This window comes from Lygodium microphyllum, chromosome 26, assembly GCF_053477565.2.
Source record: "Lygodium microphyllum isolate KBCC chromosome 26, Lygodium_microphyllum_v1.1.10, whole genome shotgun sequence".
Classification (NCBI taxonomy): Eukaryota; Viridiplantae; Streptophyta; class Polypodiopsida; order Schizaeales; family Lygodiaceae; genus Lygodium; species Lygodium microphyllum.
This window is the reverse complement of record NC_141160.1, coordinates 121,708,461-122,285,176: the sequence shown is the minus strand read 5'-3', so window position 1 is coordinate 122,285,176 and position 576,716 is coordinate 121,708,461. Positions and strand designations below refer to the sequence as shown.

The window sequence follows — 576,716 nt, the reverse complement described above, 5'->3', positions numbered from 1 at the left end:
TGGAATATTTGTCAAGTGGAAATTAAAACCACTAAATTGCAAAAAAAATTAATTCTGAATATTCATTCAAAATTACCTAAAATGGATAAAATTCATTTACAATTAGTAAAAATATAGAAGTAAATTCAAAAAAATATCAAAAAATTCCACACACCCCTCTGCCCTTTTTCTACTAATTTTTTACTTAAAAAATATTTCCATAAAAGGCAAAAATATTTTTTTGAAGCACTAAAACCATCATAAAAACTCATTTTAAATCCTACAAACCATCTGAAAATCCTGGTTGAATTAACAAAAATTGTGGATATTTCCTAACTGGCTGTTTTTTTTCCCCTTCATCACATATCCATGTGCTATATATCTTGATTTCATTATTATTATTTTAAATACAAAAAAAAAACAAAAACAAACCACAAATAATTTTTTTTAAAAAAATAAAAAATAAATAAAACTAATAAACCAAACCACACTATAAAAACAAAACAAACACACTTAAAATATAACACAAACATAATACAAAATTAAAAATTAAAAATACATTAAAACTCAACAAACACACTAAGGTATTTTCTTTTTTGTTCAGTCAGTAGCTGTAAGCCTATTTCAGTTCCTTTGGAGCAGAATGTGAAGCTGAGCGCAAATGCAGGTGAGCTTCTGAAAGACCCTACTATGTACAGACGCATAGTAGGAAGCTTGATTTATATGACTATTACCAGGCCAGATTTGAGCTATGCTGTTGGATTGGTAAGTCAGTTTATGTAGGCTCCAAGGAAACCACATTTGGATGTGGCTAGACGCATACTCAGATATGTGAAGTCCACATTGCAGTATAGACTATTTTATGAGACTGGGGTTCAGATACAGTTGCATGGATACACTGATGCTGATTGGGCTGGTAGTATTTCTGATAGACGATCTACCAGTGGATATGTGTTCTCTTTTGGAAGTGCTGCAGTCACTTGGAGCAGCAAGAAACAGCCTACAGTTGCCTTGTCGAGCACAGAGGCTGAGTACAAGGGTGCAGCAATGGCTGCATGTGAGGTAGCTTGGTTGCATAAGCTACTTTATGATATGCATCAGCCTACAGATGGGCCAGTTATCATTTATTGTGACAACATGAGTAGTAAACACTTGGCAAATAACCCAGTCTATCATGCTAGAACAAAGCACATTGAGGTGCATTATTACTATGTGCAGGAGAGGGTTTTACTAGGTCTTATTGATCTAGTTTATGTCAGCACAGAGGATCAGGTAGCTGACATATTCACGAAGGCATTGGGCGCAGAGAAGCTGCACAAGTTTAGAGACCTGCTTGGTGTGCAGGAATTGGGATTGAGCTCGAGGGGGAGTGTTGAGATATCGAGTTCCGCTCGTGATATGCCAGGGTGACCATTGTGCATTTATGTCACCGACTTGTCAGTTGTGCAGATGTGGTTGATACACCGCCCATGAATAATAGCTAGATGACAGCTATCCTTATCTACTCTAGTTCTTGGCTCAGTTAGTATGCCACCTTAGTTAGTTGAGTTTGGTTTGAGACCCATATATAGGGTTCTTCTATTTCTATGTACTAGAGTTCTTTTGGCTAACACAACTAAGAAGAGGAAAACTGTTTTTAGCCTCCACCTTTGTGTGTATTCCCCATTGTGCAAGCAAGAAAGCTACAAGTGAGACTCCTTCCTTCTCTCCCACAATCTTGACAATATCATTCCCTTCACTAAACAGTTTAGTGTTGGGAGATGCCATTCCATTCCTCTGTAAAGACATTCAAAGTTTAATTGAGCTTTCAGTGAGACAGCCTGTGTTCAACAAACAATGCTTCCTTTTATGAAGAACGGATGCAGTCCAAAGGCCAGTTGCATAAGGCAACATCAGAATTAGCCTCTGCTAAAGACACACTAGAAGATCTGTTTAAGTAGATGGAGCAACAAATCCAAATGATTGAGACCCAAAGAGAAGAGATATCTTCTTTGAAGATTCAGTTAACCGAAGCTCAATCAAAGGTCACTAAAATATCAGAGGAGAAGGAGAGGATATCCAAAGAAGCTCAAGAGTTTCAGACTCTTTTAGATGTAAAACTCTCAACCTTACAGACTGCTCATGACATAGTGGAATCACAAGCTTCCCAAATCAAGCAGTCAAGACCAACTGGCACAGTCACGTCTGTTCATCCAAGCCCTAATGTTCCACTGATTCCTTCTCTCTCAAAGCAGGACTTGGCAGTTCTCTAGAGACAGGCTACCTTGTGTCCTTTATTCCAAGATAAAGTGGAAAGATTGCAGTCCAGGATGGATCTGCTATGGTCTACATTTGAGCATTTCCAAGAATATGTTCCTCTGGACCATTCTTTCTTCGTCCACTATCAATTGCAGAAGTTGGCCTTTTACATGAAACTTTCAACTATGGATCTTCCTCTTCCAGAGGATAGTTGGAGTGGGGCTTGGTCTCCTGAGTTACTGATACAAGTGGTTTGTATGGTGTTTGAAGATTCTGTGACAAAGGAAACCATGTTGCTGTCCTATATATATATCTTTTTCTCGAATTCCAATATTTACTTATTGCTCTTTTATCAAAGATAGAGTATTTTCCCCTTCTCCACCATGCCCTTCTCCATCTATCCATGTATCTTCTACCTTTCCTATTTATCAATTGACACCCTTCCTAATTGATTCCCTAAAATTTTCATCCACTCCTTCTTTAACTCATTCCTCCTTTTATGATTTTCCTTACCCCTCTCTTCATCTACTTTTACTAATTCCACTTCCATCTCCTACCACTTCTATCTCTCAACCCCCTCAGTTGGTTAGTGAATATGAAGGGTTTGATCAGCAGATTCCTAGAAGAAGAGGATGGAGCTTGTCTGATTCTCTTACATGACCTCAAATTAACTGGCCAATAATTCCAGGGGATTGGACAACTGCCAATCAAGCATACCAAAACTACCTAGCATACATGCATAGACATTCCCATAATGATCAAAAGGCCATTCCAAAACTTTGTATGAATTTCAATGTGAACATTGACTCCCACCAGTTGGATGTCCTGTATTTTCATGCCCTATGTCTCCCTAGCAGATATCTTGTTTTTCTAGAAAGGATGTGGTGCCTGCAGTTCTTTCAAAATCCTCCAAAGACATTTGTAGATGAATCCTTCTCCATGGATCGTTTTCGAAACCACCAAGCCTTCAAAAGGGATCATCTTCATTGATGCCTTTGCAATGTATCTTGGATGATTCTTAATGATATATATCTCTCTTTTTTGAGATGTCATTCAGATGGTTGTGTTAGTTTTTGTGTGTGTGTGTGTTGTAATAATTGTATGTGATACGTTCGTGCTGATTGAGAATAACTTATTCGAGAGCTCTTTTCAACCAATTACTGGTGGATGGAAAGCCTATGGTGGAAAGTTGAAGAGAACCTCTCATATCCTTTACAAATTTGTTAGTTTTTTCTAAAAGATACAAGTAATAAGTTGGGGTCGTGTTTTGGAAAGATTATTGAAGATTCGACGGAAGATAAAATTGAGCTCTTTAGAGTGGATTTTTGTTGTTTTTGAGGTCTGAATGACTGATTTTTTATGGATTTAGAGTGATGAATGGTTGTTAATGAAAGTATTTGAGAATGTTTTGGATGATATTGGTTATGTTTTGGAAGTTCATGATGAATCTCAGTGGAGATATGAAGCTCTATGATGTTCTGTTGAGGTTCTGATTGGTTTTGTATACCTTTTGTATAGCTTTTGTTTTGTTCTGATTGTCTTTTGTATGAAGCATGGATTAATGATTGATGAAGATTGAGATCTTTTGGCAGCCTATTGAATAGTTTTTGATAGTTTAGAATGGTTTGAGTATGAGTTATGAGGTTCTGATGACCTTCTATAGACCCTCTGTAGACCCTTTGTAGAGCCTCTGTCTCTGCTCTGTCTCTGTACTGTAACTGTACTGTAGCTGTTCTGGTACTGTATTGTAACTGTTCTGTAGACCTTCTGTAAGTGTTCTTTAGAATGTATGTGTGACTTTGGAAAAGTTTTCTAACCTTTGGAAATGATGATTCTAAGTTCAAAAGAGCTAAAACAAGTGGAAGAAGCAGTTGTTGAAGACTGAAGAGAAGACTAAGTGACAGTGGCAGTAGTGAGCTGTGAAAAGACAATGTAGTGGCTCTGGTGACTCTTCATATCAAACATACCTCTTGAGGGGTGCATCCACGACCTAAGAAGGATTATTGAGAGTTATTATGAGAGTATTGTAGTAAGGATATGATGTACTATTGAGAGAGAGAGAGAGAGAGAGAGAGAGAGTCAAAGATAGTCAAATCTATCAAAATAGTGTAACTGTATATGAGAGATTGAGAGAGAGAACTATGAAGACATTGAAGAAGGATAATATGTGATTGATTTCCATTCAAATATGGTGTATCCCTTTTTTTTCTTTGTTATATTGAATAATTATATAAAGATGTTGAAGATTATGGTTGATTTTATCAAATCTGTGGGAGATATCTACTATGATGCTGAGTGAAGAATTGTTGTTTTCTTTGTTTTGATGATCAAAAGAATAAAATAAAATCTTATTGATGTTACAAGATAGATTTTCTTGCAAGAGAATTCCCTTTTCCTTGGTGTTCCTCTTGGGGCTCCATAGTTCTTTACAAATCGTGCTGCATCTTGAAAAAGACGAGGCCACCACAGTTGAGACTACAGCACATTGCAGGCCGTCATGTCTCCACTGAAGTGCCCTCATGCAATTCCGTCATGTGCCTCTACAAGTGCATCATGCATCTCATGTTCGCACACACATCTATGTAGCAATACATCTTGCCCTAACATATAGAGTTGTCTAGCTATCAACTCGGTGATGCCCTGTCTAGTGACTTCTCCTATGGATATATGAGACATATGGTCGGTCATGTAGTGTTGCTTCCCTTGTATGCAACCACAAAGAATTCAAACTTTAGAAGCAAAAGTAACCATTGAGTAATGCATCCCATAGCACAGGGTTTGTTAATAAGATAAAGCAAGGCTTGATGGTCAACGCAGAATATAAAAGGCATAGCCAAAAGGTAATGCAAAATTTTCCTTACAGCAAATACCATTGCTAACCCTTCCCTCTCCATGGTGGAGTAGTTTATTTAAGTTTTCATGAGTTGTGTACTAGCAAAGCTCATTAGATAGTCTAAATTGTGTTCACCAAGCCGGCACAATACTTCGAGGCATCAATGTGAACGTGGAAGGTCATGGTCTAGTCTAGGGCTCTTAGGATTGGTTTTGTGGTTAGAGCCTTCTTCAACTCTTCATATGCACATTGGCATTCCTCAATCTATTCAAATATCACCAACAATTTGTATCGGGGTCTAGCAATTAATGCGTAGTTCAACACAGATCGTCGATAGTACTCGGTATAGCCTAGGAAGCACTAAACTCCTTTGTAATCAGTTTGGTGGTGGAAGATCAATGATAACCCTAACTTTTGAGAAGTTGATGGCAATGCCATTCTTCAACATCACGTGCCCTAGGATGCATCCATGTTTTACCTAGAACTGGCACTTCAATGGGTTCAATAAGAGATGATATAGTCGACATCTTTTAGATATTGCTCAGAGCTTGTCTAGGTGTTCCTTCCAATTAGAGTGAACACATAAATCCTCAAAAAACACCTCTAACTCCTTCCTAAGAATGTCTTTGAAAATGGCACACATGAGCCTCTCCAATGTGGCTAGTGTATTTGTCAACCCAAAGGGCATGAGTATGTAGGCAAAGATGCCCCACTCAGTAGCAAATGCAATCTTGTGCCTACCATCCAAATGCACTTGCACCTGATTAATGTTGCCCTCTTGAGCATATGCTCAGTGTACAATAGTGGATAATTGTCTCTCTTTGTTACAGTGTGTACCTTCTTATAATTGACCCAAACTCTGATCTTCCCATTCTTCTTTAGTACAATCATGATGGAAAAAAACTACTTTGTGTACTCAATGTCATAAATGAATCATACTCTTAATAGCTTTTTGATTTTCTCTTTAACAGTGTGAGCATGTCTAGGATTCATCAAATATGGTTGTTGCTTAACCAGCGTTGCATTGGGTGTCATCGGGATGTTATGAGTCACTACACTTGGATCTACCCCTTTTAGCTCATCAAGGGACTAGGTGAATACATTTATGTATCCTCGCAAGAGAGCAATAAGAGTTTCTTCCTCTTCCTCAATCAAGTCGTCAGCCATAAAAATAGGTCGGGGCGTCTCCCCTTTCTTAGCTAGATTGACTTCCTTGACTTTGGCGGGTCCCTATATAAGCTCACTTGCATGTCCTTGCCTTTTGGCTCCTAGAAAGACCACTACCCTTTTGCCTTTCTTAAATCTCATCAACTTGCAGATCCCTAGGCTATTTCCTCTTTCAACCTTCGGTGCCTTATGTGGACTAGTAGGTCTCCTTTGGTGTGTTTGGTCTTAGGTGGTCAGGTTATCTTAAGATCACTCTCTAAGCTCACTTCCAACTAGGAATCAAACTCTCCATCCTCGCTAGAAGAGGGAGTCTTTCCTAGAGTTCGTAGCTCCGATGGTGATTCCACTCTGAGTACTAGTGCGGCACTTGTTTGGGCAATACCCACTTGTCCATAATCAATTTCTCCTATGTGCTCCAACCAAGTGGGATCGCAATCCATTTGCATGACTCATTTCTCGATTCTGCAGATGCTCTTCATCAGCGGTTTGGAGTTTGCTCGTATTTGTTCAATCACATGCCCCTCAGTGTTGTACTCTATTGTGTCAATCTCTTCTTTGCTCTTATGACTTGAAAAATAGCAGTCTTGATACTCATAATCTAAATCGTCCTCATCTGATTTCTCATCATCTCCTAAATCTTGATATTGTGTTTCCTTGTCATCAGTGACTAAGTCCCAATTGTATATCAAGTTTAGATCATGCACTTTGGTCCATCATCACTTGAGTTCATCCTAGAGATCCTTCAGTGGTTTAACATTTGCTATTAGGTTAATAGCTAATTTATTTGTCAAGTGCTCTAAGATCTTTTGGAGGTCTTGTTTGTTGTTTGGGATGTGGAATGTGACATAGGTGGGTCGCCCATGCAAGCTTCTAGCCATCATGTAGGTTGGTTATAGAGGGTGTGTCTCTAGGCTCACCAATTGCCTTAGCAACTTGCTTGTATTTCTCATTATTTGAGAATGGTAGATCGATTATGGCTAGCACATGCATCCAATCTCGCTCATCCTCAAAGCAAGGGATATGCTTCATCAATAGCCGTAAGATTTTCTAACTCACGCATCACCCTTCAATATAACTGAGATGGTGTCTAGGTTTAGTGTAGTCTACCAAGTATCCATCTCCACTCTTACCGCTTCTGTCCAATTGCCTAAGAAGATAAAACCATTCCCGTAGTCTTCTATGACCCATGCGTTACACATCTAGGGTGAGCCTAACAAGATATCATAGTCCAGTTCTTTCATGATATGAAGTCCACAAAGAACTGGACTCCTGCGATCTTCAATGGTGAATTTTTTAGCACTCCGTATGGCTTCACTTTGGTTTTGATAGCTAATGTGACTTGAGCCTAGCATCCTTGACGGGTAGGTTACCCCAAGCCTAGAGTGCTACATGGCTAAACACAATGACGCTTGCCCCCATGTCTACAATCCCTTTCCTCATTGTATCACCTGGAGCTAGGATCGGTAACACCACGTGCATTTCTGTGTCTTCTCACAAAGCATTAACATGCAACGACTTGGGCACTCACTACAGAGTTAGGCTCAGTATTTGTGTTACTATGTCGTGGTCTTGTGAGGCAATGGAAGCTCACTCTATTGATCCTTCCATCCATTTCTTTAGTTCCTACCATAGCGTTAGATGTTGCCAAAGTAGGTCTCCTAAGCTCACAGTTATAGGGGTGGTCACTAGTGTTGTGAGAAGATTGCTAGCCGCTTGCTTCTCTCCTAGTTTTGCACACCTTGTCCAATGACTTTGGCTAGTTTGCTAGCCCGTGGCATTCAAGTTCTATCTAGGTGGCACAATTTGAGGTGTGGATGCATCTCTTAGTTGTGTGGGAGAGATTGATGTGCTCATTCTAGAGAGACCATCAATCTCATCCTCCAAGATGAGCTCAACATCCTTTAGGTATTCCTGGACTTCTCTCACCCACTCCTTGAGCTTTTCTATGGCTTCGAGTCAACACTTCGGATTGGGATACTCCCCTACCTTAACAGTCTCTTTCACAGTAATCTTTGGAGTGGATGTCTCTGCCTAAGCATCCATGACTTTCTTTCCAACAGGTAGTGTCATTACACATTTGGTTTTTAGAGTGACCTTTGCTTCACTTTTCTTCTTTCTTTTCCTACAAATTTTCTTTTCGATTGAGGTTGCATCCAAGTTACTAGGCCTTGGTAATGATATGCCAACTTGCTTCATTTGTACGTAGGTCATAACATGCAACAGGATGGATGTGGCCTCCCCATCAAGTGTCTTGACACCGAACAATCCTAATGGAATTGATGGTACAATTTCCAAACTAGAGGATGGTATCCACCTAGGGCAATCGAAAAAAAGGCGGGTGATTCCACACTCAGTGCACCTGATATCAGTCTTATCTCAATTGGCTTGCCCCCTCTCGGGCAGCGCGATGAAATGTGTCATGGGTGACCACAAGTCCAACAAGAAATTGACTCTTGGGTCTACCCTTCTAAGCCTCTACCTCTCTCTCTTCCTAAGACCATCACTAGTACTAGTTGATAGTCCATGAGAACTAGATTGCTCTCTTCATCATACGAGACGTAAGGGTTCACATAAGGCTCCTCATTGTTTGGCTCCTCCATATAGTGGACTAGAGCGTTGATGGGTGGATGGGTTACGTAAGGTCCAAGTGGCCTAGGTATGCCTATGGGATTGATTTCCATCCTAGGGATGACTGGCTTTGCATCATTAGGTGCTACAAGGGCCAATGGGGCTCCTCTCCTAAAGACATTCGAAGACCTAGGGTCATGACACTCAATTGAAAGGTGGTTTCCACCACAATACTTGCATTGAACATGTGAACGTGTAAGTCTTCTCATCATCTCTTATAGTCTTGCTAGCTCCATTTTCATTTCTGCTAGCTCCTAGATTGGGTCAGGGCTTGGGTCAGAGTGCCCTTCCCTTTGTCTTGGTTTCTTGGGCCTAACCATTTGCTAAATGTTGTTTCCTTTTTTGAGGTTCTAGAGTTGGCTTCTGTTGAGAAATAGACAAATGATGTATGCTCCAAGAGGAGTTGTCCTGAATCCCATATGCACAGTGAGGAGAGTGGAACAACTCAAAGCCTATAAAGCATTGTACTTGACTATGAAATGAACACAATATCATGATGCTTTGTACTTTCAGTTAAGTGTCTGTCATTGTCAATTCTACACAAGATTGTGTTTATGAGTCCAAGCTAATCTATCTTGGAACTAATTCACTTGTGTAATAGTTTATCTCTACTTGTCCATGTCATTATGAACTTGGTCTTCATCTTTGATCCACCATAGCTTGTGTCATGTCCTAGATCCGCATCATTTAACAGCTTCATCTTAATTCAAGCTCTTGGAACTTCTCTCCTTGACCTGGTCATCCACTCATATGGCCTCTTCAAATACCCTAACTAGTGCACCTCTCTGCAAACTTGAGTTTCCTGCCAAGGGCCTTGTAGAGTTCCTCACTGCATATTCCATTGATGAACACGATGGGCACTGCTCTCTGAGTGGGTCATTCGTTAGTGGGAATTCTTTTATGGAAACTTCACCTGTGGGTAACATAGTCCCTGATGTCCTTTTTGTCCCCCTACTTGACATTCATCAGCCGTACTATAAGATTATTCGAGTACCTGGCCTATGAGAATCTCTTAATGAAGAGACTCTTGAGGTCCTTGAAATTTTTGCACTCCCTAGCATCTAAGCTTGCGTACCACACCCTACCCTTCAAAAGCTTGTGAGCGCTGAGTGAGATGATCCGTGAGGCCATTAGCCTCACAAACCTGCTCGAATTGCTCTATGAAGTTGTACGTGTTGGCTGATACTTGTCTAGCTTTTTCACAACTACAAGTTTTCTCGATTGGCTCTTGGAGCCCTAGTAGATAACTCCTAATCCTACAAGAAATGACATTGTTAATGCTATTGCGCTTTGTTCTACCAATGTGTTGTCTATTAGTCATTCATGAGAAGCTTGCTCAGCATTAAATCTACCTCTAGTACTCTTTCCCTCTATATGTTTGTCTTGTTTGATTTTTATTTGCTAGGGCTAGCGCGCACGGACTTTTTGCATTTCTATGTCCTACCACAATTTCCTAGTCTACTACTATTGGTTGTATACTGCTATGCTTTGCAAAGATTTCTGCACCAGCTTTCTTTCCTCCTCAAGGTCCACTATGATGTCTTCCGATGGTCTGCTATGGTGGTCCACCCAACCTGGTTTGTGCGTCGTATTCATTCACCATCTACTAGACTTTGACTAGGAAATCCCCCAGGTCGAGCTCTTCATTTCTGCGGTTTGTACTCGGTTCTACCATATGTGTGGTCTCTTGCTCCACCAAGTTCTCAATGAGGTTGATCAAGTCAGGTAGTGTCATACTCCCAATGGTGTTCATCTTTCTATTGTTTGGCTTTCCAGGTTGCGTCTCTCACTGGGTCCTACCAATAGGGCTCTTGATCATCCATCTAGGTTTGAGGATCATCTCCTATTTGTGGGTTCATTTTGTCTATTAAGTTTGAGTGTGTTCCTTCTTATTTACACGCAATACTCAATTTATGTCCACTCAGTGTGTGCGTGGTGCTCTTCTTTGTGCATTGTATGAAATCAAACTTTTAATTTTTTCGAGTGCACTTCAAGTGTTGAAAGCAATATGGATGCAAACATGAGATAATGAATGCAAATTCCACACTCTGGTCTAAGTTATCTGTCGAATAGGGCTTTAGGCTCAATCTCTAGGGTAGCCGCTCTCACTGGTCTCTAGGGTCTCTGCTACATTATTTAGCTCAATGGGATCTGCAATTCAATTTGGGCTCTCAAAGGGGCTAAAACCTAATGTGACTATCAGCGATTGATTCTAGCCCGTCAAGCACCAACTTCTAAGATCAATTGCCCCTATAAGGCTTTTAGAGCCTTCCCCAGTTGTGGGAGGTATTTTACTTGCCCGAGATACACTAAATTTGTCACTTTCTTCTACTAATTTTTTTGTCCAATTTTGTATTGTTTGATTCCCAAAATCGAACATCTAATTTTCAACTATCTGATTTCAATGCATCTGATTGTGATGCGTCCAATTTTGACTGGTCTGATTATTGTTGTCCAAGTGGCTGATGGTTGAGCATTTGAGTCCAATTTTGGGGGTGTCCCCATCCAATCATCCAAATCAGACAAGATGAATGTCTAATCAGACAGGAAAGGGGTGGCCCGATTATTGGGATTAGGATTGGACGAACGATTGGATGAATGTGGATGTCCAAGTGTCCGATTCTAGGAATTAGACCCTATGGACCCTATCCAATTCTAGCAGCTTGAAAACAACAAGAAGACAAAAAATTGACTCGACGTAACGATTTTGGTCACACCAACATGCAATGTGCTCCAAAACACAAGAATGGACACAGAGGAAGGTCTTTATATACTTGTATGTGCAAAAAAATCCCGTGGATGTTGATCGATTTACCCAAAGCTTAAGATCTCTCTCTCTCTCAAGCTCTCTCTCTCACTATTGAAGGTAACGATGAGCCTCCCCCTTTCTCTCTGGGGTCTTAAACCCTTGTTCCGCTCAACCTTAACCTCTCTAATTTCTCCCCTTGTGGTATTAACACATTTAAACGCTCTTTTTTCCCATTTTTCCCTTATTTGTGCCCTGTTTGGGCTTGTTTTATAGCAACAACCCTAAAGTGATTCACTTCAATCTCTTGATCCTATCCTACTCTAAATGCAATAAAAATCAAAACCCAAATACTAAAATGATTTATCCTACTTTCATACTCATCAAAAACTCAAAATACTTACTTGTTTTGTGTTGAGATGACAAGCTCAACACATGCGGACATTGATGATGGACCGCCTGGTTAGATGGGTTCACACATCTACACTTAGCACGTCGGTGGTCATTATGACTCTCATGTGGCCACTGACTCATTACTTATTATATTCAAGTTGTTACACCTATTTACAGCTGGCATAGTTATAGCGCCAGTGGACTAGTGTAGTCGGTTATGCATTGTTTGACTTAGTAGGCCACTTTCCTTTTATGTTGTATCTTATCTATACTTTGTGTACATTGTAAAGAGTGTGGAAGAAGAAGAAGAAACCAGCAAGAAAACGTTTAGGCCTCCATCTCTCTTCTTGTCTCTTGAGTGAGCTTCTCCTTGTGCATTCTGTGTGTGTTCGGCGCAGCATCTTGAGCAACTCCCCCCATCACGCGGTTCTTGACATTTTGAACATTAAAACCCCAAAATCTCCTAACTATATGAAGCAGCCATTCGGTGATGAAACCCTACTTTGACACTTGATTTGAGATGTGCAAGTGCTCAAGCTTGAATCCATGGTCCCGACAATGGAAGAAAAATGTAGTGGGATCTCATGCTCATCTACCAAGACCCACAAACACCTATTGCTTCAAGCATTTTAAGTGAGCACAAATGGCTATCTCTCACCTAGCCAACGCACCTTCGACCCTAAGGGGGGGAGGAGAATGAGCTTACCTTGATGCCCAAATGAGTAGTCTCCTCCCTCAAGAAAACCGGTAGCTCCACAATTCGAGATGCGAGCTCAAGCAACCTCAAGCCTCTGCCTCCAAGCTCCATCCTCCATAGTCATGTGCAATACAAGAGAAGGGAAGTGAAGAGAAGAAGAAGAAGAAGAACTCAGGTAGTTCACTATATGTATACCCTCTATATCATGTGCATTCAAGGTCTATTTATGAATATCCTTATCTACGAATCACTTCTTATTAAAATACAACCCTATTCTATTAAATCTATATATAATCTATTTATATGTGACCCTCTTGTATATTAAAAAAAGTGTAAAATTTATCTTTCAAAAATCCCTTATGTTGAGCCCATGTGATACATGCATATATTTATGATTGACGCCCCCAAGAAGAAGAAGAGAGGAGATGATGGAGAGCTTCTTCCCCAAGATCCCTCGCCCTCACACACTCACTAACTCACACCCACACACTCCCTCTCTCAAGCACACACAAGCAAGCAAGAAGGAGAGAAGAAGAGAAGAAGAAGAGACCACTTTTTCCACACACCAAAGAATGAGCTTCTCATTCACTTTTTTGGGTTTATATACAAGCCCTAAATCCCTTGGGCATCCATCCCCTTTTTTTACATGATTGGGCATCTTTCCAAGGTCCACATTCCCCATTCCCTTCTAGTTGTCTTATCCCTTTACCTATGTCCATTTACACGTTACAATTTGCACAGGAGGGAGCTTGGCACTCTTATAAAATTAATTACATTTCACCCTACGCTTTCCTTGCTCATTGGACGTTAAAAGCACCTTGCTATAATCTTCAATGCTCTCCCACCATTTTTCTGAGCTTGTCTTCTCCTCCATTTTTCTTGCTTGGGCAGAATAAGCTTCTCTATTCACTTTTTGACTTGAGCCTCCTTGGTCTTCCTCTACTTCTTTTTGGGATGCATCTTCAATGAACATCATGACGGATGTGATGATGAAATATCTAGGATTACAAAGCATGTCATCTACTCAGTGGCTCATCACACGAGTTGATTAGACTAGAAGCAAGTCTTTAGGTATTCTTCCTTACATCAAGACCACAATTTCCAGAAGAGATTATTGGATGGCATACCTAGTAGTAAAGTTAAACTCTTATGGAACATCTTACCCTCTATTATTTGAAAGACCATGGTTGTTTAAAGCAAAAGCAAATATGGATTGGTTTAAAGGAATCCTAACCTTAGTTAGGGGCCCCAACAAAGTGGTACTGAAGCTCTATGATTTATAGAAAGGCCACGGATCCACCTCCATAGAAGTCTCATCTGACTCTTTCAATGAAGAAATGGATGGAGCATCAGTCATTACATGTCTCTAACAAAGGCCAATGATCCCAAGTTCAAATGGGTACCTAAGCACCAGGACCGCCACTAGAAATAAGTAGGCATGACCTCGCACTACTAGAAAGTCACACTCGAGACCTAGGACACATAGGCAATGAAGATATTATAGGCATAGATGAATGGTCAACTTGGATATGAGTACCTAAATCTAAGAGTGTCAAGGGCACTAGTCAATTGCAACCCTCAAACTCCTTTGCACAAGCACGCACAACAGTTAAGGAACCAAAACCACATGAAGCTCAAGTTGCTAAGCCTCTAGAGCCCAAAATTGCTAGGCCTTCAAGCAGAGCCTCAACACGCCTACCAACAGAGACCACAACTTGCTACTTGCAAACCGCCTCAACCTAGCACTGCTCGTGTCCCAATGGCATCACAAGCATCTAACAGCACAACATCAGTATTGCAAACCATGTCTATCACACAAGAGGCTAAACCGCGCCCTCACGATCAACCGAAGTTGCAAACACCAGTCGTTGATGAGCTTTCTAGCCCAATCAAACCCCAAACTCCTACAAGTCTTAGACCCTCTTATGAGTGGTGATCCATCCTTGCCTTGGCCTTTAACCTTGCTGAAAATATGGGGGATGACTTGGTCACTTGCATTCAGTGTTTGGATGCTACATTTACCATACTTGCTAAAAGCTATGAGCAATTAGACTTAAGTCTTTTAGAAGAAACTTTGGCAATAGAAGTGCGTACACTGCCTTGCAACTGGGAGGAATTAGAATTCGTGTTTGTTAAGGGTCCCACATAGCTGAAGCGTTAATGGCCAATGAAATTTCTCACAAGCAAGAGTGCTAACAACAGTGAATCATCACATCTTATGGTGACAAGAGCACAGTCTCTGCCACAAACTAAGAAATTGAAGAGTTGAAAATCCCAAGTGACATTGAATCCTCTTTCTTGCAAAAATGGTATGCTCTTCAGCTTCAATGGGAACAAGAGGGCTGCCAAATTATGACCAATCCTAAGCAAAGATGCACAGTCAAAACCTCTGAGTATGACCCAACCTATGTAGCTCCTACCTCCTATAGGGTAATGACCATTACTCACAATCAATCTCTAGAAGAGCATGTCATGACCCACCCCTTATTTAGATCACATCCTTACTAAAGAAGAGCTACACATTGACATCAGAATTGACTCTGGTAACCCTAACGAACGTCCTCACCTACATCACTCAAGTAGGCATCCGACCTTTCGACATGGACCACTATGCTAACTTAGAGTACAACCCGCAATTCTATGCTTGGCTCATGTAGAAGTAAAGCACCCTGAGCATGCACAGAATGCCCTCAACCCTTCAACTATAATCCTCAGAAGGATTCATATCATTCCCCAGGGGAGGGGATAAGATGGAAATCAATTGAAAATCAAAACACTGAAAAAGAAAAAAAACAAGTACGAAAAGGAAACGAAACAATAAGAGAACCTTAAAATTGAAGAGTAATTTTATACTTGAAAAAGAATAAGGAAGAAATGCTTTCTTGGAATAAATGAATTTCTTGAAGTGAAAATTGTGTTGCAATCCCTTTGTCTTCTTATAGAGAAAACAATCTTGCAAATGAACTAATGGAAGCTTGTTGTGTTGCAACAGGAGCTAGAAATGATACGACAACAAGACCACGCTCGTCGACTTTCATTCACTGAAGAGGAGAGAAGAGGATATGGAATCCCTCTCAAGAACCAAGTCTATAATCTAACTGAAGTTCAGGACCATTCATAACATCAACAAGGTAGTGGCCAAGGAGGAAGGTGCTAGAAGGATTGTAGAACAATGCAACCTCACAAAGTACATTGAGAAGTTTGGGCAGGAGGGCGACTACAATCATGGTGCATGGAGCTCTTGAGAACCTACAACTTTGATAAAGCACACAGCACCATGACTGTGGGTAGAGGCAAAGAGGCCAAATAGGTTCATGTAGAGCTGATCAAGGCCTTGGTGGAGGAGGCATTGGGGCTACACACAAGGTGGAGAGGGACCCAAAAACAAGGATCAAGTCTTAACAAATGATGGCATCTACATCCAAGATTTCCTTGATCGTAAAGTGAAACTCTAGGTCAAGGTCATCCATACTCTATTTTCAAGCCACAGGTACAACTCACTCATGCACATGATTGGAGTGCCTTTGTTGGAGATCTTGTTAGCCCATTCACCCAATGATATCGATTGTAATAGCTATGTATGGAAGACAATTGACCAATCTGCCAGAGCACTAGCCTTAGGGAGTAGACTAGCCAGCGAAGAATCCCCAGGATCAAAAGTTGTAATAAAAAGAAAGAAACCTGCCTCAAAATCCTCATTCATAGGGTTTGGTGGAGCACTCTAACATCCCTCATCTAAGAGGCAATGGGAGAGGTTTTAGTCGAAGAAGAGGTAGGAGAGACACCCAAGAGGACACTGCTAGGAGAGCAGGAATAGTCCAATGAGAGAATAGTAAGTGAGAAGGAAGAACAAGAGACACAATCCAGCCAAGGAGGGCTTAAAAGGCCAAAGAAGAAGACTCCATAGAAGTGACAACAAAAGAAGCCGAGGAAAGAATGAAAAAAAAGGAGAAGGCTGACTTGTAAAAGGCACAAAAAGTGTTAAAGAAGGCTGACAAAGAGAGATGGAGGGAAAAAGAAGCCGAACTATGAAGGGTCCGAGAGGAATCTGAGAGAGCCAAAGAGGAAAGAAACAGGAAGATAGACAAAGAGGCAAAGGAGCTTCAAAGAAAGGAGGAGGAAGACATGGCTCTAGCAATACCCATGTCCATAGAGTAGCCCTCCTCCATGTAGGAGTTGGCTGCCATGAACCCACGAAGAGAAGAAGGCCCGAGCACAAGTGCCCAAGTGCGAGAAACCGCAACACTGCCAGTAACAAAAGCAAGGGCAAGAGCCTATTGTATTTAATCCCTGTTATTCTCGTGCCTACTACCCTAGTGGTCACATCCACTCAAGGTAACTCAACCATAGTGGATGGGAGAAATCTCATGGCATGGGTTCAATTTTGTCAAGAATCGTGTGGTGGGGGGACTTGCTTGAGCTGCTATCCAAACACACACTGTATACACAAGAGGAAGGTCACTCAAGAACACAAGAAGAGATATGGAGGTCAAAACGTTTTCTTGTTTATTTCTTTTTCTTCTTCCACACACTATACAATGTACAAAAAGTATAGATAAGTTACAACATAAAGGAAAGTGGTCTACTAAGTCAAACAGTGCATAACACACTACACTAATCAACTGGTGCTATGTCTTTGCCAATTGTAGGTAGGTGTAACAAACTAAATATAATAAGTGATAAGTCAGTGGCCATGTGAGTATCATAATGACTAGCAATATGCTAAGTGTAGATGTGCGGACCCATCTAGCCAAGCGGTCCATCATCAATGTCCACATGTGTTGAGCTTGCCATCTCAACAAATTCCTGGTAAATAAGGTGTAAGAGAAAGCCCCAAATCCAAGTGGAGGAGCCCCAACAACTGAAACAAAAAAGACTAACAGCTGCAAATGCAGAGCCAAGACAAGACGCAAAGAAGCTAAAAGGTAGAGGCATCTACGATGTCCATTCCTATAGCAATGCTGCCATCACTAGGCTATGATGAGCATGTTAAAGAGCTTCTCTCTCAACTAGAGAGGGCTAAGGAAGAAAAGAAAATAGAAATAGCTGACTTGGAAGCAGAAAGAGAGACATTGGCAAGCTTTCAACTAGAGAGGACTCACCAAGTGGCCGAATATCAATAAATAGATAAGAGAGCTTAAGGCAGTCAAAGCAAGAGATGAAGACAGGTGGAAAAAATGACTTGCAAAGGAAGCACAAGAGCTATTCAAATTACAAAGACAATGCAAGCTACTAATTGTGCAATACAAGGACCTGGCAGGGAAAATAAGAAGAGTTCAAGAAGCCATGGATCAACTCGCTGCAAGAGAAGCAGAAAGAGCCCAGGTAGGAGAAGATAATCAAAAAGAGGTGGAGGAAATGAGGTGCAAATTACTAATGGAGATAGAGGAGCAAGAAAGACTGGAAAGAAAGATCGAGCACTTGGAGGAGGAGAAGGGTGACGCAAAAATGGAGAGACCAAGAGCCAATGATAATTGACTTATCTCAAAGGCAGAGTGAGATCTTAGAGGAGATGAAACAGAAGGCCAAAGTGTGGTGACCCAAATCAAAGTGTGGTGACCAAAAGCCCAAGAAGAAGTACAACCTGAGGATGCAATGGCTGAAAGAAAATAGGAGGCCAGGAAATGAAGGAAAATGATGCTAGAGCAATCATGATGAAGACTAAGGGCATGACCCCTAGCAACCCTAGAAGCCCCCATTCCATAGAGAGAATAATGCTTTCTAGTCAACTGGAACCTAGAACTCGTAGTGGTGTGGGAGCAATGGGAGAACAATAGCAAGACCTTTAAGTTCACCTTCCATTACCCACCCACACTAAGCATGGTGTTATCCCCTCTAAAGTGGTGAAGGAAGTGATCAGCATGGGCTAAAGGCTTGGGGAGAGGTGGAGCACAGAAAGAGAAACACATCCAACACTATGGAGGGGCAGAGGCACATGACTACTAGGAAGATGTAATGGAGATGCCCAAGACTGTCAAAAGTTACGAATCACAATTGAAAAATGGAGGAGGAGAATCTGGGATGGGAACGTGGGTGCATGGATGTCATTTTGCAATACCCTATCCCACGAAAGAAACAACCCAGTGTACATGCCATATCCAAGAAGGGTAGGGGTGGACTTCAATCCCAACATCCATGGTCACTACGACTTCTCTAAAATCTACAATGTAAACGCTACTATGCACCGCAGGCAATTCTTGTATTCTCTAAAGCTGACTTAGAATCCTCAATCGCCCACTTCCTTAGTGAATTTTCATCCAACCCTAATCCTTCATTTATCATAACTTGTAATTACCTTAGGCTACTTAAGGTTTTGCTCAAGCAACCACCTACTTCTCACAAATATCGCCTTCCACCCTTATTTTTTTATCTAAATGCCATCATAGATAGCTATGCCATCGCTAGATTAATGATGCAAGCCACCCTCTTTCCATCCTTTTGCATGGCTTTATTAGAGGACATGAATGACAGCCAATTCACTATGTGTAGTCATTCATTTTTATCCACAACTCCTTTGAATGTACAAATGAACCTAAAAGACTATATGTAAAGTAGGAGCTTCCTTAGTAAATTTCTTAAGCCCCCGGCTTGCTCCTCTCATGACCCCAAATCCAAGGATTAGCTCCTCATGCACATTTCAAAAAATAAAAAAATAAAGACAAGAGCAAGAAGGAAAAATAAGATCTCACTTGATGAGTGCCACAATCACTACACCTAGGGGTCCTCAAGTTAGGCAAGTCGAGTGGCCTTGGTTGGCCAACCCCTTAGACCATTTTGTTCCCCACTTCATGCTTAGGGCACATAGGGGGATGGGGCACACCTAGGGAGGTCACACTCATCACCTTGGTTAGACCTATCTCCTTAATCTACGCTCGCCGCACTTTTCCCATACATGAACTATGTCCTCAAGTGTGGGATAACACCCCAAGCTTATCCAGCTCCCAGTTCCACCTAGCATGAAGACAATGCACCACACGATAGGGTAGACACACCCCCTAGGTGGTGCACTTTTCTTTTCCTTTTCAAGTAAATGCAGATGCGACCAACTATCGACAACAAAGGCCCCCATCACCCACTCAAAGTACCCTCGATCTCTACAACCTCAACCATTCGACATGCTTCTCTCCCATGTCCAATCCCCACAAAATCCCCATTACCAACCCACAAGATAAACCTTTAGTCACCCAAGCTCTTACCCACAAGTGCCATGGGACTGGCACTCGACTAGGAGAGGCGTAATGTTACAGACCATACAGCCCAAAACAAAGCAAAGGAAGACCAAGGAAGCCCAAGTCAAGAATGGAAGACGGCCCATGCAAGAAAAGAGAAAAAGAAGGCAAGCTCAGAAAAAAATATAGGAGTGCACCAAATATGCTAGCAACGAAAGTGTGTGGCATAATGTAATTCATTTTATAAAAGAGCACTAGGCTCCCTCTTGTGCAAATTGTAAACATAGAAATGCAAGAACAAAAGAACCATGAAAAGAGGAAAGATGAGGAAAGAAGACCTTGGCTAAAATAGTCGGTCATGTAAAAAAGGGGATGGGTGGCCAAAGGAATGAGTGCATGTATAAAAGTCAAAAAATGTGAATAGAGAAGCTCATTCTTGGTGTGTGGCTAAAGTGGCTCTCTTCTTCTTGCTTGTGCTTGTGCTCGTGCTTGTGTATGAGGGAGGGAGTGTGAGAGTGTGAGGGAGTGAGTGAGGGTGAGGGACTGTGGTAGAGAAGCACTCCATCTTCTCCTCTCTTTTCTCTTATTTTCTATTCTCATGTGCACGTGGCTATGGAGGATGGAGCTTGAAGGTAGAGGGTTGAGCTTGCTTGAGCTCACATCTCAAATTGTGGAGCTACTAGAGTGCTTGAGGGAGGAGGCTATTCTATCAGGCATCAAGGTAAGCTCACTACATTCGTAGGATCAAGAGCATGCACGGCTAGGTGAGAGATAGCCATTAGTTGCTCGCTTGAAATGCTTGACACAATAAGTAGTCTGTGGGTCTTGGCAATCGAGCGTGAGCTCCCACTTCAAATTTGATTCACTTCTCCTATCAATCACTATTTTTTGTAGATGATATGTTGTGATCACATCATGATAGTTTTTCATTGTCGCTTGGTAGGTTATGGCATGCTTCTGCTTCATCATTGCACCAGCTAGTGTAACCAGGCTATCAATTTTCACCCTCACACACATACTTTACCAAGTTTCTGATTCCCGAGAAAACATGAGATTTATTGATTAGGGGACCACTTGGGTAGATGCTAATGGAGGTAAACTGAAAAGGCATAGATAGAAACAAAGGTTGACCACACAAGGATGCTAATGAAAATAGAGCAATGTTTATGGATGTAGACTGAAGAGCACATGTAAACACATAGTGATAAACATCCAAAGATGTTAATGAAAATATGGATTTAATATATGTGGAGGTAGACTGAAAAAGCACAAGCAAATACACAAAGATGTTAATGGTATTAGGATGCTTGGTCATATGGATGTAGATTAAAAAGGCACAAACAGACATATAGAGAGGTAATAGAAATAGAGGTTTTGATATCTATGGGGGTGGACTAGAGTCGAAGTAGAAACATACACAAATAGATATCAAAGGAAAGTAGGTAGCTTAATGGTTGAAGAGAGAGCGCACAGATACAAATGAGTAGGAGAGGTCAAGGTAGATTGGATAGATAAAGAGAAAAGCTCACATTAGAGGTGTAAGAGAGTAATGAAATGGAGAAGAAAAGCTTAGAGTGAAGGGATGCCCTAAGGTTTTCACATTTTTAAAAAACTCATTTTACTATCCAATATATTTTTAAAAAATAAAAAAATTGACCATAATAGGTTTGTTTATTGACCAAAAGTGAGAATATAAAAAATTTTCAAAATATCTTTTAAAAAATATTGAAATTTCTTTTTTCTTATTTTTTCTCAAAAAGTGAATTACTCTATATCTACTAATCTTTTAACATTAAAAACCAAGCACCACAATCATGTAATTGACTTCTTTTTTAATATAAAATTTGGTTTAAAAAAGGTTATTAAATGAGAAGATAGAAGGAATCTTAGCAAATCCTTTGTGGATAATATAAAAAGAGCAAAATGAGATCACAAAAGTGATAGAGAAGGGGATTATTCAACTATTCTTCCCTCGAGTCTACTTTTCCTTCTTATAAGGAGGAGAGAGGGAGGGGGCTAAAATGCCCATTTGTGAGTTCAATTTTTTCCTAACGATTGGAATTACTAATGAATTTCCCTTGCAAGGTTTAGATAGACTAATATGGACTAAAAGATGAATTTGGCAATGAAGAATAATAACTAATTTGAATGCAAATCTTAAAGCTAAAGTAATATTTGGATGCCTTTCAATGTATTACTCTTCTCTTTCCAAAAATATCATAAATGTGACCTAGAATAGAGAAAGATTCTAGCACAATGAGAAGGTGTAGGGTGATGGATATTACAAAATAATGAATATTTAAGGCAATTACTACATAGTAATGTAAAAATTGATTCTAAAGTCATAAAACAAATAACATATAATTCTAAATTTTAGTCACATTTGAAATCATTAATTTACTATTTTTCCATGAAATCTATAGCTTCTCTTGTCAGTTTAAGTAGTATAAGGTTGCTGAGCTTTAGTAGTCATGTCTTGAACTTAAGCTACAATACATGAAAGATAAATTTAAAATATATAAAACAAATAACACCTATCCATTTTAAATATATTAACTTTTATTATGTTTACGTACATATATACATGTGTATGTGTGTGTGTGTGTGTGTGTGTGTGTGTGTGTGTGTGTAAGCATATCTCACATAATAAATAATGCATGTAAATAGAAGTACATATAAGATAATAACTCAAAATTACTAACCTATTGCTCAAACAATGTAATAATCTTATAGATTAAGAAATGCAATACATAACATATATTCAATCCCATCAACTATGAAAGAGATGCCACGCAATATATATATTAGGCTCTAGTGAATTATTAGTATTGATTCATTTCCTAATATTCAATTCATAAGTTGAAATCTAACTAGTCATATACTATTTACACACTAAAAAACAAGAAACACAATAAGTTGGCTAAAATTGAAACAAGGTAAAGATCTACTTTGAACATATATACTTGTTGTACGGGGCAGAACTAGTCACAAGAATCATAGACTAAATAGTTGTACTTATGACAAACTCTACAAAACATCTAAAGCATGGTTGATTCTATGCGTAAGTACTTCAACTTAGAGTACGAAGAAGTCTAAAATCTAATATTTTAGCTATTGCAGTAAAATTTGAGTTACGAGCATCTTGGGATTGAAATATCTCTAAAATTACTAATAGTTGGAATAATTTATATCACATAGAACTTCAATATTTCACAATGATCTATAAAATATATTGATTAAGTCTGCTCCAAAAAATAAGGAAATTTTGAATAAATCAATATTTATAAAATAATGAAAGGGTATAATTTTAGACCAAATTACGAAATTGAAGAAAGAGGCTAACTTTGGTTATGATAAACTTAAAAAACATGTTAGTTTAAATCATCTCTAATACAAGTTGTAGATATCTAAACAAGTTAAATTTTACGTTTTTAGAGTATATCTAAATTCCAATTGCAGTGGAAGTTACATTGCGAGAAATCAAATGTCTACATTGGTTTAAACTTGGAAATGCTATAAACAAGTCTATTACTTAGATGGCCTATTGAGAAATAACATTTGAGGTGTATAGAATAAGTTCAAAATGATAGCAAGAGAGTTGTAAATAACAAAATTTTCTATAAAACATATAGCTATGGTGGGTTGCTAAATTTGAAGGGGAGATCATCAAAACAAGGGCCAAATTTAGATTGAATATAGTTTTCTATATTCTATAATGAAAAATAACTTTATGGTCAATTTAGGACTAAAATATTTGACTCTATATTTTGAATTTGTAAGATTCATGTCTAATAAGAGTTGCTAATGTACAACTTTTTGACATTATGAACCAAGAGAATATTAAAGCACCTAGAAACTGGCCATATAAGAGAACTATGGATACAAATTTAGGCATCAAAATGGAGACTTGAGAGTTGTGGACTCTTGTTGATTTTGAGTATCTCTACATATGAACAAGCAATTAGAATGTTTTAAAATAGCTATTAATCAAAGGATTTCATGAAAGCCTTGGAAGTTGGGAAAGCCTAAATAAGAAGCCTTGGTCTTCAAAATGGGTGTAGCCTTAAGAAAGTAGCTTATGATAAGCTTTCATAGGCTTAAATAATAAGCTTAGTCTTTTAATTATAAACTATCTCCCCCTTTTGAATAAATAGCCTCCTAATAGTCTAAATATTTAAGATAATGTTTTTGAAAAAGAAGAAGATGACAAAATGTATAGTAGACTATCAAAGTACCATCCATTTATACGAACTTGAGGCGATGGCTTCTCAGTCATTTCTCCAACCATTTCATATGCTCTCATGGAAGTTTTTTTGAAGTCGCTTTGACAACAGGTTCAGATCTATGTCTTCTAATAAAATCATCTCTTCTAATTGTGAAAAATTAATATTCCTCTTCAATATCACTAAAGATAATGTTTTTTCCTATGGGATTGATTTGAACCTTTAGACATGTCCCTTTCTCACACAATTTGATGAACAAAACATAAGAAATCGTGATACCAAGTCTTTGAATCCATTGTCCAAAGCATGCATCCAGTTGTTAAAAGTTTAAAGCTTGATAATGAAGATGATGTCGCTTCCAAGGATAGATATATGCCTCCTGTATGTTGACATTTTGACCAATCACCTTGCTTTGATACCACTATTACGGTCCTTCACCTTATAGTAATGAAATATTAATAAAATTTTAAAGAGACTAGCAATTAAAGAAGAGGGAAATAAAGAAAAAGAATGCATGATACAAATATTAGGTACAATCTCCCTCATGCATGGGTGAGCATGTTTCCCATGCATGTATTTAAGGATTTGGGTTATATTTTTGTGCCTAAAGTACATTGAAAAGGCATCCCCTTTTTTAGCTTCTTACTGTTTACATGAATCCAATGCTTTTGTCTAATAAAATGTAACTCCTATCTATCCTAAGGTTTACAAAAATAAGGCCTTGCACATGTGTGCACACAAAATCTCCATGCTAGAGAGCACCCAAAAATTTAATAGTTATGTGCTAATGAAGTTCTTATAAAGAATTAATTTTTGCGTAGTAATTTTTTATCCACTCTAAGTAATTAATCTCCATAACTCTGTCTAATAATTTGCTTACCACAACACTAGATGCATTTTTCCCTTGCCATGTATCTACAAGCATAATGTGACTAGACTTGTCACAAGCATGCCCACATGCAACAAGTCACAAATCATGCAACAAATAGGTAAAGAAAATAAAGAAAATAAATCAATTAAAATAATATTATATTGATAGCAATTATCATAACATCTCTTCCTCAATTAAATTGTGTATCTTTGTTTGAAATGAGAGAATAAACATCATAGACTTTAAAGCTAATTATTTAATAAACTTTTTGAGCAATCCCTTATTACTAATTGTGCATAGCTTGCTCAGATATGCTCACTCTCCTTCAATGTGATACATGTTGCTTTTGCTATCTTAGTCATGGTCTCGTGAGTCATTTCTATGTTCTTGAGCTAAAAGCTTTGCATGAGCAGGTTCATTGTGCTATCAATGCCTCTAAAGTACTCAACCATTGGTTATCATATCTACTTTGTTTGATTTTCAACCGCTCTAAGTTTGACATGTAACAAATAAATACCATCCAATGGCTGATATTCTTTCAAGAGTGAGATATGAGGATGAAGAAGATATGGTTGCAAATGATGAAGAAGATGAAAGTTTAAGAGTAGAACATGGCCATGCATGTTACATCACTTTACAAGGATGTAGTCACATTGTAATACGCTACTCCAGGGAATTGTTAGGCCCACAGCTTCAAGGCATATTGGAAACAAGCCTTAGCTTAACACCTTTCATAAATGTAACATGTTTAACCTCCAATTGACTTCATTTTCTATCACTTACAGGTAACTGAGGTGCTTTCTTAAATCCCATCTAAGATACTCTAAGACCCATTTGCACAATCTCACCTCTTGATATGTAGTAGGAACTTGCAACATGTACTTGCCTCACTTGCTTAATGCAACATATGTTACCTACAAATGTCTCATAAAATAACAATTTTTGTATAGAGAGGAAGAGAGATCTTATGGTTCGCACTTTGAATGCTTCTCCTACTTATCAACATTACCATGTCTCCAAGATTATGTGGCATCATAATCCCCAATAAAGAGGGTGGAAAAGGCAATGCTTCTAAAAATACAAACACCACTATTAGTTAATGGAATTTTGAGAGCATAGACTATGAGACTAGAGAGATAGACATGCATATAGTTTCAAGTAGCAAAAAGTAATACATCATTATGAGCAAAGTGCACAATTTGCTATAGAATATTTTTTCTTTTATTTTTCATGAGAAAAGGAATTTCGTTATCCCTTTGTTTACAAAATATATGAGGTGAGTGAGGTGAGCCTTGCAATGATGCCAATTGTGCAAGTGTGGTTAGCAGTCCTCCTTGGTTAGGCTAGCTAGTATGTTTCATGAAGGTTCCTCACATATAAAAAGGTGGAGTTGGTGGTGTTGCACATTGAGGTTGAGCTTGATGGGGGTAAGGCGTAATTTGGCTCAATACACTCGAAAGAAACACACTTCAAACAACAAGATCATATCAATAGCTTGTGAAATGAGATCTAGTATTCCCAAGTAACCAATGAGATGAAGTTATTGCATAGTTGACATCACATGGCAACCAAGTTGGTTGCATAAACTAGAGGAGGTCTTTGATACTTAACAGAAGCACAATGAATGCTCCAATTTTTAATCATCTGTCATTTTTTAGAGAGCATATTACAGGCATGATGCCCAATAAAATGTTGTCGTCAATGGTTGAGTAATGATTTGTAGCCTATTGGATGAGTATAAAGGGATTGGTAGTAGGGTTATGAATCACACCATGTGCAAAAAAATTTGCTTACATGGTGGACCAATGGATTAGAGATATAGTGCACATATATGTCAAAACTTGCAATGGACCAATGGCACGATCCAACTCAATGAGAGAGAGAGAGAGAGAGAGAGAGAGAGAGAGAGAGAGAGAGAGAGAGAGAGAGAGAGAGAGAGAGAGAGAGAGAGAGAGAGAGAGAGAGAGAGAGAGAGAGAGAGAGAGAGAGAGAGAGAGAGAGAGAGAGAGAGAGAGAGAGAGAGAACACCTCATCCTAGTGTTTCAATCATTAAAAGAGAAAAACCAAGGTTGCCAGTCCAATGGGAGTTGAACATAGTTGTAAACAAAGTGAATCAAGTTACTTCCTTTTGGACTATCAACCAATGGGAGTCAAACAATATGTTTTGTAAACTTTGGAAAGTGATTCAAGTTACTCCCTTTTGGAGGATACTTTGTGGACTTTTGAAAAGGTCCTACTTAACACAGTCTGAGAGGAAGTCATTGATCTACACAACATTTATGTTGACTTGGTAGATGCACAATAATTAATTCGACTTCCATGTGTCATGGCTCTCATCCCTCAAAGCTAAGGCTTGCCCAACTTTTAATTTGAAAGGCCTTAGAGGAGATTGGCTTTTCTTTCTAAAGCTATTGAAAGGGCATGTAACTAGAATTATAACAAGTTTGTAACCCTTTCTTGGAAGAGTGAAACCCCTTTTGGAAGATGTTGCAACCTTCAAATTTTAGGGCATGGCCCGGTAGCGTTGTGCAGCCTTGCAGGAAGTAGTAAGGGCCAATGCCTATGTGATCTTGCACGAAGTAGTAAGGGCCAATGACTGTGTGTAACAGTCATTGGCCCTTACAGCTCCTTCATGCACAACGCTACCGGGCTACTGACTGGTTTGCCAGGGGGGGACGGCAGGGATGTCGTCTGTTAAAAGGCGTGCACCCACGACCGTTGATCCCAGTAGCCAGCCAGCCAGGACCCAGTAAATGCGATTGCTGGGTAGCGTTAAGCTACGACTAGTAGCGATGACAGCGATGGCGATGACATATATCCCTCTTCCTTTTTCCGTGATGGCGCTGCGCTCTCTCTCTTTTCCTCCTGCGTGCTTCACGCCTCGTCTCTGCCCCACCAGGCGCGCTCCATGTGTGGCTGATATCACACGGGTCCTCCTCGGCCATGCACACGTGAATCTTCTCTTGGGTGCATTTCTGAGAGGCCAACCAGCCCGCCGTATCAAGCCAGCTGCTGAATGTCCTCATTCCATCACTTTCAGTATTTCGTCACATCACGTCCCTGTAAAAGCTCTGCGTGACGCTTTATCGGGCTGGTGACGAGCATCGATGCGCACTTGGCAGACATGACGTGTTCGCGAAAAAACGAGGTTTCATGTTATAAGGTGAATTGGTAAAGTTCCAAAAGAATACCTTGAGGCTTCAAATATTTGAAGAGAAACATTCAAATCTCTTCAAAATACAATTACTTTACTTACAATATTATGAAAATTTCTTGCAAAACTTACAAAGCATGCTTTGCAAATTGTAAAGGTTGAAGGCTTTTACATTGACTCCAAGACATAGTTTTTCCGAACATCGATTGCCTCAAAAAGTTAAAGGAAGACAATGGAACTCTAAAGACCTCAAGGAAGTGTGTAGTTCCACATGTAATAGTTAGTAATCACATGTGAAAGTAGTGGATATTCATGTTCATAGCGAAATTCTTTGGTAGAAAAGTTGGTAGTAGACCAACAATATTGGAATGTCCAATCAAGTTGCCTTATTATAGATGAGGACATCACTAAATTTGTGATGCAAACTAGCATATCAAGAGCCTTTCACTATTTAGCTTGCTTATAGACCATTATATTGCATATATATCGTGTTTATTAAATTTAGATGGAAAACAAATCATAAATAAAAATGACAAAGACTTAAACATTACTATACTTGCCTTTTTTTTGCACACTCCTTATAATTTCACTATGATTTCCACAAATTCACTCTATTGTTGTTTCAATTTCATGTGTATACGTTGAGAGAGAGAGAGAGAGAGAGAGAGAGAGAGAGAGAGAGAGAGAGAGAGAGAGAGAGAGAGAGAGAGAGAGAGAGAGAGAGAGAGAGAGAGAGAGAGAGAGAGAGCACATATGTGCATGTATATGCTAATACACACACATATGTATGTGCATTTGAGTAAAGTATCCCCTCATCAATATAATGGAACCATCAATAATAATTAAAAATAAATAATTGACAATATAGATTAAACTCAAACATTTGGATTGCCTAAATCATTAAGTAATGTTTATTTTAAACATATGTATTGTTCATGAGGACATACAAATGTATGAGCTAGATTCAATTGACAAAAAGGTTTCAATGGTAAAAAAAGAAAGCATCGTCTGGTCTAAAGAATTCCTAGGAAAGTAGCTTTTCTAGACCTTAGAAAATGAAGGGTCCAACTATTACTTGCATTTATATAAAAAGCATGGCTAGAACCATCCATGTTGATGCATATTGCATGTATCAATATTAGACCTAGTTGTTTGCATGTCCTACCGACTAGGAATCTAGAAAAACCTAAACCAAAGAATAATTATCAAATCAATTGTATTATCTAAATGTAATAAAACACCACTTCGTACATTCAATAGCTAAAGAGTCTAATTCAGCATCACACTCTTAGAACAAAATATACTTTTAGTTGAATCTCCTTAAGTAAAAAACTAATGTTAGGAGCAATTGTTCTCAACATTATATCCACACATCTATGGCCACTTAGCCTTATCTTGCTCATAGAATTCTACATAGATAAATGATTGCCTCACAACATGCCATTGTCGTACTAAAGGAGTACATAATTTGCTATTGTCTCTACAAGTGTTTCACCTCTACCAATTGCAAGGCCATTCCATGAAGTTTTCCCTCTCAAATTTTCTTGCCCTAGCATCTTTTCTTTTTTGGTTCTAGTTCAAGAATTCTATCTCTTTCTACCATTGGGTGTGTTGCTAATGTATTGCTTTAATGGCAATGTTCAGTCCATACTATTGTTGATGTTTCCAACCACACACTGCATTAGCTTTAATGGTGATGTTTAGTGTGTATTGCTACTCATGTTTCCAACCACACGCGCTAAAAATTGCTGCCACATGCTACTAAAATTTGTGCCACTTGTTGATAATGTTGTCATCTAATTAAGGTAAGTGCACCCCTTCAATTAACCTCATTAAGGTTAAGTTGAATAGTCATCATCCAAGCATACTATTGTCCTGCCATATCTCTATTGTGATTCATTCTCACTTTTCAACATTTACTTAAATCTTCTATAACAAGGTCCCCTCTCAAAACTACTTTCATACTTGTATTGATCAAATTGGTTTTCTCTGAGTCTTATTCACATTGCAACTCTTACCCAATCCAAAATTGAGCCTAAACATTCTCAAAACCAATAGGCCTCTCATTTACTCACTTGTTTGTAAAGAGTTAGACATTGTTGGGCATTAATCTATAATCCCAATAAGACCTCTTTGTTAAGTATCGTCAACTCAAGATGCCATTAATTAATTCACAAGATTTGGATTCCACACATGGCAATCCAAGATGATGTGTCTACTCATGTTAAAAATGCTATGGGACATGAGAGACACAACAACAAGCTTTGGAGAAGAGGATGAAGATATATAGCTATACAATTGGGAGATGAATGCATACATGACATTGATAGTATTCTAAGTGCAAAGATAATGATGTGTCTACTCATGTTAAAAAGGCTATGGGACATGAGAGACACAACAACAAGCTTTGGAGAAGAGGATGAAGATATACAACTATACAATTGGGAGATGAATGCATACATGACATTGATAGTATTCTAGGTGCAAAGATAGCATGGGAGGAACTCAACAAAGTGTTTGGGACTTAATCCAAGAACTCTAAGGTGAAATTACTAATGCAACTCAATAATCTAAATTCAACCCAAAAGAAAATATTACAAGTCACTTGAACAAATATAAGAGTATTAGACCACGATCGGTTATTCTAAAAAGTATATTTAATGAAGATGAGGCTAAAGTTATTCTCTTAGCAAGTTATGATGTAGAAGGTTATGAGACTTAAGTCAACTAGGGTAAAAATTATGATGATTTTTTGTTTGTAGCTAGGTGGCTGAATGTTTGGCTAATCAATGGTGAAGAGATTAGAAAATTGGGTGAATACTACGAGAAAACCCTATATTTAAGCTATTTTTGGGCACAGCTTGGGCCAAATATATATAATTTTTGTATATAAGGGCTATTTTTTGAGTTTTCAAGCCTTAAAATTTAGCTCGATGAGCACGAAAACCTCCAAAAAATAGCCTTGTGGGCTAAAATTCACCCCTATTTTTTACCCTAGTCAAAACATTTCTATTATGGATGACTTAAAGCTATACAACATTGAGGCATCCTTACAAGAGAGAGAGAATAATATTAAACCCATTAAGAGCACTTCAACACCACTACTCACAACAATGTCTTCATATCTATAAGAAAAGGTGATTCAATCATTAAATACAATCATTGTGGATTAAGTAATCATGAAGGAAAGAACTATAGAAACAAATCAAACATCAAAGTACAATCTGTAGATTCTTTGGTCATTCAAAAAAAGATTGCTATTCCAATCAATAAAATTATGCAAGAAAGCCACTCTAAAATCATGATTCAACCGAATCCCATCACGTATCTAAGTCCAATTGACATTTATTCTAAATCATAGTTGTAATGTCCACCATTGGCACCAATGATGTATCTAAGGGGACAACTTTCCAAATCAATCCAAAGTCATTTGCTTACATCTTGATTATGTCACATCACATACTTATGAGTATGATAGGGGACTTAGGGGAGGCAAAGTAACTTTGTAAGCACACCACATCTTTGATGATAGTGGCAATTGGTTATTGAGCATGCATCAAGGTGGGTGTTAACAAATTTGATGATTGAATAATCATTTTAAATGCAATTCTATAAGACATTCCACTTTAGACGCTATTATCTTTGTAAAACAAGAAAATCAAGAGCCTAAGAATACTTCAATATGGTATTTGGAACCAAACTAGTAAAATGCTCCATTAGCTAATGAGCTGGTGATATATTAAGACTTCATGACCAAAATCGCTTGAAAAAATAGCTTGAGTAAGCAATATTTAATATCAATTATATTAATCTCCCTAGCCAACATTATTTTTTAGAACCATGAGTATGGTAGGTCACTAGTTCTCCATAAGTTAAAAGGATAAGATTTGTGACATCCTTGATTTCATAAAAATTTCCATTTCAATGTCTTTCTTTGTTGTCATATATTCTTAGAGGAACTATCATCAAGGGATCATTATGGGCGGGGGGCATGGATCTAAATAAAACAGATTTTTCAAATACAATTTTTACACACTTTTTACATACATAAGGATGCCATATAAAGGAATTATTTGCATATTGAATAAAAAATGATTGTTTGTATTCATGAATAATTCACAAATAAGGAAATTTTATAAATAGGCCTTGAAATGCATATGATATAGAGGGTATACATATAGTGATCCCTCCAAGTTAATCTCAATACTATACTAATAACCCATCCACAAAGTGTGTTGGAATGAATTCCTTCATCATGAGAAGAGATATGAAATGTTGGATGCTTATCACCCAGCCTATGACAAATGCTTATCAAATTTTTCATACTCATAAATCATAAGAATAGTAATATTCCCATATGTAGAAACTTCCATGTAATTATATATTGATTCAAAGCATGATATACATGCATCTATATGGCATTTCGAAAACCCTCTTATAAGTATATAAAATGAGGAACTAAGCTAGTTAACAACCCATTTTAAGGTATGCATATATGAAAAATCAATAAATAGGTCAATCTAATATTCACATAATCATAATGTTCATGATCATAGAAAGTGAGTCATGATAATATATTACCATTGGTAAACTCATGTTCCTTTTTAAAAAGAAAGAGTAGAAAGATTTATAAACATATAAAGCCATCACGTTGTTAGCTACTTATGTATTATCAATGGATAATGCAAACTCATGGCTAGATATGATGTAAGAGAGAGGCTTGATAAGAGAAAGAAAATACAAAGAAGAGAGAGAAAGATGGTGTAGAGGAGAGAGGAAGACTAGAGCATGAAAAGAAATATAGAAAAGAGAAAGAGAAAGCAGTGGATACCATTTAAGGTATGAAGATGAAGGTTGAAGATGAAAGAGGCATATTTATTACTCAATATGATGAGGAAAATAAGCCTCTTATATCTTATATACTTACACTAGTGTAACCAAAGAATTTTCTAATTATTTTTGAAAATAAAAATGTCATTTTTACTTATTTATAAACCATCCCTACCTAATGATTTCTGCCCTCACAAACAAAAAAAGGGGCCTAATACAAATGGCTCCAAGAATGGAAACAATAAAGTACTAATCTTAGGGTATTCATCATATGTAAACCCTCTATATCAGGTGTATTCAAGCAAGGCCTATTCAAAAAATACCCTTGTTTCTAAATTTTTTAGAAATAAAACATGCCCCTTTTATATTCAACCTATAGATGACCCCTTTATATAACATCCTTTTGTATGTAAAACATCTATAAATTTTGTTTTTTTAAAAACCCTTTTTTAAAACCACACGATCTGTTACATTTTTGTGAGTGATCCCCCCCCCCCCCCCCCCCCCCTCTCTCCCCCTCTCTCAGTCTCAATAAGGTCACTCATGAATATATATGTGTATCACATGGGTTTAAATAAGGTATTTTTAAAATACCATTTTTTTATTTTTTTTCATATAGAATGGTGTAATATAAAGGGATTTTTTATAGATTGAATAGAAAATTGTTTTGTTTTATTTAGGAAAAAATCACAAATATGGATATTTATAAATAGGCCTTGAATGCATGTCATGTAGAGGATATATATATATATATATATATATATATATAGTGAACCCCTCGAGCTCTCAGTACTACTATGTTACAATCATTATAAGGATGTGTGGACCTTGAAAGGTCTTCATGAAATGGATTAGATTCAAAGTAAAGGACCAATATCATATATACATCCAATATAGCTCATAAAGTAGAGAATGCACATGATGTAGTGAATATATATATAGTGAACCCCCAGAACGTACATGATGCAGAGGATATATATATGGTGACTCCTCTCCCCCCCCCCCCCCCCAAACGAGCTCTCAGTACTACTATGTTAGAATCATTATAAGGATGCGTGGATCTTGCAAAGTCTTCATGAAATGGATTAGATTCAAAGTAAAGGACCAATTTCATATATATATATACAATATAGATCATAAAGTAACGAGCTTGGCCATAAAAGCTTCATGAAAAGACTCTTGCAAATAGTAGATATGTTGTCTACTACAAACCCTCATATTATATTAAAATCAAGATAACTTTTTATGGGCTAGTCGAAATCAAGCATGCCATATGTCAAAAGAAATCTTATTTCATGTACTTTCATCGCATATAAGTATTGAAATGTAGAGAGAGAATATATGTAAATATGCACGAGAGAGAGAGAGAGAGAGGAAACACACCATGTATACTCCCAAAGACTATTTCATATTTATCACAATCTACATATATGTGTGTGTGTGTGTGTGTGTGTGTGAAACCTAGTCTAGATAGGGTGAGCTATATATAGCTCCAACACCCCAACACATATAAAGATCTCTAGCTCTACAAATGAAAAGACCCTTGGGGAGCACAATGAAAAAACCAAAACTCCTATATACAAATATGATCAAGAAGGATTATTGTGTGCATGTGAAGTGAAACTGAATATGTATGTACAAAGATGACCAAGAGTTCTAAGGTGTATGTGCATGTGTAGTGTATGGTGCCTACAAGGAGTATGCACAATGGCACTACAATATTATAGTAGATCAATTCTCAAAGATTGAAGCTAAGACAACTCCAAGTTTCAAGCACAGCAAAGTGAAGCATGTTTCATTGAGTCTTTTGGTGAATATATCTACAATCATTTGATTACTTGGACAATGTTCAATCATGATCATGCCTTTCTTTACTTCATATCAAACATAATGATAATGCATTGTAATATGTTTAGACTTGTTATGTTGAACATAGTCTTTAGCAAGACTATTAGCACTTTGGTTATCACATCGAAGTGGTGTGCTAGAGAGAGGAGTGTGGCTAATACCTGATAGAACTTGTCGAAGCCATACTAACTCTCGAGCTACTAAAGATGCAACTACATATTCTGGTGTGCAGATTGGATGTTGGATGTGTATGTAGCACACGTCGGAAGGTCCCCAAGAACAAAATAACTCTACTTTTGCACAAAAAACAAGAAGGTAGACTTGCACGACATGAGGCAAAAAGACCAATTGATTGTATAACATCTTCAAGTTGCAGTCCATCTTGATCGATAATAGATCGTTGAAGAGTGACCAATTGAGCTGGCAAAGTTTGACGTGCTCTTTGTTCCTCTTAAAGTTGCATCATAATTAAGTCCAAGTTTTGCTCCATCGTTGGTTCCGGTGTCGTGCTGCTGCACATCCGAGCCGTATACAACTCCATTTCTTTTGTTGTGCATTTGTGTTATTTTTTCGCATGAGATTCATTGTGTGTGATTGAAGCATTACGATAATCTGTCTTTTCAGTATCCGCATCCAATGTATATATTCCGCTAGTGTGTGTGTGTGTTTCTGTTTGGATGCATGATGTGTGTGTGTTAGAAAAATATGAAAAAACTGATGCCAAAGGACATTATCAAGCTGATAATTTCAATGATGATCTCTAAGAAAAGTGCAGGGAATTGTGGAATCAAAAGAACCTTTGTGGAAGCCGATCATCTAATGAAATAGAGTTGAAGGAAGTCTCTCAAAAGCTGCTTAAGTGAGTAAAGGAATCCTTCAACGGGGCTATTGACAGCACTAGTGAAGCACCAAGGGAGCATTTTGCCACCCAATCCTCAAGGATGAAGTCGAAGTTTGTGCGCAGATCATCGTAAAGCTGACTGTTAATGGGGCAATTCATGACTCCAAAGATACCCTACGTTAGTCCTTAAGGTCAAAATTAAAGTTGGTGCAAAGATCTCCTATGGGGTGTAAAGAAACTAGAGTTATTTTTGTCAAAGAGGAGTTTTTTGGTCGCTCAGCTAAAAGAGGAGAAGGGAAAACTAATTGAGACTGGTACGTCTGAAATGGAAAAAGCAGATTGTGAAGGTTTGAGGAACCAGGTCGCTCACCCTTCTTGCTTTCAAAAATAGTCACGGCGATCTCCACCTATCACTCTTGTATTAGATTTGGATGAAACGCTAGTGCACTCAACATTGGAGCGCTGTGACAATGTTGATTTCACCTTCCCTGTGAGCTTCAATTCTCAAGAGTATACTGTATATGTGAGGCGCAGACCTCATCTTCAAATATTCATGGAGAAAGTTTCTCAAATGTTTGAGATTATAGTATTTACTGCGAGTCAGAGTGTATATGCAGAGAAATTATTGAATATACTAGATCCGAAGAAAAAAAACTGATACAGCATCGTATGTTTCAGGATTCATGTGTTTATCTTAATGGAAACTATATGAAGGATCTGTCTGTGCTGGGCCGTGACCTAGCTAAGGTGGCTATAATTGACAATTCTCCTCAGGCATTTGGGTTCCAGGTTGACAATGGCATTCCAATCGAGAGCTGGTTCGATGATGAGTCAGATTCTGCTCTGGCAGGACTTCTCCCGTTCTTGGAGATTTTGGTTGGTGTAGATGATGTACGGCCTATGATTGCCAAAAAATTCAATCTCAGGCAAAAGCTTGCAACTGTGGCAAGTGCACTATCCCTATGGAATGAAGGAGATCCTCTCGAATGGTGCTCTTGAAGAGAAGTTTTGCTCCTGCAAACATAATAGAGGATGGCAACAAAGGTGCTACCAGCTTGATGAAACCTGAAGAAATAAAGCCAGAAACTGTGTTGGCATCTAAAAGGCATCCAACATCCATTCCCAAAAGTCCTAGTACAAGGCATGGTTCAGCACGAAATGCAAATGACATCCAAGAAAGTGAAAGGTCTACTGCTGGAGATGCTAAAATACCCAATGAGTCAAGTGCAACAATGGAAAAACTGAACTTGAACATCTGAAAGTAAAGCTGAATATGTACAGCTTTTTCAGGGATTACTATCCAGCAGATTTTAACAAGTCTATGTGCTAAAGCCAATACTGATCTCAAACACCTAGATGCAAAGCTGATTAAGAGATACTTCAGATTTTTCTAAACATGGACTTCATGTATTTTACTTGACAAACAATATAGAGTACTTTGGCATCAAAAATTCGATTTCTTCTTGTTAATCTCTTCCATTGTTGTATCTTGAACCCCGTGTTCTGTAGCCCTTGCGTGAACTCTACGACATTTCTGGTGAACCCGGTGTGAAAGTGTTGCGTCACTTTTCAACAAGATGGGAGACTCGCAAGAAGAGATGACAGATGACAATGTCATGAAGAACCTGTTTCAGTCATTTACAACCTATATGCAGCAACAAGCTCACGCGAAACGTGGTAGTGATGCCATGGATGCCTTGAAAGCTGTCCAACAGGAGATGAAGCAGTTTAATGGTCAACAAGTGTCAACTTACCTGCATTTGTATGAAGAAAAGATGAAGTTTTTTGGGGTTTCTCAAGATGTTTGGAGCCGCTACTTCTTGCGGATCGTGGTGCGCGCTCTTGAAGTCCGAATTTCAGAAATTCAAAAAACACATGCTAGTTGGGCAGAGTTTAAGAAGGCATTAAAAGATGAATATTTCCTGGAGGATACAGGTCTTATGAACCGCAGGAATTTCTTAGCATGGGTTTCTATGCCTAATAAGGGACTTTCAGTTACCGCCCTTCTGCGAGAGTTTGAGAGCCGTTATGATCAGTTGGATGGAACTGAGCAGCAAGCTTTGGAGATGCAAAAAGTGGAATTATTTTTACAAGCCATTGATGCTGATTTACAGGAAAAGTTGGATGATCTTTTGGAAGATCAAGCTACTGATTCAGGTTTAAAGACCGAGTGGAGACATGTCATTGATGCTGTGAATGCTCTTGTTAAGAAACAGCGCAGGAGAGTACGATTGCATCGTAATACAGGATCTGTTTCTGAAAAATCCTTGGAGACTTCTTCTTCTACCCCTGCTGCAAGTTCTATGCCTAAGCCTACTTCTCCTATTGTAAATCCACCAGTTCCTGCTGCTCTAGTGCCCTTATCTGTAGATGATGTTATTAAAGGCTTGGCAGATTTGACGATTGAAGCAGTCAAAACTGAAGTTGGTAAGTTAAAGGAGCAACTTATGTCAGTATCTACTGTAGCACCTGCTCCAGTGACTACTTTTCCAGCTGGTCAAAGAAAAGGGAGACGATGTATTTGGTGCGATAGTACAGAGCACCAACACTGCAGAGATTGTGATGCTTTTCAGGAAGCGCGTAAGAAGAATGTAGTGTTCTGGGGACAAGATGGGAAGATATGGCTGACAGAAATTGGTGCTCCTCTTGACACGAACTTTGGTAAGGGAGGCATGAAGAAGCTCGTTGATGATATGGTTGCGCGATCAGCTTATGTGAGTGTTAGAGGAGATGCTTCAGCTTATGGAGTCCAACTTGAGCAGAAATCAGATGGAGACTCTGCTTTATGGTCCTCTGCCTTGGAGATAGTGAGAAGAGGGAAAGTTCGGGCATCTACTATGACTTGTCTGGGCTCCAGCATTCGAGGATAAACGGATGGGATTTGCCTGTTGACAGGTATTCTATTTTTGCTTATATGGCGAAAACACAGGATTTAGATGCCATGTTTGAGGAAAAGAGAAGAAGAGATGAGGAGGGTCCCAACACCTCCAAAAAGACTAGAGGGGGTGACTTTGTTTCACCACCTGTTACAGCTCCACCTATGTCAAGTTCTCCAGCTCAATCAAGTCCTGAACAACCTATGGGAGACAAGCAGATGAAAGAGAAGAGGCAACCAAGAAAGGAGCCAGGATTCAAGCTCTTGTCAGATCTTGATATGCAGACGAATATGAGTAAGATTTTTCATGAAAGAATTTTGAATAGTGAAGTCACTTTTACTGTTGGAGAAGCTCTTGGGATTGCTAGAAGAGAAATACAGGATCAGATGCATGATCTTTTGCGGAGGAAACGACATGCGATGGAAGGACCTACTTTACAAGGATTATGGCATGGAGCTCTTGGGGAAGAGCATGATGATACAGTGATGGTTGAGAATGCTTCTGTCAATCCGCAATTGGAGAAAATAGTTCAGCCTATGCAGTATGAAGATGATGATACCCCTATTCTCATTCTTCGCAGCCATTTTTCACGAAGTCATTGGGCTAGAGCAACCACTGAGACGGTGGTAAGGATTGGAGAGAAACAGATTCCTTTGGTCACTTTAGTCGATCATGGTTCTGAGATTAATCTTATTGCTCGAGGAGTTTATGAAAGTGGCAAGTGGCCTATGGATGCAGATCATGGCTGGCGCATGAGAGCCGCCAATAATACTTCTGGTGATATGTATGCTGCTTGTCCGAGTATCAGAATTTCTATTGGTAATGTTGAAGAGGATTATCATTGCTTTGTTCAGGATTCTTGCTCTTATCCGATTATTCTTGGACAGCCTTTCATTACAGAAGCAAGAATGGAGACAAAAGTGATGGATGACGGCTCAGCTTATGCACGGATACGCAGTAAGGATGGTATGCGAGCTGTTCAGTTTATGACTGTTGGGGTAAATCATCCGAGAAACAGGGACTCCTTGCGTGAGGCACCACTACCTGCGAAGGAGTTGGATTTTCATTAGGTACCGCTGTCTTGCGAGACGCCAGTGGTACGAAGCGAAGAAAAGAGGAGATCTCGCCTCCTGGCAGCCAGTCTTTCTCCACTAATTTTGTTGGTTTTTCTTCAGATAGTTCAGTGAGTTATCAGAGAATTTCAGATTTGCCTAGAGCTGCCAGGCAGTACATTGGTCATAAGGAGAAAGAGTTGAAGATTGCAGGTATTTTGCAAGCAGAAGAGCATGTAGATGAACTGTATGAAGGGATGTCTTATGTAGATACATTGTTTGAGATGGGAACAATGCTGAAAACTGATGTATATAAGGGTTCAAAGATCATACCTGTGCAAACCTTGGATATGTTTCAGGAAATTTCTGATTTTATGCTGAAAACAGAGTTAGAGGCTGAGAAAACTCAGCAAACTGAATTTATGGCTGATCTTGATCAGCTTACAGAGTTGCAGAGGGTTGAAACCTTTCAGCCAACAGAGTTAAATGCTGGGAAAATTCAGCATATGGAGTATGAGGCTGCACCCATGCAATCCATAGAGCCGAGGGCTGAATTCATTCAGCCAACAGAGTTTAATGCTGAAAAATTTCAGCATACAGAGTTTCAGGCCGCACCCATTCAGTCCATAGAGCAAAGGGCTGAAATCTTTCAGCAAACCAACAGAGTTGAGAGTTGCTAAAAATTTGTAGAAATTACAGCAAAGAAAAGAGTGACTGACTGATGCCAAGGTTGACACGAAGTATAAAACAGTTGATAAGAAGGTTAAGCTGGTTTGCAGGGCCGCTTCCTCCTGATAGTGATGAGCAGATAGAAAAAGCTATGAAGCAGCCTATGTTGAGAGATCCTGCAAATATTGGACATAAATTTACAGCTGAAACTCTTGCAGAATTGAAGATTGGAAATGATGATTTCTTGCTTCCAGTGGAAAAAGAATGTTTTAGAGAGATGCTTGGACGTCATGGTAAGGCATTTGCTTTCTTTCCTCATGAAATTGGCTGCATTAATCCCGAATTGGTTGCACCTATGGCCATCTTCACTGTCCCTCATGTACCGTGGAATATACGTCCTATACCTGTGCCTAAAGCACACTTGCCAAAGCTGATAGAGTTGCTGAATGAGAAGATTAAGATGGGGATTTTGGAACCCTCTTCTGCGCCCTATTCTAATAGGTGGTTTACTGTACCAAAGAAGAATGGTACTTTGAGATTTATTCAGGATATGCAACCCATGAACAAAGTGACAATCAGGAATGTGGGAACAGGTCCAGTTGTGGATGAATTTGCTGAGGCTTTTGCAGGACAAGCCATCTATTCTCTAGGTGACTTGTATTCAGGTTATGATCAGTTTCCTTTTCAAGTAAATGCAGATGCGACCAACTATTGAATAGAAAATTGTTTTGTTTTATTTAGGAAAAAATCACAAATATGGATATTTATAAATAGGCCTTGAATGCATGTCATGTAGAGGATATATATATATATATATATAGTGAACCCCTCGAGCTCTCAGTACTACTATGTTACAATCATTATAAGGATGTGTGGACCTTGAAAGGTCTTCATGAAATGGATTAGATTCAAAGTAAAGGACCAATATCATATATACATCCAATATAGCTCATAAAGTAGAGAATGCACATGATGTAGTGAATATATATATAGTGAACCCCCAGAACGTACATGATGTAGAGGATATATATATGGTGACTCCTCTCCCCCCCACCCCCCCCAAACGAGCTCTCAGTACTACTATGTTAGAATCATTATAAGGATGCGTGGATCTTGCAAAGTCTTCATGAAATGGATTAGATTCAAAGTAAAGGACCAATTTCATATATATATATACAATATAGATCATAAAGTAATGAGCTTGGCCATAAAAGCTTCATGAAAAGACTCTTGCAAATAGTAGATATGTTGTCTACTACAAACCCTCATATTATATTAAAATCAAGATAACTTTTTATGGGCTAGTCGAAATCAAGCATGCCATATGTCAAAAGAAATCTTATTTCATGTACTTTCATCGCATATAAGTATTGAAATGTAGAGAGAGAATATATGTAAATATGCACGAGAGAGAGAGAGAGAGAGAGGAAACACACCATGTATACTCCCAAAGACTATTTCATATTTATCACAATCTACATATATGTGTGTGTGTGTGTGTGTGTGTGTGTGAAACCTAGTCTAGATAGGGTGAGCTATATATAGCTCCAACACCCCAACACATATAAAGATCTCTAGCTCTACAAATGAAAAGACCCTTGGGGAGCACAATGAAAAAACCAAAACTCCTATATACAAATATGATCAAGAAGGATTATTGTGTGCATGTGAAGTGAAACTGAATATGTATGTACAAAGATGACCAAGAGTTCTAAGGTGTATGTGCATGTGTAGTGTATGGTGCCTACAAGGAGTATGCACAATGGCACTACAATATTATAGTAGATCAATTCTCAAAGATTGAAGCTAAGACAACTCCAAGTTTCAAGCACAGCAAAGTGAAGCATGTTTCATTGAGTCTTTTGGTGAATATATCTACAGTCATTTGATTACTTGGACAATGTTCAATCATGATCATGCCTTTCTTTACTTCATATCAAACATAATGATAATGCATTGTAATATGTTTAGACTTGTTATGTTGAACATAGTCTTTAGCAAGACTATTAGCACTTTGGTTATCACATCGAAGTGGTGTGCTAGAGAGAGGAGTGTGGCCAATACCTGATAGAACTTGTCGAAGCCATACTAACTCTCGAGCTACTAAAGATGAAACTACATATTCTGGTGTGCAGATTGGATGTTGGATGTGTATGTAGCACACGTCGGAAGGTCCCCAAGGACAAAATAACTCTACTTTTGCACAAAAAACAAGAAGGTAGACTTGCACGACATGAGGCAAAAAGACCAATTGATCGTATAACATCTTCAAGTTGGAGTCCATCTTGATCGACAATAGATCGTTGAAGAGTGACCAGTTGAGCTGGCAAAGTTTGACGTGCTCTTTGTTCCTCTTAAAGTTGCATCATAATTAAGTCCAAGTTTTGCTCCATCGTTGGTTCCGGTGTCGTGCTGCTGCACATCCGAGCCGTATACAACTCCATTTCTTTTGTTGTGCATTTGTGTTATTTTTTCGCATGAGATTCATTGTGTGTGATTGAAGCATTACGATAATCCGTCTTTTCAGTATCCGCATCCAATGTATATATTCCGCTAGTGTGTGTGTGTGTGTTTCTGTTTGGATGCATGATGTGTGTGTGTTAGAAGGATTGCAGTATCCATAAGCAGGATTGCAGAGTATTGCTTGACTACTTCAGAGGTGCGGAGATTTGTGGGAGCTTGTGTATTTTACATGATTTGGTATCCATAAGCAGGATTGCAGAGTATTGCTTGACTACTTCAGAAGTGCGGAGATTTGTGGGAGCTTGTGTATTTTACATGATTTGGATTCCTCATTTTGCTCACATAGCAGATGTTCTCTATCAGCTGCTTCGAAAGGGGCAGAAATTTCATTGGGATGAGAAGCATTCGAAAGCCATGCGTAAACTCAAGAAGCTGTTGCAGTCAGCTCCTACTCTTCGCAAGGTGGATTATCAGTGTGGACGGCCAATCATGTTGACAGTTGATACTAGCCCTATTGGCATAGGTTGGGCAGTGGGACAGGATGATGCTGATGGAAACAGATATGCAATCCGCTTTGGAGCTAAAGTTCTTAATGAGCGACAGAGGAGATATCCGCAGATCAAAAGAGAGCTGTAGGGAGTAGTCACTGCACTAAAGTGTGATAAAGGGTATTTTATTGGAGCTTCAGTTGTTGTGAAAATAGATTGTTTGCCTTTGCTTGGCATGATTACTAGTTGTTCGACTCCAGATATAGCAATGCTTCAGTGGATTGCCTATATCATATCATTGAATCTTGAATTTTGACACATAGTAGGGAAAGATAATCTAGTTGCTGATATGCTATCTAGAGCGAGATATGAGGATGAGGAGTCAATGCTTGCAGAAGATGATGAGACAGAGTTTGCAACTTCTGTTCTTGTTCATGATTGTCATGTATCTATTGTTGAAGCCTTTATTGAAGAACTTTATGTTGATGAGTGGCTGCAAATTGGACAGTATCTAAGTTCATTGACTCGAAGAGCTGATTGGACAGATGATGAATTCAAGAAAATCAGAAGGAAGGCTTATGGGTATTTCTTGAAAGATGGTTTTCTTTGGAAGCATCCAAAGAAGAGAGGCGGCTTGCCCTTGAGAGTAGTTTGTGATGTAGCGATGCAGATACAGATTATGTGAGAGTTTCATGAGAGCTCATGGGCTGGTCATAGAGGTGTGTGGGCTACCTATGAGAAAATCAAAGAAAGATATTGGTGGAAAGGGATGTATAAAGATGTTTCCCACTTTGTGGAGACTTGCAGGGACTGCCAGCTTTACTCTTTAGTGCGGCATCGTGTTGAGTTGCATCCGACCTATCCACTATGTATGCATTATAAGTGGGTGGTAGACTTGGTTACTTTGCCAGTGGGACTTTGGCAGATGAGATATCTTGTCTTGGCTAGGGAGGATCTTACAAACTATGTTGAAAGCACATCTTTGCGGACGAAGACCACCACTACAGTATGTAAATTCTTGTTGGAAGAAATATTTTGCAGGTATGGATGTATAGGCAAGATTACAGCTGATCGTGGAGAGCTAGATGCAGATGAAGCTAGAGAATTTTTCTCATGGCTTGGGATTAAATTGGCTCTTACTACTGCCTGTAATCCAGAGGGAAATGGGAAGAGCGAAAGAGGACATCCGCCAATAGTTAAAGCATTGGCAAAAGCTTGTAGAGGTCGGATTGGAGATTGGCCGAGATTATTACCTTTTGCATTGTGGGCAGATCGCTCTACACATAGCGTGACTACTGGATATATGCCTGCAGAGTTGATGTATGGGCAAAACCCTATCATGCCTACAGAAATTTGTGCTCTCACGTGGAGTGTTCTTCCGTGGCATGAGAATTTATCAAGGGAGGAGCTTCTAGCTCTTCGAATTCGTCAACTAGAGAGAAGGACAGAAGATGTGCAGTTAGCAGTTGATCGTTTGAAGGCAGCCCGACTCAGAAACAAGGACAGGTTTGATTTGAGGCATCGCTTGAGGCCTAGAGCCATAAAAGAAGGAGATTGGGTTCTAGTCTACGACAGTTGTCTAGAGAATCAGCATAGTAACATGAGAAAAACGGTTCAAAGATAGTTTGGACCGTATGAGGTGAAACAGGTTTTTGACAATGGTACCTATGAGTTGGCTGAATTAGATGGAACAGTATTGAGGGTGCCCATTGCTGGAAAACGGGTCAAGATTTTCAAGAGAAGAGAAGATGAAGAATATTCACTTGAAGCATTAGCAGAAGAAAAGCAGGTAGAAGAAAGTCAAGCAGAAGAAGTAGAGAATATGGATGATGAAGCTGATGGAGAAACAGGTCCATTAGAAACTGATGAAGGACTCAACCTGTTTGTGGACTTGAATGATCCTGGATAGTTGGCTAATCTGGAGGATGCGCAGGTTTAGAGGGGGTGGATGTTGTGCTGCTGCGCATCCGAGCCGTATACACCTCCATTTCTTTTGTTGTGCATTTGTGTTATTTTTTCGCATGAGATTCATTGTGTGTGATTGAAGCATTACGATAATCCGTCTTTTCAGTACCCGCATCCAATGTATATATTCTGCTTGTGTGTGTGTGTGTTTCTGTTTGGATGCATGATGTGTGTGTGTTAGAAAAATATGAAAAAACTGATGCCAAAGGACATTATCAAGCTGATAATTTCAATGATGATCTCTAAGAAAAGTGCAGGGAATTGTGGAATCAAAGGAAGCTTTGTGGAAGCCGATCATCTAATGAAATAGAGTTGAAGGAAGTCTCTCAAAAACTGCTTAAGCGAGTAAAGTAATCCTTCAACGCGGCTATTGACAGCACTAGTGAAGCACCGAGGGAGCATTTTGCCACCCAATCCTCAAGGCTGAAGTCGAAGTTTGTGCACAGATCATCGTAAAGCTGACTGTTAATGGGGCAATTCATGACTCCAAAGATACCCTACATTAGTCCTTAAGGTCAAAATTAAAGTTGGTGCAAAGATCTCCTATGGGGTGTAAAGAAACTAGAGTTATTTTTGTCAAAGAGGAGTTTTTTGGTCGCTCAGCTAAAAGAGGAGAAGGGAAAACTAATTGAGACTGGTACTTCTGAAATGGAAAAAGCAGATCGTGAAGGTTTGAGGAACCAGGTCGCTCACCCTTCTTGCTTTCAAAAACAGTCACGGCGATCTCCACCTATCACTCTTGTATTAGATTTGGATGAAACGCTAGTGCACTCAACATTGGAGCACTGTGACAATGCTGATTTCACCTTCCTTGTGAGCTTCAATTCTCAAGAGTATACTGTATATGTGAGGCGTAGACCTCATCTTCAAATATTCATGGAGAAAGTTTCTCAAATGTTTGAGATTATAGTATTTACTGTGAGTCAAAGTGTATATGCAGAGCAATTATTGAATATACTAGATCCAAATAAAAAAAACTGATACGGCATTGTATGTTTTGGGATTCATGTGTTTATCTTAATGGACACTATATGAAGGATCTGTCTGTGCTGGGCCGTGACCTAGCTAAGGTGGCTATAATTGAAAATTCTCCTCATGCATTTGGGTTCTAGGTTGACAATGGCATTCCAATCGAGAGCTGGTTCGATGATGAGTCAGATTCTGCTCTGGCAGGACTTCTCCCGTTCTTGGAGAGTTTGGTTGGTGTAGACGATGTACGGCCTATAATTGAATTCAATCTCAGGCAAAAGCTTGCAACTGTGACAAGTGCACTATCCCTAGGGAATGAAGGAGATCCTCTCGAACGGTGCTCTTGAAGAGAAGTTTTGCTCCTGCAAACATAACAGAGGATGGCAACAAAGGTGCTGCTAGCTTGATGAAACCTGAAGAAATAAAGCCAGAAACTATGTTGGCACCTAAAAGGCATCCAACATCCATTCCCAAAAGTCCTAGTGCAGGGCATGGTTCAGCACGAAATGCAAATGACATCCAAGAAAGTGAAAGGTCTACTGCTGGAGATGCTAAAATACCCAATGAGTCAAGTGCAACAATGGAAAAACTGAACTTGAACATCTGAAAGTAAAGCTGAATATGTACAGCTTTTTTAGGGATTACTATCCAGCAGATTTTAACAAGTCTATGTGCTAAAGCCAATACTGATCTCAAACACCTAGATGCAAAGCTGATTAAGAGATACTTCAGATTTTTCTGAACATGGACTTCATGTATTTTACTTGACAAACAATATAGAGTACTTTGGCATCGAAAATTTGATTTCTTCTTGTTAATCTCTTCCATTGCTGTATCTTGAAACCCGTGTTCTGCAGCCCTTGCGTGAACTCTACGACACCGGTAAATCACCTTCCGCCATAAAACATTTCATATTTTGATCGGACATCTTACAAAAGTTCAAACAACCTCACACACTCAAAATCTTGTTAGCGAGATGAGCGTAGCTCAATGTCGAGTTTACAAGGCTTGCTCCTTTTTTTTAAAATGGATTTTTGCGATCTTTCTTCTTTATGGATACGAAAGTTGATGTCATGGTCTTCTTCCAAGCCTATACTTCGTCCGTGTAGACTGCGTAGTAATCTGTTTACTGGAATTTGGCTCTATCAGAGTGCAGGCACGAACAGGGGTTTGCAGAGAGGTTGAAATGAGTTTAGGATTGATTCGGAGAAGAGCTCGGTGTGAACTTTCTCTATGCAGGAGAAAAAGGATTAAATATTTAAGCTTTATAGCTTTAAGCTTTAGAGTAAAAAGCTTGAATTAATCCTTTTTGTTTAACGCAGAACGGCGGCATGCTAACGTCGTGATCATTGCCAATGAGGACATCCTCTCGCTGTGATTCGATAAATTATAAAAGCTTAAGCAAAGCTAAGCTTTTTATAAGCTTCAAGCTAATCTTAATGAAGATTCTTACAGTTATCTTTGAGAAGAAAAACGTCTTCATGAAGCTTCCTGAGTGGTCCTCCACATCCAAAGAGTGGTCCTTCGCGATCCAACTGCGTAGCAAGGGGTTCTTCACCGCCAGGAACGCACTAGTATTGATGGATTGTCGCGAGACTGACTGTAGAGCCCGTTTGTTCCAGGAGCTTTGCCTTCGCGCAAGATGGTAAGTGATTAGAAGCCCTTGATCTCAGCTTCGCTCTGATACCACTGGTGCACAAATCGGATGCTGGACATGTACATAGCGAGCATCGAAAGGTCCCTAAGAACAAAATAACTCTAGTTTTACACAAAAAACAAGAAGGTAGACTTGTATAACATGAGGTAAAAAGACCAATTGGGTACAATCTTCTCACATGCCTTTGATGAGCTCTCCACAAAGCATGTATTTAATATTTTATTCATCTCCAAGCTCAAAAATAGCCCAATTTTACAATTAGCATGCTTTAGCTTTTGTGTTTGCTTTTGTCCAAATAAAGAATAAAAGTGATTGGGCAGCCCAAGAGTCGAGCAGTGCCCAAATACAATGTCCAATAATGAATATTTAAACCATGCACCCATGCAAATACAAAATAATAAATATATATCAAACGCTTCAATAAATAAGCGCATCAGAATAAATATTGGCGTCACGCTTGAGACGTGCGCCCATCAAAAATGATAATTTCTTCTTAAAAAACTGGATACATGCAACTGCGCGGTGCTTCCCAACGCCACCACTGCCTGCTCTACACATCAACTAAAGCATTCACAATTTTTAGCAAATAATAAAATTAAACTGACAAAAGTGAATACCTAGCAGTCTTCAGCTACAAAATAAATAAATAGGTTGGAACTCTATCCTAACCTTAATTTAATAAGAGTGCCTCTAAACTCATAAACATCCGTTAATGTAAATATGTATTTTGTGGGATCACCCGCTATGGAATCACCCACATGCACATTAAATTAGCATGATGCCCAAAAAGGACAGGCATCCCCGTCAACTTCTCACACAAGGAATCCACCTTGTGTACGAGCCCCAGCAAATAAATATAGTTTTACAAAATCCACTGCAAAACCTCACGGGATCCACCGTGGAATATGCCTCCTGGCATCATATGACGCTAGAAGGTCCCCAAGAACAAAATAACTCTACTTTTGCACAAAAAATAAGAAGGTAGACTTGCACGACATGAGGCAAAAAGACCAATTGGGTACAATCTCCCCCCATGCCTTGTGTGAGCGCTCCACAAAGCATGTATTTAATATTTAATTCATCTCCAAGCTCAAAAATAGCCCAATTTTATAATTAGCATGCTTTAGCTTTTGTGTTTGCTTTTGTCCAAATAAAGAATAAAGTGGTTGGGCGGCCCAAGAGTCAAGCAGTGTCCAAATACAATTTTCAATAATGAATATTTAAACCATGCACCCATGCGCATATAAAATAATAAATATATGTCAAGTACTTCAATAAATAAGCGCATCAAAATAAATATTGGTGTCACACCTGAGGTGCGCGCCCATCAAAAATGATAATTTCTTCTAAAAAATATGGATACACGCAACCGCCCAATGCTTCCCAATGCCACCACTACCTGCTCTACACATCAATTGAAGCATTCACAATTGTTAGAAAATAATAAAATTAAATTGGCAAAAGTGAATACTTGGTAGTCTTTAGCTACAAAATAAATAAATAGGTTGGAACTCTATCCTAACCTTAATTTAATAAGAGTGCACTCTAAACTCATAAACGCCCATTAATTTAAATATGTATTTTGTGGAATCAGCCACGTGCACATTAAATGAACATGACTCCCGAAAAGGACAGGTGTCGCTGTCAACGTCTTGCACAAGGAATCCACCTTGTGTACAAGCCCTGACAAATAAATATAGTTTTACAGAATCCACTGCAAAACCTCACAGAATCCACCATGGTCTCACAAAATCCACTGTGGAATATGCCTCCTGGCATCATATTTGGCCTCTATGGTGGAAATAACAACACAGCATTGTTTCTTGCTAGTCCAAGAAATAAGACAACCATTGATAAAGAAACAATTTTCACTTGTACAACGCATAGATAAGTGAGAGCTTTCCCAATTTGCATTTATATAATCCAAAAGGTGAACTGAATGCAAAGAATCAAAGTTTTGTTGGCATCGATAAACCAGCTCAAAATCTTTAGTGCGTCAAATGCTTCAAAACTCGTTTAGCTGCAGACCAGCTACAATCCAATGTTCAAGGCATGGAGAACTAAGATGTTGTCCAAGAAAATTTGCAACAAAAATAATGTTTGGGTGAGAATTTAAGCCAATAAATTAATGACATCCAACAAGATTAGCATAAAACACAATATTAGTAAGTTTGGAAATCTCCCAATTCCCATTTTTTGAATGCTAAAAAGGTGGCACCCGAATAACATGTCCATAAGTTTCTCAAAACCATATGATGTGACCTATCATTGGAAAGCGCTTGATTAATGGAATCTATTGAGCTATAGAGAGCTCGATTTGGAGTTATAGTGTTCAAGTTATGACAAATCCAAATATTTGACCACATGTCCCAAACTTATGGGAAATTCTCATATTCCCCAATATGGTGTTATAAGGTTGATGTAATGCTAATGGTCCATCATTCTGTAGAAAGTAAGAGTTTTTGGTAGAGCTCACAAGACAAGGAGTACAAGTAGGATGTGAAGAACCCAAACCGAACTTTTGAATAATATCTTCAATGAACTTTGTTTGACATAGAAATAAAACACCCTTTCTCTCGATAACATTGAATCTGAATACCAAGACATGAATGTATGTCTCCAAGATCCAGCGTGTCAAATACCGAAGATAAAACCTTTTTTACTTGTTGAAGAAAATTGAGATTGTTAGAAACAAGTATGGTATCATCCACATACAGTGCAAGAATAACAAAATTATCATTGTAGTGCTTGACATATAAGTTATGATCTGAAGAACGAGATATAAAACCTTGTTTTGTAAGGAAGAGATCAATCTTTTGATACCAAGCTTGTGAAGATTGTTTGAGACCATAGAGTGCCCCATGAAGTCTGCAAGCAATATTTTCCTTATGTTTCACTACAAATCCCTCTAGTCTCTCCATTTATATCTCTTCCTTTAAATTTCCATTAAGAACAAAAGTTCTCCCATCCATTTGGTGAACCTGTAAATCAAACTCAACAACAAAAACTAACAAGACCCGAATATTGGTAATACAAACAACACGTGAGAAAGCTTCTTGATAATCAACTCTTGCAATTTGTGAGAAACCTTTGGTAACTATCATTTCTTTTAATTTATCAAATTTTCCATCTACTTTTGTTTTAGTTTAATGAATCCCCTTTCATTTAATAGCAGTACGTCCATGTGGTAACTTAGTTAGAACCCATGTACCTTTAGAAAGAAGAGATTCATACTCAGTGGCCTCCTACAATTGTTTCTTTTGTGGGGATGATATGGCATCACTATAAGAGATAGGGTCTTCACAAATATTAAGAGCATTCTCAAGAATATCAGCATCATAAACATGACAAGTACCATGCTCATTATCAATTGAAAGATCAACGCCAAGGTCATCATCAGCAATAATAGGTGCAAGTTGTGAATCTTGATTTGAAGAGTCAATATTAACCCATGAAGGAGTTCATCGTTATATAAAAAAGGAAAAGAAGTGAGTAATGTATTTGTATCGTCAACGTTCTCCAGTAACTATGTCATCCTAGCATCCTCTTGAGACCATGTGTTGCCCATAAGTTGCTCATTGAAAATAGCATCAGGACTTATGATTACCTTCTGGGAGGATGGATCATAAAACTTGTATCCCTTAGAAAAATTTTAATATCCAATGAAAATAACTTTCAAACTAGGAGGATCAAGTTTTTTGCAAGTCTCTTTGGGTACATGAATATAAGCAATACATCCAAAAGTTTGAAAATATGAAACGGAAGGAGTTTCACCTATCCAAGCAGCAGTAATCGATATTTTACGAGAGAGAGAAGTCGTAGGAAGATGATTTTGCACAAATATTGTTGTTAAGTGTACTTCAGCCCAAAAACATCGAGATAAGCTAGAATGAATGAGCATACATCCCATGGCATTAAGGATAGACATGTTTTTACATTCAGCAATACCATTCTGTTGAGGAGAGTAGGGAATTGTATATTCATGATGAATACCATGATCATTATAATAATCATCAAAATCATTTGAAATGTATTCTCCACCATTATCATTGAAAACTTTCTTGAGGTGATGACTAGTATGAAGTTCTCCAGCTTTTTGATATTGCTTAAAAGATAATAAAGCTTCTTATTTGTATTGCAAGAGAAAAACTATGGTGTATCTTGAGAAGTGATCAATAAAAGTCATGAAATACTAATATTGAGATTTTGATGGATGAAAAGGTCTACAAATGTCGATGTGAATAAGATCAAGTAAATCTCTAGAATGAGTTGTGGTGGAAATGAAAAAGAGTTTGTGAAAATGCTTTCCAAGTGCACAGTACTCACAAATACCCATGTGAGGATGAGGTTTCAATTCCATACCTTGAGCAAAGTCACGTTGGATAAAGATCGAAAAGCTTAGAAAAATCATAGTGAGCAAAGCGATGATGCCATATTTTGATGTTAAGATCACCAAGAGGAGCTGTAACAACATTTGCAACATCATCATTTAAAGATAACTCAAAAAGGTTACCATTTCAAGGAGCGACAGCTATGGTTTGGCCGTCTTTCTCAGTGTGACACTTAGTATGGTCAAAACTGACAAAGAGACGAAGATCCACAAGTCTTGCAATTGAAATCATATTCCTTTGTAGATCAGACATAGTATTTTCCACAACAAAGCTTGTTGCACTAAATCGGCAATAACTTATGGTTGGATGGTCCAAATCGGACATACACTGTGCTATGGATCCAAACAAACCTCTCTTCAAGCACTTTTAGCCTATGTAACTTGTACACATTTGTCTTTAAATCATTATTAAATCTATCCCAAAACAAAGATCTATCCTATAGTGAAATAGAGCTCACTACCTACTAGCATGGTTTTGTCACAAAAGTGCTTGAAGTTAGGGACATAATTCCTATAGTGATAGTCTATGTAGAGGATCAAGGCTAGGTTCTTTGAGAGAAAGAAGAGAGAGAAGACTATGAGAGAGAGAGAGAGAGAGAGTTCAGAGGAGGGAGAAAGGTTGCATGAGGAGAGAGAAAGGAAGATGTGAAGATAAAAGAGAGATGGCTAGCAAACATGAAAGGACATATGAGAAGCTTGAGAAGGTGAAATGAAAAATTTTATTACTCAAAATTGGTATCTATACAATTATTATTCAAATATACTCCTAATTCAGTTACTTACATTAGTCTCCTGGATCAAAATGAGAAGTGATGTCAATGCCATGCATTGAGTAATCTTTTAAAAGGCCATGATCAAGTGGGATTGAAAGCATGATTGTTACATACATTCATTGTTCAATTATTAGTATGGTAGTATGCACATAGTATGGGAATATCATTTGCTAGCTCTTCCATAAACTCATAAGGGACCACCATGCTATGTAGGACTAGAACATATGAGGCTAAAATCACCACTGCATTTATTGCATCAATCCCTAGATATTGCATGTATATGACCCACATACTCTTGACCATTACCTCACCATCAATGCATTTAAGCCCATGGCTTTCTTTCGACTTTTCATTTAGAATGAAGGTTTTTTGCTTAAGAAGGTTCTGTTGAAGTATATAAGCTATTACTTAGAGTGATCTTGGAGTAGAAATCAATGAAAATTTGGTTGGTACATTGGTTACAACGTGTTAGCCTCATTTATAGTCATGAAACTAGTATCTTGACATGTTGCATTGAGAGAAATGCATTTAGAAACTCTTGGGTTGTTTGTTACCAAACTCAATTCTTTTGAAGTTTCCCAAAAAAAATTCTGATCTACAATGATATCTTGTTGGATACTTTGCTATCCCAATCCATGAATAGCGGAATGAATTCTAGGCTCTATGGTAAGCTCATAGTCTTCATGTTGAGAATATTCTTTCTTTCTTCTCATATTGCTTATTAGCTTGGAATAATTGAATTGGTTGCATTCCCCAATGACTATATGAAACCTTTGCACCCATACTAATTGATTAGCTGAAGTGGTGGATTCAATAGGTTTAAATTGAAATACTTCAACTTTATTGCAATACTTCTACTCATGCCAATACTCATCACATCTATACCAATGGTTAGAATATTACTCATACCATTGCTCATATTATTGCTCATACCATTGGTCATGCTCATTACAATCCATACATGCTTCAACCATTGCTCTATTCTCTTGAAGCATTGCCTTGTTTTCATTCTCAACCTTAAGAAGTGCTACCCACTAGTCAATTTGGGAGGTCAATTTATCAATGGATTCCTTTGTTTGGGAAGTCAATTTATCAATGGAATCCTTTTTTTGTGACCCACTTAAGACCATTTTATGGACAACTTTATCTATCTTTGACAATAATTCATTATACCCTTTTGTAATATTTTTTCTTATCTACAAAAAGTAGCATCAATATTGAGGAAAGGAGCTTGAACTATGAGCCATAACTCCTTTCATCTTGCAAGTCATATGGCAATGCATAGATTTGCCCTTACTTTGCACTAGTTCTCCTACTTGACTTGACCAAATCTTAAATCAAGTACAAAACATTGTTACATGATGAAATTATGGTTATTCTTAGCATTTAACATGTTGGAAATACACATGCTACTGGTCCAATTGCACTCTTTTGTCCTACTAAGGTTTCTTAACATTGAACTTGTCTCTCTTTCATTCCTAGAACGTAATGCATCCATGCTAAATCCTCAATCAATGCAACTTAAATTGGACAAGGTTGTGACTTCAATGCATAAGGAATAGAAAGGCCTTCATAAAATGAGTTGTGGTTTGTGGAAGATTTGTGTCTACCTAGTGGATGCATCATTTTATGCTTTGACAAATGATAGGTAGGTGGAGTTAGGATTGATTCTAACACTATAAGTGGTCTTGTCCTCCTTGGCCAACTTTCTCTGATGATACAACATCCTAATTATTTCATTTTACAATATAAGAATTTATTTCATCAAGAAGGTCCTAATGATAACTTTAGATTAGCCTTTGTAAAGGAGATTGGGCTCAAAATACTGTAATGATATTGCATTGAGTAACCATGATTATCATCCTCCTTCACTTGAGAATTGTGATCATTCCTTTATTCAATAATTATAAAGAGTGACTTGGAAAGTAGATGCCAAAGCATTTGCAAGGTTGCTACAAGAACAATCTCATAGTTTGAGCAATACTACTCCACTTAGCTCTTGTGAAATATCCAACCTATGATACTACTAATCCACTCAACTCTTCAATATCCAACTTGCTTCCAATATCTATGATAAATGATTTGCAAGTCATTACTTCCTTTTTCCTTTGATATCCTTTTGCCTCCAATATCAAACAATGATTTCAGCAACAACTACTACCACTACTACTGACAACATTGCTCTTGTTACTACAAATTAGATTCTCAAGAATGGACCATGTTCCCATTTCACTATTGGGGCTAAAACTCCCACCCATGGATCAATTCTGACACTCAATGAATAGACATCATGATTTTTCATATAGCTAGTAGGAGTGGATCTATTCAACAATGCAAGCCTTTAAGCTACCACCCACTGAATATGGGTGCCTTGTTGTTCAATAATACAGTAAGTATACTAAAGTGTCTCTTGTTGGCATGACTTTAGTTATCATGGGATTTCATAAGATTGGATCTAAAAAAACTCATAAACCTCTTCAATGGTTGTGAAGTTGAAGCTAGTGTTACATATACAATTTTATACTTTAGTAGCCAATCTCCTTAGCCAATTCAAATATACTCAGCTTGTCATGAAGTTGTTGTAGGGATACTCTTAGAATGATTTTTAAATTGAAATAAGATCTTTTATTCTACAACAAAGAATAATCTCCCAAAAGAGGGTTTCACTCAGTTATCTATAAGGTAGGTGGTACCCTTATGGGTGCTACTCTGAGAAAGACCACCCCCACAGGTACACCATATGTACAAAGGTCTCATGTTTATGCCCAAAAATGTGGTCATATGTGGGAGAGGCTGCACCTTAGACATACCCTAGTAGGGTACAGATATCTCGTAAATGAGAAAATAGGTGTTGTGATCAAGAATGATGAGGGGAGGAGAGTGATTTCTTGCATGAGAGTTGTGCCAACGAGTATTTAGGCACAATGTTCTGGACCATTGAAAGAATATACCGAAGGGGAGTAAGGACTATATAGTGGCATCTTTGTATGAGAAGTTTTCAGCACCTAGGACAGTAGAGAGGTTTTTCAATGTGTGGATAATGGAGTGTATATGTGCATACATGTCATGTAAATGATCAAATGCATGCAAGGCAATCAAGGAGTGGTGTCTCAAAGCATGAGTGGTTGGACACAAAGGATTGGTGGAGACTTAGGGAGGAGGCCACAAACTCTTTAAGATGATTTTGACAGCCACCACTGGGAGAGGCAGCAAGGGCATGATTGGAGGTAGGGGTTGTGCATCATCTAGGAAGTGGCAGCCATAAGACTTATTTGGAGAACTTTATAAGTTTTATTTTAGTTCCTCTCGCTTTCTTATTTGGAATATCACTTGTACTAACAACCTTATTTCTAACAATGCTATTCTTTTTTTTTGCAACACTCCATCACAAACTATGATCCTATAGGTTTGGAGACTTGACATGCAGAGAGACAAAGTCTCACTACACTTATCGATAATTATATGTGTGCAACATCCCAATAAGTCAATCCTCTCTCTTGTTTGTATTCATCGATTTGTTTGTGATGCATTATGTATGGTGGACTAATGTCTGGTTGTTTATTTTGCAGATTCCGTTCAATGCTCCATTGTGTTGATGCGAGCTTTTAGATGGCGAGGAGCTATAGCATGTGCTTGGATTCATAGAGCACACATCATTTTCTTTTTTGGTCCTATGATCCATGCAAGCCTCTTCCATATAGAATTCCTTAGATACATTTATCATCCTTTGTATAAAATTGCATTTTTCGATATTTATAGATACATTTTCATGTTTGTTTTAGACTCTACTCTCCATGGTGCCATGTAGTTTTACTAAGTTGTCACCATCAATCTTGTACTTATTTTATGAGTTATCAATCTTGTAGCTTTATGTAGTTTTTGCACCTGTCTTGATGACAATTGTGTATTCAATATGTAATTGCCCTACAAAATATTATTTGGCACACGATGCTAAGGGCTATCACTAAAAAATAATTCTCTATAACCATCACTATTTGTATCTCTAATTTATTGCACACATCATTATCTGATAAGGTATATGCATCACAAAGTATCGTTATTTGCATCACTATTAGCATCACAAAAACAACGCAAATAGTGGCGTAGATAGCAACGGATCTGAAGAGATGTATATACTGATGCTTTTAGCGACAACGTGGGCACATGGGCAAATTTTTAATGAATATTTGCATCACTTTAAATGTTGGTATGTGGGCCTATATCTTGTAGTGATAATTGAATACAAAGGCCAGGAGGTTCATTTGTCCTCTAATGGTGCTTGTCTTCTTAAAGGTGTTTTGAGGATGAGAGTGTATCTCTAAGATGATTCAACCTTGGGTGGGTGAAGACAAGGTTGTATACTTAAACATCAAATATTATGTAAGCTTTATCAAGCATGAGTAAGCCATGTGATACTTAGCATGTTAGAGTTGCCACCACAAGGTTATGGAAGTAGAAATTGGTGTAAGTCCTACATGAAGAAACATAAAGGCTACAACCTCATGTGCTAAATGTTAGTCAATATAGTAAATTTCACATGGGAGAATTGAATTTCATATATTCTTAGAGTGAGTATTGCTCAATCCAAGTAATGAATGAGAAGCATCAATGCATCATCACAATCTAGGGCTTGTCACCTCTAGACTCGCAAGAGAAAGAAAGCCCTTTTGGATGAGATATAATACATCAACAAGTGGAACATGGATTAAAAAATGGTGGAAAAGAGCCTCAATTTCTACAAAGTCTATTCTTGCTTGGTTGATCAGTCTAATCTCAAAAATGCTACCCAACCAACTTGGATTCTCTACTACTACAATCTTCACAACAATCCTATTGATGGAATTTCTTGAATGTTTTTGATCTAGTACGATTCACATGTGTGGATGATTTGTAACTATTCATGTTGTTTGTCTTTTGTGTCCCATTTTCCACCTCTTTGCTTTTGTTTATGGACTACTTGATTTGAGCTTCCTACTATTGAAAAAGCCTCTTTCTTGCAACTTAATATAGTAGTTGACCCTCTCCATCATCTCTTACAAATTTTTCTTCACCAACTCTCCTTCCTCTTTATATGATACTCTATTGCTTATGTTGCTTGCACAAAAGTAATCTACAAGTCTCCTATTGTAAACTTTGTGAGATCCTTGTACCATACAAAGCAAGTTTTGATTATCCCCTACAAACTCAAAGGTTGAGCTCAATAAATTAGGCTTTTTTTGAGATGACTAATTCTACTAAAGATATAGTACCTTGACTAGCTCTGATGGAGTACCATTCATGATAATTACTTTACAAAGGCTCAAGCATGATGGTGTGATTCATCATCCAAGAGCTTTGTGATCAAGTAACATCTTGCTACATGGATGATGCTTAAGAAAGAATCACACTTGTTAGATCAACACATATGATGATATTTATCAAGGAAATAGAGCTATCCAAGAAGCACATTTAGCCTAATTGACTTGGAAGAATTCTCACATAAAGCTCTTAACAATGGTGCTTATCTTGAAGGTTTTGAAACTAGGAAGATTTTCATATATCCATTATATGCTTGAAAAGAAGAGGTCAAAGAGGGGAGTAGAGACTTCTTAAGCAAAGCTCCATGGAAACTTCAAAGAACACTTGTAAAGAGGAAAGAGAAGGGTCTTCTACAAAAGTAACTTTGTTTAAGTTTTGTTGTAACTCTTTAACCCTACTTTTGACCAAATACCTCCAAAAATTGCATGTAATTTGATAAAGAGCTACTATTTTGGCCATGCACCACCATATCTATTTCTTAGATCTTCAAATGTCTCTAAACCTATCTTTTTCCAACTATAGGAGTCCTCTATCTACATAGATGTGCCATCAATGGTTTGTAGTACCTGTACCTAAATTGTCTTAGATTTTTGGTATAAGTGGAAAGGAGATAGGATGAGAGAGATAAAGGGAAACTAGATCAAAATCTATGCTTTAAGACCACTTGTAAAGTAGAGAAATGAGAGAAGAGAGAAATACAAGTGAGAAGACTGAAAAACCATAAACACAATGATCACAGTGCTCAAAATCAGCATAATGAAGACAAGGCAAGTAACCCGAATGAGAAAGTACATTCGTTCATGTTTGACTCATATGTTCCAATGGGCCATGCCACAAGGAAACACTTGGCTGCTCGATCATGGCAACAACATGGTCACACACACTAGATACATGGAGAGCATACATAGTATCACTCTTTGAGCCTCTCACAGTAACCCTAGATCCTCTGCAGATCTTCCATTTCTCATCGCGAAAGGTGGTATGAAATCCATCGTCATCTAGCTGTCCAATACTAATCAAGCTCTTCTTGAGCTAAGGTACATGCCTTAAATTTTGAAGACTGAAGACAGATCCATGCTGAAACTACAATTGCACACTACCAATGTATGTAATGTCACATGCATAATTGTCCTCGATATGGACAACACCATGTTGACATCTTGTATAGTCTGTAAACCACTCATGGTGAGGGGTGACATGAAAAGAGGCACCTGAATCCAAAACCCAAGTGTGCATGTCATCATCCATATCGGCTATCAAAGCATGTGCACTAAAACATGAAGAGACAAAGAGTAAGTTCCCACTGTCGCTCTCATGGCTAACTACATTGACCTCTTCGATCTTTACACTATTCTTCTTAGCAGGTTGACTCTCTTTCTTCTCTTCCTTGCTACCATCCATCTTCTTGCCCTTCCCTTTCTCTTTCTTCCATTTATAACAGTCACATTTGAAGTGACCCTTCTTGCCACAGTGATGGCATTCAACATCCTTGATATGTGACTTACTACATCCCTTGCTATCAGATTTGCCTTTCTATTGTGATCTGCCTCTAGTATGCAAAGCACTGGAAGACTTATTAGATGCATTGTTCTGCCGATTCATTTCTTCCATGAGTAGAGCACTCTCTACATCAGCATACAAAATCATAGCATTAGAATTGCTCATAGTAATCCTGAAGGTATCCCAACTCTCTGGCAGAGTCCAAAGCAAGAATGTAGCTTTGAACTCATCATCAATATTGAACTTCAAATCAGCAAGCTAGCTAAAACTGGAGTTGAACTCACTAAAGTGATGATTAGACATTGCAATACCCACTTTCCTGTGCAAATCCATGAGTTTCTTTAGCCAGTAGACTTTTCTTGCAGCACTCTTCTAGGTATACAATTCTTCCAGTCACTTCCAAATGTCATAAGTAGAATCCAACCCTTCAATGTTAAACAGCAAGGCATCAAAAATCGATAGCTCAATGGTCAAGCGTGAAAGCTCATTCAGCTCATCCCAGTCATCCTTCTCTACATCAACTGGTTTTGTTCCCTTTACTTTAATCAGCTTTGCTTGCTTTTTCTGCAACAAGATATTATAGCACTGCTTTTGCCAAACTACAAAGTTGTGTGCTCCTTCAAGCTTCTTGATATGCATAAGATGATTGCCACTACTGCTAGTCATGATTCACAGCCAAATAACTGTATGACAATAAATGACAGCTAATGCAAAGCAATAGAAGCTCCAAAATCCACTCAGTAGTATGCTAGGAATATCCCCAAGTATGTAGCAACAAGAACATACATCAGTTCATTGCCCAAAATGCCTCAAAAGCATTCAATGACAATAAACATACCAATTTCCTGACAAAAACAAAGTGCAGTCTTGAAATTCCTAACAATATAGATGGTTGTCGTGCGATTCAAGAAAGTAGTCCTAAAATTCCTAACAATACAGGTGGTTGTCCTACAATTCAGGAGTGCAGTTGTGAAATTCCTGACAATACATGTGGTTATCCTGCAATTCAGAAAACTATCATGAATGTACAACATTAGACCTATAGGTAAAGCTGATCCAAAAATGAGCTTTAATCACTACTCAAATGCATTCCGGAATCAAAATCCAAGCATGTAACATCAACCAAAGCATCATGGTTTAAAATGCCCGAGACCAAGTCTAGAAGCAAGACATAATGCATACATAGTCAAAATTTCATTCAACTCTGTTATTCTAGCAGCCAAATCTCTGTCAAAAACAAGCAAAATGATGACTTTAATCACCCCAAAATGATCTCTAATCATGGACATAACATCTCCAAGTCATGTAGCACCAAATGGGCATCACATAGTCATCACATAAGTGAATCATAAGCATTATTCACTCAAGAGATAGTTGATGCCTTGTTTCTAGCCACAAATATGTCTGCAAAATGAGTCAAATCCTTGCCAAGATTAGCTCAAAATGGCCTCAAGATAATGCCACATGGTTCCCAAAGCATCCAGCATCAAGATACATCCAAATAGCTATCATATGAACATCAATCTCAAGAGAGCAGGTGCTACCCTGTTTATTACAGATTTGAATGCTATGTATTTCAAACTTAGAGTTGAATGTATATCAGCCCCAAGTGTAATACTACACTTACAATGCTCAATGCTAAACGTTAGATGCAAAGTCCAAAGCACAACCATGATGCCAAATGAAGAGGAGTAGTTGTTGTAGCTCCTGAGCATGCTGAAAACCATATTTGCATATCCACGTTGATGACGCCTTCAGCCCTGAAGAGATTGGAATGCTGGTCCAAGTGTTGGAGATGATGGGGAGGATCCCCAAGTGGCCAACATTGGCTGCCAACAAGCTCAAATGAAGAGAGAATCTTCAAGCTTCAAGCTTCAAGAAGAAGCTTCAAACCTTGTTGCCCTGCCTGCAGACTCTTCACAGTGAACTCTTCCTCAACTTCAAGCTCCTACACCTCAAGAAATGCCAAGCTCCTAATTGCCAAAACCATGCTTTGATACTAGTTTTTTGAGTTAGCCACAATCGATCTTCTATGTAGAGATTCAGGTTGAGAGAGAGAAGAGACAAAGACACACAATTTGTGGTACTAAAGAGTGTACCATAACAATAATTTTAGATAGGTATATGTACTATGTACAACCTAGCCCTTACAGGTGGACATGGGCACTGCCCTTTATCCCGTCTCTCTCTTCTTCTAGTATTTCTCTCTCCTCATCACTCTCTTTTTCTCTCTTTTGCACTCCTTCTCTCTCCTAGGTCCTGTTAGGTTCCCTTCATTACAAAAGATCCCAGTCTTAAGAATACCTAGTCTAAATTTTTGCATCCTTTTGATAAGCTAGTATGTATAATGTTAAAACCATCAACCAATCGTTCCAGTTAAGTTGAATTTCATGCAATGGCTCTACAATGGTCAATGATTTTACAAAGCTAATTGTCAATGCATGGGAAGAAACCAACATCACCCACTACATGGTACACCTTCAACTCTACCACTTGCATGTTCTTTAATATTTGGAGACTTTGACATTCCAAATCTAATGTCAATGCTCTATACCTTTGCATCATATATTAAATGCTCATGGATCATATTTTTTGAAGAAATATGAGTCTTTAGAGATGTGGAGCATCCAAGGTACAAAAAAAGTCTCATTACCAAGCTCGTGGTGTATATTTCAAGAACACTTGTCATGGATGTGGTCACATTAAGAAAAGCTACCTTGTAGAAATGTTCGATTGGTTTTATAGATGCAACTTCAGTTGCTCCATCATGTTGGAGAGTGCTAAGGCTACTACATTGGCTAAATCTCTCACATAGCAAATCAGAGCATGTAATAAGAAAAAGTGGCAAAACACATCTGCTATTATTAATATGCAACATGGCACACAAATGACAAGGTAAAGGGAAGGGTCAAAATGGGCATGTGTGTAAAACTACATGTGAACCCCCCTTAAACTCTAATACTAGGTTTCATATCAATAGAGCCATTTTAGTTCATTTTCTATTTTATACTTCTATTGTTATCTTATCTTCTAATCCACCTCATGGCCCACATCAAGCAAAATACATTAGAACATCTACTACAAAGCCAAGGACAATGATAAGTTTTCTCTTCTCCAATGTGGCAAGGCAAGAGATCCCAAATTTCAACCGATGGGATAGCTCCAATAGTAGTATAACCTTGTTGTCTCCATGTCCTTTCCTCCCCCACCCACACCCCCCTCCCCACACGAGTCCATCCGAAGGCTCAAAAACCCTCCGTAAATTGGCCATGGAGACTTTGAAAAGAGCTCGCGAGCAAGAAGACTATTTTGAAGAGGAAGAAGCAAGAGAGAATGTGGAAGCTGACAACAACAAGTCAGAGAAAAATGAGGGTAGTGCTTCTACAGATGAGGAAGGTAGAAACAATGATGACAAGGGTAACAATGACAACAATATAAATAGGCTCCAGGATAGGATAGGATAGCCGGAGGCTAGTGGAGATGCAACCAAGGGCTACTCAATAGGTGGTAAGAGCCCCATGTAATGCCCTAAGCTAAAAATGAAGTGAGCCAGAAAACTTCCTCTTTTTCCTCTAGTGGCCCTCCTCTCTACTGTAGAACCAACTTCTATTGAGCAATCCACATCCAAGTCCCACCCCAAGCCCAACAAGCACAAGGATGGCAACCATGGCAATGTCTAGTTGAACAAATCCCACGGCAAAGGATAAAGTATAGAAAGAACTATCACCTAGCAACTCTTAGAAAGATTCACAAGTACTAGAAGAGTATGGACTTGCTAATCAGGAAAGTACCCTTGATACACTTAATGAAGGAAATCCTTCACTCTTACAAATACCAATTCTACATGCAAGGGATTACAATGGAGGCTATCTAGAAAGCCATAGAAATGTACCTTGTCATTCTTTTTTAGGACACACACCTATGCACAATTCATGCCAAGTAGGTGACATCATTTAAAGAGACATGCAATTAGCTAGACAGATAAGAGGGAGAGAGATATTGGAGCTGCCAAAAACCTAGAGTTTTTGTAACACACTACAATGCAATGTACTTGTGAACTTTGACATGTAATGAAAAACCTTTGCTTTGTATCGTGCCTTGGATGTCTCATTCTGTATTTGTGCATGACGATGTAATGATGAAGTTTGCAACGTCAATTGAAAACTTGATGATTAAGTAGAATGAGCAGTCGATTATCAAGGCAACTATCTAGTTAACCTTTCTACTTTACCAAATGACAAGTTACCATGCATCATACAAGTGATAAAGTATAGGGAAATTTTTAAAATTTTGTTGTTTGACATGCCTTAAGTGCTTAGTTTTGCCTCAAAAACCCCGAAAATGCTTTAAAAAAGGTGATATGAGCTATACAAGATGCCCTAGATGCCATGATGGGTGAATGGGCATGAGGACCATGCATGTGGATAGTGGTGTTTTTCCCATTCATGCATAGTCACATAATCTAGGCTATCCTGCACGGCTTAGATCACCATGGTCATCCTGCCCATTCACGTGCCATGGCATCTAAGGCATCCTGCACATCTTAGATCACCTTTTTTTGGGCTTTTTGAGGAAAAATTAAGCACTTTAGCCTATCAAACCATGAATTTTTCACCAAAAAATATTTTATTGTATCTTTTGTATGTGGCATACTCTGAAATTATTAACATTAGTATCATGTTATGTCGATTCCTAAAATATTTCAATCTTATCGTTGTTGAATATTAAAAAGTAGAAATTATGCTCAAGAACTATATTCAAAGAAAAGTATATTTGTATTATAGTATAAAGTACAAAGGGATTTTTATTTACATCACTATGCTTAGAATCCTAAGGCTCAATACAAGTTTATAGGCCATTTTTCAGGTGCTCAATTTTCTCATGGGCCTACTTATGTCTCATCTTGGCCTCTAACAACAACCCAACCTTGACACTCTCTTACATTATGGCCTAGCTGGCTCCTATGGATTTGTCGATTCCCACAACCTATAGTACCCTACCGCATATGCATGTATTAAAAATGTGATTCATAAACTCCTTTTTAACAAGAATGATCTTGTGTGCATTATTCGAGGTAATGGTGGATGCACACATCACTTTTGACAAGACCTTCAAGATAGAGAGCTAAGCCCATCTGTTTGGGGTGAATGTGATATGGATGATGGCTATGTCACTAATGGGGACTCGGCCAATGTATTACCCTATTAAGGTATCATTTCCAAATGCTCCTTGGCCATTTTTTGGTGACTTGCAAAATCATAATGTTGATCATAGTCTGTGTTGACATGAAGTTGGCTTAGACTAGTATACATTAGAAAGCAAAGTATTTAGATAGACTATTGATACACTTACTTCCTACTCGACATCAACAGCAACCTTCAAAGATTTGGTCAAGTCCACACTTGACTTAGACTCATTGATTGCGGGGGGGCAGGGGGGGGGGGGGGGGGGGGGTGCGCTTGCGACTCTTCCAAAGGACACATGTCTTGCTATCAAGCTAGCCTACGCTACCTCAAATTCTTGGGTGCCAACCATGGTGTGCTTTGCTAAGCCCATGGCATCTCCAAGAGCAATGAGTATACCATCTATGTCTTCTAGCTTTGGATTTCTATATTCTATAGGTATATCATCAGAAATGAGGAGAAAGTCATTGGTGATTTCCAGCATCACAACACCTCATCCTCTCTCTAGCATTATCCACTAGTGAAGGCTTTGGATGAGGGACATCCTTTAACAAGTCTCCCACGTGCTCTTCAGCATCCACTGTGACTATGGGGGGGTCCTCACCTTCATTGAGTAACAAAATGAAAGTGGCAGTCCATAAAGGTAGCTGATCAAAGCCCATATTCCCTGGTCTGTCGAGGAGTGAGGTGCTAGAAGTAGGCAGAGTGAGATTTGCACATAAACGACCTAGTCATTTGTGAAATGCCTTTATGTCATTGATGTATTTCAAGAGATTGCAAGGCACCCATTCCTCATTGAAATCCTGAACCTAATGGTATACTCTCATAAGTATGTATTCATGTACTCGATAGGGTATTGCAAACTTGGACCATACCAAATACCATATCATAGTTGGGAAAAAAGAACTTATAAAGATTTGATCTCTCGGTAAATTCAATGGCCTAAAGGAATTGCATAAAGCTATTAAGAGTGTGATATATCATGGAAGAAGAGGTATACGAGGCAAGTGCAAGGGTATTTGGGAGAGGAGAAGTGGTTGCGTAGTTGAAAAATGAAAAAGAGGCCAAGTGAATGGTTTTTATAGGTTGTGGACTAAAAGTTTTAGTTTTTAAAATCCATTTAATTTTTTAATAGAGTTTTGAAAAGTAAACAAAATAAAATCACAAAAAATAAATAATATGAAATGTTAGAGAATCTAAAATATGTATAAAAATTAAAAAATAAAATCCCTTTATCTATTCATTGTAAATTTTTTTTATATCATTTTATACACAAATTTTGACTTTTACAAAGCACTCGATAACATATAATTATTCTCCATTCTTTTGCCTATATGAAAGAAAAAATACCAAGTTTCAAAATATTGTGCCCTAACCAAAACAAAAAAAAAATTAATATTAAAAAAGCTCACATTTCTACCACCAATACAAAAGTTGAAGCTCTCCATAGTACAAACGCTTCCCATCAAGACAAGATACTCCCACAAATTTAGGAGACTCCAACAATCACTCATTGTGATTGACTCGATCATTCCACCTAACATATGAATTCGAATATCAAATGCTTGTCCCATGCCTTCAGTGGACTCTAAGGGAATCCATTGGCCTCCTTTCTTCACTTAATATTATTAAAAGAAGAGAGAAGCTAGGTGATAATGTGGCTATGGCTTTGAGAAGTTGAGAGTTGTATAGCTATGGTTGAGAGAAGCTGGGAGCATAGAAAGACAAGAAGATTTGTGGAATGGAGGTAAGAGAATGACCAAACTGGAAGCTGTCTTGCAAAAAGACACCAAAAAATGTCTTTTTTGATTATACATGTCATAAAAAGAGGTCTTTTGGGGGAGGGAGGGGAGGGACGAGAAGCCATTTTTGAAATGGGAAAATTTTCAAATTTTGGGTCATGTTTTTGGATTCCTAGTGGGACCCACCTGACATGCATGGCTAAAGTGGGGGGAGGGGGGATAAAAGGGGACATAGGGAAACAAGCCTATAAGTGATATTTAAGTTCATCCCAAATATTGTTAAATGTTTGTATTCAAAGAAAGCTTTTATTTTTTGCTTTTAGTAGAGTATAGACCCTTCAATATAAATATACTCCCCAAAAACATGTGAAATCCTACAATTCATGAATGTCCTAGTAATTAAATCTATAAGGGGTTGAGATAAACCAAATGCACTTATCCTATGACATCTAAGGTTTTTTCATCACAATTTAGAGAGAACACAATAACCTCCATGGTTAATACCTATAATGTCACATGTTTCTTACTACTTCATTTGGTTTTATAGTCTCTCTTAAGTCTTTCATTAACTCTTTGAGAGTCTTGCCTCTCAAATCTACACTTTTGGTGATCGATGGATCCTAAAAATATTTTCTTTATTCATAATTTTAAAAGGTTGATTCTATCCTCATTCTGTCGGATATGAATGCTTGATTCTATCCTCATTCTCTCAGATATGAATTTTTTTTATTCATAAAGCTTGATTCTATCCTCGTTCTCTTGGATATGAATGCTTGATATAGTAGAGACATATCTTTGTGCAAGATTTAACTCCTTTTTTAACTCATTTACAAAAGTTAATTATATTTTCTAGTGGTATTTTTCTTTCTCTTAATCCTATCAAAGTTTCATTTTAGCATAATAATTTTTCTTGCAAGGGCTTATTAGTATTTTCTAAAATGTCAATCTTGTTTATTAACTCAAAAATAGTTTTTTGTGCAGTTGTAAATGCTTCCCTCATTTCAAGCATCTTTCTTAGGCATACAAAAGACACAAAACATAACCTCATATAGTACCCAAGCACTAGTCAATCACAACTATCTACAACATACATTATGAAGTCATGAATATTTGAAAAAAGGAGGCTTACTTGTAGAAGGGTCTTTTGGATAAATACTTTTATCCACCCACAAACCTATATGCATCTTTCCTTCTAATAATAATGTATTAGTCGCATCCTTGTCCAATAATACTTGATGATGTATACTAATATCCAAGATGAATAAATTGGATCTATTTGAATAGTAAGTTTATATTTGTGTGCACTTGCACTTGTGTTACTTGAAGAGGTATTATTAAACATTTTAGCATAGTAGAATCAACAAGGGGATAATATCATAGAGAAGAAAAAAAAGTATAGAAAAAAGAATGACATAGAAAATGAAGGTAGAAGAATGAATGAACATATTTTGATGTGAAAATCTCAGCAATGTAAAATTTTGTGAGTTCTAAGAGAAAAATGACCAAAAAGGTGACCCTTATCATGGATTAAAAATGCATGCATTTAATAGCCGATATCTTCAATGGACCTTATATTCTCTCATTATCACATATGAACAATCAATTTAGACGATTTAGTATTCTAAGATCTCTTCTAATTAGCAACTTAATTACTTTTTAATTATTATCTTTTTTAAACAATTTTTGTTTTAATGGAATGGGAGTTCTCTTAGGTATATAGTCCAAAGGTAAACGTGTGATTTCGTAGTCATTGTGTCCAATAAGTCTAAGTGATAAGTAACCCTAATGCTTCAATGCACAGTACGAAGTCTATAGTGGGGCATAAATACATAGGCAATATTTGTAAGTAGAGTGCATCAATAAGTTACACTTGGTAATGGAATGTGGTGTCATGGCAAAGTTTGAGCAAGAAAGTCAATATGAGCAATAGATTCAAATATTGTAGTGGATGTGATGGATTACTTTGGCAACTTGCAAAGTCTGATTTCACTAGATTATCGTAGTTTTTTCATTATTGCATTTGATGTGCAATGGTTTAAAGTAGTGTTGGAAGGAGCAAGGGACACCATTCAATGAGGACCATCTGCTTTCCTAAAGGTAAATCCAAGAAAAAATGGAATGATTTACGAGACATGTTTATCTTGTCAAGTCACTGTGATCAAGTGAAAATATTCTTTTTTGAATAATTTGGCAAATTGAAGGCCACAAATATATTTTATCAACGATCAATTCTAGACTATTTCATATAGGTGATCTTTTATCCTAACCCATAACAACCACATTCATTGTTTATTGTCCCTATAACACCTCAGATGACTCAAGTATATGATGAAAGTAATGTCCCTAGTATGAAAGAGAATAGCATATAAGTAGAGAAGAAAGATTTGCCGAATGACAAGGGCTTGCAATAGCAAGTGGAGGAGACAAACTCGAAAAATCTAGCACAACCAATGGAGGAGATTGATGTACAAGAATTTTTTGATAGTGAATTAGAATCTTCTTTTTATAGAGACTTTTGTAAATACCTTCTAATGTATATAGACATATACTAAGATAAATTTAGGAGTTGTACAACCAATTGTATTTACGATAGCTTATTGTTAGAGTCACTAACCCCTCAGTTATGTTGGTACTTTATTACATCTATTTTTTATGCAAGTCCACATATACATTGTTATTTTACTTCACTTTCGCCTCTACATTGAATTAATTGACATTTCTTTTTAGCTATATAGGTCACCATACTTGTTCTAGAGAGCATTATGAGCTGACAATTCATAGATGAGGAGTTGAAGTAGATTTTTACTATATATCTCCAAATAAAATGGCATGCTTTAGAGACATAGAATATATTGAGTTGTCATGTTTGACACTCTCACATTCTGTCTCAATACGCTCTGACTTGTCAATCTCTAGTAGGAGTAGTAAAACCTCTAGGTTGGTTGTAGAGGGAAGTAGCTCAGGTATACCTCACTCAATGGTGGCTTTGTTGGATGCCATGGAGACTAATTGAATTTTTCTCCTCATCATAATAGGACTAGTTCCTAACGATGTTGCAAAGATATAAATGCTACAATCCCTGTTGGAAAAGAGGGAGAGAGACAAAGTGGAGCTGAATATGAGCCTCAGCTCATTGTTTTTCTTATTCCATTATTCTTCCATCATACAAACTGAAATAGACTTACACACATAGGTATAACTAACCAAGACTAACTGTGGTTAAGTCACTTACTACACCGACTTATTGAATGTCACACACGTGTACATCTGTATCTAGCTAATGTCGATCACACACATAAAGATAGACTGACTAAAGAGTAATGGGAGCTTAATATTTTAACACTCCCCCTCAAGCTCAAACCATCTGATAAACTCCAAGTAGCTGTCTGAAATATATGAACTTTTCTTTACCAAGAGACTTGGTAAATATATATGCTACCTAGTCTTCAATCTTCGCATGAATCAAGTCAATATGCCCTGTAAGAACCATTTCTCTGATGAAATGGTAGTGAACCTCAATATGTTTGGACCTAGCATGGTAGATAAGATTGCTAGCCAACATAACACTGCTGAGGTTATCACTATGCGATCTCACTGTGCTCTCCAATTGTATTCCCAAGTCTTTCAGACTTGGTAAATATATATGCTACCTAGTCTTCAGTCTTCGCATGAATCAAGTCAATATGCCCTGTAAGAACCATTTCTCTGATGAAATGGTAGTGAACCTCAATATGTTTGGACCTAGCATGGTAGATAAGATTGCTAGCCAACATAACATTGCTGAGGTTATCACTATGCGATCTCACTGTGCTCTCCAATTGTATTCCCAAGTCTTTCAACAATTTCATTAACCAAACTGCTTCACAAGCCGCTAAGACAGCTCCTCTGTACTCAGCTTTTGTAGTGGAAAATGCAATAGTAGGTTGTTTCTTACTCTTCCAACTAATCATATTGCTGCCCAATCCAAATGCATAATCACTAGTTGACCTCATGTCACATGCAAAACCAGCCCAATCAGCATCAGTCAACCCTGTCAAGTCAAGAGATTATCCATATGCATAAAATAAACCCATAATCTGTAGTACCCTTTACATATCTCATGATCCTTCTGACTGCATCTAAATGTGGTTTGCAAGGCTTCTACATGAACTGACTAATCAGCCCCACTGCATAACATAAGTCAGGACTAGTAATAGTCAAGTATATCAAGCTACCCACCATCTATTGATACATTGTCACATTCTCTATGTCATTCCCAACATCAATCTGTAGCTTGACATTCTGATCAAGAGGCGTCTCCATAGGCTTGCATTTAGCCATACCATACTTCTGTAACATGTCATGAGCATACTACTTCTGTAGCAGCCATATACCTTGAGGCGTAGAGACTACCTCAATCCCAAGAAAATACTTAAGTTCACCAAGGCCTTTGACTCTGAATTCAGCCTATAAACATGATTTAATTTTAGCAGTGCCCTCTTCATCATCTCCAATGATGATAAGATCATCTACATAAACCACTAGAAATGCATATCCATGATCTATCTTCTTTGTGAACAGATTGTGATCTGCATCACCCAATCTAAATCCATGTTGATGTAAATAATTACTGATCTGAGCATTCCATGCTCTAGGTGCCTGTTTCAGTCTATATAAAGCCTTTTTTAGCTTACATATATGTGTAGGAAAGTCCAGGTGAACATAGCCTTCAAGCTTCTCCATATATACTTCATCAACCAAATCACCATTCAAGAAAGCATTCTTGACGTCCATTTGCCATAATTTCCAACCTTTGCATGCTGCCAAAGCAATGACAGTTCTGACTGTTACCATTTTAGCCACCAGACTGAAAGTCTCCTCATAGTCAAGGCCATATTGCTATGCATACTCTTTTGCAACCAGCCTGGCCTTATAGCATTCTAATGAACCATCGGACTTGCACTTAACCTTGTATACCCATTTGTAGCCAATGGGGACTTTTCCTTCAGGCAACTCAACTGATTCCCATATCTCATTTTTATACAGGGCTCTATCCATGGCAGCACATTAGTTATCATCTGTAACTGCATCTTCAAACTTTGTAGGTTCTTTGTAACCTGTCACACTAGCCATATATGCATAATGGCAGGCTGAATAACCAGTGTATGTAAACCTATCAACTAGTTTTCTGACTCTATCAGATCTCCGTAACTGGGGCTCACTCTGAGCTTGCCTCTCATGAGGTGATACATAATGACTTTGCCTTGTCCAAGTGTCATAATAGATGGAATGCCCAACTCACTATCCAAACTGTCACTCCTAGATGACTCATAACCTGCTGTAAGTGGACTTGTCACATCCTCAAGCATCTTTTCTTTTCCCTTATCCAATCTCCCCCTCACTAACATATCCATGTCAGTGGACATAGGAGTACAACTCCGCAAGCGTCCTAACCAAGGACTTATCGTAGGTGACCCATCACCTGTAGGACCACTCATAGATGTACTTACTGTAGGTGTATTTTTAACATTACTAGTGCTGACTAATCCATCAGTAGCCACTGCAACTGAATTACCATACCACGATACTAGCTCATCAAAAACAACATCTTTGCTAATCAATGTCTCATTTGTAGACAGTACATAACACTTGTAAGCTTTCCAGTCTTGTGCATAACCAAGGAACACACTCTTGACAGTTTTAGGATCCAATTTCTTCCTCTTTTCATCAGGAACATGCACATTTGCAATGCTGCCAAATACCTTCAAGTGTGAAATGTCAAGCTTATGACCATACAACCTCTCGTATGGAGTTACATCATGAATCCCTACTGTAGGGGTTCTATTCAGCATATAGACAGCAGTCACTACTGCTTCAACCCAATAACCATTTGGCAAACTCTTCTCATTCAGCATAGCTCTTGCCGATTCCATCAGTATCCTTTTTTTCCTTTCTGCTATACCATTTTGCTGCAGTGTATAGCTGCAAGTTCACTGTCTTCTGATCCCATGTTTAGCAAGGTAGCTGTCAAAGTACTTAGAGACATATTCTCCACCTCCATCTGATCTAAGACATGAAATTTTATAGCTCAACTCATTTTCAGCATGCTTCTTGAAGTTCTTGAATGCATCAAACACATCATCCTTATGTTTCAATATGTAAAGCCAAGTATACCTGCTGCTAAAATCATCAATGAAGGATACATAGTAACAAGCACCACCAAATGAAGCATTACCCCATACATCTGACTATACCAACTGCAAGGGTCATGAGCTATTCCATACATGTCTCATAAATGGAAACCGTGTCTACTTTCCAAACTGACATACATCACATACATGTCCAAAGTCATGATACTTGAACCTAGGTAGTCCAAGCACAATCTCCTTCTGCTGCATAGATTTCATCTTTTGTACATTCACATGGCCAATCCACTTATGCCATATCTCAACATCCCGTATAGCACCATCATCATGTGCAAACATGGTTGCTTTCAATTCTGGAATTGATGCACCAAGAGTAAATATTCAGCCATCTCTTCGGCCTCTAGCAATCAATTTGCAGCCATTATCATATTCTTCAACAAAGCATCCATCTCTATTTATTTCTCACCTGTAGATTCTATTCTGCCACATCTGTCCAACTGACAAAAGATTCTTGGTTATTGTAGGTACATGTAGTACATCATGCAAGCTCTTTTTCTTGCCATTAGGCATCAACAACGAAACAATTCATGTGTGTTGAATGTCGTGTTGGGTGTCATCCCCAGTACACACATAACCATGTGAACCTGCAACCATCTCATCAAACCATTCTCCATGGGATGTCATATGATTTGAAGCCCCTCAATCAATGTACCATCTCTCATCTCTGTTCTACCTAGATGCATTCTTAGACACATGCTGCATGGCAAACAATTTGTCAACCTACTCATCATGAGCACCGCTAGAAGATGCATAGGGCCCATGTTGTTTTCCCTTTGTCTTCATATCTCCCTGCTTCTTGTAATAACCCTTTGCAATGTGTCCATATCTGTCGCAGTAATGACAGTCCTTATCTCTGTTTGACTGATCATTTGACTGCCATGAACCAGATCCACCACCTTTACCATGGGGTGACCTCCCCCTACCTCTAAAGCCGCCAGATCCATGCTCACCTTGTGTATTTGTGCCATGCCAGGCATTCTACTAATGTTGTCCATAAGCATTTCGAGTGTCTCCTCGACCTCAAAAAGAGCCATGGCCTCTGCCGCCTCTACCACACTAGCTAGAGTAAAGAACAGTGTCTCTCCTTTGAGACATACTAGAACCTGTATTCATCCCAATCTTAACTTCCTCGTGTAGCAGCAAAGCAATCAGCTCATCCCAATCAAGGGATTCAGCTCTCACAGAAATAGACATATCAAATTCTTTATACTCTTTGCCAAGTCCATTCAATGTCACTGCAATCATATCATCCTCAGACACACTGAAGATCCAATGGTGGCAAGCTGATCCTCTATGTTCTTGATCTCTGTTTTTCCTTTCATGAATTTCAAGTTCAGCCTCATCACCTGTACATAAGTCCCAATAACCTCTGCCAACCAAAAAAATCTTCATACGCAACTTCCATAAAGCAAAATTTTTGTTGTCCAGCTTTTCTCCCACAATTTGAGTGATATTGTCAATGCCTTGAGCATTTTTCATAGTTGCAGCTTAGCTATTCAGTGATGTATACAACCTATAAGTATCTGACTCCTTTTCCTACAGTTTAGGACCAATTTCATGCTATTCAGGACAGTTTCTTGCAATTCATGACAGGTTTCCTAACAACCTGCTTGCTATAAACTGTATTCCAACAATGAAAAAACACAATCAACTGAGCATAAACCAAGCTCAAATCAGTTCAAAACATTCTATGGTAGTGGCAAAACATCCCAGCAACAAACTGTGTCCATACAAGTATCAATGTTTGTACTGTATGCAAGTAGCAGTACCAAATACAGCCAGCCCATTGTTATAACCAATAGTATTTTCTCTATTAAAACAAGAGTATTTAGACCTCAAAACAGTCCCAAAACATCTCATTCAATTGCCACTCTATGTAGGAGTTGATACATGTCCAACCGGTTAGAATATGTTGCATGTATGTCAAATGAAGATGATAGGTATCCTTCCTGTAGACAATAACCCGTCAATACCATGTATGTCAAGTGAAGATGATAGGTATCCTTCCTAGAGACAATAACCGGTCAATACCCTGGTATAACCAGCAACAACTCAGTTCAAATTTTGGACTTTCAGCACTCACAATATCCCAAAAAGTATCTGCCACTCAAGTGATGTGATCCAAGCATTTGTCAGTAGCAAATAAGCATCACAGATACTTCAACCCTGTAGGTATATTGTTTCCAAATTCAAGATAGCAACCAATTCACTGTTTCTAGCCTGCAAATAAGCTCCAAAACTAAGCATTTAACACTCCAATATCATGCTCAAATGCATGATAGTAAGGGCATATACATTGATTGGAAGAAAGCCACCAGTACCCTAGAATCACCTGTTGTTTACTACAGTAAACAACCAGTTTGCACAGGTATGTGCTAAATATCTCAAAATCTATGAGGAATTTGAAAAAATTTATTCTGCAAACTTGTAGACCACATCGAAACCGTCAAGATTATGGAGCCATTTCTCCAAAAACCATTTATGTAGCAAGATGTAGCTTCTACAAAAAAATGGGCTACAGGCACAGTCTCCTTTGATGACATTTTCTTCAGATCTGATGTCTTGATGTCAAATGGCCACTGCCAAGCCTTCAGGCTTCAAGTGTTCAATCTCTAATACCATGTTGGAAGAGAGGGAGAGAGACAGAGTGGAGCGGAAGATGAGCCTCAGCTCATTGTTGTTCTTCTTCCATTATTGTTCCATCATACAAACTGAAAGAGACTTATACACATAAGTATGACTAACCAAGACTAATTGTGGTTAAGTCACTGACTACGACGATTTATTGAATGTCACACATGTATACAGCTGTATCTAGCTAATGCCGGTCACACACATAAAGATAGACTGATTGAAGAGTGACATGAGCTTGATATTCTAACAATCCCATGATCACTTGGTAATCCTTCCCCTCATCCAAATTCTGGGGACGGTGGCTTTGGTGTTTGCTATGGAGAGGCAAAGATAGTGTTCCCTTTCCATTGATTGAATGGATACCCATTGCTTGTATTGGCTATACCTATACCCACTACCACTCATGTGACACATGGATTTTCTCAACCTTCTATGGGTGGCACCCCGATAGGTGCCACTCCTGCATGTGTACTTGATGTAAAGGGATCTCTTGGTTATGCTTAGTAGCAAGCTCTCAAATGGGAAAGCATGCATATTAGACCTACCCCACCAAGTAATGGGTACTTAGCACAAATGTCCAATGATGTTTGTGTACATGAATAATGAGGGGAAGAGACTCATAGTATACATGTGCAAGTTGTATCGATAGGTCTTTTGACATAATGTATTGGATAGATGTAAGAATGTATCACAGAGTAGCAAGGACTATGTGATAGCATATTTTCATGAGGAGTTTTTGGAATCGTATGTGGCTAATCATTTCTCTATAAGATGAATGATGGGGTAGATACACACCTACATGTCCCATAAGTGATCAAACATGTGAAAGGTAGTAAAGAACAATATAGAAAAGCTTGGATGTCTAGACTAGGAGGATTTGAGGAAGCTCAAACAGGAGGCCACTTCCTCTTCTTAGTGACAGTGGCAATAGCACTAGGAGACGGCAAGAGGATGGCTAGAGGTGAGAGTCGTGCATCGTGTTGGAAGTGGTGGCCACGTCACCTATCTAGAGGATTTTGTAAGTTCTCTATATTTTATAATGGCTTTCTTATTTTTTGTTTTTGTCATAATACTTCAAATTTTAACAATGTTAATTTATCTTCTTTGTTATAGCGCTCCATCACAAATCGCAATCCTACTGGCCTCAAAACGAGATTTGTAGGAAGACATGTTCTGAATATACTCATCGACAAGCTCTATTCACATGTGGTCTAGTATGTCATATCTCTTTTGACAATGTAGAAAATTTTTAGCTCTTATTATGCATTGTGTATTTTGGATTGGTATTTGGTTATGCTATAGAGTCCTTTTGATGATTCATTGCATCGAGATGAGCTTTTGGATTGCAAATACCTATAAGAGTTTGGATACTTGGAGTACCCTTCTCTTTTTTAGCCTTGTGCTCTATCTTGGCTATTGTATGTAACTTACTTCTATAGACTTTTTTCCCTTCACTAAATGTGGCTCACATTGATTATGTGTATAGACAATGCGATAGGACATTATTCTTAGCCATATGCCTAGAAAGGTGGCAAGGCTATCTACAAGCAACACTTCTATCCCAAAAAAAAAAAAAACATGTAACCATTGCTTTTAGTATCACCAATTTTACTATAAATGTCCCTATTAGCATCACTATTTAGGAACACAAATAGTGATGGTAATGTTGATAAAAATAGCGATGTTAATAGCAACATTTCTATGTGATGCATTTGCCGAAGTTTTCAGCAAATGATCGAGTTTATCCATAGACTAATAACACTGCTAGAAACATCAGTATAGGCCCTATATGTTATAATGAAGATTGAGAGCTCACAATATAAAGTATATTAAGAGGTACTTATCCAAACTATTTATGAGATTGAGTTTACCCTAAAGTGAATGGGCATATAAACAAGGTAGGGGGAAAACCTCCTAGTGGAGGAGGTGGGGAGGAGTGCCTAGTCCTATGTATGTCCATGTATATCACTATCAAAATATCATAATAATTTTTGTTATTATATTGTCTAGTGAAAGATGAACAAAAAGGTCTCGAGCACTAAAGTTTGTTATTGATCTAATATGAAAAATATCCATGGTATTTTGAGTAAACATATTTATCAAACACTAGTTTGTCACTAGGTTCAATATCAAATAACTTCATATGAGCCTTAGAAGCCATTAATAATTGGCCTTGGATTCAAAAGAATCACAATCTAATGTAAACATAAGATAGATTTCTTGACCATAATCCATGAGCAATTTGAGAATAAGATCTCACAAGCCCAAAAACCAACTAGGTTAGAAAATTGATCAAAATGTTTTTGTGTATGGTATAACAAGTGGTATTATAGGTTATGTACATGTTGATTATTCATCTAAGGAAAAAAAGGCAATGCACAAACATGACCCAAATTATGCTGAAAACTAATGTGTTTTCATGAAGTTTTATCACAATTACACAAATTAGAGAATCATTCGTGTATTTGTACAAGAAGGCAATGTGTTAAATCAAGAACTAGCATAGATTCTTACATAGAGCTAAGATATAAGTCTTTTTTTAATAAAGTATTGCATTTGAATTGGTTTGAAAATTATGTCAAAACAGCTATTAAGTTATCTGCATGAGATGACCCAAAGTAGTAAAATGTTTTTGATAGTTTTGAGGTGGCCAATGAAGATTGAAAGCCGCTAACTGATCATTGAATGTAGTTTACTACCATAAGTTTGTACCTTATGGTTGAAAGGGCCCTTCTACAGTTGAAATTTTAAAGTTATTTAGAATCCAAAGTGGCATGTGGTACTATGCACCAGGATCACCAAATTTGGAAAGCACTTGAACAATCCAATACCACTTTTGAATTTACTGGATATAGGCCCATTTACAACTACAAAGGTACTTATAATTATCAAAATATCTCTATGAAAGGCACACTTAGGGGCCATAAATATAATAATACTCCACTAGGTTGTATATAATACCTTTTTACACTCTAATATTTGACGAGTCTCTTGGTATTACTACATGCAAAGTAAGACTCCAAGTGGCTACCACAAAAGCTTTGGATAAGGGGCCAATAAGGTGATCCCCGCGCGCCTCCCTTCCCCCCCCCCCCCCCCCCCAAACAAAAAAGAACACATACACACACACCACATCAATTTAGTGACAATTTTGAACCAAAGATGCAATTATTTTAGCCAACCAAATTTATGATGTGCACTCTTATATATTACATATAAGTTTGATGTGAGTCAATAATTGAGCTGTGTAGATCTTTCTACATTTTGGATTCAGTAGCACTCAAAGACAATGCATGCGTGAGAGTATCACTCTATTGGCTCCTCATTCTCCCTCTCTTGTGAACCCCCAACAATCCATTCATAATTAAATCAAGTAATCTACATGGTTCAAATATGTGAGTCACTAAGGCTTTAAAAATCTAATGTGGGACAGTTAGTAGCCCCTTCACCTACATATCGACGGCGTTTTGTGGTCATGACTCCTGAGGTATTATGAGCTTTCTTATGTTATGATTGAACCGTGCTTTGATGGAGTGGTTTTTGGCATGTCATCTCGAACAGAAAAAGGTTGATGGAGCTGGGTGGTGGTACAAAGGGGGGACCTCTAAAATCAGCTTTTGGGCAGCGATGATTGCGCGCGGGCAAGGCAGTGAGGCACGGCATTAAGGGGTTTATCACTAAGCTAGGCTGTCAAGGCATAATTCACTGAGAAAACTCTTCGGCTCTTCGGCTGGAGCTCTTCATAAGAGGGAGAAGAGAGACAGCTCGCTTGCGACTACCACCACCCCCCCCTCTACACCTGCACAATATGGGGCACCTTGCAACGCCTTCTTCTCTTCACCTTCTTCTTCTTGTGCTTGGTTTCCTAATTCTATCGGCGACGAGCCCCGTCCCTCGATATGTGCAGGCTGAGCTCAGCCTCGCCCCGAACGAGATGGCCTGCAGCGCCCACTCTCCAGCAGACGAGGGCTACATTTCCTTCTGCCACAAGGTCATCACATGCCCCAACTCCTGCCCCAAATGCCAGCTCTCCTGCAAATACTGCGCCATGGTGTCATGCCGTAAGCACTAATCATCCTACTGCTCCTCCTCCTATATCTAGGTTTAGTACGCCAGGGCAGCCTGCTTTGTATGAAGTGGAAGTGAGCATAGCTGGCCATGTAAGATGTATAAATGCAAGATGAAGCAAGCAAATGTTTGTTGTTGTTACTTAATTTAAGCAGCCTTTGAGATGGTTTGCTAATTATTAAGCCTAGAGTGTTTTCAAGACGTAATATCGGTATCCTTCCTTAGCTGTGTCCTTAAATTATGCCATGGAAGAAGTTTTAGTCACTTTCTCTATCTTATGCCCATGTAAGAGTGCCAACATCATGAGCTCTTACAAGGGCCAAAGTCATGGCTCATAGAAGGAAGCTACAACATATATCTAGCTTGTTGAAATTAGGTAAGATATTCTAGATGTGGTTGCTCTTGAAGAGCAAGCCATGGAATTATGAGAAACTCAAGGCTACTCCCATGTAATGATGTTGACATTGCATTACATTACATGGTCTCCTGTAAAGAAGCCACCCCATGCCTACAACTAGCTTGTCACGCTTGATATTGAGGGTTGTGAGCACCTCTTGATGTGGATGCATACAATGATCTCTAGTAAGGAAGCCATCCTTCACAACTATAGTTAGCTTGCCACACTAAGGGTTGAGGGTTGTAAGCACCTCTTGATGTGCTTGTGTTCCATGTCCCTCACTCTAACAAGCTCAGCTCTATGTGATGATGTGCATTTGGTAGTATCAACAGCTTGTCACCCACTCTAGATGTAGGAGCATGCTTGGTAGGGGGAGGAGGGTAGGGGTGGCCAATCCCGTGATGTAGTGGCAAGGGTTGTGATAACTTGTGATGGTAATTTGATGTGGTTATGCATTGCTAATAAGGCAGCAAAGTTGATTGGATGATTGCATCGGCGAGCACGTATTCTTAGCAAGTTGAAAGTGAATGGATGAAAGAAGGATTATGGGTGAGAGAAGTGGGTACATGTGCGGATATGAGTGAGTTTGTTAGGGGTGAAAGAATGGGAGAATTAAAGGATGGGTGGGTGGTTTGAGGTGAATGAGTGAGTAAATGAGATGTGGGTAAAGGATCACTTCAAGAGAGCTTGAAGCACATAAGAAGATACAAGAGAGTGGATAAATATAAGTAGATTACCAAAATGTATTTTGGGGATGTTTAGTGTGAGAGATTAATATGGATGGGTGGCGCAGCTCGATGCCAGGGGGAGGGGTCGATATGCGAGGACCCCAAGTTCATAGGCGGCGACGGCGTGATGTTCTACTTCCACGGGCAGAGGGACAAGGACTTCTGCATCGTCTCCGACTCCCACCTCCACGTCAACGCCCACTTCATCGGCAAGTCCGCCCCCGGACGCCCCCGCGACTTCACGTGGGTGCAGGCCCTCGCCTTCATGTGGGGCCCCTCGCGCCTCTACGTGGGCGCCCGCCGGGCCGCCACCTGGAACCAGCGCCTCGACCACCTCCTCGTCTACTTCAACGGCCGCCTCGTGGAGCTCCCGCCCTACGTGGACGGCTCCACCCTCGGCGGCGGCGCCACCGCCACGTGGAGGTCGGAGAGTGGTGGCGTGGCGCTGACTCGGACGGCGGCCGCCAACGCCCTGAGGCTGGAGATCGAGGGCGTTCTTGCGGTGGGGCTGGCGGTCGTCCCAGTCACCCGTAGCGACTCACGCGTGCACGGGTATATACGACCACTTACCTCTGCTCTGTCGATTCCTTGATTGAAAATTAATTAAATTCCCTGGATTAAGGTTAATGGGAAAAAATGAATAGCAAACTCTTGAAAATTAAAAAGACTTTCAAAACTTAGGGAGAAAAAGGTTTAAAACTCTGCACTTTAGAATTTTTTAGTTATTAACAAGAAAAAACAAATACATGTAATTTGACTAAACAATCCCTTCCAAGATGTTGAGTTTTTTGTTTTCATAGCTTCTACCAAAATTATTTTCATGAACATTGGTTTAGATTTATAGTTACAATTCTTTTTTTATCTCCTACATGAATTTACCTTGTGTTTTAGTTGGAAAAGATCATAAAGTATACTCACTTTTTGGAAACGTATTAAAAAGGATTGAATTGCATATGCCACCTTCTTTAACCCTCCTACTTGTTATAAAAAGCGATGCTTTTGCTTGCAACACATCATAAGAAACTATTTGTGCTTATCAGTAGGGAGAATCATTAACCTTAGTTTTTAATTCGCCCTTATTCTTTTGAATAAAGATACAAGATTAAAAATAGTTGATAGCACCATGTTTTTTAATTTTTCTTTCTTGTTTTGAATACAGGTATGAGATAGGAGAGGACGATTGCTTTGCTCATTTGGAGATCTCCTTTGACAAGCTCTTGCTAAGCGAAAAAGCATCAGGTATCCTAGGGCAAACATACGTGCCCGGTTTTGTGAACCCAGTCAAACGAGGCGTGCCCATGCCTGTCATGGGTGGGCACCATCTCTATGTCACCTCCTCCATTTTCAAACCTGATTGCCTTGTCTCGCAGTTCAACCTCGACCACCATTCCCATCCCATGTTAGTTAGCAATGAGGATACTCCATCCCATCAACTCCCCCTACAATCCCAACCCCATACCCTCCTCAATGATCCCTCCAAAAATGCCAATGTTCATTGTGGATCTAATCGTGCCAATGGTTTTGGCCTTGTTTGTCGTAAATAAAACTACCCCAAAAAGTGGCAATTGATGTGGTATGCACACAAGGTGGATTGTGTGTGTGGTTCAAAGCTCAAGTCATGGCTCGGTAACTTCTTGAGGTAGTAAGGCTATGAGTATGCTAGATGATCAAGAGAAGAAATTGGGATGATGCTCCTCGGAAAAAAAAAAAAGACCTCTTGATGTGTATGATATTTCTCTTGGTTTCACTTCCCTAGAGTTGTATTACATTGTTTCTAATGTTTGCTCTATTCTAATATATTGCATGTCAATATCCACATTATACCTAAATCTTTATCGGATGCATATCTTGTATCTACATTCATGTTAATTAGGTCACACTTTATCATTAACACCTCAGACCTACATCAACTGACATATTATATATATGAATATGTGGTTAGTTATGTGCATTTGTTTTCTTGAACAAATTATTTTCCTATTAATAGTTTGAAAGTTGAAATAGTACTTGCTATTACTAATGGAGAAATCACAAACTCGCTATTACGAGTGGTTAATTATTTCAATGATACAATTTGAGGAATATTGAAATATTGGGACTCTTTTTAGAGCAATGGTGAAGATTTTCTTTGTTATCACTTTTCAAGATTATGTAAGAATATTCTCTCTCTTGAAAAGAGTACCAAAGGTCACATGTCTTGCTTTACCAAGTTTTTGCATGAAAAGATGTTATCTTAGTCCCTGACAATGTGACATATGGGACAATGTTTGAAATGGTGGGTACTAAAACTTTTCTCGTGCTCATGCAACCATAGTGAACCAAAAAGTACAAAAGTTTAAAAGTGGCCATAAAGTTAACTTCATGAGTAGAAGGCTAGATGATGGGCATACATACAACTTTTAAAGTCCATGTATGTTAAACTTTTGTAACTAGTTGGCAATTACCTTTTATTTTCTCATTTCATAAAACATTGGTGGCACACAAGCCATCATTTTTTCCATTCAATAATAAGATAATAATATCCTTGAGCTCCATTGTTAGGCCGTACAATGTCACAAGGACTAATGTTATAAATTGCTTGCCAATAGTAGCATTGTAAATCTCTTTTTTTCAACAAAGGTCCATTACATTAATACTCATGACTTTTTAAGACCAAGTAATGCCAAACAAGGCATGCTTGCAAATACTTGTTGTATTGCAATTTAAAGTTAAATTTCATGTGATTGTTGGAACTTTCTCTCATCTAAACCTTCTCCTAACTAAGGATGTCAAAATAGGTGTAAAGACATAGTCAAATGTTAAGTATGCTTTATCTATATGATAATTCTAGATTTTAGACCCTCATGTTGATTGCTTGTAAGTGTAAGCTTCAAACATATAGTAACCCTTATTTGAATATAAATTATGTTAACTAGTATTGTTGACTTGGAGATAAGACGCAACTACCACAAACTATTCGTGGAAAAAATTCTACTTATTCAATATTTTCTTTAGGTAGTCAACCCTTACTGAGCGCCAATTGATGTCAAATAGGCTTAACTTTTGCCAAATTGGATTCTATTTGACTAGTTATTCACCAACTAATGCTTTATATTATCGCATTATAGATAAAACTCTAAATCCCCCTTTTTAAGTTTTATCTATATTATCGCAATAGAAAGCTCTAATTTGCTTCTAAACAATACTCAATGTGTGGTGCATGTACATGTGTGCACATATGTACTTGATGCTTGATGGAGTGTCCCATCCTCAATCTAATCATACACATAGTGATATTGAATGTCTATATATTTATTGCACATATGAAATAGTAGATTTTTAGCAATGGCAATGCAAACGTGGTTATCACATCTCAACATAGTTGGATCTTCGTCTTGCACTCCCATATACCATAAGATCCCTCTTAACTATATTGCTTCACATACAAGAAAACAAGCTATCTTCTTATACTCTATGTCGATAGACAATAATGCCACTGTTGGTTGCTTCTTACTATTCTAAGAGAAGAGTCCTAAATCCAAAGAGAAACAATAGCAAAAAACAGACTTCCTAGGATCATATATTCTCCCTAGTCTCAATCATAGTTACCCACAAGAGTAGTTCTATAACTATATGTAATATTATAATCAATAATTCCCTTTAATTTTTTGAGCACCCATATTCTGGCATTCCAATAGCTTTGACGGTGTTAGTTTGAGAACTTGCTCAAAGTGCCAATAGTAAAACTAATATTTGGATTGGTGTTACACACATAAATGAGACTACTAACCATCTTGTACTTTTCAATGTCTACAACTATTGATGTGTCCTCAACCAATAACTACACATTGACATCCATAGGTGTAGCTATCTCCTTACACTTGGTCATACTAAATACTTTCAGGATCTCCCATGTATACTTCTTTTGAGAGGATGAATAATTTTTTGAGCTCTTGCCAGACTTCAATACCCAAGTAATAGTGCAATAAGTCCAAGTCTATTACTCCAAACTTACAACTCAAAGCCTTTTTAGTTTTTTCACATGCCTCCCTACCAATTCCCTGGCATCACGTTTTAGTGGTCCATAGGGGAACTGTCCTAGATAGCTTCGCCCGATACTCGTGAGAATGCACGAGGTCTATCATTTAGGTTTCCCAGAGCCCACCCCGTAACGACAGTTACTGGCTGTCCCCATGAGCATTAACCTGCAAGCTTGGGGTCCTAATTTGACAACTGAGGTCTCGATACATCAGCTAGCTCCATCGGAGATGTCCCATAAGTGCTTCTCGTCTGACTAGAGTGGTTGTAGTTACCATTGCTTCATGGAGTACAACACTTTTTTCTAGTAACTAATTAGGATTCAAGGAACCTTAACGGAGTTCTGGCACAACTGCTGCACCTTTCCCTTAAGATAATTTTTTATCAAGGTTTTAAGACCTAACCCTGGGTAAGTCAACGCTCGACTCTACCTAGTCTTTTCTAATTAACATATCATTCAATCTCTTGAGAGAAGCTCCCACCTTACCAGGACCACCCATCCATAGGACGGATCCGTCAGGGATCTCGCTCACCCACTTCCCACAAATGGTTTTCTTTAGCTTTCTAATTACCTATCACATTAAGTTACGGCATATAAAAGCAACTTCATTAATTAACCCATTATCACATGTTCATTTGCGTAATTTTACGAAGACAAAGAAAATAGTCTTTTGGCAGAGCTTATTTATCATTTCGCAAAGTTATTTACAATGATTTTCCCCTTCTACCTATGCAAAAAATAACCTTCGTTCACCAAAAAATCCCTTCTGTCTCCGAAGAAGAAAGGAAACCCTCCAAGATTTTCGTCCCTTCACTAGGACTGGGGACACCAAGATCCCATCCTGATTCATGTGAGGGTCAGGCAGTTCCTAGTAGCGATCGAGAGATTTATGGCCAGAGCCCCCTTGGCACTCCCACCTCCTCCTGCCTAACGGATTCCTCACTGAGTGACCTCTTGCCATCGAGGCCAGTCCAAAGCTCCTCGCAACGGTACAAAACAATCCCCCTTGGAGAAAGGTTCCGCGTCTAGCCGTGGGGGAGGCATAGCGCGATCTTTTCTCTTATTATCCTGATTATATATTTACAATCAGGTCTAACTACTGCAAGCATAATCAATCTTTGTTGTGCAACCATCAACGCATGCACAAATAAAAAAGAAACAACAACAAGTGTCTTTAGCATAGGAAACTGTCCCACCCAAATCTAGAGTTTCTCTTTTAAGGTCCCACCTTATTCTTAGGGTTTCCCTTCCTACTTGCAACTCTTTTTTGAGATCCACAAGTTATATCAGAAATCTGAAGTATATTTTATCCTTATGAAATATTTGGTATTTCTGCCCTAAAAGATCATATAGGCATTTATACCTACGGCAGGAAATTCATGCGCTACCCTGCCCTAACCCGCACTTAGTAGGATTTCAAAATGCTTTTCCAAGTCTGCTTAGACTTTAGAATTCGTATTGACAAATTCTTATCAATGTCCAACAAGTCCTACAACCTTTCCATATTTATTTAAATTCTTGATACTAATAGTTATAAGGTTGTCGAGTATTTCATAGTTGTTTTTGCTTCAACATTCTCAATATTTTAGGTTAGGTTTTCTCACTTATTCATACATGGGTCAACTCATGATATTGATGCTCTCACTAATATAATCATTAAAATTAACATTGAGTATATTTTCAGTAAGAAAATAATTTTTATTTTATTTTGCTCATATTCTATGGTTTAATCGATGATGTTCGACCATTTGTCGAACTTTCAACGTGATCTAGAAAGATCGATTTTCATTTAGCTATATCCTAAGTGCAATGCCAATTGTTTTTTTTTTTACTTTATTCTAGACAATGCAAAAATCATAAATGTAATTTTTCTTTCATCTTTTAGAGATCGAATTATATTACTACGCACCTAATTTATACACTTCTAGTATATATTTTTGTATATAATTTTATGTTGATTTAATGAATTGATTATTTTATGATATTATTTGAATGAGTTTTTATAAATTATTATAAAATTTATATGTGTATGTTTATCATTAGCAAAATAAATTAGAGATAGTCACTTTCACAAGAAAATTATAAATAGTCCCTTCCCTAACAACATCTATCATTTTTATGTTATTTTGATCACATGTGTCATTAATGAAATAACAATAAATATCAAAAAATAAACCATATTTAAGATATTTTCTTAATGAAGGGTATATAATTCTTTTCCAAGTGAAAGAATCTTTTCACTCAATAGCTAATTATTATATTACTTAGGTTATTTTCCTAAGCGACAGTTTATATGTATTTTCTTTAGAATCTGTTTATAATCATTTAAAGAAAAATAGTGATAAGCTTATAACAAATTAATTTTTTCCAAACCGACGAGATGTTACCTCTCTCACATTTGTTGTAACGAGTGTATCGCTAATTCATACTGTGTCATTTTCTCCATCGGTTGCGTTCCTTGCTTTCCTTGCTTCAAATGAGATTTTTGAATTTCTACAACCTCGCAAAGCCATTAGATGTCAAGTGAAATTGATGTGGTTGTTTAGGGAGAGTTGGTGGTCATCCAAATAAATCACCAGCATTTCACTTAGCAATATGGTCATATGGGGCAAAGGCGTAACAAAGGGTAGAGAAAATGAAAATGAGATAGAAGTTTAGCAGGAGGAGATCAAAGTGGCATCTGCCCCTGACATTTGAGAAGGCCTATCTCTCTCCCACACTCTCTTACTCTCCAATTTCCACAATATGATGGCCTTAGAATCTCTCTCTCTCTCTCTCTCTCTCTCTCTCTCTCTCTCTCTCTCTCTCTCTCTCTCTCTCTCTCTCTCTCTCTCTCTCTCTCTCTCTCCATGACGGGGGTATTTTTCTCTTTCAAGCTTCAAAGCTTCAATAGATAAGAGAAGTAGAGAAATTTTGCCAGCAACAGGAGGTCTTCATTTTTCCTTTTTTTGTGAAGGAGAGGGGGTGTATTTATAGGCATGAGGGGGAGCATGCAACATGTTGCAAATCAAAGTTGAAAGCTTGAGAGAGTGTGCACAAGAGGGAGAGAGGGAGCTCAAGTACAAGACAAGATCTTGTTTAGTTAGTTGCTCAAAGTATAACTAGTACACTCTCCTCTAAATTGAGTGTGTACTTTAGGCTGTTTATATAGCCACTGGAGACATTCACTAATGTCGGGAGAGTTCCTATACTTACCTTTCAACACCCCCCTCAATGCCAGGTGGCATTGGATACAAATAGGATGCTTCCCCTTCATTCTCAATGAGATGCCTTTATAAATCATTCTACAAGAAAAGGTTATAGGTAGAGAGTGTTACAAGGCTCAAAAAAGTTGGTCACCTGTGGATTGGGAGGCAAAGTTAACCTCCAATTCCTTAGGTACTTCTGGAGCACTAGGACACTTAGCGATAGTGATATGCCCAATCTTTTTGCATTTATTGCACTTCATTTTGTCAAGGTATTTCTTCCAACAGTTGCTCATAATATGCCCCTTTTTGTGATAGAAGGAGCACTTAGTAGAAGTTGTATGAACTAACACTTGCTCACGGAAAGTAAATGCTAAAGACCCTTCGATATGGTTTCTCTTCTCTTCATCCATGCATGACTAGATGGTACTTGCTAAAGTTGGGTTCAGGATATTAGTTAGGGTAGTCACAAGGGTTGGAAAAACCTTCTTCACAAACTTTAGCAAGATAACAATGGCATCTTGATCATGAATGGGTGCATGAACGGAGGCAAGTTGTGCCATAAGCCCCTTCATATGTGAAATGAACTTGCTTAGGTCTTCTCCCTATTTGTATTCCAAGCTAAAAAACTCAAGCTTGAGAAATATCTTGGAGTTCTTCCTTGTAGCACCATAGAGCCTTTCGAGCTCATCCCATTTTTCTTTTGTTGTTAAGAGTTGGTCAATGTGATGAATTAAGGATTCATCTAAATGTAGCATGATGATGGCCTCAGCCCGCTCATCATCTTCTACATCAAGGGGATTAGATGGGTCAATTACTTTGGTTCCTCGTATGAAGGGCCAATATACTCTTTCCATCATTTTATATTTGATCAAAACCTACCAAGGATGGAAATCATTTCCATTAAATTTCTGAATTTGAGGATAGACATCAACATATGTTGTGGCCATTGGGAAGGTCTTACCACTTGTTAGAACAAGGGCCGTGTCTAGTCCCTTACAACATTGGCACTGAATGCGGAAGCAAATCAAACAATTGATATCAAAGTTGTAATGAGGAAAAAGGCTTAAAATCATACATATGTAATATTTCACAATATGACCTGGGTGGTCCTTTCTTATGTGCAATCTTCTTCTGAGGTTTAATGGTTTTTTTAGGCTTCAATTGTGTAAACCTAGACTAGACTTTTGGCTCCTCCTTGTGGTATGACTTAGTGGATGAACCTTGTGTTGGACAAAGATGGTCTATGATTTCAATGCTTGTTGATGATGATTCCGAGGAGAGTACAATGACACTCATCCCTCTGATTTCATTGACCAGTTTTCTTGAAAAAGGTCACACAAGATGTGCAATACAATTTTAGTGTATGATGATCTATGTGTTTATAATTGTACGCATAGCCTTACAACATGAAGTAAAGTACTCAGTTGTTTTAATTTTTTGATGAAAAACATTCAGGTTTTTGTAAACACCAGCAACAACACTAATTGAGCAATGTGCTTTAGTGCTTACAAGCAGTCATCTATAGCTCATGTTGCTGGAGATGGTAGATGTCGGTCTCTTGATGAGCTTGATGATGACTTTCCAAGTGCAATAACCTCTAAGATAAAGTTCCTAGATGAGAAAACGACTCAGAAAAAGTTGACTTAGTGATTAAAATCATTGTTAATGACCAAACATTGAAAATTTTGAAAGTTGAAGAAGCTTGAAGCTTCCTAGCTATGGCTGCCAAGAAACTGACAGTTAGGGTTTGGCTTCTAGCAGCCAGCTGAGATGAAATTTCCCCAAGCCCTCTTAGGGAGAGATGGCCCACTAGGGGGGCTATGAAATCCCTATGGTGGCCACAAAGATTGCACCGCCTGCTACCCACGCCAAGCCTGGAACCATCACGCTGCCAAATACTGTGTCAATTCTGTGTTTTAGTCAATCCCGTCCTTCTATGTGGCTTATGTGGAGGTTTATGGTGCTACGCTGCTGCGCCCTAAGCTAGGAAAGATTTCCCTTAGAAGAGGCCTTGAGCTAAAACATCCTTTTTTATTCTCCCCAAGTCCTCCATTAGAGGTAGGTCTAATTTGGCTATGGAGGTAAGAGGTAAAAGATAAAGATGATGGAAAATCATGTGCACTTAGTGAAGCTGAGGGTATAGGAAGCTGAAGGGATCAGAGAAGGCTCTGATGCCATGTTGCAAATCAGAGTTGAAGGCTTGAGAGAGTGTGCACAAGAGGGAGAGAGGGAGCTCAAGTACAAGACAAGATCTTGTTTAGTTAGTTGCTCAAAGTACAACTAGTACACTCTCCTCTAAATTGAGTTTGTACTTTAGGATGTTTATATAGCCACTGGAGGAGTTAGGGTTAGGGTTTCCCCTGTCCTCCATCCCTTTTATACCTAGCTACCCTTATCCTCTCTAATGTAGGGAGAGTTCCTATGCTTACCTTTCAACACAGTTGATTCATTCTTTTGGCTACTTGTCAAGAGCCAATTGAGCTTTATTAAAAATGCATTTTGATTGCCTACCTATTGGATGGTGGCATGAGGATGATTATTTTATGCTTTCTCTCCCTCCAAGCGTTAAAAACGTCATGAATTTTGGCATTTTTTTTAAACGTCCTATTTTTCTTCAAAATGACTTCATCTGGTGGTTTTTGGCTAAGTTACGTCATGTCTTATCTAGTTTATAAAGTCATGACATACTCTTTGATACTTAGCTTACTCAATATCATGCTCTTTCTTCTTCGTCTACCGATTAAGGCTTTTGAGATTTGTCTTACGATTATGAAATCAATGTGATCTTTGATGCATTATATGGAATCGAGAATGCTAAATCAAATAGAATGCAGGAAAAACTATGATCAAGCCATCGTAATATTATTTACGAGGTGTCTTTGCTTTTTGTTGGCTAGGAACATTGAGATGTCTTCTCATGTCAGATTACAAAATTGATTTGATGCAAGACTCGATATTAAGAAAATTGCGTGCGATCACTTATGTGATAGCTCGATGAGTAATTTTTAAAATGCCTCAAGCCAAATTCATTTCTTGATATGAAGTGTTGTGGCGAGAATATTACATTATCTCCTCCTTAGAGGAATTGAGATATTGTCATCTCAAAAATAACTGGGGAAATGTTTTTCTAGAGCTGTCTCTTCTATCCAGGTGGCATCCTCCTGAGGATAGTCTTTCCACTAGATAAGATACTCTTTAATGGTTCTCTTTCTCAGAGGTTTCTCTGTTACTTCTAGAATTTTATCAGCCTGGAGTTCAAGGGCTTCTTGACTAGGCATTGCAATTTGCTGGTCATCAAGAATATGACCTTGATTTGCCACATAAGCTTTCAGAAGACTAACGTGAAATACATTGTGGACTTTCACATCATCAGGAAGTTGCAATTTGTAGGCATTAGCTCCTAGGCATTTGAGAACCTTGTATGGTCCACAATACCTTGGACTCAACTTTTTTAACTTTCCTAATGACAGAGAGCTCTTCTTTGGGCGTACACGGATGAAAACCATGTCTCCCTCTTGGAAAATACACTCTTGCCATCCTAGATCAGCATAAGCTTTCTAGCGGTCTTTGGTAGCTCGGATATCTTGTCTGATAGTTTTGACATGATCATCCATGTCTTCTAGCATTTTCTTAGAACCCTCAACCTTTCGGGTTGGATCAGAGAAATTCAATGACATCAAACAATCTTACTCATACAATGCTTGAAATGGAATCATTTGAATACTCTGGTGATATGATGCATTGTAGGAAAATTCTACAAAGGGAAAATATTGTATCCACCTAGTCAATTCTCTGGAGTAGTAAGCTCTCAGTATAACTTCAATGACCTAATTAACCCGCTATGTTTGACCATCAGTTTGGGGATGGTAAGCTGAGCTAAAACAAAGCTGGGTTCCAATTGCTTCAAATAGGCTTCTCCAAAAATGTGACGTAAACAAAGACTTACGGTCTCTAACGATTCGCTTAGGCAATCCATGAAGCCTAAATATTTCTTTCACAAACAATCATGCAATATCTGAAGCTTTGTAGTTGGTCTTGACTAGGATAAGGTGAGTGGCCTTTGTGAGCATATCCACAATCACCATGATTGAATTATACCCTCCTTGAACAGAAGGTAAGCCAACTACGAAATCCATATTGATGAACTCCCACTTCATCTATGGAATGTTAAGTGGCTGGAGCTTGTTTGCCTGACATTTTAACACGTTCTCTTTTCTAGGTCTGAAGTTGATTTCAAAATCAAATTCTTGCAAGACTTCAATCCACCGACGCTACCTCATGTTGAGGTCTGGTTGAGTAAAGATCCATTTGAGACTTTTGTGATCAGTAACCAAAGTAAACTTGTTTCCAAGCAGATATTTTCACCACAATTTGAGAGTATGGATCACAACCAATAGCTCGAGATCATGGGTGGCGTAATTCCTCTCATGGATTTTCAGTTTCCTTGAGGAATAGGCTATCAAATGACCTTGCTGCATAAGCACACAACCTCCCTGCAAGAGAACTTGCATATGTTCTGACCTCAAACTCTTAACTTAGGTCAGGTAGCTTTAAAATGGGTGATGTTCCTAAACTTTTCTTGAGCTGCTCAAAACTGGCTTACTCAATGGGCATCCATACAATAGCAGATTGCTTTTTAATAAATTAGTGAGAGGTTCAACTATTGGGACATAATTTTTTATAAAAATCTATACCATCCAGTCAGCCCTTAAAAACCTCTCACTTCCTTAGCTATTGTTCATGGTTGCCACTCTTGAACACCTCTAACTTTGGTTGGGTCTATAGAGATTCCTTCAGTAGATACTATGAATCCAAGATATTCCATCTATCTTTTGAAAAAGGCACACTTCTTTTTCTTCGCATAGAGCTTGTGCATCCTCATTGTGTCCAACACAATGTGCAATTGCAACTCATGGTCTTCGTCTCTCTTGGAGTATGTTAGGATGTCATCAAAGAAGACTAGGCCAAACTCATCAAGATAAGGTTGAAAATTTTCCTACATTAATCTGTTAAATGTAGCAAGGGAATTAGTTAGACCAAAAGAAATTACAAGAAATTCAAAATGACCATATCTGGTATTAAAGGCATTTTTGGGGATATCTTCTTCCTTGATCCTTATTTGGTAATAACCAGATCGGAGATTAGTCTTGGAAAATATTTTCGCCCCTTGCAACCTATCAAGTAGCTCGTCTATTCTTAGGATCGAATACTTATTCTTGATTGTTACTTGGTTTAGACATTGGTAATCAATGCAAAGGCAAAGAGTTCTGTCTTTTTTTTTTTGAAACAATACTCGGGCTCCCCATGGCAAATTACTGGGTCTGATGTATCCTTGATCCAATAACTGCTTAATTTGCTATTTTAGCTCAATTGCTTCAAGGATAGATATTTTATACGAACTCTTAGCGATAATTGGAGTGGCTCTTGGTTCAAGTCTGATCTCGTGATCGACTTCTCTTTGAGGTGGTAATTCAGTCAGCTCTTCTAGGAAGATGTCATCATATTCCTTGATCCAATATGGCTCTCCCTTGTCTTGATTATTCTGCTCAACCTTATTTAATTTTATGAGATACACATGTAATCATTTTCTTAACCCTTTTATTATACGAGATGATTTGGCTAGTTGGACCTTGGGTTTTTATGCCTCACCTTGGATCATTACTTTTTTCCCCTTTACGTTTTGAAAAGTCACATGGCCTTTTTTGCACTGAATATGTGCATCATTGGGGATTAGCCATTCCATACCCAATAGACATTCATAGGCCCCTAAATTCATGATCCTAAATCCCATTTCAAAGAGATTGCTTCCCAAGCTAAATGTCACTTTGCAAGTTTGATGAGTAGACAGGATTTATTTTCCATTAGCAAGTTCCACAAGCAACCTAGATGTAGGTATTGTGTCTATACCTAATTTCTCGGCACACTTTGGTGATACGAATGAGTGTGTGCTTCCATACTCAATCAAATTTTTGAAGGACTTACCCTTATATTTTGTTGGTGTTTGAATCACCGAAAACTGGTGATTTGGGCCTTTCTTATGGAGGGTAACATGAACTGATGCCCTTTCCATATCGGCTTCCATTGTTGGGTTTCCCTCTTCTTCAAGCTCTTTAAGAATTACAAGAGACGCTTTTCCTTTTGCAATTGAATCTTGGTTCTGACCTCTGTACTATCCTTGGCAAGGAATGTAGCCAAGCTTTGGACACCGTCTTTTAAAGTGGCCTAGCTCATTATAGTGGAAACACCTAGGGTACTCTTGAATTACTTCCTGTAGGTATAAAGTTTCTGAGACCCTCTTACCTTCACCAGTTGGACGCTGACCTTGGGGTCGCTTAACATAGCCCCATGAAGTCCCTTTGTTTTAATTCTAGAGCCTATTATTCCTTGGCTTTGACTGGATCTCTCCTAAACAAGAGGTGTTGTGTGAATGCATAGATTCAAGGGGTGTGTTCAGAGGAGCATTCAATCCGTGACAAAACTTAGACACTTGCTGAGCAATAGTCATGGAAGACACATATTTAAGCAGTGAGATAAACTTTGAGTAATATGCCTCCAAGCTCATTCCCAACTGTCTTAAGTTAAAGAACTCATTCATTTTTAGTGTGCAATAAGCTGGTGGCAAATATCAACCACACACAGCTTCTTTCACATTTTCCCAAGTAACAGTTGTCTCAGCAAGTCCTTGGCCTTTACACCACTGTTTCCATCACAAGCGTGCCTCGCTGGTCAATTTCAACTTGGCGATCATAGCCTGATTAGCAAGGGTAGTTCCCGTAGCAATAAAGTAGTCCTCCATGGTCTCAATCCAAATCCCTGCCTCAACTTCAACGTCTTTGCCCTTGCCATCGAATTCCAGTGGCTGAACATGCTTAAGGAGATACTTCGTCTCCTGAATTTTAGTCAGACTAGTGATAGTTGTATTACCCTGGGTTATCATAAGTTTCACAAATTAGTTTAGCGCTTAAACTTTTCAGCTTCATTTCCACATTGACATATCTTACTAGTTTTGTAAAACAATGATGAGCCAAATAGCACAATATTTTTATAAAATCTAGCCATTGTTATCTTTTATTATCAATAGCCATACGCTACGATTTTTACAAGGGATATTTACAAATGGCACATGTTTACAAGTAGAGATACATCAACATCAATAGAATAGGGTAGATGATATGTGCAATTTCCAAAACGGGATATCATTATATCTTACTTTTTCATGAATGGATATCAGTTACATTCATGTAGAAGAAAGTAGGCCAATTGTTGTCTATGTCCAGAAATATATACTATGGAAATGGTAAATTAGGAAAACCATGGATACAGTAATCTCAATACTTGCAACATCCTTGGATTATAATCTTGTCGATTAGGATTACCTTCAATACCTTGTCACAGACATAACGGTCTAGACGTATTTGCTCGACCACTGGTAATCATAAGTGGATTCATTATGGATGCACAAAAGATAAAGGCCTCAACTACTTTTAAATTTCCCATCCATTCAAGGCCTTTCAGATTAGTCTGCATGTTGAAGAATCGATCGACATCGATGTAACAATAACGCTCATCCCAAAACCATCTTCTTTCGCGATTCACAGGGGATGGATCGTATAGGAAATCGATTATCCTCATCATTTATTTTCTCCACTTGTCATCCGTGGAGTTCAGTGCACATTTGTACATTGCTCGAAAACCAATGAACTAATTCTAGGCTTCATGATTCTGCCAAAGTTTATCCCTTAACAATTAGCGATTATTACTTAGAACAGTTGGTCTTAAAAACCATATATATTTTTAATTTAAATTATGCTCTAATACCACATGTCAGGTGTCTACCTAACAATTCCCTGGCAACATGTTTTAGTGGTCCATCAAGGAACTATCCTAGACGGCTTTGCCGAGTACTCACGAGAATGCACAAGGTCTATCGTCTAGGTTTTCCAGAGCCCACCCCATAATGGAAGGTATCGGCCATTCCCACAAGCATCAACCTACAAGCTCAAGGTCCTTATTTGATAACTAAGGTCTTGATACATCAGCTAGCTCCATCGAAGGTGTCCCACAAGGGCTTCTCATCCAATTGGAGCGATCATAATCTAGGGTTTCTCTTTTAAGGTCCAACCTTATTCTTAGGGTTTCACTTCCTACTTGCAACGAGTATTTCATAATTGTTTTTGCTTCAACATTCTTGATATTTTAGGTTAGGTTTTCTTATTGATTCATACATGGGTCAACTCATGATATTAACGCTCTCGCTAATATAATCATTAATATTAACATTTCATATATTTTTAGTAAGAAAATAACTTTATTTTATTATAATCATATTCTATGGTTTAATCGATGATGTCCGACCATTTGTTGAACTCTCAACGTGATCTAGAAAGATCAATTTTTATTTAACTATGTCCTAAGTACAATGATGATTGTTTTTCTGAAAACTTTATTCTAGGCAATGCAAAAATCATAAGTGCAATTTTTCTTTCATCTTTTAGACCTCAAATTATATTACTACGTATCTAATTTATGTGCATCTAGTATATATTTTCGTATACAATTTTCTATTGATTTAATGTATTGATTATCTCATGATATTATCTAAATGATTTTCTATAAATTATTATAAAATTCATATGTGTCTATTTATCATTAGCAAAATGAAATAGAGATAGTCACTTTTAGAAAAAAATTATAAAATACTCCCTTCCCTAACAATGTCTACTATTTTCATGTTATTTTGTTCACATATATCATTAATAAAATAACAATAAATATCACAAAATAAAATATAATTAAGATATTTTCTTAATGAAATATATATAATCATTTTCCAAGTGAAAGTGTCTTTCCATTGAATAGCTAATTATTATTTTACTTAGGTTATTTTTCTAAGCGACAATTCATATGCATTTTTCTTTAAAATGCATTTATAATCGTTTAAAGCCAAATATAGTGATAAGCTAATAAAATACTAATGTTTTTCAAACCGACAAGATGTTACCTCTCTCAAGTTTGTTTTAATAGGGGTTTTGCCAATTCCTACGGCGTTATTTTCTACATCGATTGCGTTTCTTGCTTCAAATGGGCTTTTTGAATTATTTTTACAACCTTAAGGAGCCATCGGATGTCATGCAAAATTGATGTGGTAGTTCAGGGGGAGTTGGTAGTTATCCCAAAAAAATTCATCGGCATTTCGCTTAGGAGTATGGTCGTATGGGGGGAAAAGGTGTAACAAAGGGTAGAGAAAATGAAAATGAGGTAGAAGTTTAGCAAGAGCGATCAAAATGGCATCTGCCCTTGACGTTTGAGAAGGCCTATCTCTCTCCCACACTCTCTTAGTCTCCAATTTTCACTATATATATATATATATATATATATATATATATCTACATGAAGGGGGGTATTTTTTTCTTTCAAGCTTCAAAGCTTCAATGGATAAGAGAAGTAGAGAAATTTTGCCAGCCAACAGGAGGTCTTCATTCTTCCTTTTTCTGTGAAGGAGACAGGGTGTATTTATAGACATGAGGAGGAGCATGCAGTTGACTCATTCTTTTGGATACTTGTCTAAAGCCAATTGAGCTTTATCAAAAATGCATTTTGATTGCCTACATGTTGGATGGTGACATAGGGATGATTATTTTATGCTTTCTCTTCCTCCAGGCATAAAAAAAGTCATGAATTTCGGCCTATTTTTTCAAAAACGTCTTTTTTTCTTCAAAATGACTTCATCTGGTGGTTTTTGGGCAAGTTACTTCGTGACTTATCTAGTTTATAAAGTCATGACATACTCTTTGATACTTAACTTACTCAACATCATGCTTGTTCTTGTGCGTTCTTCGTCTGCCAAATAAGGCTTGTGCAATTTGTGTTGCGGTTACGAAATCAATGCGATGTTTGATGCATTAAATGAAATCGAGAATGCTAAATCAAATATAATGCGAGAAAATTTATGATCAAGTCGCCGTAATATTATTTTACGAGACATCTTTGCTTTTTGTTGGCTGGGAACATTGAGGTGTCTTCTCGTGTCGAATTGCAAAATTGATTTAATGCAAGACTCAATATCAAGAATTTTACGTGCAGTCACTTATGTGATAGCTCGACAAGTAATTTTTAAAACACCTCAAGTCCAAATTCATTTCTTGATATAAAGTGTTGTGGTGGGAATAATACAAGTTTGATGGATCATAAGCCATGAAAACTTTGCATAATCTTTCTAATTCTAGAAGTGAGACCCAAGCTAGGGTCAAGGGGGTCCCCTACATCAATGCATGAGTGTGATGCTTAGAGATTATAATGTCTTGAAGGCATTTTGCTTCTACACGGTGATTTAGCAAAGGGTTTGGGTCCCTTGATCAAGGAAGATCCATCCAATTCCTTCAAGCCTAAAAGAGATATATCTGATGAATCCTAATCAATCCCTTTTTTGTCCATTTGTTGAGCCTATGCCAACTTCTTGAGATACATTACACGTTCATCCATCTTCTATATTTGGCCATTGTATTTGCATTAAATGAATCAAATCATTGCATCAGCCCCCATTCGATCACTTGTTGCATGCCTCAATGGTTACGAATCAACCAAATCTCCTTTCTTTAATTGAAAATTGTATCCTAATCTATAACCACTTTGGCTTGCATGTTTCCTTGAGTAAATTTGAGGAAATTTGTAAAAGGGGTAAGTTGGTAGCCAATGTGTCACTAAGCTATTGAGGTAATCCCTTCCTTGGCCCACTTTTCTTTTTTGAGAAAATCTAAGAAAATTCATAAAAGAGATAAGTTAATAGCCAATAAGTCACTGAGCTACTAACATAATCCCTTCCTTGGCCCACTTTCCTTATTAATGTTGCATCTCATTGAAACCAATAGCTCTTTTTCAATCAAACCTACACTCCATGCTATTTGATTAGATCATGAATCTCCACCATATATGCGCGTAGCCCTCAAGATGGAGTGCCTTCAATATGGCAAGGGAAAAGTGTGAAGTACATATCTAATTTGTTTTACCCATTCTTCCCACTCCATTGGAGATGCATCATCCCCCTTGAAGTTGGAAATGGTAATCTTTTCTTTGTACTCCCTTTCATTATAGGTTGGCTAGAAATTGTTTGAGTGCTGCCTAAGATATGAATGTCTTCAAGAGTCTCTACTCATTGAATCTCTTCTAAAAGATTTTGGTCTAGAATTATTACCACCATGATTTGGTTGTCCCAATCCAAAATAATGATGCTGTCCATTAGTGGACTGACCAGAGAAATGAATTGTCTTTGTTGGTGATATCATGAAATGATCTTCTTTCATCAAATCTTCCACTCTTATCATGAAAGTCCAATTCTTTTTGCTTAGTGGTAGATTGAGAGGGAAAATATTTGAAGAAGGGGTTAGATCCATGAAACTCTTCATTCTCTTCTTCTCTTAGGCCCTCTTCTTCTTCATAAGTAACCTCACGTCTTGAATTGAATTGAGGTTGGCCATGATGCTTTGATGACATTGGTGGCTGATAATGAGCACTCCTCAATGCTGATGGTTCTCCTTTCTCAAAGGTTGACATTATAGGCTGATCAATTCACTTTCCTTTCATATTGGAGGGCTGGGCTAGAGTATTTTCAATATGGGAAGTGGGTACATTTGGAGTAAAAGATGTGGTTTGAGTCTTCAAATCCTTGATAGCTACTACTACATGTTCAAATCCACTCTTCATAAACTTGACCAACTGCTGAAGTCCTTCATTCACTTTGTTGGATGTGTTATCAATCTTTCCCAAGGATTTGGATAGTTTCTCATAAGTATCATGCATCCCCGTGTTCAACATACATATTTCTCTTGAAAGCATAGAGTCTTCGAAAGGTTCGTGAGACAAGGGATTTCCATCATTACCCACTTGTGCACTATGAGCATTACCAACACTTAAAACATCATCTTGTTGATCATAATTGAGGGCTTCATTAGTTTTTTTTAATAATTGACATATTATCGTATGTCTTCTTGAATGGTCTCCATGACTTGATCTTTCCTTTTGTTTTTGGCCATTATGGATAGGTGTTGTCAAAGATGACTATAGGGAAGAAAACTGTCAATATCTTGCTTATTATTATTGCACCAATCCCAATGGTTTCTTGATCCAAAGGAAGCTTATATAGCATGGATACTCCAAATTTATAAGATCTCAGCTTGCTATAGGGTAAATAGGTGAAACGAACTCAAACAGTGAACCCTAGTGCAGTCCCACTAGATCCCTTGTCAAAAAAATGCTATAACCTTTTCTCCCAAAGTTCGATTACTAAAATTTTTTATTCAAATAAAAGTTTGGCATGCCCTCTTCTAATCAAGCTATCAAGCTACCAAATCAGATCATGACAGAAATTTTTGTAATAGAAAATGTGAACTTGTCCTGTGAATTCCTGCACCCTGTAAACACCCTGTGAAAGCCCTCTTTCACCCTGAAATAGGTCTTGTAGTACTTGTAGACCCTGAAAACAACTAATAGACCTATTATTGGCTATAGGGCACCTGTAGGTATCTAGGAAACACCTGCAACTAATTGGTACCTATTGGAAAGACCTGTATATCTGCTCAAAAATGTCACAAACTGTCCTATTTTGCCATGTTTGGTACCATAAGTCTTCAAATCTTCATCCACTCTTTCCAAAGTGGTCTTTTGTGGTCGACACCTGTGTGGTGAGGGACAAAATGTAGGACAGGCACCTAAATGGGCTCTGAAACTTCGGAAGGTGTGCAAAGTTCCTTCTAGGCCAGGTTGTGCATCCCTACGGAGTCGTAAATAGCAAAGGAGGGTCACCTCACTATTGTCTTGATATCTCATCCAGCTTCGACTCTTTTCCGTGGTCAAAATATACATGGTAGAACTAGTGTTCTAAGAATCAAAGCACGATATGCATGGTTGCATCAAAATTATGCCATTTCATGATATGCAAGAATTAGGATGAAATAGGGCCGAAAATGAAATGGGGATAGGTAAGGAATCAATCACATCAAGAAACCAAGGTTAGGATTAGGCATACAATTTTACTTGATTTTACTTTTAGCCACTTACCACTTGATTTTACTTTCAGCCAAATTGCCATCAATCATATCAAGCAACCAAGGTTAGGATTAGGCATAAAATTTTTCAACAATTGGAAGAGATTAGCAACAATTGGCTACTAATTTTTATGAGTAGGATGAAGAGATTTCAACATATCATCATTCAAACCTAAGTTGGGTCTATATGCATTCAATTGGCAATTCCAAAATGGGATTACTCTTAATTCTCCCTTTTCAACAAATGGATGACTTAAGCAATTGGATATTATAGGGATTAAGAGCAAAATTTAGAGATACCTCTTTCATTGTTGAAGTAGATGATTATGGAAGCTCCAATAACCATTTGAGACTTGAAATTCTTAATCTCCCACTTGATGTAACCAAGAATACCTTCAAATTACAATTCCCATGATGAATATGTAGCTCATAGATTCCAATTTCTCCTTCAAGAAAGCTCCAATATCCATAAACTTGATGGAAGTGATCCTTGTAGCTCCAAATGTGATTGAAAATTTGAAATGGAATCAATGATGAGCATCCAAAAGGGTAGAAGACTTCAATCTTTGATAGAGAGCTCTTTCATTGAAGCACATAAGCTTGCACAGGCTGCCCATACACTTGCAATGCCAAGAACAAGCCCTATTCTTCCAATGTTGAAGCAAGACCATCATATCTTGACAAAACCCAATGCATAGAAGCCTTAGAGGCATCAAGATCCAAAAGCCCCATGATTCCAACCTTCAAGAATAAAAAAATTTGAATAATCAAGTGGCTGCCATGTTTTGACTCAATTCAAGAGAAGAAAATGCTCCAATCTTGCAAGAAATCTTCAATGTTGGTCCAATGAGTGTAGAAGAAGCTCCATGAAGCCCGATAGAGTAAAAGCCCTTTGATCTTTTGAAGAAATTTCAAAGAAAACTCACTCCTATCATAAATCTGCCATAGCCAGGGTTTGGGAGATCAGGAGTGATCAAGAGAGTGTGAAATAGCTCTGTATGCTTGCTCAAAACCTTGAAGAATGATTGTTAAAGCTTGTTAAGCCATAGCCAAAGCTTGTATTGGCTGCTGCAGATTTTCATGGAGGGGAAGATTAGATCAGCACAAATATCGTAAACTCAACCTCATATACTTCAAGATGAAAATTGCATGGATTAAGGCATATGGCTACTCTACACAAAGCTTAAGGCCTAAAGAATCAAGCATTGGTGTCCCACTAGAGAGTAGAGATCATAGAGAGCAGATAGAAGCAGTAGAAGCTATGGATCTTGAAAGGAAGCTTAAGAAGAGGAGAGAGAAAGTATGTTTCTCAAAAAGTAACTCTTCTTTTACCTCCTTTAGTCACTGTGGTTATCGTTTTGTCCAAGAAGACTCCAAAATGGCTTCCAAATGGACCACAACCTACTAAAATGGCCTTGAGCCCGTCATTGTTCATTCTAGACATCTTCAAAATCCACCAACTTGGTCGTGACTTGCTGAAGAACACTTTCACTAGTGACGGTTTAAGCTGTGTAAACCCTATGACCAATTTTTGGCCTGCTAGTTACCCTATAACCATGTTGTGACTAGATCCACCATGAAAATGACTTACCACATGGATCAAGACTTGCTCTGATAAAATGTAAAATAGCTAGTTCTCACAGCAAAAAAAAAAGCCAGAAATTCATGAAATACACCAAACTTGCAAAGAAATACAAGAGATACACCATGTTTTCAAGGAAGCCATAGCCAAGGTAGCTAGGCATGAAATTATATTGCCATGGAAGACTGAGAATCATAGATGAATGATGCAACATGAATACTCACCTCATGTCAAGGTGGGACATAGTATGCACCCCATATCTTGGTGAGCATGCACCCTCTTAGGCGGTGTGAGGAAGGAACCTCAAAGCATGTATTGCTTGAAAATGGCAAAAAGATCCTTCACATGTTACATCTCCACCTTTTATACTTAACCCTAGCATACCCTAGACTAAGGTTACTTATGCTTTATTACAAAGACACAAAAACTTGAATCGTAAGTGCTTTAAATGCATCCCAAGTGTCAACTTGCCAATTTTACCTCTTAATATACCGCCACCATGTATAAGCAAATCCTTCCAAGTGGATCCTGGCAAAGTGGATCTTTGGCCATCATTTCTTGGCAAAATATCAAAGTAGTCTTCAAGCTTTAAAATCCATTCTTCCAATTCAGCTAAGGGAGAGGATTAGCCATTAAATTTGAAGAAGATTATCTTATCTCTCAGCTCTCGTTCATGAGCAGTGGCTTGTCCAAACTATCCCAACTAAAATTGATCATTTTGAGATTCAAAAATGGTACTATTATGAGAGTGATTCCTGCCAAAAGATTGTTGAAAACTTGTTGAAGGCATAGGGGTTGATGGAAGCTGAGAATTTCCCCGTGATGCGTTCCCCAATGGATCCTCCTGCCTCTAAGAAGGCTCGCCAAGCTCAAAGCTACTATCGAGAATGGCCATTTTTCTTAAAATGCCATGAGAATTTGCATTTACTGATGGGAAGGTGGTTCTTTCAACATGTATATATGACCAATCTTCTTGCTCTTTTCCCTTCAATTGAATCTCTAACCACTTAGAGAAATTGGCATTAAGTGTGTCCATATCGGCTTTCATTTGACGCATTTCCTTCATCATCTCAGCATGATTTTCTGTGTTTGCTACTATGCCTACAAGCATAGCCTCCTGTCTTTTCAAAATAGCCCCATGTCTTTGATTATTGCTTGTCTCATGCTTGCATAGAGTGTCATTAAGAGAACTGAGGATTCCAATGTCATGTGAGGATACTGCTCCTAATCCATTTCAAGGTTTTTCTTAGTACTTGGTTTTCATGCATCCTTGATTTGTTGCTAAATATCTTCATTGGCCTTGGTTTTTCCCCTATTCCCTGCCATGGTTAGGTGTAGTCCCGCTAGACCACTCCCGTTAGACCACCTGTCATTGTTTTACTCATAAGTTGAGCTAGGAAGCTCAGATTGAGCTACTTTTTGGTTAAAATTGAATCTAATTATGCCCTCTTCAAATTGAGCATAAGAATACGCTCCCAAGTTTTATACAAAAAATTATGTAATAAGAAAAGTACTACTGTACTATGTAGTCCAACACCCTCTCTACACCTATAGGAGGTCTGTTTTGACTTGTAAGTAGCTTGTAGAGTCTAAATAGAGCTCCCAAACTGATCAAGGCCCTTAGTAAGACCTGTGGGCACTTTGCAAGACCTGCGCCTCAATTGTTGGGAGCAGGTATACTTTTGTAAATGCAAGAAAATTGCTTATAACACCTTGTGGGGGTCAAGAAAGGGGTTGCAGGGGATCAACTTGTCAATGCATGGCTGAAGGTCATCCCACATGGCATAATACATTGCCCAATCCTCCAAATTCATTGTTTGCAACCTTATTCTAGAATGGAGCATGCCATAAGCATCTCTTAGCATAATCTCCCATGCATAAGCATCTCTCATATATTCCAAGCATTTGTATTCACTGCCATTGATTGCATATTCATTCTCATGTCTGCAAATACATCCACAATAGTATTTTTGATACATTTGTAGCCAAGAATACATCCATACATGTGTACATCAATAAGTATATCCATACATCAACAAATACATCTCATACATTAGTGCCAAGTTAATATCTTAGTTCTTCAAGAGGGTGCCTGCACATGCAAGCAAACTTCGGGCTCCTAATCATTGAAAGGTGGGCAAAGTTCCCCATGGACCGTGTTGTACACCCCTTCAATGTCTTTGATGGCAAGGGGGTCACCCCTCTTTTGTCTTACTACCTTGTCGGGCGTCGGGATTTTTCCTCACTTGAAATATACATGGTAGACATTTATTAACTAAACACCTAGCATGAGATGCATTTGGAAGTAGGAATTGAAACTTTTCATGAAATGCATGGAATGGAAAATTGGGATCAAGGGTAGGGGCTTACCAAGTAGTGACTCACTACTGACTTACCCTTATACAATGTATTTTTTAATGATTTAAGTGGCTCAGTCAAGAAACAACAACTCAATTGGTTAAGGTAAGTAGAAACAATAATCCTCAATGAGTTTCAACATGAATTTACCCATTCCAATGCAACGAGAGTGAAGCAAAATGATTGTGAAGAATCGGACAACAGATAAGCATCAAATCTATCTCCTAATGCCTACTTGAGCTCTTGCATTCTCTCAAGCAATTGGTTATGGCTTAGCAAGAGGATGAATTTGAGAGAATGAGAGTTCAAGAACCAAGTACCTTATGATGCTTGATGAAAATGGCAATCAAACAATGATTCAACCCTTCTTGAGTGCTCCAAGATGGTCCATTATTCTCCAATAAACTACATAGTTGCAATGCTTAGCCAAGAGAGGAATCTTTGAGCTTGGAAAAGAAAAGTTCTTCAATTGGAATGGAAGGATTGAGCTCTCAATAGCTCACAACTTGCATAGATGGGCATAGAAGGGAGATCTTCCATATATGTATCCCATAATGCCTTCCAAGAATCAAAGGCTCTTCCAAACTTGTAACCAAGCTCCAATGGTTGTGTAGACTCGAATCTTGAAGCCTCAAGACCAAAACTTGATTGTCAAAGAGAGGAATGGGCAGAGAGAAAAAGGAGAGAGAAGACTACATAAGAGAGAGAGAAAGAGAATAGAAGAGAGAGAAAGAGTGATGAGGAGAGAGAAATACTAGAAGAAGAGAGAGAAAGACATAAAAGGAGGGAAGGAAGCCATGAAAGATAGAGAGTGAGAGAGAAGATGGAGACTTGTTATTATAATCTGATGAGAAAAAATGTCAAGTCCCTTACATCTTATATACCCACTAGCATAACATGTATTTTCCTCCATTATTTAATTCTCATATTTCTCGTCTCTAACAGCATTGTAATCCCAATATGCATACTAAAAAGTAACATCCATGTCCACAAAGGAAAACATACAATCCAACCAGTCTAAAAGTTGACATCATGAGAAAAATGACAAAACCACGGCATGTATTATTTGTTATAGTTTATATTTTTTATTTTTCTATGTTGTTCAAAATTTATATAATTTTCATTTTTCTATTTGTTATTTTTTTATTAAAATAAAATAATTAAAAAATTAATAAATAATAAAATATTTAGAATTTTGAATGGGATTTTTGGAGATTTTTAAAAGTTTTTTATTTTTAATATTTTTGTGAATCTTAATGGAAATTTTAAATTTTTAGTGGGTTTTTTAAAAGATTTTTTTTCCAAATTTTCGAAAATATTTGCTATCCAAAATTTAAATGTGTATTTATTTTTCTCACTATTTTATAGTTTTTTAATTTATTTGAGTTTTTTTAAAGAAAATTATTTCTTGATTGTGACTTTTTAAAGTTACTTTTGTGTTTAAAGATTTTTAGCAAATTTGAATTGACAAAAAGGCGAGTATGAAGGTTCGCCATGCTGGGCATAAACATCAATGAGCCTAGTTTGAATGAAAAAATGGCAAGTGTGTTCCCATGCATGAATGAGCAGTAACAAGCCTCACATGCACGGACCATGAAAAAGTGTGTATGAACAACGTGTATTAAGGAGAAACAAAAACCAAAACGCAGGCATGTGTAGGAACAGAGGAGGAGGTGACTCCACAGGGGGGAAAGGTGTCAATTGCCCGATCATTGTTGTGATTGGGTTTTTTTTTTTTTTGGCAAGGGAAATGGGGGAAAAACTGAGGCATGGGGAAGGGGGTATTGCATGTGGGGGGAGGGTGGAAATGGTGGTTAGGGAGGGGGGATTAGAGGAAACCAAGGGGGTAGGGGGTGAGGAAAGGGGGGGTTGGTTAGGGAGGGCAAGCCAGGTTGGGATGGGAAAGGGGATTGTGGTTGGTTAGTTAGGGCTGGTTGGGGAGAGAAATCAAAAGGAAAGTAGGGTTGGGGTGGGAAAGGGGGGTTGGTCAGGGAGGGAAACGGTAAGGAAAGCAGGGCTGCAGTGAGAAATGGGGATGGGGTAGGTAATGGGAAGGGGAGGTAGAAGTAGAATAAGGGAATGAGGGAGAAGTAGAAGAAGGGGAGGAGGTAAGGCTGTGGTAGGGAACCCATGGCCCGTGCAGGGGCCACAAGTGACATGAGGGGCTGATGGGCGGGTGTACTGCCAGCTAAGAGGGAGGAGGGAGAGGATAGCAAGGCAGTGAGGGTGGGGAGAAGAGGAGAAGTGAGAGGAGGAAGAAGAAGAAGAGAAAGAAAAAGGAGGGGGAAAGGGGAGGAGAACCAAAAGGAGAAGAGGAAGGAGAGGAGAAGGAGGACACGATAGGAGAAGAAGAAGAAGAAGAAGGAACACATAAGTGGGTGGTTTTTTTTGTCTTTTTTATTTTTCTTCATTTCTCTCTTTTTGAAATTATTAACCATAGGCACCCCTCTTTCCGTGAGGAGCAAGGTCATTTGGGGAGTTTTCTGGTCTTGAAACTGCCCTATCAGTGATCCTAGAGAGAGAAAACATTTTATGGAATAAAAGTGTCTTTTAGATTTTTTAAAATTTTTAAATTTTGGTAAGTAAATATATAAAAATTTGTTAATAAGTCATTGTCATGATATTCTCATAGTCACATTAAACCTAGAAATCTAGGTCGCCATAAAGGTGACAAAGATTGTCATAATGAAGACCTTACTCATCCTCATTAGAGTAAAAACTAATATTCAATTTGAATTTTGTTCGATGTTTGATTACTTCCACCCATTCTCACTCTCTTCTTTCTTTCCTATCCTTACTAGTTTCTTCTTCCCTTTCCTTCTTGTTTCTAATTCGCCTGGTTTTTCTATCCAATCTTCTAATCACATCCTTAGCTATGGATTAGTCATCTAATGATCTCTGTAGATCTAGTAAAAGACATCTCTATCATCTTCATATTGAGTTGGATAGTGGGTATGAACCAATAAGGAAGAGAAAAAACCCATTACTATACAGAGTCTATAAAATATATACTCAGGTTTGAAGGAAAGAAGAATCTTGATCTTTGTAAGATGGCAAGCTATATCCCAAAGATCCTAGCAAAAATAACACTCCACCTTTCTATAATAGCTCTTCATTGATGAGGTCCATTGGTGATGGTTATAATCGGTGTCTAGGTTATACACTTAATTTGGTTGTTGAAAATGATATCCTCAGATTGGAGTACCATCTTTTATCAAAACATAACAATGAGTTGTTGTTGCAGAAGCTAGAGGATTGTCAATAGAGGATTCATTCATTGGAGAAACATATCAACAAGAGCAAACTATTTTAGGTCTTTGAAATCAACAAAAGGCTCTTAAAAATATTGAGTCTCAAATGAGGAGTGTTAGAAGATAGGCATAGGAACCCATCGTAAGCAAGGGTGTATGAGGGCAGATGGGTGTGAATAGCTTGAAGGACAGGGGAAACCCTAACAGGACAAGTAGAGGCTATATAAATAGCTTATGGGTCACTATCAAAGATTGAGATAGAGTGTACCCAAGTTGTACTTTGAGCAACTTAGTAAACAAGATTTTGTTCTTGTACTTTGAGCTCCTATTTCCATCTTGTGTACACTTTTCTTGCTGCAACTCTGGTTTTCCACATGGTATCTGAGCCTCCTCTAATCCTTTCAGCTTCCTCGAACCTCAACCTCACTAAGTGCACAAGAAAATCTTCATTTCTCTCATCTTGGACCTTCAAACTCCATAGCCAGCTTGACCCCCTGACCTTGGAGAACCTGGGGAAGCCAAAGGAGAGAATTTCAACTCTTGGCTTCAACTAAGAACTTCTTCCCTGACATAAGGCGACCAATCCTGGCACATCAAAGAGCAACATTGGGCAGCATAGAAGACGACATTGAGGAGATCGTCTGATTGGCACAATTTTGAATAGTCGGGTAGTTCATACGATGACACGCCCTGTAGTAGCAGGTGCAATGATGGCGGCAACCATGGGGCTTTGATAGCCCCCCAAGTGGGCTATCTCCACCCAAGAGGATTTCTTGAAAGTATTCTTCTGCTGCTCCCACAAATTCAAACCCTAACTGTGGGTTTCATGGAAGCCATAGCCATAAGCTTGGAAGCTTGACCTTCATGTTTTTTTTCATCTTCTGTGTCACTAACATTGATTTTTAGCACTGAGTTATCTTTTCCAGAGTCAATTACTAATCTGGAAACTCCATTTCGGAGGTTCTTTCACTTGGAAGGGCATCACTAAGCTCATCAAGACCGACATCTACCATCTCTAGTAGCATAAACTAGAGATGAGTGCTTGTAAGCACTAAAGCACATTGTTCTATCATTTTGCTGTTGGTATTTACTCAATCTAAGTTTTTCATCATAAAATTAAAACCCTAAAGGAGAAAAATAGTTGCAAAATGTCACAATACATGTAAACAGGCGATTCATTGCTTCTACGCACCACAAGATCCGCAATAACCCTATCTTTTCTTGCTAAAGTCAAGATGCATGATAAGAGTAACTTACATAGGGCCTACTAGGATTTTCATCAAGGAATAATGCCTACAACCTTTTGTCTAAGTATTTGAGTTTCATGCTTTGATAAACCATGCAAGCTTTCCTAAATGCAACTCTTGATGAATGAATTTTTTCGCATGAGAAATATGCAACAAGCAACCCTTTCCTAGCTACAACGTAGTTGATGAAGTTCATGCAAAGCGAATATTATAGGACTAGTGTTGACTAATTCCATTTCCAAGCATCTTTTTCATGCAACTTGCAATGTCCATTGTTTCATTTTCATGCCGTGCAACGGATGTTAACAATTCCTTCCATGCGAGTCATAAACAAGAAAGTTATTGACTAAATGCAAGATACTCTTTTCCTTCACAGCCAATGTACTTAACAATTTCCTAGGCAATATGTGTTATAGACTTCCACTTTGAAAGACAAGGCAATTTGTGATTAAGTTCATAGGGCGAGTAAGTGATAACTTTGGAGATGCAAATGATCCAATTGGATGATATGCACCAATCCCTATCCATCATTTACAAAGATACTTTCACAAATGTACTTTTATCACTCCTATGTGAATTAATGATAAGCATAAAAATGCATTTTCCCTATGGAATTAAATGTGTTTAAAGCCTTTCTTATACATGGGATTAAATTCATAAAACCTAGACTTGTGGATCCGCGGTGATGTCCATGTGTAAGTTCGAGGAAGAACCTCCCGTAGGTGAGCCTTGCGACTTCTTGGGAGCCATCGTTATGCAGCGTAGTTTTGTTGCAGCGGCTTCCCTTGAGTTATACGCGCGTCCTGAAGACTTATGGTCTGCAAATTTCCTCTCCTTTGCGGGATCGGACCCTTGGAAGCTTGGATCTTGAACCCCGGGAATGAGATGTATGCACAGGGCCTAAGGAGGCTGGGATTTTTTCCCTCGGGGTCAATCCGTGTGCACAAGGCCTTAAGCCTTGCCTTTAGAAGCTTCCAAGATGCTTGTAGGAAGTTTTTGCTTCCCGAGGAACCACGTGGGAGAAAAAAAAACCAATGATTGGGGAAGGAAATTTTTGACGACGTAGGGGGTATTGATCGATGGTGATGGTGGCGGGAGTATGTGCAACAGCCAACACAACAGGGCGGCATGTAGCTCAGTGGCGGATTTGGATGTGGCGGCGGTCACGGCACCTCTCCCTCACTTTGTTCGTCTCAGACCTCTAGTGTGGCAGCCTTCTCCTCCAATAGCACGGCCGCCTCCTCTTTTCTCCCTCTTGTGCACGGCGCGGAGCCTTTCCCACTCTATCCTCCTGTGTCCAGAGCTAAGGGGGGGTTCTTATAGCTTAAGGGGGGGAAAGGGAAGCCACCACGTGGCTGGTGCATGGCTCTCCCCCCATACACCAACTTCACCTCCTTCTCCCACTCCCTTCCCTCCAGCCATGCATCAGCTGGGGGAATTAAAAAATTTTGCTTAATTTGCATCATTATCCATTTTGCCCCCTTCAAAAAGGGTGTTTCCCCGTGGCTTTCACGGTCTTAAACCCCGTCTTCGATTTCACAACGCGGAGGCCTAATTTTTGCGTGTGCGAGGTACGGATTAAGTTGCTGGTAATTATGATGCAGGAGATAACCTTGCACAGGTTTTATGCGATGTGTGTGGAGTTAGGTTTTCTTTTTTAGTGGAAATATTAGACTATGGTTAGAACTATCGGACAGAGAGTGAATAACAAAGTGATGGAGATTTTGGGTGAGTCTTTCCATATCAAGGCTAGCTTCAAGGGCAAGAAAAAGGAAGTTGAGAGCTTGATAACTTGCTATGATAAATTACAACTATTTAATTATTTAAGCTTCCAATATAATGACCAAGGCCTTAACTTTTGCCAAGCTTCAATGTTCTTGAGCCCTTGGCTCTTCCAAGAAAGTTGTTTGTATCTTTAATTTCTATCTGCTTAATAAACCATAATAGTGTAAGATATCAATATATAAATATCTAATAATATTTGTCTATAATATATATATATATATATCAACATTCACCATGGGTTTGTTCAAAAAAGTACAACACGCTCATTCAAAAAGAGCTATATTTAAAGTGAAAAAGAAAAGGCTAAAAATTATCTTTTACATCCAAAAAGCAGTGCCATAAAAGCACCATCATGTCCAAAAATGATAGTGATAAGTAGCATAAGTTATGAGGCAACAATGGTCTACCCACCACACGTGTTAAGTTAAGTGTACATTATAGCAGCCACACATGTGAACAAATGTCCTTTTAGAACCACTTTTCAAACCACAAGCATTTTTTCAAAGACCAAGCATTTTTGAACCACCAGCATAAGGTGACTTCATCACAACTCAAAATTCTTCAGCACCCACCATACAAGGTAAGATCTAATCACCCAACATACAATGTGCTAAAGTCTCAGAAATGTTATTTTTAAAAAAATATTAGCTAGCTCAATATAGCGATGTCATTTTCAAAATTTACTACAATACGATATTAGAGAATTTGGGAATCTCCCAAGTTTCACTTTCAAATAAGGAGTAAAGATTTGACCAAGTGGGTAAATCTCAACCCAATATTTGAGAGTAGGACTTAGGGAAAATTTGACCTTCAAGTAAGAGGATAAGATTTGACCATGTGTCCAAATATTAATCACATTAAAAAATCCCAAACTTTATGAAAATTTCCAAATTCCTAAATATGTGGTTCTAGCAAATTTTTCTTCGAATTGTTCTTCAAATTTGTCCGAATTTTCTTCAAAAATTTTTGACAAATGAAACATGATAAGGCATAGCTTTTCCCCATGCAAAGTAGCTAGCTTACATTTCATATGTGGGGAGGGGCTACATTGTTAAGTCTAATACTAATAAGTGATTGAAAATGACATTGTATCAAAGATTTGGAGGTCTTTGGCCCAATCGTGCACTACTCTACAACTAATTTTTGTTCTTGAGCTGACGGGTTGAATTGGTTTGGGTAACTAAATATATTGGTTACCATGCTTTAGTGTTCAAGGAACTTAAATTTGGAAAGATCATGGCTAGTCCAATAGCAAAATCATGTTCGAATTGCTTATGAACTTATTTTCCAAATTTTCTCTGAATCTGACCAAGATTTTTACCAAAAAAAGTGACATATGAAATGGGAAAATGCATTTTCCTACCTTATCTAGAAGATCCAATTCGGGTTTCATATGTTAGGGGGCTGCATTGTTCAATGGAAATTCAAGCTGAAATGATAATACAACTTTGGTGAATTATTGAAATTTGGTTTGATCATTTGATAAAATAACTGATTGTCAAATTTTGAATATATAATTGACGTGGGATTGAGACTATCTGAATCATGTTTGTTTACTAGTAAGTGATTGCAAATGTCATTATATCAAATATTTGGAGATCTATCCTAAATTTGAGTTGTTTTTTATTGTATCTAGAGATTTTAAATGGCTAGAACTAAGGCCACTACAAGTAAGCAGAAAGTTGATCCTAGATGTCTTGCTTCAAAGATCCATCAATCCTCCAAGCCTTCCAAACTTACAAGGAAATCAAAGCCAAGGAGAAAGTTTTCACATCATGTTAGATGCCTAAAGGAAATAAGAAGTGTAATGAAGACTCTAGATAATGCAATTCCAAAACTACCTTTTCAAAGGCTTGCCAGATAAATTTGTGACAAGCATAGTCTTGATAGTTTTAAATGGACAAGGGTAGCTCTCGATTGCATTTAAGAGGCTGCAAAATATTTTTTTATTGAGTTTTTCCAATGTTCTTATATCTGTGTTTCTCATGCACATAGGCTTACACTTATGGACAAAGATATGATAGTTCTTAGGAGGTGGAGGTATAGGTTTTCAAAGTTCCTTGAGCGAGTTTTCCTTTCTAATATGAAGGGTTTCAATACTTTAAATGTGCCTCCATATAGAAAAAAGAAAGGTGATCCAAGTCCTAAGGTTGAAGATATCACCCATGAAAAGAATACAAGACTACATGAGATAGAGAAAAAGGCCACAAAAGAGCAGCTAGATAAAAGAAAGAAGGTAGAAGAAAAGGAAGCAGAGCAACTCCATCTTTTGAAGAAGAGCTATCTACCCTTCTTGAAAGGGTTGACCTTGAGGGCTTCAATGTCTGTTGCTCTTTACCTGGTGATATTAACAAAAGTTTTGATATGGTATTTTTCGACTTTGATTGTGATCAAATCCTCAAGAATAAAATGAGAGAAGTAAATAACTCTATTCTTCTTGCTGGGATGAGGTATAATATACCAAATTTTATTTTTACTCACTTTTTTCTAGCAATAGGCTTTCATGTCAATGCTCACTATCTCCATTTCTTTGCTAGGTGTATAAAGCATGAGCTCCCCTTTGATATATAACAAAAAATTGAGGTTTTGATCCATCTATCTCATACTATATGAGAATTGAGCTTGATGCAAGTGCATTTTAATCCAGTTGACTTGAAGCTTTAGAAGTTCTTCTAATTTCATATAATGAAAAGTAAGTAATTTGATATTTTATTAGATTTTATGAGATTTTGTTTTGCTCAATTAATAAAATATGATTGTTTTCAATTCTCATCAGAGCCTAATTAGAATAGACAATATGGAGAGGTAATGTTTCCTCATCAATTCAATGAAAGGAAGCCATGGAAATGCCAAGTTATAAGTTATATAATCCAAGGTCTCCTTGATATTCTAATCTCTCTTTTTTTTAAGTACTCTAAATATTTTGATCTTTTTTAAAATTACTCTAAATGTTATTTTGTTTTTGGCATAGAGCTGTAAAAGGATTAATTGAAGTGCTAGAGAAAAAGCCTCCCATGCCATCTAATTTACTTCCAACAATGCAATATAGACAAGTTGTGGTAAGGTCTTGATTTGAATGGCTAGAACATAATAAGAAAATTTATTCTATAAATTATCATAAATAAGTTTCATAATTTTACTTTATATTGTTGATTGCAATATCCTCATCAGGATGATATTCACTCTTATGGCTAGAGAGTAATTGCAAATGCAAGAAGATTGGTTAAGTTTATTTATCTCAATGATGATAAACTAACAAAGATAATATGAAAGATACTAAATTTTGATATAGAGGTTTGTTGCAAATTAGTCCATTGATGATAATAATATAGTTGATTGTAAAAAATCACAATAAACTAAAAATCTTTTCTTACAAATGTATGAGATTTTACGAGGGATTGCTATACAAGTGAGAATTTTTTGTATATAAGAGCAAAGGTCATGAAGTACATAATGGTTAGCTGTATGCAACAAGCAAGAATGACAATAGTGGGGGCTTAGACATTGAAGGACATGAGATGCATGTAGCTACAATAGGTCTAGCTATGCCTTCAACACCCAAGGCAACTAAAGCATCAAAGAAAGACAAAAGGACTCCTAGAAACGACGTCCCTTCTCTTAAGAAAAGTTCTCAAAAAAAGAAGTAGCTTTGCCTTATTGCTTGTAAGCCCTTGTGTGTATAAGTCATGGGGATAGTTGACAAAAATTTGCCACAAAATTTTTACATGTATTTTATATTGATAGTAAAGTCTAGATCTTTTTTTCAATATCCTTGCATTGTATATTCTTCTCTATCGTCATTGAACTCTACAAAAAATATGTTACAAATGTTTATTAATCAAGAAGTGAAATCAGATATACAACTAAGTGGATATAGTATGATATAAAAACTTAGTTGTTTGTTTTTAAAAGTTGGAACACAAATAACCATGGTAGTTCAATATCTTTATTTTGTAAATTCATACTCACTTGATGTAGCGTACATGATGATCTAACCTTTAGTATTGCAATATTGTCCTCCTTGAACTAAACATCAAGATCCGCTATAGGATCTTTGCTAAAATTATCAAGATTTTGGTCTAAAGTAACTAACTACTACCAACACAATGCTATCTACTATAATAAAGGCTAAGGGTGAAATTTTGAGAAGCAATAATATATTTACAAGCTATAGAGTCTTCCTCCCTTTTTATTAAATAATAATAATAATAAACAAAAAAATGTCTATCACCTCTCCCCCTGTCAATGCCATCTGGTTGATGGAGGGAGGGGGAGTTCACCTACACATTGATGAGGGAGGGGGAGCTAAAACTCCGAGTTGACGAGAGTAAGGAGGAGACGACAAAGGTAAAGAAGAGAGGGGAGGGAGCTAAACATGTAGTCAAGTAGGAGAAGAGGATGATGGAAATTGTCGAGCTGTAGTGAAGTTGACAAGGAGATAGGTGAGACGATTACAATGGGGGGATGGGCACACATGTGCCACCTCCAACTGCCCCCCCCCCCAACCACCACCAATATCCCTTCCTTCTCTCAATAGGCCTCATGGTGGCAGAAAAAGCTAGGGGTCTTGTGTAGTTAAGGACCCCTTATCATAGCGTTCCCCCCCCCCCCCCCCCCCCCAATTTTTACCCACCTCACCCTTATAAATTCCCCCCCTCCTTAAACAAAAGGAGGAAACCTTCTTCTTTTTCCCTTACTATTGTCATTTTTCCCCCTTAATTTCCCCCCTCCCTTTTCCTTTCAACAAGCAGAATCATTATTTTTCTTCTTCCCACTTCTGCCAATTTGAGAAGGAGAAAAGGAGAGGGAGATGTTGTGGAGAGGAAGAGAGAAGGAAAGAGAGGGTAGGAGAACCTAAAGAGAGAGAGAGAGAGAGAGAGAGAGAGAGAGAGAGAGAGAGAGAGAGAGAAGAGAGGCCAAGGACAACTCCTCTCATGGGCAAAGGCTCGAGTACCCTCTCTTTCCCATCGCGAGTCCTATAACCACCCCATCGATTGCCTTTAAAGGGGACAAGAGATCGCAAAAATCAAGACAAAGCATAGGGGATTCCAGTACCAAGGAGTTTGTCGAGAGAAGTGAAGGTCGCTTCTAGCTCTAAAATGGCCTCAAAGCGTAAACTCTCCCAAGTAATTGGAAAATCTGCGACTAGGGGAGAAGGATCGGGCAAAGACGCCACCATCAACATGAACGATTTATCATGTGCATGAACGCTAACTCGACACTCCAAAACCAGGTAATGCTAGCGGTTTATCAGGCATGAACGCTAACTCGACACTCCAAAACTAGCTACCACTACCGTATCTAGAAATTGAAATCAAATATTTAAGCATGGGTATCATTAGGAAAAATTCATACCTCACATCGAGTAGCTTGCATATTTTGAAAGGTAGCTGAGAAGGGTTTAATAACCATGAGTTGTTGAGAATAGATTAAGCATCTATGGGTTATTGTGAAAATTAAGTCAAGTATTAGGTTTGATCTTTTGTAAATGCCTCATAGATTGCCAGGGTACATAAATATTTCGTATCGGTCAATTGCATCCCGTAGACCATCATAGTAAATTAACTCACATTTACAGTGAATGCATGTACACTCACATTTGAATAATTAGGTCATGCCTTTTGAGTTGCATAAATGAACTAGAAGAGATTTTTATGAATGGGGATCTCGCGTCGCATCAACAACTCGGAAAGGCCTGTATTATAGATTTGCATGACATCATAAATAGCATGAATTGCACCACATAATAGGGAATGTGCCTAAAAATGTAGGTTTAAGATGCGCATGTCAAGTGCTAAACTTAACTGCAAGGGCCAGTCTAGTAAACGAAACCTTACATGACAAGTGAAGCTAAGACTTAATTTGACTCAACTAGGGTTCTAATTGCAAATAGATCAAGTTTCCCTTACATCCATATTTTTAATTAGATTCAACATGCTCTTTGGTCCCTACCCCAATAGCCAACCACGATGGACCCAAAACACTCTTGGGTATATCATTTATTTAAAAAAAAGATACATCTTGAAGTTGACACAAGAAGGTTCAAATGCCATACGTACATGAAGAATGACTATTTTCCAAGTACATTCGATGATCACAACTATTTCAAAATGGTAAATAGACTTAAATTATGTCCGACTTGCAAGAGGAGTAGCCCAGGGGGTCCACTAGGGTTTACCGTATGGTACCACGTGAGTGTAAGGGAGGGGGGTTATTTGAGGGAAGGAAGGTACATTTTATAAGGTAAGGTCCCATAATTAGGGGGTAGATAAGGGGTATTTTCATATATTTCTTACATGCAGGTGACGTCTCCTTACTACTATTACTGAGTCCCCCATGAGGAGTAGACACAAGTTCCCACTATTTTGAGGGAAGGAAACCCTAGGATGAACTTAGAACCCACCAGAAGTCTAAGATGGAAAAATGGTTACAACAGATCAATTAGATCCTGGACCGGGATCTTAGGATGAGAACCAAAGGTTAGTAACTTAGGGAAGCTGTCATCCAAAACTATAGCAAAATTTCTCACCCCTATTACATAGGAGAGAGGTTGGAAAGGGATTATTCTCTATCCCTCAAAAAATAATGGAAAATGACACCTAGGCAGGAAAGACCAAGAAGGGCGATGCAAGCATCAATTTCTATGAAATGAATGTATGACCAAAGCTCACAATAGAAATTTGAATAATGAATCAGGTTGAATTCAAGGAGGGCATGCCAAGCTACCCCCAGCTGGCTACCAACCCTAGCCAAGGGGATTCCAAATAGCCACGATGGGAATGTGAACCGAACCCGCCACAAGAGGTCTCTCTGTGGGTTAGTTTGAATGTAGGAGGACGCTTGGATGCCAAGGGGGAACTCTGATTGTAAATTCCTTGTCTACAGGTCCTATTCAAATGATCTACGTGACTCAGGATAGATTCTCAAGGCCCTGATACTAGTGCAAGGGCAGAAAATTGGAAGAAATAAGACACATCCTCACAAATTGCAGAAATCGTCCTTTTTGGACAAGACTTGTATTGTAGTTAAAAGGATAATATAAAGTTCACTTCCAAAGAATTTATGTGAACTATTTTTGTGTCAATGCTATAAGTTACACAAGCAAACCCTGTTTTCTAAAAGGCTTAATTAAGGAAGTTGTTTTTTAAATGTCATACATAAATGTGATAGGACCTAATTAGATAGCTAAATAATACCAATGAGGGAATCGGGTAGGCGGAACCCTTGACGGATCTGTTCTACGATAGGGTGGTCCCAAAGAACTGGGAGGCTTCTCACAAGGTTCTATAGATGTACGAACTTTAGGTAATATTAGATTAGAACCCGATTCATGCAATTTTAGGGGACCGGAATGGGACTACGCCTTATGGGTAGAGAGGTTGAGTGGTGCATCGCTCTCATTTTCCATTCTCTTTGAACCAAGTGCATCACAAATCTGCTTTAGGCTAGGTATCTTTGCATAAAGTAGGATGTCCAGGATCCGACGCTAGAATACTATTAGGAGACTAGAAACCCAAATTTTAGATCGATCGTAGTGGTTTTCGACCATGAATGTTCTGTTGTGAGGCGGAATCCAAAAACCCTAGACGACAAACCTCGAAACATTCCATGGGAGTACCGGGCGGTGACGCTTAGATTTGTTTCTTGATGGACTACTAAAAATGTGCCAGTGTAGTTGTTATGTGGGCATGTTATAGTTGATATCAAAGCAAACCAATGAATAAAACAATCCATGTAGGAATAAATCGAGATGAGTGAAGTGATGTTTTCACTAGGAAATAATTTCTTTTCTTTCACTCACTTGTGGATTGTTGCTGCTTCTAGACCTACGAGGCATGGAGCAGGTTCCTCGTATTTCACATCATTAACTCTTCAAGTTATCACTGACAATCTAACATGATGGGGATCCTGGATTGAATCTACAACCCCTCACCGTTGTATGTGGAAAGGCATTGGACTTGGAGCATGGGATATTGCAACATTGATGCCAATTGAATCGCCTATCTTCAAAACAATTGGAAGAGAGCCAATTGACTCACCTATCTTCAAAACAATTGGAAGAGACTAAAATGGTTGGAAGAATTGAAGATTATCAAGTTATTCATCTTCCATGAGGCCTATGTAAATTCAATCCTATACATTGGCCGCGGCAAGTAGAACAAAATCGCTATATCTATGACGAGGTTGTCAAAGTCTTGCCAGTTGAAAAAATTAAAGTAATGGGGCAAAATGAATGTCATGTGTAAGAAGTTGGGAATAGCAAATAAGTGTTAAAAATGTTGATATTATGCCATGTCACACTGACATTGGTATAAAAGGAGAGAAGATGTAATTTCTCATATCTTTTTGACACATTAATACAATTACAGACTTTCTCTCCCTTCTTGCTCACAGCTTCTATGGCTTCCTCATCTTTCTTGTCTTTCTCTCTCTAAATCTAGTCTTTCTCTCTCCTCGTTACTCTTATTCTCTCTCTTCCTGCAGTCTTTTTCTCTCCTTTGCAGTCTTCTCACTCCTCTTTCTCTCTCCCTGGTTCTCTCTCTGACAAGTGGTATCAGAGCTTGAGTCTTTGATCCATTATTTTCTTTCATTTTCAGTCCCATTTTCCTATTTCAAAACCAATTTCAGACAAAAATGGTACAAGACAGTGACTAGTGGAGTGTTGCAGGACACCTACAATTAGCAAGAGACAACATCTGGAGATATCCAAGGTCAGATATGGCGGGTAAAGGCTTAAATGGCTGGATGTAATCAAATTTCATGCAAAAATGGAGTAACTAGGGTAAAGGATGGTTAACCGGGTTTAGTTAGAGACTAAACTATAGTTACTTTTCAAAAGAGAGCTTCTCTTCTCTCTCCTTCAAGCTTTTGGCTGAAGCTTTCATGGTGGCTGTCAAGAATCTCCTCAAATATCTCTCTCTGCTGAACATTTCTCTCTGTCAAAGCATGGGGCAAAGGATCCTTACAGCATGAGCTTCAGGAGGAGTACCATGGTTGAGGTGTGATGTTGATGATCACAGGAACAGCTCGAAAAATGCGCTGAAAATTGCGCTGAATTCCTTGCTCAGCCTGCTCCACATCCTCAGTCATTGATCTCAGCTCTTAAAGGACTCATCAAGCACTTGATTGGCAACAATCTTCAGCCTCTGAAGCATCCTGATCACTCATTCTCTTGCTCAAACCCTAATACACAGCATGGCAACCATAGCCACAGACATGGAAGCTCAAATTTCTCAAAATTTTGGACCTTCCCGACCTCCAAAGCTTCTCTAAAGCTAAGTACAAGCTAGATAGACTCCAAGATTGAAGACATTGAAGAGATTTCAGCCCGTGCATGACATTGGAGCTCAAATGGAAGGATTATTTTGGGGCTTTTCATCAAGGAGCTTGAATCTTTGAGGTTCAAGTGTTCAAGCAAGGTTGGAGCATTGATTCTTCAAGGATTTCATCATATTGAAGCTTGTATGGACTGATTTCATGGAGATTTCAAGCTTTATGATGGATTATGAAGAACTTTTGCATCAACGAGGTTGAAGCTGACATCCATCATATTCTTCAAGCTTAATGGAGGTATTTCCCTTTTACTAATCTCTGAAATCTCTCAATAATCCTATTGCTAATGGCCTTTCCACTTGTTGATGAGAGGTTATTGATCAATTAATTCACTGGATTGATCAATAGATCAGAGATTAGTGTTAATTTTCCTCAATTTCAGCCTATTTCATTGAATTCCATTTTGATTCAAACCATTACTCATCATAGGTATCATTTGATCAGCTTGATGCATAACCTTGATTTTTTTTATGAATTTCTCTCACCCAAGCTGAAATAGTGTAAAAGGGTAAGTACTAGCAATCAGTGAGTCACTGAATTGCATAGGTAAGACCCTTCTCCCATCTCAATTTTTCTTATCTCAATCAATTGCATCTCATGAAAGGCTGAATGAATATTTCTGAATTGCATATCATGTTGATTGCTTAGCACACTAGCCTCTGCCATGTTGATATTCCCACCGAGGAAAAAGGTGGATGCCGGGGGAGATAGTGGGACAAAAGAGAGGGGACCCTCCCTCACTATCGAAGATCCCAAAGGGGTGCAACCAACCGACCCGAGGGGAACTTTGCCCACCTCCCGGTGATTCGAAGCCCGTGTAGGGAGCCTGTCATGCCGTTTTATCCCTCACACAGGTACAGTGAGTGGAGGATTGAAGATTGAAGACTTTCCAAAGAATCAAGTACCTACAGGACCAAAACAGGGTAAAACATGGAATTTACAGGTCACTTACAAGGTATTTACAGGTGGATACAAGTACACCCTTCACTGTTGAAGCATAGGTGCAGGTACTACAGGGTACCCACAGGTCCTATATACCCCTTTGCAAGGTTTGGTAGCCATTTGGGGTTACTATCTTGCATTACAGGGTCAAAACAGGGCACTTACAGGTCTAGACAAGGTGCAGGACTGGACAGTTCAGACTCTGAAATCCAGCTACAGAATTTTCTGTCCTAAACCTATTATAGCGTGCTATAGCTCACCTTGAAGAGGGCATTGTTAGCTTCAATTAGCACAAAAAAATTCTGAAATCGGAGCTTCCTAGCCAAAGTTATAGCCATTTTACTGACAGGGGTACTGTAGGACTGCACTAATATGGCATGACATAAAGGCAAAAATAAGATCCAGGAGTATTATGCTCAGAAAATTCGGGATTCCATGATGGATAGCACACTTCAAGAGAACCTTGAAGAGCTTCAACAACAAGGAAAAGTCAGTTTGCTCAACAATACTTTGTGTGCCCATGAACAAAGACATAGGGAACGATATGAGGCCATCTTGTCAAGAATGGAGCAGATGGTTCAATCTACTGATCAGACCAAGGCTTCTATTGATAAGTTGGTAGAATCCAACGAACAACTCATGGCACAAATTGCTAAATTTATTCAGTTGCAAATGGCATCAAAGGAAGTTAATGAGAAGGCTTGTTCAAATAGTGGCCCTTCAGTCCCACTTCAGTCATCTAACCAGAATGGTCATGGAAATGGGATTATTGGAAGAAGAGGCATTCCAAATAGTCAGTATGAAGTAGGAGAAGCTTCACAAAGGCATGATGACTATTTGGGCAGTTTGAATGGGGCCAATACTCAAGCTTTTGGCAAATTACATGGTAATTCTCAGCCACCTGTTGGAAGATTTCAATCTCAATTTGGAGGTTGTGTACTTGGAAATCCTGATCAGCCAATTTTGGGACAACAACCCTTTCATGAAAGAGAATTCAAGGACAAAATTTTTTTAGCCAAATTCAATGGCCAGTCATCTTCACCATCAGAATTAGAGGAATTGACCTCTAAGATGGAGTCCTACTTTGATATATATCCTAAAACTGATGATATGAAGATTCACTTTGCTTCCTTGCACCTAGAAGGATTTGCCCATACTTGGTGGAGGTATATCAAGAAAGAGAATGTACTTATTGAGAATTGGGAAGCTTTCAAGGCACTTATGGCTGAAGTCTTTGTTTTGCCTCTTGAAAAAGAGAAGCTAGCACGAAGATGGTATAGTTTGGAACAAAGGGGCCTAAGTGTAAGAGAATATACAAACCAATTCCTCAACTTGACCATGTATGTGGAAAGCATCAGTGATGAGGCCAAGCTACACAAGTTTATGTATGGTTTAGAACCATCTTTGTCAGCTGATGTTATGGCACAAAATCCTACTTCACTTTTCAAGGCTATTGAGCTTGCGGAGCGCTATGGAAGAAAGTATAGGAAAGAGTCTTCGTTTCAGCCAAGTTATGGACAGCCAAGGACTGTTTTAAAGCAAGGACAAGTTGGTAACATTTATGGCAGCAATCATATGCCTAGTGGGAGCTTACGGGTACCAACTTATCCTCCATTTAATGCTTCTAGGTCTCAAAGTAATTTCAGGATAGCAAACAGTCCAAAGGTTGAATTTAAGCAGGGTGACAACAGGCCTAAGTCCACTTCAGCTAATACAAATCCTAAATCTATTCCCATGGATCTTTACAAGGAAAGGAAGGACAAGGGCTTATGCTTCAAGTGTGGAGAAAAGTAAACTCCTGACCATGCTTCAAAGTGTGTATACAAAAATGTCAAGCCAAAGCTTTAGAGTATGCTAGTTCATCAGATTCGCATGAGAGAGGGTGATGAAGTCAAGACTGCTTTTAGGACTGATCCGGGCTCTATCATTTCTTGGTGATGCCATTTGGGCTTACAAACGCTCCAGCTACCTTTCAAAGCCTGATGAATAAGATCTTGCAACCTTTCCTCTTTTAGTTTGTCTTGGTGTTCTTTAACGACATTTTGATCTATACCAAGACTTTACAGGATCATTTGTCACATATGAGGAAGGTTTTTGATGTGTTGAGACATCATAGGCGTTTTGCTAAGGAGAAGAAGTGCTCTTTCATCCAGACTGAAGTGGAATACTTGGGGCATATAGTCAGTGAAAAAGGAATACAGGCTGATCCCAAGAAGGTGCAATGCATAAGAGATTGGCCAACTCCTACTACTACTACCTCTCTTAGAGGATTTCTTGGTCTATCTTCATTCTATCACCGATTTATAAAGCATTATGCCGCAATTGCAGATCCTTTGACTGACAGGTTGAAGAAAGAGGCTTTCTTTTGGGATGCTCTTGCAGATAGCAGCTTCAACCAGTTAAAGGAACTACTTACTTCTGCTCCTATCCTAGTATGCCCGGATTTCTCCAAAGAGTTTACTATACAGTGTGATGCTAGTGGCCGTGGCATTAGGGCTGTTTTGCTTCAGGAGCATGGAATAATTGCATTTGAGAGCCGTAAGCTTACAGATAAGGAGATGGCCATGAATGTTTATGACCAAGAAATGTTGGCTATCCTGCATGCAATCAAGAAATGGCACCATTACTTATATGGCAGCCGATTCAGAGTACATAGTGATCATCGGGTACTCAAGTATTTCCTTACTCAATCAAATCTCACTCCAAAGCAACGACGATGGGTAGCTACATTACAAAATTATGACTTTGACATCACTCATACAAGGGGCAAAAATAACATAGTGGCTGATTCTCTTTCTCGAATGTGGGCCTGCAAAGTGTCAGCCATGACAGAACTACATAATGATTGGATTGAAGAACTACAGGAGGCCTATCTTTTAGATGAGGAATTCAGCCAAATCTTTCAGAAATTACAGCAAGGTCTTATGGAAGAAAACTCGCATTACCAGCTTAAAAATAGTCTTATTTGGTGGAAGGGCAAGATTGTTATTCCCTCTACTTCTTCTTTCAAGCGGAAAATTATGGAGAAGTTACATTCTTCGCCTTTAGCTGGACACTTGGAAGTTTTCAAGACTTATGACAGGATCAGCAAGAGCTTTTATTGGAAAGGACTGTGGAAAGATGTCAAGGACTTTGTTATGAAGTGTATGCCTTGTCAGCAAAATAAGGATAGCACCCATAAGCCAGGAGGTTTCTTACAGCCATTGCCTATTCCTACAGGTAAATGGACTCATATTACTATGGACTTTATCACTGGCTTACCTACTACCAAGAAGGGGTGGAATAGTATTTATGTGGTGGTTGACAGACTCACCAAAGCAGCTCATTTTATCCCAACAAAAATTCAGTTTACTGCTTCTCAAGTGGCCAATCAGTTTATGGAGCATATTTTTAGACTATATGGATTACCGCAGGTGATTGTCCATGATAGGGACTCAAAGTTTATGAGTAACTTCTGGCAAGTGGTATTTACATCTATGGGCACTAAGTTAGCTCCATCTACAGTTTATCATCCCCAAACTGATGGACAGACAGAGAGAGTTAATAAATGGTTGAAGACTTATCTTTGCCATTTTTGCTATGATGTCCAAATCTCATGGGATTCTTGGTTACACCTGGCTGAGTTTGCTTACAACAATTCCACTCATGCGAGCATAGGAGTTTCACCCTTTGAGGCTTTGTATGGTTACAAGGTGCCCTTACCCACAGTCATCTTTAATGAAAAGATCAATCCTCATGGGAAGGAAGAGTTGGAAAGAATGCAAACCCTTCTTCAGCAATGCAAGGTGAATATAAGGAAGGCTCAAGATCAAATGAAGATGTATGCTGATGAGAAGAGAAGGCCTTTAGAGTTTCAAGAAGGAGAACTGGTTTTGTTGAAGGTGCCCAAATCCAAGTACTCTACGTTGAAAGATGGATCCAGTAATAAGCTTGCCCATAGGTTTTATGGCCCTTACAGGATCCTTAAACGGATTGGAGATTTGGCATACAAACTAGAGCTTCCCTCTTCTACAAAGATTCATAACGTCTTCCATGTTAGTCAGCTCAAGCCCTATTATGGTGATCCAGTGGATCTAGTTGATGAGCTGCCACCTATTGATGAAGATGGTCTTGTTCAGTACATCCCAGAGGCTATTATAGGTCAGCGCAAAAAGAAGCTTCGATCACGTTCTATTGTGGAATATTTGATCAAATGGAGAGGTTTACCCTCTGAAGAGGCTTCTTGGAGACCTGATTCTATATTGGATGAGTATACATACTTGAGGGAGACATTGGTGGCTGAAGCCTATTGCTTATGGAGCTAGTATTGATGCAGACTAGTTTAGGACAGCACGCTGTTTTAGAACAGTTTTTATCGTACCTAATTTTCAGAATTAATCTATCTACATGGGCTTAAAGTACTCTTCAAGAGCTTCATTTTGATATATGGTACATCTCATTTGGACACTTCTGTCAAAAGTTATGGCAGATTTGGTCCAGCAGGGACTGTTTATTCAGCGAGCTATCTACTTTGTTCTGGGACTATTTGTTGAAGATTTTATGGCTCCATTTGCTTCTGAAGTACTTCAAATCATGTATATAGTTGGGCCTTACTTCCGTTCTTCAAATTCAGCTCTTGTAATGGTCATTCTTCATTCATTTCCCATTTGTAAAGCTGTAAAACAGAGTAGTACTCTGTTCTATCCATCTCCTCTCTAGTTGTTTCTAGGTTTGTTTTTTAGGACAAAAACTTTTGGGAAGGGATGGATTGTAAGAAGTTGGGAATAGCAAATAAGTGTTAAAAATGTTGATATTATGCCATGTCACACTGACATTGGTATAAAAGGAGAGAAGATGTAATTTCTCATATCTTTTTGACACATTAATACAATTACAGACTTTCTCTCCCTTCTTGCTCACAGCTTCTATGGCTTCCTCATCTTTCTTGTCTTTCTCTCTCTAAATCTAGTCTTTCTCTCTCCTCGTCACTCTTATTCTCTCTCTTCTTGCAGTCTTTTTCTCTCCTTTGCAGTCTTCTCACTCCTCTTTCTCTCTCCCTGGTTCTCTCTCTGATATCATAGCTATAAAAAACGGGGACTTCCTGAACTTCCCATGACTTATTGTTTCTTGAGAATCCATTCCCCCAATCCATATTACTATTATGTCCCTATAGCTGAATCCAATGTAGGCTATTATTAACCTGGCATTGATGTATTTATTGAAAATAAAATCATCCCAGCCAATCCTTATCTATTCCCGAATAATTGTACTTGAAGCTTATGCTTCTTTATGGATAAATAAGAGATTTGTGTTATTTGATTTGTCACATAATAGTAATGAAAAATAAATTGCACATTGATTCAATATGTGTAGAGATATGCAAATGTTATCTTAACACGAAGGTTTTAATGCAAAACCAGATTCAACCCTAAGCGCAAAACCAAAGTCTTGTTTCCGCACTAAGCCTAGCGGAAGCACAAGAGAAGAAGTTTATTCTAAAACTGATTAACCCACAAAAATTTGACAGAAAAGGGAAGTCTGTTGAAGCTAATGGCAAAGTTTGGATTGAATCGATGGAGGATTGCTTTAATGCAACAGGAAAAACACCTGTAAACTAGGCTATGATTGCCAAGCTCAAGCTCACCGACGAGGCTAGACTTTGGTGGAAGCAATGGTGTAAGGACCAAGCACTCTCTGGAAACATGATAAATTGGGAGAAACTAAAGGAAGCAGTGCAGGGAAGATACATGTCACCTGCATATAGAACTTAGAAGATGAATGAGTTCTTGAAGTTGAAACAATTGGGACTGTCTCTAAAGGCATACTACCCTTATACAATGTATTTTTTAATGATTTAAGTGGCTCAGTCAAGAAACAACAACTCAATTGGTTAAGGTAAGTAGAAACAATAATCCTCAATGAGTTTCAACATGAATTTACCCATTCCAATGCAACGAGAGTGAAGCAAAATGATTGTGAAGAATCGGACAACAGATAAGCATCAAATCTATCTCCTAATGCCTACTTGAGCTCTTGCATTCTCTCAAGCAATTGGTTATGGCTTAGCAAGAGGATGAATTTGAGAGAATGAGAGTTCAAGAACCAAGTACCTTATGATGCTTGATGAAAATGGCAATCAAACAATGATTCAACCCTTCTTGAGTGCTCCAAGATGGTCCATTATTCTCCAATAAACTACATGGTTGCAATGCTTAGCCAAGAGAGGAATCTTTGAGCTTAGAAAAGAAAAGTTCTTCAATTGGAATGGAAGGATTGAGCTCTCAATAGCTCACAACTTGCATAGATGGGCATAGAAGGGAGATCTTCCATATATGTATCCCATAATGCCTTCCAAGAATCAAAGGCTCTTCCAAACTTGTAACCAAGCTCCAATGGTTGTGTAGACTCGAATCTTGAAGCCTCAAGACCAAACCTTGATTGTCAAATAGAGGAATGGGCAGAGAGAAAAAGGAGAGACAAGACTACATAAGAGAGAGAGAAAGAGAATAGAAGAGAGAGAAAGAGTGATGAGGAGAGAGAAATACTAGAAGAAGAGAGAGAAAGACATAAAAGGAGGGAAGGAAGCCATGAAAGATAGAGAGTGAGAGAGAAGATGGAGACTTGTTATTATAATCTGATGAGAAAAAATGTCAAGTCCCTTACATCTTATATACCCACTAGCATAACATGTATTTTCCTCCATTATTTAATTCTCATATTTCTCATCTCTAACAGCATTGTAATCCCAATATGCAGACTAAAAAGTAGCATCCATGTCCACAAAGGAAAACATACAATCCAACCAGTCTAAAAGTTGACATCATGAGAAAAATGACAAAACCACGGCATGTATTATTTGTTATAGTTTATATTTTTTATTTTTCTATGTTGTTCAAAATTTATATAATTTTCATTTTTCTATTTGTTATTTTTTGATTAAAATAAAACAATTAAAAAGTTTATAAATAATAAAATATTTAGAATTTTGAATGGGATTTTTGGAGATTTTTAAAAGTTTTTTATTTTTAATATTTTTAAATATTTTTGTGAATCTTAATGGAAATTCCAAATTTTTAGTGGGTTTTTTAAAAGATTTTTTTTCCAAATTTTAGAAAATATTTGCTGTCCAAAATTTAAATGTATATTTATTTTTCTCACTATTTTATAGTTTTTTAATTTATTTGAGTTTTTTTAAAGAAAATTATTTCTTGATTGTGACTTTTTAAAGTTACTTTTGTGTTTAAAGATTTTTAGCAAATTTGAATTGACAAAAAGGCGAGTAGGAAGGTTCGCCATGCTGGGCATAAACATCAATGAGCCTAGTTTGAATGAAAAAATGGCAAGTGTGTTCCCATGCATGAATGAGCAGTAACAAGCCTCACATGCACGGACCATGAAAAAGTGTGTATGAACAACGTGTATTAAGGAGAAACAAAAACCAAAACGCAGGCATGTGTAGGAACAGAGGAGGAGGTGACTCCACAGGGGGGAAAGGTGTCAATTGCCCGATCATTGTTGTGATTGGGTTTTTTTTTTTGGCAAGGGAAATGGGGGAAAAACTGAGGCGTGGGGAAGGGGGTATTGCATGTGGGGGGAGGGTGGAAATGGTGGTTAGGGAGGGGGGATTAGAGGAAACCAAGGGGGTAGGGGGTGAGGAAAGGGGGGGTTGGTTAGGGAGGGCAAGCCGGGTTGGGATGGGAAAGGGGATTGTGGTTGGTTAGTTAGGGCTGGTTGGGGAGAGAAATCAAAAGGAAAGTAGGGTTGGGGTGGGAAAGGGGGGTTGGTCAGGGAGGGAAACGGTAAGGAAAGCAGTGCTGCAGTGAGAAAGGGGGATGGGGTAGGTAATGGGAAGGGGAGGTAGAAGTACAATAAGGGAATGAGGGAGAAGTAGAAGAAGGGGAGGAGGTAAGGCTGTGGTAGGGAACCCATGGCCCGTGCAGGGGCCACAAGTGACATGAGGGACTGATGGGCGGGTGTACTGCCAGCTAAGAGGGAGGAGGGAGAGGATAGCAAGGCAGTGAGGGTGGGGAGAAGAGGAGAAGTGAGAGGAAGAAGAAGAAGAAGAGAAAGAAAAAGGAGGGGGAAAGGGGAGGAGAACCAAAAGGAGAAGAGGAAGGAGAGGAGAAGGAGGACACGATAGGAGAAGAAGAAGAAGAAGAAGGAACACATAAGTGGGTGGTTTTTTTTGTCTTTTTTATTTTTCTTCATTTCTCTCTTTTTGAAATTATTAACCATAGGCACCCCTCGTTCCGTGAGGAGCAAGGTCATTTGGGGAGTTTTGTGGTCTTGAAACTGCCCTATCAATGATCCTAGAGAGAGAAAACATTTTATGGAATAAAAGTGTCTTTTATATTTTTTTAACTTTTTATATTTTGGTAAGTAAATATATAAAAATTTGTTAATAAATCATTGCCATGATATTCTCATAGTCACATTAAACCTAGAAATCTAGGTCGCCATAAAGGTGACAAAGATTGTCATAATGAAGACCTTACTCATCCTCATTCGAGTAAAAACTAATATTCAATTTGAATTTTGTTCGATGTTTGATTACTTCCACCCATTCTCGCTCTCTTCTTTCTTTCCTATCCTTACTAGTTTCTTCTTCCCTTTCCTTCTTGTTTCTAATTCGCCTGGTTTTTCTATCCAATCTTCTAATCACATCCTTAGCTATGGATTAGTCATCTAATGATCTCTGTAGATCTAGTAAAAGACATCTCTATCATCTTCATATTGAGTTGGATAGTGGGTATGAACCAATAAGGAAGAGAAAAAACCCATTACTATACAGAGTCTATAAAATATATACTCAGGTTTGAAGGAAAGAAGAATCTTGATCTTTGTAAGATGGCAAGCTATATCCCAAAGATCCTAGCAAAAATAACACTCCACCTTTCTATAATAGCTCTTCATTGATGAGGTCCATTGGTGATGGTTATAATCGGTGTCTAGGTTATACACTTAATTTGGTTGTTGAAAATGATATCCTCAGATTGGAGTACCATCTTTTATCAAAACATAACAATGAGTTGTTGTTGCAGAAGCTAGAGGATTGTCAATAGAGGATTCATTCATTGGAGAAACATATCAACAAGAGAAAACTATTTTAGGTCTTCGAAATCAACAAAAGGCTCTTAAAAATATTGAGTCTCAAATGAGGAGTGTTAGAAGATAGGCATAGGAACCCATCGTAAGCAAGGGTGTATGAGGGCAGATGGGTGTGAATAGCTTGAAGGGTAGGGGAAACCCTAACAGGACAAGTAGAGGCTATATAAATAGCTTATGGGTCACTATCAAAGATTGAGATAGAGTGTACCCAAGTTGTACTTTGAGCAACTTAGTAAACAAGATTTTGTTCTTGTACTTTGAGCTCCTATTTCCATCTTGTGTACACTTTTCTTGCTGCAACTCTGGTTTTCCACATGGTATCTGAGCCTCCTCTAATCCTTTCAGCTTCCTCGAACCTCAACCTCACTAAGTGCACAAGAAAATCTTCATTTCTCTCATCTTGGACCTTCAAACTCCATAGCCAGCTTGACCCCCTGACCTTGGAGAACCTGGGGAAGCCAAAGGAGAGCATTTCAACTCTTGGCTTCAACTAAGAACTTCTTCCCTGACATAAGGTGACCAATCCTAGCACATCAAAGAGCAACATTGGGCAGCATAGAAGACGACATTGAGGAGATCGTCTGATTGGCACAGTTTTGAATAGTCGGGTAGTTCATACAACGACATGCCCTGTAGTAGCAGGTGCAATGATGGCGGCAACCATGGGGCTTTGATAGCCCCCCAAGTGGGCTATCTCCACCCAAGAGGATTTCTTGAAAGTATTCTTATGCTGCTCCCACAAAGTCAAACCCTAACTGTGGGTTTCATGGAAGCCATAGCCATAAGCTTGGAAGCCATAGCCATAGCCATAGCCAATTTTGGGACAGCAACCCTTTCATGAAAGAGAATTCAAGGACAAAATTTTTTTAGCCAAATTCAATGGCCAGTCATCTTCACCATCAGAATTAGAGGAATGGACCTCTAAGATGGAGTCCTACTTTGATATATATCCTAAAACTAATGATATGAAGATTCACTTTGCTTCCTTGCACCTAGAAGGATTTGCCCATACTTGGTGGAGGTATATCAAGAAAGAGAATGTACTTATTGAGAATTGGGAAGCTTTCAAGGCACTTATGGCTGAAGTCTTTGTTTTGCCTCTTGAAAAAGAGAAGCTAGCACGAAGATGGTATGGTTTGGAACAAAGGGGCCTAAGTGTAAGAGAATATACAAACCAATTCCTCAACTTGACCATGTATGTGGAAAGCATCAGTGATGAGGCCAAGCTACACAAGTTTATGTATGGTTTAGAACCATCTTTGTCAGCTGATGTTATGGCACAAAATCCTACTTCACTTTTCAAGGCTATTGAGCTTGCGGAGCACTATGGAAGAAAGTATAGGAAAGAGTCTTCGTTTCAGCCAAGTTATGGACAGCCAAGGACTGTTTTAAAGCAAGGACAAGTTGGTAACATTTATGGCAGCAATCATATGCCTAGTGGGAGCTTACGGGTACCAACTTATCCTCCATTTAATGCTTCTAGGTCTCAAAGTAATTTCAGGACAGCAAACAGTCCAAAGGTTGAATTTAAGCAGGGTGACAACAGGCCTAAGTCCACTTCAGCTAATACAAATCCTAAATCTATTCCCATGGATCTTTACAAGGAAAGAAAGAACAAGGGCTTATGCTTCAAGTGTGGAGAAAAGTATACTCCTGACCATGCTTCAAAGTGTGTATACAAAAATGTCAAGCCAAAGCTTTAGAGTATGCTAGTTTTTTAGGACTTTGAAGATGACATAGATGAAGCTAATGCAGTGACAATCAATGCTGAAAATGAAGATTTTGAGGATGATAGTGGACAGGAGTACTTTTATGATCCAGCCAACTCTTTTCCCTTTGATCCAGATGGAGATGTTCCATTTGATCCTGGTGGATCTTGTGATGAGTTACTTGCTGCCACTAATTGTTCTATCTCTATGGATGCTTGGACGGGATCTAAGAGCCCTAATACATTTCGTATGAAGGGAAGCATATGTGGAAAGCCAGTGTTCATTCTGATAGATAGTGGCAGTACTCACAGTTTTGTCAATAAGTCCATTATGGACAAGTTGAATTGTGTTTCCACAGACTTATAGCAGCCCATTAGAGTACAAGTGGCTAATGGTGAAGAGGAAATCAGCACACAGATTTGCCCACAAGTTTCTTTGCAGTTGGCTGAAAATTTTTAAGTCAAAGTAAACCTGATCACTTTGGAAATGGGGCCCATAGATATTGTACTTGGTTGTGATTGGTTGATGACATTAGGCAGGATTACTATGGATTTCTCACAGTTATATATGGAGTTTTTCTCCAATGGACAGCTCATCCATTTACAGGGAATTCCTAATAGATCTGATTTTCAGCTTATCACCATTCAACAACTCAAGAGAGAGTACAAGAAGCGCTCACAGATATTTGTTTTGCATTTGAACAAAGAAACATAGGATCAGCCCAATAATTCAGCAAACCATCCAGCCTTGACAGCTCTTCTTGAGGAGTATAGAGATTTGTTTGAAGTACCTACTTCATTGCCTCCGAAGAGAGCGGTGGGTCACCCCATTGATTTGGAGCCCAACTCAAAGACAATCAATAAGCCACCTTACAGACTATCAAAATGTGAACGAGAGGAAGTAGCCAAGCAAATCAAAGAGCTTCTTGAAATGGGATTCATTGAACCAAGTTCTTCACCTTATGCATCTCCAGTCCTGTTAGTCAAAAAGAAAGATGGATCTTTCAGAATGTGCATTGACTACAGGGATCTCAATAAGATAACAGTGAAGAACAGGTATCCTATACCCAGGATTAATTATTTTCTTCATGAGCTTAAGGGGGCTCGATTCTTCACGAAGATTGATTTGAGATCAAGGTATCATCAGATTCGCATGAGAGAGGGTGATGAAGTCAAGACTGCTTTTAGGACTGATCCTGGGCTCTATCATTTCTTAGTGATGCCATTTGGGCTTACAAACGCTCCAGCTACCTTTCAAAGCCTGATGAATAAGATCTTGCAACCTTTCCTCTTTCAGTTTGTCTTGGTGTTCTTTAACGACATTTTGATCTATACCAAGACTTTACAGGATCATTTGTCACATATGAGGAAGGTTTTTGATGTGTTGAGACATCATAGGCGTTTTGCTAAGGAGAAGAAGTGCTCTTTCATGCAGACTGAAGTGGAATACTTGGGGCATATAGTCAGTGAAAAAGGAATACAGGCTGATCCCAAGAAGGTGCAATGCATAAGAGATTGGCCAACGCCTACTACTACTACCTCTCTTAGAGGATTTCTTGGTCTATCTTCATTCTATCACCGATTTATAAAGCATTATGCCGCAATTGCAGATCCTTTGACTGACAGGTTGAAGAAAGAGGCTTTCTTTTGGGATGCTCTTGCAGATAGCAGCTTCAACCAGTTAAAGGAACTACTTACTTCTGCTCCTATCCTAGTATGCCCGGATTTCTCCAAAGAGTTTACTATACAGTGTGATGCTAGTGGCCGTGGCATTGGGGCTGTTTTGCTTCAGGAGCATGGAGTAATTGCATTTGAGAGCCGTAAGCTTACAGATAAGGAGATGGCCATGAATGTTTATGACCAGGAAATGTTGGCTATCCTGCATGCAATCAAGAAATGGCACCATTACTTATATGGCAACCGATTCAGAGTACATAGTGATCATCGGGTACTCAAGTATTTCCTTACTCAGTCAAATCTCACTCCAAAGCAACGACGATGGGTAGCTACATTACAAAATTATGACTTTGACATCACTCATACAAGGGGCAAAAATAACATGCGTGGCAGAACTTCTCGGTGTGTCCGGTCCTGCAAAGTGTCAGCCATGACAGAACTACATAATGATTGGATTGAAGAACTACAGGAGGCCTATCTTTTAGATGAGGAATTCAACCAAATCTTTCAAAAATTACAGCAAGGCCTTATGGAAGAAAACTCGCATTACCAGCTTAAAAATGGTCTTATTTGGTGGAAGGGCAAGATTGTTATTCCCTCTACTTCTTCTTTCAAGTGGAAAATTATGGAGAAGTTACATTCTTTGCCTTTAGCTGGACACTTGGGAGTTTTCAAGACTTATGACAGGATCAGCAAGAGCTTTTATTGGAAAGGACTGTGGAAAGATGTCAAGGACTTTGTTATGAAGTGTATGCCTTGTCAGCAAAATAAGGATAGCACCCATAAGCCAGGAGGTTTGTTACAGCCATTGCCTATTCCTACAGGTAAATGGACTCATATTACTATGGACTTTATCACTGGCTTACCTACTACCAAGAAGGGGTGGAATAGTATTTATGTGGTGGTTGACAGACTCACCAAAGCAGCTCATTTTATCCCAACAAAAATTCAGTTTACTGCTTCTCAAGTGGCCAATCAGTTTATGGAGCATATTTTTAGACTATATGGATTACCGCAAGTGATTGTCCATGATAGGGACTCAAAGTTTATGAGTAACTTCTGGCAAGTGGTATTTACATCTATGGGCACTAAGTTAGCTCCATCTACGGTTTATCATCCCCAAACTGATGGACAGACAGAGAGAGTTAATAAATGGTTGAAGACTTATCTTTGCCATTTTTGCTATGATGTCCAAATCTCATGGGATTCTTGGTTACATTTGGCTGAGTTTGCTTACAACAATTCCACTCATGCGAGCATAGGAGTTTCACCCTTTGAGGCTTTGTATGGTTACAAGGTGCCCTTACCAACAGTCATCTTTAATGAAAAGATCAATCCTCATGGGAAGGAAGAGTTGGAAAGAATGCAAACCCTTCTTCAGCAATGCAAGGTGAATATAAGGAAGGCTCAAGATCAAATGAAGATGTATGCTGATGAGAAGAGAAGGCCTTTAGAGTTTCAAGAAGGAGAACTGGTTTTGTTGAAGGTGCCCAAATCCAAGTACTCTACGTTGAAAGATGGATCCAGTAATAAGCTTGCCCATAGGTTTTATGGCCCTTACAGGATCCTTAAACGGATTGGAGATTTGGCATACAAACTAGAGCTTCCCTCTTCTACAAAGATTCATAACGTCTTCCATGTTAGTCAGCTCAAGCCCTATTATGGTGATCCAGTGGATCTAGTTGATGAGCTGCCACCTATTGATGAAGATGGTCTTGTTCAGTACATCCCAGAGGCTATTATAGGTCAGCGCGAAAAGAAGCTTTGATCACATTCTATTGTGGAATATTTGATCAAATGGAGAGGTTTACCCTCTGAAGAGGCTTCTTGGAGACCTGATTCTATATTGGATGAGTATCCATACTTGAGGGAGACATTGGTGGCTGAAGCCTATTGCTTATGGAGCTAGTATTGATGCAGACTAGTTTAGGACAGCACGCTGTTTTAGAACAGTTTTTATCGTACCTAATTTTTAGAATTAATCTATTTACATGGGCTTAAAGTACTCTTCAAGAGCTTCGTTTTGATATATGGTACATCTCATTTGGACACTTCTATCAAAAGTTATGGCAGATTTGGTCCAGCAGGGACTGTTTATTCGATGAGCTATCTACTTTGTTCTGGGACTATTTGTTGAAGATTTTATGGCTCCATTTGCTTCTGAAGTACTTCAAATCATGTATATAGTTGGGCCTTACTTCCGTTCTTCAAATTCAGCTCTTGTAATGGTCATTCTTCATTCATTTCCCATTTGTAAAGCTGTAAAACAGAGTAGTACTCTGCTCTTTCCAGCTCCTCTCTAGTTGTTTCTAGGTTTGTTTTTTAGGACAAAAACTTTTGGGAAGGGATGGATTGTAAGAAGTTGGGAATAGCAAATAAGTGTTAAAAATGTTGATATTATGCCATGTCACACTGACATTGGTATAAAAGGAGAGAAGATGTAATTTCTCATATCTTTTTGACACATTAATACAATTACAGACTTTCTCTCCCTTCTTGCTCACAGCTTCTATGGCTTCCTCATCTTTCTTGTCTTTCTCTCTCTAAATCTAGTCTTTCTCTCTCCTCGTCACTCTTATTCTCTCTCTTCCTGCAGTCTTTTTCTCTCCTCTGCAGTCTTCTCACTCCTCTTTCTCTCTCCCTGGTTCTCTCTCTGATATCATGGCTATAAAAAACGAGGACTTCCTGAACTTCCCATGACTTATTGTTTCTTGAGAATCCATTCCCCCAATCCATATTACTATTATGTCCCTATAGCTGAATCCAATGTAGGCTATTATTAACCTGGCATTGATGTATCTATTGAAAATAAAATCATCCCAGCCAATCCTTATCTATTCCCGAATAATTGTACTTGAAGCTTATGCTTCTTTATGGATAAATAAGATATTTGTGTTATTTGATTTGTCACATAATAGTAATGAAAAATAAATTGCACATTGATTCAATATGTGTAGAGATATGCAAATGTTATCTTAACACGAAGGTTTTAATGCAAAACCAGATTCAACCCCAAGCGCAAAACCAAAGTCTTGTTTCCGCACTAAGCCTAGCGGAGGCACAAGAGAAGAAGTTTATTCTAAAACTGATTAAACCACTAAAATTTGATAGAAAAGGGAAGTCTGTTGAAGCTGATGGCAAAGTTTGGATTGAATCGATGGAGGATTGCTTTAGTGCAACAGGAAAAACACCTGTAAACTAGGCTATGATTGCCAAGCTCAAGCTCACCGACGAGGCTAGACTTTGGTGGAAGCAATGGTGTAAGGACCAAGCACTCTCTGGAAACATGATAAATTGGGAGAAACTAAAGGAAGCAGTGCAGGGAAGATACATGCCACCTACATATAGAACTTAGAAGATGAATGAGTTCTTCAAGTTGAAACAATTGGGACTGTCTCTAAAGGCATACTACTTGAGATTTGTCTCCTTGTTGAAATATGCCCAGACAATGAGTATTCCCCAACAAGTCTGAAAGTTCTATAATGGGCTGAACCCACCATTAAACACTCGGTTGGAATCAATGCGTCCCTTGGATTTGCAAGATGCATTGATAAAAGCAATACCTATTGCCCAAGAAGTCTAGGCGAAGCCCAAAAATAATAGACCCTGGTCTCACAAAGACCAGAATCCAGGGATATTGAAAGCTCAATTCAAAAGGGAACAAGGACAGAGTCAAGGTCAATGGAAGAAGCCGAGGGCAAATGCAATCAGTGACTTTGTCCCTACTCAACGAAGTGATCAAAGCATGTGTTGTTTCCACTGTAATGAACATGGACACTTCAAAAGGAAATGTCCCAAAATCGGTAGAGAGCATTGCCAAGGAAAATTCAATGGCCAAGCTAGAGCTACCCATGGCTGCGGATGTGTAGCAACAATGGGAAGGGCAAAAACTTCCAATATCTCCTCTAAGAAAATCAACAGAGAAAAAGACCCGTCCATGGAAGTTGAGATTGAGAGGATATCCATTCATGCTGCTCTCCATAAAAAGGGTCCAAACTACCAATTCATAGTGATCCAAACACCATCGGATTACCAAGGTAAGAAATTCAAAACACTGATTGACTATGGCAGCACTCATTCTTTCATTTCACCAACTTGTGCAAGAAGGTTAGGGATAGCCACTGTAGACTGCACCCACTTTGCTTGTCGAACTAGCAAATGGGTGAGAAATCACTTGCACTACACAAACTACTAAGGTGGAATTCCTAGAGGGTGGGGTTTTGTTCTCTCTCAGCCAACCATTTCTCCTCGAGCCTGCTTCCAATTTTGATCACTTCTTCCACCACCTTGATCAGCAAAACCCTGCACAAATTGGCGGGGAATTGGAAGTTTAGATCGAAGGGGTTTTTGGAAGTTTCCTATTGTTCCCAGATTACCAAGACAATGTGGAAGCCTACTGGGAAATTATCCTAGCTTAGTGGAATAGGTGCAAGTGGCACTCGTACAGGTCTAGCATTCAATCTTCTCCTTGCTTCCTCCACCATTTTTTTTCTCTTTTCCTTAAGTGTGGCCCTTCTTTCTTCAGATGTGTATGCTTATTGTTGCTGGTCTTTCAGTTGTGGTGGGAAAGGAGGCGATAGGGCTAGCTCTTCCTCATAAGGCCCCATCTCAAAGCTTGTGCCAACCTCATCTCCTTGCTGGGTTTCTTGTTGTACCCCTTCCATGAACCCTACTGCATCTATTTCTTGTGGTGTCAAGCCTGCCAACAATAGGTATCATGTTGCTCCTCAAGGGTCAAGCTGACTCCCACAAGTTGCGGTGGCATCTGCATGCCTACTCTCAAGGTCCTACGTGCAATCCCCAGCTTCTTCTTAATGGTTTCAATAGCCTCTCCTTCCTCCGTCTAAGTGACATCAAGTAGTGTATTGAGGAAGGCACATTGATGGCTTTCGAAGCCCACTTGGACGGCTTCTACTTTCCTTTCTGCTAGTACCTTATCTTTTTCAACCTAAGCCAGATGGCACACCAAAGCTTTGACTCATCTTTCATTATGAGCTATCCATTCATCTGCTCTTTTTGTCATCTCCTTGAGGCTTTCCCCTACCTTTGAGCTAAAATGTTAGCCTCTATTCTTGATCTTCCATTTCTCTTCTAAGTCTCTGATGCTCTTCGTATTTTGAGGCTACCTGTTTTTTCAATTTCTCCACTTCTTTTGTATTTGCATGCTCTTTCCTCCCTCATCGCCTCTAGTTCCTCTATGGCTTTACTGATTTTCTCCATCTCTGCTTGCAAGTCTTCATAAAGCCCTACGATCTCTTCGTTGTCTCTTCACAGGCACACTAGGGCTTCAGTCTCTTCATCCAATCTTACTTGCCATTCGACTTCTACTTCTTCTTTGGCATGTAGATGTTCTTTGAGCTCACTGATATCCCTTTGGGCCATGGCTATATGGTGGGTTTTCTCCAACTAAAATGCAACCATGGCCTCTTTTTCTGCTTCTAGCTCTGCCCACTACTATCTTTCTTTCTTCATTGGCTTTCTCTAGTTGAGAGAGAAGCTCCTTTGTTGAGATGACAAGCTCAATACATGTGGACATTGATGATGGACCGCCTGGTTAGATGGGTCCACACATCTACACTTAGTACGTCGGTGGTCATTATGACTCTCACATGTCCACTGACTCATTACTTATTATATTCAGGTTGTTACACCTATTTACAGCTGGCATAGTTATAGCGCCAGTCAACTAGTGTAGTCGGTTATGCATTGTTTGACTTAGTAGGCCACTTTCCTTTATGTTGTATCTTATCTATACCTTGTGTACATTGTAAAGTGTGTGGAAGAAGAAGAAGAAATCAGCAAGAAAACGTTTTGGCCTCCATCTCTCTTCTTGTCTCTTGAGTGAGCTTCTCCTTGTGCATTCTGTGTGTGTTCGGCGCAGCATCTTAAGCAACTCCCCCCACCACGCGATTCTTGACATGGTATCAGAGCCGCGCCACTGAGAGAGACTGATTTCGAAGGCTGAAGTGAAGGAGAAGAAGCAGGGTTTGAGTAAGCAAGCCACGGGTAAGAAGCTCTCCCATCCGTCCACTCTTTCTCTTGGATAGTGCCTGTGGAGGCACTGGAAGCAGGGCAGAGCAAAAATCTCAGATTGCAGTGAGATTTGGTGTGCGTGAAGAGCGCTATGTATTCTGCAGACGAGCCTTTTAGGGCAAGCCGTAGTTGTTTTGGGCATTTGAGGCCGTTTCAGGGCCCGTTTTAGAGCCGCAAGGTTGCGGACAGCAGTTTCAGGATACACTGTGACTTCGACTGTATTGACCGAAAGTGGGTGCGCAGGTTGCAAATTTCAGATCTGTAAGTTTAAAGGTGTTTACCAGTGAGTAAACACAAGGTTTATTTGCAAACAGGTTGCAGATTGCATGTATTGTTGAGAAGACATTGAAAAAGGCTGTCCGGTGTATTGCTGTGCACTACAGGTCGAGGGTTGTAGAAGATTTGCTTGCTGTTGGTATTAATTTTGTGATAATGGCAGAGAACAGTGGAAGCCCCATCATTGAGAAGCTCAACAAGAATAACTACCCTTCATGGAAGTTCCATGTCACAAACTTCCTTATTGGAAAAGGCCTCTACGAGTTTGTTTCAGGTGAAGAAAAGGAGCCGGAGATGAGTGATCCTCCAATGGTAAAAAAGACAAAGGCACAGAAGGAATGGAATGCAAAGGATAAAAAGGTCATGTATTGGTTGTCTGCAGTAATTGACAATAATATGCTGGGACACATTAGAAATGTAGAGAATTCATATGCAGCTTGGACCATACTTGAAAGTATGTTTTCTATAAATACAAAGGCACGAAAGATTCAACTCAAGCAAGAGTTGAATGCATTAAAGAAAGGAAAGATGTCTATCAATGAGTATGCACTGAAGGTAAGAAGCATTGCAGATGCATTGGCAGCGATTGATGCAATGCCCGATGATGATGATTTGGTGTCGTCTACCTTGGGTGGACTTAACAATGAAAAGGCTTGGAAGTCTTTTGTAACTTCCGTATATGTCAGAAAGCCATTCCCAGATTTTGATGAGTTGGTTTCCCTTATGATCACTGAAGAGATCAACATGCAGAGTGAGACATCTGAAAGAAGTGGTGAATAGGTCCAAGCTTTCTACTCCAGTTCAGGAAGGGGATGTAGCAAGTTCTCTTCAAGAGGCCATGGTACAGGACGTGGTAGTGACAACCAGCAAAACAGATTGAATCAGCAATTTGGCGATATGCAGGTTTCAGGTGGTCGTGGTAACTTTAGAGGCAGGGGAGCTTTAGAGGAAGAGGTGGATGGCAGAACAGAGGTTCTAACAACTCTGGTAGTACTATGTGCCACTACTGTGGCAAAACAGGTCATATTGCAGCCCAATGTTATGCTAAGAAAGATGATATTCGCAGTGGTAAGTTGCAGCAAGGAAGCTATGCATTGTCTTCACGACAGAATGAAGTAAAAAATGAATCTCTGTTTGTTATGCAGCATACGTTGAATACTATTATAGGAAAGGGAACACATGACGATGTTTGGTATGTTGATTCAGGTGCATCCAATCATATGACTAGCCATGCAGAATGGTTTGGAGAGATGCAGGATTTGCAAAATGAAGGTTATGTGCAGACGGGTGATGATTCATGCCACCCAATTTCACACATTGGAAAAGTTCCCTTGTCCTTGCATGATGGTAAGACAAAGAGTCTTTCAGATGTATTACATGTGCCATCTATTACAAAAAACTTGGTGTCAGTCGGTCAAATGGTAGAGCAAGGGCTACAAGTCAAATTTAATGCAAAGGGCTGCTTTGTAGAAGACTTCAATGACAAGTGCAGGTTGGTAGCAAAGGGAAGTAGAGTTAGACGTATGTTTACTCTGGATGCTGGAATTCCTACTATGAATGCTGCTATGTATGCTAAAGGAAAAGGTGTTGTTGCAGATATTGAAATTTGGCACAAACGCATTGGACATACAAATGTACAAAGGCTGAAATTAATGCAGTCCAAAGGGTTGGTTACAGGTTTGCCTACATTTAGAGTTGGAGAATTTCATAAGGTATGCGAAGCATGTCAGTTTGGTAAGCAGGCAAGACAACCCTTTTCACATGACAGAGATGTAAGCAGAAATATCCTTGATGTTGTGCATACAGACATTTGGGGGCCTACACAAAATGTATCTCTTGGAGGCAGTTCATACTTTGTCACATTCATTGATGATTGTTCTAGAAAGCTGTGGGTATATTTTATTAAGGAAAAGAGTGAAGCGTTTGAGCACTTTAGAACTTTCAAGGCTGCAGTTGAAAGAGAAATAGGCTTGAAAGTAAAGTGCTTGAGGTCAGATGGAGGGGGAGAGTACCTCTCGAATGAGTTCAGTGATTTTCTGAGGTCTCATGGGATAAAGAGACAGTTCACATGCAAGTATACCCCACAGCAAAATGGGGTTGCAGAAAGAAAAAACAGGGATATTGTAGAAGTTGCACGTGCCTTGAGGGCTGAAAAGAATATGCCTAAGCATTTCTAGTCTGAGGCTGTTCATACTGCCATTTATATTATGAACAGAACTCCCACAGCTGCAGTTCATGGTATGACTCCCAAAGAATGTTTTACAAGTAAGAAGCCTGATGTTTCACACTTGAAAGTGTTTGGCTGCATTGCGTATGTTCATGTGCCAGATGAGTTGCCGAAGAAACTAGATCCAAAGGCTGAAAAGTGTGTCTTTATTGGATACTCTTTAGAGCAAAAAGGGTATCGATGTTATAACCCTATCACATGTAAGTTCAGAGTGAGCAGGGATGTCATCTTTAATGAAATGAGCAGTTGGTATGCATCTAGTGGTGATGCATTGGATGATGATCATGATCATGACTCTCATGTGCAGGCTGAAAAGCAAGAATCACGAACTCTTAGTAGACCAGAGACATCACCTGGTAGTCCTTGGTCTGGGAGACTAAGGAGTACCTCTACATCTTCAAGTGCATCTAGTAGCACTACAAGAAAAGACAAAGGAAAGAATAAAGTGTCAGAAGGCATTGATGCAATTCTTGATGGAGACTCTAGTGGCTCAGAGAGCTTGGATGATGAGCTTGGCATTCCTTCAGTGAGGACTCCATGTGTGCAGAGAGCACGCGTTAATGCAAAGACTCCATTGAGTGATCCTGTGATACGCAGATCTAGTAGGGTCAGATACCCTGTTAAAAGATTTGGTTTTGAAGGTTATGCAGCTCACCATTATGCTTATATGGTGAAACTAGTTGAGGATGTTGAGCCCACTTGTTTTGAGGATGATGTTGGTCATACTCATTGGGATGCAGCAATGGGTGAGGAGATAGCTGCATTAGAGGCCAATAAGACTTGGGATCTAGTATCATTGCCAAAGGGAAAGAAAGCTATTGGATGTAAGTGGGTATATAAGATTAAGCACAATGCAGATGCCAAAGGTTGGAGGTTGCAGCAAATGGATGTGAAGAATGCCTTCTTGCATGGTGATTTGCAGGAAGAAGTGTATATGGATCAGCCAGCAAGTTATGAAGATTTAGAGCATCCCACGTATGTGTGCAAGTTGAAGAAGGCACTCTATGGGTTCAAGCAAGCACCTAGAGCATGGTCTGACAAGATTAGAGAGTATCTTGTCAATATTGGCTTCTATGTTTCTGATGCTGATCACTCACTTTATGTGAGAAAGGGAGATGCGGGTTTGGTCATCATAGTCATCTATGTGGATAACTTGATTATTACAGGTGATAGTGATAATGGGATTGCTGAAGTCAAGGATTTTTTGAAGAAGAAGTTTGAGATGAAGGATTTAGGTGAGCTAAGGTACTTCCTTGGCATTGAGGTGATCAGATGTGATGATGGTATATGGCTGTCCCAAAGACAGTATGGCTTGGATATGTTGTCCAAGTATGGTATGACAGCATGCAAACCACTTTCAGTCCCATTGGAGCAAAATGTAAAGTTAAGTGCTAATGTTGGGGATGAGATAGAAGACCCTACTATGTTCGAGAGGATAGTGGGGACTTTGATCTACATGACCATTACAAGGCCAGACTTGAGCTACTCTATTGGTCTTGTGAGTCAGTTTATGCAAGTACCTAGAAAGCCACATTTGGATGCAGTCAGAAGCATATTGAGATATGTGAAGTCCACATTACATTATGGACTTTTCTATGAGGCAGGTACAGATGTACAGGTATTTGGATACACAGATGCAGATTGGGCTGGTAGTATGTCTGATAGAAGATCTACCAGCAGATACATGTTCTCTCTTGGTAGTGCAGCAGTTGCTTGGAGCAGCAAAAAGCAATCTACAGTTGCTTTGTCGAGTACAGAGGCTAAGTATAGAGGTGCTGCTGTTGCAGCATGTGAGGTAGTATGGCTGCAAAAGTTATTGGCTGATTTGGATCTGCAAGTGGAAGATCCAGTTGTCATTTATTGTGACAACATGAGCAGTATACAGTTGGCTAGGAACCCTGTCTTCCATGCCAGGACAAAATATATTGAGGTACACTACCACTTTGTGAGAGAGAAGGTACTAGTAGATGAGATTGACTTGGTGTATGTCAGCACACAGGATCAGATAGCTGATATCTTCACGAAAGCATCTGGTACAGAGAAGCTTCAAAAGTTTCGAATCTTACTTGGAGTTGCAGAGATGCAGTTGAGCTTGAGGGGGAGTGTTGAGATGACAAGCTCAACACATGTGGACATTGATGATGGACCGCCTGGTTAGATGGGTCCACACGTCTACACTTAGCACGTCGGTGGTCATTATGACTCTCACATGGCCACTGACTCATTACTTATTATATTCGGGTTGTTACACTTATTTAGAGATGGCATAGCTATAGCGCCAGTCGACTACTATAGTCAATTATGCATTGTTTGACTTAGTAGGCCACTTTCCTTTATGTTGTATCTTATCTATACCTTGTGTACATTGTAAAGTGTATGGAAGAAGAAGAAAAAATCAGCAAGAAAACGTTTTGGCCTCCATCTCTCTTCTTCTCGTGAGTGAGCTTCTCCTTGTGCATTCTGTGTGTGTTCGGCGCAACATCTTGAGCAACTCCCCCCACCACGCGATTCTTGACATCCTTGACATATTCATCGTACTCGATAGGTGGCATCTTTGTTGCGAGGATGAAGGTTGTAGAGGTTGCCACCTTTTGTTTCTTCGGGTCTTCTCTAGACTCTGCATCTAATTGTTGCTGCTAGTCTTTTGGTTCCTGCCACACGGGTCCCTTCTCCTACTCCTTGGCTCATTTCCTTATTCACAAAGTATTGTACCCAGGCCATTAGGATGCTGCCGTCCACTTGGGTTGTAGAGCTAGGTGTGGATACGGTGATGGAAATGGTGGGCACTAAGAGAGTAGGAATGGGGGTGATTGGGGCCTTGCTCTTGCCTTCTTATACTGCAAGTGGTATGATTTCCAGCACATGGGCACTTGAGCCTGGCCCTTCATCTCTAAGTGGGCTCATGGGCTCCAACTCATCCTGCCCGTGGAGTGTTGCTCAATGGATCTGCATGTTGCAAGGGCTATATCTTCATTCTCCTTTCTTTTCAACTCCTCCTCCTCTTCATCCATCTTTCTCTTTCTTTCCTCCTTAGCCTTCTTAGAGTCCCTGCAAGCCTTTTGCAAGTTGGTTTTTTCTTTTTCTTCTCTTCTCTTCTTGCTTTTCCTGTGTAATTTTCTTCTTTGTCTTCTTAGCCTCTCCACAGCTAGACTGCTCTTCCTGTTCTCTTTCCTCTTCATCCTCACTCATCATCCTTTCACTGGATTGTGCCTCTTGTTCATGGTGAGGTGGCAACCTACTCGATGTTTCATCAACTCCTCCTTCTCCCTCCCTTGCCCTAAGGCTTCTTTAATGATGGCAGTAAGGACCCCATCGAATCCAACACTTGAGGCCTTTGAAGATGAAGCTTTTCTTTTAGCCTTGGTGGTAGAGGACTCTCCTCCTACGAGTTGTCCTCATGTTGCCAAACACTTTGCTGAGGTCTCGATGGCCTTTCTCACAAAGCCATTGAGGTTCACCTCATCCAGTGACTGTATTGCAATACTCTCTAGCAAGGGGACGTTAATGCGGCTCATGATTGTGTTATACCTCTGACTAGAGAACAATGCATGCACCATCTTGTCTTGGAGTTCGATTTTGGGATCTAGAATATTTGCCAAGCTGATGCCATCATTGGTGTGGACCTTTACCTTGTCTATCCCCATCATAGCATATACATCTCTCTTCAACTTTCTCTCCACCTTGTTTGCCATGCTCGATGCTCTTTCTACCAACTCTGGTGTCAATTCAATCTGCACCTAACAATTTTCTTCTCCCTCCCACACGATCACAGTGCCACAGTTCCTGTGAAAAGTTTGTAAGAACTCCGTGCAATTGATGTATTCTACCCCTTGCCCCACTACTTGCATGTATTTCTATAGATTGCACTGCTCAATAATCTTCCTCATAGCCCATTCTTCGATGGCTACATCTTCTAGCTTGAAGACATGCCAATATTTAAATTGGTTGAAGGTCCTTATCTCCACCGAGCTATATTTTGCATGTTCTTCTTCTGAGAAAGGAAACTTGCCAATCTTTTATTGGCTTTCCATGATGGATGCCTATCATGAAGCCATATTCACCATTAGTGCTTTTCAAAAGAATTACTTGCAGAAGGAAAGACTACATGCTTGCTGACTTGAGATGCTTAAGCACATTAGTAGACTTTTCCTTGAAGCATTCCATTCATTCCAACATTTTATGACATTTTTTCACAATTCAAAATTTAAATTTTCATCTATTTTGGACATTGATTGAGGCTTTTTAGCTTTCCTTGCATGTTTTATTCACCTTAATTACTTATGTGATTTTACCTTTTGATTTCACCTTACCCCCTCTCCACTTGAGAATAAGAAGGATCCTTCATAGGATTAGACGTTAAAGGGTAAAGGGCATTCAGTGCCTGTGCATGGTGATTCACGTCCACATGAGCCAAGCATTGAAGTTTTGATTATATTCCATTTTAGCCTAGTGGTCCATGTCGAGGCTTTGAATGCCTACGTAAGTGATGTAGGTAAGCACATCCATTAGGAAGTCACCGGAATCAAATTGGCTAGCAATGTGTAACTCCTACTCAGTTAGAATACGATCTAAATACGGATGAGTTAGGAGGTGCTCTTCTAGGGTCTATTACGAATTGTTGTCAAAATCCTATAGGAGATTGGGTCTACATAAGTAGGGTCATACTCCGAGGTTTTGATAGGACGTCTATGTTCAACATTAGTCTTGATTTGACAGTACTCAAATTCCCATTGAAGTCAGAGAGTATACCATTTTCTCAAGAAAGACGAGTCATTTTCAACAAGCTACTTCAACTCTTCGATTTTTTGGTCAATGGCATAGGCAGTGCACTTGTCATATGATGTGATGAGGTGTCATTTCTGTGCTTGCTCATAGGAAATATCGGTGGTGATTAACTCCTCAACTACTTCACTAGTCTTAATGAATATAAATTTGGATTCTTCCCATGAGCAAGGTAGCATACGCACCTCCATTGCTAAAGGCTCTTCCAAAAGGTCTAAGTCCAAACAGTCATAGCTTTTAGTAGCAAGTGACATGAAGGTGGCATCTAATCATCTAAGGCAAGACACCAAGTCATCCCCTATGTTCTCGATGAAGTCTGCGGCCAAGGTTAGAATTGATATCCACTCATAAGAGGGTATAAGTCTTGTAGGTGTTTGATTGAACTAGAGAGTTCAACAACAACAGCTGATTGTTGTGGCTTGAGTTGCTTTTGAGGTTGTGGCTTGGCCTCTTGTTCAATAGGCTAGGCTATGGCTGATAATGGTGCTTCTAAGGCATGAGGGCACTAGTAGGCCCATGTTGAGACAGTTTGTTGGTAGTAGTGGGATGCGGTTTTGGCCTATAGATTGTTTTAGATTTTGCAAGCCTAGTCTTCTGAGGTTCTATGGATTTAGTAGCATGAGTATCTTGTGGCCTGAGTGTCTAATCTATCTTGATGTTTCATGCGGTCAAGCCTGAGGGTGACGTTTGAGTAGGGGCTTTGGCCATTTTGGCTTTAGGTACCCAAATCCAAGTGTTACCTACATACTAGCCTAACACTTGCAATAAGGTCTTGGGGACCCATCGCGGCTTGACCTTATGTCGATGTCTATAGTTTCATCTTAGCCTCCTAGGTTTCTAGTGTGGATCCTTAGCCTTGTAGGACCGGTGATGTGTGCTCCTAGGTGGCAGGCCTTGATGTTTAGGTATCCATTAAAGCCTTGGTTTTGGAGTCTTAGTTTTGGCTTCAACAATTTACAGGTCTTTAGGTTTGGCAGGTGGTGATGAGTCATGGCCCCCCTCCTCATACTTGATGGTGGATTTCTCTACAAGTGGATTTGCGGACTTTGGAGTTGGGCATCCCTTGTTGAAAGTGGTGACTATATGTATGTTGCCTATGGTGAGGTGAATACGTTGGGACTCGTAATCAACATTGCAATGAGCTTTCTTTTAAAGTGTGCATGCCAACAGTGATTCTGTACCTGCATCTTTGGTGTTTGGCAACACATAGAAGGTCATTGGTATGCTTTTAGACTTGATAGAGACTGCAACCTTGTGCTTTTCCAAGAGTGCATATGCTCGGCCCCCATATGGGCTGAGTTTGGGATTGCTGGACTGCAATTGTAGTCTACCAATGTGAGTCCAATGATCGTGAGTTAAGACATTAAAGTCAACTCCCTCATCGATCAATGCATTGAAGGTGTGAGTTTTCTTGGTAGTGACCATTATGCTTAGGTAGGCTAGTTCTACTGCTTCCTCATCGTCAATCTTTGTGATAGTGGCCACTCACACATTGACAGGGGATTCTAGCATTGGCAGCTCATGCAATGGGTGCACAAGAGGGTATTACTTCTTTATGCAACTACCATTGAAGAATCCTATGCCCTCACCCTCTAGGGTTTCGAGTTCTACATTGCCAGTTCGACTGATGGTGCAAACTTTGAAAGGCCCTAGTCCTCTAAACTTCATCTTCTGCCATTGAAGAATCCTATGCCCTCACCCTCTAGGGTTTCGAGTTCTACATTGCCAGTTCGACTGATGGTGCAAACTTTGAAAGGCCCTAGTCCTCTAAACTTCATCTTCTACTTATGTCCCTTGACTAAGTATAGCAGTATCAAGTCTTTTTGTTTGCCTATTTCAACTCCTCATATGCACGTTGGCATTCCTTGATCCACTTGAATACAATTAGCAACTTGTATAGAGGTCTAGCAATCAATGAGTAGTTCAACACAAACCATTGATAATACCCTGTATGGCCTAGGAAGCACTCTACTCCCTTGTAATCAGTTGGTAGTGGAAGATCGACAATAACCCTAACTTTTGAGAAGTCAGTGTGGCAATGTCGTTCTTTGACACCACATGCCCTAGGATGTATTCGTGCTTCATCCAAAATTGACACTTTAAGGGGTTTAACAAGAGACGATATAATCAATAACGTTTAAAGACAGCTCAAATTTTGTCTAAGTGTTCCTTCCAAGTAGAGTTAACATATGATTATCGATAAAAACCTCTAACTCCTTCCTAAGCATATCCTTCAATATAGCGCACATGAGCCTCTGGAAGGTAGCTGGCGCATTAGTTAACCCAAAGGGCATGACTATGTAGGCAAAGACTCCCCACTCAGCGGCAAAGGCGGTCTTGTGTCTATCGTCAAATGCACTTGCACTTGATTGTACCTCAAGAAGCCGTCCAAGAAACTGTAGGCCTCTTTACTAACCACTCTCTTGAGCATGTGCTTAGTGTATGGCAATGGATAATTATCTCTCTTCGTAGCAGCGTTTACCTTTTTGTAGTTGATGCACACTCCGATCTTCTCATTCTTCTTCAATATGATAACTATGGGTGAAACCCAGTCCATGTGCTCAATCTTGTAGATGAATCTTGCTCTCATTAGCTTATCAATTTCTTCCCTGATAGCATGAGTATGCTTTGGATTCATGGAATATGGTTGCTACTTGACTAGCGTTGCATCAAGTGTCATATGTATATTGTAAGTCACTACACTCGGATCTACCCCTTTGAGTTCCTCCAGGGACCAAGCAAAGGCGTCTATATACTCTCGCAAGAGAGCAATGAAACTTGCTTCCTCTTTCTCAATCACGTCATCGGCTCTAAAGATAGGTCAGGGTGTCTCCCCCTCCTTGGCTAAATTGACTTGCTTGACCTTGGCAAGTCCTTCTATTGGTTTGCTTGCTTGCCCCTAGTGTTTGGCTCCTAGCAAGAGCACTACCATATCGGCTTTATGAAACTTAGTGAATCTCTTTTAGTAGGTCCTACGATTTTCTATGCTCCTCTGACTATGCATCCCTAGGCTATTTCCTTCTTTCCTCCTTTAACCTTCAGAGCCTTAGGTAAATAGGTAAGTCCCCTTTGGTGCATCTAGTCTTAGAGGCTCAAGGCATTTGGGGATCACTATTTGAGCTTACTTCTGATTCGGAATCAAACTCTTTGTCTTCACTAAAAGAGGGAGTTTTTTTTAGTGGTCATAGCTTCGATAGTGAATCCCTCCTAAGCAATGGCATGGCACTTGGTTGACTAGGCTTGCTTTCTCAAAGTCTATTGCACCTATGTGCTCCAACCAAGTGCAATCGCAATCCATGCGCATGACTCCTCTTTCGATTCTAAAGGCATTGAAAGGTGAGAAGGATCAAAGCTTGCCTGGAAGAGTTATGGCAAGAAAGCAAGAGCAAGAAAGAGAGAGACACAAAATGGGAATTCCAACAGTCCCAATGTGTGATTGGGCCTTCCTTTATTTAAACTATCACTAAAAGAATAAAGAATAAAGTGACAGTGACGGGCGCTCGCCACTTGCAGTGTGCGGTGGCAGTCATTGTCAATGTAGTAATACACATGTGGCTAGGCTGAGGTGCTTTTACCCCCAACAATCTCCCACTTAAAGGCAAATTTCCCCAGTGATGAGCGAAAAGAAAAAAAAGAAAAGGCAGTACAATGTATACATGTACAAAAAGATGAGGGAAAAACATCATCTCATCCAATCCCGACTAAGGAAGGCAAAGCGCTTAGTAGTGAGGCTTTTTGTGAGAAGATCTGCAGGATTTTTGTTAGTGGACATCTTGACAAGGTCAATAGACCTGTCTTCCACGACCCCATGTATGAAGTCATATCTCACCTCAAAGTGTTTCATCTTTGCATGGAAGACCAGATTCTTGGCTAGCTGAATAGCACTCATAGAATCTGAATGCAGCGTAGGTATAGTATCAATCCCAAGGTCATGAACCAAACGGCCCAAACCATATGGCCTCCTTGCAAGCCTCAGTGGCTACAACATACTCGACCTCGGTGGTAGAGAGAGTTGTACACTTCTGAACCCTGGACATTCAAGAGACAGTATCTCCAGCATAGGTGAATGCATAGCTATAAGTGGCCTTTCTACTATCTAAATGTCCTGCATAATTGGAGTATGTGTATCCCACAACTCTTGTATCTCATGGCTATCATAGCAAATATACATATCCGCTATGCCCTTTAGGTATCTCATGATACCCTTCACAGTATCCCAATGTTTCTTGCTAGGTATAGCCATATAGCATGCTACAACACCAACTACAAAGGCAATATCTAGACCAATGGCTATCATGGCATACATCAAATTGCCCACGGTTGATGCATAAGGGATCTTGGCCATCTCGGCCCTCTGCTCATCTATCTGCTACAGACACTTAGCCTATGAGAGCTTCACATAAGAAGGTAATGGACAACCAATAGGCTTCATGTCCTGCACGTGAAAACGCTCCATGACTTTATGAATATACTCTCTATGTGAGAGGTAGAGTAGTCCCTGATGCGTGTCGCGCTTAATGTGCATACCAAGAATGTGAGAGGCTTGTCCCAAATCCTTCATCTCAAAGCTCTTCTTCATCTGAGATTTAAGAGCATCTACCTCATCATGAGCTTTCCCTACTATAGCATATCATCCACATAAAGTACCAAAATAAGTAATGAGCCATCACGGGCTTTCTTTGTGTAAAGACATGAATCCATAGCACTCCTATTGTAGCCCTGTGATTGCATAAAGGCATCAAACTTATGATACCACTCCCTAGGTGACTGCTTCAAGCCATAAAGTATTTTCTTCAACTTGCACACTAAGTGCTCCCTACCAGGTTTTGCAAAGCCCTTAGGGTGCTCCATGTATATCTCATCATGTAAATCCCCATGCAAGAATATAGTCTTGACATCCATCTAATATATGTCTAAGTAAAGCTACGCAACTAAGGCCAAAACCAAGCGTAGTGGTCATCTTGACTACAAGAGAAAATACTTCATCAAAGTCAAATCCATGCTCATGTTTAAAACCCTTAGCAACAAGTCTTACCTTATAAACCGGCTTGGGGTTTCCAGGGGTACTTTTCAGCTTGTACACCCATTTGCAAGGCAAAGCCTTCTTTCCCTTAGGCAATGCAACCAAATCCCAAGTCATATTCTTATGTAGGGAGTCCATCTCAGACTGCATAGCCCTCTCCCAGAAGTGACTGTCACCCCTGCGCATAGCCTCATCATAGGTGATAGACTCTCTTGTATCTGTAACCAATACATAATGCATTGAGAGCTCAAATCTATCATGCGAATGTCTATCTCTAGTAGACCGTCTCACTACAAGCTCTGCTGCATGTCCAACATCCTGGCCATTTGTACCAAATGCTATTGTAGGCTGTTCAACTGGCTATGCAAGCTGTACTACTCGAGTATGTGGCTCCTTCTGAAATATAACCCTGCATATCTCTACCACCTTCTCAGGCTGCCTATGCGTCTTGTCTTTATGGAAGACTACATCATGGCTACATATGACTTTTCGCGCCTGCAAATTCCAAAGGTGCTAACCCATCTTCCTTGCATCGCCATCGCCAAGGAAAATGCATTTGACACTCTTAGGATCTAGCTTAGTATGCTTATCCTTGGGCACATGGCAGAATGCCTCACATCCAAAGACAATTAGATGCGCATAAGACAGAGGTTTCCCAATCCATACCTCTACAACCTGGAATTCCAGACCACTGGAAGGGGATCTATTTATGATATGCACAGCTGTACTAACTACCTCAGTCCAAAAGCTCTGTGGTAGACCTGCATGGCTAAGCATAATGTGTACATTCTCCTAGATGGTTCTATTCATCTACTTAGCCAAACCATTCTGGGGTGGGGTTGTGGAGAAACAGAGTTGCAGCATTGGAAAGTGTGTATAAGAGAGATAAGAGAGCTCAAAGTACAAGAACAATATCTTGTTTACTAAGTTGCTTACAAGTACAACTTGGGTACACTCTCCCACAGATGATAGACCCATAGGCTATTTATATAGCCTCTGCCAAGCTAGGGTTAGGGTTTTCCTTGCCCCTAAGGCTATTCACACCCATCTGCCCTCATACACCCTTGCTTACATTGGGTTCCTATGCCAACACCCCCCTCAATGCCAGGTTGGAATTGGATTACTATTAACCCTCAAACGAACAAAGGTGGAAAATCCAAAAAAGCTGAAGCAGAAGACAAGGCCAAGGCAAAAGTGAAACGGAAGAGGAAGGCGTGCCAAGAAAAATCTAGAAACACAAGAAGTGTAGAAAAGTCCTAAATAAGGAAAAAAGGTGCACAAGGAAAAGCGCAAGTCAATACTTTTGTAAAAGAGCACAAGCGCATCGTGATTTAATTTAAGGAGCGTCGGGGATCTCACCCGTGCAATTTGTAAAGGTAGATGGGCGGTAGGAAGGAAGCTAGGAAGATAAGAGGACAATGGGAAAAAGGGCCTAGGCCACCACCGGCCATGTAAAAAAAGAGATAAGGGGATGACCGCCCAAAAGGGATTTAGGGTTTTGTATATAAAGTTGAAAAGTGAATGAGAATCTCATTCTTGCGTGTGGCCAAAAGTGACTCTCCTCTTTTTGTTCTTCTTCTTCTTCTTCTTCTTCTTGCTTGCTTGAGCTTGTGCTTGAGAGAGGGAGTGCCAGAGTGTGAGGGAGTGAGTGTGTGAGGGTGAGGGACCGGGGAGGAGAAGCTCTCCATCTTCTCCTCTCTTCTTCTCTTCTCTTCTCTTCTCTTGTCTTGATCGCGGTGATGGAGCTTGGAGCGTGGAGCGTGGAGGATGGAGCTTGCTTGAATCTTGCACTTGAATCGTGGAACTACCGGAGTGCGCGGGAGAGGAGGTAACTTGATCGGCATGGAGGTAAGCTCACTACACCCGTAGATATGGATGGCGCGTCAGCTATGTGAGAGGTAGCCATTAGTGCTCGGCTTGGAATGCTTGAAACAATAAGCGGTCCGTGGGTCTTGGTGGTTGAGTGAAAGCTCCCACATTTTGGTTCCATTGTCGAGATCAACGGATTCAAGCCTTGAGCGCTTGCGCGCTTGCACGCTTCGAATCGAGCATTGAAGTAGGGTTTTCCCTGAACCGATGCTTGAGGTAGATAGGTAGGAAGTGAGGGAGTTTAAAGAGGTATTTAATCTCCTTAGCAAGTAGGTTTTTGTTGTTTTGGACTTGGAAAAGCATGATGGAGTAGTGTAGGTATTTTTCTTATAACTTTTTCTTGCATTTAGGAAGGATAGGAGCAAACAGTAGGGTTTTCTGTTGCTGTATAACAGGCTGCAGGGAAATAGGGACATAGATTCAGATTTCTGGCTGGAAGAGTATGAGGGATTAATTTCTGAGGTTACAGCAAGCTGGGATGGGGTAATAAGAGGGCTAGGGAACCAAGAAAGACCACAGTTGACATCCTGCCTTCTGAGAAGAGAGTGAGCTTGAGAGCCATGGAGAGAGTGAGAGAGAGAGAGAGAGAGCAACGGGGAGACCTCTAAAGTGCTGATCAATTCAAGTGCCACAGTGACTCTAGGTAAGTCTGGCACTTCCTTGTAGTATTTTGTACCTATCTGGAAGGCGCTGGATGATTTCGTGGAGTAGACGCTGGGCTTGAGTCATCGCGTGCAACCCGCGGGCCGTCGTTTGCATAGTCGGACCATGTTGTCTGGGTCTAAGTCCCAAAATTAGACCACCTTTGCATGTCTGATCGCCATCCGATTTTGAAAATCGAACACTCGGACCTTGGAAATCGGACACAAGAAATCAGACGGCTTAGAATCGGACGCCTGTCAAAATTGGACGTCTGATTCCAGAAATCAGACATGACCAAAATCGGACCACTGGGCCGATCGGACCAACCCAAAATTGGACGTCTGATTCTAATAATCGGACTCCTGAAAATCGGACATTTGAGAATCGGGACAGGTATATAGAACACAAATCTTGATGCATCTAAACCCCGAAATTGACCCCAAAGGCTACATAGAGCTAAAGGCACATCACAAATCCATCACTAGGCTGAAACCTAGAGCAAGTACTTCAAAATTTGGCTATAAACAGTCCTCCAAATTGTGCATGGTGTTTACCGTAACGGCCCTGCGGGCTGGAGGGACTGCCCCCCGGACCCCCGCAGCCCCCTCCACACCTCCCCCAAGTAGGTTGGAGAGAAAACGCGCATCGTGACAGGTCCTCCAAATTGGACCCTAGTGTAGTAATGGCTCTATAACATGGATTCTCACTTGCAAAAGAGCAACCAAAAGCCCCTACCCGAACAGAGAGAAACAGAGACCCTAGAACATCAATGGGCCAATCTAGCCAACAAGGGCAAAAAGGTCACACTACAAAAACACATATGTATTACATACGGACTGCATCTAGTCAAAGCAGAAATCAACAACATGAAGCTGCAACTGCGAGGAGGACTAGATATGACAGTCCTGATGATAGATGCTCCTTGAATAGCACTGCACTGACGATCCAAGACATCAGTGGAGAATACACATCTAGTCATGCAGTTGGGGACTCAAGGGCATTTTTCTGAAGGCTTAAATTTACAAGCCAAGACCCAAAAGACGAAGACATAGCACCACCTGCTTATCTTAGGGGCAAACTCACCGCGAAAAGAGAGTATACTATCGATGCTCTGATTGATGAAGGAGCAGATTTTAATATCTTGACCTATGAATCATGGACCCTACTAGGCCAACCAGAGCTCACACCAACTAATGCAACTCTTAGCCCTTGTGGGGGACACCCACAAGCACTCATAGGGAAGTGCAAAATCCTTGCAACAATTGAAACTGAAAGCTTGCCTATCCTATTTTATATTCCTCCAAATAGTGCTTATTACGGGAAGGAAACCCTCCTTAGAAGACCCTTCAAAAGGGCAACCAAGTGTAAGGCCGACTATGTAGCACAGAGGATACACCTGACACTACCGGGTGTGAGGATAGTCACAACCTTTAGCAAGGTGACCTTATCGAACCTCAGGGGAAAGGCAAAGAGGGTGCTGACATAATAGTCAAGCCTACTAACGAGAGCAAGGACTTGTTGAAAGAGTTGATACAAGCACAGGTCGAACAACGAGAACCAGTGAGTGAAGCCATGACTGAAACAAGAAGGTCAAGAGACAAGGCCAAGGACAGGCTTTGGACTTACAAATATCGTAGAAGACCCCAAAAGAAGCCCAAGCCTTATAAACAAAGGTATCGATGGAGGGTCAGCACAACACCGCGGTGGATATCCAAAGCGTTGCTACATACTCAAGGGTATTATGCAGGTAACCGATGGATTTGGGTGCCAAAGCCCCCTGCTAAACCTCCTCTATCTATTGAAGGCCAGATCGTATCGAGCAAAGAAGCATAGGTGGAGATCTAAACGAAAAACCAAGTCTCGAGTCAAAAACATTGGAGTGACCGAGCCCCTCACGGTTGAAATCAAGAAACCAAACGGGACCAATCGAAGGGTAGATCCTCAACCTAGAATGTTTGCCAAGTAGATATCAGATGCAATCGTTGAGGATACGCAAAAGCCACTAGTGCCCAAGGAGCCTTTGATTCCCCAAGAGGATAGCAGGCATCATAGACACAATATTGCTCATGGCAAGGTTAAATGCTCAATAAAGTAAATGGTAAAATCGTCTAACAGCCATGAGCAAATCTTCCAGCCAGTGTCGGAGCCACTTAAGAGTCCCAAGTCTCCTACACCCTCTTTCCCTAAATGGACACAACAAGCACAACAGTAGTCATCCAGTCCAGCTGCTCAATCCCAATCTCTATCTCCATCTAAGCTTCCAAATGTCCAAGAGGTGGTACATGACATCATCAGAAGCTCTCGGCCCAAGGATATGCCTATGCAACCTAATGTGACTAGATCAACTCATGCTCAATCTACACAAGCGAATGCTCAAAGGGCAACAAAAGACATGACCACTTCCGATCGCCCTAGGGACCTGGCATCGCAATCCACCAAGGGTAGCCAGCCCACTGGACTAGCCGCTACTACTTCCAATCAGGGATCACAGCAGTCACAGCCCTTGGCCGTGACAACACCCCTTGTAGAACATGTCCTTAGCAGTTCACCTGTGGAGGAGGTGCCGCAACTAGCATCCTTGACAACTCCAACACTTTCAAAGTGTTTGAAGCCTAAGTTGGAGGAGTTAAGTAGAAGGGAATTTATTGAAGAGCTAGACTCTCCAAAAAGAGAGGTAATTGTACCCTCTCAACCTAGCAAGGCTGTCCAACAGGATGCAGCTATGTCCCATGAGGACACACCAGAGAAGGGGAAAGCTGAGGCCCAACCAAGCACATCAACGGCTGACCTAATTCAAGGTCCTAAGTCGTTAAGTTATGCACCTTCACTAACCAAGAAAAAGAGGAGAAAACAACGAAAATAACAACATTTATAGGTGGTTGTGGATCCCAAGAGCATTGAGACCAAGAGTGTTGGAGAGCTGAGGAATAAAGCATCGAGTCCATCCACCAATGAACCCATTGATGTCTCTCCTAATAGCAGTGAAACCTCAGACATATCCGTGTGTTCTGAAAAATCAAAGCAGTCGTTACCATCAACAGCTGCTTGCAACACTCAATCCACCGACAATAGAACTCGCATTGACCAATCAAGAGTGGATACAATGCTGTCACAACAGTATGACAAATCTACACCAGTCACATCCAAGGAGAACCATGATGCAATAACAAAGCCTCAGGAGAAACATGGAAACCCCAAGAGCATAAGAAATCTTAGCATTGACCAATCTTGCTCGTCTAGGCCTGAGCTCCTAGCTATGCTAAGGCCTAGGCAAACTCCTAGAACCTTGCATGAGATAGCAATCGAGCAAGCCCTCGTTGAACATAGAAGTGTCGCAGAATGCTTAACTGAGTTGGATGCTAAGCTCAAAGTGTTCGCACGTGTCTATGTCCTGGCAAACATGGGCACATTCCCTAAAGAGTAGCTTGAAGAATACTTGCCATTTTCCTTATCCTGGGAAGAGCAAGAACATCTTGACAAGCACTATAACAGGCTCCTGCATGAACGCATGTGACTCGCCTCTGACGAGGAAGCCGACGAACTACGCTTAACTGTAACATTCAATGATGTGCTCTACCAACCAAATCTCTTAGAGATAGAGCAACTAAAGCGACAATCAGAGGGTTGAAGTCAATTTGAACAACATTGGTGTGAAAACCATGTTGCAATGGCCGTAGTAGGAGCCCAAATCATGACAGTCTCAGAGGAGCGATTGGCCAAATGGTGGTCTCAAAGAGACCCAACCTATGTGGCACCAATTTCTTTTCGAGTGCTAACTGCCATTTGGGGTACGGACTTAGCTGAAACTAGCCAAGAGAACTATCTGTCTGATAAGGTTCTCACTAAGGAGGAGTTACATGTTGCCAGTAGACTCGGACAAGGTTCCATGCTACTATATGTTGCAAAATATCTATCGGTATTGAGTAAGCTACCACGAGTACTAGATGCATGTGCCACACTCCAGTACAATCTAGAGTTTTACAATTGGCTTTTATCCTCGAGAAGTGACATGGATTCGTAAATATGTACATAAATAAACAATGAATTTTGTGACCCTATATAGACAATGTCAACACACACAAGCAATGATAGTCAAGCGCAGGGAGAAGAGTTGGGTTCAACAAGCTAAGCTCCTCAGGTCCTCCTCTCACCAAAAATTTAGAAGTTGTGTGACCATTCGCGTGGAGGGCATGCAACCCTCATCACCACCATAGGAAGCTCTGACCAACATCTCTGAGGGTGTAGATAGGGTAACGTCCCTTTCTACACACCTTTCCCCCTTTTCGGTCTATCCTTCCGAGGATGAGCCCTGCCCCACTCCATGACAACCAGTCCCTGCAACTTAGCATAAGCCAAGATCTGCTAATGGCTGGAGGCCAAATGAACATCATCATAGGGGCCATCCCTCTACTACAAACACTGCATGCCTCACCTCTTCCCTCCTCGTCATATGCGCTTGATAACCCATTGTATAATCCCTTCCATGCAAATGGTTTTATCCTGTCTCAAGGCCTAATCCTTGGTTTGCATTTTGTAGGCCCCCCTACGATAGTAACAGACATGGAGCACCTAGTGCAGCTGGCTAACAAAGACGTTATCCGCCGTCGGAGCATGCAGCATAAGCTCCTCCGCCGGAATGCTACGTACCTAGCCTCAAAAGGTATGCAAAGAAACAAGGCCCCAAGTTTGAATGTGGGGATAAGTATACAGTCATAGCTAAGGTTAAGGTTCGTAGCATGTATGTCATAGAAAACTAGGAAAATGAGGACGAGGACCTGAATGCTTTGAATGCTATAAATGCCACAGCACATACTAAAAATGATAATTATGATGAGGATTTTGGGCAATAGCAATTATATGACCCATCCAATGGGTTCTCTTTTGACCTGGGTGGATGCCTTGTGATTTCGATGTGACTATTTCTACTATACCCTCACATGCTACCACTTCCATTTGCTCCATCTTTATGGACACGTGTATAGGCTCTAGGAGCCCTAGCACATTGCACATTCAAGGAAAAATCAATGGCAAGAATGTTTTCATGTTAGTGGAATCTAGCTATGCCCACAGTTTTATTAATAATTCAACCATTGATAGGTTGAAATGTTTTCCCATGGAATTACAACATCCCCTCAAAGTACAAGTGGCTAATGTTGATGAGAAAATTAGCACACATATATGCTCTTAGGTGCCCCTATGTTTGGCTGAGAATTATGCAACATATGTTGATTTGATTGCACCCCATTGATGTTGTCTCTTGGGCTATGACGGATTGCTAAAGAGGTGCAACGTGTATAAAGGGTTGGCCCACACCCTCAGATACCACTTCCTTGCATAGTTTTCTTAGTCTCTCATTGTTCTATCAAAGTTTCATCAAGCATTATGCAACCATTTGCAAAACCCTTAAAAGATAGATTGAAGAAAAAACATTTTTATGGGATGTCATTCCTGATCACAGCTTAAATCAATCGAAGGAAATGTCACTTCACCCCCATCCTCAGATGCTCTAACTTCTCCAAGGAGCTCACCTACCCATTGTGATGCCAATGGAATGGGTACATGTGTTGTTTTGCAAGAGCATGGTGTGTTTGCATTTGAGTGTCATAAGCTTGATGAAAAGAAAATACGAGTGAATGTTTATGACTAAGAGATGTTAGCCATCCTTCAAGTTATTAAGAAGTCGTACCATTACCTCTATGGTAACTAGTTTAAAGTCAAGAGTGACCATCAAGTCCTCAAATATTTTCTAACTCAATCTAATTTGACTCCTAATGAAAGAGGGTAGGTGGAAACCCTGCAGAATTATGATTTGACTCAATCTAATTTGACTCCTAATGAAAGGGGGTAGGTGGAAACCCTGTAGAATAATGATTTTGATGTCTCTCACACTAGAGGCACAAATGTGTATATGGGCATGCAGAGTATCATCCTTATCTGGGCATGCAAAGTATCATCCATATCTAAATTGCATGGTGATTGGATTAAGGAGCTCCAAGAATATTATGTACTAAATGAAGAATTCAACCACATATTTCAAAAATTACAACATGGGGTACTTGAAGAAAACTCCCAATATCAGCTCTTACGAATGGGCTCATATGGTTATAAAACTATAATAAAATTGTTTCAAGATGTTATAAAAGTGCCAAGACTTTCACTAGAAGCACCTATGGAGAGATGTCAAAGACTTTGTCTCTTGCTACGTTCCATGCCAACGAAACAAGGATAGCACTCTTAAACCAACTGGTTTATTGTATCCCTTGCCTATCCCTAAGGGAAAATGGATGCATATTATTATGGGCTTTACTTGCATGCATATCTACAACCAATAAAGGTTGGAATAGTATATATGTGGTGGAAGACAGACTTGTCAAGGAAACCCATTTCATCCCAACAAAGACTTAGTATACATCATCTCAAATGGCCACTCAATTTATGGAGCATGAAATTAAATTGCATGACAGGGATGCTGAGTTTATGGAGCATGAAATTAAATTGCATGGATTAGTGCAAGTCATAGTGCATGACAGGAATGCTGAGTTTATGAGCAACTTCTAGCAAGCGTTTTTTAGCTTTGTGGGTACTAAACTAACTCCATCAATGGCATACCATCCCCAGACTAATGGTCAGATAGAGAAGGTTAACAAATGGCTTGATACCTATCTGAGATACTTTTGTCATGATGTATAACATAATTGGGATTTGTGGCTCCATTTGGTAGAGTTTGCAGAAGGATTGATGAAAGATAATTGAATAATGATTAGCATACTTGTTCAGAAGGAAAAGAACTTAATAGTCTTAATACAATGCTTGATAAAAGAACTCAAAATGAAAAATCCTAGATGGTCAATTATGATAATATGTGTTACAATGAAGAAGAGGATAGCTATGGATATATGAATATTAGCTAAGTGCTCAAGATGAAGTTCATACTGAGGTATAGTATTACCAGAATAGATTGTTAGAATAGGCTTTATAGAGGGACAAATAAAGGCACTTACTCCGTCTATGAGCTCTTGGTAGAGATAGGGGAGTAAGATAAAGGCTAATACTCTCTCTTGACTCACTTACTTAGAAAAATCGGAATGAGAGAGTGAGTCTCCTTATATAAATACGAGGAAGAGATTGTGAGGGATAGGGAGACACGTTTCCATAAGATATATGAAAGGGAGATCCTTTATTTATGCAATAGAGAAGAAAAGAAGATAGGACACGTCTCTATTCCTTACAAGAAGAACAAAGAGACACATCTCCTTTATTTATGTGGTGGAGAAGAAAAGGAAAATGAGACACATCTCTATTATTTACAAGGAGAGAAAGACGCACCTTCTTTATTCTTTTGGGGGATAACAGGAAAGGTAATCCATAAGAATATTTTCTTTTCCTTTGATGTGTTAGAATGTGATCTCAAGCTTATCAAACTAGATACCCCACCAAAGAAGCCTTTTGTTTCCAATAGCTTTAGATGCCTTCCCTTTTAAATAGCTAGCGACATGGTTGAGGTCAGTTTTAACAAAGGGTATAAAGTCAACAAAAACATGAAATCTTTGGATGGATTTTTTTATTGCCATAATTTCTCAATAGGATGAAGGATAATCATGTTTGATCCTAGAAAAAGTACTTGCAAATCAATAGAGTTCCTCATGACCATCATCTTGCTTTTCATAAATGACCCCTGTCCAACCAAGATCATTGGCATCCATATAGATAATTAGGGGTTTCCAACATATAGTTGGAGTGGAAGTAGATCTTGGATTAGATGTTTAACCCCTTACATATCAAGTCTTTGAGGCTCACCTAGTGAAAATTGTCCTTCTGGAGTAGAGGATAAAGAAGAGAAGTATACTAGATCATGTAAGGCACAAATCTGTTGATGCACTTTAAATAGCTAAGGAATTGTTGGAGTTGGGTTATAGAAGGCAAGGTATTTGGAATGGCTTTTAAGGCTTTCAGAACGTGATTTTGTAGCACAATTTTGCATTAGTAATTTGCAAGGCTAAAAAATCCATAGTAAGGATGAAGAGAGTGAATTTGAAAGGGGAGAAAATCATACCTGCTTCTTTAATTTGGGACAAAAAGAGTTGAAAGTGCTTGATGTGTTGCTCCATAGTGTTAGAAAAGACTAATAAGTCATCAATGTGCATAAGGATAGAAGGTAAGTTAGAAAAAGTAGAATCACTGTCCATTGATAATGACCATATGGAACACAAAAGGCCAGTCCTATGGGGCTATAAGTAGTTGCCAAAAGCTTGAATTTAGGTCAAACTTATTAAAAATTAAAAATTTGGGCACCTCAAAGTCTCTTAAAAAGGATGTCTTTCAGGGGCAATGGATGGCCATGTCCAACTAGATACTTATTAAGGGGCTGCTTTTTGCCATGTTTTTTTTCACTATGCTTATTAACATAAAAAGCATGACGAATCCAGGGAGAGGATGTAGGTTCAATAAAATATTTGCATAATAGCTCCTAAATTTCTTGTTGGCATAATGCCACACCTTCAACCTTTATAGCTAGATGGGATGCTTTAGTAGGAACAACATCATCCTTCATAGGAAGTGTAGTAGAGAACCAAACACATTTTTCTTTATACAAGGTTGGATCATCGGAATAAAAGAGCTACCTTTTCTTTAAGTGGAAAGATATTTGTATTGTATTTGGCTAACCAGATATGGACACAATTAGGCACTCCTTCTTTTGCTTCTATCATGAAAATAGAGCAAGCAATCTAGAGCACCATATGTTTGAGTATATAGGTTCCAGTAATAAGATCATAGCGCATGCATGCCAAGCATTGGTTGTATCTCAATAGAGAGTTTTATATTCTCAAGGTGAAGCCAAGTCTTAGCTTTGGTGGTGATAGGAATCTTTTTATTATTGGAGAGTTCTGCTACTAGGAGAGGAGCTCTATTCTACCATCTTGCATAAATGAATAATTCTTGTGGGAAAACAGTCATTGTAGAGCGTATATCGATAAGTGCATCAACAAATATCTTGAAGTATCAATAATATTTTAGCATCACATACACATCTGGACTGTTGCTATTCAACACATTGACTTTGAGAGAGGGAAGGGATCCTTTGCTCTTTTCTTTAATGGTACTAACTCCTTGGTGTGGGTTGTCTCTTGCTAAATGGAAGTATGTAGGGTAGAAAGATATCCTTTATATTGCTTCAAATTTTGATGTAGTACAATCATTGGAGGGTGACAATGACTTGCCCAATTTCCAAGGTGATTTGTTGGAGATCACCTTTGATAATCTGGAGCTATCTATGACTTAGCATTGTTGCAAAAGATCGTGGTTCGGTTATCTCATTTAGAAAAAAGAAACCAATTTCCTCTTCTGAGAGTATTCCTACTCAATGTTCTAGGACTGCTTTGTGGTTTTGGCAAGTCATAGGATGTTTGTAATAATTCTTATCGTATTCTTTCTCTTTGTTGCCTTCTATTTTGCTAGTGTTCAAAGAGGGATGAAGTATTCTCATTGGATGAAGTGTCTATTTCTTCTGATGATTGTGGGGGAAAATTGGATGGTCTGGGGTCTTGGGGGTCAAATCTTTTCTTAGAGAATGAGGTTGATACAACTTGACTAGAGAAGAAAGGGGAGAAACCATGACCTCATTCAAGGTGAGAGAAATAGTGAGCATTGAGATTATATTTGTCAAGAGAATGGGAAGAAGAAGAAAACTCGAGGTCTTTTGATTTGGCTAGTCTCAGTATCAGAAGAGTGAGAAAGGGGCCTTTTAGATTTGTGAACTTGATCACCATTGAGTTTCTTTCAATGATGAGGGCATTGGTTGGCTAGATGGTCTCGCTTTTGCAAATATAGCATTTATGTTGAATGTTGAAATGACTTGATTTTTTGGTTGATTTTTGTTGTTTTTGAGGCCTAAATGGTTGATTTTTTATGGATTTTGTGTGATGATTGATTGTCTTGGAAGTGTTTGAGAGTATTTTGGATGAGGTTGATTATGTTTTGGAAGCTCGTGATGATTTTCAATAGAGATATGAGGCTCTGTGATGTTCTGATAGGTTCTATTGAGGTTTTTTTAGCTTTTATTTTGTTCTATTTTTCTTTTATATGAAGCATGAAGCAATGATTAATGAAGTTGAGATTGTTTGAAAGCTCATTGAATGGTTTTTGATAGTTTGGAATGATTTTAGTACGAGTCATATGGTTCTGATGTTTTCTATTGACCTTTTGTAATCCTATGTTGAGCTTCTATAGAGCCTCTATTTCTATTATGTTCTGTTATGTATGTCTCTGTAAGTGCTATGTGGAATGTATATGTGAGACTTTGGGAAAGTTTTCTAGGCCTGGAAAGAGGTGAATGTAAGTTCAGAAGAGCTCAAGGAAGTGGAAGAAGCAACTGCTGAAGACTCAAGAGAAGACTAAAGGGAAGTGACAATAGTGAGCTATGAGAGTCATTTTAGTGGATCTGGTGACCTTTCATATCAAATACACCTCTTGGAAGAGGCATCCATGACCAAAGAAGGATTATTATGAATGATTATTGAGTATTTTAGTGAGGATATGATGTACTATTGATAGAGAGAGAGAGAGAGAGAGAGAGAGAGAGTCAGAGATAGCCAATTCTATGCAAAACAATGTATCTACATATGAGAGATTGTGAGAGAAAACTATGGAAGCTTTGAAGATGAATCATATGTGATATTTTTTCATTCAAAGTGGAGCATTCTTTTGTGTTTTCTATGTCTATCAAAGAATTCTATGAAGAATATGAAGAGAATGATGAATGTTGTTAAAGTTAAAGATGTGGGAGAATTGTCTCTATAAAGTTGTGTGAAGATTTCTTGTTCGTGGTGTTGTTTTCTTTGTTGTGATCACATAAAAGATGAAAGAGATGGTTGTTGATATTACAAGATATATTTTATTGTAGTATAAACCCTATTTCCTTGGTGTTCCTTTTGGGGCTCCATGTTTTTGGTGCGCAGCCAGGGAACACTTCCATCAACAAGCATCAGAAGAGGTTGAAATTGAAGGGAATGGCTTTGCCAAGAGAATAAGAATTCAATGAATGTTTGCAAAGTTCCTTCTACCACTAAAGAATTAGATATTCTTATTTCCAAAGCCACTTTCCATAAGAAGTTCATCCCAGAATGGCAAAAACATATTACCATCATGGTGCAAGCGCTATGTGGTGGACTGTTTCCTCTTTCAGTTGAAGCAACAGAGACGTGCATCTTGGTGGCGAATTGTTTGGAAACAAACTAAAGTACAAAAAAAGTGAGAGAATGACCATCCAAGGAAGATTTGGCATTCATTGAGAAGTTTCCAGACATCATTCAGGTGGGAGATCGTGAAGAAGCTTCAGGAGTTGTGGTTAGTGGAGGTTCACGAAAATAAGAAAGAAAAGAGTTGGCATTTATTCGTGGTTCCTCAACAATAGGACACGTGGGATGCATGGTGTACTAACAAAATATCCTATTTGTCCAATTAGCAACCCACTAGAGGTTTGTGGATAGAGTATTATTCACAACATACACTATTGAAACCATCAGAAGCTAGCATTATTATGATGATGGTATAACAACGATCCTCAAAAGAATGAGTTTTGATACCTTCAGAACGGAATGCCTTTCTCTCTATAGCAGTTTGAAAGCTGAATTCAGAGGCTTAGAAAAGCAGGAAGTAGAAGAAATTTTGGTCAGAGAGTCCCACAAAGACTAAAGCCCCCTCTAGTTCTGTTCTGTTGAGTACAAACCAACTCGTTGGAGCCAAGCCCCTAATGAATGTTGCTATCAAGAGGTAAGCACTAGAACGATTCTAGAGGTAGTGAGAAGAGAGAACATAAAAATCAAGTTCGAGAACGAGCTTGCAGCAGAAGCCTCCTTTGACGCCCTAAAAGCACTCTTTACAGAAGTCCCTATGGCGACTCAAGGTCCCCTTCCTAGTCAAATCCGTCCTTGGAAATATTGATGACATGCCAACAAATGTAGTCCCATTGCCCATTTTTAAGAGAGAGTACAATGAAGATCTTGATCTTCATGTAGCAGAGTTTATGGTAGCATGTGTAGCTAACAATGCCAAAACCCTTGAGCATTGGTTAACAATATTCCCTACCACATTCAAAGGCGCAATGTTTCAGTGGTATGAGAGACAAACAACATGAACTTTTGGCACATGGGCCTTCCTCGCTAAATTCAGGTGTGAAGGTTTTGAAGAGTAGATGCGATAGGAGTTCATGAACCTAAGTCAATCCTCTAGAGAAAGAGTAGAATCTTATGTCTCGCAAATATAATCCATACTGAAGAGATGGACCAACCATCATTTGGATGAAGGCATCTAGAAGGAAGTTTTCCTCAGAGGCCTACAACTAGAAGTTCACAAGTTCGTGGAATTGAGAAGTCCAATCAATGTGCAAGCTGCAATGGAAGGTGCAAGACTATATGACAAAGTTGAAGCAAGGTTATCAATGACCTTATGGAGAGGAGTCTTATCTCCTCCCATGCCAAGTATGGTATACCTACCAAATGCAGTCCCAGGGAGGACGGTTCCCTACCCCTACCCCCAAATGCAAATAGTGCCACAGTACAATACACCTAATCCATAGTGGTCATAGACGATAGTGCCTCAAATAATGGTTCAACCACAACAACAGTGGCCTCAAACAATTTCTCTAATGGCGACTCAACAACAATGGAACCCTACCCATTGGAATCAACAATCCCAAGTTTCAATGGGAGATCTGAATTAGAACTAGACAGAGGACTTCCTGGATCAACCCAACGAGTGTATGTAGTAATCATAGAAACTTCCCAAAACCCTACTACAAGTACTCCAAGAGGTGAAAATCTGAAGGATTACCTATCCAACTCAGTCGCAAATATCAAGAAAGAGCTTATGGATGTGATTACAGAATAGCTACAGACATTGAAGGTGAATACTCCCAATATATCCACTCCTGCAAGGAGTGGGAGAGATGTGATATGTTCTAATACATCGTGTGGAAAGTACCATCAAGCGGGATATTTAGCCACTGAATGTACACAAAAACCAACCATTCCTAAAGTCTTCTATTCATATTGTTTGAGGAAGAACCATACAGATGATATCTGCTCTCTGAAAGAGATGCAAAAAAGAAGAAAGAAAGATGAGGATGCAAGATTCAACTTGTTGGAATCCAAAATCACAACACAAGACATTGGACCACAGCGTAGGGAGCTTGGTCCTAATTTTGGTCCAAGGAGGTTTCCCTCTCAGAGTTACAGAGGATGATAGTCTGGCGGTGGCTAGAGATCAAAGACGGATTGTTACAAATGTGGAGAAAATGGTCATATCTCACCGAATTGTCCAAACTCTAAAAGGTATATGGATTACAAGCCCTTATGAAGTCGATGTAAAGGAGAAGGCCACACTACAAAAGATTGTCTAAGTCCAACTCTTATGAAGCTACTCTCAATACCCAACAAAAGACCTAAGAACCTACTTCCAATTTGGTGGAATTGGAAGTGGCCACAATAACGTATGGAAAGAAAGAAGAACTTGTAGTTCCAAAAGAGAATGTTCCCTTTGCCAAGACTGTGAAGTTCAACCTTCCTCAGGAAAAGCAAAATAATGCAGTCCAAAACAATGAAGTATAGAGCACTACAAAGCCACAAAGAGCCATAGAGACAGTTGCAGAGGCAAGACAAGAGGTCCGGGAGATAGAGGATGCTGAAGTACCTCCTCATGGAGAGGCGCAAATGTTTCCATTCCTAGAAGAAAAAAGGAAGATAAAAGTGGGTGTGGCCCCATTTCCCAGCTGATTGGAAAAGCCTGGGAATCATATCAAAGAGTATGATTTGGTTAAGGACCTAGACACTTTCAAACCTAACCTAACATTCCAACAGTTGTTGATGTTATCTCCCAGTTGTCGAAAGAAATTCAAAAGCATACTGACAAGAAGAAGAGGCCTAAAAATTGCTCGCTTCATGGCAACCAAGTCCAAAAAGCCTCAGAACTCGTGAAGAAGGAAGTAGATGTGGCTAACGCCTTCTTGGATCCTGGAATCCCAAAAATTGGCGTATAGATTGAAAAATGCTTCATAGCACATACATTAATTGATGGAGGCTCATTAGTAAACATAATGACAAATGTGACAATGAAGAATGTAGTCTCACAAGGAATGCAACCTACGTAGTGGCTTATTAGATTGGCATATCAAAGCAGAATCAAACCGCTGGGCATTTTCCCATACGTAAAGACAATCCTTGCAAGAAGAGACTATTGGCTGACATATCTGGTGGTCAAACCAAATTCTTATGGGACCTTATACCCTCTGCTATTGTTGGGAAGACCTTGGCTTTTCTAAGCAAGAGTAAGGATGGATTGGTTCAAAGGAACCCTAACCCTAGGCAAAGGACCCAACAAAGTGGTGTTGAAGTTGTATGGATCACAAAAAGAAAATGGATCCATGATATTCATCAAAGTTGTAACCGACTCCTCCAATGAAGTAACAGATGGTACATCAGGAGACAAAGAGGTCATCAAACAAATCTTTCCCAAGAAAACATAGGCACAATCCTTGATAGTGGGCACTGTAAGCCAAGTACTAAAAGAAGAAAATTCTTTGTCAATCGATGAATACCTCATGCTTGAACCTGAATTGACTTCTAAAATCACCTTTGACAGTGAGATAGAAGCGTGTATGTATTATTCTCCCTGTTACATGGCAATTGCAAAGACATAGCTAGAGACATGAACATGAGCAGATACAGAGACACACATAAAGATAGAAGCAGAAGCAAAATCAGAAGCAAAGGACATAACAGAGAGCTTGTTCTTCTGATACAGAGCCTCTAGAGAGGCAAAAACAAAATCTGACGAGAACGAAGGTGATAATGCTGAAGACGAGTATGAAAGCGAGCTAGAAGAGTCTATCCTACTCACAGAAGGCAAAGATGAGGAAGAAGTTCCTGAAATTCCTAAAGCCTCAGAAGTGAAAATTCCCTTTTTGTTTGACAGAATGATTATGATACCCTTTGGACTAATTAATGAGTCACATCATAAGCAAAGCCTTTACAAGAAATGGATCAAGAAGAATCGACTTTTCTTCAGTAGTGGCTGTGGTCATCCAAAGTTACCCTTCCTAAGAGAAGATGATGACGATGCACCTTGCCAACAACCCCCAATTCGACAGCTCCAATAGAACACATAAGGTTCTTGTTATGTGACGTTCTTGGATGCATCTTTAGAAGATGAGTCCTTGAGCCAAGAAGTAACTCATCTCCAACCCAAATCCAAAACTACAATGATACCCTTTCAACTTCCCAAAGAGCGAGCTAAACCTCCATTAAAAGAGGGCAACGATTACAATGAATTATTAGAAGAGGAGACCACTCCCTTGAGGGAGTCGGATCTCTGCCCAAGATCTCTACCCAGAAGGAGTTCGTGGGACATCTATCCGTGAAGTGGAAAGTGAAAAGCAATTGACATTCGTGGATGTTGATGGTATTGAATGTCACCTAAAGGTGGGTCTAAATCTTCTAGAAAAAGAACTACTGGTCCTGCAAGACCTACTAAATGAGAACTTAGATGTGTTTGCATGGTCATATAAATATTTAAAGGGGATTGATCCCACAGTATGCCAACACCACATTAACTTAGAGCCTAATGCCAAACATGTGAGGCAAAGACAGAGGCGCATGAATCCAAATTATTATGCCCTAGTGAAAACCGAATTATTGAAGCTCCTTGAAGCTAAGTTTATCCATCCACTGGCTAACAATGAGTGGGTTTCACCCATTGTGGTAGTACCCAAGAAGAACAGGAAAATGTGAATATGTGTGGACTTTCAAAAGCTGAATTCCAAGACAAAGAAGGATCATTCCCCTATCCCTTTCATAAACCAACTGTTAGACACAGTGGCAGGCCATGAGCTTTATTATCTCTTGGATGATGGATTCAACGAATACAATCAAGTCCAAATCGTAGAAGAAGATCAATCCAAAACGGCCTTCACAACAAAATGGGGAACCTATGCTTACAGAGTGATGTCATTTGGGCTCTGTAATGCTCTTGCTACTTTCCAACGAGTGATGATGGCTATCTTTCAAAACTATCTACATGATTTCATTGAGGTGTATCTCAATGACTTCTGTATCTATAGTCTAATCCGTGAGCATTGGGGACACCTAGAGCAATGCTTTGACAGATGTCAAGAGTATGGAATCTCTCTCAACCCTGACAAATGCGTCTTTTGTATCTCATCAGGAGTTCTTCTAAGCCACATTGTCTCTGCACAAGGGATAGCAACAGATTCTGCAAAGATTGAGAAGATTGCTGCCTTAACAACCCCAACCAACCTAAAACAATTGAGGGGGTTTCTTGTCCGTGTGGGATATTACAAAAGATTCATTGTGCACTTTGCGACAAAGGCAATCCCTTTGCATAAAATCCTAAGAAAAGATACCGAGTTTACATGGACCAATGATTGTGATGAGGCATTCGACACCTTGAAACAATCTTTGATAGAAGCACATATCCTGCAACCTCCTGATTGGACGAAGGAGTTCCATGTGCACACTGATGCATCAATTCAAGGCCTAGGAGCAGTCTTATGTCAAAAGGGCCCTTCTAAGTTAGATCAACCTATCTATTATGCAAGTCAGAAAATAACTGACAGAGAGCGGAACTACACAGTAACGAAGCTTGAGTGTCTAGCAATGGTATTTGCCTTGGAGAAATTCCGATATTATCTACTATTGATGCACTTCAAATTCTACCTGGACCATGAAGCTCTATCCTTCCTAGTTAACAAGGCCGATGTGAAGGGAAGAATGATGAAATGGCTCCTTGTATTTCAAGAGTTTGACTTTGAAGTGGTTACCGAACCCAAGCGCTCTCATGTCTTGGCTAATCATCTTTCATGAATCCCTCAAAGTGATGATGAAAAATAGCAAGATAATCCAGACCTTCCTGATGCTTTCTTGTTTCTTGTCGAAATAGTTACCCCATGCTATGTAGACATAGCCAAGCTCTAGGAAACCCAACAATACCCCTTGGGTATCTCAAGCCATGAGAAGAAGAAGCTTCTATTGGAATCAACCCCCTACACCCTATTAGGAGGTGCTATGTACAAGAAAAGCAAGGACAAAGTCTTGCAAAGATATAGTTCAGGAGAAGAGATTGGAATTGTTCTGAAAGAATACCATGACGAGCCCTATGTTGGACACTTTGTAGAAGAAGCAACTGTTAGAAAGGCCTTACTTGCAGGATATTAGTGGCCACCCTCCATAAGGATGCCTATGATTACTACAAATGGTGTGATGCTTGTCAACAAATGGGAAAGCCTACCAAATCTAGTGCCATGCCCCTACAACCTATTCTTCCCCTAAAGCCATTCGAGAAGTGGGGGATTGATTTCGTGGGCCCCATTGATCCGCTAACCAGATGAAGGAAGAATAGATACATCTTGGTCTATACAGACTATGTGACAAAGTGGTGTGAAGCCAAAGCTCTGAAGCGGGACGATGGTAATAGCATGGCCTTGTTCTTGTACGAGAACATCATCACCCATTATGGAAATCCCCTAGAGCTTGTTAGTGACCAAGGTACTCACTTTCTCAACAAGATTATGGCAGAGTTGACAGAACTGTATAAGATTTGTCATCGTAAGTCCACACCCTATTACCTGAGAGCCAATGGCCAAGTCGAAGTTACCGATCGCATCCTCTACTCAATTCTAACAAGAATGATAGCCGCACATCGTCATGATTGGGATGATCAACTTATGGAGGCCCTTTGGGCATACAGAACCTCCCATAAGGTGGCTACAGGACAAAGTCCTTTTCACTTGGTGTATGGAACAGAAGTCGTCTTTCCTATTGAACTCGAGCTACCCTCTCTATGCATGGCCGTCAAAGAAAGCTTGGGAGAAGATAAGTCCCTGCAACTCTATCTCTTGCACTTGGAGTGTCTCAATGAGATTCGCAGGATGGCCCTACAGTTCATGGAGGCCACGCAAGGTCACAGAAAGGTCTATCATGACAGCTTCATCAAGTCGAAGGAGTTCAAGGAAGGCAACTTAGTCCTAGCATGGGGTGAAGGATAATTATATTCAATGCTAGAAAAAGTGCCACTTGCAAATAAGTAAAGTTCCTCATGACCAAAGTCTTATTGTTCATAAAGGACCCTTGCCCATCTAAGATCACTAGTATATATACATAATTAGGGGATTTCGAGTGGGTAGTTGAAGTGGAGGTAGATCTTGGATCAGGCGTCTAATCCCTTGCATAGCAAGTCTTTGAGGTTCACCCTCGTGAAATTTATTTTTTTAGAGTGGAGGATAAAGAAGAGAAGTATAATGGATCACGTAAGGCACAAATACAATGATCCACTTTAAATAGCCAAAGAATTGCTGGAGTCACGTTACATAGGACAAGGTGTCTAGAAATGCTTTTAAGGCTTTTAGAATATGATATTGTAGCACAATTTTTCCATTAGTAATTTACAAGCTTAAAAAATCCACGGTAAGGGTGAAGAGGATGAATTTGAAAGGGGAGAGAACCATGACTACTTCTTCAATTTGGGAAAGAAAGAGTTAAATATGCTTGAAGTGTTACTCCACAGTGTTAGAAAAGATTAATAAGTCATCAATGTACACAAGGGCAAAAGGTAAGTCAGCAAAAGTAGAATCACTCCATTCCCAAAACTTGGTAGGGGTAGTTTTGATTCCAAATGATAAGATTGTCCACTGATAATGACCACATGGAACACAAAAGACAATCTTGTAGTGGTCTGATGGGGTTATAGGCAATTACCAGAAGCCAAATTTTAGGTCAAAGTTACTGAAAACTGGGCACCTCCAAGTCTCTTAAGAAGGATGTCTTTCAGGGGCAGTGGATGGCCATGTCCAACCAAATACTTGTTAAGGGGCTTGTAAATAATGACAAGCCACTTTTTGCCCCATTTTTATTTACTATGCTTATTAACATAAAAAGCATGACAAGCCCAAGGAGAGGACATTGGTTCAATAAGACCTTTGTGTAGTAGCTCTTGGATTTCTTGTTGGCATAATGCTAGGTATTCAACCTTCATACCTGGATGGGATGCTTTAGTAGAAACAACATCGTTCTTCATAGGGAGTGTAATAGAAAATCGAGCACATTTTTCTTAAAACAAGGTTGGATTGTTAGAACAAAATTGAGCTATTTTGTCTTTAAGTTTGGAAATATATGTGTTGTCTTTGGCCAATTCTTTTTTGAACTAAATGTGGAGATGAGTAAGCACTCCTTCTTTTGCTTGTATCATGAAAACAGAGCGAGTGATCTTTGGAAGGAGAGGAACAATGATTCCCTTGTTTGCATAAGTCAAATAAAGAATATTTGTGCAGAAAGTGAAGGGAACCATATGTTTGAGTATATCGATGCCAATGATAAGATCGTAGTGCTGGACGACGGGTATTTGTTGTATCTCAATAGAAAGTTTTATATCCCAAAGGTAAAGCCAAGTCTTGACTTTGGTGGTGATATGGATTTTTTAATTATTCAAGAGCTCTAATAGGAGAGCAGCTCTTTTTTGCCAACCTACATGAGCGAATAATTCTTCTACGGCAACAGTCATTGTAGGGCTTGTATCAATAAGTGCATCAGCAAATATCTTAAAGTATCTAAAGTCTTTGAGGATTACAGACACAGCTGGGATTGGGCCATTGCTACTCAAAGCATTGAGAGAGGAAAGGGATCCTTTGCCTTTGGCAGTAGCTAGTATTGACTCCTTTGTGTGGGTTGTCTCTTGCCAAATGTAAGTATGTCGGGTAGAAAGATCTCCCTTGTACCATTTTAAATTTTCATGTAGTATAGTCACTAAGGATTGGAGAACAACACTGACTTGCTTCATTTCCAAGATGATTTATTAGAGATTGGTTTCGATAAGCTATCTATGACTTAGCATTGTTGCAAAAGATTGTGGTTTGGTCATCCAATTTAAAATTGGGGAGAGAAACCAATTTCCTCTTTATGAGAGTATTTCTACTCAATGTTCCAAATCTGTTTTGTGGTTTGGCAGATCATAGGGTGTTTGTAATAATTCTTCTTGTAGTCATAAGGTGAGCATTGAGATGATATTTGTCAAGAGAAGAAGAAGAAGAAGAATCGAGGTCTTTTGATTTAGAATCTAAATCATAAGAAGTATCCTTGGAGCGGCTGGTTTCGGTATCAAAAGAGTGAGAAAGAGGCCTTTTAGATTTGTGAATTTGATGAGAATTGAGTTTCTTTCGATAACAAGGGCATTGGTTGGCTAGATGGTGAGAGCTTTTGCAAATATAGCATTTGAGTTTCCCCTTTTTTTTTAGAGTGAGTCTTTTTGTGGGTTGGCTTCTTCTTATGGCGAGAATAATGGCGTTAATAATGGGCATAAGAATGTTGACAAGAGCAATGGCTATATCTTTGGCATCCAAAATCTGTTTGAAATTTTAATTCATACTTACAAATGGAATTGGGAATTTGGTAATGCAATTTCATAGCCTTTTGTTGATTGCAAACATCCTTGATCACCTTTTTCATAATTTGACTAAGCTACCCAAAACTATCAAAAAAGTCATAACTTTCTTCACTCATCTTGCTTTTGGGCAATGTAAGTAGAGGATCACCAAAGGAATTTACAAAATGATCTTTAAGTGTGGCATCATGTGCCCCTTGGCATTCATAAAATAGATCTCTCATATAGATTAGGTATTCTTGGTATCTTTTGAGATCATAAAGCTGAGCCCTTTGGAATGCTTCTTTAGCTTCAGCTTTATCATAATATTTGTTACCAACAAATTCCCCAAGGAGAAGTTCAAAAAAAGGAAAAAAGAGGATCAACACTATTGGCAATTTCTTCTTTGAGATTTGAGGAAATGCTTTTCCACCAAAGTCAGTGTGTACCCACAAACCCATGAGTTAGAGCATTAATGAGGTCAATTTTGCCCATATCAAGCTTATCAAGAAGCTTTTGAGAGAGGTAGGCATACATCATATGCATGATAATTTTAATATCTTTTTGTGATTTGACATCAAAATTTGAGATGGAGAAATTTTCAACTTTGGAAAGACTGGGCAAGCTAGTCTCTTTGATATTAGAGGTTGAAGCTTCCTCTTTTATCCCATGTGTAGTAAGGTACTTGGCTTCAATAGCATCAAGCTCTATGAAGAATTTGGAATCGTATTCTTCTTGATCAAACACATCAATATAATAGAGTAAACATTTTTATAAATAAATCTGGGAACTACTTGAAACTCATTACTATCCTATGAGAAGTCATCATCATCTTCATCATTGAGAGCAGTAGTATTAGCAAGATCATCCAGCCCAGATTCTTCATTTGAAGAGTTCAAATAGCCTCCATAGATGCCCCTATAGTTATTAATGAGTTCAGAACGTTTCTCTTTAGTGCCATCTAGATGCCACATAGTGTCCTCCATAAGGGAATTTTCAATGGCATGCTTGGTGAAACTTAGATATTTTTGATAATGTCTCTTCATCATGGGCAATGCACATGGGAAATTTCTGCATCATTTCACTAAAAGTCCATTGACCAAGGATAGGTGGTGGTGTATCAGAGGTATATTCAGGGATGTCATGTGGTAGAGAAGAACTGGAGGCGGCATGCTCATCGATGGTTTTAGTAGCATTAATAGCTGGTATAGCTTGGAGGTTGTCTTCCTCTTCTTCCTTGTCCTCGTCATCTTCTTTAAATTCCATTTCAAATTCCCAATACATAAGATTGCTCATGGTAGGGGAAGAAGGAGATAGAGGGTCTTTAATTGAAAGGGCATTGATTTAATGGAGGTTAACTAGGTAGAATTCCCATCCCTTATCAATTCTAGTAGACCTTCTTAGAAGAGGAAATAGTGGTGGTGGAAAGTTGGGTGGACAAAATTCAAAGCTTAGAGGATTCCAGATGTTTGAGAGAGGCTTCAATAGTACCAAGATAGGAATTGAGAGAGTGCATACTTTGATGAATCTAATAAACTTGATTCTTGAGTTGGTGAAGAGAGAGATGTGTCCAATTTAGGGCATGTTGCTTTGTAGTCCAATCACCATTGAGTGGGCAAAGGAATGGGGCAGCTTTGTAGTGAGAGTCATTATGAGAGAACTCTTGATGCTGGAAATCTTGAGCATTGACAGTTCTAATACTACCACTTGTGGGAGTGACGAGTCTCTTATAGTGTGTGCACATATCATTTTCATCCATAGACTCATGAGAACATGTAGACTTGAGAAAATTACATTGGATAGGCAAAGCCAATTGTACTTGGAAGGCTTTTCGCTCCTTTCGGATGGGCTTAGTTGTGGAAGAGGCTCTTATAACATATTTGCCTTTTGTAATGTGGTAGTAGATTTGAATATCTTGAGGTTGTTTTAGCTCCCACACTTGTAAGGAATAGATATTCATTTGCCATTCCTAGGCAAGGTCGACATCTACCCAGTTGATTATGGTGGGGGGATATCTCTAAGTTTTGTCATCACATTTCACATTTCATAACAATTGTATGGCCCCTAGTCCTTCTCAAAGTTGATTCCTTCAATGACTCAAGGAATGGCCATTGAGACTAGGCGACGAACCGATATTGGACATCAATATGTATAGATGATTGCTTCATCTCTAGCCCATTGGTTCGAACATTGAGAGTTAGAATATCTAAAAGATAAGGATCATTCATAGAAATGAGAAAGTTTGGGCGAAGATAAAATAAAATGGGACCATTGGAAAGAGGAGATACAACAACCTTGACAATCATATCCTAGAGTTCTTTGTGCATGGTATCCAGAACTGCTATAATAGAAGACATAGGAAGGCCTCTGCAAAAAAGAGGAACAATGCCAATGGTAGGATATCCCAAATGGATATAAGGGAAATCCTTTTTGGATTTTTGGATTTTATCATAAGGGAGACTAAGAAGAGATATGATTTTCCTGGGAAGAGTTTGCAATGCATATACACTTGTGGTCTCCAATAAAGATGGTAGAAGCTTGAAATTTAAAAATAGAGTGTTTCCCATAAACTTATGTAGGCTTAATGGATGGTAATACCCATTTGTTGCGACGAGGATAAAAAACTTGTGCTTCGTTTTGTCTTTAGTCCAGCGTGGCAGTGGGGGACTGGTGGGAGGCGGTTTTGGGGGGTGTTTGCATACAATAATGTTTTAAATTGAAATTAAAAATAAATAAATTGTTCAATCAAGGCTTGGTGTGTTGGTAACACTTTTGGTGTGTGTGCGTGGGGGTCTCGGGTTCAATTCCTGGACAAACCCAAGGGTTCACTTATTTCGAATTTGGGTTTTATTATTTCACTTTTTTTAAAAAGATAATTTCAAATTTTATTCTAAGGGGCGCTAGTGATGTTTACTGGTGCCTCCCAATTACGCCTCCCAAAAGACAAAATGTACCACAAGCTATTTATCCTGATCCCATTTGCTTGATGGATTATTTTCATCTACTATGATAGTAGAATTAATTGAAGATTGATATTTCTGGGATAAGTTCCTAGCCAGAGAAGATAACTTGTTCTGGGATGATAGAGCCATAGCTACTAGCATAGAAAAATAGAGAACTTATTGAGGATTTGGATGGCCTATTATCCTTTTTCCTCCCTTTTTCTTGCTTCCTCTTAACCAAGCAACTTCTCTAATGGTGACTACAAACTCTCCTTTGTGTGTGTGTGTGTGTGTATTTGTATAATTATAATTGTTATATATATCTAAGCATGTATATATATTATAATTAATATATACACTTGTAATTATGATGAGCTATATTATTGTATTTAATATATACAATAATAAATACTAATAATGATTTGTATGATATAATTGTATCTTCGTCCAATAATATACATATCAATTATAGTTATTAATATATTAACACAATTTATTAAGTATTAATTATTAACTATTAATACATTAATTAATTGTTAATAAAGTATGAATAGTGTATACATATATAATAATTAATAAGTAGATTAATGTATATATGTATTAAGCATTATGTACATATGTTAATATGCAACTATAATCTATAGTATTAATTAATGTATTTTAAAATTAACTAATAATTTTTATGTATAATTATCTTTCATGTATTATTTATCTTAATGATAATTGTTGTATGTATGTATGTACTTTAATGTACTTGATTATATGTATAATAACACACACACACACACACACACAGACAGAGTAATATAATATATTATGTATTAATAATTAATATATCAATTAATTCTTAATGAAATGTATGTAATTATATTTGAGTTAATGTATTTTATATATATATATATATCTTATGAGTCAGTATTTATGAGAGAGAGAGAGAGAGAGAGAGAGAGAGAGGAAATTTTGAATATAGTTTATAGGTTGTCAAATCTATGTCATCTAATAGGCTTAGTACATGAGGATAATATGCATGCTATGATAGGCCCAATGTGAATAGAAATCACCATTTATCAATGAATGCCACATCCCCATATATTTGATTTCTATGCATTCAACATTGTATTAGCTTAAGTATCCACAGCTTTCGAAGTTCGAATTATGTTCCTTATATCAACTTTCCATGAACTCTCTTGCCACATAAAATGTACTTTTGAACCCTAGTGCGAAGCAACATAAGAATACCGAGAGAATCTAAACGCTTCCCTCCTACTTTACATTAATCCTCAATTTTTTACAAGCACTGCTTTGGATGCAGACATTGATCATCAAATCCTAATGACATTGTCTTGTGGTTCTTTTGGCCCCTCTTATTAGCACGTGCTCAAATTTACGGAAATTCCAACCCAATATTCAAGAGCCTGCGTACGACATCCATTTTCTGTGCGTTACGCGTATCGTGGCCGGACAGCGAAGAAGGCGCAACTACAATGGTGGTGCATCAGATCGCGGTCGAGTATGACGGCAGCTCTCACGACCTGGAATTCGATTCAGAGGACGGACTCGAGGTTTGTAATGGAATGCGTTTTGGAGCTCACGATTTGCACCAGAAGAAAGTCTACACAACTGCAGCAGACTTGCCATTGATTCTGGATTTTCTGATGGGAAGACCATGTGCTATCAGTGGATCATTGAAGAATCACATGCATTTTCGAGCTTACAATTACCCAAATTTGCAGTATTGCCACTGATTGTGGATTTTCTGGTCTGGAAACCACGTCCTATCAGTAGAACATTGAAGAATCGAGCTCAGAATTTGCAAATTCAGAGGAAGATCCACACGATTTGCAGCAATATTGCCATGTAGTGTGAATTCTGTGGATGGCAAATCATGTCCTATCAGTGGATCATTGACCCAAACCTTATGTCTCATACTGTTTGATCCTTATACAAGGATGAAAACTTATAGGTTCCATACTTATGAATTGAAGGAATGATGCACATTGAATAGGCACATTTGCAACGTATGCACACTCTGTATTTAAGGTAAGGTTTGTAATGGAATGCATTTTGAAGCTCACAGTTTGCAATTTCAGAAAAAGAACCACAATTTGCATTATTTCCATTGATTTTGTGATCAGAAAACCATGTCCTATTAGCGGATCATTAACGGAATGGAATCCCAAACCTTCTGGTTCACATTCTTTATATCTCCTCCATGGGATGCTGATGCATCAGCCGCCAAGATTCGGAATCTTAGCAAACATTCTGGTTGCACCGCCTGCTGATTAATGGCTATCATCTATATTTTTGATCCTTATGCAAGGATGATAACTTGCAGGTTCCATACTTCTGATTTGAAGCAATGTGCACATTCATTAGGCACATCCGCGGAGGCTTTTAGGACAAAAAGAGTAGTAGTCATATCATCATGCCAAGAGTGTTGTGTGTTCTGTGGCCAGCCATATTTGCTCCTTGTTTCTCAGTGTTTGAGAGGCAGTGGACTGTTTCATTTGTGAAAATTCACATGCGACCTCTTAGCAATCAAATGTCAAGAAGCCTCAGATTTAAATCAACATAGGTATTAGATAAATTCCAAGTGAAGTAGACAAGATTGGGAAAACTAGATATTTCTCATTAAATGGTCTGTAGAGAGATGAGAAGAACCTTTGCACAATAGGAGGGGAAGCAATGGAGCTGATCCTGATGCATCCATGGCACTGAACTCTAGCTGCAAATTTAAAAAAAAAGCTGGCTGATGATATTGAGCAAGGATGCCAACTCTGTTGTTCAAGAAGAGCAATGCTGGAAACTGTGTAAAAAGAGCATGACACAGTTTAGGAGATAGTCCTAGTAAATTTCCAAATTTTGAATATCATCAAATCAACTTTCTTGAACATGTTGGTTGTGGGAATTATAGTGTGAACCAAAACCTCGGTTCAAAGAGCTTACAGATGTGCTGTTGGAAAAATGCTACTGATGAGCTCCCAACATTAAGGAGTGGTCTGTGCAACTGGTGTTGGCAAGAGATTGAGGTTAACTGTAAACTCAACATTGTAATTAAGATGGAGGCTATCACACTCTCATACTCATAGGTTAGTATAGTATGAATATTAGAAGCCCAAAGCAACTGCTCGCCATGTCGTACAAATAGAAAAAGTTGTGTGATCACATTCACAACCTTTGCAGAAAATGCAAGCATAGAAATGATTGTGACTGATGAGGGCTCAATTGATAATCCTTTGTTTGACCTTCATGTTATGGAGTCTCTTTCTTTCTTGATTTCTTAGTTTACATGGAGCATTGTGGGTTCCCAGTTTTCTGTTTGCAATGATCATGTCTGTTTCAACTTTCCAGGTTAATAAACAATGATTATTCTGCTGTGCTAAGGGTCTCATTGTTTTGAGAAAATAAATTATGGCATGCTTTTGTTGAACCAGTTAAAAGCATAATTAATCCCGTATGTTGTGAATCCAGGTCCTGAAATTCCAGCTTTTTTCTCTCACACTAGTACCGCCAGAAAAGCAGAAGGCAGGTTACGCTTTTCTTATACCATTGTTAACACGAGTTCCTTCTTTTAGCGCTTTGAAAGATATGCCTTTCTTCTCTCTGATGAAGCCGTGCAGAGACAAATAATTGCTCCACAACTTTTTTTCTAGATAATGGACAGCTCAAACAAGCTTTACCGCAAGGATGCAGATCTTTCGAGGCTTTCAGGCACAGGAAAATGCATGCTGACTCTTGTAGAGGAGGAAGAAGCTGATGGATCACCAGAAATGTCATTAGATCACCGTGCAGCAATTGAAAGAGCAGATGAAGAGTTGGCACGGTTATTGCAGGTTGTTTTCTTTTCTTTAGGAAATTCCAAAGTTTAAGCTGTTAGAAAAGGGAGGTATTGTTTAACACATTATACTGACTTCTTGAACAAAGCCAGTTGCAGCTTATGTAAATGCTAAATATAGAGTGACATATTTTCAAGGTTAGATTATATGTCTATATGGATCCAAAATTAACATGTCTTACACATATGCATGTAGATAAATTAATGAACCTCTCCCTTGGGCTTTTGAGACAAACATCATCAATCAGGATGTGGCTGATTAGATGATCTATGATATGGATTGTACATCAACGAGCTAAAGCTATTTCAAAAGGCCTCACGGAGGCAGGGACATTGGAAAACAAACAGGGATGTCTGGTATCCTTTAAAGTGGGCTGATGGATGCACACTGTTTCAGTTGAAGTTTGTGGTTCAAAGGTGCTTGGGTTTCAGTGGGCAGGAGCACTGGCTGGATGACCCCATTGGCCAACAGTCAGAATCCAGATTGTTGAGTATGGGCATTTAACCAGGTGGGCCAGTTCGAGCTTTTGTGACTAGAAAAGCTTTCACATTCCCTGTTGTTAAGCTCCCTCAAATTTTAACCTGAAGTTAATCTCAATTATGGGATAATTTCATTGGCTCTCATACAAAACCAACAAAATTTTAGATTATCGATAAAAAAGACAAGATTTGAGAGCTTTGGTAGGACAATTGGTTCAAACGCTCCAAAAAATTGGTCCATCTGCTGGCCGCACTTTCCATCTTGAGTTCTCTCCTTTTCTCACTGCTATCATCATCATCATTGCTGGCTGCATTGGAAATGAATACCATAAGTACCTGCCTGGGATGCTGGAGAGCTAAGTGACTGCTGCTGCGCTGGTTGTCACTCCTGCTGCCTGGCATTACCCACTGCTGCTGGGCATCATCCGCAAAAGTCATGTTTTGCTGCCAGTCTCCTGAGAAGACTTCTGACTGCTGTATTTTGCAGCTGCACACTGCCATGCTTTTTGGACGTCTCCAATCAGTTGCTTTGTTCAGCTTCTCCACACTCCATCGATGCGAGGACTGCTGCATTTTCAGTATCTACTGTTGTTCAGCTCAGCAGAATCTACAGTCTCAGAGTTTCTGCATTTGATAGTGTTTGCTGCCATCACTGCTTCTTGAACCTTCATTGCTTTCCGGCATTGAGTTTGGTAGGTTGCTATGTTTGGAAACTGTCTTTAGAAGTATGATGCTTTGTAAGAAATGCTAGGGCAAACAGAGAGCACAAAACGTAGGACACAAAATAGCCCAATCTGATGAATGCTGAAGGGAAGAAGAGTGGATAGAAATGAAAAGAATATACGAAGGGGCCATTGGCCTCTGCATCTTGAGGATTGGGGCTGATGGTTACTTGTTGATGGAGTTGGAGATGCGAGAAACTGTTAGAAGTGTTCATACCATAGGTTCACGGGTGCCCACGGCCTAATTTATGGGCATTCTCTTTATTCTTTATTTGGTAATTGGCTGGCCTATTTTGTGGTAGGACAACTCCTTTATTTTTGTTTATAAAAGAGGGAGTGTGGTCACAGTCCATTATCCATCCATTCATGTACTTGCAGGTTCTTGGTGTGGAGAGGGAGCTTGTGGAGTGTGTGAGCCAGTGCTCAACCATTGTACTCTTGTCATAGTGGATTCCTATTCCCGGTTACATCTTGCACATTTATCTCTTTCATTGATTTGTCATTATTCCATGGCATGTTTTGCTCTTCTAACATGGTATCTGACATTATGGTTTGTTCAAGGAGCTATGTCCATGATGTTATACTTGCTGATGTTATTTTGAGTAGATGCCTATAGTCTTGCATATATGCAATGTCTTGCATTGAATGGTTGTGGTGGTTACATTTGCATTTGATATTGCATCTAACTAACATGTCTAGGTGGCATTGATTGTATCATCTCGTTCCCCCTGTGTGTGTTGCCATTGCCTTGCTTGCTGTAGCGTTTGCTGCATTTGTGGATTGTCACTGGGGTGATAGAAGTGGATTCTCTTTGTTGAGTGGACTAAGTCCTCCATTTACTATCATTACCTCGCACTGACGCTTATGGGCAACGGTTGTTGGTTGTTTCATTGTTGCTATTGACGCTGCTGTACTTTACGCTTGGTTCCTACACCCTCCACGTTGACTGCTATGACATCTTCATCCACGACTACATTTGTGACGTGTCCTCATGGCTGTTTTGTTGCGTGCCACATCTATCCTTGTTGCAGATACAGTGTAGTGCCTGCTACATATGTTCAGTACTGACCTGGCCAGGGTTAATGTGTTGATGCCTCTCAATATGGACACTCAAATGGGAAAGAAGGAAATGCAATGCTTGATCTTGGACAAGGCTCATATTATGGACATCAAGTTGAAAATGTTGCTGTTGGGCAAGATACAAGGCTTTAAGGCATAATGAGGTTGATGACCAGCAAAGTGAAGAGGAATTGAATAACCAGTTCAAGAATTGGATGAGGACAGTAGCAAATCTCTTTACCAAATTAGCAAAGGATCCTTAGTTGATCCGATTTTTGAATACTCCGAAGAAGGACAGCAAGGACAAGAAGAAGAATTCATCTTCTATACCTTTGGTATAGCAAGGTGCACCGAAGGTAATGCCAAAGCCTCCACTAGTGAAGCAAAATAGTTGGTATCTATGGGGCATGGAATGCAAATGCAAGGCCATCATGGAAGTGCCAATCCAATGGAATTTGGATAGCTGGGCATGTATGCTATGATGGGGGAGCTGGGATACTTTGGTGATAGCACGATTTTTCATGCTATGGTTGGAAAGGGACCACATACGGGAATGTATGGCACAAATCCCTATGGTATGCAGTAGCCAATGCATGGTGTGCATGGCCTAATGTATTTGGGTATGGCTGGAAATGTACAAAGCCCTATGTATGACAGTATTGGCTTGATGCTTGGGGCACAAAGTAGTATGTTTGGTAATGCGTCTGCACCCTCGAATGATTATTGGGCTCAAGGAGTGAGTGCTACTCATGCAAATGCTCAGTTTCGTGTTGGTTTGATGTAAATTCAACAAATGTACCCTTTTTGTGGCAGCTAGTGTATGAAAACTTGATACCCAAAGGGGCAGTAAAAGACTATGATGAGGGTGGAAAAGCAGTGAAGTTTGAGTCTTTCGGTGTTGCACAAGATAAGCTGAAAGCTTTGACTTTCATTTAGCAGTTTAATGTAGCCTATTCAAGGGGGAATTTCACCGAGTCCTTAAATATTCGAAAGGCAGCCACTTTTTTGAAGGGGAATGCATTGTAGTGGTAGTCCACTCTTTTGATGTAAGATAGAGCAATGTCAACATGGATACAATTTAAGCAAATGTTTGCATCAAATTGGTTGATAAGTACCTTTGAGGTGGACATCATGATAGCTTGGAATAAGTTGAATACTAGGGAATGCAATAATTTGGAGCAATACAGTAAGAAGTTTTGGGATGCATTACTGCCCGTTACTTCTTATCGCCTTGTATCCCTTCATGAGCGAGTGGAAAAATATGTTTGTGGGCTACCTAAAGGAATCATGGATTTTTTCATGAAGTCCACTATCTCTAGCATGTCTTAGCTCATAGAGACTATTGCTATAGTAGATGCTTTGTTGCGTGGGAAGGATTCGGGCTTCCTAGAGAGTGGGAAGAAGCCAAATAAAAAGTTGTTTAAAGGTTGAGAAAAAGGGCAGATCTGAAAATCGGCTTGAAAAGAGGCCAAAACAGCAAAGAAAGGGCTCAAAAACATTGGCATAGCGTAGAGAATTGATGGCTGCAAAGAAATGTTTTATTTGTGAATAGGAGGGTCACATCGCAAGGGATTGTCCCAATAGGTAGCAAGCTGGAAAATTAGAAAACTAGAGAGATTCTAAGGGAAAGAAGTGTAAAACATAAGTGGGATTGGTGCCCGATGTTGTTAGTGATCAGCCCAATGATGATGCTATTGAGTTGTGCAAAGCATGGGGCAAAATTAGAAATCAGTATGCATTTATATACTTTGATAATGGTGCATGAGCCAACTTCATCTTTGTAGACACGGCAGTCTATCTAGGCATCAAAGAGGATGAGATGGGACCCATGGTGGAAGTTGGAATGGCATGTAAAGATCATGTAGAGCCTGTCACACCGCTCATTGGAAAGCTTTGGTTGCATATATAGGAATATATGGACAATGAAGAGTTCTTCATTGCTCCACTTGAGGATGTGATGTGTTGGTTGGTATGCCATGGTGTCACTGTATGCATGCACTGATTGATTCTCGTGTAAAAGAGATCACTATTTAGCATAAGGGAAAGACATATACATGGGATTCCGATGATGCCCCGTGATTATTCGGCCTTACTTCGGTAAGTCCTACCGGTGGTCACCTCCTGCAGGATAGCTTCAAACATACGGTCGAAGTTGCAATTGATGTACGAGGCTCCTTCCACCATGAGTGCTGTTACTCTCTATGGCTAGCTCCAACAACTGAAGTTTGAAACCAAAGATACGATCCAATCATTCCTACTTTGAGTTACCCAAATCCAGGACCATCTTCGCACTATGCAGTCTACCCTATTAGAGGCACATCTTGTTGCTATAGTACTCTGCAAGCTTCCTCAGGTGTTTGATGGAGTGACGAATGCTATACGGGCATAGACATCTACGACCCCTGTGAGTTTTCTTCATATGTCCTCGATGTTGCTTGAGCATGAGGCGACTTTGCGACTACAGGGGCGGCTTCCATTACATTATGGAGGTTCAGGTGAGGCTTTTACAACTTCAGAGAGGGGTTCGAAGACGAAGAAGTCGAAGGCCCAATGTTACCACTGTGGCAAGAAGGGCCATTTACGGAAGGATTGCAAAGAGTTAGCAGCTTTCAGGAAGAAAAAGGAGTAGAAGACAAAGCGGGATGTGGACTCCTCTGACAAGTTGTCATCTGTCTCAAATTCCAACTTAGATCCTTCGGCCAAGGTGAAGTCCAAGGCACGGAAGGGATCCTCTTCTTTGTATCGTGGGAAGGGCTTGGTGGCCCCTTTCTCAGTTGCTTTCTAGTGGTGGTGATGATGTCATCCCTCATGACTCTCCAGTGCCAAAGAGGGAGTGTGAGAGGGTAGTGAGATGGGCAGCTGCGCCTCATCTATATTTCTATACAGATGCACAGGATCGAGAGAGGGACATCCCTGACGCATTGACTGAAGTCTGGCAAGTATAAATCCTGGAGCTAGGATTGACATCCAGGTTTATGATGGGTTGGGTACTTGACAGAGAGCGGGTGGCTTTTGTCTGGAGCTCACATGAGGGGACACTTTGGCGGTTTGTGGCCAAAGAAGGGGAATTCATGGTCATTTATGCACTGCGGCATTGGTGATAGGATGGTCACGTATGCTACATCAGTTGACAGACATTGAGAGCTACTATAATCTTCTCTATCTTTAGGTGCTGGTACGATCGACATCAACATCAGGCTCTCTCGGAGGCACCTTGGTGGTGGCTTGATCACCCACTACTTGGATATCCATGGTTCTACTTGGTGGTTCTATGTTGTATGGTTTTTGATTCATTCTCATTGTACCATTGTATTGTATCAGATCACCCATGATTTGAGAGATGGTGTTAGCAAATATGTCAGCTCATGTGTGAGTCCGAGTTGTAGAGACTTGGGCATATTATTTGGGTTATTTTGGCATTTTTTATTGTGTCATTTTATGGTTACATTTGGCATTTATTGCTGATTGACTAGCATTAAATGCTGGACGATCTGACATATTTTATGGCATTATTTGTGCTTATTTATTATGGGCTCCTCCTCACTCAGTTCAGTTCACCACGTGGAGGTCCCATGGAGAGAGGAGCCGGTGCTAGTGCCCACGCAGCCAGTGACTCACTGTTGTATGTGACAGTCTTGTATCTGATATATGGATTCCATTTCCCAAGCATACATTTGAGTTCTCATCTGTATTGTGTTCTTTCTTTCCCTTTCTCTCGTCTCGTGTTTCAACAGTTTATTACAGCTTATGTTTACGTTTCTATTGCTGCACCACTTCTGACGAGACACTCACACTCAATGTAAAGTTGAAAGGGAAATCTGTCCCTATTGTATTTGTAGCAACCATTTTTGAAGTAATGTAAAATCATTTTTCAGCGTACTTGGTTTTTACTAAGGATAAGAATGATAGTGAGAATGTTGGGAATATGTCTAAGTTAGAGAAGGATTGTATGTCATTTCTGAAAATATATGTTGATTGCTTCTCTCAGTCACTTCTAGGGCAGCTATTGTCTTAAAGGCTTGAAGATCATGGCATAGATCTTATCCTTCAAAATAGCCCACTTAATAAGTCACCCTACAGAGTCAGTGCAGCCCAACAAGAGGAGATTATAACTCAGGTGAATGAGTTGTTAGAAAAAGAGCTGATGTAGCCCAACTCATTTTCTTTTGTTCTCTAGTACTCTTGATGCAGAAAAAAGATGGTTTATGTTATATGTGTATTGATTATTGTGCTTTGAACAAGATTTCGATAAAGAATCAGTTTTCGATCCCTCGGGTTGATGATGTTATGGATAGATTATAGGGGGTAGTCATATTCAACTATATAAATTTGACAAGTGGGTATCATCAGATATGCATTAGATCAGAGGATGTGCCTAAGACAGCTTTCAGGATATCTTTTGGGGGTTATATGAGTTTCTTGTTATGCCTTTTGGACTTACGAATGCTCTTGCCACTTTCAATTGGATGATTGATCGCATCTTCAGGTTGCATAGAGGATATGTGGACACTTCTTTAATGACATGATTGTCTACTCAAAGAATGAGGTAGAGCATGGAAAACGCTTGGACATTGTGTTTAATGAACTACAAAAGCATTGGCAGGTTGTCATTGATAAGAAAAGTGAATGTTTTTTGCACGAGATCCACTTTTTGGGGCATATTGTATTGACCGATGGTATTCTCATGGACCTTATAAAGGTTGAGACAATACAATCATAGCCACCTTTGAGAAATGGACATGAGATCCATAGCCTCTTTTTTTTGCAAGTAAAATGTGGCTGATTATATTACTAAAAAAAACTGATTACAACGGAGTGCTCATGCTCAATAGACTAGCTGGAGTTGATGCAAAGTCACAAATACATCATGTATACAAGCCTCTCAAGGCGGTCTGGGGGGGATAGGGGGAAAAGCCATGGAGGGGTGTATCGCCATCTGGGGCTGCCTGCCTGTATCACAAAAAAAGGTCATGGTCGCCCCAAGTGCGTATAAAGTGACAATGGAGCTCCTGACGAGCCCTGCACTTGATCCCATCGGCCTTGGAGGGAGTGGATAATGGAGGTCCAGAGCTCTGCTAAGGTCGCCTGTACTGAAAGTCTCTCTCCGCCAAAAGCCTCCTGATACTGCGCCTTTCAAATATGCCATCTAGTAAGACTCCCTAGGATCTCCCATACCTTAGAGCGGTCTGCTGTGGGCTCCGGTACTTGGCAAATGGGTAGAGCCTCCACACCGACCACTGCGCACGACCCTGCCTCGATAATGAATATCGTGTCCTGCATCCCGGCCTCATACAGAAGGTGACGTCCCTAGCTAACTGCGTGCTAGCAAAAAGATCCCCATGAGATACATCCAAGGCTGGGTGCTGTACGGTGAAGGATGCGGCATGCTCCTCTCCACATGAGCTGCACCTCCTTACATGACCAAAGGCAATGCTTTGGGGTTTCCAGAGGCTGTTGTGTGCAGCGCTTAAAACCTCCCTCCTTCTGCATCTGGGCAAGCCAACTTCCCACCACCAAGCCTCCATGTGCCACCAGCCATAAGAAATATGATACTCTCCTGGACCTCCAGCTATCCCATAGTTGGCGCCAGAAGGTTCTTCTCAAAAAGGCTCCGTGATGCTGTGCTCCACCCAGTGTCTGCTATGTGATGGCGTCCAATCCATATCCTCTTGCATCAATATGTGTCTACCAATCCTGACAGTGTACACAAGGAACCTCGGTGGACCGCAGTGGCTGGGCCATAGCCACTCTCTTGGATCTTACTCCAGCTCATCAAGTGGTCTGCCCTCCCAGATTGTGCCACTCCCTGAGCTCCTTCCAGAAAACATAGGGGTCTAGTTGCCATGTCTTCCCTTGAAGGCCCACCACCCGAATCCTTCTCTACGAAAGGGCAGCTATCCCCTCATCCTGCTGCCCTTTATTAAGGGCTAGGCGCCCCCCTCTTGAATGGTGAAGAAAGTCCCCTGCGGGGCGTTGCCCACTCTACCTGCCACCTGTAGGGGGATGCTTGTTGGTGAAAACCTAGCGGCCCATATCTCCCCGGGCTCTATCAGCTCTCGTATCGGGGGAGTAAGCCACTCCAGAGATATTGTTGCGTCTATCTCCCTTCTCCTCACCTCCACTCCTCTCTTTGGCAGCCTAATACTCGTTGTAGCACCTCCTCGTCCGCCATCCTGTACACCTCCCGCCATGTCCTGATGGTACGAGCCGAGACGGCTTTCCAACCAGTCCATTGGATGTGGGGGCACTTGCCAATCTGTGCCCCTTCTCGATCTTTGACTTGGGGGTTCTAGATTACTGACTGACGATCTATCTTCTCCTGGCAGCTTGGGGGGCTCTAGATTAGGGCCTTACGGAGACCTTGCCACATGTGGAGTAAGCTCCGTAGGAAAAGTGATCCGGGGGGTGATATGGGCTGACGTGAAGATCCATCTCAGGGACAGCCTCCACTCACCGCCAAGCCTCGGTCTACAATCCTAAAGACCCTCCTACAATAAGACCTTCTAGGTCTGCTCGCTTGGTGTGAGGCCGTGGACAACTAGCTTGCCCAAGTGGGCCATACTCTGATACTTTGGGTCTATGATCCCAATCCCTCTCTCTGACCGATGCCGTATGATGGTCATCCACGCCACCTTGGCCCTGGAATCCTTGGAGCCATCTGACCCTGACCAAAGGAAATTCCGCACTAGGTGGCGAAGTTGCACTGCGCAGGAAGAGAAGAAGCACCAACACGAGGCGATGTACCAGGCCGTCGCGAGGAGGACCAAGTTAACCACCAGGGCTTGGCCGGCTAGTGAGAGGCCAGCCGTGCTCCAGTAGATCAGCTTCCTCTGAATAGAATCAAGGACAGGAAGAAATTGCTGGGTAGGAGTGATGTCGAGTCCCACCTGGAACCCTAGGTATCGGACGGTCTGCCCTTTGCTCACCCATCTAAATCCCAGGTAGATGCCCCACTCCATGCTGGAGCCCGGGTTTGTGAGGAAACCAACCGACTCTCGCGAGTTGATTTTCGCTCCTGTTGGAGAACAGAACACCTTAAGAGCTAGCCTCACTCTCTCCAGCATCAACTCATCGTCCTCTATGTAGAGTGCTGTATCATCTGCATACTCTGAATCTAACAACTCACTCTCCTCTCTCACTGGAAGTCAGAGGCCGCGTAATCCGCTTACACATGACGTGAGGAAGTGAGACATCGCCTCTGTAAAGAGTAGGAACATGTATTGGGCCAGGGGGCAGCCCTGTCGGACTGATCTCTCCAACGGAAACTCCTCCCCTCGCCTTCCATCTAGGAGAACCTTGCTGGTGGCCGATGTGTAAAGTGTGGAGACCCCGCGAATCCAAACCTATCATAAGCTTTCTCGAAATCCAAGAGTAGTACGGCCAGTCTTTGCCCATTGTGCTAAGCCCACTCTGTCGCCTCAAAGAAGATAAATACATTGACTAGGATGCTCCTATCTTGGACAAAGCCTGTTTGTGTGTCATGGATGATGTTTGGAAGCATGGGGCGTAGTCGCCTACCAATCATCTTTGCTAGTGCCTTATAGGCCACTGACAATAAGGTGATTGGTCTCCACTAGGAAAGCTCCAACCAGTCTCCCCCTTTGGGGAGAAGATTGATAAGGCCTGCTGAAAGACTCCCTGGCATGTATCTTGAAGTGAAAATCTCTTGGAAGGCCATCAGTAGGGGTTCCTTCACCACTTCTCAGTAGGTAGTGAAGAAAGCCTTAGAGAGGCCATCCTCTCCTGGGCATTTTTGCCCATCCTATGTATGGAAAGCCTCCTCTAGTTCCTTCTCTGTGAAGGGGGCTAAGAGGGAGCGTTTCATCTCCTCTATGACGAGGGATGGGATGTGATCCCAGACCTGCTGTCTATATCGCTGTCCTCTAGCTGAGGTTGTCTCATGCTGGAAAAGGCACCTATTGTAGTCGGTGGCAATCTCCATCACCTCGTTTGGGCTAGAACGAGTCCTCCCATACTGATCCCGAAGGTTGCGTATCTGCTCTCTTGCGGTGCGAGGCTAGTGCACTTGGAAGAACTCCTTGCACATCATGTCCCCATGTCTCCCTTCCGTGCCCAGAAGGCTACTGAGGTGCAGAAAGAGACTACGTGGCTGCAAGGTCCCACCGAAGTGCTCTATCATGGGGACATGAAATTTTGAGATGCTTTAATCTTGCTAGTAACATTTGATTAAGTTACTAATCAAATGTGCAAGGTTGTTTAGCACATGTGATGCACATGGCAGTTATTTCATGGAAACGGGCCAAGGACCCCGAGGATGCAGTGGGTGTTAAAGGCAAAAGTTGTGTTAAGTTATGCCAACTGGGTTTTGGTGGTCAGTTGGTGCCAAGTTGGACCCTAGGACAATTGTTTGGCCATTAAGTGTTAGTGGTGACACTACGGACTAGCATTAATTAATTATTTAATGCTCGTCTAAGGGTCAACAGAGGTTGGAAACCACTCCAAGTTGCAAATGGCCTAGCCGATTTCATTCCAGATGGGCATGTTTAATTTTGGGCAGAGTCAAAAGGGCTGAAATTAATTTTCAGAATTAATTAATTCTGAAAATTTAATTTAATGGCTGAAAATGCATTAGGAAGGCTGCCACTTGGAAAAACTTTCCTATGCAACTAGGGAGATGGCTGTTGGAGGGTGGTGGAAGCTGAATGGTAGCCATTTGGGGCTTGGTGGAGGGAGAGGAGGTGATCAGATTTGGCTCCAAGAGGTGACGACGATTGATCGCGCGCCGTGACAGGGCAGGGGACAGCAGCTTTTCTCTTTTGCCTTAAGAGAGGTGGCGGTAGGAGAGGAGGGCTCGCCAACCGAGCTAGTGTTTTACCCCCCTTTTGAAGCTGTTGGTGCCATCAGATTTGTCATCAGAGCTACGAATCGGAAGATACATTTCAGCTGATTTTCTCTCTTTCTACAGCATTCTCTCATCTCCTCCAGTCTATGCTCAAGTATTCTCGGCAATTCTCAGCCATGGGTAGCAGAGTAAAGCCAAATTTGGTGGACAACAGAGAGTCTACTGCTGTAAACCCTAAATTACAGCAGTAATTAAGGTTTAGCAGCCACCTTGGGACCCGTGCCATCAGTCAAAGGCATTGTACACTGAAATCAACACCGGAAATTCGTGGAATTGTGAGGATTTCAGATGCCAGCCCATCTATTGTGAATTTGGGGCAGCATTTGACTAGTTGGGGTTCCATTAGAGCAAGTCCTGGGTGAAAATCAAGGGCAATTTGGCCCAAATGTTTTGCTGATTATTGGAACAGCAAGGGGCTTTTGAATCAGCCAAGGAGATTGTGAAATCTCGGCTTGTAATTTATCCATCAGCAATTGAAATTAAAGAAATACCGAAAGGGGTGCTAGTTTTGGGGCCAACAGGGTGTCCACTGTCCAAGTTTATGAAGATAAAGTGAGCATTTCGGTTTATGTTCATTTGCTAATTGCTATAATTAAGTGCTTAATTAGGTTAAACCACTCTATCTGAGAAGGAAGGCTGGTTTCATGCTCTCTCCTCCTCCCAGCTCTGCTGCCTGGCCTATATGGCTGCCGCTTGGCAGATTCTGCTCGACTCGGCTAGGACCTCTGCAACCTTCTCTGCGATCTGGTCCCTCTTGCCCCACTCCCTTGTTCAAATCTACTTTATTTGTCTCGTCACCTCCTTCCTCCTATAGATCGAGTTAGGAATCTGACAGGATCGTGTGTCTAGGGCAGATGCTAGGGAATCTAGTGTAGGAGAACCGGGCAATGATCGGACAATGTGGTGCCCGTGCCAACTGCTCAATCTTTCCTCCACGAGAGCCTTTCCACTCTCCCACATAAAACCTGTCCAACCGCTCCAGCAGGACTTCACCTAGCCGCTTGTATCCCCAAGAGAAGTCTAGCGACCTCTCACTTCTGTGGAAGGCAGGTTCTCTCCAAGCATTGCGTGCTCTGATTGCCGGTAGAAAGACCTCCTATGCCTCTTGCTCCTCCCCAGCCATGCCCTGGTAGTTTCTGCCTGTGCCGTGTTGGTCCTCCAAAGCCTCTAGGTTGTTGAAATCTCCTCCAACGATCCAGGAGTTCACCTTTGGGAGTCCATCTGTGGTCTCCACCCAAAACCTGTTGCGTGCCCTAACCTCTGTGGGGGCATAGACGTTGAGGACTCCAAGGCACGAGTCCCGAATATCGAATCTGATTTGTAGAACCCTCCCTACCACTATCGTCCCGTGGTCTCGTACATAGGCGGTGAGACTCGGGCCATTAGAGGTGCATGCATCTCCACTCCTGCCGTGGGCACCTATGGTATGTTCCTAGTAAGTGTGCGAGCTGCTCGGGAGTAGCTTCCCTACCTGTTGGGCTTGGGTGGGAGTGAGCTTGTGCTCCTATAGAAGTAAGATGTCAATCCGTCCAGCAAGGGCAGATTGCAGCTTCTGCCGAACAATCAACTTCTTGGAACCATGTGCCCCACTGTAGTGGAGACTATTTACATTCTAGGATGCAAGGTGTAAGCTCATGGGAAAACCTGTGACGACTGACCGAACAGGCATCTGTTCGATGTGGAGGCTGTGGATGAGGAGGAAAAACTATATGGTATACAAGTACGCTTTGCCGCTGGTTTGGATGGCGAACTCCAGTCTCCTATGGTGGCCCTTGGTTGGACCATAGGGGTGATAGATGCTCTAGGTGGTACTATCAATGCATCTATTAGCCATGCTGAAAGTCGTGACTCTGTATACCGGTAGAAATGGGCCGCTTGTGCTAGGGGGCACTCGATCAGATTCCCTGGAGCTCTCCACTGTGGAGGGGCTTGAAAGATAATGGTCAAGTGTGGGACCTCGGCACCAGCCCACCGGTTAATGTCCATTATGCAACTAGGCCATTGCTGTGCAAACAATGCTAGTCCTTCTTCTCCCAACCATTGGGAGGTGTGGTCCGCCACCTGACTCTTCAGCTTCTCCTCTATTTGTGTCGTTGTCCAATCCTTTGAGTGAGAGGATTGAAGGAAAAAAGCATATTTTGGTCCATCTGGTGGTGCTAGTAGATGGACCTTGCCCCTCCTTGACTTATGAACCACGAATATCCCCACCTCGAGGTAGTGGGAACTCTCCGTGCTCCGCAATTCTCAGGTAGGACCATCGGCCACTGTGGAAGAACTCCTGTGGCAACAGCTGTGCCTCTCTCGGGAAAGTGTGACGGGCGGCAGGGGCAGATGAGCTGGTGGCTGTGTGGGAGGGGAAGCATTGCTGGCGTGAGGAGGATGTAGGCGTGTGTGGCTCATTACCTCTTGTTGGAGGAGGGGGGGTGGGTCTGGGGGGGATCACCTGAACCGGGTGTGGATTAGGGGGGTGCTTGGTAGGGGAGGTGGTGGGGGGGAAGAGGATCGGGCGGAGATATGTGGTGGGTTTGGGGGAGGGGACTGGTGGTCCTCGAAGTGGGGGCTTGTAGGCCAGGGTTAGTGGTGGGGGCATGGGAGGTTGGGGGGGGGGTGTGGGGGCTGTGGGATCTCAGGTGAGGTGGTTTGTGGTGTAGGTGGTGGATGTGGGGGATTGTGGTCCTGCCGGGTGGAGCGGGCAGGGGGGTTGTGGAGTGCTCTGCCGAGGGGGCATTGCTCACCCTCCTGCTCCTTGCTGTCGAGACTGGGTCTGAGGAGTTGGTTGCGGGCCCCCGTGCCGTCTCCTTCTCTTTTGTCTTTGGACCCATGCGAAGCCGTCAGCATCCACCTGTGGGCCTCTTGGCGGAGCCGCCTTGGCTGCGAAATGCGTACAATCTGTTGCATGATGCCCAAAGTTGTGGCAGCGCAGACATTGCTCTGGTTGCCCAGTCACAATGACCTGTTTCCTAAAGGAGTGACCTCCTATCTCAATTTCCAGGAACTTTGGTATACTCTTTGTCTTTCATGACCACCCGTACCTTTGGGACTCCTGTAGCTGTCATTGTATCCGCGAAGAAGGCAGGAAGAACTGTGTCAAAGAGTTGTCCAAAGTCCTCCACTAACTGGCGGTACTCTACCGCTAGTCCGGGGAAAAGTAGGGTAATGGGGTGTTTGAGAAAACTATTGTGGATCGCAAATGCCTCTACTGTGAAGCCGCTATACCAGGGAACCATGTAGATGACCCCCTTCGTGGAGGCATAGGGCGAGCTCTCCATTAACTCACGAGCTGCATTTGCAGAGGTGAGTCGAACCATGAAGATCCCTCGGCCCATGAGGATTGCCTTCATGATCTGCGCTATGCCAATGCGCAACGTGGAGTGAAGGCAGTCCCATAGCTCGGCCCTCGACGGGGAGTGTCCAACGATCGGACTAAAGATCTCTGTTTCTTTCAGCTTCAACTCTGTGGCCTGGACGGCTAAGAGATGTTCCTCAGAGAGAATGATGCGCAAGGTATTTGATTGGGGGGCACTCGCAGAATGTGCTAGCGTCTGACTAGGGGTTTCCATTGCGCGTCCTTGCTGGGAACCTACCAATCACGCTACTGTGCTACCACGGGGGGGGGGGGGGGAGGGGGGAGTTGCTGCAGGGAAGAGGGAGCAACTGGAGGTGGGAGGGGAGTTGATGGCAAGGAGAGGAGGGCGGGAGGGAAAATTATTATCTTCCAAATTGTTGTAAGACCACCTGGCCGGGCCTCAAGGCGGAAGAGGCGGGGGGTGGGCGGCTAGGGGGGAGGTGGAGCATAGGGCGGGCAGGCAGGGTGTAGGGCGAGCATGGTTTGAGGTGGATGGAGTGTAGGCACGCGCAGGGTGGGCAGGTGAGGGGGGGGCGTAGGCGAGCACGGTTGGAGGCGGGCGGGGGGGGGCATAGGGTAGGTGGCCACAGGGGAGACGACGGGCGCAGGGCGTGGGCAGGTGGCCGTAGGGTAGGCGACCACAAGGTCTGGGAGGGGGGGGGGAGACCGTCGAGCGGGGGGGAGAAAGACTGTCGAGAGGGTGTAGGGCTGTGGAAGGACTGGCGTAGGGCGGGGGGGAGGGGATTTGCGCAGGCCAGGGGGGGGAGGGGAGAGAGGACTGGTGCAGGCGGGGGGGGAGGACTGGTGTAGGCATCAAATTAGTTGGAGGCGGGGGACAGCGATGCGGTGCGACGGCAGGAGACCGTTTGATCCATAGCCTCTTGGATTTATGTTCTTACTATAGGAAGTATGTACGTGGGTTTGCTGAAATTGTATCTCCATTGCATGCTTTGTAAAAGAAACTATGCCATAAAGAGTCTTTAGTAAAAATTTCAGCATTTGAAATTTGAAGGAAAAGATGACTTCAAATCTTGTGCTTGTATTGTCCGATCTAAGTAAGTCATTCATGCTTCAGTGCGATATGTGTGGTAACAACATTGGGGCTGTTCTTATGCAGGATGGTTGAGTTTTGGCTTATGAGAGCCATATTCTCCACGGTGCAGAGAAGAATTTGCAGGTCTATGAGAAAGAGCTGTCGGCTGTAATTCATGCACTGTCTATGTGGAAACATTATTTGTTGGGGGACTGCTTTTATAGTGCTAACCATCAGGCCTTGAGATACTTTTTGACGCAGACAAAGTTGTCAGAGAAACATATGAGATGGGTAGATTTTCTCTGTATATTTTATTTTCAGATTGTACACATTGATGGTAAAAAGAATGTTGGGGGTGATGCAATATCATGTAAGTCAAAAATTTCAGTCGTCAACATGGTTTATCACATTGAGTTCGATGCCATGAAAGAGCAGTATGCTCTTGATTCGGACTTTGCTAGTGTTTATGATCAGCTTTGCAATAGCCAAAGGCATGAACATTTTATGCTTAGAGATGGATTTTTGATGATGCATGGATGATTGTGTATCACAAAGCCATAGAGGCATATAGTTATCATTGAAAGTCATGCTTCTCCGTATGCTGGACACAGAGGTATTGATGCCATACTCGAGGCAGTGGAGCATTTCTTTTATTGGCTAGTTTGAGCTTCCTAGGACACCTCTAGGGAATGATGAGATATGATCTATCATTTGTAGGCTTAGCAAACATGTCCACTTCATTTTGGCGAGGAAGAAAATAAAGGCTGATCATATAGCATGATTGTTTTTGCAACACATCTTTAAGTATCATGGTATTCTAGAGTTGATAATCAGTTATAGATCCTTGGATGACCAATTTATTTTGGAAGGGATTGTTTGAGAATATGGGTACCATGCTGAAATTCTCATCATCTTTCCATTTGCAGATAGATGGTCAATCTGAGGAAGCAAAATCCACAGTGTTGGATCTATTGAGATGCTATGTTCCAAACCACAAGACACAGTGGAAGCAGTATTTTCCATTGGTTGAGTTCACTCACAACAACACAATGTATAGTTCCACTGGCAAAGCTCCATTTGAGGTGGTTGAGGGTGGTAAGAAGATATCACCTACCTTGTAGACTAAGAATAAGATCTTTGAGGTTGATCGTTACATGGAAAACTTAGATGCAGCCTATGCAAAGATAAAGTATGCACTTTAGAGATCACAGGAAAAGCAAAAGAATGTAGTTGATTGCCATAGACGTGCTTTGCAAATTACACAGGGCGATTATGTATTGGTGCATTTTCAAAAGGTAAGGCTAAAAAAGATGAAAGGAAGAGAGAGGTTGTGTTCGAAGTTGATTATGAGATACTATGGGTCTTTCTAGGTGTTAGAATAGATTGGTGATGTGGCATATCGGCTGAAATTACCTCCACATTGGCGGATACACAATGCCTTTTATGTTAGTTTGTTGAGGCCTTTTCATGGTGATGTGCCAGAGGATGTATCTGCTGAAATTCAGCTTGAGGTTGAGGAGTTGGATTCTTTGGTACCTAAGGAGATCTGTTAGAGTGAAGCAATGCGGAAGCGAATAACCAAGACAAAGAATGAGTAGAGAGAGAAGAGAGAGAGAGAAAGAGACAGTGAAACACATAAAATTTGCAGTGAAGAATGCTGTATAAGGATGCAGAAATATACACGGGTGCAGAGAGAATGTCTGCGTATATCTCCACCTCGAAGATCTCAATCTCTGTCAGCCCTAAGGGCAGTCTCCACAATCTGCAGCCTAAAAACTGGGAGCACAACTGGTAAAGACTGCAAAAACCGAGGCCAATAAACAGGCCAGCCAAAAAGACCCAGAAATAGTAGGTTAGCTGCATTAAATGCAGTCGACTGGTCAGCAAACTGGCTGACCAGCTGTCCGACCTGCAAGCTGTTGTCGTTTGGCACGTGGCAGCTGCCACGTGGCACTCCTGTACCAATCGCTGCCTAGGAAACCTGCTATACCTGCTGCATGTCCGGGGATGTCCACATCTAACACCTCTCTCAGATCCCGAATACGGTAGAAGGCTAAGGGATATGGAGTGTTGTCGAAGTAAAGCTTGAGGAAGCGCCCTAGTAAACAAGTCTGTAAGATTGTCCTCTGTCTTGCAATAGACCAAGGAAACGGTCTCATCTAAAATCTTCTCTCGAATAATGAAATGGTAGTGGATCTCAATATGCTTTGTTTGAGCATGAAACACAGGGTTCTTGGCCAAGGCAATGCAACTCTCGTTGTTGCATTGAAGAACAGAGGACCTTTTGGCCGGCAGCTAAGCTCCTCCAAGGGCATGCGAAGCCACACTGTCTCATATGTAGTAGAAGATGCCGCTCGATACTCCGCCTCAGTCGAAGATAGGGCAAATGGGGGTTGCTTCTTGCTACTCTAGGAAACAGCACTAGCACTCGAGGTAAAGCAATAACCCATCGTGGACCTCCAATGATCCACATCGCTAGCCCAATTTGAATCTCTCCATTCGGTAAGTACCAAGTTTGTAGCATCTGTACTAGCTATATAATAGATCCCAAGATCAGGAGTCCCCCATAGAAACTACAAAATCCTCTGGGCAACTTGCCAATGCACCATCTTGGGTTCACTCATGAAACTGGCCAACACATCTACAGCATAACATAGGTCAACACGAGTATTAAGAAGCCAGATCAAGGAGCCAACCAACTACCTATAGCGGGTAGCATCTACCAAAGGATAATTAGAATGAGCTGTAGCCTTGCAATTCGGTCCATAGGAGTCGTAAGAGACTTGCATCCCTTGATCTCACATGTAGTCAAGAGCTCTTGTACATACCATTGCTGGGAAACAAAGATTCTCCTCGGAGTCTGATAGATCTCATGACCTAGAAAGAAGTAAAGAAGTTCCATATCCGTCATCTCAAACTTCTCACAAAGTGCTGCATTCGTTAGCTCGACCATCTGAGTATGGTCACCTAATACAATCAAGTCATCCACATAAAGGGAAAAACAATACACGACCTCCACCTGAGGTGTGTACATAAAGCTGGGGGTCAGATTTGGAATGCCAATACCCCAATTTTTCTTGGAGGAACGAGTCAATCTTCTCATTCCAAGCACGGGGAGCCGGCTTAAGGCCATAGAGAGCCTTCGTCAACTTGTAGACCTTACCATTAGAAGTGTTAGCCGTCATGTTTGTCATGTCTTGCCATCTCCTGCCTGTGAGCCTCAGTCTGATTCAGACGAGGACTTTAGGAGCTCTGACTTGTCTATCACTTGTTTTGATGGAGGAGGTAGCTCATTTTAGAGCACTCAGTTTATTGCATTTCAGTGCATTTTCTATTCCAGTCGGGATTTTATGTGCATTTCCTGGGGCAGTTTCTGCATTCTTCAGCCTGCCTCACCTGTCGGACATTGTCCACCCTTTCCGGGATTTTTCTGAGCATTCCTGGCATTTTTACAAGCATTAAATGCTGGTCGGACATATTTATGGCCTCAAATTTCAGGTCCGCCAGTTTTTGGGTTTTTTGGCTATTTATAGCCATTTCCCACTTGGCAGTCAGTTGTATTATCATCTTCCCTCCTTCCTTGGTAGGTGCACACTCCGACTCCGTCATCTTCCTCCGTCTTCGGTGCTACCGTCATCATCAGCCTGATCTAGTGCCCTCACTGACGCTTCGGGCTGCGTGTAGGGACTGATCAGTCCATTTCAGTGTATTCAGCGTTCATTACAGTCAGTGCAGATTTTCTTCCTTCATTTTCTGCTTTCTCTCTCTCTCTCTCCCTCTGTGTTCGTGTTTCTTCTTCCGTTGCGCACTCTCACATGGTATCATCACCTAACTGAGAGCACAGAGGAGAGCTTCCATTGTAGAGGAGGACACCATCAAGTGCAGCCTTTCTTCCCTCCTTTCCAGCCCTTGGCGGTGCTGTCCAGGCTGAAACATAGCCTTCCATACCTGCGTTTTGTTGTTTTGCAGCATCAGGAGGAGTAGGCAATAGTTTTCTAGGTGTTTGCAGCCTGCGTTTGCATCAAATGCAGCCAACAGGAGGTGGTCAACATTAGCAGAGGAGAAGGCGTCATCATCTGGAGGATAGGCGGCAGTTTTTCTCTCCAGGTGGCAGCATTTTCTCTCTCCTCTTGCAGGCGACAGCATCTTTTGGGTCTTTTCTGACATAGGCGGATCCATCTTGACTGTTTGTTGGTTGCAGATTGTTTGGTGATTGCAGATATATACGAAGATGTCTTATCACTAGTTCTTTGCTGATTTAGAGGATGTGGTCTCTATTCCTTCCTCTGAGAGACGGAGAGACTTTCCTGCTAGTTCAGGCGACGACCGTAGGTCACCTAGCCCATTTGACCGAGATCCCACTATTCCCCGTTCTCTCCATGTTTCACAGAAGGCTCGTTCTGCTGGCGTTCATATGCCTTTCATGGCACCCTCTATGCAGGTGCCCGTACTCCCTTCTTTGCCCAAAGAAGACCGGCGTGATGGTTCCAACTACTTGTTTTGGTCGTGTAAGGTGGAATGTATCCTTGATACCTTCGATCTTTGGGAGTTTGTTACCTACCCTATTTCCTGTCCTATGGAGGATCCCACCGTTGGATCATTGATGGATCGTGCGGCCTTATGGGATCGGCTCAACTCACGAGCTCAATCTTTCCTCTTTATGAGCTTACAGGATTTTGTCCTAGTGCATGTGCGCACGTTGCGGAAAGCAGCGGAAGTGTGGACAAAGCTTGCTTCTTTGTACCATCAGAAGACTTTTGCCCATCGGATTACTCTCGAGAAGAAATTACGGATGCTCGTTGTTGATGATTCTTCTTCCATGAAGGATCATATCAACAGGTTGGAGGACATGAGGGGTAAGCTTGCGTTCCTTGGCAGGATGATCTCTTCCGAGGTTATGGCTATGATTCTTTTGACTCAGCTGCCATCTCCCCGTTTTGATGTCTTCTACACCAGCCTTCTTACATCGAGGACCCGTGAGAAGCTTCTATGGGAGGAGCTTGCCCTGCTTGTTTTGGAGCATGACGAGCGCGCCAAAGAGGTAGCTAGTGGATCCACCTCCATCAAAGCTTTTGTTGCAGGTTCAAGAGGGGGGCCACAAAAGAAAGGGAAGTCACAGGCTAAAAGACAGGAGAGTTCTTCAGGTCTTGACTCCGACTCGGAGAAGCCTAAATGCCCATATTGTGGGAAGGGGACACATCCAGAGGAGAAATGTTGGAAGAAGTACCCTCACCTTTGTCCAGGAGCGAAAGATGGAGCTAACACATCCGAGCCTTCTACCTCTACTCCAGCGGTTACCCATGAGTCAGTGTTCCTTCATATTGTTGACTTGGAGGAGCCTTCTTCAGTGGTTGCCTCATCTTCTGAGAGACCTTGGTTGGTTGATAGTGGAGCTTCTAGTCATATGACTCCCCGAGGTGATTTGTTGCAGGATCTATGCCCTTCTGAGGGTTCAGTCACTATTGGTGACATTGTTTCGGTGCCTATTTGTGGTGTTGGCACTTTGCCTTTATTTCCCGACCGCGCGTCGAGCTCCCTTTCCCAGGCTCTTTATGTTCCTGACTTGGGCTTTCCACTCCTCTCAGTCTATGGCCTTACTAGGCTTGGTACCCGGGTTGTCTTCACCGAGCAGGCCGTTTGTATTGAGGATTCTTCTACAGGGGCTGTTATTGCGACAGGTTGGCAGGAGAGCGGGCTTTATAGGCTCCATTTCCCTTCTCTTATGCAGGGACCTCCGAGGCAGTTATCTATTGCTACACCCGTTTCCACTTGTGCACCCTCTTTTTCACAGGTTCCTTCCCATCCCCCACCCTCTCCTCCGGTGGTTTCCTTGTACCCCCCGTCCCTTTTAGAGGGGGACGATCTCGGTGATGCGGCTGTGGATTTCCTGGCCCCTACTATTTTAGAGGGGGCTTCCCAGGATCGCGAGGAGTTTCTTCATCGGCAATCTTCATCGACGGACTTCATCGACCTTGGCATTCCTCCTGCCACCCCAGGATCCGTTTCTCCCTTGGCCTTCCACCACATCCAGGGTCTGAGAGGGGGTGTTAGCCGTCATGTTTGTCATGTCTTGTCATCTCCTGCCTGTGAGCCTAAGTTTGAGTCAGACGAGGACTTTAGGAGCTCTAACTTGTCTATCACTTGTTTTGACGGAGGAGGTAGCTCATTTTAGAGCACTTAGTTTATTACATTTCAGTGCATTTTCTATTCCAGTCGGGATTTTATGTGCATTTCCTAGGGCAGTTTTTGCATTCTTCAGCCTGCCTCACCTACCGGACATTGTCCACCCTTTCCCGGATTTTTCTGAGCATTCCTGGCATTTTTACCAGCATTAAATGCTGGTCGGATCAGCATTAAATGCTGGTCGGACATATTTATGGCCTCAAATTTCAGGCCGGCCAGTTTTTGGGTTTTTTGGCTATTTATAGCCATTTCCCACTTGGTAGTCAGTTGTATTATCATCTTCCCTCCTTCCTTGGCAAGTGCACACTCCGACTCCATCATCTTTCTTTGTCTTCGGTGCTGCCGTCATCATCAGCCTGATCTGGTGCCCTCACTGACGCTTCGGGCTGCGTGCAGGGACTGATCAGTCCATTTTAGTGTATTCAGCATTCATTACAGTCAGTGCAGATTTTCTTCCTTCATTTTCTGCTTTCTCTCTCTCTCTCTCTTTGTGTTCGTGTTTCTTCTTCCATTGCGCACTTTCACAAGAAGAACCGAAGCTTGGAGGCTGCTCAACATAGATCTCCTCCTACAACTCTTCCTTCAAGAAGGTAGTAGACTTCACATCCAACTGATAGACCAGCCATCTCCTATGCTAGCCAAGGCGAGGACTATGCGAATAGTAGCTATCCGAGTTGTAGGGGAAAAAGTATCATGGAAATCAATGCTTGGGCGTTTTGCAAAACCTTTAGCAACAAGGGTCTTGTGCTTGTCCAACGTGTCATCATTGCGGTACTTAGTCTTGAAGACCCATTTGACTCCAATGATCTTTTTATGAGGAGGATTTGGCACAAGATACTAAGTGCCATTCCTCTCAATCGACTCCAGCTCCTGCAGGCTCCATCACTTTCCGCTAATGATCATGCTGTAAAGCCTCCTTCACGGAGGTGGGCTTGCGATCTTGCATGACAAGAGTCATCAAACAATAATTAGTGTAAACAAGCTCGGTGTGGTGTGCTTGGTTCCTCTGAGAACGTTGTGGGCCATCTTGCGGCTGCTACTTCTCGGGACCCTCTTAATCCCTACATCACGAAGAGTCATGAACCCAACGAGGAGGCCAGATTGCGCCTTGTCGCTCTCCATTTGCTAAAGTTTCTGGAACGTCCACCGACGGCAGGGGAGCAATTGGTGAATCTGGTGGTTGAGAACTAAGCTCCTCATGCGAAGAAGAGTCCTCGAGAGGCAAGGCTCTAGAGGAACGCCCAATTGTCACTGGGATCTCCAAGAATAGGTGTTCCTCACCCTCCTCTAAGGTTGGAACTTCCACAAACCTAACATCGTGGCTCGTGTAGACATCCCTCTTAACGGAATCATATAATCGGTAGCCTTGAGATTGCGAGCTATAGCCCACAAATACCTGTCTTTTGGAAGCCTCTTCAAAATTTTTATGCTGTGTCTTTGAGATGTGAACATAGGCATCACACCCAAAACCCTGAAATAAGAAACATCCGGCTTGACCCCAAAGAGTGTCTCATACAGGGTTATACCAACAACAACGGAAGTAGGGGAACAGTTAAGAATGTGAATTGCAGTAGCGACAGCCTCAGTCCATAGACATTGAGGTGCTTGACGATGCTCCATCATGGTACCGGCCATCTCGATTACACTGCAATTCTTTGCTCCAATATGCCATTCTCTTGAGGGGTGTTTGTATTGGTAAACTCGTGGTGAATATCACAATCTACACAAAAATTAGCAAGCTCATTAGAAACAAATTCTCTGCCCTTATCCGATTGAAAGGTCTTCAGCTTCCGGCCCGATTGGTTCTCCTTAAAGAGCAACCAATCCTTAAAGTTGGAGAAAGCCTCTAACTTTAGCTTCAAGAAATAAACCCATGTCAACCTGCTGTAATCATCCACAATTAGCATGAAATACAAGCTTCTCTAAGGGACTCTATCCTCATTGGTCCAAAAAGATCGGTAGAAACAAGCTCCAAGGGTATTGAAGATTGCCTTGAAGCCTTGTTGGGAATAGCATCGCAAGTCTGCTTCCCACGGATGCAGGATACACAAGGCTTCTTGTTCACCACGATATCTAGCAAACCTTAAACAAGTTGTCCCCTGGACGCCTTCCGAAGATAATTATAGTTGAGGTGGCCAAACTGAGCATGCCAAAGCTTGGATTGGGTTTGGAAGGTAAGAAGAAGAGAAGTCAAGGTACAAGAAACTTATAGACTCCATTCTCCTCATATCCTGAAGAAAGAACTTATCTTGATCCACGATCAAGAATCCGAAAAGAATTCACATCAAATTTGACCAAGAGGTCAAGGGCACAAATCTTGTGCATCAAAAGTAGATGGTACCCCAAGGCTGGCACATAAAGCACCTCAGATGTATGGGCACTATCTCGCTCATCTGGAATAAGATGCATGTCTCCCCGTCCCTGTATAGGAATAGACGAACTGTCACCAATGAGAATTTGGCCATGCGAAGGCTGCAAATGAGCAACATCTGCTAAAGAAGTCATGTGCTGTGAGGCATCACTATTAATAACCCACTCCCGTGTGTATGGGGCCGTCAACGCAGCATCAGAAGCCGTTAGGGTCGAATCCTCAACCACCTCCAAGTGGAGGAAAGCAGCTGATGAGGGAGTAGCCACCGCTCCAGAATCCTTTGAAGATTTCTTCTTCTTCTCCTTGTCCTTCTTTTTCTTGTTGGGCAATCCTTCTTCTAGTGACGTGTCTTGCTATAGATGTGACAAGTGGACTCCTTTTCTTTATTCTTCTTGGATTTGTTTTCCTTTTTCTTTTGGTCCTTCCCCTTCTTGTGAGAGGATTGACCAACCAAAGCCTCAGATTTAGAAGCATTGGTACCTTTCAATTGCTCTTGTTGGTCCAAGACCATAGGAACCAACTCTTTTTACTAAAGAGTCTCAGTGCTTCAAGGCGGAATAAAAACCACTGAAACAGGGCGATGAGTGACTGTGAAAGAAAAGTTATTGCCATGTCTTTAGAAGTGATCACCTTTCTTGTGTTTTGTACTTGCATCTGAAGGTGTCTCAACTTGTTACTAAGCTCCCACATGGAAAATGACTTGTTGAAACTCATGGTCCTTATTTGCACTTTCAAAGAAACCTGCTTCATGACAATTATACGATTGTACATTTGATCAAGCTCCAACCATATCTCCCGGGCCACTGTCAAATTCTCAATATGAGAGAATAGTCGTAGTATATGAAAGAAATAAAAACGAGCGGATGTGAGCATTGAGTTTTTTCCAATGTGCTTGGGCCTTTGCCAACTCCATCTTATCATTGGAAGAGAGCTTGGATTCGTCTTGCGAAGAAGGACGATGAATAGCCTTTGTAACAAGCTCCGCCAAATCATAGGACTCCAAAATGGCAAGCATCATGACCCGCCAAATGTGGTAATTCTCGTCATTGAGCTTTTGATATGATGGAAGAGCTGATAGGATATCCATGATCGTTTGTAACTCTGTCTTGGCCTCAGAAGACATCTTCACCTACAATGCTTGCATAAAACACAAAAAGTAGTCCCCCTTTGATTGTGAGAACACAGCTTGCTAGAGCTCTTGACCGCTCATCCCGCTCCTTCACCCACCAGAGGTAATGAAAAGGTAAAATCTGCACTTGAAGGCCGAAAGTGCACCTTCTTCCTTCTCTAATAGCAAAAACCAGGAGCTTCAGCAAATCTTTTCTTTTCTCACACGCCCACAGTCGCCTTAGCCGTGTTTTGATGCGCAGCCCTCTTGCTCGCCCTTGAATGCTGAAAACGCAGCCTTGTGTCGTGCTGAAATCTCCTCTTTGGATGGGTCAGTCCTTTAATGTTTTGATACCATGTTAAGAGCGAAGCAATGCAGAAGCGAATGACCAAGAGTGAATAGAGAGAGAGAGAAAGAGAGTGAAACACAAAAAATCTGCAGTGAAGAATGTTGTATAAGGATGCAGAAATATACACAGGTGCAGAGAGAATGTTTGCGTATGTCTCCACCTCGAAGATCTCAAACTCCGTCAGCCCCGAGGGCAGTCCTCCATGGTCTGTAGCATGAAAACTGGGAGCACAACTGGTAAAGACGGCAAAAAACGAGGCCAATAAATAGGCCAGCCAAAAATGCCTAGAAATAGCACTGCATTAAATGCAGCCAATTGGTCAGTAAACTGGCCGACCAGCTGTCCGATCTGTAAGCTGTTATTGCTTGACATGTGGCAGCTGCCACATGGCACTCTTGCACCAATCATTGCCTGTGAAACTTGCTATACCTACTACTTGTTCGGGCAATGTCCAACTCTAACATCTTGGCACATAAGGAAAGAAAGGTTAGAGGTAAAGTTTTCGGAAGATAAATGATGAAGTTTCAAAATTATTCACCAATGGATGCAAAATGGATGGAAGAGGATGACTTGGCAGACCATCCTCACTTGTTGCAACTTAACCTAGATGCCTTTCAGTTAGAGCCAACTTCAATTCGGGTTCAATTAGGTTTAGTGGAGCAGGGGTTTGGAGCATTACCTAATGCTCAAGGGGGGGTAGCACTTCCACTCCTCTAGTTGTGAATTAGCTCTCATATATAGTGGATCTCGAATATATTCAACATATATCCAAGGTACTGTGCTGACAGCATGTGTGCCATGGGGTCACTACTTAGTGTACTAGTCTCTATGAGACGTATGCAAATAAGTATGGTTGTTAACGTGGCTTTGAGACTATACTTTTTGCATAAGTTTGGGATTAGTTCATGATCAGTTGAGCATGAGCTATTGCCTCAATTTTGAGATCAAATTTTGATGAGTTTCAGCTCAGTTTTTCATCGGTTTGAGAACTGTTTATGGTCACTTTTGGGATTAGTTTTGCATTAGTTATTACTGATCAGTTTTCGCAATCAATTCGTGATCACTTTAGGGTCACATTTGCAGTAGTTTGTAATCAGCTCTCAAATCAGCAAGTGATCAGTTTATGATTAGTTTATGCTTAGTTTTCAATGGTTTTGTTGGGAATAAAGGGCCATCATGCCTTTTATATGTGCATGGGTGTGAACACACCCTTAGCACATTTGTACTTTCATGTATATCTATCTAAAACCTAAGGAGGTACACTAGTCTTTTGTACCCAAGAACATCGTGCATCTCTCTCTCTGACTCTCACTCACTCACTCACTCACTCACTCACTCACTCACTCTCTCTCTGTGCTGTGAGAAAGCATTGCGTGTCTCGATCTTCGCGCTTTCTGTCATAACAAATTGGTATCAGAGCAGGCAAGGAGTGCACGCTTCTCAAGACAGCTTAGGAGTGTATGCTTCCAAGGCGTAGTCAGAGCTGGGTGAGCAGGCGACTGCCAAACGGACAGTTGGCTGGTTGAAGAGTAGGCAATGGCCTGGCAAGCGGGCGCAGATTCGATAGTTGGTGGCCTGATGAACAGTCGTGATGGCTAGGCGATAGATGACAGCTGCTGTTGGAGAGTAGGTGATAGGCGACAGGTCGACGGGGGTCACGCAGGAGCTACATGTGACTAGGACTAGGTGGTGGACAGGATGGGCTGCGACGGGCGATCCGACGGGACAGGTTGCGACGTGCTCGACAGGTCATCCGTGACTAGATGGGTCATGGGTCGCGAACCGGCAGTCAATCTCTGTCATTTTTTAAAATATTTCAAATTTGTTCCCCTTCCACAACTGGGTATTTGCGCACACATGCACAGTGTGCAAGCTTGACTTGAAAAATTGGGGCTTTTCCGAGATTTGGGGACTTTAATGTAGAACTAGACAATCTAACTCGGAAATTGCAAAATCGGTGCACATTTGCCTGGGAATTTTTGGGTTTTTCACATTTTAGTGAAATTTTTTCAATTTCACTAAAATTTGTGCACATTGGACTTGAGAAATTTGGGGATTTGTCCAAATTTGATTCGAGTAAGACACAATAGTGATATTTGTCTAAGAAATTGCAAGAATTTGTGACATTTTGCCTCTGACATTTGGGGCTTTTCATGTACATGCTAGAATTGGGCTGAAACTTACCCAATTTCTCGACATTGATGCACATTGGACCCCGTGCATTTTGGGGCTTTTGCTGTTTGGGCGAAATTTGTACGCCATTTGGTCATTTTATGTACATGCAGGTTTAATTCCATGCAATTTGGACATCTAGCACTTGAAAAAATTTGAGGGTTCTGCTGAAATTGCTCTATTTTGGCAAAATTGGCCTATTCTATGCATATCAGAGACAGTGCAGATGTATGGTTGATGCTTTGAGCACAAAAATTTTGGGCCTTTTGATTGTGCGTATCAAATTTTGTGCCCTTGGGTGCATGTACAACAGAAATTGCAGCTAAAATTCAGGGCTTCTCATGTAATGTGATGTATTTGTCCTTGGAACAATTGTAATCAGTTGTGGAGTGCTGTAGCACAAGGTTTAGTGCTTCTGAAAATTTATTTGCAGATCTGAAATTTCTGCTTTTACGTGGTCATTTATTGCTGGCCGGTACTTGTTTATACCTTAGTCACTTGTGTGACACTTTGGGCAGTATTTGCTGATTTTCTTTTTTGGGTCACATTTGGGCTAAAAATCATGGCTGGCAGTAATGACAACAATCATCTCATGCACATTAAGAAGCTTGAAGGAGCACATAACTTTGTAGTCTGGCAAAAACAATGCTATAATATCCTGTGGCAGAAGAAGCAGGCAAAGCCCGCAGTTATGGAACATGAAGACTGGGATGAGCTAAATGAGCTTGCATGCTCAACCATCGAGCTATCGATTTCTGATACCTTGCTATTTAACATTGAAGGTTTGGATTCTTCCTATGCTATTTGGACTCGACGGGAAGAATTGTATGCCGAGAAGAGTGCCGTAAGCAAAGTTTATTGGCTGAAAAAGCTTATGGATTTGCGTATGAAAGAGGGTACAATAATGTCTACTCACTTGAGTGAGTTTAACTCCATTTTCAGCCAGCTGGTTGCCTTGAAGTTCATGATTGATGAAGAATTTAAGGCTACATTCTTGCTTTGTACTCTGCCAGAGAGTTGGGATACATTCAGGACTGCTATGAGCAATTCTAATGCGATCCTTTTGTATGCTAAGGTAGAGAGTGGTCTACTCATGGAAGGAATGAATAAGCAAAACAATGCATCTAGTAAGTCTTCCAGTGCTTTGCATACTAGGGGCTGATCACAGTAGAAAGGAAAATATGATAGCAAGGGACACAGTAAATCATGCAGTAATGATGTTGACTGAAACCAGCCTTTCTTCTCCGATAGGGTGGTTTAACCTGATTAAGCACTTAATTACAACAATTAGAAAATGAACATAAACTGAAATGCTCACTTTACCTTCATAAACTTGGACAATGGACACCCTGTTGGCCCCAAAACTGGCACCCCTTTCGGTATCTCTTTAATTTCAATTGCTGATGGATAAATTACAAGCCGAGATTTCACAATCTCCTTGGTTGATTCAAAAGCCCCTTGTTGTTCCAATAATCAGCAAAGCATTCGGGCAAATTGCCCCTTCATTTTCACCCAGGATTTGCTCTAATGGAACCCCAACCGGCCAAATGCTGCCCCAAATTCACAATAGATGGGCTGGCATCTGAAATCCTCACAATTCCACGAATTTCCGGTGCTGATTTCAGTATACAATGCCTCTGACTGATGGCAGGGGTCCCAAGGTGGCTGCTAAACCCTAATTACTACTGTAATTTAGGGTTTACAGCAGTAAACTCTCTGCTGTCCACCAAATTTGGCTGTACTTTGTTACCCATGGCTGAGAATTGCTGAGAATACTTGAGCATAGACTGGAGGAGATGAGAGAATGCTGTAGAAAGAGAGAAAATCAGCTGAAATGTATCTTCTGATTCGTATCTCTGATGACAAATCTGATGGCACCAACAGCTTCAAAAGGGGGGTTAAAACACCAACTCGGCTGATGAGCCCTCCTCTCCTACCGCTGCCTCTCTTGAGGTGGAAGAGAAAACCTGCTGCCCCCTGTCCTGTGGCGGCGCGTGATAAGTTATTGTCGCCTCTCAGAGCCAAATTTGATCACGTCCTCTCCCTCCACCAAGCTCTGAATGGCTGCCATTTAGCTTCCACCACCCTCCAACAACCTTCTCTGTAGTTGAATGGGAAAGTTTTTCCAAGTGGCAGCCTTCCTAATGCATTTTCAGCCATTAAATTATTTTTTCAGAATTAATTAATTCTGAAAATTAATTTCTGCCATTTTGACCCTGCCCAAAATTAAACATGCTCATCTGGAATGAAATTGGCTAGGCCATTTGCAACTTGGAGTGGTTCCCAACCTCTGTTGACCCTTAGACTATAGTCCCTAGTGTCACCACTGACACTTAATGGCTAAACAATTGTCCTAGGGTCCAACCTGGTACCAACTGACCAGCAAAACCCAGTTGGCATAACTTAACACAACTTTTGCCTTAAACACCCACTGCATCCTCGGGGTCCTTGGCCCGTTCCCATGAAATAACTGCCGTGTGCAGCACATGTGCTAAACAACCTTGCACATTTGATTAGTAACTTAATCAAATGTTACTAGAAAGATTAAAGCATCTCAAAATTTCACGTCCCCGTGACAGACCTCCCCCTTGAAAACCTTGCAATCGTCCTCGATTCCACTGCATTGGGCCAAAGCAAAAGTATACTGCACTGGAATTTCAATTTGGCATGACAGTCACCACAGTGCCTTCCTAATGCATTTTCAGCCATTAAATTAATTTTTCAGAATTAATTAATTCTGAAAATTAATTTCAGTCATTTTGACCTTGCCTAAAGTTAAACATGCTCATGTGGAATGAAATTGGCTTGGCCATTTGCAACTTGGAGTGGTTCCCAATCTCTGTTGATCCTTGGACTAGCATTAATTAATTAATTAATGCTAGTCCCTAGTGTCACCACTGACACTTAATGGCTAAACAATTGTCCTAGGGTCCAACTTGGCACCAACTGACCAGCAAAACCCAGTTGGCATTACTTAACAAAACTTTTGCCTTTAACACCCACTGCATCCTCGGGGTCCTTCCCATGAAATAACTGCCATGTGCATCACATGTGCTAAACAGCCTTGCACATTTGATTAGTAACTTAATCAAATGTTACTAGCAAGATTAAAGCATCTCAAAATTTCACTTCCCCGTGACAGAACTCCCCCTTGAAAACCTTGCAATTGTCCTCGATTGCACTGCATTGGGCCAAAGCAAAAGTATATTGCATTGGAATTTCAATTTGGCATGACAGTCACCACAGCATTGGCCACTGTTGTCAAACTGTTGCATATGCGCAAAACTTATTGAAAATTTCCAGCCAGCAAAGCATAATAGAAAATTGAAAAACAGTCCAAAACTGTTGCTAGAAACCATTGGATGCATCCATAACTCATGTTTCTCAACCGTTCTGACTTCAAAACCACAGTAAAGCATATTCTTAGTATAAACCATGGCTGAAACTTTCAATGACATTCGTTTACATGCGGCTGTCCATGGAATCAACTGTAAACCATTAAAAACTGAGCATGACCTGATCATAAACTGATCATGGACTGATATGAGAACTGATCATAAATGGCTGCAAAAGGGGGGTAAAACACCAGCTCGGCTGGTGAGCCCTCCTCTCCTACCGCCGCCTCTCTTGAGGCAGAAGAGAAAACCTGCTGCCGCCTGTCCTGTCCGGGCGCATGATTAGTTGCCGTCGCCTAATTGCCGGGATATCTGGTTAGGATATCTGGCTTTCACCCAGGCGACCCGAGTTCAAATCCCGGCAATGGAACCATGAAACCAGCCTTCCTTCTCGGATAGGGTGGTTTAACCTGACTAAGCACTTAATTGCAGCAATTAGCAAATGAACATAAACTGAAATGCTCACTTTACCTTCATAAACTTGGACAGTGGACACCCTGTTGGCCCCAAAACTGGCGCCCCTTTCGGTATTTCTTTAATTTCAATTGCTGATGGATAAATTACAAGCTGAGATTTCACAATCTCCTTGGCTGATTCGAAAGCCCCTTGATGTTCCAATAATCAGCAAAGCATTCGGGCAAATTGCCCCTTGATTTTCACCCAGGACTTGCTCTAATGGAACCCCAACTGGTCAAATGCTGCCCCAAATTCACAATAGATGGGCTGATATCTGAAATCCTCACAATTCCACGAATTTCCGGTGCTGATTTCAGTGTACAATGCCTTTGATTGATGGCATGGGTCCCAAGGTGGCTGCTAAACCCTAATTACTGCTGTAATTTAGGGTTTACAGCAGTAAACTCTCTGCTGTCCACCAAATTTGGCTGTACCCTGTTACCCATGGCTGAGAATTGCTGAGAATACTTGAGCATAGACTGGAGGAGATGAGAGAATGCTATAGAAAGAGAGAAAATCAGCTGAAATGTATCTTCTGATTCGTAGCTTTGATGACAAATCTGATGGCACCAAGAGCTTCAAAAGGGAGTAAAACACCAGCTCTGCTGGCGAGCCCTCCTCTCCTACTGCCGCCTCTCTTAAGGCAGAAGATAAAACCTGCTGTCCCCTGCCCTGTCACGGCACGCAATTAGTCGTCGTCGCCTCTTGGAGCCAAATTTGATCACCTCCTCTCCCTCCACCAAGCCCCGAAGGGCTCCCATTCAGCTTCCACCACCCTCCAACAGCCTTCTCCCTAGTTGCATAGGAAAGTTTTTCCAAGTGGCAACCTTCCTAATGCATTTTCAGTCATTAAATTTATTTTTCATAATTAATTAATTCTGAAAAATAATTTCAGCCCTTTTGACTCTGCCCAAAATTAAACATGCCCATCTGGAATGAAATTGGCGAGGCCATTTGCAACTTGGAGTGGTTCCCAACCTCTGTTGACCCTTAGACTAGCATTAATTAATTAATCAATGCTAGTCCCTAGTGTCACCATTGACACTTAATGGCTAAACAATTGTCCTAGGGTCCAACTTGGCACCAACTGACCACCAAAACCTAGTTGGCATAACTTAATACAACTTTTGCCTTTAACACCCATTGCATCCTCGGGGTCCTTGGCCCGTTTCCATGAAAAAACTGCCATGTGGATCACGTGCTAAACAACCTTGCACATTTGATTAGTAACTTAATCAAATGTTACTAGCAAGATTAAAGCATCTCAAAATTTCACGTCCCCGTGATATTGACTACCATTATTGTGGTAAGAAGGGTTACTTTAAACGTGACTGCTACAAATGGAAGAAAGAGAAAGGAAAGGGCAAGAAGATAGATGATAGCAAGGAAGAGAAGAAAGAGAGTCAGCCTAAGAAGAGCAGTGTCAAAATTTAAGAGGTGAACGTAGTCACTCATGACAGTGATAGTAGGAATGACGTACTCTTTGTCTCTTCACACCTTAGTTATCTGCATGAATATATGGAGCTCATAGAGATGGATGTAAAGATTACATTCTTACATGGTGATCTGCATGAAGACATATATATGAAGCAGCCTGAGGGTTTGTGGCACAAGGGAAAAAGAAGATGGTATGTAAATTCAGAAGGAGTTTGTATGGGCTGAAACAAGCACCAAGAGAATGGTATCATAAGTTTGATACATTTATGCAGTCTCAAGGTTTTCATAGAAGTCAAGTAGATCACTGCTTGTACACCAAGAAGGCAACAGATGGCAGGCTGATTATCTTGGTTTTGTATGTTGATGACATGCTGATTGCTGGCAGGGATACTCATGCCTTAGACTCACTGAAGCGGAGTCTTCATGGCAACTTTGACACGAAGGATCTTGGTGATGCAAATCACATTCTTGGCATGTGAATACTCAAAGATAGGTCAAAAGGATTATTCTACCTATCTCAGCAGAAGTATATCTCCAAAGTTTTGCAGCGTTTCAATATGGAGGGGAAGAAAACAATTGGGGTTGCATTGCCTCCATATGTGAAACTCAGTGCAGAGGATAGCTCTACATCTGATGATGAGAAGGCTGAAATGGCCAAGATACCATATGATTCAATTGTTGGCAGTTTGATGTATGCTATGGTTGCTACACATCCTCACATTGCCTTTGCAGTGGGAGTGGTTCGTGCTTACACTCTACACTGCTTGTTTTCGCTCTCTCTCTCTCTCTCTCTCTCTCTGTGTGTGTGTGTGTGTGTCTCTCATTGCACATACAATAGTCTGCCTCGATCTTCGTGCCTAATCGATTCCTACAAACTGGTATCAGAGCGCAAGGTGCTACATACGATCGCTAGGCTAAGGCAGAACAACGTGGTGATGAGAGCTCATAGGTGAGCAGGAGAGGCATAGGTGTGAGCTGCAGGCAGTGACAATCGATTGCAGCATGCGACAGGACAGCACGCTCGCACGCGACGGGACAGCAGGCTCGCACGCAACGGGGATAGGACTCACCGGGCTGCACGGGCAACGATCGCGACCAGCAAGGACGGAACCGGTAGTGGGAAAACCGTGGTAAAAAGCATTGGGGAGCAGTGAAAGGTATTATGAGATACCTCAAAGGTACAAAGGATTTGTGCATCTGCTTTGGAAGGCAGAAGACATCTGTCATTGGCTTTATGGATGCAGACTATGCTTGTGATGCGGACTGCAGAAAGTCCACTCTTTGGTACGTGTTTACCTTCACAGGAGGAGTAGTCTCTTGGATCTCCAAGCTATAAAAGTGTGTTGCATTGTCTACTACAGAGTAGAGTATGTGGCTGCCATTGAGGCATGCAAGGAGGCTTTATGGCTTTCACGTCTGGTGGGAGAGCTTAGCATTACAGAGTTACCTGTTCTCCATTGTGATAGTCAGAGTGCTATCATGCTAGCACGGAATCCTATCTTGTTAGCATTTGAGTCATCACCTGGACAGGCTGTGTTAGGGTTTTTGCACAGTTAGGATTTGGTACAGTAGACAGATTATAGAGGACATGTCAGCAGTCGGACAGCAGAAAGAGTACAGTGCCACGTCAGCAGCCAGCCATGTTAGCAGACTGCGCAGGTGCCACGTGGTAGTCTGCAGTGCAGTCGGACAGTTTTTTTAGGCATTATTTTATTGCAGTCGGCTGCATTTAATGCAGCTGACCTGTTTACTTTATGCATTTTATTTCTGCTTTATATAGCAGTCCTCCAGCACATTGTTGGCACATTATTCAGTGATTTCAGATTTTGATCTTGAGATCTGTTGGCTGAGACAGACTGTGCTTGGGCTGACGAAGATCGAGGTCATCAAGTCGGAGACATATGTAGATATTTCCTCTGCCCCCTTGTGTATTTCTGCACTCTTATACAACATACTACACCACAGATTTCTTGCGTTTACACTGTCTCCTTCTCTCTCTCTCTCTCTTCTTTCTGTGTTCACTCTCTCTCAGTCTTTGTCCTACGCTTCCTCATTGCTGCACTCTGACATAGTATCAAAGCGGTGAAGATGGACTGACTGAGGGCTGAACCTATCTGAATAGGAGATTTCAGCGCGACACAAGGCTGCGTTTCCAGGATTCGAGGGCGAGCGGGAGGGCTGCGCATTGGATCAAGTCTGAAGCAAGCGTGGACGTGTGGGAAAGGAGTCTAATCGGTGAATTTGTTGCAGGTTATTGCTGTTCCAAGGGGAGGAAGACTGCGTTTGAGGCCTTCCATTGTAGATTTTACCTTTTCATCGCCTCCTGCAGGTGAAGAAGGTTTGGGCAGCGGAGGAATCAGTCCTAGAAGGCTGTGTTTTCATAGTCAGAGGGGGCTTCTTTTTGCGTTTGTGCAGGTATTGCAGGTTAACATGTCTACAGAGACTGATTTGGAGTTCCAGGCGATCATGGACAGGAAGGTGCCTGTCTTACCGGCTCTTCCAATGGATCAAAAGCTTGATGGTGACAATTACGGCATCTGGTGGGTGATGATGTTGGCCATTTTAGAGTCTTATGATTTGGCAGAACTGGTGATGGAGGAGATTCATAGGCCCTCGGTGAGGGATGAGTCCAAACTCTCTTCCAATGCTCATGTGGAGTTGACCAAGGCCCAGTCTCAGTGGGACAAACTGAATGCCAGGATTCGATCTTTTCTGTTTTTGTCTTGCACCATAGCTGTGATCGCTCACATCGAGCACTTGACGGTGGCTTGTGAGATATGGCTGGAGCTCGACCAGATGTACAACTGGATGACCCTGATGAAGAGGGTTTCTTTGGAGGTGCAGATGCGGACTTTGTCCGTGAATAAGTCTTCTTCACTTCGAGAACACATCAACAAGCTTCGGCAGCTTCAGATGCAGGTTCAAAATGCGGGGAAGCCTATTTCCTCTGAAGGCATGGCGATCACTTTACTATCCCAGTTGCTGCCACGATTCGGTACTTTTTATTCCGCTCTTATTGCTTCAAGGCGGAAGTCGACTCTTCGGTGGGGAGAGTTGGTTCCTATGGTCTTGGACCAGGAGGAACAATTGAAGGGACATAATGCTTCCAAATCGGAGGCATTGGTTGGTCAAGCCTCGTAGAAGAAGGGGAAGGACCAAAAGAAGAAGAAGGAGGACAACAAATCCAAGAAGGACAAGGAGAAGGAATTGACTTGCCATAATTGTGGAAAGACCGGTCACTGGAAGAAGGATTGCCCCGACAAAGACAAGAAGGATACCAAGAAGAAGGACACGAAGGACTCTGGAGCAATGGTTGCATCCTCACCAACTGCTTTTCTACACTTAGCAGTCATTGAGGACTCTACACCGACAACTTCTGATGCTGCGATGACAACTCCCCAGGCTCGAGAGTGGATTATGGACAGTGGTGCCTCATGGCACATGACTCCTTCCGTTGGTGTTGCCCATTTGCGACCTTCGCGTGGGCAGATTCTCATTGGAGACAACTCTTCTGTGTCTATTGGTGTGCGGGGTGAGATGCAGCTTATTCCAGAAGGACATGGTGGTACCCACATCTCTGAGGTATTGCATGTGCCAGGATTGGGGTATCATTTACTTTTGGTTCGCAAGATTTGTGCTCTTGGCCTCTTGGTGGAATTTGACAGTGATACTGTTCGTGTCCTTGATCTTGGATCGAGGAAGGTTCTCTCTGCAGGGTATGAGGAGAATGGAGTCTACAAATTGAAGTCTTCTTCAGCTCTTATCTCTCTTTTTCTTATTTCTCAGACATAGTCCAAGCTATGGCATGCTCGGTTTGGCCACATGAACTACGAGTACCTTCGGAAGGCGTCGCGAGGGTCGTTTGTTCAAGGCTTGCCGGACATAGTGGTGAGCCATCAGCCATGTGTCTCCTGCATTCGTGGGAAACTGCATCGGGATGCGATTCCCAACAAAGCTTCTAGGAGGTCTACTTCACCCATGGAGCTTGTCTCTACAGATCTTTGTGGCCCGATGAGGACCGAGTCCTTGAAGGGGAGCTTGTACTTCATGTTGATCGTAGATGACTACAGTAGGATGACTTGGGCCTATTTCTTGACTTTGAAGTCGGAGGCTTTCTCTCATTTCAAGGATTGGCTTCTCTTTGAGGAGAACTGTTCTGGCCGGCGACTGAAGACCTTGTGTTCAGACAAGGGAGGTGAATTTATGTCTAATGAGTTTGCTCATTTTTGTGCAGATAGGGGCATTCACCAGCAGTTTGCTAACACCAACACTCCCCAAGAGAATGGCATTTTGGAGCGGAAGGACCGAAGTGTGTTCGAGATGGCACGCACCATGATGGAGTACCGACAGACACCTCAGTTTCTGTGGGCTGAGGTAGTGGCTACTAAAGTTCACATCCTTAATCAATCTTCCACTTCGGCCGTTGACAAGATGACACCTTTTGAGGCTTACTTCGGGACTAAGTTAGATGTCTCTTATTTCAAGATCTTTGGATGTGACGCTTATGTGCACATTCTGAAGATGCAATGTGATAAGTTCGAGGCGGCTTCTCGACGACAGGTTTTTGTTGGCTATAGCTCCTAATCCCAAGGTTATCGTTTGTTTGATCCCGTTAAGCAAGATGTCTACAGGAGCCAAGATGTGCGGTTCGTGGAAGTACCGGCCACAGAGGGGGGTGAGGAGCACCCCGTCCTTGGGAGATCCAGGGGAGAGTTGGGCTCCCGAGACAGTTCCTTTGGAGCCAGAGCCTCTTGATGAAGATTCTTCTTCGGACCACTCTCGAGGAGCTTCCGCCGGTTGATGTTCCTAAGTCTTCAGCAGACGGAGAGCGACGGGGAGAGGTTCGTCCTCCTCCTCATTGGGCCCGTGACACCCTCCGAGATTCAGGGATCGAGGGGGTCCCTGAGGAGTGGAAACCGCAGGATGGACCGCGGAGGTCACGGAGGAACTAGACACATTCTTCGGAGCTTGTTTGCTCCAACTATTGTTTACTGACCCGTGTTATGCAGGATTGAGAGCCCACTTTAGTGAAGGAGGCTTTGCAGTCTGATCATTGGCAGAAGGCCATGGAAGTTGAGTTGGAAGCTATTGAGAGGAATGGCACTTGGTCTCTTGTGCCTCGTTCCTCTCACAAGAAGGTGATTGGTGTCAAGTGGGTCTTTAAGACCAAGTACCTTAGCGATGGTTCTTTGGACAAGCACAAGGCTTGCCTTGTTGCTAAAGGTTTTACCCAGCACCCAGGCATTGATTTCCATGATACTTTTGCCCCCACTGCTCGTATGGCGACTATTCGAGCTGTTCTTGTCTTAGCTAGCCATAGGAGATGGCCTGTTTATCAGTTGGATGTGAAGTCGGCCCTTTTGAATGGTGACTTGCAGGAGGAGATCTATATTGGGCAATCTCCTGGCTTTGGCTCTTTGGATGGGAAAGTTTACAGGTTGAAGAAGGCCTTGTATGGCCTTAAGTAGGCTCTGCGTGCATGGAACGAGAAGATTGACTCGTTTCTTCAGTGAAGTTGGGATATTGGCTCTCCAAGGTCAATCCGTAGCTTTATGTGCACACTTCTGAGATTGGTTGTGTGTTGTTCGTGTTATATATTGATGATTTGATTTTGACAGGGGATCATGCACAGAAGGTCGGAGAGACCAAGACAGCTTTACATCAGGCATTCAAGATGACGGATTTGGGGCTTCTTCATTTCTTCTTGGGTCACGAGATTTATCAGTCTCAGAGGGGGATTTTCATCTCTCAGCAGAGGTACATTTACGAGCTCTTGGTGACTTTTGAGATGGAGACTTGTCGGCCCATTACTACTCCTATGGATCCGAATTGGAAGGCCACTTCCCACTCAGATTCTCTTGTAATGGATGCTTCACACTACTGTAAGTTGATTGGATCCTTGATTTGGCTTCTCAACACTCGTGTTGATCTTTGTTTTGCTGTGGGGTTTTTGGCAGGGTTCATGACGGAACCCAAATAGGTGCATTGGCAGGCTGCCTTGAGGATTCTTCGGTATTTTAGGGGGACCTCTGACTTAGGGGTTTCTTATCCCACAGGTACAAATGCTTCAGATCTGGTTCTTGCAGGTTGGAGTGCCTCGAATTGGGCTGGCGATGTGGACCACCGACGGTCTACTGTTTTATCTTGGGTACAGGTGTTATCTCTTGGAGTAGCAAGAAGCAGCCCACGGTAGCCCTTTCTTCTATTGAGGCGGAGTATCGGGCTGCGTCTTCCAGCACATGTGAGGTTGTGTGGCTTTGGAGATTGTTGGAGGAGCTTGGCTGCCCCCAGACTCGTCCTACTCTTCTACAGTGCGACAATGAGAGTTACATTGCCTTGGTATGGAATCCAGTATTCCGTGCCTAGACGAAGCACATTGAGATCCAGTATCACTTCATTCGGGAGAAGCTTCTGGATGGGACCATTGATGTGGAGTATTGCAAGACGGAGGATAATCTTGCAGATTTGTTTACGAAGGCACTTCCCTAGGCTCTTCTTCGGCAACATTCCAGAGCCCTCAGTCTGATGCCTTGTCCAGGATCTGAGAAGGGGTGTTAAGCATTTGAGTCATCCCTTGAACAGGCTGTGTTAGGGTTTCTGCACAGTTAGGGTTTGGTACAGTAGATAGATTACAGAGGACACGTCAGCAGTTGGACAGCAGACAAAGTACAGTGCCACGTCAGCAGCCAGCCACGTCAGCAGGCTGTGCAGGTGCCACGTGGCAGGCTGCAGTGCAGTCAGACAGTTTTTTTAGGCATTATTTTATTGCAGTCGGCTGCATTTTATGCAGCCGACCTGTTTATTTTATGCCTTTTATTTCTGCTTTATATAGTAGTCCTCCAGCACATTGTTGGCACATTATTCAGTGATTTCAGATTTTGATCTTGAGATCTGTTGGCTGAGACAGATTGTGCTTGGGCTGACGGAGATCGAGGTCATCAAGTCGGAGTCATACACAGATATTTCCTCTGCCCCCTTGTGTATTTCTGCACTCTTATATAGCATACTACACCGCAGATTTCTTGCGTTTACACTGTCTCCTTTTCTCTCTCTCTTTCTTCTCTCTTTCTTCTCTCTGTATTCACTCTTTCTCAGTCTTTGTCCTACGCTTCCGCATCGCTGTACTTTGACACGTCTTTCATGCAAAGACGAAGCACATACAGGTGAAGTATCACTTCATTAGAGATGTACTTGACAGCAAGAGCATTGAGCTTGTCAAAGTGCATACAAATGATAATCCTGTAAATCTTCTCATGAAGGGTCTTCTAGCAGAGTGGTTTGCTCATTGCTAACAGATGATGGGAGTTGGATTTCAGCTTTGTATATACCTAGAATTAGTTGATTCTTTTCTCCTCTTAAGGCACATTGCCTTTAGGTGGGAGGTTGTTGGGAATAAAGGGCCATCGTGCCTTTTATATGTGTACAGGTGTGAACACACCCTTAGCACATTTGTACTTTCATATATATCTATCTAAAACCTAAAGAGGTACACTAGTCTTTCGTACCCAAGAACATCGTGCATCTCTCTCTCTGACTCTGACTCTCTACTTTGCACTCACTCACTCACTCACTCACTCACTCACTCTCTCTCTCTCTCTGTTGGAAGCATTGCATGTCTCGATCCTTGCATTCTTTGTCATAACATGTTTATAGTTGGTTCCATGGACAATAGCGTATTATGAATGCCATTGATAATTTTACCCATAGTTTATGCTGAGAATATGCTTTACTATGGTTATGAAGTCAGAGCAGTTGAGAAACATGAGTTATGGATGTATCCAATGGGTTTCTAGCAATAGTTTTGGATTGTTTTGCAGATTTATATAATCTTTATGTTGGATGAAAATTTTCAATAAGGTTTGGGACATTTGGCGTGATTAGACAACAGTGGCCATGTTATGATTGTGATGTCTTATGGAAATTCCAAGGGACGTGGAATTTTGAGATGCTTTAATCTTGTCGATAACATTTGATTAAGTTATTGATCAAATGTGTAAGGTTGTTTAGCACATGTGATGCTCATAGTACTTATTTATTTCATGGTAACAAGCCAAGGATCTCGAGGATGCAATGGGTATTAAAAGTAAAAGTTGTCATAAAATAAACAATTGGGTTTTGGTAGTGAGATGGTATCAGTTTTGACCCTAGGAGAATTGTTTGGTCAATAATTGCTAGTGGCGATACTAGGGACTAGCATTGATTAATTATGTGAAATTTTGAGATACTTTAAACTTATCGATAACATTTGATTAAGTTACTAATCAAATGTGTAAGGTTGTTTAGCACATTTTATGCACATGGCAGCTATATGATGGTAACAAGCAAAGGATCTCGAGGATGGAGTGGATATCAAAGGAAAAAGTTGTAATAAGTTACGTCAACTTGGTTTTGGTAGACAGTTGGTGTCAGTTTCGACCCTAGGTCAGTTGTTTGGCCAATAAGTGTCAGTGGTGATACTAGGGACTAGCATTAATTAATGAATTAATGCATAGCAGCTAAGAAATGCGTTTCTTTGAATTTGAAACTTACAAAACGTTTCTTAAAGTACGAAACATTTTTCAGAGTAAACAACGTAGGCGTTTTTATATTTTTATATTTTTTTGGTGAGTTGGGACCCAAAAACTGGTTTTTTTGACAAAAACTATCAGGAAAAGTTAAACATGATGATGATGATGTGTAATTACTCGTGAGGGCTCAAGATTTTGGATGAGAGATTGATTTTTTTGTGATTTTGTTTAGTTATTGAACTTTGTCAATCTAGTATCTATTCTTGTATTGAGATTTGACTATTATATGACCTTAGTCTAATTTATACGTTATTTATGATATATTACGATTCATTCTCGATTTTGACATTTTGTCAGTTTGCTTTGAAATGAGAATCATGATGTTGCAACTTGACTCAATCCATATTATAGATAGGCCATTTATATGAATGTATGATATGTATGAATCATAATGTCTGAGTTCTAAACCATAGTATAGCTTGTCGAAAGACTAACTTTGACATAAGTGACAAGTCAATAATGGATCATGGATTTTTTTTTACAAGTAAAATGTGGCTGATTATATTACTAAAAAAAACTCATTACAATGGGGTGCTCATGCTCAAGAGACTAGTTGGAGCTAATGCAAAGTCACAACTACATCATGTTTATAAGCCTCTCAAGGCGGTCTGAGGGGGATGGGGGCGAGAAGCCATGGAGGGGGGGTGTATTGCCAATTGGGGCTGCCTGCTTGCATCACAAAGAATAGGTCCTGTCCGCCCCAAGTGCGCATGAAATGACAAAGGAGCTCTTGATGAGCCTTGGACTTGCCCTGCACTTGGTCCCATCGGCCGCGGAGGGAGTGGATGATGGAGGCCTAGAGCTCTGCTAAGGTCGCTTGTATTGAGAGTCTCTTTCTGCCGAAAGCCATCTGACACCGCGCTTTCCAGATATGCCATCCAGTTAGACTCCCTATCATCTCCCATACCTTCAATCGGTTTGCTGTGGGTTCCAGTACGTGGTGGATGGGTAGAGCCTCCAAACTGACCACTGCGCACGACCTTGCCTCGATAATGAATATTGTGTGTCCTGCATCCTTGCCTCATTTAGAAGGTAACGGCCGTGGCTGACTGCCTGCCAACAGAAAGCTCCCCATGAGATACATCCAAGGCTGGGTGCTATACGGCGAAGGATGTGGCATGCTCCTCTCCACACGAGCTGTGCCTCCTTACATGACCAAAGGCAGTGCTTTGGTGTTTCCACAGGCTGCTGTGTGCAGCGCTTACAACCTACCTCCTGCATTTGGGCAAGCCAACTTCCCACTACCAAGCCTCCATGTGCCACCAGCCATAAGAAATACGACACCCTCCTCAACCTTCAGCTATCCCATGGGCGGCGCCAGAAGGTCCGTTGGAAAGGCTCCGTGATGCTGTGCTCTGCCTAGTGCCTTCTACGTGACGGCGCCCAATCCATATCCTCCTGCATCAATACGTGTCTGCCAATCCTGGCAGTGTACTCCAGGAACCTGGATGGCTTCTTGGCGACCGCTGTGGCTGTCCATAGACACTCTCTTAGGTCCCACTCCAGCTTATCAAGTTGTCTGCCCTCCCAGATTCAAAAGCGCTACTCCGTGAGCTCCTTCCATAAAACATAGGGGTCCAATCGCCATGACTTTCCCTGAAAACCCACCACCTGAATCCTCTTCCACGAAAGGGTGGCTATCCCCTCATCTTGCTGTCCTCTATCGAGGGCTAGATGCCCCTCCTCTTGAACGGCAAAGAAAGTCACTTGTGAGACACTGCCCACTCTGCCTGCCACTTGTAGGGGAATGCCTGCTCGTGAAAACCTAGCTGCCCATACCTTCCTGGGCTCTATCGGCTCTCGTATCGGGGGAACAAGCCACTCCAGAGATGTTGCTGCATCTATCTCCCTTCTCCTCAACTCCACTTCTCTTTGGCAGCCTGATACACGGTACAGCACCTCCTCGTCCGCCATCATGTACACCTCCCGCCACGTCTTGATGGAATGGCCTCCCAACCAGCCCACTTGTTGTGGGGGTGCTCGCTGATCTGTGGCCCAACCGGATCTTTGACCTGGGGGTTCCAAATCAGCGCCTGATGGTCTATCTTCTCCTGGCAGCCTGGGGGGCTCTGGATTACGGCCTTACAGAGGCCCTGCCACATGCGGAGTAAGCTGCATAGGAAAGGTGATCTCGGGGGGGGGGGTAATTTGGGCTGACGTGAAGATCCATCTCAAGGACGGCCTTTACTCTCCGCCAAGTCTCGGTCTACAGTCTTGGAGGCCCTCCTGCAATAAGACCTTCCAGGTCTGCCCACCTGGTGTGAGGCCGCGAACAACTAGCTTGCCCAAGAGGGCCATACTTTGATACTCTGGGTCTATGATTCCAAGCCCTCCCTCTGACTGATGCCGTATGATGGTCGCCCACGCCACCTTGTCCATGGAATCCGTGGATCCATTTGACCTTGACCAAAGGAAGTTCCGCACTAGGCGGCGAAGCTACACTACGCATCATGAGGAGAAGCACCAACACGAGGCAAAATAGGTCAGCTTCCTCTGAATAGAATCAAGGACAGGAAGAAATTGCTGGGCAGGAGTGATGTCGAGTTCCACTTGCAACCCTAGGTATCGGACAGTTTGCCCTTTGCTCACCCATCTAAATCCCAGGTGGATGCCCCACTCTGTGCTAGAGTCCGGGTCTATGAGGAAACCAACCGACTCTCGCTAGTTGATTTTTGCTCTTGTTGGAGAACAGAACACCTCAAGAGCTAGCCTCACTCTCTCTAGCATCAACTCATCATCCTCTGTGTAGAGTACTGTATCACCTCCACACTCTGAATCTAACAACCCAGTCTCCTCTCTCCCTGGAAGTCGGAGGCCGCGAAATCCGCTCACACGTGACCCGAGGAAGTGAGACATTGAAACCAACCTTCCTTCTCGGATAAGGTGGTTTAATCTGATTAAGCACTTAATTACAACAATTAGCAAATGAACATAAACTGAAATGCTTACTTTACCTTCATAAACTTGGACAGTGGATACCCTGTTGGCCCCAAAACTGGCGCCCATTTTGGTATTTCTTTAATTTCAATTGTTGATGGATAAATTACAAGCCGAGATTTCACAATCTCCTTGGCTGATTCAAAAGCCCCTTGCTGTTCCAATAATCAGCAAAGCATTTAGGCAAATTGCCCCTTGATTTTCACCCAGGACTTGCTCTAATGGAACCCCAACTGGTCAAATGCTACCCCAAATTCACAATAGATGGGCTGGCATCTGAAATCCTCACAATTCCATGAATTTCCGGTGCTGATTTCAGTGTACAATGCCTTTGACTGATGGCACGGGTCCCAAGGTGGCTGCTAAACCCTAATTACTGCTGTAATTTAGGGTTTACAGCAGTAAACTCTCTGCTGTCCACCAAATTTGGCTGTACTCTGTTACCCATGAGTGAGAATTGGTGAGAATACTTGAGCATAGACTGGAGGAGATGAAAGAATGCTGTAGAAAGAGAGAAAATCAGCTGAAATGTATCTTCTGATTCGTAGCTCTGATGACAAATCTGATGGCACCGATAGCTTCAAAAGGGGGGTAAAACACTAGCTCGGCTAGCAAGCCCTCCTCTCCTACTATCGCCTCTCTTAAGGCAGAAGAGAAAACCTGCTGCCCCCTGCCCTGTCACGGCACGCTATCAGTCGTCGTCGCCTCTTGGAGCCAAATTTGATCACCTCCTCTCCCTCCACCAAGCTCCGAATGGCTACCATTCAGCTTCCACCACCCTCCAACAGCCTTTTCCCTAGTTGCATAGGAAAGTTTTTCCAAGTGGCAGCCTTCCTAATGCATTTTCAGCCATTAAATTAAATTTTCAGAATTAATTAATTCTGAAAATTAATTTCAGCCCTTTTGACCCTGCCCAAAATTAAACATGCTCATCTGGAATGAAATTGGCTAGGCCATTTGCAACTTGGAGTGGTTTCCAACCTCTGTTGACCCTTAGACTAGCATTAATTAATTAATTAATGCTAGTCCCTAGTGTCGCCACTGACACTTAATGGCCAAACAATTGTCCTAGGGTCCAACCTGGCACCAACTGACCACCAAAACCCAGTTGGCATAACTTAACACAACTTTTGCCTTTAACACCCATTGTATCCTCGGGGTCCTTGGCCCATTCCCATGAAATAACTGCCATGTGCATCACATGTGCTAAACAACCTTGCACATTTGCTTAGTAACTTAATCAAATGTTACTAGCAAGATTAAAGCATCTCAAAATTTCACGTCCCTGTGACAGACCTCCCCCTTGAAAACCTTGCAATCGTCCTCGATTGCACTGCATTGGGCCAAAGCAAAAGTATATTGCATTGGAATTTCAATTTGGCATGACGGTCACCACAACATTGGCCACTGTTGTCAAACCGTTGCATATGCCCAAAACTTATTGAAAATTTCCAGCCAGCAAAACATAATAGAAAACTCAAAAGCAGTCCAGAACTATTGCTAGAAACCATTGGATGCATCCATAACTCATGTTTCTCAACCAATCTGACTTCAAAACCACAGTAGAGCATATTCTTAGCATAAACCATGGCTGAAACTTTAAATGACATTCGTTTACATGCGGCTGTCCACGGAATCAGTTGTAAACCATTAAAAACTGAGCATGACCTGACCATAAACTGATCATGGGCTGATATGAAAACTGATCACAAATGGCTGCAAATGTGATTCCAAACTGATCACAAGCTGATGGTAAAAAAAACTGATCAGAAACTGATGCAAAAGTTGATGCAAAACTAATCCCAGAGTGATCATAAACAGTTCTCAAACTGATCAAAAACTGAGCTGAAACTAATCAGAAATTGATCTCAAAATTGAGGCAAAAACTCATGCCAAACTGGTCCAAGAACTCATGCATAAGTATAGTCTCAGAGCCACAGTGACAACCATACTCCTATACATGTATCTCATAGTGACTAATACACCGAGTAGTAAACTCATGGCAGACATACTGTCAACACAGTACCTTGGATGCATGCTGAATACATCCGAGATCCACTACATACGAGAGCTGTCCAAGACCGGTGGAGTGGAAGTGCTACCTCCCCCTTGAGCATCAGGCAATGCTCCGAATGCCTACTCTACTGAACCTGAGTAAGCCCGATCCAACTCTAACTGAAAGGCATCGAGATAAAGTTGTAACAACTGAGGATGGTTTGCGAAGTCATCCTCTTCTATCCATTTTGCATCCATCGGTGAATAATTTTGAAACTTCACCAAATATCTTCTGGAAACTTTACCTCTGACCTTCCTTTCCTTATGTGCCAAAATTTGCTGGGGTACCAAAATCTCATCTAGTTCCTCAACCTCTGGCTGAATTTCAGCAGGTACATCTTCTGGCACATCACCACGAAAAGGTCTCAACAAACTGACATGAAAGGCATTGTGTATCCGCCAATGTGGAGATAATTTCAGCCGATATGCAACATCACTGACCTTTTCCAACACTTGAAAGGGCCCATAGTATCTCATGCTTAACTTCGGATACAACCTCTCTCTTCCCTTAATCTTTTTCAGCCTTGCCTTTTCGAAACACAGCAATACATAATCGCCCTCTGCAAACTGCAAATCACGTTTATGGCCATTAGCTGCCCGCTTTTGCTTTGTCCTGTGACCTCTGAAGTGCATACTTTATCTTTGCATAGGCTGCATCTAAGCTTTCCACAAAGCGATCAGCCTCAAAGATCTTATCCTTAGTGTGCAAAATAGGTGGAACCTTCTTGCCACCCTCAACCACCTCAAATGGAGCCTTTGCTAGTGGAACTATGCACCGTATTATTGTATGCAAACTCAACCAATGGCAAATACTGCTCCCACTGTGTCTTGTGGTCTGAAACATAGCACCTCAAAAGATCCAACACTGTGGAATTTGCTTCCTCAAACTGACCATTTGTCTGCAGATGGAAGGATGATGAAAATTTCAGCATGGTACCCATATTTTCAAACAACCCCTTCCAGAATAGTCTGGTCATCCGAGGGTCTCGATCACTGATGATCGACTCACGCATACCATGATACTTGAAAATGTGCTGCATAAATAATTGTGCCATATGATCGGCCTTTATCTTCTTCCTCACCGGAATGAAATGGGCTTGTTTGCTAAACATGCAAATGATAGTCTATATCCCATCATTCCCTATAGGTGTCGTAGGAAGCTCAAAGATAAAGTCCATAGCAATGCTTTGCCAAGGCTTATCTGGAATAAGCAAGGGCTGCAACAAGCCCGGCATCTTTTGCCTATCATGCTTTACCTTCGGACATATGATGCATGCCCTAACAAACTGCTCTACATCGTGCCTCAAAGCTGGCCAATAAAAGAAATGCTCCACTGCCTTGACTGTGGCATAAATACCTTTGTGTCCTGCATACGGAGGAGCATGACTTTCAATGATTACTCTAAGCCTCAACTGCTTTGTGACACACAGTCGTCCATGCATCAACAGAAATCCATCTCTTAGCATAAAATGCTCATGCCTTTGGTCATTGCAAAGCTGATCATAAACATTAGCAAAGTCCGAATCAACAGCATATTGCTCTTTCATGGCATCCAACTCAGTGTGATAAACCATAGTGACGGCTGAAATTTGTGGCTTACGTGAGAGTGCATCAGCCACAACATTCTTTTTACCATCAATGTGTACAATCTGAAAATGAAACATAGAGAGAAAATTTGCCCATCTCATATGCTTCTCCGACAACTTTGTTTGTGTCAGAAAATACCTCAAAGTCTGATGGTCTGTGTGCACTGTAAAATCAGCCCCCAACAAATAATGTTTCCATGTAGATAGTGCATGAATTACAGCCAAGAGCTCTTTCTCATAAACCTGTAAATTTCTCTCTGCACCATGGAGAATTCGGCTCTCATAAGCCACAACTCGGCCATCTTGCATAAGGACAGCCCCAATGCTGTTACCACATGCATCACACTGAACCACAAATGACTTCCTTAGATTAGGCAACACAAGTACAGGATCTGAAGTTATCTTTTCCTTCAACTTTTAAAATGCTGAAATTTCCACTGCTGTCCATCTAAACGGCATATCTTTCTTTTGCAAAGCATGCAATGGAGATGCAATTTCAACAAACCCGCATACATACTTCCTATAGAAGAACATAAACCCAAGAAGCTGCGGATCTCATGAATATTCTTCGAAGCTGGCCATGAACGTATTGCTTTAACCTTAGCAGGGTCCATACGAATACCATCAGCGGATATAATATGTCCCAAGAAGTGGATTTCATGTAAAAAGAATTTACTCTTCTTGTCATTGATAACCAGCCTATGCTTATGTAGCTCATTGAAAACAATATCCAAGTGCTTTCCATGCTCCGTCTCATTCTTTGAACAAACAATCATGTCATCAAAGAAAGTACCCACAAATGCTCTATGTGGTCGAAAGATACGATCCATCATCCGATTAAAAGTGACAGGAGCATTTGTAAGTCCAAAAGGCATGACAAGAAATTCATATAACCTAAAAGATGTCCTAAAAGCTGTCTTAGGTACATCCTCCGGTCTAATGCGTATCTGATAATACCCACTTTTCAAATCTATACGGCTGAATATTGCTGCCCCCTGCAATCTATCCATAACATCATCGATCCGAGTTATCGGAAAGTGGTTCTTTATCGTGATCTTGTTCAGAGCACGATAGTCAATGCACATACGCCATGAACCATCCTTCTTTTGCACCAAAAGCACTGGAGAAGAAAAAGGAGATAAGCTGGGCTGAATCAGCCCTTTTTCTAACAGCTCATTTACCTGACTTATAATCTCCTCCTGTTGGGCTGCACTGACTCTATAGGGTGGTTTGTTAGGAGGGCTACTTCCAGGGATAAGGTCTATGCCATGATCTTCGGGTCTTTCAAGTGATAGCTGCCCTGGAAGTGACTGAGAGAAGCAATCGGCATACATTTTCAGAAATGACATGAGATCCTTCTCTAATTTAGACATATTTCCAACATTCTCACTATCATTATTATCCTTAGTAAAAACTAAATACGCTGAAAGATGATTTTTCATTACTTTAGAAATAGCAACTGCAGATACAACATGAACAGATTCCCCTTTCAACTTTATATCAAGTGTGAGTGTCTTTCCCTTATGTTGAATAGTGATCTCTTTTGCATATGAATCAATCACTGCACGCATACAGTGGCACCATGGCATACCAAGCAACACATCACAACCCTCAAGTGAAGCAATGTAAAACTCTTCGCTGTCCACATATCCCTGTATGTGCAACCGAAGCTTTTCAACTTCCCCCATGGCTCCCATCTCATCCTCTTTGATGCCTAGACGGGCTGCCATGTTAGTAGAGATGAAGTTGACTGGTGCACCATTATCAAAAAAGATCAATGCATGCTGATCCCTAATTTTGCCCCATGCTCTGCACAACTCTGTAGCATCATCAATGGGCTGATCACTAACAACATCGGGCCAATCCCACTGATGTTTTGGGCCTTTTACCCTTAGGATCTCCTTGATTTTTTGATTTCGCAGCTTGCTGCCTATTGAGATAGTTCTTTGCAATATGACACTCTTGTTCACAAATAAAGCATTTATTTGCAGCCATCAATTCCCTACGTTGTGCCAATGTTTTCGAGCCCTTTCTTTGCTGTTTTGGCCTCTTTTCAGGCTGGTTTTCAGATATGCCCCTTTTCTCAGCCTTAAAACAATTTTTTATTCGGCTTGTCCCCGCTCTCTTGGAAGCCCGAATCCTTTCAATGCAGCAAAGCATCGGCTGTAGCAGCAGTCCCTATGAGTTGAGACATGCTAGACACGGTGGATTTTATGCAAAAATCCCTGATTACTTTGGGCAGCCCACATACATATTTTTCCACTTGCTCATGAAGGGGTACGGCACGATAAGAAGTGACGGGCAGCAATGCATCCCAAAACTTCTTATTGTATTGCTCTAAATTTTTGCATTCCTTAGCATCAAGCTTGTTCCAAGCTCTCATGATGTCCACCTCAAAGGTACTAGTCAACCAATTCGATGCAAACATTTGCTTGAATTGTACCCATGTTGACGGAGACCCCGTGTATCCAAACCTGGGGGAATCTCAACCTCACCATGGTGTCCTCTGAGAAATCCCAGTACACCCTATCATAAGCTTTCTCGAAATCCAAGAGTAGTACGGCCAGTCTTTGCCCACTGTGCTGAGCCCACTTTGTTGCCTCAAAGAAGGTAAATACATTGTCAAGGATGCTCCTATCTGTTGAGCTAAAATATGCATTACTTGCTGATTAGCCTCTTAAACAGCCCCAAAACACACTAAAAATGCTCTTTTAGAGTAAAACCCTAAAACAGGGAGCGATTTGAGAGAGTTTAGTGGAAATCCTAAAACGGGGAGCGGTTCAAGAAAGTTTAGTGGAACCCCTAATTTTTTGGGGCACCCTTCCATATCTATAAATAGACAGGCTGCCCCCATTCAGCAATCATCCTTGTTTTGCAGGTTACACCAGCCCACACACCCTTTGCTGCTGTTGGCGCCCAGTTTCCAGCCTGCAGCCCGCCTCCATCTGCTGTCCAGCCATCATCGACTGCAGCCACATCATCTTCAGCCTGTCCATTGCTGTAGGCAACAGCTCTCAGTTGCTAGCGACTGCTCCAAATTGTCCTAGACTGCTGTTTAGCCTGCTGTCCATCATCTCCAGGGTCAACCAGCCTACGTTTTCAGCATTGCAGGCCCTGACACTCTCAAACACTGTTTCAGCCTGCTGTTTACAGCAAACTATGCACAAATTCCAGCCCCCGATCAGTGGTACACTGCTGCGTTTACCAGTTTCCAGCCTCCAGATTGCTGCGTTTTGGTGACCAGCCTACTGCCATTCACTATTCAGCACTCCTACACTCTGACTGGTGGTCACAGACTTGGGATCCGTCTTCGGTGAATGTCACACTCCGACATTGCTCTGCCCTTGAGCACACTGTACACTCTTACATTCATTTACAGCATTCATTCACTTCAGAGTTGCGTTCTCTCTCTCCCTTCTTCTGTTTGTGTTTGAGTTTTTGTGTTTGAGTTTTGAGTTTTGCGTTTAGGGTTTGAGTTTTGAGTTTTGCATTTAGGGTTTGAGTTTTGCCCTCTGTGTCTGCGTTTGTGTCTTTGTGTTTCTGTCGTGGTTATACACTCTGTGTGTCCTCAATGCAAACCCTAGCACTCTTCTTAACATGGTATCAGAGCCGGTGCTCTTGTAAAGAGTATCTTGCGGATATTATTGAGAGCTAGTCTTTGTGCAAGGCACACAATACGACTCGTAACCGAATCACAATGTCCCAGACATCTTCTTCTCCAATTCCTATGATGTCTTATTAGGATTCTCCATCATTGGAGGCCCTGAGACGGCATTATGGACTCGGTGAGGAGGAGGACACTCCACCTTCACTAGATTTCACTAACATGACAGAGGAGGACTTTGAGGAGTACTATCGCAACAAGTACGGTGATGTTTACACCCCTCCTACTAGTTTTGCTACCACATTCGGACCGGTTGGTGAGGCTGGCTACCTCTCCGATCATGGAGGACATACGGCATTCGGAACATCTGGCAATCCATCTTCATGATCTCCGCCAGGTCCAATGTTAGCTTTGTACAATTCTTTTGTGTTGCATGAATCAAAATCCTCGCCTGTTTCTTCTTTTGAGGTACAGGATCCGGATGGCTTTGCGTATGTGAACTTCAATAGAGGGGGCTCACGAAGCAGACGAAATTCAGGTACATCTACAACTTTTGTTTCATTTGAGCATATTACACACACTTCTCACTTCCCTCCCATCCCACCCTCTTCCATATTACACCTTGATCATCTCTCATCATCTTTCCAAAATCTTGGATTATACTCCACATTTGCATCACACACCCTAGGGGTTGGATCTTCCATCTCCGCTCCTAGCACCTTTTCCTTCTCCACCCCATTCTCTACCTCTTTGCACCATGGTACTTCGTTAGGGGGAATGCCACCCTTTAACACAGTGCCTCTCACCTTTCAGCACATGAGCACACCCATAACTCCTGGGACGAGTGTGATGGACATTCCCCTCACTATCCCCAGCTTCACATCTCCCATGACCACTCATACGCAGGGGTTTCCATCCTCAGCTTATGGTGCGTCTTCACACTCATACGCAGGGATTCGCATCTTCTGCTCCGTGTGTTCCCATCATCCCACCTCTTTGGGTTCCTCATGTGGCTACCATGCCCATGCTTAGTCAGCCCATCCCTACCTATGGATCCACCTTGCACACTATCCACATGCCTGGTGGGCACTCTGGGGCCCATTCCCAAGTATACTCCACTTCCCCATCCTATCCCCACTATGCTTTTTCACACTATCCATCTCCGAGTACTACCACTCTTGTTGCAACGGTTAAGAATGCCTTCACGGATAAGACACGTTTTAACGGGTCAAATTTTACTTCTTGGTCGAATTTCATACAACAAGTGCTTGAGTCTCAGGGTCTTTGGGACCTTGTCATTGGTCTAGAGCCTATGCCGGATCCTCGACTAGCTCACCCTGACTACATCCGTCAATGGAGAGTCCGCAATGCTACAGCCACTGTTGAGCTGATGCAGGGATTGCTTCCTGAGTTTCACTCTCAGTTGCAGCACTTCCCGCTCGTGTCAGAGCGTTGGAGTCACCTTCTCGACTGCTATGCAGCTCGTGATCGTACTCGGCACATCAATCTCGACTTTGAGCTTCAAGAGTTCTCTCTTAAGGAAGGGGATGATCTGAAAGTCAAGCTGGCTGACTATAGGTGGTTACTTGCCAAGTTTGCCACTATTGGCTCTCCAAAGTCAGATGACGATCAGGTTACATTCTTCTTGAATAAGTTGCCCACAAAATACTTCAATTTCATTCAACACATCATCTCCCAACCTCGATTGCCAACCTTCTACGAATTTGAGTGCCAGTTCTTGCGTTACGCAAAGCTGCATGATCAAGTCCACAATTCATCACAGACTTATTCAGAGTAGAGGGGGTTGGTTGCTTCTTCTTCGGGTGGGAAAACCACCAGTGGCAAGAACTCGCTAGATGCGAAGGCAAGCCAATCAAAGGGTGACTCCTCTTCCTCCGATGGAACCAAAGAATCAAGACCTATCTGGCAGCAACTTCCTAAAAAAAACCGGTTTTGCGCACACTACCAAAGAGCAGGCCATGTGGACGAGGAGTGTCACTCCAAGGCCCAAGGTCTTCCACCTAAAAAGCCTCAGCAGACCGCTGCGACTTCACAGTCCAGTGGGGCTACACCTTCCGCTGCTGCCCCATCTGCTCCTCCAGCCCCCACAGCTACTGCTAGACATGTGGCACATGGACAGGCTTAGCGGCCATCCTTCTCTACTCTTGAAGGATTGGCTGATTGGTCTGCAGGTATCGATCCCATTGCACTTTATGCATCTGTCTCACTTTCCTCCCCACCTCGTCAGGCGTTCCATTGGTAGAGCCCTGCTACTGGATGTACGTGATGGTGGCCACCTTCTTAGACTAGCATGTCTCTAGGTCCTTTCGGATACCCTAGGTCAGTCTAGCATTCATTTTTCGCACTCTTAAGAGTTGCCACTCTTAGAGTCGGGCCCATAGGATTTTTGTCTCTACATTTTAAGTCTTCCGCTGCATTTACTCACACACACATACACATTTGCATCTTTGCACTTGTTCCTTTAGTTAGCTTTTCATTTTAGTTTAGTTTTGTTTTTGGAGCATCTCACTATTGACCTCTGTGATTGCGGACTTTGATCTCCTTTGCACGTTTTGTTTTCAGTGTAGGGCTAACATGCAAGTTTGCCCAGTCCTACTTGGGCTGGAGACTTGGGATGTGCGCCATTCCTTCAGGGTTTCATTATCCTTGGAGTTTTTCTCTTCTACCAGCATGGAGACTTCCCCTCTCGAGGCGGATTGTGTAACATCTCTCTTGATGTTATCATGGCGGTGATTTCTATCTAGCTCTTCCAGCTGGGATACTTCCTTCTCCTTTTCATTCCTTATGGTTCTCAGCACCACACTAAGACTGACATCAAGCTCCTCTTCCTTCTTTGGCATCTACATCTAGGTTGAGAGGGGGTTCCTACCCTTCTTGGTATTCTACAGGCTTCAGCACTTTGTCTTCGATATTGGCTTCTCCCCCTTGTTGTACCTTACCCTTTGCATTGCATGATTTCATCATCTTTGTACTAGGGCGCTTGGGCAAGTGAACAATTTCCCCATGAGGGACACTGTCCAAGTGGCACCTGCTGCATGAGTATTCTTCAGCATGTAGCATACTTTGCATCTCATTGTGTAGAGCACCACTTGAGTGGATCCTAAGCTGTTTCCACTGGCGGCTGTTGTTACCACACCACCATCTTTCTTCATCACATGGATACCTCATCACCTACTTTTCCTCGTCATGGACACCCTGAGCGGATGGGTTAGCTTGTATTGTTTTGTGATGTGTTGGGTGTACCCTTCCTACTTCCGTCTTCTGGGTCACTATTCCTCAATCGGCCGCATTCCATAAAATTTACTACTTATTCAAAAAAAAAAACCACACAACACACAAAAGTTCCATGTAGTTCCATCCACCTTTGTAGGGCTTGGTAGGCCAGTGGGCAGCCGACGTGCACCCTTTGTCTGATACCCTGTCCTCTCTGGGTGACTACTTGGATTCCCTTGGTAAGATAACCATCGCCTCTGTAGTCTTGGTAGGCCACTGGGCAGCCAACGTGCACCCTTTGTCCGATGCCCTGTCCTCTCTGGGTGACTACTTGGATTCCCTTGGTAAGATAACCATCGCCTCTGTAGTCTTGATAGGCCACTAGGCAGCTGACGTGCACCCTTTGTCCGATGCCTTGGCTACTTTGGGGTGGGATGCCTTGAGGTACATCAACACCACAATGGTTGGCCTAACCTTTCGGCTCAGTTTTGGGCCTGAGAGGGGATGTTGAGCTAACATATGCATTACTTGCTGATTAGCCTCTTAAATAGCAAACTGTGCACAATTTCCAGTCCCTGATCAGTGGTACATTGCTGCGTTTACCAGTTTCCAGCCTCTAGACTGCTGCGTTCTGGTGACCAGCCTATTGCCATTCACTCACTATTCAGCACTCCTACACTCCGACTGGTGGTCACAGACTTGGGATCCGTCTTCGGTGAATGTCACACTCCGACATTGCTCTGCCCTTGAGCACACTGTACACTCTTACATTCATTTACATCATTCATTCACTTCAGAGTTGTATTCTCTCTCTCTCTTCTTCTGTTTGTGTTTGAGTTTTGAGTTTTGCGTTTAGGGTTTGAGTTTTGCCCTCTGTGTCTGTGTCTATGTCTTTGTGTTTTTATCGTGGTCGTACACTTTGTGTGTCCTCAGTGTAAACCCTAGCACTCTTCTTAACACTATCCTGGATAAAGCCTGTCTGTGTGTCATGGATGATGTCTGGAAGCGTAGAGCGTAGTCGCCTACTACCAATCATCTTTACTAGTGCCTTATAGGCCATTGACAATAAGGTGATCGGTCTCCACTGGGAAAGCTCCAACCGGTCTTCCCCTTTGGGGAGAAGACTGATAAGGCTTGCCAAGAGCCTCCCTGGCATCTGTCCTAAAGTGAAAATCCCCTGGAAAGCCATCAGTAGGTGGTCCTTCACCAGTTCAAGGCCTTAGAGAGGCCATCCTCTCCTGGGCATTTCTTCCCATCCTATATGTAAAGCCTCCTCTAGTTCCTTCTCTGTGAAGGGGGCTAAGAGGGGGCGTCCCATTTCCTCTGTGACGAGGGACGGGATGTGATCCTAGACTTGCTATCTACATCTCTGTCCTCTAGCTGAAGATATCTCCTATTGGAAAAGGCGTGTATAATAGTCGGTGGCAATCTCCATCACCTCGTCTGGGCTAGAACGAGTCCTCCCATACTAATCCCGAAGGCCGCGTTTTTGCTCTCCCGCGGGGCGAGGCTGGTGCACCTAGAAAAACTCCTTGCACATCATGTCTCTCTTCCGTGCCTAGAAGGCTATTGAGGTTCAGAAGGAGAACTCCCAGCACCTGTCCTCTAGGCCAGCAATGGCTACTCGCGCTCGCATCTCCTGTGCGTGGAGGGTGGGATCCCTTGGTGCCTCCTGTAATAATCTTTGCGTGGCTGCTAGGTCCTGCTGGAGTGCTCTTTCCTCCTCCTAGCTCTGTTGCCTTGCCTATATGGCTGCCTCTTGGCAGATTCTGCTGGACTCGGCTAGGACCTCTACAACCTCCTCTGCTATCCGGTCCCTCCTGTGCCACTCTCTGGTCCAAATCTGCTCTATTTGTCTCGTTAGCTCCTCCCTCCTATAGATTGAGTTAGGGATCCGACAGGATCGTGTGTCTAGAGCGGATGCGGGGGGATCAAGTGTCAAGAGAATTGGGCAATGATCGGACAACGTGGTGCTTGCCAATTGCTCAATCTGGCCTCCATGAGAGCCTCCCCATTCTTCCGCATAGAACTTGTCCAACCGCTCTAGCAAGACTCCACCTAGCCGCCTGTATCTCCAAGAGAAGTCCAACGACCTCTCCCTCTTGTGGAAGGCAGGGTCTCTCTAGATATCGCGTGCTCCTACTGCTAGCAAAAAGACCTCCCATGCCTCCTGCTCCTCCCCAGCCATGCCCTAGTAGTTTTTGGCTCTACCCTGCTCGTTCTCCAAAGTCTTCAGGTCGTTGAAGTCTCCTTGATCCAGGATTCCACCTCTGGGAGTCCGTCCGCGATCTCCACTCAGAACCTACTGCGTGCCCTAACCTCCGTAGGGGCATAGACATTGAGGACTCCAAGGCACGAGTCCCCAATATCCAATCTGATCCATAGAACCCTCCCTACCACTATCATCCTGTGGTCTCGTACATAGGCGGTGAGACTTGGGCCGATAGAGGTGCATACGCTTGCACTCCTGCTGTGGGCGCCTATGGCATGCTCCCAGTAAGTGTGTAAGCTGCCCGGAAGTACCTTCCCTACCCACTGGGCCTGGGTGGGGGTTAGCTTGTGCTCCTGTAGAAGTAGGATGTTGATCCGGCTGGCAAGGGAAGGCTGCAGCTCTTGCCGAACAATCAACTTCCTGGAACCACGTGCCCCACTGTACTGGAGACTATTCACATTTCAAGATGCAAGGTGTAAGCTAATGGGGAAACCTGTGGCTGATTGAAGAGGCATTTGTTCGGTGTGGAGGTTGCTGATGAAGAGGAGAAGCTATGAGGCATGTAAGTACGCTTTGCCGCCGGACTGGACGGAGAACTCCAGTCCCCCATGGTGGCCCTCATCTTGACCATAGGTGTGTAGATGCTCCAGGTGGTACCTTCAATGCATCTATTAGCCATGCTGAGAGTCGTGACTCTGTATACTGTTAGAAACGGGCCGCTTGTGCCAGCGGCCACTCGATCAGATCCCTTGGAGCTCTCCACCGTGGAGGGGCTCGAAAGATAATGCTCAAGTATGGGACCTCAGCACCAGCCCACTAGTTAATGTCCATCATGCAACCAGGCCATTGTTGTCAAACAATACTAGTCCTTCTCCCATCCACTGGGAGATGTGGTCCGCCACCTGACTCTTCAGCTCTTTCTCTATTTGTGTAGTCATCCACTCCCCTGAGTGAGAGTACTGAAGAAAAAAGGTGTAGTTTTGTCCATCTGGTGGTGCTAGTAGATGGACCTTGCCTCTCCTTGACTTAGGAACCACGAAGACCCCCATCTCCAGAGGTAGTGGGAACTCTCTGCGCTCCGCAACTCTCAGGTAGGACCATGGGCCACTGTGGAAGAACTTCTTTGGCAACAATTGTGCCTGTCTCGGGAAAGTGTGACAGGTGGCAGGGGCAGATGAGCTGGTGGCTGTATGGGTGGGGGAAGACTGCTGGTGCGAGGAGGATCTAGGTGTGTGTGGCTCATCACTTGTGGGAGAAGGGGCGGTGGGTTTGGGGGAGACCACTTGTACTGGGTGCGGATCGGGGGGGGGGGGGGGGGTGCTCGGTAGGGGAGGTGGTGGGAGGGAGGAGGATCGAGGGATGGTGGGATGGATGGAGGTGCATGGCGCGTGTGGGGGGGGCTGTGGGCCAGGGTCATTGGAGTGGGGGGGGTGGGTGTGGGATTTGTGGGATCTCATGTGAGGTAGTCTGTGGTGCAGGTGGTGGATGTAGGGGGCTATGGTCCTGCCAGGTGGAGTGGGCTGTGGAGTGCTCTGCCGAGGGGGCATTGCTCGCCCACTTGCTCCTTGTTGTTGAGATTGGGTCCAAGGAGCTGGCTGTGTCTCCCCCCCCCCCTCCCCGCCCTCTCTCTCTTTGTTGTCTTTGAACTCGTGTGAAGCCGTCAACGTTCACTTGCGGGCCTGTCGGCGGAGCCGCCTTGGCTTCGAAACATGTACACACTGATGCCCGATTCCCAAAGTCATGGTAGTGCAGGCACTACCCTGGCTGGCCCGTCACAATAACCTGTTTCCTAAAGGAGTGCCCACCCACCTCAATCTCTAGGAACTATGGGATATTCTTGACCTCTTTCACTGCAACCCGTACCGTTGGGTCTCCAGCTGCTGTCACTGCATCCGCAAAAGACGCGGGAAGGATAGTGCCGAAGAGCTGTCCAAAGTCTTCCACCGATCGGTGATACTCTATCGCCATGCCGAGGAAGAGAAGGGTAACCGGGTGCCGAAGAAACCTGTTGTGGAGTGCAAATGCCTCCACAGTAAAGCCACTGTACTAAGGGACCATGTATATGACCCCCTTCGTGGAGGCATATGGTAAATTGGCAAGTAACTCGCAAGCTGCGTCTGTCGAATTGAGCCTAACCATGAAGATCCCTTGGCCCATTAGGACCGCCTCCGTGATCTACGCTGTGCCGATGCGCAGCGTGAAATGAAGCCAGTCCCGAAGCTGGGCCCTGGTTGGAGAATATTCTAGTGCCTGACCATAAATCGCAGTTTCCTTTAGCTCTAGCTCCATAGCTGGGACGGCTAAGAGCTCCTCCTTAGAGAGAATGACACGCAAGGTGTTTGATTGGGGGACACTTGCTGAGTGCGCCGGCGTCTAACCAGAGGTTTCCATTGCGCGACCCTTCTGAGAAAACTACCAATCACGTCGCGGTGCTACTTGAGAGGGATTAGTCTTGTCTGTGTCCATGTCTTCATGAGTTTGGTCTTCGTCTTCCAACCTCCATAGCTTTTGTATTGCCATGTCCTAAATCTATGTTATTTAGGGATGAAGATTCTCCTTAATTTCAAGTCCTTGTAAAGACAAGTGGCTAAAAATAGAATGAAACTCATTTAAGTGGGTAGACATGGAAATCCTCTCCTTCATATGAAGTTCTATGAGTTGCTTTAGCCAATACATTTGAGAGTCAGGACTCTGCTTATCATAGACATTATGAATCTTATTTCATAACTACTAAATGGTCTATCCATCGAAATTCTGCTGTTTTTGGTAGTTGGGGAACAATAGGGTGGCTTGGTGGGGGGACAACAGCGTGGCCTAGCGGGGGGAGGGACAGTAGGATTGCCTAGTGGGGGGGGGGGGGGGGGGGACAACAGGGTTGCTTGGCGGGGGGGGGGGGGGGGGACAACAAGGCGGGCGGGTATGGCAGGGGGCAGGCGACAAGGGGGGCGGGCAGGATATAGGCAGTGGATAGGTGGTCGAGTTCGTTGGGGGGGGGGGGGGGGGCGAACTGTCGGGGCGGGGAGGATAGACGGCTGGTGGGGGCGGGGGGGACAGTAGGGCGGGCGGGTATGGCCGGGGTTAGGCGGAGACAGGCGGTAGGGGGGGCGGGCAGGGTATAGGCAGGGACAGGCAGTTGAGTCCGTTGGGGGGGGCGGAGGGGACAGACGGCTAGGTAAGGCGCCAAGCAATTGCGAGCCATCGGGGAGCCAGCTAATGTGGCCGTGCGAACGACATGGGCGGGCGCGATTAGACGTGATGGGGGGCGGGGAGCTTGTGACGTAACGGGAGAGCTTTTTTTTTACCGCAAGCGCCATAATGGATCATGGATATGTAACGTATAATTTATTATTCTCAATTGACTCTATTATCACTCAAGCTCAATTAGCCATTCTTTGTTTAAGAGAGAGTTCCATAGAGGTTTAGAACCTCTTTCCCCAATTAAAACTATTAAAAATCCCTATTATAAAAAACCCGCGTTTCTTATTTTACCCCCTCTTGAAAGAAATTTACGAAACACGTTTTTGACGTTTTGTTTCTAAACGTTTTTGGCTGCTATGAATTAATGCCAGTCTAAGGATCAATAGAGGTGGGAAACCACTCCAAGTTGCAATGGCCTAGCCAATTTTATTATGGATGGACACATTTAATTTTGGGTAGGGTCAGAAGGGCTGAAATTAATTTTTAGAATTATTTAATTTTGAAAATTAGTTTAATGGTTGGACAATGCTAAAAAATGGATTTAGAAGGTTGCCACTTGGCAAAAATGCCCATGTGAGAAAACGTTTTTGGGGGTTGGGTCTCAGCCATTTAGTAAGTTTTTAGCTAGCAATTGGCTGTAGAGGTGATAGATATTTGGAACCTTCTAAGGGCGGTACGTTATAGTAGGGAGACACCTTTGAGGGGTTGGTGACATCATTGCTAATTAGGAGACAACATTTTTGGGGTGCCTAGCAGTAGGTGATTGCATTAAATGTAGGCTAGAGTAGGTAGTAGGCAGATTCTAGGGTTTTCTCGTGAAGAAAATCAGATTTTTCTCATTTTGACTCTCTCTCAGCTTCTCTAGTCCATTCTCAGGAGATCTCAGCTTATCTCAACCATTTGGAGCAGATCTTAGTCAGATTTGGTGGACTAGAGAGGGAATTCTACTATAAACCCTAAATCTTTGTAGAAATTAGGGTTAGCAACTACCTTGGGATCCGTGCCATTAGTAGAATGCATCATACATTGAAATCAGTACCTGCAATTTGTGGTATTGACTCAGATTTTAGATGCTAGGACATCCATTGTAAATTTGGGGCAACATTTGGCCAGTTGGGGTCCAATTAGAGCAAGTCCTATGTGAAATTCAAGGGGCAAGTTGCCCAATTTGTTTGCTGATTGTTGGACCAGCAAGGGGCTTTCGGATTAGCCAAGGAGATCATGAAATCTTGGCTTGTAATCAATCCATTGGCAATTGAAGTTAATGAAGTACCGAAAAGGGCACCAGTTTTGGGGCCAACAGGGTGCCTACTATTCAAGATTATTAAGGTAAAGGCTACATTTCAATTTATGTTTATTTGCTGATTGGTGTAATTAAGTGCTTGATCAAGGAATTATCACCCTCTCCAAGAAGGAATGCTAGTTTTAGTAACCCCAAACCAAAGTTGCAGATAATTAATAAAGAGTAGATTCAAGAGTTTTGGTAGGAGAATTGGGTCAAAAGGATGCACATGCTGGCCACTCTTTCCATCTTGGCTTTGTTTTTGAAAATCTTGAGGCTTTGATTGAAGGGAAAAATAGGCTTTAAGAGAGAGTTGAAGCAATGCAAGTTGAGCATGATAGGATGGTTCAAGTGTTATCTAACTTGCAGGATATAAAGAAGAACCATGAAGTGGATGCTAAAAGGTTTCTTGATGCATCTAAATCTGAATTTGCAGATATTCTTTTTGACGTAAATCAGCAGGTCAAAATTCATGAGCTTATGTTGCTAAAATTTGTGATATGGATATGGATTTAGTTCTTGTCTCTACTAGTGATGTAGATCATGTGGATCAATCTTAAACTCAGCCATTGATATGAATTCTTACTTTGGATACTCATGTAGTGGTTCATGAGCAGTCAAGCTCATGAAAGGGCCTTATGTCATTATGATATGTACTCTCATCATTTTGTTATGCATTGCCTTTGTTTTGTTTGACTGCCTTTAAGGTTGGTTATGCACCTGCAATAAGAGGATTACGAACATCCTAGATGAACTCCATTCATGATTGTTCAATGTAAGCTCATTTTGAAGTGGAAGGTTTCAAATGCAGCATAAGTATACTCTCTAGATTAGTTCCAGTTGATAATAGGATTCTTGATCATGGCAGCAAGCATTATGGATGACAGTATTGTATCCAAGAAAGATGACATAATGATCGTTGATGATTTCTATAATGTTGTTTATGTCTCATTGCTGTTGTTCTTCATACAGTTTTTGCAGTTTTGTTGTAATACCTACAACAACAATGCAATCCTTTCTTATGTTTTGTATTAAGAGTAGGGTTGTAATAGAGCTAGTTCACCTTTCAGGTTCATGATGGGATGTTTGATAGAGAGCGGTCTTTTGCTTCTAGTCTATTCTTACATGAGGGACACTTTGGAGGGCAGAGGGACACTTTGGAGTGGTCTTTTGCTTCTAGTCTATTCTTACATGAGGGACACTTTGGAGGGCAGATGCTTGGTTAAGTGCAGGGAATCCATGGTCATGGCATGCTTTTGAAGAGTTGGTTTGTGATAGACATCAAGATTCACCATGCTAATTTTTGTGATTTTGGGGGGGGGGAGGGGGTGGGGGGAAGGGGCAGAGGGGTTTTTTCCCATCTTCAACACTCAATCTTGTCTCCATTACTTTTACATTTCCATGGTTGTAATTCTCCAGATAATTGTTATATTTAGCAGTATGTATTTGTTTTCTCCATTTCTTGAAATATTAAGTTTCGAAAACAAAACAAATATTATAGTTGCTGAGCATACTACATTGTTTGGGGCATTTGCAAAACACATTCTAATTTTAATTAACTCTTAATTACAACCCCAAAACTCAAAATTACCAAAATTTTATTAAAAATAAATGCAATCCTAGAAAGTGTTTTTTTCCCATAAGCCGAATCCTAATTTGGGAGGACCCATCCATCTATGAATAGACACGCTGCCCACCACTCAGCCTAATCTCGGTTTTACAGTTTGTAGGTGCCATATCTCTGATGTCCACACCTCATTCATGGAGGATATCTTAGTTTGAGCTGCTGTCCATTTCTATCCATCATTTGTTGCTTGTTGTTGAGCCATCTCCATCAGTTGGCGACTGTTTTTAGCCTGATTTCTACTGCTAATCAGTTGGGTTTCACTGTTTTCATTGTTCGAGTCTGTGGCCTACTGCACTTGGCTGTCTAACCAGCATTTACTGTTTCCAGCCTGTTGTCTTTTTGCCATGTGTCACCTCAGTGTTTTGCTGTTCTGCATCATTGTCAGCTTGCCACATCATCAAATCCAGCTGCATTTTCCTGTTCTGCCCTTCGTGTTTACTGATTTGGCCACACTTGAGCTGCATTTGTTGTTGCCAGACATTCACGAAGGCTGTTTGCTGTGTTTCGGGATCCGTTAGAGTACAACATACTCTCCAGCTCATACTCTTTGTCTTGGTCCTTCAGATAGGGAGGTTTGAGGGTCAACATTTTACCTTTGCGTACTCTGTTTCTTGCATTGAGCATCGTATGTATTCACCATTCAATATTCATTCATTATCTTCTTCAGTGTTCATTGCCTTTGAGTTTCCTAACCCTAATTGTGTTATTGCCACATTGCAATCAATGAGGAATTCACACGAATCTCAGTCCTAGAGTGATCTGATTTGCTGAATAAGGCCTCAGTCATGATTGTCCAATAATCTTAGAGCTTTGCCCAAACCAATACACCTTGAATTCATTGTCAAATTGAAGTAATTCAGACCTATAAACTTGCTATCCATAAACCCTAATCTTTGGCATGCATTTGCCCAAAGACTAGATGCTGAATTTAATGCTTTCAATGGCTGGAAAATTAAATGTGCATGTTTGAATATACTTTCCCAAATGTCTGCCCTGAATCTTTAATGATTTGGTGACCTAAAACAAAGGGAAAATTGGGGGTTTTGGTTGGAATGTCTTCAGCAGGCAATTCCACACCCAAAATGACTGATTTATGGAAAACCTAGCCATTGATCTACTATAAACAACAAATCTTGATTTTGATTTTTTGTAAAACAAAGCTTGCACAGTCTTGAAAGGAGAAGAAAGAGATTGATTCTTGACTATCCAGCACCTTAGTATGGTTGTAAAACATCTCCTCTTACTGTTTATCACAAAAATTAGCAAGCTTGCATCTCCTTTTGTTGCCATAGCTCTCTAAACTTGGGTTGCTCCAAAAAAAAAGAGAGAGAAAGAGGGCCCTAAATAGCCAATGTTAAGTTTCCAAATAAATAAGCACTTGTTCCATAATTAAATTAGTTTTTTGAATAAAGAATAATTATTGACTTAACCAATAATCATAACTGAGCTGCTCATTGCATCAAACTAAAGCTCAAAGTTAGCTTAATAACTTAAGTGTCCTAACAAGTGAGCTACTTATTGGGTGAAACTTTCAATGTAACTCAATTTTAAGGTGTAAACTTTCAATTTAATGAAAATTTCACATTGCATGTTATTCCTTTTGCCTTCCTTTTATACTAAATAGCCTATACACTTGTTCACTACATGCCCAATGTCAAATCCTTCATTGCTTGTGCAATGGTCAACATGCCAAGAGCTAGGGGTATTGAAATTAATTCATTTTAACTAAAAACCTTCATGAGGTTTAATTAAATCATTTAGGTACTTTTTCATTCTGATGATATATTCCCTCTTAAAACATTGCAAGTGATCCCAATTGTAGCTAGTTAAGATCCAACATGGCTTACGAAACAACCAATATAGGTTTTCCAACAACTAGGCGTACTAGCATTACTGCATGTATTGTCAATGTACAATTGTTCATACATGTTTTGAAGTAACATAACACGCTATTGTTACTCCATGTACTGGTAATGTACAATCACCCATACCTATTTTCAAGTAACCAAGTATATTGCTATTACTCCATGTTTTGGCAATATACAATTGTGCAAGCTTGGAGTTATTGCACTAGTAGACAACCAATCACAAGTGTACAAATCCATGGCTATCAAAGTGGTACTCATTGCACGAGTGAACAATCAAGTAGAGTTGCCAAAACACGTGTTTGCCACATTGAGGATAGTAAGTTGCAAAGCTCACCGTCTATTAAAATGAAAGTGGACAACAAAGCCAATTGCTTTATTCAAGCAATGCAAATTCCTTACAAAAGTATTCATCTCTTGTCTCAAAGTTAGTTAGAGAAAGTCATAAGTGCTTTCTCTATAGCATAGTATATCGATGCTTTGCAACTGCAAACCCCAACTTCTTTTGACACCAAAGATGACCGTACACTTTAAGAATCCATCCCATTTAGTTGTCAAACTCACATAGCATATGCTTTTCTTGCTAGAGGTCCAAACACACCAAGCTGCCACAATGAGAGATTTATCCTCTTCCATATTAGTTGTGTATTATTCTCCAAGCTCGCATCTATGATTAGCAGATTAGGTGTACAGAAACAGCCAACCAATATATACAAAAGCCCTCAATACAAGTCCATGATTGAAGCCTTCAAGATCATGAACACAAAGGTTGTAGTGATCTTTAACTTACTGCAGAACGACAGTTCATGTCATAATGCAATTGCATTGTCATGTGGCCATCCCAAAGCCATGCTCTGCGCAAACATGCATTAGCCAACAATGCAAAAAAAGGCAATATTCTCAAGTGGATTCCAAAAAGCTTTACAGTCATGGCTGTCCCAAGAAATCCACATTGTGACACATAAGCATAAAGGTATTCCATTCAAGATAAACAAACATACACTGTGCATACCAAACAAATACATTGACTTGTAACACAAATGGCCTGAAGCAACATGTGCATTGTTTGCTGCCATGAACATGTCTGCAAGTGTAATCCAAATCGTAGTTGCCCAAAAAGTATGATACTTAGTGCCATGGTAAGCATTTGTATGCAACTGCATAATAGTATGCATAATGTCTAGAACACTGATCATAGTAGGTCTCAAAGTAGATATATTGTTAGCATACAGTATCTCGGATGAACATAAAGTACACCAAGTGACCACTAGGTATTTGAGTGTATCTGACGAAAAGGAGTGGAAGTGTTGCCTCCCTCTTGAGCATCAGGTAATGCTCTAGATTTGTGCTCTACTGAGCCTAATGGAGCTACAACCAAGGTTGGTTCCAACTAAAATGCCTCAAGGTAAAGCTGCAACAAGTAAGGTGAACTTGCTAAGTTACCCTCTTCCATCCAGTTCACATCCAATGTGCATAAACTTCACCAAATAACGACAGAACACTTTACATTCGACCTTGCAATTTTTAGCCTTTTTCTTAGGCATCAGATTGGTGTCTGCAAATATGGAGACACGAGGTACCACTCCTGCATTTGCATCAGCCACACCTATGCTGGGGTTATTAGGACCAGCCCCTAAGCTTTGCATTTCTATTGCTTTGTAGGGCTTCACACATGTCCATACGAGCCTAATTGCAACCTTGGTTGCATGCCAGTATTTCCATACACACCATGTTGCATTCCTGGTTGTGCACCACCAAAAACATTAGCATGTAATTGCTGCATACCAGGCTGTAAACCAGCAACATAAGTTCCTTGCATTCTAGGACCACCTGATGCATTGCCATCCATGGCTTGGAACATTGAACCACCTCCGAAATAATCTGGATGTGCAGATCGTTGCTATACAGTTGGCTGCCCAAATGCATGCTGAAAATTATTCCCTTGTGTATGTATACTAGCACCGTGCATTGAATTGAGCCCCATGCGCATTGTTTTAAGTTTATAAATACGTATGAGCTAAAGTAGGAGCTGTACTACAATTTAAGCACATAAATATGAGCTTAAGTAGGAGCTTGTACTACAATTTAAGCATATAAATATGAGCTAAAGGAAGATCTTGTGCTACAAATATATAAATGCTTAAGTATGAGCTTGTATTACAAGTACATGTACCTATACTAACACCACATACATTTCTATGACTATACTGGGTTTAAGTATGCCATGTGTGAGTGTTCAATGTGAAATGGAGCTCACATCATCGTGCGATAAATAGAAGTGCATACACTTAATGTAGAACCGTGGTTTTTATATCTAGATCAATTATCATGTAAAGTTTTTTGAATGCTATTAGTATATATCTCATTTGAGAATGTTAATTTGAGACTTGGAAGCATAAGCATTAACGAAACATTGATATCTTAAACATGCATGAGACTTTTCTAAACATGCTCACATGTCTTTGGAGCACTTTAGATGTTGATGCTTTCTTTTGAAAGGTTCTTGGTGCATTTATACTAGATGCTTGAAGTCAAATGTTGTGACAAATCACAAGCCACAAACAAAACTTTTAACAAGAAAGAAAACCTAAAAGGGTGATCCTCACATGCAGTGCTGGGCTCTTGTTAATCTAGAACACGTGAGAATGACCTTGTGTATGTGTTTTGATGTGTTGGTGTGAATAAGCAAGTGATGGTTGTGCTTGACTCTGAACAGGCTGAAGAGGAGAAGATATATTTATACCAACAATCAGCTCAGCATGGTAGGAAAGAATTTGCTTCAAGATTTGAAGGCTATGTGAGTCAAGTATTGCAGGTATGGGTTTTATGTGCGATCCCTGTTTTGTGAGGTTCTTTCAAACTGATTTTGTATTTCTTCCAAATGACATTGTGTGGTTCTTTCTAACTGATTATTTTTGTGTATTGCGCATGTAGTATGAGGATCCAATACGCCAAGAGAAAGCACGGCAAACTGTACCTCTAGATGAGTTGGAAGAGAAAGCAGTGGTTGCTCTTGTGAAGGTGAGAGAGAGAAAAAAATTTATATTAATATCTACAAAAGGCCAAATCAGCCTATGAGACCAAAGTGTTACAATTGAAAAGTTAGGGAATTTTCCATGTCCCAAAATAACAGTCATCTAATGCTATGACTATCTAAATGGAAGGTAAATAGTGAACAATACATAGCTAATGAGTACAAAATGATGTCTAAGCCCCACACACACACACACACACACACACACACACACACACACAGAAGAAGAAGAAGAAGAAGTTATATTACGTCTACAAAAGGCCAAATTGGCCTATGAGACCAAAATGTTACATTTGAAAGTTGGGGAATTTTACCGAGTCCCAAAATATCTGTCATCTAATGCGTTGAAAGAAAGAAAGAAAGTTATGTTAATGTCTACAAAGGGAGTTAGGAAAAATCAGCCTATGAGACCAAAATGTTACATTTGAGAAGTCTGGGAATTTTCCATGTCTCAAAAGAGTTGTTATCTAATGCTATGACCAACCAAATGGAGAAAAAACATAGAACAATACATAGTTGATGAGTACAAAATGATATCTAAGCTAGATACGATGTGGAATTGCTCAAGAGGCACTCATCCTAGGATGTCTCTCATGGATCTATCAAGGATAGAGAGGTTGAAGTGGCAATGTAGGGTCCCCCAGTAGCAGTGTAGTATCCTCTGTATCTACAAATGATGCCTCTTGCAAGGGCGTGGACCAATTGGGCATGGGCATTGCTGGGCCCTGCATCTCTCTGTGGCTGGGTCTAGGGTGGTTCCCCGTAGTGGGGGTGTTGTTTGCGCCAATGAGGGCTTTGTAGTGGAGGGAGTAGTTGATGCTCTATAGAACTCTGTGAGTGCACATTGGTGTGTGGCTCTATGTCTCTGTTGTTGGGTTTGTAAGAGATGCTCTCTTTGCCAACATAGCTCTTGTAAGAAGAGCCTGAGACATCTTTGATTCGGGAATTCCGTAACCTTGGATAGTGGCCCAAAACCTCCCTAAACAACTAGTGGAAGTGCCCTCAAATCTCATAGTACACTAGGCATGTGCATATGTAGTGCTCCATCTCTGGCTCAAGCTAATAAAGCTAGCAAATCCTATTCTCCGTGGGAGAGAGTCTATCTACTTGTCTCAATCCAGAGGTGGTACAGAGTTGTCCAATGGTGTATCGTACACCATGAGACAGATGTGCATCTATGTATCTCAGGCGGACAACAAAGCCATCGGGTGATATGTGTAGAAGATGCTTTGAAAGAAAGCCATCTTGATCCCTAGATCTTCAGTAGATGTCACCCATGTCATGGCTATGTGTATCTGAATAATGTCCATCCTGATGATGCGGTTTAGCTCCTCCCGGCTTAGCTCTAGGTGAGGGCAATCCAAATTGTAGTGTAATGGTGGAATGTGATCCATTTGTAGTCCATGTAACTGTAACCATGCCTTTGTTTGGGCATACCAGCAGTCAATATCTTCTTGTAATGCTAGCTCTCTAGATTGCTCTAGTGCGAGTTGGGAGTATCTCTGTCTTGGTAGGGTCCAAAGCCTATGTAGGAAAGCCATTGTTTGGAAGAAGGCCTCTAGCACTATGAGTGATACTACTATCTCTGCTCTGATGATCTCATGTGGTACTAAGAGTTTACTTCAAATCATTCGTGAAACCCTCAATACTAGGGGTCTCTCCATTTGCTCCCACCCCTCATAAATCTCCTTCTTGGGTAGTGGCTAATCCAATGTGGCTCTCCTTGTGTGGTGGAGGCTCGATCCCCATATGGGGACCCCATATAGAAGTGTTGGTGTGATCAAAGTGTTGAATAGCCAGAGCTTTGTTTGAGGCTCCTAGAACTGTATGTATGTGTACTGGCTCTCCATTGACCCTAGTGCGGCATAACCTGGTGTCAATCCATCCTATGTTGCTCTCCTCAAAGTGAATCTTGGCCTTGAAAAAGTAATCCCCAAGTAAACATATCTCTGGACTACCTCCACTACCTCTTCTTTGTATGTGAAATGGAATACTGATCGCCGAATCCATTGGGAGGAAGTGTTGAACATCATAACCTTGGTTTTCCCAAGGTTCATTGTGAGATCCTTGTCTTGACAGAAGGCTTGTAGCACATCTAGGTGGCGTTGCAATCCCTCTGGTGTGTTGGAGAAGAGGACTATGTCATTGGCATACAGCAGTACAGGTATCAATCCTTTCCCTGCCCCAAAGGATAGCTCCCTTCCCTCCAAGTCCATCAATAAAAGGCGGAAGAGAGTAGGTGAGAATGGGCATCCTTGTTTTATCCCAATGGTGTTGGTGATCTTCTTCGACAGCCCTCCTGGTGCTCGTACTCGTCTTGTAACAAATGTCTACAGTGCTAGTATCCCTCATCTCATCTCCATTGAGCCCTCTAGCTTCTGTAGTCTCTACATGAGCCTAGCGCATGTTACCTTGTCAAAGGCCTTACAAAAATCCACAAAGCAGCAGTATATCCGCCTCTGCTATGCTGTGCTCTCCTCGATGTTGGTTCAGAGTGTGAGGATATGATCAAGAGTGGAGTAGCCCCTTCTAAACCCTACTTGTCCACATGCTCGGTGTTGGTGCTTCTTTGCCCATTTGCTCAGCTCATGCTCTAGTATCGATCCATAAAGCTTGGCTAGCACGTGGCTAACCATGATCGTCTTATAGTCCGTAGGAATCATAGGGTCTCCAGCTTTTAGGATTGGTACTATAGTATTAGTTGACCAACTAGCAGGGAAGCCTTCATACATGGGCTTGTTGAATAGGTGGGCTAGGAGGGGTGCTAGGATATCTTTGGTATGTGATAGGTGCTCTGCTACTAGTCCATCATGGTCTTGGGCCAATCCTTCTGGAGCCTATTGATGGCGTCACGAACCCTCGCGGTGTTGAAAAAGGTGGATGATGTGGGTCTCTCCTCTAGTGGTCGGTGCAACGGGGGCTGCCCATGTGCTTGGTATAATGAGGTAGCATATGCATGCCATGTATTTGGGGAGGTGATGGATGTATGGGCTTAGGGCTCTTGGAATGCCTTCCACACCTTGGTGTCCTGTCCCAAGAATAGCTGGTAAAACTTGTGCTCCAATTTGGATAGAAATGCCCTCTTCTTGCGCCGCAGTAGATGGCGAAAGAACGAGTGTGTCTGGCTGTGTGTGTAGGTCCCTCGTGTTTCGCCTTGCTGGAGATGAAGTTGGGTTTCTTTGCACTTCTTGTCATATCAACTATTTTGTGGGACATTCTTGCTTGGGGGGTGGTATGGATGCGTGTGTGGGAAAAATATATGGCAACTGAGGTTTGAAGTGCTCTAGCAAGCTGTGCCATAAAATCCTCCAAGGATATGTGGGGGTCCATCTTTTGCAAGCTCCAATAAAGATGGTCCAAGTAGACACTCCATTGTCAATTTGATGAAGTGGTATTTGGGGGGGATCTCGGGTGGTTGCTCACTGGAGGGATCATATCATGTTTGCAGGTGATGGTAAAGTGTAGGTAGGCATGGTCAGCTGCCATTGCTAGTGGACGAGGGGACACTCTAAAGGACTCTTATGTCAGGGACGAGGGATAAGGGATAAGGGCCCTAGGAGGGAGTCCACCGTGCTTGCTCTTGGTCTCTGTATAGATCCTTCCAAGAGGGATCCTCTTGTACATTTGGATGCATGCTTATGTGGAAAGCATGTGAGACCGTTTGATCCAGGCCATCTATCCAAGCTGTTAAGGATGGCTAATCTGTGTGCACCTCCCAAGGCTTGGAGATGGTCACCATAATCTGTGCACGCAATTGTGTCTTGTGATGTTTGGTTGAGTCTCATCTCCTCTAGTGATCTCTCTCTATACATGTGGTCTTGAGTCTCGAAGAAGGGAACCTATCTCTGTGTTGTGTGTGCATTGAAGTCCCCCTGCCAACATGATGTCTCCAAAGCTGGAATAATATGTAATATCTATCAAAAGATGACGTACCAGTGAGACAGTAGGGTTTGTGGGGAGGAACATGGAGTGAACTTGGCAAATATGGAGAAGAGGAGAAGAGAGAAAAAACTCTGATGAATGGAATGATGAAGTTTTGAATCATGGAGTGAATGTGATACAAGGGAACAAGGGTGCTGTAGCACAAGGAAGATAATGAAGACAACCAGGAACCACGAACCGCGAACCGCAATGTCCTCTTGAAGGGGTGTGAGGGTAGTGGAGAGGCTGGAGAGAAGAGGTGACGGATTGAATGAATTAGTCATGAGGAATGAATGAGAGAGTGGCCTATAAATAGGCACAGTCAGTCTAGGATGACACCCCTTTTTGGGGCTGCAAACCCTAAACGCAAAACGCAGAAACACAAATTGCGGGTAAAGGGTGAAGGGTTTCTCAACACGCCCTCTCAGGTCCAAAAAGGGGAAGAAGAAAAGAGTGAGGTGGAGATGGAATGGTACATGCTGAAGAATGCTCATGCAGTAGGTGCCACTTGGACAATGTCCCTCGTGGGGAAATTGTTCACTTGCCCAAGCGCCCTAGTACAAAGATGATGAAAACATGCAATGCATAGGAGGAATGTCGGACTTTGTGTGGTGCCGAGAACCATAAGGATATGCCCGTACTCGATCTCGGGAGGTGGCTTCATGTTGACCAAGTGACCAAGGCAAGAAGAGAAAAGGAGGAGAAAAATGTAGAGCATCCTTAAGATCCAAGATTTCCACTTGAAAGGTAACCTGCAGTAAAGAACAATAGACACAGTGAACTGAAGAACCCGAAACTCAACCTCGAGAGAGAAGCCACTAGCTCCGTGCATCCATGCAAGAAGGAATATGAAGGCCTCGGCACCAAGTTGCGAGTGAACCTCCAAGGCCCTGATCTAGGTAGATCCTCGAGATCCTAGGTATCAATAGGTGAGATGATCGCTTGAAGGAAGCCACCCCATCCAAGGGTAGAAGAAGAAGGTAAAAGCCTTCGCTAGGGTGTGCGAAGGATTGAGCAGGGGGTGGGGATTCCCTTTGAAACTGGAGGAATAGGAGCTCCCTTTGAAGTCTCAGTAGATATAGATGCCCCTTTGGAGGGCAAAGAAAGATCCTCCCCCTTTGAATCCCCCCTCTGAGGTAGATAGGGAATCCAAAAATTCATGGATCATGGACTCCGAAATGTTCGAGGATGAAGGAAGTGCCATCGGTCGGGCCAAAGAAGGTATCTGGGGTGGTGAAGAACTCCCAGAGGTGGCCTCTTGAACCTGAGTAGACAAGGATGAAGGGTGGGGCTCAGACTGAGCAATGAGTTGGCAATAGTCGCTGCTTCTCAATGGAGCGGACTGGGAAGCCGAAGAAGAGGAAGGAGCCAAGCAGGCACTGTCTCTCGAAGGAGCGGATTGACGAGGAGATGATATCAAACAATCACAATCTTTTGATGGAGCGGACTATAGAACCATAGGCCGTGGTAGCCCATTGTAACTAAAAATAGGTGGGAGAAGACTGCCGGCTGGCATTGTGACGATCTCCAGGAGGTCGTAGCGCCAATCGATCCTCCATGTGCTCGAAAGGACTTAGTGCACATCAGATGCGTTTATTGCATTGAGCATAGTACTCTGATAGTTGATGCAAAACGATCTCTGTGGCCCAGAAAGGAGAGGTGGCATAAGGAGTGCCTGGTGGAAGACACATATACTCCAGGGGGGTGGGGAGCAAAGGTCCAAGTTGGCAAGCATTGGTGGTGTGTCCGATGATGCCACAGTAGGAGCACCCAGTAGTCTGGTCATCTGTTGGTAAAGAAGCCATGGATAACAGTGTGCCTTGCTGAAGAAGGAAGAAGTCAGCCACCATGAACCACGAACCGCAATGTCCGTCTCAAGGGGTGTGAGGGTGGTGTGAAGCACAAACGGCAATGTCCGCCTCGAGGGGTGGGAGGGCAGTGGAAGAGGTGGAAGTGAGCTGCCAGTGGGAGGAGGATGCGACCAGCAATAAGAGGTTGCAACCAGTAGAAAAACATAGGTGAGAAGAGAGAAAGACTAAAAATAGAGGTGAGGAGAGAGAAAGCCAAAACGTAGGCTGTAGGAGAGAGAAAGACTCAAAACGCAGGAAAAACAGCAGTAGTCAATATGCTGAAATCAGCTTTGAATAGTGTGTGATAGACTGGAAACAGGTGCCAGACTGTTGTAGACAGCAATAGCCAGCTTGGACTGTGATGTCTTCTATGTTTGGGGTGTGGGCAGCAAGCTGAAATATCTGAAATCTGCAAAAACGAGATTGTTTTCTGAATGGAGAGTGATCAACAACAGTCGCTTTGCTGTAAACAGTTGCAAACTGCGGGTGGAAGGCTGGAAACAAGTGCCAGACTATAGATGACAGCAAGGGATAGCTGAGACTGCAATGTCCTCCGCGAAAGGGTGTGGAGAGCAAGCTGAAAATACCTGAAACTTGCAAAAACGAGATTTTGATGTAGCGGAAGAAGAAGAGAAGTGAATGGAAGAAGAAGAGAAGTGGATGCCGAACCCACCACCGGTCTTTGCCGTCATTGGAGTGGAGGATCTTTGCCGCTCTTTGAGCATATCCAACTCTGATACCATGTCAAAAGATGACGTACCAGCGAGACAGTAGGGTTTGCGGGGAGGAACATGGAGTGAACTCAGCAAACGTGGAGAAGAGGAAAAGAGAGAAGAAACTCTGATGAATGGAATGATGAAGTTTTGAATCATGGAGTGAATGTGATACAAGGGAACAAGGGTGCCGTAGCACAAGGAAGATAATGAAGACAACTACGAACCATGAACCGCAATGTTCTCTTGAAGGGGTGTGAGGACAGTGGAGAGGTTGGAGAGAAGAGGGGACGGACTAAATGAATTAGTCATGAGGAATGAATGAGAGAGTGGCCTATAAATAGGCACACTCAGTCTAGGATGACACCCCTTTTTGGGACTGCAAACCCTAAACGCAAAATGCAGAAACGCAAACTACGGGTAAAGGGTGAAGGGTTTCTCAACATATCCTTATACAATGGTAAATGAGAGAGAGAGAGAGAGAGAGAGAGAGAGAGAGAGAGAGAGAGAGAGAGAGAGAGAGAGAAGAGAAAGGAGAGAGAGAAATGTTGAAGAAAGAGAGAGAGAGAGAGAGAGAGAGAGAGAGAGAGAGAGAGAGAGAGAGAGAGAAGAGAAAGGAGAGAGAGAAATGTTGAAGAAAGAGAGAGAGAGAGAGAGAGAGAGAGAGAGAGAGAGAGAGAGAGTGTAGATAGAGAGATGGTGGGAGAAAAAAGTTGCGATGCTGCTGCCGGTGCGTCGCGTCCTGTCATCGCCTAGACCTGCGCGCCGCCTGAAGACCCATTTGATTGACTGCCGCCTGAAGAGTGCGCTTGACTGCCGCCTGACGCCTGACGACTGCCCGTGCGACGACTAACGATTGCTTGCTTGACGAGTGCGCCTGATGAGTGCTTGCTTCGCGATGGCTTGACGACTGCCCGTGTGCTTGAAGGCCCACCCGCCTGTATTCGTCTGTGGCCGCCTGCTCCGCCTGTGCCTGTCTGCTCGCGTGACGCCTGCCGTCTGAAGCCTGTGGTCGCAGAGCACAGGCTTAGCCGCAGCCTGCTCCTACTTGCTTCTTTGTGCGTTTTAGGGTTTCGACCAGAGTCGCCTCTCGTCAAACGTGATGCTGTCCGTGGCGCACTGTATACCTGCGGGCCTGTGAGGCGCCTTTGACATACAGCGCAGAGAGGAGCTGCGCTCTCTCCTATCGCGAGCCTTGGAAGGAGACGGCACAGTGCTGAGAGCACTGCTTGCTGCGCTTGCTGTCAGTGGGTGTCTGCCCTGTGCCTTTTGTTATGCCAAGTCAGAGAAAGAGAGCTATCACCTGGCAGCACGCGACTGCAACCCTGCACAGATCAGAGAGCTGATCTGTGCTTGTACACAGAGAGAGAGAAAGAGAGAGAGAGAGAGCGAGAGAGAGAGAGAGAGAGAATTGCAAGGACAGGTCACGTCAGGTGAGACTTTCAGGCAACTCGTAGGCAGCAGGCACACACACACACACAGAGAGAGAGAGAGAGAGAGAGAGAGAGAGAGAGAGAGAGAGAGAGAGAGAGAGAGAGAGAGAGAGAGAGAGAGAGAGAGAGAGAGAGAGAGAGAGAGAGAGAGAGAGAGAGAGAGAGAGAGAGAGAGAGAGAGAGAGAGAGCGTTGTTACACACGCCGTGTTTTCGACTCCTGCTGCCGGACGACGACCTCAGCCGCCGCGTTCTCGCGTCCTGCTGCCGGACGTCGACCTGCGGGCGCCTACCTGTGGCTGGTTCCACGTCGCTGCGGACGCCCGTACCTGTCCCGCCCGTCGCCCTCGCCTGACGCCCTCGCCTGCAGGTCCCGCCTGACGCCCTTGCCTGCACGTCCCGCCCGTCGCCCTCGCCTGCAGGTTCAGCCGCAGGTCCCGTCAGACGCCCTGTTTCCCAGATCCTGTGAAACCCTAAACCTGACCCTCGTCAGAGAGGCAGCGTCCGGAATCGCGTGCCCTCTGCTCTGTACACAGCAAGAGAGAGAGAGAGGGAGAGAGAGTCTCGGTCAGTCCTTCGGTGAGATCAGTTCGTCATACACGATGGCTGGTTTGGATCTGGATTTCCTAGACCAAACGGTGGCAGCACTTGGCCCGGACTCTGATGCTGAGGAACCCGAGGATATGGTTCCGTGCACTGAAGAATTGCCCCCGGGTCCTGACATCCAGCCTGCGGGCAAACGTACCAAGCACACCCCGGAAGAGATAGGCGTTACTTCTGATCGTTCCTATGCGCAGGTTGCTTCGGATCCGGTGGACTCTCAGGAGGTGGACTGGGAGCATCTGTTGGAATTTGCCAACACTCTGCTTGGTGAATATGTTCAACACAACCAGGAAGCCTTCTCTGCCTTTGCTCCAGACGATGTTCTGGAAGCTACCGTCGAGCCAAAAACTGTCCTACGCTCCTTTTCGGTATTTTATGATCGCGCGGTGATACTCTTCTTCACCGGTCGCATTCCGCTGCTTTCCCGTATTCGCCAATGGCTGCAGAGTCTGCTACAAGCGGAATGTGTTGAAGAAATTTTTGTTGGATCCCGGGGCTTTTTCGAGGTCCTCTTGAAAACAGAGACGCACCGTGCTGCTCTTCTGTCTAAACTGCCGTTGTTTTTCGATCGTCGGTTGGTTCATGTGGTTCCATGGCGCCCGATGGCAGATTTCCAGCGCCTCCTGCAACGTGAATGCCCTGTGTGGGTCGAAGTGGAAAATTGTCCGGCTATTTATTGGCCGCTATTAAAGGATGCTATGGCCGCTGTGGGCACGGTTCAGGTCCCTCCCAGTCTCAGGGCTGCGAATCGCAACCGCTTGTGCATGTTATGGGATACTGCACGGAAACGGCCTGCATGGTTACGCCTCAATTGCTCTGGCATGCATCCGTTACACTTTCGTTTGAAATGGGGCAATTTTGCTGGCCATTGCTTTTCCTGTGGACAGTTGGGGCACTTTATGGCTGAATGCCCCGAGCAACAACACATTTCAGATACAGCCCATGTTGCTCCGCCCATGGAAGATATGGTGTGTGATGCTCCGCCGCTGGATCCGACTCACGCGTCCCACGTTCTGGCCAAAGGTAAACAACAGGTTTCGGGTATGGATTCCCATGCTACTGATTGGGTTGAAGTACGCGCCAAAAAAGGCAACAGGATTGGTGCTGGCATGGAAAGTACTGCGCCTTCTACCTCACACGATTCCATGCGAACATATATGCGCAGGAAGGAAATGATGTCGTCAGAGCGCTCTGCTCCTGCTATGGTTTCTTCAGCTCCCCGCCACCAGCCCGCCAGGAAACTGTATTCGGATCGTCTCAAGGGTCCACCTGCACTGCTGGCTTTTGATACCAGAGGCAACGTCATTACCTCGTGGGACCGTCGTTACCCACGTTCCAACCCCAAGCAAGCCGATATGCCCTCAACTTCCAAATCTGGTCCTCAGAACTCTTTTGCGGTGTTGGCAGATTTCTTGGATGAGGGAGTTCTGGACATTCTCGCCGACAAAGTCAAATCGAGGCAAGCTGTGCCTCATACCTGATTGTGTTTTATATACACATGAAAATCGCCACGTGGAATGTGCGAGGAATTTGTTCTCGCCACAAGCAACATGCCATGTGGACTGCATTGTATGAGAATCAGTGGGATGTCCTGTGTGCTGTTGAGCACAAGAGTGACAGTGACGCCGGTAAAGTTGTGGATTGCCATGGCTTTCGTTTGTTCTATGCAGGAACACAGGCTATGCATTATTCGGGTGTGCTCATGATTGTACATGCCAAATATCAGCCGGTTCTTATTAAAAATGATGTTCATGGCCGCTTTTTGGTGGTCGAACTCTTATTCGAAGGGGAAATCCTATGGTTACTTGGCCTCTATGCTCCGAATGATTCGTTATCTCGCCGGGAGCTTTGGCAGACTTTGCAGACCTCCTTGTCACTTGGCAGACGCGGCTTCTTCATGGGGGATTTCAATATGTGTGTTGATTCTTCCCAGTCTACATCGGAGCACTCGGTCATGGATGCGCCGGAAAGTCGTATGTGGCACGACTTGGCTCTTGCTGTTCTTAAGCAAGATCTTTGGTCCTGGCTACACCCGTCTTCTCCAGGCTTTACTTTCCATTCGGCCCAGTATGCCACAACATGGTCGCGGTTGGACTGCATATATATCATGCAGGATGATGATTTTCTGCCTGAGATGCTCGAAATAAAAGTGTTGCAGCAATATGTCTTGTCGGACCACTTCCCTCTGCAGTTCGAGTTCCTTGCCCAACCCATTGCCCCCTTCAAGCAATTTCTGGAGAGACTCCCTTTGCGTTTCAACTCCTCCTACTTAAAGCATACAATTTTTCAGGGCTATATGCAGCAAATGCTTGACAGATTCTCCTTGGACTTTTCCTCTCAGGGCACTGCCTCATTTGACAGATTGCTCTCTAATGTGCAGCGGGTTGCTCGGCAATATGGGATCTATCATGCCTCTCTTTGTCGGCGCCGTCGACAGGCAGCGGAGGACCTGCTGCTTTTGGTTCGCTCTCTGCTGATGGACACTCCGGATGATGCATTTCTGCTTGCACTGGCCTTGCGGGTGGCCGATCTTATTAAAGAATTCCAGTTAAAATCGTATCAGCAGGCCAAATTGCAACATCTAACAGAGACTTTGCAAGATAGTGCATGTCAGACCCACAAGTTCTTTCGAGCCCTCCATGCCTCTCCTGCTCGAGAGAATCTGACCAGACTTGAGGATGCACAAGGCCACCTTATCCTGGATCCACAGACTATTGTGCATATGTGCAGGAATTACTTCCGTGATATTCTCGGTTCCGCTTCTCCTCCTTCTGCCCAAATTACTCAGGCCCGTTCGGTCTTTTATGACCTGGTCCGTGATCAGTTACCCCACGACATGCAAGCTACTCTGGAGTCAGATATTGGTGAAGCAGAGGTTATGGATGTCTTGTTACACTTGCCCAAAGATAAAAGTCCGGGTTGGGATGGTCTCACCAATGAGTTCTTTGAAGCTTTCGTTACCCAACTGGCGAAACCATTGCAGGCTCTGTTTCAGCAGGTGTGGGAAACGGGGATCATGCCTCCCTCATGGAAACAAGGACTTATTAAACTACTTCCAAAAGTTCCTTCGCCATCTAAGTTGACACACTGGCGCCCCATTTCTTTGATGGGTTCCATGTACAAAATTTTTTCCAAAGTAATGGCCAATCGGCTCCATAAGCATCTCCCTGCCCTTGTGCACCCTCTCCAGTACGGTTTCATTAAGGGCCGAAATATTCTACACAATGTTTTGAATGCCCAATTGGCCATTGATTATGCCCGGCATTCTAATCAGGAGGTGGTGTTGATTCAACTGGACCTGGAAAAGGCTTTTGACTATCTGGACTGGTCTTTTGTTGCTGACCTTATGTCTGCTATGGGCTTTGGTGCTCGGATGTCTCGTCTGATTTACACCATTAGTGCTGCGGCGTCTTCGAGAGTCATGCTGAACGGAGGTGTTACTGAGCCATTTGCCCTTGCCCGTTCTGTCAGACAGGGGTGCCCTTTGAGCCCTTTATTCTTTGCCCTTGCGACCCATCCATTTCTTTCCATGTTATCACATATGGCCGCCTCTTCCCAGTTGGCCGGACTGTCGCTTCCTACAGGGCAACATTTCATTAGCCAATCCCTGGCGGATGATACTTTTATGATTTTGCATGCGGACAAGGATAACCTTCGAAAAGCATTGGATGTTTGGGGTCTCTTTGGCCAGGCGTCAGGCCTTCGTATCAATCCGCTCAAATCAGCCATTCTAAGTTGCACGGAGTCGGACTTGCAGTCCTTGGACTGGCAAGGTCTGGTTGTTCCTCGAGGTTCCATTGTCAGGCATCTTGGATACCCATTGGGGGTTGATGTTCCCCCAAAGCAATTTTTGCAGTGGATTTCTCAGAAGATGATGGCCAAGTTTATGTACTGGAAGTCTCAGGCCTGGCCTTTTCATGTCCGCCTCAAAGTAGCCCAGATAATTATGCTGCCAATGATCACATATTTCTTGCCATTATTGCCCTGGACTCCTACGACTCTGAATGCTCTCACTCAGTCTATTCGCTTCATGCTCTGGAAGAAGGACTCGTTGAAGGCAGGTATTTCCTGGATCTCGTGGTCGCATATGTGCACCCCCAAAAGCATGGGTGGCGGAGCTATTTTAGATGCCCAAACTCACATGCAGGCACTCCGTTGGTCCCTTTTCCGCGCCATGTGTTCGGATGATCATCATCCGTGGGTCGCTATCGCCCGTTCTTTCCTTGAGGGTCATGGGCTTCGGCATGGCAATACCCGACTCCGGAGTTCTTGGTGGCACGTTCTTAATGCGGATTCGCGGTTTTCCAGTTCTTCTTCATCGCTGCTTACTCATTTGGTGTGTTCCTGGAAACACGTCCTTCGAAAGGCTCAGTGGCACCCAACGGAGGATCGCCTGGCTACTAACTCTTTTCAATTGGAATTATTGGCAGTCTCGCGTCTACTTTCGTGGGAAGGTAAACCTGAGCTTAGACCACAATTCAATCGGATGGCACGGTTGGGCTTGTCTTCAGTTGCGGATGCCACCCTCGCCAGTCGCAATGTGCTTATCTCCTTTCGTACTGCTAGGAGGATTTTCCGGATCCCTCGTGGATATAGGCCTTTATGGGAACAGCTCGTGACGGTGCTCCAGAACAGACAACCCTTTCCTGCTCTTGCTTTGGATCATCCCTGGCAGGATTGGGACCTACAAGGCCGGCTGCCTTTGAGCAAAGCTTCTGCTAATCAAGTGTATCATCTCCTGATTAAAGACAATCAATGGCTACTTACTAAAGCGAACGCTTTATGGGGATTGCGGAAATCTCGCTCCTGGTGGAAGGTCACGGTGATGGAGGGCTGGGTCAACAAGACGCCCTTTAAATATAAAGTCTTTCTTTGGAGAGTGATCATTGGGGGTCTTCCGCTTGCTTCGGCTCTTTCCAAGCGACGGATCTCCAATGGCACCTGTTTCTTTTGCACCACTACTATGGAATCCGCTCGCCACCGATTTATTTCCTGCCCCGTCGCTAAGAAGGTCTGGTTATTTTTGTCGGCCGTTTGGCAAGGGGTGGTTGGTATTACACTGCGCCCCTTTGATTGGGTTTTGGGCCAGCCCAAATACCCTTCTCCTGCTCAGCCACACATGAAGCTCATGTATCACTTTCTTCGGTACTGGGGCTGTTGGCATAACTGGACCATTCGGAATGCTTTTCTGTTTGACTCAGCCCATAATGTTCAGCGACATATTGTGAGGCTTAAGGGCCTCTTGTATTGGCAGTTAGCTCTTCTCCATCGTTCTGATTTGCTCTCTACGGAGGACTTCCGTCCTTGGCATATGGCAATCTCCTCCGCATCCTTGCCATGAAATTGTAACTTGTAGTGCTTAGCACCTTGTCGCATGATGACTTGCATTGTCGTCATGTATCTTGTAATCACGTAATCTTGTATTTTTTTTTTCGTAATTAATACAATTACCTTTTACGAAAAAAAAAGAGAGAGCGTTGCTCTATTGGCAGCTAGATCTCATCCGACACTCCGACTTGCTCCCTCGGGAGGATTTGCATCCGTGGCATATGGCAATTGCCTCTGGGTCGTTGCCATGATTGGTGTAACCTTTTCAGTACATTACTACGGGGCTTCCCCACACGTTGGCCTAGGGCCCTCGTGTATCTTGTAATCAGAAAAAAGACAAAGAGAAAGAAAGAGAAAACCTCTTCACATGATGGCTTTGTGTCATCATGTATCTTGTAATCTTGTAATCCAGTAATCTTGTATTTTTTTTCGTAATTAATACAATTACCTTTTACGAAAAAAAAAAGAGAGCGTTGCTCTTGGCTGTGCTCCCTGACAGAGAGAGAAGACAGCAGTATGGTTGGCCTGGATATGGATTTTCTAGACCGGACGGTGGCAGCCCTTGGCCCTAATTCTGATACAGAGGAGCCGCAGGATATGGTGCCGTGCACGGAGGAGATGCCTCCGGGTTTTGAACTGCTGCTTGCGGGCAAACGCTCCAAGCATACTTCTGACGAGCCAATGGGTCCTCAGGAACGTTCCTATGCGCAGGTTGCCTCTAATCCTGTAGGTTCGCAGGAGATTGACTGGGAGCATTTGTTGGACTTTTCCAATACTGTGCTTGGCGATTATGTCCAACATAATAATGAAACTTTTTCTGACGCGGGAACTGATGACGTGCTGGAAGCCACAGTGGACCCGAAATCAGTCTTGCGGTCTTTTTCGGTGTTTTATGACCGTGCCGTTATACTTTTCTTCACTGGCACGATCCCAGTGCTTTCACATATTCGGCAGTGGATGCACCATTTATTGCAAGGGGAGTGTGTTGAGGAGATCTTCCTTGGACCTCGCGGCTTTTATGAGGTGCTGTTGAAATCGGAAACACATCGAGCTGAGCTCCTGTCCAAGTTGCCATTATTCTTTGATCGCCGCTTGGTCCATGTTGTACCATGGCGCCCTATGGGAGACTTCCAGCGTCTGCTTCAACGAGAATGCCCGGTGTAGGTGGAAGTGGAAAATTGTCCGGCGGTCTATTGGCCATTGTTGAAGGATGCGATGGCAGTTGTGGGAACAGTGCTGGTTCCCCCAAGTCTCAGGGCTATGAATCGAAACCGTTTATGCATGTTATGGGACACGGCCAGGAAAAGGCCTGCGTGGCTTCGCCTCAATTGTTGTGGCATGCATCCTTTGCATTTTCGCTTGAAATGGGGCAACTTTGCAGGACACTGCTTTTCATGTGGTAAATTGGGGCATTTTATGGCCGAATGCCCCGAAAGACAACCGTCTTCCGAGGATGCGCATGTTGTGCTGCCTAAGAATGACATGGTGCTTGATGCCCCGGCACAGGAGGCCCTTCAGCCACCTAATGTCGTGGATAAAGGCAAACAATAGGTCCTGGGTTTGGATTCCCGTAGCACTGATTGGATTGAGGCACGTAAAAAAAAAAGGTAAAAAGTTGGATGCAGGCCTGGCAGATCCTGGGCCTAATGCTTCTTAGGATTCCGTGCGCACGTATATACGCAGGAAAGAAATGTTCACTTCACAGCATGCTGCGCGTACTATGGCCCCGTCTGCCCCCCGTAATCAGTCTACAAGGAAAGTCTATAGAGACGGTCCCAAGAGCCCACCTGCTAAGCTGGCGTTTGATACACAAGGTAATGTGATTACACCCTGGGATCGGCGTTATCCCCGCCCCACTCCCAAGGTAGTGGATTTTCCTTCTACCTCTAAAGCAGGTCGCCAGAATTCGTTTGCAGTATTGGCTGATTTTCTGGATGAGGGTGTCCTGGATGCTCTCGTGGAAAAGGTGAAATCGAGGCAACAGGCGCCTCGTTCCTGACTTCCTTTTTTTGAAGATATATGAAGATAGCCACGTGGAATGTGCCAGGCATTTGCTCTCGCCATAAGCAACATGCCATGTGGACTGTCTTGCATGAGAACCAGTGGGATGTATTGTGTGCAATTGAGCACAAAAGTCACGGTGAAGCAGGAAAAGTTGTGGATTGTCATGGATTCCGTCTGTTTTATGCAGGGACACATGCTACGCACTATTCGGGCGTGTTGATGATTGTCCATGAGAAATACCAGCCTGTTCTTGTTAAAAATGATGTGCAGGGCCGCTTTCTGGTAATTGAAGTCTTATTTGAAGGAGAGATTTTATGGTTGCTGGGCCTCTATGCTCCGAACGATCCCGCATCCCGACGGGATCTTTGGTCGACTTTGCAGGGCTCGATGTCACTTGGCCGAAGGGGGTTTTTGATGGGAGATTTCAATATGTGTGTTGACTCTTCTCAGTCCACTTCAGGGCATTCGGTAATGGATGCGCCGGAAAGCCGGGTGTGGAGTTCCTTTGCTTTGCGCGTACTTAAGCAAGATCTTTGGTCGTGGCTTCACCCTTCTTTTTAAGGGTTTACTTTTCATTCCGCACAATATGCAACTACTTGGTCGCGGTTGGACCGAATGTATATCATGCAGGGGGATGATTTTCTTCCCGAGATGCTGGAAATGAAGGTCTTGCAGCAATATGCATTGTCGGACCATTTCCCCCTCCAGCTTGAGATGCGGGCACAACCTATTGCTCCTTTTATGCAGTTGCTGGATAGGCTCCCTTTACGTTTCAACTCCTCTTATTTGAAGCATCCAATTTTTCAGGGCTATATGCAGCAATTGATTGAGAGGTTCTTATTGGACTTCGCCTCTGAGGGCTTGGCTTCATTTGCACGGCTGCTCTCTAATGTGCAGCGGGTTGCTCGGCAGTATGGGATCCATCATGCCTCTCTTTGTCGGCGACGTCAACATGCAGCAGAGGACTTACTAGCTTTGGTTTGTTCGTTGCTCGTGGATACCCCAGATGATGATTTTCTGCTGTCACTGGAGATGCGTTTGGCCCATCTTATTCAAGTGTTTCAGTTGAAATCTTATCAGCAGGCCAAGCTGCATAACTTGACTGACACATTGCAAGATAGTGCCTGCTAGTCTCATAAGTTCTTTCGTGCCTTGCATGCTTCTCCTACTCGCGAAAATATGACTAGACTCCAGGATTCGGAAGGTCGCATGGTCATTGATCCGCAGACCATTGTCAATGTGTGCAGAAATTATTTTATGGAACTTCTTGGTTCTTCTCCCTCTCCTTCTAGCCAGGTTACGCATGCTCGCTCGGTCTTCTATCATCTGGTTCACCAGCAGGTTCCACTTGCTATGCAAGCCACTTTGGAGGCGGATATTTGCGAGGAGGAGGTTATGGATGTTTTGTTACACCTGCCTAAGGATAAAAGTCCTGGTTGGGATGGTTTCACTAATGAATTCTTTGAGAACTCGGCCACGCAGCCGGTGAAGCCATTGACGGTTATGTTTCAGCAGGTTTGGGAAACAGGGGTCATGCCTTCCTCATGGAAAGAAGGCCTTATCAAACTGATTCCAAAGGTCCCTTCGCCGTCAATGCTGCAACACTGGAGACCAATTTCTTTGATGGGCTCGATGTATAAAATCTTCTCCAAAGTGTTGGCGAATCGGCTTCACAAGCACCTTCCAGCTATTGTGCATCCTCTCCAATATGGTTTAATTAAGGGCCGCAACATTCTGCATAATATCTTAAATGTGCAAATGGCTATTGACTATGCGCGGCACTCCAGTCAGGAAGTGGTATTGATTCAATTGGTCTTGGAAAAGGCTTTTGACTATGTGGACTGGTCTTTCATTGTAGATCTCATATCTGCTATGGGTTTTGGTACTCGGATGTCCCGATTGATCTATACCATTAGTGCTGCGGCTTCTTCAAGAGTTATGCTCAATGGTGGGGTTACAGAGCCATTTGTCCTTGCACGCTCGGTCAGACAGGGTTGCCCTTTGAGTCCTCTCTTCTTTGCTCTGGCGACTCACCCGGTCCTTTCAATGTTATCCTCAATGGCGGCTTCTGCTCAGCTGGCAAGATTGTCTCTTCCTTTGGGGCAGCACTTCATTAGCCAATCTTTGGCTGATGATATCTTTATGATTTTGCGGGCGGACAGGGACAACATTCGAAAGGCATTAGATGTTTGGACGCTCTTTGGTCAGGCCTCTGGTCTTCGCATCAATGCCTTTAAATATACTATACTCAGTTGCATGGAGCCTAATTTACAGTCATTAGGCTGGCAGGGCCAGGTGGTTTCCCGTGGCTCCATTGTCAGGCATCTTGGATACCCATTGGGGGTGGATGTACGGCCAAAGGACCTACTGGAGTGGATTTCACAAAAATTGGTGGCGAAGTTTATGTATTGGAAGTCGCAAGCGTGGCCATTCCATGTCCGCCTCAAAGTGGCTCAGACAATTATGCTACCAATGCTAACGTATTTCCTGCCATTGCTGCCGTGGATGCCTACTACTTTGAAGGCTCTCACTCATCCCATTCGTTTCATGCTATGGAAGAAGGATTCACTGTAGGCAGGTATTTCGTGGATTTCATGGTCACATACATGTATCCCTAAATGCATGGGTGGTGGAGCTATTTTGGATGCAGAAACTCATATGCTGGCTCTTCGTTGGTCTCTTTTTCGTGCCATGTGTGTGGATCATCACCCGTGGACCATTATAGCTCGTTATTTTCTTGAGGACAGCGGGCTACGCCATGGTATGACACGACTTCGGGCCTCTTGGTGGCTTGTCCTTAATGCTGACTCTCGATTTTCCAGTCCCTCTTCCTCTCTGTTACTGCACTTGGTCGGCTCTTGGAAAGTGGTGCTCCAAAAGGCCCGTTGGCATCCAGTGGGGGACCGCTTGCAGACTAACTCCTTTCAACTGGAATTGTTGGCAGTATCGAGATTACTTTCATGGGAAGACAAACATCAGCTTAGACGGAGATTTAACCGCATGGCGTGTTTAGGTGTGACTTCGATTGCGGATGCTACCCTTGCCACTCGCAATGTCCTTGCATCGTTTCGGACTACTAGGAGACTTTTCAGGATCCCGCGCGGATACCGTGGTTTATGGGAACAACTTTTGTCGGAGCTTCAAGGTAGGCAACCCTTTCCTGCCCTGGCTGTGGATCGTCCTTGGCAGGACTGGGACCTTGCAGGCCGGTTGAGTCTGGAAAAGGCCTCTACTAATCAGGTGTATCATCTTCTCATTCAAGATCACCAATGGTTGGGTGTGAAAGCTAATACTGTTTGGGGACTGCGGAAATCGCAGTCATGGTGGCAGGCAACGGTGATGGAGGGCTGGCTGAATAAGGCACCTTTCAAATACAAGGTCTTTCTTTAGCGGGTAATGATTGGTGGTCTTCCTCTTGCCTCGGCCCTTTCCAAGCGTAGAATCTCGAATGGCAATTGTTTCTTCTGTACCACTACTGCGGAATCGGCCCGACATCGTTTTCTTTCTTGTCTGCTCGCCAAGAATATCTGGTCACTCTTGTCGCAAATCTGGTGCGCAGTGGTGGGGTCCTCACTAACTCCTTTCGATTGGGTTTTTGTGCGCCCAAAGTACCCCACACCGCCACAGTTACATATGAAGATCTTATTTCCTTTTTCAGATACTGGGGATGCTGGCACATTTGGACCACACGCAATGCTTTTCTCTTTGATTCGGCCTCTAATGTACCGAGACATATTGCCAGGCTTAAAGGGCTCTTGCATTGGCAGCTAGATCTCATCCGGCACTCCGACTTGCTCCCTCGGGAGGATTTGCTTCCCTGGCATATGGCAATTGCCTCTGGGTCGTTGCCATGATTGGTATAACCTTTTTCGTGCATTAGTACGGGGATTTCCCACACGTTGGCCTAGGGACCTCGTGTCTCTTGTAATCATGTAATCATGTAATCTTGTACCTTTTTTTTATAATTATTGCAATTACCTTTTACGAAAAAAAAAAGAGAGAGAGAGAATTGATGATGGCGCAGTTGGTTGTGAACTAGGGTTTCTATCCCCCTTGTTGCCTTGCTCATCTGAGTTGTTCTGTCCGTTTGCCAGTTGCAGGCTGCTCGTTTGTTAGCCTGCCAGTTCGTCAAATGCAGCCCTGCCCTGTTTATCTTCGTCAGATTGTTTGCGCTCTGTTCTATTTATCTTTGTCCCTACCCGTTTATCTTTGTCGTGCTGTGGGCGCTTGTTCCTTCTGCACAGGGAGCCACCCTGGGACCCTGCGATTGGCGGCCTGCTTCATGGTCTGAAGGCCGCTTGTCCTTGTGCTATTAGTGGCTGCCCCAGGCTGGGGCTTCTGCCCAACACATAGAGTGCACCTCTGTCCTCAGCCGCGCCGTGTGCCCTTGTCTTTTGAAGGGCACTACTGCGCCTTGTGTTTGGGCTGATGCTTATTTATGGACAGCACTGATTTATTTCTTGTGGCCGGAGACCTGGCCATATATGTCGAAGATGATGTAGCAGAAGTAGATATGGTTTCATGCACTGATGAGATGGCTTTGTCACCTTGGGATGATCAGCCTTCTATCAAACGCAACAAGCATGAAGAATTTTCTGCTGCACATGAGGCCCTCGATTTGGGTGAGTCTCCGCTACACTCATATGCACAGGTGGTCTCTCCTTTACTGGATTTGCCAGAGCCAAATTGGGAGTAGTTGTTTTTTTTCTTTGCAAGTAAAATGTGGCTGATTATACTACTCAAAAAACTGATTACAATTGAGTGGTCATGCTCAAGAGACTAGCTGGAGCTGATGCAAAGTCACAAATACATCATGTATACAAGCCTTTCAAGGTGGTCTAGGGGGGATGGGGGCAAGAAGCCATGGTGGGGGGGGGGGCGGGGCGCGGGGGTGTATTAGCAATTGGGGTTGCTTGTGTGCATCACGAAAAATAGATCCTGGCCGCCCCAAGTGTGCACGAAGTGACATTGAAGCTCGTGACAAGCCGTGGATTCATCCTGCACCTGATCCCATCGGTGCTAAAAGTCTCTCTTCGCTGAAAGCCACCTGACACCGCGCCTTCCAGATATGCCATCCAGTAAGACTCCCTATGATCTCCCATCCCTCCGAGCGGTCTGCAGTGGGCTCTAGTACCTGGCGGAAAATATGATACTAAATGGTACCTTAAGATTTTACATGGTACGGTACGATATTAGTATGAAAAAGAATTGAGTTTTCTTAAAATAGAAATGATAGAACATATGTCTAAAGTGAAAATACCAATGCCATTACAAAATAAGATGAATACATAATGCTAAAAGCCAAAATTAGTATATGCTAGGCCCTTGCGATTGCATACAGAACTTGCGATACAATATTATACATCATAGTACATACATGGATCATAGTGGATATAATGATACAAAAGAGAGAGACCTATGATGAGGCATCACTATAATTATCATCATCATCATCCTCAGACATTTGAGTGCTTATCAAGAGAGTTTGAAGATGAATCCTCGATATTGGATGGTGAGACACTCTTACACTCATCCTCATTGATGAGGTTACTATCATCATAAAATGGTGGTTCCCTAGGCAATGGCTTGTGTGGGCATAGCGAGGCATGGGATGAGAGCTACTAGAGCCTCGCCTCACATATGTTTGCAAGCCACTCAAACCACCCCTCTTGGATGTCGGAGGGCATTGAGTAATTACGCCCTTGCTACCATCTACTCAACCTCATCCACAAGTATGGTAACTATGAGGGTCACAAGTGTTTGTGGCTATAAGCTCTACAAAGATAATCTCCTTCTCCTCATCAATCTCTTGATGTACACTTGAAAGAGTGTCGCTTGTCACCGTGAATGTATCAACATTCATCTATACAAATGCACATAAGATTATAAATACTAAATTGTAAAGTACAGAGTTCAGAACAACAAATTAAAACTTGACTTAGTAGTTGGGTCCGACCACTTGTGTAGCACTTCCTGCAATACTTGCACATCCAATGGTGGGAGTTGGACTTCTTTGTGTCCCTCTGACATGCATGGTGTGCAAATTGAAGGCCTCGTGCTTCTCACGAGTCATGATGCTAATGGAGGGTTGAGGCTTCAAGCTTGGAAGTTGGAAGTTTGGGTGGGGGAGAGGAGAGTGAGAGGACTATGCACAATATTGCTTGAAAGCTCAAGAGGTAAACTCACCACCGAGATTTGTTGTGACTATCCTGACCTTGTGACTAGTTCGTTTCCACCAGACTTCTCCACTCACAGAATCTCTGAAAGCTTAAACATAGAGCTTAGAGAAGAAAGTTTGAACATATCTAGAAAGTCATCAACAATCAACATGATTTAAGAAGCATTTTCCAAGGATGGAGTATACACGAACCACCCAAATACTTGCGAAGAATCTTAAGAGGAGTGTGAAGACAAGAATCATGATCTTCAGTACTTAGGAGCTGGGCTGCCACATCAGCACCACAATTCTACCAGGGCGATATAGTGGAGCAAGTATCCTCCTATGTTTACCATGGGGCCACCTTCTTTGGATCCAAGTGCAAGAGGATTTGCAGCCAGGTGTCATGTTCTAGTGAGGATGTACTTGGTGATTCACATCTTATGGATATGGCATGTCAGTAATGATTGTTGGAAATTTATGTTACTTAGCAGCAGCAATTGGAGAAAAATCCTATCTAAGCTGGTTGAATGTGAGTGAACAGCTGTGTTTTGCTTTGTGCAGTTGCATTCTTGATCTGAATCAGGAGAAAAATACAAAATAACTGTACATAAGGCTTCATGCATTTTTAAACTTGAATCCACAGGGATATAATGAAATATTAGATAAAGTTGTGCAGAGAGACAGAGGATAAGGGCTGCTTATGTCTATAGAAGTTCTCAATCTTTGTAAAGGGAACAAGCTACTCAGAAAGCCCTTGACTCAGGAAAAAGTTGAATTTGGACATTTGATTTGCCTGGTTTGGCAAGTGGATAGTTCTGGAATCAGCACGATTCTATTGCTTCTTTCCTTCTTCTGGATGTGGATGTTAATCATGCTAGGTAGACATTCATGTCCCTCTTGCAATTTTTTTTGGTTGCTATGCAGATTGAAAGTGAAGACCGTGACAACTTCTTAGGAAGAGCTAAGGGATCTAGGCCACTTAAAGCTTGGAAAAAGTCAAGGTCTTTGCCACTGCATTGGAAGCTTGGACAATTGAATTGCTGCAATTTATCAGAATAGGTTGTCTGGTTCTCCAAGTTTGCCAATTATGGCCTTAAACAAGTCATTCCCAAAGTGATAGGATCTCAGCTTTTCAATAGAGTGGAAAATATAATCTTGGTGGAGAAACAAGAAGCCGTAAGAGGGTTTAATGTTTATTGAGGCGGCTTCTAAGATAGAGATGTGATTATGCCAATTTGAGTTGGGGGACTCCCTCAATTTTGGTGTCTTTGGGTAGAAACTCAGTGTAGAAAGCACTATATCTATGTCCATCTGTCTTTCTTAAACCTGTTAAACATCCTAAACTCATTGTAGAGAGCATTATATCTAACTGGGTGTGTCTCCCTTAAACCTCTTAGGTCAGATCACAGAGTGAGTTGCAATGCCAAACTGACATCTAATGTTTTCCTTTTTTCATTGGTTTGTGAAACGGTCACAATTTCCACTCTCTATTGATCGAGTTTCTATTAAGCTTTGCAAAGGGAATAGGCTACAGAGAAAGCCTTTTACTTAGACAAAATGGAACATGGGTAAGGAGATGCTTGCGGTATAATCATGAGCCTTTTGTTTCTTTGCTTCTTCTCGATGCGGATATTAATCATGCTAGGTAGATATCCATAACCCCTCTTGCACCCACTGTGTGTATTGATGAAGCTTTTAAGCTAGAGATGAGATTTCACGAATTTGAGTTGGGGACTCTTGAATTGGTGTCTTTGTGTAGAAATTCAAATATAGAAAACATAATATCTCCTTACATATGTCTCCCTTAAACCTCTCAGGTGAGACCACAAAGTCCGCTGCAGTTGCAAACTGCCATCTAAACTTTTTCTTTTTCTGTTTGTTTGTGAAGCAATCACAATTTTTACTCAGTATTGATTGCTTGGTGATCACTGTAGACAGCTCATTGTTTCACCTCTCTTGTTGGTAGAGGAGAGAGAAATGAGAGAGTAAGGGACTTTAATTGAAGTGTACTACTATATTTGTGGTTGCAAAATGTCAGAGAGTTGAAGATTTGATTTGATTTCAGGAAGGAAAGAGAAGCCTAAGCCAGAAGGAGATTGAACATAGGCTACTATTTGAGCTTCTTCGTTGGTTTAAGAACTTCTTCAGGTAAAGGTACTGATATTCTCATGACATTAGACAGGTTATGATGTGAAAACCAAATACCAAAACGTTTATGAAAAAATTCCCTTACGCATGTGGTTGTACCCTTATGCAGCAGTTTATAATGCTTTTTCCTGTTGTGGCAATAGTGAACCAATAAGAAGAATATGATATGAAACTTGTGTTACGCATTCCTTTAAAAAATTGGATGATTTGAATGTATGGTTTGGTCTACAACTGCAGCTAGCACAAAGCTGGAAGCTGTAAGAATGGCTTGCACTTCTTACCCATGGTCTATGTTGTGTTTGGAAGGTAGTTAACCGAAGACATAAGAGCTGCTTTCAGACTTGAAACATTGTGGAAACTGGTATGTAACGATAGACCAACAACAGGAGATGAGGATGGTTACGAAGGCAGTTGGCAGTGCAGTTTATATGGTAAAGAACTGAGATGAATGAAATCTTAAGTCCTTAAATTGGGATGATTCCAGGAAATATAGGAGAGATTAAGAGAACATTATCAAAAACTGAGACAACATAGACAAAGTGCCCTAGAAAGACTACATGAACACGAGACTAGTTGCAGTTGTTTTGTGTAAGACTGCCTTGCAGGTATTGTCACCAAAGCAAGAACAGAGGAGTAAACAGGCTCCAAGTATGGCATTATGGAATCGCTTTGCCAAGTGTACACTATTGCTCTAATTCTTAGCACTTTGTTGATGTATGGCAGTTGGTTGGCCAATCAGCAAGATTCCTCAATAAACATTGCTGTTGATCATGGCAGCAATGGTGCAATGCTGATAGTGTCCAGTGTAAACATAGATTCAAAGAGCATAGAGAGAGAGCTGTCCAGACTGCAACTGCATAGCTTCTTGTGCACATCCATAATATAGGTCACACAAGTGGAGAAAGCTGAGCAAGCCTGCACAATGTCTCCATCTTATCAAAGAAATCTGGTCAGTGCAGTAGTAGAAGAGGAAGGAACAATGAAAGGGCCCATAAGTCCATATGTTCTTTGCAAATATAACTCCATATCTATTCAATAGACAATGACTTTCTTCTCTACTATAGTCTCGGCTCCTTCAAGGCCTTGAAGGCTCTGTGAGTGTCTCTTGGTAAATCCAAAAATCAAACCACTCCCATACTATGTTAGCAACCTGTGTAGAGAATCTTTGTTAAAAGAGGGCTCATGTGTCCCATCGTATGATGATTCTAATCTCAAGATGTTTTTGAAGAGAACCCGTATCAAACTTCTCTTTGATAGAGGTTAGAGCTATCTAGTTAAGAAAATAAGAAATTAATCTTCAAGCTCAAATAATAGCAGTTGTGAACTTGACCTTGTTAAATATACAGGATCTAGAGCATGGTAGATGTGAAAGCTATGGAGGTTGAAAGAGGAAGAAGAAACTCATGAAGACATTGACCTTGACAAAACAAATTGTCACACAAGTGAATTAGGTTCCAAGATTGAGACATGGACTCATAAATCTTGTGTGTGGATAGTGACATAGACACTTTATTGGAAAGAAAAGAGTACTATCATTGCATTAGAAAATAGTGCAAGTACAATGCTTTATAGGAATTGAATAGTAGCACTTCTTCTACTGTGCATATGGGATTCTGGTCCTGAGCTCTCATTGCTCCTTACAAAGGGACTGAAGTTGGTGTGATTGCAAATATCTCAATATCCCTCCTCAATCACAACCAGAAGTACAAAGTGTGTAGAGGCTTTAGTGAGAGCAACTCCTGCAAAGTGTGGGCATACCATAAACATGACAAAACTCTAGAGGCTGTCGCAGAAAGGCTAAGTGTGGGTACCACAAACATGATGAACATCCAGAGGCTGTAGCAAGGGCTTCATAAAGTGTATGGAGGCTATAGTACAAGGCTAACTGAGGAGTTTACAAGTTTATCTGAATCACTAGGGCTAGGGAATACAAGGCTAAAAAAGTCTATCAGAATAGAAGGACTGATGAGGTTTGTCATTCTCCTGGTGGTCTTTTTCTTCTTCTTCTTCTTCTTCTTCCTTTGCTCCATTTTCTTTTTTTTCTTTAACTACAACTAGATAGGCCTTTTGGGATCTCTTTCTGGTGTGATAGAACTTCTTGGTGTTTTCGGTCCTTTTGCAGAAGTCACAAAAAAGCTGGTTCTTCTTGCCTTTGTACATGTCGCCAACATATAATGCATCTTCATCTCTAGAGGTGCTTGGTTCTTAGTTTTTAGCTTATTTTCCTTCTCTAATAGTGATGCCTGGATATCAATAAGTTCAGGGTTTGGCATATTGATTAGAGTTGTTGATATATTATTATATTCAGGAGGAAAACTTTTAAGTAGAACACCGATGCAAACATCTTTTTCCATTTTAATGTTGATTCCTGCAAGTTGGGTTAGAAGTCTTTCCATGTAATTTAGATGTGTGGTAAGTGATGTACTAGATTTCATTTCAAGCCTGAAAAACTCAATCAAGAGACCATACTTTGATGACTTAGACTGTGCACCAAACGAAGTGTCAAGTCTCTTCCATATATCCAGTGAAGTATCACAGTTATCCACATGGTGAATATAGCTGTTGTCTAGCTCCAGTTTGATAATGGCATGAGCCTTATCATTGTTCTTTTGCCAAGTGACTGCAAGGTCCGCATCACGAGGCTTCTTTTCTTTTTCAATGGTAATGGCCTGGAGGCCCTTCTTCGCCAGGATGAGTTTGATGCGGGTTTACCAGGTGTAAAACCCGACTCCTTTGAAGTGAGCAGTTGGAGAGTCTTTACCCATGTTAGATGGCTCGAGCAGCAACAAACAACTTCAGAATTCTCAGATTTTATCAATGGAAGAGTAGATTACATTGTGCCAAGAGACACAAGTAATGACAGTGTGAAAACACACTATGTAAAGACTATGTTTGAGTTTATGTTGAACTCGAATCTTCTTAGTTCGGGGTCGTTGATCTTTCGTCAATCTTTCCAGGTTCTTCCCCTCCTTGATTTGATGTTGGGACAATAGATCAGAGTGGCAATGGGTTGTTCTAGGTGGCAGGAGAGAGAAGATGATGAGATCTTTGAGCTTTAGTGAAGTTTGGCTATGGCTTCCTAGATTAGGGTTTTGACCCAGCCCTAGTTTTTTACTGATTGTGGGAGCTACAGTGGATCATTTTGAAAATTTTTTAAATGGAGCTCTCTTCATGCTCTATCAAAGCTCCATAATGATGGTCGAGATTGCTGGCAGATTCAAGCGGGTAGGGCGGACGATGGCACTAGGTGCAATCTTTGACAGATTTCCATGTTTTTGATAATGCTGAGGATATAGAGTACCAATGTCAATGAGTTATGGGCCAGGAGGGAGCGCCATAAGTGGGGGAAGATATGTCTAGAAGAGAGTTCCAAAGATATGCTTTGTATTTGGAGATCCAGCTCCTCCAAGGTGGATATGTCCTGCATGCCGCATACTGAGGTTATGGCAGCAACTGATAGAAGTGACAATGCTGAGCTCTAGATAGGGCAATGTCAGGATCTTATGTGATACAGAGAACCCTTGGAATTCAAGGAATAAATCTCCAGAAGAGAGCTTGGAGAGATATGCCCTCTACAGGAAGTTATGGAAGCTCAAAGGCGGGGATGTGCAGGTTGGCTATGGCTGCCACAAGGTGCTCTGAAGATGAAGTTGATAAGGAATGGAGTCATACACTGATCTTGAGCTGGATGTGAGTTGGGTAGAGATTGAGAGGGACCAAGAGAGGCTGGAGAGGTAGTGCCATGCCCGACTGGGCTCTGATACCATGTTAAATATATGGGATCTAGAGCATGGCAGATGCGAAAGCTATGGAGGTTGAAAGAGGAAGAAGAAACTCATGAAGACATTGACCCTGACAAGATAAATTGTCACACAAGTGAATTAGGTTCCAAGATTGAGACTTGGACTCATAAACACAATATTGTGTGTGGATAGTGACATAGACACTTTATTGGAAAGAAAAGAGTACTATCATTTTATTTAAAAAGAGTGCAAGTACAATGCTTTATAGGAATTGAATGGTAGCATTTCTCCTACTGTGAATATGGAATTCTGGTCCTGAGCCCTCACTGCTCCTTACAAAGGGACTGAAGTAGGTGTGATTGCAAATATCTCAACAGACCTCAAAGTCCCTCCTAATATCTTTGACTGAGATTTGCTAGAACATGCAATAGATAATGGACTGCCATGGCCCCATATGCAGTGTTATGAGAAACATCTCATCGTGTTTTGTGTTTTGAAATTTGAGGTTCCTAATATTTGTTAAACATTTTATTTTGTTGGCTACTTTGAGGTTTTGAGAAATATTACTTAAACTTACTATATATCAGTGATATTAGTTCCATAAAATGAAAATGGTAATTGCACCTAAATCCTAGAGTTGAAAGTTTAAAACCTAATACAAAAACATATCTTTCACCTACTCATTTAGAAATTAGCATTCATGATTTGCAAATTACAACGTACAGGCTACGATATATGTATAAAAGTGAAAACCAATGTATGGCTTATGAATGTCATCGCCATATATCTAGCTAGATTGTAGGTGGTTCTATTGACATGACATAAATATAGATAATATGAGAAGAGAGTCAAGACTCAAGAGTTAAGACTAGTAACTACTTATGGCTGTCAAAAGAGTGATTGCCATAATAGTTGCCTCTAACTAGTAACTCGTCCCATCTCATTTGAAGACTATTGATGATAGCATCTCCTGCTCCATGTAAGGAGCCACATACCAATAGTTACTAGTAAGAGGCAACTAGTAACTACTTGTGGCTATCAAAAAAATCATTGCCATTGCCAATACCATTATCATTGCTAGATGATGTAGCTCATCCCATCTCATTTGAAGACTATTGATGATAGCATCTCCCACTTTATGTAAGAAGTCACATGGGTACGACCATGACCATAGTCATGTCAAGAAATCTCGTGGCTTAGTACATAGTGCCAGTGGAGGATGTAGTATAATTTGCTGCATGAGGAGAGGAGCTTTGCCCAATCTCTTGCTAGTGTGTTCCTTGGTCATAGTAGCAATGGCATAAGTCTGGACATGAGTCATGCATTGGAAGCGCTTCTTGTCTTTTGGGAGAAAGTTGTACATGATATCCTCATATGTACACCATTGGATGAAAGCAACATCAACTATCTCTCCTCTCGCCTCTAGCTTGGCAATGACCTCGCTATCCTTCTCTTTTACCTTTGATGCACTTCTCCTCCATCAACATCTCTGCCTTGGAGCTTCTCTATAAGCTCAATTTGCATTCACATAAACCAACTTCTCTAGTTGGATTGTGCTAACCTGAAAGGGGGTTTGTGAAAACTTAGAATCAAGATACACAATGCATTTATAATTTATATATTCCAATGCACATGTGATGATTGAAATAAAAACATTATTGGTTCCTCTTTTTGATTTGGATATTAGTGCATACACTGCAAATGCGCTGCACTTGTATACTCTAGGGAGAGTACATAGAGCGTCAAAGGCTGAATTTTCAACATCAAATAACCATTTATCTCCCACCATGAGATGGCAAGGCATCTTGTCTCTTGCCTAAAGGCAACCTCTCATTTAAAATGATTAGGATCATGCACGAACAATATTGTCCCATCCTCAATCCTATTAAATTAACAACATGAGCCCCAAGCGTTGCGTCTTGACTCTTGGCTAAATTAATGAAAGTGATAGTCTATAGTTTCTAAAGATTAGTCACTGATAGCTGAACACACATAGTGATAAGTCATAAACTAGAGAAAGAGTTTATCAATCTCTTTGGTTCAAGTCAAAGACCTGCTTAAGGTGCTCAACCCAGCCTGACATCATGTTCTTATCACTCTACTGGTTAGTATTCCTGTACAAAGTGTGGAGGATGTAAAAAACAATGTTGATTGGTACAACTAATCCCATATTTCATTTTGCTAAATCTACAAGTTGTATGATATTTCTCATCTGCAAAATTACCATCAACAATTCAGCAATTTGAATGAACAAATCAATCTTTACCTTTCCATAGACAGTGCATGACAAGATGACATGGCCTTATGAAGCTCCTACATGTAGTAGTAAATTAGGCTCTTGGCTCACCCCTTGTGATAAAAAAATCTGTAAGACAAAGTAGAGGGGTGTGATTGCTTCTTTAATAGTCTCTATCTCATCCAAAACCATTACTTAGTAAGTATTTGTTCTCTCTTGTGCTTTGGCTGACTCTTGTTTCATGCGTTCCACTTGTCACCACACACAATTTGACAAAGGGAATCTTTTGTTTGCACCAACTTGGACAGGAGTCAAGACACAAGACCCAAAAGGTTACTGGGAACATTTGTTACATATATGTAATACAAATCATAAATGACAAAGTATGATACAAACTACCAAGATCATTGGCCAATGAAGCACAAGAATGAAGTAGCCAAAAGTGGGTCTTTGCTGGCTTGACAAGGTCATTTGTGGCAAATGCCTCTATTAAAGCCAGAGCCAATGACTTACGAGTGATGAAGTTAATCATGCACAAGGCTTTCTCCAAGGTTAGCTCCACCAAGAGAAAGTGATGCCACATGCTCCATTATTGGATTGAGTGGGTGCAAAGCCATGGAGTCTTGACAATAGTGGGGTACTCTCTCTCAATATACTCACAGACCTTGGCACAATTTGAGCCACTATTTATTATGAATCAGTGCACATGTTGTGCCAATCTTGTCTATGGCAGTCTTTAGGTTGGAATAAATCCACTCCCCAATAATTTTTAGGGTAGGGGTTGCCAAAGAAGCTTATTATTGAGTATAGTACAAGCACTTACAACACTTAGAGAGCCTTGACCAACCCCTTTACCTAGATGAGCATTAGCATGAGCACCCCTCTCTCTCCTAGGTTGCCCCTTTGGGCTGAGGTAGACTATCATGACTACTTGGGGAAAGCCATGGCCCTAGGCAGAGAAAGATGCCCCGGACCTCTTGGGAGACAACCTCATTGTTGTCATCACTAACAAATCCAACCCATTATTGCCAATGACAAGTGCCCACCAAAATACCTCACCCTAGACTTGATCATGCAAGTATCATAGCAGCCTATGAGATGAATATTGAGATTAGACTCAGTGTATGATGTAATAGCTCTAGTCCTTTTTAGGAATATATATTTTTACTACTTATTTTCTTTCATAAATAGAGAGATTTCTAGATTCATAGTCTTTATTAAACTAAAAAAGATGCATTACACATTAAAGCTTCATTATCTCATTAAAATAGCCCCAAAACTCAAACATTACGAAAGTTTTTGTCCCATAAACCAAAACCCTGATTTTGGGAGGCCACATCTATACATACGAGGTTGCCTAGCCACTCAAGTTATCCCCTTTTTCCAGGTCATCACTCATCCAGTGGCTGCCCAACTATCTATGGTTGCTGCCATGTCATCACCAGCCCCTAGTGATCTGTCTCCAAGTGGTGCTTACTATCTCCTTTAGTTGGTGACCTATCTTGGAGCCCCTGACTACTACTCTTGCTGTTGGAACAGGCCTCCCTGCTGTCCAGTCCTTGCTGCACCTGTTTTCAGCCTATACTTACTGTTGGAGCATGCTGCCTTGCAAATTCACCTCCGGTAACTGTCACCGAGCTGTCTACTGCACCTTGTGACCGGCTGTGCTCCTCTTCAGGCGGTATGTTGCTGTGTTTACCAATTCCAACCCTCCAAACTACTGTGTTTTAGTTTCCAGCCTATGTCATGGGACGTGGAATTTTCATGCTATGCTTGGCATTTTGGCTTATGCATTAATGAAATGTGCACACGTGAGGTGTGCATGTGTTGTGCAAGTTAGTTAAGTCACAATGATAGATCAAGGATCCTAAGATGTGAATGGGTGTCAAAGGAAAAAGTCGTAATAAGTCACAATGACAGACCAAGGATCCGGAGATGTTAGTGCATTTCAAAGGCAAAAGTTGTAGTAAGTCATACTAGTCCGGCAGTACTAGGTGGTGCTAGGTGTCAACTTTGGTGCCTAGTGTCCATTTCAGCCTAGGATATTTAATTAGCCATTAAATGTCAGTTGTGACATTTTTCAGGAAGGGGAGGCAGGAACAGGATGCAGATGGTGGGATCAGCAGGTCCGATGGGCAGAGGGCGGGAAGTGGACGAAAGGGCAGGTGGTGGAGCAGCAGATTTGAGGGGGGCAGAAGGTGGTAGGTAGTGGGAGCAGTTGGACTGGCGGGGGGAGAAAATGCAGGCGGCGGTGTCCAAGGAGATACCGCAGCTGGTGGAACAGCAGGAGGGTCTTCTCTAATAGGAAGAGCTACGTTATATCTTTAAATTTTTGTCTAGTACATGCAATAGAAGATTAGCGTGTATCTTTATAAGCTGAAAATCCTCACTCCTATAAGATGAGTTGCTTGAGCAGCATTAAGCTCTATCCACCTCCCTTCTCAGAAACACATGAAGATACAAGAAAAGCTAGTGGTTTGCTAAGACTGAGGCGAAGGAGCTCAAAAGAAGAAAGAGATGTAAGGCGATTGGATGCACAAGCTGGTAATGTAGAAGCTGCCATGTGTATCAAAAAACCATGGCAAATGAGTATTGGAAATGCCAAAACCTAGGAACCAATGGCAGTGATATTAAATGCATAAAGCATTTGAAGATGATGTTGCCACTGACTACTTTCTGAAGGACAGAGGAAGAAATAATAGTGAACAGACCAGGAGGCTCCAAATTTTATGTGAAGCCAATAACCCATGTGCAATAATATGACTAAAGTACTTTCACCCCACTAGGTAGGCTGCAGTGTTGTCAGCCAAAGTAATTTTGTATAAGATATTAAGTATTCATTCTGTTCTTGTTAATAATACTTGAAACTTACTTCCGTCTAGAATATAGTAACCTCTTTTGCATAATAATGATATGTCTTTGCTTTAATCTGATTCAAATTTAGGTGCTTTTGCAACGTTTCCAGTTTTGCTTAAAACTTCAAGGAAATAAGAAATGACAATTTCTCTACTAGGTGGGTAAATGCTGCACCATGTTTTCTCTGTGGAGCAGAAACATATAGTGCTGGTATTAGTGCACCTACTTCTGAAGAGCTGCAATATGGTGGAAGCCGTGTTGAACTTTACAGGTAGCTTCTTCCTTTAAATTAGTGCCTGATATTTTCTAAAAGTAGTAACTCTGCTGTGAAACTAAATGTCCTGGAAGAATGCCGAGAAGTTATTGATGTTTTAAGTGTAGGAAGGGTTCAAAGAAAAGATATTTGTGCTCCATGGGGACCTGCATATATGACTTTGAGAGAGAAAGAAAGAAAGAAAGAAAGTTATATTAACGTCTTCTAAAGACCAAAACTGGCCTATGAGACAAACTGTGATACAACTGATGAGGTCCAGCTATCCAAAATAAAAGTGCTGAATGAAAAGCTAAAAACTGGAAACTGAAAATACGGTGTTGTGAGTGTGATAAGTGTCGTGTATGTGTATGTGCGTATGTAGCTCTGGTACTCCAGATAATGGCTACAAAAGGGGAACAAATGTCGGCTGTGATAGGGGAACAACTGTCGGCTGTGATAAAGTGGTGCGATGTGTATATGTAACAGATGCAGGGAGATATACTATCCTGGGATGTAGTAGCAGTCGTCGAAGTCGCTAATAGCAGGTGATCCCTCCTGGATGCAGGATGTGGTACATCGGCGGTGGAGAAAGAGTAAACTGGAGGTCTGAGATCCAATGTGTCAAGTGTCGTCGGATCTAAGTCTGCTGTCGATGTAGATCAAGAATCCTCCGGATCTCCTGTCGGTGTGGCTGTGGGGTCCGAAACCCACGGATCCTTGTGTGGCATCGGGTACGTTGGTCCTCAGCCTGCTGTAGTGTGAGCCCGGAGGTTTGGCTGGAGGCTGGTACAGTAGCTCTCACTCTGTCTGTCTGAAAGAACTGTGTAATAGTCGTCTGGGTGGGCCCCTCTCTGACTAGGACCCGCTGTGTGCTCTGCTCTTTGATGTGCCATGCCTCGCCCAGAAAACGGCCAAATGATCTCTGATCCATATCAGTCATACATCCCTGAAGTGAGCTGCTCAATGTGTATCTAGATCTCAACTCTGAGTATGCCGGGCATCTGAGAACAAAATGCTCCTCACTCTCCACCTCTGATCTGCAAAGGGGGCATATCCTCTCCTCCCGTGGGATGCCACTGGCTCTGCCACTCTCAATCATAAGCTGATGTGACGATACCCTGAGCTGTCCAATAAGAACTCTCAATCGATGTGGCATATAGATCTGCATATATCTCGGAATCTCTATGAATCCCTGTTCTGATATGCTCAAGAACTGTGTATAATAATGTGCCATCTTCGATGGTAGTGGCTGTGCAGGGTTGACCCATGTCCTCTGTATATAAATATGCCATATCTCCTGTCTGATGACTCTGTTCCTCTCAGAGAGAGAGAGGGTGTAAGTGGGAGCCTGAGTATCATATAGAAGAGGTGGGAGTCTATCAATGTCCAGCCCATGTCTGTCAAACCAAGCTCTAGTCTGTGCATACCATGATGTGGTATCCCCCGCTTGAGCCATCTCCTGAGATGCCATATATGCTCTGTATGCAATGCGATCTTTGTCCATATCCTGAAATCTGTGTAGGAAGCAGACTGTCTGAAATAATGCCTCGACTAGCATGGGCGGTGTGGCAAGCTCTGCTCGCACAATGTCATGTGGGACTGAGGCCTTGCTGCGAATCAATCTAGATATCATGATCATCTGAGGTCTCTCCATCAATGTCCATACATAATCGGCAAGGCCTGGCCCCCATATAGCTGCTCCATACATTAGTGCTGGAGTGACTAGAGTATCAAAGAGCCACCCCTTGGTGTGGGGCTTCTGGAAATGTGCCTGATGACACTGTCGCTCCATAAGAGCCAATACTGAGTATCCTCTAGTGAGGCGGTCACGAGCTGCCTGTGTCATCGAGAAAATCCCTGAAGGTGCTGTAAAGGTGACTCCCAAATATACATATGATCCAGTGACCTCAATACTCCCTCCTGCTGCCATGAAAATACTCTGTCTGTGTATCTGAGCTAATGTATGGAATATAAGAACCTTGGTTTTACTAAGGTTCACTGTCATGCCTCTGTATATGCAAAAATTATCCAATGCTAATAAATGCTGCTGTAATCCCTGAGCTGAATCTGAGACCAACACAATGTCATCTGCATATAGTAAGATATGAACTGTGGCTCCACTGAGATCTATACCTCCACCGGCTCGCTGTTGAATAAACTCTGCTATCTCATCAATGTATAGCCCAAATAGAGAGAGAGAGAGAGAGAGAGAGAGAGAGAGAGAGAGAGAGAGAGAGAGAGAGAGAGACAGAGAGAGAGAGAGAGAGAGAGAGAGAGAGAGAGAGAGAGAGAGAGAGAGAGAGAACCCTTTCCTGCCCTTGCTTCGGATCATCCCTGGCAGGATTGGGACCTACAAGGCCGGCTAACCTTAAGCAAAGCTTCTGCTAACCAAGTGTATCATATTCTGATTAAAGATCATCAATGGCTCGTCACCAAAGTGAATGCCTTATGGGGATTACGTAAATCCCGGTCATGGTGGAGGGAAACTGTGATGGCGGGCTGGTTGAACAAGACACCCTTCAAATGTAAAGTTTTTCTTTGGAGAATGATGGTTGGTGGTCTTCCGCTTGCTTCGGCTCTCTCCAAGCGACGAATCTCCAATGGCCACTGTTTCTTTTGCACCACTGCTGTGGAATCCGCCCGCCACCGATTTATTTCTTGCCCCCTTGCAAAGAAAGTCTGGTTATTTATGTCGGCTGTTTGGCAAGGAGTGGTTGGTCCCACCCTGCGCCCCTTTGATTGGGTTTTCGGGCAGCCCAAATACCCCGCTCCTGCACGGCCACATATGAAGCTCGTGTATCATTTTCTTCGATATTGGGGCTGCTGGCATAACTGGACCGTCCGGAATGCTTTTCTTTTTGACTCCGCCTATAATATTCAGCGGCATATTGCCAGGCTTAAGGGCCTCTTGTATTGGCAGTTGGATCTTCTCCGGCATTCTAATTTGCTCTCTAGGGAGGACTTACGTCCCTGGCATAGGGCAATTTCCTCTGCATCTTTGCCATGACGTTGTAACTTGTAGCACTTAGAATCTCTTCACATGATGACTTAGATTGTCGTCATGTATCTTGTAATCAAGTAATCTTGTATTTTTTTCGTAATTAATACAATTACCTTTTACGAAAAAAAAAAAGAAAGAGAGAGAGAGAGAGAGAGACTACCAATCCTCACTGGAAAGTCTGAGCTATGGCTGCCTGGAGGCTCTTCATTCACAGACGTCATACAGCACAACAGCTCGCCTTTCTCCTTCAAGAGTGAAGATCCCTCTTCCTCGCGCGCTCGCGTTCTGCTCAGTTGCTGCCCGACGTGACGTCGCTCGCCTGACGGTCCGTTGCTGCTCGCTGGTTACTTGCGCCTCCTCAGTCCCGTCGCCGCCTGCAGTTCCGTTCAGCCTGGACCTTCGTCGTGCTTGCTCCCTGCGCCGTCAACGTCACCCATCGCGCCTGGTTCCTGACGCCCTACGCCTGCCGCCGCCCACTCCTTCTTCGCCTGGCGCCCTGTCCGTAGCCGCCTCTAACGCTCTGCTTCAAACGCCCTGTCCACGGCCGCCCTTGCTGCCCTGTCCCTTGACCTGACGGATCCCTGCCCGGCACCTCAGCCTGTCCCGTCCTGCCGTTGCGGCTGACAAGCTTTGTTTCGCCCTTCTGCCCCTACACGGTGACAGGTACAGCTTAGTTGTTATTGGCCGTCTTTGCAGAGTACACCCCGGGACAGCGCCTCTGTACAGACCAGCGGGCGAGAGAGAGAGCGGGAGAGAGACAGGGTCAGTCCTCCTTCAAGATCAAATTATCACACGATGGCTGGTTTGGATCTGGATTTCATAGACCAAACAGTGGCAGCACTTGGCCCGGATTCTGATGCTGAGGAACCTGAGGACATGGTTCCGTGCAACGAAGAGATGCCCCCTGGTCCTGACATTCAGCCTGCGGGTAAACGTACCAAGCATACTTCGGACGAGATAGGTGTTCCTCAGGATCGTTCCTATGCTCAGGTTGCTTCGGATCCTGTGGACTCCCAGGATGTTGACTGGGAGCATTTGCTGGAATTTGCCAACACGTTGCTTGGCGATTATGTTCAACATAATCAGGAAGCCTTTTCCGACTCAGCACCTGAAGATGTTCTGGAAGCCACCGTCGACCCAAAAACTGTCCTACGCTCCTTTTCAGTATTTTATGATCGCGCTGTGATACTCTTCTTCACTGGTCGAATCCCGCTGCTTTCTCGTATTCGCCAGTGGCTGCACAGTCTGCTACAAGGGGAATGTGTTGAAGAGATTTTTGTTGACTCCCGGGGGTTTTTTGAGGTTCTGTTGAAATCAGAGACGCACCGTGCTGCTCTCCTGTCTAAATTGCCTTTATTTTTTGAACGCCGGTTGGTTCATGTGGTTCCATGGCGCCCAATGGCAGATTTTCAGCGTCTGCTGCAACGTGAATGCCCTGTGTGGGTAGAAGTGAAAAATTGCCCGGCTGTTTATTGGCCATTGTTGAAGGATGCTATGGCCGCGGTGGGCACTGTTCTCGTCCCTCCCAGTCTTCGGGCAGTGAATCGCAACCGCTTGTGTATGCTATGGGACACTGCAAGAAAAAGGCCTGCTTGGTTGCGCCTCAACTGCTCGGGCATGCATCCGTTGCACTTTCGATTGAAATGGGGAAATTTTGCAGGGCATTGCTTTTCCTGTGGACAGTTGGGGCATTTTATGGCTAAATGCCCAGAACAGCAACACACCTCCGATATTGGCCATGCGCCACCCACGGAAGATATGGTGTGTGATGCCCCGTCGCTGGATGCTATTCACCAGCACCAAGTTCTGGCCAAAGGTAAACAACAGGTTTCGGGTCTGGATTCCCGCGCCACTGATTGGGTGGAAGTACGTGCAAAAAAAGGCAACAGGGTTGTTGCTGGCATGGAAAATACTGTGCCTACTCCTTCACAAGATTCCACGCGTACATATATGCGCAGGAAGAAAATGTTGTCTTCCAAGCGCGCTGCTTCTGCTATGGTTTCCTCTGCCCCTCGTCATCAGCCCGCTAGAAAAATGTATTCAGATCGTCCAAAGGGTCCCCCTGCTAAGCTGGCATTTGATACTAGAGGTAATGTCATTACCCTGTGGGACCGTCATTACCCTCGATTCAACCCCAAGCCAGCAGATATGCCATCTACTTCCAAATCTGGTCCTCAGAACTCTTTTGTTGTGTTGGCGGATTTCTTGGACGAGGGAGTCCTGGACATTCTTGCTGACAAAGTCAAATCGAGGCAAGCTTTCCCTCGTACCTGATTTGGTTTTAACTACACATGAAAATAGCCACGTGGAATGTGCGAGGAATTTGTTCTCGCCACAAGCAACATGCCATGTGGACGGTATTGCATGAAAATCAGTGGGATGTCCTGTGCGCTGTTGAGCACAAGAGTCACGGTGAAGCCGGAAAAGTAGTGGATTGCAATGGCTTTCGACTGTTCTATGCAGGGACACAGGCCATGCATTATTCGGGAGTGCTCATGATTGTACATGACAAATATCAGCCTATGCTTATTAAAAATGATGTTCATGGCCGCTTTTTGGTGATTGAAATTTTATTCGAAGGGGAAATCTTATGGTTACTTGGCCTCTATGCTCCGAATGATTCGTCATCTCGTCGGGAGCTTTGGCAAACTTTGTAGACCTCCTTATCACTTGGTAGACGCGGCTTCTTCATGGGGGATTTTAATATGTGTGTGGATTCTTCCCAGTCCACATCGGAGCATTCGGTAATGGACGCGCCCGAAAGTCGTATGTGGCATGAGTTGGCTCTTGCTGTTCTTAAGCAAGATCTCTGGTCCTGGCTACACCCGTCTTCTACAGGGTTTACTTTTCATTTGGCCTAGTATGCGACAACATGGTCGCGACTGGATCGTATGTATATCATGCAGAATGATGATTTTCTTCCCGAGATGCTCGACATCAAAGTGTTGCAGCAATATGCTTTGTCAGACCATTTCCCGCTGCAGCTTGAGCTGCTTGCACAACCAATTGCACCCTTCAAGCGATTTCTGGACCGACTCCCTTTGCGCTTCAACTCATCTTACCTGAAGCATGCACTCTTTCAGGGCTATATGCAGCAATTGATTGACAGATTCGTCTTGGATTTCTCTTCTCAGGGCACTGCGTCTTTTGAAAGATTGCTCACTAATGTGCAGCGGGTCGCTCGGCAGTATGGAATTTATCATGCCTCGCTTTGTCGGCAGCGTCGCAAGGCAGCAGAGGATCTGCTGGCTTTGGTTCATTCTCTGCTGGTGGACACTCTGGATGATGCATTTCTGTTCGCACTGGACATGCGGGTGGCTGATCTTATTAAAGCATTCCAGTTGAAATCATATCAGCAGGCCAAACTGCAACATCTGACGGAAACGTTGCAAGATAGTGCATGTCAGACCCATAAGTTCTTTCGAGCTCTCCATGCCTCTCCTGCTCGAGAAAATATGACCAGACTCGAGGGTGCAGAAGGCCACATTATCCTGGATCCACAGACTATTGTGCATATGTGCAGGAATTATTTCCATGACCTTCTCGGTTCCATCTCTCCACCTTCGGCCCAAACTACTCAGGCCCGTTCGGCTTTTTATGACCAGGTCCACAATCAGCTTCCGCAGGACATGCAATTTACTATGGAGTCCGATATTTGTGAGGCAGAGGTTATGGACGTCTTGTTACACTTGCCTAAGGATAAAAGCCCGGGGTGGGATGGTCTCACTAATGAGTTCTTTGAAGCTTTTGCTACCCAACTGGTGAAACCATTGCAGGCTTTGTTCCAGGAGGTGTGGGAAACGGGGATCATGCCCTCCTCATGGAAAGAAGGCCTTATTAAACTGCTTCCAAAAGCTCCTTCCCCATCTAAGTTGACACAGTGGCGCCCAATTTCTTTGATGGGTTCAATGTACAAAATCTTTTCCAAAGTAATGGCGAATCGGCTCCATAAGCATCTCTCGGCCATTGTGCACCCTCTACAGTATGGTTTTATTAAGGGCCGAAATATCCTACACAATGTATTGAATGCTCAACTGGCAATTGATTATGCCAGGCATTCCAATCAGGAGGTCGTACTGATTCAACTGGACCTGGAAAAGGCTTTTGACTATCTAGACTGGTCTTTCGTTGCTGAACTTATGTCTGCTATGGGCTTTGGTCCGCGGATGTCTCGTCTCATATACACTATTAGCGCTGCAGCGTCTTCGCGGGTCATGCTGAACGGAGGTGTTACTGAGCCATTTGTCCTTGCCCGCTCTGTCAGACAAGGGTGCCCGTTGAGCCCTCTATTTTTTGCCCTTGCAACACATCCAGTTCTTTCGATGTTATCTCATATGGCAGCCTTTTCTCAGTTGGCAGGACTGTCACTTCCTACATTACAGCACTTCATTAGCCAATCCCTGGCGGATGATACTTTTATGATTTTGCGTGTGGATAGGGATAACCTTCGAAGAGCATTGGATGTCTGGAGCCTCTTTGGTCAGGCGTCCGGCCTTCGCATCAATGCCCTCAAATCAGCCATTCTCAGCTGCACGGAGTCGGATTTGCGGTCCTTGGATTGGCAGGGTCTGGTTGTTCCTCGTGGCTCCATTGTCCGGCACCTTGGGTACCCTTTGGGCGTTGATGTTCCCCCTAAGCAGCTGCTGCAGTGGATTTCTCAGAAAATGGTGGCTAAGTTTATGTATTGGAAATCTCAAGCCTGGCCTTTCCATGTTCGCCTCAAAGTAGCCCAGACTATCATGTTGCCAATGCTCACATATTTCTTGCCATTGTTGCCCTGGACTACTACGACTCTCAATGCTCTTACTCAGTCTATTCGTTTCATGCTATGGAAGAAAGACTCATTGCATGCAGGTATTTCCTGGATCTCGTGGTCGCATGCGTGCACCCCCAAACGCATCGGTGGCGGAGCTATTTTAGATGCCCAAACTCACATGCAGGCACTCCGTTGGTCGCTTTTCCGCGCCATGTGCTCGGATCATCATCCATGGGTCGATATAGCCCGTTATTTCCTTGAGGGCCAGGGGCTTCAACATGGCAATACCCAGATCCGGAGTTCTTGGTGGCATGTTCTTAATTCTGATTCGCGGTTCTCCAGTTCTTCTTCGTCGCTGCTTACTCATTTGGTGTGTTCCTGGAAACACGTTCTCCAGAAGGCTCAGTGGCACCCAGCGGAGGATCGCTTAGCTACTAACTCTTTTCAATTGGAGTTGCTGGCAGTCTCGCGTTTACTTGCTTGGGAAGGTAAACAGGACCTCAGACCACAATTCAACCGGATGGCCCGTTTGGGTTTGTCTTCAGTGGCGGATGCCACCCTTGCCAGTCGCAATGTGCTTATATCTTTTCGTACAGCCAGGAGGCTTTTCAGGATCCCTCGTGGATACAGGCCTTTATGGGAACAGCTTTTGAGGGTGCTCCAGAGCAGACAACCCTTTCCTGCCCTTGCTTCGGATCATCCCTGGCAGGATTGGGACCTACAAGGCCGGCTGACTTTAAGCAAAGCTTCTGCTAACCAAGTGTATCATATTCTGATTAAAGATCATCAATGGCTCGTCACCAAAGTGAATGCTTTATGGGGATTACGTAAATCCCGGTCATGGTGGAGGGAAACTGTGATGGCGGGCTGGTTGAACAAGACACCCTTCAAATGTAAAGTTTTTCTTTGGAGAATGATGATTGGTGGTCTTCCGCTTGCTTCGGCTCTCTCCAAGCGACGAATCTCCAATGGCCACTGTTTCTTTTGCACCATTGCTGTGGAATCCGGCCGCCACCGATTTATTTCTTGCCCCATCGCAAAGAAAGTCTGGTTATTTTTGTCGGCTGTTTGGCAAGGAGTGGTTGGTTTCACCCTGCGCCCCTTTGATTGGGTTTTCGGGCAGCCCAAATACCCCGCTCCTGCACAGCCACATATGAAGCTTGTGTATCATTTTCTTCGATATTGGGGCTGCTGGCATAACTGGACCATTCGGAATGCTTTTCTTTTTGACTCCGCCTATAATATTCAGCGGCATATTGCGAGGCTTAAGGGCCTCTTGTATTGGCAGTTGGATCTTCTCCGGCATTCTGATTTGCTCTCTAGGGAGGACTTACGTCCCTGGCATAGGGCAATTTCCTCTGCATCTTTGCCATGACGTTGTAACTTGTAGTTCTTAGAATCTCTTCACATGATGACTTAGATTGTCGTCATGTATCTTGTAAACAAGTAATCTTGTACTTTTTTCGTAATTAATACAATTACCTTTTACGAAAAAAAAGAGAGAGAGAGAGAGAGAGGGGTGTGTGAGAAGTGAACGACGCGATGGTGGAGAGACGGGCGGACGGCGACCTGCCGTGACCCTTCTGCTGCCACGGCCTGACCTCGTGTGCTGGCTCGATCAAGCCTGCGCCTGCAGCCACACAGCGCGAGGGAGAGAGTGAACAAGTGGAGGCCACGCCCCTGATCCTGTTACATCGACCACTGTGGTCTGCGACACGCTCGACCTCGACCTGCGCCCTGTCTCCCTTCCTGTTCATGCCGTCGCACGTCGCCCTATCTTCCTGTGCGCAGTTAAACCACGTCATCGCGGGTCCCTGCTTCTGCACGTCGACCTGCACCAGGGGTCCCTGTTTCTCTGCACCCGTTTGGCCCGTTGCGTGACTCGCCCTGCTGCTGAGCGCCCGCGCCTGACCTGCCCTGCTGCCGCGCCCTGCTGTCGTGCGCCTGACCTGCGATGTCAACTTCGGCTGCGACTTCGACTTCGGCTTCTGCTCGTTGCGCGTCCGCCCTGTGTGTCAGGGCTCCTGATGTCGCTGATAGACCTGCGCCGCGTGACCGTTGCTTGCTCCCTTTCGCCATCTGGCAGCACCCGCACCTGTGCGGTTAGGGTTGTGCCCAGCCCCACGCGTTTCGCCCTCCTGCATCTGCACAGTTAGGGTTGCGCCCAGCCCTATGCGTTCTTTAGCGATAGTGCGAGAGCAAGAGAGTGAGAGACAGAGAGAGAGGACAGAAGCATGGCTAGGCTGGATATGGATTTTATCGACCAGACGGTGGCAGCCCTTGGTCCGGATTCTCATACAGAGGAACCGGAGGATATGGTTCCTTGCACAGAGGAGATGCCTTCTGGTTCTGACTTTCCTTCTGCGGGCAAACGTTCCAAGCATACTTCCGACAAGACAATGGGTCCTCAGGAACGTTCCTATGCGCAGGTTGCCTCTGATTCTGTGGATTCGCAGGAGATTGACTAGGAGCATTTGCTGGAGTTTGCCAATACTCTGCTTGGCGATTATGTCCAGCATAATCATGAAGCTTTTTCTGAGTTGGGAACTGAAGAAGTTCAGGAAGCCATGGTGGACCCGAAAATTGTATTGCACTATTTTTCGGTGTTTTATGACCGTGCGGTTATACTCTTCTTCACTGGCAAGATCCCAGTGCTTTCCCATATTTGCTAGTGGCTGCACCATTTATTACAAGGGGAGTGTGTTGAGGAGATCTTTGTTGGGCCCCGAGGCTTCTATGAGGTGCTGTTGAAATCGGAGAAGCATCGGGCTGAGCTCTTGTCTAAACTGCCATTGTTCTTTGATCCCCGTTTGGTCCATGTTGTGCCATGGCGCCCTATGGCAGACATTCAGCGCCTGCTTCAATGTGAATGCCTGGTGTGGGTTGAAGTGGAAAATTGTCCGGCTGTCTATTGGCCATTGTTAAAGGATGCCATGGCCGTTGTGGGAACGGTGCTGGTTCTCCCAAGCCTAAGGTCCATGAATCGAAACCGTTTGTGTATGTTATGGGACACGGCCATGAAAAGACCTCAGTGGCTTCGCCTTAATTGCTCTGGCATGCATTCTTTGCACTTTTGCTTGAAATGGGGCAACTTTGCAGGACACTGCTTTTCGTGTGGAAAATTGGGGCATTTTATGGCCGAATGCCCAGGGAGGCAACCGTCTTCAGATGATGCGCATGTTGTGCTGCCTATGGATGACATGGTGCTTGATGCTCCGTCACAGGAGGCCACCCAGGCACCTAATGTTTTGGATAAAGGTAAACAACAGGTCCTGGGTTTGGATTCCCGTAGCAATGACTGGCTAGAGGCACATCCCAAAAAAGGTAAAAAGTTGGAGACTGGCCTAGCAGATTGTGGGCCTAATGTTTCACAGGATTCCGTGCGCACGTATATGCGCAGGAAGGAAATGTTCTCTTCACAGCATGCTACGCGTACTATGGTTTCTTTTGCTCCCCGTAATCAGTCTACAAGGAAAGTATATACAGACAGTCCAAAGGGCCCACCTGCTAAGTTGGTGTTTGATACTAGAGGTAATGTGATTACACCCTGGGATTGTCGTTATCCCCGTTTCACTCCCAAGGCAGTGGATATTCCATCTACCTCTAAAGCGGGCTGTCAGAATTCTTTTGCAGTGTTAGCTGATTTTCTGGATGTGGGTGTCCTTGACATTCTCGTGGAAAAGGTGAAATCGAGGCAAGCGGTGCCTCGTTCCTGATTCTCTTTTTGAAGATATATGAAGATAGCCACGTGGAATGTGCGAGGCATTTGTTCTTGCCATAAGCAATATGCCATGTGGACTGTCTTGCATGAGAACCAGTGGGATGTCTTGTGTGCCGTTGAGCACAAGAGTCACGGTGAAGCAGGAAAAGTTGTAGATTGCCATGGGTTTCGCTTGTTTTATGCAGGGACACATGCTATGCACTATTCTAGCGTGCTTATGATTGTCCATGAGAAATATCAACCTGTTCTTATTAAAAATGATGTACAAGGCCGCTTTGTGGTAATCGAAGTTTTATTTGAAGGAGAGATCTTATGGTTGCTAGGCCTCTATGCTCCGAATGACCCTTCTTTCCGACGGGATCTTTGGAAGACTTTGCAGAGCTCCATGTCACTTGGTAGAAGGGGTTTTTTGATGGGGGATTTCAATATGCGTGTTGACTCTTCTCAGTCCACTTCAGGGCATTCGATGATGGATGCTCCGGAAAGTCGGGTGTGAAATGCCTTTGCTCTTGAGGTACTTAAGCAAGATCTTTGGTCTTGCCTCCACCTTTCTTCTACAGGGTTTACTTTTCATTTTGCACAATATGGAACTACATGGTTGCGGTTGGACCGAATGTATATCATGCAGGATGATGATTTTCTTCCTGAGATGTTGGAAATGAAAGTCTTGTCCAGCTTGAGATACTTGCACAACCCATTGCACCTTTTATGCAGTTGCTGGATACACTCCCTTTACGTTTCGACTCGTCTTATTTGAAGGATCCAATCTTTCAGGGCTATATGCAGCAATTGATTGAGAGGTTTTTATTGGACTTCGCCTCTGAGGGCTCGGCTTCCTTTGCACGATTGCTCTCTAATGTGCAGCGGGTTGCTCGGCAATATGAGATCCATCATGCCTCTATTTGTCAGCGGCGTCAACACGCAGCGGAGGACTTAGTGGCTTTGGTTCGTTTGCTGCTGGTGGACACCCCTAATGATGAATTTCTGCTGTCACTGGCGATGCGTTTGGCTTTTCAGTTGAAATCTTATCAGCAGGCCAAACTGCACAACTTGACTGACAATTTGCAAGATAGTGCTTGTCAGACTCATAAGTTCTTTGGCGCCTTGCATGTTTCTCCTGCTCGAGAAAATATGACTAGACTCCAGGATTTAGAAGGTCGCATGGTCTCTGATCCGCAGACCATTGTCAATATGTGCAGGAATTATTTTCTGGATCTTCTTGGTTCTTCTCCCTCGCCTTCCGACCAGGTTACGCATGCACGCTCAGTCTTCTATGATCTGGTCCGCCATCAGGTTCCACTTGATATGCAAGCTATCTTGGAGGCAGATATTTGTGAGGAGGTTATGGATGTTTTGTTACACCTGCCTAAGGATAAAAGACCTGGTTGGGATGGTCTCACCAATGGATTCTTTGAGGGCTCGGCTACTCAACTGGTGAAGCCATTGACGGCTATGTTTGAGCAGCAAAGGTTCCTTCGCCATCAATGTTGCAACATTGGAGACCAATTTCTTTGATGGGTTCGATGTATAAAATCTTTTCCAAAGTGCTGGCGAATCGGCTCCACAAGCACCTTCCAGCTATTGTGCATCCTCTTCAATATGGTTTCATTAAGGGCCACAACATTCTGCATAATATCTTAAATGTGCAAATGGCGATTGACTATGCAAGGCACTCTAGTCAGGAAGTGGTATTGATTCAATTGGATCTGGAAAAGGCTTTTGACTATTTAGATTGGTCTTTCATTGCAGAACTTATGTCTGCTATGGGTTTTGGTACTCGGATGTCCTGATTGATCTACACCATTAGTGCTGCGGCTTCTTCGCGTGTTATGCTCAATGGTGGGGTTACAGAGCCATTTGTCCTTGCACGCTCGGTGAGAAAGGGTTGCTCTTTGAGTCCTCTCTTCTTTGCCTTGGTGACCCACCCGGTTCTTTCAATGTTATCTTGAATGGCAGCTTCTACTCAGCTGGCCGGATTGCCTCTTTCTTTGGGACAGCACTTCATTAGCCAATCTTTGGCTGATGATAGCTTTATGATTTTGGGTGCGGACAAGGACAACATTCGCAAGGCATTAGATGTTTGGATGCTCTTTGGTCATGCTTGTGGTCTTCGCATCAATGCCTTTAAATCAGCCATTCTCAGTTGCACGGAGTTTGATTTATAGTCATTGGGCTGGCAGGGTCAGGTTGTTTCCCGTGGCTCCATTGTCAGGCATCTTGGGTACCCTTTGGGTGTTGATGTTTGGCCAAAGAAACTACTGGAGTGGATTTCACAGAAACTGGCAGCTAAGTTTATGTATTGGAAGTTGCAAGCGTGGCCCTTCCATGTCCGCCTCAAAGTGGCTCAGACATTATGCTGCCAATGCTTACATATTTCTTGCCATTGCTGCTGTGGACTCCTACTACTTTGAAGGCTCTCACTCGCCCCATTCGTTTCATGTTATGGAAGAAGGATTCATTGCACGCAGGTATTTCGTGGATTTCGTGGTCACATACATGTACTCCCAAATGCCTGGGTGGTGGAGCTATTTTGGATGCTGAAACTCATATGCTGGCACTTCGTTGGTCTCTTTTTCGCGTTATGTGTGTGGATCATCACCCGTGGGCCATTATAGCCCGTTATTTTCTTGAGGACAGCGGGCTTCGGCATGGTAATACACAACTTCGGAGCTCCTGGTGGCATGTCCTTAATGCAGACTCTCAGTTTTCCAGTCCGTCCTCCTCTCTGTTAATGGATTTGGTCGGTTCCTGGAAAGTGGTACTCCAAAAGGCGCATTGGCATCCAGCGGAGGACCGCTTGCATACTAACTCCTTTTAACTGGAATTGTTGGCAGTCTCGAGATTACTTTCATGGGAAGACAAACATGAGCTGAGACCAAAATTTAACTGCATGGCCCATTTGGGTATGACTTCAGTTGCGGATGCCACCCTTGCCAGTCGTAATGTCTTCGCATTCTTTCGTATTGCAAGGAGTCTTTTCAGAATCCTGCGTGGATACCGTGATTTATGGGAACAGCTTTTGTTAGTGCTTCACGGCAGGCAACCCTTTCCTGGCCTTGCTGTGGATCGTTCTTGGCAGGACTGGGACCTTGCAGGCCGGTTGAGTCTGGAAAAGGCCTTTGCTAATCAGGTGTATCATCTTCTGATTAAAGATCATCGATGGCTGGGTGTTAAAGCTAATTTTGTATGGGGATTGTGGAAATCTTAGTCATGGTGGAAGGCAACTGTGATGGAGGCCTGGTTGAATAAGACACCTTTCAAATGTAAGGTCTTTCTTTGGTGGGTGATGATTGGTGGCCTTCCTCTTGCCTCGGCCCTTTCCAAGCGTCGAATCTCGGACGGCAATTGTTTCTTCTGCACCACTATTGTGGAATCAGCCCGACATCAATTTATTTCTTGCCCGCTCGCTAAGAATATCTGGTCGCTCTTGTCATAGGTTTGGCGCGTGGTGGTGGGGTCCTCACTAACCCCTTTCGATTGGGTTTTTGTGCGCCCAAAATACCCCACACCGCCACTGTTGCATATGAAGATCTTATTCCACTTTTTTAGATACTGGGGATGCTGGCACAATTGGACCACTCGGAATGCCTTTCTTTTTGATTCGGCCTCCAATGTACCAAGACAGATTGCCAGGCTTAAAGGTCTGTTGCATTAGCAGATAGATCTCATTCGGCACTCGGACTTGCTCCCTCGGGAGGACTTACTTCCCTGGCATATGGCAATTTCCTCTAGGTCTTTGCCATGACTTGTGTAACTTTTTCGTGGTACTGGGATTTTACACATGTTGGCTTAGAGCCCTCGTGTATCTTGTAATCATGTAAACTTGTACATTTTTTTCGTAATTAATACAATTACCTTTTACGAAGAGAGAGAGAGAGAGAGAGAGAGAGAGAGAGAGAGAGAGAGAGATGATTTAGTAACCGAAACCTAGAGGATCATGAGAGAGCAAGAGTAGAAAAAGTAGAGGTAAATATTGTGCACATCAATTTAACAAAGAAGAACAAGTGGGTATTGGTAAATATGTTGTTAATTTCTCACTAGATAATGACTCTAATAGCGATATTACTCATTGGTTATCCACGTTAGAAGATACAACCCTAGATTGCTTAATGGTTTTAGCAAAGGAGCATTAGGGACAAAAATGCTTCAAAAACGGCACTTGTAAGAAAGTGATTAAGTTGCTAATTAGTTGAGATTTAGGAAGAATAAAACCTCTAAATTTGGTTGTCCAGATGTGATTAATGAGAGAATATTTGGTTCATTGAAGAGGTAATATACATTTGTGACTTGGTTAGTAATTAGGTCAAACCAGAATGGGTGCATTTAATGGAGGCCGATATTTCTGAAGAGGAAGTGGAAGAAGTGCAATCTCACTTGCTAGAAGGAAAAGTCCAGGCTAGGATGGGGTTCCTAATGAGTTTTTTCCAGCCAATGTGCAAATGCTTAAGGACCCATTAACTCGATTGTGTCAGCAGGTGTGGAACTCGGGTATGATGCCTTCAGATTGGAAGGTTGCAGTCATCAGGTTGTTGCCCAAAGTTCCCTCTCCGACCTCTTTGAAACAATGGAGACCCATTTCAGTTATGGGATCGTTATATAAAATCTTCTCCAAGATTATTGCCAATAGAGTGCAAAAAGTATTTCCGCACCTCATTCATCCACATCAATACGGTTTCATTAAAGGTTCGAATATAATGCACAACATTTTGAATGTCCAGTTGGGAATCGATTATGCCAAAGCTTCTAGCCAGCAGGTGGTTGTGCTTCAGTTGGATATTGAGAAGGCATTTGATCATGTTAGTTGGTCATTTTTGTGGCCATTAATGTCTACAATGGGTTTTGGCCCCGTATGATTTCTCTAGTTGATACCATTAGTCAGGGTGATGTGGCCCATATTGCTCTTAATGGAGGGATTACGGAGGAAATCGCCTTATCTTGGTCTCTTCGGCAAGGCTATCCACTCAGCCCCTTGCTGTTTGCTTTGTTAGCTCACCTGATGCTCTCATTATTGGATAAGTTGGCAGCTCAAAGTGAGATAGTTGGGTTATCTCTTCCTGGCGGTGATCAGTTGGTGGGCCAATCTTTGGCAGATGATTCTTTTATGTTCCTCAAAGCGGATCCTATTAATGTCAATTGGCCAATGGTGGCCTGGAACCTTTCTGCTTTTGCATCCGGTCTTCACATTAATACTCAGAAATCCACTGTTCTCTCATATATGGAGAATAATCTGCAGGCCTTGGGATGGAATGGAATGGTGATCCCGCGGGGCAATATAACTAGACACTTGGGATATCCTATTAGTGTGGAGGTTGCTCCTCATGATTTGTTGGATTGGATGGCATCCTGCATTCATGACAGCTTCATGTACTGGAAATCATAGAGTTGGCCTCTTCATGTTAGGCTAAAAGTGTCTCAATGCATTATGATCAGTATGATTTCGTTCTTTTTGCCATTGCTACCTTGGACTAAGAAGTCCCTTTTGGATTTGGTCCAGCCTATCAGATTTATGTTGTGGAAAAAGAAAGGCAATCATTTGGGGCAGGTATGGATCTCCTGGTAGCATGCCACCACTCCGAAAAGGATGGGGGGTGCAGCTTTGTTGGATGTTAATTTGCATATGGCCGCTTTGAGGCTATCCCTTTTGCAGAGTCTATGTATTCAGTGTCATCCTTGGTCAGATATTGCCAAATTCTTCATAGCAAAGACTGGCATCTCTCATGGAAGCACGGTGATTCATGCTTTCTGGTGGCATGCGCTTAATTCTATGAGGTCCATGAAGGTCTCCTAGTCTTTTCTCCTTTCTCATTTAATTGCTTCCTGGCAGGAGATGCTTCATTTTGCTGTCTGGCGTCTTCCGGATATTCGTAAGGAGGAAAATTCGTTGCAAGGAGAAATACTGGCTTCCTCAAGGTTGTTAGATTGGCCACACAAAGATTTGCAGCGAGAGAAGTTTAATTGGATGGCTAGGTTAGGGTTGAAGACAGGCTGTGGTGGGGTTATTCTTGGGCAGCCCCGCCTTTATTCTTTTAGGCGTATTCGTCAGTACTTTAGGGTGCCTCCTGGATATAGGGACATTTGGTTGTCAATACAAGACTGTCTTTAGAGGTTCTCTCCTTTGCATGTGTTACAACCATTGCATCCATGGCGTGACTGGAAGTTTGTGCTTCTTGATGACTTTCAGAAAAGGTATGTGAATCAGATATATCATCAGATGGTGGAAGCTAAAAGATAGGTCACGGGGAAGGTTAATAAGTTCTGGCATCTCAGGGATAGCAAAAAGAAGTGGCGGGACAGATTTATCCAGCTTTGGAAGTCTAAGGTTCCGTATCAGGGTAAAGTGTTCATGTGGAGGGTGCTCATTGGGGGTCTTCCAACGGGAGAAGTGCTCTGTGCCCAAAAGATCTTTGCAGGGCGCTGTGTTTTTTGTACTACATGTGATGAGACATTGCTTCACCTCTTTGTCTCTTGCCCTGTTGTGCGACAGATCTAGAATTTCATTTCCTGTGTGTGGTTCTCGGTGACCCACCACCGCATACTAGTTTGTTTGTGGATTATGGGAAATATGTCCTCTATGCTATCTTTGTCTTCAGATTGTTCTTGCCTATTCCATTTTCTTAGATGGATAGCCCTGTGGCACATAGGGCGTACTCGCAATGCCTTTATTTTTGATTCGGCATCGGGCATCCATGCGCATGTGGCCCGTGTGTGTGGATTGGTGTTATGGCAAATCACTTCTATGATGTCAGCTAACTTGGTCCTTTTGAACATTGCTGCTCCTTGGTTGGCGATTGTTCGCTCTACTCCAGTCGTTCTTTCTGTCTGATTTATTAGAATTGGTTATGTAATAGGTTGTTCTGAGAGCCTGCTCGCATCTTGTAAATTTCTACAGAGATAGTGTGAGAGATTGAGAATGCTGACCTGATGGTCTGATGTAATAGAATGTAAGAGATACAGAGAGAATGTTGACTTGATGGTCTCGTGTAAATATTTACTACTGTTTAATTCAATTATCTTCACGAAAAAAAAAGAGAGATGATTTAGTACATTGGCGTTGGATAGTCTATTTAGTGACCCTGCCCTGACTTTTGTGCCTCTTTGTGCTCTTTTAGTCATTCGAATTTTGTACTCATTTGATATAACATAATTACTCATTACAAAAAAAAGAGGGGGCGGGGAGAGATAGATAGATATATATATATATATATATATATATATATATACATATATATATATATATGTATATATATATATATATATATATATATATGTATGTATATATATATACATATATATATATATATGTATATATATATATATAAAGAGAGAGAGAGAGAGAGAGAGAGAGAGAGAGAGAGAGAGATATGTTTACGAAAAAAAAAGAGAGAGAGATATGACCTGTCGCCCTCTGCTGCGTGCTGGACGGGACCCGCCATCCACTGGCGTCCCGTTTCCTGTGCGCGCCATCCGCCTGGAGAGAGAGCCGTCGCGTGTTTGCTTTACCTGCACCCCGTTGACGCTTGGACTTGCGCCGTCGCCTGCTGCACACCAGGTCGCCTAGACCTGCGTCGTCACCTGCTGCACACCAGGCCGCCTGGACCTGCGCCGTCACCTGCTGCACACCAGGTCGCCTGGACCTGCGCCACCTATCCCGAAACCCGGTATGCTCTTGCTGTTGTCCTGTCTGCCCTACGTAAGGTCTGCTGCCGGTGGGTGCCTGCAAAGAGCATCTTGTGGTGATGCACCTGGCGAGAGTGAGAGCGGGATAGCGAGAGGGTCAGTCCTCCTTCGACATCAGCTCGTGATATAAGATGGCTGGTTTGGATCTGGATTTCATAGACCAAACGGTGGCAGCACTTGGCCCGGATTCTAATGCTGAGGAACCTGAGGATATGGTTCCGTGCACCGAAGAGATGCCCCCTGGTCCCAACATCCAGCCTGCGGGTCAACGTACCAAGCATACTTCGGAAGAGATCGGTGTTCATCAGGATCGTTCCTATGCTCAGGTTGCTTCGGATTCTGTGGACTCTCAGGATGTTGACTGGGAGCGTTTGCTGGAATTTGCCAACACTTTGCTTGGCGATTATGTTCAACATAATCAGGAAGTCTTTTTTGACTCTGCACTTGACGATGTTTTGGAAGCCACCGTGGACCCAAAAACTGTCCTACACTCCTTTTCGGTGTTTTATGATCGCGCTGTGATACTCTTCTTCACTGGTTGAATCCCGCTGCTTTCCCGTATTCGCCAGTGGCTGCACAGTCTGCTACAAGGGGAATGTGTTGAAGAGATTTTTGTTGGGTCCCGAGGTTTTTTTGAGGTCCTGTTGAAATCGGAGACGCACCGTGCTGCTCTCCTGTCTAAACTGCCTTTGTTTTTTGATCGCCGGTTGGTTCATGTGGTTCCATGGCGCCCAATGGCAGATTTTCAGCGTCTACTGCAACGTGAATGCCCTGTGTGCGTAGAAGTGGAAAATGGTCCGGCGGTTTATTGGCCACTATTGAAGGATGCTATGGCCGCTGTGGGCACTGTTCTGGTCCCTCCTAGTCTCAGGGCTGTGAATCGCATCCGCTTGTGTATGTTATGGGACACTCCAAGAAAAAGGCCTGCTTGGCTACGCCTCAGTTGCTCTGGCATGCATCCGCTACACTTCCGTTTAAAATGGGGCAATTTTGCAGGACATTGCTTTTCCTGTGGACAGTTGGGGCATTTTATGGCTGAATGCCCGGAACAGCAACACACTTCAGATGTTGGCCATGTTGCGCCGCCCATGGAAGATATGGTGTGTGATGCTCCGTCGCTGGATACTATCCACCAGCCCCAAGTTCTGGCCAAAGGTAAACAACAGGTTTCGGGTTTGGATTCCCGTGCCACTGATTGGGTTGAAGTACGTGCAAAAAAGGCAACCGGGTTGTTGCTGGCGTGGAGAATACTGTGCCTACTACCTCACAAGATTCCATGCGTACATATATGCGCAGGAAGGAAATGTTGTCTTCCGAGCGCTTTGCTTCGGCTATGGTTTCCTCTGCCCCCCGTCCTCAGCCCGCCACGAAAATGTACTCGGATCGTCCAAAGGGTCCCCCTGCTAAGCTAGCTTTTGATACCAGAGGCAATGTCATTACCCTGTGGGACCGTCGTTATCCCCGTTCCAACCCCAAGCCAGCAGATATGCCGTCTACTTCCAGATCTGGTCCTCAGAACTCTTTTGCGGTGTTGGCGGATTTCTTGGACGAGGAAGTCCTGGACATTCTCGTCGACAAAGTCAAATCGAGGCAAGCTGTGCCTCGTACCTGATTTTGTTTTGAATACACATGAAAATAGCCACGTGGAATGTGCGAGGAATTTGTTCTCGACACAAGCAACATGCCATGTGGACTGTATTGTATGAGTATCAGTGGGATGTCCTGTGCGCTGTTGAGCACAAGAGCCAGGGTGAAGCTGGAAAAGTTGTGGATTACCATGGCTTTCGTTTGTTTTATGCAGGGACACAGGCCATGCATTATTCGGGTGTGCTCATGATTGTACATGACAAATATCAGCCTGTTCTTATTAAAAGTGATGTTCATGGCCGCTTCTTGGTGATTGAAATTTTATTTGAAGGTGAAATCTTATGGTTACTTGGCCTCTATGCTCCGAATGATTCGTTATCTCGTCGGGAGCTTTGGCAGACTTTGCAGATCTCCTTGTCACTTGGCAGACGGCCCACATCGGAGCATTCGGTAATGGATGCGCTAGAAAGTCGTATGTGGCATGAGTTGGCTCTTGCTGTTCTTAAGCAAGATCTTTGGTCCTGGCTTCACCCATCTTCTACAGGGTTTACTTTCCATTCTGCCCAGTATGCAACAACATGGTCGCGGTTGGACCGTATATATATTATGCAGAATGATGATTTTCTTCCCGAGATGCTCGAAATTAAAGTGTTGCAGCAATATGCCTTGTCTGACCATTTCCCTCTGCAGCTCGAGTTGCTTGCACAACCCATTGCACCTTTCAAGCAATTTCTAGAGAGACTCCCGTTGCGTTTCAATTCGTCTTACTTGAAGCATGCAATCTTTCAGGGCTATATGCAGGAATTGATTGACAAATTCTTCTTGGATTTCTCCTCTCAGGGCGCTGCGTCATTTGAAAGATTGCTCTCTAATGTGCAGCGGGTTGCTAGGCAGTATGGGATCTATCATGCCTCTCTTTGTCGCCGGCGTCGCCAGGCAGCAGAGGCCCTGCTAGCTTTGGTTCGTTCTCTGCTGGTGGACACTCCGGATGATGCATTTCTGCTCTCACTGGCCATGCGGGTGGCTGATCTTATTAAAGAATTTCAGTTGAAATCATATCAGCAGGCCAAACTGCAACATCTGACGGAGACTTTGCAAGATAGTGCGTGTCAGACCCATACGTTCTTTCGACCTCTCCACGCCTCTCCTGCTCGAGAGAATATGACTAGACTCGAGGATGCAGAAGGCCACCTTATCCTGGATCCGCAGACTATTGTGCATATGTGCAGGAATTATTTCCGTGACCTTCTCGGTTCTACTTCTCCACCTTCAGCCCAAATTAATCAGGCCCGTTCGGTTTTTTATGACCTGGTCCGCAATCAGCTTCCGCAGGACATGCAAGCTACTATGGAGTCAGATATTTGTGAGGCAACAGGGTTGTTGCTGGCATGGAAAATACTGTGCCTACTCCTTCACAAGATTCCACGTGTACATATATGCGCAGGAAGGAAATGTTGTCTTCCGAGCGCGCTGCTTCTGCTATGGTTTCCTCTGCCCCTCGTCATCAGCCCGCTAGAAAAATGTATTCAGATCGTCCAAAGGGTCCCCCTGCTAAGCTGGCTTTTGATACTAGAGGTAATGTCATTACCCTGTGGGACCGTCATTACCCTCGATTCAACCCCAAGCCAGCAGATATGCCATCTACTTCCAAATCTGGTCCTCAGAACTCTTTTGCTGTGTTGGCGGATTTCTTGGACGAGGGAGTCCTGGACATTCTTCCTGACAAAGTCAAATCGAGGCAAGCTTTCCCTCGTACCTGATTTGGTTTTAACTACACATGAAAATAGCCACGTGGAATGTGCGAGGAATTTGTTCTCGCCACAAGCAACATGCCATGTGGACTGTATTGTATGAGAATCAGTGGGATGTCCTGTGCGCTGTTGAGCACAAGAGCCACGGCGAAGCTGGAAAAGTTGTGGATTACCATGGCTTTCGTTTGTTTTATGCAGGGACACAGGCCATGCATTATTCGGGTGTGCTCATGATTGTACATGACAAATATCAGCCTGTTCTTATTAAAAGTGATGTTCATGGCCGCTTCTTGGTGATTGAAATTTTATTTGAAGGTGAAATCTTATGGTTACTTGGCCTCTATGCTCCGAATGATTCGTTATCTCGTCGGGAGCTTTGGCAGACTTTGCAGACCTCCTTGTCACTTGGCAGACGGCCCACATCGGAGCATTCGGTAATGGATGCGCTAGAAAGTCGTATGTGGCATGAGTTGGCTCTTGCTGTTCTTAAGCAAGATCTTTGGTCCTGGCTTCACCCATCTTCTACAGGGTTTACTTTCCATTCTGCCCAGTATGCAACAACATGGTCGCGGTTGGACCGTATATATATCATGCAGAATGATGATTTTCTTCCCGAGATGCTCGAAATTAAAGTGTTGCAGCAATATGCCTTGTCTGACCATTTCCCTCTGCAGCTTGAGTTGCTTGCACAACCCATTGCACCTTTCAAGCAATTTCTAGAGAGACTCCCGTTGCGTTTCAATTCGTCTTACTTGAAGCATGCAATCTTTCAGGGCTATATGCAGGAATTGATTGACAAATTCTTCTTGGATTTCTCCTCTCAGGGCGCTGCGTCATTTGAAAGATTGCTCTGTAATGTGCAGCGGGTTGCTAGGCAGTATGGGATCTATCATGCCTCTCTTTGTCGCCGGTGTCGCCAGGCAGCAGAGGCCCTGCTAGCTTTGGTTCGTTCTCTGCTGGTGGACACTCCGGATGATGCATTTCTGCTCTCACTGGCCATGCGGGTGGCTGATCTTATTAAAGAATTCCAGTTGAAATCATATCAGCAGGCCAAACTGCAACATCTGACGGAGACTTTGCAAGATAGTGCGTGTCAGACCCATACGTTCTTTCGACCTCTCCACGCCTCTCCTGCTCGAGAGAATATGACTAGACTCGAGGATGCAGAAGGCCACCTTATCCTGGATCCGCAGACTATTGTGCATATGTGCAGGAATTATTTCCGTGACCTTCTCGGTTCTACTTCTCCACCTTCAGCCCAAATTAATCAGGCCCGTTCGGTTTTTTATGACCTGGTCCGCAATCAGCTTCCGCAGGACATGCAAGCTACTATGGAGTCAGATATTTGTGAGGCAGAGGTTATGGACGTCTTGTTACACTTGCCCAAGGATAAAAGTCCGGGTTGGGATGGTCTCGCCAATGAGTTCTTTGAAACTTTTACTACCCAACTGGCGAAACCATTGCAGGCTTTGTTTCAGCAGGTGTGGGAAACGGGGATCATGCCTTCCTCATGGAAAAAAGGACTTATTAAACTGCTTCCAAAAGTTCCTTCGCCATCTAAGTTGACACAGTGGCGCCCAATTTCTTTGATGGGTTCAATGTACAAAATCTTTTCCAAAGTAATGGTGAATTGGCTCCATAAGCATCTCCTTGCCATTGTGCACCCTCTACAGTATGGTTTCATTAAGGGCCGACATATTCTGCACAATGTATTGAATGCTCAACTGGCAATTGATTATGCAAGGCATTCTAATTAGCAGGTAGTACTGATTTAACTGGACCTGGAAAAGGCTTTTGACTTTCGGGACTGGTCTTTCGTTGCTGAACTTATGTCTGCGATGGGCTTTGGTGCTCGGATGTCTCGTCTAATCTACACCATTAGCGATGCAGCGTCTTCGCGAGTCATGCTGAACGGAGGTGTTACTGAGCCATTTGTCCTTGCCCGCTCTGTCAGACATGGGTGCCCTTTGAGCCCTCTATTCTTTGCCCTTGCAACACATCCAGTTCTTTCGATGTTATCTCATATGGCAGCCTCTTCTCAGTTGGCCGGACTGTCGCTTCCTACAGGACAGCACTTCATTAGCCAATCCTTGGCGGATGATAGTTTTATGATTTTGCGTGCGGATAAGGATAACCTTCGAAAAGGATTGGATGTTTGGGGTCTCTTTGGTCAGGCGTCCGGCCTTCGTATCAGTGCGCTCAAATCAGCCATTCTCAGCTGCACGGAGTCGGATTTGCAGTCCTTGGACTGGCAGGGTGTGGTTGTTCCTCGTGGCTCCATTGTCAGGCACCTTGGGTACCCTTTGGGTGTTGATGTTCCCCCAAAGCAGCTTCTGCAGTGGATTTCTCAGAAAATGGTGGATAAGTTTATGTATTGGAAGTCTCAAGCCTGGCCCTTCCATATTCGCCTCAAAGTAGCCCAGACGATCATGTTGCCAATGCTCACATACTTCTTGCCGTTGTTGCCCTGGACTGCTACGACTCTGAATGCTCTTACTCAGTCTATTCGTTTCATGCTATGGAAGAAGGACTCATTGCATGCAGGTATTTCCTGGATCTCGTGGTCGCATGCGTGCACCCCCAAACGCATGGATGGCGGAGCTATTTTAGATGCCCAAACTCACATGTAGGCACTCCGTTGGTCTCTTTTCCGCGCCATGTGCTCGGATCATCATCCATGGGTCGATATAGCCCGTTATTTCCTTGAGGGCCATGGCCTTCTGCATGGCAATACCCAAATCCGGAGTTCTTGGTGGCATGTCCTTAATGCTGATTCGTGGTTCTCCAGTTCTTCTTCGTCGCTGCTTACTGATTTGGTATGTTCCTGGAAAGAGGTCCTACAGAAGGCTTAGTGGCATCCAGCGGAGGATCGCTTAGCTACTAACTCTTTTCAATTGGAATTGCTGGCAGTCTCGCGTTTACTTTCATGGGAAGGCAAACATGAGCTTAGACCACAATTCAACCGGATGGCACGTTTGGGCTTGTCTTCAGTTGCGGATGCCACCCTTGCCAGTCGCAATGTGCTTATATGGTTTCGTACAGCCAGGAGGCTTTCCAGGATCCCTCGTGGATATAGGGCTTTATGGGAACAGCTTTTGAGGGTGCTCCAGAGCTGGCAGCCCTTTCCTGCCCTTGCTTCGGATCGTCCTTGGCAGGATTGGGACCTACAAGGCCGGCTGACTTTAAGCACAGCTTTTGCTACCCAAGTGTATCATGTTCTGATTAAAGATCATCAATGGCTAGTTACTAAAGCGAATGCTTTATGGGGATTGCGTAAATCCCGGTCATGGTGGAGGGCGACTGTGATGGAGGGCTGGTTGAACAAGACACCTTTCAAATATAAAGTCTTTCTTTGGAGAGTGATGATTGGTGGTCTTCCGCTTGCTTCAGCTCTTTCCAAGCGACGAATCTCCAATGGCAACTGTTTCTTTTGCACCACTACTGTGGAATCCGCCCGCCACCGAATTATTTCTTGCCCCATCGCTAAGAAAGTCTGGTTATTTTTGTCGGCTGTTTGGCAAGGGGTGGTTGGTTTCACGCTACGCCCCTTTGATTGGGTTTTTGGGCAGCCCAAATACCCCACTCCGGCACAGCCACATATGAAGCTCATGTATCACTTTCTTCGATATTGGGGTTGTTGGCATAATTGGACCATTCGGAATGCTTTTCTTTTTGATTTCACCTATAATGTTCAGCGGCATATTGCGAGGCTCAAGGGCCTCTTGTATTGGCAGTTAGATCTTCTCCAGCATTCTGACTTGCTGTCTAGGGAGGACTTACGTCCCTGGCATATGGCAATTTCCTCCGCGTCTTTGCCATGGCTTTGTAACTTGAGTACTTGGAACCTCTTCACATGATGGCTTAGATTGTCGTCATGTATCTTGTAATCAAGTAATCTTGTATTTTTTTCATAATTAATACAATTACCTTTTACGAGAGAGAGAGAGAGAGAGAGAGAGAGAGAGAGAGAGAGAGAGAGAGAGAGAGAGAGAGAGAGAGAGAGAGAGAGAGAGAGAGAGAGAGAGAGAGAGAGAGAGAGAGAGAGAGAGAGAGAGAGAGAGAGAGAGAGAGAGAGAGAGAGAGAGAGAGAGAGAGAGCGAGAGTCACTATGCAAAACATTCTAATCAGGAGGTCGTACTGATTCAATTGGACTTGGAAAAGGCTTTTGATTAGCTGGACTGGTCTTTCATTGCAGAACTTATGTCTGTTATGGGCTTTGGCGCCCGAATGTCTCGTCTGATTTACACCATCAGTGCTGCGGCGTCTTCGCGAGTCATGCTGAATGGAGGCGTTACCGAGCCATTTGTCCTGGCCCGCTCTGTCAGGCAGGGGTGCCCTTTGAGTCCTCTCTTCTTTGCCCTTGCGATTCATCCACTTCTTTCGATGTTATCTCATATGGCAGCTTCTACTCAGTTGACTGGATTGTCGCTTCCTTCTGGACAGCACTTCATTAGTCAGTCCTTGGCTGATGACAGCTTTATGATTCTGCGTGCGAACAAGGATAACCTTCGTAAAGCATTAGATGTTTGGGCTCTCTTTGGTCAGGCTTGCGGTCTTCGCATCAATCCTTGGAAATCGGCCATTCTCAGATGCACGGAGTCGGATTTGCAGTCATTGGACTGGCAGGGTATAGTTATTCTCCGTGGCTCCATTGTCAGGCATCTTGGGTACCCTTTGGGTGTTGATGTTCCCCCAAAGCAACTACTACAGTGGATCTCACAGAAACTGTCGGCTAAGTTTCTGGATTGGAAGTCTCAGGCCTGGCCCTTCCATGTTTTCCTCAAAGTAGCCCAAACAATTATGTTGCCAATGCTTACATACTTCTTGCCATTGCTGCCCTGGACTGCTACTACACTGAATGCTATTACTCAGTCTATTCGCTTCATGTTATGGAATAAGGATTCCCTGCATGCAGGCATTTCTTGGATTTCTTGGTCGCATGCATGCACCCCCAAACGCATGGGTGGAGGGGCTATTTTAGATGCCCAAACTCATATGCTGGTACTCCGTTGGTCGCTTTTCCGCGCCATGTGCTTGGATCAACATCCGTAGGTTGTTATAGCCCGTTATTTTCTAGAGGATCATGGGCTTCTGCATGGTAATACCCAAATCCGGAGTTCTTGGTGGCATGTTCTCAATGCTGATTCTCGGTTCTCCAGTTCTTCCTCATCCCTGCTTGCCCATTTGGTATGTTCCAGGAGGTTGGTCCTTCGCAAGGCTCAGTGGCATCTAGCAGAGAATTGCCTGGCCACTAATTCTTTTCAATTGGAATTATTGGCAGTCTCGCGGTTGCTTTCGTGGGAAGGTAAACATGAGCATTGACCAAAATTCAACCGCATTGCACATTTGGGATTAACTTCAGTCGCGGATGCCACCCTTGCCAGTCGGAATGTCTTGGTATCCTTTCATACAGGCAGAAGGCTTTTCAGGATCCCTCGTGGATACAGGCATTTATGGGAACAGCTTTTGATGATGCTCCAGAGCAGACACCCCTTTCCTGCCCTTGCTTCGGATCGTCCCTGGCAGGACTGGGACTTGGCAAGCCGGCCAACTTTAGAAAAGGCTTCAGCTAACTAGGTGTATCATCTTATGATTAAAGATCATCAATGGCTGGTTACTAAAGCTAATACTTTATGGGGATTGCGTAAATCCCGGTCATGGTGGAGAGCAACTGTGATGGACGGCTGGTAGAACAAGACACCCTTCAAATATAAGGTCTTTCTTTAGAGGATGATGATTGGTGGTCTTCCGCTTGCTTCAGCCCTTTCCAAGCGCCAAATCTCCAATGGCAACTGTTTCTTTTGCACCACCAGTGTGGAATCCGCCCGTCACCAATTTATTTCTTGCCCATCGCTAAGAAAATCTGGTCATTCTTGTCAGCCGTTTGGCGAGTGGTGGTTGGTTTAGCGCTAGGCCTGTTTGATTGGGTTTTTGTGCAAGCCAAATACCCCACACCGACACAGCCACATATGAAGATCATGTTTCACTTTCTGCGATATTGGGGCTGCTGGCATAATTGGACCATTCGGAATGCTTTTCTTTTTGATTCCGCCTATAATGTTCAGCAGCATATTGCTAGGCTTAAGGGTCTCTTGTACTGGCAGATAGATCTTCTCCCGCACTTTGATATGCTCTCTCGGGAGGACTTACGTCCCTGGCATATGGCAATTTCCTCTGCGTCTTTGCCATGACTTTGTAATTCTTAGGTCATCTGGTTCTTGTAAAGAGATAGTGTCCTCTTTACACACGATGGGGTAGACCCATCGTGTATCATGTAATCATGAAAACTTGTACTTTCTTCGTAATTAATACAATTACCTTTTACGAAAAAGAGAGAGAGAGAGAGAGAGAGAGAGAGAGAGAGAGAGAGAGAGAGAGAGAGAGTATATTAACGTCTCTAAAAGGCCAATGTGGCCTATGAGACCAAAACAGTACATACAATGATGATGGTGTGTTTCTCATCTAGAACGAGAAGAAAGATGAAGAACATGCCTATAAGACTGAAAAGGAAATGAAATGAAATGAAATAGTGTCCCATAAAGGGAAACATGTCAGTGATCTGAAAGTGAGAGTAGAGAAAGGAAAACCCTCCATCAATGATATGTCTGTTCTCTAGGGAAGTGTATCTCTGCATAGCTAAGGCGTCTTGGCATCTGTCTCCTGTGGCGCTCAATGATGGCCCCCAGAGAGACGCGATGCTGCTCCCGCTCCGTGCCGCCCTGCCATCGCTAGGTCTGGCGCGACCTGCGGGCGCGTTTACCTGCGCCGCCGCCGCCTGAAACCCTGCCTGTCGGCACCCCGCGTTCGCCTCAGGCTCGTCGTCGTTCCTGTTCGCCAGGCGTTCGCGTTTCGTCACCACCATCGCGGGCTGCATCTCTGCCTCCGTCGACCAGTCGCGTCTGCGCCCTGCGCTTTCGGCGGCATCCCTAGTGCTGTCTTCCGGCCGTCCAGCTCCTAGAGCCGTCGGGAGCTGTCGCCCTGCCCCTGAAGCCGCCAGCGTCCTCTGTTCCGGCCGCCCTGTCCACGCCCAGATGCCCTGTCGCTGACGCCCTATTCATGATAGCATCCTCCTGACACCCTGTTCCCGGACGCTGCTGACGGACCCTTACTCGGCATCCCAGCCTGTCCCGTCCTACTGTGGAGACCGCCCGGCCTGTGTTTCGCCTGTCTGCCCCTGCACGGAGACAGGTACACCTCAGTTTTCATTAGCTCTCCTTGCTGAGTACACCCCTAGACAGCACCTCTGTACAGAAAAAAGGGAAAGCGAGAGAGTCGGCAAAACAGAGGGTCAGTCCTCATTCGAGATCAAATCTTCACATACGATGGCTGGTTTGGATCTGGACTTCATAGATCAAACAGTGGCAGCACTGGGCCCGGATTCTGATTGCGGAGGAACCTGTGGATATGGTTCCATGCAACGAAGAGATGCCCCCTGGTCCGGACATCCAGCCTGCGGGTAAACGTACCAAGCATGCTTCGGAAGAGATAGGCGTTTCTCAGGATCGGTCCTATGCCCAGGTTGCTTCGGATTCGGTGGACTCTCAGGAAGTGAACTGGGAACACTTGCTGGAATTTGCAAACACTTTGCTTGGCGATTATGTTCAACATAATCAGGAAGCCTTTTCTGACTCTGCACCTGAAGATGTGCTGGATGCCACCGTGGACCCAAAAACTGTCCTACGCTCCTTTTCGGTATTTTATGATCGTGCTGTGATACTTTTCTTCACTGGTCGAATCCCGTTGCTTTCCCGTATTCGCCAGTGGTTGCAACATCTGCTACAAGGGGACTGTGTTGAAGAGATTTTTGTTGGCTCCCGGGGTTTTTTTGAGGTCCTGTTGAAATCAGAGACGCACCGTACTGCTCTCCTGTCTAAACTGCCTTTGTTTTTTGAACGCCGGTTGGTTCATGTGGTTCCATGGCGTCCAATGGCAGATTTTCAGCGTCTGCTGCAACGAGAATGCCCGGTCTGGGTCGAGGTGGAAAACTGTCCGGCTGTTTATTGGCCGCTATTGAAGGATGCTATGGCCGTTGTGGGCACTGTTCTGGTCCCTCCCAGTCTCCGGGCTGTGAATCGCAACCGCTTGTGTATGCTATGGGACACTGCAAGAAAAAGGCCTGCCTGGTTACGCCTCAATTGCCCTGGCATGCACCCATTACACTTTCGTTTGAAATGGGGCAATTTTGCAGGGCATTGCTTCTCCTGTGGACAATTGGGGCACTTTATGGATGAGTGCCCGGAACGGCAACACACTTCCCATAATGGCCATGCTGTGCCGCCCATGGAGGAGATGGTGTGTGATGCCCCATCGCTGGATGCTACCCATCAGCCCCAAGCTTTGGCCAAAGATAAACAACAGGTTGCGGGTCTAGATTCTAGCGCCACTGATTGGGTGGAAGTAGGTGCAAAAAAAGGCAACAGGGTTGTTGCGGCCATGGAGAACAATGTGCCTACTACATCACAAGATTCCATGCGTACATACATGTGAAGGAAGGAAATGCAGCCTTCGGAGCGCTCGGCTCCTGCTATGGTTTCCTCTACCCCCCGTCATCAGCCCGCCAGAAAAATGTCTTCGGATCGTTCAAAGGGTCCCTTTGCTAAGCTGGCATTTGATACCAGAGGTAATGTCATTACCCCGTGGGACCGTTGTTATCCCCGGTCCATCCCAAAGCCAGCAGATATGCCGTCTACTTCCAAATCTGGTCCGCAGAACTCTTTTGCAGTGTTGGCAGATTTCTTGGACGAGGGAGTCCTGGACATTCTCGCTGACAAAGTCAAATCGAGGCAAGCAGTGCCTCGTACCTGATTTTGTTTTGATTATACATGAAAATCGCCACGTGGAATGTGCGTGGAATTTGTTCTCGCCACAAGCAACATGCTATGTGGACTGTGTTGCATGAAAATCAGTGGGATGTTCTGTGCGCTGTTGAGCACAAGAGTCACGATGAAGCCGGAAAAGTGGTAGATTGCCATGGCTTTAGATTGTTTTATGCTGGGTCACAGGCCATGCATTATTCGGGTGTGCTCATGATTGTCCATGACAAATATCAGCCTGTTCTGATTAAAAATGATGTTCATGGCCGTTTTTTGGTGATTGAAATTATATTTGAAGGGGAAATCTTATGGCTACTTGGCCTCTATGCGCCGAATGATTCCTTATCTCGTCGGGCGCTTTGGCAAACTTTGCAGGCCTCCTTGTCACTTGGCAGACGGGGCTTCTTCATGGGGGATTTCAATATGTGTGTGGATTCCTCCCAGTCCACATCGGAGCATTCGGTGATGGATACGCCGGAAAGTCGTATGTGGCAGGCGTTGGCTCTTGACGTCCTCAAGCAAGATCTCTGGTCCTGGCTACACCCGTCCTCTACAGGGTTTACCTTCCATTCTGCCCAGTATGCAACAACATAGTCGAGATTGGATCGTATCTATATCATGCAGAATGATGATTTTCTTCCTGAGCTGCTCGAAATAAAAGTATTGCAGCAATATGCCCTGTCGGACCATTTCCCTCTGCAGCTTGAGCTGCTTGCACAACCCATTGCCCCATTCAAGCAATTTCTGGAGAGACTCCCTTTGCGTTTCAATTCGTCTTACCTGAAGCATGCCATCTTTCAGGGCTATATGCAGCAATTGATTGACAGATTTCTCTTCGACTTCTCTTCTCAAGGCACTGCGTCATTCGAACGATTGCTCTCTAATGTGCAGCGGGTTGCTCGGCAGTATGGGATCCACCATGCCTCTCTTTGTCGGCAGCGTCGCAAGGCAGCCAAGGACATGCTGGCTTTGGTTCGTTCTCTGTTGGTGGACACTCCGGATGATGCATTTCTGCTCGCACTGGCCATGCGAGTGGCGGATCTTATTAAAGAATTCCAATTGAAATCATATCAGCAGGCCAAACTGCAACATCTGATAGAGACGTTGCAAGATAATGCATGCCAAACCCATAAGTTCTTTCGAGCTCTTCACGCCTCTCCTGCTAGGGAGAATATGACCAGACTCGAGGATACAGACGGTTACCTTATCATGGATCCGCAGACTATTGTGCAGATGTGCAGGAATTATTTCCGTGACCTTCTCGGCACCACTTCTCCACCTTCAGATCAAATCACTCAGGCCCGTTCGGGTTTTTATGACCTGGTCCGCAATCAGCTACCGCAGGACATGCAAGCTATTATGGAGTCCGATATTTGTGAGGCAGAGGTTATGGACATCTTGTTACATTTGCCCAAGGATAAAAGCCCGGGTTGGGATGGTCTCACCAATGAGTTCTTTGAAGCATTTGCTACCCAACTGGCGAAACCATTGCAGGCCTTGTTTCAGCAGGTATGGCAAACCGGGATCATGCCTTCCTCATGGAAAGAAGGCCTTATTAAACTGCTTCCAAAAGTTCCTTCGCCATCTAGGTTGACACAGTGGCGTCCCATTTCCTTGATGGGTTCAATGTACAAAATCTTTTCCAAAATAATGGCGAATCGGCTTCATAAGCATCTCCCGGCCATTGTGCATCCTCTACAGTATGGTTTCATTAAGGGCCGAAATATTCTGCACAATGTATTGAATGCTCAACTAGCTATTGATTATGCAAGGCATTCTAACCAGGAGGTAGTACTGATTCAATTGGACCTGGAAAAGGCTTTCGACTATCTGGATTGGTCTTTTGTCGCTGAACTTATGTCGGCTATGGGCTTTGGTCCCCGGATGTCTCGTCTAATCTACACCATTAGCGCTGCGGCGTCTTCGCGAGTCATGCTGAATGGAGGTGTTACTGAGCCATTTGTACTTGCCCGCTCTGTCAGACAAGGATGCCCTTTGAGCCCGCTATTCTTTGCCCTCGCGACACATCCAGTTCTTTCCATGTTATCCCATATGGCAGCCTCTTCTCAGTTGGCCGGTCTGTCGCTTCCTTCAGGACAGCACTTCATTAGCCAATCCTTGGCGGATGATACCTTTATGATTTTGCGGGCGGACAAGGACAACCTCAAGCGCGCATTGGATGTTTGGGGCATCTTTGGTCAAGCCTCCGTCCTTCGCATCAATGCGCTCAAATCAGTCATTCTCAGCTGCATGGAGTCGGATTTGCAGTCCTTGGACTGGCAGGGTCTGGTTGTTCCTCGGGGCTCCATTGTCAGGCACCTTGGGTACCCTTTGGGTGTCGACGTTCCACCAAAGTAGCTTCTGCAGTGGATTTCTCAGAAAATGGTGGCCAAGTTTATGTATTGGAAATCTCAAGCCTGGCCCTTCCATATTCGTCTCAAAGTGGCCCAGACAAGTATGTTGCCAATGCTGACATATTTTTTGCCATTGTTGCCCTGGACTACTACCACTCTCAATGCTCTTACTCAGTCTATTCGCTTCATGCTATGGAAGAAGGACTCATTGCATGCAGGTATTTCCTGGATTTCGTGGTCGCATGCCTGCACCCCTAAATGCATGGGTGGCGGAGCTATTTTAGATGCCCAAACTCACATGCAGGCACTCCGTTGATCTCTCTTCCGCGCCATGTGCTCGGATCATCATCCATGGGTCGATATAGCCCGTCATTTCCTTGAGAGCCATGGGCTTCTATATGGCAATACCCAAATCCGGACTTCTTGGTGGCATGTTCTTAATGCTGATTCGAGGTTCTCCAGTTCTTCTTCGTCGCTGCTCAATCATTTGGTATTTTCCTGGAAACGGGTCCTTCTAAAGGCTCAGTGGCATCCAGCGGAGGATCGACTGACTACGAATTCTTTTCAATTGGAATTATTGGCAGTCTCGCGTTTACTTGCATGGGAAGGCAAAAATGAGCTTAGACCACAATTCAACCGGATGGCTCGTTTGGGCTTGTCTTCAGTCGCGGATGCAACCCTTGCTAGTCGCAATGTGCTTATATCATTTCGTACAGCCAGGAGGCTTTACAGGATTCCGCAGGGATATAGGCCTTTATGGGAATAGCTTTTGCGGATGCTCCAGAGCAGACAACCCTTTCCTGCCCTTGCTTCAGATCATCCCTGGCAGGATTGGGATCTACAAGGCCGGCTGCCTTTAAGCAAAGCTACTGCTAATCAAGTTTGTCATATTCTGATCAAAGATCAACAATGGTTAGTTACCAAAGCCAATGCTTTATGGGGCCTACGAAAATCCCGGTCCTGGTGGAGGGCAACTGTGATGGAGGGCTGGCTGAGCAAGACCCCCTTCAAATGTAAAGTATTTCTTTGGAGAGTGATGATTGGTGGTCTTCCGCTTGCGTCGGCCCTTTCCAGGCGACGAATTTCCAATGCAACTTCGATATTGGGGCTGTTGGCATAACTGGACCATTAGGAATGCTTTTCTTTTTGACTCCGCCTATAATGTTCAGCGATATATTGCGAGGCTTAAGGGCCTTTTGTATTGGCAGTTGGATCTTCTCCGGCATTCTGATTTGCTCTCTAGGGAGGACTTCCGTCCCTGGCTTATGGCAATTTCATCTGCCCCCTTGCCATAACTTTGTAACATGTAGCACTTAGCCCCTCTTTACATGATGGCCTGCATTGGCGTCATGTATCTTGTAATCAAGTTATCTTGTACTTTTTTTCGTAATTAATACAATTACCTTTTACGAAAAAGAGAGAGAGAGAGAGAGAGAGAGAGAGAGAGAGAGAGAGAGAGAGAGAGAGAGAGAGACCGTTGCACTGACTGGATTGAGGCACACCCTAAAAAAGGTAAAAAGTTGGATGCAGGCCTGGCAGATCCTGGGCCTCCCGCTTCCCAGGATTCCGTGCACACGTATATGCGCCGGAAAGAAATGGCCACTTCACAACAGGCTGCGCGTCCTACGGCCCCGTCGGGCCCCCGCAATCAGTCTCCAAGGAGAGCCTATACCGACGGCCCCAGAGGCCCACCTGCCAAGCTGGCGTTTGATGCCAAAGGAAATGTTATTACACCCTGGGATCGGCGTTATCCCCGCCCCTCTCCCAAGGCAGTGGATTTCCCTTCTACCTCCAAAGCAGGTCGCCAGAATTCTTTTGCAGTATTGGCTGATTTTCTGGATGAGGGTGTCCTGGATGCTCTCACGGAAAAGGTCAAATCGAGGCAGCAGGTGCCTCGTTCTTGACTTCCTTCTTTGAGGATACATGAAGATAGCCACGTGGAATGTACGAGGCATTTGCTCTCGCCATAAGCAACATGCCATGTGGACCGTCTTGCACGAGAACCAGTGGGATGTATTGTGTGCAGTTGAGCACAAAAGTCACGGTGAAGCAGGAAAAGTGATGGATTGTCATGGATTCCGTCTTTTTTATGCAGGGACCCATGCTACGCACTATTCGGGCGTGCTGATGATTGTCCATGAGAAATATCAGCCTGTCCTTGTTAAAAATGATGTGCAGGGCCGCTTTCTGGTGATCGAAGTCTTATTTGAAGGAGAGATTTTATGGCTGTTGGGCCTCTATGCTCCGAATGATCCCGCATCCCGACGGGATCTTTGGTCCACTTTGCAGGGCTCCATGTCACTCGGCCGAAGGGGGTTCTTGATGGGAGATTTCAATATGTGTGTTGACTCTTCTCAGTCCACTTCAGGGCATTCGGTAATGGATACGCCGGAAAGCCGGGTGTGGAGTTCCTTTGCTTTGCACGTACTCAAGCAAGATCTTTGGTCATGGCTTCACCCTTCTTTTTCAGGGTTTACTTTTCATTCCGCACAATATGCAACTACCTGGTCGCGACTGGACAGAATGTATATCATGCAGGGGGATGATTTTCTTCCCGAGATGTTGGAAATGAAGGTCTTGCAGCAATATGCGTTGTCGGACCATTTCCCCCTCCAGCTTGAGATGCGGGCACAATCTATTGCACCTTTTGTGCAATTGCTGGATAGGCTCCCTTTACGTTTCAACTCCTCTTATTTGAAGCATTCAATTTTCCTGGGCTATATGCAGCAGTTGATTGAGAGGTTCTTATTGGACTTCACCTCTGAGGGCTTGCCTTCATTTGCACGGTTGCTCTCTAATGTGCAGCGGGTTGCTCGACAGTATGGGATCCATCATGCCTCGCTTTGCCGCCGCCGTCAACATGCAGCAGAAGACTTACTGGCTTTGGTCCGTTCCTTGCTTCTGGATTCCCCTGATGATGATTTTCTGCTGTCTCTGGAGAGGCGGTTGGCCCATCTTATTCAAGTGTTTCAGTTGAAATCTTATCAACAGGCCAAGCTGCACAACTTCACGGACACAATGCAAGATACCGCCTGCCAGTCTCATAAGTTCTTTTGCGCCTTGCATGCGTCTCCGGCTCGCGAAAATATGACCAGACTCCAGGATTCGGAAGGTCGCATGGTCACGGATCCGTAGACCATTGTCACTATGTGCAGAAACTATTTTATGGAACTTCTTGGTTCCTCTTCCTCGGCTTCTAGCCAGGTTACGCATGCCCGCTCGGTCTTCTATCATCTGGTCCATCAGCAGGTTCCAGTTGATATGCAAGCCGCTTTGGAGATGGATATTTGCGAGGAAGAGGTTATGGACGTTTTGTTGCACCTGCCGAATGATAAAAGTCCTGGCTGGGATGGTCTCACTAATGAATTCTTTCAGACCTCGGCCACGCAGTTGGTGAAGCCATTGGTGGCCATGTTTCAGCAGGTGTGGGAAACGGGGGTCATGCCCTCCTCATGGAAAGAAGGCCTTATCAAACTAATTCCAAAGGTCCCTTCGCCGTCAAAGTTGCAACACTGGAGACCAATCTCTTTGATGGGCTCCATGTATAAAATCTACTCCAAAGTGCTGGCGAATCGGCTCCACAAGCACCTTCCAGCTATTGTGCATTCTCTCCAATATGGTTTCATTAAGGGCCGCAACATTCTGCATAATATCTTAAATGTGCAAATGGCTATTGACTATGCGCGGCACTCCGGTCAGGAAGTGGTATTGATCCAATTGGACTTGGAAAAGGCGTTTGATTATGTGGATTGGTCTTTTATTGCAGACCTCATGTCGGCTATGGGCTTTGGTACCCGAATGTCCCGATTGATCTACACCATTAGTGCTGAGGCTTCCTCCAGAGTTATGCTTAATGGTGGAGTTACAGAGCCATTTGTCCTTGCACGCTCGGTCAGACAGGGTTGTCCTTTGAGCCCTCTCTTCTTTGCCCTGGCGACTCACCCGGTCCTTTCAATGTTATCCTCCATGGCAGCCTCTGCTCAGCTGGCCGGGCTGTCTCTTCCTTTGGGTCAGCACTTCGTTAGCCAATCTTTGGCTGATGACACCTTTATGATTTTGCAGGCGGACAGGGACAACATTTGAAGGGCATTAGATGTTTGGACACTCTTTGGTCAGGCCTTTGGGCTTCGCATCAATGCCCTTAAGTCAGCCATTCTCAGTTGTACGGAGACTGATTTGCAGTCCTTAGGTTGGCAAGGCCAGGTGGTTTCCCGTGGCTCCATTGTCAGGCATCTTGGATACCCATTGGGGGTGGATGTACGGCCAAAAGCCCTGCTGGAGTGGATTTCACAAAAATTGGCGGCAAAGTTTATGTATTGGAAGTCGCAAGCGTGGCCATTCCATGTCCGCCTCAAAGTGGCCCAGACAATCATGCTTCCAATGCTAATGTATTTCCTGCCTTTGTTACCATGGACGCCTACTACTATGAAGGCCCTCACTCATCCCATCCGTTTCATGCTATGGAAGAAGGATTCACTGCAGGCCGGCATTTCCTGGATTTCATGGTCACACGCATGTACCCCTAAGCGCATGGGTGGAGGAGCTATTTTGGATGCACACACTCATATGTTAGCTCTCCGTTGGTCCCTTTTTCGTGCCATGTGTGTGGATCATCACCCATGGACCATCATAGCCCGTTATTTTCTTGAGGACAGCGGGCTCCGCCATGGCAACACACGGCTTCGGGCCTCCTGGTGGCATGTCCTTAATGCTGACTCTAGTGTTTCCAGTCCCTCTTCCTCTTTGTTACTGCACTTGGTCGGCTCTTGGAAAGTGGTGCTCCAAAAGGCCCGTTGGCACCCAGTAGGGTACCGCTTGCAGACTAACTCCTTTCAGCTGGAATTGTTGGCAGTATCGAGACTCCTTTCATGGAAAGATAAACATCAACTCAGACCAAGATTTAATCGCATGGCCTATTTAGGTGTGACGTCGGTTGCGGATGCTACCCTTGCCACTCGCAATGTCCTCGTATCATTTCGGACTGCTCGGCGACTCTTTAAGATCCCGCGTGGATACCGTGATTTATGGGAGCAGCTTTCGTCGAAGCTTTAGGGTCGGCAACCCTTTCCTGCCTTGACTGTGGATCGCCCTTGGCAGGACTGGGACCTTGCAGGCCGCCTGAGTCTGGAAAAGGCCTCTACTAATCAGGTGTATCATCTTTTTGTTCAAGATCACCAATGGCTGGGAGAGAAAGCTAACACTATTTGGGGACTGCGGAAATCGCTGTCATGGTGGCAGAAAACGCTGATGGAGGGCTGGCTAAATAAGACACCTTTCAAATGCAAGGTTTTTCTTTGGCGGGTGATGATTGGTGGTCTTCCTCTGGCCTCGGCCCTTGCCAAGCGTCGCATCTCGAATGGCAATTGTTTCTTCTGTACCACACCGGCGGAATCGGCCCGACATCGTTTTCTCTCTTGCCCGCTCGCCAAGAATATCTGGTCACTCTTGTCGCACATTTGGCGCGCGGTGGTGGGATCCTCGCTAACTCCTTTCGACTGGGTTTTTGTGCGCCCGAAGTATCCCGCACCGCCACAGTTGCATGAGAAGATCTTATTTCACTTTTTCAGATATTGGGGATGCTGGCACATTTGGACCACGCGCAATGCTTTTCTCTTTGATTCGGCCTCTAATTTACCGCGACATATTGCCAGGCTTAAAGGGCTCTTGCATTGGCAGCTAGATCTCATTCGACACTCCGACTTGCTCCCTCGGGAGGATTTGCATCCGTGGCATATGGCAATTGCCTCTGGGTCGTTGCCATGATTGGTGTAACCTTTTCGGTGCATTACTACGGGGCTTCCCCACACGTTGGCCTAGGGCCCTCGTGTATCTTGTAATCAGAAAAAAAAGAGAGAGAGAGAAAGAGAAAACCTCTTCACATGATGGCTTTGTGTCATCATGTATCTTGTAATCCAGTAATCTTGTATTTTTTTCGTAATTAATATAATTACCTTTTACGAAAAAAAGAGAGAGAGAGAAAGAGAGAGGAGAAGCGATGGTGGGAGCGGGACTGAAACCCTGCTGTCGGCCCGTCCTCTCCGCGCCCGTTTGTTCTGTCTCCGCCGTCGCCTGACACGCCCATACCAGTCGCCTGTCTGCACTTGCGCGTGCACATGAGAGAGAGAGAGAGAGAGGCGTCGCCTGCGCCCTATTGCCATTGCCTGTAGCCCCGTCGCCTGCACCTATCGCCGTCGTCTGCAGCCCCGTCGCCTTCTCCTGCAGACCTGTCGCCTGCATGTAGAGGCCCGTTGCCTGCGTGCTTTGCCTTGCTGTCGCCCGTCAGATCTGCGGGCTACGCTCTTGCTCGTCGCCGGTCCGCCCTGTGTGTCAGGGCTTCTGCCGTCGCCATTGGACCTGGGCCCTGTGGACCTTGGTTGTCCCAGAGCCTGCCCCGTTGCCTGCCCCGCCGCCTGCACTGTCGCCGGTGTCTAAAGCTCTGCGTCTGCGTTTCGTCTGCGCTTCGTCCTTTCGCCCTGCGCGTTAGGGTTTCGGTTGCCGCCTGGCCCCTGCCCTGCGCCTCCGACTGTCCCCCTCTGTCATCGCCTGCCCGCCCTGTGTTCCACCCTCTTGCCCCTGCACTGTTAGGGTTGTGCCCTGCCGCGCGCCCTCTTGGGACAGGTCACGACTGCGGAGGATAAGGTTGCATTTCCCGCTATCCACCGTGCGTCAGTCCTCCTTCGAGATCACATCGTGATACACGATGGCTGGTTTGGATCTGGATTTCATAGACCAAACGGTGGCAACACTTGGCCCGGATTCTGATATTGAGGAACCTGAGGATATGGTTCCGTGCACCGAAGAGAGGCTCCCTGGTCCTGACATCCAGCCTGCGGGTAAACGTACCAAGCATACTTCGGAAGAGATAGGTGTTCATCAGGATCGTTCCTATGCTCAGGTTGCTTCAGATTTTGTGGACTCTCAGGATGTTGACTGGGAGCATTTGCTGGAATTTGCCAACACTCTGCTTGGCGATTATGTTCAACATAATCAGGAAGTCTTTTCTAACTCTGCACCTGACGATGTTCTGGAAGCCACCGTGGACCCAAAAACTGTCCTACGCTCCGTTTCGGTGTTTTATGATCGCGCTGTGATACTCTTGTTCACTGGCAGAATCCCACTGCTTTCCCATATTCGCCAATGGCTGCACAGTCTGCTACAAGGGGAATGTGTTGAAGAGATTTTTGTTGGGTCCCGAGGTTTTTTTGAGGTCCTGTTGAAATCTGAGACGCACCATGCTGCTCTCCTGTCTAAACTGCCTTTGTTTTTTGATCGCTGGTTGGTTCATGTGGTTCCATGGCGTCCAATGGCAGATTTTCAGCGCCTGCTGCAATGTGAATGCCCTGTGTGGGTAGAAGTGGAAAATTGTCTGTCTGTTTATTGGCCACTATTGAAGGATGCTATGGCCGCTGTGGGCACTGTTCTGGTCCCTCCGAGTCTGAGGGCTGTGAATCGCAACCGCTTGTGTATGTTATGGGATACTACAAGGAAAAGGCCTGCTTGGTTACGCCTCAATTGCTCTTGCATGCATCCGTTACACTTTCGTTTGAAATGGGGCAATTTTGCAGGACATTGCTTTTCCTGTGGACAGTTGGGGCATTTTATGGCCGAATGCCTGGAGCAGCAACACACTTCAGATGTTGGCCATGTTGCGCCGCCCATGGAAGATATGGTGTGTGATGCTTCGTCGCCGGATACTCTCCACCCGCCTCAACTTCTGGCCAAAGGTAAACAACAGGTTTCGGGTTTGGATTCCCGTGCCACTGATTGGGTTGAAGTACGTGCAAAAAAAGGCAACAGGGTTGTTGCGGGCATGGAGAATACTGTGTCTACTACCTCACAAGATTCCATGCGTACATATATGCGCAGGAAGGAAATGTTGTCTTCCGAGCGCTCTACTCCTGCTATGGTTGCCTCTGCCCCCCGTCCTCAGCCCGCTAGGAAAATGTATTCGGATCGTGCAAAGGGTCCACCTGCTAAGCTGGCTTTTGATACCAGAGGCAACGTCATTACCCCGTGGGACCGTCGTTATCCCCGTTCCAACCCCAAGCCAGCAGATATGCCGTCTACTTCCAAATTTGGTCCTCAGAACTCTTTTGCCGTGTTGGCGGATTTCTTGGACGAGGGAGTCCTGGATATTCTCGCTGACAAAGTAAAATCGAGGCAAGCTGTGCCTTGTACCTGATTTTGTTTTGAATACACATGAAAATAGCCACGTGGAATGTGCGAGGAATTTGTTCTCAACACAAGCAACATACCATGTGGACTGTATTGTATGAGAATCAGTGGGATGTCCTGTGCGCTGTTGAGCACAAGAGTCACGGAGAAGCCGGAAAAGTTGTGGATTGCTATGGCTTTCGTTTGTTCTATGCAGGGACACAGGCCATGCATTATTCGGGTGTGCTCATGATTGTACATGACAAATATCAGCCTGTTCTTGTTAAAATTGATGTTCATGGCCGCTTTTTGGTGATAGAAATTTTATTCGAAGGGGAAATCTTATGGTTACTTGGCCTCTATGCTCCAATGATTCGTTATCTCGTTGGGAGCTTTGGCAGACTTTGCAGACCTCCTTGTCACTTGGCAGACGGGGCTTCTTCATAGGGGATTTCAATATGTGTGTTGATTCTTCCTAGTGCACATCGGAGCATTCGGTAATGGATGCGCCGGAAAGTCGTATGTGGCATGAGTTGGCTCTTGTTGTTCTTGAGCAAGATCTCTGGTCCTGGCTACATCTGTCTTCTACAGGGTTTACTTTCCATTTTGCCCAGTATGCAACAACATGGTCGCGGTTGGACCGTATATATATCATGCAGAATGATGATTTTCTTCTCGAGATGCTCGAAATAAAAGTGTTGCAGCAATATGCCTTGTCGGACCATTTCCCTCTGCAGCTCGAGCTGCTTGCACAACCCATTGCACCTTTCAAGCATTTTCTGGAGAGACTCCCTTTGCATTTCAACTCGTCTTACTTGAAGCATGCCATCTTTTAGGGTTATATGCAGCAATTGATTGACAGATTCCTCTTGGACTTCTCCTCTTAGGGCACTGCGTCATTTGAACGATTGCTCTCTAATGTGTAGCGGGTCGCTCGGCAGTATGGGATCTATCATGCATCTCTTTGTCGGCGGCGTCGACAGGCAACGGAGGACCTGCTGGTTTTGGTTCGTTTGCTGCTGGTGGACACTCCGGATGATGCATTTCTGCTCGCACTGGTCATGCGGGTGGCTGATCTTATTAAAATGTTCCAGTTGAAATCATATCAGCAGGCCAAACTGCAACACCTGACGGAGACTTTGCAAGATAGTGCGTGTTAGACCCATAAGCTCTTTCGAGCTCTCCACGCCTCTCCTGCTCGAGAGAATATGACCAGACTCGAGGATGCAGAAGGCCACCTTATCCTGGATCCGCAGACTATTGTGCATATGTGCACGAATTATTTGCGCGACCTTCTCGGTTCCAATTCTCTACCTTCAGCCCAAATTACTCAGGCCCGTTTGGTTTTTTATGACCTGGTCCGCAATCAGCTTCCGCAGGACATGCAAGCTACTATGGAGTCAGATATTGGTGAGGCAGAGGTTATGGATGTCTTGTTACACTTGCCCAAGGATAAAAGTCCGGGCTGGGATGGTCTCACCAATGAGTTCTTTGAGACTTTTGCTACCCAACTGGCGAAACCATTGCAGGCTTTGTTTCAGCAGGTGTGGGAAACGGGGATCATGCCTTCCTCATGGAAAGGACTTATTAAACTGCTTCCAAAAGTTCCTTCGCCATCTAAGTTGACACAGTGGCGCCCAATTTCTTTGATGGGTTCAATGTACAAAATCTTTTCCAAAGTAATGGCGAATCGGCTCCATAAGCATCTCCCTGCCATTATGCATCCTCTCTAGTATGGTTTCATTAAGGGCCGAAATATTCTGCACAATGTATTGAATGCTCAACTAGCAATTGATTATGCAAGGCATTCTCATCAGGAGGTAGTACTGATTCAACTGGACCTGGAAAAGGCTTTTGACTATCTGGACTGGTCTTTCATGGCTGAACTTATGTCTGCTATGGGCTTTGGTGCTCGGATGTCTCGTCTAATCTACACCATTAGCGCTACGGCGTCTTCGCGAGTCATGCTGAACGGAGGTGTTACTGAGCCATTTGCCCTTGCCCGCTCTGTCAGACAGGGGTGCCCTTTGAGCCCTCTATTCTTTGCCCTTGCGACACATCCAGTTCTTTCGATGTTATCTCATATGGCAGCCTCTTCTCAGTTGGCCGGACTGTCGCTTCCTACAGGACAGCACTTCATTAGCCAATCCCTGGTGGATGATAGCTTTATTATTTTGCGTGCGGACAAGGATAACCTTCGAAAAGCATTGGATGTTTGGGGTCTCTTTGGTCAGGCGTCCGGCCTTCGTATCAATGCGCTCAAATCAGCCATTCTCAGTTGCGCGGAGTCGGATTTGCAGTCCTTGGACTGGCAAGGTCTGGTTGTTCCTCGTGGCTCCATTGTCAGGCATCTTGGGTACCCTTTGGGTATTGAGGTTCCCCCAAAGCAGCTTCTGCAGTGGATTTCTCAGAAAATGGTGGCTAAGTTTATGTATTGGAAGTCTCAGGCCTGGCCCTTCCATGTTCGCCTCAAAGTAGCCCAGACAATTATGTTGCCAATGCTCACATATTTCTTGCCATTGTTGCCCTGGACTGCTACGACTCTGAATGCTCTTACTGTTCCATTCATTTCATGCTATGGAAGAAGGATTTATTGCACGCAGGTATTTCCTGGATCTCTTGGTCGCATGCGTGCACTCCCAAACGCATGGGTGGCGGAGCTCTTTTAGATGCCCAAACTCACATGCAGGCACTCCGTTGGTCTCTTTTCCGCGCCATGTGCTCGGATCATCATCCATGGGTCGATATAGCCCGTTATTTCCTTGAGGCCCATGGGCTTCTGCATGGTAATACCCAAATCCGGAGTTCTTGGTGGCATGTTCTTAATGCTGATTCGCGGTTCTCCAGTTCTTCTTCATCGCTGCTTACTCATTTGGTATGTTCCTAGAAACTGGTCCTCCAGAAGGCTCAGTGGCATCCAGCGGAGGATCACTTAGCTACTAACTCTTTTCAATTGGAATTGCTAGCAGTCTCGCGTTTACTTTCATGGGAAGGTAAACATGAGCTTAGACCACAATTCAACCGGATGGCACGTTTGGTCTTGTCTTCAGTTGCGGATGCCACCCTTGTCAGTCGCAATGTGCTTATATCATTTCGTACAGCTAGGAGGCTTTTCAGGATCCCTCGTGGATATAGGCCTTTATGGGAACAACTTTTGAGGGAGCTCCAGTGCAGACAACGCTTTCCTGCCCTTGCTTCGGATCATCCCTGGCAGGATTGGGACCTACAAGGCCGGCTGACTTTAAGCAAAGCTTCTGCTAACCAAGTATACCATCTTCTAATTAAAGATCATCAATGGCTAGTTAGTAAAGGGAATGCTTTATGGGGATTGCGTAAATCCCGGTCATGGTGGAGGGCAACTATGATGGAGGGCTGGTTGAACAAGACACCCTTCAAATATAAAGTCTTTCTTTGGAGAGTGATGATTGGTGGTCTTCCGCTTGCTTCAGCTCTTTCCAAGCGACGAATCTCCAATGGCAACTGTTTCTTTTGCACCACAACTGTGGAATCCGCTCGCCACCCATTTATTTATTGCCCCATTGCTAAGAAAGTCTGGTTATTTTTGTCGGCTGTTTGGCAAGGAGTGGTTGGTTTCACCCTGCGTCCCTTTGATTGGGTTTTTGGGCAGCCCAAATAACCCACTCCGGCACAACCACATATGAAGCTCATGTATCACTTTCTTCGATATTGGGGCTATTGGCATAACTGGATCATTCGGAATGCTTTTCTTTTTGACTCCGCCTATAATGTTCAGCGATATATTGCGAGGCTTAAGGCCCTCTTGTATTGGCAGCTAGATCTTCTCCAGCATTCTGATTTGCTCTCTAGGGAGGACTTACGTCCCTGGCATATGGCAATTTCCTCCACGCCTTTGCCTTGACCTTGTAACTTGTAGTACTTAGAACCTCTTCACATGATGGCTTAGATTGTCGTCATGTATCTTGTAATCAAGTAATCTTGTATTTTTTTCGTAATCATTATAATTAACTTTTACGAAAAAAAAAAGAGAGACGCCCAGTTCCAGACCTGCTCCTTCACCTTTCTCGTAGTCTCGCCTCAGCTCAAAGAGAAGCATGGCTAGCCTGGATATGGCTTTTATTGACCAAACGGTGGCCGCGCTTGGTTATGATTCTGATACAGAGAAATCGGAGGATATGGTTCCTTGCACAGAGGAGATGCCTCTTGCTCTTGACTTTCAGCCTGTGGGCAAACGCTCCAAGCATACACGCGAAGAGACAATCGGTCATCAGGATCGTTCGTATGCTTAGGTGGCCTCTGATTCTGTGGATTCGTAGGAGATTGACTGGGAGCATTTGCTGGAGTTTGCCAATACGTTGCTTGATGACTATGTCCAGCATAATCATGAAGCTTTTTCTGACGCGGGAACTGAAGAGGTTCTGGAGGCAACGGTGGATCCGAAACTGTCCTGCGCTCTTTTTCCGTGTTTTATGACCGCGCAGTTATACTCTTCTTCACTGGCAGGATCCCAGTGCTTTCCCATATTCGCCAGTGGCTGCACCATTTACTACAAGGGGAGTGTGTTGAGGAGATTTTTGTTGGGCCTCGAGGCTTCTATGAGGTGCTGCTGAAAAGCATCGGGCTGAGCTCCTGTCCAAACTACCATTGTTCTTCGATTGCCGTTTGGTCCATGTTGTGCGATGGCGCCCTATGGCAGACTTTCAGCGCCTGCTTCAACGTGAATGCCCGGTGTGGGTTGAGGTGGAAAATTGCCCGGCTATCTATTGGCCATTGTTAAAGGATGCCATGGCCGTTGTGGGAACGGTGCTGGTCCCCCCAAGCCTAAGGGCAATGAATAGAAACCGTTTGTGTATGTTATGGGACACTGCCAGGAAGAGGCCTACGTGGCTGCGCCTTAATTGCTTTGGCATGCATCCTTTGCATTTTCGCTTGAAATGGGGCAACTTTGCAGGATACTGCTTTTCGTGTGGTAAATTGGGGCACTTTATGGCCGAATACCTAGAGAGGCAACCGTCTTCAGATAATGTGCATGTTATGCCGCCCATGGATGACATGGTGCTTGATGCTCCGTCACAGGAGGAACCCCATCCATCCAATGTTTTGGATAAAGGTAAACAACAGGTTTTGGGTTTGGATTCCCGTAGCAATGACTGGATAGAAGCACGTCCAAAAAAAGGTAAAAAGTTGGATGCTGGCCTGTTGGATTTTGGGCCTACTATGTCATAGGATTCCATGCGCACGTATATGCGCAGGAAAGAAATGTTCTCTTCACAACCTGCTGCGCGTACTATGGTTCCTTCAGCTCCCCATAATCAGTCTACGAGGAAAGTAGATACAGACGGTCCCAAGGGCCCGCCTGCTAAGTTGGCATTTGATTCTAGAGGCAATGTGATTACACCCTGGGATCGTCGTTATCCCCGTTCCATTCCCAAGAGAGTGGATATCCCATCTACCTCTAAAGCTGGCCGGCAGAATTCTTTTGCAGTGTTAGCTGATTTTCTGGATAACGGTGTCCTTGACATTCTAGCAGACAAGGTTAAATCGAGGCAAGCGGTGCCTCGTTCCTGATTTTCTTTTTACAGATATATGAAGATAGCCACGTGGAATGTGCAAGGCATTTGTTCTCGCCATAAGCAACATGCCATGTGGACTGTCTTGCATGAGAATCAGTGAGATGTCTTGTGTGCGGTGGAGCACAACAATCACGGTGAAGTAGGAAAAATTGTGGATTGCCATGGGTTTCGCTTGTTTTATGCAGGGACACATGCTGTGCATTATTCTGGTGTGCTTATGATTGTTCATGAGAAATATCAGCTTGTTCTTATTAAAAATGATGTACAGGGCCGCTTTGTGGTAATTGAAATTTTATTTGAAGGGGAGATCTTATGGTTGCTGGGCCTCTATGCTCCGAATGACCCTTTATCTCGCTGGGATCTTTGGAAGACTTTGCAGAGCTCCATGTCACTTGGCAGAAGGGGTTTCTTGATGGGGGATTTCAATATGTGTGTTGACTCTTCACAGTCCACTTCAGGGCATTCGGTGATGGATGCTTCGGAAAGTCGAGCGTGGAATGTCTTTGCTCTTGCGGCACAGCAAGATCTATGGTCTTGGTTACAACCTTCATCTCCAGGGTTTACTTTCCATTCCGCATAGTATGCATCTACATGGTCGCGGTTGGACCAAATGTACATCATGCAGGATGATGATTTTCTTCCTGAGATGCTGGAAATGCAAGTCTTACAGCAATATGCCTTGTCGGACCATTTCCCTCTCCAGCTTGAGATACTGGCACAACCCATTGCACCTTTTCTGCAGTTGCTGGATAGACTCCCTTTACGTTTCAACTCGTCTTATTTGAAGCATTCAATCTTTGAGGGCTATATGCAGCAATTGATTGAGAGATTTTTATTGGACTTTGCCTCTGAGGGCACAGTTTCTTTTGAACGACTGCTCTCTAATGTGCAATGGGTTGCTCACCAGTATGGGATCCATCATGCCTCTCTTTATCGGTGGCGTCGACATGCAGCGGAGGACTTACTGGCTTTCGTTCGTTCGCTACTGGTGGACACTCCAGATGATGAATTTCTGCTATCCCTGGCGCAGCGTTTAGCTGATCTTATTAAAGAATTTCAGTTGAAATCCTATCAGCAGGCCAAATTGCACAATTTGACTGACAATTTGCAAGATAGTGCTTGTCAGACTCATAAGTTCTTTCGTGCCTTGCATGCTTCTCCTGCTCGCAAAAATATGACCAGACTCCAGGATTGAGAAGATTGCATGGTCACTGATCCGCACACCATTGCCAATATGTGCAGGAACTATTTTTTGGATCTTCTTGGTTCTTCTCCATCGCCTTCTGACCAGGTAACGCATGCACATTTAGTCTTCTATGATCTTGTCCGCTATCAGGTTCCACTTGATATGGAAGCTACTTTGGAGGCAGATATTTGTGAGAAGGAGGTTATGGATGTTTTGTTACACCTGACGAAGGATAAGAGCCTTGGCTGGCATGGTCTTACCAATGAATTCTTTGAGAGCTCGGCTACCCAACTGGTGAAGCCATTGGCGGCTATGTTTCAGCAGGTTTGGGAAACAAGGGTCATGCCTTCCTCATGGAAAGAAGGCCTTATCAAACTGCTTCCAAAGGTTCCTTCGCCTTCAATGTTGCAACAGCGGAGACCAATTTCTTTGATGGGCTCGATGTATAAAATCTTTTCCAAAGTGCTGGCGAATCGGCTCCACAAGCACCTTCCAGCTATTGTGCATCCTCTTCAATATGGTTTTATTAAGGGCCGCAACATTCTGCATAATATCTTAAATGTGCAAATGGCCATTGACTATACAAGGCACTCTAGTCAGGAAGTGGTATTGATTCAATTGGATCTGGAGAAGGCTTTTGACTATTTAGATTGGTCTTTCATTGCAAAAGTTATGTTTGCTATGGGTTTTGGTACTCGGATGTCCCGATTGATCTACACCATTAGTGCTGCGGCTTCTTCGCGCGTTATGCTCAATTGTGGGGTAACAGAGCCATTTGTCCTTGCACGCTCGGTGAGACAGGGTTGCCCTTTGAGTCCTCTCTTCTTTGCCCTAGCAACCCACCCGGTTCTTTCAATGTTATCTTGAATGGCAGCTTCTACTCAGCTGGCCGGATTGTCTCTTCCTTTGGGACAGCACTTCATTAACCAATCTTTGGCTGATGATAGCTTTATGATTTTGCGTGCAGACAAGGACAACATTCGCAAGGCATTAGATGTTTGGATGCTCTTTGGTCATGCTTCGGGTCTTCGCATCAAAGCCTTCAAATCAGCCATTCTCAGCTGCACGGAGTCTGATTTACAGTCATTGGGCTGGCAGGGTCAGGTTGTTCCTTGTGGCTCCATTGTCAGGCATCTTGGGTACCCGTTGGGTGTTGATGTTCGGCCAAAGCAACCACTGGAGTGGATTTCACAGAAACTGGCAGCTAAGTTTATGTATTGGAAGTTGCAAGCGTGGCCCTTCCATGTCCGCCTCAAAGTGGCTCAGACAATTATGCGGATGCCACCCTTGCCAGTCGTAATGTCTTCGCATCGTTTCGTACTGCCAGGAGACTTTTCAGAATCTCGCATGGATACCATGATTTATGGGAACAGCTTTTGTTAGTGCTTCAGGGCAGGCAACCCTTTCCTGCCCTTACTGTGGATCGTCCTTGGCAGGACTGGGATCTTGCAGGCCGGTTGAGTCTGGAAAAGGCCTCTGCTAATCAGGTATATCATCTTCTGATTAAAGATCATCAATGGTTGGGTGTTAAAGCTAATACTGTATGGGGATTGCGGAAATCTCAATCATGGTGGAAGGCAACTGTGATGGAGGGCTGGTTGAATAAGACACCTTTAAAATGTAAGGTCTTTCTTTAGCGGGTGATGATTGGTGGTCTTCCTTTTGCCTTGGCCCTTTCCAAGCGTCGAATCTCGAATGGCAATTGTTTCTTCTATACCACTACTGTGGAATCGGCCCGACATCGATTTATTTCTTGCCCGCTCGCGAAGAATATCTGGTCGCTCTTGTCACAGGTTTGGCGTGCAGTGGTGGGGTCCTCTTTCGATTGGGTTTTTGTGCGGCCAAAATACCCCACACTGCCATAGTTGCATATAAAGATCTTATTCCACTTTTTCAGATACTGGGGATGCTGGCACAATTGGACCACTCGGAATGCCTTCCTTTTTGATTCAGCCTCTAATGTACAGAGACACATTGCCTGGCTTAAAGGTCTCTTGCTTTGGTAGATAGATCTCATTCGGCACTCAGACTTGCTCCCCCGGGAGGACTTGCTTCCCTGGCATATGGCAATTTCCTCTGGGTCTTTGCCATGACTTGTGTAACTTTTTTGTGGCTTAGTACTGGGATTTTACACGTGTTGTCTTAGAGCCCTCGTGTATCTTGTAATCATGTAAACTTGTACCTTTTTTCCGTAATTAATACAATTACCTTTTACGAAGAGAGAGAGAGAGAGAGAGAGAGAGAGAGAGAGAGAGAGAGAGAGAGAGAGAGAGAGAGAGAGAGAGAGAGAGAGAGAGAGAGAGAGAGAGAGAGAAGAGAGAAGAGAGAGAGAGAGAGAGCGGGATGCCGTCGCGAATGGTGCCGCCGTTTCCTGTCGCCCTGGCGTCGCCTGGTACTGCACGCCCTGCCGTCGCGTAGCCCTGTGCCGTCGAAGACTGACGACCCGCCTGTCGTCACCCCTCGCGCGCGTCAGCCCCCGTCGTGGCCTGACGTTCCGCCTCAGCCCGTCGGTCGTTCGTGCCCTGTCTGCACCGCCGACGACTGCGTTTCCGCCCGCCTTCGCACGCTGCTCACGCCCTGTCCTGCGCCGTCAGCGAAAACCCTAGACGTCAGAGCAAGAGCCGTCGTCTCCTGTTCCGCCTTCTGTCCCGTGTCCTGCCGCCTGTCCCGTCCTGTCCCCTGCCCCATCGCGCTGCCACGTCACCAGTCGCCCCGCTGCCTTCGTCTGTACTGCTGTTTGCAGCTCAGCCTGCCTGTGCGTGTCGTCTTCTGCTGAGGCGTCCAGCTTCTGTGAAGCCCCACGCCCGTTGGCTGTCAGAGAGACAGCGTCTCGGCCAGAGTACCCACTGATCCGTCCAAAAAAAGAGAGAGCGAGAGAGAGAGAGAAAAACAGGGTCAGTCCTCCTTCAAGATCAAATTGTCATACGATGGCTGGTTTGGATCTGGATTTCATAGACCAAACAGTGGCAGCACTTGGCCCGGATTCTGATGCCGAGGAACCTGAGGACATGGTTCCGTGCAACGAAGAGATGCCCCCTGGTCCCGACATTCAGCCTGCGGGTAAACGTACCAAGCATACTCCGGAAGAGATAAGTGTTCCTCAGGATCGTTCATATGCTCAGGTTGCTTCGGATCCTGTGGACTCCCAGGATGTTGACTGGGAGCATTTGCTGGAATTTGCCAACACGTTGCTTGGCGATTACGTTCAACACAATCAGGAAGCCTTTTCCGACTCAGCGCCTGACGATGTTCTAGACGCCACCGTCGACCCAAAAACTGTCCTACGCTCCTTTTCAGTATTTTATGATCGCGCTGTGATACTCTTCTTCACTGGTCGAATCCCCCTGCTTTCCCGTATTCGCCAGTGGCTGCACAGTCTGCTCCAAGGGGAATGTGTTGAAGAGATTTTTGTTGGCTCTCGGGGGTTTTTTGAGGTTCTGTTGAAATCAGAGACGCACCGCGCTGCTCTCCTGTCTAAACTGCCTTTATTTTTTGAACGCCGGTTGGTTCATGTGGTTCCATGGCGTCCAATGGCAGATTTTCAGCGTCTGCTGCAACGGGAATGCCCTGTATGGGTCGAAGTGGAAAATTGCCCGGCGGTTTATTGGCCACTGTTGAAGGATGCTATGGCCGCGGTGGGCACTGTTCTCGTCCCTCCCAGTCTCCGGACAGTGAATCGCAACCGCTTGTGCATGCTATGGGACACTGCAAGAAAAAGGCCTGCTTGGTTGCGCCTTAATTGCTCGGGCATGCATCCGTTACACTTTCGATTGAAATGGGGCAATTTCGCAGGGCATTGCTTTTCCTGTGGACAGTTGGGGCATTTCATGGCTGAATGCCCGGAACAACAACATACCTCCGATGTTGGCCATGCTGCGCCGCCCACGGAAGATATGGTGTGTGATGCCCTGTCGCTGGATGCTATCCACCAGCCCCAAGTTCTGGCCAAAGGTAAACAACAGGTTTCGGGTCTGGATTCCCGTGCCACTGATTGGGTGGAAGTACGTGCAAAAAAAGGCAACAGGGTTGTTGCTGGCATGGAAAATACTGTGTCTACTCCCTCACAAGATTCCATACGTACATATATGCGCAGGAAGGAAATGTTGGCTTCTGAGCGCGCTGCCCCTGCTATGGTTTCCTCTGCCCCACGTCATCAGCCCGCCAGAAAAATGTATTCAGATCGTCCAAAGGGTCCCCCTGCTAAGCTGGCATTCGATACCAGAGGTAATGTCATTACCCCATGGGACCGTCGTTACCCCCGCTTCAACCCCAAGCCAGCAGATATGCCGTCTACTTCCAAATCTGGTCCTCAGAACTCTTTTGCTGTGTTGGCGGATTTCTTGGACGAGGGAGTCCTGGACATTCTTGCTGACAAGGTCAAATCGAGGCAAGCTGTGCCTCGTACCTGATTTGGTTTTAACTACACATGAAAATAGCCACGTGGAATGTGCGAGGAATTTGTTCTCGCCACAAGCAACATGCCATGTGGACGGTATTGCACGAAAATCAGTGGGATGTCCTGTGCGCTGTTGAGCACAAGAGTCACGGTGAAGCCGGAAAAGTAGTGGATTGCAATGGCTTTCGACTGTTCTATGCAGGGACACAGGCCATGCATTATTCGGGAGTGCTCATGATTGTACATGACAAATATCAGCCTATGCTTATTAAAAATGATGTTCATGGCCGCTTTTTGGTGATTGAAATTTTATTCGAAGGGGAAATCTTATGGTTAGTTGGCCTCTATGCTCCGAATGATTCGTTATCTCGTCGGGAGCTTTGGCAGACTTTGCAGACCTCCTTGTCACTTGGCAGACGAGGCTTCTTCATGGGGGATTTTAATGTGTGTGGATTCTTTCCAGTCCACATCAGAGCATTCGGTGATGGACGCACGTGAAAGTCGTACGTGGCATGGGTTGGCTCTTTCTGTTCTTAAGCAAGATCTCTGGTCCTGGCTACACCCGTCTTCTACAGGGTTTACTTTCCATTCGGCTCAGTATGCAACAACATGGTCGCGACTGGATCGTATGTATATCATGCAGAATGATGACTTTCTTCCCGAGATGCTCGACATCAAAGTGTTGCAGCAATATGCTTTGTCAGACCATTTCCCTCTGCAGCTTGAGCTGCTTGCACAACCCATTGCACCTTTGAAGCGATTTCTGGACCGACTCCCTTTGCGCTTCAACTCATCTTACCTGCAGCATGCACTCTTTCAGGGCTATATGCAGCAATTGATTGACAGATTTGTCTTGGACTTCTCTTCTCAGGGCACTGCATCTTTTGAAAGATTGCTCTCTAATGTACAACGGGTTGCTCGACAGTATGGGATTTATCATGCCTCGCTTTGTCGGCAGCGTCGCAAGACAGCAGAGGATCTGCTGGCTTTGGTTCGTTCTCTGTTGGTCGACACTCCGGATGATCCATTTCTGCTTGCACTAGACATGCGGGTGGCTGATCTTATTAAAGCATTCCAGTTAAAATCATATCAGCAGGCCAAACTGCAACATCTGACGGAAACTTTGCAAGATAGTGCATGTCAGACCCATAAGTTCTTTCGAGCGCTCCATGCCTCTCCTGCTCGAGAAAATATGACCAGACTCGAGGATGCAGAAGGCCACCTTATCCTGGATCCGCAGACTATTGTGCATATGTGCAGGAATTATTTCCATGACCTTCTCGGTTTCACCTCTCCCCCTTCGGCCCAAATTACTCAGGCCCGTTCGGCTTTTTATGACCTGGTCCGCAATCAGCTTCCGCAGGACATGCAAACTGCTATGGAGTCTGATATTTGTGAGGCAGAGGTTATGGACGTCTTGTTACACTTACCTAAGGATAAAAGCCCGGGTTGGGATGGTCTCACTAATGAGTTCTTTGAAGCTTTTGCTACCCAACTGGTGAAACCTTTGCAGGCTTTGTTCCAGCAGGTGTGGGAAACGGGGATCATGCCTTCCTCATGGAAAGAAGGCCTCATTAAACTGCTTCCAAAAGCTCCTTCGCCATCTAAGTTGACACAGTGGCGCCCAATTTCTTTGATGGGTTCAATGTACAAAATCTTTTCCAAAGTAATGGCGAATCGGCTCCATAAACATCTCCCGGCCATTGTGCACCCTCTACAGTATGGTTTTATTAAGGGCCGAAATATCCTACACAATGTATTGAATGCTCAACTGGCAATTGATTATGCCAGGCATTCCAATCAGGAGGTCGTACTGATTCAACTGGACCTGGAAAAGGCTTTTGACTATCTAGATTGGTCTTTCGTTGCTGAACTTATGTCTGCTATGGGCTTTGGTCCGCGGATGTCTAGTCTCATATACACTATTAGCGCTGCAGCGTCTTCGCGGGTCATGCTGAACGGAGGTGTTACTGAGCCATTTGTCCTCGCCCGCTCTGTCAGGCAAGGATGCCCTTTGAGCCCTCTCTTTTTTGCCCTTGCCACACATCCAGTTCTTTCAATGTTATCTCATATGGCAGCCTCTTCTCAGTTGGCAGGACTGTCACTTCCTACAGGACAGCACTTCATTGGCCAATCCCTGGCGGATGATACTTTTATGATTTTGCGTGCGGACAGGGATAACCTTCGAAGAGCATTGGATGTTTGGGGCCTCTTTGGTCAGGCGTCCGGCCTTCGCATCAACGCCCTCAAATCAGCCATTCTCAGCTGCACGGAGTCGGATTTGCAGTCCTTGGACTGGCAGGGTCTGGTTGTTCCTCGTGGCTCCATTGTCAGGCACCTTGGGTACCCTTTGGGTGTTGATGTTCCCCCAAAGCAACTGCTGCAGTGGATTTCTCAGAAAATGGTGGCTAAGTTTATGCATTGGAAATCTCAAGCCTGGCCTTTTCATGTTCGTCTAAAAGTGGCCCAGACTATTATGTTGCCAATGCTCACATATTTCTTACCATTGTTGCCCTGGACTACTACGACTCTCAATGCTCTTACTCAGTCCATTCGTTTCATGCTATGGAAGAAAGACTCATTGCATGCAGGTATTTCCTGGATCTCTTGGTCGCATGCGTGCACTCCTAAACGCATGGGTGGCGGAGCTATTTTAGATGCCCAAACTCACATGCAGGCACTCCGTTGGTCGCTTTTCCGCGCCATGTGCTCGGATCATCATCCATGGGTCGATATAGCCCGTTATTTCCTTGAGGGCCAGGGGCTTCAACATGGCAATACCCAGATCCGGAGTTCTTGGTGGCATGTTCTTAATGCTGATTCGCGATTCTCCAGCTCTTCTTCGTTCCTGCTCACTCATTTGGTGTGTTCCTGGAAACACGTCCTCCAGAAGGCCCAGTGGCATCCAGCGGAGGATCGCTTAGCTGCTAACTCTTTTCAATTGGAGTTGCTGGCAGTTTCCCGTTTACTTGCATGGGAAGGTAAACAGGACCTCAGACCACAATTCAACCGGATGGTCCGTTTGGGTTTGTCTTCCGTTGCGGATGCCACCCTTGCCAGTCGTAATGTGCTTATATCTTTTCGTACAGCCAGGCGGCTTTTCAGGATCCCTCGTGGTTACAGGCCTTTATGGGAACAGCTTTTGAGGGTGCTCCAGAGCAGACAACCCTTTCCTGCCCTTGCTTCGGATCATCCCTGGCAGGATTGGGACCTACAAGGCCGGCTGACCTTAAGCAAAGCCTCTGCTAACCAAGTGTATCATATTCTGATTAAAGATCATCAATGGCTCGTCACCAAAGTGAATGCTTTATGGGGATTACGTAAATCCCGGTCATGGTGGAGGGAAACTGTGATGGCGGGCTGGTTGAACAAGACACCCTTCAAATGTAAAGTTTTTCTTTGGAGAATGATGGTTGGTGGTCTTCCGCTTGCTTCGGCTCTCTCCAAGCGACGAATCTCCAATGGCCACTGTTTCTTTTGCACCGCTGCTGTGGAATCCGCCCGCCACCGATTTATTTCTTGCCCCATCGCAAAGAAAGTCTGGTTATTTATGTCGGCTGTCTGGCAAGGAGTGGTTGGTTCCACCCTGCGCCCCTTTGATTGGGTTTTCGGGCAGCCCAAATACCCCGCTCCTGCACAACCACATATGAAGCTCGTGTATCATTTTCTTCGATATTGGGGCTGCTGGCATAACTGGACCGTCCGGAATGCTTTTCTTTTTGACTCCGCCTATAATATTCAGCAGCATATTGCCAGGCTTAAGGGCCTCTTGTATTGGCAGTTGGATCTTCTCCGGCATTCTGATTTGCTCTCTAGGGAGGACTTACGTCCCTGGCATAGGGCAATTTCCTCTGCATCTTTGCCATGACGTTGTAACTTGTAGCACTTAGAATCTCTTCACATGATGACTTAGATTGTCGTCATGTATCTTGTAATCAAGTAATCTTGTATTTTTTTCGTAATTAATACAATTACCTTTTACGAAAAAAAAAAGAGAGGACGAAGGTCGCGATGGTGCTCTTGCGTCGTCCCGCCCTGCCATCGAATGATCAGGCGCGCCCTGCTGTGGTCCTCGTCTGCGTTGTCGCCGCCTGACGCCCTGCCAGACGCCACCCCTCGTTCGCGCCCGCCCAGCCTCTGTTCGTTGGTAGGTCGCGCTGTCCATCGTCGAGGGCTACATCGCCGCCTCTGGTTGACAGTCGCGCCTGCTCACGGAGCCGTCCCGCCGCCCTGTTTCTGCCACCCTATCCACGGGAGCCTGCCCCTGAGACCGTGAGTCAGTGGATCCGCCCCTGCCTGTCCCGCTGAATCATCTGAAGCCGCCCTGTCAACTTCACCTCTGCTGCGGCTCGAGGTGCCGCCTGTGGGTGCTCCTCCTTTCGTGCAGAGGCGCCCAGTTCTTGTGAAAACCCTGAACCTGACCGTCGTCAGAGAGGCAGCGTCCGGGATCGCGTGCCCTCTGCTCTATACACAGAGAGAGAGAGCGAGAGAGAGTGTGTCGGTCAGGCCTTCTGTGAGATCAATTCTTCATACACGATGGCTGGTTTGGATCTGGATTTCATAGATCAAACGGTGGCAGCACTCGGCCCGGACTCTGATGCTGAGGAACCCGAGGATATGGTTCCGTGCACTGAAGAATTGCCCCCGGGTCCTGACATTCAGCCTGCGGGCAAACGTACCAAGCACACCCCGGAAGAGATAGGCGTTACTCCGGATCGTTCCTATGCGCAGGTCACTTCGGATCCGGTGGACTCTCAGGAGGTGGACTGGGAGCATCTGTTGGAATTTGCCAACACTCTGCTTGGTGAATATGTTCAACATAACCAGGAAGCCTTCTCTGCCTCTGCTCCAGACGATGTTCTGGAAGCTACCGTCGAGCCAAAAACTGTCCTACGCTCCTTTTCGGTATTCTATGATCGCGCGGTGATACTCTTCTTCATTGGTCGCATCCCGCTGTTGTCCCGTATTCGCCAATGGCTGCAGAGTCTGTTACAAGGGGAATGTGTGGAAGAGATTTTTGTTGGATCCCGGGGTTTTTTTGAGGTCCTCTTGAAAACAGAGATGCACCGTGCTGCGCTTCTGTCTAAACTGCCTTTGTTTTTTGATCGTCGGTTGGTTCATGTGGTTCCATGGCGCCCGATGGCAGATTTCCAGCGCCTCCTGCAACGTGAATGCCCTGTGTGGGTAGAAGTGGAGAATTGTCCGGCTGTTTATTGGCCGCTATTAAAGGATGCTATGGCCGCTGTGGGCACGGTTCAGGTCCCTCCCAGTCTCAGGGCGGTGAATCGCAACCGCTTGTGCATGTTATGGGATACCGCACGGAAACGCCCTGCATGGTTACGCCTCAATTGCCCTGGTATGCATCCGTTACACTTTCGTTTGAAATGGGGCAATTTTGCTGGCCATTGCTTTTCCTGTGGACAGTTGGGGCACTTTATGGCTGAATGCCCCGAGCAACAACACGTTTCAGATACAGCTCATGTTGCTCCGCCCATGGAAGATATGGTGTGTGATGCTCCGTCGCTGGATCCTACCCACCCGCACCACGTTCTGGCCAAAGGCAAACAACAGGTTTCGGGTCAGGACTCCCGTGCCACTGATTGGGTTGAAGTCCGTGCCAAAAAAGGCAACAGGATTGGTGCTAGCATGGACAGTACTGAGCCTACTACTTCACACGATTCCATGCGAACATATATGCGCAGGAAGGAAATGATGGCGTCTGAGCGCCCTGCTCCTGCGATGGTTTCTTCAGCTCCTCGTCATCAGCCCGCCAGGAAAATGTATTCGGATCGTCTCAAGGGTCCGCCTGCACAGCTGGCTTTTGATACTCGAGGCAACGTCATTACCCCGTGGGACCGCCGTTACCCACATTCCAACCCCAAGCAAGCTGATATGCCGTCAACTTCCAAATCTGGTCCTCAGAACTCTTTTGCGGTGTTGGCAGATTTCTTGGATGAGGGAGTCCTGGACATTCTCGCCGACAAAGTCAAATCGAGGCAAGCTGTGCCTCGTACCTGAGTGTGTTTTGTATACACATGAAAATAGCCACGTGGAATGTGCGAGGAATTTGTTCTCGACACAAGCAACATGCCATGTGGACTGCATTGTATGAGAACCAGTGGGATGTCCTGTGTGCTGTTGAGCACAAGAGTCACAGTGACGCCGGTAAAGTGGTGGATTGCCATGGCTTTCGTTTGTTCTATGTAGCAACACAGGCCATGCATTATTCGGGTGTGCTCATGATTGTACATGCCAAATATCAGCCGGTTCTTATTAAAAATGATGTTCATGGCCGCTTTTTGGTGGTTGAAATCTTATTCGAAGGGGAAATCCTATGGTTACTTGGCCTCTATGCTCCGAATGATTCGTTATCTCGCCGGGAGCTTTGGCAGACTTTGCAGACTTCCTTGTCACTTGGTAGACGCGGCTTGTTCATGGGGGATTTCATATATGTGTGTTGATTCTTCCCAGTCTACATCGGAGCACTCGGTCATGGATACGCCGGAAAGTCGTGTGTGGCACGACTTGGCTCTTGCTGTTCTTAAGCAAGATCTTTGGTCCTGGCTACACCCGTCTGCTCCAGGCTTTACTTTCCATTCGGCCCAGTATGCCACAACATGGTCGCGGTTGGACCGCATATATATCATGCACAATGATGATTTTCTGCCGGAGATGCTCGAAATAAAAGTGTTGCCGCAATATGTCTTGTCGGACCATTTCCCTCTGCAGTTCGAGTTGCTTGCACAACCCATTGCCCCCTTCAAGCAATTTCTGGAGAGACTCCCTTTGCGTTTCAACTCCTCTTACTTAAAGCATACAATTTTTCAGGGCTATATGCAGCAATTGCTTGACAGATTCTCCTTGGACTTTTCCTCTCAGGGCACTGCGTCATTTGACCGATTGCTCTCTAATGTGCAGCGGGTTGCTCGGCAATATGGGATCTATCATGCCTCTCTTTCTCGCCGCCGTTGACAGGCAGCAGAGGACCTGCTGCTTTTGGTTCGCTCCCTGCTGACGGACACTCCGGATGATGCATTTCTGCTTGCACTGGCCCTGCGGGTGGCTGATCTTGTTAAAGAATTCCAATTAAAATCGTACCAGCAGGCCAAATTGCAACACCTAACAGAGACTTTGCAAGATACTGCATGTCAGACTCATAAGTTCTTTCGAGCTCTGCATGCCTCTCCTGCTCGAGAGAATTTGACCAGACTCGAGGATGCACAAGGCCACCTTATCCTGGATCCACAGACTATTGTGCATATGTGCAGAAGTTATTTCCGTGACCTTCTCGGTTCCGCTTCTCCTCCTTCAGCCCAAATTACTCAGGCCCGTTCGGTCTTTTATGACCTGGTCCGCAATCAGCTACCGCAGGACATGCAAGCTACTCTGGAGTCAGATATTGGTGAAGCGGAGGTTATGGATGTTTTGTTACACTTGCCCAAAGATAAAAGTCCGGGTTGGGATGGTCTCACCAATGAGTTCTTTGAAGCTTTCGCTACCCAACTGGCGAAACCATTGCAGGCTCTGTTTCAGCAGGTGTGGGAAACAGGGATCATGCCTCCCTCATGGAAACAAGGACTTATTAAACTGCTTCCAAAAGTTCCTTCGCCATCTAAGTTGACACACTGGCGCCCCATCTCTTTGATGGGTTCCATGTACAAAATCTTTTCCAAAGTAATGGCGAATCGGCTCCATAAGCATCTCCCTGCCCTTGTGCACCCTCTCCAGTACGGTTTCATTAAAGGCCGAAATATCCTACACAATGTTTTGAATGCCCAATTGGCCATTGATTATGCCCGGCATTCTAATCAGGAGACGGTGTTGATTCAACTGGACCTGGAAAAGGCTTTTGACTATCTGGATTGGTCTTTTGTTGCTGACCTTATGTCCGCTATGGGCTTTGGTGCTCGGATGTCTAGTCTGATCTACACCATCAGTGCTGCGGCGTCTTCGCGAGTCATGCTGAATGGAGGTGTTACTGAACCATTTGTCCTTGCCCGTTCTGTCAGACAGGGGTGTCCTTTGAGCCCTTTATTCTTTGCCCTTGCGACACATCCAGTTCTTTCCATGTTATCACATATGGCCGCCTCTTCCCAGCTGGCCGGACTGTCGCTTCCTACAGGACAACATTTCATTAGCCAATCCCTGGCGGATGATACTTTTATGATTCTGCGTGCAGACAAGGATAACCTTCGAAAAGCATTGGATGTTTGGGGTCTCTTTGGCCAGGCGTCAGGCCTTCGTATCAATCCGCTCAAATCAGCCATTTTAAGCTGCACGGAGTCGGATTTGCAGTCCTTGGCCTGGCAGGGTCTGGTTGTTCCTCGAGGTTCTATTGTCAGGCATCTTGGATACCCATTGGGTGTTGATGTTCCCCCGAAGCAGCTTCTGCAGTGGATTTCTCAGAAGATGGTCGCCAAGTTTATGTACTGGAAGTCTCAGGCCTGGCCTTTTCATGTTCGCCTCAAAATAGCCCAGATAATTATGTTGCCAATGATCACATATTTCTTGCCATTGTTGCCCTGGACTCCTACGACTCTGAATGCTCTCACTCAGTCTATTCGCTTCATGCTTTGGAAGAAGGACTCATTGCATGCAGGCATTTCCTGGATCTCGTGGTCGCATGCGTGCACCCCCAAAAGCATGGGTGGCGGAGCTATTTTAGATGCCCAAACTCACATGCAGGCACTCCGTTGGTCCCTTTTCTGCGCCATGTGCTCGGATGATCATCATCCGTGGGTCGCTATCGCCCGTTCTTTCCTTGAGGCTCATGGGCTTCGGCATGGCAATACCCGACTCCGGAGTTCTTGGTGGCACGTTCTTAATGCGGATTCACGGTTTTCCAGTTCTTCTTCATCGCTGCTTACTCATTTGGTGTGTTCCTGGAAACATGTCCTTCAAAAGGCTCAGTGGCACCCAACAGAGGATCGCCTGGCTACTAACTCTTTTCAATTGGAATTACTGGCAGTCTCGCGTCTACTTTCGTGGGAAGACAAACACGAGCTTAGACCACAATTCAACCGGATGGCACGTTTGGGCTTGTCTTCAGTTGCAGATGCCACCCTTGCTAGTCGCAATGTGCCTATCTCATTTCGTACTGCTAGGAGGATTTTCCGGATCCCTCGTGGATATAGGCCTTTATGGGAACAGCTTGTGACGGTGCTCCAGAACAGACAACCCTTTCCTGCTCTTGCTTTGGATCATCCCTAGCAGGATTGGGACCTACAAGGCCGGCTGCCCTTGAGCAAAGCTTCTGCTAATCAAGTGTACCATCTCCTGATTAAAGATAATCAATGGCTAGTTACTAAAGCAAATGCTTTATGGGGATTGCGTAAATTCCGCTCGTGGTGGAGGGTCACTGTGATGGAGGGCTGGGTCAACAAGACACCCTTTAAATACAAAGTCTTTCTTTGGCGAGTGATAGTTGGGGGTCTTCCGCTTGCTTCGGCTCTTTCCAAGCGACGAATCTCCAATGGCACCTGTTTCTTTTGCACCACTACTATGGAATCCGCCCGCCACCGATTTATTTCCTGCCCCGTCGCTAAGAAAGTCTAGTTATTTTTGTCGGCCGTTTGGCGAGGGGTGGTTGGTCTCACACTGCGCCCCTTTGAGTGGGTTTTGGGCCAGCCCAAATACCCTACTCCCGCACAGCCACATATGAAGCTCATGTATCACTTTCTTCGATACTGGGGCTGTTGGCATAACTGGACCATTCGGAATGCTTTTCTGTTTGACTCCGCCCATAATGTTCAGCGGCATATTGTGAGGCTTAAGGGCCTCTTGTATTGGCAGTTAGATCTTCTCCATCGTTCTGATTTGCTATATACGGAGGACTTCCGTCCGTGGCATATGGCAATTTCCTCCGCATCCTTGCCATGAAATTGTAACTTGTAGTACTTGGCACCCCTTCACATGATGACTTTCATTGTCGTCATGTATCTTGTAATCAAGTAATCTTGTATTTTTTTTCGTAATTAATACAATTACCTTTTACGAAAAAAAAAAGAGAGAGAGAGAGTTACAGGGGTGCAGATTTCTATCACAGCAGACAGAGATCTATGATACAGCAGACACATAGTGAGAGAAACAGAGAGAGAGAGCGGCCTGTGCTGTTTCTCGCTCCTGTGAGCTTCTAGTGTAGCATCCAACCTGCACAAGTGGTGATACAATATGGCTGGTTTGGATATGGCCTTTCTCGACCAAACGGTGGCAGCCCTTGGTCCGGATTCTGATACAGATGAACCAGAAGATATGGTTCCTTGTACGGAGGAGATGCCCCCTGGTTCTGACTTCCAGCCTGCGGGCAAACACACCAAACATACTTCGGAAGAGGCAATGAATCATCAGGAACGTTCTTATGCGCAGGTTTCTTCTGATTCTGTGGATTCTCGGGATGTTAATTGGGAGCATTTGTTGGAGTTTGCCAACACTCTGCTTGGTGATTATGTTCAACATAATCATGAAGCATATTCTGACTCTGGAATTGAAGATGTTCTAGAAGCTACTGTGGACCCGAAAAATGTCCTGCGCTCCTTCTCAGTGTTTTATAAACGTGCTGTTATACTCTTCTTCACTGGCCGGATTCCAGTGCTTGTTCATATTCGCTAGTGGCTGCAAAGTCTACTACAAGGGGAGTGTGTTGAAGAGATTTTTGTTGGGCCCCGAGGCTTTTATGAGGTGCTGTTGAAATCCGAGAAGCACCGTGCTGATCTACTGTCTAAATTGCCACTGTTCTTTGATCGTCATTTGGTCCATGTTGTGCCATGGCGCCCAATGGCAGATTTTCAGCGCCTGCTTCAACATGAATGCCCGGTATGGGTTGAGGTGGAAAACTGTCCGACTGTCTATTGGCCACTTTTAAAGGATGCCATGGCCGTTGTGGGCGCTGTTTTGGTCCCCCCGAGCCTAAGGGCTACGTATCGTAACCGTTTGTGTATGTTATGGGACACTGCTCGGAAAAGGCCTGCTTGGTTACGTCTTAACTGCTCTGGCATGCATCCTTTGCACTTTTGATTGAAATGGAGTAACTTTGTAGGCCATTGTTTTTCGTATAGTAAATTGGGGCATTTTATGGCCGAATGTCCAAAAAAGCAACCGACTTTAGAGGCAGAGCATATTTTGCCTCCCAGGGAAGACATGGTGCTTGACGCTCCGTCGCACGATGCGACCCAGCCCCCTAAAGCTTTGGATAAAGGCAAACAACATGTTTTGGGCTTGGATTCCCGTGATAATGATTGGGTGGATGTACGTGCCAAAAAAGATAAAAGGTTTGATGCTGGCATGGCGGATACCGTGCCTAATGCTTCACAAGATTCCTTGCGTACTTATGTGCGCAGGAAAGACATGTCGTCAGAGCACCCTTCTCATGCTAGGGTTTCTTCTGTTCCTCGCAATCCGCCCATGAGGAAAGTATATTCGGATGGTTCGAAGGGCCCACCTGCTAAGTTGACTTTCGATGCTAGAGGTAATGTGATTACCCCATGGGATCGGTGTTATCCCCGTTCCATCCCCAAGTCAGGGGATATACCGTCTACCTCTAAATCTGCCCATCGGAACTCTTTTGCCGTGTTGGCTGATTTCTTGGACGAGGGAGTCCTTGACATTCTTGCAGAGAAGGTTAAATCGAGGCAAGTGTTGCCTCGTTCCTGATCTTCTTTTTGAATATACATGAAGATAGCCACGTGGAATGTGAGAGGCATTTGTTCTCGTAATAAGCAGCATGCCATGTGGACTTTATTGCATGAGAATCAGTGGGATGTCTTGTGTGCTGTTGAGCACAAGAGTCACGGTGAAGCAGGAAAAGTTGTGGATTGCCATGGCTTTCGCTTGTTTTATGCAGGGACTCATGCGATGCATTATTCGAGTGTGCTTATGATTGTCCATGAGAAATATCAACCTGTTCTTATAAAAAATGATGTACATGGTCGTTTTGTGGCGATTGAAGTTTTATTTGAAGGAGAGATCTTATGGCTACTTGGGCTTTATGCTCCAATATGCCTTGTCGGACCATTTTCTTTTAGCTTGAAATGCTTGCACAACCCATTGTACCTTTTAAGCATATTCTGGATAGACTCCCTCTACGTTTCAACTCGTCTTATTTGAAGCATTCCATCTTTCAGAGTTATATGCAGCAATTGATTGATATATTTTTATTGGAATTCCCTTCTGAGGGCAATGCTTCTTTTGAACGATTGCTCTCTAATGTGCAGCGGGTTGCACGGTAGTATGGGATCCATCATGCCTCTCTTTGTTGGTGGCGTCGACACGCCGTGGAGGAACTACTGGTTTTGGTTCGTTCTCTACTGGTGGAGACTCCAGATGATGTATTTCTGCTACCATTGGCTATGCGTTTGGCTGATCTTCTTAAAGAGCTTCAATTGAAATCTTATCAACAGGCCAAATTGCAAAATTTGACAGAGAATTTGCAAGATAGTGCTTGTCAAACTCATAAGTTCTTTCGTGCTCTTCATGCATCTCCCGCTCGAGAGAATATGACCAGACTCGAGGATGCAGAAGGTCAAATGGTCACTGATCCTTAGACTATTGTGAATATGTGTAGGAATTATTTTCTCGACCTTCTTGGTTCTACTTCTTCACCTTCGGACCAAACTACTCATGCTCGCTCAGTTTTCTATGATTTGGTCCGCAATCAGGTTCCACATGACATGCAAACTACTTTGGAGACAGATATTTCTGAGGTAGAGGTTACGGATGTTTTGTTACACTTGCCCAAGGATAAAAGTCCTGGTTGGGATGGTCTCACCAATTAATTCTTTGAGGTTTTTGTTACCAGTCTGGTGAAACCATTGACGGCTATGTTTCAGCAGGTTTGGGAAACGGGGTTCATGCCTTCCTCATGGAAAGAAAGACTTATCAAACTGCTTCCAAAACTTCCTTCGCCGTCTATGTTGACACATTGGCGACCAATTTCCTTGATGGGTTCTATGTATAAAATCTTTTCCAAAGTAATGGCGAATCGACTCCATAAGCATCTTCCTGCCATTGTACATCCTCTTCAATACGGGTTTATTAAGGGCCAAAACATCTTGCATAATGTCTTGAATGTGCATTTGGCTATTGACTATGCGAGGCACTCTAATCAGGAGGTGGTATTGATTCAATTGGACCTCGAAAAGGCGTTTGATTATTTAGATTGGTCCTTCATTATAGACCTTATGTTTTCTATGGGCTTTGGTACTCGGATGGCTCGTTTGATTTACACCATAAGTGTTGCGGCTTCTTTGCGTGTTATGCTGAATGGTGGTGTTACCGAGCCTTTTGTCCTTGCACGCTCGGTGAGGTAGGGTTGCCCTTTGAGTCCTCTCTTTTTTGCCGTTGCGATTCATTCGGTGCTTTCGATGTTATCTCATATGGCAGTTTCTACTCAGTTGGCTGGATTGTCTGTTCCTTTTGGCCAGCACTTCATTAGTCAATCCCTAGCTGAGGACAACTTTATGATTTTGCGTGCGGATAAGGATAATCTTCGCAAAGCATTGGATGTTTGGACTCTCTTTGGGCATGCTTTTGGTCTTCATATCAATGCTTTGAAATCAGCCATTCTCAGTTGCACGGAGTCAAATTTGCAGTCACTGGAATGGTTGTTCCTCATGGTTCCATTGTCAGGCATCTTGGGTACCCTTTGGGTGTAGATGTTCGGCCGAAGCAACTACTAGAGTGGATTTCACAGAAACTGACAGCTAATTTTCTGTATTGGAAGTCACAGGCTTGGCCTTTCCATGTTCGCCTCAAAGTGGCTCAGACAATTATGTTGCCAATGCTCACATATTTCTTGCCATTGCTGCCTTGGACTACTACTACATTGAATGCTCTTACTCAGTGCATTGGTTTCATGTTATGGAAGGACTCCTTACATGCAGGTATTTCATGGATCTCTTGGTCGCATGCATGTTCCCCCAAACGCATGGGTGGTGGGGCTATTTTGGATGCCGAAACTCATATGCTAGCACTCCGTTGGTCTCTTTTTTTTCGTGCCATGTGCCTGGATCATCACCCATGGGTCTTGATAGCCCTTGAGAATCACGGGCTTGTGCATGGTAATACTCAAATTCGGAGCTCCTGGTGGCATGTTCTTAATGTAGACTCTCAGTTTTCTAGTCCTTCATCATCCCTGCTTGCTCATTTGGTATGTTCCTGGAAATTGGTTCTCCAGAAGGCTCAATGGCATCCAGCCGAGGATCGATTAGCTACTAACTTTTTTCAACAGGAACTGTTGGCAGCCTTGCAATTACTTTCTTAGGAAGGCAAACATGAGCTCAGACCAAGATTTAATCGTATGGCACGTTTGGGCTTGACTTCAGTTGCAAATGCCACTCTTGCTAGTCGCAATGTGTTGATATCGTTTCGCACAGCCAGAAGGCGTTTCAAGATTCCTCGTGGATACCGTGATTTATGGGGACAGCTTTTGATGGTGCTCCAGAGCTGACAACCGTTTCCTGCCCTTGCTTCGGATCGTCCTTGGCAGGACTGGACGTTGCAGGTCGCCTGAATTTGGAAAAGGCCTCAGCTAACCAGGTGTATCATCTTTTGATTAACGATCATCAATGGCTGGTTACTAAAGCCAATACTGTATGGGGATTGCGTAAATCTCGGTCATGGTGGCAGGTAACTGTGATGGAGGGCTGGATGAACAAGACTTCTTTCAAATGCAAGGTCTTTGTTTGGCGGGTGATGATCGGTGGCCTTCCGCTTGCTTCAGCCCTTTCCATGCATCGAATCTCCAATGGCAATTGTTTCTTTTGCACCACCAGTGTGGAATCGGCCCGTCATCGATTTATTTCTTGCCCTCTTGCCAAGAAAATCTGGTCACTCTTGTCAGCAAATTGGAGAGCAGTGATTGGTTTCTCGCTAAGCCCTTTTGACTGGGTTTTTGCGCGGCCCAAATACCCCACGCCGGCTCAGTCGCATATGAAGATCTTGTTTCACTTTCTTAGATACTGGGGTTGTTGACACAATTGGATCATTCGGAATGCTTTTCTTTTTTATTGAGCCTATAATGTTCAGGGACATATTGCTAGGCTTAAAGGCCTATTGCATTGGCAGATAGATCTCATTCGGCACTTTGACTTACTTTCTCGGGAGGACTTACTTCCCTGGCATATGGCAATTTCCTTTGCGTCGTTGCCATGACTTTTTGTAATTCTGTTGGATTTTAGTGCTTTAGAGAGCCAGTGAGATTACACGCGATGGCTTAGAGCCATCTCTATCTTGTAGCCATGTAAACTTGTACCTTTTTTTCGTAATTATTACAATTACCTTGTACGAAAAAGAGAGAGAGAGAGAGAGAGAGGATTTCCCAATGGCGATGGTCATGATTATTCCCTCACTAAATTCTTCCAACCAGAATTAGGGAGAGAGAGAGAGAGAGAGAGAGAGAGAGAGAGAGAGAGAGAGAGAGAGAGAGAGAGAGAGAGAATGGCGCCCGCTCGCGACTTGCCGCCTCGTCGTTGTCCGTGGTCTGGTTCCCCCCGCGTACTGACGACATAGGCCGTCGCCTGCCCGCCATTCGTCTTGGAGGTTGGAGTCCCTGCCGTCGCCCGCCTGTATCGTCAGCGTTCGTTTCACGCGACTTGCTCCTCAGCGCCGTCCTGGTCCTTCACGGGTTCCCTTGCACCGTTTTCCTGACCACTCCCATTGCCATGCTGGCAGACGCCCGTCTGCTTTCGTCTACGCTGCTGTCCGCAGGTACGCCTGCTTGTTCTCTTCCCTTCTACAGAGCCGCCTGGCGGCGGTCAACCCTAAGCCCCACAGTCGTCAGCAAGGCAGCGTCTCGACCAGAGTGCTTGCTGATCTGCACGGAGAGAGAGAGAGAGAGAGAGAGAGACGTGCCGAGAGAGAGAGAGAAGATCGCGATGGCGGGGAGATGGATTGCGATGGCGCCGCCTGCATCTGCCGTCCTGCCGAAGGTCGTCTGACCTGGTGCCCCGTCACGTCGTCTGACTGCCTGACGCCTGACGGCCCATCGCGCCCTGACACCTGACTGCCGTCTTGTCGTCTGCAACCCTGTTCCGTGAGCAGGCCGTTCGCTGCGCGCCCAGTCGCCAGAGAGAGTCGCCTGAGAGAGTTCGACAGCGAGCGCACGTGTGCCTGCGTCGGTCGCCCTTGGCGCCACCCTGCGCGCCGCCCTGACCTGTCGCCTGTCGCTACCCCCTGCGCGCCCTTCGTTGCCCCCTGCCCTCTCGCCCTTCCTCACCCCCTGCGTGACGTCTTTGACCTGCCTGCGTGCTGCGTCGCCCTGCCCTGTGATTTCTTCGCCGTCGTGCCCTGCGTGCCGCCTGGCCCCTTCCCCCAGGGCAGCGCAGGCTTGATTGGATCCTGCGTGAAGCTGGGGACCTGCAATCCGACCCTGCGCAGGATCAACCTCACCTAACTTAGCTCGCCCTTTGCCAGGACGAGTGTGAAGACAGCAGTATGGCTGGCCTGGATATGGATTTTCTTGACCGGACGGTGGCAGCCCTTGGCCCTGATTCCGATGCAGAGGAGCCGGAAGATATGGTGCCATGCACGGAGGAGTTGCCGCCGAGTTCTGAACTGCCGCCTGCCAGCAAACGCTCCAAGCATACTTCTGATGAGCCAATGAGTCCTCCGGAACGCTCCTATGCGCAAGTGGCCTCTGATCCTGTGGATTCCCAGGAAATTGACTGGGAGCATTTGCTGGACTTCACCAATACTCTGCTCGGCGGCTATGTCCAGCATAATACCGAATCTTTTTCTGTTGCGGGAACGGATGATGTGCTGGAAGCCACGGTGGACCCCAAATCAGTCTTGCGATCCTTCTCGGTGTTTTATGACCGTGCAGTTATACTTTTCTTCACTGGCAGGATCCTAGTGCTTTCGCATATTCACCAGTGGTTGCACCATCTATTGCAAGGGGAGTCTGTTGAGGAGATCTTCCTTGGACCTCGCGGCTTTTATGAGGTGCTGCTGAAATCGGAAACGCAACGCGCTGAGCTCCTGTCTAAGTTGCCACTATTCTTTGATCGCCGCTTGGTCCATGTTGTGCCATGGCACCCCATGGCCGACTTCCAGCGTCTGCTTCAACGCGAATGCCCGGTGTGGATGGAGGTGGAAAATTGTCCGGCTGTCTATTGGCCCATGTTGAAGGATGTGATGGCGGTTGTGGGAACAGTGCTGGTTCCCCCAAGCCTCAGGGCGATGAACCGCAACCGTTTATGCATGCTATGGGACACGGCCAGGAAAAGGCCCGCGTGGCTTCGCCTCAATTGTTCGGGCATGCATCCTTTGTATTTTCGCTTAAAATGGGGCAACTTTGCGGGACACTGCTTTTCATGTGGTAAATTGGGGCATTTCATGGCCGAATGCCCTGAAAAGCAATCGTCTTCGGAGGATGCGCAGGTTGTGCTGCCCAAGGATGACATGGTGCTTGATGCCACGCCCCAGGAAGCCCTTCAGTCTCCTCATGTCATGGATAAAGGCAAACAACAGGTCCTAAGTGTGGATTCCCGTCGCACTGACTGGATTGAGGCACGTCCCAAAAAAGGTAAAAAGTTGGATGTAGGCCTGGCGGATCCTGGGCCTACTGCTTCCCAGGATTCCGTGCGCACGTATACGCGCCGGAAAGAAATGGCCACTTCACAGCAGGCTGCGCGTCCTACGGCCCCGTCTGCCCCCCGTAATCAGTCTCCAAGGAGAGCCTATACTGACGGCCCCAAAGGCCCACCTACCAAGCTGGCGTTTGATGCCAAAGGTAATGTTATTACACGCTGGGATCAGCGTTACCCCCGCCCCTCTTCCAAGGCAGTGGATTTCCCTTCTACCTCTAAAACAGGTCGCCAGAATTCTTTTGCAGTATTGGCTGATTTTCTTGATGAGGGTGTCCTGGATGCTCTCGCGGAAAAGGTGAAATCGAGGCAGCAGGCGCCTCGTTCCTGACTTCCTTCTTTAAGATACATGAAGATAGCCACGTGGAATGTGCGAGGCATTTGCTCTCGCCATAAGCAACATGCCATGTGGACCGTCTTGCATGAGAACCAGTGGGATGTATTGTGTGCAGTTGAGCACAAAAGTCACGGTGAAGCAGGAAAAGTGATGGATTGTCATGGATTCCGTCTGTATTATGCAGGGACCCATGCTATGCACTATTCGGGCGTGCTGATGATTGTCCATGAGAAATATCAGCCTGTCCTTGTTAAAAATGATGTGCAGGGCCGCTTTCTGGTGATCGAAGTCTTATTTGAAGGAGAGATTTTATGGCTGTCGGGCCTCTATGCTCCGAATGATCCCGCATCCCGACGGGATCTTTGGTCCACTTTGCAGGGCTCCATGTCACTCGGCCGAAGGGGGTTTTTGATGGGAGATTTCAATATGTATGTTGACTCTTCTCAGTCCACTTCAGGGCATTCGGTAATGGATACGCCGGAAAGCCGGGTGTGGAGTTCCTTTGCTTTGCACGTACTCAAGCAAGATCTTTGGTCGTGGCTTCACCCTTCTTTTTCAGGGTTTACTTTTCATTCCGCACAATATGCAACTACCTGGTTGCGACTGGACAGAATGTATATCATGCAGGGGGATGATTTTCTTCCCGAGATGCTGGAAATGAAGGTCTTGCAGCAATATGCGTTGTCGGACCATTTCCCCCTCCAGCTTGAGATGCGGGCACAATCTATTGCACCTTTTATGCAATTGCTGGATAGGCTCCCTTTACGTTTCAACTCCTCTTATTTGAAGCATTCAATTTTCCTGGGCTATATGCAGCAGCTGATTGAGAGGTTCTTATTGGACTTCACCTCTGAGGGCTTGCCTTCATTTGCACGGTTGCTCTCTAATGTGCAGCGGGTTGCTCGACAGTATGGGATCCATCATGCCTCGCTTTGCCGCCGCCGTCAACATGCAGCAGAAGACTTACTAGCTTTGGTCCGTTCCTTGCTTCTGGATTCCCCAGATGATGATTTTCTGCTGTCACTGGAGAGGCGGTTGGCCCATCTTATTCAAGTGTTTCAGTTGAAATCTTATCAACAGGCCAAGCTGCACAACTTGACTGACACATTGCAAGATAGTGCCTGCCAGTCTCATAAGTTCTTTCGCGCCTTGCATGCGTATCCGGCTCGCAAAAATATGACCAGACTCCAGGATTCGGAAGGTCGCATGGTCACTGATCCGCAGACCATTGTCACTATGTGCAGAAACTATTTTATGGAACTTCTTGGTTCTTCTTCCTCGCCTTATAGCCAGGTTACGCATGCCCGCTCGGTCTTGTATCATCTGGTCCGCCAGCAGGTTCCAGTTGATATGCAAGCCACTTTGGATGCGGATATTTGCGAGGAAGAGGTTATGGATGTTTTGTTGCACCTGCCGAAGGATAAATGTCCTGGCTGAGATGGTCTCACTAATGAATTCTTTCAGACCTCGGCCACGCAGTTGGTGAAGCCATTGGTGGTCATGTTTCAGCAGGTTTGGGAAACCGGGGTCATGCCCTCCTCATGGAAAGAAGGCCTTATCAAACTAATTCCAAAGGTCCCTTCGCCGTCAAAACTGCAACACTGGCGACCAATCTCTTTGATGGGCTCCATGTATAAAATCTACTCCAAAGTGCTGGCGAATCGGCTGCACAATCACCTTCCAGCTATTGTGCATCCTGTCCAATATGGTTTCATTAAGGGCCGCAACATTCTGCATAATATCTTAAATGTGCAAATGGCTATTGACTATGCGCGGCACTCCGGTCAGGAAGTGGTATTGATTCAATTGGACTTGGAAAAGGCGTTTGATTATGTGGACTGGTCTTTCATTGCAGATCTCATGTCTGTTATGGGCTTTGGTACCCGGATGTCCGGATTGATCTACGCCATTAGTGCTGCGGCTCTCTCTTCTTTGAGCCCTCTCTTCTTTGCCCTGGCGACTCACCCGGTCCTTTCAATGTTATCCTCCATGGCAGCCTCTACTCAGCTGGCCGGGCTGTGTCTTCCGTTGGGTTAGCTCTTCGTTAGCCAATCTTTGGCTGATGACACCTTTATGATTTTGCAGGCGGACAGGGACAACATTCGAAGGGCATTAGATGTTTGGACACTCTTTGGTCAGGCCTCTGGGCTTCGCATCAATGCCTTTAAGTCATCCATTCTTAGTTGTATGGAGCCTGATTTACAGTCCTTAGGCTGGCAAGGCCAGGTGGTTTCCCGTGGCTCCATTGTCAGGCATCTTGGATACCCATTGGGGATGGATGTACGGCCAAAAGACCTGCTGGAGTGGATTTCACAAAAACTGGCGGCGAAGTTTATGTATTGGAAGTCGCAAGCGTGGCCATTCCATGTCCCCCTCAAAGTGGCCCAGACAATCATGCTACCAATGCTAACGTATTTCCTGCCTTTGTTGCCATGGACGCCTACTACTTTGAAGGCTCTCACTCATCCCATCCGTTTCATGCTATGGAAGAAGGATTCACTGCAGGCAGGCATTTCGTGGATTTCATGGTCACATGCATGTACCCCTAAGCGCATGGGTGGAGGAGCTATTTTGGATGCACACACTCATATGTTAGCTCTTCGTTGGTCCCTTTTTCGTGCCATGTGTGTGGATCATCACCCGTGGACCATCATAGCCCGTTATTTTCTTGAGGACAGCGGGCTCTGCCATGGTAACACACGGCTTCAGGCCTCCTGGTGGCATGTCCTTAATGTTGACTCTCGTTTTTCCAATCCCTCTTCCTCTTTGTTACTACACTTGGTCGGCTCTTGGAAAGTGGTGTTCCAAAAGGCCCGTTGGCACCTAGTAGGGGACCGCTTGCAGACTAACTCCTTTCAGCTGGAATTGTTGGCAGTATCGAGACTCCTTTCATGGGAAGATAAACATCAGCTCAGACAAAGATTTAATCTCATGGCCCGTTTAGGTGTGACGTCGGTTGCAGATGCTACCCTTGCCACTCGCAATGTCCTCATATCGTTTCGGACTGCTAGGCGACTCTTCAAGATCCCGCGTGGATACCGTGATTTATGGGAACATATTTCGTCGGAGCTTCAGGGTAGGCAACCCTTTCCTGCCCTGGCTATGGATCGCCCTTGGCAGGACTGGGACCTTGCAGGCCGGCTGAGTCTAGAAAAGGCCTCTACTAATCAGGTGTATCATCTTCTCATTCAAGATCACCAATGGCTGGGTGAGAAAGCTAATACTGTTTGGGGACTGCGGAAATCGCTGTCATGGTGGCAGAAAACGCTGATGGAGGGCTGGCTAAATAAGACACCTTTCAAATGCAAGGTCTTTCTTTGGCGGGTGATGATTGGTGGTCTTCCTCTGGCCTCGGCCCTTGCCAAGCGTTGCATCTCGAATGGCAATTGTTTCTTCTGTACCACACCGGCGGAATCGGCCCGACATCGTTTTCTCTCTTGCCCGCTCGCCAAGAATATCTGGTCACTCTTGTCGCACATTTTGCGCGCGGTGGTGGGGTCTTCGCTAACTCCTTTCGACTGGGTTTTTGTGCGCCCGAAGTATCCCACACCGCCACAGTTGCATGTGAAGATCTTATTTCACTTTTTCAGATATTGGGGATGCTGGCACATTTGGACCACGCGCAATGCTTTTCTCTTTGATTCGGCCTCTAATTTACCGCGACATATTGCCAGGCTTAAAGGGCTCTTGCATTGGCAGCTAGATCTCATTCGACACTCCGACTTGCTCCCTCGGGAGGATTTGCATCCGTGGCATATGGCAATTGCCTCTGGGTCGTTGCCATGATTGGTGTAACCTTTTTAGTGCATTACTACGGGGATTTCCCACACGTTGGCCTAGGGCCCTCGTGTCTCTTGTAATCAGAAAAAAGAGAGAGAGAAAGAAAGAGAGAACCTCTTCACATGATGGCTTTGTGTCATCATGTATCTTGTAATCAAGTAATCTTGTATTTTTTTCGTAATTAATACAATTACCTTTTACGAAAAAAAAGAGAGAGAGACGTGCCACCCCGTCTGCGGCCGTTCCGTCTCCCTGCCGTCGCCTCTAACCGCCCTCATGTCGTCACCCACAGGCTCCTCACCTGCATCTGGCAGCCCGTCAGCGGCGCATCCAGCCCTGCTGTCGCCCGCGTGCACTGCGGGCTCTGCGCCCGTCCGCCTTGTGCGTTAGGGCCTCTGCCCATGCCTGATTTCTGCCCACGCCTGATGTCCGCCCTCGCCTGTCGGTTGCCCCCCTCGCCTGTCGGACGCTGCCCTCGCCAGTCAACCACCATGGTGGTCGCCCCAGACTTTTAACGCCTGCAACCTGTTCGTGTGACGTCCTGAGGGTCGTCCTCCGCCGTGTGCGAAACCAGCTTACAGGGATGCAGATTTCTAACTCAGCCGACAGTGATCTGCACTGTGCGTCAATCCTCCTTCGAGATCAGCTCGTCATCCAAGATGGCTGGCTTGGATCTGGATTTCATAGACCAAACAGTGGCAGCACTTGGCCCGGATTCTGATGCTGAGGAACCGGAGGATATGGTTCCGTGCATTGAAGAGATGCCCCCAGGTCCTGACATCCAGCCTGCGGGTAAACGTACCAAGCATACCTCGGAAGAGATAGGTGTTATTCAGGATCGTTCCTATGCGCAGGTTGCTTCGGATTCTGTGGACTCTCACGATGTGGGCTGGGAGCATCTGTTGGAATTTGCCAACATGCTGCTTGGCGAATATGTTCAACATAATTAGGAAGCCTTTTCTGACTCTGCACCTGACGATGTTCTGGAAGCTACTGTCGACCCAAAAACTGTCCTACGCTCCTTTTCGGTGTTTTATGATCGCACTGTGATACTCTTCTTCACTAGTTGAGTCCCGCAGCTTTCCCGTATTCGCCAATGGCTGCAGAGTCTGCTACAAGGGGAATGTGTTGAAGAGATTTTTGTTGGGTCGCGGGGTTTTTTTGAGGTCCTCTTGAAAACTGAGATGCACTGTGCTGCTCTCCTGTCTAAACTGCCTTTGTTTTTTGATTGTCGGTTGGTTCATGTGGTTCCATGGCGCCCGATGGCAGATTTTCAGCGCCTGCTGCAACGTGAATGCCCTGTGTGGGTAGAAGTGGAAAATTGTCCGGCTGTTTATTGGCCGCTATTGAAGGATGCTATGGCCGTTGTGGGCACGGTTCTGGTCCCTCCCAGTCTCAGGGCTGTGAATCGCAACCGCTTGTGTATGTTATGGGATACTGCAAGGAAAAGGCCTGCTTGGTTACGCCTCAATTGCTCTGGCATGCATCCGTTACACTTTCGTTTGAAATGGGGCAATTTTGCAGGCCATTGCTTTTCCTGTGGACAGTTGGGGCATTTTATGGCCGAATGCCCAGAGCCGCAACACATTTCAGATGCGGGCCATGTTGCTCCGCCCATGGAAGATATGGTGTGTGATGCTCCGTCGCTGGATACTATCCACCCGCCCCAAGTTCTGGCTAAAGGTAAACAACAGGTCTCGGGTCTGGATTCCCGTGCCACTGATTGGGTTGAAGTACGTGCAAAAAAAGGCAATAGGATTATTGCCGGCATGGAGAGTGCTGTGCCTACTACCTCACAAGATTCCATGCGTACATATATGCGCAGGAAGGAAATGTTGTCTTCCGAGCGCTCTGCTCCTGCTATGGTTTTCTCAGCCTCCCGTCCTCAGCCCGCCAGGAAAATGTATTCGGATCGTCTAAAGGGTCCACCTGCAAAGCTGGCTTTTGATACCAGAGGCAACGTGATTACCCCATGGGACCGTCGTTATCCACGTTCCAACACCAAGCATGCAGATATGCCGTCTACTTCGAAATCTGGTCCTCAGAACTCTTTTGCGGTGTTGGCGGATTTCTTGGATGAGGGAGTCAGGGACATTCTCGCCGACAAAGTCAAATCGAGGCAAGCTGTGCCTCGTACCTAATTTTGTTTTGCATACACATGAAAATAGCCACGTGGAATGTGCGAGAAATTTATTCTCGACACAAGCAACATGCCATGTGGACTGCATTGTATAAGAATCAGTGGGATGTCCTGTGCGCTGTTGAGCACAAGAGTCACGGTGATGCCGGAAAAGTTGTGGATTGCCATGGCTTTCGTTTGTTCTATGCAGGAACATAGGCCATGCATTATTCGGGTGTGCTCATGATTGTACATGCCAAATATCAGCCTGTTCTTATTAAAAATGATGTTCATGGCCGCTTTTTGGTGGTTGAAATTTTATTCGAAGGGGAAATCTTATGGTTACTTGGCCTCTATGCTCCGAATGATTCCTTATCTCGCCGGGAGCTTTGGCAGACTTTGCAGACTTCCTTGTCACTTGGCAGACGGGGCTTCTTCATGGGGGATTTCAATATGTGTGTTGATTCTTGCCAGTCCACATCGGAGCACTCGGTAATGGATGCGCCGGAAAGTTGTATGTGGCATGAGTTGGCTCTTGCTGTTCTTAAGTAAGATCTCTGGTCCTGGCTACACCCGTCTTCTACCGGGTTTACTTTCCATTCAGCCCAGTATGCAACAACATGGTCGCGGTTGGACCATATATATATCATGCAGAATGATGATTTTCTTCCTGAGATGCTCGAAATAAAAGTGTTGCAGCAATATGCCTTGTTAGATCATTTCCCTCTGCAGTTCGAGTTGCTTGCACTACCCATTGCACCTTTCAAGCAATTTCTGGAGAGACTCCCTTTGCGTTTCAACTCGTCCTACTTGAAGCATGCAATTTTTCAGGGCTATATGCAGCAATTGCTTGACAGATTCTTCTTGGACTTTTCCTCTCAGGGCACTGCGTCATTTGAAAGATTGCTCTCTAATGTGCAGCGGGTTGCTCGGCAGTATGGGATCTATCATGCCTCTCTTTGTCAGCGCCGTCGATAGGCAGCGGAGGACCTGCTGGTTTTGGTTCGCTCTCTGCTGGTGGACACTCCGGATGATGCATTTCTGCTTGCACTGGCCATGCGGGTGGCCGATCGTATTAAAGAATTCTAGTTAAAATCGTATCAGCAGGCCAAATTGCAACATCTGACAGAGACTTTGCAAGATAGTGCATGTCAGACCCATAAGTTCTTTCGAGCTCTCCATGCCTCTGCTGCTCGAGAGAATATGACCAGACTCGAGGATGCAGGCCACCTTATCCTGGATCCACAGTCTATTGTGCATATGTGAAGGAATTATTTCCGTGACCTTCTCGGTTCCGCTTCTCCACCTTCAGCCCAAATTACTCAGGCCCGTTCGGTTTTTAATGACCTGGTCCACAATCAGCTTTCGCAGGACATCCAAGCTACTATGGAGTTAGATATTGGTGAGGCAGAGGTTATGGACGTCTTGTTACACTTGCCCAAAGATAAAAGTCCGGGTTGGGATGGTCTCACCAATGAGTTCTTTGAAGCTTTCGCTACCCAACTGGCGAAACCATTGCAGGCTTTGTTTTAGCAGGTGTGGGAAACGGGGATCATGCCTCCCTCATGGAAACAAGGACTTATTAAACTGCTTCCAAAAGTTCCTTCGCCATCTAAGTTGACACAGTGGCGCCCAATTTCTTTGATGGGTTCAATGTACAAAATCTTTTCCAAAGTAATGGCAAATCGGCTCCATAAGCATCTCCCTGCCCTTGTGCACCCTCTCCAGTATGGTTTCATTAAGGGCCGAAATATTCTGCACAATGTTTTGAATGCCCAATTGGCCATTGATTATGCCAGGCATTCTAATCAGGAGGTAGTACTGATTCAACTGGACCTGGAAAAGGCTTTTGACTATCTGGACTGGTCTTTCGTTGCTGAACTTATGTCTGCTATGGGCTTTGGTGCTCGGATGTCTCGTCTAATCTACACCATTAGTGCTACGGCGTCTTCGCGAGTCATGCTGAAGGGAGGTGTTACTGAGCCATTTGTCCTTGCCCGTTCTGTCAGACAGGGGTGCCCTTTGAGCCCTCTATTCTTTGCCCTTGCGACACATCTAGTTCTTTCCATGTTATCTCATATGGCCGCCTCCTCTCAATTGGCCGGACTGTCGCTTCCTACAGGACAGCACTTCATTAGCCAATCTCTGGCGGATGATACCTTTATGATTTTGCGTGCGGACAAGGATAACCTTCGAAAAGCATTGGATGTTTGGGGTCTCTTTGGTCAGGCGTCAGGCCTTCGTATCAATGCGCTCAAATCAGCCATTCTAAGCTGCACGGAGTCGAATTTGCAGTCCTTGGACTGGCAGGGTCTGGTTGTTCCTCGTGGCTCCATTGTCGGACATCTTGGATACCCTTTGGGTGTTGATGTTCCCCCAAAGCAGCTTCTGCAGTGGATTTCTCAGAAAATGGTGGCTAAGTTTATGTATTGGAAGTCTCAGGCCTGGCCCTTCCATGTTCGCCTCAAAGTAGCCCAGATAATTATGTTGCCAATGCTCACCTATTTCTTACCATTGTTGCCCTGGACTACTACGACTCTGAATGCTCTTACTCAGTCTATTCGCTTCATGCTATGGAAGAAGGACTCATTGCATGCAGGTATTTCCTGGATCTCGTGGTAAAATGCGTGCACCCCCAAACGCATGGATGGCGGAGCTATTTTAGATGCCCAAACTCACATGCAGGCACTCCGTTGGTCTCTTTTCCGCGCCATGTGCTCGGATCATCATCCATGGGTCGATATAGCCTGTTATTTCCTTGAGGGCCATGGGCTTCTGCATGGCAATACCCAAATCCGGAGTTCTTGGTGGCATGTTCTTAATGCTGATTCACGGTTCTCCACTTCTTCTTCATCGCTGCTTACTCATTTGGTATGTTCCTGGAAACATGTCCTTCAAAAGGCTCAGTGGCATCCAACGGAGGATCGCTTGGCTACTAACTCTTTTCAATTGGAATTACTGGCAGTCTCGCGTTTACTTTCGTGGGAAGGTAAACATGAGCTTAGACCACAATTCAAAAGGATGGCACGTTTGGGCTTGTCTTCGGTTGCGGATGCCACCCTTGCTAGTCGCAATGTGCCTATCTCATTTCGTACTGCTAGGAGGATTTTCCGGATCCCTCGTGGATATAGGCCTTTATGGGAACAGCTTGTGACGGTGCTCCAGAACAGACAACCCTTTCCTGCTCTTGCTTTGGATCATCCCTGGCAGGATTGGGACCTACAAGGCCGGCTGCCCTTGAGCAAAGCTTCTGCTAATCAAGTGTACCATCTCCTGATTAAAGATAATCAATGGCTAGTTACTAAAGCAAATGCTTTATGGGGATTGCGTAAATCCCGCTCGTGGTGGAGGGCAACTGTGATGGAGGGCTGGGTCAACAAGACACCCTTTAAATACAAAGTCTTTCTTTGGAGGGTGATGATTGGGGGTCTTCCGCTTGCTTCGGCTCTTTCCAAGCGACGAATCTCCAATGGCACCACCTGTTACTTTTGCACCACTACTATGGTATCCGCCCGCCACCGATTTATTTCTTGCCCCGTCGCTAAGAAAGTCTGGTTATTTTTGTTGGCTGTTTGGCGAGGGGTGGTTGGTATCACCCTGCACCCCTTTGATTGGGTTTTTGGCCAGCCCAAATACCCTACTCCCGCACAGCCACATATGAAGCTCATGTATCACTTTCTTCGATACTGGGGCTGTTGGCATAACTGGACCATTCGGAATGCTTTTCTGTTTGACTCCGCCTATAATGTTCAACGGCATATTGTGAGGCTTAAGGGCCTCTTGTATTGGCAGTTAGCTCTTCTCCATCGTTTTGATTTGCTCTCTACGGAGGACTTCCGTCCCTGGCATATGGCAATTTCCTCCGCATCCTTGCCATGACATTGTAACTTGTAGTACTTAGAACCTCTTCACATGATGGCTTGGATTGTCGTCATGTATCTTGTAATCAAGTAATCTTGTATTTTTTTCGTAATTAATACAATTACCTTTTACGAAAAAAAAGAGAGAGAGAGAGAGAGAGAGAAAGAGAGCGCAGTATACAGTTGGACCGCATGTACATCATGTAGGATGATGCTTTTCTTCTTAAGATGCTGGAATTGAAAGTGTTGCAGCAATACGCCTTGTTGGACCATTTTCCTCTACAACTTGAGATGCTTGCACAACCCATTGCACCTTTTAAGAAATTTCTGGAGAGACTCCTTTTTCGTTTTAACTCGTCTTATTTGAAGCATTCAATGTTTCAGGGTTATATGCAGCAATTGATTGATAGATTTTTATTGGACTTTCCTTCTGAGGGCAATGCTTCTTTTGAACGATTGCTCTCTAATGTGCAGCGGGTTGCACGGCAGTATGGGATCCATCATGCCTCTCTTTGTCGGCGGCGTTGACACGCAGCGGAGGCATTACTGGTTTTGGTTCGTTCTCTACTGGTGGAAACTCCAGATGATATATTTCTACTGCCATTGGCTATGCGTTTGGCTGATCTTTTTAAAGAGTTTCAGTTGAAATCTTATCAACAGGACATTGCAAAATTTGACGGAGAATTTGCAAGATAGTGCTTGTCAGACTCATAAGTTCTTTCGTGCTCTTCATGCATCTTTTGCTTGAGAGAATATGACTAGACTCCAGGATGTAGAAGGTCAAATGGTAACTGATCCTCAGACTATTGTGAATATGTGTAGGAATTATTTTCTAGACCTTCTTGGTTCTACTCCTTCACCTTCTGACCAAACTACTCACGCTCGCTCAGTTTTCTATGATTTGGTCCGCAATTAGGTTTCACGTGAAATGCAAACTACTTTGGAGACAAATATTTGTGAGGCGGAGGTTATGTATGTTTTGTTACACTTGCCCAAGGATAAAAGTCCCGGTTGGGATGGTCTCACCAATTAATTCTTTGAGGTTTTTGCTACCAGTCTGGTGAAACCATTGACGGCTATGTTTCAGCAGGTTTGGGAAACGGGGTTCATGCCTTCCTCATGGAAAGGACTTATCAAATTGCTTCCAAAAGTTCCTTCGCCGTCTATGTTGAAACATTGGCGACCAATTTCTTTGATGGGTTCTATGTATAAAATCTTTTCCAAAGTAATGGTGAATCGGCTCCATAAGCATCTTCTTGCCATTGTACATCCTCTTCAATATGGTTTCATTACTATGCAAGGTACTCTAATCAGGAGGTGGTATTGATTCAATTGGACCTGGAAAAGGATTTTGATTATTTAGACTGGTCCTTCATTGCAGACCTTATGTCTGCTATGGGCTTTGGTACTCGGATGGCTCGTTTGATCTACACCATTAGTGTTGCGGCTTCTTCGCGAGTTATGCTGAATGGTGGTGTTACCGAGCCTTTTGTCCTTGCACGCAATGTGAGACAGGGTTGCCCTTTGAGTCCTCTCTTTTTTGCCCTTGCGACTCATCCGGTTCTTTCGATGTTATCTCATATGGCAGCTTCTACTCAGTTGGCTGGATTGTGTCTTCCTTTTGGACAACACTTCATTAGTTAATCCTTGGCTGATGACAGCTTTATGATCTTGCGTGTGGATAAGGATAATCTTCACAAAGCATTAGATGTTTGGACTCTCTTTGGTCATGCTTCTGGTCTTCATATCAATGCTTTGAAATCAGCCATTCTCAGTTGCACGGAGTCAGATTTGCAGTCATTGGACTGGGAGGGAATGGTTGTTCCCCGTGGTTCCAGTGTCAGGCAACTTGGGTACCCTTTGGGTGTTGATGTTCGGCCGAAGCAAATACTAGAGTGGATTTCACAGAAACTGACAGCTAAGTTTCTGTATTGGAAGTCACAGGCTTGGCCTTTCCATGTTCGCCTCAAAGTGGCTCAGACAATTATGTTGCCAATGCTCACATATTTCTTGCCATTGCTGCCTTGGACTACTACTACATTGGATGCTCTTACTCAGTGCATTCGTTTCATGTTATGGAAGGACTCCTTACATGCAGGTATTTCATGGATCTCTTCGTTGCATGCATGTACCCCCAAACGCATGGGTGGTGGGGCTATTTTGGATGCCGAAACTCATATGCTGGCACTCCGTTGGTCTCTTTTTCGTGCCATGTGCTTGGATCATCACCCGTGGGTCTTGATAGCCTGTTATTTTCTTGAGAATCACGGGCTTGTGCATGGTAATACTCAAATTCGGAGCTCCTGGTGGCATGTTCTTAATGTAGACTCTCAGTTTTCTAGTCCTTCATCATCCCTGCTTGCTCATTTGGTATGTTCCTGGAAATTGGTTCTCCAGAAGGCTCAATGGCATCCAGCGGAGGGCCGCTTAGCTACTAACTCTTTTCAACGGGAACTGTTGGCAGCCTCACGATTACTTTCTTGGGAAGGCAAACATGAGCTCAGACCAAAATTTAATCGTATGGCACGTTTGGGCTTGACTTCAGTTGTTGCAGATGCTACCCTTGCTAGTTGCAATGTGTTGATATCGTTTCGTACAGCCAGAAGGCTTTTCAGGATCCCTCGTGGATACTGTGATTTATGGGGACAGCTTTTGATGGTGCTCCAGGGCAGACAACCCTTTCCTGCCCTTGCTTTGGATCGTCCTTGGCAGGATTGGGACCTTGTAGGCCACCTAAATTTGGAAAAGGTCTCAGCTAACTAGGTGTATCATCTTCTGATTAAAGATCATCAATGGCTGGTTACTAAAGCTAATACTGTATGGGGATTGCGTAAATCTCAGTCATGGTGGAAGGTAACTGTGATGGAGGGCTGGTTGAACAAGACACCTTTCAAATGCAAGGTCTTTCTTTGGAGGGTGATGATCGGTGGTCTTTCTCTTGCTTCAGCCCTTTCCAAGCGTCGAATCTCCAATGGCAATTATTTCTTTTGCACCACTAGTGTGGAATTGGCCCATTATCCAAGGCTTGGTGGGAAATGACAGTGATGGAAGGATGGTTGAACAAGACCCCGTTCAAATGCCAGGTCTTTCTTTGCAGAGTGATCATTGGTGACCTTCACCTTGCTTCAGCCTTTTGTAAGCGCCGAATCTCAAATGGCAATTGCTTTTTTGTACAACCAGCATGTAATCTTCGCATCATAGATTTATTTCCTGTCCATTGGCTAGGAAAATTTGACTCTCCTAACAAATATTTGGCAAGCAGTTGCTGGTCTATGAGTGCACCCTTATGATTGGGTTTTTGGTAGGGCCAAATATCCCACCCCAGTGCAGTCACATATGGACTTGTTCCGTTTTTTCAGATTTTAGGGCTGTTGGCATAATTGGATCACCCGGAATACTTTTGTCTTTGACTCTACCGGGGGTGTCCAAGGACATATCACCAAACCCAAGGGTCTTCTACACTAGTAGTTAGATCTTGTGCAACATATTGATCTTCTCCCTAGGGAGGATTTAGCTCCTTGGCATACGACAATCGTTGTTGGTTCTTTGCTATGACCTTTGTACTCCTTTAGTTATTTGATCTTTTATGAAGCGAGTTTATGCATGATGGCCTAGAGCCATCATGCATCTTGTAATCATATAATCTTTTACTTTTCTCGTAATTAATACAATCACCTATTACAAAAAGAGAGAGAAAGAAAGAAAGAAAGAAAGATATATTAACATCTACATAAGGCCAATGTGGCCTATGAGACAAAATCTTGAGTACATCCATGTCTAATGTCATCTCATCTGTAAAGTAAAGATAACATTACAAATAAGTGGGTGGCCTATGAAACAATACTGAAAATAACTATACGATGGGACTATACCAGGGTTGAACCATGTGTAGTGTTGTTCCATCGATAGAAAAGAAAAGAAAAGGAAAGGAAAGGAAAGGAGAACGAGATCTGATAGAACCATGTACAAAAGTGTGGTGGAGACTATGGGCTGTAGCTGATCTCAAGATCTGCACATGATCTCAGCTATGATGCAGTCCCTAGCTACTTGGCTGGTATGCCTGGTGGTGACTCTGCTGTGTCTCATGATAATGGCTCTAATCGGACTGTGGTGTGGCCTCCTCGGACGTGGTCCTGGCAGATAGGGTCGTCATGCTCGATGAAGGGAAATGGCTCTATCCAATGTGACTCCACGGTGTGGCCTATAAGGTGTCTGGCGGGGTGGCTCTTTCTCTGCTAGGCTGGTAGTGTCAATAGGGTCGGCTCTGTAGAAGAAGTCTGTCACTGCTCTCTGTGTGTGTCGCGTTGGGTGAGCTAGCCTCTTGTTTCACAGTAGTGCAATTCGGCGCCTCTCGAGCTCTAGGGTAGGCATCTCTGGTCCTCATTCTCCATGACGCGACGAAGGGGTCTAAATCCATCCTGGAAGAGGCAGTGGTACTGCCTCGTATATCATAGTATACTGTGCATCTGCATATGTAGCGCTCCTCTGTCTCAGGCTCTTGACCACAAAGCTGGCAAGTTCTATCCTATGCTAGGGTATTTGTCCATCTGCGTGTCTCCATTTGAAGCCTATGTGAGGAGTGTGAATCTGTTCGATAGCAATCCGTACGCTATGGGAGAGATGGGTGTCCATATATCCTGGCCGAATAGTGAAACCATCATCAGAGGGACACAAGAAATCACTCTTGTAGAACTCCGTCCTCGATCCTAGAGGGAGTGGTGGATGGATCGATGCCCTTGTTGTCTCAATCCTCAAAATATCAGCTTTGTCATCTGGTTCAACTCTGATCTGCTGAGAGAAAGTGTAGGAAGATGGTCAGTATCCAAACCATGTAGGCTCATCCAAATAGCCATCTGTGAAGACCAACAGTTCTTCTCGCCTCCTACTGCTAGTTGTCTAGATGAGGTTAGTGCCAATCTAGAGTATCTATGGCATGGAAGTTCCCATAGTTTGTGCCAAATGGTTACTGCCCTGAAGAGTGTCTCTATAACTATAGGTGTTGCCCCCTATGTTAAGCGACTCAAAAGATGAAGGAAAATTCTAGAGGAATACAGTCCAACACTCAAAGGGCACGAGATCCCTTTTCTTCCTCCCAGCCTTGCCTAGTTATTGCTAGCAACTCCCATCGTGATTCGATTGCCAGCCGTCACTTGTTGGTGAGTCCTACTATTCCTGGACTCTCTTTAATTCTAGGCTCCTCTAAACCCCGTTCAGGCCCCAAGGCCCCGAACGGTCATGCCTCATGCCTGCTTTCCGTAATTTACCTTATAAATATAACATTTCCTTCCCCTTAAGAATCGGTTTCGTCCTCGAAAACGATACTTGGAAGGTCTAACTGTAAATTGGGAAATCTTTTCCTTAGGATACTTACTCGCTCCGATGTTGAGCTTTCTTCTGAGCAATCTTTCCACTTAACCAAACATTCTTGATAAATAGTATTCCTTGTTCGTCTGTTACGAACATTTAATATTCTTTCTGGTTCATGTGGATTAGATTGGTCATTTAATAGTTCCTCAATATTATCATTTAAGATTAAATTATCCAAATCACCTAGCTTCTTCCTTAACTTACTTACATGAAAAACTGGATGTATTTTACTACCAGCAGGTAGTTGGAGCTTGTAAGCCAGTTCTCCCACCTTTTTAAGTATTGTGAAAGGACCACAATACCTGGGTAAAAGCTTTGGACATTGTCCTGTTTTCATGGTTTTGGTTTGTTTAGGCACCTTAAGATAGACCAATTCTCCTTCTTCAAAGGAGATGTCTCTTCGGTGAGGATCTGCATATGCTCTAGCTCGATTTTGAGCTTTTTTAATTTTTTCTTAAGCAAATTTTAAGATACTATTCATATCCTCCAAAAAATCCTTGGCTGCTTGAACCTTTTGGGCTGAAACCCATACATTAACATAAATGGACTATATCCAATGGAAGAGTGCTTGGCACTATTATATGCAAACTCTGCTATCGATAGATACTCTTCCCAATTAGTTTGCCTTTTACTTACATATGCCCTAAGTATATCTTCAAGGATTTGGTTAACCCTTTCAGTTTGCCCATCAGTTTGCGGGTGATCCGCCATACTCATGCTAAGTTTAGTATCCAACTTCTTAAATACCGCACGCCAAAATTGACTATCAAATTTTCTATCGCGATCAGAAACTATATTTTCCGGAAGGCCATACAATCGGTATATGTTCTCTATGAACAATCTAGCCAATTCTGGTGTTTTCACATCAGTTGAAGTTGGAATGAACCTAGCCATTTTGGTTAACCTATCCACAATCACCCACACAGAGTCGTGCCCCCTTTGTGTTCTGGATAAAGCAACAATAAAATCCATGGAGATACTCTCCCATTTTCCTGAAGGAATCTCTAGTGGATGGAGAAGTCCTCCCATTTTCAATCTTTCAGCTTTATTAACCTGGCATTTATTACATTTGACCACATAGGAATAGCTCTTGGACGGAGTCGATGATGCTTGTTAAACCTCTTCTTATTCTTTAATCTTGCTATTTTCAGCCTTTCAATGGCTGTCTTGACATCTTGTGGCCTTCTTTCAAGTTGCCTTATGCGCAAAGTCAGCAACTCTTCTCTATTTATTCCTTCATCCCAAGGCAAGATACTCCATGTGACAATGGACTCCTCAATATGAAGTTAGAGTTGGGGCCAAGCTACAAGAGATGTTGAGAAGGCCAGTGCGACCCCATGTATAGTGTGTGCATTATGGTGGGAATCATCTTTCAGCTAAATGTCCCGACCCTAGATCATGGCCTTGTGCTAAATGTGGTAGGTTTGGACATGATGCATTGCACTGTCAGTTGTCAAGAAGACTCCTATAGTGCTAGGGGTATCATGACACTCAAAGAGTATCTGGCGCCTAATTTCTGTATCTTTCGGGACACATACCCTACCCTTGTAGAGTAAATAACCATTATCAATGGTAAAATTCTTCCACTTGAATCCGGTTTGAGCAACCCCTAATGCTCCATTTCCTTGGATATTTCTTCCTCAGTAGAAGCACTTTCATTTGGATCCCCATTTCTTATTGCTTCCCATATATTGGAATATGCCGGATCAACCTGGCATTTCCCTTTTAAAGATTCAAGCAAGTCGGAAGTGAACTGAGTAAAACTCAATTCATTTATGATGGGCATTCTGCTGAGTGCATCAGCTACTATATTATTCTTTCCTTTTCTATATCTTATCTCATAGTTGAACTCTTGGAGGAGTTCGGCCCATCTGGCTTTACGCTCGTGTAAATCCGGTTGATCATTAAGCCACTTAATGCTTTCATGATCCGATAAAATCAAAAGTTTGGCACCGTACAGATAGTGCCTCCATTTCTTCATTGCATGTACTATTGCATACAACTCCCTCTCATAAACAGAATAATTCTGTTTTGCACGGTCTAATTTTTTGCTTTCAAAAGCAACTGGTCGACCTTCTTGTAATAAGACCGTGCCTATCGCCTTATCACTGGCATCGGCTTCAACCACAAATGGTTTATTGGGATCCACAATTAATAATACTGGAGCTATAGCAATAGCTACCTTAAGTTTTTGAAAACTTTCATTTTGGTCTGTTCCCCAATTAAAGCTCTTTCCTTTTCCTTTAAGTTGGTCTGTCATTGGAACAGCTATTTTGACATAATCTCGAATGAATCTACGATAAAATCCAGATAAACCTAGGAAGATCTGTAGCTCTTCCAGGTTCCTTGGAGATGGCCATTCGATAATTGCCCTAACTTTTTCTGGATCCATCTTGATTCCATCTTTCGAGATAATATGCCCCAAATATTTGACCTCTTGTGCAAAGAATTCACATTTAGTTTTCTTCGCATAAAGGGAATGTGTTCTTAACAGTTGGAATACTAATTGTAAGTGTTCCAAATGTTCTTCTCTTGATTTACTAAAGATTAAGATATCATCCAAGAAGACTACTACAAAATGTCCTAGATAGGGCCGTAAGACACTATTCATCAGCTTCATAAAGGTAGCTGGTGCATTAGTGAGGCCAAAAGGCATCACCAAAAAATCAAAGTGCCCGTATCTAGTACGAAATGCTGTCTTAGGAACATCTTGTGCCTTAATTCTTACTTGGTGATAGCCTGATCTTAAATCTATCTTTGTGAAGAATTTTGCCCCTTGTAATTGATCAAAAAGATCTTCCATTCTGGGCATAGGAAATTTATTCTTCACCGTTATTTTATTAAGTGCTCTATAATCAACACAAAGTCGCATAGAACCATCTTTTTTCTTTACTAATAAAATTGGCGAAGCCCAAGGTGAATTACTGGGTTGTATAAATCCTTTATCAAGGTAATCCTTAATTTGTCTTTCAACTTCTTGGTGTTGTGTTTCACTTAACTTATACGGTGGTTTAGAAATAGGGTGTGTATCCTTATTTGTGTCAATTGGGTGATTTATACCACCCCTATCTGGTGGAAGGCCACTAGGTAAATTAGAAGGAAACACATCTTTAAATTCATATAACAAACTACTTAATTCATTATTTACATTCAACTCACAAAAATAAGAAAATTGTTGCTTTATATTACAGAAAGTAAAAGTGTTTTGTATAGGAAGAGACCATAATATATATACCTCACAAACTTCCTTCATTATCAGCTTCTGAACCTCAGTGGAACACAACAAAGGATTATCAGATACTTCATGTTCACCTTGAATGACAAAAGACTTACCATCCCTTTCAAATTCCAGTGTATTATGATGATAAGTACGTTTTAAGGATGGTTCCAATCCCCATAGCCACTCCCTCCCTAGAGCAATATTAGCTCTTTCCATGTTCATAATTTGGAAATCAAGTTTATCTTTATATCCTTGAATCTCAATTTCCAAATTGGATACCATTGTATCCCATATTTTATTATCTTGACCTTGCATCATACGAACAACATATTGATGCCCACTCTTTTGTTGGGGAAGTTTTCAATTTTTTGACAAGTGCATAATTTATAAAATTATGTGTAGCAGAGTCATCAATCATGACTCTAACTCTCTTTCCAGCTATCAATCCATGCACTCTAACTAAATCATGTGGCCCAAAGATAGGCTGCCACATAGAAGTTGACATACAACACTTGTGTTGTACATCCATGTGCAGGACCTTTAAAGATTTATATCTTTCATGCCTCTTTAATTCTAAGGTCTACACTGCATGGATTTGTTTTTCTTTTCCCTTGCCCTTGTTCTTATCCTTTCCTTTGTCTTGTCCCTTTTTCCTTTGAGGGCAATTCCAAGCAGCATGGTTAGGGGATAGGCAATTGAAACATAGCTTTTCTTTTTTGGCCTTATCAAAGTCTTCTGGACTTAACTTTGGCCTTACATATTGTTTCTTTTCAAAAGGTTATTTTTTACCCTTTAAAAATGGCATTTTCCTTTTAAATTTTCTGACAAATTTTGAAGTTTCCAATTCCTTAGACTTGGGCTCCGTATCAGTGAGACTAGTGAGTGTACCTGGACGCATACTATCCTCATTGATTAATGCAAATTTAATTGCCTCTTCCAGCGTCTTAGGTGAACTCCTTTTTACTTCCTTTTACAGGCCTTATCTAGTCCCCTAATGAATCCTCTTGTCTTTTGAAATTCATCTATTCCTTCCAATTTGAGGATTATCTCACGATATTCCTCCAAATATGTCACAGGGGACTTCCCTTTTGTCTGACATAATCCCAATCTTCCCAATTTCTTTCCATTTCATTTTCAGGAAGGAATTCTTTCAAAAAGACGGATTCAAATTGAGCCCAAGTTTCAGGTATTTTATTTGCCTTCTTTAAAGTTCGCCACCATTTATACGCTTTGGGCCCCAAAGTTAAACTAGCCTCCAGTGCTTGGAGATGTGGTGGAGTATTTTTAAGTTTATGTAAATCTTCCCATTTTTTGAGAAAATTAAAGATTGTATCTTTATTTCTATCTTTTTCCTCCCCGTGAAACTAAGGGGGTTTCATATATTTTAGAACTGGATTATCCCTCAACTTGTGGTGGGGTTCCTTAGGATCTCTCATAGTCACATCTAAATCTTTCAATGAAGATGGGATATCCGAGGTTTCTATCTTATTTTTATCCCTTTCTAACAATAAAGTTAATTGAGATTTTATTTCAGTGAGTGTTTGAGTTAAAAATTCCATTTGAAACCCCTAAGCCTGCACACGAGTAGTAAGATCATCAAATTGTTCTCGTGTAGCAAAGAATTCTTCCCACTGTTCTTCTTGCATCTTCGTTTCATGGGGATCTACCATAGGGTGGTCCCCAGAACTAGAATCTTCCATTACTCCCTCTTTCCCTTTTTCTGCCATTAATACACTGGAATTGGAAAGCAAAGATAAGAAATTTGCATACAAAGTAAAGTACTTACCTGGTTATAATGGCAGAGCAACTGTTGCTGGTTTTATTAATAAGCCCGAAGAGTAAGGAACAATTTTTGTCTTCCCGGACTAAACCAATCACGCTGGAAATGAAGTTCTTCGGCAGAAAATGGGACTATCACGTGAACCACCAATATGTCTTTTATGTGTAGGACGAGTCTAACTGATTTCAGTCAGTTGATAACGGATTTGGCTCCTAACTTCAATCAGCTGGTGACGACCGTTGAATGATTGCTCTCCCAAGACAATTGGTGTGATGTGAGGCACGTGAACTCTCCCAAGACAACTGGTGTGAGGTGAGGCACATGAAGTACTGTCTCACGCTTTGATCTCCCTGCAGTGTCTCATGCGAAGAGACGTCTCCTTGCGGTGTCTCATGGTCCTTGCGGCGTCTCACAGTCCTTGGCGCGTCTCACGCTTTTCACCTTCCCTTGCGGCGTCTCACGCTTTTTGTCTCCACACGGCCAGTTTTAACGTATGACGGGTGACGTGTCCGTCAAATCGCCTGGCCTCGCCTGAAAAAGACTTCACGAATGACTAGCAAGATCAGGACCCGACGACTCCAGCAAGATGCGATGGCGGCTCTGATACCAATGTTAAGCGACTCAAAAGATGAAGCAAAATTCTAGAGGAATACAGTCCAACACTCAAAGGGCACGAGATCCCTTTTCTTCCTCCCAGCCTTGCCTAGTTATTGCTAGCAACTCCCATCGTGATCCAATTGCCAGTCGTCACTTGTTGCTGAGTCCTACTATTCCTGGACTCTCTTTAATTCTAGGCTCCCCTAAATCCCGTTCGGGCACCCAAGGCCCCGGACGGTCATGGCTCGTGCCTGTTTCCCGTAATTTACCTTATAAATATAATACCCTAGCTTTGCTCTGACAATGGGATGTGGGGTGGAGGGCTTACTCCTAATCATGCATGCTATAATCATGATCAATAGTCTTTCCATGCTATCCTAACCATCATAATAATCCCTCTCTACTCCAATCTTATTAGTTAGTGGGCTAAGACACCTGTGGTGGTACAAGCTGCAACCCCATACCTTTGCTCCATATAGTAATGTAGGTGTGACTAGGGTGTCAAACACCCAGAGTTTGGTACAGGGCTCTTGGAAGTGTATGTGAGCACATTGACTCGAGTTCCCCTAGTGCTACGTATCCACGTGCCAGACGTGCCTCTGATGCCCCTCTCAACAAAAAACGTGGGCTAGAGAAGGTGACTCCCAAATAGACATATTCCCTCACATGCTCTAGTATGTCTCCCCCAAATGTGAACTGGTACATAGATCTAGTCACACATGTTGCTGAAGTATTGAAAACCATGGTTTTGGTCTTCCCAAGGTTCACTGTGAGGTCTTTCCGGTGAATCTGAAATGAGAACAATATCATCTGCATACAGTAATATTGGTATCAGCACCCGTGCCAGGCTGGCTCCAGCGCCTCCTCGGTCTACGTAATCAAACACTTTATCTATGTATAGACCAAACAATGTGGGTGAAAGTGGACATCCTTGTTTCACTCCTATGGTATTGTCAATCCTCTCTGATAGCCCCCAAGGTGCTCGTACATGACCTATCACTACCTTGTATAATGCATAGACACCCCATCGTATACCCTTTGATACTCCAATGTCCTGCAATCTCTGCATGATGCGTGTACGAGGCACTGTATCAAAAGCTTTGCGGAAGTCGACAAAGCAACAATAGATCCTCTTGTCTCGGGCTTGACCCTCCTCAATAATGGCGTGTGAGAATATGGTCTAGCGTGGTATATCCTCGACTGAATTGTGCTCTCTTGCTTTGCATTTCAGCCCACTCATTGAGTTCATGCTCTAATATAGATCCATATATCTTGGCCAAAGTATGACCGATCATGATAGTCCTGTAGTTGCTAGGAATCAGGGGATCACCACTTTTAAATAGCGGAATTATAGTATTGTTTGACCAACTCATAGGGAAACCTTCACATATTGCTCTATTGAACATATGTGCTAATATGGGTGCTAATATGTCACAAGCATGTGAGAAATGTTCTGCTACTAGTCCATCTTCATCCTGTGCCCTCCCATTTTGTAATCTATAAATTGCATCCCTAACCATTTTCCATGTGAAGAAAGACTACTGTGTTGGCCTACAAACTTGTGGGGGATGCATAGGTGGCTGTCTTGGCAGGTCATACAACTATCTCCCATAGTCAAGCTAAGCATCTGGTGATAAAATCTGTATGGGGGGCTGTCTTTCATGAAACATCTTCCATGCGCTCTTGCTATCCCGTCCCAAAAATAGCTGATATATCTGTGCTTCTGCTTTCGCTAAGTAGTCTTGTTTCTTCTTCCACACAAGGTGTTTGAAGAACGCCTTTGCTTGGCAATGTGTCTGAGTGCTTAGCTCGACTTCTCTCTATGAGAGAGAGAGAGAGAGAGAGAGAGAGAGAGAGATGAACGTCTACAAAAGGCCAAAATGACCTATGAGACCATGAGTTACAATCATGTGTATGATGGTACAACTATTTGGGAAAAATATGTAGCACAAAGCAAAATAAGAAACGAAACTAACTATGGCTATGTGTAAAACATAGAGCTGTATCTAGTAACAATGAGCTCCAAATGGTACAATCTCATGTGGGTATGGAGGGCCTAGCTCTATCCCAAGCAATAATCACCTGTATCGGCCTATGAAGGTGTTGTCGGTGTCTGTGTCGAGGCCTAGGGCGTCTGGATTGGCTAAGCTGAACGGCTCAATCAATCAGTACTTCTTGTCTGTATGTGGACTATGGCGGTGAGAGAGGCTGGGAGCTTGTTTGGCACTTGGTAGACCAAGTTTATTGATGGGAGATTTCAATATGTGTACTAATGCATTGTAGTCTACCTTTGATCATTCAGCGATGGATGCTCCCAAGAGTTGTGTTTGTGGAAGCTTGCTTTGAACGTTGTTAAGCAAGATCTTTGGTCGTGGCTTTGCCCATTGAATTTCGGATTCACTTGATGCAGCACATCACTACATGGTCTAGAGTAGATTGTATCTATCTCATGCATGATAATGCCTTCATGTCAAAGGCTTTGGACATGCAAGTCTTGCAAAACTACACCTTGTTGGGCACATTATCTTATGCAGTTTAAAATGCTTGCACAGCCGGTGGTTCCTTTTGCGCAGTTGTTGGGTAAGCTTCCATTGTGCTTTAATTGTTCTATTTGAAGCACATTGTGGTCTTCAACTTTGCCGTTGGGATGTAGGGACATAGAGCCAAACTCAAGGGGCCTCTACATTACGAGTTGGATCTTGTGCAGTGTCATGAAAGACATGTATTTTTGAAACCTCACTTAATATGTGGATTAATTTCTAATCACATGATTAAGTAAATGTTGCACATGTGAGGTGCAACTGGGATTAAAGTAAATTTACGAGCCCGGGACCTGAAGAAATCACAGGATGCCAAAGGCAAAAGTTGCTATAAGTTATGCTGCACATATACTTGGTGGTATTTGGTGCCAGTTATTGGCCTAGGTCATCCATTTGGCTATAAGTGTCAGTTTGGTGACACTAGAGAAGTGACGTTTAATGATACCTAACGCCAATCTGATGGTTAAAGATGGCGCAGAGACACTCGGGAATGGAAGTTGCCTAGCCAATTTAATTATTGGCCAGTCAGATTATTTTTCAGGGCACCGAAATAATTATTAGATTAATTTTCAGCATTTTAAGGTTGGAAATTAATATTTAATTATGAAAAATGCTGGAAACACCATTTGGGAAGGTTGCTATTTGTGAAAAATGCCCATGCAAGACTAAAAAACGTCTTTAGAGGCTGGAGAGGGCATTTTTATAAATTTAGCCTGCAAGAGAAAGGGAGAGGAGGCTGCTATTCTGATTTGCAGCCATTGGAGGACCTTCTAAGGCTACCAAGGGCAAAAGAAGACCAATCAACAACAGGAGACAGTATCTACAGGTTGTTGAGGCAGGGCAGCAGCAGTAAATGACTGATTTTCTTCAGTTCTTTGCATCTACATGCTGTTGTAGTAGGGCAACAGCTGCACTTGACTGATTTTCAGTCATTCTTCAGGACTTCTCTCTTTACAGCTTTCCCTCTCATCTCCCAACCATTTCACAGCCTTGCTCTAAAGATCTCAGCATTTGGACCCTTGGATGCTGAGAAATTGCAAATTTCTTTGTTGTAAACCCTAATTTACAGCAGAAATTAGGGTTTAGCAGCAGCCTTGGAAAGCGTGCCAGAAATTGGAAGCTCCAAGACTTGGATTCAACAAGGTTGAAGGTGAATTTCAGCTGAATTCAGGTGGAGGACTAGCCAGCCATTGAATTTGGGGCATTTGTCTATGAAGTGGGTGAAGGCCAATTGAGTGTCTGAATCAAGGGGCAAAATAGATTGAAGACTTGCGGGTCACTTTGGACAGCAAGGGAAGTTGAAATACCGAAAGGGATTGGGAGAATCTCATTGTAAATCAACTTTTTCTTCAATAAATCTAGAGAAATATCGGAAGGGGCACCGATTTTGGGGCCAATCAGATGTGCATTGTTACTACTGCCCTCTTTGAGAGTGGAGTAATGGGACTTGGGCACTTTCAAGGGGACCGATTCTCCTTCTTGGAATTCCAAATTACTTCTTTTCTCATCAGCATAGAGTTTCATGTGAGTTTGTGACTTTTTAAGATTCACTTTGCATTGCTAAAGCAGGGCTTGCATGTGATCCAAATTAGCTTGGCTTTGAGGGTTCATATTATCATTAAATAGACTGTAGGGAGGAGAACCTTATACCTGTATAATGTCTCCTCAAAAGGGGAAACCTGAATGCTAGAGTGGGTGGAGTTATTATAGGCAAACTCAGCCAAGTGGAGCCACATATCCCAACTATGTTGTACATATTAATGGAAAAAGTGCCACAAGTATGTCTCAAGATATTTATTTACTATTTCAGTCCGACCATTTTTCTGGGGTGGTACGGAGCAAGCTTGCTACCCATAGATGTAAAAAACGTTTGCCAAAAGTTGCTCATAAACTTAGAATCCTGACCATGCACTATGACTATTGAGATATTTACAGTCACACCTACTTCAGTCCCTTTGTAAGGAGCAGTGAGGGCTTAGGACCAGAATCCCATATGCATAGTAGGAGGAGTGCTACCATTCAATTCCTATAAAGCATTGTACTTGCACTCTTTTCTAATACAATCAAGATTAGTAGGTAAATTTGTGGCGTGGATGTCATAGCCTCTGAGCATGCTTTTATCGCAAGACAGAAGGGCAAAGGCAGCTAAGTAAAGAATACTTCGTAGAGCTGTGGGACTCGGGTACTTCACAAGGTAATAAAAAACAAGGGGACACGCAAGCCAAAAAGGGAAAATGCCATTATTGTAAGAAGCCAAGCCATTACATCATTGAGTGTAGAAAGCGCATTGCCAAGAAGAAGAAAAGGGAGTCAGGAATGTCTGTTTCTGATGCTCCTTCCACTGCTATTGACTTTGAATTTACAAACACGGACTATTACTTTTATACATGCTATTGTCCAAGATTAGTAGGTAAATTTGTGGCCTTTGCCCTTCTGTCTTAGTCTGAAATAGACTGCTTTTGACAATTTTGGGGCAAGAAATTTTGGGGCTTTTTCTCATACAATGTTGCTGAGCATTGAATGCACCTTGGACTGCATGCATTACAGACAGTTTTGACAGAGTGTATCTCAGTTTGCTAATTGTAGCAATTTCTTTGCTGTAATTTCTGGAAATTTTGGAGATTTCTGGGTTGGTCCAGCTTGGACATTGCTCTTTTGCTTCTTTTGGCATTGATTATCATGGCAAATCAGGGAGGGGATGTATTTACCTATGTATCCAAGGAGGATAGATTGGATGGCAACAACTACTCACTTTGGTCCTTCATGATGAACAATGTGCTAATTGCAAAAAATCTTTGGGACTATGTTAGCAGAGAAGAAGTTAGGCCCGGAGTTGTGGCTCGTGCTACTTCTCCAGGAGGGTGTGGATAACGGGCACCTCAGCTTGTTCAACTTGCTCCAATTCAGCCAGTTCCCCAAAGATTAGCAACTCAAAAAGCATGGGATACAGAGGATGCACAAGCTTTGTCACTGATTGCATTGGCAATTCAAGGGTCCATCATCCCTCACATTCGGTCTACAACATTTTCATAAGAAGCTTGGCTAACTTTGGAGCAGATGTTTGTTGGTAAGAATGAGACCCGCATCTCTTTCTTAAGGAAAGAGCTTGAGACATTGAAAATAGATGAGGGTGATTCTATGTAGGATCACTTGAACAAATTTCAAGACTTGCATGAGCAACTTATGAATGTCGATGAGTACTACTCATATGCATAGTTGATAGCTACTACATTGAACTCATTACCTCCTTTGTACTTGGTCTTTCATACGGCCCTAAACCTCACCATGAGGATTGCCCCATAGCCGATTACTTTTCTTCAGTTAGTCAATTTGCTTCTCGAGGAGGAGCAAACAAGAAGAAATAGTGGCGTGGATGTCATAGCCTCTGAGCATGCTTTTATGGCAAGACAGAAGGGCAAAGGCAGCTAAGTAAAGAATACTTCGCAGAGCTGTGAGACTCAGGTACTTCACAAGGTAATAAAAAACAAGGGAACACGCAAGCCAAAAAGGGCAAATGCCATTATTGTAAGAAGCCAAGCCATTACATCATTGAGTGTAGAAAGCGCATTGCCAAGAAGAAGAAAAGGGAGTCAGGAATGTCTGTTTCTGATGCTCCTTCCATTGCTATTGACTCTGCATCCTTTGTTGCAAACACGGACTATTGCTTTTATATATGCAATTATGACTCTTCTTGGGCTAAGAGAGCATTTAGCTCTACTGAGGATGCATGCACTTATTTTTTTGACAGTGGTGCTTCTAGGCACATCACATCTTGCAGAGATTTATTTGCTTCTGTTGGTGTAGCTCCAATTGGCAAGTCTATAGAGTGTGCTAATAATGCACCATACCCTGTTCGAGGTATTGGAGAGATTGTGCTCACAGCCATTGATGGCTCTATTCTCTGCCTACAGGATGCTTTATTTGTGCTAGGTATAAAGAAGAATTTGCTCTCTATTCCTTCTTTGGCAGGTTGTGGATTGCAGGTTACCTTTGATTATGACAGATGCATAGTGAGAGATAAGGAACACATGACTTTGGTCTTGACTAGTACTTTATGTCATGGATTATATGAGCTAGATGCTCTTTCAGTTGATCAATTAGCATGCTTAGCATCCACTCTTAGTCTTGCTATGTTACAGGTAAAGTTATGGCTTGCTCACATGGGGCATGTGAACTATGGTAGCTTGATGCTCTTATAGCGTACACAGATGCTAGATGGATTCTTTCTTTTGGAGAAACGTCCTGAGCACTTGTGGGAATGATGTATTTTGGGGAAAATGCATAGGTTTTTTTTTCCTCGTGATGTTTCTTTTAGAGCCACAGCCAGGTTACAGTTAGTGCATTCAGATGTATGTGGCCCTATGCAAACAAAGTCATTGGGTGGATGTTACTATTTTGTGACTTTTATTGATGACTTTACTCGCTTTTGATAGGTCTATTCTTTAGTGAGAAAGTTAGAAGTGTATGATGCATTTTTGACTTTTTTAGCACTTGTTGAGAATCAATCTGGCTGTAAAATAAAAACTCTCCGTTCGGACCAAGGGGGGGAATATATGTTCTCTATGCTTAATTCTTTTTTGAAACAAAAGGGCATTGTTCATCATTTCACTTCTGCTTATACTCCACAGCAAAATGGGGTTGCAGAGAGGAAGAATTGGTCAGTCATGGAGATGGCCAGATGTATGCTAACGGCAAAGAGCTTGCCACACAATTTTTGGATGGAAGCCATAATGTATACTTGCCATGTTTTAAATAGATGGCCTACCAAAGCATTAAATAGTGTTACGGCTTTTGAGGCTTGGAATAACCGAAAACCTTCTGTTGGGCACTTTCCTACCTTTGGGTGTCTTGCATATACACACATTCCTGAGGTACTCGGAAAAAAGTTGGATAGCAAGGCTGTCAAATGCATTTTTGTGGGATATAGTAGTGAGAGCAAAGGCTACAAACTCTATGATCCTGTCTCTAAAAAGGTATTTGTCAGTAGGGATGTACTCTTTTATGAAAATTCAAAATTATCCCTTGCTGGTTTTGACACATATTAGGCTGCCAGTGATGTATTTGAAGGGCTTCTGTCCATTTCATTTGGTGATTCAGTTAGAGTTTCAATAAGTGAACTTAATGTTCAGCCAACTGCTCCGTTGGAAAATGCATGAAATTAGCCATTGGCTGATCTAAATAGTTAGCAAAGTGCTGAATTTGAAATTCAACAATAGCTTGTGCACAGTCAAGAGGCAATGTAAATTCCTAGATGATATTTACAGATTATGAAAGATAGTCCTCTGGATGCACCGTGGCTGGTCGTACTAGAAGGCATGCTTGTATGCATGATACTGCGCATACCATGGACTTTGTTATGGCAGCAAGTACAATTGATTAATGAGGAGCTTGAATGTTTTGAGGATGCACGACATACTGTGCATTGGATGGCAGCAATGTAAGCTAAATTTGATTCTATCATTAAGAATCAAATATGGGATTTAGTGTCTTTACCCATTGGGAAGAAAGCCATTGGAACAAAGTGGGTCTACAAGCTGAAAAGGAATATAGATGGATGCATTGAAAAATATAAGGCAAGTCTTGTAGCTAAGGTTTATGCACAGAAGAAGGGCATTGATTATGAGGAGACATTTGCTCCTACCTCTCGAATGACTACCATCAGGTCTATGGTTGCTTTGGTTGCCCATTATGGATGGACTGTGCATTAGCTAGACATTAAAACTGCATTTTTACATGGGGAACTTCATGAAGAAGTATATGTACATCAGCCCATTGGTTTTGCAGTTGAGGGATCCAAACACTTGGTTTGCAAGCTGAAAAAGGCTTTATATGGCTTGAAACAAGCTCCTAGAGCTTGATATGCAAAGATTGATGTCTTTTTACTCAACCAAGGGTTTATAAATAGCTCACCTGAGTCTACCCTTTATGTATGTAAAGAGGGGGGATCCATGCTGATCATTTGTCTATATGTTGATGACCTTTTGCTTACAAGGACACATGATCAGATTTCAGCATTTAAACAAAATTTGGAGCAAAGTTTTAAGATGTTAGACTTCGGGTCTTTGCATTATTACTTGGGCATTCAGTTCATACATAATGCTAGAGGTATTGGTTTACTAGAGTCAAGATATATTGGTAAACTACTTTGCCGCGTTCCATTTTATCTAATGCCTGCATCCATACTTTAGATTGCACATTAGCTTTACATGCTTTCAAACTTGATTTAGTTGGCTCAATTTGCAGCCCATAGGTAGCTACATCAATTGCTGCATACGCATTCTTTACAACTAAATCTTCTAATATTTTCTTCATTCCACCATTGCCAAAATTTGGCTCCAGTGGAAGACTAGTTTCAGCTGCATGAATTTTTCCATCTTTCCAAAAGACGAGCTTTTGTACTTCAGCCTCACGGAAGGCAGAACACTCCCTCTTGTCGTATTATTGGCTGTCACACCAAATACAACGCCTCTTATAGCCTTCTATCATGGGTCTTTGAGTTGATGATTGTCCTCGTTCTTCAACTTTGACATCCAGCTTCTCCACCTTGAAACTAATTTCTGTAAGATTCAGATGAAGGTCACGTATGCTTTTAATGAGTTTATCCATTATATCATTTTTAGAAGGAACAGAAGAAGAAATAGTTGGTTGATTGGCCAAAGAAATAGGGGATTTTTAAGGTGGAACAAGCTCCATCAATGGAGTTGTTGAAGTTAAAGTAGAGCCCAATCTTAGTCGCATCCACTCTCTTCTACTGTTACCACTACCACCACGACCACCACCATTATGACAATGACCAATGACGAACAATCGAAACTACTGTCATCATCGTTGTTGTTGTTACTACTACTACTATTGTTATTGTTGCTGTAAATACTACTACTATCATTGTTGGTGCTACTCCTATTGTTACTACTACTGTTGTTTTTGTTGCTATTACTACTACTATAGTTATTGTTGATATTGCTACTATGGTTGCTATTGTTGCTACCATTATTGATGGTACTGCTAAAACTTTTGCTACTATAACTGCTCCTATTGCTATTGCTCATGATACTTGTGCTATTGTTACTCTTGCTACTCCTACCAGTTCTACTACTCTACTATTGCTGCTCCTACTAATAATACTATCACTACTATTGCTACTATCACTACTATTGCTACTACCACTACCACTGCTACTACCACTTTACGAACTTAGCAGCATCGCGGAATAGGGTGAGTCATCACAACTAAGATTGTAGCACCTTGCGGGCTATCGTATCCCCGCTGAAGAGCCCTCCCGCAATCTCACCATGCGCTTCGCTTAGCACATCGTGCATCTCGTGCTCGCACAAGCATTGTCGTAGCAACCCGTCTTGTCCTAACCTATAAAGTTGGCCCCAGCTATCAACTGGTAAGGTTGGATTTTCAGAATAAGTCTCCTAAGCATGGCCTTCTCGATAGGTCTCTTGGGTAGACCGTGCTCTAGTACTTGGACTATATCATCTACCCAGTACAACGTTAGATTGGCTTTAAACAAATCTTTCTCACTAGACAAGCTGAAAAGATGAGCGTCCAATAAATCGTCAACTATGCCTTGTTCAGCAACTTCTTTGGTGGGTGTTTGGGACATGTGATCAGCCATGTAGTGCTGCTTCCCCTTGCGTACCACCATAGAGAAATCAAATTCCAGAAGAAGAAGCAACCATCTAGCTATGCGTCCAGCAGTGCAAGGTTTATTTACAAGATATAGCAAGGCTTGATGGTCTACAAAAAAGGTGAAAGGTGTGGTCAGGAGGTAGTGTCAAAACTTCTTTACAGCGAATACCATGGCCAACCTCTCCCTTTCTGTGGTGGAGTAATTCATCTCTGTGTCAGTGAGCTGCCTACTAGCAAAACTCACGAGGTAATTATGTTAACTGCGTCAGTAACATTTGTCCATGCAGTCTTGATTCCTGATTCGGAGGTAGCATCTTCTAGGCGATCAACAAGCTTCTCTTGAAGAATGGGATTTTCCGTCTTGAGGAATAATTCAATCTTCTAACCTGCATCAAGTTGTTCAATATTACTTTCAAACTCATGGTATAAAGTTGTTGCAGCCAAACCTTTGTTGGGTTTCTCAACCTAATCAGTGAAACTTTTCTTCGTCATTAGGCTAGAGTCTTCTAAGAAGAATTATTCGCGTAGGGCTTTTTTGAATGTAGCCCAATCCACATCTCGCTGAAAAAGACCATGGATTCTTTCTTGAAGACCATGCTTGGCTAGTCTGGCAAAATAGCGACTCCATGCATGTTGCGGTACACCAAAGAAGATAATTTTCTCAACATACAAGCTAATAAAAACAGAGACATTTTGACTATTAAATTGTTTTAATTCCTGTCAGGCCTTGATAGCTATGGAATCAATCTTCTCTTCATCTTGCCGTTGTTGTTATTGTTATAATATTTGGATTTGTTGTTGTTGAGTCTGCTGTAGTATGTGCACCAACTGTTTTAGAGTATCTCCTGAAGAATCCCCCATATTGGAGTTCTCTTACCCTGATCTTCACGTCGGGTTCACCAATGTCGGAGCGCATAGAGTTAAAGGTCACCACAAGGGTTTGGCAAGAAAACGGGACAAGATAGATGGAGATATGTCTTCAAGAGATAAGTAGATTAGAGTGAATGCTTAAAGGTTCAAGAGGTACTTCCCCGTCAATCACAGGGGTTTGAGAGAAAAGAATGTATGGGAGTTCAAGAGCTTAGACTCCGGAGATGGTAGAGATAAGAGAAGACATGAAGGTTTCAAGCCAAGTTCTTGAAGATGTTGATAGAGCTTCCAACTGCATGTTCTTAGCAAAGATCACAAGAGTATTATCTCATAAGTTCTTACTCAAATCAAGCTTGTTTTCTTGAATGTAATAGCAATCACAAATTATAAAATCAAGTACAATATGCTGCCATGTATCATAAACAACTCTGCATCCCATCATTCATACACGATGCCATAGCACGAATCAACTTTACATGATTGCATTCAATGTAGACTGTTAGGAACAAAAGCTTATGAGTCAATTACAAGGCTTGTAGGGCAAAGAGACTTGCTTCAAGAGAGCTTCAGATTGAGTTCCTGATAAGGATAAGTTACCACAGCAAAGAAATAAGAGAAAAAGCTCCTCTTAATTCAACTCAAAGCATCTATGAATGATCTACAAACATTGACGTGCCATAGGAAAACGTAATACTTGCATATTTTGACAAGATGTCTTCTGTAGAGTAAGAAATGAATTGAAAGAACAATGCTGTAGCTAATTCTCTGAATATGGTTGAAGATATCAGCCCCAAATCAGCCCAAATATCTTCTGGGATTACCTCTGATGATAGCATAAACTTCCCCAAACACGGTGTCAGTGCTTTTGGTGTCGAGAGTCCACCAGGGGGGTAAGAGATAGCAGGGTGAAGGTAGATTTAGGAAGACGAGTAGACGGAAGAGAAGGGGTTCGAAGAAATTGAAGATGTAGAATAATACTCCCAAAAAGAATTAGAAAATGTAGAAGAATACTAATAGAGATGAAGCCTGTCAGTTTATTTCCGCATTATGAGAAGATAAAACTCTAATAGAAAAAAACGTGTATAAAATAATACATTCCTCTATGCTGCTCAGATCGCCAATCTGATGCTTCCATTGGCTCCGAAAGGGGAGTAACATGCTAGGATACCTGGCTGGAATTCTGCCAGATCACTCCTTCATCTCTCACTTCGAAGTGTTGTCCATTACCTGAAAATAGCGATCGCACGTCGTGCGATTTCGTCAATTTCTCTTTTTACATAAAATTCTCTCCAATTGGCTGAAAGCTATATGCTTTCTTTTACATATTATCATAATCTAAAAGTTGTCTACAGTTTTATGGATTTTTACAAGAGATAATATCTAAAATATCAAAAATTGACTAAAACTTGTCCAAAAATCTAATATTTTTGAACCATGGATACTAACACTAATGTCTAAAATGACATTGGCTCTCTAAATCAATAAGAAAGCTACACTTTAGATTTTTTTACACGGTGTGCACGTAGCAGCACGACAACGCTGAACCTGCTGTCGTGTGCTGGACCTACCGTGATCCTACCTGCCTCAATTGATTGCTAGTCTTTAGTACAACCTGTGTTGAACGAGCCTTGTGGCTTGAGCAGCTTGGGCCGTGGTCTCGGGAAGCTCGCAAAACTTGCGCTCTGATACCAGTTTGTAGTGATGGGTTAGGCATGAAGATCAACAATCAGTCATTACGCGTAGCGAGAGACAGAGAGAGCAGAGCAGAGAGTGTACGTTTGTAGGTACTATGAGGAGTGTATACCTTTAGGTTTTTAGATATATATATATATGTGTGTAAGTACAAGTGCTAAGGGTGTGTTCACATCCGAGAACATTTAAAGACATAAGGCCTTTATTCCCAACATGTCCATCTTTCTAAGGATACCCTAGGTCAACCCTTCTAGGAGCATACCTATAGATCTCTAGTAGGAAAGGTTCTTCAAGTGACTCACACTAGATTAGATTTAGTATACTTAGTTAGTTTGCTAAGTCAGTATTTCACTACATCTAGGATGCCACATTGGATTACATGTCTTCGTGTTTTGAGATATTTGTGGTGTATGTATTCCTATGGCCTAACTTATAGATCTGGTTTCTGTTTGCAAGGTTACATTGATTCTGATTCGGCAAGAGATCCTAAAACCTGGCGTTCCCATGGCGGCTACCTCTTTACCTTGGACACGGCTTCTTTTGAGCAAATAGTGTCCTCACAATTTTTGAGCAAGAATGACTGCTAAAAGCTCAAGGTCATGGGCAGCATGGTTTTTCTCGTAAGGCTTAAATTTGCGAGAAGAATAAGTCACAGGGATGTAAAATTTTAAGATTCTTTAATCTTGCCAATAACATTTTATTAAGTTATTAATTAAATATGTAAGGTTATTTAGTACATGTGATGCACACGGCAATTATTTCATGGTAGCAGGCCAAGGACCGCGAGGATGCAGTGGGTGTTAGGAAAAAGTTTTGATAAGTTATGCCGACTGAGCTTTGGGGTTCAATTGGTGTCAATTTTGAACCTAGGACAATTATTTGGCTAATAAGTGCTAGTGGTGACTGTAGGGACTAGCATTAATCAATTAATTAATGCTAGTCTAAGAGTCAACAGAGATTGGGAACTACTCTAGGTTCTAGATGGCCTAGCCAATTTAATTATGGATTCTGAAAATTAATTAAATGGCTATATAATACTGAAAAATGGGTTTAGAAGACTACCACTTGGCAAAAATGACCATGCAAACTGAGAAAACGTTTTTTGGGGCTGGGTCCTAGTCATTGTGTTAATTTATAGCCTAGGAGAGAGGAAGTTGTTGATTAGGTGACAACATTTTGGAGATGTTTGATAGTAGGTGACTCCATTAAATGTAGACTAGAGTAGAAAGCAGGTAGATTTTAGGGTTTTCTCACAAAGAAAATCAAATTTTTCTCTCATCTTGGCTTTGTCTCACCTTCTCTATTAATTTCTTAAAAGATCTTAGCAATTCTTAGTCATTCTCAACAAATCTTCGCTAGATTTGATGGACAACATGAGGGTTTTTGCTATAAAAACTTCTTGTAGAAATTAGGGTTTAACAACCACCTTCGAAGCTATGCCAATAGGATAAGGCATTGTACATTGAAATCTACACCTGAAATTCGTGGAATTAACAGGGATTTTAGATGCCAGCCCATCCATTGTAAATCGGGGCAGTATTTGGCCGGAGTTTATGGTTCCATTTGTGTAAGTCTTGGGTGAAAATCAAGGAGCAATTGGCTCAAATTGCTTAGTGATTGTATGTACAGTAAGGGACTTTTGGATTAGTAAACGAGATTGTGGAATCTGAAGTTATACACTGCCCATTAGCAATCAAAATTAAAGAAATGCTGAAAGGGGCACTGGTTTTGGGGCCAACTAAGTGTTTATGGTCCAAGATTGTTAAGGTAATGTGTGCATTTTAGTTTATGCTGAGTTATTAATTGCTATTATTAAGTGTTTGATCAAGTTTTACCACCCTGTCCGAAGAGAAAAGCTGGTTTCATGGTTCCATTGCCGGAATACCACCCCCAATCTCTTGATTTGGTGGGCTCAAGACACGTAATTGCAAGCCAACGCTTTGTGCTAGTGCTGATTTTTTCTCTTAGCTGAGAAATTACAACAATGTCTCCATACAACGAGATGGAATGAAGTAGTGATGATGCCTCTCAGTATGAACATTTACATGGGAATGAAGGAAATGCAATGTCTAATCTTGGATAAGACTCAAACCATGAACAACAAGCAAAAAATGTTGTTGTTGGACAAAATGTAAGGTCTTCAAGGCATAATGACGCTAATGACCAGCAAAGTGGAGGAATTTGATGATGACCAGTTTAAGAATTGGATGAGGATAGTAGCAAATTGCTTTGCGAAATTAGCAAAGGATCCTTAGCTTACCTGATCTTTGAATGCTCCAAAGCACAAGGGCAAGAAGAAGAAGTCATTTTCTACACCTTCGAGACAACAGGGTGCAATTGAAGGAAATGCCAAAGCCTTCATTTGAAGCTCCTAAAGATGCTATTGAAGCAAAATAGTTAGTACCTATGGGGTAAGGAATGCAAATGCAAGGCCATCATGGAAGTGTCAATCCAACGGATTATGGACAGCCAGGCATGCATACTATGATGGGGCAACCAGGATACTTTGGCGGGAGCATTATTTTAGGCACAAAGGAGCATGTTTAGAGTGAACCACCACTGCAATGCATTTCCCTTCAAGAAAGTGGTTGCGTTCAAATCTTTGAGGTCTCCGTGAAGTTCCCCCCCTGAATAGGCTATATCAAACTGTTGAATGAAAGTCAAAGCTTTCAGCCTATCTTATGCACCATTGAAGGACTCAAATTTCACTGCTTTTCCACCCTTATCATAGTCTTTTGCTGCCCTTTTGGGTGTCAAGTTGTCATACACTGGCTACGGCAAAAAGGGTGCATTTGCCGAATTTACATTAAAACCAACACCAAATGGAGTATTTGCATGTTTAGCAGAGTAGGGGTCTGGAGTATTACCTGATGTTCAAGGGAAAGGTAGCAGTTCCACTCCAATTTTGAACAACTCTCATATATCTCAGATGTATTCAACATGTTTCCAAGGTACTATGTTGCCAGTTTGTTTACCATGGGGTCACTACTCAGTGTACCAGTCACTGTGAGATGTATGCAAATGAGTATGGTTGTTACCATGGCTTCTAAACTATACTTTTGTATCGGTTTGGGATCAGTTCATGATTTCTTGGGCACGAGTTTTTGCCTCAGTTTTGAGATCAAATTCTGATAAGTTTCAGCTCAATTTTGGATCAGTTTGAGAACCGTTTATGGTCACTTTTGGGATTAGTTTTGCATCAGCTTTTGCAACAGTTGTTGCTGATCAGTTTTTGCAATCAGTTTGAGGTCACATGTGCAGTAGTTTGTGATGAGTTCTCAGATTGGCAAATGATCAATTTATGATCAGATTATGCTTAATTTTCAATGGTTTACAATTTGTTCCATGGACGGTAGTATGATAATAAATGCCATTGACAATCTCAGCCATGGTTTATGCTGAGAATATACTTTATTATGGTTGTGAAGTCAAAAAATTTGAGAAACATGTCCAATTGGAACTGTTGGCACATATGGATGAGGATTGAAACCAAACTACTTATCTTCTATCAAAACTCTAGTTGTGGTAGAATCATCAAACCGATTGCTTCTCTAAGAAGTGCTTATTCAAATGTGGCCAAGCAGTTTTGGTGTTTAACACTCAGATGGCGAAGCTTTTGAGAAAGTTGAAATTTTGCCAGAGTGCCTAGTTCTAGGTGTTCTACGGTACCAAATCAAATTATTTCTAGCTCATAGGTCTTCAGAGTAGTCTCCTCCCCCACATCAATAATGGATTTTGGTTGCAACACTATAATGCAAACAAGTTGGCATGCCCATTCCCTATATTGGATGAGTCCAATGAGTCTCCAGCTTCTCAGTTTGGAGACGAATCTCTTGATACACCAATTTTGATGATAGCAGGTGTTCAATTTCAAATACCCCTAGTGGCTAATGATGTGACTTACATGGAATATTTTAAAGGCACTTATTGTTTTAGGCAAGTGATATCTCTAGTGGCAATATAATGTTTCACGATACAGATGTCACTTATGACTCATTATGGGAAAAGTGGTTGACATGGTGAGCATGCATTTGTGATTTTTTTTCAAGACTTGCTCATTGGTACCATGACATATGAATGAAGTTTTCTTAGGCTTGTTTGCCAACTATTGCATTCAGCTCGCTCTCTTTTGTTACCCTCTTGCTCTTTGTGTTGTCTTATTTTTCTCTATGAGCTCTTCTCGGCAACCATGGTGGCTAACCAAGTTGTGTTTAACAAAGTTGTGCCTCTTCTCCCTAATCACCTTGAAGTTATTTATGCTTGGGATAAGTCCTTGTTTTTAGAAACCTTTATCTCCTTTCCATGGAGCACTATACATGTTCACCTACAAGCTGCCATTGTTGCTTAGTTGCATTAAGGATTTCAAGATTGGGAGGACATTATCATCAAGGACAGCACTGGACAACATGCACCATTCAAGGTACTCAAAGCATTGAGGATTTAATCAAGAGCTTGGATATGCATGATGATGAGTGCAAAGAGAAAGGCAAGGGCAAATTGCAAGAAAAGTATGATGATCACAACATGGTTCCTAGTAAGTCTAGTGTAAGAATTGAGGAGATAAGTGCCTTGGAGGTTGATTATGATTATGATTAGATATTGGTAGCTTTTTCTCATGATGTTTCACAATTGGCTGATGCCTTGTCCACTTATGCTCATTGTTGGCTGATTGATTCAGGGGCTTCATTACATGTTACCCGTCATCGAGAGTGGTTCCATTCCTATTATTGGAGAGGGCCATGCAGTTAGAGTATGACTCATTGCTGAAAAACCATACATGGAATTTAGTTCCTTTGCTCAATGGAAAATATGCATTGATGTTTAAGTGGGTGCACAAGTTGAAGAGTACATGTGGATGCCCCAAGCTAGCATATAAGGCCAAATTGGTTGCTAAGGGTTTTAAGCAGGTGCATGGTATTGACTTTGATGAGGTACTTTCTCTTGTAGCCAAAATGACTAACCTATGCTTAGTATTGGCCTTGGTTGCTTGGTTAGATTTGAATATCTATCAAATGGATGTTAAGACGGCTTTCTTACATGGGGACTTGCGTGATGAGATTTATATGCAATAGCCTAAGGACTTTCAATATTCAGTCATTCATTCAGATTCTACTATGTCCATTGTCACTAAGTTACCCTAACCCTAACTCTGTTCTATTGAGTTTATGCTTTGTCGTACACTTTCGTTAATGTTCGTGTATTAGGGTATTTCTTCACATCTTCACTTGTCATGGGAGATACCCATGGAGAACCTGGCCCTTGACATGACTTGGTGGAATAGATACGACAATGACCATGAAATCAATATCTTAGGCTTGGATGGTCTTGTCTTGTGATGCCTTACTTTTAGTCATTGTGAACAGTATATCAGATCCTTTCACTCAGCAGTTGTCACTTTGCCTTCTGGTCTTAATTTTCACTAATTATCATTTTCATTTTCATTCCTTATCATAGTTTAGGCAGTTTCATTATGCCCTTTAGATATAAACTATTTTAGGCTTTTGTATACTTTGTGATGAAATCTCATGATACCTGCATCACATGCTAGGGTCTCATGGGCCATCCTTACCTTTTGCAAATGTTAATATAACTTACTTTCTTCTATCTTTTCTCATATCCTAGTAGTTTCTTGAATGTTGCTAGCAGACTGCAGTATTGACAGTAAACAAACAACAGATATTTTGTGACTAGTGGACCTTAATCCTAGCACGATCCCGTGAGTTTAGTGTAACAGGAGTCCATTGTCATGAACCACTGTGTTTTAATGTCAATTGTGAACTAACTTGAAAGACCTGAGTCAGGACACACAAGTCAATTAATGAATAGTGAATGATCACATTTTAACTATGGTCAATGGAGTATTTGTTTTAAAGCTCTGTTTTATGTTGTATACATTTAGACGTATTTATAAAACTCGCCGTTTTGTGTATGCTGTTTATTTCTGGGACTGAATCTTCATTTCAACTTTTCCCCAGCTGTTTCTGTTTCTTAGTTTCAAAAACTCCAAGCAACAATGTCCTTGGTATCTGAGCTATTGAGCGTGTGACATCTTCTGCACTCCACATAGCATCCTTTCACATTATCAACTGAAGCTTATACTAGCATATGGATGAACACTGTTAGCAGCAATCAGCTGTAGCTTCAGTTTGCTGTAAACATCTGACATCTGGTATTCTTTGTCTTTTTTTAATAAAATGAGAGAATTTCTATCAAAACACCTCAGTGAAAAGCTGAGATAAAATACAAAGTACAAGGAACTCTGTAAAGAGTAACTAAATACATCACAAATACAATGGTTGTGTGAACAACTAATCCAATGGGCTCTAATGCCAAACCATCGGAGGGGTGGTATGGAAGAAAGTTTCTCTTCTCTTCCTCATCCTATCCAAGTTTTTGTGGATCCTCTGCCATCTCCCACAGAGAGTGTGAATGATCTCTATCCAAATCCTTGATAGAGTTTTTGTTGTGGATACATCCCGAAGGTCAATAACATGGCTGCATCTCGCGATCCAAATGTACCAGGCTATGATATTGGAAATCAGGTCCCATATGAGATAGTCTCCATGGGTCCACTGCGCCTGTGAATAATTGGGGTGGGGATCTTCCTCAAATGCTCTCCAATGATGAGAAAATAAAAACTCCCTTGAATATCCTCATAGCCGTGTGTTAGGCCTCTATCTGTGACCCAAGCTATAGCCCCTTGAGGTCACCACCATGGTCTCTATTGTGCCATGGAATATCCTTGGGATCTAGGACAGCTCCATAGGGAGAGTCTCTATGTCTCCTCTATCTCACCACATCTCGTACATGCCACTAGGTTCTTGCCATATTCAAGCCAAGTGCCAACCTCTAAGCTCCTATGAGCTACAAGCCATAGGAAGAGAGATATCGTACATGCCACTAGGTTCTTGCCATATTCAAGCCAAGTGCCAACCTCTAAGCTCCTATGAGCTACAAGCCATAGGAAGAGAGATATCTTTCTAGTCTTAAAGTTATCATGTATCCTCCTCCAAAATTTGTATCAGAACTCATTTGAGATTTTTGTCTCTTTGCTAGTAGGGGTCATCTATATCCTCCTCCCCAACCAGTAGTTAGCCAAAAAAACACTATGCCACATGGTCTATCAAGGAATAGATCCCTTCATACCCACTCTCTTGGATCCCACTATAATCTCGATAGAGATCTCCTTTAATAAGCAAGATGTCTCCGTGCATCTACAATATAACTGGCTAGATTTGGGTCAATGTGCCACTTCCTCTTGAAGTGTGCCACTACTTTGACCCTTTGCTTGGAGTATCCAATGAATGCTTTTTGGTCAAGGTCCTCTTGCTTGAGGCGGCCATCCTCCTTGACCATAAAAGCAAATATCCTATCTCTGCTAGTTGCAATGACTACTAGAAGAATGCCCCTCTAGAGAAAGACACCAATCGAAGTCTGAGAAGTGCTTGAACCTGTCCCGCCAATCTAGTGGAACTCCCTCCATAATGAGCTTAATCATAACTCTGGCCCCCTTGAGACCTTGTAGTCTCTATCTCTGGTGCACAGATCGGATGCTATATGCTCGCGTAGTGAACGCCGGAAGGTCCCCAAGAGCAAAAGAACTCTACTTTTTGCACAAAACTCAAGGTAGAAAGCATGCACGACATGAACAAGAGACCAATTGGATGCAATCTCCCCCCATACCTTATGTGAGCGCTCCACAAAGCATGTATTTTATGTATTAATCATCTTCAAGCTCAAATAATAGCCCAAATTACAAAATAGTACGCTTTTGGCTTTTGAGTTTGCTTTAGCACAAAATAGAAATAAAGCTAATGGGCGGGCGCCCAAAGAGTCAGGCATACCCAATACAATGTCCAAATACAAATATCATAATCGTGCGCCCATGTGTATACAAAATAATAAATAAATATCCAACGCCTTAATAAATAGGCGCGGCAAAATATAGGCGCCATGCCTAAGGTATGCACCCATCAAAATATAAGTGATAACTCGAATACACGCTATCCTCCAATGCTTTCCTCCGCCACTGCTGCTATCTCTACACATCAACTGAAGCATTCACAATCGTTAGTAAAATAATACAATTAAGCCGACAAAAGTGAATACCTAGTAGTCTTCAGCTACATAAAATAAATCAACTGGTTAGAAATCAATCCTAACCTTAATTTATCACGAGTGCACACTCTAAACTCATAAACGTTTATTAATTTAATATGTATTTTGCGGAATCACCCGCTATGGAATCACCCATGTACACATTAAATTAATGAAACGCCCGAAAAAGATAGGCGTCCCCATCAACTTCTCACACAAAGAATCTACTTTGTGTATGAGCCCCGGTCAACAAAGTTTACGGAATCCACCGTAAAACCTCACGGAATCCACCGTGAAATATGCCTCCTGGCATCATGTGGTCTTCAGGATGTGAAGGAGGGAATCCAGGTGGTAGATCGTCAGCACAACAATCTTTAAATTGTGCAAGGAATTCTTTATGCCTAGGGTGCATATGTTTGTCTTTAGCTTGCAGTTCATTCACCTAAATTAGATAATATTTACTACTTTTGCGTAATGCACGTTTAGCTTGAGTATGAGTAAGCAGTGGAAAAGCATTAGATGCATGCATACCATATAATGTAATGTGTTTTCCTTGAAAATGAATATTAATTGAATGCGTAGAATAATCTATGTCAGGATTATGTTGATGACGCCAAGGCATACCTAAAATAATATCACTGGACTGTAATAGTACAACTAGAAAATTCATTCTTTCAGTATATTCACCAATTTAAATTTCTAGATCATGCACCTCTTGTGTTCCATTATATACCTTGTTCCTAAGAATGCTACTTTAATGCGATAATGCGTAGGAACAGTTTGTAATTTCAATTCTTTCACTAACTTTACAAAAATAAAATCATGTGTACTACCATCATCATGCAAAATAATCTTTTCTTTTCCATGCACTAAACATTTCATTATCAACAAAGAATGTGGAGTTGGCATACCTGGTAAAGTATCCGAAGGAGTAGTAATGTCGTCCTCATCTTCCGTAAAGTCGGGCATTTCCTCATGTTCTTCATCTTCCATTGCTCCAAGATAGTTGATATGGACAGGTGGCTTCTTCGATTGGCAATTGACTGCTAGATGTCCAAGTTGATGGCATTTGTAACACACTATAGATTTGGCTTTAGATATATTGTTGGCAATGGCAAGAAATCTAGGAATATTAGGATTTGGCTGTGAAGATGGCATAGGGTTTTGATTGGCATGTGATGGTAAAGGAAGTGGTTTTGTCCAAGACTTACGGAAAGATGATGAAGGAAATCGACTTTGATTGAATCTTCTAAAATTTGAATTGAATTGCTTAGAACCATAGTTACCATTTGTTTGAAATGGTTGTGGACGCTTGTCTCTTCCTCAAAGCTTGTCTTCAGTGTCATGAGCTAAAGAAATTGCATCTTCAAGAGTTGCAGGCTTAAACATATTGACTTCAGCGTAGTAATGCCCAAGTAATCCAGACATATACTTGCGCGTATGAGTCACTTCAGGTACATCTTCAAGCATGCGTAATTGAAGTGAGGCATTCCAAAAGCGTTCGGTGTACTGAGAAATAGGCTCACGATCTCTTTGCTGAAGAAGGTCCCATTGCTTTATGGCTTGTTCATGGAATTGTGGAGGAAGGAAATTCTGTATAAACTTCTTTTTGAAACTCTCCCAGGTAGTGGGACAATCTATACTCATACGAACCACGGTCCACCAAAGAGATGCTCTATCCACTAAATGATTAGTGGTACACTTGATGTTATCTTTTTCAGCGTATGTCTCCTCATGAAAGTAATCATCAAACTGACTGATGAATGCAAGAACAGTTTTTCCATCTCGAGTGCCATTGAAAGTACGGAATTGGAAATTTCTTTTACTTATCTTTGTTAATTTGCGGATGGATTGAGCTTCAAGAGTCGCATCAATGGTTCGTCGGATAAGATCTTCGGGTTGTGGTTCCTCTTTGTCGGTAGTCGATCTTTGTAAATTGGCCAATTGAACTTGCAATGCTTGCCGGGCTCTTCGGTCTTCATCCAACTACATCATAATTAAATCCAACTTTTGTTTCACCGTAGGTTCAGGAAGATCGCCTTCAACCATTAAATCATCCATATTTGGTTCCGTCATCCTATAAAACTTCAAAAGACCTCACACTCTCAAAATCCAATTAGCGGGATAAGTGTAGCTCAAGATCGGGTGTACAAGGCTTATAGATTTTTGTTTGGCTTTCACGGTCTTCGTCTTTGGAAATTGCGGGATTTAAAATCTTTGTAAAATCTGTGTTTGACCTTCTGCGTGTGCTGAAACTGGCTCAGTAAGTCTGCGTATGCGAACAGAGTCTTCGAGGGAACAACTTTGCAGTTCAGTGCTTCTGCGCAGGAACAATCCTTATGGGAGTTTTTGGCACAAGTTAGTTCTGACTTTTGGTGACTTGACTGATTTGCTGGGTAAGTAAATTTGAACTTGCAGAACTTGCGGACTTTTAAGACTTGCAGAACTTAGGAGTTACTTAGTAGTTTAAGGCTTTATGAAGCCTATGTGATTTTCAAGTAACGAAATATGTTGGCAACGGATTTGAACGCGACGACGGTATACTGACACTGCCTAATGACGAACTTGTGGAGTTAAGCTTCTTAAAGCTTAACACTAAGCTTTCTAACCTTTAAACTTAAGCTTTGAAGCTTTATGAAAGATATGGAGATTACTGTTTTCTCTGTACAAAGCGACTTGGAGAGAGGGATGTAGGAGTGGTCCTCCGCCGTTACAGGCCGGTCCTTCACAATCAGAGGCTGTAAACAGTGGTTCTTGACCGCCAAGAATCCACCCGTATCGACCATTCGTAATGATACTGACGGTAGAGCTCGATCGTTTCGGGAGCTCCGCCTTCACAGAAGATGGGTAGCGATTGGAAGCTCTCGATCTCAGCTTTGCTCTGATATCATTGGTGCACAGATCGGATATTGTATGCTCGCGTAGTGAACGCCGAAAGGTCCCCAAGAACAAAAGAACTCTACTTTTTGCACAAAACTCAAGGTAGAAAGCATGCACGACATGAACAAGAGGCCAATTGGGTGCAATCTCCCCCCATGCCTTGTGTGAGCGCTCCACAAAGCATGTATTTTATGTATTAATCATATTCAAGCTCAAATAATAGCCCAAATTACAAAATAGCACGCTTTTGGCTTTTGAGTTTACTTTAGCACAAAATAGAAATAAAGCTAATGGGCGGGCGCCCAAAGAGTCAGGCATACCCAATACAATATTCAAATACAAATATCATAATCGTGCGCCCATGTGCATACAAAATAATAAATAAATATCTAACACCTTAATAAATAGGCGCGACAAAATATAGGCGCCATGCCTAAGGTATGCGCCCATCAAAATATAAGTGATAACTCGAATACACGCTATCCTCCAATGCTTTCCTCCGCCACTGCTGCTATCTCTATACATCAACTGAAGCATTCACAATCATTAGTAAAATAATACAATTAAACCGACAAAAGTGAATACCTAGCAGTCTTCAGCTACATAAATAAATCAACTGGCTAGAAATCAATCCTAACCTTAATTTATCACGAGTGCACACTCTAAACTCATAAACGTTTATTAATTTAATATGTATTTTGCGGAATCACCCGCTATGGAATCACCCATGTACACACTAAATTAATGAAACGCCCGAAAAGGATAGGCGTCCCCATCAACTTCTCGCACAAAGAATCCACTTTGTGTATGAGCCCCGGTCAACAAAGTTTACGGAATCCACCGTGGCACGGAATCCACCGTGAAATATGCATCTTGGCATCAATCTCTGAGTCTCCTGCGGCAGCTCGTGGAATGCAAACCAATCTTATGTTCGCTGTTATCTTCCATTGTTCGTGTTTTCTTTCACATATTATGAAAATAAGTAAACGAACAGGTAAACATCATGTCATATGGGTTTGTAATCTTGATTATATGTTTGAACCCTTGTCTTTATTGGCTGAGGATAAAAGTTCCTGCATTTGCAGTTCTTCCTAGATGTTTGGAATTAATGATGTGATGGGCATGCTTTTAAAAATAAAACAACTGTTTTTACTGATTTGATTTCCATGAGAGATGAAAATACAAATCAATTGATATGATAGACTGCTCTGCAGTTTGAGAGATTTTGCAGAGAGTTCTGAAGATGGTTCTCTCAGGATAGCTGGAAAGATGATAGTCATCTAGGAGTACCACCATGCAGCACAACCTATGGCTTATTAACATTGGCTATTGAGAGTTTCAGTGAAACTAAGCTATGAGAGTTCCCAGAAAAATCTGACCCTTGCAGACAGCCTCTTGTACATATGGTTGCTAGGCAGAGTGAGGGCAAGAGATTATCAATAGTATTGTAGCCTGGCATGACTAAAAGGCAAGGTGTAGGCATGTGGTAAGCAAATGACTCCTTCAATGTAGATGATCCAAGCCACATGGCTTGAAATAATCCAGTTCTTCAGATGCTATTAAGAAAATCTATGGGAACTCAAAGAGGATATACAGACCGTAAGTAGAACAGATGACTTATTCAACAAAAATAAGCAGCTTGTAAACAGAAATGAATAGTTTTGCACATGATATATTGCATGACATGGGGAAGATGTACGGAAAATCCATGAACAAGATGCTAGGTTAGTGCAAGAGTTGTTGTTGGGTTGACTAAAATCCATGCCATGTGCCTGAATAAGTGTCCCTATACTGTTTCCAGATGCAAGAGGTGCAATTCCATCACCCGTTTTCCTCGATACAATGATACACTGAAGGTAAAGAGTATATTTCAGGGGACTAAGTCAATTCAGCCCACCCACATTTTTGCACCTCCACAGATAGGAGTTAATTTTTTCGTTCAAAAGGAATAACAACTATTTAATTCAACAACCTACTCATACTGATAGATGTTGAACTGTTTGCATTTCAGCTAATTGAAACAAGAAGTGGACGCTGTGGAGAATGGGCAAACTGCTTTACACTCTTTTGTAGAGCTCTTGGGTATCAAGCACGACTGGTTAGCTTCAAGATGCTTGTTCCTTGGAGACTGATTGAGAAAGTTGCAGTTAATTAGACTACTATTTTTCATGTCGTCATTTGTGGCAGCTTCTACATCACATCTGCTTCTCTTTATGACAGGTCTTGGATTTCACAGACCATGTTTGGACAGAGTGCTTTTCTGATCTTCTTGGCCGGTAATGATGATGAACAGTCTTATCTTGGTTTATTTTAGAAAGGTGTTTTGATGAGGCCACAGAAAGGTTCAGTAAAACCCCTCCAAATTTCTCCTGCAGATGGGTACATATGGATCCTTGTGAAACAGCATTTGACAAGCCTTTGTTATATGAGCAAGGGTCAGTTTTCTTCCTACAATCTTCTTCTCAACCTTCCAAACTAGAAATAGTTCTCTAATCCTCTGGTGTGCTGGGAAACTTCTAGACGCTTTTTATTTTTAAATATAGGGTGTTGGCAAGGCATTGGTGTGCTGGCAAACTTCTAGATGCTACCCTTTAACTCAAAAATAATAGTTATCATGTTGGCTGGACTGACTTCTCTGTTTTCCTTTTCCTCTTTTTTTTTTTTGCAAATAAAGTGTGGCTAATTATATTACTTCAGAAAAAACCTTGAAATACAAAGAAGTGCTCCTGCTCAACAGACTAGCTGGAGCTGATACATAGTCACAGAAATATCAAATATACAGGCCTCTCATGGTGGTCTAGGGGGGATGGGGGCAAGAAGCCATGGAGGGGGGGTGTATCGCCATTTGGGGCTACTTGCCTGCATCACGAAAAACAAGTCCTGACAGCCCCAAGTGCGTGAGTGGATGATGGAGGTCCAGAGCTCTGCCAAAGTCGCCTGTATAGAAAGTCTCTCTCCTCCAAAACCTCCTCACACCGCACCTTCCAGATATGCCATCCAGTGAAACTCCCTATGATCTCCCACACCTTAGAGCGGTCTACTCTAGGCTCCAGTACCTGGCGGATGGGTAGAGCCTCCAAGCCAGCTACTGGGCACGGCCCAGCCTCAATAAGGAAGATCGTGTCCTATGTTCCAACCTCATATAGAGGTGACAACCCTGACTGACTGCCTACTAACAAAAAGCTCCCCATGAGATACATCCAAGGCTGGGTGCTATGCGGCGGAGGATGCGGCATGCTCCTCTCCACACTATAGCTGTGTTGCCTCACACGACCAGAGGCAGTGCTTTGGAGTTTCTAGAAGCTGTTGTGTGCAGCATTTACATCCTCCATCCTTCTGCATCTGGGCTAACCAACTCCCTACCGCCAAGCCTCCATGTGCCACCAGTCATACGAAATACGATACCCTCCTTGGCCTCCAGTTGTCCCATAAGCAGCGCCATAAATTCCGTCGGGTATCCGTGATACTGTGCTCCGCCCAGCACCTACTACGCAATGGCACCCAGTCCATGTCCTCCTGCATCAGCACGTGTCTGCCAATCTTGGTTGTGTACTCTAGGAACCTCGGTGGGTTCTTGGTGACTGCCGTGGCTGGCCATAGCCACTCTGCTAGATCCCACTTCAGCTCATCTAGTGGTCTGCCCTCCCAAATCCAGAGGTGCCACTCCCGGAGCTCCTCCCAGAAAACATAGGGGTCCTGTCGCCATGTCTTCCCTTGAAGGCCCACCACCCGAATCCTTCTCCACGAAAGGACAGCTATCCCCTCATCTTGCTGCCCTCTGTCAAGGACCAAACGCCCCCCCTCCTGAACGGTGAAGAAAGTCCCATGCGGGGCGCCGCCCACTCTACTTGCCACGTGTAGGGGGATACTTATTGGTGAAAACTTAGTGGCCCATACCTCCCTGAGCTCTACCGGCTCTCCTACCAGGGGGCCAAGCCACTCTTAAGGTATTGCTGCATCAATCTCCCTTCTCCTCAACTCAACTCCTCTTTGGCAACCTGATGGCCGCTGCAACACCTCCTCATCCATCAACCTGTACACCTCCTGCCAGGTCCTGATGGTGCGAGCCGGTCGGCCTCCTAACCAGCCCACTGGATGTGGAGACGCTCGCCGATCTCTACCTCCTCTTGATCTCTGACCTGGGGGTTCCAGATCACCGGCTAACGTTCTATCTCCTCCTAGCAACCTAGGGGGCTCTGAATTAGGGCCTTACGAAGACCTTGCCACACACGACGTACGTTGAGATGTTTGCAATCACACCTATTTAAGTCTCTTTGTAAGGAGCAGTGAGGGCTCACGTCTAGAATCCTATATGCAAAGTAGGAGAAGTGCTACCATCCAGTTTCCTATAAGCATTGTACTTGCTCTCTTTTCTAATGCAATGTCATAGTACTTTTGTCCTTCAGTAAAGTCTATGTGTCATTGTCAATCTTATACACAAGATTGTGTTTATAAGTCCAAGTCTCAATCTTGAAACCTAATTCACTTGTGTAACAGTCAGTCATGTCAGTGTCTTCATGAACTCACTCTTTCTCTTCCAACCTCCATAGCTTCCGCATCTACCATGCTCTAGATCCTGCGTCTTTTCACATGGTATCAGAGCTCAACTGAGATCATGGCACTGCCTCTCTAGTCTCTTCTCTCCTTTGATCATCTCTGCCCAGCTCACATTCATCTTAGGACTTCATTTTTTCAACTTTATCTTCAATCAAGCTTGTGAGTGCCATAGCCAGACAGGACCTGCTGTACTTGGAGCTTTCATATCTCATCATAGAGGTCATATCTTTGGAAGCTTTCTTCTAGAGAGTTGTGCCTTTGCTCAGGGCGAAGCTTCCTATTACATAACACCTTGACGTTGACCACTCCAAAGCTCAACATTGCCAAAATTTGTGGTCGCTGGCTAGAATGCGCCTGCTGCCGTTTGTAGTACTGCCGCCATTACTACAGTTCGCGATATTGAGGACCACCACAGAGCATTGATAGCCCATCATTCAAGCTTCATTTCCATATAAATTTTTTTCAAAATGATCAAGTATAGCTCCTCCAATGTCAGAAAAACCAGGCTGCCCCCAGAAACCCTAACTGTGACTCCATAGCCATTTTCGCCTAAGCTCAAAAATCTCATCAGTATGTCAAACCCTGAGCTTGTTGATATCGAGGCATCACTGTTAGAGGAGGAAAAGAAGCTAAAAACTAAGGAAGAACCAAGCACCTCTAGAGATGAAAAAGCATTATATGTTGGCAACAGGTAGAAAGGCAAGAAGGATCAGCTTTTTTGTGACTTGTGCAAAAGGACCGGACACACTGAGAAGTTCTGCCACGCCAGAAAAAGGTCCCAAAAGGCCTATCTAGTTGCTGTTAAAGAAGAAGAATAACATGGAGCAAAAGAAGAATAAGAAGAAGAAAAAGACCACCAGAAGAAGGACAAACCTCATCAATCCTTCTATTCGGATAGACTCTTTTAGCCTTGTATTGCCTAGCCCTAATGCTTCAGACATCAACTTGTAAACTCCTCATGTAGCCTTATACTACAGTCTCTATACACTTTGTGAGGCCCCTCTTACAGCCTCTTGATGAACATCATGTTTATGGTACCCACACTTAGCCTTTTTTACGACAGCCTCTGGTGTTTTGCCATGTTTATGGTGTGCCCACACTTTGCAAGTATTGCTTTCACTAAAGCCTCTATATGCTTTGTACTTCTCGTTGTGATTGAGGAGGGGCGTTGAGATGTTTGCAATCACATCTACTTCAGTCTCTTTGTAAGGAGCAATGAGGGCTCAGGACTAGAATCCCATATGCACAGTAGGAGAAGTGCTACCATCCAGTTTCCTATAAAGCATTGTACTTGCTCTCTTTTCTAATGCAATGTCATAGTACCTTTGTCCTTTAGTAAAGTCTATGTGTCATTATCAGTCTTATACACAAGATTGTGTTTATGAGTCCAAGTCTCAATCTTGAAATCTAATTCACTTGTGTAACATCAGTCATGTCAGTGTCTTCATGAACTCACTCTTTCTCTTCCAACCTCCATAGCTTCCGCATCTGCCATGCTCTAGACCCCGTGTCTTTTCACAAAGTAAGCTACGTAGGAAGGGGGATCTAGGGGGCATGATCTGGGCCATCGTGAAGATCCATCTCAAGGATGGTCTCCAATCCTCGCCAAGCCTCGATCTGCACTCGTGGACACCTTGTAGTAGGACCATCCAGGTCTACCCTCCTGGTGTGAGACCATGGACTACAAGCTTGCCCAAAAGGGCCATACTCTGATACTCTAGGTCAATGATCCTAAGCCCTCCCTCTGACCGATACCGGATGATGGTCGCCCATGCCACCTTGGCCCGAGAGTCCTTGGAACCGTCCGACCTAGCCCAAAGGAAATCCCACACTAGGCGGCAAAGCTAAGCAACACAAGACGAGGAGAAGCACCAACATGAGGCGATGTACCAAGCCGTCACTAGGAGGACTTGGTTGACCGCCAGGGAGAGGCGAGTAGTACTCCAATAGGTCAGCTTTCTCCAAATAGGGTCGAGGACTGGGAGAAACTGCTGGGCGGGGGTAATGTCACGTCCCACCTAGAACCCTAGGTAGCTGACAGTTTGCCCTCTGCACACCCATCTAAATCCCAAGTGGACACTCCACTCCATACTAGAGTTCGGGTCTGTAAGGAAACCAACCGACTTCCGCCATTTGATTTTCGCTCCTACTGCAGTACAAAACACCTCGAGAGCTCGTCTCACTCTCTCCAACATCAACTCATCGTCCTCTATGTAAAGTGTTGTATCATCTATATACTCTGAGTCTAATAGCTCCGTCTCCTCTCTCACTAGAAGTCGGAGGCCGCGTAACCCACTCACTCATGATCTGAGGAAGTGAGATATCACCTCTGCAAAGAGTAGGAACAGATATGGGGCCAGTGGGCAGCCTTGCCGCACCGATCTCTCCAACTAAAACTCCTCCCCTCTCCTACCACCTATGAGAACCCTACTGGTAACCGATCTGTAGAGTGCAAAGACCCCATGGATCCATGTATGGGGGAAGCCCAACCTCTCCATGGTGTCCTCCAAGAAGTCTCAGTCCACCTTGTCATAGGCTTTCTCAAAATCCAAAAGTAGTATAGCCAATCCCTGACCACTGTGTTGGGCCCACTCTGTTGCCTCAAAGAAGGTAAAGACATTGTCTAGGATGCTCCTGTCCTGGATAAAGCCTGTTTGTGTGTCATGAATGATGTCTAGAAGCACGAGGCAGAGTTGCCTACCAATCGTCTTTTCCAGTGTCTTATAGGCAACTAGCAAGAGGGTGATAAGTGTCCACTTGGATAGCTCCAACCGGTCTCCCCCTTTGGGGAGGAGACTGATAAGACATGCCAATAAACTCCCTGGCATCCGACCTGAACTAAAAATCTCTTGGAAAGCCAGTAGTAAGCGGTCCTTCACTACCTCCCAGAAGGTGGTGAAGAAGGCCTTAGAGAGGCCATTCTCTTCTGGGCATTTTTGCCTGTCTTGGGTGTGGAAAGCCTCCTCTAATTCCTTCTCTATGAAGGGGGCTAGGAGGGAGCATCCCATCTCCTCTATGACGAGGGACGAGATGTGATCCCATACCTATTATCTGCAATGTTGTTCTTTGATTAGGTTGTTTCCTGCTGGAAAAGGTATCTGTAGTAGTCTGTGTGGCAATCTCCATCACCTCGTCTGGACTAGAGCGAATCCTCCCATACTTATCGCGAAGGATGTGTATCTGCTCTCCTGAGGTGTGGGGCTGTTGTGCTTGAAAGAACTCCCTGCACATCGTGTCCCCCTTCTACACTCAGAAGGCTACTGAGGTGCGGAATGAGAAGTTTGAGTGCATGTCCTTTAGGTCGGCGATGGCTGCTCGTGTGCGCACCTCCTGTGCGTTGAGGGTGGGATCCCGTAGTGTCTCCTATAATAATCTTTACGTGGCTGCTAGGTCCCATCGGAGTGCTCTATCCTCCTCTCAGCACTGCTACTTGGCCTGTAGGGCTACCTCCTGGCAGATACCACTCAACTCAGCTAGGACCTCTGCAATTTTTTGTGCGATCCGGTCTCTCCTGCTCCACTCCCTAGTCCAAATCTGCTCAATCTATCTCTTCACCTCCTCTCTCGTGTAGATCGAGTCACGGATCCAACAGGATCGTGTACCTAGGGAAGATGCTGGGGGATCAAGTGCCAGGAGGACCAGGCAATGATCGGACAGAGTGGTCTCAGCCAACTGCCCCATCTGACCTTCGTGAGATCATCCCCACTCTCCCCATAGAACCTGTCCAACAACTCCGGCAAGACTTCGCCTAGCTACGTGTATCCCCACAAGAAGTCCAATGACCTTTCCCTCCTATGGAAAGTTGGGTCTCTCCAAGCATTGGGAGCTCCTACTGCCAGTAGGAAGACCTCCCATGCCTCCTGCTCCTCCCCAGCCATGCCCTGGTAGTTCCTACCTCTGTCCTGCTAGTCCTCTAAGGCCTTGCAAGGGAGCAGCTATGAGCCAGGTTTAATGGGGGATCCATGGGAGATGGAGAGGGGACGGGGGTGGGTGTGGGTGTGGGGGTTTTGGGATCTCAGGTGAGGTAGTCTCTGGTGCGGGTGGTGGATGTGGGGGCTACAGTCCTACCAGGTGGGGCTGCGAAGTCCTCTACCGGGGGGGGCGTCACTCGCCCTCTTGCTTCTTGCTGCCGAGACTGTGTCTGAGGAGCTAGCTACAGCCCCCCTTGATGTCTCCCTCTCTGTCATCTCTGGACCCGTATGAAGCTATCAGCGTCCACCTACGCAATTGTCAGAGGAGCCGCCTTGGCTCCGAAACACGTGCAATCTGTTGCCTGATGCCCAAAGTCATGGAAACGTAGACATTGCCCTAGTTGCCCAGTCACAATGATGTGTTGCCTAAAGGAGTGACCTCCTGCTTCAATCTCCAGGAACTTTGTTATACTCTTTGTGTCTTTCACGGCCACTCATACCTTTGGGACTCTTGCAACTGTCACTGCATCCGTGGAAGCAAGAAGAACTGTGCCGAAGAGTCATCCAAAGTCCTCCACTAACTGGCGGTACTCTGCCGCCAGTCCGGGGAAAAGTAAGGCGACTGGATGTGTGAGAAATCTGTTATGGAGGGCAAATGTCTCCACTATGAAACCACTATACTAGGGAACTATGCAAATGACCCCCTTTGTGGAGGCATAAGGTGAGCTCTCCACTAACTCACGAGCTGCGTCCGCAAAGGTGCGTCAAACCATGAAGAGCCCTTGGCCCATGAGAACTGCCTCCGCGATCTGCGTGGTGCCAATGCGCAGCGTGGAGTGGAGCCAATCCCGGAGTTGGGCCCTCGATGGGGAGTGTCCAACGACTGACCAAAGATCGCTATTTCTTTCAACTCCAGCTCTGTGGCACGGACGGCTAAGAGCTGTTCCTCAGAGTGGATGATGCACAAGGTGTTTGACTAGGGGGCACTCGCAGAATGTGTGGGCGTCTGACCAGAGGTTTCCATTGCGCGTCCCTACTGAGAACCTACCTATCATGTTACCGTGCTACCGGAGGGGGCAATTGCTGTAGGGGGAGGGAGCAATTGGAGAGTTGGGGGGGAAGGGAAGTTGCTGTTTTTGAAGCAGGTGGTGTGTTGACCTGGGCAGGCTTTGAGGTGGAGGCGATGCGCCGAGGGGAAGGGGGGGGGGCGGGCTTTGGCGTTGGCGACGGAGAGGTAACAAGCAAGCGGGTGCGATTGCTCAGGCAATGGCTGCATGGTGAATTAGTCGGGGCGGGGGTAGCTCACGCGGCGCGACGGGCAGGGAGCGTATTTTAGCATGTCTATACTTAGTATGTCTCCTTTTCCAAGTATTTGAGGTCAGTGGAACATTTTTCTCTACAAACTAAGGTGGAAGCAATCTTTCTCTCATACTCTCCTTAGGTCATTTAGCAAATCAAGAAGAAGAAAGAAATACACCTCTATCCTCTCTCATTGTTTTAAGCATGGAAAGGAGCTTAGGAAGGGAAAATTTTGTCCATAGCATCTGGAAAAATAAACGGCTCATGTTTTAAATCACTAGTGAGGTCATCTAACGCTCAATCTTCGTCGTGGTGGAAGTATCACTATGCTGCAAGTGGTGATAAAGAAAATTTGGACTATTGGAGACTTTGTACTAGGCCACTGCATGTGAGGCAATGGATAAGGGACTCTCTAGTGATGGCATACACATGATCCTTATCTTTGCTAGCATGGTTAAGAATAGAAATTTTAAGACGTTTGCGTCATCGTTTATGGAAATATTTGGGTCCAGAATATATGTGAGCCTACTTAGGCTACATCAAGGGGATTTGGTATGGTTACAAAAATGCAAGTGTGAAGTGATGATACAGATTGCACTAAGAAAATAGATAATGCACAAACATGACTAAAACACAAGAACTCAGACAAGAATGCAATAAATGCCAAAACACAAAACACAAACATAGAAGAAAGAGAACTCTGAAGTGAATGAGTCAATGCTGTTAATCAATGAGAGAATGTACAGATGCTCAAAGCCAAAGCAATGGGAGTAGTTAGAGTGTGATGTCCACACAAGATGGACCTCCAAGTCTGTAACCACTAGTTGGAGCTGAGATGATGCTGAAGGTGGAAGGGCAGCAGGCTGCTAACCCAGACGCAGTAGTCTGGAGGCTGAATCTGGCAAAACACTTAAGGACTTTGGTTAATGTTCATCTCAACAATGTCATTGCCAACCTTGGTATAACTATCAGAAAAGATGAAGAAACACCAGCAAAGAAGGATATAGAAACTATTGATACAACAGATACAACAATAGATCTCAAAAACAAAAGTTTCAAGTATCAAAATCAAAGGCAAACCAAAAGATGTAGGAAACAAACCAAGTGCTACATCGATGGTGATCATGGACATCTTGCAAACAAATGTCCACATAAAGGAAGAACATACCAACAACAAAATTCTCACCACAAAAACAAAATTTAAACATTCATCAATATCTTTGTGATGATGAATCAAATGATCTTTATTGTTTGAAAGAGTTCAGTGAAATCAGTAGAGACTATGAAGACAGATTTTTTCGGATTTCTATGAGGAATATGACTCAGATCATGAAGCCTCAGAAGATGACATTGTAAGTCCATGGGATCTTGAAACGACTTGAATGAATTTGGTAACTTTTCAGCTTATTTTGTAGATGAATCAGAAGACTTCATCACCAATGATGAATGTTACATTTCAGAATGTGATAACATTTCTGAGGATGAAGGTTTTGACCATGGTTTCTACTATTCAGACATATGGTCTGAAGATACATCAGAGTTCTCAAGTGAATTCTCTCATGACTCTTATGACTATGATCTAGAATATGAACTAGAAGACAGTTGAGAAAGGTTTTAGATGATCATAACAATTCTATGACTGAAGATTTGTACCAGAGTGAAAAAAGATTTCATACTGCATTTTCAAAGGATAAATAGAACAAAGAAGCTAGTGAAGATGATGAAATCGAAGCTGTATCAGATTTACCTTCATTACAAACAATCAATATGCATAAGTTCAACCTTGTGAACATGTCAGAAATCTATTCTCTTGACTTTTCATAGTTTTCAACTTCTTCTACAAAAGATTGTAAAAGAAGGTTCACCTTTGATTCTGTGGAAACTGATAATGATAGTGATGATTTGAAATTCTCAAGCAAAGCAAGATCCTGAAAGAAGAAAGGCAGAGATAAAGTGAAGCAAGAATCATCCTCAAGTTCCAATGATGTTCCTCAAACAGGAACTCTCACCAGCAGTGAGACACTTAAGAAAGCTAATTTATTTGTCCCTCGCAAACTTGAACAAATGCATGACCCTTGCTCAGTTTCATTGAAGAGACAATTGAAAGTACAAATAATGTTCATAAAGAATTCAATGATTTGAATGAGACAATGATTTCTATGCAAAATAGCTCTAATCCTTGTGTAAGGTTCTCCAAACGAACCTGAGGACCAGAAAGAAATTTTGCAAACTTCAGCAAGTATTATGCAACTGGCAATCAGCCTCCTATCATCAGAAAATATATCAGAATTCAAGTATGTTAAGCCTCTGAATCAAATCAGATTCAAACTGTGAGAAAGGCATCGGTCATGATAAATGCATTGTAAGGAGATGGTTCTATCCCTGCTACATGTGTCAAAATCAGATAATTAGGCAAGTTTAGTATGTTCACTGTTAGTCTTGTTGATATAGAATCCATTCTGACAATTACTCCATTTGCATTATCTCCAAATACTGCCATAGAAGAGAGGAGCCTTATAATTGATGTACTCTCTAATGATAAAAGAATCACTCTAACATGCATTGCCAAAGTTTATCTCTATCTTTGGGATTTTAAGCTTCCTATTGAAATTCTGTTGATATGGTCTGATTATTGGAACTGACAACCTTCAACATTTAGTTCCATATACTTTCTAGTCCAAGTGTATTATGTTCAGCTTCAAAGGACAAAAGATAGTGGTGGCAATGCTTGCAAAAAATTAGTCGAACTATCTTCACCATTGCTCAACTACCAAATGAAAAAAAGGTGTAAAAGGCAGAGCAGTGGCTACAACAGCTCCTTCAAAAGCATGCAAGTGAGGTAGAACAAATGAAATCTCAACTTCAGAAAAATATGTTAGAAGATCCCCTAAAATTCAAAGAAAAGAGACAAAGGTTTGCTATCACTATGTCATTAAAAGAAGATGCTAAACCAACGAAGGATGTCCATAATGGGATGAGAGATGAAGATTTAGAAATTTGTAAAACAGTAATCGATGAACTGCTTAGGCAAGGACTAGTTGAGCCCACAATCTGTCCATGGTCCTGTGAAGCCTTTTATGTGAACAAACATTCAGAACAAAAGGGAGGGAAAAAGAGATTAGTGATAAATTACAAATCTCTTGATAAATTTCTCATTGGTTGTGGGCACCCTATTCCAATCAAAGATTTCTATTCAAGAGGATCAAGCAAGCCAAAGATTTCAGTAAGGTTTATGTAAATTTTGGATTTTGGCAATTACACATATAAATAAATAAATAAATAAAGGCACACACACACATATATATGTATGTATACTTATATATGTGTATGTGTGTGTGTGTGTGTGTGTGTGTGTACCAACATAGTGGAGCAGAGCAAGCACACACAAAGAGCACAAGAGAGAGAAAAACTACGAGAGCAATGAGAGAGAGCAGAAAATACAAGAACTTACTTGCTTGATGCTCATATGTATTTGTTCGAGCTTGTGGGGAATAAAAATGTTAGCTTTCTTAAGAGTGTCGATGCTAAGAATACCTATTCTAGGGAAGTCATGGGGATTGGAGAAAAGCTCTTCCTTAATTTTATCTTTAATTTTCTCCTTCCTTGGGAATCTTTGCTAGAGCTGTCTTCGGAACTTGTAGAGTCTTCTTCTCAATCTATTGACAAAATTTCTTCTTCTTTTTCTCTTTAATGGAAGCGGAGAGATGTTGACGTAGAAGATATGGCTGTAGAGAAATATTTTTCTTTTTCTCTATTGCTGAATCCTGAGAAATGATGTGCGTGGACTATTTCGATGAGGTAAACATTATCTAATGCTTCATCATCATTACTCTGCCTTGTGTTTTGTTATTCTGATGAGAACGTTGAGTGAAATTAATCGGCTGAAAGGGACTTGGAGTCCTCTTCATCAGAGAATTCTTCATCCAAAAGATCTGCTGCATGCTTAGAATCACAGTTAGAATTAGAAAAATAAGAATTATTGTCATCAGGGTCATAATTACTCAGATCATCAAGAGAGGAGTATGAAACTTCACTTGAGATGTCTGAATCATCTGACCATTCATCAGAGAAAGATAAGTCATAGTTTTCTGCATCATGATACCAGTCAAAATCATTGTCTGACTATTCAGAATTGGATTCTGAAGGTTGATAATCTGAGTCATATTCTTCATAGATATTATTACTGAAATCTGAAAGAGATTTATCATACAAATAATGATGGATGGATATTTTTTTCAAAAAAAGAAATTTCTATTAATAACACCTTGGTGAATACCTTAGGTAAAGTACAAAGTACAAGGAACTTTGTGAAGAGTAACTGAGTACATCACAAATACAATGGTTGTGTGAACAACCAATCTTGTGGGTTGTAATGCCAAACCATATGAGGGACAATATGGAAGAAAGTGCATGAATCCCATGTCCACAGAAAAGTCTCCCTCTCTTCCTCATCCTCTCAAAGCTGCCTTGCGTCCTCTCCCATCTCCTGCGGAGAGTGTGTATGATCTCTGTCCAGATCCTTGATAGAGTCTCTGCTGTGGATACATCCAGAAGGTCAATAATGTGGCTGCATCTCATATTCCAAATATACCAGGCTCTATACTGGCAATCATCTCCCATCTGTGGCTGTCCCCAAGTCCACTATGCCGATGAGTAATCTGGAGTAAGAATCTTGCTCAGATGTTATCCAATGATGAGAAAAGAGAAGCTCCCCTGAACATCCTCATAGCCACATGTTGGGCCTCTATCTATGACCCGTGCTACAGCACCCTAGGTAGCCACCATGGTCTGTGTTGTGCCATGAAATATTATCCTAAGGGCTGTCCTCCAAACCTCATGGGCTCTAGGACCGTCCTATAGGCAATGCTCTGTGGCTCCGCTGGATCACTCCATCTTGCTCATGGTACTAGATCCCTGTCGTATCCAAGCCACGTGCCAACTGCTAGGATCATGTGAGCTACAAGCCATAGGAAGAGAGATATCTTCCTAGGCCTGAAGCTATCATGTAGCCTTCTCCAAAAGTCACATAGGAACTCCTTGTGATTCCCGCTTTGTGCCAATGGGGGGAGGCTACTAGTTGTACTCTGATCTTACTCATTTGTATTCTCCTCCCTAGCTTGGTACTGTAGCCAAAGAAGGGCACATCACAAGGTCTATCAAGAAACGGATCCCTCTACACCCGCTCCTGGATCCCAATGTTAATCTTTGTAAAGGTCTCCTCTGGTAAGCCCAATATCTCCATCCATCAACTAGACAAGTGGTTGGGTATGGGTCAATGTGGCTCTTCCTCTCAAAGTGAGCCACTACTGTGATCCTCTGTCTGGAGCATCAAATGAATGTTGCATAGTCGAGGTCCTCTCACTGGAGGCTCTGGAGAAGAGACCAATCCAAGTTTGAGAGATATTTGTATTTGTCTACCAATATGTTGGAGCTCCCTCCATCACGGCCTCTGAGCCTCCTACGCAAGCTCCTAGAATGCACACCAATCTCCCACTGATACAACAACTTGTAAAGAGAATCTCCCCCATGATAAATATGTCCTCTATCCAAGAGTGTGGCTGGAGTCTAATCTCAAAAGGTGATTGAAGAGAAGATGCTGCCTTCTCTTTTCTTCGGGTGTAGTGGAGGGTAGCTGGTGAAGCCTTGGTAGTACAGATCTCCAGGCTCTGATAACAGCAGCTGCAAATCTGACCTCAAAGCTCCTACATTAGTCCCTGATCTTGATCTCCTAAAAAATCCAGTGGATGCTAGGCTGCCATGATCCTCCATGTGTAGATGTCATAGCCTGTAGCCTCCCTATTAGAAGTTTCTTCCAAGGCTTCTCACATGGAAGCAAACCCCTAACAAAGAGCTTAGCCATCAAGGCTTTGCTCTGGTTGTCGAGGTCTATGATCCCCAAGTCCCCCCCTTGGATCTAGGCTATATGATGATATCCCAAGCAACCTTCACCCTAGCTGTATTATTGTCTCCTCCGGACCAAATGAAGTTCCTAATAAGGTGCTTCACCTAGTTGATGCATGACCTGGAGAATGCCCAACAAGAAGTGATGTACCACATAGTTGCAAGGACTTGGTTGGCGGCCACTACTCTTCCTACACTTGAGAGTCTCAATGAGCTCCAATAACAAAGCTTTTGTCTTATACTCAAGAGGAGAGGTGCCAGCTATTGTTCCGAGGTAATGTCAATCCCCACATGGCATCCAAGTTATTTCACTATAGATCCACGGGAAACCCACGAGAAATCCTTATGCGCTTGCCACTCCAGTAGCCTAGTGTCACATACCCAGAATCCATAGGACTTGTGCCTATTAATTAAGGCACTTTCTGCTCTACAAAATATCTCCATGGCCGATAAAAAGGTCCTAAAGTTACTCTCATCCCCATCTAGATAGACTAACGTGCCATCCACAAACTCCACATCCAGAAGCTCCTCGAAATCAAGGATGGGTAACTTGATGCCTCTAATACCTCTAGATCTCTATCTCAAGGAGTTCGTGGCCTGTGCTACAAATAAGAACAAGAAGGTGGCTACTGGGCAGCCCTATCTAACTGATCTCCAAATGTTGAATCTATCTCCTCGTGCCCCACCGGTCATAACTTGGCTATGAGTTGAGGAGTAAAGAGTTGCAATTCCCCTGACCCACTACTCTTGAAATCCCATCCTCAGTATCATACCCACTGCTCTGGGACTACCAATCGACACGGTCATATGCCTTCTCAAAGTTGAGAAGTAGCAAGATAAGGTCCTACTTCCTAGATTGAGCCAAAGCTACGGACTCACAAAAAGTGAAGATGATGTCCAAGATACTGCACTCTTGAACAAAACCTGTTTGTGTGGGGTGGATGATATTTGGCATCAATGGGGCTAATTTGAGACTCATCACCTTTCAAGAATCTTATAGGCAGTTCTAAGCAAAGTAATCAATCTCCACTATGTGATCTCGAATTTGTCTCCACTTCCCTTGGAAATGAGGTGAATCAATCCCTCGAAAAGTCTCTTTGCCCTCAATTCCATGATCTCTTGGAAAGTAAACATGGGGCCTACATTGATGAGATTCCAATAGCTCAAAAAGGACTTATCCAGTCCATCTTCTCTTGGATACTTGCTTGAGGGCAATGCCAAAAGTGGCTTCTACACCTTCTCCTTTGTAAAATGGGCCATCAAGTACTGTAATCACCTTGTTTGTGCTCTGCCATATTGTTTCTCTATCCCTCTCATACCCTGGGTGCTTAGTAGTGGACCCAAGTAAAGTTGTGTAGTACTTACTATGTAGCCACCTATCTCACCTCCAAAGGGCGTTGTGCAATGGATCCATCTACTATCATGAGTCTCCTAACACCCTGTCTAGAGTGTTTTGGACCTGTGGTACAGAAAAAATCTTTGTTAACCCTGTCACCAGACTGAGACTAGAATGAAGCTCTCACGTGAAACTTGTACTTTGATCTAGCTTCCTTCATAGCATCAATGTCTACTCTAGTGATGTGTATCCTCTTAGCAATCCATTTGCATCCTGGCCATCTCTCCTCTTGCCTTTGTAAGGCAGCCAATGATGCTCCAGCAGATCTCTCCTTCTCTAAAAAGTCCTCTCTCCTCGTCATGGCCTCCTCTTTGAAGAAGGAACTAATCTCCTATAAGCTCTCATCCAAGTCGCTAGTTGTTCGTTCAACTGAGAAGGGTCTAGATCTCCATATCTGTGTGACTGACTCTCTCAGATCATCCTCATAGAACAAATGCTTTGGAATCCTTACACTAGAGTGGGATCATCCAGCTCTCTCAAAGAGAAGTAGCTAAATAGGTGAGTGGTCTGAGATGGTTGTGCCAAGTATGATGCCTATACGGCTGCCCTTGTCGCAAGCCCAATCGTCCACATAAATTGGGTCAACCCTAGAGAAAGTCCTAGCTCCCACTACCCTATCTCTCCTAGAGAACTAGAGCGATCAGGTGGACCTACCAAACTCTATTGTGAACCATGGGTCCTGGCCTTTGATCTAAAATTGTAACTCCTCCCAGGTAGTCTACTCTCCTCCTCTAATAGTTTCTGTGTATCTTCCTCTCCTATCCTCAAGAGCCTCCACCATATAAATGTTTCCCCTTGCTATCCAATGATCCACGTATGGTAGAAACTAAGGGTAGTCCAAAACTGTCTCCTATCTCGTTGGCCATTTGGGGCATAAATGATCAAAAGATCAATAAGTGACTCCTCCACTCTCAATGTGACCCATATAGCTCTCCCCGGAATCACAATACCCCAATCCTATACAGACTGGGTCCACTTCTTTGCAACATATATCCAAACTCTGGCCTATATCTCTGTACCTCCCACAACTACTACCCAATAAGTGTGTCTCTAGCTTAGCAATAGCTTTGTGCAGCAATGCGGTATCCTCTCTACTAAGAGATGTTGCTCTTGCAACATGAGAAAATCAACTGTTCCTACAAATGCTTTGCATAAGTCCTGTCTCATGAGGCTCTAGCCCTTCCTAAATGTCATCCTCCAAAGCCTCGTACTCTCCACAAGAGTATTCTCATGGAGTATGTCTCGGCGTGTCAAACCGGCATCGCTCTACCACCCACGTCTGCCTCTACTATCTCCTAGCATACACCCTCTCATGTGTCCTCTCTACTATATCTCTGCAGGGTGGAGTGGGGGGATGTCCTCGAAGTATGTGTCTGAATCCTCTACCTCCTACTCACTCTCCTGTGTCTCCTCATCGTGCTGGGTGTCAGGTGCCTGAGACAGGATCAACTCTGAGATCACCACTTCGTGATGTAGAAGTCTACGGGACAATGATGAGTCTGCAACCTACTCCATCTCTTGAGTCATTGTTGGTATCACTATCCTCTGTGGGTTGCATCACGTCTTTCTATGGTGCTATTGTAATCTACCATGGAATCTCTAGCTCCTAGATAACCAAGAGAGTGGCTATGGAAGCCATAGGAGGCTGGGTGGCACCGCATGGGCTGGTGGTCTAAGATCTTGACCACTCACCATTCCTCCACATGTCTCAACTTTGGGCCTCTTTGCTCCTACCCCTGTCCCTCATATGCGGGCTCTCGCTGTCTCCTCCTCTGTCTAGCATTGCGCCATCTCTAATGCTCTGCATGACTCCTTATCCGTGTCTCGGGTCTACTGCCTCCCTCATCTCTGAAGGAGGTCGGGCACTAGTGAGTCCTAGGGCACTCCATTGCAAGATGTCCAATCATCCTACATGTGAAGCACTGGCCGGAAAGTCATGTGTATGTGATGGGCTGGGTGAGAAAACCCCTCTTAGTAGCCATATGGAGAATTTACCAGATAAGAGGAATTATGCATTCTTACATGGCCAAAAACCTCGAACGCCTAACACCTTACACTCAAACGGCATCAGGGCTAAATGTCTATGATTGGTGTCACAAAGTTTAAGCAACCTCACAATGTCACAACCTTAAAAGATGGCCTAAGAGACCTTAGAATGAAAAAGGCTCTGATACCAACACACAACTAGGCGAAGCAAGTGCACACAGAGAACATAAGAGACAACAAGTACAAGAACAACAAGGGGGAAGAAAATGCAAGAACTTGCTTGATATTTGTATGTTACAACTAAGAGTCTCAAGCTTTTTATATAGGTTACAAAAAAGGAATAATTTTTACAATACTGTAGTATGAGTTGGATCACACTTCATGAGTGGTGGAAAAGATAAGTAGGGACTTTTAAGTGGATACTGAGTCAAGCCTACAAGAAAGTAGATTGGCTATAATATTATTTTTTCTCAAAACATGTTCAAAAGTTACATCAAGTTCATCAAAGAATAAAGACCATATGTGTAGTTTTTTATTGCCGATTTCTTTTGATGCTTTTTTTGTGAGATATCCCTTTAGATGTTGTAAATCAAGAATAGTAAAAGAGATAAATTTGATAAAGATGCAAAAGACCTTGATAGATATATGACGACTAAGCTTTCCCTTTGGTTTGATAGGTAATTTTTTTGTGGGGGAGAAGATACTAGAAGCATATCTACAAACTTGCAAATCTCTTGATACATTTTTCTCTTAAACTTCTTCACAAATTATTGCACTCGGTCAAATGTAAGATGCATTAGTTTAATTTATGAGATTGTGTCTAGTAGGTAGGTATAGTGGTGGAAGTAAGGTCACAAGGTTTTCTACTTGTCTTAGTCCTCTCACAGGGATAGGTATTTAAACAAAATTAGTTTTTCAAAGCAAAAGAGTACAGATCTTGGGTGGATAGAGCTAAATTTGATGTAGACAAGTTTATCCAATTTAGGCATCCAAGAAATTATTGAAGGGTAGTTACATTAGAGAGTTTATTTGGACACTCAAGTATTTTCTTCAAGACATGTTCTTGAAGTTCAATCATTCAAGTATTTTTTTCAAGACATGTTCTTGAAGTTCAATCATTCCTTGATGAATCTTTAGCTGTCGAAAATCAACTCTTGTGACAAAGATAATTGATTTGGTTAGTGAGAGAACCATGCTGGCATTATTAACTACTTCCATGAATTGTTGTAAATGCTTGAGATGTTCTTTCACCTTTGAAGCATCTCTCTCACTTATATTTCAAAGGCCTAAAATGATTTGTTTTCTTTTATATGCTTTGATGCTTTCTTAAATGAATGATTCTTCTATTAAAAACCTTGTAGTTTTTGTAACAACTCATCTTTCTGTTTTATTACCAAGTGATTCTCCAATTTAAGAACATTCTTCTTTGCAATAAGATCAAATAGGTAGGGACTATTTTAATGCCAAAAGGTAGAACACTCCATTGGTAATGGTCATGTGGAACACAAAAATTTGTTTTGAATCTATCGGAAGCCTTAACATGAAGTTGCTAAAATCCTGATTTAAGATCAAATTGGCTGAATATCTTGGCCTTGCGAAGCCTCTTAATCAAAAGATCTTTAATCAATATGCGATATCCATGACCAACTAGATATTTGTTTAAAGGTGTATAATTTCTCACGGATCCTTTTTTACCTCATTTGTGTTCTAAGGGCTTGTTGACATAGGATGCTTAATAGGGCCATTGGAAATTTGTCACTTCTATCAACCCTTTTTGGAGGATTTCTTAAATTTCTTGTCTGCAAAGCTCTAAACCATCTTTCCTCATTCCTTGGTGTACTGTTTTTGTCGGAAATGCATTATCTTTGAGAGGAAAAGCAATACCAATTTTCTATTTTTTCTTCTTGGAAGAGCAAAGAATCTTTGAACATAAATTATTTGAGGGCTTACGTGATCTATCTCCTTCTACAATTTCTAAATTTCTTGCTAAAGCCATATTTTTGTTTGATCTTTTGCTTTATTGGAAGGCTGAGTTATTGTCTAGATGCTTCTACCAACTCTGCCTAACAAAGGAGTGATTTTCTTCCCACCAAAATAAACAGTAATGTGCTTTGTCTAGAAAGTATATGGTACAAGATATTGTAAAACATTAGTGTCAATGACATGATCATATCACATACTCTTCATTGATTGTATTTCAATTGGGACTTTGATTTCTCCAAGATAAAGAAAGGCTTTGGTGACAAACAAAAAGAGTGTTTCTCTTGTTGTTTAAGAGTTCTACAATTATAGGACTTCTGGAACTAGCCTTCCTTCCTTGGATGGGTAGTAAATCCTTGATTACAACTTAATTATAGCAGCAAACAATAATACAAATCTGAAAATACAAATTTACCCACTGATCTTGGACAATGCACACCCAATTGGGCCCCAAAATTGGAGCCCCTTTCGGTATTTCTTTAGCTCTATTGAAGAAGAAGTTGATTTACAATGAGATTCTCCCTATCCCCTTTGCAGTCCAAACTCCCCTTGCTGTCCAAAGTGACTAGCAAGTCTTCAATCTATTTTGCCCCTTGATTCGAGCACTTAATTGGCCTTCATCCACTTCATAGACGATGGAAATGCCCCAAATTCAATGATTGGCTAGTCCTCCACCTGAATTTAGCTGGAATTCACCTTTAGTCCTAAAAAATCCAAGTCTTCGAGCTTCCAATTTTTGGCACGCTTCTCGAGGCTATTGCTAAACCCTAATTTCTACTGTAAATTAGGGTTTACAGCAAAGAAATTTGCAATTTCTCAACCTCCAAGGGTCCAAATGCTAAGATCTTCAGAGTAAATTGACTAGGCATCTTCCACTCCCGAGTCTCTCTGTGTCATCTTTAACCATTAGATCGGTGTTAGGTACCATTAAACTTCACATCTCTAGTGTCACCAACTAACACTTATGGCCAAATGAATGACCTAAGCCAACTATTGATACCAGATACCACTAAGTACCCGTGCAACATAACTTATAGTAACTTTTGCCTTTGACATCTCATGATTTTCTCGGGTCTCGAGCTCGTATATTTATTCTAACCTCAGTTACACCTCACATGTGCAACATTTACTCAATCATGTGATTAAAAATAAATCCACATGTTAAGTGAGGTTTCAAAAATACGTGTCCCCATGACAGCCCTCCCCTTTGAAATCCTTTCAATTGTCCTCGATTGCATTGCCAAATGCATCAAAAGCAAATTACTACATTGGAATTTCCATAGGGCATCATAGTGAACACAACATGGCACACTGTTATTCAACCATTTCATATGCGCAACATATGCAAAAAATTACCACTCAACATAACATAACATAAGACTCATAAAAAATCTCAAACATTGCTAGATTATCATGTGACGTGTCCATTTCTCATGAGCTTAACTCATTTGGCAAAACCAAACCATAGGATAGGGAAAACCAAGCATAAACCATGGCTGAAACACCAATAGCATCATAAGACAATTTGCTGTCCACAAAACTAGCTGAATACCACTGAATATTAATGATCATACGTTGAAAACCAACATTCAATAATCAGCCCCTGATGACCATTAACTGATGCTACACCAAGCATAACCAATGCCATACCAAGCATAACTGATTACACACCGAGCATAGCAGATGCAAATGTACAGTTTCAGAGCTGTAGTGAAAACCATACCAATTTGCATACCAAACATAGTGACTAGTACATTGAATAGTGATCTCCTAGCAAACATACTGTTCAGGCTGCAGTACCCTGAATGTATATTGAATACATTCAAGATCCACTACTTCTATAGCTGTCATTATTGAGGACACAGAGGTGCTAGCTCCCTCACAAGCATCAGGTAATACTTTGAACCTCTGCTTTGCTAAACCTAATTGAGCCCGAACTAAAGTCAGCTATAATTGAAAAGCATCAAGGTAAAGCTGCAACAACTGAGGATGGTCTACCGAGTCATCCTCCTCCATCCATTTAGCATCCATTGGTGAATAATTCTGAAACTTCACCAAGTACCTTCTAGAACCCTTACCCCTGATCTTCCTCTCTTTGTGTGCCAAAATCTACTCTGGTACCAGTATTTCATCGAGCTTTTCAACCTCTAGCTGAATTTCAGCAGATACATCCTTTAGCACATCTCCATGAAAAGGTCTAAGCAAGCTCACATGAAAGGCATCGTGTATCCACCAGTGTGGAGGCAATTTCAGCCTATAGCATGCATCACTGATCCTCTCCAACACTTGAAATGGCCCATAGTATCTCATAGATAGCTTTGGATACAATCGCTCTTTTCCCTTCATCTTTTTCAGCTGTGCCTTTTCAAATCGTAGCAATACATAATCTCCCTCTGCAAAGTGCAAAGCATGCCTATGACGATCAATTGCTCTCTTTTTCTTATCGTGTGATCTTTGAGGCACATACTTAACCTTCTGATAAGTTGCATCCATGCTTTCCACATAGCGATCAGCCTCAAGATCTTATCTTTTGTGTGCAAAATAGGGGGTACTTTCTTACCCTCTGACACCTCAAAAGGAGCCTTACCAGTGGAACTATGCACTTTGTTGTTGTATGCAAACTCAACCAACGGAAAATACTGTTTCCACTGTGCTTTGTGGTCTAATACATAGCACTTTAAAAGATCTAACATTGTAGAATTTGCCTCTTTAGACTAACCATCAGTTTGTGGATGGAATGATGAAGAGAATTTCGACATTGTGCCATGTTCTTAAACAATCCTTTTCAAAACAAACTTGTCATGCGTGGGTCATGATCACTAATGATCGACTCTGGCATACCATGATACTTAAACGCATGGTGCATAAAAAGCCGTGACATATGATCAGCCTTTATCTTTTTCCTCACTGGAATGAAGTGGGTATGCTTATTGAACTTGCATATGATAGTCCATATCCCATCATTCCCTGTAGGTGTACGTGGAAGCTCAAAGATAAAATCCATAGCAATGCTCTGCCAAGGCCTATCGGGAACAAGCAAGAGGTGCAATAAACCTGGCATCTTTTGCCTATCATACTTAAACTTTTTGGCATACTATGCATGTCTTGATAAATTGCTCAACATCATGCCTCAAAGATGGCCAATAAAAGAAGTGCTCAATTGCCTTAACTGTGGCATCAATACCCCTATGACCCACACAAGGAGGAGCATGACTCTTAGTCATCACCTTGGCCCTCAACTGCTTTGTGACACACAGTCATCCATGCATCATCAAAAAGCCCTCTCGAAGTATGAAATGATCATGCCTCTGGCCATTGCAAAGCTGATCATAGACATTTCCAAAGTCAAAACCAGCAACATATTGATCCTTCATGGCATCTAACTGAGTGTGATATACCATACTGACAGCCGACAACTGAGGTTTACGTGACAGTGCATCAGCCACTACATTCTTTTTGCCATCTATGTACGCAATCTGAAAGTGAAACATAGACAAAAAGTTTGCTCACCACATGTGCTTCTCAGATAACTTTGTCTAAGTCAAAAAGTAGCACAAAGTCTAGTGGTATGTCTACACTGTGAAATCAACCCCTAAGAGATAGTGTTTCCATGTGGAAAGTGCATGAATTACAGCCAAGAGCTCTTCTCATAGACCTGCAAATTCCTCTCTGCACCATGGAGAACATGACTCTCATAAGCAACCACATGGCCATCTTACATTAAAACAGCCCCAATGTTGTTTCCACGTGCATCACACTCCACAACAAATGACTTCCCGAGATTGAGCAACATAGGATTTGAAGTCATCTTTTCTTTTAATGCATCAAATGCTGAAATTTCCACTTCTGTCCATCTAAATGGCACATTTTTCTTCTTTAATGCATGCAATGGAGAAGCAATTTCAGCAAAGTTCCATACATACTTCTTGTAGTACGAACATAGACCCATAAAGCTACGGATCTCATGAACATTTCGAAGATGTGGCCATGAGGAAATTGCCTCTTTAGTAGGATCCATACAAATGCCATCAACCGATATAATGTGGTCCAAAAAGTGAATTTCATGCAAAAAGAATTCCCTTTTCTTGTCATTAATCAACAACTGATACCCATGCATCTCATTGAATACTATGGCCAAATGCTTGTGATGCTTGGCCTCATTCTTCGAAAAGACAATCATGTCATCAAAGAAAGTGCCTACAAATTCCCTATGCTGCTGAAAGATACGATCGATCATTCTATTAAGCGTAGCAAGAGCATTCGTAAGTTCAAATGGTACGACAAGAAACTCATACAAACCAAAAGATGTTCAGAAGGCTATCTTGGATACATCCTCAAGCCTAATCCCAATCTAATGGTAACCGCTTTTCAAATCTATACGATTGAAAATGGCTGCCCCTTGCAATCTATCCAAAATATCATCGATCCTAGGGATCCGAAATCTATTCTTTATCGTGATTTTGTTCAAAGCATGATAGTCAATTCACATATGCCATGACCTATCCTTCTTCTGTACTAGAAGCACTGGAGAGCAAAACGGAGATAAACCGGGCTGAATCACTCCTTTCTCTAACAGCTCGTTTACTTGGCTCATAATCTTCTCCTGTTAGGCTGCACTAACCCTGTAAGGTGGCTTATTAGGTGGGCTATTGCCAAGGATCAAATCTATGTTATGATCCTCGGGCCTTTCAGGTGGTGAGTGTCCCGAAAGTGACTGAGAAAAGCAATCAGCGTACATTTGCAAAAATGACATGCGATCTTTATCCAAAGTAGTCACATTCCCAACATTTTCATTATCACTTTTATCCTTAGTGAAAACTAAGCCGAAAGATGATTTTTCATTACTTTGGAAATAGCAGAAGCAAATACAACAGGGACAAATTTCCCTTTCAATTTTACATCCAAAGTATGAACTTTGCCTCTATGGAAGAGGGTCACAATCTTATCATGAGTATCAATCACTGCATGCACACAATGATACCAAGCAAGACATCACATCCTTCCAATGGAGCAATAAAGAACTCTTCACTGTCCACATAACTTTGAATGCGCAAACGAAGCTTTCCAATGATAGGAGTGACCAGCTCTGTATGTCCCTTGCATGCCATACCAATCTCACCCATGTGCCCCATCTCATCCTCTCTGATGCTTAAACGGGCTGCCATATCAAGAGAGATGAAATTTGACCGTGCCCCTGGATCAAGAAAAATCAATGCATGCTGATCTCTGATTTTGCCCCATGTCCTGCAAAGTTCAGTACTTTCTTGATTTGGTTGATTTGCCACTACATCAAGCACTAAACCAGCAATGGTTTTGCCTTTCTTTCCCTTATTATCATCCTTTTCAGCTTGTTGTTTATTAGGACAGCTACGTACTATACGCCCTTCCTGTTCACAAATTTAGCATTTATTTGCAGCCATCAGCTCCCTATGTCATGTATCACTTTTCCCACTCTTTCTTTGCAAGTTGTTCCTCTTTCCAGCCCTATTTTCAGATCTTCCCTGATTTTCAGCTTTACTTTCAGATTTACCCTTTTTCTCAGCCTTTGCCTCTTTGACATGTAACTTGACATCATCATCGTGGAATCCTCCATCCTTTCCACGCATCAATGTGTCAGCTATAGTAGCAGTTTCTATAAGTTGAGACATGCTGGAAACAATGGACTTAATGAAAAAATCCCGAATACCCTTTGGCAACCACAAATATACTTCTCCACCTGCTCATGGAGGGGTACTGTGTGATAAGAAGTAACTGGCAGCAACGCATCCCAAAACTTCTTACTATACTGATCCAAGTTCTTGCAGTCTTTGGAATTCAACTGATTCCAAGCTGTCATAATGTCTACTTCAAAGGTACTTGTCAACCAATTTGAAGCAAACATTTGCTTGAATTGGATCCAAGCGGTAGGTGATTTCCCTTGAATAAGAAGTGTAGACCACCATTGCAATGCATTTTCCTTAAAAAATGTGGCTGCCGTGCGTATCTCAGATGCCTCTGTGAAGTTGCCTCCAAAATAGGATGCATCAAACTATTGAATGAAAACAAGTGCTTTCAGCCTATCTTGTGCACCACTGAAAGACTCAAACTTCACACTTTTACCACCTTTATCATAGTTCTTCGACGGATCTATGGGAGTCAAGTTATCATAAATGGGCTGCTGCAAAAAGGTTGCATTGGTTGTATTTGCATAAAAACCAACACTATTTGAAGCACCTACATGACCAGCACCAAATCCTTGTGCTCCAACAGTCCCTGGGGGTGCCGATACATATTCATATGGTCCGCTTTGTGCCCCAGGCATCATACCTATGCTGCCATACATGGGGTTAGGTATTCCACTTGCATTACCTAGATACATTGGGTGTTGTGAGCCATGCATTGGCTGTTGCATACCATAGGGATTTGTGCCACACATTCCCGTATGCGGTGCCTGTCCAACCACATAATTAAAAATGGTACCACCACCAAAGTATCCTTGTTGTCCCATACTTGCATGTGCATAATTGCCTTGCTGCCCATGTTCCCATGGATTGGCACTACCAAGTTGGCCATGCATTTGCACTTGCTATCCCATGGATACTAACTGTTTGTGCCCATCAGGCATTTTGGGCCCTTCTAAAGAAGGCTTAGGCATTTCCTTCGGTTCTTGTGGCTGTCTCGAAGTTGTAGAAGGTGTCTTTTTCACTTGGCATTTGTTGTCCTTCTTTGGGGCATTCAAGATTTGAGTAAACTAGGGATCCTTTGCCAATTCAGCAAAAAGATTTGTTGTTGTATGCATTCGATCCTTGAAGCTATCATTAAATTCTTTAGCCCCTTGCTAGTCATCAACCTCTTTATGCATTGAAGTGCCAACATTTGGGTCATTTCCCACATTTTCAGCATGCTGTCCATGCTGAAAACCATGCCTAACATCAGTCATTGCATTTTCCCCTTCATCACGTGATTGACCAAGGAGTGATGCATCCTCTCCACTTGATCTCGTATCACCATGTGAAGACATGCTTACTGTAATTCACTACTGAGAACAATTTCAGCAATAATGCAATAGTCCCAAGTTGCAATCAAGTACCACGGGCCCACCAATTCAAAGGATTTGAAGTCATCCCGGCAATGGAACCATGAAACCAGCCTTTCTTCCGTGGATGGGTGAGAAATCCCTGATTACAACTTAATTACAACAACAAACAATAATACAAATCTGAAAATACAAATTTAGCTACTGATCTTGGACAATGCACACCCGATTGGCCCCAAAATTTGTGCCCCTTATTTCTTTAGCTTTATTGAAGAAGAAGTTGATTTACAATGGGATTTTTCCTATCCCCTTTGCAGTCTAAACTCCCCTTGCTGTCCAAAGTAACTAGTAAGTCTTCAATCTGTTTTGCCCCTTGATTCGAGCACTTAATTGGCCTTCACCCACTTCATAGACAATGGAAATGCTCCAAATTCAATGGTTGGCTAGGCCTCCATCTGAATTTAGCTGAAATTCACCTTCACCTGAAAAATCCAAGCCTTGGAGCTTCCAATTTTTGGTACACTTCCCAAGGTTGTTGCTAAACTCTAATTTTGCAATAAATTAGGGTTTGCAGCAAAGAAATTTGCAATAACTCCAAGGGTCCAAATTCTGACATCTTTAGAGCAAGGCTATGAAATGGTTGAGAAAGCTGTAGAGAGTTTTGTCGCAAAGAATGACTGAAAATTAGTCAAATCTAGTTGTTGCCCTGCCACAACAGCATTAAATGATGTGGCCTGCAGCTGAGACATCCAAATCAACTATCATCTTGTACCTGGATACAGTCGTGCAGCTATGGAGGATCCGAAACTGCAATCGCCTCCTCAAAACTCACTTGTGGCTGGCTACAATGGCTGAAAATAGGTTGGCCATGGCTGCTCACAGCTCTCCCACATTTGCTACAGCAAGAATGATCTCGTTTTTCCTCTTCTTCAACCTTTTACCAGCCTATATGGGCAAGTTTGCCAAGTGGCGGCCTTTCCCAAATGGTTTTTCCAACATTATATATCATTAAATATTAATTTTCAGTCTTTAATTATTGAAAATTAATCTAATAATTATTTTGATGCCCAAAAAAAGAATTTGATTGGCCAATAATTAAATTGACTAGGCATCTTCTACTCCTCAGACTCTTTGTGCCATCTTTAACCATTAGATTGACGTCAGGTACCATTAAACGCCACATCGCTAGTGTCACCAACTGACACTTATGGTCAAATGAATGAGCTAGGCCAACAATTGACACCAGATACCACCAAGTATCTGTGCAACATAACTTATAGCAACTTTTGCCTTTGACATCCCATGATTTTCTCGGGTCTCGGACTCATAAATTTACTCTAACCCCAGTTGCATCTCACATGTGCAACATTTACTCAATCATGTGATTAAAAATTAATCCACATGTTAAGTGAGGTTTCAAAAATATATATCCTCATGACAACTTCTATGTTCAATTGCTTCTAGGGTGAGTTTCCAAGTAAACTCTCTAATGTAACTACCCTTCAACAACTTCTTTGATGCCTAAATTGGATAAACTTCTCCACATAAAGTTTAGTCCAATATACCCAAGACTTGTATCCTTTGCTTGGAAATGATAATTTTGTTTGATACCTATTCATGTAGAAGCACTAAGACAAATAAACAAGCTCACATCATGACAATTTTTTAGGGTTGCTTAGCGAGTTGTAATACTTGGAATGCATGATCATTGAGCCGCTTAGTGTAACCGAGCAACCTAATTACCCTCACATACTTCAGAAAATTTGTAATTCCTAAGACAATCGAAGGTTTATTGGTTAGGGAATCAAATTGGATAGACTCCCCCATCAACCCACGAGTCCAGGTGCTTCAATCCCATCTTCTTACAACTCTGTAAAACTTGAGGGTTGTCACTGGTATGCTAGGTTCCTGTAAACAATGGAGCATATTCGACCTCTACCTCAATATGCAGCTCCTTCTTTCCTATATTCATTTTACCTATTGCTTGTAATTAATCTTGGACAGCCAACACTTGATTGACCCCAACAAGTAGCACCCCTTTCTTTAACTTGTATTGATCCAAGTTGAAGTACATTGAGATATGGATCAATCTCCTTCATTCGTTGATTCAATGGGCTGTCATAAATGACCAGCAAAATTTCCCCTTGATTGGGTTGCAATTTTGGCATATTTTGGTCGTCAAGCTCTTGCATGTGGGCCAAAACAATTGGGGATATGGCTACCCTTCAAATCAGCTGTATAGGTGGCCATGGCCTATTTTTCACATCACGAGATACTTGCTCTTGGTGGTGTTACATCCCCCCTCTGTGTTTCTATCCCCCAATCCCCCTAGACCAATTTGAGAGGTTCATATATGGAAGTGGTTTCTGACCTATAGACAGCTCCAACCAGACTGTTTAGTACTTGTACATTAGTCTAAATTTCTTCCCAGTAATAAAAGTAGCCACACCTTTTTTTGAATTTCTTTTAAAACAAGAATATTACAATGAGCTTTCTTTCCAGAGGCAGCAAATGTCCATAGAGAGCCCTCCTTACTAATGTGCTAGGTTTCAATTCCTGATATTGGACAATCTTCCATGGCTTGTGTGGTGCAAGCTGGCTGCACTTTTGAACTTTCTACAACAACGAATGTGTAGTTTGATTCATCCAATGGTTTGTGCCTCAAAGCAGCAAGGAAGACACTAGTACCAAAGCAGCAAGGGAGACGGCCCTCTACAAAGCACAAGGAGAGATGGGAACCCAGCCAAGCTAATAATTGTCAATGTACTGGACCTGTCTTTGGGTTGAGAATAGTGCAGACACCAGCAGCAGAGCACTCCATCTCTAACCAATCTGCTGTCGGTAGCGGTTGTGACCAGCAAATGGATGTAGCCCAGCCCTAGGAGCACAAAAAAATGATGAAAACGAGTAGCTCTGTAAAGGCACTGAACAGCCTGCTTGTAAGGGATAGGCAACAATCAAAGAACATAAAAGCATTTTGGACCCTTGGGGTTGCTCCTGTCAGCAGTACCTCTAGAAAGGAAGAAAACAGCGAAACATAGGAAGGCAGCCATCAAGGAGTTATAGCATCTGAACTGCTCAGCCTTTCAAGAAGCCTCCCCAACTTCTAGCACTAAATTGGGTAGCATAAGTTAAATACTCCTTAATAAGCCTAATTTTGATTTTCATCACAGAAAGGCAGCCATCGAGTTATGGCATCTGAACTGCTCAGCCTCTCCAACTTCTAGCACTAAATCGGATAGCATAAGTTAAATACTCCTTAAGCCCAATTTTGAGTTTCATCAAGGATCACTTTCAAAAACTTGCTACCTCGAAAATCATGTGCTACATTTTTCCAGGCTGTTGGGACCAACAAAAAGTGCAGTGCACGTGTGTGTCTGGCGTTCAAAACGAGTTAAAATATTGGCAAAGAAGATGCCTAATATTATTTGTTGGTAGTGTGCCACAAGCAGCCCTAAAGAACTGTAGATTAAAGGGCTATTTTTCAGTTTCTTTGACAAGGGCATTTTGCCTTACGTATCAACGTCATTTATTACTGCTCAAATACATTCTAAACTTCTTTTTCCTAAGATTAATAAATCTAAAACTGTCAGCTTTTTTTCACCTGAATTTGACAAAAGCTTTGTAGTTCTGCACCCACAATGCCTATGCTTGGTTACTCGGTCTATTTATCGTCTTTACGAGGGGTACTTTGCCCCAGTCCTGGATTTTTGCCGGCATATTTACTGACTTGGCACAGTTCAACTTGAGTATAATAATTTTCATTCATTGGTTTAGATGGGGTAAAAAGCTAAATTACCTGATTGCATTATCCAAAGATGGAGTTTTTGATGTTACAAAGCGTTACACCAGGAACTGGGAACAGGTATGGTCTTAATTTTCCAATCCTACTTCTATTTGGTTTAATCTTGGGTCATGTCTGTGTCACTCCTGATTGTATATGGATCATATGTCTGTGACGCTTCATTGTACACGTAGGTACGGACACGTAGAAACATCACCACAGAGGATGTAGTTGTGGAAGTGGTTTCTAGTTTAACTGCACGATTAAGAGCTACCTTTCCACCAGATTATCTGCGACAGTTACAAGAGCGTGATATAAGGGAAGCGGCTGAGCTACTCCAGTGCCAATGTGAATGCACTGCCAAGCCTGAAGTCTTGCCTGGTAGGAAAACTGGGACAGAAGAATGGCGCAAGTTACGAGGGGAAATGGGTCAACCAACTGTATCAGAAGCTAGCAAGAATTTTGCAGGACCTAAAAGATTGTGCGTGGATGACCATGTTACGAGAATTCTGGATGCACTTGGAGATCTGAATGTATTTTGGGAAAGTGATTCCCACCATATCTTTGATAGTTTGCTTGACGCTTTGCATCAGGTGCTATGTAATCTCAAAACTGCTCCTTACAAAATGCGGAAGATTGAGCTCGATGTTGCGTCTGAGTTCTCAACAGTGGCTGCATTTTTTGACTGCGACATGTTGGAAAATCTGTGGCGCTCTCTGGCCCTGGAGCTAGAAAGGACCAGTTCTGAGAGACTTTGCATATTCTCTAATGATCCTATTGAAACAGCTGTAGCCTTGCCCGTTGCACTGGAAATTTTGGAAGCTCTTTCAGATGCCACAAAGAACAAGGCATCTACTGATACATCAGTAGATCGATTGGCATTTCTGGCTTCAAACAGGAGGCTGTGTGGTGGGGTGGCAGAAGCCAGTGCGGAGGAAGAACCTTTAGGCATTGTATGTACCGTCACTCATCCCAAATTTTCGGAATGTTCTTTTAGTTGTTTCTCCTGTCTTCTTTGCTTGCTTTTCCCTGACACGTTCCATATGTTTTCAAGGCGAGTTGTGCGTTTGATGGGCTCAAATCCACAAAGTGGGAGGAGCCCAATGGAGCCAAGGGTACTGCATGCTTACCTGCTTTCTGTACTTTCAACTGTAATCGGACACATTTACTCTTGGAGCTTGTCGTATTGTAATAATAGCTGAGAAGGCATTCTTGAGTTCATATGACCCAATCAAATTTTGCTTTTTCTAATTCGATGTATTCAGCAGAAACTTCCATCAATTACTCTAACGCATTGGTGAGTGCATCTGAAGTCCTCGGAATATGAACAATGCCTCTCCTAATTCCACATATTGGTTAGGATGTTAGGGGAGACTCACTTATCTTGCATATGATTTGCAACCCTGCTCAGCTGACTTTCCATGTTTATTTAAGCTTAGTTTGCACCCCTTTGAATGACTGAGGTTTGAGTACACTGTTGTGTGACTTTTTCGCAGGCGGATGGCTCACATATTACTTACTGGATACCAGTCGTGCGGAAGTAACCGCTTATGAGTTGGTCTCTGCTAACGACTGTCCTGAGCGTGATCCTAAAGATTGGTAAGGTCCATGGCCATCAAACCTCAACTTTTTGGGGAACGCATCCAGAGGTTGCTTATTATATCACTCGAGTGGTCCTGTCTGACCTGTAAAACCATGATTTGGCAGGGTGTTGGAAGGGAGCAACGATGGAGGATGCACATGGAGTGAACTAGATGCACAGCGTGGGCAGCTGTTCAGCCAGCGGTTTGAGAGAAGGTTCTTTGAAATCACTGCTGCAAAAAGGAAGTCATGCAGTGCACTAAGGTAGATTTCTGAACTTTGCCTTCATTAGACCCAGTAGAATGGAACCGATGATTAATGTAAGCAAATCTAGACTGACGTCTTGCCGTCCATTTGTTCCTTTGAGCAGATTCAGATGTACGGCTGTCCGAGATTCATCGTCACAATCACGACTGCAGATATCCTGCATTGACTTGTATGAGAGGAAATAATCCATTGATGAAGATTTAAGAAAAGAACTAGATGGGAGTGCGAGTCATGGGAAGTAAAGGCTCAATACCCACCATTTGGCAGCTTTGTGGTGCATTATCCTTCGCCTTAGGGTAAAGGGGCCAATAAAGTAGCGCCCTCCAAAAGGAAAACACACCCCACCCCAATTGAGTGACAATTTTACAAGAAAGATCTGGCTTTTTTAGCCACTTAACAATATAATATGATTTTTTTAAAATTACAAATGAGCTTAACTTAAGTCAAACAATTGAGTCATGTAATTTTTTTTAAAACTCTAAAGCAATACATCCTCGAGTATCACTCTATTGGCCCCTCACTGTCCCTCTTTTATGAACCTTTCATTTGTAACTAAGGCTACTTGATAAAAATATCAAAATGTCCTAATATTTTTTCTTTGAGCTCTATATAATATAAATAGTTTGACCATTAAAAAACATTTATGCAACTCACTTGGAAAAAAATTTATAATGGACGATTGTTATACAACAATCGATTGGCCCGTTTACCCTATTTCCTTTGTTCGGGTGAAAAGAGGCATTATACCCATCAAATTTCAAACTTGTAAGTTGTTATCGACTTCATCAGAAATCAAGATCTAAAACAGAAGAAGAACAGCCTATTGTAGAACCATTAACACTACATGATAATAACAAATGAAAAGTGCCAAGACAGTGGTGCTCAACAATTCAAGGAGAGATATCAAGGGAAAATGGGGATACTTATTCATTAGGGAATGGAACAAAACGAGCATAGAAGAGTGAGCCATAACTAATAGATTGGCCATGTAGGGTCCATCAAGAGATCTCAAGGTAGTCAATATATATCTTAACGCATATAATGGATTTTTAAAACTCATCTAGGGATATCACTTGATAGGGATATCCATAGGTTGAATAGGAAAAGGGTGTGTTTTATTCATGAAAATTTTATAAATGAAGGGTTTTCGTATTCAGCCTTCAATGCATGTAATAGTAAATGTTCTAGCCACCACAAAAAGAGAGCCAAGAGAATCTTGCCATACTAAATAATAGGCTAGTAATGTGTGGATTTATGGATACTAACTAACCACCATTGTACACTATTAGGTGGGAACCATCCTTATGGACACTAACAATATAATGTACTAACCTTACATTGTGTATACCTTTCCTCACCATTTACTAGCACATCCACTATCTCTTCCTATCTCATGTGCATGTGAGAGGTTGAGGTAGTGGGTGTGAGTATGACAACTTCTCCTCCATCTTATATTTCCCTTCTCTCCTCTTCTTCTTCAATGCACAAAGAACCATGACATGATATGTGAGGCAACATAGGTGTGGAACTTGGCATTACACCAAGTTCATGGGGATTCAAGGCAAATAAGCTCCTTTCATGGATTGCATTATAGTGTGCTTGTTGTGAGAGGAAAAGCATAGATCTATGTCTTTATTAACTTATCAATTGTTTCATAGATTGGAGGCCATACATTAAGGAATGGCATAGAAAGCACAAGAGCCTTGGGCTTGAAGCATATCACACACACATGTGCATGGACATGTGTGCACACACAATAGGGGGAGTGAGGGGGTGATGAAAGTATGGACCTCAACCAAGAGCAACATGCAAGTCTTCGCTATGGAGACAATGCGAGTGGAAAAGAGAGATGATGCTAAACTACACAAGAATAATTGATCATTATCATTGGTCTCTTATATATGCATCAAGTACATGAGTCTTCATTATGGAGACAATGGGAGAGTGGAAAAGAGAGAGAGAGATGATGCTAAACTACACGATAATAATTAATCATTATCATATGTCTCTTTTATATGCATCAAGTATATGCAAGAATTTTATGTGTATAATAGTTAGATAATATTGCTAGCTCAATAGCACAACAAGAGTATCATAATGCAAGCCATCATAAATTTGCATCATACGCTCTTAGCCTTTCTTAGCATATATGTCAAGGCAAGAAATGAAATTTTCTCCAAAAGCTTGTGGTTTCGTCTCTGAAAATTGTAATCATGCTCACCAAAGTGAACACAGTTCCTAAATTTGCAACAAAAACTTTGTGCTTGCTGTAATAATTTGACAAAATCTCCTCGCTCATTGGTGAGCCATATGCTACATCCATCTCCTCTCGCTATTCGCCTTTATTGTAATAAAAGGGATATGATGAATCACAAGGTAAGTAATATCCATTTGTACATTATTTAACTTTACTTTGTTTAATTAAAAGATGTATGGAGAAAGTTAAATCTCAAAGAGACCATGAAAGAAGTAGATCTATGTGATTATAAATATATTTCAATTGATGAGAATATCATTAATACCTTGAAAAGGGGGTTACAAATTACTCAACAAATTTGTGAAGATTTTTAAATGAAATGATAAAACTAGTGTCTAATATCTATTACATAAGGATTTTTTAAGCTATTCGTGAAAAAATTAAACTTATAGTAAGGGATTTATAAACTATGGTAAAACATCACAAAATGATCAAGAAAATATCACAAAATAGGTTACATAGGGATATATAAAACATGCCATGAACACACGTGATATCTAAGATTTATATGTAGTGATATTCCCAAGTGTAGTGAACTCTCATTGTTCTATTCTTCTCATTCTTCCATAATGCTTACTAAAGTTTAATCACACATAAGTGATAAATACACTAGGTCACTAATTGACCATACCACTAACAAATTCTTACAACCACTTTGGACATTGGTCAAATGCTGCAAAGTAATTCTGAAAATGTAGTTAGTACTTGATGAGTGTGTAAGATTACGACATTCTTGTACTGAATCCTGATGGATCATATACATACTTCTATCTAACCAATTTGTGATCAATGTTCTCTTGCTTTTGGTATTCCTCGCTCTTGGACTATCACTTGTAGGTGATAGTGAAAACTCCAGGGTTTGGAAATTTTGAGGTTGCCTAGAGGTTGCACTATAGCAAAGGGCCCTCTATAATGGATCCATCTGCTCTCCTAAATCTCCTAACACCTTATCTAGAGTGCTTTGGTCTTGTGGTGTTGTGGCCCAACCAACCATTGAACAAGGCTTACATATCCCAATGCTTCCACCTCCACCGGCACTTTATGGAAACATTCATGTTCCAGTGGCTCCACATCATTCGGTACGCATTAGATATTATCAATCTATTTCTGTCTACCCACCTCCCCCTCTTGCTTATTCCGCATTCCACTTATTCCACACCTCAAGAGTTCTTCCTCTTCATCAACCAAACATGCCTTTAATGACAAGACTTGTTTTAACGGGTCAAACTTTATTACTTGGTCAAATCTGATGAGACTATGGGATCTTATGCAAGGGTTGAAACCCCAACCTAATCTCGCATTTGTTCCATACGAGATTGTCTGCTCTTGGAAGGCTAGAAATACCTCCACTATTGTCAAGTTCATGCAAGGTCTATTACCTGAATTTCATAAAAACATAACCATGCTCTGTCTTCTTTGTAAACAGGTTGTGATCTGCATGACCTATCTGAAAACCAAGGTACTGTAAATAAGTGCTTATGTTAGCATTCCATGCTCTGTGTGCTTGCTTCAGCCCATACAAGGCCTTTTTTAACTTACACAAATATGTTGGGTAGTCAAGGTGTACATAACCTTTAGGTTGCTCCATATACACCTCTTTAAGCAAGCCACCATTCAAGAATGCATTTTTGGCATCCATCTGTTATAATTTCCAGCCCTTAGAAGCCACTAATGCAATAATTGTTCTCACTGTTGCCATATTGGCAACCAGGCTGGAATTCTCCTCATAATCTAAGCTATACTTTTGTGCATATCCCTTTGTAACCAGCCGGGCTTTATACCTTTCCAATGAACCAACTGACTTGCATTTCACTTTATAAACCCATTTGCAGTCAATGGGTACTTTGCCTTTAGGAAAACTGACCAATTCCCATGTCTCATTTTCAGCCAATGTTGTGAATTCTTCATCCATAGTAGCATACCAATTTTCATATGTAACTGCCTCATTGAACTTCATAGGCTCTTTGTAGCTTGACACTTTAGTCATATATGCATAATGTCTAGCTAAATACCCACTGTATGTCAACCTATTAACCGATTTTCTAACCCTTTCAAACCTCCTCCATTACGGTGCACTCTGGGCTTGTCTCTCATGAGGCAGCACATACCTGCATCATAACTGATGGTATACCCAATTCACTATCAAGACTATCATTTCTAGGTGACTCATATCCAGATGTAAGTGGGCCAGTCACATCATCAAACATCTTTTCTTTGCCTTTATCCAATCTCCCCCTCACTGACATATCTGTGTTAATGGATGCAATAGTACAACTTGCGGAGTTGTCCTGTCCAAGGACTATCAATAGATGAACCATCACCTATCAGGCCACTCATAGACGTACTAGCTGAAGAATAATTTTCAGCATAAGTAGGGCTAGATGGTCCATCAGAGAGCATTGCATTCGAATTACCATACCATGAGGCCAGCTCATAAAAAACTACATCCCTGCTGATCAAGGTTTCCTGAGTGGACGGATCATAGCATTTATAAGCCTTTTTCTCCTGTGCATAGCCAGGAAAAACACTTGATAGCTTTCGGGTCTAACTTCACCCTCTTTTCATCAAACACATGTATGTAGGTAATGCAACCAAATACTTTTAGGTGACTAATGTCGGCCTTATGCCCATACAGTTTCTCATAAGAAGTCAAATCATGAATCCCAGTTGTAGGTGTTCGGTTCAACACATAAACTGTAGTAACCACTGCTTCAGCCCAATAAGCATTTGGCAAATTCTTTTTATTAAGCATTGCCCTAACAGCTTCCATAAGCACCCAATTTTTTCTCTCTGCCGCCACACCGTTCTGCTGAGTTATGTAACTGCGTGTGAGCTACCTTTTAATGCCATATTTAGCAAGGTACCTGTCAAACTCTATGGATACATATTCTCCACCTCCATCAGATCTCAAACATGAGATATAACAGCCAAGTTCATTTTTAGCATGCTTCTTAAAGTCCTTAAAGACATCGAGCACCTCATCCTTGTGCTTCAGAATGTATAGCCATGTGTATCGGTTGAAATCATCAATAAAGGATACATAATACCTAGCACCACCAAAATACGCATTATGGACAAGACCCCATACATCCAAATGTATCAACTGCAAAGGCCGAGAACTATTTCTGATATGTCTCATGACTGCAAATCTCGCTTGTTTTCCAAACTGACAAGCACAACATACATGTCCAAGATCAATGTACTTGAACTTTGGCAAGTAAAACAACCATCCATGTTGAATCTGACTTGCAGATTTTGTTCTACCATCTGTCCAACCAATAGTAAATTCTTGGTAATAGAAGGTACATGTAGTACATCATGTAGGCTCTTCTTTCTGCCATCAAGCATGAGCAATGGAACCATACCTGTATGCTAAATATCATGTTGTGTATCATCACCAATACATACAAATCCATGAGACCCTGCTACTAACTCATCAAACCATTCACCGTGAGGAGTCATATGATTGGATGCTCCTGATTCTTTGTACCATTTCTCATCTTTGCCTTGCTTAGGTGTATTCTTTGATTACATGTTGCATAGCAAATAGTCTATCTCCCAAGTCATCCTGAGTACCATTGGAAGATACATAATGTCCATATTGCTTGCCTTTTGCCTTCATATTAGCTTTCTTTTTATGACAATTATTCGCAATATGCCCATATCTTCCACAATAATGATAGTCTTTATCCCTATTAGACTGCTCATGTGACTGCCAGGAGCCACCTTTTCCTCTAGGTGATCTCTTCCTGCCTCTAAAGGCTCCGGATCCTCGTTGTCCTAGCATATTTGAGCTATGCCAAGCATTTTGCTGTTGTTGTCCATGTGTGTTTTGAGTGTCTCCTCGACCCCGAAAAGCTCCACGAACTCAACCACCTCTAGTTCGCTGACTAGAGTAAAAGATAATGTCTCTGCTGCCTTGAGATGTGCTTGAACCTATATTTAAGCCAAGATTTACTTCTTCATGTAGTAGCAATGCAAGTAACTCATCCCAATCAAGGGGTTTCGTTCTCACAGAAATGGATGTATTAAATGCTTTATACTCCTTGCCTAACCCATTCAATGTCACTGCAATCATATCATCCTCTGAAACACGAGATCCAATAGTAGCCACCTGGTCACCTATGGTCTTTATTTCCATCGTGTATGCTTGAATGCTCCTACCATTCCTAGACATGTTGTTGAATTGTTGCTTCAGCTGTATCTTCCTTGCATGTGTGACATTACCACAATTCTTCATGAGTACATCCCAAGCATCCTTATGGAAATAGCAATTGGTAGTCTGCATAGCCATTGCATTAAAAATGTATAAAGAAAACCAATGCAATACTTTACTAGCTCTTTCTGACCATTGTCGATGAGCTCTCCACTGTTCTTGTGTAAGATTCCGTTTAGGCAATTCAGGTTCAACTTCAGCCCCCGTATATAAATCCCAATAACCTCTACCAATCAAAAAGTTCTGCATCCTGAACTTTCATAGAGCAAAGTTTTTTTTACAAGCTTCTCTCCTACAATTTAAGTGATATTGTCAGTGCCTTGAGCATTTGCCATATTTGCAACTAAGGTATTCAATGCTATATGCAATCTGTAAGTGCTTGACTCATTGCAGTTCAGGAAAAGACTTTCTGTAGTTCAAGAACAAACTTTCTATAATTTAGAAATAGTCTTCCTACAATTCAGGAACAGTTTCCTACAGTTCATGAACAGTTTTTTGACAACTTACTTGTTATAAATTGTATTCCAACAATGAAAAAACACAGTCAACTAAGCATAAACCAAGCTCAAATCAATTCAAAAAATTCTATAGTAGTGGCAAAACATCCCAGTAACAAACTATGTCCATACAAGCATCAATCGATGCATAGAACTGATGCTGATAGTCACTAGACTTTCCACAGTTTATGACAGGCAAGCAGCCTCTTATGACCACCAGCATACACTCTACAATAATTAGGGTATTCTCAGCTCAAAAATATCCTTAAACCACCATGGACATGTCCCAATACATTAAGGATTCAATATGTGACCAAACAAGCATGAATGTTTCTATTGTATGCAAGTAGTAATACCAAATACAACCATTCCACTACTATAACGAGCAGTATTTTCTCTATTGTTAAAACAAGAGCATTTATACCTCAAAACATCCCCAAAACATCTCATACAATTGCCACTCTATGCAAAAGTTGATACATGTCCAACTAGTCAGAATAGATTGCATGTATGTCAAGTGAGATGATAGGTATCCTTCAGTATCCCAAAATTTATCTACCACTCAAGTGGTATGATCTAAGCATTTGTCAATAGCAAATAAGTGTCACAAATATTTCAACCATGTATGTATATTGTTTCCAAATTCAGGATAGCAACTAGTTCACTGTTTCCAGCCTGCAAATAAGCTTCAAAACTAAGCATTTAACACTGCAGTGTCATACTCAAATGCATGAGAATAGGGGCATATACATTGTTAGGATGAAAGCCACCATTGCCCTGAACCGCCTGTTTTTTACTGTAGTAAACAACTAGTCTGCATAAGTCTGTGCTAAATATCTCAAAATCTGTGAAGAATTTGAAAGAACTTTCTTCTACAAAGTTGTAGACCACGTCAAAACGGTCAAGAACCATGGGCCATTTCTCCAAAATTCATTTTTGTAGTAAGATATAGCTTCTGTAAAAAAATGGGCTACATGCACAATCTCCTTTGATGACTTATTCTTCAGATATGATGTCTTGATATCAAATGGCCACTGCCAAGCCTTCAGGCTTCATGCATTCAAGCTCGGATACCATGTTCAAGATTCAGAGGGAGAGAGAGAGACAAAGACATGGAGCTGTAATAGAGAGTGGTGAACTCTCATTGTTCTCTTCTTCTCATTCTTCCATAATGCTTACTAAAGTCTAATCACACATAACTGATAAACACACTAGGTCACTAATTGACCATACCACTAATTGTGGTTGAGTCTGACCGACTCAGTTATTACAACACACATAGAGTGACAGCTAAGATGACAGCTGTCTAAATAAGGTTAGTCATGTTGGTGATACTAATCACAAGCTTGATTCTCAACAGGATACACTATGCATATGAACTCAAGTGAGATAATTACAAGTAGTGAGGGTTGATGAATGATGTGGTTCTATTAATGTGGAGGATATTTGGTCATTCAGTCTTGTTGAGTTTGAAGACCCTTACATGAGAATCAAAACAATGACAAACTAGAGGTTAATGTTAAGTTACCTCTACAAACATGCTTTCCTAGTCGAACATAATAGCCCTTTGAAACCTAAAATCCTCATAAATAAACTCATAACTTCCAATCCAAGGATCGCATAAAATCAATAGCAACATCCTCCAAAGCACTAATAAAGAGCTTTGGTATAATCCAAAAAGACTTGAGACAATCGAACTTACAAAAACAACCACACAAGATACTTGGAAGCTTGATACCATAGCTCCCAAAGGTATAAATTCTCCATTCTACCCACAAGTCAAGCCTTCAATCCTTGAGCAAATACAACTTGAACTTAAAAACTTTTGATCTTCCTCTTGTATGGAGTTTGGAGATTGATGAACAATGCTATTGTGCACATGAACAAGTGGAAGGAGTTTTATCTTCTCTTCTTTATTTTCCTTTGCCCTTTCTCTCATTGAATGTACAAGATCCTCTTCTTAGAAAACTCCTCCTCTCTTCACTCTAAAGAAGCCCTATATGCTAGCACCTCTTCCTTTGTTACTCTATCTTGTTTTTCTATCTCCTCAACCCATAAAATCAACACCTTCGCCTATTATTCACCTCTTCTTATCCCTTGTTTATAGCACCTAAGTGTTCTCTTTCTCCTCAAATATTAGCACCTCCTCATACTCATATAGGCTACTATAGCCTACATTTCCCTTTTTGGGCCTCTTAATGTATTTTAATAGGCCGCCATGGTTTGGTAGTCCACCCATAAAATTAGCAAAATAAAAAATATATTTTACTTTCATGATCGCATGCTACAACACATCAACTTCACACCCCCCCCCCTCCAAAGACGCAAATTAGAACGTGCATCCATCATCTTCTCCTTCATCTCATCTTTTTGCCAATTTTCCATCTTTTAGGTAGCATGAATCTTCTTGATATCTTGAAAAATAATACAAAATATTCTCAATAAGAATTTATAATATAAGGCTCATTGCCATGGATGAAGTAAGGGTTATCATACTCTCTCATGTATTGTTAATAAAACCTTGATCCATTGGATACCAATATTCATTTGCCACCTCATCGAGTATGGATATAATATAGACTATAGACTTTTTCTTCCAATGCATGGTCTTGTGAATTTTTGTGGTGATTTAAAAAACCAAAGACTAGTGTTTCTTTCCTCCATGGCCAGACACACAAAGTTTCTTGAGGTTTGTTACTCTAGTTTCCTATTCACTCAAAAAAACCTCACATAGTTAAGCCACCCCCAAGTCAAATAGAGCATGTATGCTCATTGGTCAAAGAGCCTTGATGGGCCTATTAGTGGTTCTTCTTCCTTTGATCCATGTGCCTCCACAAATGATTTCTTTCTACCTTCATCCTTCATAATATCCAAAATTCTTAGTACATAATTCCTTAAATAGAAACCATTCACTCAATGTTTATGTATTTATGTATCCAAGTGTGCTAACTAATAGATACCATTTATGAATTTGAATGGGCCTTAATCCCATATCCCTTGAAATTTGTTCTAGTGTGTGTTGTCAAGTATACTATTGTACCTCATTATTAAAACCTCTTCTTAATGTTCTTATCTTTGAAGCCTTTGTTCATTTGAATCCTCCAACCTTCTTGCACCTTCACATCATGTTCCAAAGCCAACTCTTGATGTAATTGCATTTCTTGTAATTGCCATAGTCTTTCTTTATAATCATCCTTTGTTCCCCCATACATCTTCATTAAAATTTTAAGAGAGGGAAAGAACCACCTTTCCATGTACCAAATGAAAAGGGAAATTTTGTGTTCCACACTTGGCCATATTCTGATAAGCCTATAATGCACTAGGTAATTCCAAATACCACACCTTCTTATTTTCTAAAGTCATTTCAATTAGCATGGACATTAGTGCCCCATTAATTCTTTCATTTAAATTGTTGCACTATGGGTAACATGGATTGCCATCCTATGTTCTTCAATTTCTCACATTGATGATTTATTAGATCTCCTCTAAAACATGGTCCCCTATTTATATCCTCAAATGAAATTCCCTACATCTTGCATGGTAATGTTGATGGCAACTTTGGCTTATGCCCACACCTAGAGAGTTTACCCATTGTTGTTAATATGCGTTCTTCCTTGTTGTGATAGGTAAGGACCAATAGCATCAATTTTCCACTCATCAAAAACTTCATAAGATATAATTGCACAAATCATACTTTAGTACCCTCTTTTCCACCTTTTGGCATTGAATGCAAGACTTGCAACAATTTACATCCTATCTAAGATGGCCACACATACCCTTCGTGAAGAAATTTTAAAGATTGGTTTTGAAAAGCATAATGACTCCTACAAGTTCCTTCATGGATTTGCTCAAGGACTTGATAAATCTCTTCCTTCTAAGGGAATCTTCTTTTAAAAAAGGTCTACACCCTTCATAAACAACTCATCCTCTTGGTATCCTCTTTGGTATATGTTCAGGTATCTCTCCTATTTGTAAAAGTTCTTCTTCTTTAGTCAAAACTTCCTATCATTGATACATCAAACTAGTTGTATGGCTACTACAAATGCATTACAAGTCACTGTTTGGGATGCTTCATGAGCTTTTTCATTTTGATGTCATTTTATGTGCTATAAGCTTTAGGCTTTAAGTTTTTGCAAGGGTTGTTAAATCATGTTACACATTGTTTCAACTTTGCAACTTTAACTTCCCAAACTCCTAAAATCTATTTCAGCAAAATTAAGGCATCTTACTTTTTTATCCTTACTCCCATAGCATGTACCACTTGCAAGGATTTTTCTAACATGGTATGTTTTGCTTTATTATTGCTCTACACTTCCAGTTTGAAACCATACTCTTTTACTTGTTTTCCACATGCATCATACAAAACAAATCCACTTGAGGCTTGGTCATGCACCTTCTATAGGAGCCATCAAAGAATAAAATATAGGCATTCTCAATATTTAATTGGTTTTGGTGGGGGGTTTCAAAATTTCTCTTTCCTCAATTATCCACAAATTGTTCTTATAAGCGAGTAGATCTCCAAAAGTAGATCCAATAGTCTTTTCAATTAAGAAAGAGAGCTGAAACTCTCCTAATACAATTACTTCAAAAATCTTTGAGAGGGGTTATTATTACTAACCATTTATGATAGAATGGAATAATTGGTTGAAATTACAAATTTCTTAATTAGAAGACAATCGTTAGTCTTTGTGTGCCAAGTGAGCTGGGGACACCGATATATAAATTGAAGAGCACAACCTTCAAATCACTAAAGTCAAATGCGTGATGACACCTCATTGGTGTCCCTTCAGTGCCAAGCCACAAGGATGTGGGACCCAATTACCATGCCTAGTGTAAGCATAAGGAAAGCCTTGTATCTTTGTGTGCTAAGTGAGCCTAGGACACCGACACAAAGTGGAAAGCACAAGCTACAAACCACTTAAGTCAAATGAATGACTACACTAATCATGGTGTTTTTCCAATGCCAAGACATGAGGATGTGGGACTCAAACACTATACTTAGTGTAGGCATAAGGAAATCCTTGTATCTTTGTGTGCTAAGTGAGCTTGGGACACCAACATAAAGCAAAAAGCACAAGCTAGAAATTATTAAAGTCAAATGCATGACTACATTAATCATGGTGTCCTTTAGTGCCAAGCCATGAGGATATGGGACCCAGGCACCATTCTTAGTGTAAGCATAAGGAAATCCTTGTGTCTTTTTATGCCAAGGACACTAACACAAAGTGGAAAGCACAAGCTATAAACCACTTAAGTTAGATGAATGACTATATTAATCATGGTGTCCCTTCAGCGTCGAGACACGAGGATGTGGCTTTGAGACACCATGTGTAGTTCAGCATAAGGAAAGCCTTGCATCTTTGTATGCTAAGCGATCTTGGGACACCGACACAAAGCAAAAAGCATAAGATACAAACCACTAAAGTCAAATGCATGACTACACTAATCATGTTGTCCCTTTAGTCCCAAGCCACAAGGACATGGGACCTAGACGCCATGCTTAGTGCAAGCATTTGTGTGCCAAGTGAACCTAGGACACCAACACAGAGGAGAAAGCACAAGCTATAAACCACTTGAGTCAGACACATGACTACACTAATCATGGTGTCCCTTCAGTACCAAGCCACGATGATGTGAGACTCAGACACCATGCTTAGTACAAGCATAAGAAAATCCTTATATCTTTGTGTGCCAAGCAAGCCTAGGACACCGACACGAAGCAAAAAGTACAAGATACAAACCACTTAAGTTAGACACATGACTACAATAATCCATGGTGTCAAGGTTAATTAAGACTTGGTAAATATTTGCCTTAAAACATACTATCCCTTTATATCAATGTAAAATTGGAATTTAGATACCCAACTCAAGCTAGTCAATCAGGGCACTTCTTTTAGCATTCTACCATTAAATATCCAAATTTCATCATCAATGTCTTAAGCCTACACCTTGAAGTGTAAAATGAAGTCCAACTTTAGTAAAATACACCTATATATTGACATATAAAATAAACCTATAAGATCCAAGGTACTTAAGCCAACATGAGAATAAATTTTCTAGACCAACAAATCATGCACAATAAATAGCTTTGTGGCTATTGCTTGATATGTTTATGAATATAAGAATTGTGGGCCACAATTTTCTACTTATATAAAATAATTTGTTCACATTCTCAAGCAAAAAAATGGTTTTTTGTAATCTTTTATGGACATAAAAATTTGAAGTAAGAGCTTTTCTTCATGGTTGAGAGCCATCAATGAATCCTCTCAACTTGCCCAACTCATATGCAAAACTAAACTACATATGATAATATTTTCCTTTAATATTTCTATACCTATATAATTGGCAATTACTTGATTGAGGCAAACTAAAAAATTCATTGTAAATGCATATACACATACACATGTCATTAAACTAGGTGTGTGTGTGTGTGTGTGTGTGTGTGTGTGTGTGTGTGTGTGTGTGTGTGTGTGTGTGTGTGTGTGTGTGTGTGTGTGTGTGTGTGTGTGTGTGTGATAAAAAAAGGGCTAATAAGCTATGGACTGAGAGAGCATGCAAGGTGTTATATTGGTTTTCCTTATGTATATCAGATGCTATGGTTATACAGGTTACTGGATGTAGTTCCCCAAAGGATGCATGGGACATACTCATAAAGAATTATGGAAATGTAACACATACAAGAAAGATTCAACTAAACCAACAATTCAATAACATGTCTAGGAATGACAGAAGCATTCATGCCTATACTACAAAGATCAAGAACATAGCGAATCAACTTGCCACCATTGGATCTTCAGTGTCTGAGGATTATATGATTGCAGTGACATTGAATGGACTTGGCAAAGAGAATAAAGCATTTGATACATTTATTTCTGTGAGAGTTGAATCCCTTGATTGGGATGAGCTAATTGCTTTACTACTGCATGAGGAAGTTAAGCTTGGGTTGAATACAAGTTCTATTACATCTCAAAGCAGAGACATTGTTCTTTACTCTAGCTAGCCTGGTAGAGGTGGTGTTACGCGAGCGGGGATCGAGAGCAAGCCTCACTCACAACTCGATAACGAGACGTTAAGGAGTGCCGATTGGGATAATTGACTTTGTCGGATGCACAACACAACTTGAAAAATTCAAATATTCGACAATACACCACAAGCCACACACGAAAACAAGATAACACACAATGCCTCTTGTAGCTCAAACAACTAAAACCCAAATTCAGGTAGAGCATCACACAGCCATAACACAATGAAAATACCAACAATTCGAGAACAAACCAAGTGAAATATATTCTCGTACCTTAACAACCTTGAGCTGACGCTCGGTACTTTGACATCCAAAAGCTCCAACTTTCAAATTGGCATGACAAGAGCTCACTCTAGCATGCGACCCTCCACTCTCATCTCTCACAAAATACAATTGTAATCAAGGGGGAAGGCCCTTAACTCTCCATTCTCATCTCCTTATATAGTTTTCTATCCACACTCACATACATTGGGCTTTTGGCTTTTGCTTTTCTACTGCTTTTTACTATTTTCATTTTTGCAACTTGTTTGGATCATAACTTTGTCATTTGAACTCTGAATATAGTCGTTCAAGTACTCAAAATGATTGGAACATGTCTGATCGACAAGCCATCATGGGCAGAATTACAAAAATCCATAAAAAATGGGCAAAAATATTTATTTTCATAAATTGCATCATTTTTCTCCATCTTTTATCTTGGACGTCTTATTCCCTTCCTTGGCCTATTATTCTTGTAATTGCACACACTTTTAGCACACATGTCCTCTTTTTCTTCAAGAAATACTCGCTGACGATGTAAAACTTACGACCTTTTCCTTTGATTCTTGAGTCTTTAAAATAAATATTCTCTGGATATGAACCTTTTTTTTAAAATGCAGTGTATCCTAGCAAAAATATGGTTTTTCAAATGAACTCGGTGCCCAATCATTCATGATTTGGAAAAATATGTAATGTTGGATCCATGATATGCAACCAATCAATCAATGCTACACACAAAAATAATGTATGCATTGAAGAAATTGTCATGTGATCATGCATCATGCAAAATACAAACAAAATTCCTTGTTTATTTCAATCCTTATCCTCACCTCTCAATGCTCTTCAAAAAGATATAGCATACTCTGCTTCTCCCGCCCATAATCTCACCAACACTCAAGAAATGATGGTCCTCAAGATGTTGACCAGATATGAACAACCCATCTCTCAATTGGTGGCATCCTTCATGACCCTCTAACTCACCCAACCACCTTACACACTCAACCAGAGGTTTCTAAATTTGTGATGAACATCCCAAATATCATATGTGCAAGAAATATGCATGCTCAATGACAGGTGCTCTCTCATGTGCGTGTGCATCTAAAAGTTACTGTATATAGCTGTAGCGGACCTCATGCTGTACAAGTGCTCAACAATGGTGAAAAATGTGCATAATCCCAACCCATGGCATGGAAGTATTTTGATAAGAACAGGAGGCGACCCCCGAGTGCAGTGCATCAACAAGTGCAATGTGAAGTGCTCGTGAACCCATTATCCCCGTGATGTGCAATAGTCTCAACAAGAAAACAAACCTTGCTCCACAATGTTCGGTAGCTAATAGCAAACTCTAGCATCAACCTGTCCAAGAAAATACCAAGCTCGACCAAGGCTATCAAGTTTCACACTCAACAAATTAAACAAAATGTCAAAAACAAATCCTAAGCTAGACAAACACAAGAAATTCAATTATGAAATGACAAAACAAACTGTCACGCAAACAACTAAGCTAGCAAAAATCAAACCTAACTACAGTTTGTTGACTAGGGGTTTTCAATTTTTAGAAAAACGATTGACAGTAGCAGCAGAGGTCGTGGCTCTTTTCGAGGTCCAGGAGACACTCGAAATGCTTATAGACAGCATCAATAGAATGCCTCGCATGGCACAAGTACACAGGGCCAGCATGGATCTGGCCACTTTAGAGGCAGGGGGAGATCATCCCATCGTAGAGGTGATGGATCTGGTTCATGGCAATCAAATGATCAGTCAAACAAAGATAAGGACTATGACTACTGCGGCAGATATGGACACATTGCAAAGTATTATTATAAGAAGCACCGAGATATGAAGGCAAAGGGCAAACATCATGGGCACTACGCATCTTCTAGCGGTGCTCATGATGAGCAGGTTGATAGATTGTTTGCCATGCAACATGTGTCTAAGAATGCATCTAGGAAAAACAGAGATGAAAGATGGTACATTGATTCAGGGGCTTCAAATCATATGACAACCCATGGAGAATGGTTTGATGAGATGGTTATAAGTTCACATGGTTATCTGTGTACTAGGGATAATACCCAACATGACATTCAGCACACAGGAATTGCTGCATTGTTGATGCCTGATGGCAAGAAAAAGAGTCTGCATGATGTACTATATTTACCTACAGTAACCAAGAATCTTTTGTTAGTTGCATAGATGGCAGAACAAAATCTGTAGGTGAGATTTAATAGAGATGGATACTTTGTTGAAGAATATGGTAATGGGTGCAAATTGATTGCTAGAGGTCGAAGAGATATTAGAGTGTTTACTCTTGATGCATCAATTCCAGAATTGAAAGCAGCCATGTTTGCACATGATGATGGTGCTATACGAGATGTTGAGATACTGCATAAGCGGATTGACCATGTGAATATACAAAAGCTAAAATCTATGCATGTTAACCCCAACACGACGAGAGCGAAAGAAAGTGGAAAAGAAGTAGGGCAAAGGCGGAAAAAAGGTAGCCCGACGGAAGGAAAAGAAGGAGAAAAGCCCAAAAGCGCAAGGACAACCATTAAAGACCAAGGCAACCACAAAAAGGGAAAGGCGCATAAAAAGCGCATCCTAAAATCTTGTAAAAGAGTGACGGGCTCTCACCCATGCTATTTGTAAATATAGAAGGGGAAGAGAAAAGAACAATGGAAAATAGGGCGCGGCCATGTAAAAAAGGAAAAAAGGGGATGACCGCCCAAAAGGGAAGTAGGGTTTTGTATATAAAGTTGAAAAGTGAATGAAGAGCTCATTCTTTGGTGTGGCAAAACTAGTCTTCATCTTCCTCTCTTCTTCTCCCCTTCTTGCTTGTGTATGCTCTTGAGAGAGGGAGTGTGAGAGTGTGAGGGAGTGAGTGTGTGAGAGAGTGAGGAATCAAGAGGGTGAAGCTCTCCACCATCTCCTCTTCCCTTCTCCTCTTCTCTCTTCTTATCTTCTCTTGCGCGCGCGGCTATGGAGGATGAGGCTTGGAGATGGAGGAGGCTTGAGGATGCTTGAGCTAGCATCAAGAGTCGTGGAGCTACCGAAGTGTGAGAGAGAGGAGGGTACTCGATCAAGCATCAAGGTAAGTTCACTGCATTCGTAGGTTGTGGACGGCGCGTCGGCTAGGTGAGAGATGGCCATGAGAGCTCGCTTGGAACGCTTGAAACAATAAGCGGTCCGTAGGTCTTGGCGGTTGAGCGAAAGCTCCCACATTTTGGTTCCATTGCCGAGACCACGGATTCAAGCTCGAACACTCGCGCACCCCATATCGAGCATCGAAGTAGGGCATTCACCCTGAAACGAAGCTTGAGATAGGTAGGAAGTCTGGTGTTTTTGATCTTCATAACAGGTAAGTGGTCTGGAACAATCTGGTTATTAATGACTGAAAAACATGGAGAAATTAGTTCAGTGTTTTGTTTTCGATTCAGGATGTATTTAGGATAGATTAGCAGTAGGAAATCACACACGAAAAGGCAGAGGGCTGCTACTGTGAAACAAGGGAAAAAAAATCACAGGAACAAAGGGAAAAAAAAATGGAGAAGATGCAAGGTAACGGCATAAGAAACACCAGGGAAGGAACCTGTAGTGTGTAGGGCAGAACTAGCAGAGTATAAAACTCTGGGAGGGCAAGAGGACCCCATTTCCAACCAACGGAGAGCGGAAGAGACAGAGAGTGAGAGAGTGAGTGAGCTGGGTAGCTGTCCGATCGACTGGAGCTAGGAGGACATCGCATTCGGCGACTTCAGGTAATCGATCTCGTCTGCCCCACTCCAGCTCTGTCGCGGGGTAATCGCATGACCAATAGGATAATACACCTAGTGAAAATCGAGCAAATCGATGTGCGTGACCCATCGGACCGGCGGAATCGAACGGCCGACCCAGTGTCCGATTCCCAGAATCGGACACTCAGACACTCGTCCGATCAGAACGACCCGTTCAATCACTAGACTCGGACTAACTGGTCCGATTGGACGCGCCACGTGGCACTCGGACTGACCGGTCCCTTTTTGTTAAAATCGGACGCTCGGACCAACTTGTCCGACTCAACTACTCGGACCACTCGGACGCTTTGACTCGGACCCACCCGGTCCGATCGGACGGAGTAATATACGTCACCAGTCGGACCATGTCCGGTCCGACCCCTAGAATTAGACCCATCCATAATCGGACCAGAAGGAATCGGATCGACCGGTCCGATCGGACCTCCTAGAATCGGATCGATCCCTCACACACTCGCCCGTTCGATTCTTGAGAATCGGACACGCGGACCCTAAGACCCCCACTTCACCCTAACGTACCTGGTCCGATCCCCACAATCGGACCACTGGTAAATCGGACCACTGGTAAATCGGACGTCCGACTCCCACAGTCAAATCAAAACAAACATGACCCATCCAGGGACACACTGGGGCACTCCCCCAGTGACCCATAAGGCGGCCAGGACTAGAGTAGCAAGCCTGTCAGGCCCAAAACGAGCAAGAGTGAGTAAGATGCAGGGGAAGCACTCACAGCACTCTGATTGAATCTCCGCACTTGAAGAGCACTTAGGAAAGTCGAAAGCCTGTTTGAGCACGAGTGCACGAGGGATAACACACTTACGAGTGACCCTAAGTTGAGCACTGCATTCAAAAATTAAAAAAGAACTCACTCAGATAAATTGCCAAAAAACCCACCACTAGGAGAAAACCCAAGCATGACAGATGCACAGAGCGCAGGGCAGCATCAAGCAAGGAGCAACAACGATAAGGATTTGACTGACAACCAAGCGCGAGAATTTTACCATGACAGAAGGAGGTTCAGATCATCGGTTTGCAGGGGAGCTAGATGTTAGCACATTTCCCGAGGCCATACAGCAAATGGTGAGCAGTTACGATGCGCACGCCCGGTACGAACACCATGGCAGGACAGCGGAGGCAATCATTGCAGACCTAGAGGAGGAGAGGAGGCTAGCCCGCAAGGCATCATGATGCCGCACACTGCAGACTACCACGAAGACTACCATACACGCAGCCCTACAGCCAGCTCTATCCGGCTAACAAGCCACAACCATTCTACGGAAGGGGAGCTCCTCTTGCCCTACCAGCACCTAACGACATGAAGCCAGCGGTCCCCAGGGTGGACATAAACCCTACTGGTATCCCTAGGCCGCCTAGTCCCTATGTGACCCACCCACCGAGCAATGCTCCTGTGCATTACGTAGAGGAGCCTAGTGACGAAGAAACCTACATATACCCGTACGTCTCGCATGATGACGAGGGCAATGCAATCCTCATGGATTACTGACCAGTACCGGTGATGGCACTAGGATGAGGACGGGGTAGATGCCTCGGAGGGCAGTCACCGGATCCAGTCACTTGTTGGACATGTGGACATCCCGGTCATGTCTCCTCACGGTGCCCAGAAAGAGAGCAGAAAAATAGGGACAAAGCCAACCAAAGGTGTGCAGAGTGCGGAATCACTCATCTTTTCATAGATTGCCCAAAACGGAAGCCACCTTCTGGTACAACTAATTTGCTGTCTGTCCCGCTGGGACTGTTTGGTGTTGAAAACCCTGATGGGGAGGCCACACCTATCCCCCTACGAGTGATGACCCAAGCACAAACGAAGCAGGCCGGCGTCTCTCTGCCAGGACCTAGCAATCTCGACGCTACCTCTGTAGGAAAGAAAATCCGTAGGCGAAAAAAGAAGAGGTCAGAGGCTAAGGTCGCACTAAAAACCGACAAAAATAAGACCTTGCCCACGGCAAGAAAGTCTCAGACGCAGAGGCAGAAACTTCAGCCCCTAGAACTGCACAACCGGAGAGCGCCAAAGTAGGGGAATACCCACACCCCAGGCGGCAATTGGAAGCCATAGAAAAGGTAAAGGAATGGGTGAGGGAGGCTCAACAGCACCTCAAGGACGTCGAGCCCATCACGGAGGATGAGATCCAGGACCTCTCCAGCATGAGTGCGCCATCATCGCTACCCCACCCTAAGTCTGCCGAGGCGGCTACGCCACAAGCAGTACAGACAAGGACAAGGCCAGGCCTAGACGTAACAGAACCACAGGACGGTCGTGGCCATTGGTCCGGATAGTCTGAACATAGGGCAGGACAGGTGTCTAGCGATCTCCTAACCACACTAGTGACCACCCCTGTAACGGTTGTACTGGGAGAGCTGCTCAGGCAGCACTCTACCCTGTGGCAAGATCTCAAACGGTGGATTGAAAGACCACACAAGCAAGTCCCAAGAAATGCTCAAGACCAGGATGCGAAAACGCACTTGCCAAGTTTGACGCTACACTCAAGCCCTAAGTCCTTGCACATCAACGCCTTCTGGGAGGGCTCAGAAATGCATGCAGTCCTGCCAGTCCTAGCCTTGGGGGATACAACGAGAAGGGGGATCGTGGACATAGGAGCGGGGGTCAGTGTGCTTAACTATGCAGTGCTATAGAAGTGGGAAAACCCGCCCGTCGAAACCGCCCGGTTTAACGTCACGCTAGCAAATGGCATGCGAGTGAGACCATTCGGGGTCTTGAAGAATTGGCCAGTGAAGATTGTAGGAATCCAGTTCTCTATCGACTTCATCCTCATGAAGGGAGTGGACTATGATATCTTACTGGGTCGACCCTGGATGCGCAATGCCAGAGTTATCGAAGACTGGGGTAACAACCTGATCTTCTTGGGCAACCGAACTAACGCTGTGAGAATAGAGATGGACACTTGGAAGACCTCACCAGTGGACCTGGATACCATCTCCATTCTACTCAAAGGAACCAACCAGAACAAGGCACCCTGCGGGTCCTTGACGAAGTATATCCCTTGTCCAGAGGACGAGCGGGATTGGATGCACGTTCTCGCTACACTTGATTTGCCGTTCTCATATCATGAAGCGTACGAGCAGGCTGTCAAAACAGTTGGCAAGCCAAGAGAAACACAGCCCACACCTGTCTACATGATGGCAGCAAGGCTCCATGACGGACCTAAACCTGTCGCCTTCCAAGTGCCAACCAATAGGAGAGAACTTTAGGGAATACTGGGGCATCTAATGGACCGACTGGAGCCCAACGCAGCCGCCAACCTCAAGCCGCTCCAAGACCTCTTGGAACAACCCGAATGGAAGTGGACCAGAGTGCACGAACTAAATCTCAGATACAACTGGGCATTGGTCCCCGACCAACAAAATGAGGCAGAACAGGCCTTGGTGAACGATGAGCAATCCAGCGAGGTGGATTCCGGCGACAAATACAAAGATTGCCAACTCTTCGATGAAGAAAGTGAGGGTGAGATGGACACGGTAGAATATGATACCGAAGGACGAGAGATTGAGCAAATCCGAGCAGATGCAAAACCACAGCTGAGGCCGGCCCTTAGGATGGACCAAGGGGTCATGTGTGCGAAATGCGATCGTGCTTGGTTGGAACAGATGGGGGCTATGGATTTTAAGCAGGCTGGCTTGACCCAACCAAAAGTGACAGCCTTGCTTAGAACCGAGTCGCCCTCCGAACTGCGGCCGCCAGGGGAGACCACCTCCCCTAGTGAAAATGAGGAATTCGACTCTGAATCTGAAGTTACTTCGGAGGATGACCCAGAAATCCCTAGGCTACCCATGGCCAGACGCACCAGGGGAGATCTACCCATCCACCTGAGGCGCCGACGACTACGACAGAATAAAGCAGAGCGCCCCAACGATGTGCGTTCGGAAGAGCAATGAAAGCCGCGAGACCTCCCTAAGCGCTTTTCGAAATTCAAAAGAGGGGACAGGGTGGTGGTTCTGCTAAGTGCCAAACGTCAAGGGCAAATCCGCGAACCCATCGAAGGGCCAGCCAAGGTCAAGGAGATAAACCTAGCCCTGGAACGAGAAACACCCCGACCGGTGTTCATTGCCGAGGACCTGACCACGGAGGAAGAATCCAGCCTCATCACTCTTTTGCGGGAGTACCGGGATGTGTTTGCTTGGTCTCTAGACGAGCTACGAGGGGTAGATCCGAGTGTTGTGACTCACAACATACCCATGATGATGGATGCAATGCCGGTCAAGCAGCGACCATACCCCATGAATCCCAAGCACGCCCATGCTGTCAAGGAGGAAATTGACAAGTTGATGCGAGCCGGGTTCATTTACGAAATTGAGCACATGGACTGGGTATCACCCATAGTCATTGTGATGAAGAAAAACGGCAAGATTCGAGTGTGCGTCAATTACAAGAAAGTAAACGCAATGACAAAGAGAGACAACTACCCCTTACCATACACTGAGCACATGCTTGAGAGGGTGGCAGGTAAGGAAGCCTACAATTTCATGGATGGCTTCTCGGGATACAATCAGGTGCAAGTGCACCCTGCAGATAGGCACAAGACCGCCTTCGCCACTGAGTGGGGCGTCTTTGCCTATGTAGTCATGCCATTCGAGCTAACCAATGCCCCCGCCACCTTTCAACGCCTCATGTGCACCATATTCAAGGACATGCTTCGCAAGGAGTTGGAGGTCTTCGTCAATGACCTATGTGTCCGTTCGGCCTGGAACCAACATCTCGAAAAACTTCGCGCGGTCTTTGAACGGTGTCGTTTATATCGTCTCTCTCTCAACCCCCTGAAATGTCAGTTTTGGGTAAAGCACGGTTGCATCTTGGGACACGTGGTATCCAAGAATGGCATTGCCACGGACTTCTCAAAGGTCAAGGTTATCGTGGATCTCCCACCCCCAAGTAATTATAGGGGGGTTCAATGCTTCTTAGGTCACACAGGATACTACCGGCGGTTTGTACTAAACTACGCGCTGATCGCTAGGCCATTGTACAAGCTGCTAATTGCCTTCGAGTGGACCGAAGCCTGCCAACGAGCCTACAAGGAACTGAAAAAGGCCCTAACAACAGCACCTATCCTACGACCCCCAGATTGGACTATGTCGTTCCACGTACACATCGACGCCTCTAAGTTCGTCGTGGGGGCGGTGCTGTGCCAACCTGGTGAGCATAACTTAGATTACCCAATGAGTTTTGCAAGTAGGCAGCTCACTGAAACAGAGATGAACTATTCAACAACAGAAAGGGAGGGATTAGCCATGGTGTTCACCGTGAAGAAGTTCCGGCATTACCTGCTTGCCACCCCCTTCACCTTCTTTGTCGACCATCAAGCTCTGCTCTATCTAGTCAACAAACCTTGCCCTACAGGACGTATAGCCCGATGGCTTCTCCTGCTCCTGGAATTCGACTTCTCAGTGGTAGTACGGAAGGGAAAACAACACTACATGGCTGACCATCTGTCCCGAGTACCCACAGGAGAAGCTGCTAGACAAGGCATAGTGGACGAATTACCAGACAGCCACTTATTCCGCATATCCAACGAAAAAGACCTATTCAGGGCCGACTTGACACCATATTGGGCAAACGACATAGTCCAAGTACTCGAGCATGGGATGCCCGAACAACCAATGGAACGGGCACGGCTTAGGCGATTAATCCTAAAAATCCAGCCCTATCAGCTGATTGCAGGCCAGCTCTATAGGCTAGGGCAAGACGGTCTGCTATGTAGATGCGTATGTGAGCATGAGATGCACGATGTGCTCTCAGAGGCGCACAGCAGCATTGCAGGAGGACACTTTAGTGGGGATACGACAGCATGGAAGGTGTTGCAGTCCCAGCTATGGTGGCCCACGCTCTTCCGGGATGCCTCACAATTTGTCAAACACTGCGATGAGTGCCAACGGACAAGGGTCCTAGTCCGTAAAGATCAGATGGAGTTAACCCCGGTCATCGCTCGCCAACCTTTCGAAAAGTGGGGTATTGACTTCATAGGACCCATCAGCCCTGCGGCACAATATTCACAGGCTAGATACATAGTGGTAGCCACTGACTACCTCACCAAATGGGTGGAGGTGAGGGCCACACGGAAAAACGACGCTAGGACAACTGCCAAGATTTTATGGGAACAAGTAATCTCGCGTTTTGGGTGCCCCATCGAATTAGTTAGCGACCAGGGAACGCATTTCATCAACGAAGTGATAGCTCATCTCCTATCCACTTTCCTCATCATCCATCGCAAATCCTCACCATACTATCCTCAGGCTAACGGCCAGGCTGAGTCAACCAACAAAATTCTCATCACTGTCCTGACCAAAGTCATCTCAGCCTCACGAAGTGACTGGGATAACAAGTTGATGGCAGCTTTGTGGGCCTACCGAATAGCTTATAAGACAGCCGTCGGACAAACGCCTTTCAGGCTAACCTATGGGACCGAAGCTATTCTTCCATTAGAATTCTTTGTCCCTAGCCTGCAGATAGCACTACAAGAACGATGGGAGGGGAGGGAGGCATGGACGCAACGCTTAGTCGAGCTAGAACGCCTATCAGAGGTACGTCTACTAGCTACCCATGCGCTTATTTGTGAGAAAGCTAGACTCAAAACCTGGTTTGACAAGCACGTCAAGCAATGAGAGTTTGAGCCGGGCGACCTAGTGCTCCTCTATTCAGTTAAAGGACACAAACAGAAGATGAAATTCAGAGGTCTTGGGCCCTTTAAGGTCCGCGCAATCAGCCGAACTGGTAATGTCGAGCTGGAAACACTGGATGGAGAGGGAATCGGCTTCTTTAACGGCAGTCGAATCAAAAAATACTATCCGCCCACGCACCCACTGCATGAACAACCAATGGTGGAAACACACGTTAAAATATGAGTGGCCACACTTATAGAAATCGGCGAAAATGAGGACGAGCGTGTAGAACCCGCCTACCTCCACATCACGGTCACGGCCAAGCAAACATGCTCCTTCAGCGCCCTAATCGACGAGGGGGCGGATTTTAACATCTTGACGCATGAGCATTGGACCCAACTTGGCGCACCAACACTTTATCCCACAACAGCCAGATTGAACCCATATGGGGCCCAATCCTACCCGCTCCTCGGCACATGCAGGGTTGCCGTTTCTATCGAGACTGAAACTATTCCCATGCTGTTCTACGTCCTACCCGATGCCAGGGAGGCAGGCACAGAGTCATTGCTCGGGCGAACTTTTAAAAAGCAGACCCATTGCAATGTTGATTATGAGTCACAACGCATCCACCTAACAATCGGGAATGTGGCTATTGTCACAACTTCCAACCAGCGCCTCGTAACCCCAGCATTGCTCAACGGACCACCATTAGAAATAGCCGCACACAGGACTAAGAAGGAGGGCCGTGCATATTTACTACACCCAGATCCCCATGCACTGCAACCCGCCAAACCTAAGGCAAAACCCCAACAGACTCGCTTGCACTGGGTGCTGAAGGAGCCTCAGGATCAGCCTAGAACTAGACGCGCGGGTCCGCGAAACACATACAAACCTAAACCTAGAAAACCAAAACGCCATCATCACAAGCACCGCGTGGTTAAGAAAATATGGGTCCCTAAAATCATGCTGTGTGCACAAGGCTACTATGAAGGGAATGCCTTGCTGTGGGTCCCCAAGGTCCCAACTGACACGAGCCCTGCTCCTACGTCAATCGCAAGGCCTTGTCCTCTGACACTTCAAGACCACGAACCGCAGAATCCACCCCAGTCATCCGACTCCTTTGCGAGTCATCCCACAGGCATCATAAACGCCCAATGGCCCAAGCACTGGCCACTACTGCCGGCGATATCACCCAACCACCCTGGCCCGCAACCCAACAGCCCTGTCGACCGCCCTAGCATGGTCCCTAAGATCAACCCTGACCCATCCATCCGACCGTTGGCCGAGCTGCTGACTCAAACAGGCCCCCAGCAGCAGCTCTGTGCCGACAGAACCTCTAGCCCCAGCAAACCTCAACCACCCACCGGCCTTAAGCCTTCCTATGAATGGAAGTCATTCCTAACGCTGGCCGCGGACCTCGCCGAGGACACGGGGGATGACGTTGTGGACTGCATCAAACAACTCGACGCCACCTTTGTGGCACTGGCCCTTAGCTATGACCGCCTAGACTTGGGACTGTTAGCGGAACCCCTTGCAACGGACGTGCGCACCATGCCTTGCTCTTGGGAGACTTTTGAATTCGCCTTCGCACAAGCTTGACGCTCTGCCGCTGAGCTACTCGCTCGCGAGGTCCCCAAAGAGCAAGCCATTAAGCAACGCCTCATCCCATCGTTTGACCCGCGCACGACGTCTGGCCTCACTAACCAAGAAACAGCAAGGTTGTCCCACCTCGCGGACACTAAATCTCCCTTCTTGAAGCAGTGGTACACTCTTCGATTAAAATGGGCAATGGAAGGATGCCGCATAATGACCAACGCCGAACAACGCCGAGCCATCAAGACAGCCGAGTATGATCCCACATACGTCGCACCCACCTCGTATCGAGTGTTAACCACTCTTCGAGGTCGAACCATGGACGATCATATCTTAGGACACCCCTATCTCGATCTCACCTGACAGAAGAAGAGCTCCACATCGCAAGTCGGATCAACTCCGGAGATTTCCTCATCGATGTCCTCACATACATCACCCACGTAGGCATCCGACCCTATGACCTGGACCACTCTGCACACCTCGAATATAACCCCAACTTCTATGATTGGCTCCTCCACAAAACAACCTGAACGCCTTGGACCCACACCCCAATCCTGGGACGGATTTTTCTTTTCCACAAGGGGGATGTGGCAGTAAATCAGTAAATCTAAAAAGCAAACCAAGCATGAAAGTTAAAACTAAAAAGTGAACCACACATGAAAAAGCTTCAAATTAAAATGCCATGCAGAAATAGGTGATAGAAGTTTAAAATGAAAAAATCATGATTATAAATGATAAAATCTGCTATGGTTGTCCTACGAATTCGTTGCCAAAAATACTAAGGAGTGAATTGACTGAATGTACAGGTAGTGACCATGGCAGGCCAAGACAAAGCTGGCAGACTCCCTTTCTCGGAGGAGGAACAAGTGCGGTACGGCCTCACGGTGGAAACCAGAGCATTCAATCAGCTGAAGTTCCGCCACATATTCAACTTGGAATATGTGGTTATTGAGGAACCAGCGGTGCGACGGATCATGGAGCAATGCCACTTACAACGGTATCTGGAAGCAGTGGGCCGGAGAATAGACTATGCCCTATGCGCAGAGTTCCTACGCACCTTCAACAAAAACAGAGGCACCATTACAATACGAGACGCGGGAGCCACCAAACAGGTGCAGGTTGAACTGACCCCTGAACTGGTAGAAAGAGCTCTGGAGCTTCCAAACAAGGTGGAGAAGAAGTCGAAAAGGGACGTCTACGCCATGTTGGGAATGGACAAAGTGAAACTCCACACCAACGACGGAGTCAACTTGGCAGACATCCCTGATCCAGAGATCCAGCTGCAGGCAAAAATGATACATACCCTATTTTCGGGTCAATGGTACAATAGCATCATGTCCAGGATAAATGTGCCTTTACTCGAAAGCATCGCGGCTCAGGCATTGGATGAGGTGAACCTCAACGGCTTCGTGAGAAGGACGATTGAGGCCTCAGCAAAGGCCCTGGCAACAGGAGGAAGGGCCGTAGTAGGAGAGTCCCCCTCGCCTCGATCAACCCGCAAGGCCTCATCCTCCAAGGCCTCCACCGTAGGTTTTGGAGGTGTCCTCACTGCGATCCTCCACGAGGCAATAGGGCAGGGACGTGTGGAAGAGGACAAATAGGGAGGCGGCGGAAAAGGAGGCGAATCGCCATCGCAGTCCCAGCCCCGGCTAGAGGAACAATCGGATGAAACAGAGACGGACACCGACAAGGAGGAAGAACGCCAGGCTGCACTAGAAAGGAAAGCGGAGCAACGGACCAAAGCCCTCCACGGAAAGAGAGAGAAGGAGTGAAGGAGAAAAGAGCAGGAGGAGCTCGAATGGGCCCGAAGAGAGTCGGTAAGAGAAGAAGAGGAAAGAAGAAAAAGAGCTGAGGAAGAGCTGAGGAGGAGAAGAGAAGAAGAATTGGAGCTGGCAACGCGTCGCTCCATCGAGGAACAGTGTAGGAAAGACATAGAGAGAGCGGGCAAGGCATACCAATCTGAATCTGAAGCATCCGACCCCAGCACTGGTGCGCCGGAACCTGTGCCGCCACCTCCTACAGAAGGGAAGGGAAAAGACCCGGTCAGACCCGTCTCCCCTCTCCTCGCACCAACCACGCAAGACACTCCCCTCAAGGTGACGCCCCCTGACACAGCCGCCCTGATGCACACCGCAAAGGTAGATGAAAGCAATGGAGTCACTTGGCTACAATTCTTAGTGGAAAGAGAGTTGGCAAGGGAAGCAGCCGGGGCCACCCCAGTATCAGGGGCCAAAAGGGCAGCGACGACCGAGCTGGAGCCAGGGCCAGAGGAGAAAAGACAAAAAGTGGAGGAGATTGCCACCACTACGATCATGCCCCACTCCCCACCCCCAACAGGCCACTATGATGACTATGTAAAGGAGCTGCTCGCGCAGTTGCAAACAGCCAGGCAGGAAAGGAGGGTGGCGGTGGAAGAGCTGGCAGCGGAGCGCGAATCGCAAGCTGCCCTCCAACTGGACAGACTAAGGCAAATAACAGAATATCAAAAAGAAATTGCTGTGCTTAAGAAGGAGGCCAGCACCAAGGAGGTGGAGGAGCTGAAAACCCTAAAGGAGCGTGACACTACCTGGGAAGGACGAAGGAAAATCCTAATGGAGCGTCTCACTAGGGAGAGGGAGACAAATGCCCACCTTCACGTAGAAATGACCAGCTATCTGCAACCAACTTGGAGGCGCAGAGCCAGCTCGAAAAAATTAAACAAGACATTGCAGAGCTGGATCAATTGAGGGCAGAACAGGTGCGCAGGTTACAGGCGACGCGGAACCAACTCAACGAGCAGATTGCAGAGCAGCACCGAGAGCAGTCCCACTTGCACCAGGAGCTCAAAGCCCAACCACAACAGCTTATGGCAATGACCCTCCGATAGGGGGAAAGCCTGGAAGACATGGAGAAGCGGGCAAAGGAATGGGCAAATCATAACGAGCAGAGAGTGCGGGACCTAGCACGCCGGCTGGCCAAGGCGGAGGGCGACAAAGTGATGGCTGAAAACCAGGTAGAGGCAGCCCAACTTGCTATGATGGCTCAGCAGCGCACCTTCATCAACACGCTACTCCACACCACCCACTCAGAAACAGAAGAGCCCAATGATCAGTTGTAGAGAAAGCTAACCATTGCACGCAAGGCCCTTACGGCAGGCCTACATGTACCACTGCAACTAGGAGGCCCTCCGCAGAGCCTGGAGGAACAAAGGAAATGACTGGCACAAGCAGGACTGACAACACAGGAGATGGATGACCTGGGGTTCACTGAGGAGAAAACACAGGAGGAGGAGCAAGCAGAAGGGGGTGAGCCCGAGCTTGAACTAGGGCCTCAAGACGAGGAATATGCCCCGCCACCCCCTCAACCCCAACAAATCGAAGTGCCACCCCATGACGCACCCGCCGAACGAAGAGCGGCCCACACCACCCGAATGAAGGAATTGGTGGAGAAGGCAAGAAAAAAACTCAAGGCTAGACCCGCCCTGAAACAGCCTGCCCCTTTCCCGTTGCGCACCCAAGACTCCCCCGCTGAGTACCGCGCTGAGATGATTATCTGGGAGCAGCAGGAGTATAGCCGAGACCCCTTCGACCTACACTTCGAGTTTCCCACCGCCCTGAATCGGGTGCTACCCATTCAGTTGGTGGAGGATGTCATTGCCATGGGGGCCCGGCTCAAGGCTAGATGGTTAGAAGAGCGTGAGGCCCACCCAACTGCTTGGGGGACCGAGGACCGCAAATTTTGCAAGACAAAGTCCTCCACGTATCTCGCACCGTGGAAGGCTATAGTTCCCAACCCACCTGGAGGCAGCGCATTTTTTACGTCAACCTGGAGGTGTGGATGGCGTTTTGCAACACCCTCCCTTCGGAAAGGAACGACCTCACCTTTATGCCGTTTCCTCAAAGGGTAGGAGTGGATTTTAACCCGTCCATCCACGGCAGGTTTGACTTTCCCGTTATTTATAATGCCAACACCACTTCCCATAGGAACACTCTTCTCTTCACCCTGCCCGACTTGTACAGCTCCATAAATAAAATCCTTACTGAATTCTCTTCTTGTCCTGACCCAGCCTTCATCACCACTTGTAACTACCTTAGATTAATTAGAATCCTAGTACACTAGGAACTTGCACCCCAAGAGCGCCACCTTTCACCCCTTTATTTTGATCCCAATGCCATAGACAGCACCACCATGACTCGTCTCATGATGCGTGCTGCCCTTTTGCCATCCTTCTGTGGTGCACTACTGGAAGACATGAATGACAGCAAGTTCACACAGTGCAACCACCCCTTTCTCTCCACCACCACCCTTAGAACCCGCCTCCACACTAAAGGCTACCTCCTAAGCCGAAAGTTCCTCAACAAGGCCCCCCGGCCTCCGCCCACCCTTCCCCACCATTCGGATGATGAGGGGTAGAACTCCCATTATCCCTTGTGCTGCTGCCCCCTTGTAACCATGGCAAAAAAAAAAAAAAAAAAAAAAACAGTCCTGAACACAGTCAAAGGTGTACTTCATCTCCCCATTACCACCCTTCTACTCCATGCGGCCCCGCCGCCCAGTCTCCTAACTACGTAATATTTAAATATGCACACACACGACACTCATATAATACCTACACAGAACTAATTCACAGTTTGGGTCCTCAAGTGCAAGACAACACTCTCAGCTTGCTTAGAGTTCGACCTGTCTCCCAAACTAAGTCTTGTGCACAATACAGAGACTAGCACCACCCCTAGGGAGAGACCACGTAATAGGTTTTCAATTGCAGGTGTCGACAACCACAACCCAAGTGGCATTCATTCTTCATCAACCTCCCATGCTAATTGCCCACCCAGCATCCAGCGAGCTGGCAAAATCATCCAACGCGGCATCCCCAACCAACCCCCGCATACCCAGTTACCAGGGCAGACCCCAAGCCCCTATCCCCCCGAAGTCTTCAGTGCCTACCACCACTTGCTCCTTGCACCAGTAAGTGCCATGGGACTGGCACTCGTCTAGGAGGGGGCAATGTTAACCCCAACACGACAAGAGCAAAAGAAAGTGGAAAAGACGCAGGGCAAAGGCGGAAAGAAGGTAGCCCGACGGAAGGAAAAGAAGGAGAAAAGCCCAAAAGCGCAAGAACAACCGTTAAAGACCAAGGCAACCACAAAAAGGAAAAGGCGCATAAAAAGCGCACCCTAAAATCTTGTAAAAGAGTACCGGGCTCTCACCTGTGCTATTTGTAAATATAGAAGGGGAAGAGAAAAGAACAATGGAAAACAGGGCCTGGGCTATGACCGGCCATGTAAAAAAGGGGATGACCGCCCAAAAGGGAAGTAGGGTTTTGTATATAAAGTTGAAAAGTGAATGAAGAGCTCATTCTTTGGTGTGGCAAAACTAGTCTTCATCTTCCTCTCTTCTTCTCCCCTTCTTGCTTGTGTATGCTCTTGAGAGAGGGAGTGTGAGTGTGAGGGAGTGAGTGTGTGAGAGAGTGAGGAATCAAGAGGGTGAAGCTCTCCACCATCTCCTCTTCCCTTCTCCTCTTCTCTCTTCTTATCTTCTCTTGCGCGCGCGGCTATGGAGGATGAGGCTTGGAGATGGAGGAGGCTTGAGGATGCTTGAGCTAGCATCAAGAGTCGTGGAGCTACCGAAGTGTGAGAGAGAGGAGGGTACTCGATCAAGCATCAAGTAAGTTCACTGCATTCGTAGGTTGGACGGCGCGTCGGCTAGGTGAGAGATGGCCATGAGAGCTCGCTTGGAACACTTGAAACAATAAGCGGTCCGTAGGTCTTGGTGGTTGAGCGAAAGCTCCCACAATGCAGCATAAGGAGATTGTGCTTGGGCTGCCTAAGTTCAAGTATCATGACTTTGGACATGTATGTGATGCATGTAAGTTTGGAAAACAAGCACAATTTCAATTTATGAGACATGTACGGAATAGCTAACGACCCTTGCAGTTGGTACATTCAGATATATGGGATTCGTCTCATAATGCTTTGTTTGGTAGTGCTCATTACTATGTATCCTTCATTGATGATTTTGGCAGGTATACTTGGCTTTACATACTGAAACATAAGGATGATGTGTTTGATGCATTCAAGGACTTCAAAAAGCATGCTGAAAATGAGTTGAGCTATAAAATTTCATGTATTAAATCAGATAGAGATGGAGAATATGTCTCTAATTAATTTGACAAGTACCTTGCTAAATATGGGATTAGAAAATAGTTAACTTGCAGCTATACACCGCAACAAAATGGTGTAGTAGAAAGGATAAATAGGGTGCTGATGGAATCGGCAAGAGCTATGTTGAATGAGAAGAGTTTGCCAAATGGTTATTGGGTTGACGCAGTAGTGACCGTTGTCTATGTGTTGAATAGAACCCCTACAGCAGGGATTCACGATGTAACTCCATATGAGAGGTTGTATGGTCGCAAGCCTAACATTTCACACTTGAAGGTATTTGACAACATTGCATATGTGCATATTCCTGATGAAAAGAGGAAGAAATTGGATCCTAAAGCTATCAAGAGTGTGTTCCTTGGTTATACATAAGATCAGAAAGCTTACAAGTGTTATGTACCATCTACACATGAGACATTGATTATTAGAGATGTTGTTTTTTATGAGCTGGCATCGTGGTATGGTAATCCGGTTGCAGTGGCTACTGATGGATCAGCCAGCACTAGTAATGCTAAAAATACACCTACAGTGAGTACATCTATGAGTGGTCCTACAGGTGATGGGTCACCTATAGTAAGTCCTTGGTCAGGACGCTTGTGGAGTCGTACTCCTACATCCACCGATACAGATATGTCAGTGAGGGGGAGATTGGATAAGGGAAAAGAGAAGATGCTTGAGGATGTGACAGGTCCACTTACAGTAGGTTATGAGTCATCTAACAGCGACAATTTGGATAGTGAGTTGGGCATTCTGTCTATTATGATGCCTAAAGCAAGGTAGAGTCGTTATGTATCGCCTCATGAGAGGCAAGCTCAGAGTAAGCGGTGACAGGTTACAAAGAATCTACAAAGTTTGATGATGTAGTTACAGATGATAACTAGTGTGCTGCCATGGATGAGTATGCAGCCCTGGCTAAAAATGAGACATGGGAATTGGTTGAGTTGCCTAAATGTAAAGTCCCCATTGGCTGCAAATGGGTATACAAGGTTAAGTGCAAGTTAGATGGTTCGTTAGAATGCTATAAGGCCAGGCTGGTTGCAAAAGGGTATGCACAGCAATATGGACTTGACTATGAGGAGACTTTTAGTATAAAATGGCAATAGTCAGAGCTTTGGCAGCGTGCAAAGGCTGGAAATTATGGCAAATGGACGTCAAGAATGCTTTCTTGAATAGTGATTTGGTTGAGGAAGTATATATGGAGTAGCCTGAAGGCTATGTTCACCCGGTCTTTCCTACACATGTATGTAAGCTGAAAAAGGCTTTATATGGACTGAAACAGGCACCTAGAGCATGGAATGCTCAGATTAGCAGTTGTTTACAACAACATGGATTTAGATTGGGTGATGTAGATCACAATTATTCCTTTGGATGGCTACCTTTTTTTGCATTATTTTATATTTTTGAATTTTATTTTTCCTGTCTTGCATCGGGGTTAATATAGGCCCAAAAGGCTCCTCGTTTGAGCTCGATGTAGCATCTATCCGTAGATTCAATAGTGTATTCACCTTTTCTAGTCTCTCTAGCAGCAAAGCCTCCTGTTGAATTACTTGTTCCCTAGCTTGTTTAACTCATGCTTCATTTTGTTGTGTTTGCCTGTCCTTAGGATTCATCCATGATTGATGTAGTACCTACTATTGTCATACTTTGCAATTCCTTTCAATTTATGCAACTTTTCTAAAGCTCTAAAGTCGAAGTTTTTGTAATTGCATGCACACTTAATTGTTGGAGAATATTCGCTAATTCTGGGTCTACTTCTCCATAAGGAAATTTCACTTCTTGCTCAAGAATTAAACCTAAAATTTCTGCAACCTCCCTCATGTCTTTTGTATCAAAAGTAATTTTCAAACCTCTGGATATAGGAATCCAAGGCAACACATCATCCCACATGACTCTTCTAAAACTCCGATAGGCAGTCCAATAATACCAATCAAAGTGGTATGAGACATTAATCGTATTTATTTCTATTTCATCTACTAATCCAAAATGTGCCGCTAAGAAAGTGATGGTTTGTGTGTAGTCATTATATCCCCAACTCTAGGAAGATAGTTGTTCAACATCTACAGTTAGTTGTGGGCCAAAATATCCCCCCTCCCCCCCCAACTAACTCTGTATCTCTTGCCCAATGTAATACTTGCCTTTGGCAATTCTGGGGAAAATTTGAAGTCCCTTAGAAAAGAGACCTTGTATTCACTCATATATACCTAGAATTTAAATGAAATAGGGAGATTCACAACCCATTCAAGTGCACTTCACACCAACCGAGCCACTTTTAGCCAGGTTCTGAAGCAAACTCGTAAGAGTTGTTGCACTAAATAGGTGATATTTATCACTAATTTTGATAACTCTATCTAGCCTTCCACGTATTTATGACTCTTTTACTATAGTAGTCCAACTAATATCACTCAATGTTTAAGAACTAAGTGAGTCTACTCAGCTATTTGATTTCTCTTTTTAATAATCACTCACGAGTAGATCTCTAGATTGGGCACTAGAATTCTCATCCTAGAATAACTATGGTTTCCCCCCATCTTTCAAGAACATCTCCTCATAATCCATGAGTTGTAGTTTATTGGACCTTGAAGAATGTTTCTAAACATAGATCTTTCTTATCTATAGTTATACTCCCCTCATATTCCTTTTTTTTTCTCTACCTTTTTAAAATTAAATCTTCTTAATTGTGGTTAAAATGAAAACATTCAAAAGAAATCAATCTAATGTTCCTTAATACCCACAAATCTTAATCCCATTTTCAATACATAGCCCCTCTCCGTCAACTGAAAATCATCGTCATGCTTTAAAATGTTTAAATCATTCATTCATTTCAAATCAAATAAACATGTCCTTCTTTCATTTCTCCTACAACTAAGTAGCAGAAGATGAATACAATCTCCTTTTCCACTCTAGCATATTCACACACACAATTCATTATCTTTAGAAACCTGAAATTTCACTTACTTAGTAAATTTACTATTGGCCCTCCTCTCTTGATTAGGCTCAAGCATCCAAATGATGTTTATGAAATAGAAGATAGAATTTCAACTTGATGCTGAGGCTTACCCTCATGTCATCATGTTCTAACCATGAATTTGGATTTCCTTTGTGAATTTTTATATTTAAATTTCCAATTGTAATTTGTCTCATATTATTTATGTTTGATAGATCATAACCAATCTATCAATATTAATATTGATCAAAGAATTCTCATACATTTTCCTTATCCTTATTTGACACAAGTTCAGCAACATAGCACATATGTTCTTATTTTGTATAAAATCATAAACATAATGTTCTCATATGAATATTTTCTTAGAAAATATATTTAATTTGATTTTTCTTTCTCTAAAATTTTAGAAAAAGTACTAAAAATAAAAATGATATTCTTAGCTTCTCAATGAATAGCTTAATTCTTTGATGTTGATACATAATTTTCTATGAATAAAATTTATTAATTTTATTTAAAATAATCACTTTTTGAATTTTAAATATACTAGCCCTTCTCTAAAAATTCTCAAAAAAAACAACAACTTTTAATGGTATAAAAATTACTTTAAAATTTTCAAATGTAATATTTACACACAAGTTTTATAATAATTTTTATAGGTAGTTTTAGAGTAGTTTTAAAGTATTTTTTTTATTTTTCTATTTTTAAAAATTAAATTAGAGATCAATAAATATTATTACTCATTTAAAGTGAGAAATTGAGCTTTGAAGCATTGTGTAAAAATTTTAAACTGAGAAAATTTTAACATTATACTATTTATTTTTGTTAAACGAAATGAGACACTTACTTGGTAATACAGTGGTAGTAATCATGTCTTTGGAGTTCGCATCTTCAGTAGTCCCCGGCTAGGGAATTTGGTCTACCCAATCATCTCAAACAACACTCCTCTTTGATCCCTATTCTCTTCTTGGTCCCTCATTTTGCCTAATTGATCCACAAACTCTCTATATATTACCCAAGCTTTAGTAATCTTTAAATGGAAGCTTGATTCTAAGGGTTAAAAGGTTAAGTTATTCTATTTCTCTTCAACTCATGAAGCGACTCAATTGAGGGCATGTGAAATTGTGAGGGAGTGATCTTTCGCGAGTGAAAATTTAGTTCCATGAATAGGAGAAATTGTGCTTCCAATCGCTCTATCAATCAGAGGGAATGGTTACTGTTTAAAATCATGGCAATTCGAGATGATAATGCCTTCTCTAGGGATAAAGGATGGCTGTAGATCTTCAATGATATTGCTATTTTTCAAGAATTAGTATCTAGAATCTATTTCTATCCCTCCCTCTTCAATAAGAATGAAAACATTGATTTCCCTCTCTTTTGTTTGATCCAATGTCCACCATGAAATGCATCATCATGAGCCGCCATGATATTAGGATGCCTGAAGTGGGTGTCGCTTGCCACAGGAGTGCTCACCTCGATTAGGGAAGAGCTAAGAATGATAGTTATGATGGAGGTGATAATAGAGAGAGAGAGAGAGAGAGAGAGAGAGAGAGAGAGAGAGAGAGAGAGAGAGAGAGAGAGAGAGAGAGAGAGAGAGACACTTAAGTATGGAACAAAGAGAGTGGCAATCATGAAGAATAAGAATGTGATGATTGGCATGATGCTCGGGTTGACAATGATCCACATCGTCATGCTTGCTAGCATCATCTTCAATCTCTCTCTCTCTCTCTCTCTCTCTCTCTCTCTCTCTCTCTCTCTCTCTCTCTCTCTCTCTCTCTCTCTCTCTCTCTCTCTCTCTCTCTCTCTCTCTCTCTCTCTCTCTCTCTCTCTCTCTCTCTCTCTCTCTCTCTCTCTCTCTCTCTCTCTCTCATAGCACCCTCTCTCCAAGAGCATCACGCCTTCTCCTATCACCTATCATCAAAACAACTTTTTTTTTCTCTCATAAACTCATGTATTTTCTTTTCTATCCATTTCTTTTTCTCTCTCTAAACCTTAGAATCTTTAAAGTCTCAAATCCCTCCCTAGACTTACCACTATTATCATGAATTGACTCATCATAACTCCACCCCTATCTAGCATCCCTACAAGGATTTAAAACACATATCATTGTGCCATTCTAACTAATCTATTGAGAAAATCAAGATATGCATCCATATTAAATCAAACTTATGGTGTAGACAAAGTAGCAAATGGTCATATCAAATTCACCTTCCATGCATAATTACCACCTTTGGATAACTTCAACTGCCCACAAAAAATGATAAACCAATAAGCTTCCTTCACACAAGGAAATCTCCCTCTTGTAGAATAGTTAAGTAGAAAGTTTTTCTTAAAGAAAAACTTAACCAAATATCTCTGTAGGCACTTTCCTCAATCTCAATATTCCTATGATTACATCACTAAATTTTTCTATAGCACTATTCTTATTCCCCTTCATCTTCCTTCCTTGCCAGACTACAAACAGGCATCCCTCGAAGGCAATAACTACAACTGCATCTACGTTGAATTCATTCAAAAATACGATAACAGTATGTCTGGTAGATACAATTTGTTTGAAACGGTTGCAAATTTTTTGCATGTTTCTATGTGTTGTCATAGTGATCTTCCATGCTAGCTATCTATTTATTGTCTCAAAGTGTCATTTTTGAACCAATGTGTTAAAGCACATGATCAATGGGATAACTTTGATGAAAGATGACTACTTTTTGTAGGTTGGAATTCTCCAATAGAAATTTCAAAATGTATCTCTTTAAGTAGAGTTTCAAAATGTTAGAATAATGAAACAACAGCAACATTCAAGTCTTGCTTCAAGTCTCTCATTACCATATTCAATTGGCTAGCACTTTCCTTCAATACTTTAGTAGATAAAGTTGTAATCCAAATGATATGCATATTGATATACATATTAATATCATTTCCTTATGGGACCTCATTTCTCATTGGAAGAGAGTTATACATAGCTCAATATGTTGGTAGACTTTACCATTTCTAATCTAAATGCAAGGCCCTTCTTGGATACCCTCTACTTGAATCCCTTATTGTAGCTTTCTTGTGGAAAATGCAAGATGAAGTGTGATATTTTCTTAACATAGATAACAATTAGGAATTTCATTTGCAGGACTTAAAAATTCTTTTACATTTTGATTGACCTTTACAAAGAATACAACTTATTCTACTCCATACAACTTAATGACATCAATTACCATCACCAAGTTATAAGCTTGACGTTGGTAGTATTAATTATGTAGATCGAGGTAACTCTTAATTAGACTTGGGATTTTTGTTTCTCTTCGGTCTTGTATGGGTTTAATTTGTATATTTTTTTCAAGTTGGATGTTCATTGCATGAGGTAGCCCTAAGTCTTTGGATTTTCATGAATTATCTTTAAATCTTGTTTTAAAAGAATTATAGCATGGAGTGTACACATTTCAAATATTTATGGGGCTCTCTTCCATGCAATATTCATCCCATTATCCTTAATTTCATGGGATATACTTCGACTATTGATCTTGATTCACATGTATTGTATGTAGACTCTTATAATTTGGCTATACAACATTTTTGAAAGACAATCTAGTCCATCTACAAATGCTTGCATATACTAATGGTGGATTTAAGGGTAGTGACGAGTCGTACCTTCAATAATAAAGAACATTTTTGAATCGTTACCCCCTTCCTTGAATATCATGATACAAGAGCATGTTGATGATTATATAGTTCCTATGAAGACTCAATTTTAGAAAGTGTACAAAGAGTTTATTGCTACAAAATATGACATTGTTCTCAAAGAGTTATAGCCTTGGCCATAGTTTATATAGCACATGAAAGTATGGAAAAACACCAAGTCTTTGACCTGAGCCCTCCCCCTTACACTCACTCTTCATGCTCAACCATGTTGGCCATTCCTTCATAAAATTTAGCCCACTTAACCAATATGACTACCAACAACCCCCTAAGAGACCCCTAGATAAATGGATAGAGTATCTACGTGTAAAGCCATTGTGCTACTTAAGAATCAAAGGTGGAACAAAGGAGTCTTGTTGGTCTCTAATTAATCATGTAAGTGTTAGTCTAATCATACATATGTAGTCCAACCCCAACTTAACTCAGCATATCCATTTTAGTCACTTAAAATTCTCTAGTTTCACACCTTAACTCTCTCATTTTGAACTAAAACTACCAACATTTTAAGTCCAATCTTTCTTGTATTTAAATTGAAGATGGTACTTAGCATAAAACCTATCATGCATCCTTAACATTCATTAATATTCTAATATAATCTCTAATATCTACTCATTATCATTTTTTTCCTAAACATCTTTTACAAACAAAGTTCCATTTACTAAGCTTATTAAAACCATGAAATTTTAATAGCACATCCTTATCAAATAATGAACTATAGTCTCTTTTTATAATTCTCATAAGTTCTTTCCATATCTTGACTTATTAATTTTTCCTTATCTTTATCCAAAAATAGAAATATTCATAATAATTACTCTGACATATAAAAGTTCAATCCCTATTAATCAAAGATTCTTCATATTGAATACAACTTTTAAACAAATCTCCATTAGTAAATTTCATTATTTTTTCTAACATTCATTAATTATGCACTAAAATGCTTAAAAATTGTCATTTTGACCCATAAAATTATAAATATCTTTATTTTTAGAGCCCCTTAATAGTTACAATTTGAGAGTTGAATTTAAAGCCATTTTTAGAGTGCCAAAGTGACGCGGGAGGCATAAAAGAGCGATTTTTTATGAAAAATTAATTGAGAGCAAATCAAGGAGCTGGAGTTTTCCTAGATGCATTTCAACACCAAAAATCCAATGCAAGTTTCCTTTCATCAATCAGAGGTCGTTTTGCCCTCCATTTAATGGTCGAGATATGGTGTTGTGAAGCAACTATCAGATCCAGGAGTCAAAAAAGTGCATAACAGAGGCTAGATTGATAGATTTCAATGCCACGAAGTCAGCTATCTAGTCAAATCAGAATTCAGAGGTCACGAAGCAACTATATGGGGGGGGGGCACACTTTTTTTTTGCGCCCCTTCAATTCCTCATTCGTGACTCTCTCCACTAGACAAGATCATCAAAGATGGAGGGCAAGGCTTCGATCCATGTGTGAGGCTCTCCATTTTGACTATGGGCACACAAGAAATGATGCAAGAAATGGAATTCTCAGTTTTAGTCTTTTCTTTCTCCTCTTTGCATCTTGTTCCCATGGCTACTCTACGTGAGAGAGGGGGTGGATTGAGATGAAAGATTTTGGACATGTGATGATACCAAAGTGTTATGGAGCATAGTTTCAAGGCTAGGGATGCGTTGATGGCTATAGAAGAGCATCAATGGTTTCTCGACTTTGGAATGTGTGCAGGTTCATATGATATTAATCGCATTAGTGCTCGGTTTTGACGTTTCATGATGATTCTCTCATGCATATTATGGAAAATAGTTTAGAATGTCTAAATATGATATTTAGTGCTTGAAAAATCAAAAATATCAGTTGGTTCTTGTTCGCATAATTAAAATGAAAACCAAGAAAAGTCGTAATGTGAGGATTGCGGGATTTTGAAAACTTTGAGGGTTTTATGAGTTTTCATGGTTCTTATAGTATTCAAATGGGATCATATAAATATGATACTAGTTCTTGAGTCATATAAGCTTCACATGTCTAGAAATTTAAAAAAATAGTAATAAATAATTATATAAATCATGAAAAACCAAGAAAAATAAAAAATAAATTTTATACCAAAAAATTATAAAAATTTATGAATATATCTATGAATGTATGGTGGAGCTAGGGCATGATGTTTAGCCTCAGCTTATCTCCATTCTTTATGTTATAATGCATGTTTATTAATTTTTACACAAGAAAAATACATAAAAATGCTATTTACACTTACCATTGAATGCAAAATCATAAATGGTAGGGAAAAAGGGATTGCGGGAGTTAAGTATCATTGGGATGTTGATTTTATGCATGTGTTGATACTTAGGACTAGTTTGGTTTAAGAGTTAGAAACAATGCACCGTAGTGAAGCCATGAAAAGAATTGTTTGCACACATTCACATTGTTTGATCTATGAGTTTACTTATTCATGCACTCGGTGGCATTCACTTTGTATTTGCATTTTATATGTGCTATCAAGAGAATTTACCTCATGGATGTATAGCACTTGTTTTCAATGAATGACCCATGTTGAGTGTGAGGTTCCCTAAGCTGTAGGTTTAGATTATCCTTTCCTTTGGAGACAGATTGGTGAGGATTAAATTATCTCCTGGAATGTTTTATTAAAGAGAGGACTATGTTACGGAAGTGTTATATGTTGAAAGAGTGCATCCTTACGCTAATTCCTAGGGTGTAGGAGAGTCCCGAGGGGTCCACTAGGGTTTACCGTATGGTACCACGTGAGTGTAAGGGAGGGGGGTTATTTAAGGGAAGAAATGTACATTTTATAAGGTAAGGTCCCATAAATAAGGGGTAGATAAGGGGTATTTTCATATATTTCTTACACGCAGGTGATGTCTCCTTATTACTACTAGTGAATCCCTAGTGAGGAGAGTCATAGTGGGGCCACAACAATAAGTTGGGAGTGTTTCCTTCATTTGTGCTACGAGGTGCTAGATAACATTACGTTTGAGTACTCCAATTGCTTGGAGTCAAGAAGGGCAACACATTGGACTATGATCTAGAGATTTTATCTACAAATGCTTTGTTTTATTAAATCTGTTTGTAGTGTCTATATGCTCCTGGCCACGAGATCATGGGATTGTTTTGGTCTCGATAGGTGGTGCATTTGCCAAGAGCCGCTAATAAGTGGTAGTTTTTGAATCTTGATTAATTAGGGACTAATTAGTCAGTTAATGCCAAAGAGCATCAAGATAGACCCATTATTTCCCGATAAACACCATCAAGCCAAGATCCATAAATAAGCATGAGCCGAAAGGGCTAGATGGTGGGCTAAAATCATTAGAAGGTATTCCCCAATCACAATTGGATACCCAAGTGAGTCTCTCTAGCCCCTCAAGATTCATAGTTGACGGCCCATGAGAAATGGTGTGGGACATCATCCAAGTCCACCTCCACCAACAAGCTGACAGGACCATAGCAAGTACCAAGCAACCTTCACAAGTATCATGTTGCTTCTTACTACCTCATTGAGAGAGAGAGAGAAAGAGAGAGAGAGAGAGAGAGAGAGAGAGAGAGAGAGAGAGAGAGAGAGAGAGAGAGAGAGAGGGATTGATGTTGAGAGTGTGAGGAACGAAGGACAAGCATTATCCTACTTCTCCATCTCCATTTTCTTTGTCATCATCATCATTATCTTCTTCTCCTTCTCCTTCTTGCCACATGGTTAGAGACTGGAGCTAACTGAAAAGGAGATTGAGTCAATGCAGATTAGGCTACATGAGCATCGAGTGGATATCTAATTGAAGTAGATAGGGCTTCACAAGGATTGTGATGCCATCTCACTCTAAATTATATGGACTACGATGTCATGGATCTTGAAGTGTGTCTATTACAACCCTACAAGGGAGAGATCTTTTAGCGACCTTGGTGCCACAAACAGTCCATTAGGAGGAGGAGGAGGAAGCTCGAGTGCAACCCTTCTCCTAGTAAGTCGGCCCACTTCAAGTGGAGGTGTAATTACATCATCACGAACTCCTATAGCAAATCCAATTGTCATTATGGTGTAACATATTGCAATTCCCACAAGAATGCTAAATTTGCTAGCCTTAGGGTTACCCCTACCCATCTTTAATGGGTTAGTGGAGGAGGATCTAAAGCTTCACATAAGTGAGTTCCTGAAACTCGTGTTTAATTCTCGAATTCAAGACGAGGGACATCTTATGATGTTTTTTAATAAAAGGAAGGGCTGCAATGTGGTATCACGGCTTAGAAGCAGGTACCATAACCACAATCGATGTATTCTTTTGCAGCCTTTCATAGGAAATTTTCCCCTGAAAGAGATGGATAGTATTTGCTACGTGTTCCAAGTGTGATATGTTAAGAGCCTTATGAAAATGCTCGAGCATATACCAAGAAGATGAAAGAGGTCTTTCACAAGTTGTAAATCTCTATCCCTATTTCACTTGCTACCAATTGCAATACTTCTTGCATGGATTAGACTATAATATCCAAGTATAGTTGAGTAGTGTCCCTCTAGTGGATATAGATACTGCTATTACCCAAACAGAGGAAGTAGAATCCCGGTTACAAGCGCCTTGTGCATCAAGGGAAAATTTAAATTCAAGCCTTAGTCCTTGAAATAATTTTGGATTGGTTAGTGGAAATCAAGGTGCAATCAGTAATTCTATGACCAACCGGATTGATAGAGAAATCATGATGCAAAATGTGTCTTTGTTGCCAACTCCTCCAAATGTCCTTAAGCCATCAATGAGCCAAAGAGCTCCTTTTGTAAACCAAGGGTCCATTCAAGTAGTATTCCCTTTACACGTTATGCAACCTAGTGAGAGGGTAACTCTTGAATTTACCAATTCTACCTCAAACATTATGAAGAAAGTAAATGATATGATGAAACATTATATAAATATTATCATTGAGCAATATAGTTAGATTGATATAGATGTTAATTTATTAAAGCATTAAGAAAATTTGATGGTGGGTACTAGAAAGCCTAATGATGGGGGCCCACTCAGCTAAAAGTGTTGTGGTGGGCAACATTTCCCTCATAATTATCCTAGTGTCAAATGCGATATATATGGGAATTCTAGTCACTTAGTCACTACCTGTTGGAGTAAGATTAGTTCTCTCTAGCAAGGTAGTCAGCAACTTGGGCATGTGAATCATCGTGCAAATAACGAGAATACTAAAGAAGAGTGCCCTAAGAAAATTTTGCAAAGGGGTAAACCCACACTCGAGGAAATACCCAATGGGGTAAGACTCATTGAAACTTTGCCAATTAGTAAGATTTTATCTCCTAACAATGTTAGGATAGTAACTAGAGTTCAGAAATTGAAAGACACTTAGAAAGATTACCCTAGTACAAGCGAAGCTAACCCTAAACCTAGTAGGAATGATAAGAAGGTGTTGGATGCTAGGTGGGACCGCTTTAAAATGATGTTGTTTTAGAGGAGCCTATGGTCAAAAGAAAATGGAAATCAAAAGAAAAGGAGAGCGGTAAGATTATCAAGAAGCCAAAAGAACAGTTGGTGTGAAAAGAGGAGAGAGTAGTGGGTAAACTTCCGTGAGTTTGACCTAGCAAACACGCTACGTAAAGTTCAATTAGATGTGAATCTTGTACAACCAATTCAATTATCACCGAAAGCTCATAAAAGTTCAAGAAAATCCTACGAACGAGTTATGTCATTGAATATTTTGGTGTTCGTCAAGTGGGTAGTGAATGGTGGGATCATGTAGAGAAACATTGCCCTAGGGTGCATGCATATATCAATGGAATCCGAATAGACAATGTAGTTGCCTAATGAGGTACCCTTTATTTTAGAGGAATGGCATGATTTAACATATGGAGCTCATTTTGCTAGATGGTACCACCCAAAAAGCTTTACGTTGTTGTGTCACTACACACACATCGTGTTAAAAAAAATTCTAGAGTGTGGCTTCCTTTTAGATTTAGAGAGCTAATGCCACTTTAGGCATTAGTGTTAGTGTCCATGGTTCAAAATATTAGATTTTTTTGGACAAGTTTTTAGTCAATTTTTGATGTTCTAGATATTATCTCTTGTAAAAATCCATAAAATTATAGACAACTTCTAGATTAGGATGACATGTAAAAAATAATCATGTAGCTTTCAGTCAATTTGAGAGGATTTTATGTAAAAAGAGAGATTGACGAAATCGTGCGACGCACGATTGTTGTTTTCAAGTAGTGAACAGCACTCCGAAGGGGGAGATGAAGAAGAAGTGATCTGACAGAATTCTAGCCAGGTGCGTTCGTATTTTTTCCCCCTTTTGGAGCCAATGGAAGCATTAGATTGGCAATCTAAGTAGCATAGAGGAAGGTATTATTTTATACACGTTTTTGTCTATTAGAGTTATATATTCTCATAATGCTAAAAGAAACTGATAGGCTTCATCTCTGTTAGTATTCTTCTACATTTTCTAATTCTTTTTTTGAGTATTTTTCTAAGTCTTCAATTTCTTCAAACCCCTTCTCTTCCATCTACTCCTCTCTCTGAATCTACATTCACCCTATTGTCTCTTATCTTTAAAAACTTGGCTTGAAACCTTCAACCCTTCTCTTATCTCTACCATCTCTGGAGTCTAAGCTCTTGAACCCCCATACATTCTGATCCGAGAAAATCACAAAAAAATATTTGTCTAACACTTTGTTGATTTTTTGTACATTTGGAGGTTTGAAATAAAGAAGAGCGTGGGAACAACCTCTTGGGAAATCCAAGAAATCACTGGATGGAAATATTTCATGGATCGGTTTACCAAGGGGGGGTGAAGAGTAAAGATCAATGGAGGAAGGTGAAGGGAAAATGTATAATGTGAAAAGGAAAGACATGAAATGGATTTGGAGCCATCCAAAGGGCATGTGAGGCTCATAATGTCATGGATTTGGAGCCTTATGACAATTCAAACAAATGGGACCTTTCTTGGAAGCATTAGTGGAAGAAAAATCAAGTACAAGATTTTGTAATATTTTTTTAAAAATACTTCCACTCTGATCCAAAAAACTTTTCCACATGAAAGTTGTAGCCGTGAGCTGAAGTTTCGGCTGGTATTTTTTTATAATTTTTTGGAGCTACAAGTCAGGAGATATGGCCAAAATGGTGGACGCCAACTTTTTCCACCCACACTTAACACTTCCATAAAACATCATTCATTAGACTCCCAACCCTTTTCCCTCTCTTCTCCTCTCTCTCAAGCTAATAAACCATTAGAATTCTCCTCCTAAATCACCCTCAAATCATCATTAATTGTAGTAGTAATGTATGAATTCTCACTACTCTCTCTCCATTATTGCTAGATATAATCTTATTTTATGAAGATTCTCTATATTTTTTATAGGAGAGCTCTTGGACTCAAGCTATAGGGGGGAGAATGGAGAAAACTCACCTATGATGGAACTTGATTAAGTACAAAATTGGTCAACAAAACATCTAGATGGAGCTTCCACATTGGTGGAACCGCCTTAATGCAGCTTTGGTGGTATTAATTTCTATTCTATCTCAACCTCCTCTCTAAACACCCTCAAAGCCTATATAAAGAGGCCTTCTCAATTGTAATTTGCAAGAGAGAGCCAAAAGGCCTTCTTCAGCCCTATTGAGCCTTCCCCATTCTCTCTCATGAGCTTATGCAGTTCATTCCCTTACTATAGCTTATGCATGCCCTATAGTGTAATAAGCCCATGCTATTGGTGTCCATATTGTGTATATTGGCTATGTCTTGAGGGTTCTCCATCTCTTGTGCCCTCTTAAGTTTTATTGATTCATCTATTTTTTGTAGTTTTCTCTCTCTCTCTCTCTCTCTCTCTCTCTCTCTCTCTTAATTTTCCTCTCTTCTCCCTCACAAGCTCCTCTCTCTCTCTCTCTCTCTCTCTCTCTCTCTCTCTCTCTCTCTCTCTCTCTCTCTCTCTCTCTCACTCTCTTAGTTTTCCTCTCTTCTCCCTCTTGCATAGCGTCCTAGTCCGCTCTTCCATGACTAGGTGGCGCCCTTACCTCATTCACTTTGTGGCAGAAGGGAGTTTAGCATAGTATAGAGGCTGCCATACCGAATTTCCTTCGTCACAAATTGGTGCCCCCGCTAAGGACATTCTCATCCACAATTCTCTACCTCCTTATGCGGGATGATACAACACATAGTGGTGCATCCTCTACAACAAGTGCTCGAAGTAGCTCTTCTCCAACACCTTCACCAACTCTTTTTGAAGCTGGTCGAAGTCCACGACTCCCACAATGGTCTCCCAAGGAAGCCCAAGAAAGGAAGTATGTCTATCGGATGACGGCACGTATGCGGGTAAAAGGTATTCACCTTAGAAATTCCATTCTCTCACAACGGAAAACAATTACTAGGTTCTCATAATTTTGGCGAGTGTTTTGCAAACAAAGTGAATGCCCTTTCGGGAGGTCCTCGTCTCCAAATCATCAAATCCCTCTCTCTCTCTAGCCTAATCCATATCAAAGGAGGATAACTATGCATGAACGGTGTGAAGTTTTATAGAGGTACAAAGTATGGAGACTACCTTCAACTGTTGCTAGCTCGAAGGTTGGGTGTGGTTGAAAAGGTGGGCATCACACCTTATGAAATATATGTCGCCGAGGATGGACACACTAAGGCAAGAACAATCACTGGTGAGTAAATTCTCTGTATAGCAAAGTTGGTGGGTTCCAGAAAGAAACACTTTGGGAAAAATCCTTTATAATTCAAGAAAGTGCATTTTCTCTACTACCTTAAGTAGTCTCCACTTTTGAATAATAATAATGGCCCGAATTTCTACACCTTCCACTCTGTACAAAACATCCGAGTTAATGTATGCATCAGTAGGAAGATTTTCTTCTAGCAGCATCTTGTCATGTACTTTGGGACTGAAAGATTAAGGGAGATTCTTGTATCACAAGAACCTATAATCTTCCCAATGCTAGAATACAATGCATCCTTCAATGTACGTGTCTTTATTTTATTATAATAGTTTCTCATGAATCGCCGCGAGTTGTATGGACCAATCCAACCTCTTGCTATGCAAACTGTGCATATTGTAGCCAGCACAAAGCTTAGATTCCAAGGCATTATTAGAAGCATACTAGGGCCTAGATGTCTTGCTGAAATCAATGCATCTGTGAACCCATTCATCCTTCCCCTCATAAAATACAACTTAAGTCTAGACGTGTTTGTCTTTGTACTCTACTAAGGCAACATGGCATTTCCAAGCTTCTTTGGGCGCAATGGGAAAAATGTAGTGGATTTTTTGGACAACCTTGAGATTGCCTTCCTTGTCTCTAGGAGGGATGATGAAGCATTAAAGTTGAGGGCTTTTCCTTTGGTGCTCAAGGAAGAAGCTAGAATGTGGTTCCAAACTCTAAATCCGGCCCAAAGAGCTGAATGGGAGGGATTGAAGGCAGCTTTCTTGCAGAGATTTCAACAAATTAACTCAACTGAAGAGTTATGGAAACGGCGTTTGGCCCTCCATCAAAGTGATCCTTATGGTTATGCAACTTATGAGGAAGAGTTTTTGAAGCTTTGGGGGCAGTGGTTAGACTCACTAAATCCTAGTAAGAGAGCTCCAAACTGCCTCCAAAAGGATTGATTTATTTCAGGTTTGTACCCCTTGCTCAGGAAGAAGGTAAAGGTGAAATTTCCAAACATGTTTGAAGATGCTTTGAGAATCGTTAGGGAAAAGAATCGAAAGATTCTCTACCAAGCCCAAGCTAGTGAAGCAGTTTTGGAAAACAACATCACAACTATGGAGCCCTCTCAAGTTCCCCCAAATGTATCTAATGCACCAGGCTTTGTTAGATGTCAAGAAGATATGATCCAACAAATAAACAATCTTACTAATCAACTAGAGGGTTTGAGAGTGAATCTTGTGCAAGGTGCAAGAAGACCTATTGAGGGGAATGGTGGGAATCGACCCAAATGCGGTGACAAGAAAGGGAGATGTTGTGTTACAACTGTGGAGAAAATGGACATGGCATGCACAATTGTCCTCACCCTGGAAGATATGATCACCCTGCCAAAGGTCCTCGACAACAAGTAAGCCCTCCTCGTGCTAGGACTCAAGAGTAAGAGCAGTCACGACCTGCAATTTTACAACCACCTTATGTTCAAGTTGAAACCCCTGCTATTCAACCAAATGTTAATGTCATAAAAATAGAGGAGGTGGTCAAGGATAGAAGGCTCCAAGAAGAAATAGCGAGAGGTAAGATGAAGGTAAATGTAGTAGAGACCATGCCTATCAAGTGGGTACATGTCCAAACTGAGGCGAGCAAGGAAGCAATCAATGAGGCAAGTACATCATAGGCACCTAGAGATTAAGGGAAGAAGAGAAAGACTCAAACTAGGTCTAAAATTGATATCTCTGACTTCCCTTTGGGTTCTCGGACACAACCTTATGATCTGATAGCAAATATGAGCTCTCAAGGGCCAAAAATTATTTGGCCACAACTACTTCATGCCTCTCCAAAGCTACGACAAAAATGGTCAAAAATGGTAAGCACAAGGGCAAGGCAAGGTAAAATGGTTAGTGCAATCAAGGCATATGGCCTCAGAGTAGTGCCTTTAGTGGAGGCTCAAATCAAAGGTCAACGGATTTGAAAAACATACATCGATAGTGGAGTAGAGGTTTGTGTCATGACAGAAAAGCTTATGCATCAATTAGGCTTATAAGTAATGGAATCCTCAACCTTTAGGGCAAAGATGGCCAACAATGATGCGGTCACATGTGTGGGTGTAGTGAAAGCTTTGAGAGTTTTTGTTTTTGGAATCATTGCAGCAGTAGATGTTTATGTGATGCCAATAAAGGGAAAAGGATATCCCCTCATCCTAGGGAGACCTTGGCTTATGGGCATCGGAGCTAGGCAAGATTGGGCAACAGGGAATCTGGAGTTGAGGCCACATAAGGTGGGTGGCCACGATCAAAACGTGGTTTACAACTTGAAGAGTGGGTGTCAAGAGAACCTTGAACTAGAAACGTTTGCCAATGAGTGGAGCTTAAGTGGATGTTCCTCATCAGTAGAAGAGGAAGAGAGTTCAAGTGAAGAGAGTGATAGCACTCTCGAAGTTATGGGTGTCACCTTAAAGGAGCCTACCTCATCAGAAGATAACCTAAGATTCCAAGGAGAAAATGTGTGGGATGCTAGCCTAGAGAAGATGATATCCAAGGATATAAAGGATGAAGAAAGTGAGGGTTATGTGAATGTTCTCAAGAAGCATGCATCATTGTTTATTTCTGATTATACTCACATTACAGGTGTCACTACAGTGAAGCATCACATCCAACTCAAAGAAGGAAGAAAACCTGTAGTACAAAGATTAAGAAGACTGGGAGTTGTGCAACAGGATGCACTGTTGACGGAGGTGAAGAGACTCTTGAATGCAAGATTCATATACCCAGTGGGAGATTCAAAATGGGTCTCCCCAATAGTAGTGAGGCCGAAGAAAAATGGTAAGTGGCGAGTATTCATAGATTACAAGCCACTAAATGCTGCAACAAAGAGGGACCACTTCCCTCTCCCATTTCAGGATGAAATCTTGAATGAAGTAGCGGGACATGAGCAGTATACAGTGTGTGATGGCTACTTTGGCTACTTTCATATTCGCATTGCAGAGGAGGATCAAAAGAAGACCACTTTCATCACACCATGGGGATGTTTTGCCTTTTGGGTCATGTACTTTGGTCTCACAAATGCCCCAGCAACCTTTCAACGATTCATGAATATGGTCTTCCAACCTTACTTTGGTAAGTCCATAAGGGTTTTCATAGATGAGTTTTGTATTTATAGCTCAAGGAACATACATCTATGCAAGGTTGATGAAGGATTTACTCACTCAGCTAGGTTGGGTGGACAACTAAATAACGATAAATATCACATTGGGGAAAGCAAGGTTACACTACTGGGGCATGTAGTATCAATTGAAGGAATTGAGGTAGATCCAAAAAAGGTAGAAATATTGCTAGCTCTACCTTTCCCAACCTCCATCAAACAATTAGAGCAAACTGACATGCCAAGAAACACTTGTATGGAGTGAACAAAGTGAAGGACATTTTAAGGAGATAAAGAAAATGTTGGGGTCACTTCCTATAATCCTCCAGCCTTGTTGGGAAGAAATATTCTTTGTAAACCCTAGCGTGGAAGAAGAGGCCATTGGTGCTGCTCTCCTACAAAAAGATCCAAAAACATCCTTCATAAGGCCTGTGTATTTTGCTAGCCACCTCATGAAAGCCTCAAAGAAGGCTTACACCTCCATGGAACAACTAGTGTTGGCCCTCATGTTTACAGTAACCAAATTTCGGCCATATTTGCTTCCAAAGAGATTTGTGATCATCACTGTGGAGGATATGTTTCCCTATGCACTACAACATATGGAAATCTCTAGTGATTATATAGTGCAAGTTGAAAAAATAACTCGAGCATGCCTGGCTGATATTTTGACAAATAGGTGCTATGAGAAAAATCTTAGGGTGAAAAGAAAGGACTTTCCACCACCCCCATCCATAAAGACTCTTGTAGATGCTTATAGCCTCTACTTTGATGGTTCATACAAGAGAACTAAGGATAAGGCAGCCGCAGGCATTGTTGTTTTCTCTCCTTTAGGAGAGAAAATCTATGGTGAAGGAATCATTTTGGAAGGTTTCCACTCTAACAATGAGGCAGAATATCAAGCTTTAATTCATGGTCTTTGTTGGTGTCTTAGTAATTCAATCAAGAGGTTGAATACTTTTGGAGACTCCATGCTATTGGTAAGGTAAACGTAAGGTACATGGGCATGCAAAAATACAAACCTCTCTAGTAAAATGAGAGAGGCCAAATCTCTTATGAGAAGATTTAGGGAGGCACAAGTACATCATGTGCCAAGAGACCAAAACAAGGATGCCGACCATCCAGCATCATCAAAGCTGAATGAGTCAATGGTGGAAGCAGTGGCTATCAAACCCCCACTTCAGTAAGGCAAAGAAGACTTAGAAGATATTCTATACCTCTTAGAGCAAGGAGAAGCTCCCAAACACCTAACTAAGGGAGAAAGACAGTGGCTAGCTTGGAAGGCTACAAGATATCGCATGGTAAATGATAGTTTGTATTGTCTTGGTAAGGATGGTGTGCTTAGGAAAGTGCCTTCAAAATGGGAAATTGAAGAAATCTTAAAAGCTTGCGATGATGTGTGTGGAGGCCACTTTGCACACAACATCACAAGTAGAAAGGTTCTACAAGCCAGCCTTACTTGGCCTAGTCTACACCGAGATGTCAAATATTAGTGTCAAATATGTGAAGAATGTCATAAATCAAGACCACGACAGCTCATAGCAGAACCCCAAACCCTAATCAAGGTCTATAGACCCTTTGAGAAGTGGAAAATTGATGCCATAGGGCCTCTACCATGCACTCCATTAGGAAAAGAGTATATTATCATGGGGATAGATTACATGACTAGATGGGCCGAGGCTATACCAACTAGAAGAATCGCTGCTAAGGAAGTGAGTAAATTCATCTTTGACCACATTTGTTGTAGGTTTGGTACCCCTCTTGAAATACCATCAGATAGAGGATCAGGGTTTAGAGCTAATGTGGTGGGTGAACTCATGCAAAAGCTAAATATTCAACAACAACACTCTACCCCTTACTACCCTCAATGCAATGGATTGGTGGAAAAGGTAAATGGAATGATTTGTAAAATCATCAGCAAACAAGCACATTCAAGTCCTCGGGATTGGGATAAGCACCTTAGTGGAGCTCTATGGGCTTATAGAACCTCCTTCAAATCCATGTTAGGATTCACATCTTTTCATCTAGTTTTTGGACAAGAGGCTCTTTTTCCTATTGAGGTGAAATTAGCTAGCCTTCGTATATTAGGTGGCACATTAGGCTCTCAAAAGGAGAAGTTACATCAAAGATTACTGGACCTAGAGAGGCTACAATTGGATCGTGAAGAAGCCATCAACCACTACTCCCATAGAGAAAAGTTCAACAAGAAGCTAATAGATAAAAACATCAAGGAGGGATCTTTAGTGCTTCGATATGACAATCGCTTTGATAAAAGAAAGGATGGCAAGTTTCTCTACTGGTGGGAGGGACCGTTTTGGGTCACCAAAAAATTCAACAATGGCTCCTACAAACTTCAAGACATTGAGGGAAAAGTGCACAAGACCAGGGTAAATGGATGGTGCTACTTAAAATCCTATAACATCAGGTTGGGGTCCGCTCAAGATACCAAAGAGTGTCTAGAGGCATAAATATCTCTAGCCAGGTTGGGGGGGCTATATAATCTGAGAAAATCATCAAAAAAATATTTTTCTAACACTTTGTTGATTTTTTGTACATTTGGAGGTTTGAAATAAATAAGAGGGTGGGAACAACCTCTTGGAAAATCCAAGAAATCACTGGATGGAAATATTTCATGGATCGGTTTACCAAGGGGGGGTGAAGAGTAAAGATCAATGGAGGAAGGTGAAGGAAAAATGTGTAATGTGAAAAGAAAAGACATGAAATGGATTTGGAGCCATCCAAAGGGCATGTGAGGCTTGTAATGTCATGGATTTGGAGCCTTATGATAATTCAAACAAATGGGACATTAGTGGAAGAAAAATCAAGCATATGATTTTGTAATATTTTTTAAAAATACTTCCACTCCGATCCAAAAAACTTTTCAACATGAAAGTTGTAGCGCGTGAGCTGAAGTTTCGGCTGATATTTTTTTATAATTTTTTGGAGCTACGAATCGGGAGATATGGCCAAAATGGTGGACGCCAACTTTTTCCAACTATGGTGAAGACCACCTCCCAATTTTATACACACCCACACTTTCTTCCCCACACTTAACACTTCCATAAAACATCATTCATTAGACTCCTAACCCTTTCCTCTCTCTTCTTCTCTCTCTTAAGCTAATAAACCATTAGAATTCCCCTCCTAAATCACTCTCAAATCATCTTCAAATCATCCTTAATTATAGTAGTAATGTATGAATTATCACTACTCTCTCTCCATTATTGCTAGATATGATCTTATTTTATGAATATTCTCTATATTTTTTTATAGGAGAGCTCTTGGACTCAAGCTATAGGGGGGAGAATGGAGACAACTCACCTATGATGGAACTTGATTAAGTACAAAATTAGTCAACAAAACATCTAGATGAAGCTTCCACATTGGTGGAACCGCCTTAATGCAGATTTGGTGGTGTTAATTCCTATTCTATCTTAACATTCTCCCTAAACACCCTCAAAGCCTATATAAAGAGGCCTTCTTCTTTGTAATTTGCAAGAGAGAGCCAAAAGGCCTTCTTCAGCCCTATTGAGCCTTCCCCATTCTCTCTCATGAGCTTATGCAGTTCATTCCCTTACTATAGCTTATGCATGCTCTACAGTGTAATAAGCCCATGCTATTGGTGTCCATATTATGTATATTGGTTATGTCTTGAGGGTTCTCCATCTCTTGTGCCCTCTTAAGTTTTATTGATTCATCTATTTTTTGTATCTCTCTCTCTCTCTCTCTCTCTCTCTCTCTCTCTCTCTCTCTCTCTCTCTCTCTCTCTCTCTCTCTCTCTCTCTCTTAGTTTTCCTCTCTTCTCCCTCACAAGCTCCTCTCCCTCTCGCATAGCGTCCTAGTCCGCTCTTCCATGACTAGGTGGTGCCCTTACCTCATTCACTTTGTGGCAGAAGGGAGTTTGGCATAGTATAGAGGCTGCCATACCAAATTTCATTCGTCACATTCTTCTCTTGCCAAACCCCTGTGGTGATCTTCAACCCTATGCACTATGACATTGGTGAACCTGACGTGAAGGTCGGTGTAAGAGAACTCTACGATGGGGGATTCTTCAGGAGATACTCTACAACAATTGGTGTGCATATTGCAGCAGACTCGGCAACAACAAATCCAAATGTTACAACAATAACAACAAAGGCAAGACGAAGAGAATATTGATTCCACAGCTATTAAGGCCCTAGAGGAAGTTGGGCGGGAATAAAAACAATTTAATGGTCAAAATGTCTCTGTTTTTATTAGCTTGTATGTTGAAAAAATTCTATTCTTTGGTGTACCACAACATGCATGGAGTCGCTATTTTGCTAGACTAGCCAAGCATGGTCTTCAAGAGAGAATCCATGGTATTTTTCAGCAAGATGCGGATTGTGCTACATTCAAAAAAGCCCTAGGCGAAGAATTCTTCTTAGAAGACTCTGGCCTAATGACGAATAAAAGTTTCATTAATTCAGTTGAGAAACCCAACAAAGGTTTAGCTGCAATAGCTTTATACCATGAATTTGAAAGAAAATTTGGACAACTTGATGCTGAAGACCAACAAAGTATGAAAGATCAGAAGATTGAATTACTCCTTAAGGCTGCAGATCCCATTCTGTAAGAGAAGCTTTCTAATCGCTTAGAATATGCTATCTCAAAATCAGGAGTCAAGACTGTATGGACAGATGTTACTGATGCAGTTAACATGATTGCTCGAAGAGAGCGGATGTGACTAAGATTGGCCTCTACTTCAACTTCAACAACTCCAATGATGGAGCTTGTTCCACCTTCAAAATCCCCTATTCCTTTGAAAAATCAACCAACTCTTTCTTATTTTGTTCCTTCTAAAAATGATGTTATGGATGAACTCATTAAAAGCATACGGGACCTTCATCTGAATCTTACAGAAATTAGTTTCAAGGTGGAGAAGCTGGATGTCAAAGTTGAAGAACGAGGACATTCATAAACTCAAAGACCCATGAGGGAAGGCATTAAGAGGCATTGTATTTGGTGTGATAGAGCCAACAACATGAAAACAGAGAGTGTTCTGCCTTCCGTGAGGCTGAAGCACAAAAGCTCGTCTTTTGGAAAGACGAAAAAATTCATGCAGCTGAAACTAGTCTTCCATTGGAGCCAAATTTTGGCATTGGTGGAATGAAGAAAAGATTAGAAGATTTAGCTGTAAAGAATGCCTATGCAGCAATTGATGCAGCTACCTATGGGCTGCAAATTGAGCCAACTAAATCAAGTTTGAAAGCATGTAAAGCTAATGTGCAATCTAAAGTATGGATGCAGGCACTAGATCAAATGAAACGTGGTAAAGCAACCAAAGAATATTTGGCCAATGTCAGTCAGTTCATTCAAGGAATAACTGGTTGGAAAGAACCAGTAGATTCTTTTTCCGCCTTTGCACATTTGGCTAACATCAATCATAAAGAAGTCTTGATTGAAGAAAAGAGAAGAAGAGAAGATGAACCAGGACCTTCCTCTTCTGGCCCTCCGAAATGGGTAACTAGAAGAACATCTGAACAACCAAAGCTTGCTAAAAATATAACACTAGATCAAGAGATGGAAGATGCGCTATAAACAAAGAAGACCGAAGGAAAGAAGAAATGCAAGCATCCATGCTACAAATTGCAATGTAACATAGAATCTGCAACCGATCTCAAACGAGTCCTAGAAGAACGAATTCTGGGAAGCAAAATTGAATTCATCTTAGGCAAAATTCTTGGAATTGTCAAACGTGAATTCCATGATGTAATTATTAATGTAATCAAAAGGAAAAGACAATATGTTAGTGATGAAGCTGAAGAAACAATGCATGTTTTTTTGCAAGTTCTTCGAGTTTTTGTGCAGGATGAAGAGAAGCTGACTTCACAAGGAATTCATCTTGAAGCAGTTAAAGAATTAATTGAAGCAATTGAAGCTGACAATAAAGAAAGCATGAATACAAAAATTAAAGAAGTGAAAACTGAAAATGTAATGGTCGGCTGGTCCAAACCAGTTGGGCAGCCCACCTCTCAAAAAGAAGGCCATCTACAGCACATGCATGAGGAGGAAGAGGCTCGGTTCATTCCAAGTTGTCACTACTCCCGTATGCATTGGGCAAGAGCAACAACAGAGACAGTCGTCAAAATTGGAGAAAAAGAAACACCATGTATTGCACTCTTAGACCATGGACGTCATGGCAAGGAGTCTCTATGAAAGTGGCGGATGGCCCATAGATGTTGATCCAGGCAAATGAGAGCTACAAACAACTCTTCTAGAGAGTTATATGCTGCATGTCCTAATGTGCAGGTAACTATTGGAGACATAAAAGAAAATTTTCACTTTTTCGTTCAAGACTCTTGTAGTTACCCTATCATTCTTGGGAAACCTTACATTTCTAAAGCTTGCTTGGAAACAAAAGCTCTTGATGATGGTTCTTCCTATGCTCGAATCCGAAGCAAGGATAATGAACGAGCTAACCAATTTCTTACTGTGTGTATTAACCATCATCAAAATAGAGATCGACTGTGATTACCCTGTGCCTCCTAATGCCTGAGAATTCAAGGGTTTTCGGGCTGCACTACTATAAAAGGAGGCTATGGTAGTGCATCATGTAAAACGATTGAACCTCCTTATGCTACAGAAAATGTGTCTCTAGCAAATCTGTATTTATATACAACCAATAGTATGGGTTTTTATAAGTCACTTCCTGCCATGACTAAAGCTGAAAGAAAATACTTATGTCATGTAAAAAGGGAGCTGAAAACTTATGACATGATGGTTGAAAATGATGATATTTCGGGCTTTTTTTTTTAACTGATTACCACTGACACATTGGTTGAAATATATCTAGCTGCTCATATAGAATATCATGCTGAAACTCAATCCATAGAAGTATGTACATTGAATTTTTATCAAACAATTCAAAAACTTGTTGAGCAGGAAGACATTGGCTTATTCAACAAGGTTGAAGTGTAAGTGGAGACAAAATATAAGACGGTGGATAAGAAAGTCAAGCCTATGCCAGTCCCACTACCTTCTGAAAGTGAAGGGCTAGCTGATAGGGCAGCGAATCAGCCAAGTCTTCGTGATCCTTCCAACATGGGTCACAAGTTCACATCTAAAAGTATAAAAGAGCTCAAAATAGGTGAAAATTCTTTCCTTTCGCCAGCTGAAAAACATTCTTTTATGAAAATGCTAATGAAACATGGAAAAGCTTTTGCATTTCAGTCAAGTGAAATAGGTTGTGTGGATCCAAATATTGTGGCTCCTATGGTCATTTTTACAGTCCCACATGTGCCTTGGAACCTCAAGCCTATTGTTGTTTCCAAGGGTGCATTTGCCCAAATTATTCGAACTTCTAAATGAGAAGATCAAAATGAAGATTTTAAAACCTTCTTCAATACCTTACTCAAACCAATGGTTTACTATGCCCAAGAAAAATGGATCTTTACGATTCATTCAAGATCTACAGCCTATTAATCATGTCACAATCTGAAATATTGGTTCATGTCCAATTGTTAACGAATTTGCTAAAGCTTTTGCAAATAGAGCAATTTATTCTATGGGCGACCTATATTCGGGATATGACCAATTTCAGCTTTCATTAGAAAGCTGAGACATCACCACAATGAAGACACCTCTTGGATTAGTCCGCATGTGCACTCTACCACAAGGTGCAAAAAACTCCGTAGCCCATATGATGAATGCCATGCACAAAGACTTAAGGGACTTTATTCCACAACTTACTCTTCCATTTCTTGATAATGTACCTATCAAGGGATGTGAAGTCAATGAAAAGAATGAGGAGCTTGACGAATATGGTTGCAGGAAATTTGTAGTTAACCATATTCATGATTGTGACAGGATTTTAACAAGGCTAGAAGATGTACATCTTACCCTTTCTAGAGCTAAGTCGATTTTTGGAGTAGAAAAAGTCCTAGTGGTCGATCATCTATATGGCCCCTACAAACACAAACCTTTGCCAATCAAGATAGATGCCACCAACATAATGCAAGAAAATGCACAAATGTTTTAGAAGTAAGAAGATTTCTTGGCGCATGCGTATTCTATCTCATATGGATACCACATTTTGCGCATGTAGCTGAAAATCTTTATCAATTATTAAGAAAAGGCCAAAGATTCTCTTGGGCTAATGAGCATACTCTCACTATGCATAAATTAAAGAAGCTGTTAATTTCAGCCCCCACTCTCAAAAGGGCCGATTCTTCAAATGGTCAATCCATCATCCTTATTGTGGATACAAGTCCCATTGGAATAGAATGGGCTGTTGGCAAAGAGGATCTTGAAGGTAACAGGTATGCAATTCGTTTTGGAGCAAAAGTTCTCAATGAACATCAAAGAAGATATGTACAAGTAAAAAGGGAATTGTGCGGAGTTGTAACAGCATTAAAGTGTGATCGTGAATACTTTATAGGTGCTTCCATAGTGGTAGAAATTGATTTTCTTCCACTCTTGGGCATGATTGTCAACTGCTTTACACCTGACATTGCTATGCTAAGATGGATTGCATATATTAAATCTCTCAATCCTGAATTAAAGCATATTAAAGTAAAGGCAAATCCAGTTTTGTTGACGTGCTATCTTGTGCAAGATATAACAATGAAGAAGAGCTGATGGAAGAAGATGAAGCTGAAGAATCTATACTTGCTGAATTTCATTCCATGGCTGTTGAAAATACCTTTTCAATTACTACATATATTGGTCCAAAGCTTAAAAAAACAGGGTGGTCAACTAGAATCTAACATGCTCATTGCATTACTCAAGTTCTAGTTCATTTCCTTGAAGAAGATTATGAAGAAGATTGGCTGAAGATTGGTTGAAGATCGGCCAATATTTGAGCACAATGAAAAAGGAGACTTGGACTGATGTGGAGTTCAGGCGTATCAAGAGGAAATCTTATGGCTTTTTTCTTAAAGAAGGACATCTATGGAAGTACAGAAAGAAGAAGAAAGGAGCACATGTATGAGTTTTAGGTAAGAAAAGATTGCAACAACAGGTAATGAAGGAATTTCATGAAAGCTTGTGGGCTAGCCATAGAGGCATATGGGAAACTTTTAGTAAAGTCAAAGAAAAATATTGGTGGCAAAACATGTATCGAGACATAGCACATTTTGTTGAAACTTGTTATGTGTGTCAGATGTATTCTATGGTCAAGCACCGAGATGGGTTACAACCGACTTATCCCTTGCCTATACATTATAGATGGGTTATTGATCTTGTAACCATGCCTATAGGAATATAGAATATGTGGTATTTGTAAGAGAGAGGGATTTAATAATGGAAAAATACTAGTTATACTGGCTGGTATATAAGGTGTTAGGGACTTGATTTTTGCATCAGATTATAATACAAGTCTCCTTTCATCTTCATCTCTCTCTCTCCCAACTTTCATGGCTTCTTTTTCTCTCTTTCTGTCTTTCTCTCTCCTTTTCTAGTCTTTCACTCTCCTCATCACAATCTTTCTCTCCCTTCTTACAGTCTTCCTCTCTCTTCTGCACTCTCTCTCTCTCTCTCTTCTTCTCCCTCTCTCCTATCCTCTTCATGACAAGTGGTATCAAAGCTCTAGTTATTATCCATTTAGTTACCTTACATGCTCAGCTACCATCCTTTTCAGTTTAAAAATCCAAGAAGCTTCAGGTACATAGGGATAGGCACTAAAATGGAGGAGCACCAAAGGACCCACAATTTGCGATGCAAAATTCGAGCAGGAATCTGGGAAAAAACAGCAGCACAACAAGCTTCTCCTTCATCTTGCCTTTCTTTCCCACCATCTAGCAATTGGTTCTTGTAAGTTTGAAGCCTCCTTCTCATCTTCTTGGGCATCCTTCAACCTTTGAAACCCTAACAAGTGCAGGCCATGGATAGCCATGGATTCTTCTTCAAAACTCACTGATTCTTGAGGAATTTTGCCTTCCTTGGTCCCAAGAATTTGTGCCTATAGGAATCTTTGAAGAAGCAAGCATCAAGAAGCACGTATTTGAAGATGGAGGTAAGAATGCAAGCTGGACATTTGGGGCAGCCATAGCCATAGACCACGACCTTCAAATTCTTCAAGTTCTCTTTAAGATTGGGTCCCGGTGCTTCAAGATTGGACTCCTTGCCATCAATGGAGCTTGCCTACCCAATTGGAAGAGCTTTGGAGCACGGAAAGGCATTATGGGGTGAGATTTTGGGGCATTCTTCTTCTATGACCTTCAAGGCATGCTGAGAGCTACTGAAGTTCAACCCCTCATTATCCCATTCAAGAATCAAGCTTGAAGACTCAATTCTTGGCTTAAGTTGTCATCACGGAGATAAGGGGAGCATTGGAGAGCAACCATGGGACATTGGCCTCAGCCCGTCTTCACCAATTAACGAGGTAATTGACTCTTGAACTCTATTTTAATTCCATCCTCTTGCTAAGCCTAAAAGCCTATTGTTGGAAGAGATTCAAGTAGTCAATCATGCATTTTCTTCATTGCATCTCCCTTGACGGATAGGCTTAAGAAAGAGGCTTTTTTTTGGGATGCCATAGCTTATAAGAGCTTTAATCAGCTCAAAGAATTGCTTTCCTCAGCACCCATCTTGGTTTGCCCAGATTTTTCAAAAGAAATCACCATTCAGTGGGATACCAGTGGTAGAGGCATAGGGGCTGTATTGTTACAGGAGCATGGGATTATAGCATTTGAGAGCCGCAAACTTGATGAAAATGAGATGACCATGAATGTATATGACCAAGAAATGCTGGCCATCCTTCATGCCATTAAGAAATGGCACCACTACCTATATGGCAGCACTACTTGTATGGTAGCAGACTTAGGGTAGTGGTGCCATTGTAGACACTACCCCCAAACAATGCACATGGGTAGCTACATTGTAGAACTATGACTTTGACATTACACATACGCAGGGAAAAGACAATGTAGTTGCTGATTCATTATCTAGAATGTGGGCTTGTAAAGTTTTAGCCATCATGGAACTTCATAATGATTGGATAGAAGAGCTTTAGAAGGCCTATTTGTTAGATGCTAATTTCAGCCACATTTTCCCCAGAAATTACAGCAAGGGTATGTAGAAGAAAACTCTCCATATTAGCTTAAGAACGGTCTCTTATGGTTTCAAGGCAAGATTGCCATCCCATACACTTCTCCATTCAAGAAAAAGATCATGCAAGAGATACATTCCTCACCTACAGCTGGTTACTTGGGCATATTTAAAACTTATGACAAGATTTCTAAAAGCTTTCATTGGAAAGGCCTATGGAAGGATGTAAAAGAGTTTGTCTTGAGCTACGTGCCATGTCAACAAAACAAGGACAGCACCTTAAAACCAGCTGGTTTACTACAGCCATTGCCTATGCCCGAAGGCAAATGGACACACATTACTATGGACTTCATAACCATCTACCAGTGACCAAGAAGGGATGGAACATCATCTATGTAGTTGTGGACAAACTCACCAAGGCAGCCCATTTCATTCCTACAAAGACTCAATATAATGCTTCTCAAGTAGCCAGCCAATTCATGGAACATGTTTTCAAATTACATGGCTTACCACGGCTCATTGTGCATGACCGGGATGCTAAGTCCATGAGTAACTTTTGGCAAGTAGTTTTCAGCTCTATGGATACTCAGTTAGCCCCTTCCACTACTAACCATCCACAGACCAATGGCCAGACAGAGAGGGTTAACAAGTGGCTGGAAACTTACTTGAGACATTTATGTTATGATGTGCAGAATGCTTGGGATACATGGTTGCATTTGGCTGAGTTTGCCTATAATAACTCTACACACTCTAGCATTGGAGTTTCACCCTTTGAGGCATTGCACGGCTATAAGGTGCCCCTTTCCACGGTTATCTTCAATAATAAAATAAACCCACAAAGCAAGGAGAAATTGGATAGAATGCAGGCCTTACTTAAGCAGTGCAAAGTCAACTTGAAGAAAGCTCAGAATCAAATGAAGCTTTATGCTAATGACAAAAAAAGGGATGTTGAATTCCAAGAGGGGGATTTGGTGCTTTTGAAGGTGCCCAAGTCGAGATATGCCACCCTTAAGGATGGGTCCAGCAATAAGTTAGCTCACAGGTTCTATGGGCCATACCGGATTGTCAAAAGAGTGGGAGACTTAGCATATCGATTAGCATTACCCCCATCCACGAAGATTCATAATTTCTTCCATGTGAGTCAATTGAAGCCCTTCATTGGGTCATCAATGGATTATGTTGAGGAGTTACCACCGATAGATGAAGAAGGCATCATTCAATACATACCGGAGCAAATCATAGGACAAAGGGAGAAGAAGCTTTGCTCTCACTCCATCATGGAATACTTGATTAAGTGGCAAGATTTGCCACTTGAGGAAGCTCCTTGGAGGCCAACTTCATTTTTGGAAGAGTTTCCATACCTATTAGAAGCAGATTTGGTTGAAATCTAGCTAACTATGGCCTTGTTTTCTCTCAGATTGACTGCAGACAGCTCTCTATTTCAAAGTAGATTTTATTCTGTACTATGGACAGCAATGGACATCATACATACGCTGAAAGTACTCCTCGAGAGCTCTATTTTGATATATGGCACACCCCAATCGGAGTCTCCTACAGAAAGTTATGGCAGATTTACTATATCAGGGCCCTGTAGTAAATAGTTTGTTGTCCACTGTCTGTAGCTCGCATTCACTCAGGATACTTAGGTCAAAATCATTTTTATAATTCCCCTATAAGGCCCATGTCTTGTACATACCCCAATAACCTATCATATGCAATAAAAGCTCTTCATTCATTTGTATACCTCTGTAATAATACAGTAGAGTGGTACTTTAATATGCTCCTGTCCAATTATCATAAGTGCCCAAATTGTTTTTGAGGGCAAAAACCTTCGGGTGGGGATGGAATGTAAGAGAGGGGGATTTAATAATGGGAAAATACTAGCTACACTGGTTGGTATGTAAGGCATTAGGGACTTGATTTTTGTAGCATATTATAATACAATTCTCCTTTCATCTTCATCTCTCTCTCTCCCAGTTTTCATGGCTTCTTTTTCTCTCTTTCTATCTTTCTCTCTCATTTTCTAGTCTTTCTCTCTCCTCATCACAGTCTTTCTCTCCCTTCTTACAATCTTCCTTTCTCTTCTGCACTCTCTCTCTCTCTCTCTCTCTCTCTCTCTCTCTCTCTTCTTCTCCCTCTCTCTTGTCCTCTTCATGACAGTATTTAGTGCTTGCAAGAGAGTATCTAACCAATCAAGTTGAAGGCAAAGCCTTAAAAACCAAGACTACTCAAGCTGTTTGTCGTTTTTTGCTTGAAGATGTGTTTTGCAGATATGGTTGTGTGGGTAAAGTAACTGCAGATAGAGGAGAATTGGATGTTGATAAGGCATGCAACTTCTTTGCTCAATTGGGTATCAAGTTGGCTTTGACATCAGCCTACAATCTTGAAGGCAATGGAAAGAGTGAGAGAGATCATCAACCTATTCTCAAAGCTCTAGCAAAGTCTTGTAGAGAAAAGATCAAAGAATGGCCTAAAATGCTACATTTTGCATTGTGGGCTGACCGGACTACCTACAGTACAGTGACTACTAGCTGAACTTATGCATGGACAATAACCAATTATGCCAATTAAAGAATATATTCTCACATGGAGTCTTCTACCTTGGGACGAAGGCATCAGTAGAAAAGAGTTGCTGACTTTGCGCATATGGCAGCTCTAGAAAGAAGGCCTGAAGATGTTCAAGCAGCTATTGAGAAGCTAAAGACATCAAGACTAAAGAATAAAAGAAGATTTGATAAGTGACATCGACTTCAGCCAAGAGCAATTCAAGAAAATGACTAGGTGTTTGTCTATGATAGTAGCCTAGACAATCAAGATAGTGCTTCTAGGAAGATGGTAAAGCATTGGTTTGGCCCGTATGTGGTAAAGGTCATTCATGACAATGCTATATATTCATTGGCTGAATTGGATGGGACCAACATAAGATACCCGTAGCTGGAAAAAGAATCAAGCCCTTCAAATGAAGAGAAATTTCAACATATGAGTTAGAAGACTTGAATATAACTCAAGAGCATGAAGACATAGAGGAATAAAAAGAGGCAAAAGATGAAGACATTGACATAGCAAAAGATACTTCTTTTGACACTACAAATCCATTAAGACTTTGGCACATGCCAAAGGATGTGAAGGTTAGGAGGGGGTGGATGTCATGCCGTTATGCACACATCGTGTAAAAAAAATCTAGAGTGTGGCTTTCTTTTAGATTTAGAGAGCCAATGCCACTTTAGGCATTAGTATTAGTGTCCATGGTTCAAAATATTAGGTTTTTGGACAAGTTTTTAGCCAATTTTTGATATTCTAGATATTATCTCTTGTAAAAATCCATAAAACTATCGACAAATTCTAGATTAGGATGACATGTAAAAGAAAGCATGTAGCTTTCAACCAATTTGAGAGGATTTTATGTAAAAAGAGAGATTGACGAAATCGCACGATGCACGGTCACTGTTTTCAAGCAAAGTGAACAAGGCTTAAAAGGAGGAGATGAAGAAGGAGTGATCTGGTAGAATTCTGGCCAGGTGTGCTGGTATTTTACCTCCCTTTTGGAGTCAATGAAAGCATCAAATTGGCAATTTGAGCAGCATAGAGGAAGGTATTATTTTATACACGTTTTTGTCTATTAGAGTTATATCTTCTCATAATGATGAAAGAACTAACAGGATTCATCTTTATTAGTATTCTTCTACATTTTCTAATTCTTTTTTTGAGTATTCTTCTACGTCTTCAATTTCTTCAAACCTCTTCTCTTCCATCTACTCCTCTCCTTGAATCTACCTTCACCCTGCTGTCTCTTATCTTCAAGAACTTGGCTTGAAACCTTCAACCCTTCTCTTATCTCTACCATCTCCAGAGTCTAAGCTCTTGAATCCCCATACATTCTTCTCTTGCCAAAACCTTGTGGTGACCTTCAACCCTACACACTGCAACAACATGTTGGCCATTGATAGCCGACGGTTTTCCAAGATGCTTTTGCACATGTTAAGCGTTATGATGTTTGTCAAACACAATACTAGGGAAATTTGTAAGTAGCCACTTAATCTTATTCTTGGGATTTTGCCCTTTGAGAAGTGGGGTATCAATTTCTAGGACCTATGTATTTTTCTTCTATTACACGGAAGTGTTCATCATTGTGGCGATAGACTATTTTACAAAATGGTCTAAAGCTCGAACTATGATAAAGGAGAATGCCAAGGAGATAGCTAGTTTCATTATGGAACAAATTGCTTGCCATTTTGATCTACCTAGGAAATTAGTGTCCAATCATGGGACACAGTTTCTAAATAAGATTATAAAAGCCTTGACCAAATCTTTGAAAATTAAACATAATAAAACCATCCATATAATCCCCAAGTGAATGGACAAGTAGAGAGTACCAGCAAGTAGCTCCTGGGGATTCTATCGAAGACTATATTTGAGGATAAGTGCGATTGGGACAAGAAACTTCATGTGATCGTTTGGGCTTATAATATGACATTATGGCAGATGTTGAATCACAATCGGGGGAGTAGAGGAAGATGCCATTTAGACTACACATGATATCCACACACACTTAACCAAGAAAAATAGGAAATTTCTTGCAAAACCCAAACAAGCCACCAGGAAGAAAACTATCAGGAAAAAGAATCAGAGGAAGAGATAGGACTGGACCAAACTTCCCCAAGCAATCCACATCCTATGAAAAAAATTTGACATGATCTACACACTCGTGCGGCCAAAAGCTTCATGCGATGTAGACAAGCAAGCACCTTGAAACCCTGTAATCAAGCACTCAAAAAGAAGAGAAACTTAAACACATAGTATCCCAGACACTGACCAGACTCATAGACGAATATGATTGACATCTTTGATTAAGAAATCCCAATCCCCGGACGTTGAGCGTATACCTAAGGTGTGGTGAAGTGAGCCGGTGAATGCTACCGAATTCCTTTTGACCAATGAGAAATTAAGTTTTGATTCATTAGTAAATAAACCCTTAATACATGGTGAATCGAATTCACATCCCAAACCCACTCAGATTGATTTGATTGATTGGACTAGGGGTCTCTACAAATGCAATTAATGTTTTATGGGTGATTTTTAAGAATTTTTAAGAATTATTTTTGAATTGTATTTGGGTGTTGTTTATTTTTATTTTGTTTTTTATTTTTGTAATTGTGAATGAATTTCTAAGGAATGTTGTAATTGTGGCCAATGTTTTTCCTTTTTTAAAGAATTTGTCCAGTTGTGTGTGTGTTTTTGAATTGTAAAGATATGGATTGTGTGGTTTTAGTTTTTTGTTTTTTTATTAATTTTAAAATTATTTTGTACTTTTTGTTGATTTGTTTTTGTTTTTAAGTATATGATGAATTTGAATTGTGTGGTTTTGTATTTGTTTGCAAAATTAAAAATTGATTTATTATTATTATTTTTTATGTTTTAAGTTAAATTGGGTTTTGTGTTTTTTTAATTTAAATTGGGTTTTTAAAAATTGTGTTTATGGAGTGTTTTATTTTTTATTTTATTTTTTAAGTTTTTTATGTTTGGATAAATTAAGAGAGGGATTGGTGGGTATGCGGTTTTTATTCTAATTATTATGCTTTTTTGTTTGTTTTTATTTTAATAAAATTTAGATTTAATGGGATTTTTTCAAATTTATTGTTTTAGAATTTGTAGTGTTTACTAAAAGAAAATTGGAAAAAAAATGGAGGCAAGCAGATACCTCAAGTGGGCGAGAGAGGGAAGGAGACAAGGTGGTTAGGGAGGAGAGGAGGGAGGAAGAGGTGGTGGAGAGGGGGTAAGGAAGAGGCGGTGGCGGTGGCAATGGCGGATGCAAATGGGGCGACTGTGGGTGGCGCGCTCTCGGCCAGTGGCACGGGCGGTGACAGACACGCGAATGTGTCAGTCATGGTGGCAGTCTAACAGCAGCGCATGGTCTCCAACGCTTCAGGCGGCATCCAGGGCAGCGACAAGCGGGCATTGGGCATATTTAACAGCAGCAGCGGCGCGTGTTCTCTACAGCGGGGCCAAGCGAGGGCCAACGGCATCGTCGGCTGCAGCGGTCGCCCCAGCGGGGCAAACGTCAACAAACGGCGGTGGCTAGGCGAGGACAAGCAACGGCTAGGCAGCGAAGACTGGCGCCGACCAAGCGGCTATGACGTCAAGTGGGGAGGGAGGGAGAGGTAAGAGGGGGAGAAGGAGGAGGAGAGAGGAGGGAAGGGCGCTAGGGGGGCAGGGGAGAGGGGAGGAGGAGGAGGGAGGGTAGCGGTTAGTGAGGGGGGGGAGGGGAAAGAAGGGAAGGGGCACAAGGGAGGCAAGGGGCCCATGAGGGGATGGGGGAGGAAAGGTCACAAAGGGAAGGGTAGGGGTGAGGGGTAGCTAGAGGGCGGAGTGGGGGTAGGGGGCGAGCGAGGGGAGTAAGGGACTGAGGGGGGGAAAGGACGGGGAGACGGGGGGGAGGGCTAAAAGGGGGTATTGTGTGTGCGTTGGGGTTTTTTTTTTTAAAATTGTTTTGTTTTGTTATATATTGGTTTTTTTTGTTTTTTTTGTTTCGTGTTGATTTTGTTGGTTTTTTTTGTTGAAAAAATTTAAATTGAAATGACCAATGGCGCCCTTGTCATGCGAGTGTATCTGGGGCAAGGGTTTTAAAAAATTTGTGTTTCAGGGATTGAGAGGATGTATTGAAATGCACGTGGGGAAAGTGGTTAGGGAGGGACGCGTCGACACGCCTGAGAAGTCGAAAGTGGGAATGTGCACACATAATCACGTGTAATTGCTGAACGTAAAATCATAGAAAATTTAATTCCAAAAAATGTGACGATCGGAATGAAACACGAAAAGAAGGAAAAATATGTAAAATAACGTGCCAGATAGTCCTATCAAATGAGAACATTGTTCGAATACGGATAAGATGCGTTCACATGGGAAAACTCGAAAAAACACACTCAAAATTAGAAATAAAAATTAATACGAAAAGATTCTGCAGTCCAAACCCGACGAGATGAACACAAAAAAATGTTCTAAGGAAGGGGTTGAACATGATGGGTAAGGTCGAATGCAGTTCCGGAAACGGCAGAGCACTTTTGCATGGAAAAAATGGTAAAAATACCAACAAAAGCAGAGTCGAATATTATTATGGAAAATTTGGTGCCTCGGAATGGTGGGAAACGAAAAGGAAAAATATCAGAGAATCTTCTGGGGCACGATTCTCAAGTCAAAACATAGTTTCGAGGGCATTAGGGGGCGTTTGCATGGGAAAAAGAAGAAAAAGAAGTACGAAGACTCACGAAAAAATTAATAAAGTAAAATCGAGAGGCCGGATTAGGGTGGGAAAAAAAGGAAAATCATATAGATGACCAGGTTGAACATGGTTATTCAATAAAAATCAAATTTTGAGGTGGTTAAGACAGGTTCACATGAAAAAACTATAAAAAATGCACACAAAAATTCTCAAAAAAATGAAAAAATTAATAACAAACAAATTGGACATCAAAATGATGAACGAGAAAAAGGAAAAATATTTCAAGGAAAGTATAGAACAAAGCTATCACATCAGATCGTTGTTCCGAAGCAAAAAAGGTGTGTTCACATGGAAACAAGTTAAATGGGTAGAAAGTTTTTTAAAAATTAATAACGCACGATCCGTGGCTCAGAACATGGGGCTGTAAAAAGGAAAACTGGTTAATTCAAAGGGACAAAGAGTGTTATAAGTTCAAATTATGGATAGCAACACATCAGTCACTCCAGTCCTAGCTCTAGCTTAGCATTAAGCACTTGTTTGGGGCTCCATTTCAGGCCTTTTGCACATGTATTGATGCTTGGCATTGATCCTTTGGGATTAGGTATTGGTTGGTGGCTGAAAACAGTGTTTCAGGAGTGTTATAAACAGTCCACAGACATTTGATGCTAGTGCTACATTCACAGTTTAGGCCTATACTTGTTTGGGCATGACTACATAACCGCTTTGATGCCTATTGCATCACGATTGATTGGGGGATTGAAGCTACATGTAATGCTATGATTTTGGCCTGATTGTAGGGCTAGAAATACTCAGTTTATAACAGTAAATGCATGCTGAATACTCTTGGGATCAAGCTATCTTTCATGCTTTGACATATGCCTACTATTGGTTCCGGGTGTATATCTTGGGTTATGCTATGATGTATTGATCATTGACGGACGACTTCGAGCTTGTCATTGGATCCGGATGCTTTTGGAAGCTTGAGCTTATTTCAGCCCGCACTTATTGACATTGGTTTATACTTGGCAGTGGTTAGTGCTTTGACAGTTATACACTCTTTGGGTACATGCTTACCCGACGCCTACGGCTTGATGCATTTGTCTTGGCACAATGTACCATGTACTTGTTGAGCTTTAGTGCTCTCTGAAGACTTGGCTTGGATTCTCATTCGCTATTCTGAAATTTTGTATTGGATATCATTTTTTGGTTGTCAGAGATATTTATTGGGAGGTATGTCTTTCTCATGGATGCTACCTACAGTTGCTTTGTAGCCGTCATGCTCTTGGGATGCCATTGAGGCATTCACTTGGTTACTTGTCTTGGGTACTCTGACTTGGCTTGATTGAGCTGTTGAGCTCCTTTATCTGCCTTTTGTGCCAGTGGGAGCATCTTGTATGCTTGACTGACATTGAGCAGGAGGTTTATGCTATTTTGAGCATTTTGCAGATACTTGAGACTTTGGGATCTCTTACACTTAAATGTTGTATGGTTCATGCACTGATATCTTGGAGTTTCTTTTGACCTGAGCTTGGACTTTGCACTCTTGTGAGCATACACCTACTGGTGTCAGGTCTTGCCATTGTTATATATACTTTGCCCTATTGTCCAAGGGGTATGCCTACTCACTGACGGATGCTTTGGTGACATGTTTGGGTGTTTGCTCAGGGTCTTGAAGACTGTTTGGTGCTAATTTATGCATGTGTATGGCGGGTCATGTCTTGGTTGTCATTTATTGACTTGGTGCAGTGATTTGGTCAGAAATTGACTCTCATAGTACCCTGCTGTCATTTATTACAGCAAGCATATAACTCCGGATTGACATGGATTTTTCATGCTGAAATATTCTGAAATGATGTACTTTCACTAGTACTTAGTGGGCAGCAGCTTTGGTTACACTTTTTCTCTCGATTTTGGTGATTTTTTTGTCATTTTTTGCAGTAAATAGTAAGCAATTTTGAACTGTCTACAGTCTTCCAACTTGCCTTATGGCGAGTTCATGCTATTTTCAACATCACTAAGCTTGATGGTACGAATGACTCTTATTGGAAGAGCGAGATTGGGCAAGTATTGGTGCAAAAATCACAGATCAAACCATTGAGGTTCAGTAGCAGGCAGCTGCCTGCAACTATGCCATATGAGGAATGGTTTGAGCTTGATGAGTTATACAAGTCCACTATTGTATTATCTCTCACAGAACAGGTTCATTACAATGTATTTGAGGAAGAACAGAGTGCATGGCAGTTGTGGGATAAAATCAAGAATCTCTATGAGAAGAAAAGTCTAGTGAGTCAGATGTATTGGCTGAAGCAGCTTATGGATCTGCACATGAAGGAGAATGTGACCATGTCTGCTCACTTGAGTGAGTTCCATGCTATACTCAAGAAATTGACTTCGCAGGACATTACTTTTGCAAAGGATGTCACTCCTCTTTTCTTGCTTCGTACTCTTAATGAGTCACGGGATGTATTTCGCACTGCATTATGTGCCTCTGTTGCTACCTTGAAATTATCTGATGTTGAGAGTGCTCTTTTGCAAGAAGAGGTTAACAATAAGAACTTGTATGTCTCTAGTGTGTCACATGCTATGACAGTTAGAGGCAGGAATGATGGATATGCAAAGCATGGCAGTGGCAGTGGCTGTGGATGGGATTCTCAGAAATCTCGGTCCAAGTCTCGTGGGAAGTCACGTAGCAAATCTCGTGGCAGAAATGCAGATGTTACTTGTCACAATTGTGGGAAAAAGGGCGATATTAGGCCACAATGCCATGAACTGCGCAATGAAAGGCACAAAGATAAGGGGAAAGAAAAAGTGCAGGATAAGTCTTCTGATCGCAGCATAGTGCATGCAAAGTCCAGTGTTAAAATTGAAGAGATCAATGTTATGCAGCCTGAGGATGTTGATGATGATGATTATATCCTTGCAGCTTCTTCTAGTGCTTCGCAAATGGCAGAGATACACTCTATGTATGCACAGTGTTGCCTCTTGGACTCAGGTGCGTCTTTTCATGTGACATCTTACCGAGAGTGGTTTCATTCATATCATACTGTTTCAGGTTCTATACGCTTGGGTGATGACACCTCTCTTGACATTGTGGGCATTGGTGATGTTAGGCTGCTGTTTCCTTCTGGCAGCAGTTTTGTTATGCACGATGTACGTCATGTATCTGCTTTGACACGCAGTTTCATGTCAGCTAGACAGCTTGATGACGCAGGTTATCATATATCTTTTGGAGACTCTGCATGAAAGATCACTCGTGGTAGACTTGTGATTGCGAGAGGTGCCAAGGCTGGCAGTCTCTATCCCTTGATTGTATCCGCTTCTTCCCTTGATCATGTTTTGTATGTGGGTTCTATCCCACATGTATCTCTTTGGTATGCCCGTATGTGCCATATGTCTTTGAAGGGAATGAAAATGCTTTCTGGTTTGCAGTACTTACCGCCCCTTGATTATGCATGTTTTGATTCATGTGAGCATTGTCTTTATGGCTGGCAGACTAGGCCTACGCATAAGAAGTCTGGTAGGCCACGCATGAGTGAGTCCTTAGCATTGGTACATTCAGATGTCTGTGGGCCCATGCCTTGCCAGTCTATGGGTGGTGCAAAATATTTTGTTACTTTCATAGATGATTTTTCAAGAAAATTTTGGGCTTATCCCATTAAGTTGAAATTCGATGACTTGGCTGAGTTTCAGAGATGGCTTGCATTGGTTGATAACCATTCTGGGTATTGGCTCAAATGCCTAAGGACAGATAATGGGGGTGATTATGTCTCACGTGATTTTGAGCAGTTATGTGATGAGAGGGGTATTAAGCATTAGTTGACCACCCCCTACACCCCCCCAGAATGGTTTGGCTAAGTGGAGGAATAGAACCATCCAGGAACGTGACGCAGTATGCTTAGCCATGCAGGCCTACCACAGAGCTTTTGGGCTGAGGCAGTTAATACAGTTGTGCATGTCATAAACATATCACCTTCTAGTGGTTTGGATTTCCAGGTTGCAGAGGAGGAGGTATGGACTGGAAAACCTCCCTCTTATGCACATCTCCGTGTCTTTGGATGTGAGGCATTTTGCCATGTGCCCAGGGACAAGAGAAGTAAGCTGGATCCTAAGAGTGTCAATGCATTTTCCTTGGTTATGGGGATGCATGCGAGATGGGTTACCGTCTCTGGGATCCGCAGGCGCGGAAAGTCATCCGCAATCATGATGTAGTCTTCCATGAAGACAAGATGCATCGGCAGCCTGAGAGAGTTGTTGAGATCCGCAGGGTCATATTTCAAGAGGAGCCAAGAGCTCCCACACAGCAAGTTGGACAGTCTACAACTGCAGTAGATGCTCATGGTCAGGGTGTTGGATAGGCAGCTAGGCAGGCAGCTGAGCCTGTCGTGAGACGGTCTACTAGAGACAGACGTCCACCTAATAGATTTCAGCCCTCGATGCATTATGTCTTAGTTACAGATGCAGGAGAGCCTTTTACCTATGATGAGGCTATGCGCAGGGGTGACAGTCACTCTTGGGAGAGGACTATATAGTCCGAGATAAACTCCTTGCATAAGAATGAGACTTGGGATTTGGTTTCCTTGCTTGAGGGCAAGAAGGCTTTGCCATATAAGTGGGTGTATAAGCTGAAAAGTACCCTTGGATACCCCAATCCGGGATACAAGGCTAGACTGGTAGCAAAGGGTTTTAAGCAGGAGCATGGTGTGGACTTTGATGAGATCTTTTCTCCTATGGTTAAGATGACCACCCTATGCTTAGTCTTGGCTTTGGTTGCTCAGCTTGACTTGGATTTATACCAGATGGATGTCAAGGCGGCTTTCTTACATGGGGACTTGCATGATGAGATTTATATGGAGCAGCCTAAGGGCTTTGCAAAACCTGGCAAGGAGCACCTAGTGTGCAAATTGAAGAAAAGTCTTTATGGCTTGAAGTTGGCACCTAGGGAGTGGTATCATAAGTTTGATGCCTTTATGCAATCACAGGGCTACAGCAAGAGTGCTATGGATCCGTGTCTTTACACGAAGAAAGCCCATGATGGTTCTTTATTGATTTTGGTACTCTATGTGGATGATACGCTGATAGCAAGGAAAGCTCATGATGAGCTAGATGCTCTTAAGGCTTAGCTCAAGAAAAGCTTTGAGATGAAAGATATGGGACAGGCCGCTCACATACTTAGTATGCGCATTAGATGTGACAGGCATCAGGGACTTCTCTACTTGTCACAGAGGGAGTACATCCGTAAAGTCCTTGAGCGCTTCCGCATGCAGGACATAAAGCCTATTGGCTATCCATTGCCTTCTTATGTGAAGGTATCACATGCTGATTGTCCACATATAGATGAGCAGAGGGCCGAGATGGCCAAGATTCCCGATGCATCTATAGTGGGCAGTCTTATGTATGCCATGATCACCACTCGTCCAGATATTACCTTTGCAGTTGGTGTTGTGGCACGCTATATGGCTACACCTGGCAAGAAGCATTGGGATGCCGTGAAGGGTATCATGAGGTACTTAAAGGGCACTACAGATATGTTCATATGCTATGGCAGCTAGGATACAGGAGTCGTGGGGTACACTGACTCTAATTATGCAGGACATGCATGTAGTAGAAAGTCCACTTCCAGCTATGTATTCATCTATGCTGAAGGTGCTGTTTCTTGGATGTCCACGGTGCAGAAATGCACGGCCCTTTCTGCTACAGAGGCCGAGTATGTTGCAGCCATCGAGGCTTGCAAGGAGGCCATTTGGTTGGGTCGTTTAGTTGTTGACCTTGGTATTGATGCTATCCCTACACTACTTTCAGATTTTATGAGTGCTATTCAGTTAACCAAGAATCCAATCTTCCATGCGAAGATGAAACACATTGAGGTGAGGTATCACTTCATACATGGGGTCGTTGAGGACAAGTCTGTTGAACTTGTCAAGATCTCGACTTATCAGAATTCTACAAATCTGCTCACGAAGAGCCTCTCTACAGAGCGCTTTGCCTTTCTTAGGAGGTTGATAGGCGTGGGATGAGATGACGTCTTTTCTCATCCTGTTGTACATGTGTATATGTTGTATTGTCTTTTTTCTTTTTTTTAAAAAACTTCTCACTAGGACAGATTCGCCTTTAAGTGGGAGGTTGTTGGGAGTAAAGGCGCCTCTGCCTAGCCGCCCATGTATTACTACACTGACAGTCACCGCCACTGCACACTGGAGGTGGTGGGCGCCTATCACCGTCACTTTATTCTTTATTCTTTTAGTGACAGTTTGAATAAAGGAAGGCCCGGTCACACATTGTGACTGTTGGAGTTTCCATTTCTTGTATCTATCTTTCTTGCTCTTGCTCTCCCACCATAGCTCTCGAGTGCAAGCTTTGATCCTTCTCACCTTTCACAAGAAGGACAAGGCTTCATGGTCCATGTAGAATTTGAAGTGCATCGACAGTAGGTAGTGTCGGAACTTCTCCAAGGCAAACACCATAGCTAGACACTCAAGCTCCGTCACTATGTAGTTACTTTTCAACTTGCATAATAGATTGGTTTATCTAACTTCGAGGGGCCCTTTTGGCATAAGACTGCACCTAGGCCTCCAACTGATGTATCAGTGTGCACATGGAACTCCTTTGTCCAATCAGGAGGTTGTAGGATGGGTGCCTCAATCAGGCACTCTTTCAAGGTGTTGAAGGCCTCATCACAATCAATGGTCCAGGTAAACTTTGCATCTTTTCTCAATAACTTATGAAAAGGGGTTTCCTTTGTCACAAAGTGTGTAATGAACCTTCTATAATAGCCCATATGCCTAAGGAATCCCCTCGATTGTTTAAGGTTGGTTGGTGCTATCAAGGCTATAATCTTCTCAATCTTGGCAGGATCTGTTGTTATTCCTTGTGCAGAGACGATATGGCCTAGAAGAACTCTTGATGAGATGCCAAAGACACATTTGTCACATCACTCGCTGGAAGGTAGCAATGGCATTATAGAGCCCGAACGGCATCACTCTGTAAGCATAGGTTCCCCATTCTGTTGTGAAGGTTGTTTTGGATTGATCTTCTTCTGCGATCTGGACTTGACTGTATCTACTAAAGCCATCCAAGAGGGAACAGAGCTCATGGCATGCCACTATGTCCAACAGTTGGTCTGTGAGAGAGATAGGGAAATGATATTTCTTCATCTTGGAATTCAGCTTTTAAAAGTCCACATATATTCATAGCTTTCCATTATTCTTGGATACCACCATGATGCGTGAAACCCATTCACTATTAGCCATCTTTGCCTCACATGTTTGGCATCAAGCTCCAGGTTGATGTGATGTTGGCATACAATTAGATCAATCCCCTTTTGATCTTTGTACGACCATGTCAATAAGTCCAAGTTTCCCTCCAATAGGTCTCGCAAGACCAATAGTTCTTCTTCAGGAAGATTTATATCCACCTTCATGTGACGTTCAGTACCTTCAGCATCCATGAATGTCAAATGCTTTTCACCTTCCACTTCATGGATGAATGTCCCACATACTACTTCTGGGATCTGACTCCTTCAAGAGGGAGTAGTCTCATCTTCTAATGATTCATTGAAACCAACTTCCTCTCTCATTATGAAGGCTTTGCTTGCTCCGTGGGAAGCTGAAAGGGTATCATTGTAGTTTCAATTTTGGTTTGGGAATGAGTTACTTCTTGGCTCAAAGACTTGTCTTTCGAGGATGCATCCAAGAACATCACAATAACAGGAACCTTCAGAATTCTATTTAAGCTGTCAAACTGGTGGTTGCTAGCAAGGTGCATCGCCATCATATTCTCATGAGAGGAGTGGATTAGGGCAGCAAGAGCCACCCTTGAAGGAAGTCTTATTCTTCTTAATCCATTTCTTATGGATCTTTTGCATATGATGTGTCTCATTAATCAGTCCAAAAGGTACCATAGTCATTGTGTTGAGCAGCAAGGGATCTTCGACTTTTGAGGCTTTTAGAAGCTCTTCCTCATCTCTACCTTCTACAAGGAGGATAGACTCTTCGAGCCTGCTTTCATAGTCTTCTTCTGTATTATCACCTTCGTCCTCTTCAAATTCTATTTCTACCTCTGTGCGGGCTCTGCAAGAGAAGAACAGACTCTCTGTTATGTCCTCTACTTCTGTATCTGTGTCTGTCTCTATTTCTGTCTCTGCTACAGCCATGTAACAGGGAGAATAGTACATCCATGCTTCTATCTTGCTGTTAACCCTCAAACAAACGAAGGCGGAAAATCCAGAAAAGCTAAAGCAGAAGACAAAGACAAAGGCCAAGGAAAAGAGAAACGGAAGACAAAGACGCACAAGGAGAAGAGTCCTAAATAAGGGAGAAAGGCGCACAAGGAAAAGCGCAAGTCAAAACTTTTGTAAAAGAGCGCAAGCGCATCATGGTTTAATTCAAGGAGCGCTGGGCTCTCATCCGTGCAATTTGTAAATGTAGATGGGCAGTGGAAAGAAAGCTAGGAAGATAAAAGGACAATGGGAAAAAGGGCCTAAGCTACAGCCGGCCATGTAAAAAGGGGAAAAGGGGATGAACGCCCAAAAGGGATTTAGGGTTTTGTATATAAAGTTGAAAAGTGAATGAGAAGCTCATTCTTGTGTGTGGCCAAAATTAGCTCTCCTCTTCTTCTTCTTCTTCTTCTTGCTTGCTTGAGCTTGTGCTTGAGAGAGGGAGTGTGAGAGTGTGAGGGTGAGGGACCGTGGGGTGGAGAAGCTCTTCATCTTCTCCTCTCTTCTTCTCTTCTCTTCTCTTCTCCTCTCTTGCTCGCGGTGATGGAGCTTGGAGCGTGAAGCTTGAGGATGGAGCTTGCTTGAAGCTTGCACTTGGATTGTGGAGCTACCGCAGTGCGCAGGAGAGAAGGGTACTCGATCGAGCATCAAGGTAAGCTCACTACACTCGTAAGGTAGGTATGGCGTGTCGGCTATGTGAGAGGTAGCCATTAGTGCTCGGCTTGGAACACTTGAAGCAATAAGTAGTCTGTGGGTCTTGGCGGTTGAGCGAAAGCTCCCACATTTTGGTTCTGTTTTGCCGGGACCAACGGATTCAAGCCTTGAGCGCTTGCACGCTTCAAATCGAGCATCAAAGTAAGGGTTTCCCTCCGAACCGGTACTTGAGATAGGTAGGAAGTGAGGGGGGTTGAAGATGGTATTCGATCTCCTTGGCAAGTAGGTTTTTTGCTTTTTTGAGATTTATGTTGTGAGATGGAGTAGTGTAGGTATTTACTTTGTTATTTGTATGCATTTAGGATAGGAAAAAACAAAGAAAAAGAAGCAAACATTAGGGTTTTTTGCTGTTGTATAATAGGCTAAAATAGGGAAATAGGGACACAGATCCTTGGAGTGCCATTTGATTCGAGCACCATAGTGATTCCAGGCATGTCTGGCATTTCCTTGTAGTGTTTTATACCTATTTGGAAAGTGCTGGATGATTCGGTGGAGTAGACGTTGACCTAGAGGCATTGCGCACAACTTGTGGGCCGCCGTTCACGCCGTCGGACCAGGCCATCCGAGTCCCAGAATCGGACCAGTCGAGAATCGGACCAGTCTAGAATCGAACGCTCGGACAACCATCCAATTGGACCATGCTGTCTGATCAGACCACTCGGACCAACCTGTCAGATTTTGGAAATAGTTGGCTCATGGCAGTCGTTATCTCAATTGTACCAAGATTGCATGTGTCGCAAGGAGGTTTGCAATATCTCAAGTGTATCTCCCCATCTCAACACTTGCTTCTCTAACGAGGCTAGGGCACAATCATCACTGTAATATCCATTTCTTCAGCCTTCGAAGCTTGACATTTTTCAACCCACTGAAAGGCTGATAGCCTCAACATATTGCAATGGTTGTACTCATGCAAGTTTTTAAAAAAACAACAGAGAAGAGAAAGAAAGAAAGCAAGCAAGAAAAATGCACAAGAAATATAAACAAAAAAGAAAACAAAAAAAGAGAAAAATTTATATATTTAAAAAAAAGAAAGAAATTAATGAAAAGACGCATCCACAATCACAGCACAGCACCTAGGGGTCCTCAAATTAGGTACGTCCAGTGACCTTGATCGACTGGCTCCGTCCCTAGTCCCCTAGCCCTTTAGCATCACCCACAATTGTTCAGGGCACATCAAGGGCAGGACATGCCTAGGGAGCTTGTCTCGCCTATGGTTAGACCTGTCACCCTGACCCACTTGCACAATTCCCTCTTGCACTCTGCCTTAATACCATTGCAATCAATTGTGGTAAGTACCGCACGATTGGCCATGAAATGTACACCGTCCTCATCAAGCAAGTCTAATGGCTTCCAACTACCGAAAGTGCGGTGTCCCTGTATTCGATTATGCTACATCGTGTAGTCACAATACAAAGGATGTCTCATATACCTTCATGTGTACTTCTTCTCAACATGGACAACTTTGCTTCATCAACACATTGTTACGAGAAACTAGCCCGCGGTCTTCTAACTACGTAATATCTAAGTATGCACGACCACTCACATAATATCTGCACCGAAGTTTATACACAGTTTGCGTCCTCAAGTGGTGCAGGATAATACTCTCAGCTTGCTTAGAGTTTGACCTGTCTCCCAAACTAATCAAAATATTTATTGTGCACGATAAAAAGACTAGCACTACCCCTTAGGGAGAGACCACATGAGAGGTTTTCAATTGCAGGTATTGAAGACTCCAACAAAGGTGTCGTTCGCTCTTCATCAACACTCAACTCTGAATTCCTATCCTTATCCCCCTGTAAGCCTGCCAAGAATCAACATGTACAGAATCCCCAACAAACCGCCACTTGTACTCCATCAGTGCAACCCCCCCAAAGAACAGCCCTACCATCAACTCCCATTGCCCTACCACCTACCACTCAATCCACCAATGTGCCCCCAATGACCTTCCTCCCCACCACTACCAACACTCTGACATGGCAACCACAGACACCCTTGCCACCCACGTCTTCGGTGCATGCTAAACGCTTGTTACCTACGACGGTGAGTGCCATGGGACTGGCACTCGTCTAGAAGGGGGGTAATGTTAACCCTCAAATAAACGAAGGTAGAAAATCTGGAAAAGGTAAAGCAGAAGACAAAGACAAAGGCCAAGAAAAAGAGAAACGGAAGACAAAGATGCACAAGGAGAAGGTTCCTAAATAAGGGAGAAAGACGCACAAGGAAAAGCGCAAGTCAAAACTTTTGTAAAAGAGCACAAGCGCATCATGGTTTAATTCAAGGAGCGTCGGGCTCTCACCCATGCAATTTGTAAATGTAGATGGGCGGTGGAAAAGAAGCTAGGAAGATAGAAGGACAATGGAAAAAAGGGCCTAGGCTATGGCCGACCATGTAAAAAGAGGAAAAGGGGATGACCGCCCAAAAGGGATTTAGGGTTTTGTATATAAAGTTGAAAAGTGAATGAGAAGCTCATTCTTGTGTGTGGCCAAAAGTAGCTCTCCTCCTCTTCTTCTTCTTCTTCTTCTTCTTCTTCTTCTTGCTTGCTTGCTTGAGCTTGTGCTTGAGAGAGGGAGTGTGAGAGTGTGAGGGAGTGAATGTGTGAGGGTGAGGGACCGTGGGGTGGAGAAGCTCTCCATCTTCTCCTCTCTTCTTCTCTTCTCTTCTCTTCTCCTCTCTTGCTCGCGGTGATGGAGCTTGGAGCGTGAAGCGTGAGGATGGAGCTTGCTTGAAGCTTACACTTGGATTGTGGAGCTACCAGAGTGCGTGGGAGAGGAGGGTACTCGATCGAGTATCAAGGTAAGCTCACTACACTCGTAAGGTAGGTATGGCGTGTCGGCTATGTGAGAGGTAGCCATTAGTGCTCGGCTTGGAACGCTTGAAGCAATAAGCGGTCCGTGGGTCTTGGCGGTTGAGTGAAAGCTCCCACACTTGCTATCAGAGGTGACTTGAGAAGTCAATTCAAGTTCAAGGAGGAGGTATTCACCTATTGACAAAGACCTTGCTTCCTTCGGCAATTGGCTTACAGTGCCCATTATTAGAAAATGTGTCTCTATTTTGTTAGGAAATATCTATTTAATGGCTTCTTCATCTTCGAATGTACCATCTGTTACTTCATTGGAAGAATCTATTACGACTTCAATGGAAGTGGACTCGTTGTCTTTTTGTGATCTATACAACTTCAACACCACTTTGTTAGGTCCTCTACCCAGGGTTAGGGTACCTTTGAACCAACCCATCTTTGCTCTTGCTTCAAAGAGCCAAGGTCTTCCCAGTAGCAGAGGGTATGAGGTCCTGTAGGAATTCGGTTTGACTACTAGATATGTCAACCAATAATCTCTTCCTACAAGGACACAATATTAGTGAGTTTGGGAATCTCCCAATCTCCATTTTTTAAATACTAAAAAGGTGATACCTAAATAACATGTCTATAAGTTTCTCAAAACCATACAATGTGACCTATCATTGGAAAGCACTTGAAAAATGGAATCTATTGAGCTATAGAGCGCTCACTTTGGAGTCATAGTGTTCAAGTTATAACAAATCCAAAGATTTGACCACGTATCCCAAACTTATGGAAAATTTCCATATTCCCCGATATGGTGTTCAAGGGTTGTCTTCACGTATGGGAGAATTCCCAAAGGCTTGATTATGCTTTGATCTACCAATCTGATAAGCCACTGCATATGTTGCATTCCTTGCAAGCCTAGATCCTTCATTGTCACATATGTCATTATGTTCACTGATGAGTCTTCACCGATCAATGCATCTACTATAAAGCATCCTTCAATCCATATGCCAATCTCTGGGGTTCCAAGATCTAGGAAGGCATTGGCTACATCCACTTCTTTCATACGCTCTGGGGCTCTGTTGGACTTGGTTGCTACGGAGGGAGCAATCTATAAGCCTCGTCTTCTTGTCAGTATACTTTTGAATTTCTTTTGACAACTAGAAGACAATATTAGCAAACTATCAAAATGTTAGCTTTGGTTTAAAAGTGCCTGGGTCTTTGACCAAGTCATATTCTTTGATAGGATCCACAAGCTTCTCCAATCGCCTAGGGAATGGGGCCACATCCACTTTTATCTTCCCTTTTTCTTTTAGAAGCGGCAACATCTGTGCTTCTTCTCCTTGAGAAGAAACTTCGGCATCCTCTATCTCCTCGATCTCTGGTCCTGTCTCTATGGCTCTATGTGGCTTTGTAGTGCTCTGTACTACATTGTTTTGTATTGCACTATTCTGTTTCTCCCTGGTAAGGTTGAGCTTCACTCTCTTGGCAGAGGGAATGTTCTTTTTTATTGGAACTACTAATTCTCCTTTCTTTGCACATGTAATTTCAAAAACTTCCAATTCTACCAAATTGGAAGCAATTTCTTGGGTCTTTTGTTGAGTCTTGGAGGTAGCTTTCACAAGGGCAAGACTTGGACAATCTTTTATAGTGTGGCCTTCTCCTTTGCATCGACTGCATAAGGGCTTATATTCCATAGACCTTCTAGGGTTTGGATAGTTCAGTGAGATATGTCCCTTTTCTCCACATCTATAACACTCCACTCTGATATCTGGCCACCACCAAACTATTGTCCTTTGTAACTTTGAGAGGGAAACCTCTTTGGATTGAAATTAGGACCGAACTCTCTAGGCTTTGGTCCAATGTCTTGCATTGTCATTTTGGATTCCAGCAAGTTGAATCTTGCTTCCTCATCTTTCTTTCTTTTTTCATGCATCTCCTTCAGAGAGGAGATATCCTCTGTATGGTTCTTCCTCAAACAGTACGAACAGAAGGCTCTAGGGATGGTTGGTTTTTGGATTCATTTAATGGCTAAATGTCCTGCTTGATGGAACTTTCCACACCATGTATTAGAATGCATCACATCTCTCCCACCTCCCACATGAGTGGATATATTGATTGTATTTACCTTTAGCATCTGTAGTTGTTCTATAATCACATCCATAAGCTCCTTCTTGATACTTTGCGACTGAATTGGATAGGTAGTCCTTCAAATTTTCACCTCTTGGAGTACTTGTAGTAGGGTTTTAGGAAGCTTCTATGATCAGTGCATACACAGGTTGGGTTGATCCAGAGGGTCCTCTATTCTAGTTTTGATTCAGAGCTTGTGTTGAGACTGGGGGTTGTTGATTCCAGTTGGTAAGATTTCACTATTGTTGAATCACCATTGGGGGAACTACCTGAGGCCACTGTTGTTGTTATTGAACCATCATTTGAGGCACTATTGTCTGCGACTAGGATTCGATGCACTATACTGCGGCACTATTTGCATCTAGGGCTAGAGATAGGGAACTATTCTTGGGATTGCATTTGGTGGGCATGCAATTCCTGGCATGGGAGGAGGTAGGACTCCTCTTCTTGAGGTCATCGATTACCTCGCTTCAACTTCATCGTATAGTCTTGCATCTTCCACTATAGCTTGCAGGTTGCCTATTCTTCTTAGCTCTACAAACTTGCAAACTTCTAATTATAGGTCTCTAAGGAAAAATCCCTTCTGGATGCCTTCATCTAAATTATGGTTGGTCCATCTCTTCAGTATGGATTCCATTTGCAAGACATAGACTTCTACTCATCTTGACTTAGGTTCATGAACTCCTCTCACATCTGCTCTTTAAAACCTTCACACCTGAATTTAGTGAGAAAGGCCTCGTCCCATGTGCCAAAAGTTCTTGTTGTTTGGCTCTCATACCATTGAAATGCTGCGCCTTTGAAAGTAGCGAGGAATATCGCCATGTGCCAAAAGTTCTTGATGTTTGGCTCTCATACCATTGAAATGCTGCGCCTTTGAAAGTAGCAAGGAATATTGCCAATCAATGCTCAGGGGTTCTGGCATTGTTAGCCACACATGCTACCATAAACTCTGCTACATGAAGATCAGCATCTTTATTGTACTCTCCCTTAAAAATGGGCAATGGAATTACATTCGTTGGCTTGTCTCATCAATATTTTCAAGACAAATCTGACTAGGAAAGGGACCTTGAGTCGCCATGGGAGCCTTTGTAAAGAGTACCGATAGGGCATCAAAGGAGGCTTCTGCTCTACTAGCTCGTTCTCGGCTTTGATTTTTGCATTCTCTCTTCTCAAGTACCTCTGGACTTGTTCTAGCTCATCCCAATTGGGACTCTCTTGCCAAAGTTTCTTCTACTTCCTACTTTTCAATGTCTTTGAATTCGGATTTTATACCACCACAGAGGGGAAGATATTCCATTTTGAAAGCGTCAAAACTCATTTTTCTAAGGATCCTTGTGGTGCCATCATCATAGTAATGCTAGCTCCTGATGGTTTCAATAGTGTATGCTATGAAGAACACTCTGTCTACTAGCTTCAACTGGGTTGCTAAGGACAAATAGAAGGTTGTCAGTGCACCATGAATCCCATGTATCGTGCTGTTGAGCATCCATGAATAAATTTCAACTCTTTTTTTTATTGCTTTCATGAACTTCTAATGACCATGACTCTTGAAGCTTCTTCACGATTTCCCACTTGAAGATGTCTCGAAATTTCCCAATGAATGTCGAATCTCCCATGGATTATCATTCTCTCTCTTTTTTCACTTCAGTTTGGTCCAAAACATTTTTCTACCAAGATGCACGTCTATGTTGCTTCAACACGGAGAGGAAATAGTCCACCACATAGAGCCTCCATCATAATGGTAATGTGTTTCCGCCATTATGGGATAAACTTCTTGTAGAAAGTGACTTTGGCAATGAGAATCTCCAATTCTGGTAGAAGGCACTTTGCAAGCATCCATTGACTTCTTCTCTTCTTGGCAATGCCATTTCTTTCATTTTCATCATGTTTTGGTACTTGATGGCAATGTTCCTTGACTGCACACAAAAAACATGGAACCCCAAGAGAGACACCAAGAAAATAGAGAATCTACTATAATAAAATATATATTGTATGATCAACAATCATCTTTTTCATATTTGATATGGCCACAACAAAGAAAACAATACCACGAACAAGAAATCTTCATCTAGTTTCATAGAAACAATTCTCCCACGGCTTTAACTTTAACAAAATCCATCATGCTCTTCATATTCTTCATTGAATTCTTTGATAGACCACAAAAACACAAAATAATACACCACTTTGAATGAAAAGATATCACATATGATTCATCTTCAAAGTTTTCATAGTTTTCTCTCACAATCTCTCATATGTAAATACATTGTCTATCATAGAATTGGTCATCACTCACTCACTCACTCACTCACTCACACACACACACACACGCGCGCATCCACACACACACACACACACACTCTCTCTCTCTCTCTCTCTCTCTCTCTCTCTCTCAATAGTACATCATCTCCTCACTAAAATACTCAATAATTGCTCACAATAACCCTTATTTGGTCATGGTGACCCCTCCTAAGAGATGTATCTGATATGAAAGGTCACCAGAGCCACTACAGTGACTCTTCATAGCTCACTACTGTCACTTCACTCCAGTCTTCTCTTGAGTCTTAAAAAAATGCTTCTTACACTTCCTTGAGCTCTTTTAAACTTGCATTCATCTCCTTCTAAAGCTAGAAAACTTTTTCAAAGTCACACATACATTCCACAAAACACTTACAAAGACATATAGAACATAACACAATAAAAACAGAGGCTCTACAGAAGCTCAACACATAGGGTTATAGAAGGTTTCACAAAAAGTCAACATAAGGCATCAAAACTACATAACTCATACTAAAACCATTGCAAACCATCAAAATCCATTTAATGAGCTTTCAAGCAACCTCAAACTTCATCAATCATTACTCCATCCTTCCATACATAAGAAAAACAAAACAAAATAAAAGCAAAACAGAAGCTATCAAAACCAAACAGAACCTAACAGATCCTCATATCTCTATTGAAAAACGTAATGATCTTATCAAAATCATTTCATCCTATCCAAAACACTCTCAAACTACTTCCAAACCAATCAATCATCATGTAAAACCATCCATTCAGTCCATAAAAACAACAAAAATTAACCAAAAAACACAGGTCATTTCAACCCTCAACAGGGTAGGAAAGAAGAGGATGAAAGTGCTTAATTATCTTCATGCTAAAATATATAAATTTATGAAGTTTAAATTTTGGTGTTATATCATAATGCACGTCGTAAGTTATTTCCTAGCAAGTTAGAATCCAAATGGTATGGCTCTTATAAGATCATTTGTATACTAGCAAAGAATGGCTCTACAAGCCTTTTAGTAGATTTGTAGGGGATAAAGTTTAAAAATAAATTAAACTTTAATAATTTTAAGCCCTTTTATGTGTAGGTACTAACATCAAACTTGGTACCTTTGCAGGTCTTCCAAGAACCAACTTAAACTTGCAGTAGGTGCCAAGGCAATTGAATAGGTAGCGTCATTCCTTATCTTGAACATCTGTATTTAGAGTAGCATCACCACCAAGGTTGAGTGATCTGGTGGAGTAAGGGTTATAATATTTTTTAGTGGAAAGATGGAACTTTTGCATGGGATATTAAGGTCTACTTCCACCACCATTGTCATAGGGTTCTTATTGGTGTCCCTATTGAGCTTAGAGAGGAAAGAGGGATTGTACTCATTATACATCGTCTCTCTCATCTTGACTTTGATTACCATAAGTATGAGTAGATTGATTGATATGGTGTGGCTTATCGATGAAGTATGGCCCTATACTTTGTATTTTGACAGAGTTGCACAAGGTTCCGCTAAGCATGTGCATGCCAGAAAGGTTATTAAAAACCCATGACGTAGAGTTGTTATAAAAATGGGAGTTTATTTAGGCATCGCTTTTACTAATAACATGGCAGAGTACAAGGCATTAATCATGGGGCTGAATATAGCCTAACGTGGTGGTATCTGTCATTTATTGGTGAAAGGTGACTCACAGTTATTAGTGATCAACCAATTGAATGGGACTTATAGTGTGAGGGATCCCATTCTACGAATGTATCATCATGTAGCCTTGGATATACTTTAGATTTTTGAGATAGTGACTTGTCAGTTTTATTAACCCCAATGCAAAGAAAGCAAAAGGAAAGCAAGAAAATAAAAAAGACAAAGAACAAAGTGGAAAAAAATGGCCCAACAGAAAAACGCAAGGAAAAGGGCCAAAAGCATAAGAAGAAAACTTAAAAGTCCAAGGGAAGTGCAAAAGGGGGCATGCATATTTTAAAATTACAAGCACATCCTAAATCTTTATAAAAGAGTGCTAAGCTCCCTCCTATGAAATTTTTAAATGTAGTTGGGCATGGGTGAAGGAACAATGTAAATAGGAAGGGAATAGGAAAAGTGGACCTAGATTAAAATGGTTGGCCATGTAAACAAGGGATGGGTGCCCAAGGGGAGTAGGGCATGCATAAAAAGGCAAAGTGAATGAAGAAGCTCATTCTTGTGTGTGGCCAAAACTAGCTCTCCTCTTCTTCTCCTTCTTCTTGTTCTTGTTTGCTTGAGCTTGTGCTCTCCATCTTCTCTTATATTGCGTATGGCAATGGAGCAAAGAGCTTGGGGCTTGAAGATTGAGCTTACTTGAGCTTGCACCTTGGATCGTGGAGCTATTGGAGTGCTTGAGGGAGAAGGCAACTTGATCAAGCATGGAGGTAAGCTCACTACACTTGTAGGTGTGGGAGAGCACATGGCTATGTGAGAGGTAGCCATTGCACTTGGCTTAAAGCACTTGAAACAATAAGCGGTCCATGGGTCTTGCCAGTTAACTGAGAATTCCCACATTTTGGTTCCGTTGCCGGGGCCAACATATTCAAACTTTGAGTACTTGCACACTCCGAATCGAGCATTGGAGTAGGGTTTGCCCCAAAACGGTGCTTGAGATAGGTAGGAAGCGAGGGAGTCGGTGGACATTCGCGATCTCTTTTGCAAGTTTTTTGGTTTTTAAGTTTTAGCAAGTAGGTTAGATTAGCTTAAGTTTTTTCTTATGATTTTGATGCATTTAGGTAGGGAAAACTTAAGAAAAATAGGAAAAGAGATAGTAAGATTATTGTTGTAAAACAGGGTGAAACAGGGAGAAAAAGGGGCTTTAAGGCATTAAGAGAGGAAACAGAGAAGGAGGGGAGTGGAAGACTGAAGAACAAGGGGTTTAAGAGACAGAGAGAGAAAAGGGAAACTCATTTCACTCAATGTTTAAGAGAGAGAGAGAGAGAGAGAGAGAGAGAGGGATGACACATTTATTGCAGGGTAGCAGGGATGCAAGGAGAGATCTAATTCATGCAACCGGATGCATTCACAAGCTATAGGTGAGTTGGTTTGATTGCTAAACCCTTGTTGTTTGATCCTGGAGCTTGCTAGGGAAAGCAGGGAGGAAGCATCGTGAGCAAAACGCCGAAAATTTGATAGGTCTACACCCATCGTCACCATCATAGTCACTCACACACTGCACGATTCCTAGAACTGGGCAGAGCATCCAAATGCTCAAAATCGTCTAATTTTCATAATTGGATACATCAGATCATCAATCAGACAACCTTGGCCAACAATCTTGGTCAGCCCAAAATTTAGACAAGTTTGATCATCCGATTCTGATAAATTGGACTCAAACAATCTAGAATCAAATAGCCCAAAATAATCAAATGTCTGATTTTTTAGAATACCAAAACCTAAAAATTGAACAAAAGAGCAAAACATTAGTTTACAGAATATTCTAACCATCCCAGACCCTATAGGGGGGCCAAACTCTAGTAGTAGCACACTCCAGTAGGTCTGTAGGCGAGTAGATAGGGCAATAAAGCCGACTAACTCAAGGATTGAGACCCAATAGTCCAAGAGTGACTATGGTCACTAACCATACCCCAATAGAGGTTTGAACTAACAACCAAAACCCACTACCCTTTAGATCATGCATCAATCGATAGCAAGGACATAGAGTGAACCACTACGAGTAGTTGCCACTTGTATAGAGAGCTAGCACTAGCCAAAACTAATTAAAGGGAGTGTGATCTGCATAGATTATGATTGAACTCACACACTTCATTACATAACCACTTGAAGTACACAAGGAAAGATAGAAAGCATGATTTGGCACAAGTCCACTCCATCACTCGTGTGTCCAGTTCATGTAACATTGCAAACTGATTGGTATAACAAGAAACAAACTGATGGGGTCTAAGGAATGAACCCACTAATAGAAGAAAACCCCAAGGAACCAAATATAACCTGAGAACCAAAGCCTAAAGTGAACAACTACAAATCAACATGATTAGGGGCGTAGCTTTATCCAATCTAATTAATCTAATAGACACCTCAGTTGCTTAGGAAACTACTTACATGTCAGGGGCTAGTACCAACCCTGTAGAGGATGAGCTCAACTTGGGATTCTTCTGCATCAATATTTAGCAAATGATAAACCAGTATGACTTGCAAACCAAAATGGTGCATCATGGTAGACTAGCTGAGGAGATCATAACTAATCTCAAGGAAGAGTGAAGATTGGCAAGAAAAGCACTGCAGAGCATTGTGGTCTACAACCAAGAGCAGTGAGCTCAAAAATTGAGACAAGACATAGAAATGTGTGAGGTCCAACACATTTTGGCTCTCACCAATAGAACCAAGGCAAGACCAAATGCTGGCAGGGAGAGAGCACTAGAGGCTCATCTTATGCTGAGTGAGCTTCTCATAAAGTGATCCCAGATAATATAGATGTAGAGCAGAGTGGAGCTGCCCTAGTAACTACATTGTGGCCACCCAAGGTATATCTCATCTCGCTACCCCAAAAGAAAGAAATCCAATTGAGACCAAGCCAACTTGAGATGTCAAAATTGTGAGATCACACATTTATATGCTGAGTGCCCTAGGTGAAAACCTTCCAATAGTTCTTGGCAACATGCCATCTGTACCCTTGGAAATGTTCACAGTAGTTGAGATATTTGATGGTGAGGCTATGCCGATCCTATTAAACATCATGACCTGAGCACAAATAACGTAAACTGGTATCTCATTACCCAGACCTAGCAACCTTGACGCAGCTTGAATAAAGAAGAAGAAGAAGAAGGAGAAGGAGGGTTGAGACAAAGTTAACTCTTAAGATAGATAGTGCCACCACATTACCCAAGGGGAAGCAAGTCACAAACGCAGAAGTGAAAACATCTACTCTTAAGACATAAAAAAGAGGAGTGCCAAGATTATGGAATATCCCACCCCAAGACACCAATTGGAAGTAGCAGATAAGGTCAAAGAGTGGGTGAGGGAAGCTCAAGAGCACCTAAAAGATGTTGAATCTATCATAGAAGATGATATTTATGAGCTTTCTAGCGTGAGTGCACAGTCTCACCTACCTAGTTAAGATCGAGAGACGCATCCACACCACATATAGCACCGCATGGACCGACAGGCAGAGACTAGCCCAGATCATTGGCAAAAGAGTGTAGAGCCTAATGGAAAGCAAGTGGTTGGTAACCTCCTCCTTACGACACTGGTATTAGCCCCTCTGACTCTACCTCTCAGAGAGCTTCTTAGGCAAAACCCAACACTATGGCGAAGGTTGAGGCACTTGGTAGAAAGACCTGTTGAGCTTGGAGTGACTAACTTACGTGACTATGATATGCAGTAACGCACATACCAAGCTTGATTCTCAACTCAGTGCCTAAGCCTTTGCATCATGTAAACTCTTTTTGGAAACGCACAGAGATGCATGTGGTATTACTTGTCAATGCATTACGAATGCTACAAGGAGGAAAATTGTAGATACTGGAGTAGGAGCCAATGTTCTTAGTCACACGGTCCTACAAGCTTGGGGTGACCCACCTATGGAGACCGCTAGGTTTAACGTCACGCTAGCTAACGGAATGAAGGTTAAACCATTTGAAGTACTAAAATACTGGCCCTTGAAGATAGCAAGAGTCCAATTCTCCGTGAACTTCGTAGTCATGATGAAGGGAGTGGACTACGACATCCTATTAGGCTGACCGAAGATGCAAAGCACACAAGTGATAGAAGATTAGGGCAATGGTTTAATATTCTTAGGCAATAGATCAGAAGCTGTGAGAGTCGAGATGAATACTTGGAAAACCACTTCGGTCGACCTAGATGCCATCTCTGCTATATTGAAAGAAGACTCACAAGTCAGTAATTCCTATGAGCCACTAACAAAGTATATCCCTTGCCCCGAGTCTGCCACCTCCCCCCCCCCCCCCCCCCCCCCCCCCCCCCGAGACAAGGAGGATTGGATGCATATGCTAGCCACTATTGATCTAACATTCTCGAATAACGAGGAGAATTATAAGCAGGCTGCCAAGGTAGTCAGTGCACTAGTAACCCAGCTACCAATCTCAAACCTCTCAAGGACCTCATGGATGAGCCAAAGTGGCAATGGACCAAGTGCATGACTTGAACCTATTGCACAATTGGGCTCTAATTCACAGACAAGAAGAAGACTAAGAGCAGGAGCCTAGGAGATGATGAGCAGTCAGGATGTGACAATTTAGACAATGAGTATAAAGACTACTACTCTATGAATGGGAAAAGTGAGGAAGAGACCAATACAATAGAGTATGATATGGATGGCCGAGTGATGAAATAGACACGAGTAGGCTTCAAGCCACAAAAAGCCAACATCTTTAGGATTGAAATAGGAGTCATCAAGATGGAATGCAATCATACTTGTTTAGATTATCTAGGTGTACTGGACTATAATTAAGTTGGATTAGTTCAACCAAGTACGGCACCACTCTTTAGAACTAAATCTGCCTTAGAGTTGTGACCACCAAGGGAAACTCCTTCCTCTAGCGAGGGTTGTGAGTTTAACTCTAAATTCGAAGTGATCTAGAGATACCCCAACCACCTACGACCAAACTAAGGCAGTCTCCAATTTGCACATTGACTGGGAAAATAAACTCATGGCAGTACTATGAGTATCAGACACCTTACAAGACAGTCGTAGAAGAGACACCATTCAAGCTAACTTATGGGACCGAAGCAATCCTGCTACCAATGGAGTTATTCATTCCAAGCTTGAGAGTGGTAGTATAAGAGAGATGGTAGTACAAGAGATATGGGATGGAAAAAAGCATGGACAAAACATGTGGTGGAGTTAGAATGCCTCTCTGAAACCCAACTCTTGGCAACTCATGCACTAATCTACGAAAAGGTGAGACACAAGAGCTGGTTTGACAAGCATATCAAACAACATGACTTAGAGCACGGTGACCTATTGTTCTTGTACTCAGTGAAGGGCCATAAGAAAAATATGAAGTTCAAGGAATTGGGACCGTCGCAACATTAGTCAAGCTAGCAATGTAGAGCTCGAAAATCTAGAGAGGGAGAGTATAGGCTTCTTTTGTGGCAGTCGCCTTGAGAAGTACTACCCTCCAATGCACCCACTGCATGAGGCTCCAACACTGGACCTGCTTGTAAACGTAAGAGTAGCCAACATCTCACTAAGATAGAGGACGAGGATGAGGAAGCAGTGGCACCTACATACTTGCACATATCGGTCACTAGCCACAAGACATATGCCCTTGGCGCACTCATTGACAAGGGAGTTGACTGTAATATCCATGCACATGATCATAGGACCCTCATTGGTGGTGAGCCTCAGTTGCAATCTACTAATGCAAAACCCAGCCCGTTTGGGGGACAATCTTATTCACTATTGGGAAAGTCCAAGGTAGAGGTCTATATCGAGATTGAAAGCCTACCAAGGATCTTCTACGTGATCCCTAACACCAAGGCCACTGGTAAGGAATCACCGCTAGGATGTGCATTCAAGAAACATGCACACTGCAATGTTGATTATGACTCACAGCATATTCACCTTACCATCGGCAATGTTTGAATAGTAACAGCTTTCAACAAAGCACAACATGGCTCCATCTAAAACCGCAATGCCATTGATAGAGCAACTTAGTGCCAAGCCTAAGGAGGGGGGTTCTTGACTTATCCCAGCCCATTGTAATGCATCGGCTGCAACCACCAAGCGAATCCACCCAAAACCACTAAGAAATAGCTCAAATGGGTACCCAAACAACAATCGCAGTCTCCTAGAAACCAATCCATATGAAATCATAATCCCATAACCTCATGCCCTAGGCCTAAGAGACACAACTGGTGCTAGAGGAATCGAAAAACGAGAAACAAATGCCTTTGAGAAGAAAAAGACATGGGATTTTTGCTGCGATTACCATTAAGGAAGAAATGTATTTATATTGAAAGGGTGTGGAACGTCATTTCTTAGAAAATTGAAGGAAGAATTGTGTATGCATTATCCATAATCCAAATAAGATCTCTAGTACTCAAATTATATGTACAAGTTGAGAGGAGCATTATAATGGATAAAGTAGGCTCCGAGAATGTTGGGCCTAATCATCGTACATAATGAACATGTTGAAACTACAACAATCAAAAAAATGTTAATATGAATTTGAGATGAAAGGCTTGGGACACCTAAAGTGTTTCTTAGGGTTGGTTTTAAGTGATTAATATTGATTCATGCATACGAATGATATGCAAAGGCAATATGACTTGGACATGTTGGAGAAATATAAGATAATTATATATAGACTTGTCGATATGCCACTTGACTGGAATGTCAAGTTGGTGGATGATAGCAACTATATAGAGGGTGTCACCATGTATACAAGGATGATAGATTGATATGCCTAGCCATTACTAGACATCATATTAGTTATATTCATTCAAAGGCCGTTTAAGAGCCATTTGGATACTATAAGAATACTAAAACACAATTTGACATCTTATCGAAAAAAAAAATTGTTTGTATTTTTGTACGTCGTTTTCAATATGGCAAGGATGAAAGCAATTGCTACAAAGACAAACTATGATTAGAAAGCTACCTCAAAAGATTCATCAAGCCTCAAAGCCAACCAAATTTCCTAGCCAAACTTGCAATTCCAACATTTTCATTTCAATTAATTTACAGGGAGATATGTGTTATAAGCATTACCTTAGTGGTATGAGATGAACAAGGACAGCTTTGGATTGCATCCAAGAGACCACGTTATATTTTGATTGAGTTTTTCCAAGGTACCTACATTTGTGTTGCTCATGCACATAAGTCAACTCTCATGGACAAGGAGATGAACATTCTAAGAAGGTTGAGATATAGATTTTCCAAGACTCTTGAGCTACTCCTTCTCAAAGATGGAAAATCGTACAAAATTCTTAATGTTGTACCATATCTAGAAGCCAAACCTAGATGAAGATTCTAAAATTGAGGATATTGCATATGAAAGAGGTACACAAGCAGTAGAAAAAGGGGAAAGGACATAGAAGAAGAAGTAGAGAAATGAAGGGAACACAAGAGGAAATAGATAGAAGAAAAAAAAAACCAAATGTTAACCGTTAGACGAACAAGGTGGAAAATCTGGAAAAACTAAAGCAGAAGACAAAGGCCAAAGCAAAGTGAAACGGAAGACGAAGGCATGCCAAGAAAAATCTAGAACCACAAGAAGCGTAGAAAAGTCCTAAATAAGGAAAAAATGCACACAAGGAAAAGCGGAAGTCAATACTTTTGTAAAAGAGCGCAAGCGCATCATGATTTAATTTAAGGAGCGCCGGGTTCTCACCCGTGCAATTTGTAAATGTAGACGGGTGGTGGAAAGGAAGCTAGGAAGATAGAAGGACAATGGTAAAAAGGGCCTAGGCCAGGGCCTAGGACAAGGCCGGCCATGTAAAAAAGGGCATAAGGGGATGACTGCCCAAAAGGGATTTAGGATTTTATATCTAAAGTTGAAAAGTGAATGAGAAGCACATTCTTGTGTGTGGCCAAAAGTGGCTCTCTTTTTCTTCTTCTTCTTATTCTTGTTCTTGCTCGCTTGAGCTTGTGCTTGAGAGAGGGAGTGTGAGAGTGTGAGGGAGTGAGTGTGTGAGGGTGAGGGACCGGGGAGGAGAAGATCTCCATCTTCCCCTCTCTTCTTCTCTTCTCTTCTCTTCTCTTCTCTTCTCTTCTCTTCTCTTGCTCGTGGTTATGGAGCTTGGAGTGTGGAGCTTGAGGATGGAGCTTGCTTGAAGCTTGCACTTGGATTGTGGAGCTACCGAAGTGCGCGAGAGAGGAGGCAACTCATTTCGACATCAAGGTAAGCTCACTACACCCGTAGATATGGATGGTGCATTGGCTATGTGAGAGGTAGCTATTAGTGCTCGGCTTGGAACGCTTGAAACAATAAGCGGTCCGTGGGTCTTGGCGGTTAAACGAAAGCTCCTAGATTTTGGTTCCGCCGGGACAACGGATTCAAGCCTTGAGCACTTGCGTGCTTTGAATCGAGCATCAAAGTAAGGGTTTTTCCCAAACCGGTACTTGAGCTAGATAGGTAGGAAGCGAGAGAGTTTGAAGAGGTATTTGATCTCCTTAGCAAGTAGGTTTTTATTGTTTTCAACTTAGGGAAGTATGATGGAGTAGTGTAGGTATTTTCCTTATAATTTTTTCTTGTATTTAGAAGGATAGAAGCAAAACATTAAAGCAAACAGTAGGGTTTTTTTTTGCTTTATAACAGGTTGAAAAAGGGAAAAGAAGGGCTAAAAATGAAATTTTGGGTTAAATGTTAGTAAGGGAAGGAAGACTAAGGTGAGTACAGGCCTGGGCAGGGTGATAAGGGACCAGGAGTGGCAAGAAAGGCCACATTGTGCATTGTAGAGTTTCAGGAGAGCAAGAGAGAGGGAGAAAGCTTCCTCGTGTGGATCCGCTTCGATCTAGCCATCTAGGAGTTATTTTCCCAACCCAAGTAATTCCACACCTTCCCCTACATGAGAAGCTTGGATCTGGAGGTGCTCAGTAGGTAGGAAGCCCTCGATCGCTTGGTGCGACGATATTCTTTGAAGTCCAGTAAAAATTGTGTTGTGCTCGGCCTGTTCGAGTGACAACGATTCTAGGTGGAGTCCTAGAATCGACCCTTAGAACGCTCGACCATTCAACCCTCTACACTCAGAAACCTTTCACTCAACCTGTCTGAGTGAATCATTCGGACCAACTTTGAAATTCGAGCCCTCGGCCCTGCCAACTCAGCCCAACCCCACTCGGACAAGTTGGCATTCGGCCCGGCCAAATTCACCACTCGGCCCTTAGCCCACTTGACTCGGCAAACCTGACTCGGCCCTCGGCCTACTTGGACACTCAGCCCTCGAACAACCACACTCGTACTGGCCGAATTTGACATTTGGACTAGTTACATTCGGCCCTTTCTCATTCGGCCCTCGGTCCTCGAACAAGTCGAATCAAGAATTTGGCCCCTACGATTCAGACTTGTTGAGCCGAATTTGGATTTTTTCAAATTTTAACCTGTAGACCCTGAAACTAACCAAGAGACCATATAGAGCCGAAACCATATCATAGATCGATCACTCGGCTAAAACTTACAGCAAGTAGTTCAAAATTTGGCTATAAACGGTCCTCCAAATCATGCATGGTGTTTACCGTAATGGCCCTAGGAGCCGGGGGGGACTGCCCCTTCTTCCCCCCCCCCCCACCTCCCTCAAGTAAATTGGAGAGAAAATGTGTGCCATGACATATCCTCCAAATTAGACCCTAATGTAGTAATGGCTCTATACGAGCATGGATTCTCACTTGCAAAAGAGCAACCAAAAGCCCATACCCGAACAGAGACAAGTAGAAACCCTAGAATCTCAGTGGGCCAATCTAGCCAACAAGGGCAAAAAGGCCACACTACAAAAACACGTACATGTTGCATTCGGACTGCATCTAGTCAAAGCAAAAAGTAACAACATCAAGCTACAACAACGAGAATGACTAGATATGACAGTCCTGACGATAGATGCTCCTTGAATAGCAATGCACTGACGATCCAAGACATCAGTGGAGAATCCACATCTGCTCGTCTAGTTGGGGACTCAAGGGTATTTTTCAAAAGGCTTAAATTTACAAGCCAAGACCTGCAAGATGAAGACATAGTACCACCTACTTATCTTAGGGTCAAACTCACCACGAAAAGAGAGCATACTATCGATGCTCTAATTGATGAACGAGTAGATTTTAATATCTTGACCTATGAATCATGGACCCTACTAGGCCAACCAGAGCTCACACCGACTAATGCAACTCTTAGCCCTTACAGGGGACACCCACAAGCACTCATAGGGAAGTGCAAAATCCTTGCAACAATTGAAACTAAAAGCTTGTGTATCCTATTTCATGTTCCTCCAAATAGTGCTAATTATGGGAAGGAAACCCTCCTAGGAAGACCCTTTAAAAATGCGACCAAGTGTGAGGTCGCGAGACTATGTAACACAGAGGATACACCTGACACTACCAGGTGTGAGGATAGTCACAACCTTTAGCAAGGGTAACCTCATCGAACCTCAAGGGAAAGGCAAGAAAGGTGATGACATAACAGTCAAGCCTACGAATAAGAGCAAGGACTTGTTGGAAGAGTTAATACAAGCACAGGTCGAACAACGAGAACCAGTGAGTGAGGCCATGCTTGAAACAAGAAGGTCAAGAGACAATGCCAAGAACGGGCTTTGGACTTACAAATATCATAGAAGAGCCCAAAAGAAGCCTAAGCCTTATAGACGAAGGCATCGATGGAGGGTCAGCACAACACCGAAATGGATATCCAAAGCATTGCTACGTGCTCAAGGGTATTATGTATGTACTCGATGGATTTGGGTGCCAAAACCCCCTGCTAAACCTCCTTTGTTGTGACTGAAGGCCATATCATATCAAGAGCAAAGAAGCATAGGAGGAGATCTAAACGAAAAACCAAGTCTCAAGTCAAAAACATTGGAGTGACCAAGCCCCTCATGGTCGAAATCAAGAAACCAAATGTGACTAATCGGAGGGTAGATCCTCAGCTTAGCGTTCTTGACAAGCAGATATCAGATGTAATCATTGAGGATATGCAAAAGCCACTAGTGCCCAAGGAGCCTTTGATTCCCCAAGAGGATAGCACGCATCATAGGCACAACATTGCTCATGGCAAGGTTAAATGCTCAACAAAGAAAATGGTAAAATCATCTAGCAGCCCACGAGCAAATCTTCCAACCAGTGTCGGAGCCACTCAAGAGTCCCGAGTCTCCTACACCCTCTTTTTCTAAACAGACACAGGAAGCACAATAGCCGTCATCAAGTGCAGCTAATCAATCCCAATCTCTATCTCCATCTAAGCTTCCAAATGTCCAAGAGGTGGGACATGACACCATCCGTAGCTCTCGGCCCAAGGATATGCCTATGCAACCTAATGTGACTAGATCAACTCATCCTTGATCTACATAGGTGAATGCTTAAAGGGCAACAAAAGACATGACCACTTCTAATCACCCTAGGGACTTGACACTGCAATCCACCAAGAGTAGCAAGCCCACTGGACTAGCCACTACTACTTCCAATCAGGATTCACAGCAGTCACAGCCCTTGGTCGTGACAACGACCCTTGCGAAACGTGTCCTTGGCAGTTCACCTGTGGAGGAGGTGTCGCAACCAACATCCTTGACACTCTAGCACTTCCAAAGCACCTAAAGCCTAGGCTTGAGGAGAAACCTCTCAAAGATGTGGCCAAGGACATGGTGCATCTGACCAATCAACCTAGCAAGGCTATCCAACAGGTCGCAGCTACGTCTGATGGACACACTAGAGAAGGGAAAAGCTGAGGCCCAACCAAGCACATCAACGGCGGCTGACTAGTTTAGGGTCCTGAGTCATTAAGTTATGCACCTTCACTGACCAAGAAAAAGAGGAGAAAACAACGAAAACAACAGCAGTTCAGGTGGTTGTGGACCCAAGAACATTGAGACCAAGAGCACTGGAGAGCTGAGAAATAAAGCATCGAGTCCATCCACTAATGAACCCATTGATGTCTCTCCTAATAGCAGTGAAACCTCAGACACATCCGTGTGTTCTAAAAAATCAAAGTAGTCATTACCATCAATGGTGGCTTGCAACACTCAATCCACTGACAACAGAACTCACATTGACCAATCAAGAGTGGATGCAACACTGTCACAACAGGGTGACAAAGCTATACCAATCACATCCGAGGAGAACCATGACAAAATAGCAACAAAACCTCAAGAAAGATGCATAAACCCCGAGAGCATAAGCAATCCTAGCATTGACCAATCTTGCTCATCTTGGCCTAAGCCCCCAGCTATGCTAAAGCCTAGTGTAACTCCTAGAGCCTTACATGAGATAGCAACCAAGCAAGCCCTCGTTGAACATAGAAGTGTCGCAGAATGCTTAACCGAGTTGGATGCTAAACTTAAGGTATTCGCATGTGTCTACGTCCTTGCAGACATGGACTTCCTTACAGACATGGACACATTCCCTAAGGAGCAGCTTGAAGAATACTTGTCATTTCCCCTATCTTGGGAAGAGCAAGAACATCTTGACAAGCACTGTGATAGGCTCCTGCATGAACGCATGCGACTCACCTCTGACGAGGAAGCTAACGAACTACGCTTAACTGTAACATTCAATCATGTGCTCTACCAACCAAATCTCTTAGAGATAGAGCAACTAAAGCGACAATCAAAGAGTCGAAGTCAATTTGAAAAACGTTGATTTGAAACCTGTGTTGCAATGGTTGAACTAGGAGCCCAAATTATGACAGCCTCAGAGGAGTGATTGGCCAAATGGCGGTCTCAAAGAGACCCAACCTATATGTGTTGAGAATGGAAAAAAACTGAATTTTTTACTAATTTTTGTTGTTTTTGAGGTCTGAATGATTGATTTTTGATGGATTTAGAGTGGTGTATGGTTATTAATGGAAATATTTAAGAGTGTTTTGGATGATATTGATTATGTTTTGGAAGTTCATGATGATTTTTAGTGGAGATATGAAGCTTTGTAATGTTCTGATAGGTTGTGTTGAGCTTCTGATTGGTTCTCTATACCTTCTGTATAGCTTCTGTTTTGTTTCGATTTTCTTCTGTATGAAGCATGGATTGATGATTAATGAAGATTGAGATCTTTTGGAAGCTTATTTAATAGTTTTTGATAGTATGGAATGGTTTGAGTATGAGTTATGAGGTTCTGATTACCCTCTGTAGACCTTTTGTAGAGCCTCTGTCTCTGCTCTGTCTCTGCTTTGTCTCTGTACTATAATTGTATTGTAGCTGCTCTAGTGCTGTACTATAACTGTTCTGTAGATCTTCTGTAAGTATTCTGTAGAATGTATGTGTGACTTTGAAATTTTTTTCTAACCTTTGGAAAGGATGAATCTAAACTCAAAAGAGCTAAAACAAATGGAAGAAGCAGTTGCTGAAGACTGAGTGACAGTGACAGTAGTGAGATGTGAAAAGACAATATAGTGGCTCTGGTGCCTCTTCATATCAGACATACCTCTTGGGAGGTACAACCACGACCTAAGAAGGATTATTGAGAGTTATTATGAGCGTATTTTAGTGAGGAGATGATGTACTATTGATAGAGAGAGAGAGAGAGAGAGAGAGAGAGAGACAGAGATAGTCAATTCTATCAAAACAGTGTAACTGTATATGAGAGATTTGAGAGAAAACTATGAAGACATTGAAGATGAATAATATATGATTGATTTTCATTCAAAGATGGTATTCTTTTGTGTTCTTTGTTATATTGATGGATTCTATAAAGATGTTGAAGATTATGGTTAATTCTATCAAATCCATGGGAGATATCTACTATGATGTTGCATGAAGAATTGTTGTTTTCTTTGTTTTGATGGTCAAAAGAATGAAATAAAATCTTGTTGATGTTACAAGATATATTTTCTTGCAAGATAATTCCCTTTTCCTTGGTATTCCTCTTGGGTCTCCATGTTTTTGGTGCGCAGCCGAGGAAACTTGCCATCAACAAGCACCAGAAGAGGCTGAAAATGAAAGAAATGGCATTGCCAAGAAGAGGAGAATTCAATGGATGTTTGCAAAGTTTCTCCTTCCACTAAAGAGTTAGAAATTCTCATTATCAAAGCCACTTTCCACAAGAAGTTCATCCCACAATGGTTGAAACATATCACCATCATGATACATGCTCTATGTGGTGGACTGTTTCCTCTTCTTGTTGAAGTAGCAGAAACTTGCATCTTGGTGGCAAAATGTTTGGGAACAAACTGAAGAGAAAAACAGAGAGAATGACCATCCATGGAAGATTTAGCATTCATTGAGAAGTTTCCATACATCATCAAGTGGGAGATTGTGAAGAAGCTTCAGGAGTCTTGGTCTGTAGAGGTTCACGAAAACAAGAAGGAAAAGAGTTGCAATTTGTTCATGGATGCTCAATAGCAAGATACATGGGATGCTTGGTGCACTGACAATCTTCTGTTTGTCCAATTAGCAACCCATTGGAAGTTGGTAGACAAAGTGTTTTTCACAACATACACTGTTGAAACCCTTAAAAGCTAGCATTACTATAATGACGCAACAACGATTCTAAGAAGAATGAGTTTTGATACTTTCAGAATGGAATATCTTCCCCTCTGTAGTGGTTTGAAAGCTGAATTCAGAGATGTTGAAAAGAAGGAAGTAGAAGAGATGTTGGCCAGAGAATCCATCAGAGACTGAAGCCCTCTCTGATACTATCCTATTGAGTCCAGACCAACTGGTTGGAGCTAACCCCCTGATGAATGACACAATAAAGAGGCAAGTGTTAAAACAAGTCCAGAGGTAGGTGAGAAGAGAGAAGCCAAAAATCAAAGCTGAGAATGAGCTTGCAGGCAGCAGAAGCCTCCTTTGATGCCCTGAAAGCACTCTTTATAGAAGTCCCCATGGCAACTCAAGGTCCCCTTCCTAGTCAGATTCATCCTAAAAATATTGATGACAGACCAGCAAATGTAGTCCCATTGCCAGTTTTTAAGGGAGAGTACAATGAAGACCATGATCTTCATGTAGCAAAGTTCATGGTAACATGTGTGGCTAACAATGCCAGAATCCCTGAGAATTGGTTAGCAATATTCCCCGCCACTTTCAAGGGCGCGGCGTTTCAGTGGTATGAGAGACAAGCAGTAGGAACTTTTGGCACTTGGGACGACCTGAAGTTGGCCTTCCTTACTAAATTCAGGCGTGAAGGTTTTCAAGAGTGGATGCGAGAGGAGTTCATGAACCTAAGTCAGTCCTCTAGAGAAAGAGTAGAAGTTTATGTTTTGCGAATGGAATCCATCCTGAAGAAATGGACTAACCATTGTTTGGATGAAGGAATCCAAAAAGGAGTATTTCTCAGAGACCTACAACCAGAAGTTCGCAAGTTCGTGGAATCGAGAAGACCAGTCAATCTGCAAGCTGCAGTGGAAGGTGCAAGATTGTATGACGAAGTTGAAGCAAGGTTGTCAATGACTCCAGGAAGAGGAGTCTTACCTCCTCCCATGCCTGGAATGGTATACCCACCAAATGCAATCCCAGGGACCGTTCCCTACCTCTATCCCCAGATGCAAATAGTGCCGCAGTATAATGCACCTAATCCACTGTGGTCGCCACAGACAATAGTGCCTCAAATGATGGTTCAACCACAACAACAATGGCCTCAAACAGTTCCTCCAATGGTGACTCAACCACAGTGGAATCCTACCAACTAGAATCAGCAATCCCAAGTCTCAATAGGAGCTCTGAAACAGAGCCAGAACAAAGGACCTTCTGGATCGACCCAACCAGTTTATGCAGTAATTATAGACGCTTTCCAAAACCCTACTACAAGCACTTTAAGAGGTGAAAATCTGAAGGACTACTTATCCAACTCAGTTGCAAGTATAAAGAAAGAGCTTCTGGATGTGATCAGAGCAGCTACATATGTTGAAGGTGAATACCGCCAACATATCCACTCCTGCGGGAGCTGGAAGAGATGTGATGCGCTCTAACACATGGTGTGGAAAGTGTCATCAAGCGGGACATTTAGCCACTAAATGTACCCGCGAAGACCAACCATTCCTAGAGCCTTCTATTCCTACTATTTGAGGAAGAACCATACAGAGGATATTTGCTCTCTGAAAGAGATGCATGAACGAAGACTGAAGGATGAAAATGCAAGATTCAATTTGCTAGAATCCAAAATGACAACACAGGATATTGGACCAAAGCCTAGGGAATTTGGTCATAATTTTGGTACAATGAGGTTTCCCTCTCAAAGTTATAGAGGATGACAATCTGGCAGTGGTCAGAGATCAGAGGTGGAATGTTATAGGTGTGGAGAAAAGGGACATATCTCCCCAAATTGTCCAAACCCTAGATGATCTGTGGATTACAAGCCCTTATGCAACCGATGCAAAGGAGAATGCCACACTACAAAGGATTGTCCAAGTCCAACCCCTGTAAAGGCCAATGCCACTGATAGCCAATAGAAGGTACAAGAGCCTGCCTCCAATTTGGTAGAGTTGGAAGTTGCTGTTGTTACGTGCACCAAGAAAAAGGAACCAGTTGTTTAGAACAAAAATAACTCTCTTGCCAAGACTGTGAAGTTCAACATGCCAATAGAGGGACATAGCAGTACAAAATGAAACAGTGCAGTACAGAGCACTATAGGGCCACAGAGAGCTACAGAGACAGGACCAGAGGCCCAGGAGATAGATGATACATAAGCACTTCCAGAAACAGAGGAAATGCCGATGTTGCAATTGTTAGAAGAAAAAGGAAAGATAAAAATGGGCGTAGCCCCATTCCCCAACAGGCTAGAGAAGCCTGTGGATCCTATCAAAGATTATAACTTAGTCAAAGACCTAGACACTTTTAAACCAAACTTAACATTTCGACAGTTGCTTATATTGTCTCCCAACTGCCAAAATAGATTCAAAAGCATCTTGACAAGAAGATATGGACTAAGGATTGCTCCTTCAATAGCAACCAAGACTAATAAGGCCCCGAAGTCTGTAAAGGAAGTAGATGTGGCTACTGCCTTCCTAGATCCTGGAACCCCAGAGATTAGTATATGGATAGAAGGATGCTTTATTTCATATGCATTGATTGATGGAGGCTCATCAGTAAACATAATGATGGATGTGACAATGAAGGACTTAGGGTTGCAAGAATTCAACCTACATAGTGGCTTATCAGATTAGCAGACCAAAGCAGAATCAAACCATTGGGCATCCTCCCATATGTAAAAACAACCTTGCAAGAAGAGACTATTGGCTAACATATTTGGTGGTCAAACCAAATTCTTATGGGACCTCATACCCTCTGCTGTTGGGAAGACCTTGGCTTTTTGAAGCAAGAGCCAAGACGGACTAGTTCAAAGGAACCCTAACCCTAGGCAGGGGACCCAACAAAGTGGTGTTAAAGCTGTATGGATCACAAAAAGGCAATGAATCCACATCCATCAAAGTTATAACTTACTCCTCTAACGAGGTAACAGATGGTACATCAGGAGATGAAGAGGCTATTAAGTAAATCTTTCCTAAGAAAATAGAGGCACAGTCCCTAACAGTGGGCACTGTAAGCCAACTGCCAAGAGAAGTAAAATCCTTGTCCATGGGTGAATGCCTCCTACCTCAACTAGAATTAAATTCTGAAATCACCTCTGACTGTGAAATAGAAGCATGGATGTACTGTTCTCCTTGTTATTTGGCAGTCGCACAGACAGACCAGAGACAGTACAGTTACAAACTAGAGACAGTACAGAGGTAGAGCAGATATAGAGCGGATACAGGACAGAGACAGAGCAGATACAATCACAGAAATAGTAATAGATATAGGGCCAGGGACAGAGGTAGAAGCAGAGTCAAAAGTGGTGACAGATTTGTTCTTCTTCTACAGAGCCTCTACAAAAGCAGAGACAGAGCCTCCAGAGGAAGAGGATGAAAATGATGAGGAAGAAAATGAAGCAGGCTATGAAAGTGCAAATGAAGAATTCTCTCTGATAGAGGATGATCTTGTTGATGTCCCTATAGAGACCTCAAAGGCTAAAGATCTCCGAGTGCTGGATGGAATGACTATGGTTCCATTTGGGTTGATCAATGGACCACAAAGTATGCAGAATCTGTACAAGCAATGGATTAAAAGTATAAAAATTAAGTTCACTGGTGGCTCATGTCGCCCTAATTGTTCAGTCCAAAGAAAAGATGATGATGATGCTCCCTGCCAACAGAAGCCAAAGCCCTCAAAGCCCTGGCCTCGAGTAGGTCCGTGCTATGTGACATTCCTGGACGCATCCTCTAAAGATGAATCCCTAAGTCCTGAAGAGGTCACCACTCAAACAGAAGTAAATAAAGCTCTGATACCCTTTCGAAAATCTCAGCAGACGAATGAGTCATCTGTTCAGAAGGAGAACACTGGCTCTAGCGGAACATCAGACGAGGATACTACTCTCTTGAAAGAGTTAGACCTCTATCCAGAAGCAATTCGTGGGACATTTATCCGCAAAGTGGAAGGTGAAAGGCAAGTAATGTTCTTGGATATTGATGGTACTGAACGTCACCTGAAAGTGGAACTCAATCTTTCAAAAGATGAACTAGTGGTCCTGCGAGATCTACTAAAGGAGAACTTAGATGTGTTTGCTTGGTCATATAAAGACTTAAAGGGGATTGATCCCACAGTATGCCAGCACCATATTGACCTAGAGCTTGATGCCAAACCTATAAGGCAAAGACAAAGGCGTATAAATCCTAATTACTTTGCTCTGGTGAAGGTTGAATTATTGAAACTTCTTGAAGCAGAGTTCATCTATTCTGTGGCTAACAGTGAATGGGTTTCGCCCATTGTGGTAGTCCCCAAGAAGAACGGGAAACTTCGAATATGTGTCGACTTTTGAAATCTCAATTCGAAGACAAAGAAGGATCATTTTCCTATCCCTTTTACAAACCAAGTGTTGGACACAGTGGTAGGCCATGAGCTGTATTCCCTCTTGGATGGATTCAGCGGATATAACCAAATCCAAATCACAGAAGAGGACCAATCCAAAACAACCTTCACCACAGAATGGGGGACCTATGCCTATAGAGTGATGCCATTTGGGCTCTGTAATGCTCCTGCCACCTTCCAACAAGTAATGATGGCTACCTTCCAGAATCATCTACATGATTTCGTTGAGGTATATCTTGATGACTTCTGTATCTATAGCTTGATCCGTGAGCACTGGGGACACCTAGATCAATGTTTTGACAGATGCCGCGAGTATGGAATTTCTCTCAACCCTGATAAATGTGTCTTTAGCATCTCCTCAAGAGTTATTTTAGGCCATATTGTCTTGGCACAAGGGATTGCAACAGACCCGGTAAAGATTGAGAAGATTGCCGCCTTAATAGCACCAACAAACCTCAAGCAATTGAGAGGATTTCTTGGCCATGTGGGCTACTACAGAAGATTTATTGCACATTTTGCAACCAAGACAGCCCCTCTGCACAAGCTCCTAAGAAAAGAGGAGGGTTTCCTTTGGAATGATGACTGTGAAGAAGCCTTTAATACCCTAAAACAGTGCCTAATCCAAGCACCTATCTTGCAACCTCTTGACTGGACAAAGGAGTTCCACGTGCACACAGATGCATCAGTTGAAAGGCTAGGTGATGTCCTATGTCAAATGGGCCCCTCTAAATTAGATCAACTTATATATTATGCAAGCCGAAAAGTCATTGATAGGGAACGAAACTTCTGTTCATCAAGAAGAGAAACATTGATGAACCAGACCTTCTTGATGCTTCCTTGTTTTTAGTTGAAACAGTTACTCCCTGGTATGCAGGCATAGCCAATCTCCTAGCAACTCAACAGTATCCTCTTGGCATCTCAAGCCATGAGAAGAAGAAGCTTCTATTAGAATCATCCCCCTACACTTTGTTAGGCGGTGCATTGTACAAGAGAGGCAAAGATGAAGTGCTGCGAAGATGTGTTGCAGGGGATGAAATTGGCATAGTATTGAAAGAATGCCATGACAAACCATGTGGTGGATACTTTGCAGGAGAAGTGACAGCCAGGAAGGCTCTGTTAGCGGGATACTAGTGGCCGACCCTCCACAAGGATGCATATGACTATTATAAAAGATGTGATGCTTGTCAGTGAATGGGGAAACCCACCAAAACAAGTGCCATGCCACTGTAACCCATTCTTCCCCTAAAGCCATTCGAGAAGTGGGGGATTGATTTAGTGGTTCCCATTGATCCACCTACCAGACGGAAGCAAAACACATACATCTTAGTATGTACGGATTATGTCACAAAGTGGTGTGAGCTAAAGCTCTGAAGCGAGATGATGGTAACAGTGTAGCCATGTTCATGTACGAGAATATTATCATCCGTTTTGGCAGTCCCCTCGAGCTAGTAAGTGACCGAGGTACTCATTTCCTTAATAAAATCATGGAGGAGCTGACGGAACTGTATAAGATCCGCCATCATAAGTCCACTCCTTACTACCCCAGAGCCAATGGCCAAGTTGAAGTCATCAATCGCATCCTTTGCTCGATTCTGATTAACGATTGCCACACATCGTCACTGTTGAGATATCGAGCTCCACTCGTGATACGCCAGGGTGACCGTTGTGTATTTATGTCGCCGACTTGTCAGTTGCAGACGCGGTTGGTACACCGCCCATGAATAATAGCTACATGATAGCTATCCTTATCTACTCTAGTTCGTGGCTCAGTTAGTATGCCACCTTAGTTAGTTGAGTTTGGTTTGAGACCCATATATAGGGTTCTTCTATTTCTTTGTACAAGAGTTCTTTTGGCTTACACAACTAAGAAGAGAAAAACTATTTTCAGCCTCCACCCTTGTGTGTCTTCCCCCATTGTGCAAGCAAGAAAGCTTCAAGCGAGACTCCTTCCTTCTCTCCCACAATCTTGACATGGTATCAGAGCCTTGTTCGTGGTAAGGAGCTCAAGAAAGCAAGCCAAGCTCGCGGTGTTCTGGTAAGAGGAGCAGTGTTGCTTTCATTTTCTGTTTCGGGAGCAGATCTCTGCAGGTAGCACAGCCGAAAAGTGCAGGAGTGCATTGTCTCAGGTTGAGACGCCCTTCGCGGTCAAGCAAGAGGGCAGTATATGCTGCGGGATAGGGCTTTAGCCCTTGGCGACCTTGTTTTTTTTATTTGAGGCCATTTCGGGGCCTGTTTTGGAGACGGAAGTTTTTTGCACGCACTCAAGAAAAGGCCCAGTTTTATGCTGTGCAGCCACTGTTCTACAGGTTGGTGAACAGTTACTGTAAAAATTGCATTGTATGCTTGTGCGCAGAGACATTGGGAGTTACAGAATCATCCCTGTTGCCTGTTGATGCAAAATCGTCACTAGGAAGTGACTGTGTGGTCAAATACCACTTTCACCAGTTTTGCAGATTTTCCCTTGTGAGGGTGAAGCTGTGGTTTTTGCAGTGACAGAATTTTTTGCAGTCTTCTGTAATGGCATCTGATTCTCTTTCACAGATTGTCACTGAAAAGCTTGACAAGAACAACTTCCAAGCATGGAAGTTTAGAATGACGAATTTCCTTATGGAAAAAGGATATTGGGAATTTGTTGCAGGAAATGAAGAAGAACCAGTTCTTCCTGATGTTGCCAATCAACAGCAAATGCAAGCATTTAAAGCATGGCATGAGAGAGACAGGAAAGTTATGTATTGACTGTCTATCAGCATTTCAGACTCTATGATTGTGCATATTCAAGATGCAAGTACGCCAAAGGAGGCATGGGATACTTTGTCAAAAATGTATAGCACAAATACGCAAGCCAGGAAAATGCAGCTCAAGCAAGAGTTGCACAATGTGCAAAGAGAAAATATTAGCATCAACGACTACCACATGAAGGTGAAGAAGATTGCAGATGCACTTGCTTCCATTGGGTCACCAGTGGAAGATGATGATTTAGTTTCTGTGACCTTAAATGGTCTAGGAAAGGATTATGCACAGTTTTGGACATCCATTTCAGTTCGTGAAAGATTTCCTGATTTTGAGGAGTTGATTGCTCTTCTAATTTCTGAGGAACAGAGAAATGGTGGTGCATCTTCTTCAGGAGGAACTTCAAAAGAAGCTGTCTTCTACTCAAATGCTGGAAGAGGTAGAGGCGGAGGTAGAGGAGGCCGATTTGGAGGCCGTGGTAGAAATCAGAATATGCAGCAAACTCAAGAAAACCAGTCCTATGGAGGAGGACGTGGTAACTCTAGAGGCAGGGGGAGCCAAAGAGGTCGTGGTGGATGGCAAAGAGGCCAAAATGCAAACAGTAATGTTGAATGCTACTATTGTGGTAAAATGGGTCATATGGCTAAAGACTGCTATAAAAAGCAGAATGACATCATGAATGAAAAACTGCAACAAGGAAATTATGCATCCTCTAGTAGACAGGGTGATGACAGAAATGAGCATCTGTTTATGGTGCAGCACATGAACAATTCTGTGACAAGTGCAGAAGAAAGCAACAATGTATGGTATGTTGACTCAAGTGCATCAAACCACATGACAGGTCATGCAGAATGGATGGAGGATGCAAGGAAAATGGAAAAACCAGGATTTGTGGAGACTGGTGATGATACTGCACATCCTATTGTGCAGATTGGAAAAATTCCCTTGTCTATGCAGGATGGGAAAAAGAAATACATGTCCGATGTATTTCATGTCCCGAATATCACCAAGAGTCTGGTTTCTGTTGGTCAAATGGTTGAACAGGGCTTGCAGGTCAAATTTAATCCTCATTGATGCTTTGTTAAGGATATGAAAAATAAAGGTCGGTTGATAGCAAAAGGAAATAAGAAGGGTAGAATGTTTACATTGGATGCAGACATGTCTGAATTGAGTGCAGCAATGTTTGCACATGGGACCGGTGTAGTTGCAGATATTGATATCTGGCATAAACGCATTGGTCATGTTAATGTACAGCGACTTAAATCAATGCAGGCCCAAAATATTGTTGCAGGATTGCCAAAATTCAAGGTTGCAGAAATGCATAAGGTATGTGAAGCCTGTCAGTTTGGAAAACAGGCAAGGAAACCATTTCCTAGACATGTTCAAGAGAGTAAGAAGCCATTGGAATTAATCCACTCTGATGTGTGGACAACTAAAGCTGCATCTCTTGGAGGCTGTCATTATTTTGTCAGTTTTATTGATGACTATAGCAGAAAAGTTTGGGTGTATTTTATGAAAAAGAAAAGTGAAGTTTTTGGGCATTTCAAAACTCTTAAAGCGATGGTTGAAAAAGAAACAGGCCTGTAGATAAAATGCCTAAGGTCAGATGGAGGGGGAGAGTACCTCTCAAATGAGTTTGCAAGGTTCCTGCAGGAGCATGGCATAAAGCAGCAATACTCATGCAGTCATACCCCACAACAAAATGGAATTGCAGAAAGGAAAAACAGGCATATTGGAGAGGTATCTCGTGCCATGCTCAATGAAAAAGACTTGCCAGATTTTTATTGGGCTGAAGCAGTTGCTACAGCAGTCTACATAATGAACAGGACTCCCACTGAGGCAATACATGGAATGACTCCAGAGAAGAGGTATACTGGTAGGAAACCAAATATTTCTCATTTGAAAATTTTTGGTTGCATTGCCTATATACATGTGCCAGATGAGCTGAGATCCAAGTTGGATCCAAAAGCTGAGAAGTGCATCTTTATTGGTTACTCTCTGCAGCAAAAAGGGTATAGATGCTATAACCCTTCTACTCGTAAGTTTACAGTGAGCAGAGATGTTGTTTTTGATGAGATGAGTAGCTGGTATAAACCAGTAAATGTGATTGATGATGTAGATGCACAAAATGGTAATGTTGCACAGAATTCACAGCAGCAGTCACAAAATATTAGTGGACCTAGAGGGTCCTCTAGCAGTGGTTCACATTCTTCGCCATGGACAGGCAGATTGAGATCAGGAGAATCTTCTCAAAGTAATGCAGATAGTGGTATGCATGTATCATGAAAAGGAAAAGAGAAGGTTGATCAGCCCATGTTTGATGTGAATGTAGGTCACTCTTATGTGGATGGTGAATCCAGTGGCTCAGAACAGAGCATTGATGATGAGTTGGGTATTCCTTCTATTGTTACACCTGGAGTAAGGAAGACCAGGGATGTTTTGAGAGCACCTGGGAGTGAACCTACTTTGCGCAGGTCTACGAGAGCTAGGTATCCTGTGGATAGGCTGAAATATGATGGATTTACAGCCATTCACTATGCATATATAGTCAAAGTGATACAGGAGCCAGAACCCACTTCTTTTGAGGAAGCCATGGGAAAAGAAAAATGGAAGAAAGCCATGGATGAAGAAATGGATGCCTTGGAAGCTAATGCTACATGGGAATTGGTACCTTTGCCTAAAGGTAAAAATGCAATTGGCTGTAAGTGGGTTTATAAGGTGAAGCACAATGCAGATGGTTCTGTGAACAGATACAAGGAAAGATTAGTAGTCAAGGGGTATGCACAAACATATGGTATTGACTATGAAGAAACATTCAGTCCGGTTGCAAGGATGGCAACCGTAAGAGCGGTCATTGCTATGGCTGCATCAAAGGGATGGTCTTTACATCAGATGGATGTAAAGAATGCCTTCTTGCATGGTGATTTGCAAGAAGAGGTCTATATGGAGCAGCCACCAGGTTATGTGCATGCTATTCATCCTGAGTTTGTTTGCAGGTTGAAGAAAGTCTTGTATGGCTTGAAGCAAGCACCTAGAGCATGGTCTGACAAGATAGGACAGTATCTTGTCACTATTGGCTTTCAGATTTCCAAGGCAGATTTTTTACTTTATGTGAGAAAAACAGAGAAAGGTATTATGCTACTTGTCATTTATGTTGATGACTTGATTATGACAGGTGATAGTGATGAAGATATCCTTCATGTGAAAATGCTATTGAAGCAGAAGTTTGAGATGAAGGATTTGGAAGAGCTGCGTTATTTCTTGGGCATTGAGGTGATTAGATCACCAACTGGGATACAGCTCTTGCAGAGGCAGTATGGATTGGACATGCTGTCCAAATATGGGATGACAGGCTGTAAGCCTATTTCAGTTCCTTTGGAGCAGAATGTGAAGCTGAGCACAGATGCAGGTGAGCTTCTAGAAGACCCTACTATGTACAGACGCATAGTAGGAAGTTTGATTTATATGACTATTACCAGGCCAGATTTGAGCTATGCTGTTGGATTGGTAAGTCAGTTTATGCAGGCTCCAAGGAAACCACATTTGGATGCGGCTAGACGCATACTCAGGTATGTGAAGTCCACATTGCAGTATGGACTATTTTATGAGACTGGGGTTCAGATACAGTTGCATGGATACACTGATGCTGATTGGGCTGGTAGTATTTCTGATAGAAGATCTACCAGTGGATATGTGTTCTCTTTTGGGAGTGCTGCAGTCACTTGGAGCACCAAGAAACAGCCTACAGTTGCCTTGTCGAGCACAGAGGCTGAGTACAGGGGTGCAGCAATGGCTGCATGTGAGGTAGCTTGGTTGCATAAGCTACTTTATGATATGCATCAGTCTACAGATGGGCCAGTTGTCATTTATTGTGACAACATGAGTAGTATACACTTGGCAAATAACCCAGTCTATCATGCTAGAACAAAGCACATTGAGGTGCATTATCACTATGTGCGAGAGAGGGTTTTACTAGGTCTTATTGATCTAGTTTATGTCAGCACAGAGGATCAGGTAGCTGACATATTCACGAAGGCATTGGGCGCAGAGAAGCTACGCAAGTTTAGAGACCTGCTTGGTGTGCAGGAATTGGGATTGAGCTCGAGGGGGAGTGTTGAGATATCGAGCTCCACTCGTGATACGCGAGGGTGACCGTTGTGTATTTATGTCGCCGACTTGTCAGTTGCAGACGCGGTTGGTACACCGCCCATGAATAATAGCTACATGATAGCTATCCTTATCTACTCTAGTTCGTGGCTCAGTTAGTATGCCACCTTAGTTAGTTGAGTTTGGTTTGAGACCCATATATAGGGTTCTTCTATTTCTTTGTACAAGAGTTCTTTTGGCTTACACAACTAAGAAGAGAAAAATTGTTTTCAGCCTCCACCCTTGTGTGTCTTCCCCCATTGTGCAAGCAAGAAAGCTTCAAGCGAGACTCCTTCCTTCTCTCCCACAATCTTGACAGTCACGACTGGAACGATCAACTTACAAAGGCCCTCTAGCCATATAGAACCTCTCATAAGGCAGCTATAGGACAGACCCCTTTCCAGCTAGTATATGGTACAGAAGCCGTCTTCCCTGTTGAGCTGGAATTGCCCTCTTTGCGAGTGGCAGTTAAAGAATGATTGGGAGATAATGAGTCACTGCAACGCCATCTCTTGCACTTGGAATGCTTGGATGAGATACGGCGGATGGCCATACAGTGCATGGAAACCACTCAAGCACGACGCAAGGCCTATCATGATAGTTTCATCAAGCGCGAGTTCAAAGAAGGTGATCTTGTTCTAGCCTATGATTCGAGATTTGGCAAGTTTCTTGGCAAACTTCAACAATAGTGGATGGACCCGTACAAGATACTTGCTGTCAATCCTAATGGCTCTGTTCAGGTACAGACCGTTGATGCCTCTGATAATCCTTTCCTCATCAATGGCTATCGCCTGAAGAAGTACTTCCCTCCCTGGGGATCTTGACAATCACAGTCGACCTATCCTTTCCCTTTTGGGCATTGCATTGTCCTTCTCGTCATGCTTCTGATAGTCCTTATGATTCTCCTCATGAGGCAATCTTATTCTGCTACCCCCTCGCACAAATATCTCAACCCGACATTGTTCTCTTCTCGTCTGATCCAACAACGGTGGCGAGGTTGGTCCTGACATATGGTATTTCTACCATTCTCTTTTTTAATGAAAAAAAAAGAAAAAAAAGAAAAAAAAAGAAAAAAAAGAAAAGAAAAGAAAAAACAAACAAACAAAACAAACAAAACTGTTATGGGAAAAAAGGAAGAAATTCCCTATCATAACAGGCCTCATTCCAAGAAAAGGTAGAACCTCTTCAGCAAGTAATTTGAAGCCACATCCCTTGGTGTGTTGTCTTTGCAATATCAATCCATCTGCCCTTCTTAACAGATGACTCTTTTTACAAATCATTAAAGCATGAGATTTATTGGCTGCCTCCCTGGGTACGCCTCCTCCTCAAGATCCTGATGACACCAACAACCGGCATGATCTTCATCACCAACCCCTTGAGTGATGTGAGCTTTCATCCTTACAGGATGGGGCGTGAGTATGGTATCTATCGGCGTGTGAGACAGAGGGTAAGGTGAGTGACCAGTCTTTCCTTTCCAATCAAATGAGAGGTGAGATGTGTGAACGGAGTGTTGTATGCATGGGAGGGGCCTCTCAATGCATAATGCACGATCTGTTTCTGTGCACTGTACCATAAGGCTCCCTGGCCTTCATTCTTGCACTATATACCAGCACAGGGTGGGATGCACAGTTGCACCATCAATTGCGCGCAAGGCATACAACCTTTGCACAAGTGATCGTGAGGATTACATCAATGGGTTTCAGAAAAGGGCTACCCTCTATAACTATCAGCCGAGCGTAAGACAGAGGGTGGGCCGAGTGTGACTGGTGTTTCTTCAATCAATTATCGAGAGGTGAGGATTGAGGGACGTTACAACAATTGGAGTCAGGTACGTTCTCGTTTCCTTATGCACCCACGGGCTGGGTGTCTGCCATCAACACAGGACACGTCACTCTATTCTGTATACTGCACTACAAGGCTCCCTGGTCTTTCTCCTTGCACCTATGCCAAATGGGTTGGACGCACTGATACGCCATCAATTGTGCACCCTGGTATACTCCCTCTGCATCATTCCCTTGTCGATTCCTAAACCGGGTGTGAGCTCTGGGTTTTCATCATTATTTACTCGAGTGATGTTTAGTAATGGAGCGAGTGACTGTTCTTTCATTCCATTTGAGTGCTCGTGAGTTGAGTGCAATATCCCTCGCCATCGACGAATTTCCTGTGATTCCTTCAATCAGCTACCTCCCTGGGTGCTGCCACGTGGTCCCTTCGATAGTCGGCATTCCTCCTCGGCAATATGGACCAAGTTTTTCTAACCCTACACCTTCTGTTTCTTGGTGATGGTTATGTCTTAAGTGTGGGGACGTCGTGGTTGGTTTGATGTGTGGTACTAGGTCCTTGTTGTTTGGTTTACCCTTCCTGTTAAGGTGTTAAGTGTGGGGACGCATCCTTGCGCGTCTATGTTGTATACTCCCATGCATATACCCTGTTCTTATCATGCATCTATGCCATGATTTCATTTTACCCTGATGGGGTCCCTTCCCCCTTCTTTCGTTCTATTTCGCCCTGTCCTCGAGGTTGTTCTTTGACCGTTTTCGTTTATCCTTTGTTTTGTGACTTTTTCATGTGAACATACCCTACCTTCACCGAAATCCCAATTCAACTTTACAGCCCTATTCGTCCCTTCGAACTTGCCTATTTTCCCTTTTTTTCGACCCTTGTTCCGACAGACGGTTCAAAAGTTATTAATTTTTGAAGCAATTCCCGTAAATTGGTCGGTTTTTCATGTGAACGCATCTTTATTGCTTCGGAACCCTGATCTGATGTGCCAGCCCTATCCTACCCCTCCCCTTAATATTTTTTCTTTTTATTCCGTATCCTTTCGATGCCCGGTTGATCCGTTATTAATTTTTATGGGTTTTGGGACCTTTTTTGTGTTTATTTTTCACATTTTTCCATGTGAACCTATCCTGTTTTCACCAAAATTTCATTTTAATTTGACAGCCCTGTCCTGCCAGCCTTTCCCCCAACATTTTTCCTTTTTATTGTCCTCTATTCTGACATACGGTTCTTTCCATATTAATTTTCGAGTCCATTTTCGAGCCCATTTTTGGGGGTTTTTTCCATGTGAACGCATCCTATCTCAATCAAAACTGTGTTTTATCATGGTAGGGTTGTTGGCGACCTTATTCTGCACACTTTTCCTTCGTTCCCCACTTCGTTCTGATGTATGAATTTTCCGATATTAATACTCGTAGGTGTTTTCGGGTTTGTTTTGTGCGTTTTTCCCATGTGAACACCCTGATTTTGCCCCAGACCCAATGTTGCATGTTTCCAATATTTTCCAGTCATCTCCTAGCACATTTTTCCTTTTTACGAATTTTTGATCCGACAAGCGGTTTAGATTTTATTAATTTTTCTTCCTTTTTTCTCTATGATCACGTTTCTCGCCTCGTGCGTAAACGCGCCTATTTTAGGTTTTACGCGCCTCGAGATGCCCCCATGGCATTTGTGGCTTGCGCGTCACCGTCCCTGCCCGTTTAACCCCATCACTACAATTTTTTTTTAATCCCTGCCAGCGCATGCGCATGGACCAGGGATGTGTTTCTTGCCCCTCCATTTTCCATTTCATTATTTATTTTCTTTTTCTTTTTCCCTTTTGTAAAAAAAACACACAAACCACAAGCCCACAAAGAGAAAAAAAAACAAACGAACACAACCTCATACATAATCATTTTAATGCATAAATCCACAAAACAAAACCAAACAAACAAAAATAAATAAATACATACATAAATAAATCACACAAACAAACAAACTAATTTTTTTTAAAAAAAACCAAGCACAAAGAAAAAAGAACAAAGAGAAAAAAACAGAAAACAAGAAGAAGAAGAAAAAAACAAATAAATAACAAAGGAGGCAGAAAAGAAAGAAGTAATAAATAAAGAAAAGAATTGTTTTTTTTAAAGACAAAAGAAAAACAAAGGAAAAAAAAACACTTACCTGTGCCGTTGCGTTGCGTCCCTCCCTCCCTGCTCCTTCTTCCTCCTTCCTTCCTCCCTTCTTCTCCCTCCCCTTCTTCTCCCCTTTCTTTCTTTTCTTTCTTCTCCTTCTCCTCCTTCTTTTCTTCTTCCCCTTGCCGCCGTGTGGTTCTGCAGCGCCACCTGTCGTCCGCGCTACAGCCCGTCTGTTGCCATGTTGTCGCCGTGTGTCACCCCGGGCCTTCGTTGCAGCGCCATGCTGCCGTCGTTTTGCCACGCAGTGCCGCCTTCATCTCCTCCGTCGCGGCGCCCTTCATCCCTTCCTCTCGGCCGCCACCAGCCGTAACCTCCTCCTCCTCCCCCTCATCCTCCTCCTCCTCCTTCTCCTCCTCCTCCTCCTCTTCCTCTCGGCCGCCACCAGCCGTACCCTCCACCTCCACCACTTCCTCCCTGCTCCTCCTCCTCCTCCTCCTCCTCCTCCTCCTCCTCCTCCTCTTCCTCTCCTACGCCACCAACCGTAACCTCCCCCTCCTCCTCCTTCTCCTCTTCATCTCGGCCACCACCAGCCATACCCTTCACCTCCATCACTTCCTCCCTGCTCCTCCCTCTCCTCCTACACCACCACCACAACCTCCACCACTTCCTCCCTGCTCCTCCCTCTCTTCCCTGCTCCTCCTCCTCCTCCTCATTCTCCTCCTCCTCCTCCTCTTCCTCTCGACCGCCACCACTTCCTCCCTACTCCTCCCTCTCCTCCCTACTGCTCCTCCTCCTCCTCCTCCTCCTCCCAAACAGGTTAGTCATTAATCTCACATTAATGTAACCTTAGTTACTAACTTAACTACAATTAGTTGACCCCCCCACTAATTAACCCCAGTTAGTTGACCCCCCACTAATTAACCCCAGTTAGTTGACCCCCCCACTAATTAACCGGAGTTAGTTGACCCCCCCCACTAATTAACAACAATTAGTTGAACCCCCCACTAATTAAACTAGACTAACTAGACTAACTAACCTAACGATACCTGACTTACCTGACTAAACTGACCTACCTAGACTAACCAGACTTAATTGACCTGACTTGACCTCACTTAACCAACTAGACTAACCTAACTCACTTAATTGATTTATTCAACTAAATTAGCTTAATCAACTTTATCAGACTAAGCTAACCTAATTCACCTAATCTACTCAGTTAGCCCCTGTTTCTGCCCTTTCTCTTCCGTTCTTTTTCCAGTTGAGTACGGGTGTGCTAGCGAGCGTTCACGCGCAAGGACGCGCTTCCGACTTATCCATGCGGTGGAGTATTGCAGACCCGCCGTTCACACGCAGTCATCGATGTTCACACGTAGCCCGGGTACCACCTTGTATTTTCCAACCCGCAAATATATAAAAATACATAAAAATAAACAGAAAAAACATAAAAATTTCCAAATTTTCATTTAAAAATAAAAAAATTTACATAATTTTTTTTAAAATTTTACCAATATTTTTGAAATTATTTAAAATATTTGTAAAGTGAAAATTAAAACAAATAAATTACAAAAATTTTAAAATCTGAAAATTCATCCAAATTTACATGAAAAATGAGTCAAATTCATTAAAAATTAGTAAAAATTCAAAAATAAATTTTAAAAAATCCCAAAAAAAATCCATAAATCCCCCTGCTCCTTTTGCTACTAATTTATCAATTGAAAATATTTTCATAAAAGAACAAAATATTCTTTGAAGCCAAAAAATCCTAATTTTAATACTACACTTCATAAAAATTCATTTTAAATCCTAAAAATCAACTGAAAATCATGGATGAATTAACATACATTGTGCACACTTGCTAAATGGCTAAAAATTCATTCTTACACTTCATAACATATCCATGTGTTATATATTCCGATTTAATTATTAAAAACGAACACAATAGAAAAAAAGAAAAAAATAATAACAAAACAAATAAACCAAACCAAACAATTTACAAAAAAAAAACACACCTAAAACACAAAACAAACAAAATAAAAAATAAAAAATAAAAATCAAACAAAAATACTTAGGTGCTTTATTTTTTTCAGTCAATTGTCTTTGTTTTTGTTTGATTGGATTCATTGCTTTTTGGGGACTACTCCGTGCGCCTTCAGTCCATTGCATACACACCTCTACCAGGTATTTATTTTGTGAGCTTTATTTATTTTCATTATCCCCTTTAACCATAATTAATTGCTAAAATGAAGTATATTCACCCACCTTTTCCACGTGCATTCGTGCTAAATACACAATTTAATAATTTAAAAATCAACTAGCTGTTCACTTTGCACATGCTACGTGCGCTTAAGAGGTACCTTAATTTATAACAAAAATGAACCAGCCGTCACAAAAAAGTACGCGTTGGGGCAAGAAAGTGCTCCACATCACTATTAATTTTTAATTAATGAATTTGCATTTAGAGACCCAGTCTGGGAATCGTAGTCCGGGTTTCGATAAAGCACCATTTCACCCTAATAATTCGTAATTAAAATTTTAAAAAGAAACCGTTGTTTTCTTATTAAGGTTTATAACATAATAAAATGTCATCCATTGTTAATAATTTCTTAAAGTGAACCCTTCATTAAAATACTTCCCCCTCACTGCACTTTTTTCCCCTTTTAATAAACACGCTTCGTGGAATGTGTGCGTAAAGTTCTCTTAGTTGAAATTGATGGTCAAGGTTATGGTTAGGTCTTGATGTACATTTTTATGGTATTATGGTTTGTTTATGTGTTACGATTACAGGTACAGTTTGTAGTTTTTTCTTTCTTTCTTGCCTAATACGGGGATTTGGGTGCCTGTTTGTTGCATCGCATGAAGTTTTCGGTCGCATATGTGTAGAGGTCATGCCGAATTTTTTCTAGGATGTGTATTGTTTGAGGTGGTAAATGGGTTAGTTACGTCTATGTATGTGTGTCCATATGTTGACTGATTTATTTTTTATAGCCCTTTGGTTGTTTTGCAGACATTCTTTGTGACTATTTGTGTTGTGGTGTGTGTTTTCCATTTGAATGGCGCTTCATCCTCTCCTCGTATCTAGTATGTCTCGTTGGTCAATAGAGATTATTCTTCTCTACTGGCTTTTGAGCTTATAGCGAAAGCACGACTTGAGATTTTCGTGATTGCCTCATTCCCCTTGATTCCAGATGATCCATCCTTGTGTGATGAGTTCCTTGCCTCATACAGCAAGAAGTCGGGACTGGTTCATGGTGCTTCCATGACATTGACACCCCGAGGGTTAGGGAAGGCTTTGTCTCTTCCCTACAAAGGAGAGCCCTTTGTTACAGCTAGACAATTATTCTCCAACAATGAGATTTTCAAGCTATTACAGAAGCAGACCAAGGAAATTCTGGATGTCAAGAAAGTGATCAACACTTCAGGCATATCTTTTTCCATGATCACTGATCCTCTTTGGAAGTTGGTCTGCCAATTCCTCCAAGATAAGTTTATGCCTGCCAAAACACTATCCCATTACTTGTCCAAAGAGCTCTTTGCAGCTTCCAAGATGGTGTTAAAATGAGTGGCTATTGATTGGAGCACTTACCTACTCACAAAGATGGATCAACATTTGGTCAAAGTAACCAAGGAAAATGTCACAAACGTCACATATGGTTCCTACATGTATGCTTTCTTGACGTACTCAGGCCTAAAGAAGGGTGTGCTTCCACCTTCTCCATCTAATCCAGTACCTCCCCCACCACCTTCAGAAGAGTCAGAACCTATTGACATAGAGGATCTTGATTCTCCTCCTCCACTGGTTATTCAGCGAAAATGCTTGAAGCGTGTGGCAGATAAAACTCCTTCAGTTCTTCCTTTAGTTACAATTCCTGCTACATCTGGCAGTGACCTCCCTGCTTACCTCACATGTAACAACCTATTCAGAGCACATAGAGAGGGTTCCTTGGACATATCAGTCCCTTCCCTGAACAGTTTAGTGTCGGGAGATGCCATTCCATTCCTGTGTAAAGACATCCAGAGTTTGATTGAACTTTTAGTGACAACCTGTGTTTAACAACTGTATGTTTCCTTTTATGAAGAACTGATGCAGTCCAAGGACCAGTTGCATAAGGCAACCTCAGAGTTAGCCTCTGCTAAAGACACACTTGCAGATTTATTTAAGCAGATGGAGCAACAAACCCAAATGATTGAGGCTCAAAGAGAAGAGATATCTTCTTTGAAGATTCAGTTAGCAGAAGCTCAATCCGAGGTCACTAAAATCTCAAAGGAGAAGGAGAAAATATCCAAAGAATCTCAAGAGTTTCAAACTCTTTTAGATGCAAAACTCTCAGCCTTACAGACTGCTCATGACACAGTGGAATCACAAGCTTCCCAAATCAAGCAATTGTAAGACCAACTGATGCAGTCACAATCTGTTCCTCCAAGCCCCAATGTTCCACTGATTCCTTCTATCTCTAAGTAGGACTTGTCAGTTCTCCAGAGACAGGCCACATTGTGTCCTTTGTTCCAAGATAAAGTGAAAAGATTGCAGTCCCGGATGGATTTGTTATGGTCAACGTTTGAGCATTTCCAAGAATATGTTCCTCCAGACCATTCTTTCTTTGTCCACTATCAATTGCAAAAGTTGGCCTTTTACATGAAGCTTTCAACGATGGATCTTCCTCTTCCAGAGGATGGTTGGAGTGGGGCTTGGTCTCCTGAGTTGTTGACAGAAGTGGTCTGTATGGTGTTTGAAGATTCTGTGACAACGGATACCATGTTGCTATCTTATATGTATCTACGAGGTGATTTGTTGATTCCAGATGAAGTAGATATGGCCTGGTATGTGGGGGGTGTGGTTTTGCAAGCTGTTTTGTATGTCAATTATTTAGAGTTACGGATAGATGACATGTTCCAGAGTTACTCCTCAAAAGTGGCTACTTGCCCTGACAATTCTTGGCACTCAACAATTGATTCTATGGTCCTGAATCAACATCAGAACATAGCTTCTACCTATGTACAGAGCACTAACCAACTGAGGGTGGATCTCTTAGCTCACTTTTCAAAAAACCATCCATTTGATTCAACCTTTTTTTATGTCTATCAAAGAAGATCTGTCTTAGGTCCCTCTATTCCTAGCCTATTGTACTACCAACAAATGGCTCATCGCTATGATACCTATCTTTCCCTTTATCAAACCAATTCAATAGCAATCTTACCTCTTCTTTTCCGACCTTAATCTTTTTCTCAAATTCCCATATTTACCTATTGCTCTTTTATCGAAGATAGAGTATTTTGCCCTTCTCCACCATGTCCTTCTCCATCTATCCATATACCTTCTACTTTTCATGTTTATCAATTAACACTGTTCCTAACTGATTCCCTTAAATTTTCAGTCACTCCTTCTTTAACTTATTTTTCCTTTTATGATTGCCTACCCCTCTCTTCATCCTCTGTTACTTATTCCACTTCCATCTCTACCACTTCTATTTCTCAACTCCCTCAGTTAGTTAGTGAATACGAAGGGTTTGATCAGCAGATTCCCAGAAGAAGAGGATGGAGCTCGACTAATTCTCTTACATGACCTCAAATTAACTGGCCAATAATTCCAGGAGATTGAACAACTGCCAGTCAAGCATACCAGAACTACCTTCATTTGGCTCACCAATATTCACAATCTCTAGATCCTTCAGTGAGATTGACAGCTCATTTTGCTTGGTATCTAGCATACATGCATAGGCATTCCCATCATGATCAAAAGGCCATTCCAAAACTTTGTATGAATGTCAATGTGAACATTGACTCCCAACAGTTGGATGTCCTATATTTTCATGCCCTATGTCTATCTAGCAGATACCTTGTTTTGCTAGAAAGGATGTATTGCCTGCAATTCTTTCAAAATCCTCCAAAGACATTTGTAGATGAATCCTTCTCTATGGATAGTTTTCGAAACCACCAAGCCTTCAAAAGGGATCATCTTCATTGATGCCTTTGCAATGTATTTTGGATGATTCTTAATTATATATATCTCTCTCTTTTTGGAGGTGTCATTCAGATGGTTGTGTTAGTATTTGTGTGTGTATTGTAATAATTGTGTGTGATGAGTTCGTGTTAATTGAGAATAATTTGTTCAAGAGTTCTTTTCAAACTATTGATGGTGATGGTGGATGGAAAGCCTATGGTGGAAAGCTGAATAAAACCTCTCATATCCTTTACAAATTGGTTATGGTTTTTAAATGATTAATTAGATGAGTTAATGAATAACAGAAGTTTTCCTTTAGTAGTTTTTTCTATCAGATACAGGTAATAAGTTGGGGTTGTGGTTTAGCGAGATTATTGAAGATCCGATGGAAGATAAAATTGAGCTCTGAATAAACTTATATTCTTCTTTTCCTTAGGTCGCGAGGACGCTTCTTTTCTAAGTGTGGGGATATGTTGAGAGTGAAAAAAGACTGAATTTTTGACTGATTTTTGTTGTTTTTGAGATCTGAATGATTGATTTTTCATGGATTTAGAGTGGTATATGGTTATTAATGGAAGTATCTGAGAGTGTTTTGGATGATATTGATTATGTTTTGGAAGTTCATGATGATTTTTAGTGGAGATATGAAGCTTTGTAATGTTCTGATAGGTTTTGTTGAGCTTCTGATTGGTTCTGTATACCTTCTATATAGCTTCTATTTTGTTGTATGAAGCATGGATTGATGATTGATGAAGATTGAGATTTTTTGGAAGCTTATTGAATAGTTTTTTATAGTATAGAATGGTTTGAGTATGAGCTATGAGGTTCTGATTACCCTCTGTAGACCTTCTGTAGAGCCTCTGTCTCTGCTATGTCTCTGTACTCTAACTATACTGTAGCTGCTTTGGTGCTGTATTGTAGCTGTTCTATAGATCTTTTGTAAGTATTTTGTAGAATGTATGTGTGACTTTGGAAAATTTTTCTAACCTTTGGAAATGATGAATATAAGTGCAAAAGAGCTAAAACAAATGGAAGAAGAAGCTGCTGAAGACTAAAGAGAAGACTGAGTGACAGTGACAGTAGTGAGTTGTGAAAAGACACTATAGTGGCTCTAGTGACTCTTCATATCAGACATATCTCTTGAAAGGTGCATCCACGACCTAAGAAGGATTATTGAGAGCTATTATGAGAGCATTGTAGTGAGGAGATGATGTACTATTAATAGAGAGAGAGAGAGAGAGAGAGAGAGAGCCAGAGATAGTCAATTCTATCAAAACAGTGTAACTGTTTATGAGAGATTGAGAGAGAAAACTATGAAAACATTGAACATGAATAATATGTGATTGATTTCCATTCAAAGATGGTGTATTCTTTTGTGTTCTTTGTTATGTTGATAGATTCTATGAAGATATTGAAGATTATGGTTAATTCTATCAAATGCGTGGGAGATATCTACTATGATGCTACGTGAAGAATTGCTATTTTCTTTGTTTTGATGATCAAAAGAATGAAATGTTACGAGATAGATTTTCTTGCAAGAGAATTCCCTTTTCCCTTGTGTTCCTCTTGGGGCTCCAATGTGGCATCAACTTCCTTTCGAGTGCCACTGTCATTCAAGGTATGAACTTAGCTGGAACTAGCCATGAGAACTCTTTGGCTAATAAGGTTCTCACTAAGTAAGAGTTACATATTGCCAGTAGACTAGGATAAGGTACCATGCTACTCGATGTTACAAAATATTTTTATCGTTATTAAACTACCACGAGTACTGGATGCATGTGCCATACTCCAGTACAATCCGGAGTTCTACAATTGGTTTTTATCATTGTGAAGTGATATGGATTCGTAAACATGTACATAAATACACAATGAATTTTGTGACCCGGTATAGATACTATCAACGCACACATGCAATTATAGTCAAGTGCAGGGAGAAGAGTTGGGTTTGACAGGTTGAGCTCCTCAGGTCCTCCTCTCACCACACATTTAGAAGTCGTGTGACCATTCCGACCTCCAGGTGGAGGGCATGCAACCCTCATTATCGCCATAGGAAGCCCTAGCCAACATCTCTGATGGTGTAGACAGGACACCGTCCCTTTCTATACACCTTTCCCCTTTTATGATCTATCCTTCCGAGGATGAGCCCTGTCCCACTCCATGACAACGAGTCCACGCAACTTAGCATAAGCCAAGATCTGCTAATGGATGGAGGCAAAATGAACATCATCACGGGGGCCGTCCCTCTACAACAAACACTGCATGCCTCACCTCTCCCCTCCTCATCATATGCGCTTGATAACCTACTGTATAATCCCTTCCATGCGAATAGTTTTATCCTGCCTCAGGGCTTAATCCTTGGTTCGCATTTTGCAGGTCCCCCTATGGTAGCAGCCATGGACTACATAGTGCAACTGGCATGCAAGGAAGCTATCCGCCGTCAGAGGGAGCATACAGCACAAGCTCCTCTGCCAGAACTCTACGTACCTACCCTTAAAAGGTATGTAAAGAAACGAGGCCCCAAGCAGCATCGCCCCGAACGTAGGCCAAAAAATCCCCAAGCCATGGGAATAGAAGCTCAAGGGAGCACATGGAGTGTGGCAACACCGGTCATGTGGGCCCCCACCAGACGCTCGGACACCAAGTGCTTGAAAGAGGACAGGGCAGCTCAAGACAAGCATGAATTTGATGCATTGTTCAAAAGCATTCTGCAAACAGTTGCGGCCAGGGACTATACCATTCAGGTCCCAGCCAACATCTTCCCTGCCTAGCCTCACAGGAGCCCCTCAGCAGCAGGCAGAGCCTCAATCGCTCGACCACCCAGACTCGCTCCGTCTCGTACAAATAGAGTAGCCCCATGTTGTGTAAAAGGCTTATCAAAAGCTAACCTGGCCATGACTTTTTGTCTCTAAATGGTTAAGTGCTAAAGGTTCCCCAATTGTACAAACTTTTCATATCTGTGTTTAATATATTTTACGACTTTCTCAAAAGAAAAAGATAATCAAGCACAAGTGATAAGTATCTAAGTCAACACCATGGAATTCAGATAAGTGATGTCTCCTTATGTTGCACTGGTTTATTATAGTTGTGGCATGTACCGTACATGTACTCTCATGAAGTGACAAGAAGATGCAAGATGATGCAGGTCTTTGTGTGAAAGTGTTCAATACCCAAGACACCACAAGACCACCAACCCCATGAAGAGCCATGACAAAGCCCCACTGTCGAAAGCGAAAATTGCCCTTGCCGATCACCCACATCGCATGGCCGAAAGCATGATCATAACCAGTTTCTCTTTCTGGGTTACACTCTACACCGAGCACTCACGGTAGCCCTTACCTCAATTGTACCAATGTCGCACGTTCCAAAGAGGGTTGCAAAATCTCAAGTGTATCTCCCCATCTCAAACAAGTACTTCTCTAACAACAAGGCTAGGGCACAATCATCACTGTAATATCCATTTCTTGAGCCTTTGAAGCTCGTCATCTCCCAATCCATTGAAAGGCTGATAGCCTCAACATATTGCAATGGTTGTACTCAAGCTAGTCCCCCAAAAAAAAAAGGAAAAGGAAAAAAGAAAAGAAAAGAACGAAAAGATAAGAAACACCCACGATCACAGCACAGCACCTAGGGGTCCTCAAATTAGGTACGTCTAGTGACCTTGGTCGACTGGCTCCATCCCTAGTCCCCTAGCCCTTTAACATCATCCTTAATTGTTCAGGGCACATCCAGGGCTGGACATACCTAGGGAGCTTGTCTTGCCTATGGTTAGACCTGTCATCGTGACCCATTCACACGATTCCCTCTTGCACTCTGCCTTAAAACCATTGCAATCGATCATGGTAAGCACCGCACGAATGGCCATGAAAAGTACAGTGTCCTCATCACCCAAGTCCAATAGCTACCAGCTACTAAAAGTGCAGTGCCCCTGAGTTCAAATATGCTACGTCGTGCAGTCACAACACAAAGAATGTCTCATATACCTTCACGTGTACTTCTTCTCAATATGGACAACTTTGCTTCACATGTACGAAAAACTAGCCCGCGGTCTTCTAACTACGTAATATCTAAGTATGCATGAGCACTCACATAATATCTGTACTAAAATATATACATGATTTGGGTCCTCAAGTGCAGGACAATACTCTTAGCTTACTTAGAGTTTGACCTGTCTCTCAAACTAATTAAACTACGTCTTGTGCATGATAACGAAGACTAGCACTACCCCTAGGGAGAGCCCACATATGAGAGGTTTTCAATTGCAGGTATTGAAGACTCAAATGAAAGTGTGGTTCTCTCTTCATTGACACTCAACTCTAAATTCTTATCCTTTATCATCCTACAAGCCCGCCAAGAATCGTCATGTGTAGAATCCCCAACAAACCAGCACTTGTGCTAGCCATTAGTGCAATCCGCAACAAAGAACAGCCCTACCACCAACTCCAACAACCCTACCACCACCCACCTAGGCCATCAATGTGCCCCCAACGACCTTCCTCCACACCACCACCAACACTCCTCCATGGCAACCACAGATGTCCCTTCCACCCACGCCTTTAGTGCATGCCAAATCCTGCTACCCACGACGGTGAGACCCATGGGACTGGCACTCCTCTAGGAGGGGGGTAATGTTAACCGTTAGATAAACAAGGTGGAAAATCTGGAAAAACTAAAGCAAAAGGAAAGGCCAAGGCAAAGTGAAACGGAAGACGAAGGCGCACCAAGAAAAATCCAAAAATACAAGAAGCGCAGAAAAGTCCTAAATAAGGGAAAAAGACGCACAAGGAAAAGCACAATTCAATACTTTTGTAAAAGAGCGCAAGCGCATCATGATTTAATTTAAGGAGCGACGGGCTCTAACCTCGGGCTCTAACCTATGCAATTTGTAAATATAGATGAGCGATGAAAAGGAAGCTAGAAAGATAGAAGGACAATGGGAAAAAGGGCCTAGGCCAAGGTTGGCCATGTAAAAAAGGGGGATAAGGGGATGACCGCCCAAAAGGGGATTTAGGGTTTTGTATATAAAGTTGAAAAGTGAATGAGAAGCTCATTCTTGTGTGTGGCCAAAAGTGGCTCTCTTCTTCTTCTTCTTGCTTGAGCTTGTACTTGAGAGAGGGAGTGTGAGAGTGTGAGGGAATGAGTGTGTGAGGGTGAGGGACTAGGGAGGAGAAGCTCTCAATCTTCTCCTCTCTTCTTCTCTTCTCTTCTCTTCCCTTGTCTTGCTTGCGGCTATGGAGCTTGGAGCATGGAGCTTGAGGATGGAGCTTGCTTGAAGCTTGCACTACACCTGTAGATATGGATGGCGTGTCGGCTATGTGAGAGGTAGCCATTAGTTCTTGGCTTGGAACGCTTGAAACAATAAGTGGTCCGTGGGTCTTGGCGGTTGAGCGAAAGCTCCCACACCAAAGCAACTCGAATCATAGAAAATGAGCTCCTTGATCTACTCACAAGTGTTAATCTAGAATGTTGTCCAATTAATGGCTTTGTGCATAATGACATAGGCAAGAGGGAGGACTATGTAACCTTTGACTCAAAGTGTGTTGATATCCTTAAGAATAAAAGGAGAAAAATAAATCATTATATTCTTCATGTTAGGATAAGGTATAATATACTCAAATTTTTATTCTTAAAACTAACATATAATGTATGGTATTATTATTTCTTGATTTGAATCTTTACTACATTGTTTCCTTTTTAAATTTTAAATGCATGAGTTCTCTCTACATATAAACAAAATATTGAAGAGCTTGAATAAGTGTGCTTGGACACTGATTGAATCCAATTAACTTTGAGACAATAGAGCTTCTTTTGATTCCATACCATGAATGGTAAGTAGTTTAGCCCTTCTATCTAAAGTTTTTAAAACATGTTTTTTTACTAAATTATTTGTATCACTATTTCCAGTTTTCATTATTCTCCAATAAAAAAACCGTTCTTTTCAACTAAGCCCACTTATGCTTTCTGGTTATTATCTATATATTGAGGCTCTACCGCCCCAAACTTCCTACACTCGTTATCTTTCGCCATATACTTGATCCTATACCCTCTCATTACCCTCCTGGCCTTAGCACTACCTAACTACCCATAACATGGGTTGCTTGCCTTATTCGACGGAGCTATAACCTGCAACAGCTAATCTCTTCTAGCAATAGCCGCCAAACAAATACATGCAACATGGATTGGTCAAAGATAAACTTATAAGAGGATCGTAACACTTGTTGTAACCAAATTCTACTTATTGGTTCTTATTGCTAATCTATGGTCTCGGTCGATTTGCAAGTAATAGTCCACTTCCTTATCCATATCATATTGTACATTTGAAGAAACCACGCTCGTTGTAACTGCATTCAATTATTGTTATTGGAATATTCACTTCTAGGCATATTTGTTTTGCTAAGAACTTGTGGCAACTATTCTTGTCTCCTTTGCTATTTGACTTACTTATGGATATAAGCTAAAGTGACGATATTGAGATGGATATTGGACATGTTTAAAAGTTGAAATATGCAAAAGTCATGTCTTTTGGTAAACATTCCTGTGGGAAGGTGTGTATAGCAACCTATCCCTTTAATTGTATCTCCTATAATCATCTTTGATTGTTCTTTATGATATTTCTATAATCTATCTCATGGCACCTTGATCTTGCCATGATGGGTTACTATGAACCACTACCACCCCTTTTATCCGAGGAGTATTATGTTGCATTAGCCAAACAGCGTTCCATCGTAATATTATAGCAATTGAGTCTACTACTCTTGAAAATCACTCCACCACGAAAAGATTATTGCTTCTACAATTGGATACTACGTGTTGGCTTCAACTATATCATATATGTCTCTAATCATGGTGGTGCCATCTCTCGAAACTCAAAATGATTGTTGATAGAATGGACAACATGATCAAAGAATACAAGTCCAATCTAACTCAATGTATTAACTCATCCAAGGGTATGATAAAGAACCTCGTCAAACATATAAACATTATATTTATAAAAGAGAACCCACGCCCTAAAGGATTTGTTGATGTGGCTACTCCTTCTCCCACAGAGACCATATAGCGAAAGGCACTACTCCCAACTGATTACACAAAAGCAAATTCAAAATTCCTAAATACCACTTGGGACACTCCCAGATGGGTCAAAGGATATGACTAAGGCTCCTAAGTGGATACTTTCATTCCATCTAAAATGTTGGAAATATATTTACAAGCTTTTGGACATCAACCATGGTCATATGGCATATTTACAGGCTTTTGGACATCAACCATGGTCATATGGCATATTTACTTTGAGTGCCCATATTCCAAGTGAAATGTGGCTTTTATTTCTTAGAGAGGAGGACAATGTTGCCACATAGAAGTACTATTGTAATTTAGCACATGAAGGGGTTCCATCCCTTCATGGAACAGCAATACTCAACGGTCCCCCTTACTATGAATCTCTTTGAGACCAACAGATGCACCTCACCCTATGGAGTGTGTATTGCAACAAAAGGGGGAAACCTAGTGATGGAAAACATGATGCTTAAGTTCATATATGGGATATTGACTTATCTAAGGCCCTTTGTCAAATGCTACTATGATCTTGCAGGCCTCACAAGTCCGAATGTAGGAATAATGCCATCGTCTTGTTTGATCATTACCTTTGGTTTATGATGCACAATATAGATTCAATCTTCCATGCAAAAACACCAAGAGGATCTCTACTACTCTTCTTCAAAAGGGTAACTATAGAGGCACATGATGTTATCAAAGCCTCATTGGTATTCTCCTACTTCAATGAAAATTGGTGATTCTGGCTACAAAGAACCTCATGTTAAATAGGAATTCTCACAACCTCCTTGGTAATATTAAGGTGAGGGGGCTAGATTAATAGAGAAGTGTTTCAACAGATCTATGGTATTTAATCCTTCAAACAACAATTCTTCCCCAACAAGGTACGCAAGCTTCATTGCATGGCAACAGGTGCCCATAAGCACATTACAAACCCAGAAATTTTAGTAACTGGTCTGTCTCAATCTTTGGACAGGCCTCCAATAACATCACTGATGCATCAAAGTTCTCAAAAGAAAAGGTGTGCTACGTGAGGAATGTAGCTCCATTGCTATAGGGTTTCTATTTGACTAATCTTGTAAATCCTTTCACTACATGATCATAGAAGAGGAACTATAATCAATGCAAAGCCCCCTACATTAATAACTATCTATGTTAGCTATTGTAACATTTTGCTTGATATAGTTGAACCTAAAAAATCCTATAAGGAGTTTTTATTTTTGCTCAACCATCCTTGAATTCCTTCCGTGTTGTTTGGTTAGTTTATCTTTGGATGGAAATTTTACCCCTCTCAAGGATAAGCTTTACTTCCCGCAATATACTTTTTGTATGCCAACCCCAAGTTTTTGCCAATGCCATGAATATGATGAAATTTTCATTTCTCAAATTATGTCCATGTTGGTACCACTGATATAAGCATTGTCCAGCAAAAGAGGAACTTGTTGTTATGCTCTCTAAAGGACTGAATCACATTCCCTCTAGAAATCTAGTTGTGCATGAAGCAATGGAATCCTTTCTTGAAGGTTTTGAAGTGTTAGTAGAGCTCCTTGACAAGTTTGAGAAAACAAAATACATTGATCAACTCAAATGCTATATATACACTACGGAAGTTACTAGATGCTAAATTTCCTCTGTGAGGGATCTCCAATGCGCCCTCCCTTCCTCACTTACGAACCCCCCTCTTCTTCTGACACTAATATATGTGTGTTGTAACAGCAACAAACTATATATGTAGTCCTAGAAATATCACAACCACATTCAAAGTAGTGTAATATCCTAATTAGCAAGACCATACACATCTCATCAAAGTAATTATATATGTAGACTTCCAAGAAATATCACAATCACATTCAAAGTAGTGTATCCTAATTAGCAAGACCATACACATCTCATCAAAGTAACTAGGGCACAAATACATGGTCCTACATAAAGCCTACGTACATGATTATCAACCCTTCTTCTCCCCTCCACTTTAAAAAACCATTCTTTTCAGCTAAACCCACTTATGCTTCCATGTTATTATCTATATTTCCCTAATATTTTATCCTATACCCTCTCCTTACCCTCATTTCCCTCCTGCCCTTAGCACCACCCAACTGCCCATAACACGGGTTGCTTGCCTTTTTGGATGAAGCTATAATCTGCAATAACTAATCTCTTCAAGTAGTAGCCGCCAATGAATATATGCACCATGGATTCATCAAAGGCAAACTTGTATATGGGCTAAAGGGGATAGCAACTGGAAGAGGACCCTAACACGTATAGCCCAATTCTACTTATTGGTTCTTACTAATATATACGGCCTTGGTTAGTTTGCAAGTAATAGTCCACTTATCCATATTCCAATGTACATTTGAAGAAACCACACTCGTTGTAACTATGTTCTATTATCATTATTAGTGGAATATGCTGCTTCTAGGGGCATATTTGTTTTGTTGAGAACTTGTGACAATTGTTCTTGTCTCCTTTTGATGTTTAACTTACTTATGGATATAAGTTGAAATGATGGTATTGAGACAGATGTTGGACACGTTTAAAAGTTGAAATATGCAAAAGTCGCATCTTTTGATCATACACACACATATTATGTGTGTGTGTGTGTGTGTGTGTGTGTGTGTGTGTGTGTGTGTGTGTGACACAGCTACTGCATGGATACAAAATTTGATGTTCAACAAGGTACCCATGCTCTCAAATCACATCCATATTAATATTTAGAGACTTCAGCCTTGGAGCAAGCAAGAGTAGTGTAAATGAGGTACTAGTACAACATGAGTGTATGCATAGAGAGTCACATGTGACTTATGTTTAGAACTTGGAACCTCAAACCTTCTAATGCATAGACCTATTTGTAGCAACCAAGCCTTAATGTTTATCTTTTCTTAGAGTTGTATTGGATTTAACCCATATAAATCTTAAAGAGTAGCAACACATTGAGTCTATTATTTAACATTATTGATGTTTTGCATAGTTTTATTGAAGCACGTATACAAAGGTTGGGAAAAAACATAGCATATAGAGAATGGGATATTCTTTTACAATCATTCTTATGTTCCCCCCAAATAACATTGTTAATGGGATGCAATATTCCCCCTTCCTTTGCCTAAATTTTTAAGCTCTAAATAGCCTTTGCCAAGCACAATCACCAATGAAGGCTACAAGTGCAAACTATTTTTTGAGATACAAAGAGCATTGAAATCAAATAACTCAAGTATGCTAAGCAAGATGCCTTTGTTTATGAAAGGCGATGCTCTCAATGAAAACACTAGCATTTGATTATGTCGTGGAATTTGTTGATGAAAACTGGGTTACCAAAATGGAAGGCAAGATAACTTATAAGATAGATCATGGCATTGTTGCTTGTAAATACATAATGGCTATTAACAATTTTATCCTTCGATTTTACTATTGTAAATGGCATTACCTTGGTGGCAATATAATTGCTTCAGACTAATAAAGACTTTAGTCTAAGACCCTATATTGGATCTTGATGTATATTGCATTGAGTAAGGATGAACTTGCAAAATGAAGATATTGAATTACTAAGCTCAATTGTAACATAAGTTTCTAAATCATACTATACAAACTTATGTGTTATATTTAATTCAACTTTTCTAATGAGAAACATTTGCAGAGAACAAGAGTTGGCATCTTAACACCTTTCGATCAATAATTTATTACAACATATCTGTACCCCATCTTTCTAAGATGCTCACAAGGGATTGGAGGTAGGTTTTCGAGCACTTCAGTCAATCTTTGTGCACATCTATATCAAGAATAAAGGCATTCACAAAATTTTAGGAGTAATAAAAGCTTAATTGGGATATGCTACATCGAATGTGATTGTGATATTTATAAGACTACATAAATAATCCGTTTGCTGCTATAACATGCATATACTAGTGTCGAAAATATCAGTTTATTGTTAAAGATTAGCAATTCACATCGGACTGGTAGTGGAGAAATTGGTCGAGCAAACTGGAAATGCATAATTTAAGCTAGGTGAGCAAAGGATTATTTGTTGGTGCAGGGGTGAAGCCCATTGAGGTCAAGCAATCTGCCTCAGCAATGAACTTGTGAGAGTTCGTGTCAAGGCTGCTCAATAAATGGCAACACTTATTGTTGCCATGACTGTGGAGGCTTCATGGGAGAAGGAGCTCAGCCCAGATTGAAGAAAATCCGTTAGCAGCCCATGATAACCAGGAGAATGTGCGCTGCAGCGACTGACGTACTGACGCCACCTTGTAGGATTTGATAGAGGGAGGAGGGCCTTGCTCATGGTGAGCCATGTGTAGGCCAAAGGTCCCGGAGGAGCCATCGAACAGCGTCTGACAAACCAACGCTATTTTTTGCTTGCTCCAGGACTAAAAGGGAAGAGGTCGATGCCCCTGTAAGCCATGTGCAAGCCATTGGCCCTCGAGGAGCCGTCGAGCACCGACGTCCCTCGCGGGCCAACAGGCCGCAGGGACAGAGGCGGTGAGTTATGACTGCAGGAATATCATTGTGCAGGATGTCCAGATGAGAGAGAGAGCGCGCGCGCGCGAAGGAGCCGTGTCCAAGTAAGCCATGTGTAGGCTACAGGCCTTGGAGGAGCCGTCGAACAGCGACATCTTTCGCAAGCCAGAGCAGGCCACAGGGACGAGGGCGATGAGTGCTCACCGCAGGGATGTCATGGAGTAGGACACCCAAACGAGAGAGAGAGAGAGAGAGAGAGAGACAGAATGGGTGGGGGGCCGCAGAGAAGGGAACTTGCAGGTGAGGAAGAGAGAGCGCATTATCGAACCCTTGCAGAGAAAAGGAGCATCACTTCCTTTCTAGGGTTTAGGATGAAGAACAAGGAGGGAAAAGGAACAAGGAATAAAAAAAGAATAAACATTTAAGAAGGGAAAGGGATATGTGTGAAGGTAGCCTAGTTCCGCCCCTTTTTTTTAATATCTAGTATTTAAAAGAGATGGCATTCTAGGATAGCATTTTGAGCCTTTACACATTAGAAGGCTTATCCATAAAATGGTTAATATGAAAGCAAATTACGTGCAATACTCTTAGTGTAACATCATTAAAAAACTTTTTAAAACATTTGAAATAGTATACTAAATGTAAAAGGAAGGGTTTTTCGCACGAGAAAGATGAAATGGATTGAAATTTTATTTATAGTTATTTTTGCACACCATAGCCTCAATGTTTGATATAGATGATGCCATTATTATAACAAAACGACTTTAAACATAGATATTCAAACCAAAAACTTGTAATTTTATTTATTTATTTATTATATAACTTATTTTTATTTGTCAAATGTAAAAGTTCTATTACGGACACTTTATTCCTGTTGTTCTAGATCACTCTCTCTCCACGTCTGAAAAGATAGTTTCGGAACCTCAAAACTTCCCTAATGATCTATTGTGTTGCAAGAGTAAAAGCGCATGTGCCTAGCCACCTGCTGTGTATTACTACACTGACAGTAACCACATATTTGTACACTATAGGTGGCAGGCCCCCATCACTGTCCCTTCATTCTTTATTCTTTTAGTGTAATTTGAATAAAGGGAAGGCTAAGGGTTACACAGTATGACTGTTGAAGTTCCCATATCTTGTGTCTCTCTCTCTCTTGCTCTTGCTCCTTCCACCATAGCTCTTGCTTCCGCTCGCATGCATCCACTCCAAGCTCACTTCCTTCAACTAGTATCAAAGCCAACTATTCGAGGAGCTTCTTCATTCTTTGCTTCAACCTATATTCAAAGCTTCAACTCAAGGTTTCATGACCGCCATTATTTCTTTCTGTCAAGGCATACATTGACTCTTTCTTTCTTTCAACTTGTTCCAGCTTGCTCCGCACTTATTGAGGAGCTTTCCAAGGCTTAGTTGAGCCTCATTAGTGCTTATTGAGCTAAGGAACAACCATTTATCCATATTTGAGTGGACAAAAAGCATATTGTAGAAGTCGTGGATAATTATGGTAACTTGACAGCACTATTATATTTTGGCCATAACTTTTGTATGCGATATTGGATTTAGGCGTTCTATAGCTAGAAACAAAGAGCACGACGAGATCTCCAAATATGAGCACTCATAGAGTTGATTGTGTGCAATTTTATACTCTTTGTTTCACATAGAATAAAACTATTCTAGTTTGGATATCAAGAGTAAATCTCATAATGCATGTTTGACACTTCAAGGATGCTATTTTAGTGCCCGAATTGTATGGTTATGCTTTTGCACTGATTTGAGGGTACATTTAACTCAATTTTCTCAATGATTTCATTGCTCTAATAACAAGGCTGAATGTCTTTTATCTGGGAAAAGCATATAACTCTCTTGATGCTTCCGGGGCTTGGTATTAATGCTAGAATGTTCGCTTGACACTTGAGGATGCAATAGATAATATAACTCGAATAGTGGGTGACAAACTCAATAACAATAACTATGCTATTTGGAAGTTTTGGATGGAGAACTTCTTGATTGGAAAGGGCTATTCAGATTTAATAACGGGTGTTGAAGCTGAACCCGAGCTTCCCGACAAAAATCTTACAGTTGAACAAAGACGGGCACATCGAGCATGGATGGAAAGAGCCCGAAGGGTGTTGCATTGGTTGTCCTTGTGTGTATCTCTAATGCAATCGTCATGCAAATAATGAACTGCAAGTCACCAAAGGATGCTTGGAATATTTTGATGTGGTATTATGGTAGGACCACTAGTGCTCACAAAATCCAGCTAAAGCAAAAGTTTGACAATATGGATAGAAAAGGTCGATGCATACAAGACTATGTGACCGAAATTAGGGCCATTGCAAATTAGCTAGCTCTAGTTGGAGCTGATATTGATGATGAGGATTTAGTGGCTGTTACCATAAACGGTTTAGGACTTGAGTACAAATCTTTTGATACCTCTATATTAGTGTGTGCTGAGATGCCAAATTTTAATGAACTTGTGTCATTACTCATACATGAAGAAGTCAAATTGGCATTAGCTACTAGGTCAAGTAGCTCTAAAAGCAAAGATGCAAAGTTCTATTCTAATCAATGAGGTCATGGCAGCTGTAGTAGAATGCATCTCACAATAGTAATACTCAGTAAGGTCAGAATGCAAGAAATGGTGGACATTTTAGAACGAGGGGGAGATCCAACCCTAGGGGCAAAGGATCCTAGCAACCACGGCATACTCATGACAATCTGAATAAAGATAAGGATTGTCACTATTGTGGCAAGTATGACCACATTGCCAAAGAGTGCTAGAAAAAGTAGGCTAACTAGAAAGGCAAACAACAAGGACAGTATGGATCATCAAGTCATATAGAGAATGCATCCCTACTGACAGACTATTTTCCATGATGTATGTTCGAAATCGTGTTGCTAAGGAGACCAAAACAAATAATGCCTAGTATATTGATTTTGGAGCATCGAATCACATGACACCTCATGGTGATTGGTTTACAAACATGGTTCTTGAAAAGAATGGATATGTGTGTACAGGAGATGATACATAGCACAACATTGAGAATAAGGATAAAGGACCCTTGGTCATTCATGATGGGCAGAAGAAAAGTATGCATGATGTATTACATGTGCTTTCCATTACGAAAAACTTATTGTCAATTGGTCAGACGACAGAGCAAAACTTGCAGGTTCGCTTTAATAAGCATGAATGTTTTATAGAAGAGTTTGATAATGGTTGTAAACTCATTGCACGAGGCCACCGACATGGTAGAATGTTCACATTTGATGCAACATTACCTCAATTAAAATTAGCCATATTTGCGCACGGTCAAGGCACTGTTAGGGACTTGGAAATATGGCACAAAAGGGTTGGACATGTGAATATTCAGTCTGTGATGCATGCCAATTTGGCAAACAATCTCTCTTTTCCTTTGTTAAGCATGTTCGAAACAATACGAGACCGTTACAATTGATACATTCTAATGTATGGGAACTAGCCCATAATGCTTCTCTTGGCAGGTCCAAGAACTATGTCAGTTTCATAAATGATTTCAACAGATATCCATGGGTGTATATCTTGAAACACAAGGACGAAGTGTTTATTGTTTTTAAAGAGTTCAAGAGACAAGTTGAGAAGGAGTTTGATTACTTTATCTCATGCTTGAGATCATATAGTGGTGGTGGGGAATATGTATCTGATGAGTTTGACATATACTTAGCGAAAAATGCCATTCGCAGCAGGCAACTCACATGTAGTTACACTCCACAGCAAAATGCAGTGGGGGCTGAAAGAAAGAACGGGGTGCTTATGGAGACTGCTCATGCAATGCCGAATGAAAAGAACATGCCACTGTACTATTGGGTTGAGGTTGTTATTATGACAACCATGTATGTGCTAATTCAAAATCCCACTATAGGTATACATGACATGACTCCATACCAGTAACTCTATGGCCACAAGCCAGACATTAGTCACATGAAAGGTTTTGGTTGCATTACCTATGTTCATATCCCTAATGAGAAACACATGAAATTGGATTCAAATCATACAAGTGTGTATTCATTGGTTATGCATAGGAGAGGAAGGCATATAAATGTTATAATCCATCTACTCGAGAAACATTATTCAACAAAGATGTCATATTTGATGAAATGGTTTCTTGGTATGCATCATCTACTTCTGTGCCTATTGATATGCCTTCAAAAAAACATTGGTTCTCATGTTTTTTCACAGCAAAGTGCTTCTTTGTCAAGGCCTACAGGTGGTGTATCTTCCAGTGTATCTCCATGGACTGGTAGATTGAGGAGTTTTGCATTATCATACACTGACACCACTATGTTAGTGAGGGGGAGAAATGAGGTGAAAAGCATATGAAAAGAAAAAAATTTATGATGATATTTTTGGCATGATGACTCCCGGTATGATGCCTTCTGGTTATGATTCCACTAATATCCTTGATACCAAACTTGGAATTTCCAATGTGTATACTCCAGGTGTTAAAAGCAAAGCAGGTATGTCCCACCTCATGAAAGAGGGGAATCAAGCAATGCACTGCAATTGAGACTCTCGTAGAGGGTGAGATACCCTCTTGATCGACTTACATCCAATGGATATTCAGCGAAGAATCATGCATATATGACTAAGGTCACGAAGTACAAAGAACCTACTACATTTGCTGAAGTTGTCTTGGATAAGAATTGCTGCAAAGCCATGGATGAAAAAATGGCTACATTGGTTGAAAATCAGACTTGGGAGCTTGTTCCATTGCCTAAAGGCAAGAAGACTATAGGTTGTAAATGGGTGTATAAAGTAAAACGCAAGTCTAATGGCAGGATAGAGAGATACAAGGCTGGGTTAGTCGCCAAAGGGTATATTATGAAGTAACTTTTAGCCCTATTGCCAAGATGGCAACCATCAAAATTGTGATTGCATTGGATGCAGCAAAGGGCTGAAAATTATAGTAGATGGATGTGAAGAATGTGTTCTTGAATGGTGACCTGGAGGAAGAGGAGTATTGATGGATCAGCCTGAGGGGTATGTACACCCACAGTTTTTGAACTATGTCTACAACTAAAGAAAGCTCTTATGGGCTAAAACAAGCTCCAAGAGCCCAACATGCACACATTAGCAGTTACCTGTAGAGTCTTGGTTTTACAGTTGGTAGGGCTAATCACAATTTGTTTACTAAAAGATAGATACAGGTTTGGTTGTGCTAGTCATCAATGTGGGTGATCTCATTATTACAGGTGATGATGATATTGGAATACATGTTGTGATGACTATGCTAAAATCAAAATTTGACATGAAAGATTTAGGTGAGCTAAATTATTGTTTAGGCATTGAGGTGGTTAATTCAGCCAATGGACTATGACTGATGCAAACACAATATGCATTGGAAATGTTGAAAATTTATAGCATGACAGAGTGTAAACCACTTAATACACTATTGGATTAGAAAACAAAATTGGATATAGACACTAGAGCTAAGATTGCAGACCACAGTCCCAATCTGAGCTATGCAATTGGACTTATCAATCACATTATGCAAAAGCCTAGGAAACCACATTTGGATGTAGTAAGAAGGATCATGCGATATGTCAAGACAATGGTAGACTATGGGATGTTTTATGAGAAAGATAAGGACCTAAAACTCATTGGATATATTGCCGTAGATTGGGCAAGATGTCCTTATGATCACCGATCTACTATTGGCTATGCATTCAGCCTTGGCAATGGGATGATCAACTAGAGTAGTAAGAAGCAACCGACTATTGCACTATCTAGTACTATTGAGGCAAAGTATATAGGTGTTGCTTTAGCCACATGTGAGATTGAATGGTTGTTGAAATTGATGACTAATTTGGATATGGAGGTAGAGGCTCCAATGACACTATACTATGATAATTTGAGTAGTGTACTTCTAGCAACAAATCATGTTTACCATGCTAGAACGAAGCATATAGAAGTACACTGTAATTTCATCCATGAGATGGTACTTGCAAGAAAAGTGGATCTCATGCATGTGAAGACAAATGAGCAAGTAGCAAATATCTTTACCAAGTCACTAGATAAAGATAAGTTTAGTTACTTCAGACAGCTACTTGGAGTACAATACCTTACTTCAGCTTGAGGGGAAGTGTTGAGACTTCAAGCTCAAGCTGCTGACCCGACATGACAACTATGTGTCTAGCTGTCCCTAGCATGTGTGTGTCATTGAATAAGCTAGTGTGTGAAATTGAATAATGAAGAAAATGTGAGCGGACAATTCTCTATTGCCTCATCTCTCTCTCTCTCCCATTCTTCTGACAATGAAGAGCCTTATTTCTACTAGCATCTTGGATGATGCAAGTTATGTCTCTTTTGGTGATTTCTCATGGAAGCTTTCCCATGGGAATCTTGTTATTATTGCACGTGATGCTAAGTCTAGTATCCTCTATCCTTTGCTTATATCTAGGTCAATTAACCATGTTTTTGTTGTGGCAGTATTTCCACATGTATCTATTTTGCACCATTGCCTTGGGCACGTCTTTGAAAGGAATGAAAGTGCTTACCAGTTTGCAATATCTTCCGCCCCTAGACTATAAGTGTTTTGAGTCTTGTGATCATTGTTTATAGGGCTAGCAAACATGTAGTACATGTAAGAAGTCTAGCATAAAACACATGGGTAAGCCTTTGGCTATTGTTCATTCGCATGTATGTGGTCCCATGCCTTGTTAGTTGCTAGGTGGTGCAAAGTACTTTGTCACCTTCATTGATGATTACTCACATACGGTCTGGGCTTTCCCTATTAAGCAGAAGTCAGATGTCTTCTCTACCTTTCAGTGTTGGCTTGCTCTTGCTACCGAGAACGAGTCCAGGTATAGGTTGAAATTCTTAACGTCAAATAATAGGGGTGAGTATGTCTCAAAATCTTTTGAGCAGTTTTGCCATGGGGTATTAAGCATCAATTCACCAACCCCTACATCCCTCCCCAAAATGGTATTGCTAAACGCATAAACAAGATGATTTAGGAGAGAATTCACAGTATGCTTAGCCAGGCAAGCTTACCCCAACACTTTTGGGCTAAGGCAATTACTACTGTCGTATACTTGATTAACAGGTCCTCTTTCAGTCCTATCGATTGCCAAGTTATAGAAGAGATATGCATTGGAAAACCTCCATCATATGCTCATTTGTGTGTCTATGGTTGTGAGGCATTCTGCCATGTTCCCAAGGACAAGCTCAATAATTTGGATCCTAAGTCCATGAAATGTGTCTTGGTTACAGGGATGCAAGTGAGGTGGCATATCACCTATGGGATCCGCAAGCTCACAAGGTTATCCGCAGCCATAATGTCATTTTCCATGAGAAAACGATGCAGAAGCAGCTTAAGCAGGTGGTTGAGGTATGCAAGATGATATTTTAGGAGAAGCCTCTGACTCCCATATAGCCAACTAGACAGTCTGTACTATAGTTGATGCTCCAATAGCCCAAGTCTCGCCTATTGTGCAGGATCAGTCTACTTTGACGCACCCTATTAGAGCTAGACGTCAGCTTGAGTGTTTTATGCCCTCCATGGATTATGTTATGGTGACAGATGCAAGTGAGCCTTGAGGCCATGTACAAAGATGATAGTCATTCATGGGTCACGGCTATACAACTGATATTTGACTCCTTGCAAACTAACCATACGTGGAATTTGGTCCCTTGTCTAGTGGCAAGAAGGCATTGCCATGCAACTGGGTATACAAGCTGAAAAGTATCCCTAGACATGTGAAGCCAGGTTATAAGGCTAGATTGGTAGCTAAGGGTTTTCAAACATGAATATGGTGTTGACTTTAATGAAGTCTTTTCTCATGTGGTCAAAATGAAGACCCCACGCTTGGTACTAGCATTGGTTGCTCAACTAGATTTGGACCTTTATCAAATGGATGTAAAGATGGCTCTTTTACATAGGGACTTGCATGTTGAGATCTATATGTAACAACCTAAGGGCTTTGAAGAAAAAGGTAGGGAACACCTAGTGTGCAAGGGGAGAAGGAGCATTTATGGCCTTAACCAATCACCTAGATAATGGTACCACAAGTTTGATATTTTCATGCATTCACATAGATATAACCATAGTGCTATGGATCCATATTTATACACAAAGAAGGCTTGTGATGGTAGCCTTGTGATTTTGATACTCTATTTGGACGATATGCTTATTGCTGGGAGAGCTGATGATGAGCCAGATGCCTTAAAAACTCAACTTAAGAAGAGCTTTGGGATGAAGAACATGGGATAGGCCTCGCACATTCTTGGGATGTGCATCATGTATGATCTCTCTAAGGGGCTCCTTTATTTGTCATTCACATAAGGAGTATATCCAAAAAGTCCTTGAGCAGTTTCATATACATGATAGTAAGCTTATTGATTGTCCTCCATCTTCTCATGTGAAGTTTAGTCATGATGATTGCCTGCATTTTAATGAGTAGAAGGGCAATATAGCCAGGATCTCTTATGTATCCACTGTGGGAAGTTTGATGTATGCCATGATAGCCACTCATCCTAACATAGCATTTGCAGTAAGAGTTGTGGCATGCTATATGGCTACACCTGGCAGACGGCATTGGGATGTCGTCAAGGATATCATGAGATACTTGAAGGGCACAACAACTATGTGCATATGTTATGGTGGCCACGACATAGGAGTCGTGGGGTATACTGACTCTGATTATGCAGGATATGCAAACAATAGGAGGTCCACCTCTAGCTATGTCTTTACCTTTGCTGGATGTACTGTTTCTTAATGTCGAGGGTGTAGAAATGCACCACCCTCTCTACTATCGAGGTGGAGTATGTTGCATCCTAGAGGTGTTGTTTCTTACATGTCCAGGGTGTAGAAATGCACAACCCTCTGCTCTACTGAGGTGGAGTATGTTGCAACCACTAAGGCATGCAAGTAGGCTCTTTAGTTAGGCCGTTCCTTATATTACTGATGTGGTCTCTACACTCCATTCGGATTCCATGAGTGATATCTAGTTAGCCAAGAATCATATCTTCCATGCAAAGACAAAACACATTAAGGTGCGTTACCACTTCATCAAAGAGGTCATTGAGGACAGGTTTGTTGACTTATCAAGATCTCAATTGACCAAAATCTTGTAGATCTGCTCATCAAAAGTCTCTCAACGAAGCATTTTGTCTTCCTTAGGAAATTGATGGTGTTGGATGAGATGACATCTTTTCTCGTCCTATTGTACTTATGTGCATTTGTACTTTGTCACTTTTTTTCTTGTTCTCTCCTCACTAGGGGCACATTCACCTTTAAGTGAGAGATTGTTGGGAGGTAAAGGCACCTATGCCTAATCGCCCATATATTACCACACTAACAGTATACGCACACCTATACACTACAGATGGCGAGCGCCAATCACTATCACTTCATTTTTTATTCTTTCAGTGTCATTTGAGTAAAGAAAAGGCCAGCCACACATTGTGACTATTGGAGTTTCAACATCTTGTGTGTCTCTCTCTCTTTTTCTTGCTCTTGCTCCTTTCTCCATAGCTCTTGCTTTTGCTCACGTGCTCACACTCCGGGCTCATTCCCTTTATATTTGTCATAGTTATACAAAGATAGTAAAAAGTTTGCTATGTAAGTATATAGTATGCAGAGCTTTAGTGTGTTGCTGGTAATCCATTCTATAAGCAAGTGGTCTTGCATGTATAGGGCTTTGAAACCATGGACGATATGACATTTAATATGATATTTAAAGCTGAAATTGTTGGGTGGAAAGTGGGATATGGAACCTTAATCACTTTCTTCTTCTACATTGTCAGTAAGATTGCCCGAGTGACTATATTCATCCTATATTCATTAGATTGAGGGTTAACTCAAATAATTTGTTTTATATTTTGGGATGCAATTCTTAATATTATAATTGGACTTGGTTTTAGGAGGTCTACTCATTTAAGTTCCATGGTGTTTGTGTCATACTATAACTAAACCATCTCATGCCTTCTACGACACATATATTAATAGTGTTAAATGCATGCATGGATTGTGAATGTAGATCTATATACATAGAATTGAAGCAAGATAACCTTGAAAACCATAATTCTACACATTGGTAGTATTATATCCCCAAATGTGAAAGTGCTTGAGGGCTAAGGCATAAACAAGCAGTACCAAAATGTAGTCATGGTTGGCGCATGCAATCCACCATTTCATGCACTAGGTTGTGCTGAAAGGAAGGGGCCATGCATCTCTTATCAAAAAGATCGTAAGTTAGGATTCACACAAGTAAGCAAAACAAAAGTAGGATCTTAAGGGGGGGTTAGTGAATCTTAAGAAGCGTAGTGAAAATGAAGTGTTAAATGCCTTAACAAGCCCCATGTGGTAGAGGCCTCATACCTAGATGCTTCCTCCTTGTTCTTCAATTCAATGAAGAAATAAACCTTCAACTAGCGTGACTTTCCATTTCCACAAGTTCCTCCTTCAAATATATTGCCCCAGGTCCTAGAGGATCTTATATATCACCTTTAGGCACCTCACTTTAATTGCCACCTAGCCATCATGACTCTCTCTTATGCCCACCATCTCCTCTCGAAGTTCCTTAGGTCTATTCCATCTCCCTTACAGTGCCCTAAGGCTTTCTACTTGGAAGGTCAATTGTTG

The 576,716-nt window shown here is 42.4% G+C and overlaps 2 protein-coding genes and 1 pseudogene across 3 annotated transcripts; all 3 read left to right on the top strand.

Annotated features, from left to right (window-relative positions):
- The first annotated feature begins 27,781 nt into the window (after positions 1–27,781).
- On the top strand, positions 27,782–46,706 carry LOC148013756 (uncharacterized; annotated as a pseudogene).
- A 32,352-nt stretch (positions 46,707–79,058) lies between these two features.
- LOC148013755 (uncharacterized) lies at positions 79,059–82,483 on the top strand. The gene is made up of 3 exons (XM_087667716.1): positions 79,059–79,522; positions 80,720–81,206; positions 81,814–82,483. Exons 1-3 carry the CDS (start codon positions 79,270–79,272, stop codon positions 82,196–82,198), a joined length of 1,125 nt encoding a protein of 374 aa, XP_087523842.1. The 5' UTR covers positions 79,059–79,269; the 3' UTR covers positions 82,199–82,483.
- Positions 82,484–179,442: 96,959 nt separating this feature from the next.
- Positions 179,443–432,926, top strand: PNG1 (peptide-N-glycanase 1). Of its 2 annotated transcripts, XM_087667535.1 has the most exons (17): positions 179,446–179,647; positions 181,557–181,610; positions 181,739–181,918; positions 249,778–249,876; positions 249,996–250,082; positions 274,171–274,253; positions 283,246–283,359; positions 400,447–400,501; positions 400,657–400,743; positions 400,866–400,921; positions 401,021–401,080; positions 430,468–430,555; positions 430,669–431,427; positions 431,529–431,589; positions 431,971–432,073; positions 432,182–432,319; positions 432,426–432,926. In XM_087667535.1, the coding sequence occupies exons 1-17, from the start codon at positions 179,570–179,572 to the stop codon at positions 432,505–432,507; spliced, it is 2,184 nt and encodes a 727-aa protein (XP_087523661.1). In that variant the 5' UTR covers positions 179,446–179,569; the 3' UTR covers positions 432,508–432,926. The 2 variants fall into 2 exon arrangements, 1 of the variants encoding a protein (XP_087523661.1); XR_015688796.1 differs by lacking the exons at positions 431,529–431,589; positions 432,426–432,926 and having other exon boundaries at positions 179,443–179,647; positions 432,182–432,317.
- Positions 432,927–576,716: the final 143,790 nt, after the last annotated feature.

Bases quoted from the DNA above. Each gene is read 5' to 3' on its own strand.
- LOC148013755 (XM_087667716.1), top strand. From the start codon at position 79,270: ATGGGGCACCTTGCAACGCCTTCTTCTCTTCACCTTCTTCTTCTTGTG. The intron at 79,523-80,719 runs GTAAGCACTAAT...TGGGTGGCGCAG, and splicing joins CTGCGCCATGGTGTCATGCC to CTCGATGCCAGGGGGAGGGG. The intron at 81,207-81,813 runs GTATATACGACC...TTTTGAATACAG, and splicing joins AGCGACTCACGCGTGCACGG to GTATGAGATAGGAGAGGACG.
- PNG1 (XM_087667535.1), top strand. From the start codon at position 179,570: ATGGTGGTGCATCAGATCGCGGTCGAGTATGACGGCAGCTCTCACGAC. The intron at 283,360-400,446 runs GTAGCTTCTTCC...TACTGTTTCCAG, and splicing joins AGCCGTGTTGAACTTTACAG to ATGCAAGAGGTGCAATTCCA. The intron at 432,320-432,425 runs GTAGATTTCTGA...TCCTTTGAGCAG, and splicing joins AAGTCATGCAGTGCACTAAG to ATTCAGATGTACGGCTGTCC.